At 43.7% G+C, this 576,716-nt stretch overlaps 2 protein-coding genes across 2 annotated transcripts in view; both read left to right on the plus strand.

Moving 5' to 3' along the window:
• Nucleotides 1–23,696, plus strand: part of LOC147727266 (uncharacterized) — a 734,797-nt gene extending 711,101 nt beyond the window's left edge. Inside the window, exon 16 of the mRNA XM_086961322.1 lies at nt 19,539–23,696. Coding sequence (XP_086817448.1) covers nt 19,539–19,665 — 127 coding nt within the window. The 3' untranslated portion in view covers nt 19,666–23,696. The remainder of the gene's footprint in view (nt 1–19,538) is intronic.
• A 110,394-nt stretch (nt 23,697–134,090) lies between these two features.
• Nucleotides 134,091–470,095, plus strand: RASEF (RAS and EF-hand domain containing). Its single transcript, XM_086961323.1, has 18 exons — nt 134,091–135,507; nt 261,889–262,035; nt 286,873–286,963; nt 319,339–319,434; nt 322,661–322,738; nt 323,150–323,265; nt 324,055–324,123; nt 351,725–351,809; nt 364,086–364,177; nt 365,128–365,365; nt 388,868–389,002; nt 396,797–396,941; nt 400,015–400,096; nt 423,425–423,539; nt 449,932–450,051; nt 454,632–454,708; nt 467,939–468,595; nt 469,077–470,095. Exons 1-17 carry the CDS (start codon nt 135,143–135,145, stop codon nt 468,045–468,047), a joined length of 2,160 nt encoding a protein of 719 aa, XP_086817449.1. The 5' UTR covers nt 134,091–135,142; the 3' UTR covers nt 468,048–468,595; nt 469,077–470,095.
• The last annotated feature ends 106,621 nt before the right edge of the window (nt 470,096–576,716 follow it).

Here is a 576,716-nt window from a genome sequence, read left to right on the forward strand (position 1 = left end):
TCAAATATCACCTATATGCTGATGACATGCAACTCTACTACAAGATCAAATCACTTAGTGACATCCTACACCTCAATGCCACACTAAACAAGATACAAATGTGATTGAATGTCAAAACTGGTACTCTATCTAGCACGTTTTTTATGATTAAAGATTTTTACAAATTTGAGTCAGTATTCGACGATGTTAGTCCAGCTGTTTTTAGGAAGCTGTATCTCCAATGGAGACACGGCTCTTTGCCAATCGGAGCCCTTACGATCAAGTGGAGCTTACCTACTGCTAAAAACTGTCCTGCTTGTACCTTGGAGCTGGAAAATGAAATACATGTGGTGTTCTTCTGCCCTGGATATCAGAAAGCTAGAAAGAAGTGGATCATTCCCATTTGTAAACATTTTTAGATTAGGCACTGTATCCAAGCTCATAGAATACTTAAAACTGATCTTTCTCCTCTAATTGTTTTTGCTGTAACAACATTTTTAGCAGCCATGTGGAACATTAGAAGGAAATTTGTGAATATCGCTGGAAATAGGTTCTAGCAGATATACATGTACAGTCGCTAGGGAGCTGGACTCTAACTCTAGCTGGGCAGGCACTTTAGCTGATCATGTATTTATTTATGCTGATTGTCATGCACTTAGTTGTGATGAAGTAGCTCCTAGGATATGTCATGATTGTAGTTTTTACTCTGTTTTGACGCAATGTATTAATTTTTAATTGTCTTTTTTAATGTAATTCTTTTACGACAACCTTGTTGAAATAAAGATGAAATGATGATGATGATGATGAGGATTTAATTCAAACCACTTAAAGTTGAATCCAAACAAAACTGAATTAATACTGTTCTCCCCTAAAAGTAACCATATGCCAATCCAAGACTGGCTCAAGAACCTGGATGCCCTAAATTTCTCCCTCACCCTGTCCAACTCTGTTAAGTCGTTAGGCATCACACTGGACAAGAACTTGTCAATGAAGGATCACATCAAAAACACAGCCAAAGGAGCGCTTTACACACTAAAACACCTCAAGAAAATTAAACCATTAATTCTCCCAATTATTTCAAGACAGTAGTACAATCTCTAGTCCTCTCGAAACTGGAATAAGGGAACTCCATGTTTTGCAGGGAACCCGTAAATTCACCTCACCACCCTAGGGTTAGTTGGAAATGCTCATAACATGTGTTAAACGGTTTGAACACATCACACCAGCCCTCAAAATCTTCATCTGGCTTCCCTTTCAAAGGACAATGTATTTACAAGACTGCCCGCATCACCCACAAAGCCCTTCACACACATACCCCCAACTATCTAGACAATAAACTTACGAAAGAATAAAAACTAGAACCTAGAGAATCTCCAACGCACTTCTTCTCATGCCTCCCAAACTGAAAAGGAAGTCTACCCAGACTTGCTCTTTTTCTAGAAATACACCCAGGATATGGAACACACTCCCTAGATATCTCTGATGGAATCCCTACTTCTCCTGCTTCAAAAGGGACCAGAAACTCCTTCTCCTCAACAAATACTTTAGCACACAAGCCAATTGAATGAGGATCCAATATTTCACTCTCTCCATGACACGCCCATTTGTGATGGTTGGTTATTTGATTGTGTCAGCTGCCTAATATGTCATTCACTCCTTTAATTTATGCTATTCTAATTAGTCCTTATACTGTAAACACACCTTTTTTGTCTACTGATTCTCTTTATCTCTATTTATGCTTGCTTTTGAATCTAAGTATCTAGTATCATATGCAGAGCTGCGTTATTCTATTTCTCATTTTATGCATCCTATGTAAAGCTACGTTATGCTATTTCTCACTTTATGTAAAGCTCTCTGATACCTTTGGGTCTAGTTAATGCTATATAACCCTTATAAATAAATAAATGCCTGCACACCTATGCCTATATTTTAGTAGTAAATGAGGGAGGTTTGGGAGCGTGGCTTGAAAATGGGATATACGTACTGCAAAATAGCTGGGGTTTTCGGCAGAGTAAGGAGGTTTTGAGGGAGTTCCAGGGAGGGATTTAGAGGTGTATAAGCACCCACTCCCAAAATAGAGTAAGCCCATTCATATTCACACTGCGCTCCTATAGTTAGTACAGCCAAAAAGGATCCAAAGCATTTGTAAATTTACTCCAGCTCAGATCTGTATCAAATCCAGCACTGTACATGGTCAAGGAAGCAGAAATTTAGAAAAAACAACTAATAGGAAATAATGTTAAAATAAATTAATCGATTTAGACTTCTTAAAAATATTCACCAAACACTGCTCCCATTCAGTCCTCTGAAATCTGCAGATGTTTCCCACCAGGCTGGAGGAGCGCGCTAGCCACTCAAATCCAAAATCTACTGTACCTAAGTATCAAATTGTGGCTCTCACTCAAGGCACATCCTGAAAATGTGTTTATTTCATAGCGCTAACACAAGATGATGCCGTACTGCCAAGGCTTTAAAAATATATATAAGTGTTTACAATTTAAAAAGTGTGTATTAATTAAAAATAATTATTAGTTTATTTTACATTATTTTAATAAACTTTTTAATAAAAATAAATGGAGCTTTAATTCTGTTAAAAATTAGTTACAATAATTCTATGCATAACTTTGAATAATTTTCATACTTAAACACATTTTACTTTAGGCTGGTTTTTAAAAATTTCTTGAAAAAAATTATTGTAATTGTATCTATCATATTTAAAATAATTAAATATGTAACTGATAATTTAGTTAATAGTGCTGTAGCATTTTTTATATTTAAATTAAATATGTTGAACTAATTTAAATTACTATTTATATTACAATATTTTCTCTGTTTTTAAAACTTTAATTACCTTTAAACTTGTACGCTATACTTTACCATAGGGAAATATCCACTCTAGTGGTGGAGATCTCCACACTGATGTAAAAAGTTACAAGTAGTAAATTTGTACTGGATAAATTAGGCTCAACCTCTGGTTTCAGGGGGTGGAGACACCTAAGCCTACACTTAGTAATACATTTGCACTCGTAATGAAGAATAGCCATGAGTAGTTCATTTACTATAAAGTGTGAGACTACATTTACTGATGTAGATTTACTTGTGTATGTCTACCTTTGTGAATACCACTCACAGTTTTTTTGCTTTTGTGTGTGTAAACATATTTCAATCAAAAATACTTTATTTCGACCACCGGGGCCATAAAAGTACATATACAATACACAAAAGTAGGATACAATAAACAAAATTAAAATACAATACAGTTTGTCATAAAATATCTCCAATAAATATATATATTTTAAAAACATTGGTATAAAAATGGATAAACCCTACTAGGTTCTGAACACAGTGAAAAGGGAGTGTCATCTGAGTTAAGAGGGAGATAAAAGATTTCTGTGCAGCGTTCACATTGCCCCAAGAAACTTAGCAACATGTATAGCAAGGGCTAAGTTACAATCTGCCTTCAGAATGAGGAATCACAGTATAGCTGGCTACGCTGGCATAAACACCTTCAAGTGCGAGCTAACCAGTACTTGCGGGGACATGCGCAAGCCGGACAGACCAAAAAAACATGCAGCATACTCTCAGACAGGATGTGGCATAGAGGGCATAAATCGCTAGGCCCTTCAGACCAGTGCTTTGTGAAAACTCTCAGTGGAAGACTGCCTGCTCTGAATTGAAAATACAACTTTCTATCGCCGGGAGCAGTCACTGGTCCCAATATGACTCATAGCCAATCTGACCCTTAAAATCAAGAAATGTGTGGGATAATCTAGGACAGGTCTTCTTAAAACGTTAGCCTCAATTGCTATCAATAAAGTTTTTTCAGGGCAAGTTTTGATGGAAAAGAAATGATGGATGCAGGTGTCCAAAGGCCATAAAAAATTCCAATAACTCCTGAAGGGCAGAGGTATAATGTACAAGTTCTGGGATAGACGATAACCGCCTCCAGTATAACAGGGGATGGAGTATGGTTTTGTCATATAGACTTCTTACACCCAAGTCCGAAAGGAGTGGTACCAGAGGAGTAGTAGCAGGGAAAAAGGCCAACTTGCGATAGAATTAGTTTTCAGTAGTGGATAATGCGTCAATGTTTGCATGCCCCCATAACTCAGCCCCATAAAGGGCTGACCCCAACACCATAGTCTCATATAAAAGAAGAGCAGGCCTCATAGATTTTGGTGTAAGAGTCTTTATACTCTTTGTGGGCAGCCCCCATAAGTTGTTTACATTTTAAGGCAGCTTTTGTCAAATGGTCGCTGAATATTGTCGCTGAAGGCGGTACCCAAATAAGTAAAGCTGTGAATGATTTCTAAAAGTGCTTCCCCAAGTTCTAGAACTCTTTGAAAAATTTTGGGGGGTTAATTGTCATTAGCTTAGTTTTGGTCATGTTGATCTCCAGACCCCTATCGACATAGAACTCCTCGAAACGCGTTAATAGTTTCTGTAGGCCGCTTGGGGTCTTGGAGACCAAAAGATTATTGTCTGCGAATAATAGTATTGATATTTTGACTTGGGCCAAAAGGGTACATCTGCGTTGACGTGAATTAAAAGGGACACTATATAGTTTCTATATAACGAGTAGGGGCCTGAACGCAGCCCTGTTTTATACCTCTAGAACTGTTATCTTGTCATTCTGCCTTCCCCGTCTTACATGTGCAAAATTATCCTCATGGACACTGGCTACCAGTGCCAGTAGATGCGATGGCATTTTCATATCTCCAAGTGTTTGCCAAAGACCTGAACGGGGCACAAGATCAAAGGGCTATGTATAGGTTGCCCTTGTTGATTACAGCGGTACGCCAATGCAGCAAAAAAAAATTTAAAAGCCTGGTCTATTGTGGAGATTTTGGTTCGAAATCCTGCCTGATAAGGACTGAGAAAGGACATATCACAGATTCAGGTATTGATCCTCTCAAGAAAGAATCAACAGAACATTTTCTGAATGCAATCAATGAGTCTTATTGGTCTGAAATTGCTTTTCCAGGATTCTGGGACAGAACCCACTGCGGGGATGGTGTTTGCAATGGTCATAATGTAACATGCTAAAACTTCCTTATCCAATAGAAAGACATTTTTTAAATTGCTTATTGTGCACTTTTTTAAAGCAGGGTATGCATAACTAAAGCACATAACGAGCACTGTGGAGCAAATCACTTGTTTATAATTTGCATGGAAAGAATTTATACATCACCCTTTTGTGAAGAAAACAGGATAACAAGTTGATTTGATAAGATTTGGATACAGCTAAAGCACAATACAAAACTAGCACTGCAGTTCGCTTATAAACACACACAATAGCTTCTTTAAAGTAACATTGTAAGGCAGAGACTAGACGCTGGAATGCCTCTGAGAACATATAAACAGCCAAGTGAGCAGCACACAAGCTTTGTCAAGGCCAATAGGGCTGGTTTTTATCTGAAAATGCAAGAGAGACCTATTACATAAAAAACCATGTTGTATTTGTAAGAAGGGCAATGCGCACCGATATCTTTACTTTAAATGGCAAAAGTAGTCAAACACACACAAAAAGGCAGTGTTTTTGTTACCTCTTTAGGAAACCCTATGTTGCCGCAAAAAACATCGCTGTTAAAGTGACAGAAAGTAAACCAAATGAATGTGCAAAGGTGATTAATGAATAACAGTGTTCCTTTATGAGAGCTTGATGCCATATTACCAAAAACAAATGATAATACACAAAGTACAATGCACCCGTTAGTGAAAAGCAGTGGCCTTGATGGACATCCCCTAAAAGTAATGGAAAACCAGGAAAAGTCCAGCACCTGACAAAGACTGACACAAAGCCCACTCAAGTTTCATAAATATTTGTTGCCATAAGGTCTTCTAAAGCTACCTACAGTCCCTCCTAAAAATAGCTGCAATTCAGACATGGACATTGGGTAACCAAAATGCCAGGGGCAGAACAAGTGAGATTATGTACCCTTTGATCCTGGATGAAATCACTGGGCTGCCCCATTGTTCTAACCCTGCTTTGAATTAACTTTTATTTACTGATGCAGAAATACAGGAAGAGTAAGAATGCAAAAAATACACAAGACTGTAAGAGCTATGTTTCCTTCCTCTTGCTGCCTCTTTGTTTATATCCCCTATGAGCAGGGGTAGTGAAAGCGGTGCCCAGATTAACAGAGGGCAAACAAAAATAGCTTGCCTTTTTATGACCATAACCCATTCTCCCCCTAATAGATGTTGATAAACTAGAAGCAGATTTGCTAACAGCAAAGCACCAAGCATTGGACATCCATAAAAGTGCACATAATGCAGAGTGAGGGCAATTTACAGGAAGAATGTTAATGAAACCAGAAATTCAGCAAGCACATGGCCACTGTTAACTCATAACGTGACATAGCAATGCATTAGATTGCAGTTGTAACAAATACACATGAAGGCTAGCTTCAAACTATAGATCACTCTGGTCACAGTGTCATGACCATCCCATTTTAATAGACATAGAACATTGAGCAGCATAGCATAATAATGACAAATATTGCGGTAGTATGGAAAAGGACACTCTGAAGAGTCAGGCCTGGGCTAAGGCATATTAATACTCTGGCAACGATGTACAAACTAAACCAAAGTGCTCATTATTAGAAGAGAATTACCCATCCAACCCTAAACACCTCTTGCATGTAAACCACCTTGATCAAATGTCAGCTGCTGCTGGTCCATTGGGGTTGAGGGGGCACGTCCCCACCCACCTTTTGTCCCTCACGAACAGTGTCTGTCAGGCTGAACACGTCAGCTTGATAGACACTATTCCTTTTCAGCTCAGGCAGCCAGGAGCCAGACATGCGCTAAATGTGTGTGCTCCTGGCTGCCTGAGCTGAACTTTGCTGGGCTGAGGAAATCACAGCTCCTGTGGGTGTGACCTCCTCAGCTCAGCAAAGTACCTTGAGGCCCTCCCACTCGGTGACGAGGGTTAGCGTCTCTCATTGCCTCCAACCTGGGAACTTCAGTTTTAAGCCCTGAAGTGCCCAGGGTTGAGTGCCAATCAGTGACACTTCATCACAGAGTGTGGTTAGGTCAGCAGTCTCACTGACCCCATCCCACTCTGTGTTGACAAATGGGAATACTGCCTTTTCTCATTGGTTGACCTTAGGTCAGCCATTGAGGGAAGGCAGCAGTACCAAGCCTCTTGGGACCTCCTCAGAGCTGCAGGCAAGTGTGTGTGTGTTTTTGTTTAATTAATGTTTGTTGCATGCATGTATGTATGAATGTTGGTAATGAGTGTTGTGAATGGATGCGTTTGTGTGTGCGCGCATGTGAATGTATCGCTATAAATGTGTATGTGTGCATGTGTCCTGTCTGCCCCCTCCCTCCTATACTTACTGGCCGCCACTGCCAATTGTCCCTTAAATCCTCAAAATCCTCTAAAATTTTATATTGTTCTTGGTCCCCTTGAAATGCAGTCCAACTAATTTTCCTAACATGTTTCCCCTTTGAACGTTTTTACCCCGTGCCTGCACACCCTGCTCCCTATTAATATTCTGTATTTTTTCAGAGCAGTGCCCAAGCCAATCTTCCTCTTACCCTTGAACTCATAATTAAAAAGTCAACCTTGATCAGCAACTCTCTTACTTACCTGTGCTAGACCTGTCCTACCAGTGTCAATTCACAGAACAGCTCAACCCATGCCCAAAATAGTTTACCGAAGCCACCTTTCCCATCACACATCCCTGGTTAACTTGTTCCCTGTATTACACCCAATTAACTTTTGAAAGTAGAGTAGCAGGAGGGGACAGACTTCCAATGCCAAACTTGTAAATCTGTAGGGTGTGCAGGGAAGATGCAAATGAGGAAGTTATGTCCAAAAATCCCTTGTCCTGACCCTTTTTCCACCAAGCCAATCTCTTAGTACTCTGGCTCTCAGACTGCACCACCTGCCAAAAACACTCACGGGCAGAGACTGACTTGAACAGAAAACTGGTTCTAAAATAAAAAAATGGCCCCTGTTAGTCAATTAAAAAGCTAAAAAGTGGCCTGTGTTTCCAAGCTGGGTCAATTTTAAACTTGTAAAGACATGCTGTGTATGCATTTTGCAAGTATGAAAGACTGCATTGATTTGAGCTTGTTGCAGGCAATTTTTGAGATAATATCAGGGAAATCAACAGTAAAAACCGGCACAACAGATTATAAAACAGGCCCACACACAGTAAAAAAAAAACAGCCCAGGCACTGGCCTGTCAGACCAGCCCTTTGAACTCAGCCTGATTGACCTATTGGCCAGTCCGACCCTGCTCAAGGGAGGCGGGACGGTGGCAGTCCCTCAGAGCCCTATAGTATCAGTAGATGAATGATTACCATGCTCTGCACAATGAAAGTGTAGGGCCCAGGGCAACTGTTTTCTGCCAGAGATATGGATGGTGTCTCAAATCTCACAGAACAAAAAATTTCAACAATGAACGCATGTATGGAATGATGCAAGCACACTTAAAAGGACAAGGAGCCAGCATAGGGATGGAGCACAAATGTAAATTACAAATCTGTTTCTTTAGCTATAAAAATATCTTAGCCAAAATATAAAAATATTGGTTACCACAATATTCTGAAGATATGTATATATAAGTAGGTAATGATTTACTATCTTTATTATAAAACCACAGGCATGACCGTGACAATATATAAAATCCAGGTACCAAATGTGGAGTTAAAACTGGTTAAATTTATATAGGCGTATATTTATTTACTGTCACTATATTTAACTGTTATTACCTTACTTTACCTACATACAACTTCACTTTAACTTTTCTCTTATTTCAATGAATTTCCAGGTTTGATTTTTTTTAAAATTAATATAGTATTACCATATATGTATACTTTAGCTGGGTGCGGGTGCCCTACCCCTCCCCCATACATGCCCTTCACCTGCAGCCAGACCCTGAACTCACCCCCACTGGAGTCTGTCAGGCCAACAAAATCCCAACTCAAGTTTTTTTTATATGCTCCCCCCAGTACTTCTTCAAGAACACACACGGTCGCACAGGGTCCTTCGGGTGTACCGCAGGAGTGGAAGTGTACTTTGGGGCATATTACCAAGCAATAGCGATAATTATCGCTATTGCTTGGTTAGAGACAAACATTTACCGCAGCGCTGCAGCGATTTTTACTGCAAATAAACCTTGGTATTACCAAGGTTTAACGCAAATGTGGTAAAAATCGCCGCAAAGCATGAATATCGCAGAAAAGTCAGCGATATTCATGCATTAGCGAGCTAATGCTCTTAGCCATGTTATCCACCTCCCATTGGATAACATGGCTAAGAACTGCTCAGGGCAGGTGTTAGCTTTTGGAGATATTCCCGCTTAGCGCGAATATCTCCAAAAGTTGGTAATAGGAGATAGCGATGTTAGCGACTGTTTTCAGTCGCTAACATCTTGGCACGCCCACTTTGCATCTCATTAGTGATAAATATCACTGACATGCAAAGTGGGGCCCAAGATGGTCACTATCTCCTACTAGCTGTCGCTAACTGGTGTTAGCGGCAGCTAGGTAATAGGGAGATAATTTTATCTCCGCTTTCTTGGCTTTTAAAACCAAAAAAGCGGAGATAAACCCCCTTGATAATATGCCCCTTTGTTTTTTTAATTTAGACCCCCTCCCCTCACAAGCCAGAGCCAGAGCAGTCATTGTACCCCACTCTGCCCCTTGTACATTATTGTTTTATTAACTCTGACAAGAGGCACGAATCCCTGAGTACTCAAAATGGGGGCTGTAATATTTCTATTGATGTCGTAGCTTGTCAATAAAATTGCACAGGCCATGCCCAAATGTCTAAAATTCTTATGGAAAATTGCATGGGGAAAATGGATTTTGTGATCCCACATTTTTCCACCCTGGAACTGTCCAGGAAGTAACCGAGGTGGATGAACTCTTTTGTTTCCAGGAAATTTATCAAATGGCGTCTAAGTTATTAGAAAACAAAAGCAAAATCTTCCTATGTTCTATCCTATGTCCTATCCTCCTAACTATAACTACATAGTGGCACCCGCCACTGTGTAATATAATTGGACATGTACTGACTAACCCTGGGTGGAGAACTCAGCTCAGCTTGCGGATTTTGCAGTGTTTTCCACACTCTGTGTTACGCGGAGATCGCAGAGTTCTGAAAAATGTGGAGCGGAGAATTCTACCTCACTTGCATTCGTCAAAGTGAAGTTGGCGACTGCTAGCGAGGAGAATAAACCTCCTGGCAAGATTTTTCCTCATTTGCGATCGCCAATATCAAGTTGGCGAGTGCGAGCTTGGAAAATCAATCTCCCGGTGAGATTTCTCAACCAGTGCGGGTCAAGTTTCTCATTGCAAGTGGTCGCCTATGCTCGCGACTGCTCGCGTTGAGAAACAGCCCGTTCGCATTGAGAAAGCTGCCGCTCGATTAAAAATCTACTTGAGCGGCAGAAAAGGAAAGCAAGGACTGCTTGCACTGTGCATGGTGCCGTTCTCAAGGATTGCACAGTGCAGACGAGCATCCAGCACTCTGCAATCATCACAAATGGCATTTTTCTATCATACTCCGCTGGTTGCGGAGCTCCGAAGAGTACGGTGGAGGTTTTTTTTTGCACTTTGCAGAGTTCAGCGTAATGCAACTCCACGAACTCCGCCCAGGGTAAGTATTGACAGCTAGGGGACTTGTTATTTTACCACCCACAGTATTCACTTGGTCCAGAACAATTGTTGCTCACCTCTAAAGACCAGTTACCAAATGGTCCAACATTAGAGACATTTGATTATAATAGAGAGGCAACATAAAATGGAGTATACAAAAGAAGGTTGTTTGAAAAACAAAACAAGTCAACTAGGTCCTTTGTATATTGTGTTTTTTTAATCTTGCTCTTCATCAGTATACGCAACAAGCACAGTCAACGTGTTTTCCCTATCACAGGCTTCCTCAGAGCAAAGTTCAATGAAGTGGACGTATGCAACCAATCTAATCAACAATATCGTCAAAATGGGCCAAACATCCGGGGCACACCAAATTTATGTCGATAGTCTTGAGGCGTAAAGCAAACATTCAATGACCTATGTGAAGTCGATATAGAGTATACGGAGTCAAAGGTTCAGTCTTCCAAGCCAGTTTTGGCAAGGCAACAGTGTCCAGCATCCAGGTGTATGGTATGCTGTGACTATAACTCATGCCGCAAAATAACTATAGCTCTTGCCCTTGCCAAGCACTGCTAATTACCACAAATATTACATCACTCATGACATCCACTTTGACATCACTAATAATATCACAGCAACATTTTCAGTGAAATTATTGATGAGAAAACTGTTCATGGCTTGGGCGTGAATTATAGTTACCTTAGGGCACAAGTTATAGTTATTTGAGATAACAGTAAGTATAACTGCTGAATTTCTATGGTTCTGTGGGTGTAAAATCTGAACCTAACTATAAATATCCCTGTAGCCTTTCGTTTTCAGTAAATTTGTTAAGTTTTAGAAAAATTCTGTTTCCTAACCATAACGCCCCAGCAACCTTTGTTTTTTTCAGTGGATATATAATATATATATATATATATATGCACAAAGTTCGTAGCTGATCCCAAGCCACTGGTTCGGCGGGCTCACGGCTGGGGTAGCCACCCCCAAATTACTCACACGTGTAATCCGGCGCAATCCTTTCCAAGTAAACCAAAAGGAATCACACAGGAGCCGTGGCCTCTATTTCAGTGCAGATTTATTGCAGACACAAACGTCCTACGTGTTTCGGAGTGGAACACTCCTTCGTCACGGGCAAACTTTGTGCATTTCATCTTTGTTAATAAAGTAAATCAACATGTCACGTGATATAGTAAACATAAACAAAATACTTCTTCATATTATACATCATATGAGTATTTGCAGTATTTATAAGTTTGTTCAAGGTTTTTTGTGTCAACGGAAGGTAAATGACTAGCATTTCTCGAACAGTATTTTAGCATATTAAGAACTCCCTGATTTATAAATGCAGCGTTCGAGTGACGCATTCAAGTAGCACACATTAACTTATAACAGTTAAAGACCATCTTTCAAATGAATACTTGTATTAATTCAAAAAAGAGGAATAGTGCTCAAGTCTGGTCGACATAAATACGGTTAAAATAAATACCGTGTAAATAAATTAAAGTCGGCCGTCCTGGGATTTGAACCCCTGTTGATCAAAAAGTTGAGCAGTGGTATATTAGTCCACCGCGCTACGGGAATATTACCTCATATCATCCCGAAAGAGTGCTGCTTATGTTAAGCTCGCTTTTTGAATGGTATGAATAACTGCTGAAAACAGCCTCAACATTCAGACTGAAATCCTGCTACATTGGTTATGGATGCCCCAGTGGGCGAAACATAATTATAAAACCAAATCATACAGTACAAGTTTTTGCTGGTATCCAGTAGTTACAATACGTGAATAATACTGCTAATTCCTGAGTATCAAACGCAAAAAACTTTATCAAACATGATCATCGCTGTTTGAAATAAACCATTCAATGTCTGAAACGAAGCCCTTGTGTAAACAAATATCGGCACTCAGACTACGCACTGTTTACCTCAATGTCGTAGAATCTATCAGATATGTTTAAGGAACATGGGGGTCCTAATAGGACACATATACATTAGTTAGCTCAGTTCAATAGTGCCCCAGTGGGCTAAATCAAAATGAAAGAATTTAGCTGGAGTGCTGCCCCTGTGGGCAAGCTGTTCAAAGGATAGCCAATTCATCTTTTCTTCCTCAAGCATCTGTTACCTTGAAAAAAGACAGAATGTCTATTAAAATCTTCATATCGTAACAAAAGTTACTAAAGAGGTTACACAAAATTTCTAAAAACAGCAAGTAGTAACAACGGCAGGTATGCATGGACAAATTGAACCAAACATGCGTTTTAATATAGATGTACTGATAATATATATATATATGTTACCTACTGGCGGTCGCCAGTGGGTATATATAGTTAGGACCTGGTTATCATAGGAAATTGCGAACATTCTATTGGGAATAACTTTGGCGCCGATTGCGGGATCTGCCTGTAATTGTCCTTAAATTTGCCTCGCCGCGCTCCGCTCCTTCCCTGAAAGTGTCGGGGGAATTCGTCAAGCGGGGGCGGAGAAAAAGGGGGGTCCCAAAACGTGTTTTCCCCATGTTAATTTCCATAGGGATCTTTAGACACGGCTACAGCCCGGGCGGCTGAACGGAATTACACCAAACTTGGCAAAATGATAGGGACAGGTATGCAATATTGCCTTTTCTATATTTGGTGAAAATCCCTCCAGTAGTTGTTGAGAAAATGAATTTGAGCAAATAATATATCTACATGCGCTCAACATTCTATTGGGAATAACTTTGGCGCCAATTGAGGAATCTGTGTGTAATTTTTACAGAATTTTGGCCAGCTCTCCTCCGCTCCTTCCCTGAAAGTTTCGGGGGGATTCGTCAAGCGGGGACCAAAAGGGGGGTCCCAAAATGTGTTTTCCCCATGTTAATATCCATAGGGACCTTTAGACACGGCTACAGCCCAAACGGCTGAATGGAATTACACCGAACTTGGCAAAATGGTAGGGCCTGGTATGCAGATGTGCCTTTGCTACGTTTGGTGAAAATCCCTCCAGTAGTTCTTTAGAAAATTGAATTTGAAATTTTTCAAATGGCATTTTCTATGGGACCTTTAGACACGGCTACAGCCCGAACAGCTGAACGGAATTACACCAAACTTGGCAAAATGGTAGGGACAGGTGTGCAGTAGTGACTTTTCTATATTTGGTAAAAATCCCTCCAGTAGTTGTTGAGAAAATTGAATTTGATCAAATTATATATCTATATGCGCTCACCGTACGCGCACCGTACGCGTAAGGTACGCGTACGTGCGCGTACCCTTACGTGAGCGAGCGAGTTTCTGATTGGCTGGCAGTCGACTGTCAACATTCCAAACTGTCCAAACCAGGAAGTGTTGGCCACTATCTTGTTTTTCAGGAGAACTGAGGCACAAGAGAGCCCAAAACAAGAGTGGAAAACACGAAAAGGGGGCAGGGTAGAGACCCCCCAACCCTCTAGCCTTTCTCAGGGGGTCCCAAAAGGACACCCAAGGGCAAAAAAAAAAAACGCGATTTAAAAAAAATAAAATAATTTTTGCACTTGGTGGTCCTTCTGGGACCCCCTGAGAAGGGCTAGGGGGTCAGGGGGTCTCAACCCTGCCCCCTTTTTGCGTTTTCCACTCTTGTTTTGTGCTCTCTTGTGCCGCACTTCTCCTGAGGAACAAGATGGCTGCTCAGGTGGTCCCAGAAGGATAATAACATATATAAACGTTATCCGCTAACAGAATTAGCATTTACAAAACCTTTGAAATTTATTGAAAAAAAATATAGGTTTCACGCCTGATATATTTAGGAATTAGCATTTAAAAAACCTTGCAAATTCACTGAAAAAACCATAGGTTTCAAGCCTTATATAGTTAGGAATTAGCTTTTAAAAAAACTTGCAAATTCACTTAAAAAAACCATAGGTTTCAGGACTTATATAGTTAGGAATTAGCATTTAAAAAACCTTCCAAATTCACTTAAAAAACCAGAGGTTTCAGGCCTTATATAGTTAGGAATTAGCATTTTAAAAACCTTGCAAATTCACTTAAAAAACCATATGTTTCAGGCCTTATATAGTTAGGAATTAGCATTTAAAAAACCATTGAAATTGCTCCTATATAGTTAGTTGTACTAACTATATTTCGCGCACCCGCAATCCACTGCTGATGATGTCACATATTACATCATTCATGACATGGTCAGTGACATCACTGATGACATCACTGATGACATCTCAAATGACATCACTGATGACATCACTGATGACATCTCATTTGACATCACTGATCACATCACTGATGATATCATTCATGTGATAATACGATGCACCTCCTCACACTCTAAAATAACCTTTGATACACCCAGTGTTAAATACAGACTACCATTCTTGAAACCATTGACACACCAATACCAGTTACTACATACGCACTCACTGATTCCTAGGTCTACACACACATTCACTCATTCACCCATAGAATCACTCATAGATACAGTCACTCATCAGTACAACACTATCATATGCACTCATACACCTATACAGACACTCACACACTGCCACTCATCCATGGAGTTACTCACACACCTAGTCAGTCATGCAAAGAATCAATCACACTTCCATTTCCTCAACTATACAGTTATACACACAACACCTTACTTATTCAAATATGTACTAACACATACTTACTCTCTTATACAATCACTGATACAAGTACACAATGATCCATATAGCCACTCGCACATTCACTGGCTCTCATGTATAGTCATTTATATATGCCAACTCTCACGTGCACTGTGTTTTACATATGTACTTACTTGCATTCACTCACCAACACACCCATGCACACAGTCAACCGCCCATATAGCTGTTTCCACATGCACTCTTGAACTCATACACCTAGTGAATCAACTGCTCACACATCTATGCACAGAGTCACACACCTCCCAGCCACACACACACACACTCAGTCTCCCATTCAAATACTTGGGCAACCAATCAATAACCCATATAGACACTCATATAGCTACTGATCAACACATGCAGCAGCTTACACAACAACAGACATACTGATGCACACATTTAGATAGTTTAGTCACTAACCCATGCATTTAGTAAGACACATTTAATCACTCACTCATACAGTCAGTCACGCACCTACTAAATCCTTCATCCAGACACTTATACATCCACTCATTCTTCAATATGTAAAACATATTTAAACTTTACAGAAACACACAGTCACTGGATTATGTCATCAGTGATGTCAAATGAGATGTCACAGGAGCTCCGGTCAGCTCCTCTCTTGAAAGGTTCGGGGTGATTCGTTAAGCGGGGGCCGAGAAAAAAGGGGGGTCCCAAAATGCGTTTTTCCCATGTTATTTTCCATAGGAAACTTTAGACAAAGCTACAGGCCGAACTGCTGAACGGATTTACACCAAATTTGGCAAAAAGGTAGGTCTTGGTTCAGAAAGAGCCCTTTTTGTTAAATGGTGTAAATCTGTTCAGTAGTTCTTGAGAAATTAGAAAAAGAAAAAGTTTTGATATCTGGGGCAGCGGTGGATTCGCGAACCCTCCCGACCACAAGCTTCAGTCTAATTGGCTGCCAACACTCCAAACCAGGAAGTGTTGGCAGTCTTCTTGCGTCTCGGTAGAACCGAGCTACAAGAAAACAGTAGAAAAAACATTAAGAAAACAAGAAAAGGGGGCAAGGTAGAAACACCCTGACCCCCTAGGCATGCTCAAGGGGTCCCAAAAAAGTTGTTTTTTTAAAAATAATCATTGGAAAGCCACAGAGCTGCGTTGCAGAGACGTCTAAAAAGGGGCATGGCTTCGGACCACCACTCTGCAATGCAGCTCTGTTGGGCTTACTGGAGCTCCCTGGTGGACTAGTTGGCCCCCAGGGACCCTCAGGATTGAAGGCAACTTAATCCTCTAACTTACAACTCGCCAGGGGGTGCATTTGCACTCTTGTTGTTTCAGGCCCAGCCCCCTCGCTGCACCACTGTGCAAATGCACCCCCTGGCACATTGTAAAATGGAGAATTAAGTCCCCTTTAATCCTGAGGGTCCCTGGGGGCCCACTAGCCCACCAGGTACCTCCAGTAAGCACCACAGAGCTGAGTGACAGAGAGGTGTTCAAAGAGGCGTGGCCACGGACCACCTCTCTGCAATGCAGTTCTGTGGTGCTTACTAAAGGTGCCTGGTGGGCTAGTTGGCCCGACAGACTCTCAGGATTCAAGGGGATTTAATAGGAACATTGTAGTTAGAAATTAGCATTTAAAAAACCTTTGAAATTCACAAAAAAACACAGGTTTCAAGGATGTTATAGTTAAAAATTTGCATTTAAAAAACCTTTGAAATTCACAGAAAAAACATAGGTTTCAGGGACATTATAGTTAGAAATCAGCATTTAAAAACCTTTGAAATTCACAAAAAAAAACATAGGTTTCAGGGATGTTACAGTTATAAATTAGCATTTAAAACCCCTAGAAATTCACTGAAAAAAACTGAGGTTACAGGGTTGTTCTAGTTAGTTGGACATTTCACTCGTACAAATTACCAGAGAAATTCTGCCGTTATAGTTAGTTCAGCGAACTATAACTCACGCCATCGTAATGCACTGCTGATGATGTCACATATTACATCATTCATGATATGGTCAGTGACCATTTAGCACAAAGCTGCTCCCACCTGTGGGTGAACTTTGCATGTTCCCTGCCCTTGCTCATGGGCAGGGAAACGGATGGTGTCCCAGAGGTTGGGGATCCCGGAACACCATCATTGAGCCAGACTCATGGGGGGGCGTATGGCCCTGCCCCATTTCTATTAAGTTACCGTCCCCAGGGCTAGGGTTCCTTGGGCTTTGTGGAGGCTTGCGGGATGAAGACTTGCTCCCCTTTCCCCCTTAAATTAAGGCTGCTCCTTCCCCCAGGACATGGCCTATCCTGGGGGGCGGGTCATTTTTTAATTTGCGGGAGCAGTGTTTTTTTATTTTAAGGGTCTGGCTGAAAGCCAGGCCAAGTGCCCAGAACTTGCTCCCACAGGAAGAGCGAGAGATGACCCACCTGGTTACATTCTCCCAGCTCCATATCTACTCACACAAGAGTTATCAGTTTTTTTTAGAAAGAACAAAAAAAGAAAGACCAAAGTAACCACTTTGAGACCTTACTGCGAAATCCAAAGATTTTGGAGTAGATGCCTCACCCACTAAATAGTGGCATGCTTCATCATCAGCGCCTAGCCACACCCTGATAGGGTAATACCTTTACAGCATTCTCAACCACGAGTAGGAGTTCTTATATAAAATATCTATCTGGATAAAGCAGGGATACAGTTTAAGTAGAGAAAGAGTTTAAAACAACCTTTCTGCTTTACCATGTGAGAACTCCATTTATTGGTAGGGTACCGTGGGTTTATTAAATATAAGTACAGGGTTCTGATTGAGTGATATTCTCCCAATCACGCTTGTTTTTCACCAAAATGTTTCGGCCCTCACAACGAGCCCCAAAGGGTCTGGTGCCTTCCTCTGGGCTAAATGTTTTTGTCCCTGCCTGTTCTGGCATGCATTCCATGCACTTCAATAAGGCATAAGGCTCTCACCTGACAAAAAGGGTCCTTCTGTATTTCAGGGGTACCCTAACTTGTCAGTTTATTGGAATGATGCGTGTCTGGCAGAGGGGACCATTCTGTTATCACACATAGTCCAAGGAACTGGTACCTTTAAATCCCCTAGATGAGCTGCCGGCCAGACAGTCCAATGCTGAAGGGCATACACAGTGGGGTTGGTCACCCACAGAAGGCTGGCCCCCGCAGACGGTTAACTGCAAGCAGAGGGTTGGGTGCAGGACCTATTCAAGTGGGCGGCCAACCCCCACTGAACACAGACAAATCTGAAAGCCTACCCTTCTCTTTTTTTGGGGATTTGCAGTTCTGGGAGCAAGCTTTCCTACCGTGGTGCCAGCAGGACCATAGTAGTTTTGCTGAACCAAACCAGGGCTACATTCCACTGTAGAACCATGGAGCCCTTGATTAAATAATTATTTTTCGTTCTTAACAAAGGCTGGTGCCTTTGACTTCTGCCCACATGGGCCAGAGGTGTTTTTACCTTGCACCCATGTGTGCCCTATCTCAAATTTTTTCACAACTCTGAAACCGAGTCCCTTAGCTCTGTAATGGCTGCCGCAACGTTTTATATTGATGTTGTAGCCAACCAGCCAGATATTTCCTGTACATCAAATCCTTCTCTAGACATGAAAAAGCCCCTGTGTCCAATCAGAATGTTTTTAATGTTAGATTTTCTTAGGATCTGTTGTACTAGCACCATGGATCCTCCACAAATTCAAATATCTATAACTTTTTCTCATGGTTCACCCCTTCATGTTCACCGCAAACATCTTTTTAAATGCTAATTTCATAAAACTACTGAAAAAAGAATGCCTTTCTAAGGAAAGTTCTAACTTTGGTGCAAATTTAGTTTAATTCGTTTCAGAATTTTTTTTTGCATCATGAGCAAAAATATGGGAATTAAAATGAGAAATCACACTTTTCCCACCTCTATTTTTTGGCCCCCGTTTGATGGATCTGTGTGAAACTTACCAGGAAGGACCTAATCTGGATGAACTTTGGTTCAATCTGGTTGAACTGCTCATAGCAAAGTGTCATGCCCATGGGAGGATTTAATTAATGATACCATCAATGCAGTTATTTGAGATGTCATCACTGAAATCATCAATGATGTGATGTAAGATGTTGTGAGTGATGTAATATGTGAGGTCTTAAGCAGTGAATGGTGGAGTTGCAGGTAATAGTTCAGTAAACTATAAGTGTTGAATTTGGGTAATTTCTAGTTGTTTTGTATTATTTCAACAACTAGCTATAACGTCACTTTAACCTTTGTTTTTTTCAATGGAAATAAATGGTATTGGTATGATTTGCTTTAGGTTTATCATTAGGGCAAATGCAACTCTTATCCTTCTATGAACATTGTTTTTTCTCCTTTTCAGACTGAAGACTCTTCATCTGTATGGCTGCCGCATAAGCCCTGACTTGCAGTCGATAAAGCAACTCAACAAAACGGTCAAGTTGTGTCATGATCTCTCAATCCCATCTTGGAATGACTTTGGTGAATGACACTCACTGCCATCAATGAATAGCTCTGTTGTTTATTACATATTTGGTATCATTTGTCTACCAGAAATACAATACATATCTTGACTGAGTAATCCCTGCTTAAAATAGAAATGTAACTTTTGGCGAGAATAGCATCTTCTGCCCGAAAAAGGTACTTCGCATTGTCAAGCATATCATTTTGGGGGGCATCGTTATTAGGAGCAGTTCTAACTACCATGGTAAAATATTTATATCTTGAAGTCTTTGAATGTTCCTGGAAAATTCTGAAATTCAAGGGAATGCTGGAATCTTCAAAAAGTTGAAAACACATTTTTTAAGAAGAGCAAACTCTTGGGCAAGGAAAGACCTGCTACTGACTCCACTCACTGATTGGACGATAAGTAATTTGTTTACAATGTTTCAGACATGCAAGGTTAGATTAATCTCTGTAGATTTCCAGTTGCTTCTTTTAGAACAACATGTGTAAGAGGCACAATATCATGAATATGTTCAGCTGTTTTTGTCTGCAGTAGTCACTGATTGTGTAATTCAAATAATTATGTAAATTAATTTAATATTATGTTAATAACACTTATTTGCAAAACAAAAACAAGGAAAAGGAACACGTTAGATATGCATGACTAACTTAGCATATTGTCAAAGAACTTTTTTAAATGTGTGGGGTGTAAGGTGTCACTTCCTGCACAAAACTAATCCTGCTTACAATGCAGGCACCCTTGCACATGGTGCAAGGACACCTACGTTGGCGCTAGGCATCACATTGTGCGCCAATGCATGGAAAAGTCAGCAATGCACTGTACAATATTAAGTATGGCACATTACTGCCCTTACTCTATCATGCAGGGAACCAAGGCGACTAGCTGCGCCGCGTGATATAATGATAAACATGCCCCTCAGTTCTTTTAACTTCTTCATGTTTACATAGCTGGAATGTACAGACAAGTCATTATCTATTTTGGAGAGTAAGTGATGGATGGGACATAGCAGATGGCACACTACTTATATTCTACAATGGATACTTTAATGTGGTAGCAATGAGACATTATGTTTTCGCAGATAAACAGGTTAATTTTACTTGACCTGGATGTTTTAGTCTCTAGATACAATAGAGTCATGCCATATTAATCAATCTTTAGTTGATAAGATGGAGTTACTTTTTTCCTGGTGGTACTACTGAAGATTCTCAGGGAAAGGGTGACTTTCTTTATGAGAAACAGTGATTCTTAGACCGGGAAAGATTCGAATATGGATTAAGCGTAAAGGATTTGAAGGTGCAGTGGCGTAATATTGCTAGGCAAAGCAGCAAGTAAAGGGGTTCTGGGAATTTGTGAGGGTATCAGTACTGTGGAGGAGAGCAAAGAATGGTATGCCAACTCCATTGGGAATTCAGGAAGAGCATAATGTTATGGCATTGTACTAGAGCAACTGAGAAACAGTATGGTGCCCCCCTCTCCAACAGATTCTGAAAATGTGGCGGTTGGTCACCTTGATACCAAATGCACAGAGGTTACCCAAAAAAGCGTAGGAGTCAAAATTTAATTACTAATGCTTCAAAATACATAAACAAGTGCCTCTTAAAAGATGGAAGCCTGGCTTGTTGCAATTGGAGACACTACTGCAGTACCTCAAGTTAATACTGCAGATATGTTTGTATATACCCATTTACCAATATGTGACAAACTTCTTTTATATACAGTTTACACAAGCAGTAGGTCTCTTTCTGACCCATGTATTTCCTTGGCTAGTAACTACTGCTCATCAATGAGGCATATCAGTCTGAGGTCCTCCAAGTTTTCTGCCTTTGAAGGAATTTCTGCCTCTAACAATTTTGCTTTCATGTGTCTGGAGATTGGATGTAGTCCTCTTCTATGATCTACCATGGATACTTGGGGACTGTCAGTTGGCAATAACAAGCTGGTGCATGGGCTGCTGGTCTCTACCATCAACACTTTCCACTTGATTGTCACATTCGACACTAAGTGTACTAACCCTTTATATATTGTATTAGAGTTCATTCAGAGATGTTCTGATTCCAATGAGTTTTGCGTGCAAATATATCCTAAATACTACTCCAGGTACCAGCTTCACCCACCCTCTCATAAGTGTAACACAGCAGTTGTAGAAAAGTGACCAATCTCCTAACCCGCACTGTAAGCTGCTGTTTGATGAACAGCTCACTCTCTTTACTTTTTCAACATGAGCTGTGGTTTGAGTCTGTGCTCACCAAATGACCTTTCCATGTAACACTCTAAATGTTTCCTCATCAGGAAACTAGACCGTCTAATTGTATTCCAGTGGAAGTGGGTGGCAGGAGGCCACATATATCTTTTTAGGTTTTCAAAAACGGAAGCCATTTTCATGTATGGCTCCACCATTACTTCTTTTCTCCTGTGTAGCAGGTTAAATCAGGGCCGGTGACATTGGGGGCCATACATAAGATCAAATCATATTTGGGAAAACCTTGAATAATGGGGATATTTGTAACCTTAGGTTTCTGAATGACATCACAGACAGTAGTTTGAGCTTCACTCTTATTGTCAATTGATGGCATTCAAAACATCTTGGTGAGCTTACTGTTATCCATCTATGATTATACATATTTAGGATTTATTAAATGGAGTACCCTACCTCTGCTGTCTGTTTCCCACTGCTTGACAACTAACTAACTAGGTAAAACTGATAATAACTCAAACTGGGCTCCAACTACAGTCAGATCTATATTTTTTTAACAAAAAAGATGGCTTCATTACTGGTGAAGAAAGAGAAGAGGCTAGGTGCTATCCCCAAAGTCATGATCCCACATTCATATTTTCCTGACCAGATGATCTTTTAAAACACTGCCCTGAGCTGAATGAAGGTCCGATCTGAAACTACCTGAGCAGGTGGCACCTTAAATAATTTGGACTGGTGTCCACTGAAGTCAGACTGGGACAGGTGAAATCTGCTGATGCTGACAGGTGTTTTATATGTAGTAGAGCTGCATCAGCATGTTTTGTGTGAGTCCCAGATCAAGGCCCTTGCAATAATAATGTCCTGGCGATATACTAGCCACCTCAAACTGCACTTGGTATGAGGCAGTGAGAGCATCACATGCCTTCAAATGAAATGTTACTGTTAACAGTCCTCATTTTGGGAACAATAGATAGATCCTCATCTGTTGGGATGTCCAATGTTATATATGTGTCCTTATGTGTCTTAGTGATGTTCTGCTTGTATCATTGACTTAGCTCCTGCTCTGTGGTGTTGAGATTGCCACTTCTGTCTACTACCATTAGGCCTTAAAAACATTGTTATACCCACTTGTAAATAATAGTTATGTAGTGATTCAAGATGCAATGAATCCCTAAATTTGAAGAAACAATTCTCTGAAATCCAGAATTTCATCTTCAAGAGTTGCATATGATTGGCCTCAGCCTGAGACAAATGCAGCTAGACACGCTAAAACTGCTGACTGAGAGCGGCCAACCGAAGAGGACATGTGGGCATGATGTAATTGTGAATCATGTTGTTCATACACTATGAATGTTGTAGAGAAGATAAATACATTTGAATGAGAAACTTAGCATTTTTCAGTTAAAATAACCTTTCTTTCGAGCCAATTTTTTGAAAACCTGCCAGGTTGAATAAAATACTAAGGGTCCAATTGTTTATGTTAATTGATGAGGAGTCTTGATTAGCACTATTCTGCATTTTTGTATTAATGCTGCATTTGTATGTTTGATTTTATGCTGTATTTTGTTTCATGCCTCAATTCTATTTATGTAAAATCTTTTTTATTGAGTTACTGTGATCCTATTATTTGTATGTCTATCTAATCAGTGAATGCATAGAAAGCAGTTTAACATATGTAAACTAATTCTCATTATAAAAAAAGTCCTGTAAGATGTGCACCTAACTTACTAAATGATATCAAAACATTAAGCAAGACTTTACATTATTAAACAGGGCAAGATTAATAGTCTGTTACCATTGCCATAAGGACGTGTAGATTGATCCCTTTGTACCTTAATATTAAAGCATTTTTGTATTTATGCTGCATTTTTATGTTTGATTTTGGTATGTGTTTTGTTTTGATTTTCAAAGGAGAACACTAATGAGGATTATTGACAATTTGTCAAAGAATTACAATTTTAAATGCATTTATATTCACCAGACTGGATAGCTGCAATGTGATACATGCAAAAGATCTAGAGGTACCGGAGAAGTTGCTAGAATTACAACCTGTTCAAAATGCTGCAGTAATAGTTTTAAGAAATATGATTCAATATCCCCTGCTCTTGCTAAACTGCACTGACGTCCTGTGAAGCAACTAGTAACTTTTAATGCCCTTTGTCTGGTACACAAATCCTGTAAGGTGATGGGATTGGTACTGTTGTGGTCTTTTACCTATTAGAGATCATCAATTAATGTCACAGGAACCAAATATATCCTGAGCCCTGCCCCAGCTGTTTTGCCTCATGCCATTGTGTGAGCATTTGTATTCACATGACATCCATCCCCAAGCAAGAAGTACTGGTAGATATGTGTTAGTTTGTCACTTTGTTCCCAAAAGCCAAGAAGATGTTTTTTCAAAACGTAGTCAACCACTTAGCATTACTATATACAGCTTTGAATACCTCAAGACGGTGTTTTCAGGTCAAGGTCAGTAGACATAGTATTGAAAAGACTTTCTGTGTCCTTTCCCATCATAATGTTCTATTGTATGTGTTTCTGTGTGCATCTCTATATTTGTGATGTTCACCAGTCACTGACAGCACAATTAATGCATATTATCTTAGAGTACATTACAATTAAAGTGGGAACACATTATGTACAGACATGTGCAAGGACCTAGATGGGGAAAACACCTATTGTGTTTAATGCAGGATTATCCATCTATGGCCTATCCTGACCTCAGGTGTCATGCCAATGTTCAAGGATTTACATGTCATGATGCACTAAGGTATGTTCTAATATCAAATGAGCAAATGTTTCCACTTCACCTGACAATCGACAAACAATTACCCATGTTTAACGATCCAGGAAACCTGTGTGTGCTTTCGTCAGAAGATGAGCTGAAAGATCTGTGACAAGAATTCTGTCAGAGTTCGAAAGCATTTTTCCAACATGCGTGCCAACATTAGCAGTGGTGTAACAAAACTTGAGGGGGCCCTCCTGCTGTAGTGTAGTTCCTATATTCCCAAAAGGCTCTGCGCATGGGAATAATACACACTATAGATTTGACATAGGACTGTGGTCAGTATGTCTCTATCGAGTATACTAAACTTAATTGTGAGTGTCTGCTAGGTCAGAGGTCACTAGAAACTTTCTCGAATGCACAAGAAGGGATTAGTTTCTGACAACCGCATAAACATGACAACTTTGTTTCCCCAAGAATCGAAACATATCCTCAGAGTTGTGGAAACAATAGATAACTAGTTCACTCAGTCAATCGTGCATGCTTCATTTCTACAGAGTTGCATAGAAGTAGAAAGACAGGCGTTTCAATAAAAAGGGGTTTATTGAATAGTCTTCTTTCTCATGCAAGAGAGATGAACTGCTACAATCGTTAGTCAGAATGCAAAGTATAATGCGTACAGCATAAACAGTATTATAAAATAATACTGTAATATCATTGTTTGTTGCTATGACATGTACAAATACATACATAAATAACACAGGCTAAAATACTCAACTCGTGCTTCTAAAATACGCCTACCCCAATGTACCTAACCTAAGTCTAGTACCAGGGAAGAAGTTGGTGTTTGTCTGTAGCATAGGTTTAGTTTTGCCAAGAACTGCCAAAGGTTCCTCTAGGTTCTAATCAGCTCCATACCTTAGAATGAGAGAGGTTGGTATCTCTTTCACAGACTCGATTTCCCAACACCCCGTAAGGGGAGTCAGAAACACTGGAGTTGGATTCTCGGCAGAGGATGACAGCTTCTGGTCAGTGTGTCAGCTTGAGAGTTGGCTTCCTTCGGCACTTGCTGTAGCGAGCTGGGTCGTGCAAGTAGGTAGTCGAACTGCACCGAGCCACACCGTGCTTTGCCATAGCAAGTGAAGGTATATTTATACCTTGAAGGTGTTTAGGAATGCCAGTATTGACGTAAAGGTCGGGTCATGGATGAACCCCTAAGGAATAGTTGTTCATGCATAATAATGAGTTTCTTGGAGAAATCAATATCCGGGCTGGGGGAAATCCATTCAGCTTAAGAGTCTGATTTTCCAAGAAATCATTGTGACGTTGATGAACGGATGGAAGTAGCCATGCCTGTATTTGGGTAGCATGGGCTATGCCTAAACAAGGACTGGATTTCAATGCCTATTTAAGGGCAATGTGAATTTTATGGCAAGACCAGAGGCTCCTATTATGCCTTCTTATCTTGCATTTATTTTTACAGCAGCCAATATAAGTGTAAAACTACAGTTCCCAGGGGCCCAAATAGCAGTAATTACCAATTTTTGCGGTGGCTGTGCATGCTTTGTTTTCATTTTGCGTTACTATGTTGCCATTGGCTTTGTGATATCATTTTTCTTACTTTCCATTGGCCAGGTTGTCTGCCCTGGGAACTGTAGTTTTACACTTCTCTTGGCTGCTGTAAAAATAAATGCAAGATAAGAAGGCATAATACTCGCCTCTGTGTATTTAATAAAAATTAAGACTTTCCGTCATAACAACTAGGAAAATCTACATTGTACCTATATAAGGGCATGAATCGGGAAAATGCACACGGAATCTAAATCGCCATACAACACCCACTCCACTTTCTTATGTACAACGTTGCTAAATTCTAAACATGTTTATACATATCTAAAACATATCTACACATGAAATGTGAAAATCCCTCCAAAATACATAAAAAATGCATTAGAATTGGTTGTACACATAAAGATGCATTGGTGCTGTATGCATTTAAGGCAATGCTTCATTCTAAGCATATATTTACAATCAAATGCTAAATGAATGAAGCACAAGAATATACATTTTTTCTTGAAATGGCTCGTAAAGACAGAAGAAAAAAGGCCGAAACCATTTCATGTCAGATTACATAAAACTGTTTGTATGTGGACAAGGTCAAATATTCTCTCTGGAAGTATTCAAAGAATTCTTGTTCTCTATGAATAGTTCTACTTTAAGCAGATTACTTGTGCCAAAAATGAAAAATACAAATTTAGAAAAAAAAACTAATCATAGGAAAAAGTTCTTTGTTTTTAAAAAATGAAGGTCAAATTCAAAGTCTCTCAGAACACTGTGTGTCAAATTCAAAAGTCAGTTTTAGTGATAGCAGAAAACATGAAATCTTCTATGTCTGTAATAAAATCATCTATCATTGTAGGTGACAGTTGGTTTACCTTTTTTAGAAGATTAACCGCACATAGATGCTAAGCATCGCCTTCAGCATTGGTCGCATTAGCAATATTCAAATTGGATGGTACCTGTGTGCTTGAAGTTTCCTCTCGTACCTCAGCATCAGCATTTTGCGTCTGTGAGATCTCAATGAATGCCCTCATCAGAATTGGTAGCCGCTGTGGACAACACTGCGCATGGGCCGTTACCGGGTCCAGCAAAGTATCAACATCCATTGGCATGACTGATGGGAGTGTTAGACAGATGTCTAGCACGCATTCTTCTCCGCATAGCAGGCAGCGTAGAACAGGTAAAATGTAATCTTGCCATATTGGTCTGAATGACAGAAACCATGTGGTGTTTAATCCCAAAAGTTGTACGATGCGCTCACAACACTTCATCTCCAATAGAGCTCTCTCTATGGTGCTTGGAGTGGCGCTGGTGATTTGGCTTGCCATATCTTAGCAGAAGGAGCAAAAATATTATCCCTGCAATGAGTCCCAAAAGGAGGGGCAGTCCGCCAAACACAGAGTGCACAAAGTTAGGAAATATTCCAAGGACTGCTTGAAAAGATGCTAACTGTCTGGAAAATATGGTCTTAAATACATGTACAATACCACTCGTATCAAACGGTTTGCAGCCATTATGCCGCATTTTTTATCCCGCGGACTTTCAGTCCGCATACCATTATCCTGCAAGGTCATTGACCTCGTATACCATTATCCCGCATTTTTTCAAAACGCATGTGCATTTATCACGCATGCCTTTACTACGAATTACGTTTTAAAGGCATGTATGGTAAATGCATTTGCGTTGTGAAAACCACGATGACGAGAGAGGTAAGTGGGTTTGGGTTAATTTTTTCGTGGGTTAGTGTAGTGTAGAGTTGTGGTGGTTGTTTAGTGTAGGGTCGTGCTGGGGGAAGTGTTATAGGGTTTAGGGTTGTGTTGTAGTGTAGGGTCATGCTGGGGGTAGTGTTTTAGGGTTTAGGGTAGTGTTGTAGTGTTTGCGTAGTGTAGGGTCGGGCTGGGGGTAGTGTTTTAGGGTTTAGGGTAGTGTTGTAGTGTTTCTGTAGTGTAGGGACATGCTGGGGGTAGTGTTTTAGGGTTTAGGGTAGTGTTGTAGTGTTTGCGTAGTGTAGGGTTATGCTGGTGGCAGTGTTTTAGGGTTTAGGGTAGTGTTGTAGTGTTTGCGTAGTGTAGGGTCATGCTGGGGGTAGTGTTTTAGGGTTTAGGGTAGTGTTGTAGTGTTTGTGTAGTGTAGGGTCATGCTGGGGGTAGTGTTTTAGGGTTTAGGGTAGTGTTGTAGTGTTTGTGTAGTGTAGGGTCATGCTGGGGGTAGTGGTTTGGGGTTTAGGGTAGTGTTGTAGTGTTTGCGTAGTGTAGGGTCATGCTGGGGGTAGTGTTTTAGGGTTTAGGGTAGTGTTGTAGTGTTTGTGTAGTGTAGGATCATGCTGGGGGTAGTGTTCTGGGGTTTAGGGTAGTGTTGTAGTGTTTGCGTAGTGTAGGGTCATGCTGTGGGTAGTGTTTTAGGGTTTAGGGTAGTGTTGTAGTGTTTGCGTAGTGTAGGGTCATGCTGGGGGTAGTGTTTTAGGGTTTAGGGTAGTGTTGTAGTGTTTGCGTAAGGTAGGGCCATGCAGGGGTAGTGTTTTAGGGTTTAGGGTAGTGTTGTAGTGTTTATGTAGTGTAGGGTCATGCTGGGGTGTAGTGGTTTAGGGTTTAGGGTAGTGTTGTAGTGTTTGTGTAGTGTAGGGTCATACTGGGATGTAGTGGTTTAGGGTTTGGGTAGTGTTGTAGTGTAGGGTCATGCTGGGGGTAGTGTTTTAGGGTTTAGGGGGTGTAGTGGTTTAGTGTAGTATTGTAGTGTTTGTGTAGGGTCATGCTGGGGGTAGTGTATTAAGGTATTGTTGTAGTGTTTGTGTAGGGAAGTAAAGTGCTTTATGGTAGTGTTGGGGGGTCATGCTGGGTTTTACATTAGAGTGTAGGGTAGTGTAGGGTAGGGTAGTGTACTTTTACTTACCTTTATAACTTTTACAACGAATATACCTTAAACATGCATGCCTTTTTGTCGTAAAGGCATACGTGCTAAAGGCATATTCGTTCAAAAAGTTTTCGTTCTTTTATTTTGCAGCCTAATAGTATATGCAGGATTATTTTTGCGGACTGATGGTATGCGGTCTGATGGTATGCGGGATTACGTCATATATTCACATCAAACATGTTCAAGATACGACTTAACATTTCTGAGAAATGTATAGGGCAGTTTGTAGTTAAGAGGGCATGTAACTCGGCAGAAGTCCTTGCGACTTGCAGATCATAGCTCTCTTTGGCCGAGGTCAGTGGCAAAGTTTTTTGCAAAAGAATGGCTTTCATTCTGCTTAAAGTATCAATTCTTATAGAAGAGATGTTCAAGTCAAGTCAAGTCAATTAATTTATATAGCGCGCTACATACCCAGAGGGTCTCAAGGCGCTTGAAGAAGGGTGGGGAATTACTTGTCGAATATCCAGGTTTTAAGTTGCTTTCTGAATGCTAGGTGGTTCTGAGTGAGGCGAAGGTGAATGGGAAGTGAGTTCCAGGTTTTAGCCGCCAGGTAGGAGAAGGATCTTCCTCCCATGGTGGTTTTGTTGATGCGAGGAACAGCTGCAAGGGCTTGGTTGGAAGAGCGTAGCTGGCGGGAGGGGGTGTAGAAGGAAAGTCGTGTGTTGAGGCATTCGGGTCCAAGTTCGTAAAGTGCTTTTTTGTGCGTGGGTGAGGAGGCGGAATGTTATCCTCTTATTGACGGGGAGCCAGTGGAGGTTTTTCAGGTGACCAGAGATGTGGTCTTTACGCGGGATGTCTAGTATGAGTCTGGCTGATGCGTTCTGGATGTGTTGGAGTTTTTTCTGAAGTTTTTCGGTGGTACCGGCGTATAGGGTGTTTCCGTAGTCCAGGCGGCTTGTAACCAGTGCGTGGGTGACCGTTTTCCTAGTTTCGGTGGGGATCCAGCGAAATGTTTTTTTGAGCATGCAAAGAATGTTGAAGCAAGATGATGAAACGGCGTTGACTTGTCTGGTCATCGAGAGTGAGGAGTCCAGGATGACGCCCAGGTTCCGTGCGTGGTCCGTCGGGATGGGTGCTTTTCCAAGGGCCTTTGGCCACCAGGAGTCGTCCCAGGCGGAGGGGGAGGTACCTAAGATAAGGACTTCTGTTTTGTCTGAATTCAGTTTCAGACGGCTGTGCTTCATCCACTCGGCTACTTCTTTCGTCCCTTCATGTAGGTTGGTTTTGGCGGTGTTAGGGTCTTTGGTGAGTGAGAGGATCAGTTGAGTGTCATCAGCGTAGGAGATGATGTTGAGGTTGTGTTGGAGTGCGATGGCCGCGAGGGGGCTCATGTATACGTTGAAGAGGGTGGGGCTGAGTGAAGATCCTTGTGGCACGCCGAAAATGACTTCAGTGGCCTCTGACTTGAATGGTGGGAGGCGGACTCTCTGAGTTCTTCCGGCAAGGAACAAGGTGATCCTTTCCAGTGCTTTTCCTAGGATTCCGATGTTTGTGAGGCGTTGTAACAGAGTGCTATGACAGACTCTGTCGAAGGCTGCGGAGAGGTCGAGGAGGATGAGGGCGACTGTGTCTCCATTGTCCAGTAGAGTTCGAAAGTCGTCTGTTGCTGCGATGAGTGCGGTCTCAGTGCTGTGTTTGGCTCGGAAGCCGGACTGTGAGGAGTCGAGGGATTTGTTGGTTTCGAGGAAGGCGGCGAGCTGGTTGTTGAGAGCTTTCTCGATGACTTTGGCCGGGAATGGAAGGAGCGAGATGGGGCGGTAGTTTTTTAGTTCGGTGGGGTCAGCTGTGGGTTTTTTCAGAAGGACGCTGAGTTCGGCGTGTTTCCAGCTTTCCGGGAAGGTGGCGAAGTTGAGGGAGCAGTTGATGACGTCTCGGAGGTGTGGTGCTATGATGGAGTCTGCTTTGTTGAAGATGTGGTGAGGGCATGGGTCTGTGGGGGATCCTGAGTGGATGGAGTTCATCAGGTGGATGGTGTCCTCAGTGGAGATTGGGTTCCAGTCATTAAGGATGTTCAAGGGGGGTGAAGGTACGGCAGAAGGTTGGGTGGGTTGGTCTCCGGGTTGGTTGTCGAAGCTGTTGTGGATGTCTGCGATTTTGTCGTGGAAGAACGAAGCTAGGGAGTCGCAAAGGGTTTGAGAGGGAGTGATGTCATTGTAGTTGGCAGTGGGGTTGGTAAACTCTTTGACGATGTTGAATAATTCCTTGCTGTTGTGGGCGTTGTTGTCTAGTCGGTCTTTGAATGCGGCTTTCTTGGCAGTCCGGATCAGTTGGTGGTGTATGCGGGTGGTGTTTTTGAAGGCGTCCCTGGTGCTGGTGTTTGGGTTTTTTTTCCAGGCCTTCTCAAGGGAGCGACATAGTTTCTTGGATTTCTTAAGATCATCGTTGAACCAGGGGGCGTTTTTGCTGCCTAGTTTGATTTGACGTTTTTTCAAAGGTGCTAGGTTGTCGGCGCTGTTGGTTAGCCATTGAGTGAGGTTAATGGCTGCTTGGTTGGGGTTCGATGAGTGGGCAGGTGGGTTTGAAGAAGCGATGAGGAGATCTGGTCGATGGTGATTTTGTTCCAGTTTCTTCGCAGAGTAGGTTGAGGATGGTTGTGGGTTGTGGTCTTTTTGTAGACAAAGTGAACGCAGCTGTGGTCCGTCCAATGGAGAACTGTGGTGTGACTGAAGGAGATATGTTTGCTGGAGGTGAAGATAGGGTCGAGTGTGTGACCTGCGTAGTGTGTGGGGGTATTAACAAGTTGTTTGAGTCCGAGGTTGGCGAGATTGTCCAGAAGGGTGGTGGTGTTGCTGTCGTTGCTCTTTTCCAGGTGAAAATTGAGGTCTCCCAATAGAATGTAGTTCTCGGAGGGGAGGGTGTGTGGGGTGATAAAGTCAGTGATGTCTTCACTGAATTGTGCACGGGGTCCTGGTGCCCTGTAGAGGAGGGTGCCTCTGAGTGTGGTCTTGGGGTCGGGGTGGATCTGGAAGTGAAGGTGTTCGGCGCTAGCGAGGTTGACGTCTGAGCTGGTTGAGATGCGGATGGAATTCTTATGGACGATAGCGATGCCTCCTCCTGTTTGGTAGGTGCGGTCTTTTCGGATGATCTTGTAGCCTTCCGGGACGGCAATGGTGATGTCTGGGGCTGAGGAGGCGTTCAGCCATGTTTCTGTTAGGAAGGCGACGTCCGGAGAGATGGTGTCTACTAGATTCCAAAGGTCGATGGCGTGTCTGTGGACCGAGCGGGTGTTGAGCAGGATGCATTTTAGGTGGTTGGTGTCAGATCTCTGTTTGGTGTTAGTGGATGAGGAGTTGGTCTTGGTGCCGTCATACTTGCAGGAGTTGCATGTGAAGGGTCCATGGGTGTGTCCAGGTGCGGCTTGGGCGTAGTTGGGGAGTCGCCGGGGTTTAGGGCTAAGAGGGTGGAGGCGTCGTATGTAATGCAGGTGGGGTGGATGGTACGGGGGCCAGGGGGTCTGGCGCTGGGCGCGGTCTTGGCGCGGACGGGCGTAGACGGGCTTACCTTTGGCGCACCTTCGGCGCGACCGCAGCGCGTGGACGCTGCGTGTTGGTTCATCTGACTTAAGTGGAAAGTGGAGGGGGCGGAGCGTGGGAGGGGCAGCTGGGAGGCGGGAGCGAGGTGGGGGGATGGTGTGTGTGGACGGCCAAACAAACGAGATCAAAATGGCAGCAACAAAACAAATGCTGCAGGGTAGGACGGGGTAATGCCGCTTGTGGGGTGGGAATAATGCAGCAGAGGTTTGCGAAAATAAAGCGCAATGGAGGCCTCACAAGCGCTAGGATGATTGGCACTATTTTCAAAGCAAAGTTCCCTTAAGCGATCGGATTGTGCAGCCACGCAGTCGGGTCAAGAAGCGCTACAAAGATGGGTCAAGAAGCGCTACAAATACAGTTAAATACAATACAGTAAATGGCACACAAGCAGTGAGAACTCAGGAAGCACTACAAAGTCGGATCAAGAAGCGCTACAAATGCAGGAGATTCGCAGGTACGATACCAAGTCAGGGAGGAGGTGGTGGGAGCGGCCGCTTCTGCCCAGGACAGGACGGTCACAGCTCTCACGAGGGCTCGGACGTCCTGTAGTTTCTGTGGATGGGAGGGGCAGCTGGGAGGCGGGAGCGAGGTGGGGGGAAGGTGTGTGTGGACGGCCAAACAAACGAGATCAAAATGGCAGCAACAAAACAAATGCTGCATGGTAGGACCGGATAATGCCGCTTGTGGGGTGGGAATAATGCAGCAGAGGTTTGCGAAAATAAAGCGCAATGGAGGGCTTGTCTGTGTTAGTTTTAGGAAACAATACTTGCATACAGCAAGTGACCCTGGCTGACACAGTTACTAGATATGATATGCCTGGTACCATGCCACCGCAGCCTTGATCATTCAACATGAGGTAACTCCCATTTAAGAGCTGTCCAAAAATTGGATCAATCACTGCAGCTGGTGAACCTTGCAGGTGGCAGGATAAATTGTTAGAGGAACCATCGCAGGCCCAGTGTACCCAGACAAAGGAGAGAACGCTTAGAGCGTTTTCACAGTTTTTTCCGTCCACCACTCCAACATCTATGTGTGTACGGTAATACCCAGGATGTCTTCATGTATTCTTTACCCAATCTTTCATATGTGCCTGCTGGTATATGTTTTATGTAATATTGAAAATGGAAAATTGTAACAGGCAGAGTGATTGCTCCATGTATTAGCCATTCAATAGCTGTTTTTTTTGCTACCGTAAATGGCAATGTTTCCATGTTTTTCAATGCTCAGCACCGTATAGTCTGCTCCCCTCTGTGCCAATTTGATCTGTTTATCAGTGAGATTGAATTCTGAAAACAGTGACTTAGTATTGATTAAACGCCAAGGCACATAGTCTGAACAAAGGTTTTGCAACGTCCAGCCTAATAGCATGATAGAAAGTAATTGCGACTGACCATGTTGCAACATGACCAAGTCCTGTTCCATGATGTCTATGGCAGAAGACACTACGCTGTCCAATGAATATATCCTGGATGACAGAGTCGTTAACCCATTGTCAACCACAAAGAGAGTCTTTCTCCAAATTAATGCGATCAATTTCTAGTATTCTATATTATAGGCAGCATAGATATCGGCATATATAAAACGTTTATGAGGCAGTTTTCTTGGTCCTAGCAAGAATTCCCTAAGATCAGTGCCATCTTTAAGTAAAGATAAGTGTTGCTTTACATCCTTAAGTGTAGATTTTTGTAGCCAATCAGGGCAGAGCTTCCCTACACTGTATGTTTTTATTATTCCTGGATGATGTCTTTGAATATATCTTGGGTCTGGCTTATTGAATTTGAAACCTTGTTTTTTGTTCAGGAATCTATCTTGACAGTTGTTTGTGTCTGTGGGCCAGATCAACCATTTATTCCAATCTGGAGCTGTTCTGTTGTGATGCAAAATAGTATGTACGTCGACCTCCCCCTTTGAAGTGTTACTGCTATCAGGTGTAGGTGTAGGTAGGGACGGATTGTTCAGGTCTTTTATCTTGGCTAACCCAAGACAAGAGGTCTGTTGGACTGTGTCATTCAAAAACATAATTTGCTCAGGGATGATACAGGCTCTAAACATAGCTTCTATCCCCTGCACCTGCCAATCATTTGTGCCCCCGACAGTTTTCGTCTCAATGTTGTATTTCCAAAAGTCGAAACCTAGTTTATACAGTTGCGAATAAAAGGCTGCAGAATAAATCTGTTTGGTATTTGTCAACATACTTTTCATTCCTGTTTTGTTTACATTTATAAAGTAAAATGATTCTGGATTTGATACATTGAACCCTGAAAAGTATGAAAACTTATTGGTGAAAGATTTTGAGCTACCCTTTGGTGGCCTAGGACAATGTTCCCATTGATTATACATTAATACATTTCTAGGATTGCAGATTTGTGCAAGAAATGATGACCATAGTGATTATAACAATAAGTTTGTTCATAGTCTGAACAACCTTCTAAATATTCATGATTAGTGAACAATGCAGACACTTCTAGGTCTGATATCATATTATTAATAGTCTCAAAGTCCCAATCATCAGAAAAGGTACTAGATGAAACAAAGTCACTTAATGAAATCTTGAGTAAGTGTGGAATCTTCAACAGCTCTAACACGCCAAAAATGTCATAATCAGTTTTGTCCCATGCTATACCACCAGGTATAGGAACGGCTGTGATATTCACCGACGACAAGTCTCTTTGTTCACGATGGGATGATTTTTGTGGCTTGAGGAGTAAGTTGACATTCTTACTTGCTGTGTCCATTTTGACATATCTTCCATTTATCAGCATTTCCAGAGTTATTACCAGAGTCAACCAAAGTAGAAGAAAATATATACCCAACACAATCCAAAGTTCAATCCATGGTGAAACTAGGTAAGTCTTTTCCATGTGATGAAAGAGGTCTGTTGTTTGTTCTTTCAAAGTTCTTTTTACTGGAGTCGTTTCAATCTCGCTGGGATCCTCGAAAACAAAGTTAATGAAATAGCCAGAGGCAGTTCTGTCAATTGTTGTGATAGCATCAGGATTCATTGAAATCCCTGGACCCTCAGGATCACTTGTTACATTTGTGTAATCAGATGCTACTTCATTGTAGACAGGTGTTTTTTGGTGAACTGTTATTTGGGTTTTAAGAGGTACAAGTTCCATATCTTTGCTGCTTAGTCCTTCATTTCGTACTGGAGATTTTTCAAAAGTGATGAGTCTCTCAGTTTGAACCTCTTGGATAGTAGCTAGAAATGGACGTCTGCTACACTGGTGGAGTCCACTTGGCCTACTGCTTATAATCGGCCACATGATGTGGTTTGACCAGGTCGATGGACACAAACCTGTTCTCCTTTATACCAGCAAGGGGCGGCAGTAATACTGTTCTTGATCCGTGGATTGCTAGGACAGGTACTGGTTGACTGTAAGAAGGCCCAAATTACTTCTTGTCTGCAATCTTTTCTCTGACTAGATCGCCAAGCTTTGGGATCCCCTGCCTGCCTTGCTGGGACGGTCGGTTTTTCCCCAGTGGTGGTTGGCTGCAGGATCACATTGCTTTGTTTTGTTCTTTTTTCTTCTAAGTCCTGTAAAACAGCCAAATGATCTTTGATATCAAAATCTTTTTGGTCAACCCATGATGTCGGACAATCAAGGTCCGCAACCAGCATCCTAGTCCCAAAAAGGACCTCATATGGATCGATACCCCCTAGAGAACTTCTTGGCAAGTTGTTAAGACTATGTTGGACACTTATTAGATGTTTGACCCACCTATCACCCGAACCCTTATACCCTAGCTGTTATAGATTGCTTTATGTCCCTTTTTTTCTCTCCACAACCGAATTTCCCTAAGGATGGAATGGACTAGAGTACCACAATGCAACACCCAATTTGGCTATGGCCTCCTTGTAAGCTCGAGAGCTAAACGCTGGACCTTGGTCAGAATGTAGCGTGCTGATTGCTTATGTGCCGATAAAGACTCGCAAATCTTTTATAACAGTTCGAGCGTCAGCCGAGTGCTGAGGCTACATCCTAATGAACCTTGAACACGAGTCCACTGCGACCACAATATATTTATAGTTACCATCCCTCCATAAGGGACCGCAGTGGTCCAGGTAAACACAAGCTAATGGTTTATATGAAATCAAAAGGGGCGTCTGCGCAGGATGTTTCACAGTAGAGACTTTCATCTTTTGGCATATTTCACATTCCAAAACATAGTTTCTGGTTTGTTTCCTCATGCGCACCACCAGTATCTCGAGCATTTGAGTGGAAACACTTTTAGTAATGTTTTACCACTGTCTTTGCTTGAAACATTGACAGCTAGCAATTATTTCGCTTTCTATTTTCCTTTTTGAATGAGTGATTGCAGCTATGGAAGCCGTTTGCACTGTTGCCTTCGTGGCTTCATCAGCCAATGAATTCCCTGCAACTTGAACGCCATCCCGTTGATGACTCAGCGTATGTATCACATGAGTATTTTGTAGTCCTTGTCGTTACTGAACTACTTATTCCCAAAGCAGTTTATGCTTGATTGTGCCACCTTTTGCATATTTGTAACCGTTTTGAATCCAGTTATGCAAGATTGAACACAATAATACGAATCGCACACTATGAGAGTGGGGAATTTGCGATCTGTACTCTCAAGTGCCATCTTGAATGCTTGTAGTTCAGCTCGCTGAGCTGTACAATCCCCTAAGGTTTGAGTTTTAGTAACCATTGGTCAAAATTTGCCATGGCGCCAGCTACCTTTAACGATCACGCACGCCGCACTATAGGCTTGTTTACCCTCCGTAGCGGGTTGAGCTGATCCGTCAGTATAAAGACAGAATTTCAGTAGGCAGAGGATATTCTTGTTCATATTGTAAAAATGCTTGTGTTTTCAAATAAGGATCAAAAACGTATTCAACATCAGTTGCAGCAAGAGAATAAACCCATTGTATCCATTGTGGATGTAAAGCTTTAGCATTTGGAATGCTTGTTTTCGTCACTGCCTCTAAGGCAGGTACAGGTGTAACGACCATAATGCGCTTACCCTGTGCGAGGGTTCTTTCCTTTGCTACAGCAGTATGAACAGCTGTCAGAATTTTTTCTGTAGAAGTGAATTTAGGGGCATATCAGCAAGGAACGGTGATGAATAACACAAAGCGTGCTTAGCGCTTTGTTATTAATCGCCGTCTATCTCTGGAATTAATCGCCCTGGTAGCCCGTTATCAACAACGCGTTGCTCCAGGGCGATACAAATTCCAGAGATAGTGGGGGAAATTGCCGTTTTACAGGGAACATCGCTGGTTTTGCAGTGATGTTCCCTGCAAAAGGGCAATAACCTTACTGATACGACCTTGTGGTCGTAGCAGCATAATCCACCCCCTATGTTAGGGATGGGTAAGTCAGGATTTTAGCAGACGTTAGTTTATGGAGAAAACAGCAGTTTTTTCTAAAAACTAACGTCTGCGAAAATGCTGCGGCAGCCTTGTAAATATTGCGATGTGCACATCAGCGATATTTGCAAGGCTGTACTGCCCAGTGACACCCACTTTGCATCTCATTAGAGATGCAAAGGGAGGCGTCAGGAAAAAGGGTGCTAACATGCAATTATGCATGTTAGCACCCTCTTGTAAATTGTACGATAGTTTTATCCCTGCTTTTTTGGCTTTTAAAGCCAAAAAAAGCAGAGATAAAGCCCTTGTTAATATGCCCCTTAATTTCTGCTTGTGTGTACAAGTGTGATTTGTAAGCTATTGGTATTTTTTCACCTTCATTAAAAGTTAAGTACGTGAATCTGCATTGTCCTGGAATGATTCGGATCACTAAGTTGAGTACGTTTATGTGTGTTTGCAAATGTTTCGTTGCTAACATGTCTGTTTGCAATTAACGCAACATTTCTGTTTGTTTTTGTGTCCAATTTACTGATTTTAAGTCAGGGTTGATTAATTTGTAGAGAGGTTTAACCCTTTCTGAATAGTTTAGAATGTAAGTTCTTTCAAAAGTCTGGAAACCTAGAATCGACTGTAAGTTTTTCAGCGTTTTTGGAGGTTGAAGCAGCGCACATTTCTCTATAAAGTTTGCTGCCAGGCTTGTGCCTTCACTTGAAAGTTCATATCCTAGAAAAAGGACGTTGAGATGGGCAATTCTAGATTTTTTTAAATTGAATTTATAACCCTCAGAGGCGAATCCAAGTATAATGGTATTCACCCTGTTCAAGTGCCTATCCAAGTCATCATCTGTCAGATAGATGTCATCGACATATGACAATGCTTCCTCATCATAAGTTTATAGTAACTCTGTTACCCTTGCTGAGAATATCCCCGGACTCTTCTTGAATCCCTGAGGGAGATGAAAGAAGTGACGCTGTGTCCCCATAATTGAGAAAGCGGTAAAATACCCACTTTCTTGTGCAATGTTTTTACAAAAGAAACCGTTCGAAATATCAAATGTGGTTTTATATTTTTTATGCCCGTTATTCATTAATGCTGTACTGTGTGCATTTTGCACTGCAAATGTTTTGCAACAAGAGTTTAAATGTCTGTAATCCAATACTAGACGATATGTATTGTCTGGTTTGGAGACAGGAAACAAAGGATTGTTCATTGACGAGGTGAATGTTTCAATCACCCCTTGGTATTCAAGTTGATCTAATATCTCCCTGACCTGTTTTTTAACGTCTTGCTTAACTGAATACTGCCTTTGTGCAGTTGGTTGATTGGTTGATTTTTTAACTGGATTTTATGGTGAGGGGAATCCTTATCCCATCCTACATGATTTTTATATAATGCAGGAAATTGGGCTACTGCCCATTTCCTGGCATATGTATATTTTAAATTAATTGGAATATGATTAGAGAAGGCAGGCATAATGATGTCTTTGCCATGTTGGCACTCCCTGACAAATTCTGGTGGCCAGTCTTGTTCAGCTAGAAGAATGTCATAACCCTTAGAAAGTCGCTCCAAAAAGAGTGCTTTTATTTTCCTTGGTATGTCTCCCTCCATCCGGAGTGTTATTTCATATAACCTATGTGAAGAACTAACCCGGGTATCTGCAGTTTCAACTTGAAGGAATTCATTCAAGTCCACTGTCTCCAGAAGATCCTTCAGGATCTGGCGAGCTATGGTGACTTCTGCTGCTCTGTCCAACATTGTCTGAGCCCATTCTCCGTTCTTGAGTTGTGTCCTCAAGATCCTCGGCATGTTTGATTTTTAAACCTGCTGCCTTCTTTTTGGTGAATTGAGGTTTCTTGTTTTTCTGAACGTGTTGATCGTCTTTGGACTTCACACGTTCTTCCTTGTTTTCTGACCATCCTCTTCTTTCGGATTTCTGTGATGAAGTCTGAAAGGTAGGAGAGGAACGTGTATCCGTATCTTAATATCTATCAGTTTTTTTTCAAATTATCCCTATTCCTGAGGTTGTACCTCCTTTCAGAGGGCTCCTTTTGAGGAGACCTTCCTCTGGAATGAGAACACTTCTCTTTAGAAGTTTGTTTAGTGTTTTCCCACTTCTTTTTAGAAGGAGTAGGAGTGTTTTTAGTAAAGACCTTTTCAGGACTTTCAGATAGTTGTGGTTTCATTGGTTTCCCACCCAGACTGTCTCTGCCTAATTCTTCATAGGGTTTCTCAATTATTCTGGCTAATTCTTGTGGTTGCTCATTTACATCAAATTCCCTTAATTTGTGGCGTGTCACCACTGATGCTATTTAACCTTTATTATTAGCTAATATTATTGCTGAGACTTGTTTGAAATCTTTCAGTAGTTTCAAACCCAATTTTAAAGCAGGCTCTGCTTCAGGGCATCAGGTATTACCACCATGGACGGAACACTGTGTGTTTTAGTGTAGATTGCAGCAAAGACTGTACCTCAAGTGGTGCAGTCTTCCAGATGTGGTGTGATCCCCATTGGTAAAAGGATTGTTAAAATTCTGTGTTTTTCATGTGGGCTAGTATTATGAAATACTGCTTCAATTTGAGTAATGTTTTGAGCTATCCAGAATGGAATTTGTTCCCGCTTTGCCGATAACTTACCAATGACTGAGTGTAAAGTCTGTGGTGTCATTTTTTATTCCCCTGGTGAGATGTCTGTTGTGGAATCACTATTGCAGGTTAGACTGTGAGAGTCTGCATAACATCTTGAACTAATTGTCTATAGATTTTTATTAATTCTTTGAGTTGAGCTAGTAAGTTTACATCTGACATTTCATTAATGCCAGGAAGTGGTATATAGCTGGCTAAGACCGGCCATGTTGCTCCTGGTCTACCTAGTGGACCAAGCCTGGTAATGTGATTTAAATGTTTAGGGCGCCTTTAAACCAGAGCTCATGCTCCTGGTATGTGAGTGGAATTTCAATATCCTTGAAAGGAATGTATTCCTCTGGGGGTTCATCTTCTTTGTAGAAGTGAAACTCATGTGTTACCCATTTGCTTCAGGGAAGACTATCCATGAATAGACTACCTCTGTCTGGCGATATTTATGTGCCTCTATCACAAAAACTGCCCTACCACCTCTTGATGTTAGGCCATGTTTTATAAGTTTTATAGTGGTGATTTCCTTACATTTAGAAGAATGCATATAGCATCCTCCTCGGTTTCTTGGAAACCTGTGAAGTTAAAAGCTGCATCGGCTGGATCAGCCGCAGCTCCACCGGTTTCAGAGTTGTTGCCGTTATTCGACAATGTTTAATGAAAATTGCAGAGCAAGTTTCAAGGAACCAAAAATAAGGTGCACAATATTTTGCATCACTGTATGCTTCAACGTTGAACAAACCAAAAAGCTAATACATAGGATTTTAGTCCTACTCAACTATGGCAGATTTTATCCCTTTTTATTACGGAAGAAGGGGTCTCTGAGAAAAGCACGACTGAGTTACTGTAGTATCTAGCGTTAAATTAGTGCCTTACCAAAACGTTGGGCGCCATGTAGTGTTGTTCCTATATTCCCAATAGGCTCTGCGCATTGGAATAATATACACTATAGATTTGACATAGGACTGAGGTCAGTATGTCTCTATCGAGTATACTAAACTTAATTGTGAGTGCCAGCTAGCTCAGAGGTCACTAGAAACTTTCTCGAATACACAAGAAGGGATTTGTTTCTGACAACCGCTAAACATGACAACTTTGTTTCCCCAAGAATCAAAACATATATTCAGAGTCATGGAAACAATAGTTCACTCAGTCAATCGTGCATGCTTCGTTCGTACAGAGTTGCATAGAAGTAGAGAGACTGGCGTTTCAATAAAAAGGGGTTTATTGAACAGTGTTCTTTCTCATGCAAGAGAGGTGAACTGCTACAATTGTTAGCCAGAATGCAAAGTATAATGAGTACAGCATAAACAGCAATATAAAATAATACTGTAATAACATTGTGTGTTGCTATGACATGTAAAAATACATACATAAATAACACAGGCTAAAATACTCAACTGGTGCTTCTAAAATACGCCTACCCCAATGTACCTAACCTAGGTCTAGTACCAGGGAAAAAGTAGGTGTCTGTCTTTAGCATAGGTTTAGTTTTGCCAAGAACTGCCAAAGGTTTCTCTAGGTTCTAATCAGCTCCATACCTTAGAATGAGAGAGGTTGGTATCTCTTTCACAGACTAGATTTCACAACACCCCGCAAGGGGAGTCAGAAAAACTGGAGCTGGATTCTCGGCAGAGGATGACAGCTTCTGGTCAGTGCATCAGCTGGAGAGTTGGCTTCCTTTGGCACTTGCTGTAGCGAGCTGGGTCGTGCAAGTAGGTAGTCGAACTGCACCGAACTACACCATGCTTTGCCATAGCAAGTGAAGGTATACCTTGAAGGTGTTTAGGAATGCCAGTATTGACGCAAAAGTCGGGCATATGAAGATCATGGATGAACCCCTAAGGATTAGTTGTTCATGCATAATAATGAGTTTCTTGGAGAAATCAATTTCCAGGCTAGGGGAAGTCGCTTCAGCTTAAGAGTCTTGTTTTCCAAGAAATCGTTGTGACGTTGATGAACGGATGGAAGTAGCCATGCCTGTATTTGGGTAGCATGGGATATGCCTAAATAAGGACTGGATTTCAATGCCTATATAAGAGCAATGTGAATTGTACCTATATAGGGGCATGAATCGGGAAAATCCATACAGAATCTAAATCGCCATACAACACTGCAAAGTGTATGGCGGGGTCCCCTACACTTCAGATGCAGTCAGGAGTGCCCGTCCATGCACAGTGCCAGAGAGGGTCCCTTGGATTTTAGGGCCCCCTGAATTGCGGGGGCTATTGTTATGCCATTGTATATTAGTGGGAGTTGAGGTCAGTTACAAATCATGCATCATGCTGCATAAAGATTCTCCACTTATAAAAAAAACTCCTATTTGTAAGGATGTGACTGATAGAAAGCAGTGGAATGCATGCCTGTGGGTATACTCATGGAGGTTCGGGACCTTCAGTAGGATTCACCATGGAGGTGTCAACAACAGCAGATCTAATCATGGTGGTATTACTATATAATCATGGGGCTTGTGCTCCAGCGCTCTGGGCCAAACCTCTTACCATTAGTCTTCTGATGGACTGTTTCTTCACCACTGCAATATACGGCACTGTACTCTAGTCTATGCCACTCTACTCTGTGCCACTCTAATCCAGTGCACTCTACGCCACTGCACTCTAAACCACTGCACTCTGCAACACTGCAATCTGCTCTGCACCCCTCTAATCTATACCAGTGCACTAAACACCACTACATTCTACGCCACTGCACTCTAGTCTATGCCACTCTACTCTACTTTACGCCATTATATTTCAATGCACTCTATGCCACTGCACTCTACACCACTGCACTCTACACCTCTACACTCTACTCTGCACCACTCTACTCTACCATATGCCACTTTACTCTAAGCCAATCAACTCTATGCCTTCTTCAATCCCCCCTGCACCACTCCACTCTACTCTGCACCACTTCACTTTACACCATTTCACTTTACAACACTCTCCTCTCCAAGACATATTTGGAATCTGGGTCCATCATAATTAGGCCTTCACAATTAGCAGATACTGGTTATCCTGCACTCAGACAGGCACACTTCTTACCCTTCACTCATCTAGGCACATTTATGACTCTACACTCACAAGGCATACCTCTCAACCTGCATACTCACAGGTACACTTTACATGCTGCAAAAGCAGACAAACCCCACAACCTACTCACTGGCAAACCACTTAGCCTGCAGCCATGCAGTCATCAGATGGACACAAGACTCCCCCTGCACTCACACAAGCCTCAAGTTGTAGTACCACCTTACCTATGCACTCACACAGACACAAAACGCACCCTGAACTCATACAGCAACACATCTTACCCTTCACTTACACAGGCAGAAGACTTTACCCAGACTCACTCACTTGACGCTCACACTGATATAACTCACTCTCCAATCACACAGACATCTCAATCACCACACATAAGACTCACGCTTCACTAACACAAACCTCATCCTGCACTCAGATAGGCACAATACTTGCACATCTCATTGTACATTCATACTGACTGACGTCTGCTCTTGCACTAGCACAAGCACACCAGTCATCCTGCACTCACACCAGCAACATACTCACCATGCACTCACACAAACCTCATCCTTTACTTTCATAGGCTTAAGACTCTCTTTGCACTCACACAGGCACAATTTATTGTACACTTACACACAGACACTCAGACTGCACACCTTTCATTTACACATTCACAAGACTAACCCTGCACTCACACAAACCTCACCTTGCACTTACTCTGGCTCAAGATTCACCCTGCACTCACATGGGCACAAGGGGACCATTAACTCACACAAGCTCCTGATCAGAGACTATCTCAGGCGTTATAGACTCTACACTTACACAGGCATAATTTACTCAACACTCATAAAGGCACCCCACTCACCATGCACTCACACTGGCATATCACTCACCTTGCCCTGACACAGCCACAAGACTCACGTTGTTCTCAAAGAGGCATACAACTGACAATGCACTCACACAGGCACACCTTACACTCACACAGGCCCACCTAACACTTACAAAGATGTTGTTTTCCCATCACAGTAAAATGAGAGATGTGTGTTGTTCAATCTGTACTCCCTCATCTTAGTTTGTCACCTTAATTTGCTGCCACTTCACCTTGAGGAGGGGTTCTTAAACCCATGCTATACTCTGGATGAAGACATGGGATAAAAGTGGTCATTAGCTGGTGTCCGGACTACATTGGTGACCACATTCCACACTGAGAACCTCTTTTCTACGTTCAAATTTCTCCCTGAACAGTCTCTAGTGGTGATGCCCATTCCTCTTATACAACTGCGGCTTGTCAGAACATATTTACTGTATGCAGAAAGGTTGCACTTCTTAAAATCTATTCACTGTTTTTACTGTACCTTGATCTCAACCCCCCATCCATTTGTTTTCATTCTGGGGCACAGTGTTTTAGTGGCCTCACAAGATTGTGTTTCACCCAAAGCACCCAATACCTGCATCTTGTGCTGGGATGAAAATTTTCACCAATAAAATGTACTTATCACTCCAGATGGGAATGCTTGTGGGACCCAGAGAGAGTGAAACAATATTTGTTGTATCTTCTAATGGTGGATGGAGTGGGATGATGTGTATGGGAAGCATTAAGATATGGAGGAATCTGACATGTTGGAAGAGTGGTGCAATAGACACACAGAAGAGTGGTGAATGGTTTAATGGGGGGTCCGGCATTGCCAGCAACTGCAGGCACACACCAAGCACACAGCCAAACCCACCTGATTCCCCTGCCCAGTGGGTAAAGGAGAAGGCACGCAGCAGGAGGCATCTACCTCAGCAGCACATCCTTCCCTTTCTAGCAAGTCCTGGGGGCATATTCTCAAGAAAGTGTGATACCCATTGCTAAAGTAACTTAATGCAACCTTCAACATTGCAGTCCATTGCAGGAAAATTACACTTTATTAACCAAGTATTCAAAACAAGGCAGTACCATGCAATAGTCTCCAGAAAACGCGTCAAATGACCGCGTAAATATCAACACCACGCTGCAAAAAAGCGAAACACGAACGCAAAAAAAGCAGCGATGAGGTCAATCGCGATACAGTCAGTCAGTCAAATTTACTTTATTCGAGATAAAAATCATAAAAGCATAATACATTATTTATAAAAAAAAATTGTTCTATGTTAGTATACATTTACAAACTCCAATACTTATCGTTTTTGTTGGAACAATTAAAAAACAAAAAACAATATTTACTAACAATAGTTAAAAAAAAGCATTTTGACAACACTATTTTAAAAATCAACATTAAAACAATCGAAGTAGATGTAATCGCAAGATAATTCCAATGGGTGCCCAAATAGCATAATCTAAGCATTCCAATGATCTAAATAGATAAGAACTAGGATGCATAATTTAATCACAGCAAAAGTTCATTCACAGTAAGTGTTTCTGTCTAATGGACCATGACCACCCCAAGAATTTGGCGACCACCACAGAGATAACCGGCAAAGTGCTAGTGCAAATTAATCTTAGAGCCACCTTGTTATCCCTCGTGCCTAGCAATTTGCACATCGTTCTCAGCCAAACACGTCGGGGAATTGAATAGGCCCTACAAACAAAAAGAAGATGGGCAATGGTCTTAGTTTCATTTTTGCAAGCCGGACAGACGTTAGAATTAGCTTCAGCCCATCTACCTGTTAGCGATCTAATTGGGAGCAACCCTACTCTAAGCTGGAAATAGAGTTTCCTATCCCCAGGCTTAGTAATAACATCCCAGTAGGGCTCTAAACTGGGCAAGACTTTCGCTTCCAAATAGCGACCTTCCATGGAAGAGGGATAAGCATCGTTCCAATTCCGGTAAGCTACCATTTCCCAGTACTTTTCTTTTAAAATGTCTTTGGATGGGAACTGAGCTAACTCTGGGTTCTCCCCCAACCCTTTCATGCCCATTTTCCCCAGTATTTTGCACAATTCCATTGCCTATCTTATGGAATTTATCAATTTTAATTACATCCAAGAAACCCTGGGCGTAGTGCGCAAGTTCAGGAGTAACCCAGATACGGCGCCAATATAGAATAGGTCGTAATCTGGCCATATCTGATAGGGCTTCCCTACCTAATTCATAGCGCAATGGTTTCATGGGTATACTTGTAGGGAGGCCAATGAGATTTCGCAGAAATTTATTTTCAGCAAGTGTTAATGAGGCTAGGTTATCATAGCCCCAGATTTCGGCACCATAAAGTGCTGAACTAAGGGCTTTCGCCTCATACACTTGGAGTGCTGGCTTTATCGGCTTAGTCAAAGATTTTTTATGCTCGACAATTATAGTACCTGCATCTTGACGAAGTTTGAGAGCCGCCATTTCTGTATGCTTCCCCCATTTTATGCCCTTTGCTACATGAATGCCCAGGTAGACAAAGTCCGATACCATTTCCACCTTTTGTCCATCCATGTAAAAATTCCCTTTAAAACTTTGTCTTTGTTACTTTGACTTCTAGCCCACGGTCAGCACAAAAACCCTCAAAGATCTTCAGAGCTCCCTGTAGTCCACTAGGGGTTTTAGATATAATGAGGGTATCATCTGCAAATAGTAAAATCGGAGTTTTCACTCCAGCCAAAGTAGGGGCATCTACGCATCCCAACAGCATACGCTCCACTACTCCGTTAATATGCAATGAGAAGAGCGTGGGGGCCATGGCACATCCTTGGCGTACTCCCCGCTCTACTGAAAATTCAATGGTAACTTGCCCATGCCTCCCCCACTGTCTTTTCGCATAATTTGACTCGTGCAGCCAATCGCAATACAAAAATCAGCAAAAACCAGCGACAGGCCTGAAATTCACATGCAACAGGCGGGAAAAACCACCGTAAAGAAGAAAAAAACAGACAAACAAATGCCAAACAACAGCGAAGCACAATGGATGTTGCCAGAGCAAGTACGGAGGAGAACTAGAACCCCACAAGCCCCCTGGAGGATCTGCCTCGGACCTCGGGTCAGGGAAGGCCAAGGAGAAGAAGTGTAGGAAGAAGTGGTTCAGTCCGCAGGAAAACAGGATCCTGATAATGGATGTGGTAGAACACCATCAAAAACTGTTTGTCACCTCCAATGTGTGATTGACAACCAAAAATGGACTATGGCAGTCCTTCGTGGACAAGGTGAATGCAGTGGGAGTGCTGAAGAGGATAATGGAAGAGGTCAAGAGGCACTGGAACGATGTCAAGCGCAAAATCAAGCTGAAACTCTCCAACAACCGGAAGGCAGCAATGCAGACTGGAGGTGGGAGTAATGCGCCACAAGAGGAGATGGACAATATGGAGCAAATGGTGTCATCAGTGGGGAGACGGTGGCAGGAGTTGGGGGGCCGGACACTGCTCAACATGACCGGACACGACAGCACCAGGGTGAGTAACGACCAGAGACTAGGGGGACGGGGGAGATGGGCGCAATGGCCCACATGCACAATTAAGTAGAGCACATCTGTGGACAACCATGCCGCAGACCCCCAACTCTCACCTAGAGACCAATGTACCCAAGTATGTAACATCTCAGCACTGTACAAGCACAGAAGTCAAAGGCAGACCGCATGAAACGGATAAGGGGCAGCAAAATCAGAGCTGCATGGGCCACTCACATAACATGCAGAGCACACACACACATAACATGCAGAGCACAGCAACACTGACAACAATGTGGTACAAACCGCAACACGTCCACAACAGAACACAGGACACAACTGGTGCCACTTGGGTGCAGATACTGGCCAATCACATTTGGCATTGCAGGGAAATGTGAGTTGATAATGTACAAGTACAAAAACACACACGTCTGTTGTTGAAATGTCCACTGTCCCCCATCAAATAGGTAGCTCCTCCAAAACAGTCACAATGTACACAGTCAAGCAGTCTGTATGAAAACATGTACAATGCGAAAACATACATGTGGACACATGGTTAAACTGCATCTCCCCTTCACATTGCAGAGGGAGAATCAACACCTCCTGCAGAGCAGCCCGACCCTCTCTTCTCTGATGACGAAGAGGACCAACACAGCTTCCACTCTGAGGCCCTCCAACAGCTCATGGAGGGCCTACGTAGCCCACTTGCAGTAACTGGGCAGCCCAGCAGCTATGAGGACACCCCATCCCCTGCACAGAACACACAGCAGGCAGCACCCACCACCACAGCTGCCTCCCAGGACCCCCACAAAGAACACATGGCCTTCTAACGCCATGTGTTGCGGTGACAGGAGCAGCTGGCTGAACAGGTGCAGGTGGGTTTCGACCGCATGGCAGGCAAACTAGATGCCATACGTGGGTGTCTAAGTGTCTAAGTCCCATCAGGGACTACTCACGGTCCCTAAAGGACACCCACCGTCCGCACCATGCTCTCCAATGGACCATGGCTGACATTGCTGGAGCCCTGATTCAGAGAATCAAACAACTGTCCAGTCAGAGTGGCTCTATCGATGTCACACGGGAGTTGTGAAACAGGCGGAGGTTAATGGAGACCATGGAGCAGGCGAATGCAGAAAGAGCGGCTGCCACGGCTGCACACCAGCGAGTGTTAGCTGGGTTCCTCAATGACCTCAAAGCCATCCTCATGGCATTGCTGCCACAAGGCCTGGCGCTGATGCATGCTGCTGCTACCACTACATCCACATCTTCGCACCCTGAAGTGTCAGTGCCACACAGTTCAGCAGACATTCCACCTCTGGCCCCTGAGGTGTCACTGCCACACAGTGCAGGAGACAGAACACCACCACCCACATGTGAGGCACAAAAACCAGCAGAGGATGAAAATGCGGATGAAACTGCCTTACTGGTATGAAGAAAACTGTAGCATTCATTTCCGCCATATGGCCTGTTTCTGCTTGGCTACGCCCTCTGCATCATCACCTTCCACTGTCCCCTGATGCATTCTGCGACACTCAACTTGGACCACAGCATAGAGTGCCATATTCTGTTTGATCACCAATGACACAGCAATCAGACTGCGGACTGAACTCTTCCCCTTCCTTTGGACTTGTCATTCCCTGAAGGACTCTGGCTGGCCCTCCATGGGCCAACATCCTCATGTGGGGTTTGCACAGCCCTGTACTGCTCAAGATGCAACACTCCACTGAATGTGCATTAAACATTCATAATCAAACAGATGTGTCATGTCTATGGTCTTTCAAGTGTGGAAGTATGGATGAATGTAGGCTCAGTTAATTACTCTCACGTCCATGTGGCTCATGTCATTGGACTTGTGTCACAGGGTGACACATTGCTGAATGCTGTCCGGGTGGGGCAGACACAACAACAGGGACACACGCATATGTTACTTCCTTGTCCAGCCCCGTTCGAAACACGCCCAGAGCCCGGGTCATTGTTCACACCCTTAGAGCTGGACTGGCATACGCCAGGCCACCCCACTCCGCTTACACTCACGGGGGGGGCGACAATGCTACATGTCCCAGGTCTTCCTTGTACTAATCTGCTGATCACAGGTCTAGTTGTCAACATGCCACAGCCACTCCCTCACGGCTGGTATACAACCATACCAGACCCATCCAGCAGATGCGTCACAGGATATGTGACCCTGCCAATAAAAAGGGCCGGGCCCACGTGCTAGATGCCATTTCCAACCTCTCTCTGGGCGTATCTGTGTGGTGTTTATGTGGGCCTGAGGGCCCAAGGCCCTGCAACATCACATTCCCCCGGCCCGTAGGTGACATGATGGCGTCCGCATCACGATACCCAATCATACAGGGTCTATGACTTGCGGGGCACAGACTTGGTGGCGGCGGATACACTGTGGCCAGCACAGGTACACCGCCATGGGAAGGTGACTTTCGGTGCACTGAGGTAGGAGCACCTTAAGTGCTGAGCGGGTGTGCAGCCTACGATGATGTCCCGTCCCGGTGATCCGGACTGCTCAGGATTTGTGTGGCCTGCTGGACCACAGTGTAGCCCAGAGCAAGTGGGCAGCGTGGGCCTACCGCCATGTGGTGTCGCCTCCTGGATCACAGAGTTAGTGACACCTTAAGGGCTGAGTGGGTGTGCAGCCTGCATGATGTGGAGGGTGCCATGTCCCCGGGCTTGGGGCTTTGGACTTGCACAGGCACGTGGCGGGCCCTCATTGCGACACGCCGGTGGCAGAAGGTGAGCTGTGATGCCTGGGTGCACGGGGCGGGCATGCAACCGTGGGTGGCGGCAGGGGCTGAGGTGCATCTTCCTGGGTACGCAGATGCGGGCATGCAATGCTGGGCGGCGTGAGGGGCTCGGGTGCATCTGCCTGCATGCCCAGGGGCGGGCATGCAATGCTGGGCGGCGGGAGGAACTGGGGTGCAGCTGCTTGGGTGCGCAGCGGTGGACAGGCGATAATGTATTGTGCAATTGTATACACTTTGCCATTCATGTATCTGGACTCTGTTTCAGATAGCTGATCTGTTTCAGATGTGGGACCTGGTGAACTGCACTACACACTGGTTGGAGACATACCAGTGTCAGCAAGTGAGCAGTGAGGCCTGGGTGCGCAGTGTGGGCACTCTCTCTCCCTGTCCATCTCTTCTGTGTCTCTCTCCCCCTCTCTGTCCATCTTTCTCTCGCTCCCCCACTCTGTCCGTCTTTCTCTCGCTCCCCCTCCCTGTCCATCTTTCTCTCTCTCCCCCTCTCTGTCTTTCTCTCTCTCCTCCTCTCTGTCCATCTTTGTCTCTCTTCCCCTCTCTGTCCGTGTTTCTCTCTCCCCCTCTCTGTCCAGCCTCTGTCCATCTTTCTCTCTCCCCCTCTTTCTGTTTCTCTCTCTCCTTTGCTCTCTCTCTCTGTCCTTTGATGAGCGCAAGTCACACCTTCTCATCTGGATTTTTGTATTTCAGGCTGTGACCTACAGCTTGTCCCGAGGAGAGCCGCCATGTTTCTTCATTTCTGTTCTGTGTTTATTTGAATACAATTACAATTGGTAATTGAAAGGTGAATGTGTGATGCTCATTTTTGTGACGACACATGCATGTTACATGTGATTGTGCGACGTCAGTCGAATTTTTTGTACATGATTTCGTGAAGTTGATAAGACATGTCTTTGTCCGGAGGCGGGGGGGGGGTGTCTGGGGGGGGCCCTGGGAGGTGGCAGTGGGTGTTGTGGCCCTGTTGGGGCTCTGAGCTGCATGATCAGTGGCTCCATGGCATCTGTTGCCCTTTAGGTATGGCTCTGGGCTGGGCTTACTTATGTGGTGCAGACTGTCGTCCGACTTTACACCAGGTCAGAGCAGGTGTTAGTTTCCTGCTGCTAACACGCCTTATTGCATGTTTTGTGTTCTTATCGCTGATCTGGCTAGTCGTTGAGAATGTTGCTGAGTGGTGTTGTCCCAGCTTGTGGCACGGGAACGCCTACTCTGAATCTCATTAGCGATAGTTGTAGGGGTCATCTGTGGCAATGTTTTTTGTGGCTGCTATCGCAGGTAAACTGGTGATATGGGCTGTTATTACCAGCTTGTGAATGGGGCGATAGTTTTATCGCCACTTTGGCTGAGATAAAGTGCATTTAACTCAGAGACAAATCCTTGAGAATATGCCCCCTGGTCTTTAACTGCGTCATGAGCATCAGCGTTAGGATGGCTGCCTGCCCTCACATCCATGCCCTGCATATGGTATGATCCTATGTGCTAGTGGCACACAATTTATGGCTGGTGATTGGAGCCCGGTCACTGGAGGCCAACAGCGGGTAGAGACATGAACTAAAAGAGTCCCCCCTTAGGCTGGGCATAATCAGGGTGGTAAGTAGCTAAAATGTGTGCTATGTCACAGCTTCGCCGGTGGATCTGACCCACTCCTTCCCCTGCTGTGCCATTCAGAGTAATTCTCTAATGAATGTTTTCTCAAAACATTAAGTTAGAAATATAATTTTAGCATAATATTGTTGCCGTTAGATTGTGATACTAAAAATATTGTCATTTAGAATATGGCAGTAAAATTATTTTAGTGTTGTATTTTATACTGTCAAAAATATTATTGTATACAATATAGATTTATGTAATATATTTGTATCTATATTATTGTAGTATAATAAATGTTATATGCATTAACGTTTTTGCATTAAAATGTTTTAATATTTTAGGAGCAGGATTTTTTTTATAGAGGTATGGAGTGGGTAGTAGCTATAATTGTGTTAAAGATTTTTAAAGATTTTTTAAGTTGACATTTATTTATAGGACTTGAAACTTATTTGTGTACAATACTTTCCATATTTGGATGTACTTTTTTAGTAGTGGGAATAGTAAATCTAACACTCTCAATGCCCAACACCTTCCCCGGTGTAACTTAGATTGGGGTGGGAATAGTACATCTAACCCTCTGAAAGTCCAATACCTTTTCCAGTGTTGCTTGGATTGAAGTTGGAATAGTACATTTAACTCCCACCATGTTCAACACTTCCCCAGTGTAGCTTGAATTGAAGTAGAAATATAAAATAATCCCTCTGCAATGTCCAACACCTTCCCAAATGTACCTTAGATTGGTGTGAGATTGGTACATCTACCGCACCCCTTAAAGTCAAATACTTTCACCAATGTAGCTTAGATCGCAGTGGGAAAAGTAAATCTAATGCCTTCAATGTCCAATGTCTGGTGAGTCTCATTGTGTTTTTTAGTTTAACATATTACTTTTATTCTGACGTTGTCACCTAACTATAATATCCCTTTAACCTTTGTTTTTTCCAGTAATTTTTAGAGTTTCTTTCAATGCAAAGTAAGATATTATTACCATACCTCTCCTCCATGTACCTATGCCCATTTACAGACACCAATTAGGTGGTTTAGGTATGATTGGCGTACGCATGGTAAATTCACCAGTTAAATCAGCATTCACCCTAAGAGGAAGTGTGTGTAACTAGAGTCTCAGGACTTCCTAACTTTTCCTGTTTATGATTATATTGTTTGGCGCCCATATTAAATTGTTAGGACTACCAGGCAGGTATGTCTAAAGAGAAAATCTACTCCCACGTACTACTCTAATCTTTTTCTAATAAAGTGCTCCTGTGCATCTCCTAGGTTGTAGCACACCCCATCGCACAACAGAACAAGAAGGAGCTCAGTGATGAAGCATGCCACCAAGGGGTACCCTTGGTGGGTATCAGTTGTTTAAAGGTAAAGGATTAGTTTCTCTTTAGGTCAACAGGAGGGTTCTCATATTATTCCAATCGAGTTAGGCTCTATAGTTTTTGTGAAGTTATGTGCCAGAGTACGGTTAGCCCATGCTCTACAGCACCTCTTCACTCCCCTTGATTTGTTTATGGGTATGATTTGCAAGAGAAATATTTTCATAACTCGATTTGTGCATAGGATCTAAGAGTCAAGTCAAACCCTTGGCTTGGCTCTGGCACTACTCATCTTGTCATTTGTTAGCTCGTCCACCTCTAATATATATATTTATTGTTAATGTGTTTTTTACATGTTGCACAGTAGCACGGGCCGCTTGCAACATGGCCTAAAGAAAAAAAATAAAAGTGATATAATGAAGCTAGAGTTGACTGCGTAATAGTGCTGTTTTTTCCCTTTAATCCATGTTGCACAGCATCCTGCGCTGCTGTGCAATATGTGAAAGAGCAACATGTGGGGGTTGAGGTAGGCAAGTTACATGAGGAAGGGGGATAGGTGAGGAGGAAAACAAACCATGGACAAAGGTAGTGGGGTGTAAACAACCAAACCACGAACAGCAGGAGGAGGGTGGGGGATGGGTTTTACAAACCACGGACAGCGGGAAGGATTGTGGGGAGAAAAATACGGCGGGAGGAAGGAGGAGGAAAATTAACACGAGGAAGGGAGCAGCAACAAAGGTAAGGACGGGGTGAAGGAGAGCAACTGCAGAGACATGAATGGTATACGACTCTATGTTCATATGTTTTAAAAAAGAGTACCTGAAAAAGCCTGCCACCAGTGGAAGGAAACTTGACACAGAAAGGAAGCTGTATATGGTCCATGCTCCACATGAGGTACACACATGAAGCCCCAGTCGTAAGTCAAGGTGAGGAGGAGGATTTCACGAACAAGAAGGAAGGAAATTAAAGTGATGCTGGAGCTAACCAATGGAAAGTAATGGTAGGTGATGGGTGGCCTCTAAGACTGATGTATGCTTTTTGTTTTCTGTACAAGAGATTTCGCAAGCATAGTGCAAGCGAAGTGGAAGTGAAACCTAAAAAGGAGGCAGAGACCATTAATGCATAATTGTGACAAGATCCATTTTGAGGAAATGCTAAAAATCTCTGATCTCATCATGTAAACCTCAATAATTGTCAGGTCTAACCAAGAGGCATGACCAGCCGAAATGTATCAGAAATTGATTACCGGTTTTGCTAAAGTCCACACAACTTCTAACTCTTGCCCCAGCACCTGGATACCCTCACGGGTGACAAGAAGCGCTCTACAAATCTACTGATTGATTGGTTGATTACAAACAGGAGTTTGCACAGGAGTTGACATTTTTCATGTCAGTCATAATCAAGCCCTCAGAAATAGCAGAAGTGGCATAAAGTGCTGTATAAAAATGTATTATAGTTACACTGGAGATGCTTTAGAACCAGAAACGTTTTCATTTCATGTAGCCCTTCTGAGTTTGTGTTGTTGGACAGCCATTTAATTGATAATTGGACACAGTGTACAACAAAAGCAAACACTGAATAAAAGGGCAAACTCTATTTTAGTCTTCATTTCATGTACACGGTCATTAGCTGATAAGGAATCAATTAACAACAATGTTGTCTATCTTTTGAATGCACTGCTGATGTTTAGGGCAGCACAGCAGAAATCTGCATGTTTTCTTTAATGATGTGCTCCTGCCTTTAAAAGACAGGCACATTAAACAGTTTCACTTGTTATAAATTACGTGCTGCATGTTTCCATATTACGTTTATTCAAACGTTACTATAAAATTAAGCACGTGGTAGATGCTGACATATTAACCTCGTCCCACAGTCTACAGATATGATCTATATTTTACACAACCTAGAAATAGCTTACATTATCAGACGGAGAATATTAAAAGATTGTCAATCAGTCAAAACATGTCATGTTTATTTAGACCTTAGTTTTTTAAACAAGACTTCTTAAAACACATATATGACAATTAAAAACAATGGTTAAACTCGAGCAATGCTCACGCCAGAACATTGTTAAAACCACAATTCATCCAATCATATATAAATCTACTTATCCTAAAACTACAAAAGAGTAAAAAGAAAATGTTCCTCTAATACATTATAAATATATCAATGTGACCGTTAAAATGTATCCAAAGACAGTAAAAATGCCCTATAGCACATATCCAGGAACCCCTTTCCCACAACTGAAATAATTGCGTGCCCCCTATCCTTAATAACCTATTTTTTTAAACAGGTTTTAATAGGGACTTCCGTCATGCTAAAAACCACAGGAAAATCCTCCACGATATGTATTAAATCTCCCTTCATGTTGAGGCAGCATTTTACAAATGTTATCTTCATTTACAGAGTTTCAAGCACCTCTGACATCATAAATATTTTTACCACACGTCTAAATGTCAGAATACTTCGATGCAACTGTACATTAGGGAGTTTCTCCATGTAGAGAAAAGGTCTCATCTCCCCTTGATTGATTTATCAGATCGGAAACTGATTTCCTATTCTCTAAGTAGATAAAGTCCTCCTCTCTGGAGACCTGTTTTGTTACTCTGCTAAGCTCAGCTTTGCTCACCCCTGCCTGATAAATACCATCTTCTATTTTTTATTTCCTACAGCAGTTAAGGATCCTCCCTCTTACTATATCGTTGCCAGGCTAGCTCACTTTGTAATATCTCTCTTTAACAAAGCAATGAGATTTTAGAGATCTCGTTGATTGATTTTAATTTATAGAGTGCACTATGCTCTAAGGTATTAAGTCACTGCCATCAAAAAGAAACAACCTGCAGGCAGAGCATTTAAGGGAAGGAATACAGCCAATTCTTTACATTATTCCAGAAAGTCATTTGATCAGTTAGACTATCAACGTGGATTGGCAAGGTTTCCCACAATTTGGCAGCCGCTACCGAGAAGGTGCGGCCATCCCATCTCACCTTTTGAGCCCTGGTTACAATCACTTTCCTCAGGGAAGAAGACCTTAGCCGCCTTTTGAGTGTGTACCATTGGAACACTAACCTCAAGGCAAGTGATCTTTGTTGGTGCGGGCCCGATGGACCATGCTTAAAACTTCAAACATCACCCGCTTCCTCACATGAAGCCAGTGAAGAGAGTGCAAGCCCTCCCTGACCAACGGACACTTGGGAACGTTCAGTATTAGCCAGGCAGCCGTGTTTTGAATAATCTCCTCACAGTCTATATGTATCCAAACTTTTAGTGGCTCTGCACATGCTAAATGAGTTTACCCTGCAGACCCGTTTCTACTCTAATTGCCTGTACCATTGAAGAAGGTGGGAGAAAGAGTAATCTTTTTAAGCACCTTCCTTCACCAAGGTCCCAGCATTTTTTTTCCCTCCAATGCCAACCACCTCGGCGCTGTACTGAAACTGTGGCCTTATTATGCCCTGATAGGCTGTCAGCAGAAGTCGCAGGGAGGGACCCCCATAATGATTATCAAATTTCTTCAGTCCCCCCCCACAGATGAAAGTACCTTGGCTTCTTTGGAAGCTAGGTGATCCTTTCATCAAAGGTCAAGAGAGAACTGCATCCCTAAGTATTTATACTTTCTGACTGTCAAGATTTTGTCTATGTTTATGGCCATGGTATACCATATCCTCTTCTTCCCTTTTGGGAGCACATTGGTCTTTGCCATATTAACTTTTAATGTTTTCCTCTTGCAGAAGTCCGAGAATAAGTCTACCTTTCTCTGGAGGTCAATTTATGTCAAATCAAAGATCACTAAATCATCTGCGTACACGAGGCAGCTGACATGCATGCCATTCATTTTAGGGATACAACTATTCATTTGACTGAGTATATTAGTAAGGTCAGCCAGGAATAGGTAAAATAGGGTCGGGACCAAGATACATCCCTATCTTAAGCTGTCTATTATATTAATCCTCCTAGAGAGGGATCCCCCAAGGTTTATTTCTATGTGGTCCAAGTTATCCCTATGAAGTTCTTGTAATATTAAAAGTAAGTCATTGGGGATATCATAGTTCTTTAATGCTTCCCATAACAAGACCCGATCAACTAAATCAAAAGTGGAACTAAATACAGTCCTCCACACTGCTCTATTGATTTCTTAGAAAATCATCAAATGCCCCCCCCTTAACACCTCCTTGATCTTGTGGTATGATTGCAAACGAGGAGGAACAAACTCCATTATCTAACTCAGATGCTAAAGGGGGAAGAAATTCCTGGTGAACCATATTTGTTGGGCTTAACTGGGACACCCCCTACCCACCCCAATATCGCTGCCAAGGCTAGAAACTATAACATTTAGTACGTTTGGTCGTGTTTCTTTGAAAGCTGCCTCATCCGACTTCTGTGTTTTTGTAATCCAGCTCAGTGAACCAGGGTTGCTTCTTGGGTGCCAACTTCCCCTGACCCCCCCCCAAAAGCAAGAATGGTGACGATAATAATCTGGGGTCAAGGTGAGATACCCCTTGTTCAAGAAAGAGCTGTGACTCTTGTAGTTCTGCCATGCTCCTATCTGAGAGGGAAAGAGATGAGGCCTGGGGAGTTGGTGACGCAGTAGTTACATTTTCCTTTTCTTTTTTGGACAAATTTTCTCTACAAATTTTCCCCACCAATTCTTTGATAGAGTTCACCAGGAGAGACGCCCTTGAGGTCACTGCTTCATCCACATCTCCACATCTCTTTGCGGCCATCTACTGTGTGTGACTGGTCGGGCTGTTCATTATAGGACTTGCTGTGCTGGAGAAATTTTATTGAGTCCTTGTTTTTATCACTTTATGGGGGGCACAGCACCCATGGCAGTTGGACCACGGGCCCAAAGCAGCTGTCCACTTGGGAACTAACTTCAACTCCAGCCAAGATCGTCAACAGCAGAGGAATCGGCCCAGTACAGTCCTTGCCTTGCCGGAGGCCGGTGCCGAGGTATACTGTGCGCTGCAGGCCACACAGGCAGCACAAGCACTCGGGGCCTGCATGCAGAACACCATCCGGCGAGGGAATTGTAGCTCAGCCCCAGCGCTCACCGCAAGCTGTGATGTCCTCAGGGCAGAGGAAGCAGAGCAGTCACTTCACAGTCCACTGCCCTCCACTCTGCCAGCAGGCAGGCCCCACCAGGTTCAGAGGGGCGTAAACCGATCCTGGCCTCAGCTCTGATAGCCGCTGCAGCCGTGTAAGCCAAATCGATTGTAGATGGGCTCCCCCTGCTCCAATCAGCAAGATTAGTGCACCCACATGGTGCTGGAGGCACAGATAGCAAACTGCTGCCGCAACTTCCATGGGGAGCTAATTTAGTAACCACGCCAAGGAGACTATCATACCATGCAGCCATCTCGAAAATACTTCTGGATGTTATGGGGAGCCACTGAACTCTGGTGAAAGAGGATCTGATATTTTCAGAATGTTCCTGACTCCATGGTTTATAAAAATTAAAGTGCATCCTAGTGTGCTTAAAATATTTGTCATTGTATAATCATCCAATCACAAGACATCACCGTAATCTACTATGCCAATGACACCCAACTCATCCTCTCCCTGATGGACAAAAGAAACACCACCAGAACCAACTTCACCAACTGCATGACCATGGTAGCAGATTTAATGCGAACCAACTGCCTGAAGATCAACTCCATAAGAACGGAAGTACTGGTCTTCAGCAACAGGACCTCCCCATAGAATTCCATCTGGTGGCCATCGGAGCTAGGACCGACACCCACACCCAGGAAATCCAGATTACAAGCTCAACATGAAGGCTCAAGTCAACTTGGTGAGCACCTACTTCTTCCACATCATATTCACGCTTCGAAAGACCTTCTAATGGTTGCATTATACCATACAAGCACTCATCACCAGCAGACTGGGCTACGTCAACACTCTCTATGCTGGAATCTTCAAACAACTCCTACACAGACTCCATACCATCCAGAACACAGTGGAAAGACTCATACTTGATCTTCCACGCTGATCCCACATCACACCGCACCTCAGGAAGCTTAACTGGCTCCCTATTCTCAAGCCCAGCCAATTCAAACTTCTCACACACATACAAAGCCCTACACAACACAGGACCAGAATACCTGAATAACCGCATACACTTTCACCAACCCACCAGACACCTACGCTCTGCCTCATTCTCACACGCACACACTCCTTGCATTCACAAAAGCAAAACTGGAGGTTGTTCATTCTCTTACATGGAACGACCTACCTCAACACATCCGAGCCTCCTCTTCAATTCTTGAGTTCTGCGAGAAGCTGACGACCTGGCACTTCATATAAGGGACTTGGGACCACACACCTACGCACCTTGCCCAAGCACATGGATACCTTCTTGGGTGATTAGTGTGCTATTCGAATCAACATAACGCAACGTAACATAACATAACCTGACATAACATATATTCACATTGTAAACTGTTATATGCTAGTTATTGCCTTAGATTATCTGTAATTGCTGCAGCCATGTTTTTTTGCTCATGCCAACCATGCCTAAATGAGGGGCCCGTCTATGGCATTTAGAGGATCTCTTTCACATACTTGTTGCCGAGATGAGGAATGACGATCATCCTGCTCAACAGAAAGAAAAAAATGTAGGTTGCCTTCTTCCTTTCTGATTATATCAGATGTAGGCACGTGGGCACTCTTTTTGTTTTACATAGTCACGTGATCTTTATTGGACGTCTCTAAGAACAAGTCTTTAAATTAATTCGTTGCTTTTGCTTACAGCTGGCTCCAATACAGTTGGAGGGAGGGGGAGGGGGGGGCTGTTAACCAAATCTAAGTAACACTTAATTTTTCTTTGTTAATAAACCCTTCTGACATCAATTGACATGTGCACATATTTGCTTTCACAAAAATTTCTCCCCAGCAAATTCCGGATGATATGGTGTCCCCAGTATCCTTTCCCTCTTAATAGTAAACGTGCGTTTCATGCTAATGATCAAACAGCAGTGGGTAGAAAAAATTAGAGGAATGAGAAACAGAGTTCAACAAACTGTAACAGTAGCTTTCCCAGAATAGATGCATTTTACGTCATTACCTCACAGTCAAACAATAGGTGCGCCACTGTGAACAACTGGTTTGTTGCACTTCATGCTTGATCTTGGCCTCTGCACTTGGCCCAGTGTCTTCCACAGTTAAAGAGATTACCTTATGCGGATCAGGAGGCAGCAGTGAACTCTCTCACTCATTACAACCGTGCACAAAACTGCAGTATACATAAGCAACAAGGAACATTTGCTTTAAAGCCAGGAATGAAAGAATTGCTTGAAAGCCACAATGCACCAAAAACTTCAGGCAGTGCTATAGACCATGGCGATTATGTTATAGTCGGGATCAAAATGTCCTGCTGAAGCCCATCTTCAGAGTAACTAAGAGCCTTCCACAAGCTTGAAACCCGAATCCAGTAATAGAATATTCTGCCTTCACTTCATGACATTTGGTAGAACAATGGAATTCCTGTACATTTTTTGACAACCTCTTCCCTGATGCTTTGGGCAAATATGGGGGTGTTTGGGCCTTTTTCAATTCCAATTTATGCACTTCGCTTAGGCCAACTTTTCCTCCGTCGTACCTCATATTTACAACAGCATAAAATCTACCATACAGGCAGATCAATATTATATTACAATTCACATTTTAAATGTGTTTAACAATTTAAGGAGAAAGACTATTCCACTGGTTTTGATAAGAGTACTTATGGGTTGACTGTCTTATTTCTGGCAAATTACGTTTACTGTTAATATTATAAATGGTGCACAGAGAACTCTAAAGTTTAGAGTTGCCAATAAGCTCAGGTAATGTTTTTTTAGAAAGAACCAGATCACATGACTTGCTTGATCAGTGCTGTACTGCGATCACAATCATGTATGTTTTACTGCTGTCCTACTTTTGTAATATCAGTGTTGCCTTGCCACTTTCTCCTATGTCTATGCTTTGTGGTGCAATGGTATAATTGGGTTGAGGGCTGCTGCATATACAAAATGTGGGCTGCAATTTGAATTAAGGTATACAGGGAGTCATTTAGAGTTCAGTGTAGTGGACGAAATGCCATAAACTGAGGTTCATCCGCCCTGCAAGCTTGCAGTTCTGCCACATTTAGAAGTACCAGAACTGACACACTTGCCCTGGCAAAACCTGAAGTGGTGCTGCTGGTAAAAACCCTTGACCTACTGTCTCTTTTGCCACCTGGCCACCAGATCATACTGAGAGTTGCCTCACCCTATTTAAACTGGGGAGAGAAACTCTTGAATTTCCTGCAAGTGACCAACATAAGAGGCATGGCAGGTATGGGCAGGGATATTAATTAATTGCCCAAACATATAGGGGGACATCTCCCTCCATCTCAGGGCCATTGACTGTTTGCTTTTTTGTTGTGTTGTAATTCTTTATTGTAAGAACTTTAAATAACACGTGCACTGTATGGTGCACCGGTTGAATAGCATTAGACAATACAATGCAATTGGAGAGAATCAGGTAGAACAATATACTACAAGTCAATCAGGAAAATGAGAGGCGAAGAGGGAAATGGCAGCAATAGGGAGGTATAACATCCGTGACACTCATGGACTAAAGCGAGCCCCCTCCTGTTGATGAGACGTATCCCTCCAGGTATGAAGGGTTGGTGAGACATCGACCTGAGCCAGCCAGGAAGTGGAGGGCAATGGCAGCTGGGGTCCAGATAGGGCCGGGAACGGGAGGATATGAGCTACGGGGTGGGGAGAAGTAAAGGTAGGTGGACCCAGGTCGCCAGTTCAGCAGAATCCCCTGTGGTCTGGTGGGGGAAATACAATAGCCTTCGCTTCACACAGTAGCGCAGAGGGTAGGCGAGGGTGGCGTTGGTGGAGTTCCCCCAGAAGGAGTGTTCTGCGTACATACATCTGAGCATCTGTACATCTATGTCTCTGTGTGCTCGGCAGAGTAAATGGGATCAGGGCAGAGGGTGAGACGGGTAGGGGGTGTGTGGGTCGGGATGAAGAGGAAAGGGAGAGGGAGAATAGAAGGGAGCTGGGGAGGGGACTGACAAGATACGGGCTGGTGGGTCGCGTGGGGAAGGGGACGGCCTCTGGTGGAAGCGTTGGGGAATAGCTACACAGAGTGCGGGAACACTTACCATGAAGCGATAGGGGGGATGCAGGGAGGGGGAGAAGAGAAGAAGGGAGTCGTCAGTGACATCCTATGATTCAAGGTTCATCTCGTAGGAAAGGAGCCCATGCCGGCATGATTACCTCCGCCTGATCTTGCAGGTTGTAGATAATTCATTCATGTGACGCCATTTGCAACATTGCCACTGTCTAATCATCCGGGGTTGGGGGTACTGATGACCTCCATTGAAGAAGGACACATATATTGGCTGCGGCTAGGGCCGTGTGGAGGCGGCGATGTTGTGGGCGAGATAGGTCAGAGGGTGTCCCGGTATCGTTGAGGAGGATAACGGCTGGGGAGAGTGAAAGTTGCAGTGCCATGGATGCACCCAGGGTATCCCAAACGTATGTCCACAAGGGGCAGACGGGGGGACACTCGGAAAGGATCTGAGTGATAACGCAGTGAGTATCCTTGCATCTCCAGCAGTTTGTATGGGGAAGGAGCCCTGTTCAGTTTTATTGGTTTCCAGTGCCCTTCATGAAGTGTTTTAAAGAGACAGAGGGGCACATGCATCAAAGTTAGCATTTGCGATTCCTTATTAGCGATTTTTAAGGAATTGCTAATAAGGAGTAGCAAAATGCAGTGCATGAAAAAATCGCTAATAATTTTGCGAATCGCTAATAATTGCAATCGCTATTTGCGGTACCGTATTACAGAGTCGCAAATAGAGAAGTCGCAATTTGCAACATCGCACACAGCGATTGTGCTATTTTTGATTTCGCAAATTGCGAATTCGCAAATTGGGTCTAGCTTTTTGATGCATGGTGATGACATCACAACCAGGAAGTCATCCATTCCATGCTTCTTTCAGTGCAGTGAGAGAGTCAGAGAGAGGAGGAGGCTGAGTGCAGGAGCACAGCAGGAGAACACAAATTTGGGATTGTAGAACTGTCCTGTGCCAAAAACATGAATCCAGCAGCACCAGGGGAGTGCAGCAACCAGAAAACACAAGCTGAAATTCAGCAAAAAAGAAATAGAAATCCTCATAGAGGAGGTTGTGAGGAGCCACGATACGTTTTTGGGAAATTATCTCTCCAGGTACCGGAGTCTGAGCAGAGAAAAATCTGGCTCAGGATCCAAACTAAAGTAAACGGAGTGAAGGTCACCCACCGTACAATAGACGGCCTGAAAAAAAGGTGGTATGACCTGCGCATCCATGCCAAGGAGAGGATTGCAGACAGGCTCAAGGAGAGGGACCAGCAACACTGCCTGGAAATACACCCCTGGAGTACCTAGTCGAGTCCACACTCCAGCCTGAAGCTGTAGTGGGAGTGATCAATTTGGATACCTCAGGAGCGGTCAGTACTTCACAAGGTAAGATGCATGCAAATGTCCATTAAATAATATTTTAGAAACATCACCTCAGTTCAGCACTAGTGTTCAGATTCAAACTCCAGTCCACATTTTCCTTGCAACACCCAAATGCATTATGGGAGTAATAGGCAGGGAAGGCAAGTGGTTAGGCAAAAATAAAAAAGGGAGTAAAACACATGAATACTATGTGTCAAATAGTAATTTATTAAGAACCAAAATATGCAGATTGTGACACGACATTCCTTTTATTATTACTAAATTTTACACTATTTAACATCACAGATGCAGCAGAAAATGAGTCTGAGGAAAGTGAATTTGGAGACACACAGGAGACCCTGGCTGAGGCAGATGTGGAGATACCAGTGGCCCCCAATGAACAGACCCAGCATCAACTAGAGGCAGGTCCCTGTTCTACCACTGCAGCTCCTGGAACTTGAGGAGAATGAACAAGCACCACAGACAAGCCAGCCTCGAGGGACAGCCACAACAACACCCCAGTTACATGTCCGGGCACAGCACAATCCAAAGTTAGAGGCACAGTCATGGACACTGATGTCATCACAGGAGGACTAAAGTCCAATTGTCTGGAGTGGGCTGGAGAGCCAGTTGCTGAGAGTGCAGCACCTGCAGGAAAGACACATGAGATCAATGCATGCACAACTCTGCAAAATGGCAAAGAACATGGCAGTTATGAGCGACTTTGTGAGGGAGCTGACAACAGCAGTGGTGGAAGGCTATAGGCAGTCCAATGCAATCATGCAGGAGGACCAGGAGTCACAAAGAAGAAGACATCACCAATTATTATTGCGCTTAGATCGCTACACAAAATCTAACAACCGCCTGAGCAGTAACATAGCACTGCTGTCCCGTCGTCCTGTGACCATGCAGCTTGAAATGAGCCATTGCTGTTGGGATGTGGCGAAGGCACTGGTCCAGGTTACTAATGCCGTTGAAAAATTGCAGGCTGCTACTGCTGGAGGCAGCAAATTAATGGGAGTGAGGATGCGTCCAGCCTCAGTAGTCTGTTGGTGCCAGTCACTAGTAGCAGGAGGCGCACCACTGGAAACACAACACCTTCCGAAGCATCCATGTGGGTTGAGAATGAGGCCAGCGAAAGGCGTTTGGGAGTGCTGGATGAAAAAAATAGTGTGACTTTGGTTGACCAACTCACAAATGGTGATGTAACCATTGAAAATACCGTAGTAGTGACTGTCACACAAGTCTGATAATGAGGTATTGTTGTTTATTTTGTTTACAATAACTGTGCTATTTTGCACATGGCATGTGTGATTTACCACAATTTCATAGTTTACTGCTAATAAATGCTGTACAGTTCAAACATGCTGTGTTGTGTCTCATCATTACTCATCTCAGAAATAATGTTGTGTAATTTCTACACGTCTCCTTCTTCCTTCTGCTAAGCTTGACCCATGTGCTGCTAGTAGTTGTGGCCCTTGCTGGTTGTCCTCCTCAGGCTCGCTGTCGGACAGTTCAATGGGTATGCCTCTCCTGGTAGCAATATTATGCAAAATGGCACATAGAGCCACAATCCTGCAGCAGGTCCCGGGCCGGTACTGCAATGCTCCGCCTGTCTTCTGGAGGCAGCGAAAGTGGCTTTTCATCGGCCCAAAGGTGTGCTCTATGACATTTTGTGTAGAAATGTGCGCAGCATTATACCTCTGCTCATTTGGGGTGGTTATGTTGAGGTATGGTGTCAATATGTAGTTGCGCACGGCGTATATGCTGTCACCTAAAGGGTAGTAGGCAAAGGGTTAGTGAAGGTGATGCATTGCCATTTGACCAATGTATGAGAGAAATCATAACATATGTTTACAAAGCAGATGTCCTTCTCCAAAATAACCCCTGAGCAGACGAGTGTGTATGCCACTGTGTCAAAATATGTAGGAGCGATGTGTGCTTCCAGGGTATTGAGCCACAGTGTCTGTTATTATATAATAATAATAATAATAAGGAAGCTTATAAAGTGCCTGGTTACGCCCACCGGCGTGTCCCCGCGCTGTAGTAAGTGAGAGATCCTCGAGCCCCATGCCCAGACTAAGACACCCAGCCTATCAATGAAGGAACAAGTATGTTTTAAGCTCTCTTCTAAACCTGGTCCCAGATGGTTCCAACCAAAGCTCGAGAGGAAGTTTATTCCAGCTCCTGGCCGCCAAGAGCTGGTAGGATCTGCCACCCATCCTGGCACTCTTGACTTTAGGGACAACCAGCAGGCCAGTCCCAGTAGATCTAAGGGACCGTACGGGCCTGTAGACAGTGATGAGATTCTGCAGGTATCTAGGACCAATGCCTTGGGTGATGCGGTGGCAAGTACAAAGGGCCTTAAACACAATTCTCTTCCTGACAGGGAGCCAGTGAAGAGCATCCAAGGCCCTTTTGGAAGCAGCCCTTCTCGGTTGCTTAAGGACAAACCGAGCCGCCGCATTTTGCATCACCTGAAGCCGGTTAAGACTTTTGACTGTGGCACCCAGATACAGTATATTACCATAATGTAAACGTGAGGTAACAAGTGCATGCACTAGCGTCTTCCTGGCTTCTATCGAAAGGAGAACCATAATTTTGCGTAGACCTTTCAGGACACCAAAGCAAGTCCCCACCACACGTCTGATATGAGGTTCAAAAGTGAGATCAGAGTCCACCCATACGCCCAAGTTCTTAGCCTGGGGGCACGGCATAGGGGCTGAACTTAAAGCAGGATGGCCACCATGCCGATGACCACACACACCTCTGTCTTGCTACCGTTCAACTTCAGACAGTTGTTGGCCATCCAGGAGGCAAGCTCCTACATGCACGCTCTGAAGTTGGATGCCGCCAGCCCCGGTGCCCGCGATAGCGAGATAACCAGCTGCGTGTCATCGGCATATGACACAATCCTGATTCCAAAACCCTCCACTATACTCGCCACTGGGGATACATATAGGTTAAATAGGGTGGGGCTCAGGGCAGAACCCTGAGGCACACCCTGATCCAGTTTCATAGCTTTGGAGTAGTGGGCGCCCTGCCTGACCTGAAAGCTCAGTACCGTTAGAAATGATTGTATCCATTTTAGCGCCGCGCCTGAGACACCGCCCTTGTTCAGACACTGCAGCAAGGTATAATGTGCTACAGTGTCAAAGGCGGCGCTCAGGTCCAAAAGGATGAGAGCCATTGTTTGCCCCTCATCTGCTCCCTGCCTAATGGCCTCCGTGGCCGTTAGTAGAGCTGACTCCGTAGAGTGAAGTGACCGAAATCCAAATTGCGTGGGGTGGAGAAGATTGGCCTCTTCCACATGGGCCATGAGCTGTAGATTTACAGCCTTCTCTGCCACTTTCGCCAGATACGGTAACAGCGAGATAGGGCGGAGATTATCCACTTTCCCAGCGCTAATATTAGGTTTCTTCTGAAGTGGAAGAACCACAGCCTTTTTCCAGTTATCGTGCACCGTGTGCATACTAAATGATACATCTAAAATATGCCTGATATAAGGCTCAAAAATGGCAATACTCTCCCCAAGCAATTTTGGTGATGCAGGATCCCTGGGTGAGCCAGACTTTATAGAACTGAAGATTTTGCAGAGCGACTCGGGGGAGGAGTGATATAACTATCCAGACTCAGATTTTCCCCAACACCTCCGATTTCTTCCACAAACTCTGCACCCGTTTTTTTGGATCCCGGAAAGGAAGAGTATATTTTCTCCACTTTCTCTGAGAAGAAAACCGCGATACGGTTGCAAGATTCCACTGAGCCTTCCGTGGGAATAGCAGACGCTGTTAGTGAGGAAATCTCCTTATAGATCTTAAATAATTCCTTAGTGGAGTTTCCTGCTGCTCCAATTCTCTCTGCATAGTAAGCGGCCTTGGCCTGTCTGATAAGCTCATGGTACTTTCTCCGTTTTTTTGATATTCCAACTTGGCCTGACTAATAAAGCCTTTCCTCCATTGTCTCTCCAGACGTGTACACTCTGTCCTATCCAGGAGCAAATCGTCATTGTACCAAGGTGCATATTTCTGTGTCTATTCAGCATTTTATTCTTACATAGCGGGGCTACACTGTCTAGGGCTTCTCTTATGCGTCCTTCTAGATTAAAGCAGGCCATTTCGACGTCGGTACCCCCCGGTGACCCTCCTTGGACCAGAGCTTCATTAAACTTCATCTGTGAGAAGCCTGCCCATTTGCCACACGTGTGGTTTAGCACAGGTTGCTCGGGGGCTCTAGGTTCTGGGATCTTTACCACAAAGGGAACAAAGAAGTGGTCGGACCAGTCACTTCAACTCCCTCCCAATTAGCGAATACTGGATCCAGTAGATGGCCATTCTGATGGGTAGGGGCATTGGAATTCAGACCTAACTGCAGTGACTGTAGTTCCTGACACAAGTCTACAGTCCCCCTATTGAGGGAATTCTCCAGATGAATATTAAGGTCCCCCAACAATAGGAATTTGTCATTCCGTAGTGCTGAGTCCGTAGTTCCTTCCAACAGGCTAGCCACAAACCGTGCATGTGGACCAGGAGGTCTATAGACCAGGAGTCCTTTCACCGTAAAGTGCGAGCTGACCCTAATTATTAATAAGCCTGCCTCACTATCAGCCTTGGTCGTAGGTTCCAGTGAGCAGCTTAATGGATGTTTAAAAACAATGGCTACCCCAACGCCTCTACCAGAGGTCCTATCCATCCTGACTATCATGTACCCAGGGGGGAGGGCCTCAATAATTTCTGGCTCGGAATCGGAGTCCAGCCATGTCTCTGTGAGGAATAAAAGGTCAAGTTTTCTATCTGTGAGTAAATCAAAGATGTCCAATTTATGTTTACACATAGATCTACAATTCAGCAGACCACAAGACAGCCCTGTTGCCCCTTGTTTTATCTTACCTATAGTGCTGTAGCCAAACAGGCAGTGATCACATCCAACATCCTGATAGACTTTCATACTGTGGCTACACGCACTAGGTATCCTGGGCGGAGATCGTAAAGTTGTCCAAAACTCCACTGAACTCGAGCATTAATTTGGCCAGGGGTTATGGCCCCGGTCTCCGAACGGCCGCGGACGGGAGCAGATGGGCTTGCCTTTGGCACGCATGTACCCTTTATCCTGTGCTGCAACCACTAGAGGGCTGACCGCAACCGGAAGTGCCTGAGCTCTCCCTTCCACGCCCTCCGCACAAAGACGCTATTCACAGCGTCGGACTGGGGCGGGAAGGAGGGTCTGTCGAGCAAAGGCCCCAGAAGGGTCCTGTCAGCCCCACCCTCCCCCTTGCAAGCTTCCGGACCCAAGGTACATTGTGGCAACACAAATTAAAACAGGTATAACAATTTAAAAACAGAGTGAGACGAATGCAAGTTTTAAAAATATCACGAGTCTGAGGGTCTGAGCCGCAGCAGCAGCTTGTGGGCTCTACCACATGGGACCGCTCACCCCAGCTCCCTTTATCCTGTGCTGCAACCAATAGAGCGATGACCGCAACCGGAAGTGCGTGAGCTCTCCCTTCCACGCCCTCCGCCCAACGGCGCTATTCACCGCGTCGGACATTGCTGACTACTTGTATGTTAAGTCATTGATAGGATTTACGGGTCCTAAAACTGTATTCATTCACTGCTGGTGGACAAATTGCAACACATGTACAATCTATGCAACCTATTACATGTGGAAACCGGGCTACCTGATAGAAGTCCTGTTTAGTCTTATTCAATTCCAGTGGGGTTTTGTGGAAGCTAATGTGGTTGTTGATTCTTGCCATCATGGCGTTCAGGAAAGACTTAAAAAATGGTGAAAGGGAGCTTTGTGACACACCACCAGCTACAGCTACTACCCCCTGAAAACTGACTAAAGCAAGTAGGTGCAGGCAATATAGGACCTGCACATGAGTAGGTATGGCATTGGTCCTACGAGTCTGGCGCTGCATTAGGGGATCCAATTCTGCAATTAGATCAAGGATCATGGCACCATTTAGCCTATACATGTTGTATATTTCCTCATATGTTTGTCCCAATAATGTGATGCGCACTAAATACGCTCCTGTAGTCTCCTTCTTCGCTGATTTGCTGCCTGGAGCCTCATCTCCTCGCCATTACGTAGAGCGCCACTATTGTGAAACATTCTGAGGCCTCCTGGGTCTGTTTAAATAGTTTGCAAATGATGCGCACCTGTGGGGGATGTTTACTCATGGTTACCACCTGCCTGAGATATTACTTAAACTGCGCACGGAATTTTAAGAATTTTAACATAATCGCAAATTGTGATTTTTTATGCATTTCATTGCGATTCTTTATTTGTGATTCCCAGGACTATTTACGCTACTTGGAGGTTCACAAACAGGGAATCTATCAAATCTTGCTCGCTATTTAAGCGACTTTTTATTTTTGAGAATTTTGCAAATTTAGCGTCATGCATTTGGGAAAGGCTATTTTGTGGTCACAAACATGCTTTTTTTGTGATTCGCAACATTTGCAAACGCAAATTAGCTTGATGAATGTGCCCCAGATTTCAAGCATGACTTCCGGGTGCCCCTGTCTAAGCCATCTAGGATGTCCAGCCAGTCCTCTTCTTGTAGGGTAATCTGAAGGTGGGCTTGCCATTCAACACAGAGGTTGCGCAGAAGATGCTGAGAAAAAAAGCTTCCTGAGAGCAACCCATAATGCCCCGACATTACCCCTCATTGCAGACCCCACACTGTCAGGTTTGTCACCATTGGTGCTGATTGCAGGGACCAGTGGTGTGGGCCCAAGCAATGCCGTAAGCAGTGCTGCAACTGCAGGTAGCTCCATGCTTGCCTTGGGTGAAGACCGATTTCCTCCCTCAGAGGGTCAAAGGACTTCATATCCCTGTTGCACAGAATTTGGTCTAAGGTGTGGTGCCCACCTCCATCCATGAGGTCCAATGTAGAGGCTGCCCGTCTAGACAAAGACCACGATTGCCCGACAGTGGTGTCTTAGCATGCAAGAGGAAGTCCACGACGAAGAGGCGATGGGAACATAGCCAGGCTTTTAGCATGGCTTGCATTACACGGTGTGTGGGGTGCGTCTGAGGGGTTTGGACTTTCATAGATGGAACCCAGACCTGTGACACCAAAGAGGAGTGATCTCTCCATAATGGTCCACTGTGGGGGATCTGGGATGCCAGGGAGCAAGTATGCAAGTTGGGATGGATCAAGGGCTAGAGCATTATGTACTATGGATGATAAGCCCAGGCCTCCACATGAACAATGCATCATGAGCTTGGATGCAGCCAGCCAGGGCCACGAGGGTCCCCACACGAAATACCTGTTCAGCGAGTCGATGGTGCAGAGTAAGATAAGAGGCACTAATATGGGAAGCATGCCAAGTGTCCAAGTGAAGCGCGGTAGGTTGACCATTCTCACCACTTGCTCGCTGCCCCACATGAAAAATCCCAGAGGGGACATTTCTCAAATTCCTGTTTCATATGGGCTATCAGGGGGTCACAGTTGTCCGACGCCATCCTGGCTAGGTCTTGGTTGACCAGGATCCTTAGGTATTTGGGAAGTGAGGGCTGCCAGTGGAAAAGGTAGCCGTGGATTGCCGCTTTCATGGTGCTGGAGGAAAGCGGCAGGGCTCTTATCCCAGTTTACTTTGAAACTAGACAGAGCCGAAAACCCATCAATGGTCTTCAGCAGAGCTGGTAGAGAGTGTTGAAGGTCTTTTAGGGTGAGTAAAATGTCGTCGGCTTATTGGTAAATTTTGGACATGCCATCCATAAGGGGCATTCCTACACTTAAAGGCGAGTGGAGAATGGCAGAGGCAAGGGGCTCCGTGGGCAAGAGGAACAGGAGGGGGCAGAGCTGGTAGAGAGTGTTGAAGGTCTGTTGGGGTGAGTAATATGTCATTGGCTCATAGGTACATTTTGGACATGTCGTCCATAAGGGGCATTCCTGCAATTATAGGCGAGTGGAGAATGGCAGAGGCAAGGGGCTCCATGGCCAGGAGGAACAGGAGGGGGGAGAGTGGGCAGCCTTGGCGAGTTCCCTCGTGGATCGGGAAAGGATCGGAGATGAAGCCACTGCAGTTGACCTGGGTGGTTGGGCAGTCATACTTTGGCAATAAAGTTGCCCCCTATTCCAAAACCCTCCATGGCGGCAAAGAGTTAACCCCATTCGATGTGATAAAACATCTTCTCGGCATACAGGGAGAAGACCACCGCATTGTCTGGGAAATCTTTGGCCACCAAAATGCTATTGGCCAGAGTGCGAAGGTGGTTCCTAGAGAAGGGGCCTGGTACAAAATGAATATATGACGTTACAACACAAACCATTACAACGCATGCTTTTACAAAGCAGTTTCTACAATGCAAGTACAATTACATTGCATGTTTTTACAATGCAAAAATATGTTAATACATTGAATGTGCAATTACTATGCAAAAAATTACAATGCATTTAAAAAAAGGGTATAATAAACCACTGGGATAGGATGCAGGGAAAATAGGGGTTTTGGGTGGGGTAGTGTATGAAAACGTGGGTATTTGAAATTAAAACCTGAGTATTAAAATATATACTCGGGTACTAAAATGAATACGTGTGTTTTCTATTTATATCAGAAATATTAACCTAACAAATATTTCATTAAAGAAAAAGTGTTTCAGATGGTTACTGTTTTATATACATTTTTATATATAGTTATTAGTTATGTATTTTTTATTAATTAATTAAGTATCAAATTAAACACTTACACCTTTTCACCATTACAAATTAAATATTAAATTTTCTTATTAATTTTTTTTTAAAATAATATTAAAAAATTAGTATTAATATTAACCCCTGAGTATTAAACTTTAAAATATTAAACTAACCTTATACACAACTAAACAAACACTTACCATCCAATACTTACCATGCATTGTAATAGCATGCGTTGTAATGGTATATGCGTTGTAATGGCATGCGTTGTAAAGGCATACGATGTAATGGTGTCTGCGTTATAATAGTTGCATTGGAAAAGCATTGGGTTGTAATGCCATCGTTGTAATGGATGTTTCCCGTACAAAACCAACCTGCATGTGGTGAATCGGGGAAGGTATGACTTTGTGAAGCCATGCCGCCAAGACGCTGGCAAATATTTTAATATCACAATTCAACAGGGATATGGGTCTGAAGCTGCCACAAAATAAAGGGTCCCAACCTGGTTTGGGGAGAACTACGATCACCGCCCTGATGGTGAGGGGGCCCAGTGAGGCTGACTGTTTGGCCTACCGGAACACAGCTTGCAAGAAATCTGCTATTTCTTCACCTGAAAATCTATAGAATTCCTCAGGGGAGCCATCCTCGTCCAGGGCTTTGTGATAGGGCAGTTTTGAGATGGCTGATGCTGTCTCTTCTTTGCTGATCTCCCTTGACAGTAGTTTCCTACCTTTTTCTGATAAGCAAGGGAGGTTTACGCCATCATCCAAGAAGGTGACCACGCAGTCGGCAGTCAGCGGCATCTCTGGGGAGTACAGCATTTTGTAAAACGAGGCAGATTGGTTGACGATGTCTTCCGGTCGGGTGAGGGTGTCTTCATTCTCCGAGCATATAGCAAGTATGGTCATTGCAGCCTCTCTTTGTCTCAGTTGGGCTGCCAGCAGGCAGCCTGCATTCTCACCCTGCTTGTACTGTCGCCCTTTCAAGCACTGAAGGGTGTATTCAATCTTGTAGGGGAAAAGGCCTTTGAGTGCCATGCGTGCTGGTTCCAGTTGTAGGCTGTTGGGTACGGTAGGGTAGGAGGAGTAGAGGCAGGTAAGTGAGGCTATGTGTCCCGCCAGTTCAGTCGGGCAGAGAGTCACATGCTTATTGGATTCAGCAGCATCTCTCATAAATTGGCCCTGTATCATTGCCTTTGTGGCAGGCCATAGGGTCTGTGGCAGTCCACCGACCCCCTGTTGTTTAACATGAAGGTGGAGACATGGACTTTCAATTGAGAATTTCCCTGGTGGGAGCAATAGCACTGAATTTTCAGCAACCAAGGCTTCTGGCCAGGTGAGTCTAAGACCACATCAAGGGAGAGGAGGACAGGGGGGTGGTCACACAACGCAGCTTCCAATATGTGGGACTCTCCGATGAGAGCCACCGTTCTTTCATAGATGAGGAAGTAGTGCAGCCTGGAGAGCTCTGTCCGGTCATTGTTTCTGTCCAGAGTTCCTGTCTTATCTAAGACAGCGTCACAGGCAAGGTTCCAATCCCCTCTGATGACATACCGTGAGGTGCCCATCTCCACGAGCAGGCAGTTCAGTTGAAGAAGGAAGGGACCTTTAGCTCCCATTGGGGCACACACTGATCCTACAAAGAGGGACCTGTCTCTTTATCATAATTTGGTGAACGCATATCTGCCATCTGGATCTGACCATGTTTTAATGACTGTAACAGGTAGGAACTTCCTAATAAGGATCACTACCCCACACTTACGTGACGTACCACCCTCAGTATGTGACTTTGCCGCAACGCTGCTATGGATCACCCAACCCACCCTGTCATGCCGCAGTTTATCAGATTCCAGGGTGCGTAAGTGGGTTTCCTGAAGGAGAGCCACGTCTGCTCTATTCGCTTAGAGATAAGAGAGTATTTATTTCCATTTAATGTAGTTGGTGAGGCAGTTGACATTCCACGAGAGGACACAAAGTGGATGGGAGGTGGGCGCTCCCGGGGCCCGTGACAATAATAGGTTACTGGAGGACACCGGGGAATAGACCCAGCACAGGGAGTGGAAGTGGAGGGGCACAGGTGAGGAGGCATGCAAGAGGGTGTGGAGGTGTACATGGGGGTAGGGGTCAGGTGGGGTCATGAGGGTATCGGATGGGGAGACAGAATTGGATGGGGGTGGGGATAGTCTGGGGATGGTAGACTCGCAGGGAGGAGTATAGGGGGAGGGTGGGAGGGGGTAGTGAGCAGTCAATATCCTGGGCACTCAGAGGATGAAGACTCCTGCGAGGGCTCCACCCAGTGCTAGTCATGTATTACTAGTGTTAGGGACGTGAGCTACAAGTGGGTATGGGGTAGGGGAGTTAAGGGGATAAAATGGGAAAACAGCTGCTGAGAGGTGTGGAGTAGGGAGCACTGAACTGTGTACTGTGGGTCTAAACTTGTAGAGATTGCACACCGAGGGGGGGACCCTTTGGGTAGGCAGGGCAGGCCGGCCAACAGCTGGGCATGGTGTGCTCACTCATGGAAGGGAGCAAGGGTGGAGTGTGGCTCAGAGGAAGGACCCCGGGAGAAGAGTAGGGATGTGCGGGTCGGGACGCAGTGGTTATGGTGTATAGTCCTTGCTGGAGATGGGGTCACATAGGAGAGCACAGCTCAACGGCTAGAAGTCGGGTTGTGTCAAGGTGAGCAGGACATACGGCTGAGTCCTATTGGCTGAATTGCAGCGAACTATCGCCAGCATGGAGGGGGCGTTCCCGACAGTGGGGGAAAGGGGAGGGGGCACCATGGGGTATGCAGGTGAAGTGTGGGTCCAGGTTGATAGGAGGAGAGACTGGGGGTACTCACAGCCTGAGTAGGCATTTGGGTCTGTGAGCCAGGGGAAAATAAAACTCCCAGAGGAGGACGAAGCTATAGGTCAGACCAGAGCGTTGGCAGCAAAACCAAGTTGGCTGGGCATGTGGAGTGGCTAAAGAGAGAGGGGGATTGGGACGTCATTTACCCCCTAGATCGTCTGACCGCCACTGCAACCCATGGGGAAAATTAGCATAGCATTCAGAGGTATATAGCGCACGTAGCGTACATGTAGGAGCAATCAACTGTTAACTCGTTAAAAAAAGTCAAGATATTCAAACAATCATAGTGGTACTCAGCCGTCCGACTGGTGTCTGAGTTCCAGTCCCCGTGGCAGCTCACTCTAATTCATCAGGTAAACCAGCCCTGTCGGGCTGCAGAGCCGACACTCCGCAGCAGAGGCCAGCTTCAGGGGGGAGCGCGATTTGTCTCTGTCCTGGTCTTGTGTGAGGACTGCCATGGCTGGGAGGGCCTGGGCCCTGTTGCCCTGGGAACATACCTTCCTGTCGGGGTCCCAGCCCCTGTGTCGGGATCCATTGTTGGTCCACCGTCTCCCCTGGGGGGGTCGGGCAGGGATGTCTGTGCCGAGTGGTGGGGTCCCATAGGAGAGGATGAGGAAGTGTCCATGTCATGCGGGGATAATCCGTTGAGGTAGAGGCGCCGATCCTCAGGATCGAAGAATTTGTTTGTGGTGCCGTCATTAGTGATCCGCAACTGGGCAGGTTCAAAGAGTCCATATTAATGTCCAGCTGTCTGAGCTGCGGCCGTAGGGAGAGGAAAGCCTTGTGGTGGTCATTGGTCTCTCTGGAGATTTCTGCTGCAATGCAAAACTCTTGGCCCTTGTGAACATAAGGACCATGTGAGCGGGCAGCGGATAGTAGTTGGCAGGCTTGTGCTTGCTTCAGGAAGAAGGCGATGAGGGGACAAGAGCACGTAGAGGGGCACTGGCACAGCAGGCCGATATGGTGGCCCCGCTGTCTCTACAGAGTGGGTTCGAAGACAAGATCAGTGAGTTGCCGGAGAGTGTCCCTGAGAAAGGACTTCACATCAGGCCCTTCCATGTTTTCCCAGAAGCCAAGAAAAGACATTGTCCTACCTGATCCCATCCTCCACGTCGATGAGTTTGCTTCGTAGGTATAGTAGTTCCTGATCTCATTCCGGTAAGGTATTCAGACATTCTTCCATATCATTAACTAGTAGTACCAGTCCATGGCTCGTGACTGGAAGCCCGCCATGTCCGTGTGGATGGATTTGGTCTTTTGCTGTTAGTGCAGACATATTCATGTCCATACCCTCTACTTTACATCCCAGAGTGCTGTGATTTCCAGGAAGATGCTGTCCATAGTGGTATCCTGAGCACCGCTTGTGGGAGACGAGGGACGACCGGCTTCCGGGAGTGTATTGCCCTTTGGATTAGCCATAGGGCGAGTCTGTAGGAGGGTTTCAGGGAAGAGGAGCTGTTGCTCTGGTTTACCCTTGGACTTGCCTGAAGACATCCTCCCAAGATCAGTGTATACCATTCAACCTGCTCGAGTACCAGAACCAGCAAGGGCAAGGGCCCCCTGAGCAGCGCAGCATCTCCTCCCGCTGGGTGTTCCTTGCCTGTTCCCAGATGGCTGACTCAAGGTGGCCCACAGGGACTGTCTGACAAGAGGCCCAGAAAAGAGGGAGGGCCCTGCCGCAAAAGGGCCCGCCAGTGGAAGTGTTCAGGTAGTGTGTGGCCCTAGGAAGAAAAGCAGGAAAAGCAGCAGTCTAATCATGCACTGCGTTGGCCCTTTTATGGTGGGCTTGAGGCAGCACGGCCTTGCTCCAGCGCAGGTAAACAAGACCAGCAGCTGTCCGAGGGAACTAGCAGTCACTCCCAGGAAGACTTCGGGGTTCCACACCAGATAGTCAGAGTGTGTGGGGGATCAGCAGGTCTGCGCGACACATTGAGCTCTTATCTGTAATCCTGGTGTATAGCAGGGCGGGTGACTTCGGGCAGGGGAGAAAGTCCGGTTGGGTCAATAAAGGCAGGACCAGACCAGGTCTAGGTTAATCCCTCATGGCCTGGCCTGATCTTCTAGGCCCCTCTCTGAGTGCACTTAGAGAGGCCGACAGCACCAGAGATCCTCAGGAAGTGGCCATGGCGAAGTGCAAGGAGGCCCCCATCTGGCAGAGGATCCCAGTGCAGCAGGTAGTCAGGCAATCTTGGTGGTGCGGGGCTAGTACAGTGGAGCCTCACCCGTCTTAGTCAGAGACCCAGAGGGGGGTCGGGGCAGCCATGTGATGGTCCCTCACAGAGGCTCCTGGGTCGGTACTCTGAGGACCGGGTGTCATGCAGGGCCCAAGCCCAAGGGTAACATGCAGATGTGTGATGCGTGTCACTGCCATTTTATTTGTGTTTTTCTTTCCTTTTGTGCCTCTGTGCCTCATTGCGTCCATTTAATAAAGCTTTGTGGGCTGGCCCAGGAGCTCTGGGACTTGAAATTGGACTGGGGGTGCCGCGTTAGTTGTGGAGCCCCCACAGAGAATCCTCACGGCAGGAAGCGCTGTAATGTTGTGGGCCCGGGGAGTGCGCAGTGACTCACCCCAGTTGTCGGGACAGGGCCAACCATCTATTGGATTGAAGGCCCCCGCAGGGGAAGAGGCAGATCGGGAGCTCTGTCACACCGTGGTCCGAGGCTCCTCCCTCGCCTCCTGGCCTTGCAATCTTGCACTACCAAGGGCCATGTCGAAGTAAGCTGGTTTATCCGCTGGGGCTTCAACGGCCATCAGAGGGCAGGGAGCCAATTGCCCACATAGTAGGTGAAGCGGAGAGGTAGGTTATCAATCAATCAATCAATCAATCATAACACTTGTATAGCGCGCTACTCACCCGGAAGGGTCTCAAGGTGCTTAGGGGAAGGGGGTCCGCTACTGCTCGAACAGCCAGGTCTTGAGCTGTCTCCTGAAGGCGAGGTGGTCCTGGGTCAGCCGAAGGTGGATGGGGAGGGAGTTCAATGTCTTGGCCGCCAGGTAGGAGAAGGATCTGCCTCCGGCGGTGGCTCTTCGGATACGTGGTACGGCGGCGAGGGCAAGGCTGGCGGACCGTAGCTGGCGGGAGGGCGTGTGGAAGGTCGTTGAGGTACTTGGGGCCCAGGTTGTGGAGAGACTTGTGTGCGTGGGTGAGGAGCCTGAACGTGACCCTCTTGTTGACGGGGAGCCAGTGCAGGTTCCTCAGGTGGCCGGAGATGTGGCTGCATCGAGGAATGTCCAGGATGAGTCGGGCGGTGGCGTACTGGATGCGTTGTAGTCTTTTCTGTAGCTTGGCTGTGGTTCCGGCGTAGAGGGTGTTTCCGTAGTCCAGCCGGCCGGTGACGAGGGCTTGGGTGACTGTCTTCCTGGTTTCGATCGGGATCCATCGGAGATCTTGTGGAGCATGCGGAGGGTGTGGAAGCATGAGGAGGAGACAGCGTTGACTTGTCTGGTCATCGCGAGGGAGGAGTCCAGGATGAAGCCCAGGTTGCGTGCGTGGTCAGTCGGCTTGGGGGCGGTGCCCAGGGCTGGGGGCCACCAGGAGTCGTTCCAGGCAGAGGATGATGGTCCCAGGATGAGGACTTCCGTCTTGTCTGAGTTCAGTTTCAGGCGGCTGTTCTTCATCCACTCGGCGACGTCTTTCATCCCTTCGTGGAGGTTGGTTCTGGCGGTGTCGGGGTCTCTGGTGAGGGAGAGGATCAGCTGGGTGTCGTCGGCGTAGGAGATGATGTTGAGGTTGTGTTGGCGTGTGATGGTTGCGAGGAGTCTCATGTAGACATTGAAGAGGGTGGGGCTGAGTGATGATCCTTGCGGGATGCCGCAGATGACTTCGGTGGCCTCGGAGCAGAACGGGGGGAGGCGGACTCTTTGTGTTCTTCCAGCGAGGAACAAGGTGATCCACTTCAATGCCTTCTCTTGGATGCCGGTGTTGCTGAGGCGTTGGACTAGGGTGCGGTGGCAGACAGTGTCGAACGCGGCGGAGAGGTCTAGGAGGATGAGTGCCGCTGTTTCCCCGTTGTCGAGAAGGGCTCGGATGTCGTTGGTGGCTGCGATGAGGGCGGTCTCGGTGCTGTGGTTGGCTCTGAAACCCGACTGCGAGGGGTCGAGGTATCCATTCATCTCGAGGAATTCGGCAAGCTGTCTGTTGGCGATCTTCTCGATGACTTTGGCAGGAAAAGGGAGGAGCGAGATGGGGCGGAAGTTTTTGAGGTCGGTGGGGTTCGCTGTTGGTTTCTTCAGTAGGGCGCTGAGCTCGGCATGCTTCCAGCTCTCCGGGAAGGTGGCGGTGTCGAAGGATGTGTTGATGATGTCTCGGAGATGGGGTGCGATGGTGGAGTCGGCCTTGTTGAAGACGTGGTGGGGGCAGGTGTCAGTCGGAGATCCGGAGTGAATGGTGTTCATCGTGCGGGCTGTGTCTTCGGTGGTGACTGCGGGCCAGGTGCGGAGGGTGGCGGTGGGGTGCGTTGGTTCGACAGTTGGGTGTGAGGATGGTGCGCTGAAGCTGTTGTGGATGTCGGCGATCTTGCGGTGGAAGAATGAGGCGAGGGAGTCGCAGAGATCTTGTGAAGGGGTGATGTCGTTGTTGCCGGTGCTGGGGTTGGAGAACTACTTGACGATGCTGAAGAGTTCCTTGCTGTCGTGGGCGTTGTTGTCCAGTCGATCCTTCAGTGATTTCTTCTTGGTGGTGCGGATGAGCTGGTGGTGCTTGCGGGTCGCGTGTTTGAGGGCGGTCAAGTTTTCAGTGGTCCGGTCGAGGAGCCAGGCTTTCTCGAGGGTGCGGCAGGTCTTCTTGAAGTTCTTGAGTTCGTCGGTGAACCAGGGGCCTTATTGCTTCTGGGTTTGCTGGGAGGGTTCTTCAGTGGTGCTAGGTCATCGGCGCAGGCGGTCAGCCACTGCGCGAAGTTGCGGGCTGCTTCATTGGGGTCTGGTGTGCTCGCAGGGGGGTTCTGGCTGAGGGAGGGGGTGAGCTGGTCGGTGGTGATCTTGCTCCAGCTTCTATGAGGAACCTGTTGCGGGTGGTGGTGGGTCCTGGTTTTTCTGAAGCTGAAGTGGACGCAGCTGTGGTCGGTCCAGTGAAGTCCGGCAGAGTGGCTGAAGGCGATGTGCTTGCTGGATGAGAAGACGGGGTCAAGCGTGTGGCCGGTGTAGTGGGTGGGGGTGTTGACCAGTTGCTTGAGTCCGAGGTTGGCGAGGTTGTCCAGCAGGGTGACGGTGTTGCAGTCCTTGTTGTTCTCTAGGTGGAAGTTGAGGTCCCCTAGGAGGATGTAGTCGGCGGAGGGGAGGGCGTGTGGGCTGATGAAGTCTGCGATGTCTTCGCTGAATTGTGTGCGTGGTCCCGGGGGTCTGTAGATGAGGGTGCCTCTGAGGGTCGTCTTTGGGTCGGTGTGAATCTGAAAGTAGAGGTGTTCGGCGGCGGCGTAGGTGTCGTCAGCGTCGGTCGTGATGCGGACGGTGTTCTTATGGATGATGTGGATGCCTCCCCCAGTCTGGTTGACGCGGCCCCTCCTGATGATCTTGTATACATCCGGGGTGGCGATGGCGATGTCAGGGGCAGAGGAGGCGTTCATCCAAGTTTCAGTGAGGAACGCGACATCTGGTGATGTAGTGTCGAGCAGGTTCCAGAGTTCGACGGCATGTCTGTGGACGGAGCGGGTGTTGAGCAGGATGCATTTAAGGTTGCAGCTGGGGTTTGGCTTGGCATGTTCGGAGGCAGGTGAACTTGCAGGTTGTGCAGGTGAAGGGTCCGTGGAAGTGTTTCGGGGAGGCCCGGCAGCAGGCGGGGTCCCGGCCGGTATTGAGAGCATTGAGGGCGGCGGCGTCATAGGTCTGACGGATCGTCTTGCGTCGGTGGGGGCCAGGGGTCCTGGTGCTGGGCGCGGTCCAGGCGCGGACGGGCGCAGACGAGCTTACCTTTGGCGCACCTTCGGCGTACAATCGGCGCACCCGCTGCGCGTGGGCGCTGCACGTATGTGCGGTCGCCATTTATGGCCAAGTGGGAGGGAGGGAGGAGCAGCTGGGAGGCGTGAGCAGGGAGGGCACAGAACAGAAAGGGGGCATGGCCATTGGACAGTGGTGGTAAGTGGGGAGCGGGGCGGGCACAACAACAATGAGGCGATATACTGAAAGAAATACAACAAATACAAAGCGAATCAGGGAGAATTACAGTGAGAGGTGAAAACACACGCACAAGGAAGGAAAAACAGTTGAAAACAAATCGAGGTTAAATACGGTGAGGCAGAGATATACGCATGAGGAAGGAAACAGTTAAGAAGCAAGTCAGGTGAAATACAGTAGGGCAGAAACACGCGCACACAAAACGCGGCGTAGGGGCAGGGACCACGGAGGCAGTCGCAGCGAGGCGATGGGCAGCAGCGAGGCAAGGGGCACACACACAGCTGGTGGCCGTGCGGCGCGGGGGTGAGCTGGTCGGTGGTGATCTTGCTCCAGCTTCTGTGAGGAACCTGTTGCGGGTGGTGGTGGGTCGTGGTTTTTCTGAAGCTGAAGTGGACGCAGCTGTGGTCGGTCCAGTGAAGTCCGGCGGAGTGGCTGAAGGCGATGTGCTTGCTGGATGAGAAGACGGGGTCAAGCGTGTGGCCGGTGTAGTGGGTGGGGGTGTTGACCAGTTGCTTGAGTCTGAGGTTGGCGAGGTTGTCCAGCAGGGTGACGGTGTTGCAGTCCTTGTTGTTCTCTAGGTGGAAGTTGAGGTCCCCTAGGAGGATGTAGTCGGCGGAGGGCAGGGCGTGTGGGCTGATGAAGTCTGCGATGTCTTCGCTGAATTGTGTGCGTGGTCCCGGGGGTCTGTAGATGAGGGTGCCTCTGAGGGTCGTCTTTGGGTGGGTGTGAATCTGAAAGTAGAGGTGTTCGGCGGCGGCGTAGGTGTCGTCAGCGTCGGTCGTGATGCGGACGGTGTTCTTATGGATGATGGGGATGCCTCCCCCAGTCTGGTTGACGCGGCCCCTCCTGATGATCTTGTATACATCCGGGATGGCGATGGCGATGTCAGGGGCAGAGGAGGCGTTCATCCAAGTTTCAGTGAGGAACGCGACATCTGGTGATGTAGTGTCGAGCAGGTTCCAGAGTTCGACGGCGTGTCTGTGGACGGAGCGGGTGTTGAGCAGGATGCATTTGAGGTTGCAGCTGGGGTTTGGCTTGGCGGGCGCCGTGCATGTTCGGAGGCAGGTGAACTTGCAGGTTGTGCAGGTGAAGGGTAAGTGGAAGTGTTTCGGGGAGGCCCGGCAGCAGGCGGGGTCCCGGCCGGTATTGAGAGCATTGAGGGCGGCGGCGTCGTAGGTCTGACGGATCGTCTTGCGTCGGTGGGGGCCAGGGGTCCTGGTGCTGGGCGCGGTCCAGGCGCGGACGGGCGCAGACGAGCTTACCTTTGGCGCACCTTCGGCGTACAATCGGCGCACCCGCTGCGCGTGGGCGCTGCACGTATGTGCGGTCGCCATTTATGGCCAAGTGGGAGGGAGGGAGGAGCAGCTGGGAGGCGTGAGCGGGGAGGGCACAGAACAGAAAGGGGGCGTGGCCATTGGACAGTGGCGGTAAGCGGGGAGCGGGGCGGGCACAACAACAATGAGGCGATATACTGAAAGAAATACAACAAATACAAAGCGAATCAGGGAGAATTACAGTGAGAGGTGAAAACACACGCACAAGGAAGGAAAAACAGTTGAAAACAAATCGAGGTTAAATACGGTGAGGCAGAGATATACGCATGAGGAAGGAAACAGTTAAGAAGCAAGTCAGGTGAAATACAGTAGGGCAGAAACACGCACACACAAAACGCGGCGTAGGGGCAGGGACCACGGAGGCAGTCACAGCGAGGCGATGGGCAGCAGCGAGGCAAGGGGCACACACACAGCTGGTGGCCGTGCGGCGCGGGGGTGAGCTGGTCGGTGGTGATCTTGCTCCAGCTTCTGTGAGGAACCTGTTGCGGGTGGTGGTGGGTCGTGGTTTTTCTGAAGCTGAAGTGGACGCAGCTGTGGTCGGTCCAGTGAAGTCCGGCGGAGTGGCTGAAGGCGATGTGCTTGCTGGATGAGAAGACGGGGTCAAGCGTTTGGCCGGTGTAGTGGGTGGGGGTGTTGACCAGTTGCTTGAGTCCGAGGTTGGCGAGGTTGTCCAGCAGGGTGACGGTGTTGCAGTCCTTGTTGTTCTCTAGGTGGAAGTTGAGGTCCCCTAGGAGGATGTAGTCGGCGGAGGGGAGGGCGTGTGGGCTGATGAAGTCTGCGATGTCTTCGCTGAATTGTGTGCGTGGTCCCGGGGGTCTGTAGATGAGGGTGCCTCTGAGGGTCGTCTTTGGGTCGGTGTGAATCTGAAAGTAGAGGTGTTCGGCGGCGGCGTAGGTGTCGTCAGCGTCGGTCGTGATGCGGACGGTGTTCTTATGGATGATGGGGATGCCTCCCCCAGTCTGGTTGACGCGGCTCCTCCTGATGATCTTGTATACATCCGGGATGGCGATGGCGATGTCAGGGGCAGAGGAGGCGTTCATCCAAGTTTCAGTGAGGAACGCGACATCTGGTGATGTAGTGTCGAGCAGGTTCCAGAGTTCGGCGGCGTGTCTGTGGACGGAGCGGGTGTTGAGCAGGATGCATTTGAGGTTGCAGCTGGGGTTTGGCTTGGCGGGCGCCGTGCATGTTCGGAGGCAGGTGAACTTGCAGGTTGTGCAGGTGAAGGGTCCGTGGAAGTGTTTCGGGGAGGCCCGGCAGCAGGCGGGGTCCCGGCCGGTATTGAGAGCATTGAGGGCGGCGGCGTCGTAGGTCTGACGGATCGTCTTGCGTCGGTGGGGGCCAGGGGTCCTGGTGCTGGGCGCGGTCCAGGCGCGGACGGGCGCAGACGAGCTTACCTTTGGCGCACAATCGGCGCACCCGCTGCGCGTGGGCGCTGCACGTATGTGCGGTCGCCATTTATGGCCAAGTGGGAGGGAGGGAGGAGCAGCTGGGAGGCGTGAGCGGGGAGGGCACAGAACAGAAAGGGGGCGTGGCCATTGAACAGTGGCGGTAAGCGGGGAGCGGGGCGGGCACAACAACAATGAGGCGATATACTGAAAGAAATACAACAAATACAAAGCGAATCAGGGAGAATTACAGTGAGAGGTGAAAACACACGCACAAGGAAGGAAAAACAGTTGAAAACAAATCGAGGTTAAATACGGTGAGGCAGAGATATACGCATGAGGAAGGAAACAGTTAAGAAGCAAGTCAGGTGAAATACAGTAGGGCAGAAACACGCGCACACAAAACGCGGCGTAGGGGCAGGGACCACGGAGGCAGTCGCAGCGAGGCGATGGGCAGCAGCGAGGCAAGGGGCACACACACAGCTGGTGGCCGTGCGGCGCGGGGGTGTCCTGGGCACAGGTCACACTCACATGCGCCGCACGATCACCATTTATGGCCAAGTGGGAGGGAGGGAGGAGCAGCTGGGAGGCGGGAGCGGGAAGGGCACAGAACAGAAAGGGGGTGTTGCTGTTGGACGGCGGCGGGAAGCGAGGAGCGGGCGGGCACAGTGGGATCAACAACAATGAGGCGATATACTGAGAGAAATACAACAAACACAAAGGGAATCAGGGAGAATTACAGTGAGAGGTGAAAACACACGCACGAGGAAGGAAAAACAGTTGAAAACAAATCGAGGTTAAATACGGTGAGGCAGAGATATACGCACGAGGAAGGAAACAGTTAAGAAGCAAGTCAGGTGAAATACAGTAGGGCAGAAACACACGCACGCAAAACGCGGCGTAGGGGCGGGGACCACGGAGGCAGTCGCAGCGAGGCGATGGGCAGCAGCGAGGCAAGGGGCACACACACAGCTGGTGGCCGTGCGGCACAGGGGTGTCCCGGGGACAGGTCACACTCACCTGCGCCGCGCAGTCGCAATTTATGGCCAAGTGGGAGGGAGGGAGGAGCAGCTGGGTGGCGGGAGCGGGGAGGGCACAGAACAGAAAGGGGGCGTGGCCATTGGACGGCGGCGGGGAGCGGGGTGGGCACAGGGGCATCAACAACAATGAGGCGATATACTGAAATAATTACAACAAATACAAAGCGAATCAGGGAAAATTACAGTGAGAGGTGAAAACACACGCACGAGGAAGGAAAAACAGTTGAAAACAAATCAAGGTTAAATACGGTGAGGCAGAGATATACGCACGAGGAAGGAAACAGTTAAGAAGCAAGTCAGGTGAAATACAGTAGGGCAGAAACACACGCACGCAAAATGCGGCGTAGGGGCGGGGACCACGGAGGCAGTCTCAGCGAGGCGACGGGCAGCAGCGAGGCAAGGGGCACACACAGAGCTGGTGGCCGTGCGGCGTGGGGGTGTCCTGGGGACAGGTCACTGTCTTATCTGGTCACTGTGTTATCTGGCCCCTGCCATGGATCTGGTGCCGCTACCGCCGTCCCGGGCTTGTCTCAGCATGGAGCTCCAAGATCAAGCGGCCATCTTCCTTCATGGCCAGACCATGCCCAACTTTTTGCTTTTAAAGAAAAACTGCTGGGGGCTTGGGAGTTGGGGTGGTGGTTTGAAAACCAAACAGAAATGTTGAACAGGACCAAAACAAAACTGCACCCTGTTTGGCATTTCCCTCTGCCTACAATGGACCCACTGATGTGGTGACTCCAATGTAGACTTGGAGACTCGCACCAGATATATGGGTATCTCAAAATAGGCCACAACCTTCACTGATTTAAAGCACCAGCTGGACTCCTGCCTACTGCTAAATGGGCCCATAGTGCATGTCTATATACCCCATGTAAGGTCACAGTGTAAATAGCCTGAAGTTGCATATCTGTTGTCTTGTTAGTGTTTTGCTTTATTGTGTTGTTGTGCTGTTGCATTGTATTGCATTGTGTTGAGTTGTTGTGTTATTGCAGCATTATTAGTGACCATGTCACTAGAGCCAAAATGGCATTACGTAGGAAATGTGTTCCTAGGCAAAATATTGCTCCTGCAGGAGTCACCTTGAGTTTGACTTTCCCGGCACTCTCATGTAAATCATGCTCAAAATAGCTGTCAGGCAAAAAATCAAAGGCTACAGAGGTTGGCTGAGATCTACAAATAAATGCAGTGCATAGGAAGGATGGGTTTCGGTCCCACGTCAAATGTACGTCTTTGCAAAAGAGCAAGAGATTATAGTGCTTGTGGAGGTAAGGCAGACACTTTAAAAAATATGGACTTCATCTGAGAACCAAAGGTTCATCTAGATATGTTGACTTTTTTTAACCTGAAGACGTTTTGCTAGAGAAGTTTCAAGATACTCTGATCAGCTGCAATCTTAGTTATATCTTACATTGTCAGACGTAATGTATTTATTCATTTATTTAGTTGCGTTTTTTCGGAGCACAAACAAGACCCAAATATCTGACAAAGAATAATAGAGGGATATATTGTTTTGCAATTCGGAAATACGAAAACAAAGTAACTGGTTTGAACAGTGGTCTACCAAACTCTAGAATTACCTCTTGACATGCATAATGCAAGCATCAACCCACCTCATTCTCAGCCTGAAGAAAAAACATCACACCATCTCTTCTCTGATTACACCTTCATTACCTATCCTTGAAAGCCTTTATTAGTTTAGTTTTATTTATTTGTAAAGCGCGTGGTTACACCATCGGTGGTGTGTACCCACGCTAATCTGACTTCTGTGTCGAGCAAGTGGGGAAGCTAAACTGGCAAAGAGTCCCCAGAACATAAAGAGATTCTAAGTCTTCTGAAGATGAGAACTGTCAGGTCTTTAAACCCGTGCGAAAAGTACTTTGGCAAGGTTCAGTTCTCAAAATCACCGGCAAAGAATTCCAGCTCTTGGCTGTGAGGTATCCAAAAGATCGAGCTACCATCCTAACTTTTTGAATTCTTGGCACAGTCACCAGGATATTATTGTAGATCTTAAATTGCGTGCCGATATGTAAAAGGATTACATAGAGTGAGAGTATCTCAGGCCTTTTTTCCATAGAATTCTGTGACAGTAGCACATGGCCTTAAAAGTGATCCTCTTCTCCACAGGGGGCCAGTGGAGTGTGATCAAAGCCTTCGTGGCAGATGCTCTTATTGGAAGGTTCAGGCTAGGTGAGCAGCCGCATTTTGAATGGATTGGAGCTTGGTTAGGCCTTTCTTTGATGCTCTCAGATAGAGAAAATTAACACAATCCATCTGGGATGTGACCAATGCATGAACAATAGTTTTTTCTGGCAGTAATCGGTAACAGATCTAGGATTTTCCTTAGGAGTTTGAGAGTCCCAAAACATTTCCCCGCAACTTTCCTGATTTGGCTCTTAAGTGTTAGTTTGGAATCCAACCGCAGCCCTAGATTTTTAACTTCTGCTTTTGGGTCAGGGGTTTGAACAGAGCCTCAGGCCACCATGCTGTTGACCATATAGGGGGTTCTTTCCCCACTATCATTATTTCAGTTTTGTTGCCATTTAGTTTAAGGTAATGTTTGGACATCCATAAGGCTAGCTCCTCCAAGCAGAGAGAGAAAAGGTTTACTGCCGTGTCAGAGTCCTGAAATAGGGTGACAATAAGTTGTGTATCATTGGCATATGATACGACTGTTACATTGTATTTTTCCACTAGTTTTGCAATGGGGCCTATATAGAGATTAAATAGAGTAGGACTTAATAGCGAGCCCTGTGGGTTTTCCTGCATAAGAGGGATACACTTTGACATGTACAGGTACACTCAAGATGCAATGGATTGTGTTTTAATATCGGTATTTCTAAGCAGCTCAAATTGTAATGTTGTTCTTGGACCGACAGAGAACATTAAAAGCAGCCAGGACCCTGACCCACGTCTTCAATTAAGGAACATCAAGGGGAGAGAGAAAAATGAAGAGCTGAGGAAAAAAGAACAGCACTTTTCCTGAGGGACCTCGTGTTTGTGTGCAAGCATCAAGATGTAGGCCCTGTAACAGACTCTGGCAATAAACACAGAATACCTGATATCTGCCAAGTCAGTGCTTCCACTGCGGTAGGAGCAATGTGAAACTATGCGAAAGACAAAAAGGGTCAGGATCCATTAGAAGCAAACCATTGGGCGCTTTACATTCTGAAGTAAATAAGAGCAAGAGCCGTATGCAAAAGCTCGCATAAGTTTCCATTTCAAATACATCAAGGCCTTGTATCTGTAGTGTCTTGCATGGAATGAAGACAGACACTTACTTTATATTGTAGGGAGCTTTATTCACATACTCCTCACTCGTCCCTGTCCCTACTCTAACTGCCCCTTTCCTGTGCTAGCTTCTCCTCTTCATCCAACCCCCTAGCTCCACCCACACCTAGCTACTAGACTGCTCACATCATTACAGTATCTACTCAAGCCAACTAGGCAAACTTATGCTGAAACCTTCAGAAATGCATGGCGACTCAAAACAGTCCCTGAAAGCACGGGAATTAGCTAGAGGTTACTTACCTCGGCTCATCAGCCACTCCCCCGCCACTGCCCCAGCACAGACGGACTGCTACCGGCCCTCCAGCTGAACAGCAGCTGTTTGAGCCCAGTCCTGCCAGCCCTCTTACAGTGCTCTGCACCTTCAGTTTCTTATTTCTCTCATTGCCCTTTATTTCACTTCTACTCCATTTTCTTATTTCTCTCTGTGCCCTTTATTCACAGTTCTGCTCCGTTTTCTTATCTCTCTCACCTTTCTCTGAGCCCTTTAGTTTCACTTCAGCTCCGTGTTTCTTATCTTACTCTGTGCTCTTTATTTTCACTTCTGCTCCTGTTCCTCTTCTCTCTCCCTGCCCTTATCTACTCTTCTGCTCAATTTTCTTATCTCTCCCACTGCCCTTATTCACACCTCTTATCTGTTTTCTCTTTATCGGTGCCCTTTGTTTTCACTTCTGCAGCATCCTCTCTTGTCTCTCTGTGCCCCCTATTTTCTCTTGATTCCTGCAACCTGCCTTGATCCTCTTACTCCTCCTCCGTTTCCACGCACGCAGCACTCCTTTCCCCGCTGCTGACCAGTTCACTCCGGCCCCTGCCTTCCCGCCTCCCGGACTGCCCCTCCCACCTCCCAGGGTGACTTAATGGAGGTGGCTATGTGGCTACGCGAAGCAGGAGCACCCTGGTATGCCTAAGGCAAGCCTGTCTGCACCCGTCCGTGCCTGGCCCATGCTCAGTTGCAGGATCCCTGGATCTTCAGCCCAATGGCGTTATTCTACCTAAGAAATACAAAACCTTGAACCCAAGCCATGAGTTAAAAAGTGCAGCAACGTCCTCCACGTTCCACCCAAGGACCCTTCATCTGTCACCACTGCCACTTCTCCTGCGACGTAAGAACCCCGCAACCTCTAATCAGCAACACACACCCGCAAGAGACCACGGGTCCACTGCGCACTACTCAAAGTCAAGTCCCTCTGCAAGCATGCCACGGAAATCTGGGACACCATATCCACCCTCACCTCACCCATCACGGACACCTGGCTCACCCCCTGCGTCCACACCCAACATTCCCACTGCTACACTCCCTGGATTCAAGATGATCCACCACGGCTGCCCCCACAGACGTTGCGGACGCATCGTCATCATCCACAAGGACACTGATCATAGAACACCAACTTCCAGATCAAACCCTAAGCCAAGAACGCCATCAGAAGAACCCTTGCCTACAGACCGCCAGGACCCCGCAGCACCATACTGGACTTCATAGTCCTTCTAACTATAGACACCAACACTACATCTTCATGGGAGAACTGATCCTCTGCCTAGAGAACCCAATGACACTATCTCCACCATGCTTCTCAAAATTATGAGCTTCATAGACCACTCACAATGTGTCACTATTCTCAAGCACAGCGCTGGACCCACCCTGGACCCCATCTTCTCCACCAATGACCACGTCAAGTTCTCACACACCACCAAGCTGCCCTGGACAGACCACATCATTGTTCACTTCTCCATCGACAGCCCGCTGGAACCTGTGAAGAACCTCCAATCCCTCCCTCAACCCAATTGGAACAAAGTCACTACACCCCTCTGGACTGCCACCCTCAATGAAGCAAGACCTGTTCCTACTAATTCCATATAATTCGATGTCCAAAACTTCTCCAACTGGCTTACCCCAGAACTACTGTCCATCAAGCGCCTCTGTAAGAAACTGGAGAGACATTGGTGTTCGAACAATATCCCCGCCAACCTTGACTCCTTCAGGACCGCCCTCAATAACTACCACCTCCAGCTCAGAGAAACTAAGAAAGAAGACCTCACAACCGCATCGAGGCAAACACCAACTGCACCAAGGAACTTTTCTGCATCATCCGAGAATTCTGCTGCCCTTCCGCAATTTCCGGAACAGGGTTACAACTGATTTGCATATGGCTGGGTCTAAACTGGAATGGCATGGGGAGCAAAACAACAATGGATTTAGGCCCAGATCTGTGTACTAGAGTGAATGCATGACATTGTTCAGCATTCTGTCCATCAATTGTTCCTTTTGCATTTGACACCCCGAGTGGAATGGGTATGCCCAGACGTGGGTCCTGTGCTTTCCAAGCCACTGGGGTCAAGCTAGCCTGGCTGATGAGGTGTTATACACTGAAACCGGTCCTTGGATGCTTGTTTCCAGTACAGGGTGGACCTCACCTGGCAGTTCGGGCTGGACTGTTCCGATGGGGAATAGGGTCAAGACTGATTTGCGTATGGCTGGGTCTAAACTGGAATGGCAAGCAAAAAAAATGATGGAGTTAGGCCCATATCTCTGTACTGGTCTGAATGCATGACATCTTTCAGCATTCTGTCTATCAATTGTTGTTTTTGCTTCCACCACTGAAAGCACAATTGCCCATCCCAAGCACTCTTAGACTTTCTATCAGACCAAATTTGCTGCAAAATGTCTGACATATATGGCAACTTCAACCCACCACCCTCACCCACCTTCGCACCCTAACCAGTGCCTCCCACCCCCACCGAATCACTAACAAGAAGCAGCTCTCAACCGAAGACACCATCTCAATAATGAACTCCATCCTCTCTGGATCTCCCTTGGAGCCCTGCACCAAATCTACAACCCAGGAAGAGAAGAAATAACATGCTCTGTCGCAGGATCCTCAACACCTTTATCAGCACAGCCACTGTCGCCAACACGTGGAAGCGCACTGAGGCGATGGAGCAAGGTGGAAACATAAATTTTTGAATACCCCTTGTGAGGTTAACTTTCCATAACAGTAATAAGTACTAAATGTGTGGTTTTGAAATTAATCAACATAGAGTAAAATGAACACACACATATACATGTGGGATACTAATTTGCATGGATTTGCAAAGCCTAATTTACTAATTTGTTGCAAGATGGCGATAGAAGTGCGCAGGCGCCAGATCGGAGATGCAAGCTGCCTGTGACTGAGCAGTATGGGTCAAGGACTGCGTGGCCATTTTGTGGGACCTAAGCCAAAAGACAGCAAAGCCAGTATTTTGTCCATGGGAAAAGTACGACAACTATCAATTTAAAGGACACTTCGAAGGAAGTAGAACATTTGGACAATGACACCCCAGTTGCGGCAATGTGATGATGACTATGCAAAAATTATAATAAAAGACGATGAGGTGATGCTCATCCAACTCCAAATTGACCAATCACAGACATTTTAGAACTTGAGAGTTACGAATTTAGATAGATAAGTTAGTGAAAAAAGGTATGAAAGAGGACACTTGGGACATTGAATAAAGCTCGCTTTTTGACTTGATCTTTACACCCCGAGATGCTGTCGGTTTGCGCAATTTTCCTTGAGGCGCAGGGACTTTGACATTTTTCTCGACTTTAACTTTGGAATGAGTGCGGAATCCAGCGAAGCAGAGAGAGAGACAGAGAGGTTTTCATTTGTACTATTACAATCTATACTGATGTCTTCAAATATACATTTGGGTAATATGTCGCTATCTTATTTCTTTTGAACTGTCATGCTTATAAATGAATGTTATTGAAATGTAACTTTTCTTTCAGGATTTATTGCATAACTGAATTATTTCTAGTTTAATAAAACGTAGAGATGGGGAGGAGCTTCGCGGGCAACCAAGATGGCCGCGTAAGCTCGGAGCTCCGCGGACCTTCCGATCCTCCGCAACTATCCTGCCCGTAATCCTGATCCACGTGGGTGGATACTCGTTGCTGAGGGCCCACTGAGGTGAGAACCGTTTTCGGATCCCGAATCGGTGTCTCCTACGCTGAGCTACGTCGAGTGGGACTCCGTGCCAGCTCAGTGCCATTGTCTCTGCGGACTCCGCCGCTACGCACTGCCGATCTGCGGATTGCCTGCCTGCCTTCACCAGCGGCGAGGTGTACTGGACAGCGGAGCTATCCGGACAGCGAAGCGCACCTGGGACAGCATTCTACTGTCTTCCCGGACATATCTCCGACTCTTTGGGCTTGGACTTGCCTGGCATAGCCCTTTGTCCTCTTGGACCTAACATGGCGGGCAAGGGGGACCCCGACAAGCCGTCGAACAGAGGCGTCCGCGGTAAATCACAGCAGCAGCAGAATAGGATTGAGCGCTATACTCAACCGAAGACGCCGCCTGTCACTGGGCCCTCTGCCAAGGACATCCCGCATTCGGGCTCGCCGAGCGGCTCTGAGCCCACTCTGAGCGACATTTTGGGAGCCATTACAAACTTCCGGGCGGACATGCAGCAACAGAATGAAGTCCTCACACACAAGGTGGATGGCATGGCCGTTGATCTGTCCCTCATTAGAGCCGACTTGGGCAAAACTAATGATCGGGTCAAGAATTTGGACATCAAGACGTCCAGCCTGACGGGAGACGTCTCGGACTTGCAAACTGAAGTCCGGAACCTGCAGAGGACAGCGGAGCAATTCGCGAGACGGCTGGATGACTTTGAAAGCCGGGCCAGGCGGCAGAACGTCCGCATTGTCGGTGTACCGGAGGGTTCGGAGGAGGCGGCGACGGACCTCCTCGTTGAAGACCTGATCAGGACTCATCTGGCCCCGCCTGGCCTTAGCAACTTTTTCTCGGTGGAGCGTGCCCACCGAGTGCCGGGTGGCCCGCCGAAGTCGGGCGTGGCACCCAGACCTATCGTAGCCCGGCTGTTCAATTTCCGTGACAGGGACGCTGTCCTACAGGCTTCCAGACGACATGGACCGCTTAAATTCCAGAATGCCGATGTCCATTTCTATCCGGATTTCACCAGGACGGTTCAGCGACAGCGCCAGAGCTATGCAGGGGTGAAGCGAAGACTGCGGGACCTGGGCTTCAAGTATTCCATGATGTTCCCCGCTAAGCTCCGGATCGAGCACGAAGGTCGTGCCCTTTTCTTTGACTTCGCTGAGAACGTTAGTGACTGGCTGGACACTCTACCGACGCGCCGAGAAACACAGGAGGACCATTAAGGTGGCGCAGCTGGCGGACCGGACCTATGAGACTTGGCTCTATAGTGGGTGATTCCTTGTCTATCTTGCTTGCCTCAGTGGACTATCAAATGTAGCTTTGAGATGCCGTACTATCTTTCCTATCAGTACATGGAGGGTGGCGGGAGGTGTTCGCGGAGATTCCTCACTCCTCTGGGTGTCTTCTTGTAGAGTAGTTATGGGGCGACAGGCACACTGCTGGTTGGGGGGGCTTTTTAGTCACATGCAGGGGTGCAGGGTGGGGGGTGCAACTATGCAAGTTTTATTGTTTGTTCGTTCTATCTCTTTTTCTTCTTTGAGGCAATGGACTGTGTGTTTTACTGGGCACTTGACGATTGAGTTGGTTGGAGTCGGGTGGGGCGGATTGTTGGGTGATGGGGGGTAGGAAATTGAAAGTGCTTAGCTGGAATGTCAATGGACTAGGCGACCGAGTTAAGAGAGGGGTGGTGATCCAATTGATAAAGAGACACATGCCTGATGTTGTACTTTTGCAAGAGACGCACTTGGTGGGGAACTCCTGTAGGGCCCTGAACCGTAAGGGTTACAAAATGGTTGCCCACTCTGGGTTCTCCTCGGGCTCCCGGGGAGCGGGCGTCCTTGTGCGTGCGTCCCTTCCTCTTGAAATAGACGTCACGCTACTTGATGATAGAGGACGCTACGCAGCTGTGGCGGGAAGATGGGAGGGGCGTCCCTTGGCTCTGCTTTCGATTTATGTTCCCCCTGGCCTCCAATCTAGCACCTTCCAGGACCTTGGTAGCGCCATCTTGTCCCTGCCTTCGGGCTTATTGATCCTAGGGGGTGATTTCAACTCAGTCTGCTCTGGCACTCTCGATCGCCAGCCACCGAGAGACCTCCCGGGTTCCCATACGTGGCTGCCGACCTTCCTTGACTCCATGGGTTTGGTGGATTGTTGGCGGTTATTGCATCCTGCGCTCCGCCAATTTTCGTTTCTCTCCGGTGCCCATGGGAGCCTGTCCCGCTTGGATTATATCCTCACCCTGGCGGCGCAGTCACATGCCATCTCCGAGGCACGATTTCTGGCGAGGGGCGTCTCCGACCACTCACCGTTGTGGGTCTCCTTTGACTTCGGTGTCACCTTGTCCAGCCGCCCGGCTGCGGTGAATCCCTGGTATTTCCGCAACCATAACACGCGAGCACTCCTTGCCAAGGCCATCGACCTATATTTTACTGAAAATGCGGGCTCCGTTGGCTCTGCGGTCACCCTGTGGGAAGCGTTCAAGACTGTGTTGCGGGGTGAAGCCCTAGCTCTCATCGCAGAGGCTAAAAGAGTTCGTGATGCTGATATTCTGCATGTGGAAGAGGAGGTCTTGGATCTCGAGTCCCGTTTGGGGCCTGGGCCCGACCCTTCTCTCCTGCACCAACTCTCCCTGAAACAGTCGGAGTATCATGATCTCGCCACGAACGCTGCCCTGGTCTTGGCGAAGGAACAGCAGGGCTGCATCTACGATGTCGGGGATAAGGCTGGTAAACTGCTGGCCTGGTTGGACAGGCGGGAGATGGCAAGCCGGGTGGTCCCGGAAATCCTGGGCGAGGACGGAGTGGTGGTCACTGATCCAAGTGCCATTGCCGAGTCTTTCGCGGACTATTTTCGGGGTGTTTATACTTCCGGCTCGGACCGCTCCGAGGCCGACTCAACAGAATTCCTCTCGGCGATTGACCTTCCTCGTCTTTCGGAAGAAGACAGCGCCGATATGGACCGGGTCATCACTGCGGACGAGATTGCTCTGGCGATCCGCGCCCTGCGTACGGGCAAGGCAACCGGACCCAATGGCCTACCGGTTGAACTGTACAAGATCCGGCCGGATGTGATCTCCCCTTATTTGAGAGGTATGTTCCTCCGTGCCCGTGAAGAGGGTGTCCTTCCCTTGGACCAGCGACTGGCCACCATAGTGGTTATCCATAAAGAAGGCAAGCCGCGGGATGTTTGTAGGTCCTATCGCCCCATTTCTCTCCTTAACGCTGAGCCCAAGATCCTGGCCAAACTGCTGGCCAATCGGTTGGTCGGGGTTATAGGCGACTTGGTGCACCCGGACCAGTCCGGTTTTATTCCCCGCCGCAATACTGCCCTCAACCTGAGACGCCTGCACGGGGTTATGGCCAGAGCACACGCCCTTACGGAACCAGCGGTACTTGCCTCCCTTGATGCCACGATGGCCTTTGATTCCCTGGAATGGAGCTATTTATGGGCGGTACTGACAAAGCTTGGGTTTGGACCGGGTTTCCTGGGCTGGGTACAACTTCTTTATGCTAGCCCTCTGGCTGCTGTCACGGTTAACGGCCGCATGTCTGCTCCCTTTGCGCTCCATCGCGGCACCAGACAGGGCTGCCCCTTGTCTCCGCTCCTGTTTGCGCTGGCTCTGGAACCGCTCGCGGCTATGCTACGCTCGCACCCTGACTTGCATGGGATCTCCTGGTCCCCGGGTTTCGAGGACAGGGTCTCCCTATACGCAGACGACATCCTGCTCTACCTCACCTCCCCTTGCAAGTCGCTTATTGTGGCGTGTGACGTGCTCAGGTTGTTTGGGCGCTACTCCGGCCTGATTATTAACTGGGCCAAATCCTCCCTTTACATCCTCAAAGGTGACACGCCGCGCCTTCCCAGAGGTTGCAACATACAACAGGCCGGGCAAGGCTTCAAGTACTTGGGGATTTACATCTCGAATAACCCTAAGGCGAGGTATGACCACAACCTACTCCCCCCGCTCCACCGGTTGCGAAGGGATGTGGAGAGCTGGCGTAAGCTCCCTCTCTCTCTCCTGGGCCGGGCGGCATTATTTAAAATGATGTCCCTGCCCAGGTTCCTGTATGCCTTGCAGAATACTCAGGACCTTGTCCCGGCTCGTTACTTTAGGGAGGTTGAGAGCCTGCAGCGTGCCCTGCTTTGGGATGGTCGGCCTCGTGTCGCTGTCCAGAAGCTTACCATGCCATGGTACGACGGGGGCATTGCGTTACCAGATGTGCGGAGGTACTACTGGGCTTCTCAGCTTACCGCTATTAACCATGGTTTTTACGGTCCTGTGGACAGCCCGGGCTATGCAATGGATAGATGGCTTTTGCAAGGGGGCAATTACTACCGCGCCCTCTATTCTAGATCCTTCGATCGGAGCCTCACGGGTCCGACAAAGGCGGCGGTCCACACGTGGCGAACGGTCAATAAGATACAGGGTTGGCAGGGCAGACTGACGAAATTCACCCCTCTATTTGATTCCGACATTTTAGGCAAGCTCTGGCACACCAAGGGTTTCGACAAGTGGGACCTCATAGGTATTTCGAGGTTTGAGGACATGCTGGCCAGGGGGGAAGTTAAGACTTTCCCGCAGTTGCAGGTGGAATACCAACTGAGTGGAACAGAGTTCTTCCGTTATGCCCAACTCAAGCACGCAATAGCCGCTGCCAGACCGGAGGAGGGTGACATCCCTGAGAGCTCTCCCTTGGAGGACAGAGTACTGGACGGGCATATGCCGGATAGCGCCATTTCTCTGTCCTACAAGAAGTTGATTAATGTTCAGGTCGACCTCCTCCAGCGCTTACGGGAGCAGTGGGTGGCCGATGGTCTGGAACTGGACGACGAGGACTGGCAGAGTGCTGTGTCCTCCCCTAAGGAGGTCGCCATCTCCTCGCGTCTGCGGCTGGTCCAGTTCAAAATCCTCCACCGGGTGTACGTCACCGGCCCCCGGCTTGTGCGTATGGGCTTCTCGCCAGATGGCCTTTGTCGTCGTGGCTGCGGAGCCCTTGCTACTTATATGCATATATTATGGGAGTGCCCCGTTATTGCCCCTTATTGGGAGAGGGTACATCGAGTGATGAGGGAGGTGACTGGGGTGGAGTTGGCTGCAGAGGCGCGTAGGTGCCTCCTCAATGTCTGGGAGCCGAATGATTATAGCACGGCGCAGACCCGATGGGCTACACTGGGCAACATGGTCGCTAAGCGGGACATCGCGCAGAAATGGGGATCCAACGTGGCCCCCCTGGTGGTACAATGGAAGGTCAACATGGATTGGTGTATGTTGCGTGAAAAGACTGTATATACTGCCAGGGGGCGGCCTCAGACATGGAATAAGGTATGGGGGGCTTGGAACGCTTACAGAGGTGATCTGTCTGCCACCTGAGCCGATGCCTCGCGATGAACGCCTGTCACCGTGGGAGTTGACATCAGCTATGCTACTCATGTTCTGATTCTCCTGTTCTTCCTTCCCCCCCCCCTTTTTTCCTACATCCTACTTAAGCTCCTTTCTAAATCTTCTCTAGCCTCTGACGCCTCCTACTGACTCATAGTCACTTCTTCCTTCCGTTGCCTTCTCTGCGCCCTCGGGCGCCTCTGTTTACGTTTCTGTTTGTATATAAAATAAAAAATAACCTGCACTGTCCTGATATGAATCGCTTTGCACTATAACCATTCTGAGACCTTGCTGCCTTGCCTCCGGGATGTTAGGCTGAATAGCTGTGTGCATCATTACAATAAAGGTTTTCAAAAATTTAAAAAAAATAAATAAATAAAACGTAGAGATCATGCTAGGAGATCGAAATTTCTAAAATACAAAATTAAATAAATGGAGAATTAAGCTGGTCTTGATATCCTTTTAGTCAACTTTTACTAGCAGATCCAAATCATCAATGAATCGTGGGGTGATACTATTGTTCTTACTTTAATAAAAACCATGGTATTAAGAAATAAAACTGCAGTTGTAGATAATTTATAAAGTTTAGTTCAGGCACTCCGCTATAGCAGCGCGACTCCTCTTTTGGATCCTTACTGAATCCTCGGAGCAGAGTAAATGTGTGTATGAATGCAGATAGGAATGATGGGCCCAATTGTGAGAAAATAGTAAGTAACTCCGTGGGTTAAAGGTGATGGTTTATGAAGAATTTTAGAGGTCAAGCCTCTCCTAAAGAAACCCACAGCTAATGCGAACGAACAAAAAATTACCAACCCTTCTCACTTCTTCCCTTCTTCACCAAAGTCTTGGTGAAAGCCATGAACCACCAGCTCACGGAATACCTTGAAGATGACAACCTGCTTGACACCACCCAATCAGGCTTTTTCACCTGATCACAGCAACTGACAACATCAGACGCTTCCTCGACTTAGGGGGATCAGCCTCCCTCATCCTTCGCAACCTCTCACCAGCCTCTGACACCATCTCCCACAACACCCTCATCAAAAGACTCCATGAGCATCCATGGCAAGACACTCAACTGGATCTCCTCCTTCCTCTCTGGCAGAACACCTACCAACCTTCTCCTCTGCACCCAAAGACATCATATCCAGCATCCCCCAGGGCTCCTCCCTCAGCCCCACCCTCTTCAACACCTACATGGCACCTCTGGTGAACATCACCTGCACCCACAGACTCAACATAATCTCCTTCGCGAAGATACCCAGCTCGTCTTATCCCTAATAGAAGATACAGACACCACAATAATCAACTACCAAACCACCTTGATTGACATCACCACCTGGATAAAGACCAACTTCCTGAAACTCAACACGGACAAAACAGAGGTCATCTTCTTCTGCAACAGGCCCTCCCCCTGGTAGCCCCCCGCTCTGGGCCCGCACCCATCCCAACTGCCTACCCTCGCATCCTCTAGACCATCCTGGACATCCAACGCACCATGAAGCAACAGTTCAAAGCTGTCTCCTCTGCTTGCTTCCTTACCCTCTGCATGTTCCGCAAGATCTTCTGATGGATTCCATCTCAACCAAGAAGATAGTCTCCCTAGCCTTTATCTCCATCCGAATCGACTACAGGGATGCACTCTATGCCGGCACCACCAAGCAGCTCCTGAATCGACTTCAAACCATCCAAACCTCAGTGGCCAGACTCATCCTCGAACTTCCTAGAAGAGCCAGCATCATCCTGCACTTCAGGGTCCTCCACTGGCTCCCAGTATGGAAGAGACGCCTCTTCAAACTCCTCATGCACGCCTTCAAAGCTCTCCACAAAACTGGACCCTTCTACATCAACAACTGCCTGACATTCCACCAACCGACAAGAGAGCTCTGATCCTCTACTCTTGCCTTGGCCCACATCTCCCGCATCTACCACAGCTGCTGCGGAGGACGCTCCTTCTCCAATCTCACTTCAAAGTCCTTGAACGACCTTCCCCTCCACATGCACACCTCCCCATCTCTGAAGGACTTCAGGTAACAGCTCAAGACCTGGCTTTTCAACCACCACCTCTCCGACTGAGACTCGCACAACCACCCAGCACCTGGAGACCCCCCCTGGGTGACAAGCTGCACTCTACAAGACCCACTGATTGATTTATTGACTGATTGATTTAAGTGGAGTTCGGGATTAAACTCAAAACTCTTTTGACAATCCACAAGGCCAGCCAGAACAGATGCTATGGCTTCTTGCAGAGTATGGTTCCTTACTAAACACCAGCAAGAAGGATGTGATTGACCAACATACATCTGATTTGTCAACAAAGCTTCAGATGAAAGACATTTCGAGGTGGATCATTGGCTGCCCAGTTCCCCATATGATGCAATACCCACAACAACACCATGAAAGTGTAACCCAGTCCTCTCTTCTTTAGGAAACTCCTAAAAACATAGCTTTTCTGGATGGTGTTATGCTGAACAGGTGGTCTGGGTAGCAAATTAGAAACAATGAATTGAAGCCTCTACATTGCTTATGATTGGACTAATTTCCCTTAGCTCTGTTGGGAGCTCTCAGCTGTTCAATGAGTTCATGCTGGTAACCGTCACCGGCCATAAAGATATGCATGGTGCTCTAGAACACTTACAATTAAACAAATAAATAAAGACATAGGCCCCCATTAGGATGGCGGGCGATCCTCACGGTACTATTGACCACCCGCCATAAGGGTGGGGGTCCCGTGCCTGGCATTAGGATGTGCCCGCCACAGTGGTGGGCGCATCCTGCATTCCTACCATTGTGGCGGGTGGTGCACTCAGCACCGCCCGCCACAATCGCAGGATGGCATGCAGTGCACTTCCATGCACAGCATGGCAGGCACCGCACGGTGCTTGCCATGCTGTGCATGGAACTGCTGGGGGGTACCATGGGTACCCCCCATGTGCACCCCCCACTCCCCGGAGTCCATGGGGGCCTGCATCGGGTCCCCAATGCAGACTCTGCATGCCTTTCTGTGGCGACATTGCCGCCACGGAAAGGCATTTAAAATGTCCCATCCTAATATGGCTGGCGGTGTCTGATAGACACCGTCACCATAGAAACCCTTTTCCGCCCCGCTATCAAAGGCAACCGGGGCGGTAAAGCGGCGGACGGTCTTTCCGTCCGCCGCGGACCCCACAGCCATACTAATAAGGTGGGGGGGTCATTCCGGGATGGATGGCGGGCAGATCGCCCCCGCCAGGCCGGTGGTGGCTACCCCCGACCTGGCGGGTCGATCCGCCCGCCATCCTAATGGGCCCCATAGTGTTAAACCTGTCAACCATAGGTTTCCCTTCCCCCAAACTCTTTGCCTACTTACCTTCAACTTTTGCTGAGATGAATTTTTCTGTGCATAGGACTTTGTGCACTTTAACACTGCTAACCAGTGCTAACATGCTTGTACTCACTCCCCTAAACATGGTTCTATCATCCTAGACCTAATTTGCCTATTTAATTTGCTTGTAAGTTGCCTGTAGAGTGGTATACTGTAGGAACCTGCTTCTCTATATAGTGTACTAAAATGAAGTAAACTGTGCAGAGAGTCCAGTGAATCCCCAGTTGGTAAACAGGTAAAAGCAGATAATTCTAATGCTCTTTTTGCAATAGTGTAATTTGATGAGAAAAAGATACAGTATTTACAGGATCGTTTGTTTGCTAAGAGAAGACGGCAAGCGATGTTCGATTCTTTAAAATTATGGCAAAAAGAGGCGAAACGCCAATGTATAAGGGAGAAAAAGTTGCTCAAAATAAAGGGAAGTCAGACTATAACCCAGAAGGCTATAACCTACGACAAAGAACAGACTGAGAAAAGTATTGATTGTATGGATTGACAGTTTAGGTTGCAGGTAGATAAAAGCTAGCCGAGCAGGAAGATGAAATAGAGGACTTATTGAATACGTGTCCACCGCCCCCTTATGCTTCGCCGTGAGTATACCCTGCGGTACCTCTTGCTATGACCCCAACCCCGACATCCCCTCAAGCTACGGCGTCTGTTGCATCTACGGCCCCCGCTCCTATGGGACCAGCTCATGCTCCTACTTCCTCAGCACCGGCTACGGCTACTTTATTGACTGGCATTTTGTCTTCCCCCATTATGTCCCCAGTAGTGCTGACTTCGCCAGCCCCGATCTACGGTGGGGTATGAGGAGTAGCAGTTGCTATTAAATCAAGCATCTCAATGGGTACGGAATCCCATTTATACCCTTATAGATTTATGGAGGACCCTTAGGGACAACGAGCCGGGTATGCAGCAATATGCTTGGAAGCTATGGCCAATCATTTAATCTCCCTATGGGAGCAATGTTTCGCAGATGGGAAAGCCCCTCAGGTTCTATGTGACATTGTGGATCGGGCGCATAAACTTGAGTTAGGATTATAAAATGTGTACAGAAATGTCGAGACTATAACGAAATATCGAGAACGGTTATTCTCGAAATGCCCAAACTGGGACTCTCAGCACCCTATGCGGGAAGTCCATCCTATTTATCATCCTGAGCTCCTGGAGCTAAGGGATGCCAATGATCAAGTGACCAGACCTCGTGTAGAGGCACGATTTCAGGAGCAGTGGGTATATATTCCTTGGAAAAGGAGTGAGGTCCTTTCTCTGAAACCGCAACTACCTGACCCTTGGAAGAATCCCACTACTTATTACAAAGAGCTCACTGAGTCTGCTTCATCGGCTGTAATGACATTAGCTGATATAGAATTGTTTTTCGGTTTACTGGTCCCCGTTGATGTGTGGCGATAGGTACATGATCACAATCATGCCACCGAGTTGGGAGGAACTTGGGAACAGTTTAAGGACTGGGGCAGGGATTCGAAACCCGGTGATAAACCAAGACCAGAAATCTTGGCTTTACCGGGTCGGATCATCGCGTATATGCATTCTTTAATTCCACCCCGGAAGGTAGATTGGGATAAGTTAACCGCCTGGAAACAAAAGAAGGATGAGAGTGTTTCTGATTTCTTTACTCGATTTGAGGGGATGTTCATTGATTTTAGTGGATAAGTTCTGTAAGTGGAAGGTGGCATAAGATTGTTCGTTATTCGCTTTGTTACCAACTTCTTACCTGAAATCTTGCACGACTACAAGCGGCGTAGAGTACCTGGACTACCTCTACTCCATCTATTATCCTGAGTATGGCTCAATATTATGAACATAGAGTAAATGAGAGTAAAGACAAATCTGACAAGACAACAAAGGACCTAAAGACTCGGGTATTATTACAGCAAGTAATTAGAGGATGAGGCAGGGATGGAGGAGGAAGAGGATTTGTCCCGAGGGGGGCGGGAGCAGGACGAGATGGAGGTCCGGCTGTCACTTTTGGGGTGAACCAATGTGCTTACTGTAAACAGGAAGGGCATTGGCAAGCTCAGTGTCCTTTGTTATTAGCTCAAAACGGAGCAGTAAGAGGAAGAGGATGGGGTCGAGGTGGAGTTGATCGGAGTGATATGAGAAGAGAGGAGTTGGTGAGAGGTGAGTCCGGAGGGAATTGTTTTGAATATCCAAGAGGGAGGCAGTACTATAATGAAGATTACAGGACTGACGGAACAGATGGGTATGCTTATGCATAGGACAGCCACGGGCAGAGTAGGTGCCAGGTGTCAGTACCCGTTGATCAGCGAGGGCCTTATGTCTGAAGGCAATTAATGGGGACTGCTGAGAATTTTCTAGTAGATATGAGTGCAATGAATAGTTCGATTGCACGTTCACTGGTCCCAGGGGCTTCTCTGTCTGGGCAAAATAATGTCTCAGTTGGATTCTCTGGAATCCCTGTAGTGAGCCCCATTTCTAAACCTCTTCCACTTACCATAGGTCCAGTTATGGTGGACTCTCCATTTTTGTTGACGTCACATTGTGGGGAAAATCTATTGGGACTGGACCTGTTGAAGAAATTGCATGCAAAGATTTATTGTTCCCCTGATGGTGTGTATTTAACTATTCAATCGCCTGATCAGCATACTCTGCAATGTTTTGTGAAAAATGAGCCCCTCCCTCCCGAGTTTGCTGTTATTCCGCCTACATTGTGGGCAACTGGTGATACGGATGTTGGTCTTTTAAAGATCCCGCCAGTCTCTGTTACCTTAAAACCGAATGCTCGATTACCGCGTATTCCGCAGTACAAGATCTTACCAGCTGGTGAGAGGGCATTGTTAGCAATTATACAGGATTTGATTGACAAAGGCGTAGTGGAAGCAACAGCTTTTAATACTTGTAATAGTCCTATATTACCAATTGTGAAAAAGGTCCCTACATAAAGTGGTCCCGATTATGCTGATACTTATCGTTTTGTAATTGATTCGCGGGAAATTAATAAAATAGTGGTACCTCAATATCCAGTGGTTTCGGACATCACTACGATTCTTACTATGATTCCTCCCACTGCAAAATATTTCTCCATTATAGATTTGAAAAATGCTTTCTTTAGCATTCCAATCCACCCGGATAGCCGTCTTATTTTTGGCTTCTCGTTATCTGGGCACAGCTTTAGATTTTGTCGCACTCCTCAGGGGTATACTGAGAGCCCTAGTATCTATAATCAAGCACTGAAAGCAGTATTGGATGAATTGACCTTGCCCCAGGAAATGTCCTCCTCCAGTATGTGGATGATTTGTTAGTGGCTTCAGATACTGAGGAAGGTTGTAAGGAAGCCACGGTTAAATTATTGTCTCATCTAGTAGCTAATGGTAACAAAGTATCCCCTTCTAAATTTCAATATTGTCGACAGGAGGTGACCTACCTTGGTCATGTACTGTCGAAAGAGGGGAGAAGACTAACTACTGAACGTGTGGCTACTATTTTTAACATGCCTGTACCTCATACTCAACGTGATTTTCGTGCATTTCCTGGCATAACCTCTTACTGTCGCCAATGGATTCCTAACTTTTCCCTTCTTACTAAACCTCTCTTGTACTTAACTACTAAAGATGTGCATGAACCACTACCTTGGACTGATGAATGTCAGAAGACTTTTGACTCTTTAAAATCTGCACTTTGTTCTGAACCTGTTCTAGGGACTCCTGATTACCGGAAGCCTTTTGTGCTCTATGTACACGAGGTGGGCGGTTGCTCGCTTTCTATGTTGACATAAGGATTTGGTGGTAAGCAAAGGCCTTGTGCTTATTTTTCGGCGGTGTTGGATAATGTCGCCAGAGAACTTCCTAGCTGTTTAAGGGCTACCACTGCAGTCGCGGTGGCCATTCGACAGTCAGACGGACTTGTTTTGAATTCTGACCTCACAGTGATGGTACTGCACGCTGTGGATACATTATTCAACAAAACAAAGACCCAGCACCTTACAAGTGCGCATCTCACTGGATATGAATTGACTCTATTTGCTCCTCATATTACTATCAAAAGGTGTGCCACTCTGAACCCAACCACGTTACTACCCCTCCCTTCGGATGAGCCAAACAATGATGTACATGATTGGATATTTTGAACTGAGGAACAAACGAAGGGACGGGTGGACCTCACAGACACTCCCCTATCTGACCCCCAAGGGGAGTTGTATGTGGATGGCTCTTGTTTCAAGTTACCAGATGGCACAACGACAGCTGCATATGCTATAACCACCCTCTGTGCTGTTGGATTGATCTGAGTGAAAAACAGAGATGAATGCTTCCCAATGCACTAGTTAACGCTGTAGTGCCCATGGCTCATGGAACTGTACATGTTATTATTATTATTATTATTAAATCGGTTTTGTACAGCGCACGGTTACCCTAGAGCATCCCAGCGCTTTGCCAACAGAGTATACCAGAAATAGCAGAGACAGAAAAGATCAGCAGAAAAGGAACGTTTTCAGTTGTTTTTGAAAGCGCAGAAGACAAGGTTCCGTGCGTAGACATAGAGGGAGGGCATTCCAAAGGGTGTCGACGTTATCGGAGAATATCCTTTCTCCTGATCGGGCCTTTTTTACCCTAGGGACAACAGTCAGATGTTGCTGGTCTGAGCGTAAAGTTCTGCTGGCTTTATACGGGATCACCATCTTTTGAAGGACGGGAGGGCCTTTGCCTTGCAAGATTTTGTGCGCGAGGCAAAGGGATTCAATTTTCACCCTTTCCCGTACTGGCAGCCAGTGTAACGCCCTCAGTGCTGGTTTAGCTGAACGAGACATGGGGATGTTGTACAGCATTCGTGCTGCCGCATTCTGAACTTGTTGGAGTCTGTTCAGAGTGCTCTCAGGGGCACCGAGGTAGATCGCGTTGCTGAAGTCTAACCTAGACATGATCAGACCCTGGATTAAGACCTTCCGAGATAGAAAAGGGATCAGAGGTAGTACCTTGCGTACCGATCGGAGGAGACCAAAACAGATACCCGCTAGTTTGGAGGCCTGGGTTCTGAAGGAAAGATCTCGTTCCAACCAAATGCCCAGGCTCTTGATCTCAGCCTTTGGTTCAGGGGGGGTTCTAGGCAGCTGGGCTAGGCCAAGCAGGGGAGAGAGGGAGTTTTTGGTCCCATCAGCATTATCTCCGTTTTGGACCCATTCAGTTTTAGTGCTGAGTCCCCCATCCAAGAATAGACTTTTGAAGGCAGGCGTGAAGTATCTGGGAGTTGTCCGTGGATTGGGAGAGGGCGAACACCAATTGGGTGTCGTCGGCGTAGCTCACGATCTTGATGTTAAATGGAGCCACCACATCCTCCAAGGGAGCCATGTACACGTTAAATAGTGTAGGACTCAGGGAGGAGCCCTGGGGCACGCCACAATGGAGGTGGGTGGATGCCGATCGTGCGCCCCCTTCCCAAACCTGGAAAGATCTTTCACTAAGGAATGACCTGAGCCAGTTCAGCGCTGTCCCCCTCACTCCGGCGTCTGACAGTCGCTGGAGTAACACTCGATGGTTAACAGTGTAGAACGCTGCACTAAGGTCCAGGAGGATCACTGCCACTGATCCCCCCGAATCCAAAATGCAGCGTGCCTCCTCCATGACTGCCAGCAAGGCGGTGTCAGTGCCTTGGCCCGGGCGAAAGCATGTTTGGGAGCTTCTTAACACACCATTGGACTCAAGGAAATGAGATAACTGAGAATTAACCAGTTTTTCCGTGATTTTACTAAGTCCTGGGAGGAGCGAGATGGGCCTATAATTGGCCATATCTAGGGGATCTAGGGAGGGTTTTTTTAGGAGGGCTTTCACTATTGCGCTCTTCCAATTGGGTGGGACTAATGAGGCGTTGATGACTTCGGTGATGGGCTCCACAATGGAAGGGGCAACCTGTTTAAGGATCCTCATGGGGGCAACATCCCGGGGGGGGAGCCACTCTTAATGGAGCATAGGACTTTAAGGACTTCATCCTTAGTGACTGGCCCAAAGGATTCCAAGATCATCTGAGGAAGACCCTCCTCCTCCAACGGCTCAGGTCCTATCTTGGACTGGGGTAGGGAGATAAGAATTTTTTCAATTTTTGTGTGGAAGTACTCTGCCAGATTATTGCATTTGACTTCCAAATTCTCCGTGGGAGCAGAAGGTGTAGGAACCCTCAAAAGTTATTTGACCACCAAGAAAGTTTCTCTTGAGGAGTTGGAGGCATTGCTAATTTTCTCCTCAAAAAACTGAGTTTTAGCTAGCCGGATGGAGATCTTATAGCTCCTCATTGCCGTTTGGTATTCCATCTTACTAGCTACTTCCCAGTTTTTTCTCCAGGCACGCTCTAATTTTTTGCATGCCCTCCGCATAACCCTCAGCTCAGGTGTGTACCAAGGGGCGGTGTGTAGTCTTTTCTCCTTTATTCCTGTCGATCTCATAGAGAGGACATGTTGGAGCGAAGGGTATCTGTGCTTTGTTAGATCCAGTTTGGAATAATCCTAATATTTCCAAAACTGCGGCCCATTTAGTCCAGCATTGTATGGTCTGCCTACGACACAATCCGGGGGGGCGGGAACCTGTTCTCTGTGGAAATTTTGCACCCCCGTCTTTACCATTTGAAGTGCTCCAGATGGACTATATCCAATTAGAACGGGTGAACAATTTGAAATAGGTTTTGGTGGTGGTTTGTGCTTTTAGTGAATGGGTGGAAGCTTACCCCACCAAAGAAAAAACTGCTCTAGCAACAGCCAAAGTTCTGATTAAAGAGTTCTTCCCCCGATACGGATTACCTAGGGTGATCTGGACAGATAACGGGGGCACTTTAATGCTGATCTTATCAAACATGTTTGTAATGGATTACACATTAAACAAAAATTTCATGCTGCTCGACATCCCCAGTCAGCAGGGTTGGTGGAAAAATAAAATGGATGTTTGAAGTTGAAATTGGCAAAAATTCAAGAAAGCACTGGGCTGAAATGGCCCGATGCTTTGCCCTTAGCCTCAATGTCCTTACGCATTACCGCACATTCTAGATCAGGATTGTCACCATGTGAAGTCAGTTCAGTTCAATTAGTCTTTATTTCGAATAAAAAAATTCATAAAAGACAGCAAGTAAAAAAAGCATTTTCAGTATACAAGATTGTACAATAAATCCCCAATACATAAAATATGGTACACAAGCATTTAAAATTAATAAAAACGATTTACAGTTTCTTTACACGGATAAGCCACAGCCAACCCAAAAATTTTGCTACACAAATCACAGATTTAGCAGTGCATAGATCTCTTAATTTAAGAAGGGCTGCGTGGCTACCCCCACAGTTTAAAGTTTTACAGATTGGTCTCAACCATTTTAGTCTGGGCGATCGATAGGCAGGACATGCGAAAAATACATGGCCCAGGCTTTCTACTTGATCAGGACAAAAGGGGCATTTGTCGCTTGAGTTTGTTGCCCACTTTGCAGTAAAGGACTTGATCGGTAGGGTTCCCACTCGGAACTGATGGTACAACTTGCGATCAAGCGACTTACAAATCAAGTCCCAGTAAGGTTCGAGAAAGGGGGTCAATTTGTGCACAAGAAACTGTCCTGTTAGATTATTAGCAGATGAGAGGGAGACCAGTGCGGATTTTTTAACAGCCCAAAAAAGCTCTTTGAATTCCGCTTTTGATGGGAAGCTTGAGCATTCTGGATGCAGCCATAGCTCTGGGAGGCCCATCAAATACAGTATCTGCTTAACCTCCCGTAGCCATGGAATTTTCTGAGCACCCCACAATGCTCTGACCTCACCTAGTTCTTGGGCAAATAAGCTAAGTTCTTCGGTCGTCCGGAGGCGAAGCCAAAGAGCAACAAGACGGTACTGAGCCATCTCACCCAGCGGTTTGCAACCTAAATCTAAAAGCAAAGGAGTAATGGGGGAAGATTGGGGGAGACCCACTAGCTTCCGGAGGAACTTATTCTGTGCATTAGTAAGAGCCGACAAACCTATATATCCCCAGATATCCGCACCATACAGGGTGGCCGCATTCACCTTGGCTTCGTATATTTTTAACGCAGGTGTAATGCGTTTCGTCAAGGATTTTTTCTGTTCCTTTAACAGACACCCTGTAAGGCGAATAAACTTAAGGGTTAACACTTCCAGCTGGGGTTTCCATGTAAGTTGGTGGTCCAAGGTCACGCCCAAGTAAGACATGACTTTGACCTGTTCTATTGGAACGCCCTCTAAAGAGAATGAGCTGGTAATGGGCTTGTTTTTGTTAAAAATCATAAATTTTGTTTTGTCGGCATTAATTTGAAGGTCATTTTGTGAACAAAACTCAGCAAATCTGTTTAAAGCAGCCTGCAGGCCGCTGCGGGTCCTGGAAAGGAGCAGGGTGTCATCGGCAAATATTAGCATGGGATATTTTGAGCCCCCCAGGGTAGGTGCATCTAGGAGCAACCACCCGGTTAATAAACAGGAGGAACAAGGTAGGGGCCAGCACGCAGCCCTGTCGGACACCACGTTCAACAGGGAAGCTAGCGGTCACCTGACCCTGGTTACCCCATCTTACGCGCGCAAAGTTGTCCTCATGAAGGCGTCTAACCAGGTCTAATAAATCTGGGGGAAATTCCATGCTTTTTAGGGCATCCCAAAGTTTGGCCCTGGGGACCAAGTCAAATGCCGACCGAAGGTCGACAAAGGCAGCATAGATGACACCCCCGCCCAAAAAGACCACCTTCCAGTATAACATAGTGAGCCGAAATACCTGGTCCAGGGTGCTGGTGCCTGATCTAAACCCTGCCTGCATGGGGGAGAGTATGTTGTTTTGCTCGATCCACCCCTGTATTCTAGCTAGGGCCATTCGTGCTACCACTTTTTGGATGGTATCGATCAGGCTAATGGGGCGATAGTTTTTTGGTAAAGATCGATCCACTTTCTTGAAGACCGGAATTATCTCAACCCCTTTCCAGGACTGCGGTATCCTTTCCCCGGCTGCAATAGAATTTGCTAGGATTGTGATGTAAGGGACCCACAAATCTAAGGTCAGCTGGTACGGCGTCAATGCCTGGAGCTTTCCCAGACTGAATGGAACCTAATGCATGTTCAGTGTCAGAACAGCTAAAAATGAGTCTATCCCCATATGAAGCTAATTGGGTCCCTAATGAGGGCTCTTCAGCCGACTGGGGGGCATTCTGAATAGTGAATTGAGCAGAAAAAAATTTCACCCAATCTCCTGCTGAAACATGGTTTTCAGGGGACAGTGTATCCGAACCCCTGCCCCGCCTGACTATCTCCCAAAATCTAATTTGGTTGGAAGACTCACATGCTTGAAGAAGGTCAAGCCAATATGAGTCATCCCAGTCCCTTTTGGCTTCCCAGATAGTGCGTTTATAAACCTGTCTCGCTGTCCTAATATCCGGGGGATTTCTAGATTTGACCGCAGCAATGAGTATGCCGTGGGCTTCTCTACAGTTTTTGTTGTACCAGCCTTTACGTTGCTTAACCTTCTGTTTCCGGCATGGTCTGGTAAGGAGTTCTTTAATTGCCACAAAGCATGCCTCATGAAGGTCAACGTTGTTAGTCTTGGGCAAGTCACTAGGAGATGGTGCCAACATCTTATCTTTAGTGATAAGGGCCAATTCTTCTATCTGTCTGACAAGCTCAGGGTCAGCTATCACCCTGGACCATTTGACCCGTCTTCTGTTATCACACAAGACGAGGTCAGATGTGATACAGTCTGATTCCTCCTGGGGTGGCCCTAGCCCTGGGACCTTGAGTACAAGTGAGAGAGGATTGTGATCACTCTCCGACCTGGTGTCTATGGTCATGTCAGATATAGATGCCCAGGATTCGATGTTAATAAGTATGTAGTCAATGCGGCTTGCGCAAGACCCATTATCAAATGTTGGCTTCCCCTCCTTATCAGATAAGCTGCGGCCATTTACGGCTCGAAGCCCCCATTCCAAGCAGAGCCCAAGCCAATTGAAAGCAGCCTCCGTTCCCCTGACAGCCTTGGTAATTGTTAACGGGGGGATGTTCCATGCGGAATCCTCTTCTAAGCCAACATCTTCGGCAAGATTCAGAATGGGCTCAAATGAGCAGTTCAAGTCACCAGCCACTATGGTGAGTTGGTCACTTTTGTGCTCATTTAAGAGGGCTTCCAGATCGTTAAGGATCGGTTGCTTCTTGCCGCCCTGGCATCCTCTAGCATAAATATTAATGAGCATTATGTCTTTGCAGTTCACCTTTCTTAGGGATATGCAAAGCAGGTCAGGATTCGTCCCCGCTATTTCTCTAGTGTTAAAACCCAAGCTGTTTTTTATCCAGATGGAGAGACCACCCGAGGCCCTACCCTTCATGCCCTGTGTTGCCGGTTTGTAGAAGTTGAGGTAACCTTGTCTAAAAAGTGGGGCAACTGACCAGGTTTCTTGGAAAAGGATGATGTCATGGGATGAGATGTAATCAGCCCAATCATCGTTGTCCAAGCGACCCCTAAGACCCGCTATATTCCAAGATATTATTTTGATTTGGCTATCTGGGCTGTTAGTACAAGGGGAAGCATGTTGAGCTGGGATTCCTACATCAGCCGGGAGTGGGTAGTGGGCATTAGGAGATAATGCTTGTTGGGCTGAAGGCAACATTGGACAGCCTGCACTATCATCTTTTGAGGTGTTCATACTAGGGTCTGTCAGCTCCCATTTTGTGTTTTCCCCCCCAAGTCAGTCAACCTCCTCCAGGCAGCCAAACATATTAGACACAGGAGCACCCTGCCACCAACTACTCTGGCTTGGTCCCTCATTCCTAAAACCCCTGTTTCTGGACCTTTGAGTTGTTGTCCAAGTCCCACCTGTCCTGTGGAGATTTCTAGGAGGATAGAAAAAAGTAAGGGGTCTAACAACAACTGTCTGGTCGTCTACGCAAGGGGCCCATGAACAGAGGTGCTGTGCAGTATTGGGGTCGGCAAACGTAACCACTATACAGTCACCCATGATAGATTTATGGCTCGGTCCAACCCATGGTACTCTTCGCACCATTAGTACCCGGCTTCTTTGATGGCTAGGGAGCTGTCTATTTGTATTTAGCCAGTGTATTACCTTGTTTTTAAGGGACCAGTGGTCCTCTTTTGTTAGTGGATCAAGGGTCGGTACACCGGCTAATACAATTACGTATGGACTAGCTTCCGGTGGTAGATCGATGTAGCCACCACAGAAGTTGGGTCTACTAGGTTCAAGGGGTGGCTGGACATTGAGGGATGGCTGATTAGATTGCCGATCAGCTGGTGGCACAGGTTTAGATCGTGCAGTGTTCGGCTGGGTGTGTGAGTCAGCCTCTGCTCGGGGGCAGTGGGATTAGGTTTGGGTGGCGCTGGGGGCTCTATCGGGGGACATACTCTTGGATTTGGGATAGTGGGAATGCTATTTCCTATTATTGTGCGTGGTTTAGGAACAGGTTTGAGTCCCTGAGAAGGAGCAGCTAGTGCATCTACTTCTATGGGTTGTGAAGATGAAATCCCCCCCTGTGAAAGTCTAGCTTCCATCTGCTTGAGACTAAGGCTGGCCAGGGTAACGATTGTCCTGTCCATCTCAAGCAGATGGTTTTCTATTCTAGAGAGTTTGAGTTCCAAGGGGGTGAGTAATTTCTTAAGAGTGACCCAAACAGTTTGTACAAATTCCTCATCACCCCTCTTGTCCCTCTCCACCCCACTCAAACTACCCTCCCTTAACCCCTCTTTGCTCGAGCCAGGAGGAGTTACCACCTGATGAACATTCGAAGCTCCCTCCAAAGCATAGGTGGTAGCGCTAACAGTACTGTCAATGTGGGTTTTGTCATTTAGATCACCAAGTGCACAGGCATTTAGTTGGCGTCGGCAGTTAAAGAACTGGGCTCTCGCAATTTTTGCCTTCTTGCGAGCAAAAGCAGACCTGGCCAAGCTCTTTTTTTGCTGGAGTGCCTTTTTTTTTGCAATATTATTAACCCTTGTAACAACCCTAGGTGATTTGCTCTTTGCCTGTGAACTTATACCGACTGCAGGTTTAAGTGGCGCTACCTCCTCCGGTGGATTCGGTGAGGGGTCCCTATCTTGGTCACTTAGGGGCAGAGAAGGGCAGTGATGTATATCTGCCAAGGTAAGCAGGGGGCGAGGACCTGTTGTACGCTCAGGAGTAAGAGCTAGAGCAAGGTTGCCAAGAGACGATTTTTTCGAGGAGGCAATATTAAGGGACAATTTACGGGCAGCATCAAGTTCAAGGGAGACTCTATGTTGCATTTTGTTAATTTCGTGGTCAATCGCCAGGTTGGTCTTTGTTAAAAAGTCATCCAGAGTCCCACTAGGTCCACCAAGTCCCCTTGCAGTTTTACTTCGTGTAGCTCGTGTACACATAATGGTCAATGGGGAGCTTGCCGCAGATGAAAGGAAACAAACTCACATGCAAATGGCCCGCCGTAGAACCAAGTATCGTTGCCCAGCCCAGACCTCTTAGACCTCGAACGGCCTCAAACGGCCCGCTCTTTGCCCGGTCTTCGCCCCGGCCTTGGTCCCGCGCGCGTCCCGCGTGTGCGTTACAGACTCTGTTTTTCAAGGAAGGGCTAGTGGAGGGGGCGGGAAGAGGACCAGCTGCGGCCGATGAGCGCCGCTCAGCAGGCTGGTCCTCGCAGTCCCGCCTCTTGCCTGGGTCGATGATTCGGCAGGTGTTCTGCCCGCGTTGGTGCTCCTTTGCACGTTACCGGGACAATGACCAGCAAGTCCTCACCGGTGTCTGACGCCTGCGAGCGGCTCCCGCGAAGCGGGGGCCGCGAGGCGTGGTATGGCGAAGGGGCCGGAAACAGGTAGGCGAAACGCAACTCCCAGCAGGGCCAGCAGACAGGAAGAATCCCAGGGAAGTTACACTCCACTCAGCTTTTATCCAGTGGAGGGGGCGGGAAGAGGACCAGCTGCGGACGATGAGCGCCGCTCAGCAGGCTGGTCCTCGCAGTCCCGCCTCTTGCCTGGGTCGATGATTCGGCAGGTGCTCTGCCCGCGTTGGTGCTCCTTTGCACGTTACCGGGACAATGACCAGCAAGTCCTCACCGGTGTCTGATGCCTGCGAGCGGCCCCCGCGAAGCGGGGGCCGCGAGGCGTGGTATGGCGAAGGGGCCGTAAACAGGTATGCGAAACGCAACTCCCAGCAGGGCCAGCAGACAGGAAGAATCCCAGGGAAGTTACACTCCACTCAGCTTTTATCCAGTGGAGGGGGCGGGAAGAGGACCAGCTGCGGCCGATGAGCGCCGCTCAGCAGGCTGGTCCTCGCAGTCCCGCCTCTTGCCTGGGTCGATGATTCGGCAGGTGCTCTGCCCGCGTTGGTGCTCCTTTGCACGTTACCGGGACAATGACCAGCAAGTCCTCACCGGTGTCTGACGCCTGCGAGCGGCTCCCGCGAAGCGGGGGCCGCGAGGCGTGGTATGGCGAAGGGGCCGGAAACAGGTAGGCGAAACGCAACTCCCAGCAGGGCCAGCAGACAGGAAGAATCCCAGGGAAGTTACACTCCACTCAGCTTTTATCCAGTGGAGGGGGCGGGAAGAGGACCAGCTGCGGCCGATGAGCGCCGCTCAGCAGGCTGGTCCTCGCAGTCCCGCCTCTTGCCTGGGTCGATGATTCGGCAGGTGCTCTGCCCGCGTTGGTGCTCCTTTGCACGTTACCGGGACAATGACCAGCAAGTCCTCACCGGTGTCTGACGCCTGCGAGCGGCTCCCGCGAAGCGGGGGCCGCGAGGCGTGGTATGGCGAAGGGGCCGGAAACAGGTAGGCGAAACGCAACTCCCAGCAGGGCCAGCAGACAGGAAGAATCCCAGGGAAGTTACACTCCACTCAGCTTTTATCCAGTGGAGGGGGCGGGAAGAGGACCAGCTGCGGCCGATGAGCGCCGCTCAGCAGGCTGGTCCTCGCAGTCCCGCCTCTTGCCTGGGTCGATGATTCGGCAGGTGCTCTGCCCGCGTTGGTGCTCCTTTGCACGTTACCGGGACAATGACCAGCAAGTCCTCACCGGTGTCTGACGCCTGCGAGCGGCTCCCGCGAAGCGGGGGCCGCGAGGCGTGGTATGGCGAAGGGGCCGGAAACAGGTAGGCGAAACGCAACTCCCAGCAGGGCCAGCAGACAGGAAGAATCCCAGGGAAGTTACACTCCACTCAGCTTTTATCCAGTGGAGGGGGCGGGAAGAGGACCAGCTGCGGCCGATGAGCGCCGCTCAGCAGGCTGGTCCTCGCAGTCCCGCCTCTTGCCTGGGTCGATGATTCGGCAGGTGCTCTGCCCGCGTTGGTGCTCCTTTGCACGTTACCGGGACAATGACCAGCAAGTCCTCACCGGTGTCTGACGCCTGCGAGCGGCTCCCGCGAAGCGGGGGCCGCGAGGCGTGGTATGGCGAAGGGGCCGGAAACAGGTAGGCGAAACGCAACTCCCAGCAGGGCCAGCAGACAGGAAGAATCCTCCATATGAAGTCATTTTTAGGCGACCTGCTAATATTTGGGGAATTCCATGACCTAGAAACTTTCGAGAGATTGATTACTCTATGATGATAGACTATTTGCATGCTTTGACTAAAAACCTCCATTCTATTCATCAACAGGTGTCAGCCGTATTGCAGCCCCTGCCGGATTGTCCTGGACATCGTTTGGAACCCGGTCAATGGGTGTTAATGAGGAATTAGTCTGGAGCCTAGGTGGACTGAACCTGTCCAAATTCTACTGGCTATGCGGACAGCGGTGAAGGTAAATAGTTGGAAACACTGGATTCATATATCGCATCTGAAGAGGATACCTGTCCCGTTTTCTTTTGATCAACCAAATCCGGAAGGAGTTTTGACCCAGGAGCGTGAGCGAGCTCCTCGTTTGGTTCCTTTTTCTGACGCCCAGGAAATTGAGAAAAGGCAAGAACAAGGAGCATTGGGCACGGAAGGGGCCTTATCATCTACATTACAAATAGCCCAGGAATCTGTTGTCCCCAGTGATACACAAGGAGTTCACGATAAGTCAAGTGCCACAAATGTATCCTCATCTGTTTTGTTCACTGATCAGAAAGTACCTGGTCATGCTTGATACAACCTGCGTCCCAGAAAACGACACGGTACCCCAGATGAAGACGGTAGGAGATAGACAGAGACTTGAGTAATAGGCTTTTCTAGAATTGTTCTTGGGTACTGAGCAAGACACTGTACTGAACACGTTGAGAGCCGGGAACATTACATTGCTCTGTTCAAAAAGAAAGACTGAGCTACATGCCGAAAAAGGGGTCCAGGTTGTGATTTTCTCTCTGAATTGTTTGTGGAAAAACCCTTGACGCAAGGATCTGTTTCTCTTGTTGATGAACGATGGGAGCCTGCCTGTGAGGCTCTAGATGGACACAGGAAAGAAGCACCCTCTGGCAGGTTGGACTTCGTTCCCTTAGCATAGTTTAAACTTTTAGTTAGGATGTATCCCTTTGGTCGTTTTATTCCCGAGGAGGAACGCCCCCTCGCTCCTCGATATATGCCTACTTATGTACCTATGCTTTCCTCTTGGATTCTTGTGTAAAGGTAGCTTTTGTAATTACTATTGCAGTCTTATTGATTATAGTAATGAGTGTATCTGTATATTTAGAATTTCGTCATCCCATGCACACTGTATTAGGAACTACTACCCCGCCACCCGAGCATTTCTTTTTCACTTTGGCCCCACATAAAGAAAGGCATTGTCAGACCTATACTAAGAATGTATTTGTCGAAATGTTGCATCAAACTCACAGTGCTACCAATGCGACAAATTGTTGGGTTTGCGACCTTCTACCGTCAGTTATGGATAGACATGATCTCTTCATTTTGTTACCTTTATCTTATCTGGGAAGCTGTGAAGCTTGGTTTAAATTGTTGTTCATGATGTATATGCATTACACGGTAGACGCATCTCGTTATTCCGAAAAGGACTATGAGATGATTTTGGCTATATTGAAGTACACATGATCAGGGGGGGGAAGGATCACTTGTCCTGCATAACTCTGGGCATGCCGAAACTGTTCCGAGTAGTCCCAATGTTAACCCTCATGCACGTGCTGGTAATCGTGTGGTATTTGGGCGGTATATCTTATTCTCCGCCGTCCCTTGCACGTGTGTGCATAATCATTGGGTTGTTTTTTTATGCAACCTCCATCCAGGAGGCATTACCCATTGTTAAAAACAGTAGTGATGAGTGATGGTGAGGTGAAGTGATAAAAAATGTCTCTTCTGATCAGAAAAATTATTTATTCGTTCTCTATTCAGAGGCAATATCATTAAAATATATCGGTGAACGTGAGTTATTATGACTCGTTCACACTAAGTGAAAAAGGTCGACATGTTTCAGCCCTATCTTATGCCAGATAGGTCATGTGGGCTTTCTTCAGGACCGTGACGTGAAATAGAGACCTCTCACGTCTCTATTAGTAGTGAAAAAGGATTAAAATAAAGGAACAAAGCATTATGTTGTTCCAAATGAGGTCAAAAAGTACCTGCAAAGAAAGAAGACATTGTAGACAAGGGGTAAAGGTAAAGGGAAACATAAAGACTCTACGTCTGGTGAAATGTACCAGGAACACATAAATCGCACTGTGGCGTAGCAACTAAAAAATGGCAATACTTTGCACTGACTACCCCACTCAAAGAATAGGGTCGACTATCTCTTGATTGGCATGGGATTGGAAGAATCTTTTTCGATTTGGTGGATATGGCAAGTGATGTGAGTGGCATATGACTAACCGTGCCGGATTGGAGGCATTAAGGTGTGGTGGTATTACACATTCTCTCATACCCAGGCAAGTTGTGTCATTCAACAGCGCGCTCAGGCTGGGATGCTGTACCTCAACAATTAAACACAAGTGGCCATCTCTGTGGTACAGTAACATACCTATGTTCTTGGCTCTACTAAGCCTCTTCGGTATCAGGGTGGGTCAGGGAGGCACGCTATAATGGTAAACATTCAATCAGAACAATGCTCTTTTACATTAATACGTTACGGTTTCGCCGCGTTTGGGTCCTCGTGGTACCTCTGGCTCTCCATTCACTCCTTGTGCTGACTCTGCCACCTCTGTTCCGGAATACGAGGGACGTTTCCGGGTCGGTGGTTTTATAGGTAGCACAGTGATGGGAAGGGTAGAAAGACTTAGATGACTAATTGGATGTATTAGTATGATTTATCAATTATTCATCCGTTATAGATAGTACCCCACGGTATGTTATCGTTCAGACCGTTGACATCTGTACCAAGTCTGTGTACCCACCGTTGCTCTTTTTCAAAGAGGATTTTTTCTGCGTTGTGGTCTTTATTGTGTAATGTTTCTAAAATTACCCACTGTAGATCTTTCACAGTGTGGCCAGTTTCCAGGTAGTGGCTAGACATCTTGGTGGTCGCCTTCTTACATTTCACATTGCTGCGATGTTCACACAGTCGCTGTTTTACTTTCCTACATGTCATTCCTATGTAGTTTTTCTTGCAGGGGCATGTGATCATGTAGATGGCATGACTTGTGTTACAGTTGATGTGATGCAGAATTTTCCATTTGAAATCTGGGAGCAATTGTATCTCCTTTGTCACTCTTGTAAGTGGACAGACAGAACACGATCCGCATGGGTAGTGGCCAGTTACTGGGCTCATGTCCAGTGGTGAGTTGACTGGTGGTGGCTGTCTTGTGGTAAGGGGTCTGGTGTGGACCAAGATGTCCTTGAGGTTGCGTGTTCTTTTGTTGGCAAAACGTGGTTTGGGCCATTGAATGCCACCCGAAGTTATGATCCTCCAGTTTTTATTGATTATCTTTTTCAGTCTGTTACTCGCAGGGCCATATGTGGTTACACAAGTTGTGATATCAACTTCTGGTTCTCTCGGTGTGGTTTCTAAGAGAGTTTCTCGGGGCTGGTTACGTGCCCTTTTTTTGCATTTTTCGATGATTCTTTTTGGATAATATCTTTCTTCCAGTTTCTCGCTCAGCTCATTAGCTTGGTCTTTGTACTCCGTCAATTTGCTGCAATTACGTCGCAGTCTCAGAAACTGGCTGAAAGGGAGATTTTCCCTAAGAGGTTTCGGGTGAAAACTCTGGTAGGAGAGTAAGCTGTTTTTGGATGTAGGTTTAGAATATGTTTTTGTTTGTAACGTTGGGCCCTCTGAGTAGATGGTTATGTCCAGGAAGTCAATTTGTTTGTTGTTCGCTGTGTAGGTGAATTTCAGCCATTCATCCCGGGTGTTAATCCAGGTGTGGAAGTTGATGAGACTAGTCATGTCTCCTTCCCAGATGAGGATCACATCATCGATGTAACGTCGCCAGAACAGGATCTGTTGTTGTAAAGGGTTGATTGGATTGTTAATGTGTGTTTCCTCAAATTGGCTCACGTAGAGCCCCGCCACGCTAGGCGCAAATGTGCTTCCCATGGAAGTTCCATGGCATTGCTGAAACATGGTGTCATTGTATTTAAAGTAGTTTTCAGTCAGTGCCAACCTGCAACATTCAAGGACAAAATGTCTCGGGGTCTTGTGGTCCCAGTCAATATTGAAAACAATGGTTTCCAGTGTCTCCAATGTCTTTTCCTGAGGTAGGCTAGTGTAGAGGCTTTCTACGTCTAGTCCTACGAGAATCATGTTTTCCTCTGAGTACACAAAATTTCGGAGCAGATTTAGGAGGTCCCTTGTGTCCTTTAGGTAGGTAGGGGTCCTTTGAACTATTGGTTTGAGATATTGGTCTGCAAACTTAGATAATGGTTCTAGGACCGAACCTATTCCCGACACAATTGGTCTCCCAGGTGGAGGGGAGCGCGGTTTGTGTATTTTTGGGAGCGAATAGAAATAAGGTATTCTCGGGTTGTTGGTCTCTAGAAATTCTGCCTCTTTCTTCGAGATCCAATTATTTGTCTCGGCCTCTGTTACCATTAATGTTATAGTCTTTTGTAGTCTGGGTGTAGGATCTACACCTATTCGCTTGTAGAACTTCTGATCAGAAAGTAGTTCTTTGCATTGCCGATCATAACCTTCTTTTGAGAGGAGTACTACTCCGCCCCCTTTGTCCGCTTGTTTTATGACGATATTCTCATCGTCTTTTAGTTCTCTCAATGCTTGTTGTTCTGCTCTCGACAGATTTTGAAAGGGTTTTTTTGTATTGTCCTTCAAGCCATCGATTTCTTTCATCACCGCTTGTTCGAATGTAACAATTTCAATTGGTACTTGTGTATTCAGAGGACAGAAGGTGGACTTCTTTCTCAAGTTGGTATCTCCATCTGGGGTTTGGGTGGGTTGGTTACTGAAGAAGGCTTTAAGTTTGAGCTTTCGGCAGAATTCTGCAATTTCGCATTTCGTCTTGAAAGTGTCAAGGTTGGGTGTCGGGACATATCCAAGACCTTTGTTTAGTACTTCCTCTTGGGTTTTTGTTAGTACTTTATCTGTAAGGTTTACGACGAGGGAGATGTGTTGGTTCCTGTTTTGCCTCTGGTTACGCTCCTGGTTTGGACCTGGCGTGTTTGGTCTTGCCAGGTTACCCCTTTCTGTTTCGGGCCCCGACTGTTCTGGCCTCTCCCTAAAAAAGGCGGCCCTTGTTGGTAATTACCCCTTATTGGTTGTTGCATTTGTTGTGGTGGGCCTTGGTAGTATGGGTCTACCCAGCCTTGGAAATGAGGGTTGAATGGAGGAAAGGGCATCATTGGCGGATTCATTGCGAATTGTGGGGTACGCCAGTAGTTTCTGCCTCTTCGGTTTCCTCTTTTGTTACGGTACCTCCCTCTTTGGTTATTGGAGAAGTCGTCTCCACTCCAGTCAGAACCATCTGTTGAAGAGTCGCTGTTGGAACTGTTGTTAGACGCATTCTCATTGGGCTTGAAGTCCTTATGGCTATAAGGATGTATGCGTTCTAAAGAGAACTTCTTTAGTTCTTTACCTAGTTTCTGTAGTTTCTGCTGGGTCAGGAATTCTTGAGATTGGCTCATCTCTTTATTAATTTCTTCCAGTCGTTGTTTGTAAACGGTTACGTGTACCATGTTGTTGAGTTTCGTCTCGATGATCTGGATTTTGATCGTTAATTCGTCTGTGATCTTGGTTGCTGTTTTTATTATTAACACCAGATAGTCCCTTGTACATTTCCACGAAATTGCTGACCAGTCCTTGCGAAATGCTAGATCTTTCAAGAAAATACGAGGTGCATTTGTCACCCATAGTCCTTTTGGTGCGGCATTCACTCTGAGGTATTCGGTCATTATGATCCCATGTACAGCTGTTCTCACTTGCTCTTTTTTCAATTCAGAAAGTTCTTCCCAATCGTCATTATTGGCCAATGTTTGAGTTAGGTCCTTATCAAGGAGTAAACGTGGTCGTGCTAGTATCTCATCAATTTCTTCTGTTGAGTAACTCAATCCTAAGTTGTCCGCCATGTTGATGCCCTACAGTTCAGAGGGAACCACAGGTAGCAACTTCTTTTTCCCACAGCTGTGCGCTGCTAGTTATCAATATCAATGTGGAGGGAGAGAGGAATTTGTGATCCAACCAATTTCCTCGAATTATATACTCATGATCAGGGGGGGGGAAGGATCACTTGTCCTGCATAACTCTGGGCATGCCGAAACTGTTCCGAGTAGTCCCAATGTTAACCCTCATGCACGTGCTGGTAATCGTGTGGTATTTGGGCGGTATATCTTATTCTCCGCCGTCCCTTGCACGTGTGTGCATAATCATTGGGTTGTTTTTTTATGCAACCTCCATCCAGGAGGCATTACCCATTGTTAAAAACAGTAGTGATGAGTGATGGTGAGGTGAAGTGATAAAAAATGTCTCTTCTGATCAGAAAAATTATTTATTCGTTCTGTATTCAGAGGCAATATCATTAAAATATATCGGTGAACGTGAGTTAATATGACTCGTTCACACTAAGTGAAAAAGGTCGACATGTTTCAGCCCTATCTTATGCCAGATAGGTCATGTGGGCTTTCTTCAGGACCGTGACGTGAAATAGAGACCTCTCACGTCTCTATTAGTAGTGAAAAAGGATTAAAATAAAGGAACAAAGCATTATGTTGTTCCAAATGAGGTCAAAAAGTACCTGCAAAGAAAGAAGACATTGTAGACAAGGGGTAAAGGTAAAGGGAAACATAAAGACTCTACGTCTGGTGAAATGTACCAGGAACACATAAATCGCACTGTGGCGTAGCAACTAAAAAATGGCAATACTTTGCACTGACTACCCCACTCAAAGAATAGGGTCGACTATCTCTTGATTGGCATGGGATTGGAAGAATCTTTTTCGATTTGGTGGATATGGCAAGTGATGTGAGTGGCATATGACTAACCGTGCCGGATTGGAGGCATTAAGGTGTGGTGGTATTACACATTCTCTCATACCCAGGCAAGTTGTGTCATTCAACAGCGCGCTCAGGCTGTGATGCTGTACCTCAACAATTAAACACAAGTGGCCATCTCTGTGTACAGTAACATACCTATGTTCTTGGCTCTACTAAGCCTCTTCGGTATCAGGGTGGGTCAGGGAGGCACGCTATAATGGTAAACATTCAATCAGAACAATGCTCTTTTACATTAATACGTTACGGTTTCGCCGCGTTTGGGTCCTCGTGGTACCTCTGGCTCTCCATTCACTCCTTGTGCTGACTCTGCCACCTCTGTCCCGGAATACGAGGGACGTTTCCGGGTCGGTGGTTTTATAGGTAGCACAGTGATGGGAAGGGTAGAAGGGTAGAAAGACTTAGATGACTAATTGGATGTATTAGTATGATTTATCAATTATTCATCCGTTATAGATAGTACCCCACGGTATGTTATCGTTCCCCCCCCCTGATCATGAGTATATAATTCGAGGAAATTGGTTGGATCACAAATTCCTCTCTCCCTCCACATTGATATTGATAACTAGCAGCGCACAGCTGTGGGAAAAAGAAGTTGCTACCTGTGGTTCCCTCTGAACTGTAGGGCATCAACATGGCGGACAACTTAGGATTGAGTTACTCAACAGAAGAAATTGATGAGATACTAGCACGACCACGTTTACTCCTTGATAAGGACCTAACTCAAACATTGGCCAATAATGACGATTGGGAAGAACTTTCTGAATTGAAAAAAGAGCAAGTGAGAACAGCTGTACATGGGATCATAATGACCGAATACCTCAGAGTGAGTGCCGCACCAAAAGGACTATGGGTGACAAATGCACCTCGTATTTTCTTGAAAGATCTAGCATTTCGCAAGGACTGGTCAGCAATTTCGTGGAAATGTACAAGGGACTATCTGGTGTTAATAATAAAAACAGCAACCAAGATCACAGACGAATTAACGATCTAAATCCAGATCATCGAGACGAAACTCAACAGCATGGTACACGTAACCGTTTACAAACAACGACTGGAAGAAATTAATAAAGAGATGAGCCAATCTCAAGAATTCCTGACCCAGCAGAAACTACAGAAACTAGGTAAAGAACTAAAGAAGTTCTCTTTAGAACGCATACATCCTTATAGCCATAAGGACTTCAAGCCCAATGAGAATGCGTCTAAAAACAGTTCCAACAGCGACTCTTCAACAGATGGTTCTGACTGGAGTGGAGACGACTTCTCCAATAACCAAAGAGGGAGGTACCGTAACAAAAGAGGAAACCGAAGAGGCAGAAACTACTGGCGTACCCCACAATTCGCAATGAATCCGCCAATGATGCCCTTTCCTCCATTCAACCCTCATTTCCAAGGCTGGGTAGACCCATACTACCAAGGCCCACCACAACAAATGCAACAACCAATGAGGGGTAATTACCAACAAGGGCCGCCTTTTTTAGGGAGAGGCCAGAACAGTCGGGGCCCGAAACAGAAAGGGGTAACCTGGCAAGACCAAACACGCCAGGTCCAAACCAGGAGCGTAACCAGAGGCAAAACAGAAACCAACACAACTCCCTCGTCGTAAACCTTACAGATAAAGTACTAACAAAAACCCAAGAGGAAGTACTAAACAAAGGTCTTGGATATGTCCCGACACCCAACCTTTACACTTTCAAGACGAAATGCGAAATTGCAGAATTCTGCCGAAAGCTCAAACTTTAAGCCTTCTTCAGTAACCAACCCACCCAAACCCCAGATGGAGATACCAACTTGAGAAAGAAGTCCACCTTCTGTCCTCTGAATACACAAGTACCAATTGAAATTGTTGCATTCGAACAAGCGGTGATGAAAGAAATCGATGGCTTGAAGGACAATACAAAAAAACCCTTTCAAAATCTGTCGAGAGCAGAACAACAAGCATTGAGAGAACTAAAAGACGATGAGAATATCGTCATAAAACAAGCGGACAAAGGGGGCGGAGTAGTACTCCTCTCAAAAGAAGGTTATGATCGGCAATGCAAAGAACTACTTTCTGATCAGAAGTTCTACAAGCGAATAGATGTAGATCCTACACCCAGACTACAAAAGACTATAACATTAATGGTAACAGAGGCCGAGACAAATAATTGGATCTCGAAGAAAGAGGCAGAATTACTAGAGACCAACAACCCGAGAATACCTTATTTCTATTCGCTCCCAAAAATACACAAACCGCGCTCCACTCCACCTGGGAGACCAATTGTGTCGGGAATAGGTTCGGTCCTAGAACCATTATCTAAGTTTGCAGACCAATATCTCAAACCAATAGTTCAAAGGACCCCTACCTACCTAAAGGACACAAGGGACCTCCTAAATCTGCTCCGAAATTTTGTGTACTCAGAGGAAAACATGATTCTCGTAGGACTAGACGTAGAAAGCCTCTACACTAGCCTACCTCAGGAAAAGACATTGGAGACACTGGAAACCATTGTTTTCAATAATGACTGGGACCACAAGACCCCAAGACATTTTGTCCTTGAATGTTGCAGGTTGGCACTGACTGAAAACTACTTTAAATACAATGACACCATGTTTCAGCAATGCCATGGAACTTCCATGGGAAGCACATTTGCGCCTAGCGTGGCGGGGCTCTACGTGAGCCAATTTGAGGAAACACACATTAACAATCCAATCAACCCTTTCCAACAACAGATCCTGTTCTGGCGACGTTACATCGATGATGTGATCCTCATCTGGGAAGGAGACATGACTAGTCTCATCAACTTCCACACCTGGATTAACACCCGGGATGAATGGCTGAAATTCACCTACACAGCGAACAACAAACAAATTGACTTCCTGGACATAACCATCTACTCAGCGGGCCCAACGTTACAAACAAAAACATATTCTAAACCTACATCCAAAAACAGCTTACTCTCCTACCAGAGTTTTCACCCGAAACCTCTTAGGGAAAATCTCCCTTTCAGCCAGTTTCTGAGACTGCGACGTAATTGCAGCAAATTGACGGAGTACAAAGAACAAGCTAATGAGCTGAGCGAGAAACTGGAAGAAAGATATTATCCAAAAAGAATCATCGAAAAATGCAAAAAAAGGGCACGTAACCAGCCCCGAGAAACTCTCTTAGAAACCACACCGAGAGAACCAGAAGTTGATATCACAACTTGTGTAACCACATATGGCCCTGCGAGTAACAGACTGAAAAAGATAATCAATAAAAACTGGAGGATCATAACTTCGGGTGGCATTCAATGGCCCAAACCACGTTTTGCCAACAAAAGAACGCGCAACCTCAAGGACATCTTGGTCCACACCAGACCCCTTACCACAAGACAGCCACCACCAGTCAACTCACCACTGGACATGAGCCCAGTAACTGGCCACTACCGATGCGGATCATGTTCTGTCTGTCCACTTACAAGAGTGACAAAGGAGATACAATTGCTCCCAGATTTCAAATGGAAAATTCTGCATCACACCAACTGCAACACAAGTCATGCCATCTACATGATCACATGCCCCTGCAAGAAAAACTACATAGGAATGACATGTAGGAAAGTAAAACAGCGACTGTGTGAACATCGCAGCAATGTGAAATGTAAGAAGGCGACCACCAAGATGTCTAGCCACTACCTGGAAACTTGCCACACTTGAAAGATCTACAGTGGGTAATTTTAGAAACATTACACAATAAAGACCACAACGCAGAAAAAATCCTCTTTGAAAAAGAGCAACGGTGGGTACACAGACTTGGTACAGATGTCAACGGTCTGAACGATAACATACCGTGGGGTACTATCTATAACGGATGAATAATTTATAAATCATACTAATACATCCAATTAGTCATCTAAGTCTTTCTACCCTTCCCATCACTGTGCTACCTATAAAACCACCGACCCGGAAACGTCCCTCGTATTCCGGGACAGAGGTGGCAGAGTCAGCACAAGGAGTGAATGGAGAGCCAGAGGTACCACGAGGACCCAAACGCGGCGAAACCGTAACGTATTAATGTAAAAGAGCATTGTTCTGATTGAATGTTTACCATTATAGCGTGCCTCCCTGACCCACCCTGATACCGAAGAGGCTTAGTAGAGCCAAGAACATAGGTATGTTACTGTACACAGAGATGGCCACTTGTGTTTAATTGTTGAGGTACAGCATCACAGCCTGAGCGCGCTGTTGAATGACACAACTTGCCTGGGTATGAGAGAATGTGTAATACCACCACACCTTAATGCCTCCAATCCGGCACGGTTAGTCATATGCCACTCACATCACTTGCCATATCCACCAAATCGAAAAAGATTCTTCCAATCCCATGCCAATCAAGAGATAGTCTACCCTATTCTTTGAGTGGGGTAGTCAGTGCAAAGTATTGCCATTTTTTAGTTGCTACGCCACAGTGCGATTTATGTGTTCCTGGTACATTTCACCAGATGTAGAGTCTTTATGTTTCCCTTTACCTTTACCCCTTGTCTACAATGTCTTCTTTCTTTGCAGGTACTTTTTGACCTCATTTGGAACAACATAATGCTTTGTTCCTTTATTTTAATCCTTTTTCACTACTAATAGAGACGTGAAAGGTCTCTATTTCACGTCACGGTCCTGAAGAAAGCCCACATGACCTATCTGGCATAAGATAGGGCTGAAACATGTCGACCTTTTTCACTTAGTGTGAAAGAGTCATAATAACTCACGTTCACCAATATATTTTAATGATATTGCCTCTGAATACAGAACGAATAAATAATTTTTCTGATCAGAAGAGACATTTTTTATCACTTCACCTCACCATCACTCATCACTACTGTTTTTAACAATGGGTAATGCCTCCTGGATGGAGGTTGCATAAAAAAACAACCCAATGATTATGCACACACGTGCAAGGGACGGCGGAGAATAAGATATACCGCCCAAATACCACACGATTACCAGCACGTGCATGAGGGTTAACATTGGGACTACTCGGAACAGTTTCGGCATGCCCAGAGTTATGCAGGACAAGTGATCCTTCCCCCCCCTGATCATGAGTATATAATTCGAGGAAATTGGTTGGATCACAAATTCCTCTCTCCCTCCACATTGATATTGATATATTGAAGTACATCAGGGTTTTGACCCACAGGGAAACAACGGGAAGGGGTCACTTGATCCAAATGCTTGTATAAATATGTACACTGAATATGAAAACATTACATGGCTGCAGAGTGAGATATTAGACTTTGCGGAATTTAATTTTACTCAGTATTTCCAACAGTTTCAAGATCGAAATGTTACTGATGACAAGGCCATCCCAGTACCTATATTGAATGGTACCTCTGCATTTTGTGCACAAGGTGCTGGACATATTTCAGTAGGAGACAGTCATTGTAACTATACCTATCGACTGCGCACCTTTAGTAGCCCACCTTTGTTGACACCTCCAAATGTTTATTTTGTATGCAGTGAAAACGCTTATACTTGGCTTCCCCGAGGGTGGGCAGGTCACTGCTATTTGTCCTTTTTGTATCCACCAGTTTATATAGCACCTTCCAATTATCTTAAGGATCATCGATTAGATGGGCAAGGTTTGCCTGTAGTACGGGATAAAAGGGAGATTGATACCACCGAAATAGACCAAACTGATACTCCTGAACAGCATTTCATTGACATTGTAAAAGGAGTATTTCCTATTTGGGGCCCCATCATCACTAGCAAGGAAGTAAGGCATCTGTCTATGGTAGTTGAAAGAGTAAAAAAATGCCACAGCAGGTATACTAACTAATTTGACTGTAGAGCTTCAGGCTACAAGACTCGTCTTGCTTCAAAATCGTATGGTTTTAGACGTAATCCTAGCAGATCGAGGAGGAGCTTTCCGCGTGATCGGCAGTTACTGCTGTGTGTATATTCCTGACTCAGCCCCATCTGTTCATTTGGCCATTCAAAGGTTACACCGCCTGGCTTCTGAAGTACATGTAGATACAGGTACCTGGTCCCTATCCAGATGGTTTTGGGGTCTGTTGTCCACATGGGGTTGGAAGATTCTAAATATCTTAGCTGGCATAGTAGGAGTTATTTTACCTGCTGTCTTTGTATACATTATGGGCCTGCCTGTTGCTCTTATTGTGCAACAAAAATTACTTCCTCTGTGATGAAGTCTTCCCCTGCTGTAGTAAAAGCCCAAATGGTTCAGCAAGACATACGAAATATGATGCAAATTGATGAGGATATTTTTGAGGACTGATCTCTTTAGTTAGCTACATCCTGCTAAAATGGTGGTTCTGAGGGATTGAATCGATTTTCCTGTAATCACTGTAATCTTTTGTTAGCATGATGTATCTATCTGTATGTGTAATCTCCATTATTTGCTATAGTTTTATCTACCTAGTTAAGTTAATAGGGAATTCCGTTACCTGTTGTTTTTCTGTATTCCTTAAACATGAACCGAAAACCAGACAGACTCCATTTTGTTTCTACACACATTAGATTCGGCAGCGGTCACGTGCTGTCCTCCAAGTAGTCAGTATGCTCCTGCTAGTTGAGTTATAAGAAGCAGCTGAATGCACACTATTCTTTCTCGTCTTGAGACCCAAGGTCGTATCTGGCTTCAGCGATGATAAGCGCATTCCTGAAGGCGTCGTGCCTGTGCTTCCAGGCACCGAGACAAAAGGGAGTCACCCCTCCTGACCCTCCCCAATAATAGTAGAATCAGACTTTCAAACTAGCCTTGTGGCCATATATGGTCTTTCGTTCTATCTTCAGTGCCAATTAATATATTTCCATGTATAGTGATCTCATGCATCATGATAAAGGTATATATGTCCTGTATTGACTATGAACCGGCAGTCTTCTCTGCGCACCGGCTGGGTGACGACGGAGAGGCTCCTCTATAGAGTATTTTGTGTTAATAAACAATTGATTTTTCTTCACTGCCAACTGACTGATTCTTTTGGTAAAACGATATTGGGGCTATTGGTAGGTACAGCTCCTTATGTTATTTTTATAGTCCGTCAGAAGTCTATGTAAATGGACCACATGCTGCCCTAGCATCTGAACCAGCAGTAAAGTTGTTATCTTTTAATGATGTCCAAAATGAGACAACTTTGTGAGACTCTTTACAAACCACCAGTTCATAGTCATTCCCTGGTCAAGAGGTCGGGAGAAGATTCAGTGACCATGTTACCTGGTGATGAGCCCTGTAAATCTGGCCCGCATCTAAGGTGTTCACCCCCTGAATCACAGGGACCTTGGCACGCATAAGTGTCTAGTTGGAGGTGAGGGGAATTACCAGTTGCAGGACTGCGCATGGCCCGCTTTTTCTACCATGCTGCATCTCTCTCTTGCAACACGCTACATGCACAATTCACAGGTTGCGACCGTTTGAGGTAGGGCTGTAAACGTAGTAGTGCTTCATTCTACCTTGTGAAGCATTGCTGAAATTGCACCAGTGTGCATTACTGTATGATCTGGTGTGACTAATATTGCCATGCACCGGATATTGTGTCTCATTTCCAGGGAGGTACAGAATTTGCAACTCTTCAGTCGTGTGAATGACTGGAGCTGTTTGGTGCAGCCAAAATAGACATGCACCAGATTCTATGCATCATTTCCAATTTATTTCTGATATCTGTTGCACCGCATAGCAGTGTGGACTCTGTGTGTGAGAGACAGTGGGGAATCAGTGATTCACCACAATGGACGGCGGTTTGAATGTTACATTGATTTCTTGCCAGAAAAGCATTACATTTGACTTTGGGTTTCCCCGTGCGGCCGCGGCCCATGGTGCTGCTAAAAAGTGGTTCAATTTTGTTTATGTACATATTGCAGATATAGTTGTGACCCAGGGGTCCACACACTAACTGTGTGGTATTGATTAATAAGAATTGCTAGCGTGGATCTGGAGTGGACAACGTGTAGCACTGCCTAAGGGTACTGGGGTGGGGTGTATATATGGATCTTTCCCATGTGTGCTTATTGCTAATGTCATTTGAACACAGATGGGTCTAGCAATGCTATTAATAATTTAGAATTAGATTTATCAGAAAAATTCTTCTTCGGAAGCAGCAACTCCCTGTGGGATGACTCCTGGTGGCCAATGGAGCTCGACCCTGCACCCACACCCACAGAGCACACTGTAAACCTCTGAATAATACACAACAGTAAGCTCTTTATGAGGAAGCAGATAAATGCTGTCTCATCCTCTTGCTTTCTCACTCTCCACTTACTCAGAAAAATCTTCAAATGACTCCCCTTCAGAATCAGACGCTCTGTCACCCAAGCTCTCATCACCAGCCGCCTGGACTACAGCAACTCCCTCTACATGGAAATAACCGCTCAACTAATAAACAGTCTCCAGACCATCCAAAACTCTGTTGATACACTGGGAGGGTTTGAGCTATTCCAGACTAGGACAGGCGCACTCCCTAGTGGCCGCACGGTATCGTGTCACTGATTGTCAGACTCCAGGCAAAAGGGCGGGCGGTAATCCCTCGTAACCGCTCAATGGTGGATCACAAATCCACACTAATTTGTACAAAAACAACAAATGCCCCTGCTCTAGGAAAATGTCACAATGCTCGGTGAGTCCTGGTTGTGGTTTAGTAGTGAGTTATCAACATCAATAATATTTTCAGAATCAACAGAAAGAAAGTTCAATGAGATAGAATCCTTGTTGTAGAGAACAGATTTATTGTTCCTCTTGTTCTGGCCAACACGTGTTTCATCGCAGGGAAACAGACTGCGAATCTTCAGGGCCTTTAGGAAAGAAAGCCGGAAGTAGCGATATGGCCACAAGTAGTATTGTTGCGTTTAGAAAACGTGGTCGGGTAAAACCTTGGAAGGTTCATGGGAAAGCATCCCCGGGAGGAGAAAAGATTAAAGCTGTTGCGCTAGAGTCCGGTATTTAGGCGGGTGCACCTGAAAATATTCAATCTCCCTCCTGTAGGTCCCGGTGCCGTTGTCCGAAAGCGGTCAACGGCACGGCACCGGGACCTACAGGAGGGAGATTGAATATTTTCAGGTGCACCCGCCTAAATACCGGACTCTAGCGCAACAGCTTTAATCTTTTCTCCTCCCGGGGATGCTTTCCCATGAACCTTCCAAGGTTTTACCCGACCACGTTTTCTAAACGCAACAATACTACTTGTGGCCATATCGCTACTTCCGGCTTTCTTTCCTAAAGGCCCTGAAGATTCGCAGTCTGTTTCCCTGCGATGAAACACGTGTTGGCCAGAACAAGAGGAACAATAAATCTGTTCTCTACAACAAGGATTCTATCTCATTGAACTTTCTTTCTGTTGATTCTGAAAATATTATTGATGTTGATAACTCACTACTAAACCACAACCAGGACTCACCGAGCATTGTGACATTTTCCTAGAGCAGGGGCATTTGTTGTTTTCATCCAAAACTCTGTGGCCAGGCTCATGCTCAACCTCCTAAGGAACACCCACATCTCCCCCCACTTCAAAGCCCTACACTGGCTCCCAGTCAACAAATGGTGCCAGTCCAAACTGCTCACCCACACCTACAAAGCCCTTCACAACCAGGGTCCAGCCTATCTCAGCAGCAGAGTGAATTTCTACAACCTACCGCATACTTCCTGGCCAACACCCCCCCACATCAAGTCCTGGAATAGCCTCTCCCTCCACCTCCGTACTTCCCACACCCTGCAGGAGTTTAGGAAGGACCTAAAGACCTTGCTCTTCAACTAAACCTTCTCAGCAGGAGCACCCCGTGTCTGGATACCCTCTAGGGTGATGCGCAGCGCTATACAAATCCTAATTGGTTGATTGATGCCCAGGAATACATGATGTTCATGTAGTGTTGATTATTGTGTGTGTTGAATACAAACGTTATTTACATACATCACGTGGGAAGTCCCTTTTGTGATGCTCAAAGTATTTATCGTGAGTGAGTGCTGTACCATTGCTTTACACATTACCTCTGCGTTAAGCCTGACTGCTCTGTGCCAAGCTACTCAAGGGTGAACGCAGGTTATACAGTGCGTGTGATCACCCTCCTCTGACAGGAGTGGTAGATTCTGATTGGCTGGGACATCTCCTCAACCAATCAGAAAGTGCCAGTTCCAAAAGGCGTGCAACGCCCATTGGGCTCAAAGTGCTTCAGCCACCCCACCCCCCATCGTGTGGCAGCCCGGGATGAGACTGCTTCCCGGGCACACGCACTGCCGCATCCGAGTACTTCACAGGTCTTTTAAAGACATTTTGCCTCTCAATGAGGCATTGTAGTAGTTTCACCCCTTCTAAGAGCCCCTGCAGCTCCACTCTGGCTATTGCTTAGAGATTCAGCCCCCCCCCCCCGAAATGTTTTCTTAGCCCCCCCCCCCCCCCCTGAAATGTGGCTTTTAGTTGCGCCTCTGAGTTCCAACATGCATCCTCTCTTATTCATTGCACCACGGGTAGTGTTTTATCAATCCAGGTATGAACTGCCAAAGGTGTGTTGTCTGTCCGCTCCAGAGTTTGAGATCCTGTTGTTTCTCAAGGTGGCAAACCGTGTTCAGCTGTTCTCTCTGAATGTTCATGCACCCATCAGGCGAGAGTGAACGGAGAAAAAAGCTCCACGTGCCCTTCGGGAAGGAGTCTATTGTCATATCGCAATCTGAAAAATTGGGATTATGAAACTGTCAGTTTTCGACAATTCTTGACTTTCTGAGTAATGTCTAGTTAAAGTTTCTGCCTTTGTGTTGTTTGTTCCAGTAAATCTGCCTGCCTGAGGCTAGACAACACTTTCGCCAGATCCCCTGTCCTTTGGATCGCCAAAGGTGTTAATTATTTGGGAAAAGGCCCTTTTAAAGTCATGGTCATAACAAAAGAGGGATCTTATCTCTTCTCTGACAACCGTGCCAGTACTGGCAATGCCATAGAGCGCAGAGCACCCTGTAGGCAACGTCCCATGAGCAATTCCATCCTGTCTCCACTGAGATATTCATTGCACTTCAAGAGATATTAAATAATTGGAACACAACTGTTCCTGTAACCATGTCACAGACCGACGCATCGACGTCCGGTTGCCTTCCTGCGTACTATGCGTCCTTGGGCTTCCTTGCTGTCCCAGTGATAGCCCTCAGGGGTCTCTGCGCAGCACTGCACCTGCTGTATATTGAAGTGCCACTTCAAACCACACTCACTCTTACAATAGCCGGACCTCGACGTGGCAATATACGGCAGCTGTTCTCATTCTAATTTGGTACCAAAGGTGGTCCCAGATTGCGCAAGCCGCAACAGGCCCAAGAGGCAATGCTCTGGTGCAGTTTGGGTTCCGCTTTTGAAGAGACGGCGGAGCCAGAACAGAATCTGTTTATGTGGTTGGCATTGCCCGGAAGAATGTGTAAAATTGCTCTGTGTTGTTTTCCTCTGGCGCGCTCTCGTGCTCCAGCTTCGCGCCAGGCTCTTATCGGCTGCGACGCTTTTTACATTGTTGTCCATTAAAGCGGAGCCAGCCGGAGCAGCGCTCTGTGCCCCACAGCGCGGCTGCTCACACCTGACAAGGGCAGGAGACGCAGCCGTAATCTCCCATTCCGCCTCGAGTGCTGAAGCGCTGCTGGGCAGCCGGCCAGGCACCCTGCGAAGGAGCGGGAGGAGGAGCGGACACTGGGACGCGGGAGCTCCGTCCTTCCCTCTCTCCCAGCAGCTTCAGCCGGACGCGAAACAAGTGCAAAGGAGAGCGAAAACAGCGCAAAGGGGGGCGAAAACAGCGCCTGGGCAAGATTTTAGGCAACACAGCTGGACAACGCGGACGACAGCAACCTCCGGATTGGACGCCTTTGGTACCAAGGCAGTGACACTACTTTCGGGGAACTTTGACATTACTATGACATCCACAGAAGGCTAGCTTCTCAAACTGCGCTTTGCAGGGTGCATAGGTTGTTAGTCCAACCTTCCTTCATCAAGCCTTCTGGGATGGAATTGATGTGGTGTATTTGAACACATTTCATTTGATTTCGTGGGTGAAGAACTGTCCTGTTTTATACACACACTTCCTTCCTTTGCAGTGTGTTCCCTCTGCCACGTTTCCCTGTACCTGTCTGCGACCCAGATAAAGCGCTTCACCTGTGGGGACTGAGTGTGATACTAGGCTCCTCGGGAAACGCACTGATTGAGGTAGTTTTTCCCTTATCGTTTTGCGTCTTTTTTTATTTTACTTCCTCTGGTCATCCCATCTGGACTCTGGCGTGTCTTTCCTTTTCTCACTGCTCCTCTCTAACTGTCCTCACTGCTGCACTCTTTGCAGGTGGGCACCGCGCCTGGCTCTCCCTGGTGGCTTCCTGCGTGCCACGGCTGTTGGTGTGATGCCCTGCTCTGTGGTGCCAGGGTCTCTGTTCGCCACCATTTCTGTGACTCTGTCCGGAGCCCGTGGGCCCTCCTGAGGTCTGGTCCCCTCCCCCTTCGTTGCACAGCTGTCTAACAGGTATCGGAGTGAAGCGTGGTGCCAGCTGTCTGGTTACTACCCACCGGTGCCACCGTTGGCACCCTAGTCCCAGCCCCCGCTGGATGGAAGGAGAGCGCGAGGTGTCCCGGCTCCGCGCCCTCTTCCTCTCCTGTGACGCCAACCGCTCGGGGCGCCTGGAAAGGGAGGACTTCCAGACGCTGTGCGCCGAGCTCCGCGTCAGCCCGGAGGAGGCAGAGGCCGTCTTCCAGCGCCTAGACACCGACCGCGACGGGGCCATCACCTTCCAGGACTTCACCATGGGCTTCCACGGAACCCGGGGGTCCCCCTGGCTGCGGAGAGGAAACTCGGCGGCCGGCGTGAGGGCCCCCAGCGAGGAGCCGGAGGACGAGCACGGAGGAGACCCCTTTAACCCGGCTTGGGAGGACTTCCAGCTCCGGCTGGGGGATGAAGCCGCGTTTATACCCAGGTAAGGAGCAATTTCATTCCCATTCGCCATTGCCCTATTTGTGTAAAATTATTAGTCTTCTGAGCTGGCAAACAAGTACCGATACTGACCCATAAGCGCCGACACTGTCCCATAATGCTGATGAAATCAGCTGTCAGACTTCGTAATAGAAAACAAACGAGAAGAGAAGTTTATGTTGTGGTGGGTAAAATCACGGATACGTTGGAGAATGTTTTTGAACACAGTTACTTTCCGGATTTGCAAAACGTTCAGATTCCAGTGCCTTGCAATTAATTATGGCGCAGACACAAACGTGGACAATGTGTTCGAAAGAAATGATACATTCTCAGCCTTGGCAAAGTATGTTAATTTAAGCGGGGTGTCTTCTGCTTGAAGGAGCGCTTAATTTATTAGGTGGAAGCTGCTTCCTTTAGAAGAATGGGCCTTTCTATGTAGAGCTGTCTACTGGGGACTTGTAAAGCACTAAGTGCCTCTTGGCGCTGTAGAAAATCAAAAGGGAAAAGATTGATTGGTGTAGTGTATAAATATGGGTGTGAGATCGTATAGTGAAGCAGAACGGATTTTAAAAACTGATACCTGCCAGGTCACTGTCTTTGGTATTAGTAGGTTTTTGTTGGCGGTAAACTTTGTAAGAACAAAGGCTGGTGAGAAATATTTAGAGAACTGCCATTGAGATGCATGTGTTGTCTAAGAAACAATATAACAAATTACATCATCAAGGATATATATTTGGTAAATTTGGAACAATTTGGTCCAAATTTGCACGCTACATACTGTATTTATATGTGTGTCCTTATATTCCTTGCACTTTAGTTCATGGATAAATATGTCCTTAAATCCGGATGTTCTTATTTTATATTTTTATGCCTTTTTATATTTATATGCCTTTTTAAACTATTTATATAAGGTTCTTAACTGAATGAGTGTTCCGCCCATCCATCATATTTATCAAATAATGAATTGTATTGAAACCTGGTAGTTGCAAGATTGTGATCCCTCCTTTTGTGTGTACTTGTATTGTTTTTTTAATGAATCTTTTATGATACTGTAGTATCGAAATAAAGATTATGAATGAATGAATGGAATGGTATAGTGAATACATATTTAATTCCTTTGCGTATTCAAGCAGCTTTGTCCGTTATTTTTAAATGTAATAACACATTGTTGCGGTTGTGTGTTGTAATACGTTCTCAGTGAAAGTAATACACTGTCTCCTAGAGGAGGACAGACCTCTGGGCAGTGTGTGTATTGGTGCCAAAGCAAAGGAAACATATGGATTGCTCCAGTCTGATGTGTGTAAATGTTAACTCAAGATAACACTCCAGGCCAGAGTAACAAAAAAGAAAAAACAAACTCTTTTTCATTCCTAAGTGAACGTTATGTGTGGCAAAACGTCTTCTAGAGGCGCAGAGCCATAATCAGGTCTGCAGGCTTTAACGCCTGTAGATGGAGGGTAGTATGGTAGACTGTAAGCAGGAGTAAGTTTAGGATTAGTGTGGAGAAAGGGTGTGTCTGATGGGGCATACACGTGCAAAATACAGTAAACACTTGTAAACTTGAAAGTTTTTAGATATCTACAAAAGTTTTGAGTGTGCCGAAAGGATGAATCATGCTTTGCCTGAGAAACTGGCATAAATAGTCCTTTGAACCAGGCACTTGAGTGTAGCAAATGCATGTGGTTGTTGGAACTGACGCCATGTATGCTGGAGGACAGCATATGGTTATTTTTAGTTGTGAATTGTGAAAGCTAAGCAGAATCCCATTTGAACCAGCTTTTGCTGAGTGCTCCATGCAATTATACATACTATAAAAGAGAAGAATGCATTTATGACAGAATGATTTTGAGGAGCTTATAATACTGAAAAGGGCATTTTTTTATTGTGCTGATCAAAATCAAAAACAAGAATTGGTAAAACTAACAGGTTTAATCTGCAAATGCATGCATCATTGGTCATAAGAGATAGGCACACAGGAAGAAGTCGACAGGAGCGGACAGAAAGGATAATATTTGTAAGTAGTTCCTCATGCAGTTAAATGCAAGGAGGATAAAAGATGCAATCTAACTGCCCATAGAATTTGGTGAGAGATGAATGCCCCTGGGCTTAGCCAAGACATGAATGACAACATTCCAAGCCAATAGCCGAAACAGGGAAAGCCATTGGTTGAAAGGGGGACCCTAAGTCCACATTATGTAGATTATTAACAACTGGTCTGTGTAACAGCTGTGTAGCCGCAACAAAGACCTACAAAAAACGGAATAAATCCCAAATAATAACTATAGATCTATAACTCTATCCAATGGGATTTAGGTTGATAGCACTTTGTTTCAAGAATGGATTTTTCGTATACGTTAATATTTTGTTAGGAATGTTCTCTTTATTCTTATAAATATATTGTGATCCTCTTCTACAAAATGAGTTATTCATGTAGTTTATTGTTGCTGTGCAAAATAATTCTTTAATGATCAAATGAGCATAGCTGTGCTTTATTAGGCTTTTTAGTGGCTTTCAAGATTGAAATAGTTATGTTTAGAATAACACTACTGTATGTCAGTCATGTTATCCACAAGTTAGTAGATGATCTGTCCATCTATTACGGTAGTATCTGGTCATACCGTCTGGTTGTTCATAGGAGATTTGATTGAAATACAAGGACAAGAGGGTCAGAGGGTACAATATAAAGTTTGGTGATACTGGGCACATGATAATTTGGGGAAGAGGGCAAAGGACACAAACAATGCATATGTACAGGACACAGTGAGTCCTGTAGAAGGTTGGATGCTGTCAGGGGCAACATGATACTGGGAGGAAGATATGCAGCTTTAAAAATATTTTGCGGCAACTTTATTAAAAATAGCCAGATTCTTACAAAAGTGTAGATTTTGTGTTTTTATGTAAATTGTAAGATCACTATACACAGGAGGCTGTGATAAATATAAACACTAATCACAGAGGTGCCGCTGAAGTGTCAAGGCCACACACATAGCTAGAGAAACTCATACATAAAAATATTAAATAACTATCCAGAAATACCGGTTAAACTAGGTTGAATTTTTGGGACTTGGCCTTCTCTGTAGGGTATTCCGCAGAAAAATTGCCTTCACCTCTTCTGTTTTCTGAATCCATTTTTGTTTACTTTAGGGCTCTTGTGCACTATACTACTGCTAACCAGTGCTGAAGTGCTTGTGCTGGCTCCTTCAGACATAACACAATTGGTTTGCACCCCATTGGCACATTTCATTTACTTGTAAGCCCCTAGTAAAGCGGTACTACATGTACCCAGGGCCTGCAAATTATATGCTACTAGTGGGCCTGGAGCGCTTGTTGTGCCACGTGTAAAGTAGCCTTTTAAAACATTTCTCAGACCTGGCATTGCAGCCAATGTGCAGTTTTAAACTGGCATATTTGCTTGTCCAGAGGCTCCATTTTTAATACACATAAGGCACTCCTAGGTAGGCTTCAAAAATCCCATTGGCCAGGGTGCATTATATTTAAAAAGTCGGACATGCACTTTTAAGTTTTTCATGTCCTGGTAGAGAAAAACTCCTAAATTCGTTTTTTACTACTGTGAGGCCTACCTTTTCTATAGGATAACTCTGGGTTTACCTATTACATATAATAATTGCTAACATTTGATTGGGAACAGGGAGAAATATCATATTGGACTCAAATTAATTGTAATTTAAAATCCTATTTAATGGTAAAGTCAGAGTTAAGATTACAATTTTGAAAATGCCAGTTTTGGAAAGTTTGCCATTTCCTGCCCTAAACTTTCGGAGGTCTTCGAGGAGTTTACAGCTACCGTGGCCTATTAATTGCTTGCCATTCAGGAATGTATATTGGCCCCAGATAGTAAACACTACGACCTGGGCAGACTTTCCTTCGTCTTTCTGCCATATCTCCCTCCCACCCCTTTACCCTTACCCCCTTCCCCTCTACACTTCACTTATCTCGTTTTCTATGCTCTTGTAATTGTTTGTCTAGTAACTGATGTAAAGTGGATCTGATGTAATCTTGTAATTTTGTGGGACCACATGTAAAGCGCTCTGATACCGCCGGGTCTAGCCAGCGCTATATAAAACTCTTAAAATAAATAAATTAAATAAATAAATAATGATAGGGGCACAACTGATCCCTGGCCACTTACATTTTAAAGCCTAACTCCTTTTGTCAACCCAGACTCATTGGAGCCTGGGGAGGGAGGAAGGAAATTCCAGAACCCAATGTGGGGGGAACGTCTAGAAGTTTCTTCAGCTTCAAAGCTAGGACCATCAGAGCCTTTCTTGAGTACACTCCTGGACCTGCGGAAGACCACAAAAGAACTGCCTTGTACTCCAGAAGACTGTCCTGCTGCTTGAGGTCTGCTTTGATCTTCAGAGGACTGCCCTGCTCTTGATGCTTGCCTTGTTTCTTGGAGGACTGCCTTGCTTACACCAGAGAACAGCCCTCCTTCTTGAGGCCTGCCAAATTCTTCAGAGGACTGCCATACTGCTTGAGGCCTGCATTGTTCTTCAGAAGACTGCACTTCTGCTAGACACCTGCATTGCTGCTTGAAGGGGGACGCCATAATAGACTTTCACTGTGTTGCCAGAAGGAGGGAACGGCTGCTGCTGCTCAAGGCAAGGATACTGACACAGCTCCTCGCGGAACCCGCTTCGCGGGTCCCGCTTTGCCGTCGTCTGCCCATCCATAGCTTGGCCCCTGCAGGGTGAGTGCGCGAGCGACAGGGCTGCGAGCGTGGGACCGGGACTCACTATCCCAGGAGTCCCGGCAACCCCGAGGCCAAGTCACCTGGCCCGCTCTCCCTGACCGCCCCGCCCTGCATTGCTTCTGAAAAGGACTCCGCCTCTGCTGCTGTTTGGGACGCCATAATAGACTTTCACTGTGTTGCCAGAAGGAGGGAACGGCTGCTGCTGCTCAAGGCAAGGATACTGACACAGCTCCTCGCGGAACCCGCTTCGCGGGTCCCGCTTCGCCGTCGTCTGCCCATCCATAGCTTGGCCCCTGCAGGGTGAGTGCGCGAGCGACAGGGCTGCGAGTGTGGGACCGGGACTCACTATCCCAGGAGTCCCGGCAACCCCGAGGCCAAGTCACCTGGCCCGCTCTCCCTGACCGCCCCGCCCTGCATTGCTTCTGAAAAGGACTCCGCCTCTGCTGCTGTTTGGGACGCCATAATAGACTTTCACTGTGTTGCCAGAAGGAGGGAACAGCTGCTGCTGCTCAAGGCAAGGATACTGACACAGCTCCTCGCGGAACCCGCTTTGCGGGTCCCGCTTCGCCGTCGTCTGCCCATCCATAGCTTGGCCCCTGCAGAGCGACAGGGCTGCGAGCGTGGGACCGGGACTCACTATCCCAGGAGTCCCGGCAACCCCGAGGCCAAGTCACCTGGCCCGCTCTCCCTGACCGCCCCGCCCTGCATTCCCATCACCTCCATTGACGCTTATAAAAAGCGACGTACACCGCTGCGCGGGAGTGCCCGGGGCTAAGCCCGGGCAAAGGGCGGGCCCTCTGTGGCCAGAAGAGGCCGGGCTGGGCCACAGACTTTGGTCGTGCACTTCTATTCCATCTTTGCCTAGATTTCCTGGGCATACGGGTTATGTCCACTCGTAAAACTAGAAGTATGGCTGTGGCTGTTGCCGGTGCCAAAAAACTGACCGGGACCTTGGACGACTTTATTACCCGCACTCATGCTTTAATCGACGAGGGAATCATACTCATGGACAGGAGAGTATCACAAGACCTGGCCATGGCCAAGCGCTCATCACTGGGCCTGATAGCACAGGCTCAGACACCCAGCTCTGACTCTCGGCCACAAATTCAGGCCCTAGTACATAGTCATGGTGAAAACGGGGACATGGATGCCACAAACACTGGCCTGGACCTGGAGGCCTCACCCAATCTAAACCTCCTAATAGAGAGTGGAACACAACCTCTTGAGTCAAATACTTGTGATACTACTGCCGCTATTAATTAGAGGGGCAGGATTGAAGGGGCTGTCCCTAAGCAAAATCATAAGGGCAATAAACAAACTACTTCCAAACGAAAGAAGACCCAGATTCTCCCCAACCCCCCTAACGGGGATAACCTCCCAGATGCTCCATCCCGCCCAACAGGAGGGTCACTCCCAAATAAGATCGGTCTACCCTTGAATCTTCCTGATGACACTTTAATTGACCAAAGTCTGGAGGAAATTTTAGAGCTTAGTGCTGATGTCGGAAATTTATCCACAGTGCCACCACAGGAGGAGGTTGGTGCAACTACTAGTAACTCTGCGATTTTTAATATGCTTAAAATAATGTTAGAACCCATAGAGGCTAGATTACGTTGTCTGGAAACTGTCCTAAAAAATATACACAAGGACATAAGTGCACCCAGTTTTACTTTAAATCACAAAACTGTCCAGGCTACTAATCAGACTAAACCAGCTAAACCCCAGGCGACTGTTAACAAAACTTTGGAGACCAATAAAGTGGCGAAGAATCGCTGTAATTCTTCAAATCAGACTGTCCCTAATACTAAGCCTCCTGTAGCAGAGAGAACTAAGAAAACCGATCCCGCCCAAATACCCCCCAACAATAACCCAACTCCTCAGGTTGCATCCAGGGATGGCCTATCCCAGCCTGTTAACCCTGAAGCACCTGATAAAGTGAAATGTAGGGCTCGAAAAAATATTCATCTTCCTCCTGATGCTTCTCCCTATGTGGTGATTCTCACTGGGGTCACTGAAATCCCTGCATCAGAACAAGAGTCGTATCAGGCTTTAAAAAATAAAGTATGTCATTGGTTAGCCAACAACTATCCCCTTCCGCCAAACATTCCCTGTAACATCTTGATGATAGAGAGAGAGAGCTCCATGGGTAGGAGAGAATAGAAAAAATCTCCCAGGGGATTGTGTAGTGGTTACCTTCGAGAACACCGAGGTCGTAGACTTTATTTGTAGTAGTAGGGCTCCGAGATACCAGGCGAGCACGGTGACTGCTAGACCACTTTCATATTTCTATCTCCCACAAAATCAAGTCGACAATCGATGGAGCTGGTTTAAGGGACCTAACGTCCGTAAACCCAGACAGAAATCCAACTTTCCCTGGGAGTCACAAACCCCTGGTCGAGAGGAGGGTTGGGACGGGGGATGGAATTTGGTTAGGAACAGAGGAGGCAGACCACCGCAAGGTGGCCCCTTTTTAGTGAAGTAGTGTGGCTCACTGGTTAGAGGCGGCAGACCCGAGAGCAGAGGACGGCCCGGGACCAGGGTTCAATTCCCGGCGCGGCAGGTTTCTGGACCAGGGTCAGCGGACTCGATAATTCTCTCGCCTCGGTGCCCACTCTGATCAGCGATCACACTCGGCAACTCTGGGCATTAGCTTGCCTCATCTTCACTAACGGCCCCACCAGACCGCCGGGGATGCCTGGTCTCACCCTGGAGATACCCATTAAGGGACCATCTCTCAGGGAAGCCAGGGTTTCGCAGCGGTCGAAGCGCCTTGGGACCCTACGGGTAAGTAGTGCGCTATATAAATGCCAATACATTTACAATACATTTACAATACATTTTTTGGTCCGCATTTCATTCAACCCTATCATTATCCTCAACAGCTGAATGGTCCTGTTAATCCCCTGTATCTCCCTATGGCGAATCGCTTTGAATGTCTCTCAAATACAGACTGGGTTGACTGACATATACAGGGCTCCCCAAAGGAAAGGGGACCTCAGACCATCTTAACTTCTCCCTGTGAGGTAGTGACAATAATAGACCCGCCCATAGGTAATCTTCCTTCTACCCCTGATAAGAGTCTGGTGGAGCTTGAGAGCCAGAGTATACCTATTCCCCCCATCGATCATTTGGCGCCTTGTAAAATTCTCACCTGGAATGTGGCAGGTTTAAGTTCAAAGGCTCTTGACCCTATATGGCAAGGGTTTGTAAAACAATACGACATTATGGGATTTCAAGAAACATGGGATACTACAACAAACTTTGCACTGGATGGCTTTTGCAGTTTTTTCATTCCCGCAGTTTCTGGTGCAAGAGGAAGAGCTAAAGGCGGTCTATTAACACTGTGTTCCTTGGATTTGGTAGGAGTATTTAAACAAATAGAAACCGTATCCGCGAACACGCTAGTCGTGGAGTGGACCCTACCTGATTCCCAAACTTTTTTATTGGTTAACTTTTACAACTCAAAGGAGTCCTCCTGTGTGAATGAACATTTGACTTTGTTATTAAATTTCTTGTCAGCCTTTAGATATGATTGCACCCCTGCCCCAGAGATGATAATCCTGGGTGATTTTAACATTCACCCCTGCGAGGGAGACTGTCTTAACGATAGATATGGGGGCCTACCAACAGAAGCCATTCCCCACTTCGCGCATACATTGGAGGGCGAGTGTCTTGAGTCTCTCTTAGCGAATCTAAACTTATTTGAACTTGATCAAAGTAAGAAGGATCCCAGAGCCCCAACTTTTGTGGGCAAAGACGCCAACACCATCATAGACTTTATTTTTGTATCATCTGGGGTTTTGGCAAAGGCACGCGAGTACACAGTGGTCACTGCTAGTTTCAGTGATCACAATCCTGTTCTCTTGTTGCTGGATCTAGATTGTTTTCGAACCCGTATATCGACAGACGTGGTAGCCCCAAAGGACTTGAAGACTAAAGACCAGGGAAGGCGACTAAAATGGGAGCAGGTAGTTCCCGAACAATTCTTCCAGTTACTCGCCCAAGAGTCCGAAGCCAACATGGCAGTGTGCCTGGATCCAACTGCCCGGGGATCTGAGGTTGTGGCTGCTTATGAGGAGATTTGTGCAAGGATCTCCAAGAATTTGGAGTTAAGGTCTGCTGGGCAAAGGAACAAGAAAACTTATAAATGGTTTAACAAAGAATGCTCGCAGAAACACACTGCCCTGCTGAAAGCCCTAAAACAAAAACCTAGGGACAGGCTTTTAGTGGCTAATCTAAGGAAGGATTATAAAATCGCAGTCCTCAATCGTAAATCTCAAATTAAGGAGGAAGCGTGGGAAAATCTATTATCTTTGGATGTTTTGAGGGATAGTAAAAAGTTCTGGGACACTGTTAACCAGCCTTTTTTTTCCGAAGATGGGAAAACTGATATGGATTGTGTGATAGAAGATGGCAGATGGTTAGGCCACTTCGAAAATATCTATGAATCCACAGTATCTGGTTCACCTGATAGTGCCCTTGACTCTCCCAACTTGGTAATGGAATTTAGCACCTTGGAGGTCGAAAGGGCGATTAAAGATACAAGTAAATACAAAGCCCCGGGCCCTGACGGGGTCCCTGCAGATCTCTATATCCAATACCCTCAATTCTGGTCAAAGATATTAACAAATGTCTTTAACGCTATACCCACAGGTGGCTTCCCTTCCTCTTGGTCCACCTCCATCATCTTGCCTATATTCAAGAAGGGGAACAGGGGGGATCCGGCCTGCTACAGGCCAATCTCCTTGCTGGACTCTGCCGTCAAGATCTTGGGCAGAGTCATCTTGCAAAGGCTCGGGGATTGGCTAGAAGGAGAGCGGGATCCTGTCGGACCTACAATATGGCTTCAGGGCACACAGAGGGACTATGGACCAGTGTCTTAACCTTCACCTTATTATTAGCAAGTACACTGTGGTGAAGGGGGGGCTTCTTTACTTAGGTTTTATGGATCTATCATCCGCCTTTGATTTGGTCAACCGCTCAAAACTGTGGATTATTTTGCGTAATATGGGTTTGGACACAACTCTGGTCAATTTTTTACACGATCTTCATTTAAATTTGTATGCTTCTGTTAGGGTGAACAGGGATGGGAGGTGCACAGCGAAGTTCAAGTCCGGGAGAGGTGTTAGACAAGGTTGTATTCTGGCACCTCTCCTTTTCACACTGTACATCAATTCCCTGGGGAAATCATTGAATTCAGTCACCCCGGATATTCCACGTATGGGGGGGGGGTACCTATCCCGGTCCTCCTCTACGCGGACGACGCGGTCCTCTTAGCTCGGACTGGCACAGGCCTACAAAAACTACTAGATCATTTTGGCCTCTTTATGGAAGCATTGGACCTTAAGATCAATACTGCCAAATCTCATGTCATGGTTACTGGTTCGCGAAAGAAACACACAAAGATCAGGTCCTTCAGCTGCAACAGCTCACCAATCTCCAGGGTCCCTTTCTTTTGCTACTTGGGCGTCACTTTTGATGAGAAAGGAACGTGGGGCGCACAAATGCGGCTAAAACAGAACGGAGTTACCAGATCCACCACAGCCCTTCTGCATTTCGCCAAAAGATTGGGCTCAAGACCCATGGAAGCCATGACTCGTATCTACAAAGCTAAATGTCTGGCAATTGCTTCCTATGGAGCTGCCATATGGGGCTATGTTGCAAGCCCAGGTATTCAAATCGCAGAAAATAACTTCATACAAGCCTTGCTATCACTCCCAAAATCATCCCCTATACATACAATTCATAATGAAATAGGCCTGGGCCACGTCACTGACCTCCTAAAAATGTCCCCAGTGTTATGCTGGGTTAAAACCTGGACAAATGAGGAAATCAGCCTAAATCATTGTATTCTTAAAGACTGTATGTCTCTGGACAAAGCCGATAACATCCAGTGGCTGGCGTATGTTAGAGCGGCATGCGCGAGGCTAGGACGTCCAGAAATGTACTCTCTGCCACATAATTTAAAAAAAGAGGATGTAAAATGGGTCAAACTGCATTTTCAAAATTTGTTGGAGGGTGAAAGAGAAATGGTTGAACTTGGCAAACCAATGGTACGTTCACTCCTCCAACTTTCTTCAACTACAGCCATGGAACCTTATCTGAAATATGTCACCAAGCCCTATCATCGCTTTTTACTTATAAGGTTCAGGTTCAACCTAATACACCTTGTGCTTGGCTCGCAGTCAAAGTGGGGCTCACCAGAAAATTTACCCCCCTGTTCCTGTGATTGTTTTTCTATACAGGACACCCTTCACTTAGTCATGCTCTGTGAACATTACCTGGTGGCTCGGAAAAAATTCCTGGTCCCTATCCTGAAAGATCTGAACTTTGTCCAGGTTCGGCCAGCTTTATTATACTTACAGATGCTGAGCTCGGTGCAGGTCACATATGGGGTTGCCTGTTTTCTGGTAGCAGCGGCCAGACAAAATAAGCTAAGAACCGCTGCTACTATGAATCACCAAATGTGATATTTGCTGAAATGGACACTTACCACATCTATCTTTCTTTTTTAAACTTGGTAAATTATTAACAAAAAATCTTTACTGTGTTCTTATGAAGGAGTTGCAATCTTTTTTCACATATGTTTAATTGTATTTTAACTTGGTATCATGTATGATGTTCTGCTTTTATGGTTTTAATTAACCGAATAAAGTTGCTTTGACTGACTGACTGCTTGAAGGAGAGAGAACCATCTCCTTGAACCTAGGACTATCAGAGTGACTCTAAGGGGAAGCTGCCTGACCTCCTGTTCTGAACTACAGGGACACAACAAGCACCAGAGGCAGCCATACAAGTTCCCAGCTGGCCTGCTGCAACTGGCCCTGCCTAGACCTGCACATTTTCAAAGCCTGCCCCAGTTACATGTGTTGTTACCTACAGCTTGTGAGCACTATTTCTTTCTGTAACCTTGAGCACTGACAGTAAAAGACTTTATTGCGTGATTTAAAAAAAACATTGCAAATACAAAACATTTTTAGAAAGGTTTCAAAATTACATTTAAAATATCATGTTCATAAAAAGGTCAATATGGGTAGCAATATCAGGTAAGGCTTTCATATAAAATGTCATATTCATTAATAGCCAAAAGGGCTGGAAATAACAAGTGAAACTTGACGACTTTGTTACAATGGGGAGTCTCAAACTGTGGGCACCTCGCTAAGTTTTTTTACAGCATGCTCCATAAATCTTACTAGGGCACAATTTAATTTAGTGTTCCTAGGATCAAAACAGGCCAAAACTGCTGCTCTACAGCTTCTAATCATGTTCCTATTCCAATGGTGCTTAAGTAGGCCCCGTCTCTCTGTCAGGAGTTTTGGACACAGACAGGTGATATGTATGATGCCTTCTTTGTGGGTCCCGCAGAGTCGGCATAGGTCTCTTCCATGTTCTCTTTTCCATTTAGGCCAATGAATCAACAGGTTAATAACTCCCAGTCTCAACTTTAAAAAACATAGTTTCGTTCGAGCACTAAAAGGTACAGTAAGATACGGCTGTGGAATTAACAAGGCATAAGATTGGAGGGTCATCCACCCATGGCTTCTTTTTGTAAGGGTGGCTTTATCCTCCACTATTGACAGTTTTTTGGTACTGATTTTCGCTAGCCTTTTGAATTCCTTTTGGCTAGCGTGTAAGTTCCAGAGGTCATTTAGGCATAGGGTTGTTAAACCTTTTGACCAATAGTCATGTCCTGCTCGCCATGAGTTGTTGTCAATGCTGGCCCACAAGTGGTGCCCTAGGCTTCCCTCCTTTGATGACCTCAGTTTGTGACAGCACACAAGAAAATACATGGCTCTGGCCATTGGTTGTTTGCAGATGCCTAGTTCCAATCTAATTTGTACCGGTGATGTATGGTTTGGTAACTTGAACACTGATCTGTAGATCTTGGTGATGATTGAGTCCAGATGATTACTGTCCAATCCTTTTAAAGCTTCACTACCGTAGGTTAAGGTAGGAATGATTTTTGCCTGAGCCACCTGTAGTGTGGGGGCCAGAGTTGGACCTTGTAGCTTCTTTTGGATTAGTCCAATTGCAAAAGCAAGTGCTGTACCCTTCCTTTTTAGCTCTTCTAGATGGGATTTGTATTTTTCATTGTTGTTAAAAGTGACCCCAAGATACCTTTGGTAGTTTGATTCGACAATGCTTTCATTGTTCAGAGCCCAAGACAGTTTCTTGACTTTCCTAGTGTGCACTGCTAGGATTTGTGCTTGTGGTTTACAGAGTTGTAAACAGTCTGTAAATCTTGCTCTCATCTTGCCACACTTGCTGTGCATTCAAAGACCGAGGTTTGCTTTGGCTGTAGCTGCCTCCTTCTCCCTCCTGATTTTGAAATGCATGGCCTGGCGTCACGGTCCCTGCCTTCCTGTTGCCGTTGCCACCTCCGCTTCAGAGCTCAACAAGCATTTGCAAAGCAATAGGCTTTGCATTTGCAAGAGTTTGAGCTATTGGCATTGTAAATGACAATGCCTTTTATGTATGTCATTCGAAAACCTGCTAGAGATGCGTAAACACACACTTTGTACTTTTAGTATTTGCTTTTGAGAAGCAAGGCTGGCAGTAACTGCTACTCTTTTACTGCCAGCCTTACTTCTCATAAGCAAGGACTATGAGTATAAAGTGAGTGTTTATGCACCGGTTGCAGGTTTTCAAAACACCTAAATAAAAATCATTGTCATTTACAATGCCAATAGCTCATACTCTTGCGTGTGCAAGACCTACTGCATTGCAAATGCTTGTTTTCTTCTGCATTGACCATTTAATGAGAGTGAATGGGTTTTCTTGCTCTCCCCCTCATGTACTTCTCCCTCAAGTACGCAACTTCAAAGTCCATGTTCCTCCCCCATTCCAGCTCACCCATGGCTTACCCTCCTTGCTTGCTCGCACCCTTGTGTGCTGCCTTTCCCCACCCACAACAACATAAAAAAAATAAATGATGGATGGAGTATTGAAACTTTTTAAACACTCAACCCCAGTCACAGATCTGTGTTTAATCCATCGTTGTTTTGCATGACCCCGCTGCCCATGGGAACAGTCTAGTCCGAACCGTCAGGTCCTCCCTGAACCAGAAACCAGAATCCTGGGACAGGTTTTGAGGTATCACCCCTCATCAGTCAGGCTAGCTTGAATCCAGTGGTGCAGCGAGCAAGGGACCCATGTCTGGGCATACCCTTAGCCACTTAGCAACATCACAAAATAATATGATGGACGGAGTGTTGAAACTTTTCAAACACTCACCTCCAGTCACAGATCTGGGTTTAATCCATAGTTATTTTGTTCACCACGTCCCTCCAGTTTGGACCCAGCCATCTGCAAATCAGTCTTGATCATTCTCCCCATGGGAACACTCTATTCCAAACTGCCAGGCCAGGTCCTCCCTGTACATAATCAAAGTTAGCAGCAGGGGTACATTTTTGTGAAAAGATAGGGTTAATTTTATTTTTTCTATACCAATTCATGAAATAAAGACGGGTTTTACATTATTCCATTGAAGTGAAATCTTGAAAGCAGAAAATGGCTTCCAACGGAACACACACACGGGAACACAAGGTTCAGTAAGTAACGTGCTGAAATGAAGTTGGTAAACCTCTCCAACTGGTTTTCACATATAAATGTGTTCCAAGCCGAGGGAGATATTTGTTTGACGAGCTATTCGATTGTGTTCAGGTGCATTACAGGGTTTTAGAGCTCACATGTCACGAGGAGAGATCCTGTTTCTATGTGGTGAAAGGAAGCTGCACGTATTATGGGAGAGAGGCCAATGCAAAGGGACTGGCATTTCAGGAAGCAGTAACAAGACGACCAGGAAGTTTATTTTACATGATATTCTAAAATCTTCAAGTAAAATATTTACTTCCGGCAGCCTTTACACCAAATAGTAAAATGAACGGCACTGGTTTGACTGACAGCCAAGAAACAACCCTCTAGGGTTGCACAGCGACAGGTTACTCTTCTGCCCCCTCCAACATTCAGATCTGAAGACCACACACCATTCTCCCTTAATGAAGCAAGTAAAAAAAAAACACAAATTATTATTTCCACACATGATCTTGAAATGCCATATGTAATATATCTAAAGGTGCATCATGTGATGGGAAAATAATACCTGTTTCTTTTATTCACCTGCGAAAATCGGGTTGTACCCATTTTTTATTTAAAAGATTTATTTGTTGGGATTTTGAACAAACATATAACAAGTACATGCATGTACTAATAACTTGTTTGCCTTCTTTGGAAACAATCATCAAGCTCAGTTGTCTAAAATGGCTTCAAATGGTTGAATCTGTGATTCTCTCGTCGGAGAGGTGGGAAGAGCAGGGGATTGAGGTGGTGGAGCTAATGCGGGGGTAGAGAAAAGAAAGCAGTGAGTATTGCCAGGAGACAATGAACACAATATAGGCCTAGAGGGGGGCTAAATTAAATGGCTAAGGGGCACATATTGTTTGTGGTAGAGTTCAAGAACTTGTGTTAGGGGAGTCTTGGGATGACTCCAAATACGGGTCTGTCAATTTAGAGAGTAGCACCTCCCAGCAAGGGCCATCAGTTGCCAGCGCAGTGCACTAGCGTCCTCGTCATGTAACGCTACCGCTTCAGCTAATGCCAAGCGGGTGAACAAGGACCTCTCTTGGTCAGCGTTTGGAGGAGTGTGTAAGCTCCAGTGGGCGGTACTTGTTTTCTTTGCTATTGTAATGGCCAACTTCAGAAAGCGCATCTCAATTGGGCGTCTGCATGATCAACTATATAAGTCAAGGGCTCCTACCTCCCAACTTGAGATGCCAGTTATTTCTGTGAGTTGTTCAGTTGTTCCAACAGGGAGTGAATAGCCGACCAATATAGCCCTAACTGTGGATAGTCCCATAGGACATACCTTTGGTCAGCCCCAGCGACGTTGTATCTGACGCACACGTTGGAGGCGCCTCAGAAGGTACGGGCCAACTGTTTTGGAGATAAGTATGCCCTGTGGAGTATGCAGATTTCAGTTTTAGGTGGGTGTTATGGGAAACTTCGCTGATATGCCAAGGCCCTCTCCCACTCCTTGACATGAAGTGGTCTGCCAAACGCAACCTCCCAGACATCTCGCAGGGGTTGCAAGGACAACTGCGTATGGGTGATTAGAGGTTTAGTGAGCCATGTTATTAACCTACAACCAGTGCCCATTGTGAGCAGTGCTTGGGTGAGTTGATCTGTGGCAGGTTCCGAGCTCTGCGTTGCCCAGGAAGCCACCATCAGAAATGTGCACTCCACCATTCCAGTCTGAAAATCTTGAAATATGATGTAAATAGCCCTGAAAGGCGTAATACACCCTTCTTCAATTCCTCTTGGAATCAGGGCGTAGGAGCACATCAACAGACCTCAATGAAATCACAGTTGGACAAATGCAAAGACAATGAGACAGACAGAAACTAGAAAGAGTACACACCATACTCATAATATCATGAGGATATACAATTATCATTTAAAAAAAATATATATATATTTGTTTTTTCCGGGTACGGAAAGGGCATAGCCCGCTGTATAGATACTGATTGTCCGATAAATCCATGTGAAACTGTAACCCCTGCTAATATGCAGACAAAACAATATAAACTTGACACAGAGCGTTTTAGACCCCACCAGGTACATAAAGGCATAATCCCCTTCCACTGCTGGGTGATATCTCGTGTTGCGAGGGTAAGGGCCAAAAAGAGCAGGTGCTGTTTGTATCTGTTCCTGCCAATCACATCTGTCCTATGTAATAAAAATAGCCGCGGGTCAAACAAAAGGTCCCACGACAGGACCTGATCTAAGCAGGATGCCACCCTGCACCTGAATGGTTTCAGCGTACTATAATTCCAAACGGTGTGTAGATAAGTCCCCTCCTCTCTCTCACAATGAAGGCACACTGGTGACTGGGTGGCCCCCATCCGACATAGTCGTGATCGAGTGTAGTATATGTGGTGTATGTATTTAAATCCGATAAGGCTGTAACGTGGGGAAACAGCCTTTACTACGGAACCATTACAACGCATGCCATTACATCGCATGGCGTTGCAACAAAAAAGGTGTGCAGGAGTCGGTAGTAGGTGTTGGATTTAACTCCAACGCCTTCCCTACTGTTGCACACACTGGAGTTGGAATAGAAAATGAATCTATTACAACTTCCAGCGCTCCCTGACTGAAAGTCGATGTAAAAGTTTGCGTGGCAACGGCATGCGATGTAATGGCATGCGTTGTGATGTCACATATTCTGTAACGTGAGGACACCGCCGCTGACCAGGGCCTTCCTTTTTGTCATAGTCCATCATATCAGGTAGGTCCTTTAACCATGCCGCCCATGTCCTACGTAGAGTGGTGTATGGGCGTGGATGGTTAATGTTTGATATAGCTGGCGTATCTTATGTGCCCCGAGGTACCCATGCACAATCCGTCCACGAGGGGATGGAATTCTGGCACTGTTTCAAGTGAGTGAAATAGAGGGATGATCGCGTGTCTCAGCTGAAGCTACTTGTAAAATTGTGTCTTGTGCAGTTGGAAGTCTGTCTGCAGCTGTTGAATAGATTAGAGAATGGTGCCCCGCATGACATCTCCTTAAGCAGATATACCTAGGAAGATCCCACTTTTGGAACCCTGCTAGTTCCCTGATGGGGCGTAGATTTGTGCCGTGTCACAGCGGTGTCATACATGTCAAGCAGCCTTGTCACCCCACACGCTGAACCATATATCTCCATATCTGGACCACTACTCTGCCGGCATATTGTAGGAAGTCTAGCTTTGCTTGGTTATAAAGGATCTGAAGAAGGGGTTTATGCTTCATAGGCATATGTTTATGCACATATGCAGGATCAGAGGGTGAGTTGTGCCACCATTCGTTGATAAATGAGTAAGTGAGATGATGTGTAACATGCATAAATGTCTGCTGCCACTATACCATCCCAATATGTGGACTGTTTACAAGTGCCCAATGCCACCCGGACCGCCCCACCCCACCCCCCACAATAACTTATTATTTACGGCGTTGACCTGTGTAAACCATGCAAGCGGTATATCATATGGGAAATTCTGTACTGTGTACAGGACCCGGGGTAATGAAACAATTTTAAAGATCGCTGATCGCTCATATAATGACAGCGGGAGATTAGACCATATCGTTGTCTCCTCTGGTAAGTTGGCCATTAGTGGTGTAATGTTATGAGCCCTCGAAACTTTGGGCTGGGTGAAACAAAAACGCCCAGGTATCTAAAGCCTGTGGGTGCATGTGACAGCTGTTCTACCCAGGAATTGGGTCCCTGATCTCCGCATACGGGAAAAATAACTGATTTGGAGGGATTCATATGAAGGCTGGATGTTTGCCCGAATACTCGAAGAATCTGCAGAATACGGGGACCTGAGAACCAAGGGTCTGTCATAAAAAACAACACCTCATCTGCATAAAATGCAATACAGTCGGAGCATAACCATGACCACTCAAAGCCTCTGACGACTGGGTCACTCCGTACCCACGCCGCCAGGGGTTCTACTGCTAAGGCAAACAATAACAGTGATAGGCGCAAGCCTGTCTAGTACCGCAACCTATAGAAAAGGGGGCGGATCAATGACCCGCTATCCTGAATGAAGCTGTTAGGTCCTTATAGCAATTATCATTTTGTTGTTAGTTGTTCAAACCAATTTCTGCAAATAGTCAGTGTTTCTTCAATCTGCCCCCAGTGCTTCAGATTCATCATTTAGTCCTGCAGTCACTTTTCTATATAACCCATCCATTCAACTCTTGCCTTGCTTTTGTTACACTCATTTAGAATTTTATGTCCCTCAATCGTCATTATGTACAGTCATTTGACAGCAAGAATCCTTAATAATTTCTCTAATTGCACAGAGTACAAGTCTACTACAGTGCCACATACTGTCATCTTCCAACATGAGTAGATTTACATGAACTTCCACAACTCCCTTAGGTGCAAATTATCTAGAATCCCTCTTAGCAATTTTACTTAATTTTTTATTTCAGCATGCCATCCTTTCTTCAGTTTAGCCTCTTCCAAATTTCATAAAATCTTAAAAGACAATACTGATATTAAAGCACCTAAATGCTACCAACACGTTTTCATATCTTAGTGTTCATAGAGTTGATCATTTTAGATCAACACATGGAACTAGGTTTGTTCTTTGAAGCAGGAACTGTACCTTTCATAAATGAGATGGTTGGGTTACCTGTAGATGCACAAGGAGGAATCCCTTCGGCTGCAAACCTTCTATTAATTAAACTTTATACCCTAGACCTTTACAGAGAACCACTTGAAAAGCTACCTTGTCTACCCAGTTAAATCGTTCCACTACTCCATTTCCCCCTGAAACCTACCTGCAAAGTCTGCGTGTGTACAGCTCCTTACTCCTTTAAAGTATTTTCATTTACTATTCTTGCAACTGTATCCCATTGTCATTGAAAATAAAGTTTGCTATCCCTCACTACAGAATGTGTGACCTGGAAATTGAATTACACTGGTAGTATATAATGAAGCCACCACTTGCTAAAATAATCAATAAGTATTATTAAACACTTTACCACATTGTTTTCTATGTGCACTGTGCTCATGATATCAATGCTAACTTCTCCCTCCGTAAGGTGAGTTTAACCTCTACTGGGATCTATTAGCACTCTTAAGAAAAATCTCACTTTGCTCTTTTAAATTTGTAAATCCATTTTGCCACCAAAAATTGCCACAAACACATTAGTTGGCTCTGGTATGTCCATCTTGATAAAGGGATACAGGTAATTAATCCTTGTCCATGGCCATCTCAAAAAATATCTTTGCTCCATCCATGTGTATTGATTCACTAGAGAAGCCTTTCCGAACTTACTAAAACCGATATGAAGGACAGTCTCAATATTTCTCCCGCTACCTGCACTCAAACCAGCCCATCCGCCACAACATTTGAATTCTGGTCTAGCAGACTTGATGTAAAACCAACAAATGCATTGTTCACTTCAAAAGCATTTTTTAATGGCCTGTACATTCAAGCAGTTTATAGGCATACCTTAAATTCTTGCTGAAGCTTCACCCATACAAGCACTTGTTCGAAGCATGGTGAGAAGGGCATGTTTGCTCCGGCAGGTAAACTCCTTAACCCATACAAACTGTTGAAAATGACAGACACTCCACTCACAGGCTAACACCTCCCTCAAAGAGAGCCCATCTGCACAACAACAATATTGAGTCAATGCAGTAATAGTATAAATACAATAATCCTCTGTCACCTATCTAGTTGGAGTACTAATCCTAACCCCAAACTGTCCGTGGCTTTAGTGAACACATTATACACACATAGAAATCTTTCTTCTTCTAGTTGTTATACTTTACCTCGTGTGTTATTGTGGTGCTGATAATCTGATATTCAAGTCGTTACCAGAAATTCTAACTTGCTTGCTATACAATCTGACTTAGTTAATAAAACTAACAGTATGGTAACTGAGTAGGAGTAGGTACCTTTCGATTTATTAGATAAAAGTGATTAACCTCAGATCATTCCTATGAATTACAAAAATGAAAAAACATCATAAAACAAGCATTGGCAGAGGCAATAGGTCTTGCTTTGGATGCCAGCCTTGTAGCTTTCTGACTTCTTGTTACGCTTTGGTACAGGCTTTGTAAAATATTATTACTGGATGCCAGGACCTCACCAACACATAATAAATTGGCTAAAAGCAAAACAGTTTTTTTGTGTACAAAAGAAACAATCAGCTCAGTAAATTGAAAGATAACCTGTGTCGAACACCGAACACCAAAATGCAGCCTTTTAACAAATCAACCTCAACCAAACCTTCTGAATTAGCTTTTGTTTTAACTGGGCTTATTAATGCCACTGGTATAGCTAATAATTCTAAACCAATTGCTCTGACTTTGAACTAGAAATTGCCTCCATTGATTGAAATAAATCAATTGCAGGATTCAAGGAATTCCAATTAATTGACCCTCACCATAATTTTGATCATGGCAATTCACAAATATATCAGTCACACAAAGGCATTCAAGAATTTTAATTCTCTTCCCCTGTTATCTGATATTGATGTTGTGTCTTTTATGAAAGGTAGTGCATTATGTCCTAATGTGAGGACCAAACGTTAGTTCACATCCAAACATATGTGCAACTTGGTTTGGTCATGCAAGGATAGGATTCAAATGTGGCAATGATATGACTCATACCAATTGTTTCAAAGTTTCTCGACATTCGTAGACTTGTAAAGCCACTATCTTTAACCGGCATGAATGTAAGTGTCCTTCCCAAGCTTCAAATTTCCCAGTCTGTGCATCTGTCAGGAATCTAGAAAACTACAAATTTGGAAAACTTGATTTTTTTGTTGATTAAGAGCAAATTACTTTCCCTAAACTGATTTCTAATTGGGATAACAACTCTAATTAGTAGGCAATAACTAACTGTCTTTGCAAGCACGAATTTTTACAAACCTGATCTTTATTCCCTCGACTATGGCTGCCCATAAGAACAATACAAATTGACGTGATATCCGTGATTCATAAGGAATTTATAAACTAATACTAACACAAGAAACCTTTGGAGTATTTAATATGTTACTTCCATGCTTTTCAATTTATGACAGCCCGTCATTTGAAGACAGGCTGGGATGACCCTACAGAGGCCTAGCTATATGTGGTAATGTAACTTTTTTTATACTGTGAAAGTTATCTGTTGTTCTGTTTACTCGAGCATTCTGAGTAGACCTGCTGCCCTTCATATGATTCTGACATATGACAGTGGTTCCTGCGGACAGTGTATATAATATATGATAATATTTAGAATCAATGGTAATATTCATGGGTAAAGGTATGTCAAAGAAAGAATCATAATTACACACAACAAGGAATTTGAAAACATTTGCTGTTTATATAAGAAGTTAGACTAAGTATTAAAGTTGATCAAAACAAGTGCTCGGTGTACCAAGTAAAGGTAGAACCTACATTCAAAAGTGACAATTTGTGGCATAAAAAAGATTTCAAAATATACAAAGAAATGACCATAAAGCGAGTATACAATAGTTATTGGCAGCCTTCTAACACAATAGTAAGGAGGCTGGAAGATGGTTTGTTTTTGGGTGATGTCGACCGCGTTTAGACCCTACAATCAATAGGGGGTCTCATCAGGACCTAACAATAAGGGACACCTGAAGAATTAGCAGTAAACTCTCAGCGTTGGAATGTGCACACCAAGAAGAGGGTGTCTCAAGAAAGTGTATTAGGAGCAGGGGTACTCACTGTGGCCCAGCGGCACCCTGTGAAGGGAGATTGACAGTTGGTGCGGCGCGTTGCAAACATGTGCGTCTGTATTTCAAAGGGGTAGAACACATGCGTCGATCTGTGGTGCAAGTAACCATCCAAAGTGTCGGGAAGAGAGAGGATTAGTCTACTTCTTCAACTTGGTGCAGGCCGCCATAATCAGATCATATGATTGATTCACTTTAAAGTAATTTTTCTAAACTCTTACTCTCCTTGGGCCCAATGATCTGACTGTTATGACCTGCATTGAGTTATTAAACTCATCATGTACCAAAGAAATATTTTTATGGCAATGATGATTGTAATACTAGACTCTCAACCCTGGAAAACTCACATGAACTAACCAGAACACTAAATAACGACTGGCTCAGTCCTGGTCCTGATATCTATTAAAATAATATCAATACAAAGGGCATTTTAGTTTCAAAGCAATATTATTCTTCGCCTCTCGAATGGACGCTTCAGGAAAAATATACCAGTTGAAGTGATTTAAGTCAGCATACAATTCCCAATATTGATAGACTATTTATTTATCAATTTAAAACATTTCACCTTTGTGTTGACTTCCAATCTAAGATTCAAGATCAGAGAGATCATTTCCCCACCTTTTGTTGTCACTCATCTCTGTGATCGAACAAGAATTCTTTCAAAAAAGAAACTGCAAATCCAAGAAAGATGTAAGTAATCTTTTCACAACTCCGAAAAAGGAATTGGTAACGGTTACCAATAAGGTGTCTGGAGGCAACGTATTACAGGTGCACCTTCAAAGTACCGAATTGGTCTGATATGGGTCAATGGTTTGCTACCGAAATCTGGCTTCAAAACATTGAACATCTATTGAGACCTCAAAGGTGTTGCCAACCTGGTCTCATTCCCCTTTATGAATGTAAAGAAAACATTTTTTTAACAGAGCCCCATTTCCATTAATTCAGGGCCAGCATTAGGGTAGAGTGGGCGTTCTCATGCCATACATGGAACAACGTGACCTAAATTGCCTCCAGCCAGCAATATGCCAGGTATGGGTGCAATGGATGCCCACATTGAGAATTCCCCCCATGGTGCTCTGGATGCCCACAATATAGCAAGAACTACCAGTGTGCTGCAGAACCCTTACTGATCCATGGTCTCCAACAATATTAGCAAATTAAAATTATAGTGCCAGGGTGAAAAGTGTTCTCCGGTGGGCACTGACTGACAAGTTTATAATTTCCTGTGCTCTTAGATCATCACCAGCCAGGACACCATCAGACAGGAGGCACAGATATGTGAAAATTAGCAACAGCCCTTTTCTATCAATGACCCAGTATTTTGAATAATATCCCTGTATCCATCAGGGCCACCCTAACAGCCCCACAGAAAAGTTGTAGAAGTGCCACATTAAAGAATATTAAATCACGATGCAGTAACAGTCCAGAAACATGTTCCCTATCAAATCAGTCATTGAGTGAGTCTGTGCTTTCGACCATGTACAGTGCTCTACAGACTTTACTATACAAGTACTGCATACATACTTTTATTTTAATCTTGCTTTTCATTTTATTGCATAGCCAGGCAATATAAAGCAACATAGGCAGCACTGCGAGTTGCATAACACAAACAAATATTCTTGACAGGTAGTCAATAAGCATAGCAGTAAAGATGGCAGAGTACACTGTACAATGTAATATACGTAAGAGCAATGGCTGGTTATTCCAATATAGGCAAGTGCATCGTCACAGCTATCTTCCCTTTAAAGTGCCCGCACCTCCCGCAAACACCACAGGCTGTCTACGTATTGACAGATAACTGTTCTCCTTTAGCTACTGCATACATACTTACAGACAACCACAAGGATCAGAAAAGGATACATCGACATTTTAAAAATAATCCTCAGGACCATTGATGCAAGAAGGAAAGAAGGAAGCCATACAACTACCAGAGTAGCTAGTGAATAAAAGGGGCATCTTTAACTGGTGACTGGAAGCAATAATCAGAATTTTAGGCATCCATTAAGCACATTAGGCGACTCAGGGATAGAGACCTAAGCCTCCTGCAAACTTATGAGAAGACCTTCAGTGAAAGCAAAGGTCTCCCAACATTAGAATCACAGGGCGAGACCTTGAACATCCAATCCCCTACCATTGATTCACTAGATTATTTGCCCCCAAATTGCCTGTGCATACTAACAGAACCTTCACCTACATGAGAGAGACTGTTACCCCACACCCCCTCTAGATAATTTCCATGATCAATACTAATTAGAGGGATTAAATGTACCCAACCCCTTGAAGAGACAGGAAGACACAAGTCCCAAACCCATGGTTCTTAAGACAAATGAAGTCAATGTAATGGGATCATACGAGACTTGTAAGCTCTGTTATCACAGATAGAGAATGTGAGCTGGAATGTTACAGATTAAGGTAGTGTTTCTTTTGCCCAGTTTGAATGAGGGAGTGACAACTAGCCGTTATTAAGATTTAAATGCAGATGCATGACCTATAAATGTAACGGATCCATCTTGGCCATCGTCATTTTTTTTAAACCCTTGAAGGAGGCATAAGGCTTAAGTACAGCTTACAAAAACTGGTACTTGCCATTAGGCAAAGCGAACCACAGAAACCTCTGTTAACGGTGTTGGTCCGGAGCTGATAATTGATGGAGGAAAGAACATCTCAGTGAGAAAACAGAGGGATTATATGCAGAAGTGTCTGTTTATTGAAGAAATTGGGTGCAATGTACTTGTTCATCTTGTGAGGTCTGTAAAGAGGTGGAAATTGCTTACAGGCTTGAAAGCCAGGAAAATAATGGAGAATGCCTTTGTCCTCTATTTGTTAGGAAGGATCCAGGTTATAGTACCCTTGACAAGGATGGAACTGATGTCCCCCTGATGCATCCCCAACTTCCAGGGAACCTTCATCTAATTCAGTATAATGGCCATGGACCCAGAGGAATGCTGGAAAATTCTAAAGGATGGTCCTGGCAGGCGACATCCGGTGACCAAGCATCCATAACCACTGAGTCAAGACAGAAAGAAACAGAATGATACAGCTAGTGACTAGAGTGCCCGTTCTGGGTGGAAAGATGTTGGGCGGGACCAAAATTCAAGAAGGATATTGATTGGGAAAGGCAGAGCAACCATGCTGCCCTAGAGTTACAACCTTGAAACAGTAACTGGACCCTGGGCCAGTATGCTGGGCAGAGAAGGAACATTCTCAAAAATACGAGGCAACTGAACTCTACCTGCTCCTAGCTTCGAATGGAATAAACCACCAATTTACAACCTCTAGATGACTGTTTTTGCCAGTTCCATCGAGCTAGCGGCTCGAAGTATCTTACCGGGAGAGGCATGCCCTTCTTTGAGGTGTCAGACTTACAATTCTGAACCTAAAACTCCGGGTGAGTTTCCACAGTGATGACAGCTGAGATAATCTCTAGAGAATCAACATAATCATACTCTCTCCTAAACTGTGTTACAGGCAGCAGATCCACAGGATCAAGCACAGCAACTTGTGCATAAGACTACATATGGCAAAAATGTCTGTAAAGATGACCAGGAGAGGAACACAAGCAGTGACAGGAATACATCCTCATTTGTTTACAAGTGTGCCTGCTTTGACTCTTTTGATGCCTGGTAGGTGATGCATTGAATTCCTGGGAAAGGTGCCAAGGTGTGAAGCTATGCTTGTGACACCTGAGCTCCAGGAGCAGCTTAGAACCACTCTGTCACAATCACAGAGGGGCAAGCTAGCATTGGCACTGATAGCACAGGCAAACAAAGAAGCTTTAAAATCCAGTGGACACTAGGATATCTAGTCTATCCAAGGCCGGCAATTACTGTGAAAGGAACCCCTGGAGCAGGGGCGGGCTCAGAAAGCCATGCCATTATAGGGAAAAGGAGGACCGAGGACAAGTGAGAGGAACAAGCAGCCAACTACAAATGCCTGAAAATTGCATTCTCCCACAGTGCCAGTGGAGTGGGGACCAAAGAGATAAGAGAATGTAAAGAAATATGAAGGAGCAGGACTTGTGTGAATGAGAGGTATGTTAACAGCAGATTAGTGAGATAAGAGAACAAAAAGAAAAGGTATTAACGCATTGCCAATTTGCAGTGCAATCTAAGAGCTTCTCCGTATCCTAAAATATTAGCCTATCATCAGTCTGGCATATTTTTAAAAAAATTAAGTGTACAGCTTTTTGAATATTCACGCTCTGTCTGTGATCATCTGTACTTCTTTTTATTGCTGTCTGACACCCGAAAACTCTAGTTTTGCTTTCAGGTGATGGATATTTAGTCAGCCTCTAGGTAAATAAATGTTTCTGCTTTTTACCTGGTCACTGGCTAAATACAGAAGGTATGTATGATTTTGCCGGCAGCCAGATAAATAGCCACTTCCTTTCATAAAACCTTTATAGCATTTTTTCTCATTATAAGCATTTATTCATCATGAAAGGTATTAGTACACCCAGAGCATTGCCTTTCCATATGATCTTGACCACCATGGCAATCTCAAGCTGGAAATAGTGACCAATGACCTCCCATCCCCCACATGCTGGGAGGAAGCTCTCAACTCATAATGAACATTGAATGAACACTTTCCCAAAAAACCTTAAAGGGCCAGGTCTGTGTTTTTGACAAATCTGCTTCTGCTGTCATGGCGGGAGCACTTTTAGTGTGACCACCCCACCAAACCTACCTGGAAGTCTTGATTTTATGAGTGGGTGGCTTCTATGCTAGCAGAAGAACACCTTCTGCCACACCAGTGGCTTAGAACTCCATCTGTCAAGATCTAAATGAGACCATTGATCTAAAGCATACGTTTCTTAAATTGACATTAAGGTAACTATTTTACAGTTCATTGTTGTAAAATGTGTATGTTCAATCATTCAACTTAATCAAAAGATTGAAAGGTGATGGTTAAAAGAGAAACAAAGAAAATACCATAGCCATTTTAAGAAAGCACACAGTGTATTAATGGTACTAATATGCAGAAATATGTATTGAATTGCATTGCCAATGCAAACTTGCAAGAGCAGAACTGTGTGGTATGCAATTTACATAATTGCGAGCAGTCAACAACTTCCCTGAAATATTCAAAGAACACGCTTTAGCACTTGTATCAAGGAAATATTAGAAGTTTCTGTCTGCGTTGTTGTTGGGGCACACCATCCTTAAGAACTTCCAAGATGCATACACCTGGAAAAAATATACCAGCCACAACTCAAACTGGTCCATGAACAATATTAAAACTTTATCAGTATTAACTAATAAGGGTCTACAATGTATTCAACTGGTTTCTTTATGTGCTATGTCGATTATAGTCCAACTTTTGACCGAGTCGACTGTTCAGATAAACTTAGATTATCTGGATGGACAACACCATGCTCTGCTGACCCTTATAATCAATTTCCATTTTAGTACCGGGTAATGGTCAAATTATCAAGCAGATGTGGATGCCGCCCTAGAGTGACAGAAAATGACTTGCAGCAAGATTGCATCCTGGCTCTCATTATATATGTCTGACTGACCTCCAAGTTTTCTCCCTAAAATTAGGAGAGAATAATTACACGTTTATCCTGAACCAGTGATCTAGTGCTTGTCACATCTAACTCAACTGGATTATAAAGAGTATTGAAGAGTCTGGAAAAATACAATTCTGCTCATTACTCTCAGATAACATAAAGCAAAATATGGTCTTTCCTGGAAAGAGCTCTTGGTTCACATGTTCTATTACTAATTTCAAAATAATTTGAGTGTCTACTTACAAATACTTATTTATTACTTTTTCCTCTAACATGAACTGAGAAGCACATTTATATAGCTTGACACATTGGTAGTCAATTGCAAACACTGACTTTAAATCATTACGATGATCAGCCTGATGGAGGTCACGCTATCGGTTTTCAAAGTGAAATTTAACTGATTATGTTATAAGATTTTGAGGAAAGTTAAATGAGCTTTCAATACTTAAGGAGAGACGGACAATTATTGAATCTCTGACAACCAACACCACAATATCATATCAATTTTATAGATATCCCCTATATATCACCTAAGAGGTACAAACAAGAAGTCTGATTTCTTTGAATTACGAGCCTGATATAGACTTGACACTTGGGAAACTTGTGTAGCCGGAGCAGATCTTGCTTGAATTGATCATTTGTTAACATAATAAGTGCCCAGACATTTATTGAGAGTCTGGACTCAACTATGTTTAAACATACTCACACCGGGTTATAGAAATCGTAACACAATCCAGAGGAGTTGATGTTGACTCCAGTCTGATGGTAAACTGCGATTTCTTCATTTTAGAATTTTATATCTACCAATTTTACAATTCAAGGGCACCTATAAGTTAACTGTGACTGATCAATTTATCAATCATTTACCTTAGTAGGCCTTGGAGCACATTAATCAAATACTGTGCACGTGTCTAGCTGTACTTGATCTAAGAATCAAGTATCAAAAATCATTCTACAAAAAAAGAAGGCAGTGAGTACTATTCAGACGACAGCCATGCTGCCTTTTATAGGATGCACAAACGGTTTGATATGTAGGGTCAATAAATGTATACTTTTAGTTGAGCAGCACTTACAATCAAATCGAACATTTAACTTCTAGTTAGTTAGATGTAACAAAAACTGTATTGCATTGTTGTGTATTCCTTTATAACTGACGAGAAATTGACTGTGACTAATTGTTTTTTTTATTTCTGTTTAAAAGAGTACAAGTTAATTTCTGTCATTTTGCTCCTTTAATATATTATTTTGTACTTTATTGGGTTTTAGTTATTTTATGTTGGAAACATTTCTTTGAAATTATGCATTAATATGGTCTTACCACTAAGTTTGCATGTTAAAATCTCTACCAGTTCTCGTTGATGTTCTGCTGCATACAGTTGAGGAATAGTTGAATTCTCTATTCACTTCTTTGGTTAGAGAAGAAACATATGGAATGAGGGAAAATCTACATCCACACTCACATAATCATGGATGCACTCCCGTGGAGGAATGGCAATACAGAAGAATATGCAACATTCAAGTCCTTTATCATATAGTATCACATCCATCCATGTACCAAAGGGAAGAGAAACAATCCTTGTATCATTCTGTTTGGCTAACTAACTTATAAGCGAAGAAAATAGTTTGTAGGTTGTACTTATACTTCTTATACATTTCTTCTGGGAATTACCCTAATGAAAGCATAAAACAGATTGTGAAAGTGTTGATACGTTTTGGTATGGGAGTCAGAGAGGAGAGGGGTTGTGTTTAGTTTAATTTGCTTTGAAGGACTTGTTATTTTATGATGATGGCAGCAGTACATTTGAACCCTTATGTATCCATACTCTTTGCAATTGTTGATGCATTAACTGTGATTACCCCTCTTGTCTATGGGAGTGATTTCCTATCATATCCATTTTATGTTTCTGTAAAGCACCACTTTCTTGTTCCAACTTTCCTATGTTCGGTGCTCTCTCATCGCTCTCTTCACTGCTTCTTTTAATATATGTTGCCCTGTTTCATTGGGGTTTCTGTTTTCTTACATTCCTTTTGAAAACAGATGGAGCCTTTTGGTGCTTTTTCTTCTTGCCTCTCCACCTGTGAATTAGCCTCTGCTGATGGTAGGGGTTGTGCTTCTTCTCTTTTTTTTCATAGGTTGTGTTCTTTTGTAAAAAAAAATCTATTACAAGATAACCTCTGTATATGTGCACATATTGTACATTGGCCATTTTTGAATGTTTTTGCTTATCAATGTTCAAGAAAAATTCAAAAAACAGTGCACAAGCCAAAGTACTAGAGAGCAGGCACCACAGATTAGATCGTAGTGCAAGGCAGGAGCTTCTCACTAGGCGACAACCTGCACAGAGGAAGGGTGAATGGGGTTGGTAGTGGGGCACAAAGACAGCAACGAGGTGACACAACAGTGAAGAACTTTAAAGCCCTATGTAACCTTCGACAAAAACAGTGCTTAATTTGTGCCGGTGCTTTCCGGTGCTTAGCACCGGCACTTAATTGACAGGGCCGGGTCTATGATCTCGCACGTGAGTCACACATGGACATTGATGTTTTTTTTAATTTACAGAGTCTGACCACAATAATACTCTGTGCTCAGCGTGTTCAATCATGCAGGTCATAGCGAGAGGTTAACAATAGCTGCCCTGCTTGCCCTGAGGATGCCTGCCTGCATGCCGTCCATTCGTCCAATGATGTATGTTGCAGTTGCTTGCTTGTGATCATGGCGGCCGCAGCCCTTGGTTACTTCGCAGTGAGTGCATGCTTGCCAGCAGCCCAGTTGACTGTGCGTGCGCATTGCTTGAAGGTGGGCGGGCACGGGCCGCGGGGCCAGTACACACACGGGCGGCAGCAGTAGCACTGACTGACACACACACACACTGATTTATTGGGGCGCCAGGGGCGGGCTGGATTTGGTTTCTCTTTTGTTCTGATAGGGGATAGGGGCTAGGGGCTGTACGTGCAGCGCGCGGCGTGCTCCGATTTTTTTTATTTCACATGACCACGCTAACCAGGACATCATCCGTGGGCCGCCGGCGCTGCCCGACAGACGACGAAGTTGAGACTGAGCCTTAGGGCAGGGCAGGCAGGCATCGATGTGTAGTACTGGTAGCATTGGGAAGCAAACAGCAGCAGCAGTGCTGTGCACCAGGCCGCCTAATGGTAATAAAACACCGTCCGGCTTATTCTCTAAGCCGGACCGCCCACCACGAGTAACGGTAAGGATTGCAGTTAAATAAAACAGTGAATGAGTTAGTAAACTACTGAGTGAGCAAAGCTAACTAACCGGCTAAGCCAACTAACTACTAGCCATTCCAATACCGTGCTAAAAAAAAAAACAACGCTGTATTTTTATTTTTGGTAGTGTGTGTGAGGGATTGGTCCGGTTGTAAGATCACTGGCGTGTGTCGTTAACAATTATCCTCCACGTTGCGTGTCCCGTGATTTGCCCAATCGGGATAACTAAAAGATCTATTAGGTATGGATTTTTTTTATTTATGATCACAAAAGGATTTATGGACACTAACGCTATCGCTAGATCATCCCTAAAAAAATGTAACTCTTTGGCTGCGTACAAGCGCCCAATACCAAAGTAAGAGCAACTGCACACGCATGGCTGGCAGCATCTTGCTGGACGCTGGGGTGCACTGACACACAGGTTTAACGTGAGCGGCATGCCTCCTGGTATCTGAAATGCTGCCTCTAGAAAAGACACGGGGCAACCCGCGCCAAAGTGAATTTTATATTTACAGGTGATACTGAGCATTTTAGACAGCAAATCAGAAATTGAGGACAGTCCCAGTGTGCACTCGGACTTCATGGCGCGCCGGGCTCAGTTCGGTTTCAAGGACAACCTTTGCATTTCTTCCTCTAAGAGCAAAGTCAATCAACGTGTTCCCTGGCACGGCAGACAAGAGGGCATGAAAATACATACTCATTATATCAATCAGAATATTGACAGAAGAAAAACACCTGTGTGGAACCTGGTAAAACATTGTTCCTAACATGGGATATCTGGCATTTGTTTCTGCACAAGTATATTGTATGAATACTAGTCGTACATGCTATGCTGAGGGAATACGACACACCTTACGCGTGTATATTGAAGATGGTCAACTGCAGTGCAACTTAATTTTTAAAGCCGTGTAAAGGTAGTTTACTGATTAAACACCAACCGCCATGAGAAGAGCAATTGAATTTTACAGAACCATTGCCATTAGACAGTGGTTAATTTGAGCCGGTGCGGCCACCCGCACTTATATTTGTGGACCTACACATATTTTTTTGCATCACACAATTATAGAGAGAAAAGGAAGTAAATCACACAAATCGGAAAGAGGAAGATGAAAACCCGTTTCAAATGCAAGAAACAGCAATCTGCAAGAGGGAGGTAAAGAGGCTGGGAGTATCTGGTAGTGGGTAAAGAGACACAAAGCGTTTAGATAACCGGCCTTGGTAATTGGTGCACCGATGTTAAATTGCACCGGCCGCAGGCTTCTGAGCTAACCTTCAGAGCACCGGCACTTATTATTTGACAAATTAAGCACTGGACAAAAACCTGTTGCGCTAAGGATAGCTCATCCAACCAATAGCAATTTCTAAAAAGTGACAATAGTCAATTGCTAAAGGGGGCATACCAAAACCCCACTCTAATGTACTCTTTGAATGTTTGTATCTATGTATGTACATGTGTACTGATAACATGAGGTCTCCAACACAACTACAGCTGTCTGTGGGTGAGAAGTAAAACCCACTAGACCTAAGCTAAGCGCTATATCCTGCTTGAATATGAACAATAAGCTTACTATTATAATATGTAAACATAAGCAACACATTGTTAAACGGTTATCTGCACAATGCAATAATATTACGGAAGAATCTGAGCCATTATACCACAGGTGAATAATGGGAACCAATGCAATAAGGTGTGACAACATGGCACCTTGGATGGATAAAGGAGGGGAGGAATCACTTTTCCTTAATATGCGCAGAGCTGCAGCTGAGTCAACTTGAGGAACTTGTGAGAAGTTCATTCCAGGTTTCCATAGTAGCCTAGTAGCCGTAGATTGCAATGGCTCAAGAGGAGGGAGGTAGGCACTGGTGGATACACACTGAGCCTTAGCCCAAAGGTTGGGATGGAGTGAGGCAAGCCATCATGGGAGTAGTTTGAGTTTTACCTTAGTGACGAAATGGCTTTCATTTCTTTGTGTTGGTGAACATGTCCTTTTTCACTTTTACAATTTTGCTTCTTTAAAAGATGTATTTCTCAACCCTCATTGTTCTCTCTCTATGTGCTTTTTAAAAAGTAGGGTAAGAATAGAAGAATGAAGGAGATGCATTAGATATTGAAGATCCTGAATCTCCATTCAATCGGTGGTAATTATTCCTCAGAAAAAGAAAGATGGAAAAACACCCCAGAGAAAAGAAAACCTAACTTACTCAGTTAAAGGTACCTGACAAATAGAAAACAAAAATTAGGCTGTTTGTGGGGTGGTGGATTAAGGGCGTCAAAGTCCAAGCTGCAGAAGGTGTATGTGCCTGCAAGACTGAACTACAGGAAGTGCCACACAGGTCAGTAATCTCCCTACTCCCAGGTTCCAGCTCTCAGAGATGTGGGAGGCATTGTGTGGTGCACCTGCCACTGTTCCGAGCATGGCGCTGGCAAGCCCATGCCACAGATAGCAAGAGAAAGTACAACTCTTTATCTCCTTCTTGGTCTCAAATGGGATGCGAGGTGATTTGTTTTTTTTTATCATGTAATTCTAGCCCTTGAACATTGCCTAACATTTTATGGCTCTTATGTATTTTTATGCTTCGAGGGGCTCCCAGTGCCGTTAAAGAACAATAAAAGAGTAGTGCAGAAACAATGTACAAAATCGGCCGCTGCATAGGTCCAGGAGTAGTTGGGCGGATCGCTTACGGAGGACAAAACACGGAAGAGGCATGAGGTATTCATGCCCTTGACAAATCGGGAGAAGGAAAAGTGGCGCGAGGAGGCTTCCATCAAATGGAAAGCCTATAGGCGGGCTGTATGCCCAGAAGTAGATAACAGCATGTCTTGATTCGAGATAGCGCATGTGCGCCGTCTAGAGCAGAGACCTAAAAACGGATTCAAAAGTAAGTAAAGGATGTTGACTTAAATATTTGTCTTCTTTTTGCAGGTGCTCGTCCCAGTATGTTTGCGTAAAGAATCAGCCTCTGTATGTTTACCTGGTGTCTGAGTCTGACTGCTTGCAGGCTCCATTATTCCCTTGTTTTTTTGTGACATGGTGCATCTCGCTAGGGCTGCCAACCACTCCCTCAGCCTGTGGGACGTAATATTTGTGTTTACATTTTCAATACCTTTCTTAAGTTTTGGCATCAGAAATATAAAATCGTGCAGCCATTACAAATTAGCCAGTTTTAGGAAGTCGTTTTGCTGTTCAGATTATCATCGTTTTGCCTTATCATGAGTTTCTTCACAGTACCTGCAGATTTGCTGCTTGCCAAGAAATGCTTTAGCAAATTGATTCTTGACAACTAGTCCTCAAATATGCTCCAACTAATAATAAAAAGCTCCGGCAGAAGCATAACGAAAGAGCTAATGACTATGGGAACATTTTGTTGCAAGATTTGAAAAACAATGTGTTGTTTGTAAAATTTGCACCCAATATTTCAGTTTAATTCCTCTTCTTGTGTTATTGATGTTTATATTTTTTTTAAAAAGCATCTTTGCAATATAGCAACATTAAATGCACCAGAGTACCCAATTGTCTTCTTTGTATTTTATAACAAGAAAATATTTAAGAGTTCTGAGTTAATCAATTTAAAGTAGGAGCGTGAACCCCTGCTAGCGCTAATCAGATAATAATAGTCACCTACTGTGCTTACTTTCCTTATTCATAAATACCAGGAATAAACCTGGGACCTGATCACAGAAATGTATTTTTTCTCAGTATCTGAATTTACCACTTACTGAAAAGAAGATGGTGGTAGGCTAAAATGAAGCAGATGCTAGCACTTTGCATAATTGAGTTTGCGCTGAAACTGTGATCTTTTTATGCAATAGAATACCACTGACTATGTGCCTGCTTTTTGATTCAGCCCTTGGCGTAGTGACAGCATTCTATACCTTACTGAACTGTAGGACTGCCGGAGCAAACCCTTTTTGAGTGGATATGTTGCTTCAGATCCGTGACATATAGAGGAATCATTGATTTCTGGGTTGCACTTTGTGCTTCCCTCAATCTCAGCATGGCAGGTTTTGACTCCTTATGGTGCATGAGCTGCCTTGGCTGGTAGGTTTTTCAGCCAGGTCTGGGTTTTCCTGCTTTAATTATATGCAGCAGACTGTGAAGGTTTTAAAGATGTCCATGGGCAGCCAGTTCAGTTCCTTTAGGGTGGCGATGATGCAGATACGAATTTAGATCCTTGGAAAAGCTAGGCAGTGGCATACAGAAAGCTATTCTGGGGGACGAGCTTGAAGGTAGAGATGCTGGTGAGGAGGATGTACCACCAGGCAGTGGGGGAGAGAACCAGTACCCTTCGGTATTAAACAAATTTCCCCAAAAAACAAGCTAGATGATACTTTCATTACGTTCTGGGAGGACTCCCTTCCTCAGAATCTAAAATGGTTAAAGCCTTTGATACATCAAGTCCTAAGTTTAAGAGACGCAGGATTTACTTTCCTGTTCCAATTAACACACATGCTTTTCTGGGCACTTTTTATTTAATTCCTGGTTTGGTCTAAAAACAATGCGTAAATTACTGGCCAGGCACCACTTGAACCATTTTAGATTCTGATGGAGGGAGTCCTCCCAGAATGCAATGAAAGAATCACCTTGCTCCATGTGATGAATAGTTTTCCAGCTTGAATGCAGCTCTGATGTCTGGGTTATCTTGTATCTTCATAGTACTGATGACTCCTTTTGATACAAGGTGCTTTTTGTACATAAGGGATATATATACTCTGAGCAGGGCTGTGTTCTATAGACAGATCCCAGGCACCCAAAGCTTTTCCTCTCCTTCAAGCATGACTAATTATATTACAGAGGTTTTCTTTGTTATGTGCAGTCCAAAAAGTGGACTGCCCTCTTGTGCAATATTAAAAATAAAATTTGCGCCTGAGATAAAAAGAATTCAATAACAATCAGGGGACAGTGACCCTCTCAATTAAATTGTACCTGTTTAAGACCCCACTGGAACAAGGGAGTGAATGGTCTTCTAATAACAACATTATTCCATATAATCAGACTGGGTTTATAAAGCCCTCCGGCATGATATCGAATCGAATGGCACCTTGGCTACGTGGAAATCTACCTACCACTTGTCGACTCTGTGGGAGCTGCAAGGAAGATCTGCTGCACTTGGTTTGCTCCTATAAAACTGTAATGGCAGAAAGAAAACAACTGTTAATCAAGGCTTTTAATCAAAGAGGAATTCGAACAAGAAGACAGGCAATTTTAGGCTGTTTAGACACAGGGGACCCCCAGTTAAATTGCAGTTTCGTCACATTTCTGCTTAAGGTGGAGCAAAGATTGGAGAAAATGTGATTTGTTCAGTGCAGCCGATATAAGCAATTACTGAGCGGCCATATCATCCTTTAGGAACAACAAAGTGTTCCCCAAGGCACTATGAGGGGCAGAATTGTTGACTTTCGAATTCAAATCCCCCTGAAGGTTGACTAATTAACTGAAATATTATTCTTTTTAAGTGCACTTCTAGCCTTAAAATCTTGGCCTGTGCTAGCTTTTTATTACTTGACATATTTTAAATTGAAACTAAAGATTTTATTATTGGAACTATTAACTGTGTCTTACTATATAATTGTGTTTTATAAATGTATAAGTTATTATTCAATGGTCATATTATCTTTTAGGAATAATATAGTGTTTCCCAAGGCATTTTCAGGGGCAGACTTGCTGAAATGATGGTGAATACATGAATTGAAATGTTCTTTGTATAATAGCATTTCCAATTCTAAAGCTGTGTTTATCCGTCGTCTTACTATTTGTCATATTTTAAAATTTTAATAGTAAGATTTTATTACTGGAATTATTAATTATCTATGTAAATATGTATTATTTCGTACAACCTTTATTGCAATGGTTTTAAGTAACCTTGCAATTGGTTAAATAAACTTAAACGTAAACACTGGAACAAGGGAGTGAATGAGTTTGTTGTTTCTTGCAGAGGCCTATGTCTACCCCACACCCTGTGACAGAATTGCTCATATTGCTTAATCGCACAGAGGGAAACAGGGAAGAACTTTTTAGAATAAGTTGTGACTTTTTAAATAGTGCCTGGTTTTGAAAATCGTTTTTAATGTTGCCACTGTTTTGACTATCAGGCCCCTTGACAGCCGCCAATACCTCTTTGAAGTGAGCGGTCTAGCTGCTCGTGTGGTCAGAGGAGGGGCTACTTAAGGGTCAAGCTGGCGCGACTGTGCTGCCGTCGCGCCAATGGTGTGCTGAAGGAGTGCCAGAGGTAAGTCCATCTGCACCCGTCCCCACCTAGACGACGCCAGCCACCCTGCTAGTCCGACCCCAGAAACTATGTTAAGGTTGTCTTACACGCAAGACACACTGCTGCAACTAAATAACTTTAAACTATAGGGGTTACATCCGTTTCAGGGACCCGGTAGGACGTGCAATATTTTTTCAAAAAGAATTACCTGGCCACCAGTTTTGGAACTGCTACTTACTTATGCAGATTTGGAAATACAACGGATCACGTCATTGCATTTTACTTTCACAGTTGTATTAATTCAACTTAATTTCAAACATCCTTTCATTTTTTTTTGAAGCATGAAAAGAATACACATTTCATTCATTTATACATTCCTCATGAATAAATGTTAATAAACATATAAAAAACTGGACAATTCAAAAACCCAAACATGACAACAATAAATTCAAATCTTACGATTAATTCAAACAATTACACCAGTCGGTGATTCAAACAATGCCTGTATGCGCTATGACATTGAATATTGTTCAGTTCATTGAGCGCTTCAAACAGGCAACTAAATAAAGCAGCAGGGCATGATCCAAATCTTTGTGCAGCTGGGTCTCCAAGTGAAATCGAAGGTCCCCGTGCCTGTCGTAATTTCAAGTGGAAACCTTTGATTCTAATACAATTCCTCATCAAGCCCTTAATCATTATGAACCCCTTTAACAATCGCACTTTCAAATGTCTATATTATTATTCTCGCCCATTACCCACGCGTTCTTTAACGATTTGGGATTTGATTAGAGACAAAACTCCTGAGACAGTCTTCATCACTGAACCCTGGCTTAATGAGTTTACCCTCCCTGATATTGCGATTTGACTACCCTTCAACTATAAGATTCTGAGATGTGAGGGGAAAAGGTTTGCTTTTCATCTTACCTTAAAGGACAAGTTGTTGCTGGGAGTCACTATTTTTCACAGACTACTGGGCTGTAAAGCCTGCTGGGCCGATAATTTGTTTGCCTGTCTCACTCCACTAATGTTGAAACACAACAGTTCTATTGTAATAGGGGACTTCAACCTCCATTTTGAAGATTGAGAAGGTTCTCTTTGCAAACAACTGGAAAAAGATCTGCCCACCCTTCGATTAACACTAGTAAGTAAGAGCCCCACTCATTCTGCAGGGCACACCTTATCTTCTCTCTTTTCGAACGCCAACAACAAAAAGGATATCAATATCTCCACTCTCTCATGGTCATATAATTTCTGTATTAGGTTTTTGATTCTTCTTCCTTCTGTCCTAAAACAATGTTCGAAAAATCCTAACCTCCTCAAAAGGCCATGGAGTAAAGTTAGTGCTGACACTTTTTGTAACCACTTCTCTCTGCCGACATTGGACATTTCTACCTCGCTTGACAGCTATTTAGGACAGTTCAACACAGCTATCACTGCTGCCCATGATGCCTGGGCACCCCAGAAACCTAATACTTCCTGTAGAATTACCCCATCTGAGATTTGTTATTCTTTAGAATTGAAGAACATGAAAAGGAACTTTAAGGGGCCAAAAGACTATGGAGACTCTCTAAAAACTTAACTGATCATGTTTCATATAAACTCCAGCTACATTACTACTATAAACAAATCAAAAAAGTTATTTAATGAAAATACTGAATGAAAATAGTGTCTCTTCAAAGGAGCTGTTCAAAATCGTGAAAAACGTTCTCAGCCCAGCAGCCTGTCTCAAACCCTCACTCCTTGTCCTTTCCAATGTGAGGCTATAGCTGACTATTTTTAAGTAAATGAAAATATACTCTACCTCTGACCTTCAAACCTCTTTAGAAGATTCCTCTTACATGCCACTTGGACATCATTCTAAAGCTAAAACCTATTCTGGGCAATTTTACCTGCGACTCTATAGTGCAGGTGGAGAAAACGTTGAACGAAATTAAATCAGGACTGTCACTGGACTGCTGACCTCATTTTTTTTTCTTGTGACTAACATCTATGTAGATTGTATTCTTTACCCATATTTTAAATGCATCCCTAAAGACAGCAATGCACCGGCATATCTGAAAGCATGCCTTAATTCCCCCATTAGCTAAAAAAGCTGGTCTTGATGCATCCATGTTATCCAGCTATTGCCCTGTTTCACTATTCCCATTCATTGCTAAGGTTCTTGAGAAATTAGTCAACCTCCAAGTGACAACCTTCTTGAAGGATAACACTCTACTGGATCCCTCTCAGATGGGCTTCAGAGTGAATAACAGTACAGGAAGCACTCTGCTTGCCATTCTGGATAACATCAGACTGAAGGTAGATCAGGGCAAGGCAGTGGCCTTTGTCCTGCTGGACCTCTCTGCAGCTTTCAATACGGTCTCTTACAGTCTTCTGTTACATAGACTTCATGAGATAGGATTTCACTCTCCTGCCCTTCAATGTCGTGGACAATGTCTATCTAAAAGATCCCAATCCATCCAGCTCTACACATTTAGATCACTCCCTAACAGCTCAGAATATGGCGTACCTCAGGGCTTTGCCTTGAGCTCAATAGTTTTTAATGAATACATCGCACCTCTTGCCACACTGGTTAAAAAGTGGTGCTTCTATATATGCTTCTATGCTGATGACACCCTGCTGATCATCTCTTTAGGTGACAATCAGACAGCTACAAAGAATAACTAGGCTGGGTGTATTTTGCAAGTGACCAGCTGGATGATGGTGCACTGTTTAAAACTTAATGCAGAAACAAACGAGATCTGTTTGTTTGGCAGTGCTGAACAGATTTAGGACACTTCTTGGTGGCCCTACATGCTTGGCACTGCTCTGGTACATGAAAAAGCAGCAAAGACTAATCAATTTTTATTTACCATTCTCTTTTGATGCAGACCAGGTGCTGTCCCCTTGTGTCAAATGCTTTGGTCTGCTAAAACCACCCCAGGAAACTGTTTAGGTGGAGTTTGATTGATTAGCGCGGGGCATTTGTCCAGACACTGATTGTGATATGGACACACCCTGTATGTGGGCATGGCAGACTATTTGTCCACACACCTCCAGATGATCCACAATACTGCTGCAAAACTGATCTGCAATCTAAACAGATTTGGCTCCGTATCTGCATGCTTAAAAACATTGCATTGGTTACCGCCACGTAAAAGGACTCAGTTCAAGCTTCTTTGTCACGCACACCGGTCCTCTGCTTCTTAGGCAGAGGGTCACATTTTATAAATCCTCAAGAAGGCTAAGATCATCCAACTTGGTCCTAGCAAAAGTAAATAGGATTATGAAGGCCAGAGCAGGCGGCCGCTGTTTTGCTTTTTTGGCTGCCACTCACTACTGTAATTATCTCCCTCTGGCTATCATTCGCACTGAGGACTAACTGGTGTTCAGGAAAACATTGAAAATGTGGCTTTTTTTGACTAATGCTCTTTGCATCTTTCCCTAGCTCTGTCCTACTGATGCAGTAATTGGTAGCTCTTAGCGCCATGATATCCCTTTGTGGATGATTGTTAGCTCTATACACATTCCAAAAAGAAATACAAAGTAATATTCACAAGCCCCTTAAGATGTAAGTACCCAAAATACACATTTCATACGGACTATTTTTATGTACAAACAGTAGACTACACAAAAGAGCCTCTCTCTGCCATCAGCATAAATAGGAGAGTGTGATTGTAAGTATCTCCACTCACTATAATAGTGCTAACGTTTCTGTTCAGGGGCTCCTGGACATCTATACCAAGATCACAATGTATTCTGTGAGGCTAGAGCATATGCAACTTTTACTCACATCTGGAAGGTTGTTTGCTAGCTCCTACGTCATTCTGCTTAGACTTTAACGCAATGGTTGATATATTGAATGGGTTTAAAGACATGGGTGCCCCAAAGCTAGCGCACAGAAATGTGCCGTCAATGATGTTTGCCGATGACACTCTTCTGCTTTCCAAGTCTCTGATGGGTATCCGGCGGATCATTGCTGGCTTTGGCACTTTTTGTATAAATAGGGGGCTGGAGATTAATATACAGAAGACAAAATATATGGTCCTTAATCCGGCTAGTTTGTCCTGTCCCAATCCTTCTATGAATGACCTCCAACTGGAGAGGGTACCGGTCTTTGATTGCCTTGGTCTCACCCTAACTGAAAAAAAAATGGACTGGGGGTCACAAATTGAAAAATCAAGCCTCAAGCTTGTGCAGACAGCAGGAGGGTTGGCCAATCTATATAGGAATTTATTTCATAAGCCTGTGGGACCTGTTATGGAAGTTTGCCAAACCTAACTATGGGGTGCTGTTATGTATGTGGCTGAAGTGTGGGGGCCCTGCCATCCCAAAAAAATATTATCAAGGCAGAGAACAGCTTTTTGCCCTCCCATTGAGCTCACCACTCACCCCACTGCACTTCGATCTAGGGGTAAGACCGATTGTTGAGGAAATTGGTTGTAGACCCTATTACGGTATATTGCAGGGCAGGCTACCTCTGGGTTGCTTCGTAGGCTCTCAATACCTATACTACAAAAGCCTTTCTTGGTGTAAGCAAACCATGACACATTTCCTATACCTAGAAGTCTCAGTACCTCTTTTAACTCTGTCCTCCTAAATTCAGCAAGTTCTGGGGTCGCCACAGTCGCCAACAGAGTAATCAACTAGTTAGGTGCTACAGGGAGGGTAAATTTGCCCATTTGCATGAGAGCTCAGCCATTAGCACACTAACAGTCACTTTTCTAAAAATTAGGGATAACTACAACCTAGAGGCCTGCCTAGATGAAATACTACCATCATTAGCTAGGAAACTATATATGCAGTTTAGGCATTGGTCTCTTCCCCTGCATGCATTTTCTAACAAATGGCCTGGTACCTCCCTCTTATGGTGTCCTGCATGCAATAGTGAAGACGAGACTGAACTCCATGTATTATTTTTCTGTTCTGGTGTAGGAACGTAGGCTGAAGGTGCTGTGAAGAGACATATAGATTAATTAAATATAACACTCAACTCCCAATTGTATTTGCTGTGTCAAGTTGTTTAACCTCAACGTGGTGGGTATGCAAGTCGTTTGATTCTTTTATCTGTGCTTGTTCCATCCAATTCTATACTGGTTTTTGCAGGGTTCTAGTTTTTATCTTTTTTCAACTGTTTGTTTGTGTGGTATGTATATTGTACATGCACTTTTATGGTTCACAGGCTGAAAATAAAGTATACGAATGGAATGGAATGGAAGGTACCCTGACTTCAGACCCCTCTATAAAACTAAATTGCTACAGTGACACTGGACCATTCCAGTCTTGGAGGAAGGAACAGTCAGAATCTTGGTGTTTTTTGTTATTAAAATGTAAAAAGAATATAATTTTTTAATGTGGACAAGTTAGAGGAATAGTTTGCTATATAATTCCCCAAACTTTCAAGCATTGTCTGGACCTTAAACGCCAAGCAAGAAATATGCTTGCCTTAGCTTATGTTGTTACTCCTACTGTAAATATGCATTTTATTGCTTCTTGACTATGAAAACTTTAATGGGGTCCGAGGTACATTTTAGTACTGCTTAGCAGCGTAGCTTCGTTCGTAGTTTGCAAGAGAGGCAAAGATTTCCTCTGCAAACAAGAAGGTACCATTCTTTTATGATTGTAGTGAAGTAAAAAAAGATGCTCATGTATATACTGGTTTCTATTGGTTCACTTGAGTGATGTTGCAATTCACTGCAGTTTTTTTTGTGCACTGCTAATATTTTGATTATCAGTGCTCCAAGTGGATAATAAGTTTAGAATCTTTATAGGTCCTGTATGAATCACTCTTCCTAGATTCTCCAGAATTACATATTTTGCTAAACATATGGGTTGCTAGGTTTTCCCAGGAGCCTGGCTAATAAGCACAAGAAAGTACACGCAAATCGACTCTTGGATATACTGCACATGTTTGTTTGACAAAGACACAATTAAGATGGTTCAAGATTATTCATATGGTCCTATTTATATAGTACATCATTATGAGAGGACGTCTGCTCATTGTGAGAGGACGTCTGATGAAAGGTAAAATGGTGTGATCTTTGTTATTAGCTGTTTCTGTCAGTTTTGCTGGTGAACACATTCAGTGTGGATTGTGCGTTGTACAAATAAATGTAAACTGAGCTTCCTCAACATTCTAATAATCTATAATTATCTTGGACTTCTAATGGCTTCCAGTATTTTATGTTGACCTTTGAGCAGATCATGTTAGCATTATCGAAATAAACAAGTACCATATCAGGAAACTAACTGTAAATGTTACATCCAAATTAAGGGGCTCATTAACATCGCGGATGGACTTGCGTCTGTCCGCGAGCCCTGAGTAGGAGGGAACGTCCGCATGTGCTGCGGCGTTCCCTACTGTGCAATTAGGATGTGACCGCCACCCTGGCGGTCACATCCTCTAAATTTAACATTGCGGCGGGTGCGGCTTCAAGCTGCAACGGCCGCAATGTTAAAACGGCATGCATTGCATTCACATGCAGAAAGCAGCAGGCACCGCGCGGTGCCTGCCGCTTTCTGCATGTAAATGCAGGGGGGTACCATAGGTACCCCCATGTGCACCCCCCACCCAACCTTTACCCAGGGGGCCCGCAACGAGCCCCCGAAGTGAAGATCCATATACTTTTCCACGGCGGAGAATCCGCCGCGGAAAAGCATGTTTTAGAAGCCATCCTAATATGTCTGGCGGTGTCTGAGAGACACCGCCACCATATTAGAGCTTTTCCGCCGCGGTTGTAAGCCGACCGCGGCGGAAAAGCGGCGGACTGAACCAAGACCCACCAGCCCTCCTAATGTGGCGATGGGTCTTTGGTGGGTCCGCAGCGGTTTTCCCGCATCCTCCGGGCCGGTGGTGGCTTCCGCTGGCCCGGAGGATGCGGGAAAACCGCGATCATAATGAGCCCCTAAGTTCTGTATTATTAGGCTAGTCCCTTCAATTCAACATAGTGAAAACCATTCACCTTACCCAACTGCTTATATACTTAGCATGCTTTTGTGAGACCTCCTCTTCAAGTGGGTGGTTGACCATCCCACCTTTGATAAGTGTTAATGTCATACCTGTATTTATTTGTATAACTTGAAACAAGCAGAAGGCTTATATTAGGAGGTGCAAATTAGGTACCTTGACAGATTTTCAGGATGTCCTGTAAAATTAATCCGAACGGTGCTTGTTTACAAAGAGGAAGTTTATCTTGAAAGTAGCACATGTATCCAGCCCATCAGGACCTAATTTGGGCACCTTTGTGAGTAGCGTGTTTATTATACTTGAGGTGATATCATTTGAATTGCCTCTTTGTCTCCCACCCGTGCATTAGCCATCATGCAGTCCTCAGATTAGAAGGTTGGTGCTAGAATAACAGATTTGTATACTGGTATGAGGCCTGTTTATCTACCAGGGCGACTACCACACTGCTCGCCAGATTTAGAAAACACCGCCAAGCAGGCAGTCAATTCTAAAACACTGCCAGAAACTGCCATCTTTGCGGTTCCAGTAAATGCTTTTTCCAGTTTGTTTCAGGGCTCCGTCAACATGATGGATCCCTGCACCAAACTGCTTTCTTTTTTATTTTCAAAAAGTTTATCCTGAAGCGGGATTTTCTTTTGAAAATAAAAAACATAATGCCCCCTCTCACCAAGGGAGTTAACTCTCATGGTGAGGAGGACATTTATTTTGTTACTGTCCCTTACCTCCAGTTTTTGCCTGATGGTGATGGACAGTAAAAAAAACTGCTATGTGTCTGCACATCCTAAGTGGCTGGATGGACATATAGCCAGTCTCTGACATCCCTTACTCCATCGGGTGATCTGAGAAATTTGGCTACAGTGTTGACAGTGTAGTCACCGCTGTAGCCAAACCTATGGTCCGCCTGCATTTAAATTAGGCAGATGTTGATGGATTCCTTCTCCTTACTTACTTATGCCTACTACCCCTCATAGGGTACAGGCCATCAACCAGGACTTTCCAGCCATCACTGTCCTGGGCTTTTTTTTCAATCTGACTCTAGGTGTAACCCATCTCCTTCCAGCCAGGCTCGATATCTCTGCACTAAGTGTTGCTTGGATTTCTTCCTTTCATTTTCCCATGAGATGTCCCGGTCCTGGCTTGCCTGGTGATGTTTGATGCAGGCTTGCGCTGTTGTGACCCCAGTACCTTTTCATGATTTCTTTATGTCCACAGAGTTGGGAATTCTGCTGCCATAGGTCGGTATTGCTGATGGTGTTTGGCCGATTTTCTTCAGACAGGTGTTGATGAAGATCTTGCCTTTGTTGGTGGTGGTCACTCCTAGCCACCAAGTTTCTGCTCCATAAGGAAGGACCAAGTGACAACATTATATAACCAAGCATATCTTGGCTTGGAGCATTAGGTCATTGGAGCAGCCCTTGCTTTGCCAATGCTTGCCTTGATATTGCCGTCTGTGTCACCCTGCTTGTCTGTGACACTCCTCTTGTAGGTGAAGGCCTCAACTTCTTCCATTGCATCACCTGCAAGAGTGACTGCTGCTGTGCTGGCTGTGTTAGCCTTCAGGATCATATGTTTACCCCTGTGGAAGTTGAGGCTAAGATGTGGCTGCTGCATTGTCAATCTTCTCTTACATCTGCAGATGGGTATGGACAGTAGTGCCAGGTCGTCTGTAAAGTCCAGGTCATCGTGCTGCGTCCAAGGTGTTCGCTGGATTCCATTTATTCTCTTTGTCTTCATAATCTAGTCTGTGGCAAGAAGAAAGAGAAAATGCAAGAGGAAACAACCCTGGCAGACTCCGGTCCTCACTTGTAAAGCTTCAGTGAGCTATCCTCCATGGATTATTTTGCATGCCATACCCAAGCAAGAGTTCCTGATGATTTCTGTGGCACAGCGTAGTGATGCAGGAAGTTCTAAAGGGTCTCTCTGTCCACACTGTCAAATATCTTCTCAAAGTCAATGAAGTTGACATTAATAGCGGAGTTCCATTCCATTGACTGCTCAATGATGATGCGCAGTGTTGCAATCTGTTCTATGTAGGATCTCTCTTTGTGGAAGGCAGGTTGCTGGGCTCCAACTAAGTGTCAGCTTTTTACTTTGTTCTGTTCATGAACACTCTGTTGCCTTGCCTGGGGTTGATAGAAGAGTTATCCTTCTGTATTATCCACAGTTTCTCAGGTCACCTTTATTGGAGATCTTGGTGAGATATCCCTCCTTTCAGTCTGATGACACCTTTTGCTCTTCCCATATCCGTCCAAACACGTGGCAGAGCATGTCTACTGATGTTTCAATGTTGTCCTTCAGTGCCTCCAGAGGAATGTTGTCAGGTCGTGCTGCCTCCATATCTCGGATATTTGATGGTTTATCATATTTCTTCCTTGGTTGGTCTGCTGCAGTAGTTTAGCAAGTTATTGTAAGATGGCTGTATGTCTGGTGAATGCTGCAGCATGGGCTGTTTTAGCATTTTTTAAGTGCTCCGTACATCTTCGTTGTTGGCCTATGTTATCTATAAATGTCTTCCCAGATTTCTCTTTAATAGGTTTTTCTGGCTTGCTGGATCTGCCAGAGAGGTTCCTCATTATGTCGTAGAGTTCTTCAAGTTTCCTTGGCTTGGTACTTCCTGGGCTTCGTAGGCTAGACCATCAATGAATCTTCGCTTTTTTGCTCTTAAGCTTCACTTAGCTTACTTATTGGTTTTAGTGTGCTCGTCTTGAGCTTTCACTTTTTCTACTCTTATTCAGCTGCTATTTGACTGCAGCTTTCCTTTCTCTTTTGGATTTTGCAGAATCTAGTTGGAGATCCATTCTTTATGCTGGTGTTTCTTAGGACCGAGTACCTTCTGGCAGGTCGATGCCACTGAATCTTTGATCTCCTCCCACTAATGTTCTACTGGGTCTCTGTTGTCCTCTAATTCTTGATGGACTTGAAACTTGTTACTGACCACAGCAAGGTGATGGGTTGTTGCCATGTTTGCTTCTCTCATCACTGTCATATCCTGAAGGGACTTACAGAACTTATAGGCAATGCAGACATGGTGGATCTGAATCTCAGTTGAATGGTCTGGTGACACTATTGTTGCCAAGTGTATTATTTTGTGTGGAAATACGCTGCTGCCTATCACCAAACAGTTCAGAGCACTTATATCTGTAAGCCTTTCACCATTCTTGTTCAAGTCACCAAGGACGTGGCTGCTCATGACTTCTTCCTTACCCAGTGTTCTTGCTTCCAATCTTGAGGTTCACCCATCAGTATGGTGATGTCTCGCTCAAGGCATTTCTCCAGAATGGACTGGAGTCTGTGGTAAAACTGTTCTTTTTCCTTTTCTTCACTGTCAATTGTAAATGCATAGCACTGAATAACATTCATTTTTATCTCTTTTTGTTTGTGTGGAAGGTCGCTATGATGATTCCGGGACCCTGGGCTTCCCATTTAATCAGAGCTCTGTTAGCTTCTAGCATTAGCATCAGTGCTACTCCTTCAGTGTGTTGGGCATTCTCTTCCTTGTGTCCATAATACAGTAGCATTCCTCCTGGAGCCAGTCTTTTTTGTACAGACTGTGTCCATCTGGTCTCGCTGATGCCAATCAGGGAAGGTTGTATTTTTCATCTCTGCTGCCACTAGGGCTATTTTGCTTGTCTCGTACATGGTTCTCACGTTCCATGTCTGAAAACAGGCGTATCAGTTTTGTGGCTTCCAGGTATCTCTAGCTTTCACCACACGGTGTCATAGCTCTCTGTGAAGGAGGTTCCTCTCTCACCAAGACAGACTGGGATGTCTTTTGGTTGACCTTTATGTAGCTAGGATTTTTTGCATGGTGGGGTGGCTAGCACCACGCATAACCCTCCTCCTTTCGCAGCTGGACTTGGGACCGGCCATGTTGGAGTTTCTTCTCCACCAGAAGCTGACATGTCTTAAGGACATGTTCATTTTTTCAGAGAATTAGTTGTGAGAGGTATTTTTATGTATACCTTAGCAATACTGATATTGGTCTGCAATGTTTTATTTTCAAAAACTCTGCAGCTAGTTGAACATGGTTGTGAGATATTTTTTGCCATACCCAGACATTGGCAAGTACATTGGCAAACACTTCCCATTTGTATGTTAACTGTGTATCCATGGGTGATATTAATTTATGTATTTTTATCAATATTGTTATTGCTTTTTATTGTGACCATATTGTGTCTCAGCAACTTCAGGGCCGTTTCATAAACAAAGAATATTCAGTGATGGCATGATGCAAAGTGGTGAGAGAGTGCTGCTTATATCTTTGAAGAATAATTGAAAACAGTCCTGACATGATTGTTGCTCTGTTTTTTGTGGGTCAGAATAACAAGTTGGGGGGTTGTTGACAGTTGGAAGAGGAAGGCAGACTCTATGTTGAAAGATGAAGACAGCTTTGTTTAGCTGATGTGACCTTTTTGTACTAAATAGACTTCTGCTGGCGCAGAGTAGTTTGAGAGTGCTCGTGGAGTTAAACTCTCAAATTAAAGACCAGATTCATCAATGTGAAGTTTTGCGAGCCTGAAATAGCCAGACTCGCAAAACGGATTCATGTAGGATTCGCAATATTTTTTGCGAGTCCTACTGGTTCCTTATTTGCGATTTGCGATTTCAAGGGTGCAGGGGTGTCCAAAGGACACCCTGTAACAGCCCTGAAATGTTAAATTACACAGATGTTACACACACACATGTCCAAAGGACACGTGTGTGTGTAACATGCAACTTAGAAAAATGCTTTTAAAAGCATTTTTCTAAGTTTTCGCTATTTACCACGAGGTTTGACCTCGCGGTAAATAGTGGCCCAAAATTGCGAAATCGCAATTTTTAAATGTTTCAAGAATAGCATTTAAGGAATCTCTAATAGAGATTCCTTAAATGCTATTCCTCGCAAATTTGCGAGTTCCTAAATAGAGACTTTTGCTTTTGGGATGATGAATCCCAAAAGCAAAAATTGCACTTGCAAAGGGCCAGATTCTCAGAATCTGGCCCTTTGCGAGCGCAATTATGCTTGATGAATCAGGCTGAGAGTGCCTTGGGTCAGTCACGATTACCCCGCAAAATGAAGGTACAAATTGCACACTCACTAATTTGTGTAAAGCAGCGTGCAGTTTTCACCCATCACGGTTAGCACATCAGGAAATAGGGAATGACGAGCAGTTTGGGTATATTTCCACCCATTATCAGTTGCACAAAATGAGATCTTGCAAATTTGCTCGCACTATTTGCAGAAGAGTTTCTCCCCTTCAAATTATAAGCACAAATGACTGAGCCCAGTGCAGAGTGTGTGCTTTTTTTTAATCCTGTGTTGAACACAAAAGCAAGTTTTAAATAAAAGAAAATGTTTTTTAAATTGCGACCCAGTGGTTGTTGTGATCAGTGCCTGTACTGTATAGCAACATTTTATAGGAAATGCAATCATGAGATAGTTTCTTAACATTATTGTTTGTGCATGCTGTCGCATTGGAATAATTTGCATTTCCACGCATTATTATTATATATTACTTTATTAGGCATAGGGCTGTTTATTGGGGTAATGTTAAATATCAATTATGTGACTTAATATTTACATTGTTTCCTTTTCCTTTATGCTGCATATTCATTTATTTAATGAAGATGGTTAAGGAGCATTTGGTATAGACACAGATCTTTCACGTTATACATCAAATTAAAATAGAAGGTCTTCTTAGAAAAAATCACATTAGGTTAGTCATTGTCACATAGTTAACTGCGTGAACTGCGTAATACTTTTTACCCCATGTGTCCTGGTCGTGCATTGCAAAATTAGTTACACTACTAATTCACGGGGGCAATTTCTTCGTTCAGGAGTGCTCGTTCTTTCGTAATCTTGTTGCCAGTCTATCAGGTTTTCTAATTGTGTATTCCTTCTCTTTGTATAAATGTCAATGTTTTAAAATTTCCTCAGAGACTGGCCTTTCAGTCACATCTTTAACTCAGATACTCAGGTCTCGTGCTTTAGATACCATGTGGCCAGTGTTCTATTGCATATTAAAATCATTACACATATTTACTCACCGATAGACGTCCAACAGATGTGGACCACTTCTACTGGAACTTTACTCATAATACATTATTTCCATATTGCTAGCTTTTGTGTAGCATCCAAAACAAGTATTTTCTTTTACATTTTAAATATCTGCGCACTTCTCTTCTATGTCTTGTGCTACTCACAATTCCGAGTTTTTATTTTGGATTGAAATTTACTCCAATCCTGGATTGATGTGGGTGCTATAAAACTTTAGGATGAGTAAGAATTCTCTTGGTACACAATGGCGGTGCTATTTCCCGCTAACTTAACTCTTTCTTTTGAAAAGAGGATAGAGGCTTCCTGAGAAGATCTCCATGGTGAACGTACATTTCTTCTCGTGGCTTCCTGAGTGCGGCACTGGAATGTTTGCCCTGCTGCTCGCGGGGTGAGTCACTGTGGAGCTGCAAACAAAGAAGGAAGAGCCAATAACCGAAAGGCATTGACCGAGCCGGATGCATGAAATTAAATCTTAATGTAATTATTTGGCTCCATGACTTTCTTCTTCTACGCGCCTGTCCATCTTAACTTTTTTGATAGCTAAAACCACCAGCGTTGGCCTTTCCACTTGATGCATTGTCTGAAACCAGAAGATGTGAATCAGAAACCAAGAATGGAGAACACTAATAGCTAATGCTTAGTCTGTTGCTTAGAAACGTGATCCCCATGCTTGTGCACTTGTAATGTGTTTCTTTTTTCATTTAGTGGCATAGCACATCTATGAAAGAAATGCTGTACGTAGATCGATGAGGGCGGTGCATAAGAAACCTTAGGCATGATCTGTGATTGTGTGTGCAGTGGGATAGTGGAGAAATGACTCAGGCATTATTTAGCAGAAAATGTTCTCACAGCAGGTCAACAAGTGCATAGTTTATCTAAATTAGTTAACCTGGGTCATATGGTATTACATCGGTCCAAGAATTCTATATAATTTTAGTGGCAGAGGGAGTGGTTCTTGAGTGCATTCTTTTATGAGCTCAGAGGCTTAGCTAATCCGCATGCGCAAGCATCAGACATTCCTAAATCACAGTAGCAACAAAATAACAAGCGGCCTAAATCTTGATAATACACAGAGGGATTTGGGAGCATTGAGGGTCTATTGGTTTTTGACATGCGTCAACATGCAAGGGGGTCACAAGTCATGATCATGTATGAAACCAGTTTAAGGGAATTTCCCAGAGTCCTATTGTGTTTGAGACCTATGCTGCTTGGTGACATTAAGAGGCCAGGTTGTAGTGAATGGATGGTCCAACATGGTCCAGATATCAAAGTAGAGGCTTCCTCAAGGAAGAGCGAGCAGAATTGGAGTCCAAAAGGGGCTATTATAAAATGTCTAGTTTGAGAATGAGAGCCCGACTGAATGTTAGTTAGTGCAGTATGGTGCAAATCTTTGAGATATTTAGATGGTACATGAGGTGGCTGGAGTGGCTGAGATATTGAGATAGAGGATAAACATACTCAAAAGTATCCTTAAAGTTCCAGAAAGAGGGTAAAAGAATTAACAAAGTGAAAGGGGGGAAAATGAAAGAGTGAAGGGTTTTATGTCAAACACAGAGAAACAGATAACTACAATTTCATTTTCATTTCATATTCACAGTACAAAGCGTCTCCACACTACTAACTGTGAAGTCATTCCATAGCGCAAAATATTGAACCCTGTTTCCGTGTACTCGTTTGTTAATTTCTATAGTGTATGCAAATCATTTCATTGGCCTCGGTTACTCTATATACTTGACATATATGCAGGATTATGATAAATCTGCTATGGGTGTATGTAGGGGACCTTTTACAAAAATGAACAAAAAAGAGGACGAATTAGGCATCCTGATCTAATCTGATTAAGAACAAACACCAAAGAAATATTACCCTATTAAAACACTGTTGGAGAGAAGAAAACGCATCAATCTTATATTTGCATTTAGATTCACTTTGAGAACAACTGTCTTCTCAGTAGAATACTTTTAGTAATTCTCTGTTTGAATGTGAGTTGTAATTCTTAGTCTTGAAGAAAGTGATAATATAATGTGGAACTACCGGAACACGTCACCTTTGTGAAGAAAAACTTCTGTTCTCACTGTTCATATTGAGCAGATGATCATAAGATCATACATTAGGCATTGCTATTGTACAATAGAATCTTTGTAAAAATATGTCTTTATGTTAAGTTTGTATATGTGAGTGGGAGTCTTTAGACAATATACGTAAAAGATGTTTGTCTCATGGATTATAAAACAGGAAACATACATTTTTCTGAAAAAATATTTTATATATTTGAGTTTTAAAATGTATCATCAATGAAGATTTATTAAATTAATGTTTGTGAACTTGGTGAAAAAGATCTTGCGCTAACTGAGGATTGTTTGAGCACACAGAGCATAAGGCGTATACAGTAAATAGTCTTAAGAATCACTGCTAAGGTTATATTCTAGTAGTATGATTGTTTACTAATAGGGAGCATAGTAATTGTGTTGTTGAAAAACCCTGTCTCTTGCTTCAAGAGGGTGTTTTGGCTTTGAAGTAAATCAATCAGTCACTTTGGATTGAGGTCTATGAAGGAAATCGAAGGTAAGGAAATACCATTTGGGTTCCATTAACAATCATAGGGTTCCTAAAATCATGTTTTGTGGAATATCCACAGACAGGGGTCAGAGGTGGAGTCGGGGAAGCACCAGAACAAAAAGTAGGAGTAAGCTTAAAGAGAGGAGGTGTACCATAAAAGTTCTGATCCAGTGATACAACAATTGCACCTATTTCAGAGTCAGATGTGTGATCTACTATGTCAAAGTTCCAACTTAATGAGAACAGATGCTAAATGGTTGTATTGAGCGACAGTAAGAAAGTTATAGACATGGAAAGGATACAATTTGATCATGAGTGACATGTTAAATCCAAATTTCAAGGAATGTTGAGGTTGTTTGTGGGAAGGTGGGTGATAAATCTGTTAAAACAGGTATACAGTCCGCGTTCTGACTGGACCCACGAAATGTGCTGTGCGTGTGTGGAGGGATGCGAATGTTGCTATGGGCTGGGGCGATAGGTTGGCACGACTGACGCCATTGTATGACTCTGATAGATTGGGTAGCTTGTGGAGAACGAAAGGGTTTGCTAAATGGGATACGATTGGTATCAGTAAGGTGTAGGATCTTTGGTCCAAGGGCACGGTTAAGTCCTTTGACGCCCTCAAGGTTGAATATGAACTTGGTGACAAGGAGTACTTTCGGTACCTTCAGGTGCGGCACGCCTTGATTTCGGTTTTCCCTCCGGGGACAGAGATTCCCCAGTAGTCGCCGCTCGAGGATCGGATTCTAGATGGCCACGTGCCTGACAGCACAATCTCTCTGATCTACAAAAAGCTTATTAATAACAGGGCTGGCCTCCTTGTGCGACTCAGGGCTTCGTGGACCGAAGACGGCCTGGAATTAGATGACGAGGATTGGCAGATGGCCGTCGCCTCCCCTAAGGAGGTGGCCATTCCGGCTCGCCTTCGTTTTGTACAACTGAAGATCCTCCACCGAGTATACATGACCGGCACGCGACTGGTGCGGATGGGTTACTCGATTGAAGGGCTGCGTAAGTGTGGTTGTGGCATGAGTGGTACCTTTCTACATATAATTTGGGAATGTCCTGTGGTGACCGCTTTTTGGTCTAGAGTGCATGCAATAATTGAAAGGGTCACTGGGGTCTCTCTCTTGCCTGAGGCCCGACGGTGCCTGCTCAACGTTTGGGAGCCCACGGACTGTATTGCTGCTCAGACTTTCTGGGTCACTCTTGGTAACATGGTTGCCAAGAGGGATATTGCTCAACTTTGGGGTTCCCATACACCGCCTGGGATAACAGCTTGGAAGGAGAACATGGACTGGTGCATGTTCAGGGAGAAGACTGCCTATGTCGCTCGGGGCCGTCCTAAGAAATGGGGCAGGACTTGGTCCCAGTGGAACGCATATCGTGGGGATATTTGTACTCCTCCATTTGATTACTCTACTGATATCCCATCGTCCCCGTAGTTGACGTTCAGGATGTTTGTCTATAGTAATATTTTACATCGTTCTGTTTACCACTCCCCCGTCCCTGGACATGTGTCACAATATTCTTTAGAAATTGGTTCCCTCGCCCCTCCACTTGAGCCCCTGGAATCGTTCTTTGCCATGTGCTTGTTTGGTTTGTTTTGTTAGATGTTTTTCACCAAAATCTTAAAATGAAACCTATTTTATCCTTCTGCTTTTTCTGTTTCATGTGCCTGTACACTGATTAGTTGCTATTCTCCGTACTGCCTGTACTGCCTTTATACCTACTGTCCTGACGTTCATTGTCATAGCGGCCGGCCCGTTCGGGTTGTAGGCAGACGCTGTGTACTGTGCATACCAAAAATAAAGGTTTTAAAAAAACAAACAAAAAAAAAACAGGTATACAGTTTTAGAGAAAGTAGGCGATAAGAAGGATCAGGCAAGCATCATATGAACAGTGTTTTGATAACAACTTTTTGATGCACAGGGAATAGTATTTATTTAATTATATGCATCATGTGACCTTTTCCACTTCGTAGCATTAGTGGTATAGTTTGTTGCAAGTTCTACATCTGTGCCTCTTCAATTCCTTTTATGGAGGATCGTGTGCATGAAAATAGTGAACGACTTGGATGGCTGGATAATACAAGGCATTGGTAGGGGTATTGTGCATAAGGTGCAGAGAAGAGAGGAGGAAAGGGGTGTTCAGGAAAAAGCGAAGAGGCTTGTTGAATATCTGAAAAGCAAATAACATTGGAAGATGTTCTTAATACAGTCGTAAAATTAGTTTGGAGAAAGCATTGTCTTAACCTACCACCTGGGTAGGTGCGGCTCCTCCGTAATGGTGGAGGAACGTCGTCTCACGGGCCAGAGACAGCAGTCTATAAATAAAATGATAATAACACAATGTTATTATCCTATTATTTATTACTATCTGAGCCGGGCAATGAATATAGGGCATGGCAGGGAGAAGTAGTGTTCACTTAAAAGTGTGCATGTCAGTTTGGCCAGCCCTCTTAGACATGCTCACTTATGTTTCCCCAACCCAGTTGTATTGCTGTGTTGCACAGCCGGGTTGGAGAAAAGCCACAGGCTCCTAGGCACTCGCGGAGTGGCAAATGAGGTAGCTCAGACCAATTCTGGTGCTGCTCTCATGCCCATTCTATAATACTATAGTGCACACAATATAGTGGACACAAATGTCGTGCCTGAGGCTCTGTGCATAATATAATCTCTGTAATCTACTTATTCGTAGACTGTGGAAAAGGATTCCGTCTTCTTTCTTTCAGAAATGTTTACAAGATGTTATCCCTTTTTTTTATTGAACATACTACAGAAAACATGTGCATATGAAAGCACACGTCACATTTATTAGAGCAATACATTCAACTTTTATTAAATGTGATATTAACTCTGTAATTCTTCCTCAGTGTAATCAAGCATTTAAAGGAGTGGCATTATTTGATAAAGTCAAAATAGGTTTTGTTGGTCACAAACTCAATGCTGCTGATTTATTGGTAGCTGTATTTTAGTGGTAATTGTGGAGCATTCCAGATACTGTGTTCATTGAACAACGAGAACTCATAATCCTGTTCAAATTATCAGGTAGGGCTAAACTGAATGTGTGGAAAGTGCAACTGTTGAAACAGCAGGTCTGCCTCTATAGCGGATTTACGAAAATATACGTTTTGTGTTAATGGCAGGTTTGTGGGTGTTTCCAGTTAGAACTAACTAGCAGCGGTGAACACACACACACAAACTTGAAAGTTTTGGGGCATTCATATCTATATTGCCGCTAACCTTCTACCCTATAAACACTTACAAATGGGCTCCTTTCCAGTGCAGGATTGTATTGTATTTCTACAACAAGACTTATGTTGAACTTTCTCACATTTAAGTTGATTTAGAGGATTCTGGCAACACCTTTTCCCCTGGGATACACAAAAAAGTTAACAGTGTAAATGCACCTGTGAACCAGTTGTATACATGTAGACATCCCTAGGGGGTAACAATAACTCGGGGTGTAGTTTGCGTAGTAGCGTCACGCGTAGCTACGCAAAGTGCACTTCGCCCTACGCGCACTACGCACGCTATGCGTAGCTACACGAACTGCGTAGTGCGGAAGGAAAAATGCTGTTTGCACTGATTGCACAGTGCCGCTCGCAGTCGAACTGTTGAGGATCCTTTTCTTGCCCTGAAGCCTGCCTAACTGTGATTTGCCTGTGACTTGGGAGCCCATGTGCTCAGTCACCCTTTGGAACAAGGAAACTACGTCCAGCGACCGGGAGCGGGACTGCGAGGACCAGGAGCGCTTGCAGCAACATCATTCCGCGCACCTGGTGCCTCTTCCCGCCCCCTCCTCTCTGTGAGCTCAAAACGACTCGCGGGCCCCGCTTCGCGGGAGCCGCTCGCAGTCGAACTGTTGAGGATCCTTTTCTTGCCCTGAAGCCTGCCTAACTGTGATTTGCCTGTCACTTGGGAGCCCGTGTGCTCAGTCACCCTTTGGAACAAGGAAACTACGTCCAGCGACCGGGAGCGGAACTGCGAGGACCAGGAGCGCTTGCCGCAACATCATTCCGCGCACCTGGTGCCTCTTCCCGCCCCCTCCTCCCTGTGAGCTCAAAACGACTCGCGGCCCCCGCTTCGCGGGAGCCGCTCGCAGTCTAACTGTTGAGGATCCTATTCTTGCCCTGAAGCCTGCCTAACTGTGATTTGCCTGTGACTTGGGAGCCCGTGTGCTCAGTCACCCTTTGGAACAAGGAAACTACGTCCAGCGACCGGGAGCGGGACTGCGAGGACCAGGAGCGCTTGCAGCAACATCATTCTGTGCACCTGGTGCCTCTTCCCGCCCCCTCCTCCCTGTGAGCTCAAAACGACTCGTGGCCCCCGCTTCGCGGGAGCCGCTCGCAGTCGAACTGTTGAGGATCCTTTTCTTGCCCTGAAGCCTGCCTAACTGTGATTTGTCTGTGACTTGGGAGCCCGTGTGCTCAGTCACCCTTTGGAACAAGGAAACTACGTCCAGCGACCGGGAGCGGGACTGTGAGGACCAGGAGCGCTTGCAGCAACATCATTCCGCGCACCTGGTGCCTCTTCCCGCCCCCTCCTCCCTGTGAGCTCAAAGCGACTCGCGGCCCCCGCTTCGTGGGCGCCGCTCGCAGTCGAACTGTTGAGGATCCTTTTCTTGCCCTGAAGCCTGCCTAACTGTGATTTGCCTGTGACTTGGGAGCCTGTGTGCTCAGTCACCCTTTGGAACAAGGAAACTACGTCCAGCGACCGGGAGCGGGACTGCGAGGACCAGGAGCGCTTGCAGCAACATCATTCCGCGCACCTGGTGCCTCTTCCCGCCCCCCTCCTCCTACTTAGCCCAGCCTCCTTACGCGAACGCGGGACGCGCGCGGACGGAGGCGCGGGCGAAGACCGGGCAAAGAGCGGGCCGTTTGAGGCCGTTCGAGTACGGCAGAGTCCAGTCCGGGCCCCCTCCCTTTTCATTGCTAAAATCAGGACTCCAAACTACCAGAGCAATGAGCACTAGGGAAACTAGAAGCAAAACTTCTTCTTTAGCTGCGGCTGGAGCAGTAAAGGGCCCCATTGACACTTATTTTGCCAAAGCTGGATCCCTTTTGATTGAGGAAATGGAGGTGCTGGAGAGAAGAATCTCTCAGGAAATAGACTGGGTAAGGAGATCCTCAATGGGCCCAATGGCCCAAGCCAGAACTCCAGAAGGCAGACCTGGTTTGTCAAACAGCGAAAGGACTGACCTAGTACCGTGCCCACTCCCATGTACCACAACAATTGACCCTGAGCTTACTATCGAAGTCCCGAGTGAATTTGAGGACATGAGCCTAATGGCCCTACCTCATACCCAAATCCCCCAAACAATATTAGTTAACAATGCAGAGGCAGCTAACGACAAAGAGTCTAGCTTAGACAGAGATAGGGGGGTGAGGGAAGGGGCAATACAAAAAAAGAAGAGGGGGGTCCAAAATAAAGAAGATAATAGGACAAAAACCCAAACAGCCGAGAGGTAAAGGGGGGAAAGGAGCTATCACTGTTACCACTCTAGAGAAGTCGGGAATAACAACTCCCCCTAGAATCAATAATACAACGCCATTACCACTGCCTACTAACATCGCCCTAGTGGATAACTCCTCCGATGAAATCACACTGGAGGACATAGGCACACTCCTTAGGTCCCTATTGAGCCCACTCGAAGCTAGATTGATTAAGATTGAAGCTAGATTAGTCATCATTGAGAAATCTACTGTGCAACTCGCTGATTCGAGGAAACTCGACAACAGTGGCGCTAAAGCTGCAAAAGGGGGACCGGAACCAAAGTCCAACAAGGGTAATGGACCCCCCATAGCTACAAAAAACAAGCCACCCCCCACAAACCTCAAAACTCCACAAGTCATTCCAAACAAAACACCGCATCCCCCGAACGTCAATAATGCCCCAACTACAATTCAGCACACAGTAACTGCCACTCCTAAAATGATTCCCCCTCCTAAAGATACTGCTCTGACTCTGATTGATTCTAAGGGCGATGCATCATCTACTGGAGAGAAATCAAACCCCACCGTAAACAAAAATCTGTTAACCTCCCCCCAGAAGCAGCCCCCTACACTTTAGTCCTGGCGGGGGTTCCGGAATTAAAACCCTCAACATTTGAATCAACAACTTCACTTAGGAATAAAGTTATTAGCTGGCTCTCCATAAACAGGCCACTCCCGAGAGGAATAACCAGCGATATCTCCATGGTCAGGCGGGCCACGTGGGTGGGTCACACCAGAAAATCTATAAGGGGAGACTGCATTCTGGTTACCTTTAGAGAGCAGAACACAGCTGCATATATTTGCGCCTGGGCTTCTGATGATCTCGGCAGTAACATTCAATCACTTCCTCTTTCATTTTTCTATCCATCAAGACTTTACAACTTAGAGGACCAGAGATGGGGGTACCATCAAGAGATGCTGGAGGATTGGGAAAGTTGCCATAGGGAGAGAAATGTTCTTCCCCACCATAGGGGACGACCAACAGACCATTTCTTATCGTATGGGGAGGAGGCTGGCTGGGAAACTGTCACAAGGAGGAGGGGCGGTGGTGGAGGATACATGAGAGGAATTCCAGGGCCCCACAGAATACACTATCCTGCCTATCTACCTACTTATAACAGATATAGTAGTTTGGAAATGGTAGATTGACAATCGGATGAAGAGGGGGGCGAACTCCCAGTATCTCCTAGGACTGAGATTAATGTACTCCCAGCACCCGTTATACAGACAAGGGTAAACAATATAGCGGAACCAAATTTAGCTCCTGAACCAAGCACAGAGGATCCTATTGTGACCCCTATTAATATAATATCCGACATGAGCCATTCCCCCACAAGTCAATTGGCGCCCATGGAGCATAACGCTAACAATTCCGCCACTACAGGACCAACCACTACCAAACTGCACCCTATAACTGTGATCTCATGGAACGTGGCAGGCCTAGCTAATAAAATGGACTCCACAGAGTGGGGCTCTTACATCAGCTCCAAAAACATATTACTTTTCCAGGAGACCTGGGCGCGTGAGGAATTATCATTTCAGGGTTATGCAGCCTTTTTCAAACCCGCTAAGTGGGGGGGAAGGGGCAGGCCATCGGGAGGACTTACGACTTGGGTAGCAACGGACCTAGGCTGCCACGCTACCTGTCTAGAGACCGCCTCAGACGATATATTGGCTGTCCTATTAGAGTGGCCAAACTCCTCGAAGTTGGTAGTTGTTAACATATATTCAAGGCCGGTATCCATGCTAAAAGAATCTAGTACCATAGATGAACTTTCTGCGTTCCTAGAAGGCATTCCATGGGAACTTGCATGCCTGATGGGAGGCGATTTAAATTCACAGTATGAACCACTACCTGGCCTACGTGATGGCCCCTCTTTTGAGGAAGATTCATGCTGGCTTGTCCCAGAGACGGTGGCCCCTCCCCTCAGGGCCTGGACCCCCCTGGCCTTGCAGATAACTGCCCTCACTTTAAACCAAGGCCTAAGGGCCTGCAATGGCCGCTGCAAATCGGACATTCCTAGCACTCATACCTATAATAAAATAGGCAGTGAATCGAGACTGGACTATATCCTCGTTAAATTGTTTATGTGGCCACAAATAGTCGACTTTAAAGTCACCGAAAGAATGGATAGTGACCACAACGCCTTGGAATTGTCCTATTCCATACCGGGGCATGAGGCCACATCCTATGGAACGGACAAAGACAAGTCAGGGCTACTACTTGAAAACAATCGGAGGAAAGTCAAGTGGGAGAAATTGGCCAATAGCGCAGACAGAATACCACAGCTATACGCAAGGATTATCCCGTTTCTAGAGAGGGCCTTTCAGATAGGGAAGGAGGTGCAAGATGCTGATAACAGAGAAAAGCTTGCACAAACACATGCAGATATAATTAGTACCTTAGAGCTGGATCTGTTTTCATCGACAGGGAAAAGGAAAGGCCCCCGGTTAAGACGACCTGGTACAACGCCACCTGCAGGGAATCCAAGGCCCAATTGCTACTTGCAATAAAAGGACGCCATAGTAAGGAAGAAATACAAGCCAGGAGAAGATCCTACAAAAATCTCCTGGAGAACGCGAGGGCGGAATGGGACCTAGATTATTGGGAAAACCTTACTAGATCACTAACCAATAGAGACTCGCGCAAATTTTGGCGCATAGTCTCTAATGTCACAGAGGACTTATCTTCAGCAATCGAGCCCAACATAGCCCCTACGATATGGCAGAGCCATTTCCAGGCGCTGTATTCTGAAGAACAAGGGTTTCCCAATACAGCAGGCAGTATAAAGGCTCTTGATCCAACTGGGGTTCCTTTTACTGAAAAAGAGGTGAGGGAGGCCATTACCGGTCTAGCCGCAGGGAAAGCCCCTGGCCTCGATGGGGTGCCTGGGGATCTGTTTAAGCAGGAACCAGGGATATGGGCTCCTTATCTCACATTGATATTCAACGCCATCTTGGGGGGAATGGAGGTTCCTGATACTTGGTTGGGAGCAGAGGTGGTCCCAATTTATAAAAAGGGATCCCCTCTGCTCCCAGCCAACTATCGTCCTATCAGTCTTATCGATATATCCAAAAGCTTTTTGGAAGACTGATTTTGGACCGGCTACAGGCCTGGATAGATGAGATGGGTATCTTGTCCCACTACCAGGCGGGCTTTAGACAGGGAGTATCGACAATAGACCAAATTTTTAGGCTGAATCTCCTCTATTGGAGAACAGCTATAATTGAGGGCGGCACTTTGTATACTGTCTTCGTAGACTTACGTGCCGCCTTTGATTTGGTACCCAGAGCGAGGTTGTGGAGAGTCATGGAGGAGTTGAATGTCCCTGGAGACATCTTGGCAATCCTGATGAGACTACATCATAACAACTATGCCCGCGTGAGGTGTGGCAGAGGTGGCAAATTAACCGAAAGGTTCCCCGTTCGCAGAGGGGTAAGACAGGGTTGTGTTTTTGCACCGACCCTGTTCTGCCTCTTTGTGAACGGGGTTGTTGCCCACCTGAACAGGATTGCCAACATTGATGCCCCAAAATTGACAGGCAGCAGGGTGCCTGCAATTATGTTTGCAGATGACACCCTGCTGCTGTCCAAATCCCCTATGGGCATTCAACGTGTCCTGGACGGATTTTTACAGTTCTGCTCAGAGCGGGGACTTGAAATTAACGTACAGAAAACTAAATACATGATTCTTAATCCTAACCCCCATAACCGAGCCCCACCTAGGCTAGGCACAGTTCAATTAGAACGAGTGCATACTATTGAATACTTGGGGATCACTCTTAATGAACATTTAACGTGGTCGTCTCACCAGACAAAAGTGACCATCAAACTGGCTCAGTTGGCGGGTAGCACTATGAGACTGGCGAACAAATCTCCCTACCGGCCACTTACCCCAATTATTCATATTTACAAAACTCAAGCCCGGGCGGGTGTCACATACGGGGGCGAGCTGTGGGGACATATTCAATCATCTAAACTACAATCAACTAAAAATAAATTCCTGAGACAGATTGTTGCCCTCCCTCAGAGCACTCCACTACTTCCTCTTAGATTGGACTTGGGCATCCGACCAATAACGGAGGAGCTTGGTCTTAAACCTCTGACATTCTGGAGGCGTCTATGGTGTAGCCCAGATCTTTTAAACTATAGAGCGGAGCTACAGGAATTCCTGCAGTTACACAACGCCAGGAGAATTCCGTGGATGACCTACATTAAGGGAATGCTGGAGGATATTGGTTTTCCGGAACTATGGTTGGACCCTCTAAACGCCTGTTCAAAGATCCCAAAAAAGGTACTTGTGAGAGCTTATCAAGATCTGAAGCTCACCAGAGCCATCGATGGTACACGAGAAGGATCTTTGACCTACCTGTTCATAAAAGCTAAAGACTCCTATCATCTTGAAAGCGTTTTAGACGCCATGTCCCCGGTACTAACGAGGAAATTATTTTTCCAATGGAGATATGGAACTCTTCCCTTAGCATCATTCACTGCATCCTGGTCATGCCGCTCCTCCATAGAAACTTGTCCGGTATGCGCACATCCAAAGGAGAACAATGTTCATGTAGTCTTCTTCTGCAAGGGCTATGAGAGGAGCAGGAAATATTGGCTAGTTCCCTTACTCAGGAATTTGGGATTTAGATCTTTCCAAACCGCCTATAGAGTTTTAAAGACAGACCTATCCCCTATTGTAGTCTTTGCCCTGTCTAAATTTTTAACTTCTATGTGGTATGCTCGAAGCCGATGGGTAAAAAGGCTTGTATAAAAGGATTCGTCGACTTGAGATAGACTGAAACCGCGGCACTTTGTTTTATCACTGTTTTAATCATTGGATTACTACTGTTGTTTAATACGCTTTTAAATTTTGTATAAATGTAATGCATCTTTTATGATCTGTGATCGAAATAAAGATTTCTTGAATGAATGATTGCACAGTGCCGGGTACTTGTCCGCACTGTGCAATCATTGCAAACGGTCTACAAAGAGTTTATGACTTGATGAAAAAGGCAGCTAAAGTTCACTTAAGTCATCTTTATGGTTACTACTGATGTGCTTTAACGTTTTCATTGCATATCCACATCTCTACCGTATTGCCTTCCACTTCAAGATGGATCACCTGCTTTTGCGGTGTTGTAAAGCATACACATTTTAAACTGCGGACTACCTTTTCCAGGGCTCACTTCTAATACGGCGACTACGATCTCCAAAGGTTTACAGAGGAAGTTTTGTTTGCTGCGTGTGGGTGCAAGTCTTTAGTTGTGTACTCTGCTTTGGGAAGGAGTAAACATGTGGCATGATTGCCACTTTGCTGTGTTTGTGGAATCAATGCCACCATCAATTTGATTATGCTGGTGCATGGTCTCTGTGTGCCTCAGGGGTTCAACTTCATGAGAAAGCATCATCGTATGGCACTCCTCCTCTTCCCTGCAGAGGCAGTTTAAAATGGTAGCGCCTGTGGGCCAACAGAGGTGAGACACTTTTGGTCGATTATTTGTTTGTTCACCTGAGACTTGTCGACAGTGGGGGCTAGTAAACCGTTTCATTGCTCTGTTTAGCGCTCATACACTAAGCGTATGCAGTAATTCAAATTATAACGAGTCTGGCACTGCTCTTGCAAGCTTAGCTGCATCTCCAGTGTCGCGTGTGATCTCCTTGGGACTATGTCTTTCCTTCCACGCATTTCATGGCTTATGGTGGACGCCCGGCAGCATGGACGTGCCTTGAGCCATCCGGTGCGACGTCGACAGTGTGCCGTCATCTTGGGGTTGGCAGCTGCCACTTCTGTCCTTCTTATTGGAGGTTCCTGTTCGTTTGCGGCCTAACACTTGTTGGAATATCGTTGGCCTGTCATGAGCATCAAGATGCGAATTTTGGGTAGCATGATGAGGAATCGTCATTCTGGGATTGTTTAGGAGGGATGCTCCATTTCACGTATGGATTTACAGTTATGACCCAGTGTATTGAATATTGCGTTGAAGATAATGTTATATTGGGTATTGTCCTGCAATGCCCAGGCTTGTTTCTGTTTGGATCCAGTCAACTGTTACCTGCATATTAGTTTGCGAACATGATAAAGACCATACACATCGCAATGCCGATGTGTAATATTCTGCTGCACAAGTTATGGATAATTTTGGTGAAGATCCGTTTTCTGGTGGACATAGTTTGACAGAGGTTTCTCATACAGAACTATGGGTACTGTTGTGCCTTGTGACATTCACATACAACTTATAGGTTATGTAGTTTGACATTGCTCTGGGGCTCACAGTTTCTGCTTCCAAAACTATGCATTGAAGCATAATGCAAAGTGGTTGAATATCGTAATTTGTTTAATTTCTGGCATTTGTTTTAGTGATGCCAAGGTTCTACATGTTGCATTAGTTCAATCAACAAGTTTCAAAAGGGGTGCACTGTATCTGTGTGTTCACAGAGCCGTACAACTCGGGCGAGAGGTTGCTCACCGGTGGGGGTTACAGTTTATATGTACTACAGTTATAGGAATGAAGTTTGCATTACTATGTGTGTTCTTTGTATCCTGACTCTAGCATACGATTTTGTTATGCCACAGTATATACTTTCTTACACAGGGGTGGCATTTGAATTAGATGTGGTGGTGGTCACATTATGACTGTGATGAATGGAATGCTTGAGTGCCTGTGTAGATGAGTGGTGAAAGTTGGAGATGGGCTGAGCAGCAGGCAGGCTGCTCCTGGTGGGGCTGGAGTAAGTGTTGGCGCAATGGACACATCTGGCTAAAGGACCGTTGTGTATATCTACTACCTGCAACTTGGAACTAATGAAGAAAACTACAAAACTCTTCCTGGCTACCTGTCTTCAGATACAACAGCTTGCCTCCTTTTCTGAAGTCTCAGGGACACAAAGACTTCACCACCAGCTCCCCGGAACTTCCTTGCTGGGAGTTCCGACCTGCCAGGAGGTGCCTGTAGCTGTCTGGGCCTCTGGAGGTTGTTCTGGCTTTTGGGAGCTGGAAAAGTGACGCAAGCCCTGCTGTGCAGCTGCAAGAACCTCCCCTGCGCAGCAGTAGGGAACCAACGCATCACCTCCAACGGAGCAAGGAACCAACGCATCACTTACCCTGAATGTCAGGAACTGACGCATCTCCTTCCCTGCGGCCCTTTTTGTTTGTTTGCACGACACTTCCAAGGTGTGAAAAGTGTTGCATCTGCAATTTGCTTTGAACTGAACTACTTTTACCATTTGAAAGTCATATTGTTATTACTGTATTGTGGATTTTTGACGTTTGGCCTTGTTTGGTTTAGATAAAGATTACTTATTTTTCTAAACTGGTATCCATTTGTAGTCTTTTCAATGTATTAATGTATGTGTTCACAAATGCTTTAGACACTGCCTCTGAGATAATCCTGTCTGCTTGTGCCAAGCTGCCAAGGGGGTGAGCAGGGGTTATTTTAGAAGTATATCCCCCTTACCCTGACTGGAAGCAAGGGTCCCTATTTGGACAAGGGTACCTACCTCTGCCAACTAGAGACCCCCATTTCGAACAGTACAAATACAGTCAGCATAGCAGCTAGTCCATATATCATGAAGGGATATGTCATCATGTAAAGACAATAGCGACAAGACTATAGAGCCGAACCTCCCTCCCCTTGCTAAGAAGCAGTATTATCATATATTAGTAGATCTCTGGGCTTTGTTAGCAGACCCTTTACCTTAGCCTATAGAGAGTAGATCTATATCATAGGTGCTGTCTCGCTCTTCTCCCTGGAAAGGTCTCACTCCGAGCGTGTGCTACCTATTTGTGTATTCCCATAAGACCAAAGTATGTTGTCCCAAATAACAGTTGCATTGGTATATTTTGTCTAGGTGCTAAGGCCTGGCCAGAACAAAATAACAAGGGGCATTGTTTATCGACCTTGCTTCAGACTAAATCCCCGGAACCTGCAGAGAGTGCACACAGCAGATTGTTGTCATGTGAAAAGCATGAACATAGACTGTGCAAAAATAAAGCCATGTAGTAATGTGTGCAAAGCAGTGGACAAGCTGCAGCATGCTTATGCTAACTTAGAGAAAATTACAATGTCCTCATGGGCCATGTGACAATCACAGTTCCCTCACTTTTTTTACTTGTGAGGTTGCTGAGTAGTCCCATAGGAGTCGTTTCTCTACTTTGGCATGCTTCTTCCTCATTGTAGACTCTTTGCCAGACGTACTTATACCTGATTCGGTGCCCTCATCCTCCTCTGTGTTAGATTCTGCCGATGATATTGACTCTGAATCTTCATTTACTGAATAAAACTCGCCTTCCCCCTCTAGGGAAGTGCAGTCTCCCCCCCCTGGGGATGTTTGGTGTTCTCCTAGAAGGTTTTGTCTTACTAAGCTTTCTCGGCTGCCCCATGAACCAGTCTTTTTTTTTGAGTCATTTATCTCCTTTTCTACTTGCATTAGGGCTCCGAGCATATCCGCTGTAGTGCCTCCAATTGTGCCTGTGTTCCCCTCTCCAATGCCTCCAGTGTCGAGCTCCCCATTGCTCTCCCCTTTACCTTCATCTCTAGCCAGCTGCTCTGCTCCAGCGTGTGCTCCGTCAGCCTGCGATGCTGCAATACTCTGACTTGCTCTCCGCGCCGGCTCAGCCCGTTGCCTGGCAACCGCCCTCACAGCGTCTTCTCCGTCAGCTACGTCCTCGAGGACGTTTCCAGCAACCAAAGTGACAGCGTCTGTTTCGCGGAGGGAATCTGGCATCTCTGCTATTACTGCTTCGGGGAGTTTCACTGACAGAATCTCCGTCATGGTAGGTTGGCGCATTCCCATTTCACGAGACCTTTGCTCGTCTCCTTTCGATGAGTTGCTTTTGTTCGCACATCGGTTTTCGCCTGTATTGCTTGGTTTGGGATTCACGCTCTGTTTCCGCAGTTCTCCCTTCTTTACTTTCTCCGCCGGGGGGGGGGATTATCTTTCTGATCGCGCCGGTATTCTTTCCTGCTAAGGTGTCCGCCTTTGAGCTACCAGCCGCTCCTATCTTCATTGTCACAGGGGTATCAGGTAGTTTCTTACCCCTCTCACTCACCTTCTCCTGATTAACCACGCGAGTGGGTGGTTTAGGAGCCATATAATGATGCTTGGTTCCTTATACGGACCCAAGCCTGTCCAATCCGCAATGCCTGCTTCTTAGGGGATACTCTTTTAATCCAACTGAGTCCGGTCTCCATTAAAAAATCTCCTTCATGGGTATCACGGCGTTTCTCTCAATATGTCAGTTCATTGTGGGAGAGAGGAAAAGTGCGATCTCTCAGCACAACGGTGCAGCGGCCATCTTGCCCCAGTTCCCTCACTTTTTTTAATGCACTTGGACCACTGGGAGGGGGGGCTAAATGAGCCCTAGGGACCCCATCCCCTGGGTCTGCAATTCATTGAATAGGGTAGGGCAACCGCTGCCCCTCCTCCCTTGGCTGATTTCAGCCCCGGGTAACACTATCCCCCGGGGCCCGGCTTCATAATAATTTTAATCCGGGCTGATTTTGGCTCCGGGGACCCCATCCCCCGGGCCTGGGCTTAAAGTGCAAACAGTTTTAATACAGGAGGGGGCATGCAGCTCCCCTCACTGGGCTAATTTCGTCCCCGGAGACCCTATCCCCAGAGCCTGGCCATAAACAAATGGGGGAGGGGGTGCATGGCCCACCTCCCCTGGCCGATTTTGGCCCCGGGGACCCTATCCCCAAGGGCCCGGCCATGTCAGTTGGTGTTCTGGGTGCCCAGTGTGCATGGTGAGGACCACGAGCTGAGCCTCAAGGCCCCCGTGGTCCAGCCGGCTCTCTGCCTCCTGCAGGAGCCGGCATTGAGGCTGCAAGTAGGGAGTTACATGAAAAGCAGCTCCCTCCATGCAGGAGCAATAGTTTAATCCCTTCCCCTACCTGCATGTCTGTGGGCTGGGAAAGAGATGAAACCTCAGCTTCCAGTGGGTCCGAGCACTTTGACAGCTCCCGCCCACTGGAACCGGAGTGTTTGCTTTTGCTTTTGATCCCGCCAAACCGAAGCAAACAGCTATGTCCTCGGTGTGGACACCCTGGGACATAGCAGGAGCTGGCCCTGGGTGATGGCAGACCGTTGGCCCAATGTAGCTCCAAGACGGGGGCCATACGGTCCCCATCTTTTGTTGTGCAATGGCCAGCCCTAGGGAGGTGGTAGTCCCTGGGCCGTATAGGACCTAGGAGGGAGGCTGCTTGGCCCCCCAACCCTTTTTAAAGCTATTTGCCCAGGGGAGGTGGTGGTCCCTGGGGCACGGGGGTTTGCAAGCCCCCCATTACTGTTAATTTAGTCCCATGTGCCCCCCTCTTTTTGTATGAGAAAACCCCAGGGAGGTGGTGCCCCCTGGGCTCCAAATGCCACAGGAAGGGCGCACCACCTTCTTTATTTAAACAATGTCTCCGGGACCTGACCCACCTGTGGGCTTTTTCCAAAACAAGCAAGGTAGCCCGAACTTGGCTTTAAAAAAACAGAAATTTGCTCGATTTGCGGATCCACAACCAGAAGCCCCACAACCAGAACTAAGGGGTCAGGGTGTTCCTACCCAGTGCCCTTTCATTTCTTTTAAAAGTTTTTTCTAGGACTCTGTTGAAGCCAAGTCCCAGGATGGCTACCAACACTTCCTGGTTGAAGTGTTGGCAACCAATCAAATCTCAGCACATGATCAGGAGGGTTTATGGATCCTTTGCCCCCCTATATATACAAATGTGATTTTTTTTTTAAATCTCAAAAACTACTGAACAGATTTTCACCCAATAACAAAAAGGGTTCTTTTTGGACTAAGAGCTAGCTACCTTTCTACCGGGCTGTAGTCACAACAAAAATTTATATGGGAATGAACATTGGAAAACCACTTTTTTGACACCCCCTTTTTCTCAGTTCCCGCTTGGCGGATCGCCCTGAAACTTTCCATGCACAACAAGAATCACTGCCAATTTTGTGCGATACTGCATTTGCACTTTAAGAAATGTAATAATATTTTTGCTCCTATATATCGGCGGTTTCTGCACTTTATTGCACCAGTCACTTTATATATGCCAATTTTGCACGTTACTGCACTAGCACTTTAAGAATTGCAATAATACTCTCGTACCTTATAGCACTAGCACTTTATGAACCATATAGTAATCTTGATGTTTTATACCAGCTGTTTTTATATTAGCCAATTTAGCACGTCTTTGCACTAGTACTTTAAGAATGGCATTAATATCTTTGGATATTTTTGTTGCACTATGCTAGTAGGTTTGTATGAATTATAGTAGAAATTTTGTAGTATAATATCAGCTGGTTCTGTTGTACTAGCACTTTAATATCGGTACGTTCAGTCGTACGCTATTGCAGTTTTTGTACTTTTTCGGTGGTATTGTATAGTCTAGTGTTGCCTCTTGTATATTGTCTGGAAAGTTTTGTCTAATTATGAATAATTTAATGTACCAATGTTTTCCTACAGCTTGTTCAATAAAAAAAAAAAAAAAAAAGTATCAGTGGGCACTTTTTTTTTTGTAACATTTCGTGAAGATTTATCAACCAGCACCAAAGATTAAGGCAAGTCAAAAAACGTTTTTCCTGTAAAAACATGGTCTTAACTATAACTATATCATCAATTATGCTATTTAACATGTCATGAATTATATAATGTGTGAGATAATAAAAAGTGCATGGCAGGGGTGCAATAATTATTATTAGCTCAGTAACTATAACTGCTGAATTTTAATTTTTTTTATTTCTTAAATGTTAGTGTTTATCTCATTTAAAAACTGAACTATAATGTCAAGTTAACATTTGTTTTTTTCAGTGAATATGTTTTGACCCACATAAGGAGAGGCAACGCATTTTATGCACACCTTTTATTCTTTTTGAAGCCATGAGGTGTACATTTTCAAGGTAATACAATTGCCTGCCATTGCTTTAGCTTGAAGAAGGTTCAGGAATCCTTATTTTTAACTTCTGTTGCATTTCATTTGATTGCGAAAGGTGGACTGACAATCGAACGCGAAGGCACAGAAACAGGATGAAAACAGCCATTAAAGAAGATTCAATGAAATGATTATGCCTCCAAAGAAATGGTCACCACTTACTAAAGCTATTTATAAAACCTTTTCTGTCCGTAGCAGAACATAATTAGGTGGGTAGTTTGGAGGTATGGAAGACTCATAGAAAATATTGCGTTCTTTTCAATGTGCTCTGCCGCAGCTGGTGTATTTTCTAAGAAAGTCCTTCTATGTTACAAATAGGCTTTATGTCAATTATTGCAAAAGAAAGTGGTCTTAATCAATTTCCCTTATATGGCCATGCACTTATGGTCCTGGTACTGCAGGTCTGTGTATCACAACAACCCCACTAAACTCGCAAGCTTTTTTGATAACTAGTATAGTCCTCACTAGAATGGAATTCTCCAAAATTGGAACATCATGTTCTCCATCCTTCAGTCAATTGCACTGCATCTCTAAAAGCGCGAGATTAAAATACAGGTGTTTGGGCACCGAGGTTAAGTCTTGCAAATATATAATTACACTGGAAATCAATCGTCTAAAACACAAGCTTCCTTTGGCTTTTTTTTCTTCCTCGAGCAAGTATCACTGAAACAGTGTCAGAATTGTTTGGATGCTGTAGAGTGATCTATTACATCTTCTTTGACTAATATTAACAACTACACTTTCCGAGTTCCAGCCTTTAGACGCCAGAATAATGTGAAGTCTAATATAAAAGACTGCTACTTTTTTGCGATGACATGAATGAACCTATTTTTTGGAGAAATGATGTAGGTAAATGCCCTGCTTTGCAAATATCAGAACATCAGTCAGTGCTTCATATGATTTCTCTGTCCGAAGCACTGTTTCGTATCTTGATACTTTTTGACTGGACTTTTTTCAGTAGCTGTTGTCATTGGCCTCTTGATCTTAAATGTGATGGCAGTGGTAGAACAATGATGATTTTCGTAGATATTGTGATTAAATCAGGATTTAATTGGATACCTGGACTGATGAAAGGATACCTTTCTCTCATCTGTACTGTACTATCCATGTCAACAACGTTTAGTGACAGAACATTACCTCTACGTCCCTCGTCCTCGACCCAGTCATCACTCATGAGGTATCCAACAAGACAGGAAACAAAACAGGAAACGCTTTTAGGCTCCACCCCCCTTCTGCCAGGTGCTCTATTACTCCCAACCACTAGAAGCACAACCTGTTTTGTTTCCTTTCGGTGGTTTTACTTGATGGGAGACGCTTGGGTGAGTGCCCGGCACTTACTTGCTTCGCTTGTCCTGTGGCTTCCTCCTCTGCTGGGCTCTGGGGGCTCCCGTGGACCGTCGTGAGATGCAGTAGAGTAGGGCTGCTGGGCTTCCCTGTCTCTTTCTGGGCTTAGGAGACCTGTGTTGGGTGGCTCCACAGGTCTCCTTGTTCTTGCTGCCCGGTTTCATGCTGAGTGGAGGTCCTCCTTTTCATCTGGTGGCCGGTGCTTCTGGGACTCGCGGGTGAATATGCCGGTCCTGCTGCAGGTAGGCGGTTGCTGTCATAGCGCTTGGCCGTGTCTTGGGCGCGCTTTGAATCAATTTCCTCCCCCTTTTTTTCCGTCTGCGGCGCTCCTCGCATGCCTTTCCGTCGGGCGCCCGGGTGGGCTCCGGCGCGCCAGTCGTCACGATGTGCACTCTTACTGCAGTGGAAGGTGCCTTGCCGGCCCGCTCTTGCTGTTCCCGTGGCCGGTTTCCTTTGGGTGGCGCCCCTTCCTCTCCCGCCGGTTTCCTGCTGTTCTCTACGGCCTCCATAGTGATTGGCCGGTGACTTGGTTTGTCTCCGCACGTTACCGGGTTCGTTTTCCGGTTGCGGTTTTCGGACCTGGCCTTCCCTGGGAGTTTTCCGGCGTTGGCATTGGATTTGATTTGGCCTATTCGGATTGCATTGGGCGGGAGTTTTTTTGTGGTGTTTCTTGTATTTCCTGCTCTGCTGCTGCTGCTGTTTTTGCGCATTATGGGCACGCATCATCGCAAGAGGAAGCATTCTTCTCCTATGCCTTCCTCTTAGCCTGAGGCCAGTGGGGACTCAGCTAGGCCTGTGAAGCATGCCAGGATGGATGATGATCGTATTAAACGCCTTATCCTGGAGACATTGTCTGAGATGAAGGCGAGCAAGAAGGCTGTTGGAGGTCATTCTGGTGCTACTGACCTTTACTCGGACATTTCCTCCTATAATGATTTTGATGGGTCTTCTCTTGCTGCTGCTGAGCTTCAGGGAGAATGCATTCCTAGGGATCTCTTGCCTGATATCCTTTCTCATGTTCGGGTGAATATGGGGTTTCCTGATGCTTCTACAGCCAGCACCTCTCAGGATATGATCTTGCCGCAGTTTCGGAAGCCTGTTGCCTCTTCACCCTTTTGTGATGGATGTCCTGCTGAAGGAATGTATGGACCCGGATCACATCACCATGCCCAGGTTTATGTCCAAGCTTTATCCTTTGCAGGATATGGGGGACTCCTTGCCTGACTCTGTCCCAGTGGATTCCATTGTGGCTAGTCTTGTGGGGCGTCCTTCCATGGCGGATGATAACATCCTGTGGGACGGTGTGGATAAAAAGATCGATTCGGCTTTGAAGAAGTCATATTCTGGCTCTCACCTTGCTATTCGATCCGGGATTTATGGGGCCTATGTTGCCCAGTCTTTGTTGTCTGATTTCAAGACCCTATTTTCCACGATGCAGGAGGGGGGCAGCTGTCCGGACTTGCTGGAGTCCATGGAGCGTCAAACTGAATTCCTGTCGGACATAGCCTTTGATTCAGTGAGGGCTTCTGCTATGTCTTATGGTTCCTCTATTGCTGCTCGTGGGTCCCTGTTGCTAAGGGTTTGGAAGACGGACGCGGCTCAACGTTCCATGGCTTTACTGTTGCCTTTCACTGGTACCCGTCTGTTTGGTGACTCTCTTGAGGATAAGCTGCATGAGGTCTTTAAGGAGCGCAAGCATTCTTTATTCTTTCGTCAGCTTCCGTCCCGTGGGGGTTCCTCCTTCTCCAGTGCCAGGTCATTCCGCCAGCCTTCCAGGTTTCAGCAGTCTTCCTTCAGGAGTCAGCGTGGCACTGGCCGGTCCTTTCCGCGGAAGTTCCAGTAAAAATCCTGCGGGGTGCTGTGTCTGGCCCGCAACGTTCCTGACTATGCCGTCCGGGAGGTCGGTCTCGCTGGTGTTCCACCTGTGGTTGGTGGGTGTCTTCGCTTATTTCTTCCTGCTTGGCGATTGACCACCTCCGACAAATGGGTGCTGGATGTTTTGTCTCTGGGTTACCGGATCGAGTTCCTGTCCCCTCCCCCCCTCCGGGGTGGTGGTGACTCCGACTCCTCGGGACGCCTACCGCCGTCTGGCATTGCTGGAGGGTGTTTGACTTTTGGTCAGCAAACATGCGATTGTCCCTGTTCCGCGGAGGGAACTGGGGATGGGTCTCTACTCCATCATCTTTGTGGTTTCGAAGATCATGGGGGGTACCCGGGTGGTCATCAACCTTCGGGGTCCGAACTTGTTTGTGAAGAAGATCCCATTCAAGATGGAGACTCTCCAGAGGGTGATTCTGCTGATCCAGTCCGGGTGGGTGTTCTCCACTCTCGATCTCCAGGACGCTTATCTTCACGTTCCCATGGCTGTGGAGGATCGGGAAATCCTGCGCTTCTGCCTGGAGGGTCTGCACTGGCAATTCTGCGTCCTTCCTTTTGGTCTACGGTCCGCCCCTGGATGTTCACCAAGGTGGTGACTCCCTTGGTGGCGTATTTCCATCTCCCGGGGGTGTCCGTGTTCCCCTATCTGGACGACTGGATGGTCCAGACCCCGTCTCTGGAGATCATGTCTCGCCACCTTCTCTTGACCATGTCTACGCTCAGGGATCATGGGTTCTTGATAAACTTGCTGAAGTGTCAACTTGTGCCTGCCACCCGGAGATCCTTCATCGGGGCCGTGTTCGACTCGGTGCTGGACAAGGTGTTTCTGCCGGACTCCCATATTCTATGTCTCCAGTCGTTGTTGAGGAATTTGTTGTCCCAAGCTGCGGCTCCCCTCCTACAGTGGGTGGAGGTTCAGGGTCACATGGCTGTATCTGTCTTCACCGTCCCATGGGCCAGGGTTCATCTGCGTCCTCTGCTGTGGCATGTTCAGCGGTAGGTCTCCTTTCCTGTCTTGGACTATGCTGTTCCTGTGCCTGTATCTCTGGACATTGTAGCTGCTCTCCAATGGTGGATGGATTCTTCCCACCTTTCCAAGGGATGTGTATCCATCTGCCTCCCCCTCTGGTTTTGACCATGGATGCCAGCACGTCCGGCTGGGGTGCGACTTTGGATCATTGAACGGTGCAGGCCTGTTGGCTCCAGTCGGAGTCGCACAGGTCGTCCAATTGGCAGGAGCTATCTGCCGTGGAGAGGGCACTTCGCTTCTTCCGTCTTCATCTGAGGGGTGCCATGTCCTGGTGAGATCAGACAACACGGTGACGGTGGCCTACATCAATCACCAGTGAGGGACCCACAGTTCTTCTCTGAATCTGGTGGCCTGCTCCATTTCGGATTGGGCTGAGTAGCATCTTCTGGCACTCTCTGCTCAGCACATTCGGGTGTGGACAACATGGTGGCGGATTCCTTGAGTCTGAGGTTTCCTTCGTCTCTGTCCCTGTGTCTGGCTCCCCAGACTTTTCAGTTGATTTGCCAGAGGTTCTGGACTCCGGATCTGGACCTGTTTGCCTCCCGGTCCAATTCCCTGGTTCCCCTGTTCTGCTCCAGGTCTCCGGGGGGTGGATGCCTTGTCTCTCCAGTGGCCTCCTTGGCTTCTTTATGCCTTTCCTCCCTTTCCTCTGATTCCTGCCTTCTTGCTGAAGGTTCAGCGGGTGGGGGCTCAGGTGGTGGCTGTTCTCCCGCACTGGCCGTGGAGATCTTGGTTTCCTCTGTTGCTGGGTCTGGCTGTAGGTCCTCCATGGATTCTGCCCCGCTACACCTCTCCTCTGAGGTCCCGTCTCCCTCCCTTCTGGTTCCTCTCACCTTGGCAGTCTGGAGGTTGAACGGTTGTCTCTTGGGGTCCGTGGTCTGCCCGACCACATTATATCTGTGATGCAGGCCTCTCGTAGGAAGTCTACTTTGGCTTCTTTTTCCAAACACTGGACTTCTTTTTCTGGGTGGTGTTCCTCCCTTGATCTGTCTCCTACCTCTTGCCCTGTGTCTTCAGTTCTTCAGTTTTTTCTGGATGGCTTTCAGAAGCACTTTGCTTTGTCTACCTTGCGGGGTCAATGGTCTGCTATCCGTGCCTTCCGGGATCCGGATTCTTTTCAACCTTCGGATGGCTTATTGGTTTCTCGTCTCTTTCGGAGTTTCTCTCTTCTCCTTCTGTCCGGTTTCTGGTGCCCCCTTGGGATCTCTCCTTGGTGATGGGTGTTTTGCAGTCCTCTCCATTTGAGCCTTTGGAGTCTGTGGACCTTAATTTCCTGGCTTACAAAGTGACGTTTCTGGTTGCTATTACTTCTGGGAGAAGGCTGGGGGAACTTACGGCCTTGCGTTGTTCTCTCCCATTTTTGCGGTTTCTGGATGACGCTGTGGTCCTCTCTTTGGATCACAGTTTTCTCCCCAAAATCCGCTCTCGTTTTCATTCCTCTCAGGAACTGGTTCTTCCTTCTTTGTGTCCTTCTTCTCCTTCTGAGCTCCTGCTTCATTCTTTGGATCTGAAACGTGCCTTGTCAGTTTATGTTGCTAGGTCTGCGGGGTTTCGCTCCTCTGACTCCCTCTTTGTGACCTTTGGTTTGGCTGGTCGGGGTAAGGCTGCCTCCCGTCTTACTATAGGTCACTGAATGAAGGCGGTCATCTCTCTGGCTTATCTCGGTGCTGGTTTGCCTTGTCCTGCTGGGGTTCAGGAGCTTTCCACTCGGGCGTGTCTGCTTCTGGGGCTGCTTTTCATGGTGTTTCTCTTGATGAGATCTGTCGGGCTGGGACTTGGGCCTCCGAATCCACTTTTTTGAGGCACTACCAGTTGAATTGTGCCCTTTCTGACCGGACCAATTTTGGTTGTGGGGTGCTGGAAGCTGTAGGGGTTGCCCCCTCGCTCTGAGTCTGTGTGTTTATTAAACTTTCACTTGCTGCACTCCTTTGTGTCTGGTCTGTGTTTGCTGTGTTGTGTGTGTCAAAGGCCTTATTGGACGTTGCTTTGGTATGCCTCATGAGGGATGACTGGGTCGAGGACGAGGGACGTAGAGGTAATGCTATGATTACTTTCGGTAATCCCCATTACTCCTAGTCCTACTCGTCCTCGACCCAGTCATATTTAACACCCTCCCTCCCTGTACAGGCCTTTGTTGCTTGCTTGGTGTTCCAGGATGTGCTTCTAGTGGTTGGGAGTAATATAGCACCTGGCAGGAGGGGGGGGGGGTGGAGCCTAAAAGCGTTTCCTGTTTTGTTTCCTGTCTTGTGGGATACCTCATGAGTGATGACTTTGTCGAGGACGAGTAGGACTAAGAGTAATGGGGATTACCGAAAGTAATCATAGCAATAATTCACGAAAGATAAAACATCAGTACTTTTGAGATTTTTGGAAACTGCTCCAGAAAAACCTATCAGTCATTTATCAAAACAAGAGGAGTAACGATTATTGTATCAGAACAAAAATTGATGCAAAAAGGAGATTCCCTAGCTCTCATTTACACATATTTGAGTTTGTGTTGGTGGCCTTCAGACTAGAGGAAAAGGAGGAAAAAAAATACGCTAACAGGGTGAGGAACAATTTGTGGCGGGATAACATTTACTGCTTCATCTTTTGCAAATTGGGGATTGTATTAGAAGAATGATAGAAGCTGTATTTATTATCAACACAAAAGACTATACTTTGCCTATTTAATGTTTATAATATATGGTTGATAAACAAGAGATGTGGGAAAAATGTTTTAAAGCAGAATCTGATTTCCAGCCGTGGCAGAACCCTTTGTTTTTAAAACAAGAATTAGATGTGTTTGTCAAGCAATGAAAAACATTACCAGGAAAGAAATCCATTTAATTTTAAATACATAAATCCATTATGGCAGAAACTCCATAGGTCCTGCACAACAATTGTAAAACCATGCGCACATCCCCCGTAGAAGACAATTTATTAACAATGATTAGTGGCTCTAATAACTTTTATTAAACACCGTTTTTGCATAATTCCCTATTGTAAAATTGTGGATCTTCCTGCAGAAATAACTAACGAAATTACTTGGTCGGTGAGACTTTCCTTCTAAAGCTAGGAACATAAGAACGTTGCTACCTGACTAATAGTAGATACAGCAGGATTGGTGCACTTTATGCTGAACTATTTCACCACCATGGTTTCAGCTAAGTACTGACACGCTGGACTCACTCACCTCTGTCCCAGCCAAGAAGAAAGAAGATGATGACTCCCTTGCTTATAATTTTTAAGAGTTTGTTGCACTTATCCAAAGTCTCTGACTGACTAAAATTTAATACAGGTCAATTACCTTCCAGGACCTAGAGGAGTGCGCTTGCCTGTGCTACCCCACCTGCATATTGAGGTCTGTGTGGCTAGAATCCTGTTTGTCTTGATGGTAGGGGTATGTCGCCAAACACAAGAGTCACAGTCTGAGGCAGAGACTGCAGCGCTGCATGACAGGAGCCTGAGTTTGGGGTTTACCAAGCTCTGGAGCTCCCTGTGCGGCCTTTAGCCATTGCCCAGGAGCTTTATTAGAACTTGTACTTAGATGAATAAGTTTGCTGTCCCTTAGCATTTCCAAGTCTCATTTAGACAATAGTCCTACTAGCAACCAAGTATCTGAAAATTGTAAAATGACAAAAATAAAAACCTTTGCCTACTTTCAGAGAACCTGTATGTCCCCACTGCAAAATACATCACTTCATTGAATTGTTCTGTTTAGAGGAAAATACGATTTGACAAAGACCTTCCAATTTGAGCTCCACAATATGGATCTGTGTCTCTAGTCTGATTCTGCTTAACTTCATCAGCACCATTTACTGTGTTTGTCCTAGCGCCAGAGAATCTGAGAAAGAAAAACAAACCACAAGAAGGCTCCAAAGAGGTTTTATGATCTTTCACCAAGAATAGCCAACCACAGACATCATCTTCCACCATTTGTTTTCAAAATGTTGTTTTTTGGTGTGGTTTACCACTTAGACAATTGTAGCTGTGGAAGTCTGCTCAGACTAACCTATTATCTAGAAATTCATATCACTGAGCTATATCGGAAGGCAAACAGTGTGAGCGACCCTAAGCCCTGCTATTTCTGTCCATGTTTACTCATGACTGAGCCTTACTTGAGCCCAGCAGCAGCCCGTCCATAATATTGGAGGAGCCACTCCCTGCACCTTTTGGACAAAAAAGTGTCTGTCAGGTTGAGCAAAGGTCAGCCTGACAGACACACTTTATTTGCAGGTCAACCTGACAGACACTTTTTTGTCCAAAAGGTGCAGGGAGAAGCGCCAGGAGCCTGCCCATCTGGCTGCCTGAACTGAACATTGCTGGTCTGAGGATGTCACAGCTACTATCGGCTTGACCTCCTCAGCACGGCAAAAGTCCTCAAGGCCCTTTCCCCATGGAGAGAGAGCGTCAGTGATAGTCTCATACCAGGGCGCTTCAGTTGTAAGCCCTGATTTGCCCAGGCTACCACTGACACCTCAGCGCAGAGTGGGTTGGGGCCAGCAGTCTCTCTGACCCCATCCTCCTTTTTGGCAAGGTGGGGACTGCTGCCTCCTTAGCCAATGATGTGAGGTAGCAGTCCCAACCCTCCTGGCACCTCTGAGGTGTCCCTTCCCAAGAGCTGCAGCAGGTAAGCGTTGTATTTTAAATGTCTATTTTGGTGCATGCATGTATGTATGATTATATGTATATTTGTAAGTGAGTGTTGTGAATGGGTGTGTCTGTGTGTCTGCATGTGAATACGTGGGTGTAAGTGAGTACATGTGTGTGTGTGTGAGCCCTCCGCCCCCTCTAAGCTTTACTGGCCAGCCACCACTGCTTGAACTGTAGATAGTGACAGGAACCCACTAAAGAGAATTTGTCATTTTTGCTCACCTTGTATGTTTTACTCTAGAAAAGCATTGACTGTATCAATCAGAAACAGTCCAAACCTGGCTTAGTGACATTAACCTTGGCAGCTTAGAATCCCAACTTTCATGCCACATCACTTGGATTCACCCCTGGACACCGAACCCACCCTCAAGGAACAGATTACCAAAACCCCACAAAGATGGCCTGATGTGCAAAGCATTTTTGAGGATGCAAATGGCGCAAATGTCAGAATTGTATTTGAGCACACAAATGCTTATTTATGTACAAAAACTAAACTGTAATTCTACAGAATCACAATATGTGTTTTTGCGATTGCATATTTGGAAGGGGTGTGTTTAGGGCGTCCCTTTCAAATACTGAATCACAGTGGTATGTAGGAATGTTTTGCAAATGAATTCTGATCGTAAAACATTAATATTTTACCACCAATTCAAAATTGGTGGTAACCCATTTGCAAACAGGAAGGGGTTCCCACGAAACCACCTAGAAGGTGGTTTGCTGATCCCAGCAGGCCACCATCCCTGTGATGGCTATCTGTTAGAAATGGGGTCTCTAGTTGGCAGAGGTTTGCACCCTGTCCAAGTAGGGACCACCACTTTAGTCAGGGTAAGTCAGATACACACCCTAAATTAACCTGTGTTCACCCTCTGGTAGCTAGGCACAGAGCAGCCAGACATAACTTAAGAGGAAATGTGTAAAGTGTTTGTGCAACATATTAATTACAGTAGCACATTGAAAACACCACAGAAAGACTCCACACCAGCTGACAAACATAGTTAATATTTTATCCAATTAAACCAAGATGAAAATGACAAAAACCCAAGTGGAATTTGAGATATTAATGTTTGAAGATTACATCTAAAAACAGTTCTTAGAAGTCAATAGCGCTAAAGGGTTACTTGAGGTCGCACTAGACCATGCCAAATCTGAAAAGTCAACCCGACCGGGATGAAGCACGTGTCAGTTACTATTCCAAATAGGTCCCACTGAATTTTTACCTTTTCAAGTTGAGCTAAGAGTCCCATTTGTGGGGAACAAGTAGTCCGGAGCACAGGGTAGACTGCTTGTGGTGGTCTGCCACTGGGCATCGCGGACAGACAGGCTTGTGTCTCACGGTCTTGAGCGGCGATGCTGCTGTGTGAGGAGATGAACTTGCACCCGCTCACACTGGTCCTTCATACAAGTGATGCCTTCCAGAGTGAACTGAACCAAAAGATTGATTTAAAGGGGCTCTCTTGCAGGAAACCCACTTCTGAGGCCCAGGACTGGGGGGGGGGGGGGGGGGGGGGGCAACTCAGGCAAGGGTAGTACTCACAGATGGCAGAGTCCAGCAGCACCAACAGAGTTGCAAGAAACCTTTTGTGACCCTGAGACTCCTGAGAACAGGAGGCAAGCCAGCAAGCCCTTGGAGTAACTTGAATTCAAGGATGTAGAGAGCAGGTCCAGTCCCTCTCACTCCCAGACAAGAAGCAGCAGAGCAAAGTAGAAGTCCCTCCTGTAGTACAGCAGACAGCAGGCCAACACAGCAGAGCCAGTAGCAGTGGCGGCTGGTGGCACTTGAAAGTAGTGGGCGTAAACGTTTGGTATGACTTTTATGTAGTGAGCGACGTGAGCAAGCTTAATGTACAAACGTTAGATCTACTCCTACTTGTGACGAATGGGAAAGGGTGGGATCTATGCCTGTGAATGACGAACGGCTGCTCTCACACAGGGAGGGAGACTCCAACACCTCAAACCATGATGCTGACAGTGTCATTGGCCTATAGAGAATACTGCCATGGTCTACATTGGAAATGATTCATTATGAAGGGCTTTAGAACACTAAGTTCTGCGTACGCCTCACAGTTTAGAAAGTTGATTTACTACCTGGCTTCCGTCTTCTGATTCAGAGCGAGCCGGGGCAAGCAGCCTGGGGCAGACAGCCCAGACTTAAATACATAGATTTTTTAGACACACATTCGTATTTCTAAATAAATTGATCTATTTATTATTTGTACAGGAATGTAAAGGAAATAATTTTAGGGGGGGCATCACCCAGCCCCAATGGAGAATCCGTCCCTGGTCAGTAGCAAAGTGGTAGTCATTTTTCAGGCAGAATGTCCTTGGTTCCATTAGACTTCTGATTTGGTGGTGTCAGGGATCCATTACTTATACCCAGCTGTGCCTTTGAAGTGGGGGCGACCTCATAGAGGCATTTGAAACTCACAATGCCCCTGCCTTTCCTGCCCTATCGCCAGACAGACTAAAGGGGGGTATGCAGCTCTCTGGGTGGGGAAAGGCACAGCTCTGTTCAGGTGCGAGTGTTAGCTCCTCTCTCCCAGTCTACCTCAGAAAGGCCCATCAGCCTTTTGATGGGCCATCAGGATGCAAATAACACACTCCAGCTCCCTTTGTGTGACTCTCTAGATCATGGGTACTCACAAGCATTTTCCCAGGGACCGCAAAGTTTGGTCTTTGGTGTGTCCGAGGGCAGCACAGATGCCAGCAGGGGATGTAGAGTAGATGTAGGGGAAGCAAAGCAATCATATCTAGTAGCTGTCTTTAGTTAAGAGCCTAGCTACTTCCTTTCCCTAACTGCAATTAACCTTTAGATAAGTAATTGCAGGATATTTAACAAAAAATCCATATCAGTGCTGAGTCAAGTAAACAGCAGCCCAGTGCTGCTGCTACCCAGGGGGCCGCATGTAAAGGTAAGGAGGGCCGCATGCTCTAGATGGAATTTTGAAAGCCCAGCTGTCACCCTAACCCAGTTGTGTATTCAGAGACAGGCAGTGAAAAAAATTGGTTAAGGTAAGAAAATTCAAGGCAGCTTTATAAACGTGACCTTCTCAGACCAGCAATATAAAAACCAACTTTACTAAAAGACGTGCTATTACATTGTGAGTCCAGAGGCACCAAACTCCAATTTTCTATCTGCTCCCAATGGTAAATTACACTTTAAAGATGTGTTAAAGCAATCCCAATGATAACCTATGGGAGAGATAGGCCTTGCAGTAGTGAAAAACGAATGTATCTGTTTTTCACTACCAGGACATGTAAAGCTCAACCTCATTTTCAAATACACTGCACCTTGCCGACGGGGCTACCTAAGCCCTACCACAAGGGTGACTTACATACAATAAAAAGGAAGGTTTGGCCTGACAGGTAGGTTCACTTGGCAAGTCAAAATGCAGTTTAAAACAGCACACACAGGCATTGCAATAGCAGGTCTGAGTCATGTTTAGAGGGCTACTTAGTGGGTGGCACAATCAGTGCTGCAGGCCAACTAGTAAACTTACTGGCCCTGGGCACATAGAGTGCGCTTAACTAGGGTCCTCTAAGTAAATATATTAATATGCCAATGTTACCATGTTTAAAGTACAGAGCATATGGACTTTAGCACTGATTAGCAGTGGGAAAGTGCCCAGAGTTCTAAAGCCAGCAAAAACTAGGTCAGCAAAACAGGAGGTCAGGAGGCAAAAAGTCAGAGGAAACCACAACAAGGATGCAGGGTCAAATACGAACATTTGTAGCGTGTCGATTTGTAACCAACTAGGAATCGAGAATGAGAAAATAAAAGTTTCATACTTTAGGAATAGCGATTTTATAATTGTGATTCAGAGACATTTGGGATTCCCAATCTTAGTACATCTGGCCCTAAGAGTGTTATGTTAATTTGATTGACAGGTTATTAAATGGGAGGCTTGTCAGAGGCACTGCCACTGCTGCCGTGGCCCTCCCACCAAATCGATAGTCTGAAGGTAGTGGGGTAGGTTTATTTTTGTCCAAGGGGGACTGCTGACACAGTTGAACCCTGTTTGGCAAAACTAGATAGTGCTTGCAGGCCTGCCTTCCCATGACAACATGAGTGGCCAGTCATACAGGTAAAGAGACACATAATTTTTTAACATATCACACGAAATAAGGACCTAAGCAAGATGAGGGCATGTTGGGCAGGCCTCCTCCATGACTGTGCTACCTCTGCTGATCTGAGCAGAGAAATATGATTTGTTGACAGAAAGTGGGGCCACACACAAGAATTGTAAATAGGTAGTTTTAAGTAATCTGGACTTTTTCACCTAGGGGTTACACATGACTTGATAGACAACTCAGACTTTCCTTTTATTTTTGTATATCATTTAGAACCCTTCTGTGAAACAGAAGCCCATCATAAAGATTTGCCCTTCTCTAGTTCAATATATTGGCATGGTTGACTGATTGGAACACTAAAGAGAGCATCTAAAAGTCTAAAGATCTCAAAACCTCTGCAGCAATAGCTGTTGTCATATTACTGAGCTGTGAAAATAGCTTCTATGTTTCCAAAATCTTGTTGCCCGTCGAAGCAATGATGGTTTACTTCTTTGACAATTATTCCCAAAGCAATATATATTGTCAAGTCCCTAACTAAAGAAAACATTTATACTCTAACTAGGAACATTCAGTCTAGCAATACACAGCTGATGCTTCTTCCATGAGTGAGAAAAATGGGACCTTGTACTTCATGCTGGGAATCTGAGGAATTCTTTGCTAATTTGTAAGATTACTTAGACTTTTGAATTCGGGAAACAAACTAAAACCTCTGTCTTCTGAGTCATCTCTCTTTCAATTTTAAACGCATTGTTCATTGCCGGGAGTACTAATAGAAGCATATCTGTATTGGGTACCTAGATCATACTCTGCTATTTTTGATGTGATTCATTGCCAGATTCACTGGGAATTCTTGTGCTTGCGCATTGATACATGCCCAGAAAAATGCCTATTTTGAACCTACGAAAAAGAGAATATTTCACGAAGTGAAAAAAACATAAAGTGCTTCTGGCAAAACTTGCACTGCATGTGATCAAGTTTCACATGTGCAAATGGCCTGCGGCTACATAAATCAGGTGTGTAACCATCAGATAATTAAAGCACAGAGGAGGCGTCATTGGAGTGACCAGGTCTAGACATGAAATTAAGGTAATCACCAACAATGGTGCAGATCCCCCAAGATTGGTGCTGATTCACAGAAGAAAGCATAACATGTGCTCATGTTAATCGTATTCAATATTTAAAATCACATAATTTCTGATCATATCCAAAATGCAGCAAATAAACTGAAGGACTCAAGCCCTAAACCATACTCCTAAAGAAGTGCATACTAAGGAGGAATTTGGTCTCCTCCAAAGCATGGTTCAGCAGGATTTTTTACAATCGTTTTTTCTTTATTTGCATATAAACTGAAGATAAAACAACGCAGTCGACCAACGTACCATGTCAATCGCAGCAGCATGCGTGTCAACAGCTTGCATATAGGCGCCAACATCTTGTATTCAAACGTCTTCCAATCTTACCCCAACAGCTTCGTTACATCCATGTTTCAGATTAGTCTAGCTCTGTACCTATGGATTTGAGTCCATGTATCAGAATGTACTGCTGATGTAGACATTTACGCCTTTGATAAAAAACATTATTGGGGTTTCACACAGCAGTAACTTATGCTCAATCAAATGCTGCTGAGTTATTTACAAAACTAATGGTGAACTGTTGACATATTTACAAGAGAGGTTTGTGAGTAACAGAGTCCTGATCAATTTAAGCAGATGTCCTTATCCCTAAGGGGGAAGAGGAGTTTCCACCTAAAGGACCTTAGGTCTGAGCAATAGATTTTTAATCTGGAAAATCAATTATATGTATGAAGGCATACGAATTGAGAGTTAACAAACCATGAAACATACATTGAGTAAAGTTTACAAAAGGGGTTAATCCAGCCATTGTGTCCACAGTCAAGGTATTTCTCTTCTTCTAAAATACTTATGTGCCACTGGATTTGTTATAGAGGATTTAATTTTTAGGAATAGGTGACTTCTGCTTGTAATCTCCTCTTGTCACAGCATTTTCAAACTTGGAGCTTTATGGGTACTCGTAATGTGATTTTATAAAAGAATGGGCAGAAAACAGCTGTTCGGAAAATATTGCAATTTTTAATTGAAAGTATTGTCTTTTGAAGCTTTCATTAATCCCATACAGGATTGTGGTGCACTTAGAGGCTTCATAGTTGTGATAGTGGTGATCATGCCTGTAGGAAACTATACTTTGTAACTATATCTTGTGGTCAAGGAGTATTTACCCCTGCAACTCACTCAGGCATATGTTTCAAGAAGGAAGACAAATCAACACCGGTACTAAATGTTGGGAATATTTGGAATCCTCGTTTGACATGAAACAAGGACATGAGATATTAAAAGCTTCTGTTGTTTGATGAACCACAGTATATGATCTAGAGAAACAAATTCCTTCTGGAACATAATGCTAAATTTTGGTATGGTTCACCATTTTCTGGAGGCTTTGCCATAATAAGGGCCTTTTGTGAAATAAGTGGTGAGGATTCAGCCAGTATTCCAACTGTTTGTAAACTATGGATATTGGTATCTGTTATGCACTCACCTGGTTCCAACTGCAGAGATGATACTGGGACTGATGCTGAACTCCTATCCCAGCAGGGCTGGGCCTGTTCAAGGAATTTCTTCTCCCTAAACAAAGTGCGGCCCTAGTGGGGAAGGGGGGTTGGGACTAAGTAAGAAAAGAGAGACTTGTATGCTGATTCCGGTCAGCAACTGTGCTGCACAGTATTAACTGGAGACCTTCCAAATCTGCTACATAAATGTGCACAGGACCAGGACTAGGTTGTCTGATTTTACGATGACGCAGTGCACTGGAAACAAGAAGAGGCAATTACCATCAATACTCTATAGGCCTCTCAAACAAGGGTTTTGCAATAACTTCAGTAGCATTCACTTATAGTCTCTTTCAGAAACACAGCAAGGAAACAGAAAAAACAGAACCACAGATTGGAGCTAGACACTTGCACTCCCAAGGAAACAGTCGAAACATAGATTGAAGTTAATTGCACTCCAAATGTTAAATTCAGAACATGGATCCTGGTACTGGATTCATACATGAACCAAGCGCTCTGAGGAGAATTCTCTTCATAATACTGCTCATCAGGGAAAGACAGGGCGAAGTCTGTAGTCCTTGTATAAGCACAATTCAAAAGCCAAGGTTGCAGGAAGGGTCTGGAGCAAGATCAATCAAGTTGAACTGGAGAGAGGTCGCTGAGAGGAAACTAGAAGGCAAGACTATAGTCTTGAAGGTGCTGATACACCGGTCTGCTTTCTACTATAAAATGATAATACACACTAACCTGATAACAAGTACTCAGCCTTGTTCTTCAACTTGTCATAAGTTCAAAGAAGGTTGAGAGTTCTTGACTCAAGCTGAGGAACTAGAGTAGCTGAGCAGGAGGCAGAATGAAGGATGTGTTGAAGGAGCTGGACTCAAGGAAATCACCGGAGGAGCTTTGAACTGCAGCCGAGAAGTGCACTGCCCAGGTTTGGTCGATTCTCCAGGTGATTCGGTGGGAAGGAAGCTTGGTCCGATAGGGAGCATAGGACAAGCAAGGAGCTTGGGTCTGGGTGTGATTTATATACCATGTTCCGGGTCCAATGGATACACTGGGATCATGTGTGGCACAAGGCAAACAAATTACAGTCTAGGAGGTTCTCCAAGACGCCTGGAAGAAAAACATGCTAGTACTCTGGCTTTGGCCTTACAGGAAAAGCAGGTGCAAACTAACAGATGGAATCAATTAACAGGAAATTAATGTTTTATTTTGTCTAAACGTGCACAAGATAAAACACTCCAAGACTCTAGTAACAATGGGAGCAAAGCAAGCCATTGGTTCACATGTTCAGGGAATGCTTGCAAGCTCAGGCGTAATGGAATCAGGGGGATTGGGGAAATTTAGGAATGGAATCATAGCGCGCCATAAAGCACCACAGGGTTAGCTTAACATAAGCCCTGCGCGCTAGGCCCACTACACAGATGGTGCATTAGGGAGTTATGCCAGTATCTCTCTTGGGCTGTAAGCCTACATATCAGTGCTTCCCTAACTAGAACCATTGCGAGGGTCCACGTCAAAAATGGGTCACACAGCCGAAGCAATGTGTCAGTTCCAGCTTGCAGCAAGGCTGCTGTAATCCAAGGTCCTGGGTCATCGCGGAGGATCCTGTTGAGGGGGGCTGGTGACAGGAAGTCTGGCGTTCATGATGCGTTGCACAGTTGGAGCTTTGCGCTGGATCCGAGGAGCTGCAAGGCTGTGATGCAGAGTCTGGAATCGTCATCGAGACTGCCGTCAATGAGGCATGTAAGGCCCTGCATTGAGGATGCATCACCCAGCAGCGGTTCTGATGAGGCTGGGGATGCAGGTTTTTGAGACGGGGAAGAGTTGCTGCGTCAGTTCTGCTCAGGGTTGCATCATGCAACTGAAAAGATGAATCTGATCTGCAGGACCCCAGAAAATGGCAGAACACCTTAGGCCTAGTTCGAAGGGTACAGGACTGGGTTTGTACCACTTGGCAGGGTAGACTCACAGAGGGCCTGGTCCAGGTGTTGGGGTCAAGGTTGTTGGAAACTTCTATTCGTGAGATTCAAGTCAGGAGGCCAGACAACGAGCACTTGGAGTCACTCTGGGTCCTGGTATGAGTAGATTCAGGAATCCATTCTTTCTACCCAGGTAAGAAAGAAGCATGTCATTAAAGCAGGGCAGCAGTTCCTTCAGAGCAGTAGTCCAGCAGAGTGGCAGTCCTTTCAGCAGCACAGCAGTCCTTCTTCCTGGTAGAGTATCCACAGGTCCAGAGGTGTACTGGAGAGTTGGTGTCTGAGATCCAGTATTTGTATCAAGTTGTGCCTTTGAAGTGCAGGAAGCTTCTGGAGGCATGCCTTTGAAGGGCACAGGTGCCCTGGTTTCCTTGCCCTGGTTTCAGACTAACTGCAAGGGGTATGCTGTCCTTTGTGTGGAGGCAGGACACAGAGTATTCAAATGTAAGTGGGTCTGTGCTCAGTTCCTCCCTCCCATCTGGCCAGTGATGGCCCATCTAGACAAACCTAAGCCCCCTATTGTGTGTGACTGTCTAGGAGGAATACACAGACCTCAACTGTTATTGAAATACAGTCATGTGACCCAGAGACAGGCTGCAGGCACCAAATGGCTAAGGCAGAAAAATGACAACTTTTTTAAAGTGACGTTTTCAAAATTGCAATTTAAAATCTAAATTCACCATAAGTTAGAATTTTTCCTTACAGTTCCAAAGACACCTAACATGAAAATGTAACCGTTCCCATTTGAAAGTTACAGCTTATTAAATGCAATAAGGTAACTCCAATGATATCATATTGGGGAGGTAGGCCTCGCAGTAGTGAAAATCAAATTCAGGAGTTTTTGAATAGCAGGACATGAAAATTTTAGGGCCTACCCTAAGGGGTTACTTATTTGTATAAAAAGAAAAGGTTGGGCACAAGGTTTATTTTGCCAGGTTGTAATGGCAAATTAAAACTGCACACACAGGCTGCAATAACAGGCCTGAGACATGTTTAAAGCGCTACTTGAGTGGGTGGCACAGTCACTGCTGCAAGCCCACTAGTAGCATTTCATTTACAGGCCCTGGACACAGTTAGTTCCACTCTACTTGGGACCTGCAAGTAAATTAAATATTCAAATTGGGTATAAGCCAATTCTACCATATTTTAAGGAGAGAGCACAGGGACTTTAGCACTGGGTTGCATCGGTAAAGTGCTCAGAGTCCTAAAGCCAGCAAAAACGAAGTCAGCAGTACAGGAGGGTTGAAGGCAAAAAGTTAATGGGAATACCAAATCAAGGATGGTAGGTCAACAGCAATTGTTTTAATGTAACTAAAGCATCGTATTGTATCATACTGTCATTAACAAACAACACATTGTCCTTTGAAATGGCCTCTACATTCGCACAGACATACCATTTTACTGATAAAGCTATATTGCACACAAAGGATAATGTGTGGAAATCGGACTTCAATGAATAATTACAATGTGTGCATCACCAAGTAAAGTGTCTTGATTTGTGTTGATCCTATAAAGTCTTTGTTTCCATCACACTTCAGAATTACCAAAAAAACTTGCTTCATTTTTGCTACCTAACTGCAGTTTATATACTGGTTTTTGCATTTTGTTGTGTGTTACAAAAAATGACATCCTACAGCCTGTTCTTTCCTTTCCTTCTACTTGTACTCCTGCAAGATTTTCATATATTTCACTTTACTTTTCTTTCTCTGACTGCAAACTGAGAGGAATTTGTAAACACCAATCCACATGTTAGAAAAGTAGCAATTTGTCAGAAAACGTAGCCTGACATTTGACCTCTGTCTTTAAATTGCAGCAAATTTTACAAGATAAATACTGACTTTAAAGATATCTTTTTATTGCTTGACTTTCTGTGATCCACCAAAAATCAACACATGACCCACCACTGGGTCGTGACCCACAGTTTGGGAAGCACTGTTCTATATCAGTATCAGTAGGTACTTTCTAGAACCGAACGGAACGGGGATACTATTAACAGACCGTTTGTAGCAACAGATGCTACAAACTCGCATGCCAAAGATGTCCTCCCTGGGATTAGATAAAATGCATGTGTTTTCTTTTAAATCTTGGAGAAAATGGTTAACTTTCAATATCAGTAACTATAATTTCTTTTAAATGGACCACTGTAATGAAAGAATTTGACCCCCCCGTTAAAATGTCGATTTTTTCATAAATGTCTTTACATTTCTGAGTCCTTCGTTTTGCGGGCTGCCTTTAGCTGGATTTGGCTCCCTGCTCTATATTCAATGTTACTAGGCAGTGGTGATATTTAACCTGAAGGTAGGATTAAAGGTATTGTGCACATTGCATTCTTTATGCTTGCTTATGCTGAATCGTGTGTGGTGTCACGTCAGGCCGACATGCTAAAATAATGAGGGACATAGACCCCAGTGGAACTACCCTGTGCTCGATCATCCAGCCCCTTTCATTTGAAGGGTCACCTGACTGGTGACGCCTGTGATGGTTGGGTGTGGGTTGGGTGCAAGTGCAGCTCTAGGGAGCGGCTGCTAAGTTATGTGTCCAGCAGGACACTACATTGTTCAATCTTATTTATAAGGATGACTCAAATATTTTAATTTTACTCTTTCAACATAAAATCTGTGTTGTTTTAGATGAAGGTCGATGTTGCTTGGGTGCCTTTTAATATGTTTGTTCTTGTTTTGGTTTGTGTGAAACCTATTAGTACAAACAATAAATAAGCTGACGCGTGCACAGACCTATTGCCAGTTACTTGTTCTGTATTAGGTTGCCCTTATCTAAATGCCCTGGTGTTCTGTCTAAATGTCATGCTTTTATCTTGAAATCTGTAACAGGCTTTTACTGGGTCTTTCACACTCAAGGCTAGAAAGCTTGACTTTGTCTGTACATTCCTCCTACACAAAAGGTTTAGTTTAAATCTCAAGTAGCTCCCTGCTGTCGATGTATCATCCACTGAAAAAGGTTAGTGATTCCCAAAGCAATGTTTCATAGTTGTAGAGTGACTTGTGGTTTGCATTTGTTTTATTCTATCTTTGGTAGCTCTATCCATACTGTGATCATGTTTCAGGTTTGTAGAGTTTCCATGAATATTTGCCTTTCCTGCCAGATCACATCCCTGTGTTTTGTGCACTACCTTAGACATAACGATTTTAAAGCTAAATTGTTGTCTTTGATATTGCAGAACATTATGTTATCTGAAAGCAAAGTTCCTCAAAATGTTCTAAAGACAGTGATGGATCTTAGCATGGTATTTGATCTAATAGATGTATATGATCAGATGACGGTAAATCAGCTTAAGAGAGCCATCCAGGAAAGAGTTAAGTACTCACTACCCAGGTACCTCACTAAAAAAAAGCTCTGTAAGCCAATTCCTAGAATACATTGGAACTAGGATTTCCTTACTTAGGTCGATTTCCGGTGCAGTGATTAAGGAACATAATTTTACAGTTGCAGATTCATGGTTTTAAAAGGAGGTTGTGGGAGAACAGATTCAATATTCTACAACCTGTTTATTGTTAGACTGTCCCCTCTTCTTAGATGAAGGGAAAAAGGCATTGCCCCCTTATTATGTGAGGTGTGGATTAATATCATGGCATAATGCAGTGGTCATTTAGTTGGCAACAAACCAATTAGATTGTGTTATTGCCTTTTCAAAGTGCATATTGCTTATTCAAAAAATTTGAATTTAAAAATTTGAATTTAAAAACATTTGTATAGCGCGCTTCTACCACGCGGTTTCTTGGCGGAAAAAAAGGGAGTTTTAAATTGCATGGATGCCCAATAAAACCTTGCCAATCTATTTAAATGTTTTAATGATATCATAAAAAGTATTAATTTACTATTGAAGTTGCAAAAAATGTTGAATGGTTTTAAGAATGTAATGTGGGGAATTTGCATTTTTTAATTAATTGCGTTATTTTAATAATGAAGCGCAAATAGTATTGCTTGGTTTTAAGATGATGTAACACGATGAATGTGTATGATTTTAGTGAATAAAATTGATCATCGTACAATTATATTACGTGTATTTCTATAAGATGTATATCATAGAAATAAATGTATTTACTTACTTTAAAAACATCGCTAGTGACTAGAAGGTGATAGAAGCTTTGTCTTCTAGAACATTTTTCTTTACAAAGTTTTCAAATATATTATGTATTTTTATTAAATTAATCTCTAAAATCCTTCTGAGGTAGATCTTCTGTTCTCCAGTGTGCTAACTTAATGGGCTTTTACCAACTCAGGCACCCATGCGTACAACTCGGCTTCTCTGAATTAGGGATCTGGATCTGAAGAAAAGTTAATGAAGGAAATAGAATGAGCTGAGTGGTAAAATTTAAACAACTTCTGATACATTTATGAAAAACTGCCCTACTTAATTTTTAGAAAATGATATGCACATGTTCATGGAACGAGTTCAAATACTTGGCCCACTGAATTCCACATGCATTCATTGTGACATGCTCCCTTTTAAATGCTAAACTTAACATTTTAACAGTTGATCGAAAAGATAGACAATGCTTGAAAGTAGATTTAAGATACATACAACCTTGTCCACTAAAGACTATTGGCTAAGTATAACACATTAAAGGTCATCCTCTGCAATCCAGACAACCAGCGATGATAATTAAGTGTGGAAGTTTTAGTACCATTTGAGGATGTCAAAGGTGGTTGGAATAGCCTTGTTCTAAATGCATATCGTGTTCATAATGCTGGAGGATGTTGCTCCACCCTACTAAATGCAATTCAGTTGAGGCATTAAGAGGGTTCTAACCAATCCTGCGTCAATGAAGAATATTAAGAAATCAAACCAAATTCCAAAGATCTTGATTATTAGTGAAGGGGTGGAACCCTTAGCTAGCACGATTGGCATGAACAATATATGTATTAGGAGGGTGATTGGAACACTCACACGCAGTTCCAGAACCGCCATTTCAGAATCAGTCACCCTCAACATGCTCTCCAATATCCAGCCTGCCAGCAGACATTGATGAAGTTTCTTCCCTTTGACATCCATAACTGCACTATATGCCTGACTGACATCTGCATAGATCTGGAATCTACAATGTATGCCCTGATATATGGAGAACATATGAAACAAGGTGGACCACCTGTGTCTTCGGAGTTACTCTTGTGCTTAGAGCAAAAGTCTATCTATTATGCAATTCTGAAACAATTCCCGGAATTCTCCTGGAAAACATTGACAGTCATTGTGTTCCAGTGGTAATCACTGGTGTATAATTTAGACATGCATATTCTCCAGTTGGTGGAAAATTATGCATCTGGAAATATGATGCAAATGTAAATGACCCCATTTAACTTGTTCCCTGTTGTCAAAGGGAGGGAATTGTATTCCACATTCAGGAACACATGGGTGTTCCCTTCCATCCTGAATCTGTGAATCTGGCTTTGGAGTTTCTGTGCACCTAGGTTGAATGCAGCTGTGCAATAAAGTTTGGGAATGTATTAGGCCAATTCACAAAACAATCTATCATTACCAAAGCCAAATGCCTTCACAATTAATTATCATTGTAACCCCCTCGCAGAGCTCATAGGTTGTTCCTTCCTAATTTTGAGATCTTTAACATGACTCAACAGATCACACCATTTACTTGCTCTTACATGCCTTTGTGAATCGCCCTGAAATATCCTACTCCTATTAAAATTAAATTGCAAAAAGACCACAGTCCTTTCTGTATTTACTAACTGTCAACGAATATTCCCTGAATCCTCCCTTTTTATTCCCATTTCTAATATTTTGACCAAATGCACAAAGGCATTTTGAGTACGCTAAACAGTACAACAGGACTACTACTGTACATTCTCCAAAATGGGCTGTGAGGTATAGGGGCCCCAACGCCTTGCAAGATCACTGTAATGCCAGAATAGGCATTTCATAAGTGTAGTTGTTGTCTGTGTGCATTCCACTGACCATGGGTAGGATCCTCCATATCATATCGTCCATCTCAAACATATGTAGCCAATCATGGGATGAATGCAAACACATTAATGTCCATAACATAATATACCATGACATAACATAGCAGCACGCCTCAAAGATGTGCTAACCTGGCAACCATTTCTTCTCTCCAGTATCACTAACCTCCTGTAAGTATGAAATCCCAAGGTGAAAACAATGTCCTGACTAGAAAAGCCATTTTGTCAAATTGCATGAGTTTAAACCCAAAGAGGTATATTCACAAAGGCATTTTGGAGTAATTATGACACCTCAGCAATAGCTGTCCACCACTATTTGGTGAACCACCAAACTATGAGGCCTATTAGGATGGCGGATGGACCAATTAGGATATGACCGCCACCCTGGCGGTCACATCCCGTATCTTTAACCTTGCAGCGGGTTCAAAATGCATGCTTTGCATTTACATGCACAAAGCGGCAGACGCCGCTTGGTGCCTGCTGCTTTGTACATGTAAATGCATGGGGGTACCATAGGTACCACCCATGTGCACCCCCCACCCCCAACACCCTGGGGGCCTGCAAGGTCCCCCCAGAAACAAATCTTCACATGCTTTTCCACGGTGGAAAATCTACGGCGGAAAAGCATGTTTGCACACACATGGTAATTTGGCTGGCGGTGTCTTGCAGACACCGCCACCAAATTGCGTTCAATACCCCGCAGATCAGCATAGGACGGACCTGACGTCCGCCGCTGATCCCACCGCCATCATGATCTGGCCGAGGGTCCTTGGCGGTGAATCCGCATCCTCCTGGCCGGCGGTGGCTTCCACCGGCCCGGAGGATGCGGATTCACCGCAATCATAATCAACCCCATAATCTGCCAAGAATACACCCACTTTTAGCAAAATATTGATTTTATATAGCATCACCTCCAAATTTCTGTTTTAAAGTGTGAAATCTACTTTTTTATACAGATTTTATTTAAACATAAAAAGCAAACACTTTTAATACTGTGACAATGTCCCTTTGTGAACCTTAACTTTGAGTGTATTTATTTATTTGTTAACACAATACGATTCTCATTTTATGCTGCTTTTATGGTCATCGACTGAAATAAAGTATTCAGTGACACATATATGTATATATAAATATCAGTTGTCATTTTCTTGTCAGGGTATATTTTTCTTTTCTCTTGTGGTGATTTAATCTCTTGTCTTCAGTAAATAACCAGCAACAACAGCCAACACTTGTTTCTCCCCCTGTAGCTCACAGGCCTGGGACTTTGTCAAGACTTGCTGAATTTACCTAGATCTAATCTGTTGCAAGGTTTAGCCTTAGCAGATTCACTGTGTTGATAATGATTTGTATTCTGTTTGCTACAAAGGTCTGCTCAGAGTACATCCTGAATGAGTGAAAAAATTAGTGAAAAAATGTTCTTGAAGAACTAGTCCAATATAGGCTTGTGAATGATATGTCTGCACAAGCATGTTCCAAATACTCCAGTACTGCATTGACAGGTCTGTGTTGTGTCTGGACGTGAAGGCATGAGGAAGGGTGTATTTCTCCCCTGGGCATTCCAAAGTTCAACAATACTTAGTTACACCATGCAGTGGTCTTTCGATTTTCAAACTTTCTTAGATCAGTTTCTCATGTAGCCTGGCAATTAATTGATTCACCATCATAATCGTTAGCCAGAAAGTCAGGAAGTTGACTCACGGAAGGTTAGAAAGAAAAAGTATATATAGAAGTAAAAAGATAGGCTGAGATCTGCAACAATATTTCTGCCTCCTTTCGGATTGGAGGATCTGTTTACATTAAAAAGAAGAAAACAAGACCCCAATCGATTATTCTTTGCTTTATTGTGTGATCACTGTATTATCTATTATATAAGGCACGAGTGCGCCAAAAATTGTGAATAGTTTGTTTAATCTTTGATTGAGTCTTGGAGAGGTAGGGCGTTCTCCTCCCTTTTTGGATGCACCGCACATTGTTTTGTTTCACTAAACATAAGTGTGAATACTATATGAGCACCTGTATACCCTTTGCACCCAGTTTAGTGAATTTAGTTTTACATGTAGCCTGCCAATTCATTGATTCACCATCATAATCGTTAGCCAGTCAGTCAGGATATTGACTCATGGAAGATTAGGAAGAAAAAGTATAGATTAGAAGATAGGCTGAGATTTACTACAATATTTCTGCCTCCTATGGCTTAATAAACCAGGACTTATGCAAATCAAATCAAATAAATGTTTATTCGGATAAAAATATCCATAAAAGAGTCACACAGATAAAATTTACAAAGATCTCAATTAAACATTCATATTTAAAATTCATAAAAAACGATCTCATGACATGAACAAATTAAATATGAAAACACAGAATACCAGATACCGAGCTAAGCGTCAACTCAGTAGCCAACGAGTTAAAAACATTAACATCAGTAAACCAGAACTTATTCAGAAAGAGGCTGGCCATTTTAAAGAATGCATTGAGTGGTGCAACAGACTCGGCCTGGCCTAAATATTCAGTTGACGCATTTGAAGCCAAACATGAGTCAGTGTTCCAGAATTCACAATGTGCCATGTTACAATGGCAAACAAAGTACTGTTGCCATTCTGGGGAACTTAACAATCCTTCACCTGCATTGCAAGGGTAAAAAACTCCTAATGCGTACCGCATTGGAAATAAAAAATAAAATTGCCTATCTGAGGGGAAGTTGCCAGCAGATCAATTCTAACCCCATGCCTTAGACCAAACACAGCAAGCCTTGTACCTCAAAACGAAAACATCCAAGGCACAACAGTTCCATCTGCCCCCTTCTGCTCCTTACACATAATGCTGTTGTGACCCATCTGCTTCCCCGGTTGGCTCCCAGAGAGGCACACCAGCTCCCTCTAACCTCCTCCTGTGCTTAAAATTCAGGCCTGACTGATCCACTCCATCCCCAGAACCCCAGAGAAGCACAAGAGTCTGATCGCTCCCTTCCACAAAACCAGAAAAGCATAACAGATCTATACATCTTTAATTCTCCCAGCTCTACTAATCGAGAACCCCTGACCTGCTCACAACAGCACCAGCCTCACCCACCACAGCTTCTTGCCCTTATGCTCTCTGGCAACAAGTAAAAACATACAAGCATGGGAAGTGTCAATAGGTTAGGCCTAATAATTAAAGTGTATTTTGTGCCATTGATGGGTTTAGGTACTCAATAAGTCATTAAACATTCACTCTGTCATTAATCTTTACATTTCTGCAACTATTCATCTATCCACTGACTCATTCTTGCATTCATCTTGTCATAACGTTAAATTTTCTCCTATCCTAGAATACCTTTTGCCCTCATATCAGGTCTCTTTGGTCCTCCGATGGATCTTGTTCTTTGATGGAAGGGACTAAAATATTTGGAGGATGAGCAATTATCAAATGAGTACCAGGAATAAGATAATTGGGAACATACAATAATATGGTTAATCTCTCAAGTGGCCCCAATTCTACTTTAGATAGTCACCAAATCAAATTGAACTTAGCCACAAGCAAATAATGTATTTCTACTTAGGATCAAAAAGAATAGTATACAATCTAAGTCAAATTAAATTGGGTTTAAAAGGCGTTTGCAAACTCTGCGAGATTCAAATATGAAAGAAATCTTTCTCAGTTGAGAGAGGTTTTTATCTTAAAGAAAGTTGATTAGCAGGGAAATCCATTGCATCTCATACAAACCCTTAAGGAAAGTTCATTAATATCCAAATGACCAGGTCGAGTTTATGGACAGAATTGGCTGTTAATGCCCTCACTGCAGCGTCAATGCCACATATGCTCTGACGTGAACTCTTCAGCAGAAAAGGTTCCACTATGCTTCCACTATGCTAGCATGCCAGCTGTCAGCAGATCGCAGTATCAATTGTCTGTCTCTGTACCGCAAGATGGGATAAAGGGGAGACACCCCTTAGTCCCAAATTTAGGCAATTATACTCCATCAATTTCAGGTTCACACCCCTTGACATCATCAAATTTGTCAGACCATTCTGTCCCATTGGTCACTCTCGATAGGATGAGATGATGTAGTAAGTAAGAGTCTACAAGAATGAAGTAATCCTTTACCAGCAATTTCCTTAGAGCCACTGTAGTTTAGTGATGCGATCATTTGTAGCATTCAGAAAGTAGGCGATTTTCATGCTCTCATTCCTCGTCTGTCCATTCTCAAGCATTTGTTCTAGGAAGTAACACTTTTGTTCCAAGTCTAATCAAGTAAGTTTTCTGTGTTATCATTTTTTGATCATGTTTATTTTATGATAAGAACAAATGCCACTAAGATTTCAGAATTTATATCTACTTATTGACTTTTATTTGTTTTTAAAAAACGACTTCTAACATACTGCGATGCTTTTATGATGCAGTATCTAAATCAGAACTTCATTTTGTGTGGTTTTGTTAAAACATGGAGTCTAATCAATATTTTTGTAATTTTCATGTAAAATAGCGTCACAAATCATTTATGTGTTAATTTTTGTAAATAGATGAGAGGTAACACCTCTGCTCTATCAGTTTTTTAACCAATCACAGTACAATACACGGAAACTCAACAACGTATGCAAGTTAAATTAATGCAAATCCGCCTTGCAGATGGTTGTACATAGCCTATAGTTGTTGTAAAGTTTTAGCATAGCCGCCACATTTACAACCAATTTGTTGGCCTTCTTTGAATGGTAAAATAATGATACACTGAGGACACCAGAATTTCATGAGGGTGCCCTGGTTTAGAGGAGGTGGCTTGAGAGAAGTGATTCACTGCTGATGAAATGAGCGTAAAGCAAGCAACCTGTAAGCATTTCCTGCAGAGTTCTAGCATCCTGTTAAGAAACATTAAAATAAAAAGATGAGAAGCAAAGAAATGAAAGGGGCAATTATAAAAAAAGGAAATTGAAAACTAAAGACCTGGCCAACCAGTCCCGACACTGAAAAGCACGAATTTCTAGGTGGATGTAACTATGACGTGGTCAGAAAATGCTTTCATTCACAGGGCAAAAGAAACAAATGATGGACGGAATGCTGAGCAATACAAACACCAGACACAAATATCTCGGTTTAATCCATTGTTCTTTTGCTCACCACGCCACCCCAGTTTGGACCCAGCCATATGCAAGTCAGTCTTGACACTGGTCCTCATGGGAACAGTCCAGACAGAACTGCCACGCCAGTCCTCCCTGGACAGGAAACAATTATCTTAAGACCAGTTTTGGTGCCTCACCCCTCATCAGCCAGGCTTGAATCCAATGGTGCAGTAGGCTTGGGACCCACATCTGGGCATACCCTTCCCACTTAGGGCGATAAAAGCAAAAGGAACAAATGATGGACAGAATGCTGAACAATGCAATAATTCACCACCAGTCACAGTGGAGAAGTGTGGCTCAGTGGTTAGAGGCGGCAGACCCGGAGGCTAAGAGCGGCCGTGGACCAGGGTTCGATTCCCGACGCGGCAGGGTCTCGGACTCAAAATTCCACGGACTCGTTAATTCTCGCGCCGGTGCCTACTCAACTCACGGGGTCACACTCTGTGACTCTGGGCAATAGCTTGCTTAATCTCCACTACGGCCCCTCGCGGTGGGATGCCTGGCTTTCACCTTGTGGATACCCTGCCGGGGGTATCTCACAAGGGAATACCAGGACGGGTTCCCTAAGCAAGCGCCCTGAGACCTTCGGGTGATTTGTGCGCTATATAAGTCAAATTACATTTACATTACAAAGATCTGGGTTTTATCCATCGTTCTTTTGCTCACCACACCACCCCGGTTTGCCATTCACAGGGCAAGAGAGCTAATGCCTGATGGGGACTAAACCAATACCCCATCTAGAACATAGTCATGGATGAACGTATATATATATATATATATATATATATATATATATATATATATATATATATATATATATATATATATATATATATATATATATATATATATATGTATATATATATATATTCACTAAAAAAACGTAGGTTTCAATCATCACTGATTACATCTCAAATGACATCACTGATGACATCACTGATGACATCTCTATGGACATCATGGATCACATCACTGATGATATCATTCATGTGATAATACGATGCACCTCCTCACACTCTAATATAACCTTTGATACACCCAGTGTTAAATACAGACTACCATTCTTGAAACCATTGACACACCAATACCAGTTACTACATACGCACTCCTGAAACTTTCAGGGAAGGAGCGGAGCGCAGCGAGGCAAATTTAAGGAAAGTTACAGGCAGATCCCTCTATCGGCGCCAAAGTTATTCCCAATAGAATGTTCGGAATTTCCTATGGTAACTAGGTCCTAACTATATATACCTACTGGCGACCGCCAGTAGGAAATATATATATATATATCTATATATATATATATATATATATATATATATATATATATATATATATAGATATATATATATATATTACCTACTGGCGGTCGCCAGTAGGTATATATAGTTAGGACGGTTTCCCATAGGAAATCCCCAACATTCTATTGGGAATAACTTTGGCCCTGGTTGATGAATCTTCGCAAATTTCTCAAAGAAGATGGCTCGCTCTGCTCCGCTCCTTCCCTGAAAGTTTGGGGGGGATTCGTCAAGTGGGGGCTGAGAAAAAAGGGGGGTCCCAAAACGTGTTTTCCCCATGTTAATTTCCATAGGACCTTTAGACTCAGCTACAGCTTGAACCGCTGAAGGGAATTACACCAAACTTGTCAAAATGGTAGTGTCTGGTATGCAGATCACGCTTTTGGTAAAATTGTGTAAATCCCTCCAGTGGTTCCTGAGAAAATTAGAAGAGAAATCAATTATATATCTATAAGCGCGAACGCGTGCGCGCACCCCGCGATTTTTCGGTATTTTCTTTTTTGGGGGGGCTTGGGGGGTTTCTCTCTTTCATTTTAATGTTTTTATTTTAATTTTGAGGGTGCCCACCCCTCGTTTTGGCCCCCGAGATCACCGCCGCCGCCCGAGCTGCCTTAAGATGGCCGCCGCCTGGTTGTGGGCGGGGCCGGCGAAGGAGCCACGCTCCAATTGGTCAAGGAGCTCTGACGTCATCAGGGGGCTCGCCTCAGGGCCGCGGTGGGATTGGCCCATCGTTCGGAGGTTAACTCCTTTGTAAACGATCTGTGCACGCCGGGGCAGCCCGTCTGCTGGCCGGCTCCCAAGCGCATGCCCTGCACGCACATAAACAAACCCTCTGGCAGTGGCACGGGCGCCCCGCTCTCTGACAGGCTGCTGCTGTCTCCCCGGCAGATCCTCGCTTCATCCAGGAGAAGTTGGGGAGCACACTCCCGTAAACAGGCTCACAAAAGCCCGCAGAGGCAGAGAGGAAATGAACGTGCAGCCTGTAATTCATGCAGACGAAGGACAGCTGTTAAATAATGAAGCCGCAGCACAGCGCCAGCAGAAGAAAGCATGGCGGGCAGCGCTTACCTAGAGCTGTGCACAGAAACCGTATCTTCAGAGAGGCTTCGGGCATCCGGCTGACTGGCACAGGGCGGTGGGCGCGGCCACGGAGCGGACCGCAGCGAGAGGCATCTTCGCCCCATCTGCTAGCAGCGAGCCGTCTGCCTCCATCAGCAGCAGCACCAGCCCCGCGCTCCAGCTGCAAACATCTCATTAGACTAATGCATTCAGCACAGGCAGAGAACTCGATTTACCATAGCTACAGCGATGAATTTCCATTACGATGACAGCTTCAACCACATCATGTCCGGAAAACCAGCCAACCACTGCCTTTTAAAGATCATGCACATTTTGCATGCGAAAAAAAGGAGGCCTCTGTGTCGCGCTTCCTTCCTCCTAGGGTTGGAGCAGCGAAAGGTTTGCGATTGCGTTTTTAGGCTTTGGGTTTTGTCGGTTTAAGATGCCCCGATGCGTTTTTGGTAGACGATGCACTGTGACATTTATGTAATATACAGATGGGGTGTATCTACTACAATTGTTATAGTCTTATGGCCATCTGATCAAAATCATGCTCTTCTAGTAATACACAATTAGAACATGCTTGAAGTGCAAGGACAACCATTTAAATAAGCACCGGCAAAACCAACACTTCTATTTTGACAATCATGGTATATTTTTTAATTCATGTTTTATAAGCATAGGTAATTGAAATTCCATTTTTTAAGTAAATCTGGCAGACCCTGACAAAAACAAAAAAGAAATTCCCCAACAAAGCCATGAAAAATACGAAAAAGAGAAGGATAGGTTAGACCAACAGCTCTTACATTTAAGTGCACTACTGCATATGGAATCAGCTGTACTATGCCAAGTGTTCATTTTTACATTCAAACATCTGCATTGCAAATTTTAAATTCATATGATGACACATTTTAGTACCATTCTGACCCGTTGTAGATGATTCGTGCTACGATTTGGCAATGAGTGGTGTATGTTGTCGTTTGATACTCCATGCATGTTGGCTGATGCATCTTATTTTTGTGTTGATATTGCTGCATCTCCACAACTTTTGTAGTGTGAATGATGTTGCAGGCGAGTCTCATGTTTATGAGCTCTTGCATGCATCCATCCTACACCCACCCACCCTCCCACCCACCATTCATGCACCACATCCATCCACCCACCCATCCATCCATCCTGCATCCATCCATCATTCATGCATCCATTCACCCATCTATCATGCATGCATCCATCCATGCATCCACCCAACAATCATTCATCCATCATGCATCCAACCATCGTTCATGCATCAAAAATCGGATCCCTAGGGCTGCTCAGGTGGTCCCACAAGGATAGTAACATATTTAAACGTTATCCGCTAATAGAATTAGCATTTTCAAAACCTTGCAAATTCACTGAAAAAACCATAGGTTTCTGCCCTTACATATCTATATATTAGCATTTAAAAAACCAATGAAATTCACTGAAAAAACCATAGGTTATACACTATATATAGTTAGGAATTAGCCTTTAAAAAACCAATGAAATTCACAAAAAAAAAACATAGGTTTTAGGCCTTATATAGTTAGGAATTAACATATAAAAAACCATTGAAATTCCTCCTATATAGTTAGCTGGACATTTTATTGACATAAAACCCAATGAAATTCCATATATAGTTAGTTGCAATAACTATATATCGCGCACCCGCAATCCACTGCTGATGATGTCACATATTACATCATTCATGACATGGTCAGTGACATCACTGATGACATCACTGATGACATCTCAAATGACATCACTGATGACATAACTGATGACATCTCAAATGACATCACTGATGACATCATGACACACCAATACCAGTTACTACATACGCACTCACTGATTCCTACGTCTACGCACACATTCACTCATTCACCCATACAATCACTCGTACATACAGTCACTCATTATTACAACACTGTCATATGCACTCATACACCTATGCAGACACTCACACACTGCCTCTCATCCATGGACTTACTCACACACCTAGTCAGTCCTGTAAAGAATCAATCACACTTCGATTTCCTCATCTATACAGTTAAACACAGAACACCTTACTTTTTCAAACATATACTAACACATACTTACTCTCTTATACAATTACTGATACAAGTACACATTGATCTGCACAGAGTCACTCGCCTCCCAGCCAGTTACACACACACTCAGTCTTCCATACAAATACTTGGGCAACCAATCAATAAGCTATATAGCCACTCATATAGCTATTGATCAACACATGCAGCAGCTTGCACAACAACAGACATATTGATGCACACTTTCAGACAGTTTAGTTATTAACCCATGCATTCAGTAAGACACATTCATTCACTCGCTCAGTCAGTCACGCACCTACTAAATCCTTCATCCAGACACTTATACATCCACTCATTCTTCAATATGTAAAACATATTTAAACTTTACAGAAACACACAGTCACTGGATGATGTCATCAATGATGTCATCAGTGATGTCACTGACCATGTCATGAATGATGTAATATGTGACATCATCAGCAGTGGATTGCGGGTGCGCGATATATAGTTATTGCAACTAACTATATATGGAATTTCATTGGGTTTTATGTCAATAAAATGTCCAGCTAACTATATAGGAGGAATTTCAATGGTTTTTTATATGTTAATTCCTAACTATATAAGGCCTAAAACCTATGTTTTTTTGTGAATATATATATATATATATATATATTACCTACTGGCTATATATATATATATATATATATATATATATATATATATATATATATATATATATATATCCTTTATTCCTCAATTTCACTCCCACTTCACATACAGACAAACAAGCGTGCACCCGGTAGATTTCGTGCATTCATTTATTTAGCCTTCGCCGCCATTACTCATTTCGGGAGATCCCTCCCTTGATCACATATATATAAATATTTTTACTCTCCCGGCACATCGAAAATCAAATTGTAAATATGAGTTGCATTTCAAAGCCAAGTGGGTCATTTTGACACTGGCAGACATGCCCCCACACCCTCTAGGGCCAGACCAGAGCCTTAGCCAGTCTGGCCAATCACCATCCTCCCTCTGCCTGGATGTCAGGATCACTCCGCCCTGAAGGGAGCCGCTGCTCTTCTCACAGCATGTCAAGTTGGCTGGGCGGGGATCTAAGAGGAATTTAATTATGCAGATACTTTCATTTGGCATTTTACACTCACATCTTTATACTGGTCACGAAACTAATCATAATTTACGGCCAGTATTTTTAAGACCAGTATTAAATACTAAGGGGCCCATTAGGATGTAGGGCGGATCGACACCGCCCACATGGCGGTGGCGATCCGCCCTACATCCTATCCCGTCCGCCTCCCATTTCCCCCGCCACATTATTATGGCGGGGGGACCGCGGCGGACGGGAGGACCGTCCGCTGCTTTTCCGCCCGGTCAATGAGTTGACCGGGCGGAAAAGGGTTTCATATGGTGGCGGTGTCTGCTAGACAACTCCATCCATATAAGGATGCAGGCGGGAGGATGCCTTTTAGTGGCGGCAACGCACCCACGGAAAGGCATTCAGTGTTTGTGTTTGGGGGCCTGTTACAGGCCCCCAGGATGTTGGGGGGTGGGGGGTGGCACATGGAGGGTACCTATGGTACCCCCCAGCAGTTCCATGCACAACATTCCTTCCTTGCATTGTGGCGGGTGGTGCTGAGTGCACCGCCCGCCACAATGCCATGAATGCAGGATGCGCCCGCCACTGTGGTGGGCGCATCCTAATTGCCCACAGGGGACCCCCGCCCTTATGGCGGGCGGTCCCAATCTCCGAAAGGATGGCGGGCGGACTTTGTCCGCCCGCCATCCTAATGACCCCCTAAGAATGGTACTAATAGGCCAGTTTGTAAAATTTTGAATCCAAGTGGGTCCTAAATCTGAGCTACCTAATTAACATTCATTAGGTAGGTTGTAAATCTAGACTAGACAGACAGGATCAGGGAACCACAATGTCTGTGGTGCATTTAAATAAACTTTATACTTAAAGCTGCCTGATTTCCTTGAAAAACATGGATTGCAGTTCCCTTTCACTACTTGGTTACTGTTCCCTTTTGCAACTGTTTTACCACCCCGAAGTGGCGGTTGGTAGCTTATTGATGGTTTGCAACCGGAATTTGTCACAAAGCATTGATATGTAAGGTGCAGATTAAGTAATTGAAAAACATGCCTCTTCCGAATACTGAATTGGTATCAGTGGTAATCCTATTTCAGGAGTTGATAAAAGTTTACTGACTCCAAAATTAAATTGGTACATAGTAAATCCTTTTTTGGCAGTTGAAAACTCCAATATAGTGTACTTGTGACAACAAAAAAGGTAACTGCATCTGGGCCTTTCTCATTTGACAGACAGGCGTAATTCCTCATATAGAGCGGCAATGTGGAAGGAGCTTATCCAAAATTGGTAGGGAAGGAAGGGCAGGGATTTCTCCATGTAGAAATGCAATCTCCACACGTAGAAACAAAATAAAATTTCAAGGATCAAATGCACTATTGTGGCACGTTTAATCAAGCATAAATGTACACTTATTAAATTTGGCATGTGTAAATGGTCAAATATTTGATGGGGAGATAGAGGGATTGACAAGTTAGACTCCAGTACTACCTCTGATATGTACCTGGATTAATCAAAAAAGAAAAGTAAGAGATCGGGGAGACAAAATAGGTGCATACTTAGGATCTGAACATCTCAGTACATCCTACACCGTATTGCATGTGGTGGGTCCAAGTGTTATTTTCTTCAGTCTCCAGAAGCTACGTAGGACATGTAGCTAGGCTTACAAACTAAACTTGCAAGATTCTACAGATAGGTGTGGAGAATTGCCTCTTTCTTCCTTACTTCTAGTAATAGGTGAGAAGGAAGACATTGAGGATTATAATAATGTCCTGAAGAAAGCCCAGGGATATGTTAAGTACACTAACAGGGCAAAACCATATCTAATTTTTTGTAACCTTGTATAGGGCCAGTATCAGTGAATAAAGGTAGTCGCAGCCCCTTGCCCTAATACAATTTTAATTTACACTACCCTCATACATCATAAGACTACATAAGACCAAATTCTTCAAAGGAGCTCATGATGAGCCATGTTGCACTCATAGGATGCTGGTAAAGGAGACCCCTATGATGAAACATGTCCCCCTGTTTGAGTGTGGTATACCGCCCGTTTTTAATGAAACTTGGAAGAATGTAAATATAGCTTTCTAGAAATCAACTGCCTGCGTAGGAAAGGACAACAAGCCAGAACTAATCATGCAAGACATCCCCAGTTTCTTTTCATTAATTCATGTGAAAATGGTGACAGTGAAGTAACATGTAATTAACAAATAGTTTCGTAACCTTTGGCAAAAAGTGACTGTTACAGATTCCCTGAAGCAGCCCAGGATTCCTTTGTGAATTCCAAAATAGTAGAACATTTTCACCAAACATGGGTCTAAAACTTTGGGAATAAAGTCCCAGCTACTATTTGAAACCATATGTGCCCTTTGTGCTCACACTTCTACGTTCGACAACCTGGTTGTCAAATTCTGAAGTCATTTGTACATCCATGCGTCCTCTTGATATCGGCCAATGAGAATACAGTATCAAATGAAAGATTCACAACCACATCTCTCCTTTTGTCTAACACTACTTAAATGTATCTAGCGCTCATCCATGTAACAAAAAAGATTGGTATTCGTGAGATATTAAAGCAAGATCCTCAGGAAGGACACTTCCAACAAGATACAAAATGGTCAGGGCCTGATAAACATAGTGTTTCTATGAAAAGGTGTGCATAACTCGTGTTACGTCTGTTAGAACTGGCTATTTCTGGTAGGCTAAGGCTGATGCCAAAGCCAGGCAGAAACCACCATTCTAGTCAGGGCAAGGAAGTCACACGCCAAGATAACCCCTGCTCACCCCCTTGGTAGCTTGGCACAAGCAGTAAGGCTAAACTCGGAGGCAATGTGTAAAGCATTTGCGCCAGCACACAACAGCAACAACATACTAGGCACACCACAAAAGGAACTCCACACAAGGTTATATAAAAATAACTTCTGTATTGTCAAAACATATCAGATAGAATCACACATGTACATTGTGCTAACTGGCACGGGCAATATTCACAAGGGATTATTTACAAGACAGGGCCACATGGGCCACTGTCATAATCAACACTTTTAGAAATAGAAATACTTGTCAGAAATTAGAATAAAAGAATATAAAATCACTGTAGCACAAAGTAACAGTTATTAATCACATCCAGTAACTACTGGGAACAGGTAAGTACCACCTACGCAACCCTAAACACCTTAGGAGACTGACACGCAGGGAACCAGGACCTTACTAGGACCACCTGTACTAAAAAGAACAACCACATAAGAATAAAATACATTTAGGGGTATAAACCAGAACACATTACCCATGATGCATGAAACACATTCAGAGGAGTAATAAAGGGAAACACATGATGCATAAACCTACACATTCAGCGGTGTTCAGAACAAAGCACATGATGCAATAAACTACATTCAGAGGTGCAGCGCAAGAAGACACATGATGCCTAAAACATTCAGAGGTGCAGCGCAGGGAAAGAAAGGAAGACACATGATGCATAGAAATACATTCAGTGGTGCACAACAACTCAATAGCGCAAAAACACACAGTAAGCAGTTACCATCCTAGACATAGCAGATAACCACATTGCGCACAACTTACATAAGCCACCACCTGTGGCAGTCCCTAGGTCAACTGGCCTTGTTGGGGCTAGGACGCCCTGAGTCTCAATGTCAGGGTGCGCTGCCATGCAGCGCCAGTCCAGGGTGCGCCACTGGTGCAAAACCTAAACGTTGCAGGTGCCCACTACTTGCTGGGTACCTGAGGACAATTACTAGGGCCTAAACGTTGCAGCTGGCACTAAGTGCTGCGCAGCTGTAGCTGGCCTGGCACCACTGTGCCACCTCTGTCCCACACAGGGACTCTGTCTCTCTTGCGCCTAAACGGTGCAGCTGCCCACTAACTGCTGGGCAGCTGAGACATCAACAAAACTGCGCCAGGACCTTCACTGGCCCTGGAACATAACTGCACCAAGCTATTGGAGCCCTCTAGGCTCTAGGATCAACTGTGCACAGCATAGGAGCCCTCTAGGCTCTAAAATCCACCATGCCCCTGGTGGAGCACACTAGCGCTCTGGAATAACACGGGCCCCCACGCACTGGGGCTGAAAAAGGGAACTGGGCTCCTCTGGACCCCCTAATCACTGTGGCACACGAAACAAACCAGGCCCCCAGGGTGGGGGAACTTGCCACTGCAGGTGGAGCGGCCCGCTGCAACTCGGGCCGCTCTAAATGCTAGCCGCCTGGATCACGAGCCGGCAAGTTGGAGCCCTCATTGGCTCTGAATTCACCTATGCCCCGGAGCTCACTGGCTCTTTAAACAGATGCTCCCATCGTAGGAGCCACGGGACTCTCTCTCTCCAAAATCGGTGGGGCGGCCCACTGCCATCTGGGTCGCCCTGGCTCAGCACCCTCCATGGCCGCCGAACACACAATGCAGGGGGAATGCAGCCCGGTCCCCTTCTCGGCATCCAACTCACCGGGCTCCGGGGACTTGTCGAGCCGCCACCGCTGGACTTCTCCGCCGCCACCGCGGGGCTCACTCCTCATGAGAGCCCCGCCTTTGCAAAAATGCACGGCCTCACCCGGTCCCCCATCTCGGGACCGGGACTTGGCAGGTGGAGCCCTCCAGGCTCCGGACTCCTCCTCTTCTCTTCCCGGGGCTCCCTCAGCACACGGGAGCCCCGCAACAGCCCGCACTTGCTCCTCCTTCCAGGCACCCAATCAGTGTGCGGCGGCCAGCGGGACTTCCTTTTCAAACCGGAAGTCCCGCCCAGAGTCAGGCGCGATGCCGCCTGACTTCCTGTTTGCGGCCCGGCCGCGGCGGTAATTCTCAGGGGCAAACCGAGGGGAGGGCACCCTCGAGATTAGAATAAAATAGATAAGCGAGGTAGGCACTCGCAAAGGGCGCCATAGTCGGGGTGGCACCCGCAAATAAGATAAGAGTGCACACGAAGCACTCGGACAGTCACAGGGTAGGAGCGCTTCCCCCCAAGGGATAACCACAGCGCTCTGCCAGCAATCAGGATAAGAGGGCGCCAACGAGGCGCTGGAGAGCCCAGAAAGCACCAAAACGCCCCAGAAAGGACCCCCACAGCAAGGAGGGTCCCAGCAGCTGCAGGGCATTACAGGACAAGGCTTCCAGGCCAAAACAAAGTCTCCCATCACCCCAGGCAAGGCAGAGGGTCCCAGGAAGTCCTTCAGCAGTCCAGTCATCCAGGAAAGTCCATCAGGCATCCAGGGGCTGGGCAGCGCCCGCCCCTGGTAGATTCAAGTCAGAAACAAGAACATTTTGGAAGGGGACACAGCCCCTTCTTATACACAGAAAAGTCTTTGAAGTCTTTGTGTAGGCAGTGTGAGAACCAGCTAGAACTGGTTATAGGGAAGTCCTGTCAGTATCTGGGACAGAGGTGACAGTCGCCCAGCGGGAGGTGGAGCCAGCACTGTGGTCAGGCAGGCACAGCCCTTCACTATCAGGTGCCATCTCCTCCCACTTCCCTGGCAGCAGATGCTGCCTTTCATCCATGGGCTGACTCAGACAACCTCCTGGGCTCTCCAGCCCCTGTCACCCTCAAACCAGACAGTCAATCCACAAGCAGGCCCAGGCACTCCTGACCCAGGCTCACCAGCCAATCACACGCCAGACACAAATTACACAAATATGCCAACTTCTAAAAGTGGCACTTCTAGACTAGACACAGTCATGCCGCATATATCATTATGCAGCATTCACTCTCACGAGTTCGTACATATCAAACTCGCCCCTGCACTCCCCACACATCAGGAACTACCATGGGCATACATATTCCCCATTCATTCCTATGGGAGGGCAGGTCACTCACCACACATACACAGAGAGCTCAAGCACTTTACACTGTACCACAGTGAAAAAGTGCACAGAGGTCTAAAATCACCACCACCAGGTTCCAGAAACAGGCTAGGAAAAAGCAAAAAGTCTCGGGGTGAACCTGCCTAAAGGGCCGGGTCCAACAACGTCTAAATAAAAACTTGAATTTCTAAGTCTGTTTTGCATCATCATCACAAACTTGTTCCCCAATTATTGAGGCCTTCTGTGTTTGTTTTGTCCTTTGACATGTTTTCAGCATAGTTATTTTCAATTCAAATACCCATAAAAATTTTGAATGTCTGACAAAATATCGAAAGGCAAAGAATCGAGGTACAAAAATATCAGACCAAAAATATCGATGTCAACAATATCGACATCCTATCTTCAACAATGTAAGTACAAAAATTTTGAGAAAAAATATTGATGTAAAAAATATTGTTTTTAAAAAATATATTGTTTTTTTAAATTAAACAAATAGGTAAAATAAATTAAATAATACTTAAAAATATAATAAACATAGTTACAAATATGTTATAATATTTAAAATTAATACGTAATATACATAATTTAATTAACAATTAATTAAACATATCCATGTAATGTATAATATACATACTTACTTAATAATCAGTTTTAATAATTATTTTAATAAGAGATAAATAAATAAAAATATTATAAATTACAAATTCATCTATACACATACAATATTAACATAAATACCCATTAAATAATTATACAAAACAAATTAAAAGCATTAAACTTACTTTTAATATTTTAAAAATTAATTACATATTACATTAGCTAAAACAATACAAAAAATATTAAATATCAGAGGGAATAAAATACTATTACCACTCCCAAAAAAACAACAGTAATTAAAATGTTGGATAGCGTAGGGGTAAAAATTACTATTCACACTGCAAAGAGTGCAACAGTAGGGAAAGTGTTGGATAGCGTAGGGGTACAAATGACTATTTCAACTCCAGAGAGTGCAACAGTCGGGAATATGTTGGATAGCGTAGGGGTAAAAATTACTATTCCCACTCCAGAGAGTGCAACAGTAGGGAAAGTGTTGGATAGCGTAGGGGTAACATTTACTATTCCAACTCCAGAGAGTGCAACAGTAGGGAAAGTGTTGGATAGCGTAGGGGTAAGAATTACTATTCCAACTCCAGAGAGTGCAACAGTAGGGAAAGTGTTGGATAGCATAGGGGTAAAAATTACTATTTCAAATCCAGAAAGTGCAACAGTGAGGAAAGTGTTGGATAGCGTAGGAGTAAAAATTACTATTCCAACTCCAAAGAGTGCAACAGTAGGGAAAGTGTTGGATAGCGTAGGGGTAAAAATTACTATTCTCACTCCAGAGAGTGCAACAGTAGGGAAAGTCTTGGATAGCGTAGAAGTTAAAAATAACATACTTATTAATAAATTGATATTTTAAAATATTAAAAAAATAATTATTAAATAAATCAGAACTATTTACAAATACCAATAAATAATTATTAACAACATAATTCCCAATAAATAATTAAGTAACAACAAATTAATAATGAATACCAATTAATAATAATTAATAAATATTAATTTCTAATTAATAAACATTGAACAATAAAATATTTCTTATAACAAAAGCATTTTAATTATTAAAAAGTAATTACCAATTAACTAATAGTGAACAATTAAATCATTTGTTAGACCAAAAATATAAATTATCAAACAATACGTGCCAATTAATAATTACTTATTAATATATAAATACAAAATATCAATAAACATTAATTAGCAATATTTAATTACCAATTATTGAACACAATACATTAATTTTCATAACCAAAACATTATACTTTAAAGAATTACCAATTAATAATTAATATCCAATAAATTAATTATCAATACCCAACTATAAATGTAGTACGTACTTAATTACATATCAATTACTTTACACACTATTCCGCTATAAACGCAGAACGAACTCCAATACCAAAATAATACACTTAACATAATTATCAATTAATCAAATAATTAAAATTAATTACCAATTAATACAAATTAATTACCAATTATTAATTAATTAACAATAATATATTTAGCAAAAACAATGAATGAAAATAAATTATTACTTAATTACATTCAAATTACTTCCCACCCTCTTTCCCTCTAAACTCATAACCCGCTACAGAACATAATTATCAATTAATCAATTAATTGAAATTCATTACCAATTAATGAAAATTCATTACCAATTAATTAAAATTAATTTATAATTCCTAAACTTAATAATTGATTTAGTATAATTCAATTTCTTCCCACCCTATTCCCCTATAAACACCCAACCCGCTACATTACTAAAATACATTTACTTAAATTACATTAACAAAACAATAAAATACATATTAAATACAAAATAATATACATAAAAATCATATAGAAATCGATATTAGTAACAGCGATATTACTAACATCGATATTAGTAACATCGATATTACCTACATCGATATTAACAAAATCGATATTACTTACCTTCGAAATACTGTCCCTTCGATATTAGAAATATCGATATTACTTACCTTCTATATTCTGTCCCTTCAATATTAAAACATCGATATTATTGCAGGTCGACAATAAAATATCGATATTTTCTCTGCCTTCCATAAATTTCACAATATCAAATTTTTCTGCTTAAAATTGACCATTGCTTTGTGGTCCAACCCATCAAACTCACTTCAGTTATTGCTAAACATTTATTTATATTTCATTCCTCTGGTTATTTCTGGCATGTTTATGTTGTGAACGTTCACGAGAAATCAATGGTAGTTGATATGCATATTGATGTTGAAATGTGATTACATACACTGACTTTAAAAAATAACATAAAACATGCTTCCGTGCACACATACATGGACAGAAGGCATGTGTGTTATGTGCAAGCAGGGACATGTAATGGCAGTGTGGGGGTGGGTCTTGCTGTGAAATATGAGTGTGACGGGTACGCAGACCACATCTGTCCAGATCTACGTGTCTCTTTCTCCTGCGGTGTGTGCAGCAATCACACATGCTTTGATCCCTTATATAAGAAGCAGGCTACTAAGTGGATAGATTCCTGGTGATCATGTGCTCCTGAAATGCTAGTGGGTCTCTGCAGTGCTTGGGCAAGAAGGATCCGTAGACTGGGAGACATTTCTAAAGAGACAGAGAGAGAGGTAGATAGAGCTAGGGAAAGTAAGAGACAGAAATATGAACACATGAAGATACACCAAACAGCTAAGTGGTAAGACCCAAGCAGCTCTTAGCCAGGAGGCCAATGCATTTGAATTACTGCACGGTTAAAAGTCTGTAATATTGGGAAAACTAGTCCCTGGAGCATCTGGGTGCATGATTCAACACAAAGATATGTGCCTGACTCCAGTTTTTACCTCCATACTGATTACCTTCATATGTCTCATTTCAATCTGAAGCCTTTTCTTTATCTTCCATATTGTGTCAATCTCTTGAATATGTCCGTAAACAAGGTCTATAATCTCCTGTTATTTCACCTTCATGACTGCTACTGTAAAGGTGCGGAACCCACATTTTAGAGCTGGTCGTGGTGTTCTAGGATGAAATTCATGAGGATCCCAGTAATAGCTAAAATTCCTGTTCATCCATCTTGCACGTATTTAGGCATTACATACAAGGGACATGCTTATGGTATACTGTGGTAGATGGTAGATTGCCTTAGCTGTTGGTTAGTGCTATTTGGTAGCACTGGAGTGATTGTAGCTTGGCTTATGTGTGATACCTCCTGCCTGCTGATCTTTTGTAGTAGATGCCACATATGAGACATGTTGTTCTTGCCTTGTGCAATTAGTTCTCGTGCATCCTTACTGTAAAAATATATGGATGGTCTGTATAGGGATAAACGTTATTATTCAGGATTTATATAACTTTCCTTTATTTTACAGCGGATGTGTCAATTTTTGTTGTAGATTGAGCTTTTGTGGAAACTTGCTTTCTTACTCATGCAATAACATAAGTGTGCACTTCTGCACTGAAAAACATTGTGTACATTTTTCTTTGTAAATAGGTTCCTCCAAATGTTATTTTGTTTATGATGTCAGCATTGATAACAATCTCAACTATTTTCAATTTGACCATATTTATACCATTATAATGATAATAAATTTGAGCAAGAGAGCAGTTGAACATTTGAGACTCAACTTCCCTTGTCAGTTTTGCTCAAATATCAGACACCAGTGCGTACCACGTTTCAAAGATTTGACAAAAGACAGTAGGTCATCTAAAGTCCACTGAAAGCCTTCCTCATGAGGAGATGCTCTCCTTTGCGAGAATTGTACTCACGACAAAACGTTATCAGGCCACTAAAACATAACATTTGAGGCCATGCCTACAGACACACATACCACGTAGACATTAGGTTATTTCCATGTTAGCACAGGGGGGAATTGCACCTCCTTAGTTCCCAAGATGAACTGGTGCCCAGTTCAAGACACTCCTATTTGATAAATTACCCCTTACCCCTCATGAAGCAGCAGCATCTTCAGAAACATGCATATGTAGTTCCATCTTCTGCAACTTCATCAGGATACCCAAGGTTATATGTTTTCTCACCCACAGTCAGTCAATTCCTTATGCTCAGTGTTCAGCCCAAATTTACTCACTCTGTGGACTTTGAGACTAATTAGCTGGATACTCCTCCACCTTTAGACTTTTGCAGCTATAGTGTTGGCTAGTGAGGTGCACTTTAATGGTTGAGTGGCTCACTCTGGAATCTGGAGGCCTGAATTTGAAATTCAGCTTCTTTGCTAACACTAGATTACATATATTTATTTGCGTTTCATTTTGATGAACTATATTTCATAGAAAGATTGGAAACTGAACTTCTTAACATTAAACATGTTACTGTCCCGAAAACCGGACTGTCTTGTTAAAGCATCGTGAAGCTAAAAAGATTCATGTATAGGCATGTCTCTTCTACCCTCTGGGCCCGGTGCAAATATCAACAGTTGACTAACATCCCTCCTTGAACAATCAATGGCAGCTGCCAAAAAACCGAGGTTATTGGGACGGGTGGAGGGAACGTGGAAGGGTTCACCTTGGAGGGGTCGCGCAGGGGTGAGGGGAGTTAGAAATGCTATATATATATATATATATATATATGAGCAGGCTAGAAAGATGCTCTGCTTAGTCCAGAGAGTCTGTGGGGTTCTCCAGCTGCAGCTAAGTGCGCATGTGTGAAACCTAGACCTCAGATCCAGGCCAGCACTCTCGCCAGCAGCTCTGCTCTCAGCGCTGCATCAGCTCAACACAAGAGTCCTCCCGTCATAGTGTTTGCGCCAGCAGCTCTTCACAACCCAGAGACGTTTGAGTCCCAGCCCGCCTGGTGCCCTCATTGCCTCCTTCTCACATACTTTGCCTGAGTATTGATTAATTATCTTCACTGCAATGTCTGCCATTCTTTATTTTTTGCGGTAGCTTTTTAATTTGAATACAGCCTCCCCGCCGCTGCTACCCCTGCGGCCCTGCCCCTGACACAGCCCCCATTCCTGCCTCCCACCTCCAGTCCCGCACCCCTCCCCTACTTAATGGCGCAGCGAGGCACCTAAGGCAAGCCCGTCTGCGCCCGTCCGTGACCCGACCGTGACCAGCAAACCCTGGATCAACGACCTTCCACCGCTATGACAAGGACACCTTCCTCGCACAGAACCCCAGAAGTCTCAGGGACTGCCTCCAGGCCTTGCCGGCCTCAACTCATGGACACTTCTCCTGCCACCACTGCTGTCAGACTTTTTCCTCAGCTCCGTCTCCCAGAACCACAGACACCGGCTACAATGACACCCTAGGATGCATCCTCCTCAATGTGTGCTCCTTACATAAACACGCAATGGAAATCTGGAGCCTACTCGACTCTCTCTCGCCCGACATAGCCTTCTTTACTGAGAGCTGGACCAATGCTGCGTCTGCCCCAACCACTCAGGAGGGGACCTCGCTATCGCCCACAAGAGCACCCTCCGCTTGACCACCTCCAGCGAAACCTTCCCTGCCGCCAAACACCTGCACTTCCAGATCCGGACCAGCCCCAACACCACTCTCTGAGGAACCCTTGTCTACAGACCCCCCGGACCCTGGACGCCCTTCGTCACTACCATCACCAACTTCATCACACCCCACGCCATCGCATCAAAGAACTACATACTCATCAGAGACCTCAACATCCACCTCAACAATCCCAGCGACCCCAATTTCACCGCCCTCGGGGACAACCTGCCCAACATCGGACTCAAACAACTCATCACAACGCCCACAAACAGAGCAGGACACACCCTCGACCCCATCTTCGCTGCAGGCAACAGCGTCCGCTTCAAGTGCACAAAGCAAACACCTTGGACCGACCACCACTGCGTTCATTTCACAGTCGACAAACACAAGGCACAGAAACCACCCCCCCTGCCCACCCCGAAGGAACTGGAGCAACTGAACTCCACCCTCACGTGAGAAAACCCCACCTGGGCATACAACACTAACACCCCAGCCAGAGGACTCCACACCTAAATCTCCAACTGTGCAGATGAACTTACCCGCTATGCAACACCGGCAAACAATACCCCAGGAAAGCTGCCTGGTTCACCACAGATCTCCAAGAAGCAAGACACACCTGCAGATGCCTGGAGGAACACCAAAATAACAGACAACTACTCCACCTACAAGGATGCCACGACAAACTACCACAACCATATCAGAACAAAAAAAAGGAACTTCATCCACAATTAAATCCTCAACAACCCCATAAACTCCAAGGAACTCTTCACTGTCATTCAGGAATTCACCAGTCCAAACAGCGAAGCCAACGACATCACCCCACCCCAAGACCTCTGCGACAAGCTCGGGACATACTTCCACCTCAAGATCAGAACACTCTCCGACAACTTCATCGACCATCTACAAGATGCTACAGCCAGCCTCCCGCCCGCCGGAGACACCAGCCAACCCACCATCACCTACTGGACTCCAATCACGACCATGAAAAGCATGAACTCTGGAGCCCCCACCGACCCCTGCCCCCACACATCTACCACAGAGCCGCCGATACCATTGCGCCAGAACAACAACGGACCATCAACACCACCTTCACAATAGGCACTTCAAAGACAGCGGGAAGTGCGCAGAAGTCAGGCCCCTGCTCAAGAAGCCCACAGCTGACCCCATCAACCTCAAGAACTACCGGCCTATCTCACTCCTCCCCTTCACAGCCAAGGTAGCAGAGAAAGCTGTCAACAGTGAACTGACATGGTTCATCAAAGAGAACGCCATCCTCGACCCATCACAATCTGTATTCCAGAGCAACCACAGCACCAAGACTGCCTTACTCGCTGCAACAGACAACATCTGCAGCCTTCTGGACCAAGGCCACTCTTCATCCCTCATCCTCTGCGACCTGTCTGCAGCTTTTGACACTGTCTCTCAACGCACTCTAGTCACCAGACTACACAAAGCCGGCATACAAGTGACTGCCCTGGATTGGATATGATCGTTCCTCACCAGAAATGCCAAAGAATCAGTCTGCCACCCTTCCTCTCCGCCCCCATGGACATCACCTGCGGAGTCCCTCAGGGGTCATCACTGAGCCTGACACTCTTCAACATCTACATGGCCCCCCTCACAGCCATCATCTGACAACACGACCTCAACATCGTATCCTACACCTATGACACCCAGAACCACCCCTTCAGCATGGGACAACACCTGGTGGCCCACTGACCTCAAAAGCCCAGCCACCCCCACAGACCATGCCAAAAACCTTGGCATCGTACTCGATTCATCATTCAGCATGAACCGACAGGTCAACGCCGTTACCTCCAGCTGCATCAACACCCTCTGCATCTTTGAAAGACCTTCAAATGGATCCCCCCCCGGAGTCTAGGAAGACAGTTACCCACACACTCATCATCAGCAGACTAGACTATGGAAACGCTCCGTACGTCTGCATCAACAAGTCCCTTCTCCGCAAACTTCAGACAATACAGAACACCGCAACTAGACTTGTCCTCAACATCCACGAAACAAACACATCAGTCAACACCTGTGGAGACTACATTGGCTTCCCGTGGAGAAGAGAATCACCTTCAAAATCCCTCAAGACCTGGCTCTGTTGCTGATGGGAGGTGCACTCCCCGTGCCTTGAGACCCTCACGGATGAGTAGTGAGCTTACGATTTCCTGATTGATTGATTGTTTTTTGGTCAGCCTGAGACAGCTGACCAGACACATGAGCACTGCCCGGCCCCTCCTTACAGCACTGTCTGATGCAAAATAAAATGATTCAAGGACATAGTTTTCTTTTACATTTGGTGCACTGGGATGCACTCTTTGTAGAAATAAAATCAGCCCTAAGTGTACGAAATGGAGGCACCAAAGTACAGGATAGCCTTTCTCTGGGAACCCCGCAAAGTATTAAATCAATAGACCAAATTCACACAAAACCCAGTCTTTCAAGGGCGTTGAAGGCAAGAAGGAAAGGCATTAAACCCCCCAAACTCAGGGAATAACAGCTCTGCGTGCAGCTCACAGGAAGAAAGTCTGAGAAATACGCTCAAAAGAAAATCGAGGCAGAATGAGAATTTTGTTTTACCTTTCTCAAAGAAAGGGGACACATTCAACTTTGGAGATATATTAAGCAATTCACTTACACTGATCAGATAAAAGAAAATGGAGTGGCAGCCTTGGAGTTGGTTAAACATGCAACTCAGCTGTACTCAACCCAAGAGGATATCACTCAACCTTACTCCCATCAAAAGATAAAGTCATTAAAACTTATAACATTACAGTGGCAGAGGTAACCACCCTGATAAAAAATATGAGGTCAGATGGTGCTTCAGGACCCAACGGAGTTCACGCATCCGTGTTCAAAGCTTCACAGGGTTTCTGGGCAGAACAGTTAACAACACTTTTTAAGCACACCTTTGCCACTTCTACTTTTCCACCATCGTGGAATGGCTAAATACTTTCCCCAATTTCCAAAAAAGGGGACAGCACAAAACCCGCAAATTACCAGCTTATTTCTTTATTAGATGTTGAAGCTAAAGCATATGCAGAATACTTTTGAAAGAACTGGAAGCCTGGGCAACAGACACTAACGTTCTACCCTTTTTTTCATACAGGATTTAGGGTCCAGAGCTCTACCACAGATAACATCCTAGTACTGGGCCACCTATCTAACCGCGCTACCCAGACAGCTCAGTTACCACTTTTTTGCTGCTTTGTGGACTATAGTGCAGCTTTGATAGGGTTGATCGTGGGATGCTGTGGGAAAAACTGCATTCGTGGGGAATTCTCAACAGCTGCTAAAGGCCATAATTTCTCTATATCAGGGGACCTGGGTCCGTATTAAAATCAGTCAAACACTAGTTACCGCAGAGGTGCCAACCAACAACGGTCTAAAACAAGGGTGTGTATTTGCCCCTATACTTTTTAATCTGTACACAGCCCACCTGGGGAAAGCCCTGGAGGGGGCAAGTCTACTGCCCCCAAGACTGGGGAATACGCAGCTTCAAATACTCCTGTATAAGAACTACATCATAATGATGGACCACACGAGATCTGGCTTACAGAAGGCCCTGAAAGCTTTGCACGGATATAATCAACAGAACAAACTCCTGATGAATCAGGAGAAGACTAGGATACTCATATTTGGGAAGTACCCTCGTAAGAAGACCATACATTGTCGACTTGGGGCCCTGCAAATTAAAACAAGTATGGGCTACAACTAGTTGAGTTTCTGGCTATCGGAAGGGGCAAAACCTACAGCCCACCTGAAACATCTGAGAAGGAAAGCGGCTGGCATAATTTTTTCTTTAAAAAGCCTTAACCAGCGACTTCACAGTCCAACTGCCGAACCCATTTTGAAAGTTCTTAAGGCAAAACGAATGCCCTCTCTTACTTATGGCCATTTAGTTTTTCCCGGTGCCTTCAATAAGTTCCTTGCGAACCATCACATTTTGGCTTACAAAAAGGACCTAGCTCTCCCTAGACAGGCCAGGAGAGCAAGAGTAAGGCTGGAGCTGGGTCTCACCAGTCCAGACATTACTTGCTCAGGTGATTTAATAAAATACTGTATCAGGACCAAGCGAGCACCAGAAATGTCATTAAAAAGACAAATTAAAACGCTCTTCGAAGAGTAGGGTTCCCTTTGGCAGGTTCACTTGGCAGCAGGCACTAGATTATTGGACATTAACATCCAAAATCTGCAAAATCCTAGCATCCCACTAACAGCCTGGAGGAAAACAATGAATACTCAGGCCAAGAGAATATCTTTTGAAAAGGACCTGGGAAGCCTGCCTCACCAATTCAATCTTTCTTCACTGGACTCCTCATACCTCATGGGGAAACCGCAGCCCTATCTGGAGTAAGCTCTGACAGTCCTGGCTCGGGGAATAATCACTTATATGAGACTTCTTGCGCTGCTATCACAGATTTTAACCCAACTTGGGCCCGGCAGGACAATTCAGTAGCTTACCGACTCTGCAACTACCATCGCGAATCCTGGCTCCATCTGTTGTGCTGTTGCCCAAAGTTAGTCAGTGAGCAGCAGCGCTTGGTTCTCCCCATCTGTAGGTTGCTTGGCCTACAAAGTTGTAGGGAAGTTTCCGACCTGTGCTAAAAAACCTCAAATTGCGGCCCGACTAGGGAATTTCACAGACGCAATCTGCGGCACACTGAAACTGAAAACTGAGTCATAACAGCACTCAGTTGGCCATCAAGCAATATGATAAAACTTTCCTTAAGTCCAATGTACAACACCTTACTGCTAGATAGGACAATATTTCTAGTAATAGTCCTTTTTATTATTTTAAATCTTTTTAAATGTCTTTTCTTTCTTAACTAACTGTGTCTGATTTTAAATACGTTTTTGTTTCTTTGATAGAATATTGTAGCAATTTAAATTAATTGAACAATAAGGTTTCATTCTGTAGTGAAGGAGGTCCACTCAGGAAGGTTGTAATTCAGGATGCTTTATTCATAAAGACAACAGGTTGTAAGGTACAGGATATCATGTTGATAAGTGGTAGATTAGAGCCCCACCAGGAGCTGCCTGTCAGCTGCTCAGCCCATGACCAACTGTCACTGCCTCACTCAGTCCCAACATTCTGAGGCATCATCAGACTCCAACATTCTAATGAGACAGAGCACAGGCACTGGCAGAGCAGGGCTGGTAAAACACCTTACAGTGTAATATGCAGGATACTACACATTCTTATTTTACATTTGTTGGCTCTAAGCGAGGCAGTGAGGTGACGCTCCTCCACAGTTGCAAACAATCCACACCCACCAGCTCCACGACATGGTACCTGGTCATGCCACATAGAAACCCCCAAAATACATTGCGAAAATAACCCCATCCTGTTCTGGTATTGAAAGCAGTGAGGTATGACCACGGTGCTGATAATGACATCAAGGTCTTTCTGGGAGCCCAATGATCAGTGGACCGTAATGATTGCTTTATGTTTTTGTCTTAACAGTGCATGTTTTAGTTAATCTGTCTGTTGTTGTCTTTCTTGATTTTCTCTTTTTTATTGTGCATCTGATAGTATTACTAGATTATGTTCTGATGACAGCCATAGAATTATACACGTGAATATATTTAATTTACATTTGATTACATAACGTTATCTTAGTCGCATTGTATCTACTCGATTTGAAGGAGTTTCTATTTTATAATAATACTGGATCTAAAGCATGTGAGTGCAGGCAAACTGTTTCAAATATTGGTGATCTAATTATTTTAATTTGATGACACTCCACATTTGTTTTAATTTCCCATTTCTAATACCTGCACATTTTAAGTGAAAGCTTTTTGAATCTCACACAAATGCAAATGCATCTTGCTATTTTTGGATTTCCTTATCACTGGTCTGGAATTAGTTTGGGTGCCAGCACGATTCTTAAAATTAGAACACGTTGGCAGACAACTGAGGTAGTGAAATCGGCAGCCAATTCAATCATTCCCTTAAATGAAAGTGGTATCTGCCATCATCCCCGCACACATTTCAAATTCATTCTCAAATTGCATTTATTATTGTATGTTAAAGGTAACACATTTAACTGTAATTCAGGCCAAATCTATGAACAGTTGAAAGGTATAAATAATGATAGGGAAAGATACTCACCAAGCAGCCGCAGCACCATAGCCACCAGCCTAAAACTGAGCTGCAATTTTGGAAAAGTCATCAGTCATATATCGTGCCATTAAAACTAGAATACACATGCATGGTCTAACCCCTGCCAACACTGACAACTTTCACCATAGGAGAAAGCCCTCCCTTTTAAATATAGAACACGTTTTTCTATTTCTTGGTGGGTCTGGTTTGAAGGAGAATTAGAAAATTGACCACACCATAAAATGTTGGAGCATGCATTGGTTGTACTTCACAGACTGCGGCATGGTGAGGTGTGTCTCCTTTTGGTTGGTGGATCACAGCAGCAAATGACGTAGGCAATAGGACTGGTTAGCCTGTGGGATGGACCTATGATGCTATTTGATTTCTGAACAAAGATAGTCACCGTGAAATTCAATACAACCAATTTGTTAGCAGAATCAGAGATGGCTGATAGTGGTCACTTGTCGTGAACTCTTCTTCCAAGTTACAGGTCACGTCTAGATTCTTGTGTGAAAAGCTATACCTCCCGTCTAAATACATATATTGAATTCAACTATTCTTTAGATGTGCGCTTAGCAATAACACTATATATAATGTTAATTAAAAAAAGAGTATTTTTGATTGATTATGTACTTTTAACTGATGTTTTATGATTCATTATATAGAACTGCTTTTAGGGGAAAAGTATTGACAATTCTTGAATACTTTTATGCTTTTTAAAACTATTTTATGTAAAGGATGCTTGTATTTCAATTTCCATGAGACATTGTCTTGGACATAATACAAATAATATTAACAATAACAACAACAACAATAATAATAATATTAATACTAGAAATAATCAATATCAAGGTCTTTTACAGTCCATACGTAAGGAGACGTTGTGTCCTCTATGCCTATGACAGATATTGAATTGGACCCAACTCTTAATCACGTTTGTTTAGGATTAAACACCTACCTCCATAGACGTAACAAGCATTGGCAATGCAATCGGTCTCGCCTTTAGGACCTTATATGTATCTAGCTATGCAGCACATTAGCCTGGGTGCTGAAACATCTACTGTTCGTTGACATGGTGGAAAGTAAGCACCAAACTGTGTGACACGCCAGGTATGGGAACACATGGAGAGAAATATAGCCTTTCAGCAGGAAATGGTATAGTCAAAAGCTCTGTTTTTTTAAAATAGAAAATCAGGGCCTTCGGTGGTTATATCCCTGAAAATGCAAGATTTATAATGTTTTCATTGTCTACGGCTGCTCATGGAAGACAATTTCTATGGGCTGGAATCTAGAGAATGCTAAAATGATTATGGTATTTTACTGACCTCTGCTGGTCGTTTTCTACCAAGAAATTTAAATGGCAGCCGTTGCCAGAATTTTTTTTTTTTTTTTAACCCTTTCAACGCTGATGACGAGCTCAGCTCGTCATCACCCACGGGTGTCGTGTGCTGATGACGAGCTGAGCTCGTCATGATAACAGCAAAATGGCAATTCCCAGCACAGGACGGGAAAACTGCCAGCAGCCATGTGGTTAAAGTCCTTCAGCAGAAAGCAATTCTGGTATTTTCCTGACCTCTACTGGTCCTTTTTATTATGACAGTTATATAGGAGTAGTTGAACAGAAAAATAAGTCATTAAGCGGAAGCAGACAAGTCCTAGGGCTGATCTCCAGAGCCCCCAAAGTACATACAAATATAAGTATATACTAATATACAAGTATATACAAAAGTATATAAAAGAGGTCTCTAATGCTCAACCTAACAATGACCTTATTTTTATAAAGCTATCCCTTGGCCTTAACTTTTCATAAACCTTCCCTTAGTTCTTTTTCTTTGTGGGCTTCAAGGACTGAAATGGAGTATTTGTGTAGAGATGGAGAGAGGCATCAGTAATCACCATTCAACGTTCTTCCTTTGCTTTGCCTAGAAAGGGGTGAAAAGGTAGTTTTGGGTGGAAAGGTTGCAAGCTTTTATAATTTAATTAGTTAGTTTTATTTGCCATAAAAAGGGTTTCTTGACATTATATTGAATGTTTAATGGATCTGCATTTGTTATCTTTTGCTGATCTGAGGCTTATGTGAGCTATCACTCCCCCTCCTCGTGTTCCACACTTGGCTCAATTGGTTTGCTCATGCATGCACTGTGTCACTGGGTTTTGGAGAAAGTATTAAAAATATAGACAGACAGATGCACAAAACTCAGCAAATGCAAAATAAAGACCCTGCTGTGCAAGAGATAGCGGGAACCCGTGATAGTCATCATGTTGCGTTTTTTAGTAAAACAGATTTTTTTCTAGAATATTTTGGAAAGACAGCAAAGGATTTCAAATTCAAATTTTGTGCAGAAATTATGTCAGCACTTAGCTGTTCTGTGTTGCACAAAACACTCTGAACAGGAGATTAAAGGTAAGTTTTAAAGAAATTGTAAATCTATGCCCATAGTCTTATTCTGTGTGTGTGTGTGTCGTGCCTGCATGTGTGAGTCTATATGTGTGTGTGGGCGTATGCACGTGTGTGTGTACATTTACATTTTAGAATTCATAAAGGCTCCCATAAGTACTCTTGGAAAGCTGTAAGTGCCACACATTTCTTTCAGTAATCCTGGGAAACGTTTGTAATCCTTAGTCCCTCACATGCGCAGCGAGTTTTGCATGCGTAACTATATGTATTGCATGCACTCATGACATGTATGAGTGTAATTACCCTACTCTTTCCCACCTTGGAAACGCATTCCCTCTTTCCCCTGAGCAAAGTAAATCTCCAACAGTTTTCAGTATGGCAATGGGCCAAAGAACTTTGCGAACACCACCCAACAAGTACTTTTGTTGGTGTTTCCAAACTTTAAGGACAATCCTAACTGGGAGCACCCACTCTCTGAACCTTGTAAAATATGTACTCACATACAAATATATTTGGGAGCAAAACTTTCTCTGAGTGCAAAACAAAGTTTTGTGAATGAAAAAAACGATGGGCCTCATTAGGATGGTGGGCGGACTTTGTCCGCCCGCCATCCCCGTGGTAATATGGACCGCCCTCCCTAAGGGCGGGGGTCCCGTCACCAGTATTAGGATGCGCCCGCCACAGTGGCGGGCGCATCCTGCATTCATACCATTGTGGCGGGCAGTGCACTCAGCACCGCCCGCTACAATGGCAGGAAAGCATGCTGTGCATGAAACTGCTGGGGGGTACCATAGGTACCCCCCATGTGCACACCCCCCGGAGTCCCTGGGGGCCCACAACAGGCCCCTGCAGGGATTCTCCGCATGCCTTTCCGTGGCGGCGCATTCAGAGAAGCCCATCCTAATATGGCTAGCGGTGTCTGATAGACACCGCCACCATATTATTCCGTTTCCGCCCCAGCCACAAGGCGACCGGGGCGGAAAAGCGGCGGACGGTCTTTCCGTCCGCCGAGGTCCCCCCCGCCATCCTAATATGGCGGGGGGTCTTTAGTGCAACGATGTCGGGTGGATTGCCCCCGTCAGGCTGGCGGTGGCTACCGCCAGCCTGGCGGGGGCAATCCGCCCGACATCGTAATGGGCCCCTAAGTTTGTGTTTGTAGCTGAACCTCCAGAAATAGGTGTGAGACTCAGCCCCTGAGTGACTGCTCTGTATCGCTGCATTGACTACTGCTTTTTATAAGCTCTCAGTGATACATGTGTATCGTGGTGACATCAAAAAATAAGAAGCACTCACATGTTGAGGATATCTACTCAGATTAGAAAGAACAATCATTTTTTCAGAGTTTGCTCTTGCAGGGCCATGTGTAGTAGCTCTTGAAGGATATGCATCATGACCAGTGCTTAACTTGTGACAATGGTTGCAGGTGATTGGCACCTGTGCTCATTTGTGGGGGCTGTGCCTTATTGTTAATAATCCGACTTTAATCATATTTTGACTAGAACAGGAAAGAGAATATCAGGGAAATTAAAAAGATGGGAGAGAACACAGAAAACGGTAAAAACAGCGACCAAAAATAAAATTCAAGCGTGAGATCTAGAAACAGGAGGGCTTATTTACAAGCCCCTTGCACCGCTGGTGCATCACTTTTTCCCATATTAAAAGTGCTGCTCAAGGGACTTGTAAATAAGCCCCAGGATTTGTTAGGTGGAGGAAGGAAGAAGCCGGATATGGAATCAAATCTGATGTGTTTGGCAACCTGGGCATTGGGCGGTGCCAGGCAGAGATGAACTGCAAAGAAAACATTTGGGCTCATGCCTGCATTTTTTCCATGCATTATTTTTTTAATTGATCACTGATCCTGCCTTCCAACCTTTGGTTACTTTCAATATGATACAGCAACCTGCATTCTTTACTAAGGGGGCAAATTGACAGTTTTTAAGTAAGGTGTTTTTGTCAATTATCTCTTGGGGTCAAGGAATAAACGCGAATACAATGAGGAACCAAATCAAAGCATGATCTTATCCATCCAGATCAGTAAACACATTGCTCTTATATCGGCCCTGTCTCAGTGTAATTCTTTTTTTGATTGCAGGCATGAACAAGTCAGTGTTCTGTATCAGAATATCAACATAGTTGAACCACGCCTCATCCAGCAGTATGAACGAGTGATCAAGAACTTCATTCGGGAAATCAAGCTTCAAAGCACAGAGATGGAGAACCTCGCCTTTGCCGTAAAAAGGTAAGAGTTACCAGATCCGCTCACTCAATCCATGTTACTCACCTTGCCCATTACATGTCAAAAGTGGTTTAAATTGAAGGCCATGCAGAAGGACCAGGCTCCAACTCAACCAACACCTTTAAATGAATTGATAGAGCACAATGAAGCTTGTTTCAAGCACTGCACCTCCACATATTACGAGTGAAAGTCGAAAGAAGTTGTCTATGGGAGAGTGAGACTGAAGTATGGACATAGCGGAAGTTATGATGAAAAATGGTTCACAAAGCCAACTGTATCTAGGTTCACCACACTGGACTACCACTTGCTTGGGCAGAAGAATGACATAGTTCACTTAACTGCTGCAGTGGTGCGCGTCACATGTGCACATTCCTGGGTGAGTGCCAAAAAAACAGTGCAAATGAAATCAACAGCCTCACAGTTATACATTTGTGGATATTTACAAACATCCTAAATGCACTGCCCACCTTTATGTGCATTTCCAAACGTTGACCCAGTGACCCAGGTCTAAGTGGTATAGAAACTATCAGAGAATGCACCAATAGTACCCATTTTCATTTGTGGTGTGTGAGAAGAGAAGGCATTTCATATAAATGTTTAACTGTATTCAAGAAGGGAATATATATATATTTTTAATAGTTTACCACAGTCCTATCCCTGTGCATACAGTGTCTGCAATGTGGAGACTCCATGTGGTGTTAGTGAAAAAAAAATAATGTCTGTAGTGTTTGTCAATCAAATACACTTGCAGGTGTGACTTTCGAAAATGTGTGGGAGTTTTATGAAGGATTTCACCGCATCTAAAACCCATTAGAACATTGGAATGTTGGGAGCTCCATTGCAGACAATGGAGTGCTCCCTGCTTCTACGGGCCGGTAAAGGCCCGCAGAGCAACATTTCAATGTTCTACAAAGGCTTCTCGAAGCTCCAGGGGATATATATATTCCCCCGAGCATCGAGAACCCTTTGTTTAATTTGTTAGAACATTCTGCCCTCTAGTGGCAGAATGTTCTAATGGGCTTATAGCCCTTCGTAGCAGGGCTATACCGGCAATTAAAGTCCCGCTGACTCGTTAAAGTCCCTCGCCTTCGGCTCCGACCTTTAACGATTCAGCAGGCCTTTAATAGCCGGTATAGCCCGCTACGGCAGGCTATAAGGCTATAATAATGGATGAGTATATGACATACATTCTGGCACTTATCTTTTACTTGGTAAATCGAGCTTTGTAAACTTTCACAGAGATTGAGCAAACCGCATATCAACATTTAGTTGTAAACAAATATCAGCATGTTCTGTACTTTACTATCACATTACACATACAACGGAAAACATAACAAAACGAACATTGAACTTGGAACTGGACATCATTTTATTCAGTGATATTAGTCAAATGCTAGTTTATTAAGACTCCTGCTACCATTTCAAAGCAGTCCTAAAACAACTATTTGTTTAAAGCATTCTCTGTTCAGGTCCAATCAAAATGTAATAATGGAAGGTATCTAAATACTCATTTGGTTCAACCCACCACACTCTTATGTTTAGACACTGCTTAATTGAACTGGCTGAAATGTTTCAATTGAAAGTGCTGATCGTACATCATCCTGTTACAGCTTAAATATGTGCACAAGGTGAATGACAGCAAAGGACATATGTTGATTTAAAATGTTGCATTATATTGCATTGTAACACTTATATAACTTTTGCTGCCCTTGTGTGGGGCACTTACCTACATGGGTAGCATGTTACACTGTGTAGTGTTCACGGCAGGAAGGATGGTGAGCCCATTTTGATCCTGTGTGGTTAATCCATGTTGTACGTGAAGACCAAGGTGTGACTATCGTGTTAAATGCTATGCAGTGCTTAGGAGTGTGAAGGATGAAGAAATATGTGCTAGCAGCACCATGTATGTTTTTCAGGAAACTGGCAGTTTTGTAGTCCTCTGCAGGACTTATTTTGGTATTTCGTATAATCATAGTAGACTGTATTGGGGTGTCCGTTCTGAGATTTGTAGTTCAGAGTTTATGATCTTGACCAGACATAGGCTTGAGAAAGATATTGTGGCTAGGTCTGCTGGGATGGACTTTGCTATTATGATTCCATATCTGATTGCCATTGTGAGATGGCACAAGCAATAATAGCATGTAAACATGTGGGACCCATAGTGGTGGACTAAATTACAGCCTTCCATTGGACAGTCGAAAGTGGCAGATTGCTTCTGGTTTTCCAAGCCTTTCCGGTTGGTGATGGGTTGTTTATTGCTGTGGTGTGGTATAGTAATAGCTGATGAACATGACTTACAGGGCTTATGTCTTATGTCAGTATAAGAGAGTCAAGCAGTGTAAGAAATTGTTTTGCTGGTTTTGGGGCATAAAACCCTACTCAAGCAGAAACCAAAATCCTTATCAGGGTTAAGCCGTAAGCAAACCCTAAATTAACTTGTGCTTAACCCTCTGGTAGCTTGGACCAGAGCAGTCAGGCTTAATTTAGAGACAATGTGTAAAGTATTTGTGCAACACCTCAAACAGTAACACAGTGAAAACACACAGCATAATGACCACACACTAGATTTTGAAAATTTGATTATTCTTTAATAAATAAAAGGAGACCAAAACAACAAAAGTCCAATCAGTAGAACCAGTGAAATGCAGGTTTAAATGTTTCAGTAATTATAGCGCTAAAAAGCAAAAACTCCAGCGATATCTGGTCAAGCCCAGCCAGGACAAAGTCACAAGTTCAGGCCAACCACGGTGGAGTGCTTGCCCGCTATGGGAGACCAGTAAGTTCCGCTGAACAAGAGTACCATAAAATCCTGGTTTGCAGAGCATTACGAAGTCCCATGCCAAGGATGCATCATGCAGCCAAGGAGATGCTTTGGTTCTGAAAAGCTATGGAGCTCTGATGTTTGTGATGTGAAGTCTGGTGTCGGGATGCATTGTGCAGTTGTGGTTATGCATCGGTTCTGAAGAACTGTGGAGCTGTGATGTGAGGACCTGCATCATCGTCGAGGCTGCCATTAACAAGAGAATTGCGATGCGAGGGCCTGCATCGTGAAAATGTTGCACGGGCAGCAGTTGCAATGTGAGCTGCAATGTCGATAAGGATTCCCTTGGGAGAACCTTCACAGCAGAGATGATGCACCTGTTCTGCTCAGGGTTGTACCACTCAGCAGAGGAGATGCTTCCTTTCTGCTGTGTCACAGATGGGCTGGTAGAGTATCTTTAGGCCCACTTCCAAGGCTCCAGGACTGGGGTGACACCTCTTAGAAGGGTAGGACTCACAGATGTAAGAGGCCAGGTGCTGGATTTAAGATTGTTGGAGCCTTCCGTTCCCGAGGCTCTCGTCTGGAGGCCAAACAACTTGTCCTTGAAGTGATTTTGGGGTCCTGGGTTCAACAGAAAGAAGAGGAGCAGTCCTTCTCTCGAGGCAAGAGGGTAGCAGGCCAAATGTCAGCACAAAAGGGCAGCAGTTTCTTTGGAGCAACAGTCCAGCAGAGTGGCAGTCGTTTCAGCAGCACAGCAGTCCTTCTTGGCAGAGTATCCACAACTCCAGAAGTTTACTTAAGGTGTGGTGTCTGAGGTCCAATATTTATATCTGGTGCCCTTCCTCTGGAAGGAGGGAGTAGCTTCTAGAAATTCTGTTTGGAGTGCACAGGCTTCCTGCATGCCTGCCCTGTCTACAGGGGGTATGCAACCCTTAGCGTGGAGGCAGGACACATCCTTTTCAAGTGTAATAGGGTTGTGCCCAGCTCTACCCTCCCATTCTGCCAGTAATATCCCAAGCACACCTAAGCTCTCTATTGTGTGAGACTGACTATAAGGAATGCACAAATCCAAACTGTCAGCTACGCCCATTCTTGTGACCCAGTGAGAGTCTACAGGCACTAAATGGCTACGTCAGGAAAAAAGGCATTTGTTTAAAAGTGCCATTTTCAAAATTGTAATTTAAAATCCGATTTTACCATGGAAGAGGGTTTTTCATTGCAGTTCCAAACACACCAAACATGAACTGGCACCTGTATCCATTTAGAAGTTACAGCTTATTAAATGTAATAAGGAAACTTCAATCATATCCTATAGAAGAGGTAGACCTTGTAATAGTGAAAACAAATGTAAAAAATGTTCACTACCAGAATATGTAAAACTTAAACATCTTTTTAAATACTGCGCCCTGCCTTTTGGGCTGTCCATGGCATACCCTAGCATACCCTAGCAGTGCTTTATATGTATACAGATGGAAGGTTTGGGCCTGATAAAAGGTTTATTCTGCCACGTCGAAATGTCAGTTTAATATTGTGCACACATGCTGCAATGGCGGATCTTAGACGTGTTTAAAGGATTACTTAAGTGGGTGGCACGTAGCATTTCATTTATAAGCCCTGGCTACATGTAGTACCATTTTACTAGGGAGTAAATTAAATATGGCAATTGGGTATAAGCTAATGTTACTATGGTTTAAGGAGTGAGCACGTGCACTTTGGCACTGGTTATCAGTGATTAAATGTGCAGAGTCTTAAGGACAGCAAAAACTAAATCAGCATAAAACAAGAGGAGGAAGGCGAAAGATTTGGGGGACGTACACCGTAAAGCTGACAGGTCTAACATGCAGTATAAGGGAGGTATTATTCAACCTGTATGGGTTACAGTTGACTGCCCAACCACTGAGTCTTATGGTATTAATATTAGTAAGGGCCAGGAAAATTAACATTACTATGTGATACCCAGACTATGCCTAGGTCAGTCCTTCATAATTTACTTAGACATGGAAAGTTGTTTACTTGTTTGATTGTTCTGTATTTGTGCACTGTAGGCAACAGATTGTACCTGAAGGACTGATTCCTAATCTGGGTTCTTTCCTAAGGTTATGGCATGATGTTGGGACACTATAGAAATACAATTGTGGTCATCATCTTTTGTTCAGAAAACCAAAGATATAAGGGGTACTGTAGCCCTAGGGTCCATTAGTAGAATATTGCAAGTCACTTAAGACTTCTGTGCAAATGTCAAGGAATGAGGCTGCAAGTAAAGGTCTCAGATGTCTGCGGTGATTTGCATTATCCTTAAATCTTACTGCAGGGATTATATTTTTCCTAAGAACACAAATATGGTCGCACAAGCACCATTTTCCCAATCCGATTTAACATTTTTGACCTCTTGCTCATTGTAGTGAACAATACTATGTTTTTAGAAATGAACAACACATATGTACAGTTCTTCTTACTCATAGTGGAATAAATATGTATAGTACTCCGGTCCCCCAGATTTCATAACGATACGTGCGAGGAAATAGGCCGAGATATCACCACTTCCATTTTTACTCATAAAGGTTCAGCTATAAGAAAAGCACTGTCCTCTCCTTCTGTGAGTATATTCCAGGATATTTTTTAAATACATTAAATTGAATTAACTGACTGTTACATTAGTCCTCGTTTAGATACCTTATCCTGGGTTGACAATAAACGTATATGTCGATTAGGATATATACTGTTTATTCCACAGATTGCTGACAGCAGTATGAATATGGCTTCAGCACCTGCAAACCCATGTCACCACCTTACCATAGCTCTTTGGTGTTCATAGGGCAACTGTACCAATATTCAATTTAGTGTGCAAGAAAGCTAAAAAACGTCCAGACTCTGAATTAGACTAAGGCCCTAATTATGATACGTCTAAAATAGAGTGCGACGTTTATTGTACTTGATATATTCCAATACAGCGGCGATTTTATCTTCAAGTAGCAATCAGTTATCATTAATGCCCTCAAATGGGGCTTCACATGAGCAGTTTAGTGCTTACCACATCAACATTTGCATGTCCTGTTATTTATCAGTCCTTTTGTTCCTGATAAATTACGGCAGGTGTGATCTGCGAATATTCACCCAGGGACAAATCTGGGGGATGCAGGACAAAACTCATAATTAAGAAATATAAAGTAGTGCGTTTATCCCCCAATGAACCAATCCTTCTGCTGGTTCGTCAGTCAATGTTCTGGGGCAAAACCTTCATTAATGTTGCTTTTGTCTGGATCCTAGTAATTGTCCCAGACCCCCACCACAGAACCCACTTTTCACCCTACAACAGCACCACCTTAACATAAGTGTTGGCCCCCATTGAATATGGGTCATAAATTAGAACACTGGGATTCGTTCCATGATCCAGAATGTGGAGTTGCATCAGGTTTAAAAAAAATAAAACTTGCCTCCCTAAGACCACCTTAAATAAATGAAGTCTCTTCAAGAGGCCTGGTGGACAGTCCCTGATGTTTAGCTGTGCTCCAAGAGTCACTAGTTGCCGCTCATACACTTTTCAGTAGGAAATCAGCCTCAGCATTCTGTCATGTCATTACAGACTCTCTGATGCTCTGGCTGGCCATAGAATGTTCCCTCAGTGAAAGCACACAGACAGAGCAAACCACATAGGCAAACACTAATCAATATTTAAACTCCCAAAGCATAACAATCAGTGCTTTGATTAAAAAATATAACTTCTGTAAAGCAAAGTTAACGCTTAGTGCGACTACAGGTAATTTTTTCTTTTGCCAAGCAGCATAGAAATACTGATTGCGCGCCATGCGAGGGTTACAAGTGGATTATGTAAATTGAACATAAATACATAAACTCACTGCTTGTAAGTGGCAGTAAAATGTAATTTAATGTAATTAACTTTAATGTAAGTCACAGTGAAAAGCTGCTTTCGCCCAGAACGTGTGAAACGTGCAGAAGGTTATAAAACAAACACTTGTTTTAAGACTTGGATCTCACCTCAATTTTCGAGGGCGCAGTGTGAGGTGACCCTGGTGCTTTAAACAATAAAGATCGCATAAATGAGGACAACATATTTAAAAAAATAAATTAAAAAAAAAGAAACATGCAGAAGGTTTCCTATTTTTGAGTATTTGAAGTCAAGCAGCACAATAAATAAATATTCTGTCACAAATGTATCTATAGCATTTAATGACTGAACCTTACAGGAACAAACATCAGAAGTAAAAGCTGATAAAAGTTCTATTACATTTCTTAAACAGTAGTATGTTGCAGTAGTAACACATCCTTATTATTGATTAAGAAAATATTATAATTGTAACTCAGCTCAGTCGCCTACCTATTCGATGCTGTACTGGTTCTGGCAACTAGCAAAGTCGTGTCACAACCCTACGGTGATGAGGTGTTTGTAAAGTAGCAATGCAATCTTCTACATTTACTTATTTTGGTTGCATAGTCAAAGTCACAAAAGGACTGTGATGAGAAAATTAAAGGCAGATTTTATATAATGTTTACTTTCTTCCAGGTATTGTTAAAAAATTAATAGTGGAAAATGTAGTTATGGTTAAGACCGTCACAGGATTTTTTTTTTATCTGCTAAAAGCCTTGACCATTGACACAGGTTGATGAACCTACAAATTATTTGATTGAAGGCCAGTGTGTTCAGTTCAGATATTGCATTTCAATCTTTTACAGTTAAACGAAAGGGACACTACCATTGGGCCCATCTTGAAACCTTCACCTTTTCAAAAGAAGTGAAAAATGTGTATGCCTTTCAATGCTGAATGGGATTTAGCTCCCCAAGTTGAAGGATGTTGCAGATGATGGAAACATGCATCTCTCTCCTTAGTCACTTTTTCCCCTCTCTCCTTTACACCAAAAACCAAGTTTGGCTCATGATAACAATTAGGCATGTATGTCTTGTCTCAAATACTGTATTATCATCTAAACTGGTCTAAAAAATGATTGCTAGGCAAACAGACTGTGTGTAAACTTTGTAGGTGGAGCCACATCAGGCAAACACTCCACTACCTCTATTTCAACACCATGATCACATTTAAGGTTTTGTGTACTCCTCTACATGGAGCATAATTGAAAAACGAAACCTGTATGCTGCATAAACTGGTAGTTCACTATACCCCAAGAAGAGCCCTTCACTCAAAGCTCTAACAATCATTCAAGAGGATGAAACCTAGAATAAGGTCTTGAAATGAAAATGATGATGGTCTTTTTTGGTAAATGTATTTTGTTTATAAGGAGTACTAATTCAGATAAAGAAACAGTGAACAGTGCCATTCATTCTCGTCGCTTGTCTGCCCCCGCTTTCTGTTAAATGTTCCCTCCCATTCGATACAAACTTGTAATGCAGAGATGGAACATTACAATGGAGGGCCACACACCTCCCTTTTCAACAACAATTAGAGCAAGATTTCTACTATAATTACATATTTATTAAAATCACCATGTACATTTCTCTAAGGGTATACTTACCAATATAGGGCTAAAACACTAACAAAACAGTTAAGGAGTATTAAAAAAGTCTTAACGACAAATACATACTTATTAGGAATCTTCTGAAACAGAAGCAAAAGACGCATACTCTACTTTAGTGCTAAGCAATAACAGCGTAAAGATTTTAAATAATAATTACATCTCATAATCTAAAAATTTTACAAGTGTTGGCTTGCTTTTTTGATTCACCCTTGATACAACTTTATTTGAGTCAACTCTTGATCTGGAATAAGAGTTGCCATCAAATACATGTACAGGACTTAAGACTTTCCTCTTTAATTAAGCTGTCTTCCCTTTTTTATCTCCCTCCACACTGGGTTCGCGCTGGGACACTCTTTTGAGTAGCTGTGAGCATTACAAAATTCTATAACATAACATCATCTCCTTATGGCACCCCATCTTTATCACCACAATCAATCACAGAAGGAACACAGTAATCTGCTGTTAGATCACAATTCACATTAAACAAAAATGGCATCTGTATTTTCTGAGTTAGATGGAATCCGACTCACCTTTAAAACCAAAAATAGATATCATATTTAAATTCCATTTTAAGTCACCTTCCACTTGTACCACCCAATTTGAGAGTTCAACAACTTTGAGGGGCCTTGTCCATTAAGAGCCATCTCCCTGACATCTCAAAGGTAACCTGGCTTGCACCTAAATTCCATCACAGGTCTCACTACCTGAGACGCGTCTCTTCCATGTTTTTTCTTATGTCAAAAGCATGTAATTCTTATACTTAGTTACCTTTTCACTTAATTTGCCAAGAATGGCCTCTTGAGCCTTCTCTTGAAGTCCTGCCTTACCTATTTTTTTCTTAAGCCAGCACGGAGCAAGACATATGCTAGGTTTGCACCCTCTCAATAGTTCAAATGGGGTAAACCCTGTAACAGAATTAGCGATTGTATGGTAGTAAAATGGCCATTAACCTCTTCGCCGCTAATGACAAGGGTAACTCGTCATGCTCTTTTCATTGATTTCAATGGAAATTCAATGAAAAGAAAAATATTGCCTTAGCAGCCAAGTGGTTAATGCTTTCCGCCATTCCAACTGTCAACTAACTGCTAGCTGCACAGACTCTTTGATCACCTTATTAAATCGTTAACCTTGACCATTTGATTCTGGATGGCACACAGCTATTTTTATGGATTACACCCCATCTTTCCAAGTATGCTTTGAACTTAGCACTGGTAAATTATGGACCATTATCTGTAACTAGAAACTTAGGGATTTGCTCCCTGTAAAATATGCCTTCTAAGTAAATGGTTATTTTATCAGATGCCACACTTACCACAAATCTCATCTCCGGCCATTAAAAAAATTATTCCACAATGACAATGGAAGAAGTTTCTCTTCTAGATAGTTCAACAAATTATCCAAAGATGTCCAATCCCACCTTCCTTCAAGATTTTTAGAGTAGTGCTATCGGAAAAGAGGGTAGGACACATGGCTTGGTAGATTCATCCCTTTACAACAAAGCTTATGAATCCCTACAAATTGTTAGACATTTAGGTTTCAGGTCGGCAAAGTAAACACCCTGTCCAAGCAGTAGTCACAATCCTAGTCAGGGTAAGTCAGATACACAACCTTAATTAACCTGTGCTCAACCTCTGTTAGCTTGGCACAGAGCAGTCAGGCTTAACTTAGAGGCATTGTGTAAAGTATTTGTGCACATTTTAATTACAGTACCACAGTGAAAACACCACAAAAAGACTCCACGACAGTTTGGAAAACTAGAAAATATGTATCTGAGTAAAACAGGACCAAACTGACAAAACTCCAATAAGTAGATGTCGAGATATGAATGTTTAAAGAGTAAATGCAAAAACAGTGCTTTGAAGTCAATAGTGGTCAAAAGGTTATTTGAGGTTGCGAGGGACCAGTACAGATCCAAAGTTCAGGCGATGGAGGGCTGGCTGGCTACAGAACCCATGCAGGGCACGCTGAAAAAGTACCTTGTATGGAGCAAAGCGTCTATGTCGAAAGCATGATACACTGGAATTTTCCCATCAGTCGGGTCACTGCAATGGAAATGAGCCCTGCAGACGGTGTTGAAGGATCTGTGCTGTGCTGTCATTGAACCTCGCAGTCGGGACCCGTGTCATCATCAAATTGGCACTGCAATGGAGGACACTGTGTCAGTTACGATCTGTGTAAAGGGGCCACTGTAGCTGCAGAACCCAATTCTGAGGCTAAGGACTGGAGGGAGTACCCCAGTCCAGGGTTGGACTCATAGATTGCAGAGTCCAGCAGCACCAGCATAGATGCAAGATATTTGTTGTGTCCATTAGACTTCAGAAAACAGGTGGCAAGCCAGCAAGCCCTTGGAGAAGTTTGGAATCAAAGATGTAGAGAGCAGGTCCAGTCACTCACTCATAGGCAAGAAGCAGCAGCACAACACAACAGAGCAGGTAGAAAAGTTGCAGTCCCTCCTAAAGCACAATAATCAGCAGGCAGCAGGCAACCACAGCAATGAAGGTAGCAAAGTGTCAGTCCCTCCTATAGCATAACAGCTTTCCTTCCAGGCTGAGTGTCCTTGGTTCCAGCAAAAATTCTGATTTGGTGGTGTCAGAGGTCAAATACTTATAATAAAATGCACCTTTGAAGTGGCAGAGACATCAATGAGGCAGTTGAAGATCACAAGGTCCCTGCCCTGTCTCCAGTCACACTACAGTGGGGTATGCAGCTCTTTGTGTGGGGGCAGGTACTGTCCTATTAAGGTGCAAACTATCTCAGGAAGGCTCATCAGCCTGGTGATGGTCGATCAGGATTTAAATGTCAAAACCCAGCTCCCTTTGTATGACTGTCTAGATTGAATGTACAAAGCCCCGCTGTCACACTATGGAGCATCCTTCAATTTGAATAGCTTCAGTGCCGATATTGCCTTTTCAGAGGTAAGCCCGTATACAAATAACCATGCCGCTTACTCCTGCAACAGCGGAAGTAAATATTTTGTAATATGCTGGCAGATATTTCAGTTTGATTTTTTTATCCGTGCTACAGATCACGCCACTGGCTGTTATAATAAAGATGCAGGAATCCAATGTAGAAATAGGATTTATTATCATAAATGATAACAACATCAAAGATATCCGGTAACCACGAAGTCCAGCCTTCAACTGCTCTGGAACTGCACAGCACAAACCTAAGACTCTAGAATATCAATAGAGTCAAGACTAGGTTTGTGCCCTAAAGGCATATTAACATAGCAACAATCATCATAACACATCTTCCCCCTTTAATCTAAAAAAAATATATAAAATATAAATAATAATAAAGTAAAATAAAAAAATATATAGGAGAAGGGAAAAATCTGATAACCATATTGGTTTCGTTCGTAAACGTTTAGTGTCAGATGAGCACACATTCTCTTGAACAGTATCTTTACAAGAAGGCACAACAGCTAAATCTTTACCGTTGACACTGATATCATTGTTGTTAAGATTGTTGTCAACTACTTCAGTATTGTTATTAAGATCATTGTCATTATTATCAACTACTACAGAATTATCCAGAACAACTTCCATAAAATCATTATTCTTCTTGACAGCAGTATCTTTATACAAATCCTTATTCCCTTTGAGTATGGCAATTTTACTTAAATTCAAAACTTTCCCATTAGCAAGCTTTACTGCATTCTTCAATACCTCCTTCACTATAAAAGGTCCCATATACTGACTTTCACCTTTCGATACTCTCCATGGTTTTTTCACTTTTACTAGCATACCAAATTGAACAATAGGATCTGGCCTAGGATTACTCCTTAAATCAAAACTGTGTTTGTTAACAAATGGGATTTCTCCATTCTCTTCTTAACTTTACTAAGATCCACTTGACATCTGTAAGATGAAATTAACCAAGATGGATTAACCTTAGATCTTGGTAACCGACCCCTCATAATTTTGAAAGGGGCACAATCAGTCATGTTATTAGGAGTGATCCTATATTTCCAAACACTCTTCATCACTTGATTTTCCCATTTTTCATCATCAACACCAAACATTTGTATTGCTCCTTTCAAAACTCTGTTGAACCTCTCTATTATTCCATTACCGCTTGGATTGTATAAAGAGGTGGTACAATGTTTAACACCAGTTTTCAAAAAATAATCCTTAGCGTTGTTGGATAAGAACTGAACACCATTGTCAGTAATCGCACGATGGGTAAGCCCTCCTCACATAAAATTTCATCAAAAAAAAACAATACACTGTCTGTATCAACTGTCCTCACAATTTTTATAACAGGCCATTTAGAAAATAAATCAATGGCAGCAATAATATACTTATTCATTGGACCAATATGACCCATAATGTCCATTGCAATAGATTCCCAGGGACCATCAGGGACAACATGACCTTTCAAATTAGGTTTCAAAGTTTTCAATGACTTGTCAGAATTCGCACAATGAACACAATTCCTGACAATGCGTTCAACAAAAATGTCCATACCAGGCCACCAGAATAATCTCTTAACTGACTGCTTAGTTCTATAAATACCATTGTGAGACTCATGACCATGCTCTACAATAATATTCCTCATACCCACAGGAGGAATAGCTTTCTCACCTCTCCAAACAATGTCATCCGAGAGAGATAGTTCACTTCTTACTTCCCAAAATCCTTTCAAATCAGGAAGAAGATTCTTTTTACTGGGCCAACCCTCAACCGTGAACTTCTTAACACTTTGTAACACAGTGTCTTTACAAAATTCAATTTTCCAATCATCCAATTTGATAGGTAAAGAACCCTCATCATGAGCAAGAGCAATATTGAATTCACACCATAAATCCTGAACACATTCCTTGAGGGGAAGAGGAAACCTAGACAAAATATCTGCAGTAACATTATCACGTCCAGGAACATATACAATTTTGTAAACAAAATCCGGCAATCTCATGGATAGATGCGCAATTCTGGCAGAAGCTCTAATCATGCCATCAGTAGTGAGTAAGCGTATTAAAGGTTTGTGGTCAGATCTAATTTCACACTCCTTCCCCCATACGAAAACTCTAAAATGTTCCAAAGCCCATACAACAGCCAGAGTTTCCATCTCTATGGTAGAGTATTTCATTTCAGGAGGAGATAAAGCCCTAGATGCGTAAGCAATTACTACTTCACTATTTTTTCCAACTTTTTGAGTCAAATCTGCGCCTAAACCTTTTGCACTGGCATCCGTAGTAATAACACAAGATAGTTTAGGATCAAAACTATTGAGTGTGGCAGCTTTTCCAATAGCAGCTTTCACATCAATAAATTCCTTTTCACACTCCGAGTCCCACACAAATGTGTTCCTATTTTTTAACAACTGTCTAATATTAATTACTCTGCACGAAAAATTGCGGACAAACTTTGAGTAAAATTCAGTCAAGCCTAGAAATGACCTAACGTCATCTTTTGAATTTGGTGAAGGAGCGAATTGAATGGCTTCTACCAGATCCGGTTTGGGTTTGATACCTTCTTCACAGAGAACAGGACCAAGATAAGTAACAGATTTAACACAAAGCTTACACTTTGAATGCTTAACAGTAAGTCCATTCATTGAAAGTTTGTTCAAAACCATTTCTAACACTTCATCATGAGCAGACTTGTCATCACTGAAAACCAAAATATCATCTTGGAAACAGACAATGTTCTTACAATCACTAAATAAATTATGCATGATTTGCTGAAAAACAGCAGCAGCAGAGGCGAGGCCAAACGGCATCCTCTTAAATTGAAAGCATCCGAAAGGAGTTATAAATGCAGTGTATTTTTTACTGAGTGTTTTGATCCAAGACAATCTGATGATAAGTCAATGCAAGAAAAAAAATTGCTTTGCCAATTGAGCCCAACATCTCATTTATACGAGGAAGAGGAAATTGATCCACAACGATATTATTATTTAAATGACGAAGGTCAATACATAGCCTAATATTACCATTGGATTGTCTGGCTACAACGATGGGCGAAACCCACTCAGATGACTCAATTTTCTCTATGATATCATTCTCAACTAACTTTTTGAGTTCTTTTTGTACCTCATCCCTCACTGTAATAGGAATATTTCTGGCCTTATAAATCTTTGGAGAAGCATTTTCTTTTAAAACTATTTTATGTTTAAAATTATCCAATTTCCCAATACTGTCCTTAAAAACCTCAGGGAATTTAGCCAACATAGTATTACTACATTGACTAGAATCCCCAATGACCATTACTGGTTCTGGACCGTTGGGGTTAAGGACAATATCAAGTTTACCTTGATCGAACCATCCTAAAACTGAAGGTCCACTTTTGGATACATGTAATTTAGCAGTACATTCACGGCCTTTAAATTTGAACACTAGAACTCTAAACCCAATGATGTCAATCTTTCCACCTGAATAACCAATTGGATTAATGTCAGCGGGAAATAATGAAGGACTAAGTTTGTCTACAAATTTGGATTTCCATACCCCTTTGTTAACAATAGAGTATGGAGAACCCGAATCTGCATAGATCTGTATTTCTACACCTCCAATCATCATATCACATATAGGTTTTTTCTTTATCAAGTCATCATCTAAATTCAAAATAACAGGAGAATGGTCCAAAATATTCAACATGTAAGACTTTTCAAAACGTTCTTCTTTGTGGTCAGTATCACTATCACAAGAATCGCCCTCTTCAACACATTTAACTTTCTTAGAGCTGCGTTTTTTACAAGCTTTAGCTATATGACCAAAACCCCCACACACACAGCATTTCTGTTTGATAGCCGGGCAACCTTTGAAATTGGCCAAGTGTGAACTGCTATCACACCTATAACATCTCAGCTTGTTATTATCGCTAGTACGACTTTTTGTAGAGTAATTAATTTTTTATAGGCACTTTGTGTTTTTGAAGCATCAACTTTCGCAATGACATTCTGTTTAATGTTCTCCTCATGTTTGACTTCTTTGGCACTTCTACAGGACATTTCCGCTTTTCTGACAATAGCAAGAATGTCTTCCAGTTTAGAATCACCATTCACCCAAAGTCTGTCTTGTATTGAATTATCCTTTACATGCATGACGACTTGATCCCTGATTAAATCTTCTTGTAAACCTCCAAATTGACAATCCAATGAGAGTGTTCTTAAGGCAGATACATAGTTGTCAACTGATTCATCAGTATTCTGCTTTCTTTGAAAAAATTTGTAGCGGAGAATGCCAATACAAACTTTAGGGGCGAAATAACGATCAAAGTCATCAATAGCTGCTGTAAATACATTCTGATCGCTTTGGGCATTTGGTTGTAACCTTTAAGTCCCTCCGGACCAACAGAATGTAAAAAAATTCCCTTTTTCTCAGCAGCAGACATTTTGCCTTTAGCGTCCAGAGTATCAATATAGTTAATAAAATAGGCCTTCCATTCTGGCCATTGCATGCAGGGAGTACTTCCTGCCGGCCAAAAACACTGTGGAGGTGACAAATTGTAGCCCTGCAAAGTAGACATGTCAAATGTAGTAAAGTATGTACAGAGAATTCCAAGTAAGTATCCGTATTTAAGAATGCTCCGTGAGAATTTGAAATAACAAGTAGACTTTCAATATTGTATAAAATGTCTTAATAAAGACTCAGGGTAGTTTGTACAATAAATGGTAATGATAAATAAAGAAAACGCTCACCGAAAATCCCAAGTACTTGAGCAATTTCGACCTGGTCACGGAGATCGTTGAAATCTTGAAGTTTCTAGGATACCGTAAACACAAAATGGCTGCATGTAACGTAAAACAATGTGCGTGACCATAGAGTGAAACGCGATGGCACTGAAGACTGCGCACTTACATCACAGAAGTCTTTTCCTGTACCACGCAAGAAGAACGAGTTCGCAGAATGTAGAACTCGAAACTCGGAATCCAGTTAACGCTAAGAAGCTCCTGAACTGCGGAGAAGTGACTCAGTAAAAAAAAACAGTTGCAGTGAGTTTTCTTTAAAAAAAAATAGCTGAAACTTCGTAAATATTTAAAAGGTAGCCGGAATCTGTACAAAACTTGACGTTTCTGGATATCCAATAGAATCCAAGCAAAGGTTTCTTCAAGAATGAAGAGAAAGCAAACCGGATTTAAAGTAGATGAAATCGGAGAAAAATCTGCACGAAGGAGGTTCTTAAATCACGGTGATGTTATCGCCACAATCGTCGCCAACTTTGTTATAATAGAGATGTAGAAATCCAATGTAGAAATAGGATTTATTATCATAAATGATAACAACACCAAAGATATCCGGTAACCACGAAGTCCAGCCTTCAATTGCTCTGGAACTGCATGGCACGAACCTAAGACCGCAGAACATCAACAGAGTCAAGACTAGGTTTGTTCCCTAAAGGCATATTAACCCCTTCCATGCTCATGACGAACCCCAGCCGTCATGTACTACGGTGCTCGTGTGCTGATGATGGCTGGGGTTCGTCACGGCCCGCCCCTGTTCGTGCTGTTTACAGCACAGCAGGGGAATCGCGGCCGCATCGAAGGGGTTAACATAGCAACAATCATCATAACACTGGCTCTCTCAGTTTTGATAGCATGTTTCAATTATGTGTGCTGCACATCCGTAAAAACAGACCTTATCTCCACATGACTGCCCTAGGGTGGCTGGCTTGTATGAATGGATTAGCGCTATCTATGCATTTACTAACAATGAGTTTAATGGAGATGCAGGATCTTTACTAATATTACATTGACAGCTTTATTATTGTTTCGACCACAGGCTTGTCTACTCTTGGCAGACGACCTTTTCAGTCGTGCTCTGTTATTGTAATTTGTACTTTGTATGGAGGCTCTTGTTTCATTTTACCTTACCTGCCCCATGACCAATTGTTTGCATAAACATCACGGCCCCTCGAGACTGACCTCCCCTATGTGGTAGCAGATGCCATTGGATTTTATTCACCGGGTTTCTAAATGTTCTCTTAAAATGCTTTAATTTCCCTTTTTCAGTTGTTTTCAGTACTCAACTACGATACAGATTGTAACCTCTCATTGATGGACTGACTATCCTCCCCCCCATTAAATAACTCGGGTAAGCCTCTGGCCAAGTCATTTCCTTCACTTCAGCCACAATTGTTCTGTCATGCATCTTTTCCAAATCACATATTCCTCCCCGCCTTTCCTTTCAGAATTTTGAAACAGTTGCACCTTGTGCTAATTCACCTGTAAGGTGCACTCCTTAACGCAACCTGACATGTACTTTCAAGTGTATTGATACAAACAAATGCATTGTATCCTTCACAACTGCAGTACTGTTTCTTAATCACAGGTAGTGTCATTCTTCTCCACTACTCAGTGTGGATAGAACAAGGAATAGGAGAGCGACAAGAAGCCAACTAATACATTGTGGGAGAGAGGGAGGGAACAGAAGGATGTAGCGACAAGGATCAAGGGAGGCCTAGAATAACAAGGAGCACACAGAGAAGAGCGCACTAAAGGTAAAAGGAATAGAGAAAAAAAAATATTTCTCTGATGTAAGCAGTGGAAGGATTTATTAATCACATCAAAAAGCAGAGTGAACCCTAGATGCTCCAGGGATGGGACAAGCCCAAGTATCTGGAGGAATAGGGAGGAAAGCCTTTAAACCAAGAAGGGGTAATTGACAGGGACAAGAAAACCAACCAATCGTGAGCAAGGGACGGACCCTAAACTCACACTAAGGCACACGTTTATCATAGGACGGCATTGCCCTTGAGTCATTCAAGGTGATGAAATGGCAACGCAATACTTTAGTCAGATTTACCAAGCCACACAAGGCCACCTTTAAGTAATGTGGGCCCCAGGGGATGGGGTCCCTGGAACTGATAACGGCTCTTTATTTTAAGTAGTGGCACTGGGGGATGGGGTCCCCTGGGACTAATAAGGCTTGGGAGGGCCACATGGTCCCCTCCACTTTAAAGAAAATGGCCCTGGGGGATGGGGCTCCTAGGCTCTTTTAAGGATCGGGGAGGAGGGCCAGGCGAAATCCAGGGTTGTGATATTTCATGGCTTCGTTCTTGGCATGCTAGTGAAGAAAATGCATCAGTTTCCAGAACAGCTACATCTTTCACTTTGTACATTGATAGGCAAGGGTTGCAAAGGAAAAGAAATCCCATATCATTTTGCAGAAGCAATCCTAACATTTTTAAACCCTCAACTCGGAAGAGTTTTCAATCCTGTTGTGACAAGTATTCATTTACAGATCTCAATTTTCACCTTCCACCTATTTCCAATTTTTTGGGAAGATGTTAGTAAGAATATTTCAGCATCCACCTAGATATCTCAATGCGTGTTAAGTAAACCCTTTAGAGATCCATGGAGGAATCTAGAGAAGAAGAACATCTAGTCTCAACTGTTCAGATGTTTCTTTCAGACTGTCCAAGTGAAAAGATTAGAATACCTATGTGGAATTCAACATTAGTATTACATGTGCTGGAAGGACATCCTTTTGGACATCCTTTTAAGTCTCTTGAATTAGCTGATAAAAGATTTGTTATTTTCCAAATTGCATTTGCTGGATGTGAAGAAAGTGTTATTTGTGTACATCAAGAGATATTTTTCATTTAGCACGGGAGATTCCCTCTTTGTGATGTTTAGTGCCTCAGGTTATAGAAATCAGGCTTCACAGATGACTATTAGTAGGTGGACCAACTCTAATGTTTCTTTGGCATATACCATTGCTAATCAACCTCTCCTGGGTGGCATTCAAGGGAGGCCAATGTAGAGTCTGGCAGCATCCACTGTCAGAGATCTACAGGGCAATACATTGGGCTGCCCCAATACTTTTGAGAAAATGTTCCAGACTTCAGGGTATGGGGCATGAGGAGAAGAATTTTTGGAATGATGTTCTAAATCAGTTCTATTGTGACATTGATTATGAAGGTTCATATAACATTGGGTGCAGTAGTAAGTCAGAGTTTTGTGATCTATTTGGTGTTCATGTTTTGTAACAAAGTCCTCAAGTTGTTCCCATCATTGTCGTCAATATGATGAAGTTATGACACCATCAATTGTATTCACAACTTATTTATTAGGGCAGTCTTTCATCCGACCTCCTCTTTATGCTTCTAACCGACTTATCAGTATACATAAAAAAACACAACTTTCCATTATAGAACTTATAATAATGGAATTCCCTTGGTTCTAGTTAAATCATCACAGTTTGTGTATTTAGTAATGGCTGAGACAATGATACAAGGCATAGAGGTGAGGTCTAGGATTACTTAGTGGTAATCTTCATTACTCTTAGTGCTAGCATTCACATACCCGTCATTACCATCCAATCTTCTCTCCCAACTCCATCTTCTGACAGAGGATGCTGAGCAAACCAAGCAACAAATGTGGTCCTGGAAGGATTGGGCAAGGCTTGGTGTACAACATTTTCTGGTTTGTTTTTCCTGTCTAGAGGAAGTAACAACCTCAGAACTTTTGAGCAGTATGAGGACTCTAGGACTAAAGGTATTGAAGGTCACCAGTAAGTCATCAGAGACAATTACTCACACGTAATTAAATATTTCTGTCTTTGTGAACTGTGTATATTAGACACATATAAGTTGCAATTTGTTTTGCCGGGAATCAGCCACATTTACAGATAGAAGACCTTTGCAATTTGTCCCCTAAATAAAATAGAAAAGCTAGAAACTCGAGAACCCTGCTTGTTCATTGTTCACCACACCTTTGATGGTAGTCTTGTGCTGCTGTCTTAAAATGTTGAACTCTGCCGCATTAAAATAAATGGTGGTTTTAGGGAAAAATCTCTGTATTACAGTATTTGTCAAGACTTTAGGCCACATTTCTTGTTTGGTCCTGTGAAGGCTGCAATGAGCATAATATTTCTCAGTGCATTGATGAAATAAAAACCATGCCCTAGATAGGTTTACTTGACAGTCAAATCAATAGAATGTCGGCTCTTCACTATTAGTGGCAACAATTTCAGTGAATGGCATTCATTAGACTCTGCACAATGCGAAATGTTTTCTCCATTTAAGGAAAACTATCTCTTGTAGGGCTTCTGCTCCTGAGTTTAGTGTCTGAAAGGTTTTTGTGCAGTCAAATGTCACATTGAGCCACAATGCCCTGGTCCACTTCAGGCCCTCCCACTGTCGCGCCAGCTGCAATTGCAGTACAGTCAGAACGGTGCCATAGAAGTTAAGCTTTCATGCTGTAAGCTAGGTGAGATAACGCACAAAACTCAGGCAAAGAGGTATTCAAATTACATTTAGGATCAGTAGCAGCTGGCAGGGAATGGAGGGGACAGGGGGGACAGCTTTAGGGGAAGCAGTAAGCACACAGGCTCCCCTAAGCCAATCACAACAATGAAATGCAGCACTGTGATTGGTTTGAGCATTGTGGTTCAGCGCTCACACTTACCCTGACTGTTTGGCCGGCCCAAAACAGCCAGCCAAAAAAGTCATGCGAACTTGGAGTGTGCAAACCACTCCTCTCCCTGTGCCACCATCCCCGTCCCGCCCTAACCCAGCCCGGAAACTATGTAAAATAAAATGATAATAACAACCTTATTATCAATTTATTTTTCCTGCTCTGAAAGCAGTGGGACGACGCTCCTTCCCCTTAGCGGAGAAGCCTCCCATGTTTAGAATATTCTCATTACGAGAAACTGCTGAAAACGAAAATATACATAGAAGCAGTGAGAGACTGTTTCATTTAAAGGAGATGATGTTAGTGAACAGAGTGTTGACAATTAACAGAAAAGTTTTTCATTACAATGCTAATTAAGTGATATGATTTCTAATTAACATCTGTATGTTCTTGTTTATTCACGTTTAACAACCCAGACATCCAGGTGCGAGTAATTAGACTTCAAATATCATGAAATGTCTGTACAAGGGCGATACATCTTGTATTTTGCAGGCAATTAGCAATTTGCAAATAGCATTACTGTGTTTTCTGAATCTGCTCTGTGGGTTATTAATACAGTCATTTATTGATCAGCCACTTGCTGACTAGTGGCAGGATGACTGTGGAGGTCTTAGAGGAACATTACTGTGACCTCCTTTCCATATGTTCTCTTGCTACTGTCATTGGTCCCTGCTGTGTGGGGGCTGCACATCCCTGCTCCCCAGTGGGATATTAGACCTTTACTCACTCAACTCAATTATAGTGTAGAAAGCTACCCCAACCTGGGCCCTTTGGATGGTTTGAACAATCATCAGTGAGTAAAAAAATGATTACGAGCTATGAGTAGGAATTAAATACCCTCATATAGTCATCAAAATAGTAGGAATATGCTGATAGAAAACACAGCACCCAGGTTTAGTGTCTTGTAATGCACTATCACACGTAGCCAGCATGGGTAATAGAGTGCACAGAGAAAACATTTTTCCAGGAGGAGAAACATTTTCTCTTACGCACCCGTGAAATTTAGGGGTGTTATCTATCTGTTCTGAGACTGGAAACATTTAATTAAGTCATTTTAAAAGTACCTTTACAAGTGTTGCCTGAAGGATAATGTTTAAGCTAAATGTTTAGAAGTATTTGAAATCTTCGAGTGCCCCTTGCAATTTCCTTGGACACCTTGACATTGAGTTTCCACAAATGTCAGATGGTAGAACAAGTGTGATACTGTCAGATTTCCCTTCATTGTAAATACTCTTTAGAAGTTTAAAATGTAACTTATCTAGATTCTGTACATAAGGACATGGGAAATTTAGGATCACAAGTAACTTTAATTTTGCACATCATATTTACCCATAGGTGAACCAAAACATTTGCAAATCAGGCCCCTCACATTTTGTGCACCTGGGTTAGGATTTGTAGGGCTAAATTGAGATCTTTGACTCATTTACATGCTGCCGCTGATGGCAAAGCCTATGGGAAATTACTCACCTGCCCGTTTCAAAGATCCGTGCCTAGTCAGTGCAGATTATTTTGCAGAAAGTGCTTCCACAGTAGTACACTTTCTGTGAAAATGTTTACTATTGCCCAGTTTGCCATGTGATTGTGGTATGGCGGACCAGTTGGCATATTTTTTGTTTGTTTTGAAAAACAAAAGAATAAATGCCACTAACACACTCAGAGTTTTCTCCCAGTGCTTCAGGAACTGTGGTCTATATTTCCTGCACAGGACCAATCTGTGAGGAAAAATTCCATTGGTTCCCTCAACTCAAAATGAGGCAGTATAAGAACAATGAGGGTGGAAGGGACATCTGCTGGCTTTTCAATTCCCTTGTGTGTGTTCTGATTGAACAACTGTGCAATATAACATGAAAAAAGTTGTGAATTTATACCATTTTACCTACCTGTTGCATGTTCATGCCATCGTTCCCTGCCATTACCGACTCTTTGCATATTAATTTCTTTGTCTACAGCTATATTCCACCCATTGCACATTGACGCCATTTTCTCCTGCCATTACCTATTATTTGCAAGTTGATGCTTTTAGTACGCACTGGGCCCAAAATTAAATAATATGGCTCACTGTTGCAACTGCTATCACTTACAGGGTTGAGCCCCATTCCCACGCCAATCACTTCTCCTCTAGATGACAGATCATGGTCAGAGTATTATGAGTCAAAGAGCTATTTCAGCATCACAAGCAAATACCAAATAAAATTCCAAGTTCAGATAATGATGAGAGTTTGAATACATTTTAAAAGCTTTATTCTCATTAAGAGGTTAGTATAGGTCTTTTTATTCAGTTTTTTTATTAATTATTAGTCAATAAATGGTTAGTATATTTACAGAATTCTCATAAAAATGTTTGGTTAGGACAAAATAATGAAGCCAGCGTGTTACCTAAAGAAATACACCCTATTCTAAGAGGTCACACCAGAATTTCAGAGTTAGTGGAACCTACGAAGACTTCAAGTTCAAAGGAAAAGAGTGAGATTAAAGGAGCATACAGCTTAAAACCAATATTAAGCAGCAGATTCCCGTAAAGTGTAGTTTATGAAACACAGCCAAGTCTCAGTAATCAAGTAAGTGATCCTATAGTTGCAGTAGCAATCTGTACACATAAAGCTTTAAAATGAAATAAGGATGAACAGTAGCAGCAGCAGGAACAACCCTCAGAAGGTACGTCGAAAAGCATGGAGAAAATGCATCAAAAAGGGCATTTGTTGACTAACTAGGAACACGCACTAATATAAAAGACATGAATACATGTTGCAGACATTGTATCAGGCTTCTTCCTCTCTGGTCCATTTAAAAGGCAGATCCCCTCTGTGAGCAGGTTCTGTTCTTCCTTTGCCACAAAAATACATACGGATTGTAAAGTCTTATCATGAATTAGCTACAGACATTTGTAGTTAAGGTCTGCAAACATATGCCTCAGTCCCATTGGCATTGATTGCAGGCTTGCCTATGCAAAAGATGCACAGAATGAACTATACTAACGAGAAGAAACATCTTTGGAAAAAATGCATTTCATTAATACGAACAAGAAATATTGTTTTGAATGGACAACTATTTTATTCAGGCATTATGTGAAATAGGATAAGGATTGTAAGTTTATTCATTGCAAACAATATGTTGCTTAGTAAAATAATACATTTGATTAAAACTGGAACATTCTTCACCTATGACGAACATTAAAAAGCATGTCACATTAAGGTCAGCTTTCCAAATTATTTGTGCATAGGTCAGCTGTATAAGCCTCATTTTTAGTTAAAGGAAGTTTGCTTCTTAGAATTTCTATGGCCTATACACAGAGCTTTGACTGCCTATTGCAGTTTGCACATTTAAAATGTGTGTCATTGCTATGAATTTTAAGTTAATCGTTGCACCTTTTTAATTGTTAATCTAAACAATTTGCATTTTAACTAGTCGACCTTCTTAGTGCCATTGTCTTCGGGCTTTACCTACTCTTTGGGGCAGATTTATGATGCCCTTGCGCCTCTTTGTGCCGCAATTGCGTCACTTTATTTGACGCAACGGCGGCGCAAACAATGCGCCCTATTTACAACGTGACGCATCTAGGAGATGCGTCACGTTGTAAAGCCCTGCCCCATAAGGAGGCGTTCCTGCGCAGGGGGGGGCGTTCCAGCGCAGGAACGCCTCCTGAAAGTGGCTGAGTGAAATCTATGAGATTTCACTCAGTCACTTTCAAGCCAATGCTGCGTCAAAACCCTGCGCCTGCTTGTAGCAGGTGTAGGTCTCGACACAGCATTGTGAAGATGGGGCGCCCCCGAGCCTTGCTGGAGCTGCGTCATGCTTGCGACGCAACTCCAGCAATGCGCCACCTTTCCAGCACAGATGCGTCACGCATCTGTGCCCTTTTTGCACCATGGTGCGCCGCATTGTAAATGCGGCGCACCATGGGTGTGGTGTAAATGCGGCGCACCACTGTGGCGCACATTAACTGGCGTATCCCTGGGGATGCGCCAGTTAACATAAATCTGCCCCTTTGTACTTTGTTACCTTTCTCGCCTGCCATTACCTACTCTTTGCACGTTGATGTTGTTGTCTTCTGATGTTACCTACTCTTTATAAATTGATGCCATTGTTCCTGACATTGCCCACTCTTGGCATGCTCATGCCATTGTCTTAGTTTACTTACTCTTTGGTCAACTGTATGTGCAATTGTCCATGGAAGCATATCTTTGGGGACCCTTCATCACAACCACATTTTCATTTTTTGATGTTAGGGCTCAGGATAAGGCAGCAATGCAGCTGAGTGAGTTGGAAGAGGAGATGGATCAGCGGATACAAGCTGCCGAACACAAAATAAAGACAGAGGTGAGTCTTTGCACATAATAGGGGATTAGTGGAACCAGACTGTTACATGCAAGAGGAAATTTAAACTGAGTGGTCAGTGTCCAAACAGGGGAGTGTGAGACCTTTGTAGTGAAGTGTTATAAAGCATCATTTAATTTTCACTCCACAACATGAGTCATGATGAATCTCCAGGTTTATGGGTAACCTGAAAACACCACACATCATCCAGGACAGTATGGCATCTGCTGTGACAAAGGAAATGCCAACCTGTGAAATATTGTGCAAAATTTCTTTTCAAACGTAATGCCTACAAATGTAATTTTAGTATATATATATGTGCTTTTTAAATCTTGAAGTCACTTAATAAATGCATGTTTATTCTTCTACCCGTGAAAAATCTTTTCTTGTTTTGCCCATGCCTAAATGGAGTAGTGATTATATGATATACGTGCAGCATCAGTAAAGTGAGTGGTGTAATTTCTCTGACATCATAATGGCAGAGAATGTGATATCATGTCCCTTATTGCCCCATCTTGATGCTATCGCACAATTGACCTCACTGATCACTGACCTTAAAAACAGGCCTCATTCAATTTTTCTGCACAGCCTTTATTGGAGTCTGAGCAAAGCCAAACACCTCAATGCCTATTTACAGAGATAAACTTGCACATGAGTAAATCTACATGTGTTATTTTAATCTTTCAAATAACTTTACTACTAATGGCTATTCATCATTTATGAGTGTAAAAGATACTCAAAAGTGTAGACTTGCTTGCCTTCGCCACCTGAAATAGGAGACGGAGTCAGTAAACACTCCATATATATGTCTGTAAATGTACTATTAGTAGTGATTTTACAGCAGTATTTGAAATTTCGCACACTTTTCAGAAACCCCTGCAATCAGGGCAAAGCTCTCCCAGAGGAAAGTATAGGGAACTTTTTAAAAGATAATTACAGTTAAAAGAAACTAAACATAGTTGTAAGTTAAATGTTCAGATGAAATAATTGTATCTATAAATTTTATATGTAGAATATTTCTTTTAAAAATACTGCAGCTTTAATAGATAAACTTTAAATTAAAAATGTAATTCAAGTATATTAAACTACAACAAAATTACTTTTTAAAGCTGTGTTTAAAATAATAACACTTCCATAAAGTAAAATGTTTATATTAATTACGAATTGATCATTACTAAAATGTATGTGCAGGATGAATTTGTATTAATTTAATGTCTGCTATTTTCAATTTTATTTATTTATTTTTCGATTAAAAAAAGGTTGTGAAAATATTTTTAATAAAATGATATGTATTCATATTTTTTTGCATCACAGTAAATGAATATAAATATTTAAAATGTTTAAAAAAAATAATTTACATGCATTCCTGTGGAGTTTTATTTTAAGCCACTGCCTGCATTATGGTCTATAGGAGGGTGTTATAGTACATGTGAGTGGCCATGGGTGGTGCTGGACTTACTTCAGATCTGAGCTAGAGTACATTTCCAACTGTTTTAGGTCCTTTGTATCTGTGGTAACTTTTGAAGTGCAGTTTGTAAATAGCAAAAAGGGCTTACTCTTTTTTGGGTAGGCGCACGTCCCTTCCTGAACTCCTCCCTAATCCTCCTTTACCCCACTTTACTCTTCCCTAAACCTCTCCCTTTTAATACCAATTATTCCCCATTTCCAATCCACTCCTCCATCCCTCTCACATTTATTACTAAAACACAGGTGTACATCTGCGAAGATCTCTGCAGTTGAAGCAGAGTTCTCTGCACATAAATAATAGGAGGCGGGGAGCCCTCCACACAGGTTTGTGAATGGAATTTTGTAGTACGTTTAGTAGTGCTATTGTAGTACTACTAAACATACTACAAAATATAGTTTGGGAATTGACCCCAGTACTACATTTATTGCAAGATTGTTGGAAAGGACCATCTTTTGTGTGGCATCCCCCTAGATTTTCTTGCCCTTTCTATTTTGCCAGTATTAGAACCCTGCACATTTTCCCCCTGCGAGGCAGGACTAAAGTGCCTACCCTCCCCCTTCAATCATTGTTGACTTGGCTTATTCCTGAATGGCATATTTGACTTGACTGCAAGTCCCTGGAATATATTCTAGAAAGTGAGTTCAGGACCTAGTGTTAAATGCCACTGATGATCTGCACCACTTACTGTGCCATCCTCTACATCTATTAGATGAATTAGTGATAGTGTCTTAGGGTCTAATTTAGATCTTGGCGGATGTGTTACTCTGTCACAACGGTGGATGAATATCCCATCTGCGGAAATCTATAGGATATAATGGGATTTAGATTTTAGCGGATAGGCTATTTGTCACCATTGAGGTGGAGTAAGCCATCCAATTAGATCTAAATCAGGCCCTTATGTATTCTCACTCCTGTACTCCATTTATTCCTAGTCTATATAACTGATGGGGTGGGGAGACTGATCTTTCAAGCAGTATGCATCCTGGAGAGTATGAAAAGATGAGGATGCATGTAGTATTAAAGTATCATTTTCTGAAGGTTCTCTGTTAGTGATTTGACTGATATTGTTTTGAGATTGGGAGCATGTCCTTTTGCATGAGATCTGGAAGTGACAGATCTCATCTATGATTCAACAGATTGAGAAGAGTTAATAGTTAGGTAGGTGTGGTGCTGTCGGTACATGTGAAGGCCCTTTTTCTTCCAAATCCCATGGCAGATGGCATTGCCCAGGTTATTAGTCAGTGCTTGGGCTCAATGCAGATCTCCTTTTGCATTAAGTGAGACCCTGATTCCCATTAAAAATATATGACCCTTCAAGGGAAGAGTTCACTTATTCAGCCCATGGCGTTCTTGGCAGTCGCAAAATATATTGAAGTACTTTCTTGTGTTAGTGCATGGTATTGTCTCCTCCATACTTACCCTTTTACTTCCCTTTGTGTTTCCAGTATGAGTAATATGCTGATGGTTGGCATGGAGTGTCGTGGAAAGGTATGGACAGGGGTGGGTGTGGAAAGGTTATGTGATGCAGCAGTGTGATTTGACTTTAGAGGATTGATTTCCTGTTTTTCAGTGTGGGAAAGTGTGATGTGCTACAGTACATGGTGGATTTAGTGTGGAGTGCTGTGGAGGGGTAAGGTGGCATGGAGAAGAGATGGGATATTTCATAGGATAGTGTAAGCAAGGTGTATTTTGATATGTTGAATGGGGTGGTAATAGTGGAGTGTTAATAGGTAGTGGTATGGAATGGTGACAGGTGATGTACTGTGGATTTGTGAGCCTTATTTTGATAGGTATAGGGGCATGGGTGATATTTAATGGCACAGTGGTTAGGAATGGTTTTCTGTGTGGTGTGAGGCAGGCCTTTTGTGGTGTTGAGTGTTGTGTAGTCTGGTAAGATAGTGTTGTTGTGTTGCAATTTTGTAGGCTTTTGGATGTTTTGGAGTCATGCAGTATACATGCTGTAAAGTGTTTAAGGTGCAATGTAGGATGATGTGGTGCATTTTGTGGATTTGAACGATGCAACTGGGAGTGATGTTCATATAAAAAGTATGAAGTCCTGAATGGTGTGGTGCTGTAACTTGTAAGGTGATGTCACATTGTGCGGTATGGTGTTATCCTGTGATTTATAGATTGTTGTGGTATGGTCTCATGTAATATGTTTGATGCACTGCCTTTTAAAGTGGTGAAGTAAAAAAGAAGTGTGGGGTCACATGTGGAGTGTTGTTTGTGTGTATAATGGATTTTGTGTAGTGGGTAATGATTGTCTATTTGTGCAGGTACATTTTGGTAAACTGATGTAGAATAATATGAATTTGTATCAGATGTGGGTCATGTGTCATGTTACAGTATATTGTAGTGTAGTGTGTTGAGGTTTGATACTAACTAATGTGCTGTTGCTTGGCATAATGAATGTTGCATTGTGTGGATGGTATGACATGGTTTGGATATATCCTGAAGAATATTGTGGTGTGTTATAGCTTGTAGGTTTGTCTGCTGTAGTGAAATGTATCTGGTTTAACATGTAATGCTGCATTATGCTGTTTCCTTTGGTTTATTGCTGTGCTGCCTTCTGCTCACCAACTGTCTTTACATGTTTCCAAGGTTTGTGATCCCTTCTATCTGTTTTCCCTTTTTCTCTGTATACATTCCATTTTAATCTGTCTCTATTTCCCATCTTCATGTTTGTGCCTGGCTGTCAGGTGTCTTCTCATGCCCACTTAACTTCTGTTCCCTCACCAGTGTTTTTGCCATACTGCTCTGCCACTGAATACCTCCTGGTTGGTGCCCTTAAGTTTCCATTGTCTTTGTCTCGTGACTCTATGTAAGGTTAACCTGTCAGATTTATGTGTCCTGATGATATTTGTGCCTGAGTCTTCTTGTTCCTCTAATATGTGGCCATTTGGTGCTAGAGTGTGTCTGCTGATTCTGTGCTGATACGTCCCAGTTCCCCCATACCTCTATATCAATCAATCAATCAATCAATCAATCAATCAATCAATCAATCAATCACGTACTTGTAGAGTGCAGCTTGTCATCCTAGGAGGTAACCAGTGCTTACTGCTGGTCACACTCAAACAGCCAGGTCTTACATCCCTTACTGAAGGCAGTCAGTGATGGTGCTGTGTGGAGGTGGAGAGGTAGGACATTCCAGTCCTTGGCGGCAAGGTGCGAGAAGGATTGTCCTCCTATGTGGCTGCATCTTATCTCTGGTATCTCTGCAAGGGCGCAGTCTGCTGAGATGAGCTTTCTGTTTGGCTTGTGGAAGTGCAGGCGGTGGTTCTTGTAGCTGTGTCCTTGGTTATTGAGGTCCATGTAGGCGTGGGTCAGGGTCCTGAAGAGGCATCTCTTCTGGACTGGGAGCCAGTGGAGGTCTTTCAGGTGCTGGGTAATGTGGTATCTCTTGGGCAGGTTGAGGATCGGTCTGCTGCTGTGTTCTGTATCTGCTGTATTCTCTGCATGAGTTCAGTGGTGGTGCCAGCATAGAGTACCCCTATATTCCCATGTTAGTGTCTTCTCGTTAGGCCAACTTGGGTTTGTCTGCCTTAAGTTGCTGTTTGTTTTGTTATTGTGGTACTCATGTCAATATACTGTGATTGAATGGGTTGGTATGTATTTTATAGTGCTAATTGACATCTTTGGCATGGGCTGTGGGTGAGTGTGTTAGCAATCAGTTGGCTGAAATGAGCTTTAGGTATAGGGAAGGTTTGGGTTTTGTCTGTCTGGTAGGTAGGTAAATAGTCATGGGAAAAGATAGGAATCTTGTTTCTTCACTCTAGGCTTTTTCACCTATCGTGTAATTCTGGATTCCGATGGAAACATGCTTATGGCTAAATTGGGAAATACAAGGTTAGTGTGAATACCACATTCCTGGTAATCTCCCCCTAGACGTTTCAACAACAGAAAGCTGGTAAAATTACTGGGTGCATATGAGCCAAAAAGATGGAATTATAACAGGTACCTGCAATGTTATTCCTGATTCCTGTGGTAATTACCCTTTTACAGGAGGATACTGGGCAAACTTGGAAACTCATGGTATTCGTAGACACCACAATTATGATAACCTCAGTGTCAGTAATTGTAGATGCAGGACCTCCAATGTGTTACCCAGAGTGCCCCATGACAGGTGCAACTGAAAGAAATCTGGCTAGTTTGACTGATTTTGATTTGATTAACATTCATTGGACTGGTGGTGTGGGAGGAAATATGGCAAGGGTAAATTGAGAGGGAATTGAATATTACTTGGTATGTTATGTTATATTGCAATAAGAACTAACTGGTGCCCTGTAAGGGTGTCCTAGAGCTGGACAGTTCTATTCCCGCCATTGGACCATGCAAATAAGGACCTTCTTAAAGCATTTCTAAAGGGAAGATATGAATATATCACCTTCAGAGTGAGAGGAAGAGTATTCCAAGTTTTGACACCTGAGTGGCTGAAAGAAATTCCTCCTTAACGGCTACATTTAAAGTGTGGAATTTTCAAATTGTTGTCCAAAGCTAACCGAAGAAAATGATTAGGGTGATATTCCTGAACTCTATTCTGGAGAAAATGAGGACCTTTGTCTGCATTGCTTGAAGAATCAGCTATATGCCTTGAACTGAATTATTAATCAATTTGGAGCCAATGTACTTGTTTCCACTGAAGGGAGACATCTGCCTTTTTTGATAGCTTAAAAATTAATTGAACCACTCGGTGGTGGATTACATGAAACTTCCAAATCTCAGGCATATTCATACCTAAATAGAGACTATTACAGTAATCCAGCCCTGATGAGATCATAGCCTGTACTGCCAACTTCTGCTCTTCCAAGGGGAGGAAGGGTAGAATTTTCTTCAACAGCCTGAGATGAAACAGACAGATTAGTTATTTGATTTTGAAAAGTAAATATGTCATCCAGATCAACCCCAAATTGTTGACTAATGTATTAGTGGTCAGAGTGAAGCCCAGGTCTGAAGGCCACCATGTGTTTGACCAGACCTCTTCATCTTGTCCTAATAGCATTACCTCCATCTTTTCCTAGTTGTGTTTAACTGTGGTCTCCCTCAACCATTTGGCTGTCTCCACATGCAGGTTTTAAAAGTTTAATAGTTCTGGTTCTGGTCACCATCAAGCCAAATAAACACCTGGGTGTGATTTGTATACATCAGGAAATGAAATAGGATATCTTATAAGTTTCACCAGTGGGATTATATAAATACTAAACAGCCAAGGCCTCAAGGATGAACCTTGATGCACCCTTCTACCTCTAATTTGATTTGAATATTATTCAGACAATGAATTGTCCATTTTTACTTTTCGACGGTGATCACTAGGGTAAGAGGCTATTTATTGTAGAGTCAAGCTCCGACACCTATCTCCCTCAACCTGGCTAGAATGAAGATATAGTAGATGGTGCTGAACGCTCCTGATAGATCCAGAAGAATCAAAGCAGTGCAGACTCCTCTGTCCAAAGTCCATCTCAGCTCATCCACTACTTCAATCAGAACTGACTCAGTGCTATGTCTGGGTCGAACCTCCGAATGTACCGGTCCAGCATCGATTGAGAGTCTATAGAATAGATAAGGCTTTTATCTACATTTTTTTCTAGCATTTTCAGAGGAACACTTTGTGTTGGGAAGTTCTTTACTGTGAAAATCACTTTTTGTTATTGATGCAATATTGTGCAGTGATGGGCTGTTGGACTTGGCCCTTCTGGCAGGTTCACCCCTGAACTTTTTGCCTAGTGACTTCTGGTCTTTGCGCACTTTGACACTGTGGCGCAGTGTAAACTGCGTGCGCTCCCTGAGTGCGTGTGTGAGATTGACCTGCTCTCCCATAGGAATGCATGGGGAATGTCTGTGTCCCTGGTAGTTCCTGATGCGTGAGGTGTGCATGGTCGAGTTTGGTATGCGCAAACTCGTGTGATTAAATGCTTCACAACGATGTATGTGGCATGGTTGTGTCTTGTGCGGAAGTGCTATTCTAGACATGGCTGTGTATGTGCTGTGAAGGTGCTGGCGTGTGATTGGCTGGAGCTGGCTGGGATGCCAGGCTCCAGGAGTCTGTGTGGGTCTGCCCCGGTGGTGAATGGAGAGATTAGCATGCTGATGTGAGGGAGGGGCTGCGCCTGTGTCCTGAATGAGGCTGGGTTTCCCCCACACAATGCTGGCTCCGCCCCCTGTGGTGCGACTGATGACCCTAGCCTGCCTGATGAATGAAAGGGGTGGTTGATTTTTGAAGCCCCTGACGAGTGCCCACCTCGCCAGGGACCTTGCCGCTATTCTTTTGGTGGCCCCCATAGCGAGAGCCCACCTCGCTTTATATTTAAGATTACCCCCGGATTGCCATTACAAGACGAGCTTCCCTCGGGCCGCCGCTCTGCCCACGGCGACCCGGAAGCACCTCTCTGGCCGGCCAATCGCTGCGCGGCCCTGGGAGAAGGGCCCGGAAGTCCCGCCCCCACAAGCAGAGAAGAGTGAGGCTGGTCGTGAGGTTCCCCAGGGCAAGGGAGCCCCGGAGAGCGAGAGGAGCCCTGCCCGCTGCCCCAGAGCGACCGCCGGAGAAGTGCTGCAGGGAGCGAGGCTCCCGTGTGAGGAGGAGTGCCCCGCCCACCAGGAGGAAGCCGTGAGTGGGGCCCCGGGGGCATTCCTTCTTTGAGCCGGTTGAGGCTCCAACATTCAGGCAGCACCTTTGCTCATAGAACCACGAGGGCTCTAATGCCTCCCTGTTATGCCGGGTCCCCTGAGATGGACCCCACGACCCGCATTTGTTTCCTGAGCCCTGAGAAAGGCGTGCGCAAATACTTAACTCATATATCCTCCAAGTTTAGCCTTGCTGCTCGCGCCACGTTACCTAGAGGGTGAGCAGGGGTTATCTTGGCGTGTAACTCCCTTGCCCTGACTTAGGAGTGGTGGTCTCTGACTGACTTTGGCGCAAGCCCTGGCCAGCCAGGGATCCCATTGCTAACAAGGGCGTTTTAGTGTTGTGGATTTTCTGTGATGTCTATATTGTTATAGAATATTTCATTTATTTTATGTCCAAGTACTGTGATCCCCAATTTCTCCCACGCTGGCTGTAAGAAAATTCATCTCCTTTGCATCAGTGATTCATTTGTGCCGTTGTTTGCCGGTGCGTTGCAGAGACACTTATTTAGTAACACTGGCACATATTTATGACTGTGCCCCACCTGGTGGTGCTGTCAGTCAATTTTTAGAAAAGCATATGAGCAAAGTGTTTAACAATTGAATATATGATTACAAAAATAATAATACCATAGTGCGCAGGCCATTCCTACAGCATTGGATCACCGAGCATAGCTCAAATGATCACATCTGTAGGTTCGCAATGGTAAATGGGTGGTAAGTCTTTGGCAGCGCTCGCAAGGACCATAGATGGTGCAAGCCAGTTGCCTCCTGAGAAATATCTAGGACCCAGGCACTAATTATTTTACAAATTAATAACCGTTTTTCACTCTGGATTTTTCGATTGCTGCTTTGGGGGGAACTGCTGTTTGATTTTCCAGGGTGGAGTAATTTATAAATGTCCATATGGTGCTTGACTTAAGAGGAAGTAGATTCACACATTTTCAGATTCAGCTGAAACTATAAATCCTCTCTTGTATGACTGAAGAAACTAAAGATGTCCAAAAGGAAAGGTTTCGTTATATTCCTTGACTTATTGCACCGTGTGCGCTCCTGTCCGAGTCCTATCTGGTTGGCCCTGTTTTTCTGGCAACTTTATCCTTACTTATGCTGACTTGAGTATGCTTCTTGTTGCTGGTGATATGTTACCCTTCCCAGATTAAAGAGCTCAGTGACATCACCTAGGCTCTACCACTTTCATTGGTCAATTGGTCCTGTAACAGGATTTAAATTCTGTATTCCCAGAGTCTATGGTTTCTAACCAAACACAAGATGGCTTAAGTGTGTTTCACTACTGGGTATACTATGCTTATAATGACCATGAGGTAGCTTCTCACTGGTCTGCAGGGGATGAGATAGAAGACTGAGATTAATTCATAGTTGCTGCATACCAATTGGCAGGAAATTTGGTGAGATCCACAAATTTGACTTTTCTGTTTTCCCTTAATATACCAGGCGCCAGATTAGCAATGGGATACATGGCTCTTCTTTGCACCAGTAATCATTTACACTGTGTTTGCCTAGTGCAGATACAAGGTTCTTGCCCTATTACATTAACAAAATGCTCACCTGTGATGATTCTTTATGCTAGTGGATATTTTGTAGATAAAACAGCACAAAATATTGAGTTTCAGGTTAGCAGCTCTTCTGTGTTTCTGTGTGGGTGGCCAACATGAGGGCAGGAGAAGTCAGATTGCTCATACCTCGTGCATCCTCAGTGACCCCTTCCACAAGTCTGATAAAACGCAGGGGACCACTAAACCCCATCCGGAATTCAGCAACCTGCAGAGAAGTCTCAGAAGGGGCCCTGATGCCATCTCTACTTTACCCCATAAGAGTCCTGGACGTACCAAAAATGTGGGCAACATTCTGAATATGGCACAATTATTATGTCTTTCATGGTCTCTTTTGCCACGTATCTGCCTCAGTGCTCTCTCATTTGATTGGACCATACGTCCATGCAAGTGAGGGAGTATTCTTTGCCTTTACCAAATGCCAGCTAGGTCCACAAAAACAGCTCCAACCCCATTTTTAATCTGTAAGGCCCCCCTAGAAATGCAGAAAGAGAACTGATGTCTGTGGTGCTCAAGGTCACATTCAGTAATACATCCTGCAGTGTTTACATTTGTCATGAATCACAAACCTTTTTATATTTGCAAGGGTTCTATGCTTATGAATTCTAGATTCACAGATTCACTCTCTATTGTCATTATATTGCTCTTAATGACTGCTTACACTGGGACTTTACCAGTATTATAAAATTGAAAATTAAATTATATTTAAATGTGTGATTTTAGATGCAAAGTAGTCATGGAAAGTTAATACTATTGTTTTTGCGCTCTGAACCTGAATACCCCTTGTTCGTGCACTGGCTGGCATGTTAGACAGTACCCTGGTGTATTCATCCACACTAGTACATATTGGGCTGAGTGTATTGGCCTCCTGAGCTGTATCCCTGTTACACCAGTGCAACGTCCTTGCAATCTGAGTTTCACCATGTAATAGGGATCAACATCCCGGTACGTAGAGCAGCCGCCATAACATTCAGCAGCACCCCATGAGAATGATGAGTCTGTTGTAAAATTCACGAATTTTAAAAATTGTTCTGGAGTGGGCAACTCTGCAAACCACTCCATTTAAAAATGGCTGTTGTCACCCTCTCACTCAGCCATAGACTGAAAATGTGCTAGCACTCCAAGGCAACATTTTACTACTAGAAAGTGGGACATTGTGAAATAAAAACCGGGATATGTATTTCCCCATTGACTTAAATCGTTGCAGAGGCAGTTTTAGGCGGGAGACTGCTGAAGTACAGCCATGTTTTTACATCAAAATTTGGGAGCCTCCGGTCGGAATCGGGTCTGTTGGTATGTATGTTAAGTACCACTGTCCAATTCATGTTTTTTGGGCCACAAACAATAGATGTTAACTTTCACGTTGGGATGGTGGAAGAAAACGTCACCTCAGCATAGCCAGGAGTCCAGTAGTGGTCTGACGGCCGTTCACGAGCTGAACTCCAGAACCACTCAACCTATCCCTCGCTCAATCTATCCCTCGCTCAACCTATCCCTCGCTCAACCTATCCCTCGCTCAACCTAACCCTTTGTTGCCTTCAGCAAGGATGTCGTGTTGTTGTGTGACATTCTGCAACGCCATTCCACTTGGAACCCAACTCCTGTTCTCTTGTTGTGTGTGAGATTATGTGTATCAAGCACAAAGACTGCCACCCATATCAGCGGGAACTTCACACACCATGGCAACGTAGCACCTGGTAGTTTGTCTAAAGTGAGTTCTGGGAAATGAACAGAGGTATCAGGGTATCAAGGATAAGGTCTTGTTCTCATTAATGTGCTGCATTCCTTTTCTAACGTACATGTTGTGTTTCAGATGCGATAGCGCTTACCTGACTCCTTCAGGTATGCATTTTTAGACAGAAAATCGCCCACAAAACAAAGAGACAATCAAGCTGCACTGTTTGCTTTGTGGGCCTGTAGCGTGCTGTAAATCGCAGAACCTCTGGCAAATAGAAAGTTTACAACAGTGTTCCACCTCTGGCACACAGTGCGTCTGCATTTTCCATCTGAGCAATCAGATGTTTGTATGTTGAAGGTCGCAGGCTAATTATAGTTTGCTCAGCAGGCGCAGAGGGATATTTCTGAGTAGTCACTTAGGGCCGAATCACAAAGCAGTTCGGGCAAAGTAGACATAGACATGAATGCATTTGCAAAAGCAAAATCCTATTTCGGAATTTGGGAATTTTGGTACTGCAAAAAGAATTCGTGACAAAGAGAATTTCACCGGAACTCTTTCTAGCGCCGTTATTTTTAGCATTCATTTAAAAGTTGGGGAACACACACAAATTTGAAGCACCTCTGTGGCTTTTTGCTAATGTTGTGTATGTAGTTTCCACTGCACAGGTACACAGATGTCATTTCCTTAAATGGAGAGGGAGTTATTCAAATGTTTTTATGTTTTTACTCAGTTTTCATATCCCTTGTGTACTGTTTGCATAATCTTATGCTTTTTCCCTGATGCAAAGGGACATATCCATTACCATCTCCTCTATGCCTATCTGGCCCTTACTTTTGAGTATTACCAAGCCATTGAAACACGGGATACAAATTAAAGATGTGTTATTTGCGACAGTGAAATTGATTGAAACATAATTCACATAATTATGCACTATTATATTTAGAACCTCCGGACCAAAACTCGCAGAACATGGTACTCCCAGAAAACACTTTTAGCGCCTAACATAGGTATATACTAGCCTGTAGGTGCACAGCAAATGTCATGCAAAGAAATACCCTTCGACGAAGTCCTTGAAAACCATACAGTGGATCTAGCTAACACTTCACCTTGAAAAAACATTTCCGCAACCTCATATGACTTAATTACTTCATGCAAATCCAACTACTGGGAATATTTTAGAAAGCTTCTCACTGCTTCCTGAAGTACCACATTTCACAAACATTGCATCACACTTAGGCAAGAAAGACACCTGTTTTGATCAACTCTCATACTATGCATACACCTAGGCAATGTGAATCATATTCTTCTTCCAACCCACCCTATGCAGAGAGGACCGGAAGATCGATTCTTGTGCAGCATTGAAGTTTGCGATATCTTGGGCTTAAAAGTCGAGTTAGTTTGTAATACCGGTTTATCTGCAAAGAACTATAAATAAGACTAATGATTTAGCAGGGATCAAAGTCACCCTACTGATTGATAGGAGTGCGTGTTACTAAAAACAAAACTTTAGCAGACAATAAATCTAAAGGAATAGTGTAAATGTAAATTAACTCAAAATGTCCTTCCTGTCTGTGGGACATTACCACTTCTTTGTTTAGAACCTCCTAAATACTGCAGTGTGCCCAATCTCCAAACATTTAGACAGAGACATTTCAAGGTTTGAGTTCACAGAAAAACTTTATATGAAATAGAACTATAGTGCCTTGGAAAGAATTGGGGGGGGGGGGACTATATAACACTGGGATTGATTGGTGTCACCTGCATAATCTCCAGCGTCTCTTTCTGAGAAAACTTTTTTCAGAACTTTTTCTCAGAAAAATCGTTATTGAAGGAAATGCACAAAGAAGGAATTGGGGCTACTGGAGAGACAAAACATCCACTGCCCTGCATGAGCAGATGCTTCCACTGAACAGAAGACCAGGAATGCAAACAGATCCACTCTTGGAGTCCCCATCTCCTGCAAATCATGCAAAACGCACAAGAAGGAAGTCACTAATGAACCATGGAAGGAAACTGGTGACCGGCTTGATAGGCAGGCCCATTCTCCTGACCCTGAAGATACACTGAATATAGATCTGGGAGCTGAGACTGTGGCCAACAACAAAAATCTCCTTTAGATGTTGAGCAGCCATTAGCTTTGCTATGAGACTGGTAGACAAGAGAGGTGGCATGTTGTCAGGAGGCATTAGGCCAGAGAAGATGGGCGCAATGTGGCACAGGACAATGGAGAGGTGGTCAGTGGAGAGATGGGCCATGGAAGACGAGAGGCAAGTTAGGAAAGAGGAGATGTGGAACAGAGAGAAGAACTGATGGGCTAAGGATGAACTTGACATATGGGCCCTGAGATGAAAGCTAGATATTAGCAGAGCATATGAGGTGGGGGACATGGGTTGTGCACCATGGAAAACACAAATGAAGGGAGAAGCATACAGAGAAGATATTGTACTGGGTGTAAAATAGACAATGAGACATATAGACCAGTAGTTATACAAAGTGGGCGCAGAACTTATTCTCTAACTCTAAAGTGTGGGGTTTGGGTGGTGGGGTTACTGGGACGTCGTGGTTACAGAACTTTGCTAAAGACCCACCAAAAATTCAAACCTATCACCAAACATATCTAACTCCAGTGTTATCTGTTGTGGGTCTTCTATGGCTCTGATGGAAACAAATGCTGAGTTTGTAGACTGTCTCTAGGATATTGATGGAAATGATGCAACATTCAACAATACTCTAAACTGATTGTGTAGAATCCTAAATACAAATCCAGCTAGTCTAGAAGAGGTGCCACAAGCAATTATTTACATAACTTTAAAAAGTACAGTGTCAGCAACCGGCAACCGGCTTAATAGAAAATCCATAGTTCAGGTAAATTACAACGAAATCCGACTCTTTGTTCTTCCTGCTGCAGGAACAGAATTTCCCTTCTGACAAAGGTGTGCATGACGTCTTTGAACACCTATTACTTCCGTGAACAAACATACTGAAACTGAAAGACGGAAAAGAGCTTAAGAAGAAATCAATACACGTTTTCTTAAAGTATTGTCTCATTGTCTTAATGCTCTTGAATACTTTATACTTAGGTGTTTTAAAAAAAAAGAACATGGTTAATACTAATTAAGGTTTCTTCTGCTTAGACAACATTAACATACTCTTTGATAAACTTCAGAAATTCCCCTATAAAACACAGTAGTAGTTACGTTATAGGTAATAAAGAAAACTAGTTCCCTATGTTTGTCATGTGATGTTAGCTGAGCAAAAATTAATTAATGCTACGTTCGTGCAAACAAAAACACGCACCTCAAATCCAGTCCTCATACGCTCACCAGGATGTTGCAGATGACAGCACAAATTACATTGGCAACACTATTTGTGACATAACATATCCCCTGCTATTTATTGTTATGAATATTGTGAGGTCATGGGCAGTAGCGGTCGGTGGTGGGAGTAGCTGCCGGGCGGTGACGTGGGGAGGAGGGGGCAGAGTGGGGGGTAGTAATGTATGGATTATGGAGGATTACAGGTAAGTAGACATGTAAATAAATAAAACGAATTTCGTTGCGTGCACTGCCTCGCATTTGGGTATGCAGTGCGCGCAACGAAATTCGTTTTATTTATTTATATGTTTACTTACCTCTAATCCTCCGTAATCCATACATTACTACCCTCCACTCTGCCCCTCCCCTCCCCACGTCACCGCCCAGCATCTACTCTCACCACCAACCGCTACTGGTCATGGGTGTTGCTTTTTGAATACGGGTTATGGTCCGCATGATGAGGGTGCTTGTTATACTTTGCTCAGTTGACCGTAGCCACCCATTTCAGGGGGTGTCAGTTTTGTTTAGTGTACATAACTTCACTTTACCTTTTAAGGGGATTTTTCTTAACAAAGATGACTGTCTTATGAGAAGAAGACAACATGACATCACTAATAAAACATTTTCATTGATTAGTTTGATAATATACTGTATACAACTTTGTTGAGTCCAACCCCTGCTGCATACGAAGTAGGGGTTTGGGCACGCGCTTGCGCCGTACCTCCTGCATGGTCAACACTTGCGCTACATGACTTTGACTATGCACTGCCAGTGATGGGTGCATGACCACCAAAGTACCCAATTTAGGCTGCACAAAACCTTTGGCCATGGGAGAGCGCAAACTGACCTAAATGTAGAAGTGCGTCACACTTACACGTAGTAAGCACAAGTCATGAAGAGAAATGCCATGAGTGCTGATAGTACCTACAGTTATATTCTGAAATGTGTAGTTAATATAGAGATTTAAGTAGAAGTGGAACTAATACAGAAATGTGTGAAACAATATGATTTAATTAGACGTGATTATTCCTGAATCCATGTTGTGTAGCTGCTAAAATGTAAGATGGCATACGGAAACGCTGAACGTGGTAGGCCTCAGGGCCAGAGCTAGAAGGGAGGGGGAAGGTGGTTCAATTTCACAACATGGATTGCACTAATGTTTAGTAATAATGAGTAGGCCATGATTTATAGATGTGTTTACCGAATAAATAGAATAAGAGTATTAACATGCTAATAGTTAAAGAAGAAGTTGAATACTATAAAAATGTTGTAGGGCTGGAAGGCTTTAACGTTGATTTACACATATTAGTCTGGGCCGGGGAATGTTGCAACGCGGTTGGAAGACTATGAGAATTGGGATTTGGCTGCAAATGTCTGTCTGTAAGAGAAAAGGGGGTATTCAATTATAAATAATATGAATAGAAGTTTGTTCAAGAGACGGACCAGACATGGAGGAGGGTTCCGGAATGTTTAAGGGGTATCAGCGGGCCGGAGAAGAGTCTGAGAAGCAAGGTCGACTCTAACCACAAGGCCTCATCATGGAAAAAGCCAGAAGCTACACCACGTGAGGGGCGTCTCACGAGGGGCGTCCTAAATGTTGTTGTATTTTTGTATTAGGGACAGCACCCCTGGGTGGAGTTAGAGCAGAAGCCTGAGGACCCTTAAGAGAGCGGATGGGTAGGCAGAGAGGGGTCATGATTGGAGAACTATAGGTTTTCACCAAGAGACTGAGAGTGGGTGACTTCCCTTGGGGGTCATTCACTGCTGACACCTTTTGTTAGGTAGGGACCTGGTTAAGTAGGGATACCATCTAGATCAGGGTAGGGACAGCCTAACCTGTATTTTCCCTCCGGCTGTAAATGACTGAGAGATCTCAATATGTGTCTATGCTAATAGCCCTATTATTTTTAGAACTGGTGCTTGTAGTTTCCGTTGCTCGTCTGAGGGCTTTCAGAGAGCACATGTATGTAGTTGGGCCCGTGTATCTTGTGAATCTCATTTTGAGATGCTTGTACCTGCAACTTATCTTGACTTTATAATAAATCTTTGAAAGCTAGAAGTTGTTTGTGATCCTTTGAAGCGGAGTCCTTTATTGGGTGAACTAACTTGGTAAGAGATGCACTTTCTTCCCTCAATGACAGGCAATAAAGGTTCAGTCGACCAGATCGGGGTTTTAGATCAATAGTGATAAGATATCGATCAAAATCTCGCCCTTCCAGTTGGTAGCAGAGGATGGTTGCCTTCTTGAGGAAGGTGATCTAGGCCAGGTTAGATTACCCCAAGGCCCCTAGAGATCGATGATCGGAAGAACCGCCCGCCGAAGAAGGACCGGATGACGTGAGACAGAAAAGCAGCAGTATCGGTCGAGAGTGAGTATAAAGGGTCATGCGTGTTAAGATTGCGGTGTTTTGTATTGTATCTATGTTGTAATGTCTGGCGGAGTTGAATGCCTGTAGAGTGACTGTGGAACAGGTTGTGAGCGCGCACAACCGGTGGAAATCTTAAGTTCAAGGAGAGCTTAAGTGGTTCGGGTGTATCGGACACCCAGAGTAATTGTTAACTAGAGTGAAGGGGGTCATAAGGTACCATTGATCACCCGGAAGACCGAGATAGGGGGAACGTAAGAGTGAGTGCGTGAGTAACGGACGCTGGTCGGAAGTTACTGTGTGTGTGTAAAGAACCTATCAGAGGGACGATAGACATCTCGTCAGTTGTGTTGACAATTACAGATAGACTGTGGACGTACAGTCGAGGGAAGTGACCGCTTGGTCGGAAGTAGTCATTTTTCAGAGTATGAATGGGACGCATGCATGACCGCGAGGAGAGCTGAGAAAGGAGGGGTGCTGCTGCGAAGCGGAGACTAGTGACGTCAGAAAGTGCCGCGCTGGGATTGGCCGGCCGGTGAAAGACCGCGCTGCGATAGGCCAGCTAGCAAAGCCGCGCTAGGATTGGTGGATTGTCATCAGGAAGTAAACAGAGTATTCAAGCTGGAAATTTTGCGCATAATTATGAAGTGTTTTAAATGGTTAAGAGCGCTGTTTAAAAGAGAGCGCAGGGGATCGTATGAAGGGGAAGAAGCCCCGCCGGAGGGTACACCGGCTCGTTATATGGGGTCAAATGTTGGGCTGCACACGATTCTGTGGATCTCAGAGTGGAGTAAGATTACAGACGGAAATGAGGAACTCACGTTCCCGAAGTACGGGACGTTCAGATTAGAGGTGCTACACAGATTAAAAGCAATTATGACCTCTACGAGACCCTTGCCTAGACCAACCCAGTTTGAAGCCCTTAATGCATGGATTAGGGCAGCGCATGAAAAGAACATGAACAGACGGCAAGAAAGAGTGAAACGTTCGGTAAGGGCAGTACAGGATGCCAAGTGGGATGCGGATGCTAAAAGATGGAGGGTGCATAACATGGAAGTAAATAAATTATATCCAGTGTTAGAGATGCCCGGGAACAAAAGCCCCCTAGAAGAGGATGACGAGAGCGAGACAGAGGACAGCCTGATAAACAGATTATTGACAGACAGGCCACCTCCGTATAACAGAGCAGGGGGAGATGTCGAGAATAGAGAGAAAGGGGGGGGCAATGCAGGAGAGCATGGGCCGCTTCCCAGTCCCGATTGGGATCCCGCTGCAAAGAAAGAACTGTCCCAGCCTAGCCAGGTGCAACAGGTAGTCGGGAGGTTTGTGGTGCAAAGGCCGCCAGAGACGGAGTGTGCCACATCCTACGCATTACCCGATGCACTACAGGTACCTGTTACCATAGGTCCTATAGTATCGATATATGACCCAGACAGGGCTAGAGGGGAAGAACGGGTACGGAGGGACAGAGAAAGAGCAGAGATGGCAAGGAGGAATGATACGATCAACTCCCCAAGCCAGTTGCCGATACCAAGAGAGTGGAGCACCCCAGTACACACCGCAGGGGATCTGGGGGACATTAGATGGCCAGAGGATATGAGGGGATCAGGACGGAAATCCTTTCAGGAGTTAAATGAGTACATGAAGAAGTGGGATGAGGCAGTAGAGGCTCACAAGAACATCATGACTGCGGAAGTTGAAAGGGAAAGGCAGGACAGCAGAGCCCAGACTCACTGCGGGGCTGAAGAGAGCAGTCCGGAGTGGGACGGGAGGCAGAAGGACAGGAGGGGAGTCACCCATTGGGCCCGGAGTGGAGGCAGATCAGACCTGGAAAACGAGGGCCCAGGAAGCGGGGGGGTGTCTCGCCCAATACGTAGTGATGAAGACAGAAGGGCTCGGGAGTACAGAGACAGCTTTAAGTGTATCCACTGCGTGCCAGGCAACAGAGAACAGAGTGGGAGTTGCGAGAGGCCGCACCATAGTCCCTGTGATGACGGACATGAGCGCAGCCCAGGGAATATGGGAAACCAGGAAGGATCGTATCAGATACTGAGTGATACGAGGCCAAGAGAGAATGGGGACCGAAGGGAGAATAGCAGAGAGGCCTACTGTGAAAAGAGAGGAGAGAATGGACAAAGTAAGATAGGGGGTAACAGGCCCGTGTTCCATCACCTTCCAAGATCGGATGGCCGAGCATGGGACCTGGAGAGATGGGAACAAGAGAGAGCACTCCCCAACTCTCCCGAACCCAAACGTAGGGCCCGGAGTTGGGATGGGAGAGAAACCTGTGAACCTCCCTCGAAGGAGTTATTGCGAGCAGAAATAAAAGCCAAAAGACTCGATGTCTCCAGCTTAAAGTCGGATCTGGATGACATGGTAGACGGTACCCTGCCCTTAGAAAGAATGGACATGTATGAGCAGGATGAAATTCTGTTCATGGCAAAGGACGTAACTCGAAAGGCGAGGGCAATCCATGAGAAATTGGTAGAACTAGCAGGCAAATATATGGTGGACCTGTCAAGAACCAAAGCATTACAGGGCAACCACAGGCTACATTACTCAGACCGAGATCTAGATGAGAGGAGAACCATCGGATTGAAAACACACATAAGGGAGCTGATCACTGGAATAAGGACATGGAGGGCCCTAGATAAGTGGGAAGAGAGGTGGTCCAAGAGAGGGACCGTCAGGAGAAGCACACTTGGTATGACACCAGGAGGACAGCAGGGAGTAGAGACATACCCTTTGAGGGAAGTCGCAAATGGGACCTATGTCCACGTCCCTTGGAGTAGGGGGGATTTAGCTGCTTTTACCACCTCTTTCCCCAAACTGCGGGAAAACCCAGTGGAGTGGTATAAGCAAGTTGAGAGATTCGTAAAAATCTCAAAGGTCCTATGGATAGATTTGAACACGCTGTTTGACATAGTAGTGCCAGGGGATTTGTGGACCGCATGCAAGGTTAGCGCTGAGTGGCCCACCATAGAGCCCGAGAGAGATGCTAAGACTAATGGGCCGTCCGAGAGTGTGATGGCAAAGTTCGAGAGAGTAATGACTTGGCTGAAAGATAAAGTGCCAATGCAAGACATAGATTGGGTAAAAATTGACCGAACAAGACAGGAACCCAAAGAGACAGTTCACGAATACTATGAGAGATTGCTGAAGGCGTTTAAACAGTATAGCGGTCTGGATGTCATGGATCCGAAGGACATAGGGCAATTTGTGTCCAAGTTCGTCTTGGGCCTGAGACCGGATATTAGTTTAATGATACAGCAACACTTGATTTGTTGGCAAAATAAACCCCTAGACGAAATACTGAGGTATGCCAGGTACTGCTGTGATGAGATAGACTCCAAGGCTAAGAAACTAAAGGAGAAACTGATGGTGGTACAGATGCAGGCAGCAGGGAAGGGGGGACAGCAGCAACAGCAACCAGGAACAGGTACTGGAGGAAAGAAACAGTACAGTCAGAACAAGGGCAATGAGGAGAACTCCACCTTTAGACCCAGGATAGATATAGCTGCCTTAAAGAAAACAACTAGGTGCCACCAGTGTAACGAGGTGGGGCATTGGAAACGCGAGTGTCCCTATAATGTTGAGATAGGAGACCAAGAGGTAGAAGAGGAAGAGACCCAGAGTGCGCCTACAAGAGGGGTAACGCAATACCAGGGAAAGGTGCTCAAAGGGGGGGGCCCACCTCCCCGAGCTCAGTTCCCGCAGCCACCCAGAGTAGGGACTATGGGTAAGACCTATAGACAGATGCCACTGTTTGTCGGGGGAGAGGAATGCTATTATGTGGACCCACTAACTGGACAGAGGGTAGAAAGGAATGACTGCACCCTCGGGGCAGCTCTGGAGGTAGACCAGAGGGGACCCTATGTTGAGGCCGAAGTGGCAGGGTTCCCCACGACATTTCTAGTGGACACAGGAGCCACCCGATCCACGATCAGATCAGCCGCAGTTCCAGGCCTGCCCATGTCTGGAGAGACCATACAAGTGGTGGGGGTCGCTAACAGGAGAATGACCAGTCCTCTGACTGAACCCGTGCAGGTGAAAATAGGGAAGTACAGTGATGAGCATCAGTTTGTGGTTTGCGATTCTAGTCCTGTATGTCTGCTAGGAAGAGACCTTTTGTGCAAGTTAAATTGCACCATATACTGCACACCACAGGGCGTGGAGGTATTGACTAATGACGATGATGCTGACTTTAAAGTCGCAAATTCCAGAATATGTGTGGAATTGTATCCCACTCTGACAGTAGACGAGCTCCCCTGGGATCTGAGAGAGACAGTTGCTCCAGAAGTGTGGGATTTCACTGGGGAAGAGATTGGGTTGGTGAAAGGGGTGGACCCAGTGAAAATTGTAGTGAAACCGCATGCTGAGTTTCCAAGAACACCTCAATATAAATTGACTCCAGAAACGATTGCAGGCATCAAACCCGTGATCGAATCCATGATTAAGCAGGGAATACTGAAGGAAATCGTGGGTAGTCCATGTAACTCCCCGATTATGGGTTTGCAGAAACCAAATGGGAAATTCCGGATAGTGCAGGACCTCAGAAAGATTAATAACATAGTCGTTTCGTGTTGTCCAGTGGTACCGAATCCATCCGTGATACTGTTTCAGATACCGTTCCAAGCAGAATGGTTCACTGTAATTGATCTTTGTCAGGCTTTCTTCTCGATCCCTCTGGACGAAGAAAGCCATTTTCTTTTCGCATTTAAGCTGGAATATCGCGTCCTAACATGGTGTCGTATTCCTCAGGGGTATACAGAGAGCCCATCGATCTTCAACCAGCTTCTAAAGAAAAATCTTGAAAGTCTAGTGCTGCCCCAGAGGTCAGTTCTGGTCCAGTACATAGACGACCTCCTTGTGGCGTCAGAAACAGAGGAAGCTTGCAGGGAAGACTCTATTGCTTTGTTAAATCACCTAGCTGAGAATGGGCATAAGGTGTCCCCGGGAAAATTGCAGTACTGCCTGACAGAGGTGCAGTACTTGGGACACAGAATTGAGAAAGGAAAACGAAAGGTGTCACCAGACAGGATAGAGGCCATCATGAAGATGAATGCGCCTAAAACACAGAGAGAAGTCAGGATGTTCCTAGGAATGGTGGGATATTGCCGACAGTGGATTGCAAACTTTTCACTGAAAGCAAAGCCCTTGCAAAAACTGACGCACAAGGAGGTGAGCGATCCGGTACCATGGGACAAAGACTGTTTGATGGCGTTCCTGCAGCTGAGAGAGGACTTGTGTCGTGCTCCGGCTCTGGGAATGCCAGATTACGATAAACCATTCTTGCTCTACTGTTGTGAGAGAGAGGGATGCGCGCTGTCTGTGTTAGTCCAAATTCATGGGAATGCCCGTAGACCAGTCGCTTATTTCTCGGCTACTTTAGACCCAGTAGCCGCAGCGTTGCCCGGATGTCTCAAATCCGTTGCCGCAACAGGTGTCAGCATTGAGAGGTGTGAAAATATAGTCATGGGGCACCCGTTAGAGGTGCATGTGCCCCACTCTGTTGAATTGTTGATGACCAGGACCAAAACACAGCATCTGACGAACAGCAGGCTCACGCGCTATGAGCAAGTCATTCTTGCTGCAGAGAACGTGACCCTCAGGAGATGCTCTGTTTTAAATCCTGCTACCTTGATGCCACTTCCAAACGATATTGAGGATGATGATGAATGTACAGACCATGACTGCCTCGATGTGACTGAACTAGGCACCAAACCAAGACCCGACATCGTAGATGAGCCACTGACTGACCCAGATGAAATTTTCTTTGTCGATGGCTCATGTGTAAGAGACGAAGTTGGGCAGTTGAGAGCAGCTTACGCTGTTTGCACAATTACTGGAGTATTGGAAGCTGGATGCCTGGAAGGAGTACACTCCGCTCAGGTAGCCGAGATTATTGCCCTGACACGTGCCTGCCTGGCAAGCAATCAAATCCGAGTCACCATATACACTGACAGTCAATATGGTTACGGGGTAGTTCATGATTACGGGCAGTTGTGGTCTCAAAGAGGTTTCATGACCTCTTCAGGCTCTCCCATTCGCAATGGAGAGTTTGTGCGCCTGTTGTTAGAGGCGTTGCAATGTCCAGCAGGAATCGCAGTTGTGAAGTGCACCGCACATACCAGAAATATGGACTTCGTGTCACAAGGCAATAGATATGCCGACGAAGTCGCGCGGTATTGCGCAGAAACAGGGTACTCTTTCACAGAGGTGGAAGTGGGTGGAATAAATGTAAGGACCGAATTAGCCATGATATTAGAAACTGTTGATACTTGGGACGAACTAAAAGACATGCAAGAAAATGCTCCTGATTGTGAAAAAGAAACATGGCAAAAGGCAGGATGCGTGATGGGTGAGGCCCATTTTTGGGTTTCAGCAGATGGCAGAGCAGTGTTGCCCAATGAGATGGTGAGCCCAATGGCCAGACACATACATGGTCCCGTCCACTTAGGAAGAGATGCTATGCTGAGGGTGTTTAGACAGACCTGGTACAACCCTAAGTTCAGAGTAGCAGCCGAAGCAGTGTGCCAGCGTTGTGTGACGTGTCAGCAGTTGAATGTAGGGAAAAAGACACCAGTTGCACTGAGCCACATTGGGAGGTCAGGAGGTCCATTCAATCGAATGCAGATAGATTTTATTGAAATGCCAAGGTGCAGCCGCCTCCGTTATATCCTGGTGGTTGTTTGCGTTTTCTCCAGATGGGTTGAGGCATACCCTACACGTAGGTGCGACACCCTCACAGTAGCCAAGTTACTGCTTAGGGAGCTTATCCCGCGCTTCGGGGTGCCGGCCTCTTTGGAATCAGATAGGGGAACGCATTTCAACAGCTCGCTTGTGAAAATGATTTGTGCAGCTTTGAACATAGATCAGAAACTACATTGCAGTTATCGACCAGAGGCTTCAGGAATTGTGGAGCAAATAAATGGCACCATCAAGGCCAGAATTGCAAAGGTGTGTTCATCAACATCCTTGAGTTGGCCTGATGCGTTGCCATAGGTCCTTATGAGCCTCCGTAGTACCCCGGATAGGAGAACTGGTTTGTCTCCTCATGAGGTATTGATGGGAAGAGCAATGAGGTTACCTTCTGTCCCAACTGCTGCACTGATTAGCATCACAGATGATATGATCCTGGACTATTGTAAGGGGCTGTCTGACGCCATTCATTCTGTGTCCCTTCAGGTGCAGGCTGCCGAGGTACCATCGTGCCAGGACCCGTGTCATGACTTGCTTCCTGGGGACTGGGTCCTGGTGAAAAAACACGTGAGAAAAAGCTGCTTGGATGTTCATTGGCGTGGGCCCTTCCAGATCATCCTGATCACGAACACGGCAGTGAAGGTGGGAGGCCTGCCCAACTGGATCCACGCGTCGCACACGCGGAGAGTTCCAGCACCTCTGGAAGACACAGCTCCTCTCTCGGATAGACGTCCAGCTGCGGACCGAGAAGCCATAGAGGGGGCTAGCCAAGCTGTAGAGGTGCCAGCGGAAGCGAGGAACGAGTCTGACCAAGCTGGGGACGGTCAGTACAGCAGCGAAACAGACGACGCTACTGAAGGAGAAAGTAGCTGGGAGTACGAGTCAGACACTGACAGGTCTGACAGAGAGCGTGAACAGACGAGAAGGAGAAGGAGTAGAAGGGTACGTGGAGAAGCGGATTGGCCGCAGAGAAGAAGCTCTAGTCTGAGGTCAACTCCAGAGAGAACCCTTCCTCCGATATCAGAAGATTCAGACCCGGAAGAAGGTGCTCAGGGCGCTGAAGCACCGGTCTTGAGGAGGTCAAGAAGAGTGCGTGTACCTAGCAGAAGATACTCCACCCCTGAGTGGACATATCTGGCGACAGATGGCTTCGAAACCAGTGACAGGGAGGATCCGAGCGGTGGTGGTGTCCAGTTCTGAGCCCATCGTAACAGTGGAAATACGACTGTTAGTACCCGGAGTCGAACAAGAAGGGTCACTGACATTCATGGTTCCCCGACCTCCCCGCCTCAGCAAGTTAAAGCACATGTTTCTCACAGAATTGCAATTCCCCGATTTTGGTACAAAGATATCAGCCCAAGAAGAGCACAATCTTCGTATGGAAATATTGAACTTTGCTGTCGAAGCTGCAGGCGACCGCCTGATAGTAGATGCTTAAAAGACTTTGTAAATAAGCGAGAAGAAAAGAAGATTACCTAGCGCCCAGGAAGCAGAGAATCTTAGGGACCTTTCCTTGAGTTACTGGAGAAGGGCTAGGGTTGTCTGTATTGAACTATAAAGAACTTTTGCGAAGAAGGTTGTCAGCTTCCAGTTGTGTGGTTCTAAGGACAAAAGGAGTAAGAGAGACTGTAAAGGAACGAAAGGAAAAGAACTTTGTGCCAAGATACAAGAGAGCCATACAGTCTGACGAAATGGAGTGATAATATTAATAGCTTTAGTAGTAAGAGTCTCTTATGTAAAGGGACGTGAGGAAGAGGCAAAGGTAACTGATGTGAAATCTGTAGAGGCGCTTACACCCACCGTTGCTGGTGAGAAAGGGGAAAACACACAAGAAAAAGCGTTATTAGCTGCAGAAGCCCGCAGGTTACACGTAGATGAGTCCCAAGGTGACTTTAGGTCAAATGCTTATGCTAAACTATTATATGAATACGTGGATGCCATGGAGGTCAAGGACTGTTACGTCTGCATGCAGTTGCCGGCGTCTGTAGATGAAGGCATTCGATATCATCACCTCCCGCTGACATATGGCATTACATGTAGCTTATTGCTTAGTATATTTTATGGGAGAGATAGTTTTGAATACTATTTCTCCAATTACGATGCAGTGTTACCAGAAGTCCCAAATTATAAACAAATGAATAAATGGGACTACTGGAAGAGTGAAGACAGGTTGGCAAAGTTTTTCATTCCTTGGATTACCTTAGATACTTCACATGCCCGTAGAAATAACCTGACATGCAAGGTGTCAGAAGTCGAGAAAAAGTTCATAGGGCAGGTGGATGATCGAAATAGGAGACAAAAGATTTTTAAAAAATCAGGACAATGGAAAACAGATTGGACCGAGGAAGAAAAGGCACACAAGAGAAAGGGTAGTAGTGGTCCAATAGCTTTAGATAGAACGCAGAGAGGAAAGTTATGTCTTCATAGAGCCAAAACGTATTATGAAAATGTATACGTGGGAGAAGTTAGCTGTGAACATGCTTTCAATTTAGAGTACTATACTAAGGACTTCCTGAAGGGAATGCAAGCGATTCCAAATGTATATTTTGTATGTGGGAGAAATGCCTACGTAAGACTACCTGACAACTGGTATGGATCATGTTACTTGGCAATTATCTTCCCTAAAATATATCATGCCCAAGACTTAGAGATCATCGAGGGCAAGACATCATCGAGGGGAAGGAGAGATGTAGGAGGTGTAGAAATGGTTGGAGATGTCTTTGGAGCTGTGTTCCCTCTTTTGGGATTAATCCTTAATGATGTTAAAATTAGACGACTGGCAACAGTCGTAGACAGGTTGTCTGCCAGCACTGCTCAGTCCTTAATGCTGGTAGAAGGAGAGATGCAATCGATAAGGGCTATGGTTCTCCAGAACCGTCTTGCATTAGACGTCCTATTAGCAAAAGAGGGCGGAGTCTGTAAGGCTTTGAAGGTCCAGGAATGTTGTACTTACATTCCAGACAATTCGAAGCCCCTTGAGAAAGTTATTAGGAACATAACTGATATTCACAAAGAGATCGAACACCTGAGCAGAGAAAATGTCTGGGAAAAGGTGGGCCATGGAATAAGTGAAGCTGGAGGTTGGCTCACCACCTTAGGCAAAAGCTTTGTGTGGAAAATACTAAAACCTATCATCATAATATTGATCTGTGGGATCGTGTTGTGGGGATTGGTGAGGGTATTCAAATGGTACAGAGCAAGAAGGTCAGAGAGGGCTCGGAGAAAACAGCTGCAGAGATTGGCTGCCATACAAGATAGTCAGTACCGGAGCCTGAGGGCTCTGGAAACACAGAAACGAGTTATGCTAGCAATCACTGCAGTTTAAATGTTAATGATGACCCCGAGAGGTCATCAAAGGGGGGAACTGGGAGAGCGCAAACTGACCTAAATGTAGAAGTGCGTCACACTTACACGTAGTAAGCACAAGTCATGAAGAGAAATGCCATGAGTGCTGATAGTACCTACAGTTATATTCTGAAATGTGTAGTTAATATAGAGATTTAAGTAGAAGTGGAACTAATACAGAAATGTGTGAAACAATATGATTTAATTAGACGTGATTATTCCTGAATCCATGTTGTGTAGCTGCTAAAATGTAAGATGGCATACGGAAACGCTGAACGTGGTAGGCCTCAGGGCCAGAGCTAGAAGGGAGGGGGAAGGTGGTTCAATTTCACAACATGGATTGCACTAATGTTTAGTAATAATGAGTAGGCCATGATTTATAGATGTGTTTACCGAATAAATAGAATAAGAGTATTAACATGCTAATAATTAAAGAAGAAGTTGAATACTATAAAAATGTTGTAGGGCTGGAAGGCTTTAACGTTGATTTACACATATTAGTCTGGGCCGGGGAATGTTGCAACGCGGTTGGAAGACTATGAGAATTGGGATTTGGCTGCAAATGTCTGTCTGTAAGAGAAAAGGGGGTATTCAATTATAAATAATATGAATAGAAGTTTGTTCAAGAGACGGACCAGACATGGAGGAGGGTTCCGGAATGTTTAAGGGGTATCAGCGGGCCGGAGAAGAGTCTGAGAAGCAAGGTTGACTCTAACCACAAGGCCTCATCATGGAAAAAGCCAGAAGCTACACCACGTGAGGGGCGTCTCACGAGGGGCGTCCTAAATGTTGTTGTATTTTTGTATTAGGGACAGCACCCCTGGGTGGAGTTAGAGCAGAAGCCTGAGGACCCTTAAGAGAGCGGATGGGTAGGCAGAGAGGGGTCATGATTGGAGAACTATAGGTTTTCACCAAGAGACTGAGAGTGGGTGACTTCCCTTGGGGGTCATTCACTGCTGACACCTTTTGTTAGGTAGGGACCTGGTTAAGTAGGGATACCATCTAGATCAGGGTAGGGACAGCCTAACCTGTATTTTCCCTCCGGCTGTAAATGACTGAGAGATCTCAATATGTGTCTATGCTAATAGCCCTATTATTTTTAGAACTGGTGCTTGTAGTTTCCGTTGCTCGTCTGAGGGCTTTCAGAGAGCACATGTATGTAGTTGGGCCCGTGTATCTTGTGAATCTCATTTTGAGATGCTTGTACCTGCAACTTATCTTGACTTTATAATAAATCTTTGAAAGCTAGAAGTTGTTTGTGATCCTTTGAAGCGGAGTCCTTTATTGGGTGAACTAACTTGGTAAGAGATGCACTTTCTTCCCTCAATGACAGGCAATAAAGGTTCAGTCGACCAGATCGGGGTTTTAGATCAATAGTGATAAGATATCGATCAAAATCTCGCCCTTCCAGCCATGCAACACGATGGTTGGATTCAGAGCCTGGCCTGCAGCCAGGCCCCATGCCCATTGTCCCATGCACCCAACCATAGCTGTGCACAGCCTTTGGCAGCAGCGGTTGACTGCAAGACCTTGTTTTAAGAAACGCCCTGTACTGGGTTCACCCAACCTCCAGTGTTCTGTGTAGGCGATATGCTTGTATTCAGCAATTTGTAATGGGCTCTGGGTGCAGCACTGCCCCTCTCCATCCCCCGTGCCCCATACCACTGAACCACTTGTGGACAGTTTGGCAGTACAAATTAAGCCCTTTGTTGAGTGCCAGGCTTGTGACCGGGTCTTATTTCACTGAACCAGCTATGCGTTCCCTTTGGCTGTACATAGTGGTCTCTGGAAACAAGGCCTTGATTGAAGCCAGGCACTGCACTGGCCTCCATTCCATTCAACCAGCTGTTCATGGCCTTGGCCGTGGACTGTGGGCTATGAGAACAGGGGGTGGACTATGGACAGGATCTGAAGAAGCCTCCAGGGCCACAGAGCTGACTGTGAGTGGCCTTTTCCATGCATAATTGCAGTGCAAGTTGTTTTTGTTATTTTTTTGGGGGGGGGGGGGGGGGTAATATTTGGGGAGGGAAGAAGGCGAGGTAGGGGTATTAGATGAGGAAGTAAAGAGGGACAGAGGGTCAGAGTAAGGGAAATCCAAAGGTTGTATGCGGGAAACAGAAAAGTAAAAGGGTTAGATAAGGAGATTGGGGGAGTTGAAAAGTGGGAGAGAGATGAGTGAGAGAGACAGTAGACGGTGGGCGGGAAATAAGTTGCAGAGAAGAGGTAAAGAAGGATGAAGATTATACTGAGGGAGAGGGCAAAGTAAGTTGCGAGAACAGGTGAGAGAGAAATGTGAAGGCAGTGGAGAGGAGAATAACGGCCTTTAGCTTTAGGAAGTATTGATCATAGCATACTGCTTGCTGCTTATGAGAGTAGGAGATATAGCTTCAAGAGATCTAGACAGGAAAGATAAGGCTCTGAACTGCAAGGGTGCGGCTGGTTTTAGTTACTCATATCCTCTACAGCAGTGGTTCCCACCCCTTTTAGAACTACGACCCAATATGTTAGATTCAAAATTACACACACAAAAAAAGAAAATCAGAAAATATAGAAAATGTAATGTAAAAATAAGAAACAGAGTTGTTGATTTTAATAAGTGAAAAGTATTGATTACATGTTTTTTAAAAACAATTTAAAAATAACTTGTTTAGGCCCAGATGAAGTTCCGATAAGGGATGAAATGCGTTGGCTGGGTCTGTTTTAAATGTGATGGAATTGGATACTTAATAAGAGTTATGAAAAATACACCAACATCTGGAAATTCATTGAAAAACGAGATATGGAAAGTATTTGAAAACAAAAGATATATGCAATTCGAACAACTTGAAAGTTCAGTATGAACAAGGTAATTTCGTTGCCCTCCTAATACTGTAAAAGCATTTACCAAGGATTGAGTTTTGTGGTCAGTCAGAACTCCAGGAGTAGGCATAAGAGAACTATGAGATTGGGATATTTGACCAGTGCTGTCCAGAAACACCACTGCTGGCTGTCTTTTTGAAATTAGGAAAGGTAAGGCTCTGAACTGCAAGGGTGAGGCTGGTTGTAGTTGCTCATATCCTCTGCAGCAGTGGTTCCCACACCTTTTAGAACTACGACCCAATTTTTAGAAAGACAAACTTTCGCGACCACCCAGCTTTATAGACTAGAGGAAGGAGATTTTTTTTAATGTAACTAAACATTGTGTGGTAGCACATTTTTCATTGAAATGAACACTAACTTTGCACAGATATACAGTTTTAATGATTAAACTATATTGCACACAAATGATAATGTGTGGAAATCTGGTTTCAGTGAATATTAATCATCTGAGCACCTCCAAGTAAAGTATCTTGATTTATTCTGACCCTAATAATAATAATAATAATAATAATAATCTTTATTCAGCATGACAAATTATAGCAATAAAAGAGACAATTTAAAAGAAATCATACAACAAGTATGTGCATCAACTGTAAAGGGGCTGTCTATCCAAAAATGGAAAACACGAAATCCATTATGTCTGTTTGTCCCAGCAAGATTCCTAAATGCATCACACTCCCACCAGACATTAAAATCTTTGATTCCATCACACTTCAGAATTACAAAAACATGTGCTTCATATTTGCTTTCCTAACGGCTGAATGTGTACACTTCATTCACAGGTATTTACATTTTGTTGTGTGTTACAAAAGTGGCGTCCTGAAGCCTTTCCTTTCACACTCTCTGTACTCCAGAATTGTCACATAAATCACATTATTTTTCTTTCTCGGACTCTAAAGAGAGAGGAGTTGGTAAAAGGCAACAATTTGTCAGAAGACATAGTGTGACATTTGACTTCTGTATTTTAAGCTAGCAAATGAGACAAGATAAATACAGAATTTAATGGCATCTTTCTTTAGTGCTTGGACATTTTCAACCCATCAAAAACCAGCTCTGGGGTCCCAACCAACAGTTTGGGAAACGCTGCTCAAAGGCTGTCTTTCACTTGATTCTGGTTTGTTTCCCTCTCCTTCTCCCTCTTTCTCTCGCCTTCTCCCCTCTACCCCCTCTCTCATTCCCTTCCTACCCCTCCCTATCCTCCACACTCCTTATCTCCCCCTCGCTCTCCTCCTCTCCCGTTCTCTCTCTCCCTCTCTTCCTTCCCCTCGCCCTCTTTCTGTCTCTCTTTTTCTCTGTCCCTCCCCCTCCCTCTCTCTACTCTCTCTGCCCCCCCCCCCCAACTCCTTTGACAGTGGAAGGAAGATTAAGTATTCTTTTGCAGCCTCGTATTGTTAATACTTTAATATATATTTAATAGTGACCCACTCATTCATTCCTTTTTTACTGTATGTAAGATGGGTGTGGGGATTCAGCAGATGCTTGTCTAGATGATGTGTGGATGTGTTATAGCGGGGCACTGGGGCGGGAACTAGGGCATCATGGTGCCGCAACTATAAGAAAATGCACACCTTGAGCGGGACTAATAATGTGTAATTAGGCAGCTGGCTATAAAAAAAAGCTCAGTAGGTTGAACCGTAAAACAGTCACACCTTCAGGACAAGCCTCATGCTCTCTTGGTAGAATGGGGTTATTGACTCTCCCAAAGGCTCACTCAGAAGTCAGACAAGGGCTCCCAGAGGCACTGTCAAGCACAGCTTGGCTGCGTAGCACAGCAAATGCTGGCTCTGCACCAAGAAAGCCTAGGCCAGCATTTTGAGATTTGAGTTTGATGCCGTTATGAGTTTGGATGCCGTCAGAAAATGTACCTATCCTAATCAGAAAGCAAAGTAACTCCCAACAATACGCTTGGCGCAGCAGGGTGGTCGCAGAACAGTCCCAATCGCATTTCACAATGTAGCGTTTTCATAGTAGTTTTCACAGCTGTAAAGTGTGGGCCGGACATGGGGGTGGGGGTAAGGGGGGGAGGGGGGTGATCCACATGCACCCGCTGCACTTTTCGTGGAGATGCAATATAGCTTATATGACCCCCTGGTGTGACATTTCCTGTGTTTAGTTTGAAAATGCATTCTAGGGCATATTTTGTGCAAATAACTCATGTGTGGCAGTATTTTAGGATGTGTTCTTTAAAGTTGATGTAAATCAATGTTTACCCCAAAAAACCAGACCAGAAATATTTGGTGAAAAGATCATACTGAGACTGCTGTGGCTCATTGTAGGTCTGGAGTCTTAAAAGTAAAGATGGAGAATATGCCTCATTTTGAAAATGTATTTTGCAGAGAAACATATATTGTTTTTGAATGTGCAGTTAATGCAAACATGATAATGTGCCCGGAGGAGAACCTATTAACTGTGTATGTAACATATAGTATAATGAAGAAATTTCCCCCATTCTAGGAGAAACGAAAAGCTGAAGACTCGCTTAATGATCTGAAGCGCCAACATGAGTCAGAAGTTGCAGATCTGCAAGTGACAATAAAAAAGCTGAAAAAGGTGAGTAGCCATTTCAGTAACAAACGCCTGAACTTCAGGCGTTTCTGACTCTTCCATCTTTACTTAAATATACTCACAGGATCAGCATATCTCCAGCCCCTGCATCAACATGTGGACCTGGCAGATACCTAGGTGTCCATACTGAACTGGGACTACTCCTACCATGCTAGATATACAACACAGTGGGACTCAGTGAGAACCCTCAGGGATGAACCCAGGATACAATAAGTTTGGGTCATCCAGGTAGCATCTGGCATACCAACCCACATCAACACTTACCCGCCAGACTTGTTCATATTGTGCTACATCAGGCATTCTCAAGAGCATTATTAGACACTCTCTCTACAACCCTTTTAGACTTCTTTCCTATCGATCTGCAGAGCAGCCCATGCTGGGGGGGGGGGGTACCTAAAAAGCTTCCCAAATGCAGGCCTTCCTAAAGATACTCGTAATCGATCATAACTTGGCTGTCTACCTTTGTGTGGCTTGTACTGTTGACTTGAGAGTCCAGGCCAACCCTTCTAATTCACAACACAGCACCTATGATGAAGCCAATGTTCAGGTTTATGGGTTTAGTTACTGCCTCCCCTTCAGCGTCCCTAATCATGGTTCTTCCGCACAGGATAGGTCACAATCTATCTTGATTCCCAATTAGTTTACTTCTAGACAGGCTCACTTCCAGTGCCGTGGTCGACCCCAGTGGTAAGAAATTCTTGAGGGTTTGCATTCCACAGCTGCATTGTCCTTTGCAAAAGACCCAATACCCTTGGAACTTAGTCCCTAATGGAGCCGTAGGACTCAGGTGAAATGCCAGAGGCTTTGTAGTCATGCTGTTTGTAACAGTCAGCTTGTCTGTGAGCTTTCTTGACACTTACATTTTAAGTCCTTGACAATTAAGGTCCTGCTTTCGCAGGCAACCGCTTTGTATCTGAAACCTGGTTGCAAGCTAGATACCAACAGCGATATCTTGGAAAAGCACCGACAACACACCCAAGTTTCATGAGTAGCAGATAGAGCTTTTTCTAAACATTCTGATCAATACATCTTTAATTTTCTGTAGTCTTGTATATCACCCACATGCAATATCATAACTATTTACATACCTACGATAAGCAAACGTATCTGCTTCCAGGATGAGTCCCCAACATACCACCTGCAGACATTACAGTCAATCCACGGGTAATCCTCCTCTGTCTATGGTCAGCAGTGTCAGGGCTCAGTGCAGGCTTGTGAACACCAGCAATAGTTGATGTCAATTCTTTAGTTTAGCGACCCCTCTCCATTTAAAGGTGAGGACGTGGGGCAGACTCCGGCTCTCTTTAACATCTCACGGTACTTGGGCTGGCAGTGGCTTTCCACAGAGGGCAAGAGAAGCAACAGAACAGGCAGAGCTCATGGATGAGCTGTAGGCTTAGTCATAGTCAGGAGAAAGTGGACACTGCACCTGCTCCAGGTTAAGATGCCCCACAGCAACAAGAGCCCATGCAGATCCAAGTGCAAAGAGGATCAGTGAGCTGCAGGACAGCTCCAGTGTGTATTCTTTTAAAGTGGGCAGTTGGGCTGATGACCAGTGACAATCAGTGCTCAGTGATTTTAGCAGGGTGAAAGGGTCAATCCAACTAGCTAAAACAGAGATACCTTCCTGAAGGGAAGCCTCTTGGATAGCACTGTTTTCAAAATCACTCTGGCAGAAAGAAGTGGGCTAACAGGATTGCCCTCTTTGAGCAGCACTCATCCTCCCATTTTGCTGAATGCTTCCATAATCTAAAGTGACTATTCATAAACTATTACGGATAGCCCTAATGACATGTACACAGATAATGTTCATGGACCATTTAACCTTACTTGCTCATTCTCATGGTAGCAAAGGGTTGCACCAGTGAGCGCTGAGCAGAGTGTTCACGAACAACCCATTTCTAAAATAAACAGCACACATGGTCCCCTGTCTGCTCCACGTCTGTTTCAGATTACACAGGGAGGGTAGTAGGCTACTTGTCTGATTACCACTGACATCTTAAAAATCTATGAACTTGTACCACCAGCCATTATCTCTGCTGATAAATTCAAGGGAAGATACTCCATTGAGACAACAAATATGAGAAACTAATGGCAGTTCTCCTCATTCTCAGGGACACCAAGGATGTCCCTGAGAAACTCCAGATTAGTCATTTGAGGTGTACCTGAGGATTTGGGGCCTCACAAACACAGCAAAAAGCAAATAAATCGATGAGGACTGCTGGGGATGAGAGAAATATCAAGGAACGTTCAAGGGAATTTTGTCCTTTTTCTCCTCACTACCATACAACACAATGGCATGCCCATTAGTGTAATCCAATTGGAGGAAGTAAGGACACGGCCTGATTAGTTCTCGTTCCACTGCCCTATTTTGACCCGCTCTACACAACTCAATATGCGTACATCTTTGTCTGTCACCAGATGGCACCTATCTCTTGCAAAACCTCGCAGACAAAGTCTGCTAAATGTAGTGGAAGTAAATTGTAGTTCCCTGATAGCACAGTGCGGACAAGCATCCAGCACTGTGCAATCAGTGCGAACAGCATTTTGCACAGTGCACTACGCAGTTCACATTGCTTGCGAAGTGCACTTTGCGTAGCTACACGTATCGCTGCTACGCGAACTACGCCATGGGTTGCATAATGCAATGAATTTGCTTGAAAAAGTGTGGCCTGTGTCGGTCAGTGGGTGTTGGATGCCCCTGTTGTATGGAGAAAAATTATACAGGACATTGTATGTCGTAGTGAACTTTAAAAAAATGTCAAATACGGGTTGGAATAGTCCTATATGATAAATAGAAGTGCCAAGTAAAGGACATGTAATTTTATTACTGCGCCATTGACCGGTCCATTACTTAGGTACCATTACTTAGGTACTACTCTATCATTAATGTAAGGGAAAGGTCTTTTTTTCATTTTCTTTTGTGAATGTTTGCTGAACATGGCCGAAATCCCTTGCTTCAAGCAAAATGCTGTGGAAATAGTGTTGCATCAATACAAATTTTCAGAGGGACAGAGTGTGGTCACACATGAGAGGGAGAGGGCAGTGTAGAAAGTTGGGATGGTGGCATATGCTCTCTTTTGCATTATGGACACTGTTTAGAACACCTCGTTAAATCCCCTTGTTTGGCCAAGGAATTTAGTAACTCACAAAGTAAAATGATGACATCCTTTCAAACTGACTGCACGCTTTTATTTTTGTTTTTTTGCAGCTGGAAGAACAATCCAAATCATTAAACCTCAAGGAAGACGTTGCATCATTAAAAAAAAGGCTACATGATTTAACCATGGTGACTATTCATTGTTTCCCTTTGTGTACATATTTGCAAGTGAAGAATTAAATCTTCTCCAGGATATGGCATAGAATTATACCCTGAAAAATCATATCAGTAAAAATTCTGAGAAAACGTTGGAGAGGATTGGTCCTAATTTTGATTAATGATTAGTGTGAGTCCAATAAAAAATCTAGACAATGTAATTTCTTTATGTTTGCACTGCTACTATCACCCCCATTGCCAATTCTGAAAAGTTATTTCACCTCATCAAGGTTTCAGCCTACTGTGATCATTCATTTTTCCATTCTTCTACCGGTTTGGAATCCATCATTTAATAACCAAGTGGTCAGGTTTGACAAAAGAAACATTTGTATGATGATCATATTTGCATTGAACTTTCTAATCTCAATAAATTGTTTCCATTAGGAAAATCAAAAACTTCGGAAAGACCTTCTTGAGTCACAAACAAGCATTGCTTTTCTTCAGAGCGAGCTGGATGCCCTGAAAAGCGACTATGCAGACCAGAGTCTGAGTTCAGAAAGGTAAGGACAGTGCCACTGGAACTATAGGGCAGGGAGGAGGTAAACAGCGTTTAGTTTGCATGTTAAACAACGCATGCCATAACAACGCTGTTGTTACAACGACTGCGTTGTTATTTCGCATACCGTTACAATGCAAGTCCTAACTAAGACTTGCGTAAGGGGGCAGAAGGTGTTGGATTTGCAAACCAACACCTTCCCTAGTGTCCACACAGACTGGAGTTGGAATAGTAAATTATACTAGTCCAACATCCAGCGCCCACTAAAAGCAAGTCATTGTTCCGACTTGCGATGTAACGGTATACGAAACGAAATAACAATGCGGTCGTTGTAACGACTGTGTTATGGCATGCGTTGTAAACGCATGCAAAAAAACGTCATATATTCCATTGTGTGGGAGTAGTACTTAATTATTCATTATTACAATGTTAACATTGTCTAGGCAGAGCTTACACCTCATTAGTTTCACTTAAACACCTAAATTCAGCAATCTGAAAATGAAAGACACTTGTCACTCCACAGTAAAGTGACTGCCACTGGAGGGCAACACATGCAGCTTCGTTCTAGTAACTTTTCATCTATTTGAGCTAGAATTTATTTTTGGGTTAAATCTGCAAATTATGCAGAAGATGATGGATTGTGTGTGAAGTGTGGCAAATCCATAAGTATTGAGAAAATGCAGTGGCTACAGAATTGCACAATTTCAACCACTGTACTGACTTCACGGGTAAGGAGTAAATATTTTGTCACACAGAAGGAACATTTCAAGCTAATATCCGTTTTGTTTTTCAGGGACATGGAACTCATTCACGAGTACACAGATGAGAGAGAAAACCTGGCAAGGCAAATCGAGCTGCTGCAGTACGTCCTTTAAAAAATATATATATATATAACAACATGTTCTTGCATGTCTAGTGTGGGCTGCTTGAGTAATTGTTGGCTTGTATGGGTGAATGAACACGGCTATAGTTTCCAGGAATTTATTCCTGGAGTTGTGTTGTGCTGTGCACTGTTGCAGGACGAGCTGGGAGGAGGGTCAGCATTTTCATTAAGGATATCCTGCTTGTCCTTCAGGAGGCCTTTGAACACAGCGCATCACGAGATGCCACTTAGTGTAAAGTGCGCATTAGAATGACGTGGCCTCACTGTTTTTATTTTAAATTTGGGCGTGTGTCTTCGGCCTATGATGCATTAACACCTTAGCTGCTATGGAACGTCCAGCTCCAGTGCTGAACGTTCCATTGCGCAGGTGCAGCTGGAACGTCCAACGGCTGACGGCAGCACTCCTGAGGTAGAGGTGCCGTCGGCCGTTGGACTGGGCGCAGCACTTATGAGGTTAAAGACATGTAATGTGAAAATGCGACTGCTTTTGTCACAATCCATATTAATACATGGAAACATAAGTTGATATTTAAAAAACTTTCTGCAAAGGAGAATGAATGATTTTTCTTTGGTTTTGTAACCAGCTCCTTGTAAAGTATCACATTATTTTTTCGCAGTATTTTCATCTTACTTGAGAAGGTTTTGCAATTTGACAGGCATCACAAAAAAACAATATAAAATCTCCTTTGAACTTGATGAAAAAAAACACATGCATTTTAATAAAATGATATTTATAAATAGTAAGAGCCCATCAGTGGAAATCATTTCGGGCCTGATTACTGTTTTGGCGGTCTTGTAGCAGGCCGCCATGCCAGCGCCCCACTCCAAGAAAGCCAAACTAAACCTGTAGTAAGTCTGCCTGCCGGATTACGAGTTGTAATCATGGCGGGTGGTCCTGTGGCAGCGGTCCATAGCCTTGGAAATGGCACTGCTGTGGGAGCGCCACAGTTCATTCCTGCATGGACCGAAATGCACAATGTTTTGTTGTGAATTACATTCCGTGCATGAACATGGGGTGCAATAAGACAGGGGGGCACACCATGTGCCCTCTGCATGCACCCCATACACATAGGCACAAGGGTACCCTGTAGGGCCCTCTTAGTTTTCTCACTGCCACACTTTTCATGGCAGGGTCACCACCATAAAAACTGTGGCATAGAGGAAACTTGTAATATGCTTATTGGTTCCGCAGCAGCACGGCCAGCATATTGGGGCCTCAGACTGCTGCAAGACCGCTGAGGGGGACAGCAGCTGTCTCATGGCGGTCCGACCGCCAAACTCAAAATCCACCCTCTTATGGTTTAAGATTTGATGAAATTCCTCTTTTCTCAGGACTAATATAGCGCCACATTGCTTAGTTCCAACATGGATTTAATTAGACAAATCTAGCTGTCAGATTACTATGGGTTGCAGCTATTCTCTGGTCAAAGGTATTGGCTGTGATGTACTTGGGTGTATATTTTTGAGCCAAGATCAGTCTAATTAGAGCAGAAAATCAGAGCTACTGGCTCTCGGAATCCAGTTAGAGGGCTTTATTGTGGCTTGTATGATCACAGGCGTCTTTCAGAACAGAAAATCTGGGATGAAGGACAGAGAAATATAATAACAATGGTCCATGGAGAGCTCTCAGTTTTAGTTTCACTGTGGAAAAGAGTTATATAAAACTATGTAGAATAGGTACACGAAAGGAAAAAAAGAAAACCAAAAACTGAAAAGAGGAAATGTAGAAATTAATAAAATATGAATACGTCAGTCACGTTTTATCTCGTATTAGCACCAGGCCACACAATTAGCCAGATATCTCATTATCCGACATCACAGTATTTCCCTAAAACTATCTCTGTCAAAGCAGGCTGCCTGTAGATACTGGTATGTTTCCACCCAAGTGAGGTAATAATTGCTCCTTAAATTCAGAAGCTGTATGTAGCTGAAGTAGACATGATCCAGCACCACCTGCATATTTTGACCAAAGTCACAATGATGTGAGAGATTATCAGTCGATGGCCATAACTCCTGAACCTCGAATACTTGTAGCAAACCTAGACAGTGGGGAGGTCCGTTTATTTCTCATTATTAGGTTGAAGATCAGTAACACCTGACCAGACCTACCTAAACAAAGCAGAGAATTTGAATGTTTCTCTAATTTTCCAGAAATACTGGCCTTAGCGTCTCAGGGATGGCGAGCTCTCATTTGGATTTCTTGTTCGTGTTACTTGTTTGTTTCATAGCGCATTTTCAAAAGGCTGGTTTTATCGCCATAGCTCTTGCAGTGGGATAACTGGTAGTCAGTATTTTATATATATATCACTGGCACGACGCGTTTCAGCCCGCGTGGGGCCTTGATCACATGACATGTAGGAGGGGTTGCCACCTTTTAAAGTGCAAGTGCAAGTAAGTACTTCCCTTTCTGAGTCATAGATATAAACAACAGACTCTGTTTTTATAACTGCATAAATGTTCAAACTTTCTGTAACGTACCTCTTTGTGCAAAACATTTGCTAAAATTCATATTTAGGAATTCAAAGCCTGGTTGAATGCATGTTGTGTTAAGTGGTACAGTGATTCCATAACCGAATTTGATAATTCCGAGATATATACAACCATGCACATACACTTATATCAATATATAAATATTTAAATACATCCTACATATAAATATATAATGTACAATATCTATACTCATAAATACAGCAAAATATACACACACTTGTAAAATATCTGTATAAAAATAAATTGTATTATCTCTATTCATATTATCAACCACTATTATGCCTCGCACAAAATAAAAGCATTCATTATCAAGAATTCTACATCTGTATGGTTTCAAAAGCAAGGGCAGTTAAAACATACATACATAGGTTCTACATTATTCATATCATAAGGTTGAACCAGCTGCCTATAGATAATCTTAAGGGATTTATCAATAAAATTATAAACGGTCCCTAAGTGATTCCACTTTTGTTAGCATGCGGTCCTCTGACCACATTGACCTCTGCAACTATTCTACATCTGACTCTAGGGACTACTTTAAAAAGTGTTAAAAAGGTTTGTGCTAACCCTGTGTTAAATTATAAAAAGAGAAAATTATATAATACAGAGATTTAAAATCAAAAAATCTTCTTCTAGAGAAAGAGAGAGGTAACTGTACTGGATGTTCTCTATTTACTTATGTATACTATTAATGAAGATAGGTATAAAAATCCTCACTATTGTTTAAACCGTTAGGCACCTTATAATCTGATAGAACTATGTGCCTTGTCTCCAACTTCCTCAGTTTAGCCTCCCGGTTACCCCCTCTTCTTTGCGGCGGAACCGTATCAATGACAAAATATCTCAAGCCTGATACATTGCCATTGTGTACTTCTCCAAAGTGCCTGGCCACCGGGTACGCCGTGTGTCCGTTGTTGATGGCCCTTATTTGCTGGAGCACTCGCTTGTGTACCTGCAACTTAGTGCTTCCCACATAGCGCAGGCCACAAGGGCACTCCAGCACATACACGGCGTACTCAGTTTTACAGGTCAACTTGCTTTGTATAATTATTGGATTGGTACTCAGTGGAATTGAATATTGGGTTCTACTATCACCAAATTTACAGGCCTTGCAAACTGAGCATTTTATAAAACCTTTGCTGCCGCTCAACCAGTTTTTATTTACTCTCACCTCAGGACTGCTAGAAACCAGATGATCAGCAAGTGATTTTGCTTTTTTGTAAGCAATACTAGGCGAAGATGTCATTGTCTGTCCCATTATTGGATCACTGGTAATTAGGCTCCAATGCTTAGGGATTATTTTGCAAATGTTTTTATGCTGACTATTGAATCTCATTATTAGACGAGTTACATTCATGGGTGCTTTAGTTTGGGCAGGCTGATTAGTTCTACTCAAAGATCTGTTGGGATCATTGGCTTTCCTTATGGCCTCATCTACCATTCCTGGTCGATAGCCTCTCCTCAATAGTCTCACCTTACACTCAGCTTGAGCCTCTGCACAATCTATATCATCACTACAAGTACGTTTGATACGAAGCATCGCCCCATAGGGAATGCTTCGAATCAAATTAGCTGGATGGTGGCTTGTAGCATGTAATATCGCATTGCCCGCACTGGGCTTGCGATATAACCTGGTACGTAGATTGTATTGTATTGTATTGTAATTGCATTTATATAGCTCTTACTACCCCTGACGAGGCGTCAAAGCGCTTTTTCGGCGGGTAGCACGCTACTCCATGACCCATAGAGGATTAGTGTTGAATTAGTATAGTGAAACATGCAAGTACATTTTAAGTGGTGGATAGATTAGTCAGTTATTTGGATATGGAATGATAGCAGAAGGATAGAGGTTGGTTAGTTATATCAGTTGATTAGATATATAGGTAGGTAGATATATAGGTTGGTTAGATATATCGGTAGGTAGATTTTTAGGTAGGTAGATATATATAGGTAAGTAGGTAGATATATACGTTGGTTAGATATATAGGTAGGTTGATATATAGCTTGGTAGATATATAGGTTGGTTAGATATATAGGTTCATTTGATATATAGGTAGGAAGATTTACAGGTAGGTAGATATATATGCAGGTAGGTAGATATATAGGTTGGTTAGAGATATAGGTAGGTAGATAGGTAGGTAGGTAGATATATATAGGTAGGTAGGTAGATATATATAGGTAGGAATGTAGCTATATAGGTAGGGTGGCAGATATGTAGGTAGGTAGATATATAGGTAGGTGGATATATAGGTAGGTAGATATATAGCTTGGTAGATATATAGGTTGGTTAGATATATAGATAGGTAGAAATATAGGTAGGTGTATATATATAGGTTGGTTAGATATATAGGTAGATAGGTAGATATATAGGTAGGTAGATATATTGTAAATCTCTACGTCCAAAAAGCATATCGAGCTACTGTTGATCACACTAGTAAGCCTGAGGTTGAGGTCATTATTGTTCATGTTTGCAATGAATTTTTCAGCATCCTCCGTAGACCCTTTCCAAATGATAAAAAGGTCATCTATAAACCTGTACCACCTTATGATGTTATTTTGCATGACCTCAGGGAATGTTGGTATGAGGACCTGTTCATCCCAGTAGCCCATATGCAAACAGGCATAACTAGGGGAGAAACAGGCCCCCATAGCAACACCTCTCACTTGCTGAAACACTTGGCACGAAAACAGAAAGAAATTGTTCTCTAAGCACAGTTTAATCATAGTTAGTAACATTCTATTGTTCTCATAAAATTTAATCGGTCTCCTATTTAAGAAGTTCTCCACTGCCCGCAGATCATCCATATGATTAATACTGGTATACAGAGTGGTGACGTCTAGAGAGATCAACAGATAGTCCGCTCTCCATTGTATACCTTTCAGTTTGTCCAACAAATCACTTGTGTCTAAAATGAATGAGGACAGGCCTCGAACATGCTCTTGCAAAAAAAGTCTACATATTTGCTAGTGTTTTTCCTTTATTGAATTACACGCAGAAATTATGGGTCTGCCTGGAGGTGTCCTTATGGATCTTGGGGATAAAATGTATTTGGGGCATCACTGGGTGTTCATTTTTTTAAAATGCATATTCCTTCATAGTGATCAAGCCCTTACTCCTCCAACCCATCAAGTTAGTGTACAATGTGTTCCAGGCCAAAAAAAAAAAAAAATATATATATATATATATATATATATATATATATATATATATATATATATATATATATATATATATATATATCCAATCCAAAATGCAAGCGTAAACACTGACAGCGCCTCTCCCAGCCACTCCGGTGAAGGCGGTCCGTAACGATGCAGGCAGCCTCTTGGAAAATACACCACAGCCGTACTTTCTTTACCTTGCTAAAAGCGCAGCAGTCACGGACAAGAGACAGAGTTTATATGCAGTAGAGGTGGATTTATTCAGCAAATGGTCTCTGGTAAGAATCACACTCGACGCGTTTCGGGATCTCTCCCTTGTTTTTACTTCTAGCAATTTGTTGAGCCTGAAAATCTGTATATTTCTGCAAAATAGAGAAAAATCTGAATTCGCCAATGGTCATTTCTTTACATTGCTCATGGTTCACCCGAAAAACGAATCGTTAAATGAAAAAAAAAAAAATGAAAATAAGTAGTAAAAAATAGAAATAGTGCTACTATTATTATCTGGTATAGAGACAAAATATCGACTCCAAAATATCGACTGGACATAATATCGAGTTTTAAATATAGACTGGACAAAATATCGACTGGACATAATATCGACTACAAAAATATCGTTTTTCAGGTAAGTGAAGTAATATCGACTGTATAAAATATAGATAGCAAAAATATCGATTTTTTAATAATATATAATATTTTATAGTGTATTTTTATGTAATAATATGTGTGAATAGTGTGTATTAATGTTATAAAATATTTTATTACATGAATTTTGTTTTGATAATAATTGCGTAATGTAATTCTGTAGCGGGTTGTGGGTTTATAGGGGAATAGGGTGGGAAGTAATTTAATAATAATTAATTAATTAATATACGTTTGTTAATATTTTTAATTAATAATTAATTGATAATTAATTAATATTAATTAGTTAATTAATTAATATAATTTTGAATATATTTTGTATTAGTAAATAATTGTTAATTAATTGATTGTAATTAGTTAATTACATTAATTAGAGTACATTTTTATATATATAATTTTGTGTTATTTTTAAGTAATTAATTTTGAAAAAATAATATTAATTATTAAAATAATTACACCTAATGTTCTAATATATTTACTTTATTGTTATTGTTAATTAATAATTAATTGGTAATTAAATAATATTGATAAATTTTGGGTAAAGGAGCATTTTTAGGGTTCAGGGTCAGTTTTCAGTTCATGGGTAAAGGGGTATTTTTAGGGTTCAGGGTCAGTTTTCAGGTCATGGGTAAAGGGGTATTTTTAGGGTTCAGGGTCAGTTTTCAGTTCATGGGTAAAGGGGTATTTTTAGGGTTCAAGGTCAGTTTTCAGGTCATGGGTAAAGGGGTATTTTTAGGGTTCAGGGTCAGTTTTCAGGTCATGGGTAAAGGGGTATTTTTAGGGTTCAGGGTCAGTTTTCAGGTCATGGGTAAAGGGGTATTTTTAGGGTTCAGGGTCAGTTTTGGGTTTTTGGGTAAAGGGGTATTTTTAGGGTTCAGGGTCAGTTTTGGGTTTTTGGGTAAAGGGGTATTTTTAGGGTTCAGGGTCAACAAATAAGATTTAAAAAAATTATTTTTATTATTTTCATTTATTATTTTATTATTATAATTTAATTTAAGTCGTTTTAAGTATATTTTAGTAATTAAAATTTAATATTAATTTAATTTAACACTGTTTTTAATAAAGTCGATATTTTTTACATCTATATTTTTGTTAACGATATTTTGTACTCGATATTTTTGTACTTACCTGTTTGTAGATACAAACTCGATATTTTGACTGTCGATATTTTGTCCACGATATTTTGGCAAGTCGATATTTTGTCAGTCGATATTATTTCAGTGATCCTTATTATCTGTAAGCGTTTACCCTGATGTCTGACCTACAAATGTAATATCTCATTACGCCATGGTGATTTCCCAACCTGGCATTGATAAGGAGAAGAAAGACCGTGTGGTGCCCTAGTGTTTGGAGGCTGCCCAATTTCCAGAATTGAGGCTGCCTAATTTCCAGAAAGGGACTGCCCTTGATCAAATATCTTTTTTGTATTTCTCTGTCTTGGTGGTCTTGTGGGCTTTCTGACCTTCCGAGGGGGCATATTGGCGCCTGAATTCCTGGGCCCGAATTAGTACGAGAGTGCACTGTCTTGGTCTGCGCCGCTCTGAACCCTTAATTAGGGGCACCTAGTGCAGACTGGGATAGTGTGCTCCACTACAAAAAAGAAAAGCACTATTCTCAGCACAGGTGCAAACTCTGACACGTTGTGCCTGCATTGAAGAGAGGAGAGTGGATTTAAGCCATGGCTCCGTCTTTCACTGGAGGCAGACGGAAGCTCTTCAAAAAGGAGAAAAAGTCATCCTCCTGTAGGTGAGTGCAGTGCATTACTGCACTAGTGTGTGGGGGAGATAGTCGGGGGTAGCTGACACTCCTCTTCCCCTTCCCATGCGGCTGACTTATCTCTGCAGGGTGCATATTCAGTGCATCTCCAGATAAGTCTTTTGCGTCTGCGCCTGAGTCTTTTACATGTTCTATGATACCAAAGGGCCCCCGTAGGGAGCAAAGAGAAGGTGCAACCCTTCATTGTGCCTCTGATGCACCCTCTGTAATGTGACCAATGGTGTCTAGTGCACTTCCTGCCCTCCTGGCCCCTGGTAGGGCACATTGGAGTTAAAGCCTCAATCTGCCAACTAGGGTGTTGTATTTATATATTTTTTAATATATATAAAATGGATTCCCTGGTGTCTAGCACAGATTGGGGGGTGGGGGTGGTATCCCACAAGCTGCACCTCAGGGAGGCAGAAAGACTTTTTGGGCACTAGGGGTAGGGGATGAGGCCCAATGCCAAAATGAGCTGTCACCCACCACATTCTTAAAAAAAATAGTCTGTTCCTGGGGCCTGGTGGGCTGTCCACTCTCCTGGGGTGCGCAGATTGGAAGAAAATACCCCAACGCTTCGTCCCTGGGGGTGGCAGAAAGACTGTATGGGCAATTGGGGTGGGCCTGATTTTTATGTTTAAAAATTAGGCTAATGGTGGTGCCTAATGGGCACTTTGTCCTCCCGGAATGGGCTGCTTGGGGGCATACCCCCAATCACCATCCGCAGGGGGCGCGGAAATGGTAAAACTATCCTTATTGGGGCAGGGGAGTGCTTGGACATGCCTGGGGACCTCTCTATCCTCTTTGGAGCAATCCCTGGTGACTAGTGTGTGGATCGGGCTCATGGACCACCTTCTGGGGCGACCCCTGAGCAGGGATTCACTAGACAGTGGCACACTGGGAAAGGGGAGATTTCCAAGGGTAGCTCCCCTTTCCAGTAATACCTTTCTCATTGTGATCGTTGCTCGGGGCGGGCTGAGCTATGCGTAGAGCACACATCACACGTATGGTTCCATCTGCTTTCAATTTGAGTTTTAATGACATCAGCATCACTGAAACTGAAAAGAAATACACTTTGGGCTCGTGCAGCTTCAAGTGAGGATAGAAAAGGGAATCTGGCTGGTGGATTTCCTCCTTTCAGTGTGAGGACGTGATGTTCACCTTTTCCTCAATGCAGAGGTAATGCAAGCAGGGCCGGACTGGGAACCAAAACTGGCCCTGGCAAAGGGTACAGAACAGCCGAGATCAAATACATGGGTACTCAGATGTGGGCTTTCTCTTCTTTCTAAAGTCACATATATGTTAGCGGATTGCACTCTATCACTGAGCTAAATGGAATTGATTGTCTCACTGCAATAGCATAAATGGAAGCAGATTCTTTTTATAAAAGGGGTAAGAGAGTTCAGGGGCTTGAGTGGGCCCTCTGGTGCTCTGAGGATCCTATTACGAGGTCCCCAGATGTAGGTGCAGGATACTGGAGGCCGGGAATCTCAAATTCCCGCCTATATTCTTGTACCTAAATCTAGGTTATTCCAAGTGATGCCTACCCAGAATGGGAAAAAACACTTGGACCCAGAAGCACCTAAAGTCCAGACCCCGTGTCTCTAGGCCTAGAATTATCAGGTCCATCATTGGAAGACCAGGTAATTCTGGGCCCAGAGACACTGGGGGGCAGATTTACAAGCCCCATGCGCCACTTTTGCGTCACTTTTCCCATGTTAAAAGTGACTCAAAAGTGGCGCAAGAGGCTTGTAAATCTGCTCCTGGGAATCTAAAGATATGCAAGTCACACATGTAGTTTTGTATTTTGTTCTGTCAATAGGACCCACTTTGTCCAATTAATATCGGGAAAGAAGGGGTTATCTTAAACATTTCCTTGAAATTGTCTTGACAACCTCTACTTGGTAAAAAGAAAACTAATTTAGAAATGCAACAGATGTAGTTATCCTACACACAAAAGCATTTACATGAGCAAGAGTTCTATTCTTATATATTTATACTGCTTAGTAACCAGGGACCAAAGTGTATTAACACAGTGGGGCAGAGGAACAGTGAAATTAATAGCTTTTTCAGAAAACAAGGTATTGTCCTATACAGCCAGCAGTGCGTGGCCACTTAATGCCATGCTATCGCTGAAATGTAAAGCGGTAGGTGCTGATTGACCGATATCTAGGTGATATGACTGCTTCACAAAGCATTATGATGTGTAAATATCCGTCATTTTAGATATACTAAACCAAAATATGCTATAAACCCTGTTACTTCCAGTATATCCTGCTATTTGCATAGTTTTAGACCATAACGTTCCTGAACTTGTCACATGCACAGGTCTTCGGAAGGCCAGGCATTTTAAATCTCAAATTGCTTACATGGCAGAGAGAGCCATCAAGTGGCTACCAATGGAATTATTTCCAAACCGGACTGCAGAGTTAAAGGCTAGATAGAGGTTCTGAACTTTTTGCCAGTTGTAAAGCCTCGGATTCGATATATCAAAGGGGTTGTGAGCAGTAAAGTGTATTTTCCAGAGTACTAATCACATTTTACGAATTGCAAAATGTGTTTCGAAATGGTTACTGATTTACTATTTGGAAGAGGCGTGTTTTGGCTATCCCTTCTAAATACCAAATTGGTAGCCTATGTATCAATGGTTTGCGGCGACCATAATTCCAGTATCAAACCATTGATAACTTGACGAATCCCAACTTGGGGCGTTAACTCATTTGCTAAACTTCCACTTCCCCTTTGCGAGTTGGCATGGCAGCTTCAGGGGTAACCAAGTATCCCATCTTAAACATCTTCGGCCCAAGGGAGCAGGGGTTATACATAGTCTGAGGCACTTGAATCAGCAATTGCACAGCCTGACAGCCGAGCCAATAAGGGTCCTACACGCCAAACTGCTCCCTGCAGTGTCCTATGGTCACCTGGCCTTCCCTGGAAAAATGGACTCATTCTTAATGAACTATCAAATAATGGCTTATAAGAAAATATTTTCTGCTCCCCAGCATGCAAAAAGGGCGAGGCTGAGACTTGAGCTGGGAACTGGCAAGTGCAGATCTTCATTGTCTGGGAGACTTAATTAAATTCTACATCTGCATCCTGCGTGCCCCAGCTCAATACATGCAAGAACAATTGCAATCAGTGTTCACGGATGAACTCTCTCCTTGGTACAGCCAGCTGCATTTGGCCATCTCCACATTGAAGATTGAAACTATTAATTTTTCTAATCCAATCGTTTCCTTGTCAATGCGGAAAAAAACGATAAAAAGCCAAATTACTCTAGTGTCATTCGAGAGAGATGTCGCTCGGCTCCCCAAAAATCCACTCTTTGCAGCTTTGAACGACTTGTATACTAAGGGGAGATCTCAATGTATTTCAACTAATCTCTTCAATCACATACTCGCAATAAAATCATTTACATGAGGTTGCTAGCCCTTCCAATTTATGACTTTAACCCGCTGTGGGCCCGGAGGAATGGCCAACTAACATGTAGGCTCTGCAATTATCCATATGAGTCCTGGTTACATCTACGTCCTACGTTCAACATCCTACGCATGCTCAAAAAAATCTTCCGTTGGATCCCCACCGAAACAAGGAAGACAGTCACCCACGCACTGGTTACTAGCCGACTGGATTATGGAAATACCCTTTACGCCGGAACCACAGCCAAACTACAGAAAAAACTCCAACGCATCCAAAATGCCTCAGCCAGACTCATACTGGACATCCCCCGTCAAGCTCACATTTCCGGTCACCTGAAAGACCTCCGCTGGCTCCCCGTCAACAAGAGAATAACATTCTGTCTCCTCACCCACGCACACAAGGCCCTCTACGACCTAGGACCCGAATGCCTCAACACTCGACTGTCCTTCTACACACTCACCCGCCAACTACGATCATCCAATCAAGCCCTCGCCGCAATTCCGCGCATCCATAGATCCACCATGGGAGGAAGATCCTTCTCCTACTTAGCGGCCAAAACCTGGAATTCTCCCCCCACTCACCTCTGCCTTACACAGAACCACCTCTCCTTCAGAAAGCAGCTAAAAACCTGGCTTTTCGATAAGTAACACACTCACCCTCCCTCAAGCGCATTGAGACCCTCTGGGTGAGTAGTGCGCTATACAAATTCTTGAACTTTAACTTGAACTTGAACTTCTTATGTTGTTGCCCTCATCTTGCCAACGATCGCCGACGCCTACTGGTTCCAGTTTTTCGGGAAAAGTTACTGAGACATTGCAGGGAAGCATCTGATTTGTGATTCTGTAACAATTCAGCCCAAGTTCTAGCAAGAGCTGGGAAGTTTGTTAACATTATTTTAACTGCACTGCATAATGCCCAGTAATAAGAAACTGACAAGCCTTACTCTTATTGCCCAAATGAACGTCGATGAAAGTTAAATCTTTAGTAACAAGTATTGTGACAGTTTTTGCTAATGTTTCTTATACTATACACCTTTCTTCTTTTTTTTCTCTCTTTCATTCTTTGGACTTTAAATTTATTCATATTCCCAGATTTACAAATGTGTACAGAACTTTTATTATTCCTTATATTTTAATATTTTATCAAGTATCAACCAGACGTTTGTATATTACGGTTTTAATTATCTGTATAATAAATGAAATATAGCTTCAGGGGTAGTAGGCAGTGTGCCAATGGACCACTGCCAGCTCTTACTTAAGTTTTTAAAGCAGATTATTTTTTCTACACAAACAAAAAAAGCAACCTTGTTTCCTTTAAGAAAACTTGGCAGTCTTGTTCCTTTTAGCAAAACCCGTCTGTTTTAAAAAAAATTGTTTTCAGCTTGAAATGCAAAGGCAGACATTTGTTGATCTGTTGTCCCGTGCAGCCACCACCCCTGTCTTTGCTGTCAACTGGAGGAAGTTGCAGTTTGAGACCTGCCTAATGAGTTTTTAGTAGGCAGATTTTATTGACACCCTCTGAATAGTTATTTCATTTTTTTGAACCAACTTAGTCAATTTGCAAAATAATGTATCCTTTGCAAAAGTATTCAATAAGGAAACTCCAACTGCCTTTTGTGATCACAAAACAAGATGTTCAGTTTGTACATCAACTGGCTTGTGAATAGGTATACAATTTGCTATATGACAAGCAGACTAATAGGTCACATCACACTCTGTGCTTTAATGGCTGTGGGGAGAGTTACAAAACAACCCGCCTAATGAATATTAAATATGGGAGGTTGCAATTCAAAAGGAATAGGTGCCGCGTAAATTCTCGTTTCCAATTTTGGCATACATCTTAGGGAACAGGCAGTGGTCCTTGTCACCATCACCTGTGAAAGGGCCCCTTTTTTGACATGCTCACCCCGACTCTTTACCAGGTATTTGATGCAGTTTTGACTGAAGTGTACTGGATTCCCCTTAACCAGGTCCCCAGTGCCAGTGCTCTTTCCCTAAAACAAGGTAACTGTTCAATTGTACTCCAACTGGCAAGACCTTTATAGTGGCCTAGCAAGGTCAGGTGGTACCCGGTGCAGAAAATATCTTGTCGCCCCGGCTTGACAAAATGGCAAAAATATGTGTTTAAAACACATATTTTTGCCTTTTTGTTACCCTCTCAGTAAGGACACCGAGTCGGCCCACTGCACCCCCTTCCTACGCCACTGGACCTTTAGCACCTCTATGAGGTCCTAGTAAATGGTACCCTTGGTACCTAGGCCATTGGTACTAAAGAGGGTCCATAAGGGCTGCAGCATGTATTGTGCCACCCTAAGGGACCCACTACCAAACTCATGCAGACTGTCAGTGCAGGCTGTGTGAAATGGTGCAAACAAATGTAAAAACATGACATGGCACACACCCTGTGTACGACACCCACAGGCACTGCATGCAATGTATGTAAGTCACCCCTACAGCAGGCCTTATAACCCTAAGGCATGGTGCATTATATTACATGTGAGGACATATCTGCAAGAGAAGATATGCCCCTGTGCTTTCTAGTTCAATTACTAGACAGTACAAATGAACAGGTAAGCAATTTTAAGTATAAGTCCTGGGCAATGGTCACTACAAGTTCCCCTGCTACATTATGGCTTCACTGAAACCTGTGGTGCTTGGTATCAAACAACTTGTCTTAATAAATCCATACTGATGCGAGTAGTGAATTCATTAGGATATGCACCCAGAGGGCACCTTAGAAGTGCCCTCTAAAAACCTACCAGCCTCTTAGTGTGCTTGCTGACTGTTAGCATCCAGTCTGCCACGACAGACAAGTATCTGACCTCCTGGAGGTTAGAACTTGCGCTCTCATTGGTCAGAAATAATGCCTGCTCTGGCAGGAGGTGTTCACGCCTCTCCAGCAGGATGGCTAATGAATCTGCATACCAAGGTCAGAGGCTTCAAAGCCTCTGCAGCATTTGATATGGAACCGCAGCTTTCCTGGACCTGGGAGATGCCACCCCCTGAGGCCCATCTTGCACCAGGACAGGCAGGAAATTAGATAGGTAAGCAGGAGTGTTGCATGAATCAGGCTAGTCACACCCCTAATTTGGCCTGCCTGATGTGTTCCAAACAGGAATTTTAGTGAAATTAGGAACCCTAGGACAGGGTTATGCCCACTCCCCACAGGAAGCAGTCAAATAGGGGGTGTAGTGACCCCAAGGGTAAGTATTTATTTATTCATGTATTTATTTATTTTAGGAGTTTTGTATACCTTTAGCTGGACCCAAGGGTTTCAGAGCGCTTCACAGCAAGTAGCTTATGTGCAAATAGGCAGTACAGAGAATATAGTAGAACATAAGGGTTCACGCCGGATATAGATTGAACAAAGGAGTGATCGAGCAGAAGGAGCATGGAGGGTGCAAGTCAAACAAGACGAGTATCCAAAAAGTTTTCTTGGTCAAACAAGATGAGTATCCAAAAAGTTTTCTTGTTCAGAGTCAGTGTCACCAGGCACATAATTAAAGTTAGATGGAGTGTCGGCTGAGGTACTTCCTTGGCTCCTATCGGGTCGCTCATGAGCGGTCGAGGAAGAGGACTTTGAGCAGGTTTTTGAATTTCAGAAACAAGGGGATCGTTCTGATGTGGGGGGGTGGAGTTCCACATTTCTGCTCGCAAGCTTTCAGCGGGATGAGTAGCAGAGTGTTGGAGCTCCTGAGGTTCCTGGACTGGGTAGCCCTTTTAAGTTTGGGGGCCAGGTATTCCAGGCTTTGTGTGTGAGGTAGGCTGTTCTGAAGCTGGCTCGCAATTCAATTGGGAGCCATTTAAGTTCCCTGAGTGCAGGGGAGATGTGTTCAAATTTCTTAGTTCCGGTGACCATTCTGGCTGCTGCATTAGAGGCTGTTTTAAGGGGGTCGAGGTGGGATTTTGCTGTACCAGTCAGGGCTGCAATCCCATAATCGATTCTGGAGAACACCAGTGCTTAGGTGGCTTGTTGAAGGTCCTTGGGTGGGAGGAAGGGTTTTATTTTGTAGAGTAATTTCAAATTTGCACAGTAATTTCAAATTGAGAAAGGCACTTTTAGCGGATCTTGTAATGTCTTTTTTCATATCCATTTTCGAGTCTAGGGTGATACCTAGAGATTTTACCGAATCCGCCAGGGCGAGGTTACCATTGAGGGCGTCAATAGCTTTGAGCCATTCTGCAATTTGGGGGTTTTCGTCTTTGTTGGAGATGAGGAGTATTTCCGTTTTCTCTTGATTGAATTTCAGGTGGTTACTTGAGAGCCAATGTTGTACCTTCATGAGCGTGGGGTTCAGTCTCTGGATGTCATCAATTGAGGTCGTTTCCAGACATAACTGTGTGTCATCAGCATATAAGTGCAAAGGGATATTGGATTTACTGAGTAGAGTGGTAAGGGGTTCAATGTAAATGTTGGAAAGATGAGGGGCGAGCACTGACCCTTGCGGAACACCCCTGTTAACGGGGTGAAGGTCGGACTCGAAGTTTTTAATTTTTATTCTTTGTGAGCGGTTGTGGAGAAAGGAAGAGAACCAGTGGAGAACCGTCTCTTTAAGACCAACCCTTTCTTGTAGCACCTTGATGAGAAGTTTGTGATCGACTGTATCGAATGCAGCCGATAGGTCCAGGAGGATGAGAAGGCCGCATTGGTCCGAGTCAAGTGACTTGTGTAGATCATCTATGACATTGAGGATTGCGGTTTCAGTGCTGCAGCCTTTTCTGAAGCCCGATTGATGGGGATCTAGAAGGTTGATGTTGTCAAATTGTTGGGGTCAGTTGAGGGAGTACACTTCCTTCTAGGATTTTAGACAGAAGAGGTAAGTTCTGGACAGGTCTGAAGTTATTCAGATCCTCAGTGTTTAGTCCTGGCTTTTTCAGCAGTGGCGTGACTTGACCAACTTTGAGGCAATCTGGTACGACTCCTGATCTCAGTGAGCTGTTAATGATCTTGCACCATAGCGGAGCTAGGTTGAGCTTCAAGTCCTTGGTCAGTTGGCTACTACCCTCCACTCCCCTTAGCCCACCTAAATTCAGTATTTAAGTGCCCACCTCACACCAAGAGCTCAGATTCACCTGACAAAAGAAGAAGAAGAAGGACAAAGAAGAGCTATGGATGTGAGAACTGTGGACTGTAAATGGACAATCACACCAAACCCTGCCTGCTTCTGTCCTAACAGCCCGACATATCCTACAGCTGTGCATCCTCCAAAAGCCTCTGAGGGCTCCAGCACTTCACCAAGCCATCAGCATCTTCTTTGAAGTGAAGGTGCCACATACCTGCAACCTGCAGGAAAAAACTGCAATGTCTGGTTCACTGTTTAGCTGACCATCAGGTCCATCACTGCAGCAGCCACCCAGGAGCAGTTCACATTACTTCAGAGGGTCAGATCCGTCTCCCCACCGAGTTTGGGAACCGCAGGAACACCAGAAGCTGCCCTGCACCAATACCCGGGGTACCGGATGCCTTGCTGCAATGAAAGCTTGTTTGAAGTCCAATCCAGACTCTAGCACCGCAAAGACCGCCAAGCTGATGAGGGACATTGACATTGCACAGGCCAGTACTGAGAATGACTCAGCTGTCCTCTTTTGTCCCCCTCTGCAGGTCTGACCAAAAGGCCAAGAGCTCCTTGACACACGGGAACAGCCAACTAAAAGCTTTTCCAGTCCAGCTCCATGGCTCGGGTCCACAAATATTCACCCTGCCTCCCTACTTCAGGACCCTCACAAACTGAGGTCCCCTTTAGGAGCTCCTGGATTTGTCCCCAAGTCCACTAATGCAGCCTATTTCTAGGTGCCTCCTACTTTGCCTGTGGTGTAATACGCACAAATACCAACCAGTCCAGCACCTCTGCACCCAGATACTCCAGGGCAGGTTAACCTGGATTGCTGGTGGATCTTGTGACCTTGACCTTCAGCACCTTAAGTCCTAACTGGGACCCAAGAAATAAGATTGCAAGTAGGTGCATGTAGTATATGTTTCTATCTCCATAGGAAAGCATTACCGCATAAATATGCTTTTGTGTGACATTTTTGCCTAACTGTAAAAATTGATAACTCAAAAAGTACTTATGCAACTATGAAGTTCTTGGTGTTAAAAATATATTTTAAAAAATGTTATCTTTCTAAAATGTGTGTCTCATTTATTGACCCTGTTCAACATATGCTTAACACTACCCTCTGATAAGCCTAAACTGCTAGCCCACACTACCGCAAATCAAAAAAGATCATGTGGGATTATTAATTTAAGCCCTGTAAGGCAATAAGGGTTGCCTGGGCTTTCTACATAGCGTATCTCATTTTCGTACACTACAGAAAAATCTAGCTTCCTACAAACTGCTTCTCCCGATTCTGAGAACACAATTCCCAAATGGGAAACTGTTCAACAGGAACAGTGTATCCATTGTGAATCAGAAACTACCTACTTTGAGGTGTCAGTGGTTGATCAATGGTCTGTAGCCGCAGTTGTGGTCACAACGTGTTGGTGTATTCCATTGCAGCATTTAAATTGCAACTTCCCTATTCAAGCCCCCCTCTATTAGCCATGCCTAATGGGCAACAAAATCTCTGTTACCAGTCCGAATGACTTCTCCAACTTGCAAAGAGATGTGTGTGCATAACAAAGCACTCTTTTGCAGTTGCAAATCCAAAAGAGTATTGTACATGTGGCCTTAAAAGCTAAAGTGAAACTTACATTGAATTTTAGAATGTGCCCCTTGTATAAAAAGTGTTCAGATCTACACTAACTCTCTGTATTAAATCTGCACCCAACTACTATCATTCGACTCTCTATCATTGATAGTCGGACAGTTGGCCAAGCGAGATGGATTGTACTTTTCTCTCTATTGGAGGATTTCCTTTCTTTGACTTGCATCCCTAACTTATCTGTTTAACAAAAACAAATATCCCTCTTCCAAACCCCACCATGAAGGGCTCCTTTAAATGACTAATGAAAAGCAAATAAATGTTTAGTTCACTACCTGCCCTTTGAAATGAAATGACTTAAACTGTAGTTGCTTACACACAAATTTCACTGCAGTAATACTATGCCTACTCTTTGAAGCATATAGACCATATACAGCTTATAGCCTGATCGTTTGTTCAAAATTGAGATATAGATGGCAGTTAAATGCAAGTGCTGGGGTCTCTATCCATAGATTTCTAGTACTATGCAATGCTCCATCTGTATACAAATTGATAAACAAGCACTAAAATGTAATGTGGTCAAGCAAAATAATGAAGAACACTGATTGGTTACATGCCTGTGCTAAGCAACAATTTTAAGACTTTCTAAATTTACTATCACTTTTAGTACCACTCCTTTGATTATTCATACTGATATCTCTACTTTATGCATAAGGGAACAAGAACATGTTTTAAGCTGATCAACTGCTTGACAACACCTCTGGAGTTTAAGTACATGTAAGGAAAGCTCAAAATGTACAACATGAAAGGCAGTAAAATGATGTTGGACATGGCCCTTCTTAGGGGGATTTCCCTAAATATATTTGCTTTTTGTACTCCAGATTTTTGCCAACTCTCTGTTCCTGAATTTAGGACTCTGGGCACTTTCCCACTGTACTGCCGTGTGAAAGTGCACATGCCCTTCCTGCACAAGTCAGAATAGGATGCTTACTTGATTGGGCTATGTTTTGTACCTGTGAGTGTCCTTTAAAAAGGTTCACCACATACCCAGGGTTAGTGCGACACTAGTATTAGGGGGACGCTGCTCTGATTGTGCAACCCACCAGAACAGCATGTCAAAAAAGTCTCACACTCAGGATGGCCGTTCTCACTCCACAGCCAACCCTCAGGTGGCTATTGACTACCATCAAACTTGGATAGGCGAGGTACATCTTCATGTGCACTGAATGGGTAGGGATGAAGTGAACCCCCATGTGGGTTTTCCCTAGCTAGGTGATCGGCTCTCCCAATGAGACTCTTCCTAGTCCTAGCTATGGTCAATTCTCTTGTTAGGGCCTTAGGGCCTGGGGCACTTTCCCACAGTAAGTGCAGTGTGAAAGTGAGCACACCTTTCAAACACACATTAGGAAGTGGTGCTCACTTGAGGTTTCTAAAGCATCGGTCAGGTCTGCCATGGCCCGCTGGTGGAGGCACATTCACACCTATTATGTTTTAAGACCTGGGTGCAGCGTTCCAGTGCATGAATGGTGTTTTTGAAAGCATGTCCAGGCTGCCATTGCAGGCTTATATGTGCTCGGCGCAGAGGGTGTGCTAAGCATGGGTCCAGCCTGTGATTTCAGGCCGGTGTGACCATTCGCACCAATGGTGCTCCTAAATACATTCCCAGCCTGCCATTGCAGGCTGGTTTGCGTTCTGCACCAATGGTGCTCCTAAAATAAGGGTCTGACCTGCCATTGCAGGTTGGAGTGTACTTTGCACTGATGGTGCTCTTAAATGTGTATGCAAAAAGAATAATTGATGGACAGTACAAAGATCTGGGGCTAAATCCATCTTTTTTTGCTCACCATGCCATTTCAGTTTGGACCCAGCCATATGCACATCAGTCTTGACTCTGCGCCAAATGAGAACAATCCATTCCGAACTGCCAGGCCAGGTCCTCCCTGGACTGGAAACAATGATACTAGGACCAGTTTTGGGCTTTCAGTCTTCATCCGCCTGGATAGCTTGACTCCAGTGGCATGGAGAGCAGGGGACCCACGTCTGGGCATACCCGCCCCACTCGCCGTGACAATTGCAAAAAGAACAATTGATGGGCATAAGGGAAAACAATGTCATACATTCACCCCAGTACAGAGATCTGGGCCTATATCCATCGTTTTTTTGCTCACCATGCCATTCCAGTTTAAACCCAGCCATATGCAAATCAGTCTTGACCCTGCACCCAATGGGAACAGCCCAGCCCGAACTGCCAGGCCAGGTCCTCCCTGGACTGGAAACAAGCATCCTAGGACCGGTTTGGGGCTTTCAGCTTAAATGTGTGTCCAACCTGCCATTGCTGGCTGGTGTGCGCCTTGCACGGATGGTGCTCTTAAATATGTGTCCAGCCTGCAATTGCAGGCTAATACGGGCAGTTGCACGTTTACTCAGACTGGCCTGTGTGAGTCACTAGCCATCTTAAGAAGACCTTTCACTTCCACTAGAGTACACCAAGGGTATATCCTAAGGGGTGCAGTGACTGGTAGGTGGTACCTAATGAGATTTTGCTGAACTTGTGACTGTGTGTGTGACTGGAACTGGCTGGTGAGACAAATATCAATGTGCACCGGATGTTGTGCTTCATTTACATGGACTTACGAAATGTTCAACTCTTTGATAGTGTGAGTGACTGGAGCTGTCTGGTGCTGTCAAAATGGACTCACACCGGACGTTGTGCCTCATTTCCAAGGAGGTACGGATTTTGCAACTCTTTGTTTTATGTGACCGGAAGTGTCTGGTGTGACCCGTATCATCGTGCACCCGATATTGTGCCCAGATTGCCTGGGTGTGACTCTATGTGTACCTGACGGGGTACCTCCTCCTTCCAAGAGGCCCCCCCTGTTTTATTCTCCATTCAGCTACTTCTCCCTTACTTGGCCCTCAGCTTGGCGTACAAACTGCTCTCTACTCACCCGGCCTTATTGGACAACACCGTATTGCCAGGTAGTGCCTGAGTGGTGAGAGTGACTGACAGGGCTGGGAAACACCCCGATAACTATTGGAGGGGGGTCAAGAAATTGTGTGATCCACCCCTGTGCTTCCTTGAACTGGGCTGGTGACCCCTTTGGTGTGGCCTCCTACTGCCCTTGGCCCATGTCTGCTCTGCATCCAGTAGGTGGCCTTCTCGAGTGGCTGCCTAACCCTTTTTGACAAATGCCTCCTAATTGACCTTGCTGCCTACCCCCACCTGCTTCCTGGGAGCCTGACTAAGAGTGACTTCAGCTGCGTACGGCCTAGGGCCCGAGAAGTGGAAAGGGTGTCTCTAATCTGTAGGTGTAGAATAGTCTAGGTGAATTAGAGGGTGGAACAAGGCTTGGGCCACAGGTCTGCAGCGTGTAACCAATTGACCTGCTGGGTATCAGTTGTGCTGCATTAGGGTTCTGAGTGCGTATGTGTGTGAGTGCTTCCGTACGGACATGACTGATAGCCATTGCAGTAGGTAATGGAGTGTGTATGTGGGAGAGACAGTGGGAAACTGCCCGTGATTAATGACACTTGACGGCGGATTGCCCAATACGTTGATTTCTTGCCAGAAAAAGCATTACGTTTGACATTGGTTTTCCCTGCATGGCCTCGGCCCTTTGTGCTGCTAGAAAATGGTATAATTTTGTGTATGTGAGGAGCGACACTTGACCCTGTCTTAGGCAGGTCGCTCCCCACGCCGCCCAGGGCCACCTTTGTGTCCGTGTCCCCCCGCTGCTGCAGCTTGCTGAAGTGCTGCAGGCCGTAAGCTCTTGCGCGTGCTCTGCCTTCTCCTTGCCAGCCCTGCTTTGATTGTGCTCTGCTCCCCTAGTGTATTACTTGTATTTCACCTTATTACTTGTATTTTGCTTATTCCCGTACTGTTGTATTGTTTTGTGCCTGTTTTTTTGCTTCCTGTACCCCCTGCCCGCTCTACTCGCTTGTTTCCTGCCGCCCCACCTCCCAGCTGCTCCTTCCTCCCACCTCCCCTCATATGGCCCGAAGGCGTGCCTAAGGCAAGTCCGTCTGCGCCCGTCTGGCCTGGACTGCACCCAGCACCAGACCCCCTGGTCCTGGCGGACACCACCCCGAATGCCGCCACTACACCACCAGCACCCTCCACGCACTCAACACCGGACGACAGCACACCTGCTTCCTGGCCGCCCGAAGCACACCAAAGGACCCATCTCCTGCCGGAGCTGCAGCTTCATCAGCCTATGAGCAACCAAACCGCCCAATGTGACAGGACGGAACCACCTCAGATGCATTCTACCGAACACCCACTCCGCAGGCAAAAACGCTGTCAAATTCTAGGACCTGCTCGACACATCCTCCCCGGACATCCTCTTCCTGACAGAGACCTGGATGAACGCCTCCTCGGCACCCGACATCGCTAAAGCTATCCCAGACGGCTTCAAGGTCACCCGCAGAGACCGCACTAACGGAGTAGGAGGTGGAATTGCCATCATCCTCAAGAACACCCTCAGGGTTTTGACCAGCAGTGACAACACCCTCAGCACCACCGAACACCTGCACTTCCAGGTCCACACTGATCCCAACACCACCCTCAGAGGAACTCTCGCCTACAGACCCCCAGGACCCCGGCCTCAGTTCAGCGATTCCATTGCCGACTTCCTCAGCACACACTTTGCCTCCACAGGCTACATCCTCCTCGGAGACCTGAACTTTCACCTCAAGAACAACAATGACACCATCTCCAACACCCTGATTGACAACCTCGCCAACCTTGGTCTCAGACAGCTCATCACAACACCCACTCCGCCGGCCACACGCTTGACCCCATCTTCTCCGCTAGCCTCCACTTCTCCTTCAGCCACACCACTGAACTCTGATGGACCGACCATTGATGCATCCACTTCACCTTCTGGAAACTTACCAAGCACTACCGCACTCAACAGATCCCCCACCACAGATGGAGCAAAATCACTGAAGACCAGCTAAACACCACCCTCGCCTGAAGTCCACCTGCCGACCCCACCGACAACGCCACCCGCAACCTCAGGTGCTGGATAGACGACTGCGCCAACGCTCTTGTGAAACCCTCCAACAGACACACTAACAAGAAAGTCAGCTGGTTCACTGCGGACCTCCAGGCCTCCAAGCAAACCTGCCGTAAACTAAAGAAGAAATGGAACTGCAAACAGACGCCAGACAGCTACACAGCCCACAAGAACTTCATCCGCTGACACCATCGCCTCATGAGATCCGCCAAAAGGGCCTCCTTCAAGAACCGCTTCGACAACAACGCACACAACAACAAAGAGCTCTTCAACATCGTGAAGGAACTCTCCAACCCCAGCTCCAACACCAACGACATCCCACCAACACAAGACCTGTGTGACTCCCTTGCCACCTTCTTCCATCGCAAGATCACAGACATCCACGGCATCTTCAACAACCTGACTGCCCGACAGCCACCGACACCTCAGACCCCACGGACGCCAACCCATACCAACCCCCTGCTCATCTGGACCAACATAAGCGACGACAACACCATCAAAATCATGAACATCATCCACTCCGGCTCTCCGCCAGACCCATGCCCGCATCACATCTTCAACAAAGCAAGCGCCACTATCGCACCCCATCTCCTCAAGGCCACCGACATCTCATTTGGGACCCCGACCTTCCCGGAGAGCTGGAAGCACGCCAAGATGAACTACTTATTCAAGAAACCCCAGGCGGATCCAAGGGACCTCAAGAACTTCCGGCCCATCTCCCTGCTCCCGTTCCTGGCAAAGGTCATCGAGAAAACCGTCAACAGACAGCTGACCCTCTACCTCGAGGAGAACAACATCCTGGACCCGTTCCAGTCCAGGTTCCGAAGCAACCACAGCACCAAAACTGCCCTCATCGCCGCCACCGATGACATCAGGGCCCTGATGGACAACTTCAAAACCGCAGCCCTCATCCTCCTGGATCTGTCAGCCGCCTTCAACACTGTCAGCCACCGCACCCTACGCACACGCCTCCACAACACAGGGATCTGAGACACGTCTTTGGACTGGACCACCTCCTTCCTCACCGGCAGAACCCAGAGCTTCCTCCTCCCTCCTCTCCATTCCAAAGCCTCCGCTCGCCCAAGTTGCCCATCAGCACGACCTCAACATCATCTCTCATGCTGACGACACCGAGCTGATCCTCTCCCTCACCAAGGACCCCCTCACCGCCAAAACCAACTGCCACAAAGGAATGAAAGCTGTCGCCGAGTGGATGAAGAACACCCGTCTGAAGTGGAACTCAGACAAAACAGAGGTTCTCCTCCTCAGCCCCACTCCGCCAGCCTGGGATGTCTCCTGGTGGCCGATCGCACTGTGAGCAGCACCGACACCCCCCGACCACGCACGCAATGGGGGGTTCATCCTCGACTCAACACTCTCCATGACCAAGCAAGTCAACACCGTCCAATCCTCCTGCTTCAACACCCTCCACATGCTCCACAAGATCTACAGGTGGATCCCCACCGAAACAAGGAGAACCAGGCCCTCATCAGCAGCAGGCTGGACTACGGAAATGCCCTCTACGCAGGAGCCTAAGCCAAACTCTTGAAACGTCTACAACGCATACAGAATGCCTCTGCACATCTGATCCTCGACATACCCCACCACAACCACATCACACCCCACCTGAGAGACATGCACTGGCTTCCCGTCAACAAGAGGATCACCTTCAAGCTCCTCACCCACGCACACAAGGCACTCCACAACACCGGACCAACATACCTCAACAGACGTCTCACCTTCTACATCCCCCTTTCTCTCCGAACCCACTGACGTCATCTGCGGAGTTCCCCAAGGTTAATATCTGAGCCCTACCCTTTTCAACATCTACATGGCCCCCATCGCCACCATCGTCAGGCAGCACGGTTTCAGCATCGTGTCCTACGCTGATGACACCCAACTCATCCTCTCCCTCACCAGTAACCCAGAAGACACCAGACTCAGTTTTCAGGAAGGAATGAGGAACGTGGCCAGCTGGATGAAGGATAGCTGCCTCAAACTCAACTCCGAAAAGACTGAGGTTCTCATTTTCAGACCCCGCCCCTCCACATGGAGCAACTCATGGTGTCCTCCTGCCCTCGGCCTACCACCCACCCCTACGGACCATGCTCGGAACCTAGGCATAATCTTGGACTCCTCCCTCTCCATGAACCGCCAAATCAACACTATCTCATCCACCTGTTTTAACTGCCTCCGTATCCTGCATAAGATGTTCAAGTGGATCCCCCTTGACTGCAGAAAGACCGTCACACACGCACTCATCACCAGCAGGCTCGACTACGGCAACACCCTCTACGCAGGAATGAACAAATCCCTACTTCGCAAACTCCAAACCATCCAAAACGTGGCCGCCAGGCTCATCTTAGGGATACCTCACCACGAACACATGACCCCGCACTTGCGAGGACTCCACGGGCTCCCCGTCGAGAAGAGAGTCACCTTCAAGCTACTCACGCACGCTTACAAATCTCTCAACAACATCGGACCCAAGTACCTCAACATCAGAATGAGCTTCCACGCACCTAATAGGAATCTCCGTTCAGCCGACCTCGTCCTGGCAGAGATCCCCGGCGTCCGCCGAAGCAGATCCAGAGGGAGAGCATTCTCCTACACCGCAGCCACAGCTTGGAACGATCTCCCAGTAGAAATAAGTCGCTCACCAACCCTGCACTCCTTCAGACGGGCTCTCAAGACCTGGCTTTTCGACTGACCAGAGCTGCCCTACCTTTCCCTACCTTTCCCCTCAGCACCTTGAGACCCTCACAGGTGAGTAGCACGCTTTACCAACCCCTGATTGATTGACCCTGAACCGCCAGCTCCGCCCTGCTGACCTTGCCCTCTCCACCGTCCCCCGCATCCGAGGAGCAAACACCGGTGGCAGATCGTTCTCCCACCTCGCTGACAAGACCTGGAACACCCTCCTCATCCTCCTACGGCAGACCCTGGACCTACTGACCTTCAGGAGGCTACTCAAGATCTGGCTTTTCGAGCGGTAGCAGCACCCTCCCCCCCCCCCAGCGCCTTGAAACCCTCACAGGTGAGTAGTGCACTTTACACATTTCCTGATTGATTGATTATGTACATATTTCTGATATTGTTGTGACCCAGGATACACCTGTGTGGTATTAGATTATAAGATGTGCTAGGGTGGGCCTGAGGTGGACAACATGTTGCATGGCATAAGGGTGCTGGGGGATGTAGATTAGGATCTTACCCAAGTGTGCATATTGCAGATGTCATTTGAACATGGCTGGACATACTACTGCTAATAATTATTTTGAATGCAATTTATGCCCAGAAATATGTGATGTTCAAGTTGTGCTGATTATTATGTGTGTCCAATACAAATGAAATTTCCATACGTCATGTGTAAAGCCTCTTTTGTGACGTTCACAGAATATATCATGAGTGAGTACTGTGCCGCAGCTTTACACATTGCCTATGTGGTAATCCTGATTGCTCAGTGCCAAGCTACCCAAGGTTGAGCGCAAGTTTTAGAGTGTGTGTGATCACCTGCCCCTGATGGGAGTGTTAGGTTCTGCCTAGCTGCGGTATTGCCTCAGCCAACCAGAAAGTGCCAGTTCCACCAATTGTTTTCTCAGATAAATTTACTGCCTACAGCAACACATCTCATGGAAGCTAACTAATGAGACCCAATGATCTAAGAACATGCATAGATGCGTTTTAAAAAATAAAAATTTGAACTGCTAGCCAATGCACAAGCATATGCCTGTGAGCAGGTCAGTGATATACTTATTGCGTATTAAAAAAATCTCCATGTCTTTTTTGCTGTTTCTTTTCTACTCATATCCGACCCACATTGATGTCAATTGAGTAGTCCATAGCTGAAGTTGATCAAACACCCCAAAACAACCACCTTTCTGTGATTTGAATTTTCCTTATAAGTTCCTTCGAACTTTCAAATCATGGGGCTGTATCAGAAAATTATGTATGGGTATGGGACGTAGTACTTCTGTAATAATACTTTCTGCACTTTTAAATGCTTTTTTTTAATTTCACCTCCAAATATCTGAAATGTGAATAAATTGAAAATATTAAAGGGATATTCATGTACAATTACTACAAATAGAAAAGACTGTTCCCTCTTTTCACTTTTACTACTAGGAAGTTCTACAATTCTGCTCTAGTTCTCAAAGGCATTTATTTACATAGGGGTAGTACTCCTGGATACTACTTCCATTACTCAAATGCTTTGTGAATCAGCCATAGTTCATATATAGCCACTCAGAGCTGTGTGGTTTGTCTGATTATGTTTCCTGATTGTCATTCGCACCTTAGTATTATTTTTATTTCTGTCTCTGCAAGAAATTTTATCGTAGGTTTTTCTGCCCAGGGCAGTCATGCCTGATTAGGAGTTTATTAAAAAAAATACTCTAATGTTGGCTTATTATCACAAATGCACACTTACATTTTCTCTTGGTTGGTATTTAGAACTGCAAACAGAAAATTGCATGACAGTAATGATGGATTGAGAATGGTCTTGGAAAACAGTTATACGAAGAACAACAGATCACCGGTAAGACTGATTAACATCTTACAGTATATTTATAGTAGACTATTCTCATGGGAAGAGCAAAGTTCTAATGAGAGAGTAAGTTGTACCTATAGACTAGGCGGGGAAGTAATTAGTCACTGAAATAAGTCTGCCCTAATGCCTATGAGGATAAATATTTATTGTCAGTGCTAACATAATTTTTGTATGAATGCCCTATCTTCCCAACCCCCCCTTATATCACTCTACCAGCTTTCTATCTCTAGTGTTATGTTGTAATAATCTCAAAGCTTATGTGTAGTCATGCTTCAAATGTTCCAGATATACCATAACTATCTATGTCTCTTCCTCCTCAGCACGCATACTGATAATAGCTGTTCCTTGTCTGGTGTACAAGCAACCATGCTTACCCCATTTTAAACATATTTATTTACACACCTCATTTGAGAACTCTCACTGGCAGATCTTTGCTGGCCTTTCTCCACCATTTTCATATTTTGTGGTGCTGAAGTAACACTTAAAATTCATGGTTATTCAGTTTGACTTAAATTCAGGTCCTTTTATATTCAGCCACGTCTTGGCTCCTCTGTCTGGATTGCAAAGAAATGCTGATGTTCCTATATTAAACCTGTCAGTCTTAGGGTGGTAGTCCCCCAAGCGTTCTGCCTTCTACTTTTATTTTTACTGTGCACGTTTTTGCTGGCCTTAGGACTCTGTGCACTTTACCATTGCCAATCAGTGTTAAAGTGCTTGTGTTCTCTCCTCTAAACATGGTAGCATTGGCTTATACACAATTGGCATATTTCATTTACTGATAAGCCCATAGCATGCAAATGTAATACATTAAATGCTACTCGTGTGCCTGCAGAACTGATTGTGTCTCCCACTTAAGTAGCACTTTAACCATGTTTCATGCCCGCCATTGCAGCTGTGTGTATGCAGTTTTAAACTGCCATTTCAACTTGGCAAAATAAATCTTTTGCTAGGCCCAATCTTTCACCCCTAAGGTATGACCTAGAGAGTCCAGACAGCAAGGTGCAGTGTATTTAAATGGTAGGACATGTACCTTTTGCTTTTACAAGTCCTGGTAGCGAAAAACTGTTACATTTGTTTTGACGGAAAGCTCAATTACTACTCACATTATAAGAAACAGGATTCTGGTTGGAGTTTTTAGCCGAATTGCATTTGGTTTAGAGTTACAACGAGGGCCAAAATTGGTTATTTTGGAGAGGGCATATACCAAAATATTAATCCTTGCTTTGGAAATTTACAAGAAATTCTTTTATTCTGTGCAAATCAAAATCAAGCTGCCCCTCACTGGGAGGTCTACTGCAGATGTGTAAAACCCTCACTGAATACACACAACATATAACAGTCTCCCAGCCCTCATTAATGTGCTTTGAACCCTCGTTCCCCAATAAGACTTGTGCTGTATTAAAAGCCAATATAGAGATTAGTTCAATGCACTTGAAGCAGCAGTGACTCCTTATCAGCGGCTTAAGGGCACATCCTCCCTGCCTCCTGTGAGTCCCTTGTGCTTTTATGATGTAGCAGTGTTCATTAAAACACAAGTTTCATGTGTTCATGAACATTGCAGGTGTACAGGTCAGTTCTCTCTGCCTTGTCTCCAGTCTCCTGATGGAGGGGGGATGTTAAGGGGGCAAAGGCATGGTCCACCTACAGAGTGATGTTAAAACACAACATTCTCTTGCTGGATGTATAGATTGCTCATGTCTGAGGGGACTCGTTCAACTATGATCCCTCGCACAAGCACAATCAATTTAGTTTAACAGTCCTATGGTGCATGCCTCAGGTAGCACAGTATATCTGCTAAAATTAAGCTGTCAGGATGCACCTCAGTCCATCCCTGAAGCCAATGAAAAGCCACACAGAGAAGCAGGGTCAGGATCCCCAGCTCTATATGGCTGTATTTCCCATCCCATCAAGAAGCTAGGAGAGGGATTGTGGTGGATCTTCCCTTTTTAGGTCTCGACATGGCGGGCGCAGCGCATGCCCTGCTCTCGCCATGCGAGGGCTTCTTGAAATCAACACGATTTCCGAAGCTCGCTTTCTGCTCCGCCCATGTTTTCCATTGGTGCGCGTCATTTTGTGTCACCACTTATGCAAAACGTGGTGTGATGATTGTCGAGAAGGTGTTTTAGTCCCTCCAGGTTACCACCCTGTCCACTTTTTTACCCGCCCACCAGGATTGGATCTTTTACTGGTGGCTTTACACGCTGTCCTTTAAAAGACAATAGGCACTCTTTTCTTTACATTGTCAGCGCCGTCGTCTTTGGCTGTGCTTGTTTTTATTTGCATCGGCTTGTGCCCAGCTCAGCCGCGCTTATTTAATGTGCATTGATTTTTTTTATTTGCATCAGCTCGTGCCCAGCTCGACCGCGCTTATTTAATGTGCCTTGATTTTTTTTTCCAGTGCTGGTTTACTTTATTTCGGAGCGCGATGCCCGATTTAGGGTCACCGCGCTCCGGTTCACCTCACACTTCTGTGTTTTTACACAGACTACACTTCCTGCCTCAATGTGTGTGTTGCTTCGGGTTTCCTGTGTTTCTGTTCTTCCTCTCTCCATTTCCATTGTTTCATGACTTCTCTGATCCTCGTAGCTGCATCATCTTGTTGCCAAGTTTGAAATGTCGGATTGTACAACCGCTTCCACATGCAGTGATGCGCCGTGGTAGCGAATTGGAAAGTTCTCTCCGTACTATATCGTTTTTAAAGAAAATAGACATATAAAGTGAGGGCACAGGTTTGCCCAGATGCAAAGTTTACTCCCTTCCACGATCGATAAAATATAATTATTTTTCCTAGCATGTTATGTTGGCTTACTGGCGAGATGTGAAAGCATCGCGCTCAGGATGTTTTTATACCTCTCCTCCTTTATTCATATGAGGAACAGGAGTTCGATGTCTGGTGTCCTTGGAACCATACTGAGGATAGTAGAATTTGGCACCAAAGAACTAGGTAAATCCATTAAATGCCTACTCCTACAACCATTTTTTCCTATGTTTCTCTCTAAGACATAAGGCCTTAACTATATCCTTCCCCAATCTACTAGACCGCCAGATTGACAGTAAGCTCACATTGGAGGTACAAGCGAGAAAGCTAGCTGCCAGCTGCATTGGTATTTAGCGCAGGCGTAAAAGTACAGAGCAGCACTTTCTGTTGTCTGAGTTCCTGTCCTCTGATAAAGAGGCAGTGAGGCCTTGAAACGAGTAAGGACTGTCAATAAATGTAGTTTAGACTGAACAGGCAAGGTGTCATAAATTTATATCCTGCTGATGGCGAGTTTCCACATCAGGACAACCTTTTCTTGGATATATATACATATACATATGTATTCACACAAAGTTCAACGAGCCTGGCCCACCTTCCTTGCTCAGGGGGTTCCTTCCAGGTACGGACCACAGAAAAAGCCTTCAAATTACTCAAAGTTGCTTCCAAAGTTCATTTATTAATTAATCTTAATGACACCTCGAAATACAAACAGACCAGTGTTCGCAATGACGCGTTTCGATCGCTCCAGCCCGAACTTGATCACATGATATGCTACTGACAAATAGGAATTTATATACAGTGAAAAACCAATCGATTTAAAAGGGAAGACAGATAGGGAAATGTGAAAGAATATAGGAAACAGACTATACCTATTGCAGTTTGGAAAAAATATCCAGGAGGTAGACAATCTTATATAGATATAATATTGTAGATACGCAGTGGTACAAATCATGAAATCGCTTAAAAACCTGTATACAATATAAGGAAAAAAAAACAGGTTAAGAAAGCACAATCTGTATTCAATAAAATAGCATAATGCCATCACATACATTAATTAAGGTCTTCAATCAGACAATGTAATAAAGTGCTAGTGCTTCCAATCATGTATACATAGACGGCCATATATGATATCCATATACTTCGCAACCTGTTGTTCTTATTCAAGGCAAGTACCTGACTGAAATGCCTATTGATTGAGCCTCATGAGTGTACCAACGCAGCATTGGAAAGTCAACATGCCCAAATAATTAGATGGTCTGTAAAGTGCAGTGCATATGGGAACAAATTGAACCCATTAGTAAATCATCAAATGTAAAAACCCTAAAACCCAATGAATATGAAAATATATACAAGTTCATGGGACTGCCCAGAAGCCCTGGTAAACTGACTTAAAGGCCGTAGTTGCCATGAAAAAGTGTTAGTGCATGTCTTTATAAAGTGCAAATGTTGGAATAAAAATCAGTTATTCTTAATACATCCTAATCTATTGCTGTATGATGGTAAAATTCAAAACCCATAGTAAGACAACATTTTGCAAATGGTGGGAAAAAAAAGGTTTGAAAGGGGCCAACGAGAAAGGAAGAAACTGTGAATCTGACCATGACACCAAGGCCCTATGAAAAAGGCTACCAGATATGAGATGGTGATTATTACAGAAAATTGTGTAGATCTTCACTTGCATTTAATCCATTGGGCATCTGGTGTCAAGGGGCAAAATAAAATGTGATTCTAACTGTTGCAGCTTCCTTTCTCTGTTCCCTCCTCGTTGAGTTACAGGAACGGTACCTAATACCGTGTATTTTAGTTCATTTATATTGTTGAGGTGCACCTGCTTAAAGTGACGGGCTACTGACAGTTAGGATCAGAGTTGATAATGGCACGCAGGTGTTGCCAGATTCTGTTGAACACCGGGAGTTTTGTACTGACCGCATATTTGAGCTCACAGGAGCATTCCAACATGTAAACGGCATGCTCAGTGCGGCACGTGAGGTAATCTTTTATAGAAACAGGTACAGTGCTAAAAGCAGTTTTATACTCAGTTATATTTGCACCAAACTTGCATGCCAGACAAGACTTGCATTTAAAAAAGCCAGAGTTGAAAAGCCACGTAGTTTTAGGGGTGACCTCAGGGCTACAGGGCTAGATTTAGCAAGGGCATCCCACATAGAGGGTGCTCACCTGAATGTAATCGAAGGTCTTGACGGCAACACAGTTTTTATTTAAAGTCATATCTGTCAGGACAATAGGCCACTGGGCATAGATAATGTTGCAGATCTTTGTTTCTTGTTTGCTATAGGTGGATATTAGCCTTATCTCTTGGATGTCACTCCCATTGTCATTAACTTCAGCCTGCGGTGTACCTGCTACACTTCTTTCCTCTTTAGTTCTCAAACACCACTCCTGAGATTGAGAGTTGGCTTTGTCGAATGCTATCTGTAGATGAGATTGTTTATAGCCACATACCAGAAAACCATTAAACGCCTCTTGTTGGCATTGATGTAAATCCTCACTGCGACTGCAAATCCAGCAAATTCACAAAAATTCACCATAGGAGATGCTCCGTTTTAAGTGGCGAGGGTGTGAGCTAGTGGCGTGCAGAGTAGAATTCCCTGCAGTATTTTTTCTATGTAGTTTATTGTGTAATGTGCCTGCCTCAATAAACACTTCAACATCTAAAAACTCCACCCTGACATTGCTAATCTCAGCAGTGAAGCTGAGAATAAGCTCATTCTTATTGATCTCAGACACAAACTTTTGGTCTGTATCCCTTGGGCCTTGCCATACAATAAAGACATTGTCAATGTATCTCCAATAATGTCTTATGTGAGACTCACAAGCAGATTTGCGTTGCGACCTGAGGACTTGCTCCTCCCACCAGCCAACACGTAAACATACATAGCTGGGGGAGAAGCACGCCCCCATCGCCACCCCTCTCAACTGCTGGTAGACATCTTTGTTAAACATGAAAAAGTTTTTCCTTATTATATATATCCTACTGGCAGTTGCCAGTAGGTAGTTGTAGTTAGGGTGTAGTTTCCATAGGAAGAGTGTTTTTTCAGTTGCTGATAACTTTGGTGTTGTTTGACTAATCCTTATGAAATGTTCAAAACTAGTTTACCATTCACTTCAGCTGCTGTCTTCAAATTTCTGGGGTGAGCCGTGAAGCAGGGGCAGAGAAAAGGGGGGTCCCAAAATGTATTTTCCTCATGTTCATTTCAATAGGAACTTTACACACTGCTACAGCCTTAACTGCTGAACGGAATTACAATAAATGGGGCCTTTTTGTAAATTGGTGTAAATAAAGTTGCAGAGTAATTTAAATAAATTTCTAATGGTATATCTAGGGACACGGAAGAACCGTAAACCCTCCCAATCTCGTTGGCAGCCATCTTGGAGCTCAGCTTGAAGGGAGTCCCATAAAAAACATTAAAAAGAAAAGGGTGAAAGGTAAAAATACCCTGACTCCCTAGGCCTCTTAGGGGGGCTCCCAAAGAGACCTGCATGGCCGAAATATCATTTATCTTTCTTCTTGGTGGGATATGAGGATCCCGCTGAAAGTTTTTAAATAATGAAGCAAGGCTCATGTGCTTCGTTAATCATCAGACCACGGGTGGGCCAGGTCCATAGGGCATTATTTTAATAGGGGAGGGGCAGTATGGCCGCTCCCTCCTGGGGCTTAAAATTGCCCTGGAACACCACCTCCATGGGGCCTGTTTAAAAATGAATGCAGGGGAGGCCCGTACACCCTCCTCCGCTGCCCTGGGGACCACGACCTCCTCAGGGCTTATTTATTTTTAACTGGTGGGCCTCTCGGATTCCCCCAGCCCCGGGGACTGCCACCTCCCCGAGCCTTAACAGAAAACAATGTGGGGGCCACCCAGACCTCCCTTGCAGCCCCGCGGGCTGCCACCTCCCTGGGGCTTCAATGTCAACTAATGTGAGGGCACGTGGACCCCCCCACAGCTAGGGACTGTCACCCCACCGGGGCTTTTATTAAATTCAGGCTACGCAACCCCTGCGCTCCCCAGTGGACCACCATTATCTCGGGGCAAAATCAAGGAAAGGAGAGTGGGCGGTCAGCCCCGCTCCTGTAGCCATCGATGGCCCTGGGGATCACCAGCCCCCAGATCCGAATCCTGCTATGACCCGGGGTCCCGTCTCCTGAGACACAGCTGTTTGCTATGGATTGGTGGGAGCTTTGCCACTCACTGCTAAACCATAGCATTCTGTGCTCCGCTTTTGGCATGCAAGATCATTAAGAATGTTCTTGCTTGCTGGAAGCGGAGAAAAGTTGCTTTCACGTAGAGGGAGCTGCATGTTCAGCAGCTCTGTCTCTGTAAAAGCATTGCCAGCTAACACAGGAGGTGGGGAGCCAACTGAAACCCTGTGGGTGTTCAGGCTCTTCCAACTGTCCCCATCCATGGTGATTGGGTGCTCTGGGTGGGACCAGGGCACCCACAATAAAGGCCGGTGTATGGGATCTTTGGGGCCGAAATCTGCCCAGGGAAGGGGGATTTGCAGCTCCCTCCTCAAATAAATAAAAGTATATTTTAAAAAAGTCTGTCCGGCAACTCCTGCCCCCTTTCTCTACCACTCTGCAAACGTGACTACTACTTAAAAACCCATGGAAATTCAACCAGCCACAAGTACATTATAGTTTGGAAATAGAACATTAAAAAATAAATTTCCTGAAAAAACCTAAGATTACAGGGAGGTTGCAGTTAGGGTCAGATTTTGTTTGTACAAAACCATAGAAATTCAGCAGTTATAGTTACCTGAGCTAACTATAACTTACGCCCCACAATGCACTGCTTATGACCTCACTTATTACATCACTCATGACATGGTTTTTAAATTGGCCCTTTCTAGGGTGCCTTCCATCAACCTTTATGTTTTTCTCCTTCACGTTTTTCCCCTGAACTATGTGCTAGCCTTATGACCTTGCACGTGTTTGACACTGCCATTCAGTGCCAAAGTGCTGTGCTTGTCATATACATGCTGGTGATTGCTGTATACACGATTGGCTGATTCAATTTAGATGTAAGTTCCTTGTCTAGGGGTAAGACATATACCCAGGGCAGGTACCTTGAATGCTCCTCTGTGACCTTGTGGCACTGGTTGTGCCATCCTTGGAGGAAGCTCATTGATCACACCACAGGTTTACCCAGGTGGGACTTGTGTGCGTGGGTTACTGATACTCAGTTTGGTATTTAAAAAGCTAGGTGCCATAGTTCTGCATGTCTCTTGCTACATCGGAGTTCTCCCTGGGGACAGGGTGCGGTGTTAGGAAGAAATAGGGCATGTGTGCATGTGCATTACATGCAATGGTTGTGAATCGCACCGTATGGTGTGTTTGGTATGACAGGGTCTGCTTCTTGCATTGGATTAGCATGAGAAAGGGTAGGGAAAGGCTATTGAGCAGTGATTCCTATGTACAGAATAGTAGCAGTGCAGTGTTTGATATCAAAGAGTGCATAATGACGAATCCTCCCCGCTAGCACGATTCGATCCGACATTACGTGTGCCGAAATGTCACTTAATGAAAGCGGGCATTTCAATGCTTGTGGCTGTGGGTGCCTGTTGGCCTGTCTCCAATTCACATCTGGGTGAGGGACAGCTAAACCTGGGCATTCCCGATAGAAGCCATAAACTAGGGGCTCAAGGGAAACTGCAGACCTCTGACTCTAAGGGGCATTCGTACAGTGTCTTGGGGGTGTTATTGGGACCTGCATTCCAAGAGACAGGTTCTTGGCCCCACTAAAGGTGGGGATCAAACCTCCCAGGGTAGAATAGCAGACCGGACAAAATTAAAAGAGGGCCTGTGCATTTCAAGGGTGGCCTTTTGAACTGCTCAGATCTTCCAAGGCCATTGTGGGTATATCTTCTGGGGCTCTAGCATTAGAAGGTAGTAACACTCTTGGAATTTAGAACAAAAATATGCTAATTTGATGCTAGGACATTGACAAGAGAAATCATTAAGTCAGGAGAGACTGCAACTGAATTATCCGCAGACTCATGGTGGCCTGGAGCTTGTTGTGCTCTAGGAAGAGGCCTATCACTTGGTAGATTTTGCCTGGAAGTTGCTGGCATGCAACTAAGTTCCAACTGAAATGATCCGTGCCCCTAAGTACTCTCCAAGGGTTGGTTGGCTGGCCTCCTGACCCCAGGATCCCAGGGGCACAAAGGATCTCCCCATTTCCATGAGATTACTCAAGGTGAGGCGAAAATGGGTGGCGATCGTCGGTTTGGACAAAGACTGTCCTGACTTACAACATCGTGCAGAGGAGTGCGCTCATAAAGATCAGCAGCCCACCTGAGGTGCAGGGACATGAGGATTTCAAGGAGTGCAGGGGAAGCTTTCCGAGTCCAAGGGACCCTTGCTAGCTTGCATTGTGGAGCCTGTGGTGTTCTAGGTATGTTGGGGGCCCTGACCTGAGACTGTCTTTGATCTCCAGATTGGGAAGATGACAGTGCTTGACATCACAATCTCCATCCAAGGTTGCTGGCTCCCTCTTCCTGGTCCCACGCCACAAGGTACTTTGTTGTGGAGAACATTGTGACAGGTCCTGAGGGGCTTCGTTGTGTCTTATGGGCACCTACGGCAAGCTATCTTTAGCTACAGCAGTTAGCACTTCCACTTGAGGGCAAAACATTTCTCCAGACTTGGAAGCGCACCAGCTTCTGGAGTCACAATTTTTGTCTGCAGGGGGTATGCAATACCGCCCTTGTGCAGTTGCCGATGGGTACCTGGAGGTCTAATTGAGATGAATGAAACTAAGTTACTGTATTATCCATTTTAGATGGTTCTGACTATCTAATCAATGTGGCACCAGCGGGGGCAGAATGCAATATTGGCTGCTGTAGTTGAGAGACTGAAGGGCTGGGTCACGAGGCATAGTCAACGACCTGTGATTGCTTGACCATTGCAACTGTTGAGGGTAGGCAATATTGGGGAATGTTATGTTGGGTGAATTGCTCTGATTAGGGTGTGTATGTTCGTGCCGTTCGGCTGCTAATTTATAAGTTCGACCATTGTATATAACTGTAAAGTGTCTATACAATGTGTATTTTATTTTGATTTAAATGTGTGTCAGTGAGTATAATAAAAAAGACCAGTGTTTTATACATATTGTGTGGAGTCTTTTTGTGGCATACGCAGTGTGTTGTGAGGGTGGTGGTGCACCTACACTTTACACTTGATCCCCAAGGATAATCCTGACTGCTCAGTGCCAAGCGGGTCAAGGTTGAACACAGGTTATTGGACATGTGCTACGTACTCATCCAATCTGGGACGGTGGCTTCTGGCTGGCTTCAATGGATCCAACCCAGCCGGAAACCACTGAGTCCAACACATGTTCAGTGGTGTAACTGATGACATCTCAAATTACATTACTGATCACATTCTTGATGATATCATCCAAAAAAAATCACTCCCACACTCACTCACACCCCATACAACCTCTCATACACCTACTTCCACACAACTGCTCACATACCAATTTACAGACCCATAAAAGTACTCACACACCTACCCACTAATCCATAGAGCCAATCACACATCCATCCACTCATATAGCCACTCACACAACCACTAACTCCTCCATACAGCCACTCATGCACCCACTGACTCACCAATACAGCCTCTCACACATTAAGTCATACAATCATACAGACACACACCCACTCATACACCGATACAGCCACTCGCACTGAGTCAGTCACCCATCAGTTACTCACACACCCACTCACTCATACAGATATTAAGATATGTAGTCACTCACCTATGCTGTCCCCGACACAATACACACTCACCCATATAACCACTGTCACATTCACTCACTCACCCACTCATTCGCACATACACCACTTATGCACGCACTCATTCACCCATACAGCCACTCACATACCCCATTACTCACTTATGCACTCTCACATATCCACTCACCCACCCATGCACCACTGACACACCCACTCTCTCACCCACATAAAGTCACTCTCTCACACATATTGGCACTTACACACCTGCTCACACACCAATACAGCCACTCACACAGCCATTCACTCACCTATACAGCCACTGACACACCATAGAGCCACTCAGACACCTTCTCACTCAAGGATGCACACAGTGACACAGGCACTCACATAATATGTGTTACAAATACTACCACTCATTAGTAGTACACTAAGTATACTAATTTGTCTTTTGTGGTATCTTAGTTTATATCTTTAACACACACAATCACTGGATGATGCAATAAGTGGTGTCATTTGAGATGTGATCAGTGATGTCACTGACCATGTCATTAGTGATGTAATTTGTGAGGTCATAAGCAGTGCATTGTGGGGGACGTACATTTTAGTTCGCTTAGGTAACTAGAACTGCTGGATTTCTATGATTTTGTATGAATGAAATCTGAGCCTATCTACAACGTCCTTGTAAGCTTGTTTTTTTCAGTAAATATATATATATATATATATATATATATATATATATATATATATATATATTTAGTTGAATATATGGGTGTGTGCATATGTATGCACACCCACATATATGCCTACCTTAACAGACTTACCATACATGGCAATGGTATGTGTGGTAAAAAAAAATGCATGCATGGTAAATGCATGCACGGTCAATGCTGCATGGTAAAGGCACTGCATGGTAATTGCAAACTCTTTCCCATAGTATGTGGCATAGTGTGGCTGGAGTGCATATAATGTTCTCCAGGGATCTCTATTTTGTTTTAATATAAAACATTTTAATATGTTATAAGATGGCAGGTAGATATGTGGGATGCTCAAGGCCTCTCTGCATTTGCTCTGATGCAAAGCAAATTGAATATGGTATAGGACGGCAGGTGGAAATATGAAATGCAACAGGAATCATCATATGGACACAAGTGCAAAATGTGTTTAATATGCTACATGACACTAAGCGCATATGAGATGCTCTGAGCAGCTCTATATGAGCACCAGTCCAAACCAGGCTTGGCCCTTACTACTAGTCGGACTGTAAATGTTGATATGTGGGATGTTTACTGTTACCACACATATAAGAATTATACGTTTTGCACTAAGAATTGTATCCTCCAATAAATTTCGACAGATCAAACAAACCTGCAAATATTTATCCAGGAAGAAAAGTGTTGCAAATACCAGGACATGTACATTTTGGTGAGGTATGCACCTCACTCTTCATGTTATGCCCCATTTTGAAGGATACACTCGAAATAGATGATGCTTATAACATTCGATAAATAAAATGCCCCACAGCATGACAATTTATGAGGTGTGGGCCACTCTTATTCAGGTCCATAACACAGTATAACAGCATAGGAGGGCTTGGGACATTTCATGTCTTGCTCCAGTGCAAGTTTATATACATTTGTTCCACATGGTTTGTGGCAATAAAACATTAACAATAATCATCAGAAAAAACACAGGAATTGTATCATTTTACACACATTAGGACTCAATACAGCTGTGTTTGTGTATTGCAGCGTGTAGCCAATGGTTCACCAGGGAATACCATCTCAAGAAACAGTCCCAGGTTTAACGAAAGTCAGAATCTGCAAATTCCATCGTATGACGGGTAAGATTGCATTTTGGTGTTTTGGTATTTTCTCATCAGACTCTGCTACTATCTTACTTCAATTTAAATAGATTAATTAGATCTAAATAAGACAAAACAAATTCTGTATTTTTATTACTCATCACTTGCGCATGCTCCTCATGATTGGTTTTTGTATACTTCCTCAACTGCATCAATTAAAGGAAGGTAGCAATGGGACATCGATTAAAAAGGCAGATGTCCTGATCACTTCCTTCTGTTTTCCCTACACATTTCAAATGTAGGCACTGGGAATGGAGGCAGTAAGCTCAATAGACATAGTTAAGTGGCAGAGTCTTGAAGCAGCATGACTACCATAGAGCTGTTTCTCTTGGTGATAGGGAAAAAGCATCACCCCAGTGGTTAAATGTGCAAATCTTCTCATGCCTGTGAGTTGGATGTGTTTCGCCCTCTAAGCATGAGCACAAACAGACCACCAAGAGCAGAATGTGCCCTTAGTTCCTCGATACTTCTTTGCATTTACATAACTGATACAGGGTTGACTAAGTTGGCCTTACTTTCTCTGATGTGTTTTCCAGTATTAACTCCTACTTCTTGCACAGTTCAGTAGGTCGAAAAAGATCTTTGTTGAGTGGTCCCTATCTACAACATGTAATGATGACTACATGCATTTGCATGAATAATGAGACAAGTTGCATCTCCTTCTAGCCCAATACCCTTTCTCATGATGGCTTTATCTTGACCGCTTTCCATTTGCCTTAAGTAATTGTTTGCAAAGTAACAATTGACAGTCACGTGAAGGGATGTGTCTAACGAACAACTCACAGCACTGATTACATGAACTGTAAGGTATGCAATACAGGGTTATCATTTGTGCATTTCAATAGATTGCTAGCAGAGAATAGAAGATGTACTAATCATGAATGTGGTTACTCAAGGACGCTCTGCAATTTTCATTTGCGTTCCCTCAGTCGTTCTCCACGCTCGTGCTACATGGATGAGGATTACGATTCATTGGCAATGTGTGACCCTATGCAAAGGATGAACTATGAGGTGGACAGCCTGCCTGAGAGCTGCATAGACAGTGGCTTATCCACCCTGAGAGACTCCAATGAATATGACTCAGAAGCAGACTACAAGCCTCCAAGGAATTTTCCAAGAACGCAGTTTGCTCACGAGAGCTTTGGAGGTGATGCTTCTGACACAGATGTAAGTCCCATGACCTTTAAACAGTTGTACTGTATGATTCAATGGTATCAATGACGTAATGGAAATATTACATTTGAGAAATGCATTAAGAAGAACTGAATAAACTGAAATAAAATCTGTGCATGTCCCCCTCTAATGTTGTTGGAAGGGTTTGTCTCCTTCGCATTTTGAAACACATAGTGGTTGCAAATTGCTGGCAATAGTAAAGCCTTTGTTTTAAATGTGCTCTGCCAGTCCCATCACCCTTCAAGTACCACAGGTCTGCCTCCTTGCTGGCGCCTGGAGGGTGGCAGTAGACTGCTCCTAGAAGATACTCTTTGGTGCTAAAGCACACACAAACACATACAGCACATGTAATCACACTGTCTCACACTCAAACAGACATATACCCATAGATACTTTTATAATGCACTGTGTCTCATACATACACTCATATTCCCTCTTTCTCTTTAACACACATACACATGCAAATATTCATCAATCAGGACCCCACCAACACTTCTCCAATTTAGGAAAGAGTTGAAGATTCATCTCTTTAAAGAACACTACATTACACAGCATTAACTGTGCATAACCAAGCCATCTCTCCTATAACTCTTCGGCTATATGCTTGGTTAAAAAAATAGAAATTTGCAAAAATAGCAGCAAGTGTTTTATGCAATTCAGTGAAGTTCGGTGCAAAGATATCATGGCACACTTCAATGGTTCTGTTCAAAATGAGAAATGCACCTATCAGTTTAATTGATGAGTATATTTAAGATAAACTGCATCAGTCCTTATCCTTGTTTCAAGGAGGTTCAGGTGGACTCATACTGTTAAAGTAAAAGGTAGCAAACTTCTGCTCCCATTCATTTGCAGCCAGATAAGTCCATTCGGGAGGTGAGTACTTCTGACTGGGTGCTCTTGCTCTTTTTAATCGCCATACAACTGTTCATTCATCATCACTGTCACTCTGATCAGATTGCTCAGAACTTTCAGGATTGGTCTGTGGTACTCACACTCTTCCTTCTGTTAAGCAATGTTGCAGTATCTCACTTTTTCTGGGCTAACCGTCCCTGGCTACAACTCGCTTTCTTGGTGCACAAGGCCTTTTGTTAGGTCAACACTTCTCATAGTCAGCTCTACTGGCTGAGACCCTTCAGTACCAACATCTCTAACCACTGGCACAACAGGGACAGGTACTTCCATATCAACATTTCAACACGAGGATATAGAACTCCGCAAGTATGTGCAGGGTTTACCCAGTTCGGGAAACCTCCAAACTTTACAGCAGTGATAGTAATCAGGATCCCCTAGTATGGTCCTTCCCAACAGGGCTCCAATCAGGATTTTTACACATGCTTCTTCACCGGGACCCAGTCAGTGGGACTCAGGTCATGGAACTGCTCCTGTTGAGTTGCAAGGCAGCCTCTCCATCTTGGGGAGACACATAACATACCACATCAGCAAAACCTTTACAATAGTCCTGAACCAGATCATCTGTTATGTTAACGAGAGCATTGGCAGGAACAGCTGGCTGTCTCAACACTCGGCCCATTATAACTTCTTGGGGCGTCAATCCTGTTCTCCTGTCTGGTGTACTTTTCAAGCTCATCAACACAAGAGGCAATGGATCAGGCCACTTCAAAGATGTTAAAGCACACACCTTTGCCAATCTGGATTTCTAAGTGGCATTTATTTGTTCGACAAGCCCAGAAGCCTCTGGACAGTAACTGCAATGGAGCTTCTGTTCAACCTGCAAAGCCGCACATAACATTTTCAGGACCTCATTATTAAAATTGGTTTCTCAGTCTGACTCGAGAGAAGTCGGGAAGCCGAACCTCGAAATTAACTCCCTTAATAACAATTTAGCTACTGTCAAGCTGCCATTCCTGCATGTTGGATCAGCCTCCACCTATTTTGAGAAAATGCAAACAATAACCAAAGCATATCTCAATCCATTGCAAAGGGGCATTTCAATAAAGTCAATTTGCATTCAGTTGAAAGAACCTGCTGATTTCCCTACGTGGCTCATAGTAACAGGAGTTCTCTTTCTAACATTTTGTTGTTGACACACAATACATCTCTGGCAGAGATTTTCCGAAATTGATCTGAATCTGGGGTTAATCCACTCTTGTTGAAAGAGGTGCATCATTGCATCTCTTCCCACATGTGCAGGACCATGATAATGTCTAGCCACAGGTGGTAACAAGATATCAGGTAAAATGGTCTGCCATCAGTGTAAATCCAAACATCATCCTCCCTTCTGGTGCAACCTACTCACATCCAACTTTGTTGTTCTGCTTATGACACTCCTTCCTGTAATCTAACTTCTTCCTAGGTGTCTTTTGTGGTTAACAGTAGGTTGCAATTTGTGATGTCTGATGTTTAATTTACTAGATCCCCATTAAAGGTATGGGCATTTAAGGTGCAGTGTTTGGCCATCACATCAGCATATTTATTGCTAACGGTCACATAGTTAGTGCCTTGCCTGTGAGATACACACTTGACTACTGCAATTTGGGCATGCAATTGTAGGTACTGCAAAATGTTCCTCGCACTTTTTTATTTCATATGGGCGATCCAGAGGAAGTCATGAACCCTCATTGTGATCACAATTGCCCAAAGTAATGTACAACTCCAAAGCCGTACTGACTGTCAGTAAAAATTGTAACTCTGAATTGTTCTGAAATTCTACAAGCCTGCATTAAGGCTATCAGATCTGATACTTACTTGAGCTGAATATTCTCCTTGCAATCATGAAGCCTCCACAACACCTGCAACAGTGCAAACAGCGTATGCAGCCTTCAGACTTCCTTCATTGTCTCGCAAGCAAGGATCATCAACAAACAACACATGATCAGATACATGGCAATGGCTCAACCATTATCAGGTCATAGCTTAGTTCATAATTCAGTCACATCCAGGCAATCATCTTCAAGTTCATCCGTCACAGTTTCATGTCCAGGCAGTGGCAACAGAGTGGAACGGGTCAATATTGTGCATCTTTTAAGTGTAATATTCTCTGCACACAGAAATATTTGTTCTTACTTAGCCAATCGACTATTTGTTAAATACTGTGCCTGAGTATGGGTCAACAGTATTTCCACTGAGTGAGGCACAAACACAGTCAGTGGATTTCCCATGACTATGCTTTCATACTGTTCAAGACTCACACATGTAGATGCAACTGCTTTAAAACATACAGGCAACGCTGCAGCGACAGGATCAAGAGTAGCTGAAAAATAAGCGACTGGCCTGCGATTGCTCCTGTGCATCTTTGTCAGTGCTAAAATAGCACAGCTTTCTCTCACTGCAAAATAACACAAAACACTTGTTGTAATTGGGCATTCCCAGAGCTGGTGCCCTACAAAGGCATTCTCGCACCTCAGTGGAGGCTGTCATACAACTGTCATCCCAGGGTACCGGATCAGACACGTTTTTGTGTGTCAAACTTTGGAGAGGTTTCGCTGTCAATGAGAAATTTGGAATTCATTGTTGACAGTAGCCCACTATTCCTAAGAACATACAGACTACTTTCTGGGTAGTTGGTGGTCACATGTTCAGAATCGCAGAAATTTTTTCTTGTGACATTTTCCTTGCTCCTTTTTAGGTCGAGCATTTGAGACATATTGTAATTTCTTATGTTGGGTTAAAGCCATCCCCCTGCTTTTGATTGGTTTGTTTCAGTGTCCTTCAAAATTCTTGCTTGCCAGTGGTCAGTCCTGCTTCTTTGTCCCTCCTTTTTCTCGTCAATTCCTCCCATGCAGCAGGGAATAAGTACTGTCTCATCACATTATAGTTCTTTCTTCTCTGGGGGACAGATTTTTTTTTGTTTCACGCTCTGTTTCTGTTTGCCTGTGTGTAGTTTCGGCACCATAGCTGATTACATTTAAATATAGTTTTCCTCCGCCCACCTCCTCTCAATTCCACAGTTGTATTGGGGGGGTACTACTTTTGCCATGCCTCCCTTTTCGTGGTTATATTTTTTAGGCTTTTACAAATTTTCGCCGTCAACCGTAATTTGGGCTTTTTTTGTAGAATGTTATTTTGGTTTTGGGCTTTCTGTTATGGAGGATTGGGCTTGTTTTTGTTTGGGTCTGCCTCAGGCTTATGATCATTCATGTTTGTGTATTTCCCTTCCTAATACATTTTTACTGCTTCCTGACTTTCCGCTTGTAGATTGTGTGCACTTTCTTAATTAATTGGAGCTCTTTGTCTAACTCTTCACCCTCCGCCCCCACAAAGGCTTAGTGGGCCGGGCTGTGGATGGCTCCGATGCGGATTCCAACAACAAGCATCAGCGGTATGTTAACAGGCAGTGATATCACTTCCTGACGTTCCGCTCGTGTTGCTGTTTAAACTATACAAAATGTGTTTATATATTTTATAATATTTTTCTACTTTCATATTATACAAAATGTGTTATTTATATACTTTTGAACATAGCGCTGCTTTTATTTTAACAACACGGCGCCCGCTTCAGGGACGCTGCGCTTTACAATATTGTGTTCTTTCCTCACAAGCGCTGCAGGGAGGTGCATGGTTGCTTCATGTACATGTCCTTTTAAGGAATTGAGGCAGTTGATAAGCTTCAATTCTCCCCCAAACCCCCGGGCAGTGCAGCAAATCTAGCACCTCGCGATGCAGTCGGGTTGGGAAGGGCATTCTTCCGGAGTCTCCCCTGGCTTTAAAAAGTCACCTAGGGCATCACGGGCGCGGTAGCAGCTGCTGCAAGTAGGCTGTCTGATCCCATGTCCTGCTGCTGCCATGGCCCCTCAAGTCTCGTCAGCCTATCAGGAGGACCCCTTCTGGTGCTCTACCACTGGTTACAGCTGACGAGGTGTGGGTTAATCTCATCCGGGTTCCCCGAGCTGCAGAAAGGTGCTATGGGCCTCAAGGCCACATTCGCAGCCGTTGCCCACTTCTGTGTCCTGCCGCCGCGGCCCTCTGTACTTGTTATGAGGGCCCCATGAGTTGCTCCGTGCCGGTCGCCGCTGGCTGGCCTTCACCCGTATCCCTCTGCAGCCTGGAAATCTCTTGGTGCTACACACCTGACTGCTGCCATTTTAGAGCCTAGGAGCCAGCTAACTATATTTACACCGAGCTGCTGTCTGTAAATAAAGGTACGCGAGACAAGGTCTCTGCTGGAGTAGTAGGGTATAATAAAGGATTTCGTTGTCCTTTATCAGATGCAAATTGATACTTATTAGAAATGAAACGTGGTTGACTTTGGCAGTAATTTGTGCAGTTCCATTGTATTTAATTCCTGGGACTTTCTGAAATTGTACAGAAACGTACATCCCCACGTGTATTTTCAATGCATTTGAAGATGATGTGAAAAGTATTCATTTGCAGTTAAGGGCACAACAAAGCTTTGGCTGGATGGATATTCAATGTGGAACCATTTTTCCAGAGCTATTCTTGTGTTTGTAGAAATGCGCACCCCCATGTAAGCACATATATTTCCTTTCTGGCACTGTTTCCTTCTTCTGTTTGCTATCATATAATTGTTATGGATTGAAATATGTCATGCGCGCCTTTCTTAACAGATTTAGGAAGAGAATGTGCATCGCGTATTTGATAGTAGTAATTAGCAGGTTGGTTTTGAGATGTTTCCCCCTTAAGTGTCTGCAGCTGGGCTGGGATGAGCAGAGCTCATGTAATCACACACAAGCGAAAACAAGCACTAGATGGGAGATGAGATAAAGCTGCTGGAAGCCGTTCTGAAAGTGAAAATATCCAGAAAGTGCCTGCGCCCCCGAAATATTGTACTTGAGCCCAGGACACATACCGCGCTCTCACCCGTTCAGAGATCCTTATAACTACACATCTCACCAAGACTCACGTCTGCACGGGGTGGGGGCGCGCCTTGCAAACCATCCTTCTTGCAGTGCTGAGAGCAAAGCTACCCACCAGAAGATCCTGTAAAAAACTATAACAGCCAGGCAAGTATGTACCCTGGACACTCAGCAGCACATGCAGTGTCTGCGCTCATGGTCTGATGTCTTCAATCCACTTGTGCTCCGCAATACTTACAGCTGGTTGGCTTCATCTTCACTCTTACCTGCTTGTATGGTCAGGGCATGCCAGCTTCACTTCCTCTTCGTGTGTTTCTCCATCCCCTGGAGCATGCCCCGGTGTCCTTCTGCTGCTAGTACTTTCTGTCTCGAGCGACTTCCTGGGCAGCGCATGCGCTGCTCTGTGGCATGCTGTATTGGACTATGGCATAGAAGCTCTGTTTATATTTGTCATTGGGATGTGTCATTATCCTTCTAAAATGCTGGCTTCTGACTCGTAAATAGACATGTTAGTCCCTCCTTAGTACCGCTTTGTCTTCATTTGTAACCTCCCTTGAGGACTGACCCTTTTACTTCAGTTGTTACACTGTACATCTTTTTGAGTCTGTTAGCACTATTTTCTTTGATCATTTTCTCCTAGTGAAGGCACAACATGCTTTCCTGCAACATTCAGCTTGCCATGCGCGCTTCCACTTTCAGTAGTCTGGGACAATGGCGGTCGCTTCTTTGAATATGTCTTGCATTTACAAGAGTTTGAGCTATTTCAATTGTAAATGACAATGCCTTTTATTTATGTGTTAATTAACAAAACAGATAAATAAAATGCATTGTAATTTACAGTGCTAATAGCTTACACCCTTGCAAATGTGAGACCTATTGCATTGCAAATGCTTGTTCAATGTGGAGTACTAAGTATATGACTTCAGTTTGGCAAAACTGTATCTTAATCGGGGATACATTATGACCATTTTTGGCCAGATGATTCAGAAGGACAATCATATCAGTCTTGCAAGTTTTCTTTGTATTTGATGCCACCAGTAGGTCATCAATGTGCTGCACTAGAAATAAGTGATTTAGCATTACCAGACAGTCTAGATTTATTTTGAAAATGTGATAAAAAATTAAGGGGATTCCTTCATACCCTTGTGCCAAGGCACAATAACCGAAATGGGAAGTGAAAAGGAACTGATTATCCTCATGCAAGAGATTAGAAAAGAAAGGTTGACATAAATGAATGACTGAAAACCATTCAGCTTCGCAAGGAATTTGAAATAGGATCACGGCTGGATTTGGTACTATAGTACAATTCACCTTACGTAAATCCTGCACAATATGATACTTGCCATTTCTCTTCTGCAAGCCCATAATGGGAGAGATACGTGGACTTCCCATTATCTACTCTAAGATCCCTTACTCAATCATTGAGGCGATCACAGGAGTAATTCCGGCAATAGTATCTTAAGCCAAATTGTATTGTGGGGTCTTGGATATTCTACATTGGGTTTGACTGTGATTTCGGACTGGTTCAACAACTTTGACTAGTCCAATATCTTTGCCTGTAACGTCCTAGACTTTAGGCAACACAGTGTCTCTCAGCTCAATGAGTAGATCCTTTTTGGTCAGTATGGGATATATTCCCATGCGAGGTCTCTATCTGGAAATTTTAAAAACAAACTCTTCATCATTGGTATGAAAATCAATAATTTAACATATAAAGTAGATCTCATCCAAGCAGATTCACTGAACAAGAATAACACAACAGAAATCAATGTTGATCCTCAGAGGACCCTATTTTAACAGAAACTGGTCTTGAAATTGGGGTGGACAATTTGGATACTTTCTTCTGAGAGAGGCATGTTAGGGCCCTCTGCTGTTCTTACAGTAAAGCGGGGAGCACCTCTACATCCACATATGGACCACTCTGGTCTACATCTAAGGCTGTGACAAGCATGCAGTTCTCCTCCCCCCTCAAACCCTGTCAGCCTGACAGGTCCTGATGAAAATCGTCTGACTGAATAAAATACTGTTTGTGAAGCATTTTGATTTTGAAAAGAGTTTCTATTAATCTGCTGGTTCTGATTCATATTATACCTTTCTAACTGAACATTGTGTTGAGGCATTGGTGCTTGAGATATCTGCATTGATTGGGATGTAATAGGATTTTTGACTCTGTGTCTTTCTGTCTGTTAAATCTGGACCATGTCATTTTCATAAAACTGTGCATTTCCTCCATCATTCTGCATCTGATTTGCAAAATTATTTACATGAAATTTACATTGCGTTTCCAATGTCCACATTTTCCACACACGTGATAAGGATTTATTTTCTTCAAGGCCAACAAATAAATGCCCGTTCTAGAATCCACTGAAACACCACAACTGGAAATTCTGTTGCTGAACACCATTATCACCTTCCATCACATGAGCTGTTTTAAGTCCTCCCTGTGCTGAAACTGCACTGTCAAAAAGATTCTGTTCTTTTTGTACTGCATTCATCTGTGCTATCGTTAATTTCTCTTTCAGCTTTTTGTGCGTTATGCTGCTGAATCATGGATGTAATCTCAGGTCTCAAACCTTTCACAAATCTGTAAACAAAATATCCCATATCGTTTTCTGTCACATATTCTGTTTCACTGTACTGTCTGAAAAACTGTACCAATCTCTTGTAAAAAGCATGAACTGATTCTTTAAGTTCTTGAGTGTTTCTGTCAATTTTAAGGAAATTGATTTCTTTAGGAGAAATCTTGGTTTTCAGGCACAGCTAATCACTTCTTGATATTTCTTCAATACCACTGCAGATGGGGCACCTGCTGTAGAATCCCTCTCTGCGTTAGGCCAATCAACAGAAATGTTACACTCCGTTCACAAGTCTCCAGGAACCACAATGTCAAACAACATATACAATCTATCCACAAGAGTTTTGAGATTTTCACAAACCCTTTCAATCTGTCTGTACCATACTACTGGGTTGTCTCTCAATTTCTGGAAATCATTTGTGAATGACAAAATATCACCTTTAGTCCATGGCACATGCACTAAAACCTCCAGAAGGTACCTCTCATAAGAAGCATCTGTACGTCATCAAATCTTTCATTAATTACAATTGGAAGTCACTGGATCTTAACTCTCTGTACTTTCTTCTTTTTAGACCATCTACCTTCCCATCTCTCTCTCATTTCATTTCTTGATCAATGTCATCAGTACATTAATCTGTAATTGCATTCTTGTTGGGTTCATGTTTGCAAAATCTTTAATACTAAAGTCTAATCTGTATGTCTTTTGCCAAACCTTTGATTTCTGAATGTTGATTTTATATGTATGAGCCAACTCAACTAGCTACTCATGTATATATCTTGCTTGTCTAATAACATTGAAACAATAGTTCCTCTTCCTAGTAGGTGTCTAATCACGATGAATTTAGATTTCCAAATATTTTTCTCTTCCAGCTCTACTTTCAGCTTTGCTACATCTAATATTTTCTCTATCACTGGAATTGGAGCAGCGTCAGAACTTTGATTATTATTAATTGGAGTACTAATTCCTTTAAGCCTATCATTTCATTCTTGTGGAACAAGTCTAGATGTTTCTCCTGAAATGCTTGAATGCAAATCGCTATTAGTCAAATCTCTACTTGTTTCAGGTTGCATGTCTATTGCAGATGTATCAGGAACTGAAATACCCACTGGCGCAGCCATTTCAGTATCATGATAACTTATTTTAGAAGGTGCACCTGTTCTGGGGACAAAAATGGTAGTAAACAATTTCTCTTCTTGGATAGATTTGTTTATGATTGAATGTGGAATGTATACTCTTAGTACAGTACTTTCACTTTCAGCTGGAACCAATGGTTTCCAAAGCAACAATCTTGTTGTCAAATCTGTTGAATTACCATGTACAGCATTCTTTCCTGCAAGTACAGTCAGAGTGTGTGCAGTATTTACCTGTGACCCAGATTTATAAAGAAGTACAGCAGGACCAATAGTAACAGGAACAGTTAAAGCATCTGGAGTATTCAATTCAATTGGTTTCAATGTAGCTCAGGGGTCTCCAAACAGGTCCTGGAGGGCCGGATCCATGCCAGATTTTTTGTATATCCCCATTGAGATACATGTAGTAATTTTAAAAAATCTGGCACGGATCCGGCCCTCCAGGACCGGTTTGGAGACCCCTGATGTAGCTGATAATTCTGTTCCCCCTCTGACAGGAGAAACTGGTGTAGTTTATTACGATACGTCAGGCATAACAGGAGCATTTAGAATCTCAGCTGTATTTTTATCTATCATACTCTTACTCTGAGATCGATTGTATGGGGTGAATGAATCAACAATAAGTCATTTATTGACTTATGGGACAGCCCCTGGTGGACCACCACCCTCGGAAGCCCACCTAGCCACTCAGACCACACCAACAACCTCAGCATCATTCTCAACTCATCACTCACCATGAACCGACAGGTCAATGCCGCCACCTCCAGCAGCTTCAACACCGTCCGCATCCTCCGCAAGACCCTCAAGTGGATCCCCTCTGAGTCAAGGAAGACAGACATCCACGCACTCATCACCAGCAGACAGGACTAAGGAAACACACTCTACGCCGGCATCAACAAGTCCCTACTCCGCAAACTCCAGACAATACAGAACACCTCCGCCAGACTCATCCTCTGCATCCCCATTGACACAAACACATCAGTCAAAACCTACAAAGTCTCCACTGGCTCCGCGTGGAGAAAAGAGTCACTTTCAAAATCCTCCTCATGCCTACAAATGCCTACACAACAACGGATCCAAATACCTCAACAACAGAATCAACTTCCATGTACCCAAAAAAACCTCCTATCTTCCAACCTCACCCTGGCCAAACCCTGCGCATCCATAAAGCCAGAGCAGGCGGAAGTCCTTCTCTCACATTGCGGCCAAGACCGAACGAGCTACCGGCAAACATCAGACTCACCGACTTGGCTCTTCGGCTAAACAGATCTGAGGACCCCCCCCTCAAAGCACCTTGAGACCCTCACGGGTGAGTATCACACTTATAATTCCCTGATTGATTGACTGATTTAATAGATTGTCATCTATGTCAATATCTTTTCCTACCTCTTCAGCATCACTCTTTTTTATATCAGGGTGTTTCCTTTTCTCTTTTCCTCTCTCCTAAATTTTTCCTTCAGCAGGTATCAAGGGATACATTCTTGTTCCCTGAACATCATGCTTTTGGTTGAACATCCCATCTACTTTATGCATGGTAATCTAGGGTTTTCCTATACCATGCATAATATTTTTCTTTCTCTTTCTGATAAGCTAGGTGTTTCCAAGTATTTAATGCTTCAATTTCGACAGGTCTAGGAGGTGGCTTCATTTTGTGTAGTTTCCTTCTCAAATTGTCAATGATTCTCAAATTAAATGTCCCATAACGAGGATACCTTAGACCCTCATCATTCTCTGTAATTTCATGCCAATGTTCAATCCAAAGACATGGATGTAATCCTTTGACCAGCAATACGATGTATCCTGGCGTACCCTCAGTAGGTGTAGCTTCTCCTATTCTAATAGGCAGGGTCACTTCTCCTTGTATCAGTTTTTGTAAAGCAGTGAAAAACCTAATTTTGTATTCAATTTGGTATCCACAAATGTTTTCCTCAAAACCAGGAAATAAAATCGCAATCAATAACAGTGAGACATTGTATGACATAGTCAACCAATCTCAACGCGGTTTTACACCAACTGACCAATCACAGCACAATACTCGGTGTCATCAATCTCATTCCTTGCAGCAGTTCACCCTTCTTTACAACTTTCTTCGGTGTGTTTTCTAAGCAGATATACCTGACAATATGCACACCTTTCAGCATAAAACTATATGCTCCACCAAAGGAAGAATGTCTTTCACTCAAAGGTAATACGAAATAATCGCAATTCTATACCTATACTTCTCATTCACTTCAAATAAAATCTTGACCACTGGGAATTCACCCTTAATTGATACTGTTACTCCCTTGGCACCTGAGATCAATCAATCGTTTACCACTAACACTCAAAAGGAAGTCCCTTTCCATAAGATGTTGTCGATGATGTCTCACAACAAACATCACAAGACAGCAGACAACTTACTTAGTATCTTCTACACTAAGACAATCACGTAGGTAAATATCCCGGGATCATAGTCCACAAACAGGCCAGATAATAACTTCAACTCCTTTGCATTAAAGCGCCATAATCATACATAGATTTTAACCATTTTATGGACTTTAACCATACCATCACTTCGCTCAAACAACACATAACCATTTTAAAACACCAGAATCTTAAGCCAAAGCAGACAGAAAGCACAACCCTATAAATACTCACACTCCGTTTTCTGCTACAAGTCGTAGAAATCTGTCAGTTACTCCATCGATCCATCTGCTGAACCATGGGCATTTTGGGCTTTTGAACTGGACAGGGAAATCATATTTGGACACCCTAAACCATTTACGTCACTAGACTGAACAAATACTCTGCTACCAAGTTTTTTGCAGCGTGAGGCTAAATACACTCATGAACATACCCTTAACAGTCTTACTGGGTCCACATGGGTACGATTTTTATTCAGGTTCAAAACTTCACCTCAGAGGCGGTGGTCCTCAGATGGACCTTTCTCTGTGGTAGTGAGGGGTGAGGAAACAGGGTGTCCAAATGTCAACTAACCAATGAGGATCATTAATTGTAGCCAGTTTGCAAATTGGTGATCAGGTTCAAGTATATTACTCTAAAAACCATGCTATAGAAAAAAGTATTGCGAATCTCCTAAAGAAGTTTAGTCTAACAAGAATCATACAAACCAAGAGCTCTGCTGTGGCTACGCAGAGCAAGAGCAAAATAACCTGTTACCTGATATTCTGAAAATAATCAGTAACTATCTCTGTTATGCATTTAAAATCAGCAGTTTCTACCGAGAGAAAATTAGACACAATAAGGCTCAAACAATTTAGAGGATTTAGTTATTGTATTAAAGATCCAAAATCAATGCATATAAATAACATTTTAGGAAGCTCAGTCATAAATCTAACAGTTCAAAATATAAAATCACACATCTAGTTCAAGTTAAAATCCACTAGCGGAAAAGTCCATGAAAATGGGCAAGGGGGAATGGAGCTTAAATTACGAAAGTCCAAGTCTGATTTCTCACCAAACTGCTCCAAATTGTCCAATAGGTAAGTTCATAAGCAAGGCAAAGGGTCATAAAAGTAAATTCAACATAAAGGTTGTAGGCAAGAAAAGATGAAACAGGGTTGTCTGAGCTTAGGTAAAGCTCTCCACAAAAATGGCTCATACTCCTTCTCCTGAATGAAGTAATCATAAAGTTCATATTTGTCATCATGACATTAATGAACGGTCGACAAAGGTTTGATCGTCAGTTGATCATCCTTCCGTCTTTCCAGGTATAAATTGTTACTCTGGCATTTTTTCCCATACACATCATGAGAAATGACTGGACATACTAACCTTACAGGTTAGTTGACAAAGAGCTTATTTACTTAGTTTCCCTCCACGGATATAAGAAGAGTTCATTCTCCCACCATTCCCACACAAAAGGGTAAAAGAAAGATCTTTGTTGTCAAAAGGAATGTCGCATGATCCAATAAAACAAATAGCAACATTAGAGAAAATGTATCAAAGTTGATTGCACAGGCTATGAAATAATGCAGCTTACGGTGAAAAGACATCTCAATATGTTTTAAATTCAACATGCCATTTTTAGTCAAATAAACTCCTAGTAACTAGGCTCAAGCATAATGAAATACATTACACATATCATATATAGGCATTTTATAATGCTGTCAGTAATGATTACACAGAACTTCAATATGCTTACACCAACCGTGTCTCAAAGAATAGCACCAGGTTTGAGCCCTCCTCCCACTAGGGGAAGCCGGCGAGTCAGAGATTGTTAAGACCCGACCTCCCCTCAGAATCTTCTGCTCTGCTTTTTAGCTCATGGACCTTGGCTGTAAGGGACCGTAGCTGCCCTTCTAGGTCAGACACTGTGGCCCGAATCTCGATCCACGTCCTCTCTGCTTATGTGTCACGGGCAGTGAGTTTTCTTTGGTCATCGCGTAATAGTCCCACTTCCACTGCCACCGGACCAACCCTGATGCATAGATCCTGCCTGCTGTCAGCTATGTCAATAATAAATTTGTACAGCGTTACGTCCGCTAGGGTTGTGGCTGGTTTCTCTAGTAGCGCCACCTGCTTAGTTTGTTAAGTGAGACCGGCCTCTGGACACCCCACCGGCTGGGAGCCCCATCTCCCCTATGTTCCATCGCTGGAGGTGACGGGCCGACATGTGCTGAAGTGGCAGCAGTATTGTTGGGTTAACAGACTCCTGGAGAGGGGGGAAGTGTTGTATTGCAATAGGTGTCTGGAACCTGCAGATCTGGCTGTCCCCTGGACTTGACTGTAAGGCCTAACACGGGGACGGCACAAGCAGTCTCAGCGATAAAATTTCAGCTTCACCAGGGCTCCTTTATGAGTACCCCTGGCTTTGCACAGCAATCTCCTGCATAGTCAGGGTCTCACATGGGCGCCAAGTGATGCCCAGAGGAAGGCAAGGCACCATTCACAACTGGCCACAGCAGAGGGTCTCCAGTGGGGCCCCAGCCGGTTTTAGTCATCTGGAACATCGGGACCCGTAACCCCCTGCAAGCTTACCCAAGATGTGGCAAGGGGTGCCACGAGCTGTCCAACTTCTGCACAGGCTTCCACGGATGCAGTCAGTGGGGTAAAATGGAAGGCAAAAGGCAAGTGCTGGGCAACAATGTCAGGCCTTAGTGAGGAGTAACAAATGTGTGGCTTTTGGAGAGGATCTATGGGCTCCCTGCCACACTCCAGTCAATTCATTTGATGGGAGGCCAAATGGCTCCCTCTGCATCCATTCCTGGACAAGCTAGCTCTCCCACCTCAACATGAATGGGGACAGTTCCGGGTCAATGATTTCAGCAGATAAAGAGGAGCTCCAAATTGTGGGTTTTTTAGGTAGTGTGTTGGGGGAAAGAGTCACCTTCAGCAGCCTAAGGGCACGCAGTAGAGTGCACAACTGCCTTCCAATGCAGGACACTATATTAGGAGCCCAGGAATCACAGGGCTTGTGTAGTACTTGATGCGTGTCGGCTAGCCTAGGCACAGTACCCTCTGTGTGCACCAGCTGATGCTCTAGTTCTCAGGACTCAGAGGCACAGTCGGGGCATCTGGCTTGGATAAGCGCTATCCATTATATAGTCCAATAGTGCCAATACAGAGGGTGGGGATTCTCAAAAAGCCGCATGTGCAGTATTAGGGCCAAGACAGCCCGCTGTGTGGGTCACTGTCACAGCTCGTCTGGGCCCATGGAGGGAAAATCTGCTTGCATATACACAGCAATTCAGTGGTCTAGTTCCAGGGCCTCACAGGCCTACAAAAGAGGAGGGAGGGCAGATCCCCACTCCAATGTCAGTAGTTGAGAAAGTGGCTGCAGTGCTACTCCCTCATTGCTATTCGGGCCCCCCTGGTTGTGACGGCTCTGCTCACAACGCCGGATGACTCGCGCCCTGGATGCGCGGTCTCGGTCAGGTCTGGGCATAATGGGTAAACCCCAACGGTCTCTCCTGTCTCAAGGACAGCCCAATCAATGTCACCAATTTAGCTCATCATGGGCCTCCTTCCTCGATGCCATGGGAATATCACAGTATTATTCAGGGGATGACCCCGTTCATGGAAGGCAAAGGGTGTCAAAAGAGGGGTGGCCTGGGGGTCCCAACCCACAGGGGAACTGTGGGTGCAGTGTGAAAGCTGCAGGGGCCTTTCGGTGCAGGCCGCTGTCATAGCTCGTAGGGACCCCCTGGTGGTAGGGACCCCCTGGGGGAAGAGACTCACAGTTTTGATGGGGCACTGCAGCTTGACTCCAGGAACACCAAGGTCTTCAGGGAGGAGGGTGGATCACTATGCCAACATCAGTAGGCAGCTCCGTGCCATGCAACGCATGGAGCAGTCCTTGGGTCCTGCTCAGTACTTGCAGACTCAGCCTGTGCCTATGGATGACACGCGCCCAGGCCCCACAGTCTGGCTAGGTTGAAGGCGCAGTGCCAGCCTCCCAACAGTTTCTCCGGACTTGGAGTGGCACCTGTAGAGACTATCAGCATTCAGGTTATTCTGGCTGCCGCTGGATTGTTCGGTCACTGACCGCAATGGTCTCTAGACATGACCTCCATCTTGCTGCAGTTAGCCATGCCCCCGGTCCAGGAGTTGACTTGACCTGTGACAGGAGTAGGAACATGAGTGACACACGCACCACACATTACTTTCAGGGAAAATGTAATAGGTACCTTGCCTACCTAATTGAAATATAAGTAGATTAGTAGAAAGTTAAGGGAGAACACAACTAACTGCCTGGAGATCCATTTCAGGGTGCTTACCTAGTTAGTGAAGTTGGGGAAAGTTCTACTGCTGAAGTAGCACACACGGGAAGATGATTATTAATGTAGCACAATGAGTTACTGTCTATATACAGAGAAGGGGCAAGTCTCCATTGAAGACACTGCATGGAGTCTGGCGTCTTCCTAATATGATTGCTGGCATCAGGATGCAACTGTGCGATCCTATCTTGAAAAGAGGGGTTAACGAAGAATCATCACAGGCAAGTGCTTTACTCATGAGTAGAAGAATGAAAGGGCAGAACAGTGCCCACACGGGTGATTCCTGTGAAATCCTTGCTCAACAGTGGAATAAAAAGTACGTTTTAGGAGGCATTTTGCAGTGGAGGACTAGCTCTCAGAACTGTAGGGCCACAAGTCAACAAAAATAACCAACTAAAACAATAGAATGTTGCATAGAGTACCATTGCAGGAGAGAACAGGTCAGGTTGTTTAAATCCGATGGTATCATGGAATATGTAGTGTTGTGCTTGTTGGTGCTTGATCATAAACTTGAATAGAAGGATCATGCAGAAGTGGTTGCAATATTCAATATAAGTGAGCACCATGGCAACCTATTGAGGCAGCTCATACCTTTTTAGTATGTTGTTAAACTTATATTTTTAGCCAAATCGTAGTTGTTCATAACTTCCAGTTTTAGATCTTTTGAGTAGGGTTTGGGGGTGCTAGGATGTCATAAAAGAAGCATAGATCAAAGGATACATTTTCAGAGGCTATACTGAAGATCTTCCTACCTACGGACCGAAAACAGCTTTTTTCGGTCCGTCGGTAGGAAGATCTGCATATGACATAAAGGGCGGGCGGCTGCTATACTGTTCGGTCGCTTTTTCATCACTTCTTGCGGTAATTGATGCCGCTTGTATATTCAGCCTTGACGAAGGTCAAATGAACGAAACGCGCTGGCTGAGGTTTTAAAAAGATTAAAAAGAATAAAGAATTTTGGACAAATTTGAAGCTCCTTTGTACTTTGCTTTTTGGTGCACCATCCTTTTCTACATAAGCTTTGGGATCTGTCTCACAGTGGAGCACTTGTTCAGCGAGTTCCGGACGGGCTTTGCACAATCTATGAACTTATATCTTTACTTTGAAATTGAGGTGCATAACCATGGTCAGCCGCACAGTTTGTTCTAACTAGTACTTTGTGAAGTGAGTCCAGGGAGAGGTAGCCAGTGACCTGGAACAGAAGCTGGGATGCCAGGCACTTTGGTCCATCCGATCTGGAGGTTGAAGACAGTCTCAGCTCCCAGCTCAGGTTCCCCAACACCCTTCGGGCATCACATGCTCCAATCTAGCACAGGGCCCCCGGTTGCACACATGGGTAACTCAGACTCTGCAAGCTTCTCCCACATTACTCGAACTCCTCACTTCCCAGCACCTCAGGTGGGCAGCTGCTCTTTCAGAGTAAACTCCTCTGCATAATGTGATGGCTTTGTACGCCAGGATGGTTCTTATCCCATCCAAAGATCACTACCACCCTTTTCAGCTGCACGTCTGCATAGTCCTTACGATCGTTGTGTCCCTGGGATCTCTTGGACTGGAGGCCTGACAACTGGGCCTCAGATAGTACTTAGGGACCCGGGCCACAACAGTTGGCACTAGCTGTAGGCCAGCAACATCCAGGCAAAACTCACCAAGTGAGAGTCTCTTTCCTGGAGCACAACAAGCTCCAGGCCACCACAAGTCAGTGGATAATCCAGTTGCAGTCCCTCCTACCCTAATGATCCCTCATGTCAATGTCCCAGCGTCGAACCAGCGTAGTATGGTTCCAAATCCAAAGGCATCTCTAACTTCTGAGGCCAGTGCCCCTTGGAATGCAGGTGGCAATTCCACCCCCACATAACCGTCCCAGGTAGGTCCTTCAGAGTCAGAAATGTGCATTTTCCCTTGTGCCCCTAGTTTATGGCCTTCTATCAGGAATGCTCAAATATAGCTGTGACCCCAGCACCCAGGTGTGAATAGGAGACAGGCCGACTATACTGTTACGCTTCGGCACGTAGGGTATCCTGCTCAATAGCCTTTTCCTACATTCCCCCAATCCAATGCGAGAAGCAGGCCCATCGCATCGAACACACCATCCGTTGCCATTCACGACCCTTGCATCTAATGCACATGCGCACATGCTCTACCTCTTTCTTACACTGCACCCTGTACTCAGGGAGAACTCCAATATAGCAAGAGACATGCAGGACCTTGCTGCAAAGCTTTTTAACTCCCAAACCTAGTAACAGTATCCGGCGCACAAAAGCCCTACCAGAGCAAACCTTTTGCACAATGGATGAGTTACTTTCATGGATGGTACAACCAGTGCTCGAGTTCCACTGAGGAGCATTTAAGTTACATTCCCTGAGAATATGTCTTACCCCTAGGCAAGAGACTTACAGCTAACTTGAATCAGCCAATTATGTATACACCAATTATCAGTATGTATATTTTATTTATTTATGTTTTATAGAGCGCAAACTAGACCTGTAAGGGTATCCGAGCGCTCTACAGGATTGACAAGTAGTATACAAAAGAACTTAGGAGGGGCGAAAACACTTGGGATAAAAACAGGTGGATACATTTGGGATAAAAACAGGTAGATACATTTTATAAAAAACATGAGATCTTAAATCCCATGTGGGATGCCCAGAGGTGCCGGGTGGATATTGTCTGGAACACCATGGAGAGGCCATAACAGAAGGTAGAACAAAGTTGCTGGGGTGATTGAATGCAAGCGCTAGTTGAGGAATTTGCCCATTAGGAAAGTTTTGGCCTCCGTTTTAAAGCATGCCAGAGACGGAATTCTTCTAATGGCGGGCTGGAGTGAGTTCTATATTCTTGGTGCGGCCCCAGAGAAGGATTGATTGTACTTTTTAGTTTTTTCTGAAAACTTATATGACAAGCACAGCACTTTGGCACTGATTGGCAAACATGCTTACAGTCCTAAAGCTAGCCCTTAGATCAGCGGCAAACTGGGCAGGAGAAAAGCAAAAAGTCGATGGAAAGCACCGTAGAAAGAGCTATATCCAACAGTCCACATTTTTCTGCAGTAGACGAGGAGGGTTAAAAAACCTTCCAAAACATAATCGAAAGAATTTTCATGTTTTTTGTTCCAACTGCTTTGAGGTTGATCACATTTATGTATATTACCATAATTTATGGTTGAATTAAAAAAATACTCTAATATCAGTACGCTATTCTGATGTGCAATTCACTAATTGATTGTGCTCTTCCTTGGACGATGTAGTTATTTTAGATGTGGTCCCATTAAATTTCTAGGGGCAATTAAGAGAACTAGGGCCATAGTTCCTTGCTCCTTTCTGTGTCAATGATGGGACTAAAATTAGGATCTGTTGATATTTTTCTTTTATTGTCAACTTCGTTTCGAGCCGTGAGGTAAATCCTTTCTAGTACTTGCTGGTTTCAGGATGCTCAAATATTTGCTAATTGTACTTAACTTGATGTACAATTCCTTAATTCATTTTTTTCGGCAATCTACCTGCACAAATCCTGTAGGCAGAGAGCAGCTTTAATGAAATATTTATCAAAGACACTCTCATGCCCAAAATTGCTCCGTTACTGTTATAGAACCGGTAAGAATAGATTTTCATTTATTATGCATGTTATTGTTTTCTCTGTGTTACATTTTTTGCTGGTCATGTTTCATTTTTTGAGATGTGGTTAGGTAAACAAAATAAATGAAAAATTACTTTCTGAAACTTATTTTATGTGTTTTCAGTCTCTAATGTTTGAAAATTGTGCTTGTCGACTGTAAATATTTGAAAAGTTCCAGATTTCATGAACAAGCTTGATTCATGCCTACTAAACATAATGGACCTCATAAGTGCCCCAAAATCCAAGGGGGTTACTGTACACACGGTAAATACCAATACCACAGGGTCATGTATTCACAGCAAATACTGCAGTGTTCTGAGTGTTCTGCTCAGAATGATTCAGAAAAGGGGGTGGTGATGAACAGAGTGTCTGAATTAAGCAGACCACTCTTACCTAGTCCAAAGATCAGGGCTTGATCCATCACCGTTTTTTAGCTCACTGCACCATCCCAGCTCAGAACTTGGCTATATGCAAATTAGTCTGACCCTGGCCCAGTGCATCATGGGAACAGGGCAGACCAAACTACCAAGCCAATTCTTATACTGGGAAGGAAACAAGCTACCGGGGACCGGTTTCTGGCATTTCAGCCGTCTTCGGCCCGGCTTGCTTGAATCCTGATGGTGCAATGAGCTAGGGACTCACATCTGAGTATACCCTTCCACGCTTATGGTGGACAAAAATGATTCAGAAAAGGGGGTGGTGATGAACAGAGTGTCTGAATTAAGCAGACCACTCTTACCTAGTCCAAAGATCAGGGCTTGATCCATCACCGTTTTTTAGCTCACTGCACCATCCCAGCTCAGAACTTGGCTATATGCAAATTAGTCTGACCCTGGCCCAGTGCATCATGGGAACAGGGCAGACCAAACTACCAAGCCAATTCTTATACTGGGAAGGAAAAAAGCTACCGGGGACCGGTTTCTGGCATTTCAGCCGTCTTCGGCCCGGCTTGCTTGAATCCTGATGGTGCAATGAGCTAGGGACTCACATCTGAGTATACCCTTCCACGCTTATGGTGGACAAAAATGATTCAGAAAAGGGGGTGGTGATGAACAGAGTGTCTGAATTAAACAGACCACTCTTACCTAGTCCAAAGATCAGGGCTTGATCCATCACCGTTTTTTAGCTCCCTGCACCATCCCAGCTCAGAACTTGGCTATATGCAAATTAGTCTGACCCTGGCCCAGTGCATCATGGGAACAGGGCAGACCAAACTACCAAGCCAATTCTTATACTGGGAAGGAAACAAGCTACCGGGGACCGGTTTCTGGCATTTCAGCCGTCTTCGGCCCGGCTTGCTTGAATCCTGATGGTGCAATGAGCTAGGGACTCACATCTGAGTATACCCTTCCACGCTTATGGTGGACAAAAATGATTCAGAAAAGGGGGTGGTGATGAACAGAGTGTCTGAATTAAGCAGACCACTCTTACCTAGTCCAAAGATCAGGGCTTGATCCATCACCGTTTTTAAGCTCACTGCACCATCCCAGCTCAGAACTTGGCTATATGCAAATTAGTCTGACCCTGGCCCAGTGCATCATGGGAACAGGGCAGACCAAACTACCAAGACAATTCTTATACTGGGAAGGAAACAAGCTACCGGGGACCGGTTTCTGGCATTTCAGCCGTCTTCGGCCCGGCTTGCTTGAATCCTGATGGTGCAATGAGCTAGGGACTCACATCTGAGTATACCCTTCCACGCTTATGGTGGACAAAAATGATTCAGAAAAGGGGGTGGTGATGAACAGAGTGTCTGAATTAAGCAGACCACTCTTACCTAGTCCAAAGATCAGGGCTTGATCCATCACCGTTTTTTAGCTCACTGCACCATCCCAGCTCAGAACTTGGCAGAATGAGACATAACATGAATAAGTGGGGCTTACACATCAAATCTGCAGTTTCACTTTCTTTTTCAAGCAGGTTTCTTTCACATATTATGGGCCAGATGTAGGTGAAATAGATTTACCGATTTTCAATTACCGAATTTTACCGATTCGGTAATTAAAAATCGGTAAATCTATGGGGTGGACATGTAAGTATTCCAGATGTGCTGGAATACCGAATCGGATGATTTCGGTTTTTACCGATTCGGTAAATACCGAATCGGTAATGCCCATTCATTCTTATGGGCTTCGAAGCCCATAGGAATGAATGGGCATTACCGATTCGGTATTTACTGAATCGGTAAATACCGTTTTTCGCAAGGGTGCAGGGGGTGTCATTTTGACACCCTCTGGCACCCCCAAAACAGGCTTGGGTGCAATGTGGCAAGCATACATGCCCTAAGGGCAGGTCTGCCTGTCACATGGCATAGGTGCGCATGCACACATATGCATGCACACCGGAATCGGTATTTTACCATCAAATTGGATTTGATGGTAAAATACCGATTCGGTAAGGCCTCTGGGACTCTGAAGAGTCCCACCTACATCTGTGTGGCTCACATTCGGTAAATTTACCGATTTTTTATTTTACCGAATCGGTAAAATTACCGAATCGGTAATTTTACCGATTCAGTAAAATAATGCCCCCTACATACCTATCACCTGTTTACCGATCGGTAACGGCCGAAAATACCGATTTTCGGCCGTTACAGACTGACCTACGTCTGGCCCTATGTCTTGATTTTCATAGTGTGATGTAACAGAGAACCATTTCAGGGATTATAACATATTTAAATTATTCACTTTTTCTTGGAACAAATTATGCTCAGCAGCCTTTCCTCTGCAATGGTGGAGGAGCATCTCCCCACAGGGTCAGAGCCAGCAGCTGAAAAATAAAACAATATTTTATCATTGTTTTGTTTTTCAACTGCTGGCTGAGCCAGCGTGTGTAAGGAGGGGTGGTGCGGGCCATGGGAGGGAGGAGGAATGGAGTGGTATGTGCACTTCTAAGTGTGCATGTCTGTTTGGCCAGCTGTCTCAGGCCGACCAAACAGGCAAGAGCAGTTAGGTTTCTCCAATCCAGCTGTATTGCACAGCCAGGCTGGAGAAAATATGACAGGTTCCCTGTGCCTGAGTGAGCATTAAACCAGCCTGCTCAAGATAATACCTATGTTGCTTTCATACTTGGTAATATCATCAAAGCAGTGCAGGGATTGAACAGGGAGTGTCTGATGCTGTCCCAGTGTCAGGAAGCAGAGGACCAACGAGGGACAAGGTGGCCACCACCTTCAGGTAAGTCATACTTTTTTAATGTATAAACCTCCCATGCCTGTGCTCCACTTGCACCCCTCCACCTGCCACACCACTTTTTGTTTGTGTCGCCCGCCACTGATTATGCTGTGTAAAGACTGGCAGAATGAGTGCTTGTTAAATACCCCACATTCTGTGTTTTGCTGTTCAGAACAGAGGACAGCATGCTGTAGCACCATGTCAACCACCCTTCTGTGACGACAAACTCAGAATAGGGAAGTAATACTGCACCTGGTAAATATTGAATCCTGTGGTAAGAATATATATTGAATACAACATTACAACTCTAAATTCAGGGCATCGTAACTAGGAACAAAGTATTAAACCAAATACATAACTCTTTGTAGAGAAGTGGTAGATAGCTTCCTGAGTTATTGGCAAGTAGTACTTGAGGTTTTGAGAAGATATAAATGGTGATAGTCTGAGCATCACATTTTAATATTGTTTATCAGTGTGAGTTTATTGAGATGTTGTAATATTTTCATCAGGTTCCAGAAATAAGAGACGAAGAGTCAGATGGGCTTGATGGCAGTACCTTACTAGATTGGAAAATTTCACAGCCTGTCAGTCGAAGCAGCTCTGGAGCCTCAACACGGAAGTGCATTTCAGCTCTTGCACCGCAGGTAAACAATACTGGTACTCCAAAACGACATGATCTTGATTCCATTAAGTGCAAGCTGAGTGATGTGCCATGATATAATTATGAAAACCACACACTTCTATTCATCACTTTTCTGACTAAAGTTATTAAAAATATTTACCAAATTACATTGACTGAAATATGGAGATTAAACAGAGAAAATAGAAGTTCCTAGTCTATTTTCCATGTATCCCTTGGTGGAAATGTCATAATTGTTAAATATCATTATTCTAATAGTCTATAAGAGTATAGCGGGCAATTGCTGTAAAGCTTCACTAATAGGCAAGAGTAAGAGGTGTCAAAACAACATGCACTATTTTTATTCTGGTGATACAATCAGTTGTGGAACATGTTAAACAGGAAAGAGTGTGTTCAGAAACAAATTTAATGGAGGCAGCAAAGTAGAAAACTCAATCACAATTGAGCGTTCATCAGAACACAATAGTTCATAACAAATTTTAAAAGCCATATTTGAGAGCAAAAAAATGTACATAAATCTTATATCTCTGACAGAAAGCTGCTTATATGAAAACAAGTAAATTGGAATTAATTTGGCCATCTGCTCCAATTTAATGGATAGAAGACAAGCTGTCAGCCCGGGCATCTAACTCCTCAGAACCCCACAAACTAATCTGTGGAGTGCCTGAAGGTTCATCAGTCAGCTCAATCCTCTTCAACACATACATGATCCCATGATCCCTCTGGCCAGTGTCATCAGAACACACATCATCAACATTCTCTCCAATGCCGATGAGAAACAGCTAATACTTTCGCTCTCAGGCAAGAGCCCCAACACAATAAACAAGTTCACTGCCTGCATGACCGAAGTCCCTCGCTGGATGAAAGCCAACTGTCTCAAGCTCAACACCAAAAAGACAGAAGTTGTAGTATTTGGCAAGAACGCCCCACAATGGGATTCCGGTGGTGGAGAATCGAACTTGGACACAACATTCAGAACCCATGCCAGGAACCTCAGAAAAGTCATCATCCACAAACTGGACATGACCGCACATGTCAGCTCAATCACTGCATCCTGCTTCCACAACCTGAAGATGCTGAGGAAGATCTTCAAATGTCTTTCAAGCATCACAAGAAAAACTGTCACTCACACCCTAGTTAACAGCAACTTAGACTGTGGGAACAACCTCTATGCTGGTGATCCAGTGGTCCACCAACAACAGATACTCCACTACCATATACTTACCTGGGCCCATAATAACTCACAGTGGTTAACACCACTAGTTTGGTTCAAGATTTATAAAAATTTACAAACTGTTTAGGATTCGTTTGTTTGATACATCTGCTCAGTCTTCAACTAACCCTTCACAGATCAACAAGTTCTTTCCTTTGGTCGATGGACCATTAGTTGAACTAGTTGATGGTGATCATTAACTTAAGCTAACTTTCTATACTTTAAGTAAATCACCACAGACTCAAGAAGTTTTCAAATCTTGATCTAAATTTTAGATGCATGTGAACAGCCTCAATACAGTGCAATCACCATCATTCATAAGAGAGAAATTTCAATTAATAAACACAATGCCTTATCTCTAACTCAGGCAATAACTGATGTCGGAAAGGGCGAGGACAGAGAGAAAAGATCAAAACATTTGCAGATAACAGAAAATTATATTTACTAAGGATGGTGTGGAAGAACAACCCCCTGGCCAAAGGGCTGGTGGGGGTCCCCTGAGAATAGATTCAGGAGACAAACACTTCAGGACACGAATCAGGACAGGATAGTTACCCTCCCTAAGATACCGACGATTGCGCCACACCCCTCTCTGACACTCTCTTCCTCCTCGCGATTCTTCCGTGATCTTCAAATCTAACCCTATTAAATTAGGAAAGAAATTTCTTGTTCAGGTTCTGCAATCAGCTCTTCATCAGCGATTTACAGCATCAGCTTCTCTCCCAGCATTCAGCAAGTCTCCAGCAGCGTCTCTCCTCAGCTCTGCAAACTCTGATCTCCGACTAACTAACTAAAACTATCTTAATTATACCTTTCGTTCTGCATGTTCCCCCCTTTAATGTTTCAATATCATAAAATACGAAACCTGATTGGTGCGGCAAAGGGGTGTCTTCATCACACCATGCTTACATGTCGCTAAATTCAGTTAAACCATTGTTCGTAAACCCAACCTCTTACTTTTTATTCATCAATTCTATTCCCATACACTACATGCATCAATATTGCAACATTAATGACACTACAATGAATAGAACATTTCACTATTGAACTCTGCACCATTCGTTCCCAGGCTGCAGCACTCGGTCTTGGCTCTCTTTCAACTGCTGTGCCATTGACCTTCATAGCTTCACTCAGTGGGCATGGCCGGACTTCGCGTCATTCAGCTCATTCAGTTATGCGAGAAAGGTGCAAATATGCACTAATGAAAAAGTCAAAAGACCGATGTTAATTTCTCAAAATAAGTGGTTGCACTGTATACTACCCACCTCTACTCTATCCCATTTTATTTATTTGACTTATCCCCCGCGTTAGTATTAGCAAAATAGCTTGCTCTAATTTCAAGTAAGCAGGTGCCATGCATTCCAGTCTTCAAGCCGCCATGTTAATAGCATCTGCTCATGTGCCAGAATTTCCCTCCAAGCATTACTTCGTAATACTACGTAGAAGTAGTTGACACATGCGCAAAACAGATTTCCCATTTAAAGCGGTATTAGCCCTTTTTCAATGTTATCTACGTTCGTACGCACATAAGCAAGCTTTGCTTACCCAAAAGTGTTCATGTAAGTGCCTATTAGTTTTCACAAAACTTTATTAATAACTTGTTAGTGAGTTAAACGAGCGGATTGCTCCGAGCAACTCTCCTCTCTCCAAGACTTTGCTCCATCACTGGGATCACCTAGCGACTCACTAAAAGACTACAAATCATCCAGAACTCAGCAACCAAACTCATCCTCAGCCTCACACACAGAACCCAAATCACAACTTCACTGGCTACCAACGCAGAAATGCTCTCAATTCAACTTCTTACATACATTCATCGAGCTACCTGACTAAGGCTCAAATTGCCTGAACAGTCGTATCTCCTTCCACCAACCACCCAGATACCTCTGCTCCACAGGACTCCTGATCGCATTATCTCCCATGCGTAAACAGAACCATATCAGGAGGACCCGTGTTCTCTTACATTGCTCCTAAAGTGTGGAACAGACTTCCACTCAACTTCAGAGCCTCCTTTTCTCTTCTTGAATTCCGCAAGCAGCTGAAGACCTACCTTTTTAATTAACCAACCTACCATAGGCAGGGTAAGAAATACACATCTGCTCAACACCAGAATACCAGTGCAATTTGAAATCCACATAACAATACCAATAAATGTCATTCAAAAAATGACCACATGATATCAGGAGTAAAACTATTTGCTCAATACCTGCAGAAGGAGCAAGAATCATCAGATGTGAAGAAGGCATTTCAATGTATTTGAGAGCAATCCTGTATATGCAAAGTGGTGATATCTAAAGTTAGAGATGGAGAACAGTGAATGAGTATTGTTTTACTTTCTCATATGTTGTAGCCTTTCAATTAAGGATGTGGGTGGTGTATTTTTATGGACTACCACTAACTCTCTTCCAATTTTCCTAAAGGTCAATTTATGAAGATAGTTGCGTAACTGTCAGGGATTGCTTTGTCTAGGATAAGTGCTGCATTATCCCCTAACTAGGTTACTTTGATGAAACAGAGGTCTGATTTATGGTCTCTGCATAGGCCATGCATGTCCCCTTTGTTTTTGCATAGTGATCTAGCAATGTTTAACATGCATTAAAGTTCCTTGTTGTTTTACCAGGAAGGGATTCTAGATGGACATTGACTACGGCTCTTAATAGGAGTACATGTTTAACCATCCCCAGATAAGAATAGACTTTGAAAATGTTTATGCATACTAGCGTATGTGTACGTTTGGGGTTCTAACAGCCTTCATAGGGTATTTCTGCCCGGTAACACAGAATTACTCACAACTATATTTTTAGAAGTGTAAAGACACATTTTATAAAGCCCAGTCCTATTTTCCACTTGTTAAACATTTGAGCATGTTATTTCAATATAGGTGCACAAATGGCTTTCAGAATTGAGCCTTTCATTGTTGAATATGTAAAGGGCAGAAAATTATATGTCACAATTTTGGTCTTTTGACGCATGTGTCTTGTTCTTCCCTTATGATTATGCTATTGATTTTGCTTTATTGGTTAGAGATCCAATTTTACCAGATAGTTTGTTTTATTTTAAGTTGGTTGCATTTGTATTACTTTTTCTTCATGGAATTGATCATTACTTCAAAACTTTTTAAGCTTATATTCCAATGGTACATACAATGTTAAATTAAAATGTCTTTCAAAATAAATTGTATGTGGTTTATATAAAGATATTTAAAAAACATATGCACATTTACATAAACCAATTAGCTTAAGCAGAAGACACTGTGTATATACAAAGAAGGTAGGTAAAAGAAGATTTCAACAAGACCAACTTGTGGCAAATTGGTTCCAAATGATTAGTACATATGAATTTGCCACATCGGCCAGTATTGTAAATATTGAGCACTTCTCTGATCTGCGCATGGTGCACCATTAACAGAATGTGCCTGGGCCAGAATTGAACCGATATCTATGTACAAAGAAACCCTGGGGCTTAGTGACACCCTCAAGTAAATACATTTTTGGCTTGGTAGTTGGTTCTAGAGGTTTTGAGTGGGTCCTGCTATGTCTGTGTCGTTTTTTCTTGCCATCCCAATTTCACTAAGAGGTTTTAACATGTTCATTTTTTGCATCAGTATCTTAAATATATTTAGGCCCAGATATACAAAGATTTTGCATTGAGGTTGCATCAGCATTTTAAGGAAGTCCTGACACAAAATCGTTTTGGGAATTTACAGAGCCATGCAAATGTCGATTTGCGTGGATTTGTAAGAAAAAGTAACACAATGCAGCTCATTGTGCTACCTTGTGTTACTCTGCATCAAGTAAGCATTCTGTGGGTGGTGCGTGAGAATTCCTGTGCATCCACCAATGGATTTTGACACAAACCTATGTTTACAGATAGTCTTAGACATACATGGGTTTGTGCCAAAATGGTGCACCTGCCTGAGGGTGGCGTATCAAGGAGAAACGTGCTGCATTCTGAAAAAGGAAAAAAACCCTAATGATAGTTTTTGTGCAGAAAGGTACTTTTTCCTGTACAAAAACTATACTGACCATAACGCAGACACCCTTGCACTATGGCGCAATGGGACCTTTACTGCCCGTAGGCAGCCAAATTGCACCTGAGCATGAAGATAGTAGAATTGTGTCATTTCTTTGAAGGCATGATACTGTTCTACTCTCTTCAGGTCACACAGTACAGCACAGCACCTTTTCTTTCTGCGCTACATTGCTCCACATATTTGCAAATATGCGCCACAATGACCGGTTTGCCAAAAACGTAGCAAATATTCATCCATAGAAATACTCCTAAAATAAATGCAAATTCACTACTATTTAGAATTTGCAAAAATTGCCTGTAGAAAGCTTGGAAAGCTATGCCAGTCTCAGCTTTTCCATCATATTACAGGCAATCAAACACCCAAAAGGTGAGGGGACGAATGCTTGCAAATATCTACCCAGTGGTGATCCTTTAGTTTACCAATCCAAACCATTGTTCTCTTGCCCTCTGTGCCACTTTAGACAGAGGGCTCGGTTTAGGATTGTAGTACACAAAGTACAGAAAGACAGGGTGGTGGAGGGCTTTACTGCCTTGAAGACCAAATTTAGAAATGTCCAGCAGCTTTACAGTTATCTTTATACATTGATAGGAACCTCAATCAGGATAGTTCCTTTCAGTGTAGGAAATGTTTAACGGATTGCTGTCAAACTTTGATCGTTTTTTTATTTTTCCAAGATAAAAACTCAAAAAGCAGGAACTTGTTTTTGAAAAATAAAGAAAAAAATGAATGCCCCCACACCAGATTTCCCCAATAGTGTAGGGGTATCTTTCTTTTTTTACTTTTCCTTGCCACCTGGGTATATCTGACGTTGATGGACAGTAAATAAAAAGCCATCTGACCGCCCTCACTTAGCAAGGTGGATGGTCGGATGGACTACTTCTGATGGCACCTACTCGTTTGGGCTGTTGAAGTGAGTTTTACACTGACAGAGTAAATTTTGGTCTATTGTCTTAACATTGAGTTTGGCAGACAGGATACTCGGTTGCAGTTGCAACAGAGTACCTGGCCACTAAACTCTAAATCAGCCCCAAAGGATCAACTGATGCAAATCAATACTGGCTCTGCTCTTCATAGGATCTGTCATTCCTTAATCTTGGTCACCTGACTCATTCATCCTGTGGTGCACTGAGTTTTTTTTTGTCAGAAAATTTGAGATTCACCCCCATTACCCTCCACCAGTCCTAAACACTCACTAACTATGCCCCTGGAAAAACCAAGATTATTACGACTGTCAGCAGTCCATAGATTTTAATCTCTTCAACCCTTGCAGAGAAATGCTTACAGAACCTGCATACATCAAATCCCAGCAGTGATTTATTTTGGGTTCTTGCAATGGCATATCTTTAAATAATTGATTTGCTGATGCTCAAGACCAGCAGGAAAAATCTGTGAACCGCACCAAAACTAAAAATAATTCTGTAAGACACCCAAGAACGCCCACAGCCATTTTACCTAAAATTTATCGGGCAGATTTACAAGCCCCTTGCGCCACTTTTGCGTCATATTTAACATGGGAAAAATGACGCAAACATGGCGCAAGGGGCTTGTAAATCTGCCCCTAAGTGTTTTATTTTCAAAGTCAGAGAGAGAAAAACCAAGACTGGAGAATGCTGGGTAAACCTAGCAATATATGGTGCTTTGAAGGGAATGGGCAGGGTTTGGTTTTGCAAAATTTCCTGGTTTCTTATTCCTGTATGGAGGATTTTACAACCTCATATAAACCACCTTATAGCTTCATTGCCCCAATTTCAACCGATCCTTGCTGGAGGTATTGCCATGTATATTGTACTCCAGGTAGTTTTTGTAGTATTCTTATTGGTTTCTTATTACTGTACTTTAGTGTAGAATGTTATGCACATGCTTAGAATGTTTTTGTTCTCTCTGGGGTGAACATTCTATGTAGGGGGAGTTGGGATAATACAAGGCTCTTCATTGACTGTGGATGTTCAAGCTGTTTGCTCCTATTAAACCTAATCTTCTTCATGAACCTCTTGTACTAAATTACTTCATGAATTGGCGACGAGGATGGGATTTTAAGAAGATTTTAGAAAGGTTTTATGGACAGACAGCATTCACTTATAGCAGGTATTCATTTTTATGTACTACTTCATGTGACTTGATAGCACCTGCGGCTGTTTGATATTACGTGCTTTGATTGCACCAGCGCCTGTGTTGTTTTAAAAAAAATATATATATGTAGCAGTGATACAGTGGCTTCTGATATTTATTTGGGGATGTTCAAGCTGTTTGCTCCTATTAAACCTAATCTTCTTCATGAACCTCTTGTACTAAATTACTTCAGTTTGCTTTCACACTCAGGCATTGTTTTATGAATCATACAGTGATTTCACGCCTTGAACCCCTAGAGTTTCAACATGACGCCTAATGTATTTCTGCTCTCTATCCTTTGTTGCAACACACAACACCTATCATCTTTGCTTTCATAAGTATACAGGTGGGATGCTTCTTTCCCCTCACTTTGCTTTTTTATACTGATCTGTTTGTACATCCAGGACCTTTCTGTAAAGGTTTGTCTGTCATTTAATTTTAAGGAACATGCTACAGACCGAGATCACAAATCTAAACCGGCGAAGGCTTTTAAGATTGTCCTGGCGGGTGATGCTGCAGTTGGAAAATCGAGTTTTCTCATGCGACTTTGCAAAAATGAATTTCGGGGGAACACCAGCGCCACCCTGGGTAAGTTCTTGAAAGTATTGAGCTTTTAGTTCTGCATCTAGCCTCTGCTTAAAATGGTGTCAAATCAACTGTCCAACATTTCATAAGACAGGTGACAGAAAATTATTCAGATTATAAAATTCAATTTAATTTAATTGAATTGAAAAAGTCACTAGAAATGGCATTATGTCACGGAAGATGACAATACATTGTAACAGTGTCAGACATTTCGCAGTGGGCCAACAAATAGTGCAAATCCATTAGCACACTTTTTGTGGTTGTATAATAAAGGGTCGAGAAACCGTATTAGCTCAAAGGCAAATCTGGCGGAAACGATTCACCCTCTTTTGCCACTAATATTATAATATTTTTCAATGTGAAGTGATGTTCCATGGTTGAAATAAAATCAGCCAGCTCTTTGTTGCATTAACTAGCAAAAACAGTGTACAATCTGTTTCTTTTTCATGAGGGCTACTCACGGGCTATGATGTAATTGATAAACTCTCACTTACAATGAAGGGTTTTGCAGGGAGGGGCAAAAACCAGGGGCTTCGTCTCCCTTTATTGACTTTTGTTTTTTTAGACACTGTAGTAATATGTGGTGGGCCAAATCCCTAATTCCACATAGGACATTATTGAAATATTGGATTCAGGCAGACATCTTTAAATAGAATCAGAAGATATGAAAATTATTTTTGGTAGTCTCCAGTCAAAATATATTGAAAATCAATAAGTTCTTAGTAGATCAGTGTTGCAAGCAAACTAGCCAACACGTGTTATGCTCTGTAGTTGGCAGGCCGGCCTGGGGCGTTTTCATGGCCAAACATTTTTTTTTGCATACTGTCTGGTATTTGTAAATAATATGAAATATAAAAAGAATGCTATTTATCTGATAGTTTTGTGAAAGAAGGTAAAAAGTCCCTGCAGTCGTAGAGAACAACAGCGTATACTTTGATCTTTACAATGAATGCCTGTTTGTCTTGCATATTTTTCACAAATACGGTTTTGCCTTTTTAACCTTGTTTCCAAAATCTTGATGCTGATTTAAATTTAGCAAAATCTGTTTGCTCTGTTCAAAATTGCAAAAATAGTGCAAATCAGTTTTCTTTGCTTCTTTGAACCAGTGCACAGTTTCTCTGATATGGCTGCGTGCATTAAGGCCATAATGAGAAATGAGATCACATGTCCACACACCAGATGGCTTTAAACAAAAGTGCTCATTAGGACCAGTGGTTTTGATGTTGTGCTTGCCAATAGCAACAAAACAAGTGAACAATACCGAAGTAAGCAAAAACGCCAGACAAAGTCAACTAAAATCATAGCTACTTGGCAGGGCTCAGGCCTTCCCATTTCTTGATTATGTCCATTTAAGTGTTGTTGAAGTACAAGTTAACAGAGCTCGTGCTAGGGGCAAACCTCTTGGATCGATAGGTAGACCTACAAGGTACTCATTGAAAAAAAATGGACTAAAAACGTAGATTACAAGCACATAGACTCAAAAATATCTCATAAATAATATATCCTACCAATAATGTTGACTTTTTCTCTACCTATTGGTCAACCGGCTTTGTTAATATTTAAAATGTTAAATGCAAGTGCATATTTTAATCTTTGTAGTGAGATACTTATGTAGGTCAGATATTTTGCCAGTAGAAGTTTCTGAGTCTATCCCCCAGATGCATCAAAGTTATGTTTTGCGAGTCCTTAATAGCGAATTTTAAGGAATCGCTATTAAAGACTCGCAAAACGGGATGCATGTAGGAATCGCAATATTATTAGCTATTTCTACTGATTCCTTATTTGCGATTCGCTAATTGCTAATCGCAAATAAGGAATGACTTCCCATTCATTCCTAAAGGCCCATAGGAATGAATGGGGAGTCATTCCTTATTTGCGATTCGCAATTAGCGAATCGCAAATGTGTTGCAATTTCAAGGGTGCCAGGGTGTCCAAAGGACACCCTGTTGCACCCCTGAAATGGTAATGTTCACTGGTGTTGTGCACACACATTTCCCAAGGACATGTGTGTGTGTAACATACAACTTAGAAAAATGCACTAAAGTGCATATTTTAAAGTTTTTGTGATTTACCACGTAGTTTGACTTCGCTGTAAATAGCGGCCCCAGATTGCGAATTTGCAATTTTGGAATGGTTCATGCATTGCATTTAAGGAATCGCAAATTGCGATTCCTTAAATGCAAATGCAATTTGAGAACTCGCAATTATTTGCGAATTCTTAAATTGTGAGTGCATGAACCCTTGATGCATCTCAAATGCCATTTTTGCGGGCGCAAACGGCCGAATTTTGCGATTCGCACCGTTCGCGCTCGCAAAAATGCTTAATGCATCTACCAGTTAGTCTTAGCTGTCAATGCATGTGGTGGCCGTGGCTTCTGCTATGATTGTATATCAGTGTATTATTAGAGAAACATCTCCTGACAGAAGTATTGTGTGCAAAAGATTGCTTACAAAAAGATGTAGATTTCTTACTTTTACCTCCAATGGGGTGATATGTTTGTAAACAACATTTGGGGCACAATATTTCTTTCAGCCAATATTTTACTTATGACACTCTGGTATCATACACTCTGCCATCCTGGTGGAAGACTATCTGCCCTATTTAGAGCTACTTGCCTGCCTGGCGAGCATCTTTGTGCTGTGAAGAGAGTCACTGCTACAGTGGCACCATTCTCAGCACTGAAGGTCTTTGAGCGGGAGCCATGTTTATAGTGCTGGCTCTGCAAACGCTTTTGCTTACAGAAAAGCAGATACCAAAGCGGGACTATGTTATCTTTACAAAAATGCTACAGCACCCAGGGAGTTTTCTCACATGGCTGACATTGGTAGGAAAGACCAATGACGGTCACAGGGAGACACAATCCCACCTTTAACTTGTAGCTGTTGATTTGTATAAACAAAACAATAAACATAAAAATCTGAACATATAATTGTCTAAATATGTCAAGCAGAAGAAGACCTCACCCTATCAATTTTAGTTGGGTTTTTTTTTAATTCAAAGTAATCCTTCATGATATTACATTGCTTTCTTGCATAGCATAGTGCCATGCTAAGATTACAATTTTTTCATTTAAAGGGGTTGATTTTCACATGAAAACGCTGGTGGTTGATGGCGAACCGACTGTCCTTCAGCTGTGGGATACTGCAGGACAAGAGAGGTAACGAAATTGAACGTGCACAGTTTTTACTTCATGTATGAATGACTTGATAGTTACATTTATGTTAATAGTACATTAATACAACCCAAAGACATCCTATTCTTCACGTAGGTCACAATATACACCTACTGCAGTTTAAATCTGGAATGCATAGGAAATCATCAAACAAACAATCATGCCATTACAAACACTTGTATTTGACGTTTTATAAAAAAAGAGGGACCATTCAGGGAATAGTTAGAAACAATCACTATTGACTGAGCCCCCGACATTGGTAACATACTATATCTAGTACTCAATACGATTGTTGTGCACCTGGCAAACCTAAGATCATATTAATTGCCTTCTTTCAGTTGAGCCATCTCCCCACCACAGAGAAGCCAGAATACAGGGTTCGAAGCACCATAACAGAAAGAACATGTTGTAACTTGATGCAGTCCCAGACCTCTGCCTCCTATGAAAAATGGGACATTTGAGAGGTTGAGGTGGCTCTTTCACTCTATGGGAAAGAAGTAATGTAGTCCAGATGGACCTTGACACCACAAATCGTTACTGTGCATTTTCCAACAGTTTTGAAAAGGTGTTTGTTTCCATGCTTGTTCATCAGAACATTAAATATTACATATTCATTTCCAAATAGAAATAAGCATTGGAAAAGCTAATGTGTCTCTTTAAAAAAAAACATTTGCATTTACTTGAAGAACTGCAATCATCACTTTCCCGACGATGCAGGCTGCAGTACTTTAGTAGAGGTTCCTCGAGTCAGATGCAGGTCCTATCTAAAGCAGGATGCAGTACCTTAAGCCAACACTAGAGGGCCCTCAAGTTAGAGACATATGATTGTTTCAGTACGATGCAGTACTTTAAGCCTGTACTAGAGGACTCAACGTCCACCACAGCCCCTTGAATCTAGGTTGCCAGAGGATTATGAACAGACTAAACTACCTTGAATGTCTTCTTTTGTTGAAAGCAGAAAGGAATAATGGCAACAATTCAAAACTGTGCAATTAGTTTGAGCATGGCAGATATGAAAAATGGCATGACTTCAATACATACATTTGTGTATTCACTTGATTTTCACTTTCACGAGGCTTTGAATGTATCACCTGTAAGTTTTGAAAAATGCCACTCTAATATCTACAGATAGTACCGTCACTTTTATGAGTACATTTTAGGTAATCAACACAGGGAAGTGGTCCTTAGCTGTTTCCTGGAATGAGCAAGGCAGTATAAAAAAAGTGAAGGATTCAATTAAATATGGAAAGGGGTATAAATATGGCAAGGGGTATCATTATAGTGGGGCTGGATGGGAGGAGCAGGGAGAAGAGATAAGACAATGAGTGACGACAGGAAGCAAGGGTGAAAGGACAAGGGAAAGCATGTGAGTGATGTGGAAGACACAGGGAGTGAGAACTACCTGAATTGTGTCTTATGGCCTGATAATGACTTTGGCGGTCTTGGAGCGGGTCGCCATGCCAACGCCCCGGTCCAGGACCACCGAAGTCGACCTTCGCCTACCCGCCAGATTACAAGTTAAGTTGTGGTCTGTTAGGCGACATGGCAGTCCCGCAGTGGTGCAGTACAAAGGCTCATATGTGAGCCTTAGAACTGCACAACCGCAGGACCGTCAATAGACGTTACTGCATGGCATGGACTCTACAGTCCATGCTGTGCAGGAACAGGCGTGCATGCACACAGGGATACACAGAATGTGCCCCCCTGCATGCACACCTGTGCATGGGGAAAGAGGGTGCCCTGTAGAGGCCCCTTTGTTTCCTCACTGCCAGCAATTTCATGGGGTTGAGAATCGCAAAGATAACACTAGCAGGGAGGAAAGGTATATTATGCTTGGCAGTGCTGAAGTGACACCACCAGGCATATTGCAGCCTTAAGACCACCCGCCACCGCCAGGGATCTTGGCCGCACTCAGAGATCTAAAATGGCTACCGGTGGAAATGCGCGCTAGTTTCAGAACGGCCTGCCTTACACACAAAGCCTTACACACAGGGAAACCAGAATACCTAGCCTCTAAGCTCAAGAAAGCTGGTCAATCCAGAACTCTCAGAAGCTCAAACTCCCTCCTACTCGGGAAACATCCTTAACCACGATGTTTAAACAACTACTTACCGGAACAACGAAGAGTGAACATCGAAGAGGGCTAAACCACGAAGGTAACATCCACGAACGACGGAACAACGAAGGATGGAACCACAACTTTTAGAACAACGGAGCATGCTAGGAAAACAATTAAAAGGGTAGATGGGTGGTGTGGGGGGCTCCCCCCACAAATAAAAAATAAATAAAATATATATAGTAAAAAAACACGTGGAAGATTAAAATCGTAATAGATTAAAATCAAAAACAGCAAAGGTTGTTGAAGAAATTAGTTTAAAAAAAATTACAGGTTTATGTCAGGAGATGGCAGTGCTGCTTTCATTTTAAAAATTGTAAAAGCATAAGATTCACGAACAGAATATGGAATTAAATCTAAAAATGTTGTGGTTTAGGGAGTAGTGGTTTAAAATGTAGTGGTTACGAAAAAGTCGTGGTTTAGCCTTCGTTGTAAATAAAGTCGTGGTTTAGGCAGTAGTTGTTAAGTCATACAATCCTCCTACTCATCCCACTGAAAACACAGAAACAAAAAACTGCAGCCCGCTCTTTTTCAGGCAACGCTCCAAAAATCTGGAACTCTATCCCTGTGGACATCAGAACTACCCCTTCCTTTCCAGAATTCAAGACTCAACTAAAAATTCTCTACCTCAACCGTGCATTCCCGAACTCAGGCACATCCTGAAACCCTGACTACCTCTAAGTCGCTACCTCAAAGTCGCCCCTCAGGCGGCAGACAATTTTAATCTTTCTACTTGTATGACTTTATTTTGCTTTATTGTTTTACTCCTGTCTTATCCTCATCCACTGTAAAGCGCTCCGATACCCTCGGGTCTGGCCAGCACTATAGAAAACTTCTAAAATAATAAAAAATAAATACCTGGTGGTTGCGGCGGTCCTATGGAGGTCCAACTGCTGTACTTGTAATATGGCGGTCTCCCTCTGGTGCGGTGGTCCCCAACCACCACCACACCTCTACCGCGAGTTTGGTGGTCCTATGGATCGCCAAACTTATAGTTAGGCCCTTATTACCAGGTTCTAATGGAGGCAATGATAAAACCATATAATCTTCCACAAAATGCCATGGGCTGGAGAACAGTCCTTATAACCAATGGGAAACCTTGAACACTACATAACAGCTAGTGGCTAAAGGCGGCTAACCCATTGCCCATTCTCTCTGTGGTACTTGTTATATGTACTTTTTAAAGTATTGTTAATGATCACATAACAACAGTACTGATAGACCTTTACTGGTTACCTTTGGAGGCAAGGATCAAATTCAAACTAACCTGTATAACTTTTAAAGTCCCAAAACTAAAACCATCTATCTATCTTGACTCCTGTCTGTGGAGGGACAAGAAACCTCAGGAGTAAAGAGACTTTATATCTTGAAATAAAACAATGTATATTTAACTTTGCGGCTTCTAAATCTTTTTCAGTGCTCCCCTCTCATACTAAAGAGTTGTCTTCCAGAAGATATAAGATGTCACGGAACAAAGTCATTTTCCGAAAAAATATCAGAGCCCTACTCAATCTGCACTTAAAAATCTAAGTACCTTTCTCTGCTTCCTTTACTGTGTGAACGATCATATCTTTTAATCCTTAACTCTGTTTCTCCTTCCACCTTTGTTTGCTCTTTCTATCTAACTTTCTCCACTTGTCCATGTTGCTGATACACTTTCACTCTACTGCAAGTTACACTTACAGTATGGTTAACATCCATGATTTAATGTTCTTAGGCCCCACGCTATGGAATTCTCTTCCTCTGTCCTTAAGGAAGGAGCCCAACCTTGCCCACTTTCGTAAGTCCCTGAAAACATGGCTGATCAATCAATAGGCCTCTGTTTCTTCTCCTGGTTCCTTTTGGGCGGCTCTGGGAAACCTTTGGGTAGCTATGCGCCTTATAAATTTAAATATAATAACAATAATAATGTATTTCAGGGCACTTGTCTCAGAATGAATTGTTTGAAAAAGCACTTTGATGCCTCAATCTAATCAGCGGCATCTAAATCATTCCCCAGTACTCCCCTGCCCCTCTGAATGGAATTATATTCTAGAAGACACCAGATCAGATGGATGGTCTTCCACCAACCCTTTTGAATTTAGCATCCACTTTTTGCTGAATTCATTGTTGTTGACCTTAGAACTCTCTGCACTTTAGCACCACTAACCAGTGCTAAAGTGCTTGTGCTCTTTCCCTAAAACATGGTGGAATTGGCTTATACCCAATTGCTATATTTAATTTATTTGTACATCCCTAGGAACGTGCTCTTACTTGTGTCCAGGGCCTGTAAATTAAATGCTACTTGTGGGCCTTCAACACTGATTGTGTCAGCCACTAAAGTAGTGTATTAAACATGTCTCAAGTCTGCCATTGCAGCCTGTGTGTACAGTTTTAAAATGCCATTTCGATCTGGCAGGAGAAACCTTTTGCCAGGCCCAAACCTTTCCTTTTCATGCATATAAGACACCACCATGATAGGCATTGGGCAGGGTGCAGTGTATTTAAAAGGTTGTACATGTACCTTTAATTTTTATATGTCCTGATAGTGAGAAATGTTTAAATTTGTTTCTCAGCTCTGCTTGGCCTGCCTCTCATAGGATAACAATGATGTTACCTTATTTATTTATTTATTTATTTATAGTCTTATAGCGCGCCTGAATCAGCCCCGAAGGGGTATCTCCGCGCGTAGCTTCCGTATAAGTTGGACAAACTTTAATGAGGGGGGTGACAGAGAGAAAGGCCAAATTAATCTTGTGTGAACAGGTGAGTTTTTAGTTTCTTCCTAAAGGAAAAGAGGTTGGAAATTTGTCTCAGCTGAGGTGGGAGGGAATTCCACAACAAGGGGCCTTTAAGAGAGGGTGCTCGGCCACCCTGTCTCGCTCTGGTAATTTTAGGTACATGTAGCAACATGGTATTGCTGGAACGCAGAGCACGTCCGGGAGAGTAGGGAAAGAAAATATCTTTTAGATATTTGGGACCAGACCCATAAATGCACTTATGCATAATGCAGCAGAGTTTGAAATTTACCCGCTGTTGCACTGGAAGCCAGTGAAGGTGTATTTAATGTATTAAATGATGATTTTTAAATGGGAGCATGCAACCAGTTCATGTTTGATGTCCTTGGAAATGTAATGAAAAATCCTCTCTCATGGTAAACTTGGATTTAAAATTTTGAAAATGCCACTTTTAGGAATCTAAAGACACACAATTGATGGACGAATGCAGAACCAATCAAAACATTCGCCACAGTCAAGAGATCTGGGTAAAATCCATCATTCTTTTGCTCACCATGCTAACCTAGTTTAGACCTGGCCATATGCAAATCAATCTTGACCCTGTGCCTCATGGGAACAGTCCAGCCCAAACTGCCAAGCCAGTTCCTCCCTGGACTGGAAACAAGCATCATATGACCGGTTTCGGGGTTTCACCCCTCTTCAGCAAAGATAGCTTGAATTCAGTGGCACAGTGAGCCCGGGACCCATATCTGGGCATACCTGGTGCACTTAGGGCGAGAAAGCAAAAGACACACAATTGATGGATGGAATGCAGAACAAATCAAAACACTCACCCCCAGTCAAGAGATCTGGGTAAGATCCATCATTCCTTTGCTCACCATGCCACCCAGTTTAGACCCGACCACATGCAAATCAGTCTTTGCCCTGTGCCTCATGGGAACAGTCCAGCATGAACTGCCAAGCGATGTCTTCCCTGGACCGGAAGCAAGCATCCTATGACCGGTTTCGGGGATTCACCCCTCTTCGGCCAGGTTAGCTTGAATCCAGTGGCACAGTGAGCCCGGGACCCACATCTGGGCATACCCGGCGCACTTAGGGCGAGAAAGCAAAAGACACACAATTGATGGACGGAATGCAGAACAAATCAAAACACTCACCCCCAGTCAAGCGTTCGGGTTAAATCCATCATTCTTTTGCTCACCATGCCACCCCAGTTTAGATCTGGCCATGTGCAAATCAGTCTTGGCCCTGTGCCTCATGGGAACAGTCCAGTCCGAACTGCCAAGCAAATTCCTCCCTGCACTGGAAAAATGCTTCCTTTGACCGGTTTCGGGGTTTCACCCCTCTTCAGCCAAGATAGCTTGAATCCAGTGGCACAGTGATCTCTGGACCCACGTTTGGGCATACCCGGCTAACTTAGGGCAAGAAAGCAAAAGACACACAATTAATGGACGGAATGCAGACCCAATCAAAACATTCACAGCCAGTCAAAAGATCTGGGTTAAATCCATCATTCTATTGCTCACCATGCCACACCAGTTTAGATCTGGCCATGTGCAAATCAGTCTTGGCCCTGTGCCTCATGGGAACAGTCCAGTCCAGTCTGAACTGCCAAGCCAAGTCTTCCCTGGACCGGAAACAAGCTTCCTATGACTGGTTTTGGGGTTTCACCCCTCTTCAGCCAGGATAGCTTGAATCCAGTGGCACAGTGAGCCCGGGACCCACGACTGGGCATACCCAGCGCACTTAGGACAAGAAAGCTAAAGACACACAATTGATAGACGGAATGTCGAACAAATCAAAACACCCCCAGTCAAAATTTCCGGGTTAAATCCATCATTCTTTTGCTCACCATGCCACCCCAGTTTAGATCTGGCCATGTGCAAATCAGTCTTGGCCCTGTGCCTCATGGAAACAGTTCAGTCCAGTCCGAACTGCCAAGCCAAGTCCTCCCTGGACCAGAAACAAGCTTCCTATGACCGGTTTCGGGGTTTCACCCCTCTTCAGCCAGGAATGCTTGAATCCAGTGGCATAGTGAGCCCTGGACCCACGTCTGGGCATACCCGGCGCACTTAGGGCGGGAAAGCAAAAAACACACAATTGATGGATGGAATGCAGAACCAATCAAAACATTCACCCCCAGTCAAGAGATCTGGGTTAAATCCATAATTCTTTTACTCACCATGCCACCCCAGTTTAGACCCTACACTCCGTTCATCATCCCCTTTGGTTTTGCTTTGTTCACCCTAAGTTGGCAGGGTATGCCCAGACGTGGATCCCTTGCTCACTTTGCCACAGGATTCAAGCAAGCCTTGCTGATGATGTCTGATTAGCCAGAAACTGGTTCCAGGATGCTTTTTTCCGGTCGAGGGAAGTCATGGCTTGGCAGTTCAGGCTGGACTGTTCCCATGAGGCACAGGGACAGACTGATTTGTATATGGCCATGTCTGAACTGTGGTGGCGGAGTGAGCTAAAGAATGATCATGGATTAAAACCAAGATCAGTTGACTGGGGGTGAGTGTGCAATGTTCTACACTCCATTTATCATCCCCTTTGGGTTTGCTTTGTTCGCCCTAAGTTGGCAGGGAATGCCCAGACGTGGGTCCCTTGCTCACTGTTAGACCTGGCACCATTGGCGTGAGTCTGCCTCTAATTTTTTGCTGTTGCCTCATGTATTTTTGCTGGTGTTAAATGCTTTGGGCACTGTGGCACTGCTGTCCAGTGCCACAGTGCAAGTGCTCCCTACTGTAAATTAATGTATTGATTAGTGGTTCCATGATTGGCTGGTTTGGTTTACCTGTCAGACCCTTGTACAGTGCACCAGGAGTGCCCAGGTCTTGTAAACCAAATGCTGCTGGTGGGCTTGCAGCACTGATTGTGCCACCCACAGAAGCAGCCTGTAAATGTGTGTCTAAGGTCTGCCATTGCAGAGCCTGTGTGCAGTCTGGTACTGCCATGCTTACTGGGCAAGTGCACCCACTTGCCAGTCCGTAGCCCTTCTCTTTTCTTCATATCAGACACCCCTATGGTAGGCCCAATGGCAGGGTGCATTGTAAGTATAAGGTAGGACAAGCCCTGGTCTGTGTGGCATGTCCTAATAGTGAATTACAGCCATTTTCGTTTTTCACTATTGCATGGCTACCTATTCTCCATAGGCCAGAATGGGCAGATCAATTATTACTTTTTTATAATCCTAATTGACTTAGGGAACATGGTAGAAATTCGAGTTTAGTATGCCTGAACTCAGAATGATAAAAAACATATTTTAGTGAAGTTGGTTTTAAAATTTTGTGTTTGAAAATACCACTTTTAGAAATTAGGTATTTTCTTGTCTAACTATCCAAAGCCTGCCTCTGCTAGGTTGTGTATTCCTTGTCTGGTGTTTTTGAGTGACAGGGCTGGGGGATTCCAAGAGACAGAATGAGTCAGCCCAGTGGTGAATAGAGATATCTGCATCTAGATGGGCGGGAGGAGTAGCACCTGGGACCTGAATAGGGATGTGCCTGCCTTCCACAATGCTGGCTCCACCTCCTGGCGTGCGGCTGATGTCTCTGCCTTGCACAGGGAAATAAGAGAAGGAATCATGTCAACAAAGTGCTCCAAGGATGTACTTTCCCTTCACAATGCTGGCTCCACCTCCTGTGGTGTGTCTGATGTTTCTGCCCTGAACTGTGAAAGGAAAGAAGGAGTCATGTAAACAGAGTGCTCCATAACTGGTTTGGACTGGGCAAAGGACCCTCTGACCTCAGAGGACAACTGATTTTGGGGTATGAATATTGGGACCCTGATCCCAAGATATTAGATCACTTTTGGACTACAAGAAGAAACCTTTGCTGAGGAGAGGAACCTGAAGAAACTGAGGAGAGACTATCCCTAAGCTGAAGTGCTGCTTGGGGGATTGGCCTGCAGTGGTTGCCTGACTTGTGAAGGTTCTCCAAGGGCTTGGAACAGAGCTTGCCTCCTGCTGAAGTCTCAGGGACAACAGACTTCAAACTCCAGCTCCCCAGAGTTCTTTGGAAGTGCCTGCTGCTGTTTTTGGGCCTTCTGAGGGACTGCGTGTTGCAAGGAGATGGAAGCGCTACTCAAGAGGAAGAAGCGTGTCGCCTTCACAGCCGCTGCCGTCTCAACTCCGAAGGAGGGTGTCGCCGCTGTAGCTGATGCATTGCACCGTATTGAGAAAATCGTCGCACAATGAAGAGGAAGCGCGTTGCAGTCGCATTGTGGAAATCGCCGCTGTAGTTGTCGCACAGCACCGCATCGAGAGAAGCGTCTCGCAACGAGGAAGAAGTGTGTCGCCGTTGCATCGTGGATGTCGCCGCTGTAGCTGTCGCACTGCACCGCATCGAGAAAAGCTCCTCGCATCCACAGGGAAGCGTGCTGCTGTCGGAGCTGCTGCCGTGCATCTTGGATGTCGCTGCTTTAGTTGTCGCATTGCGCGGAAGCATCTTGCAAACGTTGGAGAAGAATGCTGCAGCCGAGCCTGTTGCCGTCGCATCGCTGAACAAGGGTGTTGCCGCTGCAGTCAAAGCATCGAACCGAAACTTCTCGCAACATCAGAGAAGCGTGCCGCTTCTGGAAAATCTTCACGTCTTCGGAACTTTGCTGCATTTCCATTGCTGCAACACTTTTGTTGTGGAAGCATCACGCATCGTAAGGTACATTGACTTAAAGTGTTGCATGTTAAGAACTGAACTGAGCTAAGCTAAAACTACCATACCACGGCTGATTAGCCAGAAACCGGTCCCAGGATGCTTGTTTCTGGTCCAGGGAAGACATGGCTTGGCAGTTCCGACTGGACTGTGACCATGAGGTGTAGTGTAGTTCCTAGTTTCCCACTAGGCCCTGCGCATTGGAATAACATAAACAGTAGTATCGACGTGGAACTGCGGATATTCCAGGCCTCCACTGACTATGCTAAACTTAATTGGGTGTGTTACCAACTAGCTCAGAGGTCACTGGAAACTTTCTTCTCTGCATAGGAAGTGATCAGCTTCCTTGGCACAGACAAGAAGGGATTCAGCTTTCCAACAACCGTGCAACATGACAACTTTGCTCCTCAGATCAAGAGTCAATCTCTAGGGTCGTGTGAAACAATAGACAGGTATTTCACTCAGTCAGTCTAGTGCAGTTTACTTTCACGAGATGTAGAGAATAGAGAGACGGGCGTTTGTCAATAAAGGGTTAACATTTATTGAACAGTCTTTCTTCTCGTACAAGAGAAATGTATTGCCACAATTGCAAGACTTGTTATTATAAAAAGTACGTACAGTAAGATAAGTATTGCGAAATAGAACTGTAAAAGCATTGATATGGTTTCTTAGCCATACAATGGTTTAAAAGTAATAAAACATATATACAGTCATATATACATTAGGCTAACATACTCAACTGGTGCTTCTAACTAAGCCTACCCCAGTGTGCCTGACCTAAGCCTAACACGTGGAAGGGGAGTAAGTAAGTAGCTTTAAGTTAAGTTGGTTTTGCCAAGGTTTGTTTCAAGAATTCTCGTCTAAGGGTTTAGTCAACACCATACCTCTGAATAGAATGATGGAGGATTGGTATCTCCTTCAGGGGTCACTCTCGATATCCCAGTCACCCGCGAGGGTAGACCGGAAACGCCGGAGCTGGATTTCTCTGCACGAGAAAGGCAGCGGGTCTCTTCAGCGCGTCGAGGAAGGAGGGGGGACAGCATCCGCGGGCAGCTGGAATCTGCTGGATATCTTCACAGAGGGACGGCTGTTCAGCTCCTAAGCGTACTGCACCATAGTTCGCGCTTCAGCAGCGATAATGGTATCAGTAGCTTCACCACCACAGGGACAGCAGGCTGCAGCGACAGAGTGCTAGATTCACCAACACGGGGTCTTGCAGGCAGCTAGCATCAGCAACAGTAGCTCATTGCTTAAGGCAACGTTGGTAATATTTATACCTGACAGGTGCCGGGTTTGACGCAAGTTTGCTGGACATAAGACGTCAATTAAAGATGTCACTAGGAAGTGATAGTTATCAGTTGCTCATTAGAGTTCCATTACTAATCAAAACACAGCAAGCGGGGATTTCCAGGTTTGCTGAGTTTTTATCTTGTTGAAGAACTCGGAGTGTTAATCTAGGAATATCAGATAGTGACTTCTGCTCTGTCATTGCACTAATTGGTCGCGAAGGAAGTGGCAGAGAACTATGCTGGAATGTGGCTCTGTTCGTGTGAGGCCAGAGATGACTTTTCTGAAAATCGCACTTGAACGGTTATGCCAATATAGGGAATAAATGGATTTATAGCCGAATAGGGGCATAAGGTCACAGTATCGATCAGGAACCTAGATAAACACGCAACACCCACTCCACGTATTCATGTCCATCAAATTACTAAAACTAAAGCAATTAGATGCATGTGTAACATTGCCCACCCCAAAATACATAAATGCATTTGAAATAGGCGTACTTGAAATACATGAAATTTAGGTACTGTACGTTTTTTGAAGCATAGAAATCATTCAAAGAAGTATTGCATATGAAATCAATGAACGATTATGCATAAGAAGTACACATGAAGTATCTCTAACAGAAGAAGGGCGAGATAAATCATCACATAAAAATGCATTGTAATAACATGTGCTAGAGGCTGGTGTAATGTTGTTATGTCTCTAGATGTGATTTTAGAATTAGAAGTATGAAGCTTCTGTTCTCTAAGAATAGTTTTTACGGTAAGCAAAGAATTGTTTGTGCCAAAAAAGGGTGAATATTAGAAAAATTGTCCAAATCAAAAGAATTAATGCTTGAACGGAGAAATAGAGTTACAAAGCTTTTTGCAGTTTTTGTTGATCAAAACTGAAGGCCGAATTCAGAGTTCATGGGAACGCTGTGTGTCGGAAAGCTTCTCCAAAGTTATTGTTTCTGTATGGGTGAGAACATCGTATCAGACAGACTCTCAAAGAATTGGTCTACAAAATCAGGTGACAGTTCAACCAAATTAGATAGCGCTGTAACTTGGCAGGTGTGAGAATGATTGCTGTCATCATAGTCGGGAGCAGCAATGCTCACAGAACGTTGTACCTGGATGATGTTGCTTTTGTCACTCGCTCCACTGTTACCACTTGGTTGTAGCACAGGAGTCTCCACGAATGCCGTCATCAGGATTGGTAGCCGCTGGGGACAACACAATGCGTGAGCCGTTATTGGACTGAGCAAAGTATCGACGTCCATTGGTACTGCTGATGGAAGTGAAAGACAGATGTCCAACACGCATTCATCGCCGCAAAGCATACACCGTGGCACAGGTAAAATGCAATTTTGCCATATCGGTCTGAATGAAAGGAACCAGGTCATGTTTAGATCTCTCAGCCTGGCCAATCCAAGGACGTTAGTTATCCTGTCCCGGTAGCGCATTGCTAGGATTGTCTCTTCCATTCCCATGGGAGCTATGTCTGAGCCGAGGCTTGCCATAACGAAGCAGGAGGGTCAAAAATAGAATCCCTGCGACGAGTCCCAAAAATAATGGTATGCCGCCAAAAACAGAGTGTACAAAATTAGGAACGATTCCCAAAATTGCCTGGAAGGGTGTTAGAAGTCCCGTAAAGACTGTCTTAAATATGCCTGGGATGCTTGTTGCACTAGACATGTTAAGGAGTTGGCTGAACATTTCTACGAAATGCACGGGGCAATTTGTTGATAAAAGGTCATGAACTTCAGTAGCTGTCCTTGCAACTAGAAGATCATACGTCTCTTTAGATGACGTTATAGGCACTGTTGTCTGTAAAAGTACAGATTTCATTTTGCTTAATGTATCAATTCGTATAGAATAGAGATTCAGACGAGGCCAGATGGGAGTCACTGTGTCTGCAGGCCCACTCGGAAACAATGCTTGCATACAGCATTTGACCATGGATGTTACTTCTACTAGATAACTTTTCCCTGGCACGAGGCCACAACATCTGTGATCCGTTCTAAGAATGTAACTCCCGTTCGAAAGTTGCATAAAGAAGGGCTCTATCTGAGTTGCAGGTGTGACTAGCTGGTGGCATGAAAGGTTGTTTGAATTTCCATCACATGCTCCGTGTAAATTAATACCCTGACACAAAAGTATACCGCTTAGTGAATGTTTACAGTTATCACCACTAAGAAATACATTTTTTTCACTGTCACTGTAGCAAGAATGAGTGTATGGTAATTTCCATTCAGATTTTACATATCCTTTACCCAATTGTTCATATTGGCCAGCAGGTATGTACTCAAGGCACTTTTTAAATCGGAAAGTTGTTATCGGAATTGTGATAATTCCGTGTATTATCCATTCAATGACAGGACTCTCTGACATTGTCAATGGTAATCTCTCGAGTTTTTCGATGCTCAGGATTGTATAGTCTGCTCCTTTCTGTGCCAAACTGATCTGTTTATCAGTAAGGTTAAAACTGGAAAATAATGACGTTGTGTTGATTAAACGCCAAGGCACATAGCCTGAACGAAGATTTTGCAGCGTCCAGCCTAGTTCTATAATAGAACGTAATTGAGATTGGCCATGTTGTAACATTAGCAAGTCTCTGTCTATCACATCAAAGGCAGAGGATACAATATTGTCCAACGAATATATTCTGGAAGACAGAGTCATTAACCCATTGTCTACCACAGAAAGTGATTTCTCCAAATTAATACGATCAATTTCTCGTATTTTTTCAGCAGTTTCAATTTGCTTTACTTTCCAAGCCTCGTTGTAAGCAGCATAGATACTGGTCGCTATGAAACGCTTTTGACGCTGTTTGCGTGGTCCAAGAATGAAATCGCGCAAATCAGCACCATCTTTTAGTAAAGACAAGTGTTGCTTAATTTCAGCCAGTGTGGATGATGTTAGCCATTCAAGGCAGAGTTTCCCTACACTGTATGTTGTTATAATCCCTGGATGTTGTCTCTGGGAATATCTCGAGTCTAATCTGGTCATTTTTAACCCCTGTGTTTTATTCAGGAATCTATCTTGACAGCTGTTTGTGTCAGTAGGCCAGATTAACCACTTTTCCCAATCAGGATGTGTTCTGTTAAAATGTAAAATTTGTGACACGTCTAACTCAATATCTGTGGTTGCATTCTCAGGTATTGGCTTTGGTATAGACGGTGTTTTAAGGTCTTTGATCTTAGCTAGGCCAAGACAAGATGTTTGGTGTATTGTGTCATTTAAAAATAACATTTGTTCTGGTATCATGCAGGTTCTAAATAGTGCTTCAATGCCTTGCACCTGTTAATCTTTTGTACCCCAAATTGTTTTCGTTTCAATAATATTTTTCCAATAATCAAAACCAAATGTCATCATTTTGTCATAAAATGCTTCTGAATATATCAATTTAGAATTTGTCAGCATTGTTTTCATTCCTGTTTTATCTAACAGTTTGTAATAAAACGTTTCTGCATCACTGGTGTTAAACCCTGAGAAGTATTTGAATTTCTCAAAAAATGCTTTATAACTGCTTTTAGGTGGTGTAGAACAATGTTCCCATTGATTATACATAAAAACATTTCTAGGCTGTGCAGATTTATGCAAGTAATGATCCCCATAATGGGTGTAACAGAATAACTGCTCATAACTAGATGAACCTTGTAAATAATCATGATCTGTGAATCTAGCTGACATTACTAAATCAGACATCATGTCATTAATACTGTTAAAGTTCCAATCATCAGAGAATGTACTAGGTGTCACAAAGTCACTTAAGGAAACCTTTAGTTGATGAGGATACTTCAGGATTTCGACCGGACCATAGATCTCATAGTCTGTTTTCTCCCATACTACCCCACCAGGTATTGGAATTGCTGTGACATTTACTGCTGACAGTTCTCTTTTCTTCACGTGGGATGATCTGTGTGGTTTCAGGACTAGGTTGATGTTCTGACTTGCTGTGTCCATTGTAATATATTTTCCTTCAATGAATTTTCCCAAACACAGTACCATGATGAGCCAAAGCAGGAGGAAAAATACACCTAGACCGAACCAGAACTCTAGCCAAGGGGAAATAAGGTAGATTTCCTTTAGTTGATGAAAGAGTTCTGTTGCTTTTTCTTTAAAAGTCTTTTTTGTTTCTGGCATCACTTCGGGGTCGTTAAAATCTTCAGAGAAGTTGTCGAAGTTGATGAAATAACCAGAGGCAGTTCTGTCAATTAATGGGATTGTTCTTTCAATATGTCTCTCGGTAGCATTTTCTGATGCCACATCATTGTAGACTGGTGTTGTTTCTTGACGAACTGTTTCAATCTGTGTTTCAAGAGGCACGAGTTCCTTGGCTTTATTGCATAGTCCTTCATTGTGCACTGCAGGCTGATCGAATGTGATTGGTCTTTCAGTTTGAACCTCTTGGATTGTTGCAAGTTTGGGTATTCTGTTGTTTCTTGGGAGTCCACTGGGCCTACTGTTGATTATAGGCCACATGCTTGTGGTTTTACCAGATCGATGGACACGACTCTGTTCTCCTTTTTACCAGCAAGGGGCGGTAGCACAACTGATCTTGTTCCGGTGACTGCTAAGACAGGTACTGCTTTTCTGTAAGAAGGCCCAAATTCCTTCTTAACCGCGATCTTTTCTCTGACTAGATCCCCAATCTTTGGAATCCAGACAGGCCTTGCTGGGGCTGTTGCTGGTGGTGCCTCGTCAGTGGTACTTGGCTGTTGCTTTAACTTTATGTTGCTTAAGGATTTTCTTGTTTCATTCAGTTCCTGTAAAACAGCCAAACGATCCTTTACATCAAAGTGCGTTGTTTCTTCTTGTACCACTGACATCTGACTATCGAGGTCCTGAATACGCATTCTAATTCCAAACAATAGTTCGTATGGGCTGAAACCTTTTAGAGAATTTCTTGGCATGTTGTTAAGACTAGTCTGGACACTTATTAAATGTTTGACCCACCCAGCGCCTGAACCTAATACCTTCGCTGTTATAGATTGCTTTATGTCACGTTTTTTTCTTTCTACCACACTGTTCCCTTCCGGGGTGCGACGGACAAGAATACCGCAACCCAATTCCCATGCTGGCCATGGCTTCCTTATAAGCTCGAGAGCTGAAAGCAGGACCCTGGTCAGAATGGAACGTGGTAATTGCGTATGTGCCGATAAAGACTCGCAAATCTTTTATAACCGTTCTAGCGTCAGCCGAGCGCTGGGGCCACATCCATATGAACCTCGTACAGGAATCCACTGCTACCATGATATATCTATAGTTGCCGTCCCTTTGTAGGGGAACACAGTGGTCCAGGTAAACGCATGCAAATGGTTTATCCGAGATGAGAAGGGGTGTCTGCGCTGGTCGTTTTACTGTTGATACTTTTATCCTTTGGCATATGTCGCATTCTAATACATACTTTTTAGTTTGTATTCTCAAGCGAGGCCACCAATATCTCTGTTTTAATAGTGATATTGTTGCAGAAACGCCAGCGTGTGCAGAAGCAAGCCCTTCGTGTGCCGCTTTGATTAGTCCTAGTCAGTGTTCCCTGTTTGGAATTACTCTATCCCCCACTCCAGGGATTCGAGCAAAAGGAACATTATTTGTATCCGTTAAGTACAAGTACTTTTCAGGAAAGCCTTTTGGGAGTGTTTTCTTATCATTTTTTACTGACGCACTGACAGCTTGTAGAATATCGCTGTCTATTTTTGTTTGTGACCGAGTTATCGCAGCTACGGAAGCCGTTTGCACAGCTGCCTTCGCGGCTTCATCAGCCAATGAATTCCCTGCAACGTGAACGCCATCACGTTGATGACTCAGCGTATGTATCACGTGAGTCTTTTGTAGTTCTTTGTGTAAAAGAGCTACCTCGTTCCAGAGCAATTTATGATTTATTGTGGCACCTGTGTCATCTTTGTAGTCGTTTTCGATCCAACTCTGCAGTTTGTTATTGTAAGAGTTGACGCAAAAATGAGAATCGCACACTATAAGTGTCGGGAATTCACGTTCTGCATTTTCGAGCGCCATCTTTAAAGATCTGATTTCAGTTCTCTGAACCGAACAGTTTCTTACAGATTCAGTTTTTGTTACTTTCGGTCTGAATTTACCGCACAGCCAACGACCTTTAATGATCGCACATGCTGCATCGTAGGATTTTCTCTCTACGTTGAAATGCTGTACAAAGCTATCTGTATAGATTATACAGGCGTATTGTGGGAGAGGCAGAATTTCGATTGGCAGAGGATATTCTTCTTCATATTCTAAATCATTCAGTTCTTCGTATTGCGGGGCGAAATAGTATTTCACATCTTCCGCTCCTAGAGAATCTATACACTGTATCCATTTCGGATCCAGTGACACTGTAGGCAGGTTTACTGGGCTGAATAGCGCTTCGAAGGCGGATTCCGCTGTAACGATATTAATCAGTTTGCCGTGTGCTAGTTCTCGTTCATTCGCTAATGCGATTTGCACTGCTTTCACAGTTCTTTCTGTGTGACTGAATGTTTTTTCTGCTTGTGTGTACAAGTGAGATTTAATTGAAATTGGTACCTTTTCTCCCTCATTAAAGGTCAGGTACGTGAATCCGCATCTTCCTGGGATGACTCGGATTACAAGATCGATCGTGTTGTCACGTGTATCTAATTTTGTTTTTGCTAACATGTCTGTTTGCAGTGATCTCAAAATTTCTGTGTGTTTTTGAGTCCAATTGATTTGTTTAAAATCAGGTTTAATTAGTTCGTAGAGAGGTTTAACCCTCTCTGTGTAATTTAGGATGTAAGTTCTTCCGAAATTCAGAAAACCTAGTATGGATTGTAAATTCTTCAGCGTTTTTGGAGCTTGGAGTACAGCGCACTTCTCTAAGAAGTTGTCCGCTAGGCTTTTCCCTTCACTTGATAATTCGTACCCCAAAAATAGTACTGTCAGATGGGCAATTCGGGACTTTTTAAAGTTGAATTTGTAACCCTCTGCTGCGAACCCAAGTATAATGGTGTTCACTCTTTTCAAGTGAGTATCCAAGTCGTCGTCTGTGAGATAAATATCATCTACGTAAGACAATGCTTCATCATCATAGATTTGTAGTAACTCTGTTACCCTAGCTGAGAATAGTCCTGGGCTGTTCTTGAACCCCTGTGGGAGTCGACAGAATTTTTTCTGTGACCCAAATGCAGAGAAAGCGGTCAAATATCTGCTTTCTGGTGCAATGTTTTGACAAAAGAAACCATTAGAAATGTCTAATATCGTTTTATATTTTTTCCTAACTATGTTATTCATTAGGGCTGCACTATGCGAGTTTTGTACTGCAAAAGTTTTGCAACATGTATTAAGATGTCTGTAGTCCAAAACTAGACGATATGAATTGTCTGGCTTGGAGACAGGAAACAAAGGATTGTTCAATTGAGAGGTGCATGTTTCAATCACCCCCTGGTACTCAAGTTGATCTAAGATCTCCCTGACCTGTTTTTTAGCTTCTTGCTTTATGGGATACTGCCGTTGGGCAGTCGGTTCACTTTTTAATTGGATTTTGTGAGGAGGTGAATCCTCATCCCATCCTACATGATTTTTATATAATGCAGGTGCCTGGGCTACTGCCCATTTCCTTGCATAGGTATATTTTTTGTGAATCGGAATGTGATTCGAGAAGGCAGGCATAATCACTTCTTCGCCACGAGGGCACTCCCTGACAAACTCCGGGGGCCAATCTTTTTCAGCTAACAGAATATCATAGCCTTTTGAGAGCTTATCCCAAAATAGACCTCTTATTTTCCTAGTCTTATCACCCTCTATACGCAATGGTATTTCGTATATTTTATGGGGCTCGCTAAGTCTGGTGTCGGCAGTTTCAACCTGAATGTATTCATTCGTGTCCACTGTCTCCAGATGACTCATCAAGATCTTGCGCGCTATACTGATTTCTGCTGCACTGTCCAACATTGTCAATGCCCACTCCCCGTTTTTCAACTGTGTCCTCAGTATTCTCCGCATGGTTGATTACTCTAATACTGGCTACCTTCTTTTTCTGAAATTGAGATTTTTTACTCTGAGCAGGTTCCTTGTCTTTGGACTTGGTGTGCTCTCCTGGGTCTGACCGTCCTCTTCTTTCCGAATTCTGTGGAAAAGATCGAGAAAGACATGTATCAATACTTTGATATCTATCAGGTTTTTTCAGATTATCCCTATTTCTAAGGTTATATCTTTTCTCAGAGGGCTCCCTCTGGGGAGACTGGCGTTCTCGAGTCGGAGTTCTTTCCCTCCGTCGAGGAGACCTTCCTCTGGACTGGAAAACTTTTTCCTTGGGAGTGGATTGTTTATTTCCATCCCAGCTCTTTTTAGGAGTGTTTAAATTATTTTTAATAAATAATTTTACTAACTCTCTATAAGCTTTAGTTAATTCTCCTATGTTAACTAAGAGATCTTCTTTTGACATTTTTGCAATGTCAGGATGTGGTGTGTAGCTGGCTAGAACCGGCCACGTTGCTCCTGGTCTACCTAGTGGACCGAGCCTGGTAATGTGATCATTGTGTTTTAGGGCGCCATTAAACCAGAGCAGGTGCTCTTGAAATTTAAGTGGAATTTCAATCTCCTCGAAAGGAGCGTACTCTTCCGGAGGTTTCTCTATTTTGTAATAGTGAAACTCTTTTGTTCTAGCGTTTACCGCTGGAAAGTTTATCCATGAATAGAATACCTCTGTCTGCCGATACTCGTGAGCCTCTATCACGAAAATTACTGTACCACCTTGTGGTGTCAGTCCGTTTTCTATAAGTTTTAAAGTTATAGATCTTCTTAAGTGGACCGGGATGATAATAGCATCCGGGTCTGTGTGTTCGGGACCTTGCTGATTCGCATCTGCTGCGGCCCCAGTGGTTCCGTTTTCTCCTGGCATTGTTAAAATGCAAGGTTTGCAGAGTAGGTCTCCAAGGAGACAAAGATTAGGTGCACAATATTTTGGAACACTGTATCCTTCAACGTTGAATAAACCAGAGCTTTACATAGGAATCTCTTCCTACTAAGGTCGGGCGGATTTTAACCTTTCACCCACTCCAGACGTCTATTGGAGTATTTACGGGAGAAAGGGGTCTGTGAAATATGCACGACTGAGTTACTCTAACGTCTTGCGTTAGTTTATCGCCTTACCAAACGTTGGGCGCCATGTAGTGTAGTTCCTAGTTTCCCACTAGGCCCTGCGCATTGGAATAACATAAACAGTAGTATCGACGTGGAACTGCGGATATTCCAGGCCTCCACTGACTATGCTAAACTTAATTGGGTGTGTTACCAACTAGCTCAGAGGTCACTGGAAACTTTCTTCTCTGCATAGGAAGTGATCAGCTTCCTTGGCACAGACAAGAAGGGATTCAGCTTTCCAACAACCGTGCAACATGACAACTTTGCTCCTCAGATCAAGAGTCAATCTCTAGGGTCGTGTGAAACAATATACAGGTATTTCACTCAGTCAGTCTAGTGCAGTTTACTTTCACGGGATGTAGAGAATAGAGAGACGGGCGTTTGTCAATAAAGGGTTAACATTTATTGAACAGTCTTTCTTCTCGTACAAGAGAAATGTATTGCCACAATTGCAAGACTTGTTATTATAAAAAGTACGTACAGTAAGATAAGTATTGCGAAATAGAACTGTAAAAGCATTGATATGGTTTCTTAGCCATACAATGGTTTAAAAGTAATAAAACATATATACAGTCATATATACATTAGGCTAACATACTCAACTGGTGCTTCTAACTAAGCCTACCCCAGTGTGCCTGACCTAAGCCTAACACGTGGAAGGGGAGTAAGTAAGTAGCTTTAAGTTAAGTTGGTTTTGCCAAGGTTTGTTTCAAGAATTCTCGTCTAAGGGTTTAGTCAACACCATACCTCTGAATAGAATGATGGAGGATTGGTATCTCCTTCAGGGGTCACTCTCGATATCCCAGTCACCCGCGAGGGTAGACCGGAAACGCCGGAGCTGGATTTCTCTGCACGAGAAAGGCAGCGGGTCTCTTCAGCGCGTCGAGGAAGGAGGGTGGACAGCGTCCGCGGGCAGCTGGAATCTGCTGGATGTCTTCGCAGAGGGACGGCTGTTCAGCTCCTAAGCGTACTGCACCATAGTTCGCGCTTCAGCAGCGATAATGGTATCAGTAGCTTCACCACCACAGGGACAGCAGGCTGCAGCGACAGAGTGCTAGATTCACCAACACGGGGTCTTGCAGGCAGCTAGCATCAGCAACAGTAGCTCATTGCTTAAGGCAACGTTGGTAATATTTATACCTGACACGTGCCGGGTTTGACGCAAGTTTGCTGGACATAAGACGTCAATTAAAGATGTCACTAGGAAGTGATAGTTATCAGTTGCTCTTTAGAGTTCCATTACTAATCAAAACACAGCAAGCGGGGATTTCCAGGTTTGCTGAGTTTTTATCTTGTTGAAGAACTCGGAGTGTTAATCTAGGAATATCAGATAGTGACTTCTGCTCTGTCATTGCACTAATTGGTCGCGAAGGAAGTGGCAGAGAACTATGCTGGAATGTGGCTCTGTTCGTGTGAGGCCAGAGATGACTTTTCTGAAAATCGCACTTGAACGGTTATGCCAATATAGGGAATAAATGGATTTATAGCCGAATAGGGGCATAAGGTCACAGTATCGATCAGGAACCTAGATAAACACGCAACAGAGGCACAGGTTCAGACTGATTTGCATATGGCCTGAACTGGGGTGGCGGAGTGAGCTAAAGAATGATGATGGATTAAACCCAAATCAGTTGACTGGGGTTGAGTGCTTGCAATGGTCAACACTCCGTTCATCATCCCCTTTGGTTTTACTTTTAGGAATCTGGCATTTTCCTGACTTTCCCATTTATTAGCCTGTCCCTAGTTTACATGACTTAGTGTAGCTGACAGTTGGACTTTGTGTATTCTTCCTAGATAGCCACACACAATAGTGAGCTTAGGTGTGCGCAGATGGGCCATCACCTGGCAGAATGGAATGGCAGATCTGGCCACAGCCCTACTTACACTTGAATAGGCTATGTCCTGCTCAACACATAGAGCTGCATACCCCCTGTAATTAGTCTGCATTCCTGACAGGAAAGGCAGGTTGTCTGGAGACTTAAAAGGGAAACCTCTAGAAGCTTCTCCTACCTTCCAGAAGAAAGATACCTGGTATAAATATTGGACATCAGACACTCACTCTTCAATGCACTTCTAACCTGTGGAGCTTTTGTCTGGTACGACTGCTGTGCTGCTGAAAGGACTGCCACTCTCCTGGACTGCTGCACTGCTGGACTACTGCCTTGCTGGACTACTGGCTTGCTGGATTGCTGCCCTACTGGCTTGTCGCCTGAGTCAAAGGGATTCACCCTCCAGCTGACCCCAGGACTCCCATAGTGCTCAAGGGACTAGTCTGTCTCCTCGCCTCTTGTTCAGAGCAACAGAGACATTACATGCACACAGCCACCTAAACCAGCACCCAGACCCAGCTGGAGCAAGCCTCTGACCCATAGTGGAGTGCTTTAGGTATTGGACCCTTGTAGTGCCATCAGATGTTAAATTCAAGTTTTTGGTCTCTTTGCGACCGCAACAGGCGCTGAAATCTTGTCACTCGTACAGCCCGCCAATGCAAAGTGCCACCAGCCTAACCCTTTCCACTACAGCATCTACTGCTCGCATAGAGCGGCATTGAGAAGCACCAGACGGACCATTCACGAACACAGCAGGATCTTCATGCTATAGTGACGACCATCCTTGATGCCAGCCTGCTCTTTGTGCTACATTGGCAATCGTACGCAATGCTTCCATGCTCCTTGCAGCCCCCTCCACCACGAACAAGACTCTTTGTGCTGGACTAAGAAGGTAACTTTTCAGCCGGACAAACCTGGTCCCTGTATCCGAACCTCGCTCCATCGTAGTCAGCCTGAACTTGTGAATTTCTCTAGGTCTTGCATGGACAGATAGCCACGAGTAGCACTTTGGCCTTTTTGGTGCTATTTTCACTGAAATCTTTACAATGACATACCTCTGGATCTACTGACCAGATTTTTGTTGTTTTGGTTTTGTTTTATTTGTTAAAATCCACTCACTTTTTCTAATTTTGTGTGGGAACCTCTTTGTGTAGTGTTTTCATTTTATTACTGTTTGAAGTGTTGCACAAATACTTTACATGTTTTTTTTAGACTAAGCCTGACTGCTCTGTGCCAAGCTACCAGAGGGTCAGCACAGGTTAATTTGGGGTTAGCTTCTGACTTCACCCTGACAAGGATTGTGGTTGCTGTTTGAGTAGCTGTCAGACCCAGTCAACTGGCAACCCAATTACCCCATGGGGTAGAGAGGCACTGTACAAATATATCCTAGAAGAAGGTGGTGAAGGTTGTCCCTCTGACAGCTCGAACTGTCTGTAGCAGGACCTAAAATACATGCTTATCTTATATGAATATGTGAGTCACAGTTGGGTAGGTTGCACTTATAACATCTACCGATCAAGAAACATGTTTTGTACATGATGAATCTAACTGTACTAAAGTGTACGTAGAGGAAATATGTTTTATGAACTGGTGTAAGCATGCATTTTTCCTCATTTCTAGATTTCGAAGTATTGCAAAGTCATACTTTAGAAGAGCAGATGGAGTCCTGCTGCTGTATGATGTATCGTGTGAGAAAAGCTTTCTAAATGTGCGGGAATGGGTGGACATGATTTCGGTAAGGAACGCATATTTATCATACTAAAGCAGTAACACAGCAATTGCAAACAATCCAAGTGGTCATGTAATCAGACAGTGGCATGAATAATTCTCTGTGCCAGCCAAACTTCTCTTATTCCACGTTCCTCTGAAGAACTTATCCTGTCAGAAAGAGAAAAAATTGTGGGAGTATAGGCTCAATTACAATCAAGTCTGATCAGAAAATGTACTTTGTTTTTTGTTCTTTTGGCCCTTTGTTTTTAATATGCTTATAAAAACCCTGCGTAAAGCATAATTTAATGAGAATGAATATGCATACCACCCAGTGTGTACGTAGTATGCAGCACTTCTTTATAGAGTTAATGCTCTTCCAATAAGGGAGCTTATCAGGTAATTCACATATCCTGGAATCTTAGGCACAACCCTTGGACGCACGGCTGGAGAAGAGGCTGACTATAGAGCATCGGTAAGCACCTGTCATTCGAGGGAGGACTTTAGATTACACAGTACAGGGGTGTTTTAGAAGATTACAATAGTATGTCTCTTTTTTACTATGATAATATGTTGTGTGTGGTAAATGCAGTATTATTCTGAAGCAATAGAACACTTTTGATTGGCTGTATACAATATCAATACAAATGAAGAGCACATAATATTAATTAAGACTGTTCTTGTTGTGATCATCAATCAATCAGGGGTTTGTAGAGCGCAACTACTCACCCCAAACGGTGTCAAGGTGCTATGGAGTGGGGGGGCAGGCAGCTCCTGGATATTCTTAGTGATTCGTCAAAAAGCCAGGTCTAGAGGTTATTCAAGAACTTGGAGAGTGTTGGTGTCTGTCAGAGGTGGAGAAAGAGAGTGTTCCAAGCCTTGGCCATGAGAAAGGAGAAAGAGGGTCCTCCCGTCCTGATGCATGGTATCGTCGCAAGAGAGAGCTGGGCTGAGCAGAGGGATCTTTGGGGAGCATGGATTGAGAGGCTGTGGTTCATGTAGGTGGAACCGGTTTTGTGGAGGGTTTTGTGGGCGTGGGTAAGAGGCTTGATGGTGATTGTCTTCTCGACGGGCAGTCAGGGTAGTGGCCGTAGGTGTTGGCTGATGTGGCAGTGGCACAGTAGGTTGAGGACTGGTCTGGCGGAAGCATTTTGGATGTTCTGGAGTTTGCGGGTGAAGTTCTTGTTGATCCCAGCAAGGAGTGTTTTGCCGTAGTCCAGTCTGCTGCTGATGTAAGCGTGGATGGTGGTTTTCCTGTGTTTTGAGGAAAATCCAGTTAAAGGCCTTTAGGAGGAGGTGGAGGGTGTGGTAGCAGGAAGAGGTGCCAGCAGTGATCTGGTGGTACATTTTGAGTGCAAAGTCCAGGATGATTCCGAGGTTGCATGTGTGGTCCGTGGGAGAGGGAAGGTTCCCAAGAGAGGGGGCCACCATGTGTCGTTCCAGGCATCAGGTGTGGACCCATGATGAGTACTTCGATTTTGTCTGTGTTGAGTTGTAGGCAGCTGTTCTTCATCCACCTGGCAACTGCTTCCATTCCTTCATGAAAGTTGTGTTTGGAGATGTTGGGTTCGTTGGATATGGAGAGGTGGAGTTGGGTGTTGTCTGCGTACAATACGATGTTGAGTCTGTATGATCTGACAATGGATGCAAGATGGGTCATGTAGATGTCATGTAGATGTTAAACAGGGTGGGACTGATGGAGGAACCTTCGGGGACTCCACATGTGGTCAGACTGGGTTCCGAGAAGAAAGGAGGGAGTCTGGCCCTCTGCTTTCTGCCACAGAGGAATGAGCGGATCCAGTTGAGGACCTTGTTCCGGATTTCTGCGTCATGGAGTCTATGGGCTAGGGTGTGGTGAGAGACTGTGTCAAAGGCAGTGGAGAGGTCCAGATGGATCAATGACATAGTCTCTCCTCTGTCGAGGAGGGAGCGGATGTTTATGGCGCGGTGAGAAGGGCGGTTTGGTGCTGTGATTTTTCCTGACACCTGATAGGGAGGAGTCGAGTATGTTGTCTTCTTCTATGAAGGCGGTGTGTTGACTGTTGATGACTTTTCAATGACTTTCGCCAGGTACGGGAGTAAGGAGATCTGTCTGATGTTCTTGTGGTCGGTGGAGTCTGCCAAGGGTTTTTAGAGGAGAGGGTAGATCTAGGCGTGTTTCCAGTCATCGGAGAAGGAGGAGGTCTTGAAGGAGCGGTTGATGATTCGTTGAAGCTCAGGATGATGATGTCTGCGGCTCTGTGGTAGATGTGGTGGGGCCAGGAGTCCATGGGGGCATCTGAGTGGGTTGACTTCATGGTCTTCAGGGTGTCTTCAATGCTGAGGGCGGTCCAGCTATCAAGTGTCGACTGCGTGGTGTATGGAATGGTGGGTGTGGGCTCAGTGTGTAGGTTGTTGTCATCGAGGTTGTCATAGATGGTTTTGATTTTGTGATGGAAAAAGGCGCTGAGTCTGTCGCAGAGGTCCTTGGAGGGTGGGATGTTGGTAGTCTCACTGTTGGGTTGGGCGAACTCTTTGATGATGCCAAAGAGTTCCTTGCTGTTGTGTGTTTCGGCGGGGAGTCTGTCTTGGAGTGCTTTTTTTTGTGGTGGGCGGTGGTGGCTGTTTGAAGTTGTCGAGTTCCTCCATAGCTTTTCAAGGCATCCACAGGTTTGTCTAGAAGTTCCGAGTTCCTTGGAGAACCAGCTGGCTTTTTTGGTATGTGGGTTGGAAGTTTTCTTCATCATGATTGCCTCAATTGGAGACATTCTGTTCAATTTAAGTATATTTCCAATCTCAGACTTAGCATATTCAAGAACAGAGCCACACATTTGCATGACAAGAAATTTTGAGAAGACACAGTTTTAAACTGTTATGATTTATTTTAATTTTGTTTTGGAAAAGAGAGTTTGATAAATGTTTGTCTGTTTCTGCTTATTTTATGGTTCAATTCACTTTGTAAATGAAGTGCTACCTAAGGAAATGGACATTTTTAAGAAGGAATTTTTAGTAAGTTCAAAACTGTTGTCATGTGTCAGTTGGTGTGTAGTGTAATACAAAACTCCTTGATAAATAAATCAAATTCTCCAAGAAAATTATAATTGCTTAACATTTATAGATCATAACCTTAGTTGACTCCCTATAAAAGAGTGCCATACTAAAGATGATTGGCAAAAGACTTTTGCCCTTAAAATGGGTTCAGCGGTCCAGTGGACAGCCGAACCCGTGGGGTTGATCCGCGGACTACCAGACCGCCAGTCCCCCAGCCGCATTGGGACTGTGGCGGTTAAGCCGCCATGGAAATTCTGTTGCTGGCAGGGATCCACAATTCCTGATGGTGGTGCAGCAATATGAGGCCCCTCATATGTTGGCAGTGCTCCATATTTAGAGTTTCCTCACCACCACCCTTTTCATGGCGGTGCGACCGCCATGAAAAGTGTGGCTGTGAGGAAACAAATGGGCCCCTAAAGGGCCTCTTGTTGCCTCTGCCCCATGGTGTGCATGCAGGGGAGCATATCTCAGAGCGGGCAGAAGCATGGCGGCCTTGCTCCGAGACTGCCAAAGTTATAATAAAGCCGTTATACACAAATGCTGTCATTACATCACAGCATCCATGAGCAATGCAGAATAAAGTGCCTATCCCATCTTCTCACATCACCTTGCACTGAACCTTAAGAGTCTTTTGTCAGCTGCCTGCTGAGGCAAATCGCTACTGTTAAGAGACATCATTGGCAGTGTAACAAAGAATAGTACATTTCTTCACCGGTTTGAGGGATTGACATATTTTTAAACCAAAGATAATTCCTTCTGCGTCATTTTTACCATGTGATAGCATTTACTCCATTGTCTTGAGGGACTCACAAACAGTGTATCAAATAACAGGAGAGTAAGGGAAAGGGAACCACTCTTCTTCCCCAGAACAATATACCTCAACAACAAATGAGTGACTAATGGCACAAATAAACACAATATAAGGGAACAGGGATGGGTGTGATGGGAAAAAACCTCTGTTTTTTAAAAGAACCCTCACTCACCAACCTAGTTGGTGGCATGCTTCATCATCGGGTTCCCACCAGGGAAACCGGGTGTCTTCCTGGTGTGCTGTGACACCTGAATTACAGCGGAGTGATAGTGCAAAAAAAGAAAAGTGAGCTGTGTGAGGATTAAAAGATTGCGGGCTGCACCCTATAGCAACTTTAATAGAAGGGCAGTCAGCAATCGATAAAATCAGTGGTGCGGATACGTGCTGACCTGTAAGGTGACTAAACAACAACACGGAAGCCAATACTGCAACTACTATTTGAATTGGGTTTCTACGTGCAAAGAGTGAAACTAATTGCAAGTTTGGACACTTATGTCAGAATCAATCACTTTTATTTTTCATGAAAGTTTTCAGAATTATATGTTGGTTAAAGTTCACCAAAAGTTCAACACAAATATCAAGAAAACACAATACAAAATACACAATACAATTTTCATAAAAATGACATTTTCATAAAAGTACACAATAGTGGGTAATTTACATTCATACGTGGTTGATAATCAAACTCATTTGAATCTCACACTCTCACACATACCATACATACAAGAATCAATATTTACCATTTTAAATGTCACAAAGTGAATTTTTCGAAAAAACACCATAGAGGCTTATTTGTGGAATCACTAATTTTTTGCCAAATCACAAAATGCTATATAGAAAATAACAATCTTATGGTGTCAATAGGCGAAAAATTCACTTTGTGAGAGTGTGAGGTTCGAATGAGTTTGTTGATCAACCACATAATGGCATTTCCAAAACCTTCCGGTAAGTTACCGCAATAGACATACATGCATTCACATACGTATTATCTTACTTGATTTGTGGAAGAGTCCCTCACTCGATCTGCATTTCAAATGCCTGCGGCCCGAATGTTACTGGTTGGGCATTTTAATGCAGAAGAAATAGCAGTCGCTAGTCATGTGAGAACCACACACGGGAATGTGTGGCGTGACGTAGATGGAGTTAAGTTAAAGGGCCAGGGTTCTCTTCTAAAACTTTATTGCGATCCTAAGAGACGAGCAGTGTGATTTACGTGCCAAGCGGTTGCAAGAGTAAAAGAAGATATGCCTGCATACCCCTTTTACGTAGGCAAGACACATCTCAACATGCTCCTTACAGGGAACACTAAATATTTACCCGATAATGTGAGGCAAGTGAGTGCTAACAGGAAAAGGCGGTTAACAGGGCAATGTCTGTCTGGTCATGGCTACTTGTGAGCTGTGGCCTTTGAGGTTGGTAGATTCAGGTCACCTGAATACAAAAAATCGGCTATTTTGTGTCATCAGACCCTTTCTCACCTCTTCTCCATAAATATACTGTTATCCTGTTAGTCTGACATAACCTACAATATGTAAATGGTGATATTCAATCATACTGTGTGTCCATTAATCAATGGTTAGTGGAGTATGGTATGGTCAGTGAAGGGACCCACATTGTGTAAACAAGCCTCGGGGTTAGGGTGGCTAGCAGTATGTTTATTCCTAACGTCGCATCACTGAACCCCAAGGTATATTATCGTTTAACCCTGAAAGGTTTGTGGACAAACGGTGAATCCACCTTTGTTCCTTCTCAAAAAGTACATTTTATGATCCTGTATTCATCTGGAGTTGCTCGATGATAGTCTACCTGATATCGTTGGGGGTGTGATTCTGTTGCAGGAAATGCTCAGTCATTTTTGTAGTGTTCTTGCTACATCTTATATTACAACGATGTTCACAGATACGTTGTTTAATATTTCTAGTGGTCATTCCCACATATCTGAGCCCGCAGGGGCAGTTGATCAAATAGATGACACTGGTTGAATGTGTGTGTTTACATTGCACCCATTGTTTCCCGGGTTCCAAATTCAGAAATTTCGTGGCAGTGGTCAGGTGGCAGACACTACACCCTCCACCGGGTAAATTGCCGGTAACTGGGGGCAAGCCCCATGCTTTTGAGGAAATATAAATTTTATGGTCAAGATTGTGTTCCCTAGCGTGTACCCCACCGACTCCATGTACCAGCTTAAAGTGCATGTAACTTCCCTCCTGTGCCAGCTACGAAGACGCAAATACATTTGCGTCCAACGTCAACATGTCCTCTTTCAGACCCACCCTGAATGGGTTGAATAGTCCGTTCCTAAGTATGCTATGCCAACGTCTTTTTGTAGTGTACCTTACACGTTTTTCAGCTCTGGCAAAGTAGGCCCTGAATTTCTGCCATCGAGCCATTTTTCTGGCTTCTGACTCTGAAAATCTCAGCCCAGGCTGCCTCTGTACCCGTGAACTCTGACTTACTTCCAGCGCGGCCCACCGTGCTCAGCTCAGCCTGCTGCCTGCCAAGACTGACTATAACCTTCGAGTTATCTGTTCCGCTCCTCGAAAATACATTCCTGCCTACTAGCTTCAGTAAACATCCCCCTCATCTGCAGAGCAAAGGGCTAACCTGTTTCCGTGCAAGTAATTCATAGCCTCTGTTACCATGCTCCCATGGAAGGCCCATGCCCCCACGCTTCTCATGCAGACACTCAGGCGCTTCTACACGCACTCACAGTCAGTATAGAATAGCTTCTGCCCCAGAGACCTTTCCCTCCAGATAGTATGGTTCCCAAAACATCAGATATCAGATATGATAGAAGTACAAGTTGATCTGACATGCCAGACTTCTGTCTCTTTTCCGTCAGTGTAAATGTCAAGTTCCCCTGCACCCTCCAGTTTCACGTCAATCACACGTCATGCAGCTGCGCGCGCATCCAAGCTTCCGATTTCTGCTGACATTGCAACATTTCTGTTAGTGCCACCCCTTCTGTGACACCTACCTGGTGACGTTTCTAGCACACACCTCTAATTCACGCCTAGTTCACGCCTTCTGATTACGTATTGCTAACACGTGGATGCTGTTATCTTGTCTTCTCTCAGCTGTTACGCCTACCATACGTTTTTCATGACAATGAATTAAGTATATAAGCTATGTACTGTCAATAAAATGTGGAGCGCACTCTTTCTATCCCTTCCTGAACCCTGTGTGGTTGCGGGAACATGATAGCCAAGTCATGACCATTCCTTTTTAAGGAATAAACCCCTAAGAACTCTAACACCACGGACTCTGGTTCTTTCTTTCCGATTGAGTTATTATTGATTAAGTACTTACCTGCATAGAAATTATGATAGTAAATTAAATATTTACGACATTTTGGCGCCCGAACAGGGACCCCTCCCCCACCTCACGCGCCGGTTGGTGCGTTGCAAGCTCTGTCCCCTGCCATCAGTTAGAAGGAAACTACGCGTACTGGCAGGATTTCCTGCATCTCCCTCTGGCCCACGGAGGTGACGAGGACTGCGATCAGTACCCAGACGAGGCGGTAAGGAGTGCGGAGGATCCCGACCAGAGCCTAGCCGAAAGAAGCAAGGTCTGAGGTGTCAAGAGGCCCACCAGTTTTCCGAAGTTTTCCGAAGTTTTCCGAAGTCGAGCCGAGTCCAGTCCAGTCGAGTTTTCTGAGGCCTTCCGATTTCCGTGCTTCCCGGTGAGTACCATTGCTGGGTCGTATCAAGACGGGTTTGGGTACACAAGTCCGGTCAGCACTGTTTTTAGACAGTGTATCTGTGCTGTTTAGCAGTACATCCGTTATTTCAAGTTTCTGCACTGTTTTTAGACAGTGTATCTGTGCTGTTTAGCAGTACATCAGTATAAAGGGGTAGTGATATATGTTTTAAATGTTTTTCATGTGATTAATGTCGTGGTATGAGTGTGACTGTTTTTAATGTGCATTATTGTGCGTTCTTGTACAAATAGCTGTATTTAGTATTAAGTAGGTAAAATCGAGCTTTCAGTACTAAGTAGAAACAAGATGCCGTTTTTCAACAAGTTAAAGCAGATAGGAACTAGGAAAGGGATACTGGAGGAAGAAATTCCTATTCCCCCTAGGGACACTCCAGGAAACTTCATGTACCACAAGCATGGCTTAGATGCCATATTGTATCTAGATTTATGGGCCGATTATACAAAACATCTAGACGAGAGACACAGATGGCCAGTTACTGGAACATGGGATGCTGAGTGCATCATGAAGGTAGAGGAAGCACTATGGAAAAAGAAAGCCAGACAATCTCAGAAAGACGCCATAGAGTTTTGGCGTAAGGAATCACATAAGCGTGCTGAAAAAGCACTACGTAGAGAAGACAGACTTAGAGAATCAGATAAAGCCCAAGAAAACGAATTAGTTACTGAAGGGATCCGAGTAAAAACAGAGCAAGTAGACCGTGCACGAAATAACCTCGTAAACGGTATGTATCTCGCGGCCGAGGGTTCGCCTGAGGCCATTTCAGAAATACCGAAAAATCTGCCGCCACCATTGGTACCAACTAAAGTAAATCACAGGACCACTAAAGACATATTCCTGAATTCCTATCTAGAGGATGTAGCACCCGCTTATACCAATCTGCCTGTCCGCGCCCTGCCTAACGACAGGGATGGGGGTGGTAACCCGCCCCAAGATCATATTCCGCCAGTATCACAACAGATTCCTCCACCTCCACCACTTCCCGCAGTTAAAATAGATCTACCGAAACCACGTCTACCTGACGCTACCAAAGGACAAATTCAAGTTCAGATACAGACTCCACAGAGAGATAATGCCCAAGCTTCCGCTTCAGGAGGTGCGACGGGGGGTCTTCACACCCCACCATTGACACACAGAGTAAACCTTAGGGATATGCAGAGTCCACTCACGTTCAAGTCACCCCGTCTTGACATACTCAAAGAAAAACTTTCAGTTTGCAGATATGATCCAGTACCCGGCAAAAACGACAGAATGATGATGGCCTCACTACGGTTAAGATCTGCTACTGATTTCCTGCTGTTATTTGCAGGGATGAAGGAGCGCCTAGATAGAATATATCAGTTCATTCAGACTGGTAAAGACCCTGACAGTGTTAAGGATGCCATGGAGCATCAGAAAGTTGACATTCAAGCACAGATACTACGTTTTTTCATAAATTGCCTAATAAGAGAAAGAGATAGGCCTGGGACAGATCAGAGCGAGTTAGATGCACTAAACAAGTGGGGTCAAAATATATCTGAAGGAAAACATGATAAGGGGGCTTGCATAGCCAGTATGTACAAGAAAATAAGAAAAGCAGTGATAGAAATGCACGAAAAAGAGAAAGAAAGGGCCTCCTCCGAGGAGGAGGAAGAACTTGAAGAATCAGAAAAAACTACAGATACTATAGCGTATGTAGGTAAGGGAACTTACCTTAGGAAAGGTATCCGTCCGGAAAGCAAGAAAGTTTTTCTCTCTGCCTTAACCAACCCGAATTCTTCTGAACACCAGTTCCAGGAGACTGATAAAAGACTCCGAGACCGAGTGGGGTACCACATACTAAATTCAATGGATGAACAGGAATTAGCCCGGTCAGCTATATTATGGGCTGAAAATCCGGATATGTATAATGATGACACCGTAGCACAGACATTCCTGAACCTCTCCCCAGACAAGCAGAAATTAGCAGGTGTATACATGATGCAGCACCTCCTCACGAAATACAGAACTAAACATTCCGATCCAGGTCCCTTACACGAAACTCTAGAAGCACTACTCATGGATAGATGGAGAGGTCTAAGTACCAAGTTAATACAAATAATTCTAGAACAACGACATAGATATGACACTTTTGTAAGCTCTGAATATGTTCCCGCTCCACCCCCAGAAAGAAAAATGTATCGTATGGAATGCCTGAGTGGCATTGAAAGTCAGAACCCCTTACGAGAAGTACACCCAGTTATGGGTGAGGATCATCTCTTGAAACGCGTGTATGTACACACGCCACTGACTAAGTTAGAACTGTTAGAAATGAAGAAACTAGTACCGAGCCATGATAAAGACCCTGCAGGTTTCCACAGAGAGCTTAAAGACATGTTACTGATGGGGGATTACACATATGAAGATATCATGAAAATGTTAAAGGTACTGCTGCCTACGGGCATATACGAGAAACTCAAGGAAAAGGAATGGGAGGTGGGAGACAAAAAGATTGTATGGGCAGAAATAGAAGACGAAGAGAGCAAGCGTGTCCCAGGGGTAGGCCTCGGGGACAAAACTAAAGCATTACCAGGTTTAATAGTACAGGTTCTGCCAAGATTACTAGCAACTAGAAAAGAAGACTGGGATGCAATCTCAGCATGTAAACAGAAACCCGACGAAGATACTAGTGACTTTTATTCAAGATTCGAGAAATGTTTTATTATTAATAGTGGTCTTAAACCAAGTAGCGAATCGTACCCGCATCTTTTTGTATCAAAGCTAGTCGAGAATTCCCTGTTAGCAGTTAAAAACCGTGTATACAAGGTCGAGAGTACATGGCAAGCAAATACGCCATCACAGATGTTACAAATGTTACAATACCATCAGAATAGAATTAGAGAAGAACAAGATCAGGAACAGAAACGTATGAAAGACACAAAAATGAAAATGTTAGTAGCCCAGTCGGTATATACCGACGGAAATAGGAAAGGTACGAATCAGACAAATCATTCCGCAGTTCCCGTTAAAGGGACGTGCAACTATTGCAAGCAGCCAGGCCACTACGTACATGAATGCCCAGTTCTGAAACACAATATAGCAACAGGTAAAACCAAAGAGAGACCGCATCCACCAAGACAAGATCAGGTCCAGCAACAGACTCCACAGAATGTACAGACCTCACAGAACACACAGCCTATGCATGCTTCATCCCATACAGCACAGACAGTAGCGGTATCTCAGCCACAGCCTCTTGCCGCGACTCAGCAAGTTTCCCAACAAATGTACCAGTATGCCCAATCTGCTTACCCCGATTACCAGCGATACACATGAAACAGCCTAGAGAGGGAATTTGGCTTGCCTCTTATTGAAATTCCTGTAGATCAAGAAGGTCCTTATGTACACAGTCAAGTATTGGGAAAAGATAGAAAGTTTTTAATTGACACAGGGGCAAGCCGCACCACAATCAGTCATGACGAAGTCCCAGGGGCACCCCTCTCAGGCTCACAGAATGTTTCCCTTGGTTTTTCAGGACAGCCCATTATAAATGAAGTATCAGAACCAGTTCCCCTGGCTGTGGGTCCATTATCACGTATTACAGACTTGTTACTTACGAAATCATGTCCAGAAAATCTGTTAGGAATTAAAACATTGAAAGCTCTAGGAGCTATAATATGCTGTTCCCCGGAGGGAGTTAGACTTTTTCTGCGGGATTTCAAGGGTCATTATGTTTTGCGAGAATTCGATGTCAGATTGAAAAATGTACCAGATCACTTGTGGGCAACAGGCCCAACTGATGTAGGTTGTATGCATATCACACCATACCGTGTTACACTCAAGACAGGAGTTGTTCTACCACGAATCAGACAATACAAGTTACCACCCGATGCTGTAGTGGCTTTACTGAAAATCATTGAAGAGCTCATTGCCCAAGGAGTGGTCGTAGAGACCGACTCCAATATCTGCAATTCCCCTATCATTCCAATTCTTAAACGTACTGATCCCAATGCACCGCCAGTATATCGGCTGGTGATTGATCTTCGAGAGCTGAATAAATGTATTGTACCACAGTATCCTGTGGTCCCCGATATCTCTTCTCTATTGACTGCTATTGATTCAGAAGCGACGTTCTTTACTGTAATTGATCTCAAGAACGCCTTCTTTAGTGTACCTATTGATCCAGAGAGCCAATACCTTTTCGGATTCAGTTTAAATGGACGAAGTTTCAAATTTTCCCGCGCACCTCAAGGATTCACAGAAAGCCCCAGCATCTATAGTCAAGCACTGAAAAGACAACTAGATTGTATTAAAATGCCAGTTAACACTGCTTTACTGCAATACGTCGATGATCTGCTGATCACCGCACGAAGTGAACCCGAATGTGAACAAGCATCACTGACAGTTTTACATTTTTTGGCCGACAAGGGACACAAGGTGTCTCCTTCGAAGCTGCAATTCTGTGGTCAGCAAGTTGTATACTTGGGTCACTTGCTGTCCAAAGTGGGGAGACAGCTCACTCCCGATCGCATTCAGTTAATTGTAAATATGCCACAACCCCAGACACAAAAGGAAGTGCGGGCCTTCATAGGCCTCACCTCGTACTGCAGACAATGGATTCCTCAATATGCATTTCTAGCTAAACCACTCATCCAGTTAACGACACAGGAGGCAGCGACTTCGACTGTCCTTCCTTGGACTCAAGAACATACACAAGCCTTTGAGGAACTAAAGAAAGCATTATGTCAAGCACCAGTTTTAGCAACACCATGTTACAGCAAACCGTTTACACTTTTTGTTACAGAACGTGATGGTACAGCATTGTCTGTCCTCACCCAAGATCAAGCAGGTTCATATAAGCCTTGCGCTTATTTTTCAAGTACATTGGATTCAGTAGCCCAGGCACTCCCTGCGTGCTTAAAGTCTGTAGCAGCAACAGCATTAGCAATCAGACAGAGTGATTCAATTGTCCTAGGGCATCAGTTAACTGTACAAGTTCCACATTCTGTAGAGGTTCTTTTAAACAGAACCCAGACTCAACACTTGACTATAGCACGACTGACAGGTTATGAATTGACACTATTCCAGCCACACATAGAAATCAGACGTTGCAGCATTCTGAACCCCGCAACACTGTTACCTACAATTATGACAGATCCAGCCCCGCATGATTGTATAGAAATCATTAATGCAGTTACAAAGCCCCGACGAGACTTAACAGATGTTCCACTGACAAATCCAGACCTGACACTTTATGTGGATGGTTCATGTATGAGAACAAGTACAGGAGAATTAGTGGCCGCCTATGCAGTGACCACTGAAACCGAAGTAAAAGAAACACATCGTATTGACACACTGTCTGCTCAAGCGGCAGAGCTTATTGCTCTGACCCGAGCCTGTATTCTAGCCAAAAACAGAAATGTCAACATATACACTGATTCCCGTTATGCGTTCGGAGTTGTACACGACTTCGGCATGTTATGGCAAGAACGAGGTTTTCTGACCTCTCATGGTGCCAAGATCCAACATGGTCCCCTCATTCAAGCACTGTTAGAAGCAATACATCTGCCTTCAGGCATATCCGTCATGAAGTGTAAAGCACATACTAAAGTTACAGATTCTGTTTCCCAGGGTAACGACCTGGCAGACCAGAGAGCAAAACACACAGCATTGACTCACACTCAGACAACTGACATGACAAAGACAATAGGACCGACAAATTGTATGACAGTCAGGGATCCCACACTAGATGTAATCGATATTCAGGCACATGCTACTCCAGATGAAATAAAGAAATGGACTGAACTAGGAGGGATTCAAACAGAACAAGGTTGGATGACGAAGGGAAAATCTACATGGTTTCTCCCTGATTCTATGGTTCAAGTCATGGTTAATACAGCACATAGTCCAGCACACCTAGGAGAAAAAGCAATGCTAGACAGTTTACAAAATCTTTGGAGCAATAAACACTTACGAGCAGCAGCAAAACAGAAAGTGCGTACTTGCATGATCTGTTGTCAGTTCAATCCAGGTAAAAGCGTCCCTGTAGAGCAAGGTGGATTTCATCCTCCCGATCACCCTTTTGAAGTCCTCCAGATGGATTATATCCAGATGGACCGTTGTCGAGGATTCAAATATGTCCTCGTAATTGTTTGTGCACTGTCCCGTTGGACCGAAGCATACCCAGTCCCAGATTATACTGCTCCGACCACTGCCAGGCAGCTGGTTCGTGAATTCTTCCCACGGTACGGCTTGCCTCGTGTCATGTACTCAGATAACGGTCAGCCATTCTCATCCGAATTAATGAAGCAGGTTTCCCTATTGCTAGGATACCAGTGGAGATTCCATTGTGTCCGACATCCCGAAGCCGCAGGCCTTGTAGAAAGGCATAACCAGACATTAAAGACACGCCTTGCAAAAATATGTAAAGAAAAAGGGGTCGACTGGATAGTCGCCCTGCCCGTGGCACTATTCTACATGAGGATGGTTGCCCACTCGAGATCAGGACTATCCCCGTACGAAGTGGTCTTTGGTAGACCACCGAATATGTGGGGGACGCCCATTCCGAAGAAGATTACTGATGTTGATTGTAATATGTTGACAGATTACCTTGCCTCCTTGATGTCTGCACTCCAATCATGTCGTTCACAGGTTGCCGCAGCTTTCCCCGACAACACTGATGTAAAGCCACATGATGTCCGTCCTGGGGACACAGTTTTAGTACGGAACTTCGACAGGAAGAGTCCGCTGGAGCCCCGCTGGAAGGAGCCAAAGATCGTCCTTCTTACAACAAGGACCGCAGTGAAACTGGAAGGCAGAAAGGGGTGGGTCCACACGAGCCATATCAAAAAATACAATGAACTGAAACCAGATCCAGGCTCGTCCACCCCCACCAAAGACTGTATCAAAACTAGTGACTTTAAAACTTCCGAACGAGAGAAAACTCCCCAAGAGGAATACAGACTTAAGCTCCGATCTAGCAAGTCAGACAGTTTAATTGTTTAAGTCCTCCCCTAGGTGAATCGGTTAAATAGTTTCTGACATGTATCCCCTAGATCGAGATAGAGAGAGAGAATTAAAGAAACGTACATATTGTAAATCACTACGTAGTCACTGTATGGTGACATTATTAATTATGTTTTTTCTAAGTGTTCTGATAATTATTGCGAGTATACTGCTCCCCATCTATTATCCTATTTTCAAGCGTGAACAATCTGCTTATAATGTTTCTGCTGAACATTCTTTTAGTAAATTACCTCCACATGAACTTTCTTACAGACTTGCGCTGCGCAACAACACATTCATTAGTATGTTACATCATTCCCATCAGACTAACAATGCTACAAACTGCTGGATATGTGGCCGACTCCCTCCCTACCAGAAATACAAGGGAGCTCTGCCCCTCTTTCCGTACCCGTTTACTCACAACGGTTCCTGTGGTGCCTGGTTTAGAATAATAAATTCCGTAGATCCTGATATTGCTGTTTTCAAAGGGAGCTGGGTTTGGGGAAACTTGAACCTAGTTCTGCTTAATGCCTGTTATCCTGACAAGAAGGGACTCCCCATTAGAATAGGAACTGATCTAGAAAACGAAGTTTATGGATTAGGTAATTACACAATTAACCTTATGATCCTTACTGTTGAATCCGAAGCTGCTCCAGTTCTGCCCGCTATGTCAGTACTACCAGTCACTGGTGAATTATGTGTCAGCAAGAAAGGTTCAGTACACTTAGGCCATAGTAAATGTACTATTGTGGTCGAATTCAGTGATCAAGGCAAGTCTTCTTTTAGAGCTACCCGTCATTCCTATTTTGTTTGTGGTCATACCGCATACATACGCTTACCTCCAGATTGGGATGGTACCTGTTACATTGCATTCCTTCTGCCACCTGTTTTTCTAGCTCCTCCTGACTATCACAGAAATACAAATCTAGTAAAGAATAGACTCAGAAGAGATATCTCACTTGTCGACTATACAGAAACAGCATGGGAACAATACACCGATTTCAATAAAGGATTCTTTTTCTTCTTGGGTCCCGTCCAAAATAGTAAACTAATACGCAGATTAACTAGAACACTTGAAGCAGTAGTGAATGAAACTGCCTCCGCCTTAGGTAACTTAACAGAAGAGCAGTCCGCCATGCGGGTTGTTGTTCTTCAGAATCGTCTTGTTATTGACGTCATCTTGGCAGACAGAGGTGGAGCCTGTAAGGTCATCGGGTCAAGTTGCTGTATTTTCATTCCACAAAACGCACCATCTGTATATCAAGCTGTTACACGTCTTCATAAAATTGCAAATCTGATACATCAGAATCCAGGCACCTGGACTTGGTCCGGTTGGTTCTGGACAACGTTAACCGCTTGGGGATGGAAGATCCTATCCTTCCTAGGCATTGGCCTAGTCCTAGTATTCAGTTGCTGCCTGTGCCTACAGTGTGGGCCAGCGATTTGTGGACTGTGTGCCACATCGTGCATTGAACATTCCAGTTTCCTCTCAAAACGTGAAAGAAAGAAAGAAGAACAAATGATGTTACAAGAACAAACTGATCGATTCATGAGGATCGATATATCATGAAGGGTCCGTAGGGAACAAGGAGGGAATGAGGAAATATAAATTTTATGGTCAAGATTGTGTTCCCTAGCGTGTACCCCACCGACTCCATGTACCAGCTTAAAGTGCATGTAACTTCCCTCCTGTGCCAGCTACGAAGACGCAAATACATTTGCGTCCAACGTCAACATGTCCTCTTTCAGACCCACCCTGAATGGGTTGAATAGTCCGTTCCTAAGTATGCTATGCCAACGTCTTTTTGTAGTGTACCTTACACGTTTTTCAGCTCTGGCAAAGTAGGCCCTGAATTTCTGCCATCGAGCCATTTTTCTGGCTTCTGACTCTGAAAATCTCAGCCCAGGCTGCCTCTGTACCCGTGAACTCTGACTTACTTCCAGCGCGGCCCCCCGTGCTCAGCTCAGCCTGCTGCCTGCCAAGACTGACTATAACCTTCGAGTTATCTGTTCCGCTCCTCGAAAATACATTCCTGCCTACTAGCTTCAGTAAACATCCCCCTCATCTGCAGAGCAAAGGGCTAACCTGTTTCCGTGCAAGTAATTCATAGCCTCTGTTACCATGCTCCCATGGAAGGCCCATGCCCCCACGCTTCTCATGCAGACACTCAGGCGCTTCTACACGCACTCACAGTCAGTATAGAATAGCTTCTGCCCCAGAGACCTTTCCCTCCAGATAGTATGGTTCCCAAAACATCAGATATCAGATATGATAGAAGTACAAGTTGATCTGACATGCCAGACTTCTGTCTCTTTTCCGTCAGTGTAAATGTCAAGTTCCCCTGCACCCTCCAGTTTCACGTCAATCACACGTCATGCAGCTGCGCGCGCATCCAAGCTTCCGATTTCTGCTGACATTGCAACATTTCTGTTAGTGCCACCCCTTCTGTGACACCTACCTGGTGACGTTTCTAGCACACACCTCTAATTCACGCCTAGTTCACGCCTTCTGATTACGTATTGCTAACACGTGGATGCTGTTATCTTGTCTTCTCTCAGCTGTTACGCCTACCATACGTTTTTCATGACAATTAATTAAGTATATAAGCTATGTACTGTCAATAAAATGTGGAGCGCACTCTTTCTATCCCTTCCTGAACCCTGTGTGGTTGCGGGAACATGATAGCCAAGTCATGACCATTCCTTTTTAAGGAATAAACCCCTAAGAACTCTAACACCACGGACTCTGGTTCTTTCTTTCCGATTGAGTTATTATTGATTAAGTACTTACCTGCATAGAAATTATGATAGTAAATTAAATATTTACGACACTTTGAGTACCGTTTGGTCTTCCTCCCTCATCTGATTCCTAGGGCGTGTGTGGACAAGGGAGTCCTTCAAACTTCTGGCCTGTTTGTAGGAGAATAGAGGTTTCTCCCAGTCATGTTTGTTGCTTTCCAGAATTTTCCAGTGTTTTCTGATGGAACGGCTGACGGCATTGGAAGCTGAATTACACGTGGTTACACACGTTAATGGGGTATTCTCTGTGCTTGCTTGCGGGTTGTTTTCCAGAAGAGCATCTCTATACTGGTTCCTGGCTCTCTTACAGCTTCTCTTCAAGATTCGAGTTGGATAACCGTGCTTCTGTAATTTGTTAGTGAGATCTTGAGATTGACTCTTGAAGTCCTTCTCTTCACTACAGTTACATCTCAGACGTAAGTACTGCCCGAAAGGGAGGTTCTCCCTTAAGGGTCGTGGGTGAAAATTAGAGAAGTGTAAAAGATTGTTCTTTGCCGTTGGTTTGTGGTAGGTCTTGGTTTTGAGGTGATTGCCCTCCTTAGTGATAGTTACGTCCAGGAAGATCATTTCCTCTTTGTTGTAGCAATGGGTGAACCTCAAATGTGGGTCACATGTGTCGATCCATTGCAAAAAACTCTATAGTCTTCTAGACCATTCCAGATAACCAGGACATGATCGATGTACCTTTGCCAGAAGGTTACAAGAGCGGTGAAAGGGTTGTGTGGTGATAGTATGTGTTTCAGTTTGAAGTCATACACATATAACCCCACCACACTTGGGGCAAAGGTACTACCCATCGGAGTACCGGTGGATTGCAGGTAGAACTCGCCTTGGTAGTCTCAAAAGTTCTGCTTGAGTGCCAGTGTTGCACAGGCGACCACAAATTCCCTTGGTGTGTGGAAATCTTACAAACAGGGCATTACTCCGAAATGCAACACTGAACCTTGACTGATAGCTAGAGCTTAACGTTGTGCTGTGGTTTTACGTTACACACAAACACATGAACCTCTAGTGTGATGTGTGATCACTGTTTAAGAACCATTTCTCACGAGTTCATAACTATTCCTTTAGTTGCCGCATGTTCTACATTTTTTTTAGGGCACACTAGATTAAACACAGCAAATTAATTGAAGATCTTCAATGGAAAGTAATTGAGAATCATTTCCATAACAAAAGAAAACAAATATTCGCTTTGGGATGTTATCGTATTCTGACAACAGATTTAATGGATACGTTAAATGAATGTATTTATATGTAATATGTTTATTCAAATTTGAGATCAACCATGTAAAATATACAAATACATAGAATCAACACATGATAAGACATCACTTTTTGAATAAAAATGTCAAAATAATCGAACAACTTCAAAATGTGTTTTGGTCGCCATTGTTCATGAGCTTTTATGACAGTTTTGGTCGTTGGAAGTTTCGTGTATAGAAGGTATTTCAATCAGCTCTATTGTAATGTCTTGATATGTTTCTAACAACATTAGCCATCTTCTTCCATCATTCTCACACAGGCTCCAATAATGTGATGAAATTGGATCAGTCAGGGCCTTAAGTGCATCGATTTCTTGATTTAAGTTGGACTTCTCTTTTAAGTTTTTACCAAATGTGAAATAGTGCCAATTTTTATCATTAAACCTTTTAAGAAAACCACATCTTTCGTTCCCACCCATACACTAAAGCATATCGCCCCGTATTTCTCACCAAGAGCTAACTAGAGGTCAGGTCAGATCCAGGGTAATAAACTATCTGTAGTAGTCCTACTCAGTTTAAAGAGCCAACACAGAATTCAAATAAGGGCAGCAGAGCGGCCAAAGAGTAGAAGACCTCAAAGGGAGCAACACCATCACACCACTGCTTTCATCTTGTCAATAGTCTCAGAAGAATTAGGCAGATATAGTTCATCACCAAAAATGAGTAAATGCATTGCTTTAGTTTCATTCACCCTAAGCAGTGGATGCAATCAGTGGCTGCTGGGATTGATAATAAGTCTCATGACAGCAACGCTGAGCATTTTCAAAGAATCTGATTTAACTGTCTTAAAATGGGACCATGTTCTTTCGGAGTCAAATTGAATACCTAACTATTTATATTCTAAACAGAATTTAATCAGACTCTCGAAAAAACGGTCTGCTGAACAATACCTAAGTCTTTTCATTATTGATTTTAGATGGTTCTTCTTTGCATATGTCTCAAGGACGTTTACCAATTTCTGGAATCATTCAGGGGTCGTTATCAAGATGTCTTCATTTACTACAGAAAATTCAAAAGGAATGGCATACAGTGTCAATTAATCACAATGCATGATCCATATCATTTGGTCAAATAAAAGTGCCCCAAGAAAGGAAAGGGAAGGGGGGATAGCGTGATGCTGTGCAGGAAACAGGACAGTGAGGGAATAAAGTTCGTGACAAACTTATATATTGCAATATTAATTTTGAATGCAATACAATTTAAGGCTTCAGATCCCTGAGCCAGAGAAGTTGGGGGATTATAACATATCCCAAAAGTTAAGAACTATTTCTGTTGACACCGAAAAGTTCAAAATTATGGGGGAGTGTCAACCGAACAGAACATAAAAAGTAGCCGTCGACGTTTCGACCCCACGCTACATCTGTAGGCGTTTGTCTAGCCTTACATCGGGGTCTTCATCAGGACAAGGTGGTCAACAAAGGAGCACTACAGTATCTGCTCAGTCCGAGCAAAAAGCACGATTATATTCTCATTTGTCATCAGGTGACTGGTCTGAGTTTAAGGACAAGATGACGAATAGGTCACATTCACATCAGGTGCTTGGGCTGGATCTCTATTATTACCCAAGATTTGAATGACGACGAGGCGTCACTGTGGGTCGCCTTCGGTGTGCTGCATCTCTTGTGTCTCGATACACGGGGTTGAAGGCAGCAACCTTTGGCCGTTTTACGAATGCACGTGGCTCACAGAGAAGAAACGAACCCGCGTTAATCTAGAAGGCCCACGAGGGTAGAGGTGTCCTTAATACAGTACTCGGCGGGGCGTCATAGCGATCTAGTCAAGCTCGCCGCGTCTTAATATCACGGTCACGGAGCTCCCAGTCGCCACTTTCCGCGTTTGTTGAAAGCAAGCAAGCTTTCAACAAACGCGGAAAGTGGCGACCCACAGTGACGCCTCGTCGTCATTCAAATCTTGGGTAATAATAGAGATCCAGCCCAAGCACCTGATGTGAATGTGACCTATTCGTCATCTTGTCCTTAAACTCAGACCAGTCACCTGATGACAAATGAGAATATAATCGTGCTTTTTGCTCGGACTGAGCAGATACTGTAGTGCTCCTTTGTTGACCACCATGTCCTGATGAAGACCCCGATGTAAGGCTAGACAAACGCCTACAGATGTAGCGTGGGGTCGAAACGTCGACGGCTACTTTTTATGTTCTGTTCGGTTGACACTCCCCCATAATTTTGAACTTTTCGGTGTCAACAGAAATAGTTCTTAACTTTTGGGATATGTTATAATCCCCCAACTTCTCTGGCTCAGGGATCTGAAGCCTTAAATTGTATTGCATTCAAAATTAATATTGCAATATATAAGTTTGTCACGAACTTTATTCCCTCACTGTCCTGTTTCCTGCACAGCATCACGCTATCCCCCCTTCCCTTTCCTTTCTTGGGGCACTTTTATTTGACCAAATGATATGGATCATGCATTGTGATTAATTGACACTGTATGCCATTCCTTTTGAATTTTCTATAATAAATGCAAGCAAAATGTATAGCAGCTCTACTGGGACCCTTCTTTCCTACACCGTATAGTACCCAGGTCCCATGTGGATTCCCCGGGTTGAACCCCCCTCTTAGATCAATCATCCATCAGTCTTCATTTACTACAGCAAGATAAAATATGTACTATTAGGTTTGTTTAAAAATTCCAAATCAGAGTGGGTCGTAATCCTACCTACCTGAGGAATATTAATAGAGTAGGTCAGAGCACTCTGATTGGTGGCCATCACTGGGGTGATCAGCAAACTACTAAGACCGCTTTTCCTTAAAGTATGTTTTTTTAAATGCAACACTATTTCTTAATGGGAATATGGCTATGTTCAAAAATAAAGTTCACTTTTTAGGAAAAATGTGTTTGTCAGTTATCAGTGGTCCACTGTGCCACAGTGTAAGCCCCAACATTTTTTTTCCATATTCAGAAAGCGGTCATACCGGGGCAATTTCGCTTTCTGAACGGGTTAGCCCTCCAGTGAGGGAGTTGGTAACTTTTCATTGTTTTGAGGTCTTCATATACTGATACACTCCCTACTGAATCGGTCTTTCGGAGGGATGCACACAACATATGTAATAACAAAAAGGGAGAGTAAGGGATTGAGTTCACAAAGTGTGAACGGAGAGTACTCCTATTCCCCTGGGTAAGGTATCTAATAAACAAAAGAAGGAGTATCACCGTAGAGAATCTTGGATTCTTAATGGGATATGTGTTTGAAAAAAGGAAAAATGTTTCCTTTTTAAAAAAAACCCTCACTCACCAGCTAGTGTGGCACATTCCAGTATGAACGTCTTTGGAGTGTTGTAAGTCCAGGTGCAGTTGTCCAGGGTCTTTTTAAGCACGGCTATAGTAGCATCTTGTGATATGCTTGTATATAAGCTTTCGATATCAAAGCTTAGAAGGATAGTGTCTTCATCCACACTGATATCCTCTTGAAGCCTTAGTAGGTTTTTAGTGTCTTGTAGGTATGTGGCTGTAGACTGTACTATGGTTTTTAGAAAAAAGTCACAGAACCTGGATAGTGGTTCCAATAACGAGCCAATTCCTGACACGATAGGTATTCCTGGGGGGGTGTTTTCCCCTTGTGCATTTTTGGTACTATGTAGAGGTAAGGCGTTTTTCCTTCTGTTTTGCAAAGAAAGTCTGCTTCTTGTTTGGATATTTTTCCTGATGTTTCAGCTGTTTCCACTAGTTGTATAATTACCGCTCGAAGTTCTTTAGTCGGGTCTGTTTGTAGGGGTCTGTAGTTTCTTGTGTCGCTCAAAATTTAGCTCCGGTTTTAACAGACGCCGGGAGCATTCACCATTGTAGCGGGGACAGCGGGCATGGCACATAGGTAAACAGCCTCTCTAAGCACAGCGAAACTGTAAGTACCACTAACCTTTGCTCCCACAGCCTCGATCGACTCCATTACCACGGAGTACAGATCCCGCGCGCTCATCCGCATTACCATGCAGTTCTTTTCGAGTCACGCTAATCATACCCCTTGTCTCATTACTACCTGCAGAGTATGTTTTAGCTGATACAAAAACCTACCCCATGCCCCACAATGTCATAAAGGCACCAAATAGGAGTAAGACCTGCCAGAACAACATTATGTGTTGTTTGTTTGTTGGTCCTCGTTTGTCGTTACGATGTACTGGTTCATATGCACATTTTTAACCCCGCCCTCACGTTTAGTTATGTGAGGATGGACAATCACCCCACCAAAAGCTTGGATGCGCTTGTGACAATAAGCGCTACCCTACACGCACATATTGATCTGTGTGTCTGAGTACGCTTAATAATCTCATATGGAGACACCATTCTCCTATATAATAGCACCTCTAGCGGGTTGCTTATATCAGCTAGCCCCCTGTAACCCACAGCAGGCTAATCATAAGAACATAATGGGATTGGCATGATGCATGCAGACACTTGAGAGTCAACACAACGTTACAGGCATGTAATTGAATTTATTTATGACTGCTTCTGCGTTTTTTCCTCTGACAGGTCTTTTTTATCTTAGTCTCGCCTATTTTGGCTAGAGCCCACACCAGTAGCAGAATTTCTGCTAATCTGGCACCAAGAATCTAGGATTGGGTACGCCTTTTAGGGAGTGTAGACCGTCCATTTTCTTGCACTTTGGTCCTGAAGAAAACCTGGTAACTCCCACATATAGGTTGAAACATGTAGACCACCCACATAGATACTCCTGGTCATAATCACCACAAAGTATCTTCACACACTTTTTAATATTGCCCAGTTACTTAAGAATACACATTTTTTCCATTAAGTTAAACCAGGACAATTTTTAACACTTTTTTTGCACTTATCACTCACAATAACCAGCTCCACTATATTCCAGGTGTCGCAGCACACCCTAACGAGAGTTATATTGGATTAAATATTTGCAGACAATGCACCCAATTGGGTTAAATGACAGATAATGACCTTTCATGTTACCTGTAGAATATAGAAGGCAGGGATTTAAATTATCCATAAAGTTACATTGAGTGAAATTCACAAGGTCATATTAAAACAACACCACAATAATCGTATTTGCCTCCAGAAAGTTGTTTATATGTTAAAACGCCATCATACAGCAATATAGTAAGGCAGGAATATGTGAAAATGCCGTATATTTGTACCCAGTTACAATGTTTATAGTGCACAGAAGTTTGTACTGATGATTTAGTATGTCATATCACAGTTATCAAAGTACACTGCTGAACGAACAAGTACACAAACATACTGTTTTACATTTGCTGATATACAACCTACACACAACATCAACATGTAATTCACGGCCATAAATAACTCTCACGTACATAACGTAGTTTATTGTATCGCTCTAAACACGTTGGATTGATTCGTGGCCAGTAAGGCCACAACAGTCAGAAATATCGTTCTAATATTCCCTTTAAGTAAAAATACTTGTGGCAATATACCGCTGGGCAAAATAAATAAAGTAAAAATATTTTTTTTCACGAGATTTAGTAAACATTCGATATTATTTGAATGTAACATCAGAATACGTTAAACCGGTATACACTACAAAATGGCGGTACCAGGGAGCAACCGACGAAGGTACTCTCTAAAAACGCAGTACGTCCTTAGTGTTGATTGCATCGCGGAAGCGAGTAAATGACAGACTTGAGCATGGCGCCATTCTAGCGGAGAACCAACACGGCAAACCTATGGTGTAGCGGCTTTTTTACGAGCAACGACGGATAAAAAATACTGGTAATTAGCAAAAACTAGCGTAACCTCGACAAAGTGACTGAGGCATATTTGAACGGCATAACATCACTTACGTTATGCGTTTCTTCCCCTGTAGGTCGACAAAACATACCCCCGCAGGTATGTTTAAATAACATTACAGCTGGGACACATCTAACTATGTGCTCTTAAGCTAAGTTTAAAGTATCCTATTATGTATCGACAGGTGATTACAACCATTGAAGATCAGGTAGGATTTAACCGCTTCTAATATCGTTCTTATGTTATGGTATCCATTGATAAACAGGAACGAGTGGAACTAACCACAGGGCTTTTATGTATTCCTTCTGACAGATTAACAAGCCTCTGGCTATAGAAAACACTAGGTAATCTCAATGTATTGGACTATACAGCTTAGACTCAACACCCAAACCTTATGTCATAGATGTAACATTAGGTATTGTGGTCTTATTTTACAGCTGATTGAACAAACGACGAACAGGTATGATATAGCAAAATTCACAAACAACAACACCCATGGGCATACTAAACACACAACATTTACACAGCTTATTTTATTTTTTCAGATCATCCCCTGATGAAGGTACCAGTCGGTACCGAAATGCATTGGGCAAGGAGTGAAAAATGTGAATGTGATCAATGGTTATATTGTGGAAATATTGATATTACTAAACAATGTATTGTACAAATTGTGATCGAAATTGGAAAATGAACAAATAATGTATTTTGTGATGATAACTTGAACAAATCAGATTATGAGAATAAATAACAGATAACCAATTGTATAAAGAAGTTAATGTGTAAAAACGCTTAAGGTGTAGGACAACACCAAGTGCACAGTGCGCAACTAGATGAGTTTCCAACCCATCGTAACTGTATATTCATAACAGGCGTGACAAACCTTAACAGCTGCAGCACCATAGATAAGACTGATAATTATAAATATCAGGTGTGCTCCTCACACCCTCATTACCGTTTAGCACACCCTGATGGCACTTGGTCATCAGGGTGGACCCCAATGACGAAGCATGTCACCACCAGGCTGGTGAGTGAGGGTTTTTTTACAAAAGGAATTTTTTTTCCTTTTTTCAAACACATAGACCATTAAGAATCCACAATTCTCTACGGTGATACTCCTTCTTTTATTTATTAGATGCACACAATGTACCCATTCCAAATAAAGTTTCGTTAAGGCGTCTGAATACTATTTTAACAGCAGCCAGATTTCAATTATTCTGAGTTCTTTGGTGAGACCACCAAACTCCAAATTATTTTAATCATGTGAGAAGTGCCAGTTTACACTGACAAAGCCTCAGCTGGTTCCTCATAAACGGCTGACCTTTTATCATGTCACCAGTCAATGTAATAAATACTCTTCCTTATTTAAGGTAGGGTGACCATCACTTGCTTGTCCTACCTTGGCCTGTTTCGCGAGGCATGGTGATCTCAGGCGGAGAGCTCCAGCAGTGACTGCAGCACAAAGGGAGACAAATCTCTCCACATCAGGGACATTGTTTTGTAATTTCAGGGGAAAACTCCTGGTTTGAGAGTTGGTTTCTGGAAAAAGAAATCTTTTACTGAGCATGTGCTACACACATAGTGGTCGTTCGGCAAATTTCAGTGTCTTCAGAGGAGCCGTCAAACAAGTAGCTTCACTGTAAATACAGAGGTCCTCGCCACCTAGAATCAGGCGTTAATTTAATTTGTTTCTTCCAAATAACATTGACATTGTTTCCAATCAATTTGTCTGCATTTCATCTTGCTCAGCAGGTCATTCTGTCAATTCCAAAGTATATGATGGTCATTGATGGAGTTGTTTTCTTCTATTTACCAATGCAGCGCAACCTTCTAGAATCCCAAAATGAAGACAGCACCGAGGCTGCTCATTGGTGATATATAGAAGGCCCTAACTGGGATATCACAGATAGCTAGCAGGAGGGCTTTAAATCAGTGCAACTCAATGTTGTCCCTTTCCTCTATCTTGTCTCACGAAAAATAGCAGTTTCACAAAATTTAAACTTCAGCAAAATGTATATGAAAATAAACCACCTGTTCTATTCTGAACATAACCATAGTGTCACTTTAATGTCTAAATATGCTTTTGTTTACACTTTCCTGGCAGGAAGTTACTCAGGACAATGTCCCAATCATGATGGTCGGAAACAAAGCGGATCTTCGCGAAGTGGTAGCAGCGCAAGGGCAAAAATGTGTCCCTACCAGTTATGGAGAAAAACTGGCTATGGTGAGGATGGGTAATCTGCTTTGAAATGTTTATAGTGTCTGAGTCATTTTAGCGCCGGAACACTCTTGTTGAGTAGCTGTGCGCTCTATAAATGTCTTCATTCATTCATTCATTATGATGCTAGAATCCTAATTTCCATTCTTTTACTAACATGTTTATACAATCAAATGAGTACATAACATTGTGGTACAATGCACCAAAGATGCATAATTGGGCCAGTGTGGCAGTGGTGATTCAATTGAAAACAAGCATTGGCAAAGCCAAAAGGTCTGTCGTTACTGTGATATTGCATACCAGCACAGACATGCGCAAGTAGGGCAACCATGCACAGGCACATATTAGCCATTTCCATTATCTTTGCTAAACATTCTTTATATTCATTTATAAATGTAAACCTGTACAAATATATATGGCTGTAATAAGAATAACAGGGGCATAACGGAGGCCCCAGCAGTCCCTGCGGTTGCGGGGCCGGGGCATCAAGGTTCCTTGTTTTGCAGGGGCCCCCCTTATCCCTTAAGCCATGCCATTGTATGTCTGTCAGAATGTACGCAATGGTATGTTCTAAGAAACTTTTAAACGCTCTGGAAAGCCACTCTGTTTTCCGAGCTGAAAGTAAGAGAAAAGCAATATTGCGGGTAGAGAGAGGCCCAGCAAATGCTACCCCATGTCCCTATGTTCATGACAGGGGCGTAATGCAGGCCCCTATGGTGTGGGGGGACCAGCCCTTCAGGGATCCCCCATTTAGCCCAAGACAAATTAATGTCTGTGTGATCTGGTAGACACTGGGGTTCCTCATGACAATCTGCAGGGGGGGGGGTATCATTTTACGTTATGCCACTGAGTAATTGGCCGGAATTTGCAGAGAAAAGCAATGCTCATGTTGTGCTATTCGCCTTTAGCAGTCAGTGCTGTCTTGTCAATACTCCTGCAATCTTGCTTCTCACTGTCAAGACAGCTCATTGAGTTCACCACTCGCATTCATTTGAAAGACATGTTTGTATCATGGCAGGGCAGGGAAAATGCAGGTATTACTAACACTATATATTCACAGCCCTTGCTAATGGCACAAGTGCAGGATAAATTATTATAAAAGCAAGTTCCTCTTACTAATAAACGATTAAAGTAAATGGAAAAATACCTAGTATTTTATATGAAGATTTGAAATGAATATATTCACATATTGCAGTGTGTTCTTCATGCCCAGGTGTATACAAATAACACTTGTCTGCACTGATTGGATAAGATCTTGCATTTATAGTGCTTACATTGTTTGCTTTTTGTAAGCCGCTGAGGTGAGGTAAGCTATGCAAGCACCATTTTTGTCTTTGACCCCATTAGAGTTGTTGTTCCTGTGCTGTACTCTTCCCTAAAACTGGATTGGTTTGTGTGAGGTGTTTCATGTGGGCCCTGACAGAGGTGCAAAGTCTACCTTTCGACATATACCTTTCTGTCTAGGTTAAAAAGTAGGCTCATTTGTGAATCACTAACAAGATGTGTTTTTGCAAACTCACAAACATTTAATGCATCAGATTGATGATGTTGAAGGGCCTGCTTATGAGTTGCAGGGTGCTGAGGTGCACAAATTTGGCATTATTCATTAATTTTCAGCTGGCAATATCACACCTGCAACTTGCAGTTAGGAGTTTTGTTTCTCAGAAAGGGGAAATAGTCATGCAGATCCAGAAACACCAGGTCGTCTTCTGCATGGCTATCTACAATTCCAGAGGTTTTCTTCTCAGATCCCACACATGCTTTGAGCAGATGCTTAAAGGTTAGCGATTGAACAATATAAATTGCAGGATGGGTCAGCTCCAGGGCAACAGGGGAGGCTGTGACTCCAGCCCGTGTCCGAAGTTCCGGGAGATGCTGGTCTTGGTTGGGGATTTGTGAACCTGAGTGTGGTTGTAGAAGGAAAGTACATGGAACATTGGAAAATGTATCACAAAGTTATACCACTGCATGAGCACAATCAATACCACAAACCAAAACCAGAATTAAAGCAGGGTGACCTATTATAGCGTAACATGTTGCCAGTCTTATAAGCTTTGGCACTGTGAATGTGCAGCAAACACAAAATAGCATGCAGGAGCTGGGCGGATCAATGTTGGTTCATTCATAGATTGAGTATTTTAGTAAATGAAGCCACCTAATTTTAGGGATCCCCTCCAACTGAGTCATGTGCTTGAGGAAGTGATGGTAGTTGCATAAAGTGTTGCGATTACAAGGGTGATTTGAGTACTTTCTATTTTAGGGGGAAAACATGAAAAAGAAGGATCACATGAGAGTGTTTAAGTGTACTGGGGCATATGTTGAACACAAGGGTGCCAGGGTGAACCTTTGTGATAGTAGTTGATTACAGGAAGTACAGAGCAACCTGGCTAATTTATTTTTTGTAATTTTATTTTAATTCTGAAATGACAGTGACTCAACTGTACTCGATTACATTCTCGGTAAGCTAATACACGTTCAAATTATGGCCCATCAATAGCTTTTGAGGTTGGTCTACGATTTATAGGGGTGTTGGTCATTAGGTCACCCTGTCACACTAACCTTCGCTCTTCAATAGAGGAAGATACATTTATGTACCATCCGTTATGACCAAGGGTAATACAGACTTTGAAACTGAATCAATAATTAAAACTAGAGAGGGGTGAATGATAACGCAGGAGAAGGTCGATGAAGAACAATGGGTCAATTAAAACAAGGAGGAAGGTGGTTGAGAGTATGAAATTGGAGCCAGGTTGTGGGCCAAGTAAACAATGCAGGGATAACAAGAAACATGGAAAAGTAATTCAGTCAGCAAGTGAGACAACAACCCCAGTAGAGCCTCATCAGAAATAAACACTTGTATAATTAGTTTCAAGCTCCTACACTATGCCTCTCCAATGTTATCCAGCAGGCCATGGCCCCAATGCCTTCATTGCTGATTTGTAAATGGTGTGTGCAGTTGGTCTGTTATGATGTGGTGGTTCACAGGACTGAATTCACTGATAGGTCAACAAAGGCAAGATTTCCACCTCTGTCTGCACACTCTTGTATCGTAAGGTGATCTCCCAGTCCTATGGCGAACACGACACTCCACATCCCTCCATGACAGCCCACTTCACCCCACTCCACGACAATTTATGCAACTTCTCGGCGCTCCATAGCACTCCACTCTGCTCCACTTTATGACACTCCACACCACTCTCCTTTATCCCACTAACTTTTAGCCATGCTGTACAGCAGCCACACAGGTGCATTACATGGCTAAACCATTTTTTTTGCTGGTGACCATCTTGACTGAACAGGTTCATAGGGGATGGAATATTAGAAATTGGTCTGTAGTTGTTGAGGTCTCAATAAACAAGTGCCAAATTTTTCCTTGGGTGTTTTATGTAAGTTGATTTAAATTTGGGTGGGACTACTCCATTTTCAAGTGAGGAAATGAAGAAGAGGTGTGATATTAAGAAAGTGGGACAGAGCCATGAGCTAGTTGTGGAAGGAAACAGCGCAACTGTGACACATCAGTTGTCTATGAAGTATGGCTCCTCTTGAGGAGAAAGTGTTAAGTCTTGGTCGCTGTGTGTGTGTAGAAAAAGTCTCCCAATTCACATGAGATTTAGTCGACTATCATGTGGTGTGTTAGTTTGGATTTTATATTTATTATGCATGTTGGCAATTTTGGGGTTGACATATTCAGATTTTTTAAGGGCTTCTTTTTACGGGCAGAACGATTTGGCTATATTGTTTTTGTTTTAGTTATGTTTATGCCTGATGGTAGCCAACATATTTCCTCTTCCTCGAAAAATACATAGCTAACATACATACATACGTACAGGGGCTTTGAGTGAGTCCTCATCATCTATTGGTATTTTATAGTGTAATTCATATTTTGATTCGGCCCATGAAAGCATGGAACATGGGGCAATGGGTCAGTCCACTTTAGCCATTGGTTACTTTCTGTATGGTGGTATTATTCCCAAGCACAATGTGGCATTTAGACAGAAAATACTCCTGTTCTTTGCCAGGGACTGGTGGACCCATATGTCCTGTTTGCAAAAAAAAAAAAATGCCCTTCCTTCTTTTTTAAGCTTTATCTAAGGCTCACTTACAGATAGTTTTAGCTTCGCTGAAGGTGCATGACATTAGGTTTTTTATTTTTAAACAAGAACATGGAATTAACGATACCAACGCAAAACAGGACTTTATCCTGTACCATTCATTCTAAAATGCATCACATTCTATAATTTGTTGAAAACATTTCACGTGACTCTCTTTATCAACGCCCCTACCTCTTTTCCTAGCTGATGTACCAATCTGAACAAAACATATTGAAAGAGGTTCATATTACAACGCCCAAATCACAAAATTAGGAATTGATGTGCCTTATTAAAGAATGAACTGGAATATCAGACATGTAGACTGTCTTGACCTACCTTGGATCCTTGCAAACATTATTAAGGCAACTTTCTAAGCATCGCACACTGGTTTCACTGCAAACGTGTCGCTCTCTCTAGATTTCAAGCAGCTAACCGCAGTGATTAAAGAAAAGTGCAGTTTCATGATAGACATGTTTTTATTCATTTCCTCCACAGACATACAATGCTTTATTCTGTGAAACAAGCGCCAAGGAAGGCTCCAACGTTGTGGAAGCGGTTCTTCATCTTGCACGGTATGTTATGGTCTGAGGGGAAAACGCTTTTGTGTATACTTTGCTCTAGAATTGTCGTTGTTTTATTCACATTTTTGTTCCTGAAGTGCAGCTAGTTTCCTGATCGCTATGCACATTTTTATTTCACTTTCTTCCTTTATTGACTCATTTTATTTACAGCAGGCTCAGACTTTCATCTTTCTGACTTTTGCAAGTCAAGTGCCATAAAGATGTGTGACCATAACAAGTTCTTTTTATAGCTCCGTAAAGCTGCACAAAGCACAATCACACAAGATACAATTCTTGATGATGTAAAGGCAAAGTATAATGGTAACTTTTCGTTCACTGACTTGTATGCTAGCTGCAGCATACTACTTGGAATTTAGCACAATCTTTTGATCAGAAATGCAACAGACAAAATTTGTAACAGCCGGCTGAAGTGCATAAAACGAGCAATGGAATTGCAAATTTAATGCACGCTGTCCGTCACAGATTGGGGTTGACTGGTACCGTAAATAGTTCGGGACCTCGAGTAGCAATTTGCTATAACTATAATATGCATTATATAATTGATTTTACCTGATACTATTGATGCAACACTTTGCACCGTGCACATTTCTTGTGCAAATTCGTGTTTAGAGTACACTTAAGATCTGGACTGAGACTACTCATCAGAAATCAATCCATTTAAGTAACGTGGAGCACATTTTGCCACATAAACGTGCAGATATTATGAGATTAGCATACCACGAAGGCTTATCAAAAGTTTAGAAAAGTTATAAAGTAAAATCATCAAATTAGTGGTAACTCTATCGCCAATACATAAATGCATTTGTCAATATAATTGAAAGCAACTCAAAATAACGGATGCAAAGAAAAACTATTATAAAGTGCCTCAAAACAAGTCAAAGCAGAATCAGTTTCCCATACAGGAAAAGCCCTACTCATCTAAACTAGGGAAAAGCCGGAAAGTTAGGAGTAGTCAGGTAGAAGGTGTCAGTGTTAATAGTCTATGAAAGGTTAAGTCTGTGCATTAGGTAAAACTTTGCCTAGTAAGCAAGGAAGACATCTCCGCATGAGTCAAGTTAAACTCTTTCAGGTAAGGGTAAAAGGCATCTGGTCTAAAGGAAGCTAGAATTGAATCTCCATCTGAAAGAAGCCAAAATGGAATCTGCTCCAAAGGAAGTTAAAAGAGGTCTCTGTCTAAAATGCTATGTACACATTCAGTAGAACCCAACGATTCAACTAATCAAATGAAGACAGTTAAGATCAAATTCCAGTCTCACATCCTTGTTATAATATACAAAACTGTCTTAAAAGCAGGCTTCTACTGTGACCTTCCAAACTAGCAGGTAAGGCTACAGGCTGAACACACCTGCAGTTGAAACAAAAAGACATCTATTTTATTAAGAAATTGTATCATACACAAAACATTATTTTCTGCATCATAAATGAGATAAATAAGCAGGAACATTTCCAAAGTTGCTTCAACTTTTCGACAATAAAATAAATGTTCATGGTTTACAAATAAATTAATCAACTAACAACCCTTTTGAAAATACAGGCCTACATTAATTATAATCAGTCTAAATGTGGAAAATAAGCAGAATATAAGTTGGTTTGTGGCATGTTATTGTTGATATATGTGCCCAAAACATGTAATACTGAACAATTTATTTCACTGCTACAGAGTATAGGATATTAAAATAACAAGAAGAAAAATAAAAAACAGCCAATGCATAAAAGCGAGCAACACAGCAAAGCAGAAGAAAAGTACACACTAAAAGATAGCACAATAACACATTATTGTATTATTGTGTTATATTGTTATGCTGTGTTGTATCGTTGTGCTTTTAGTGCCAAGTTCAGTTGGGCTGGCTTTTGTTCGAAATAGTTGGAGAGCTAGAGCAATGCTATTTTACCACCTTAGACAGCGAGTGGTATATGATTGCATGCCCCAGGAACTTTAAAGGTATGTGCTGCATTTGACTGACTTTGCAGCAGCATTTCTTGCCATATCTAAAGGAAGCAACATAACACAACATAATAAAACATAGAAAGCCACATAATAACACAATGAAAACATAACGGAGCATAGTGTATCAAAAGAGTCAAAGGGAATGTCACATTGCAAAAATGTAGCCCAAAAACCTCAGTACAAAATACAACACAACATATCCTCATCACACAAACAGTGATAAAACAAATATGCACAAACATTATTGTTACACTTTACCACCTTCATTCTTGTTACACATTACCACATTCAAAAACGTGGTTTCTTAACACACTGGGAAAAGGTGTTTTCACCAAACAGTCTTAACCGCTGCGCTGGTAGGCCACTCCCCCCCCCCGCTAAGATTTTTTTGGCTATTTGGTGTAGTTCGTGCTTAGGCCCCTGTAACTTTTTATCTACATAAGGTATCCATGCCAAATTTGTATCCTTTTCTCCAAACATCTTGCAGGTTCTAAATGTACCCAGAGTTTATGGAATCCCCCTGCAGGAACCAGAGAAATTAGCCAAGATACAGCTAATTTCTGGGGGTTTTCAGAAAAATGTGAAAAAAGTGCTGCAGAAGAAATGTCTGTTTTTTTTCCTGCAAAAGGTATCCACAAAGGGTTGTGGTGCTAAAATCGACATTGTCCCAGCTTTCCGGAACATTCAGACATTTGTCAGAAAACCAACATTTTTTACACAGTGTTGGCATTTTACTGGGACATAGCCTATTTTTCCTATTTTTTGTGCTTTCAACCGGCTTCCAAGTTAGTGGTAGAAAAACTATACATTTTAGAAAAGTAGATAAAATTATGAATTCAGCAAGGGGTCATAAATAAAAAATATTGAAATTGAGTTGAAAAAAACAACCATTTGTGTCAACATTTTCACCTGTAACTTCTTCTAAGTATAGCAGATTTTTTAAAGCAATATACCGTTACATCTGCTGGACCCTTCTGGCTGAGGGTATATATAGGACTTGTAGGTCTACTGAGAACCTGAGGAACCCAGAGACAATAACTGAGCTGTGTCTTGCAATGGTGTGAAAAATAGGTATCAAGGAAACCTATATAATTCCAAAATGGGAACATAATATACAGTTTAGAAGCAGAGGTTATTTGCACATCTGCAAAATTGTGGGTACCCATACAAGCATGTGAATTAGTGGACATTTTTCAAAATGATTTATTTTTTTACACATTGTTTTATATTTGGAAGGCAGAAATGCAAAGAAAGTCAATTGGCAGTAACACTTGTTATGCTATTCTATGTTCCCCTAAGTCTCCCGATATAAAATGGCACCTCACTTGTGGTCAGTAGACCTAGTACCTGCGACAGGAAACGTCTCGAAACGCAACATGGACATATCTAAATTTTCCAGTAAAGACTGACCCTTTTTTTGCAATATGTCTAGCTGTGAATGTTGGACTCTAGCTCAGCTGGCACCTAGGGAAATTTAGCAAACCTATACATTTTTTTCAACTAGAGACCCAGGAGAATCCAGGATGGGGTGACTTTGTGGCTCTCACTGGGTTCTGTTGCGCAGAATCCCTTGCAAACCTTAAACTTTGCCAGAAAACAAACATTTTCCTGATATTTCTGTGATGGAAAGTTCTAGAATCTGTAGGAAGCCACACATTTCCACCCACCCAGCATTTATGCATGTCTCCCTATAAAAAATGGTATCTCACTTGTGTGGGTAGGCCTAGTACCCATGACAGGAAAAGGTCCAAAGCGCGACATGGACCCATCACATTTTCCAGTGAAACTGACCTTTTTTCACAATATACCTAGCTGTGGATTTGGAACCCTAGCTAAGCTGGCACCTAGGGAAACCCAGCCAACCTGTACATATTTGAAAATAAGACACACCAGGGGAATCCAGGATGAGGTGATTTGTGTGCCTCTTACCAGGTTCTGTTACCCAGAATCCTTTGCAAACCTCAAACTTTGCAAAAAAAAAGAAGTTTCCTCACATGTCTGTGTTGGAAAGTTCTGGAATCTGCAGAGAGCCACACTCTTCCACCCACCCAGCATTCCTTCAAGTCTCCCGATAAAAATGTTACCTCACCTGTGTAGGTGGGAAACATCCTTTTCCACGCAACCATTACAACGCCTAATGGTTACATTGTAGTTTTAACAAAGCAAGTCATTACGTCGACTTGCACTGGAGGGCGCTCCAGACTAAGGAATAGTGTGAATTACTATTCCAACACCTTCCCTACTGTACGTAGACTGGAGTTAGAATAGTAATTCACACTATTCCTAAGTCCAGAGCTCTCCAACGCAAGTCGGTGTAACAACTTGTTTTGCCAAAACTGCAATGTAAAATACTGTGTTGTGTTGGTATACGTGGTATCATCATACATTTGTGTAGGTAGGCCAAGCACCCGTGACAGGAAATGGCCCAAATTGCAACATTGACACACCACATTTTTCCAGTGAAAACTGACCCTTTTTTCCGCAATGTGCCTAGCTGTGGATTTTGGACCCTAGTTCTGCCGGCACCTAAGGAAATCCAGCAACCCTAAACATTTTTGAAAAGTAGACATCCAGGGGAATTCAGGATGGGTGACTTGTGTGGCTCTCACCAGGTTCTGTTACTCAGAATCCCTTGCAAAGCTCAAACATTGTAAAAAATAATAATTCCCTCGTATTTCTGTGATAGAAAGTTCTGGAATCTTTGTAGAGCCACAAACTTCCACCCACCCAACATTCCCCCAAGACACTTGATAAAAATGGTACCTCAATTGTGTGAGTAGGCCTAGTACCCACGACAGGAAATGGCCCAAAACGCAACGTCTGTCACATCACATTTTTCCACTGTAAACTGACCCTTCTTTTGCAATGTGCCTAGCTGTGGATTTTGGGACCAGGCTCAGCCGGCACCTAAATAAACCTAGCAAACCTTTAATTTTTTTTAAAACTAGTCATCCAAGGGGATCCAGGATAGGGTAACTTATGTGGCTCTTACCAGGCTCTGTTACCCAGAATCCCATGCAAAGCCCAAACTTTATAAAAAATAACAAAAACATTTTCCTCACATTTTTGTAAAGGATTGTTCTGGAATTTGCGTTATGCCACAAATTCCACCCACCTAGTATTCCCCCAAGTCCACCCTGATGAAAATGGTACCTCACTTGTGTGGGTAGCCCTAGTACCCTCGACAGGGAATGGCCAATAACGCAACATGGACATATCACATTTTTCCACTGAAAACTGACACCTTTTTTGCAATGTGCCTAGCTGTGGATTTTGGGCCATAGCTCAGCTGACTCTTTTGGTAAATCTAGTAAACCTGTACATTTCTGAAAACTAGACACCCATAAGAATCCAGGATGGGGTGACTTGTGTGCCTCTCTCCAAGTTCTGTTCACCAGAATTCCTTGCAAATCTCAAACTTTGTCAACAAAAACAAATTTTCCACTCATTTCTGTGATGGAAAGTTCTGGAATCTAAGGGGAGCCACAAACTTCCACCCACTCAGCATTCCCCCTAGTCTCCCAATAAAAATGGTTCCTCACTTGTGTGGGTAGACCCAATGCCCACAACAGGAAATGGCCCAAAATGTGCTGTGGAGACTTCAAAATTATCGATTACAAAAAGACCTTGTTTTGCGTGGGAGTTACCTGCATTTTTGATCCCGGGCTCGACGGTCATCAAGGGAAACCAACCAATCCCTGACATTTCTGAAAAATAGATGATCGGAAGAGTCCAGGGAGGTGTGACTTGTATGGATCCTCCAACGTTTTCCTACCCAGAATCCCCTGCAAACCTCAAATGTACCTGAAAAAAATCAAATTTTTCTGTGTGGCAAAGTTGTGAAATCACCGGGCTAACACAAATTTCCTACCACCCAGCATTCCTCCAGGTGTCCCGATAAAAATGGTACTTCGTCTGTGTGGGTAGGCCAAGACTCTGAGACAGGCAAGGGCCCAAAACATATTGCGGAGACATAAAAAATCATCTATCACAAAACAACCTGGTCTTGCAAGAGGTGCACCTGCGTTTTTGGTCCCAGGCTCTGCAGCCAACTAGGGAAAGCTACCAAAACACACTTCTAAAAAATAGACACTTTGGGGAGTCCAGGGAGTTGTGGCTTGCGTGAATCCCCGAACGTTTTCCTACCCAGATTCTGCTGCAAACTTCAAATTTTGCTACAAAAAATCCTTTCCTTAAGTTTCTCTGTGAGACCACCAAGCGGGCACAAATGTCCTACCACCCAGCGTTCCCCTTGGTCTCCCAAAAAAATTATAATAAGAACCCACTTTTGCCCCCTCGAGGGGCAGAAAGAATGTCCCATTTGTATTTGGAGGTGGGGCATTGGCATTATGGGAAGGCCCCATCCCTATGTATAAAAAAGATAAATAAATCCTGGTACCTAGTGGGCTTTCTGCCCCCCGATGAGCAGATCAGGGGCTGTTGCTCCCATCTGCCTTCAAAGGGATGCCAATAGACTGTGGCTAATTTGGGGGGTGGGGCATTGACATGCCCATTCTGGGCAGCCCCTCCCTATATATAGTAGAAACATAATTCCTGGTGCCTAGTGGGCTTTCTGCAGATAAGGGCCTATTGTCCTGATCAGCCTCGGGGGCAAAAAGACTATGGACATTTTTTGGGGGTTGGGGGAATTGGCATGCCCACTCTGGGCAGCTCCTGCCCCTATATATCAACAGCATAATCCCTGGTGCATAGTGGATGTTCTGTCCCCCCTGGGGTGCAGATCAGGGGTTATTGCCCCCAGCTTCCTCCTGGGATTGCAGAAAGACAGCAGCAGTTTTGAGGGGACAGGTGGGGGCATTGGCATGCCCATTTTGAGCAGCCCCTACCCCTGAACTATAAAAAAGGAATCCCTGAGTCTATTATGTTTCCTGCCCCCGGGGAGGGAGTGCAGAAAGTCTGAATATGCCCATTTAAATAGGGAGGGGCAAAGACCCTTGCCCAAGAAGCTACTGTCCCCTCCCTAGTGCCTAGTGGATGGATCCCTGCATGGGAATCGCTCTCCTGTGGCGATCCCCAATGGAAGGGTACCATTGGAAAGGGGAGATTCTCCCCTTTCTAACAATACCTATCCCGTCTGCCTATATGCCCATTCTGAGCATCCCCTACCCATATACTATAAAAAAAGGAATCCCTGAGTCTAGTATGTTCCTGCTCCCCGGGGGGGGGGGGGCAGAAAGACTGAACATCCCCATTTAAATAAGGGGGGGCAAATACCCTTGCCCAAGAAGCCACTGTGAGAAGTTGGCCTGATATATGATGCTCACTTGTTCTAGTGATCCCCTTGTATCAGTCCAAACAACCCTTATGGTGATTGGTTGTAAGTCAACCTTATAGACCAGCTATCCTAATGGTAGCATGGACAAAGCAGTCTTAGGCTAGACTCTTTTGGCATGTGAAGCCAGCTGTTTTACCACATAAAAGCCCTTGAACACCAAGTGAAAGGACACCACACAGGTTGTTATAAAAATAAACAAGATATTTATTAATAACAAACACCTCTGAGCTCTTTATGAGATCAGAGGGCTAAGCACATGACAAGACTCTTAAGAAAAATACGTTTAAGTAAATTGTAAATTGTTGTAAATTGTTGTGTCTTGTAAAGCGCACTGCTACCCGGAGGCCTCGTAGCGCTATAGACCGCTGGGGAACCCGTCCTGGCTTTCCCTGTGAGATAGTCCCTCCTGGGGGTCTCCAAGGTGAAACCAGGCATCCCCGGCGTTTGTGTGGGGCCGTTGTGGAGATGAGGCAAGCTAATGCCCAGAGTTGCCGAGTGTGCTCCCTGGTCGGAGTAGGCACTGATGCGAGAATTATCAGTCCGCTGATCCTGGTCCAAGACCCTGCCGCGTCGGGAATCGAACCCTGGTCCCGGGCCGTTCTCTGCACTCGGGTCTGCCGCCTCTAACCAGTGAGCCACACCTCTCCACTTGCACGAATTACAATGGTGCCCTAGGGGCACGTCAAACCATATAATAAGTAAGTGGGTTGAAAAAGTCGATAGAAGGAATGGAGCTGTCCAGAGGCTATAGGATCGCTGGGACTACACTACCCTAACCTTAGGTAAGTAATAGAAGGCTCACGGGACGCGTGTGCAGAGTGTGAACACACACGCGAGATGCGTAACAAAGTCAATGGACAGTACAATTTACGGAAAAGGTGAGTACGGACAGTTCTGACTAGTTAGGACTAAAACGACTGGAAATCTGGACACTAGGAGAGTTGATCTACCCTTGAGCACCAAAATGCTCTTGTTACCTCACCCAAGGGCTGCGGGTGCATAGGTGTCAAAGTGTGTCGGGTTTCCGCGTTGAAGTCTATGGAGCCTTGAAGAAAGATGCTGCAGAAGACCAGGAGGAAGCTGTCCGGAGTGATACAAGGGTGGATTAAGGAAGATGAAGACCTGAAAGCAGAGGGGACAATGTTCACAGTCACTAGCCAGTGACTGGAGTGGAACCAGGAAGGAACCAGATGCTGTCGTCGCGATCAGGTGAAGAGTGGACACTTGACTCTGCAGCCACGTGGACCAGGAGGTGTCTTCGACAACCAGGATGGAAGCACAAGCTTTCCCACGCAGGCTCTCGCTGTCAGTGGTGTTGGTTCCGGATTCGGCATCACCAGACCTTGGCAAAGGCAACCCACGCGGTGAGTGGAAAAGGCGTCTGGTGCGGACCAGGAGGGTCCGGGGTGCTTCTCCTTTGCAGGGAAGCAAGGGTCAGTCTGGAGCAACCAGACCAGTGGTGTAGATTTCAAGGATCGTCGTCTAGGAGGTCACTAGCCAGCCGGCAAGTGACCAGACAACGCGTCAAGCAGCAATCAAGCAAAAGGGCCCCACGCAGATCTCGTGGATGCTGGAGAGCCGATCTTCTGTGCAGGAGCTGCTCGGGGCTGGGGCTTCTCAATCCCCAAAGCACTTTGTCAAGGATGCCTCTGAAGTCGTGCTCGAAGCGAAGTGCAGTTTCTTCAAGATGGCCGGTCCCACGTGTCTCGTCGCACCCACGGATCTCAGCTGTGCTGCAGAGGTGAGTTGAGGTCGGAGAGGTCTGGTAGTCCAGGTCTCGTTGGGCTCTGAAGTCTGGATCCACCAGGGAAGACGACAAAGTGAACCGCTGGAACCCTTGATGGTGCCTGCTTGTGCAGGATGGTCACTCCTTGGCCACAAGGGAGATTTCTTCAGTCTTCTGTGGAGCAGAACGTCAAAGTCCAGAGTTTCTTCTTGTAGATTCAATTCAGGATAATCTAATTTGGAATGGGACCAGCTCCTACCTTTATTCACCTAAAGGGGGCTGTAATGTGACTAGGTCCCTACTATGGGTCGGACCAGGAAGGGGGTTGTTACACCTCCTATCCTTTGTCCAGTTTCGCGCCAGAGCTGGGGCTGGAGTGCCCCAGCAACTGGTTTGAACCGGGGTATGCACAGGGACACCTTGTGTGCCCCAGGCATGTCTCATTCCTTTCAGCCTGTCCTACCTAATATACACAACTCTGTCTGGGGTGGTGCTAGCACCTACCAAGGCAGGAAACCCTTTGTACAGGCCTCCCTCGCTGGAAGGACTCCCAGCAGCAGGAGGTCAGACTTGTGACTGTGGTGGCGGCATCCATTTTGTGATGCTGAGGCTCGAGTTAACTTTAACCGGGGTTCACAGTTACATACATGTTGTGTCCCTCTAAAAGGGTGTAATGCTACCCCTGTCACCAGAACTGGCGAGGGGGTAGTATTCCAATTTGTATGACACCTTACTCGACATGTTTTGATAATGCTATGCCAAAGTTAGCAATAACCGCAAGGATTATAATGCACTTAAGAGTATATGGTATAGCGTTATCATGGAAACAGCTAAAGGACTTGGTTCCGAAAGCTGCAGACAGGCTCAGCTCATGCTAGAGCACCATCTCACATAATTCCAAGCACTCTTCCTCCAGGATTGTTAAGGCCTGCCATAGGAGTGACTTATAGGAGTATATGTGTCTATTTTAGGGTTAGATATAGGTATACTATATCTATAGCAAAGGGTGATTACACCACCTTGCCCCAGCTGTGTTAACAGTAAGCATGGGTGAATGTTGCGAATTCGCAATCCACGAATTTGCGGATTTGCGAATTCGCGATCCGCAAAATTCACGAATTTGCAGATTTTTTTTTTTGCTTGTTCGCGGGGATTTTTGCGTCTTCGCGAGCCGCTTGCATAGTGAAGTTACCCATGCAGTCGTTTATGGGAGAGGGAGAGAGATATAGATAGATAAATAGATAGATAGATAGATAGATAGATAGATAGATAGATAGATAGATAGATAGATAGATAGATAGATAGATAGAAAGAGAGAGAAAGAGAGGGAAAGAGAAAGGGAGAGAGAGAACGAGAGAAAGAAAGATAGGCCGGATCTCTGAAGGGCCAGATTCCTGAGTTGCCCCTACAGAACATACAGCTTTTTATTTTTAGCAAAATGCATATGAAATTTGTGCTGTAAAGGTCTCTTTCAGTTTAACCCCTCCTGACAACTCAAAATGGGTGTATTTGCCATCCTCTCCCTTCTTCCTGTTTTTTATATCTGTTAGTGCTTCCTGATGAGGTTTAATTCCTTGAACAGGTGCCTCGTTGCCTACTTGCAACTATTCTCTGACCCTGCTTCAAGGGTCAGAGAATAGTTGCAAGTAGGCAACGAGGCGCCAGGAAGCAATTAGCAGCAGTTGTCCAAGTTGAAGTTAATTTGTTTGTAACCCTTTTGTAAAAGGTTACAAAGAAATTAGGTTCAACTTTTGCACCTGCTGCTGTAACCCTTGCTTGGCTAAAAATGTGTCCCCGCTGATTCGCGGATTTTACCGCGATTTCGCGAGATTCGCGGATCGCGAAATCGCGGAAAATCCGCAAATTCGCCCGCGAAACGGATTTTACGCCCACCCTTAGTTAACAGCCAGTTGTGTCAGTTTTGGATGGCCAGCCAGGGGTGGCATAATACATGCTGCAGCCCTTGGTAGGCCTTGGGTACACTTATGCCCTGGGTACCTATGGTACACTGTACAAGGACTTACAAGAGTGACCCAATACCAATTAGATATGTACCTAAGGTACATGGAGTCCATTTTAACAGAGAGAGCAGGAAGCCTGGGGTCCTGGATAGCAGGATCCCAGGTCAACTATGTTGAAAACCAGCAAAACACTAGGCAAAAGGTTGGGGGCAACCATAGTCAGATATCCACCTTCCTACAGCCACTGTCCCCTCCCTAGTGCCTAGTGGGTGGATCCCTGCATGGGGATCGCTCTCCTGTGGCAATCCCCAATGGAAGGGTACCATTGGAAAGGGGATATTCTCCCCTTTCTAACAATACCTATCCCGTCTGCCTATGTGCTCGGGGGCTGAGATAGCCCCATGAGCAGGATCGGCTCACTTCAGTTTCAGATTCAGTGAAACGATGTCGGCGCACCATGCGTGCTGATCGTCATTTCACTGGGAAAAAATGCCTTGGGAGGTTGAGAAAGCTCCCACCTCCCGAGGCAAAAAAAAAATGGAAATACATCTGCTGTTTACAGCAGAGGTATTTAGTGCCCGTGTGCAGAATGGTTCTGTCATGCACACACAAGCACTGTGGCTCATGAGGGAACTATTCGGTCATGAGGTTTGAAAGGGTTAATTCACCACCAATGGAAGAGAATAGTGTCAGTCAAAACTGTCTTGTAATCCAGCTGCATGTTGCAGAGCATGTACTTCCAAGCAAGGGGGCTGATTCAGCTTCTTTGTGTCCCGTTTGATGCCGCACCATCGCTATGTGTATGTAGGTTTACGTGTATCTATTGTTTCTCAAATAATAATTAGCAGGAACATTTTAACATCTGCTGCACAAGTATTGACACTGTTGATGCTATGAATGAAGGTGACATTCTGTATGTGCCCCTGAGACCACAGTTAATCAAAACGTGGTGCATCCTTGGGCAAGTCACTGACATTTGAGCCCAGGGTGGACATGATAACTGCCTCATACATTAAGCCCTAGGAAAAAACTTTGGGTAACAGTGTACTCAGTGTAGGCAGTACCTAAAATAAAAAAAAAATATATATATGTATATATATATATATATATATATATATATATATATATATATATATATATATATGTTTTCTATAGTGATCAATACTCTCTCACGAAACATAACCTCACAAAATCAAAGCTACAAGAAAGTGACGAAAACATTTATAAGCCCCTACTGTCAACATAAACTGGTTTAGGTAATATGTTCTCCCAGTGTTCTTATCTAAAGGAAGGAAGATAGACATTAAAGGTAACATGGAGAATCAAACTAAATTTCAAACAAGCATGACTTGCTTTGGTATCTTAAATACAGTTTGTGGTTGGTGGCTTCAAAAGGAAAGCCTGTTGTGAAAAGAAAAGGTACTATCTTCTGTGAATGTCTACTGCGCCTGATCTTCCAAACACAATTATAAAGCAATTTACGTTATACCTCTAATTATAATTTTATTTTAAGTAATCTATTTATTCCTAGAGAGGTTTGTGAAACATGCTAAGGTGTTAGCTGTTTGAAATAATTGCGTTATCTGTGACTCTTAAAATCATCCATAATTTAACTAACTTAAAGGTATGATGTAAAAAAAAGTGATGCCCATTTCCAATGAAAAGTGCTGCATTGAGGATGGCACAGACATCAAGGATGCTTCTTAAGCTAAGTTTACTTCCAGGTGTAAGAGATACAGCCAGCAGAGCAGCCAGAGGAAAAGCAACTGCTTCAGTTTCAAAGCATCACATCCCGCATTCCCCCAAGAGAGAAGTCATGAGAACTACACTTTCCTCCCTTGATTTCATATCATTCCCTCCAAGTGCCACCCAGCTAAACCCAGTAGATAACATGCAGACCAGGCACACATATATAAATCTCTGGATTTAAGAATTTCCAGCTGAAAAGGAGTGACTTTATTCCACCCAGCTGTGAGAGTAATCAAGGATTGATCAAGTAAGCATGTTTATACATAAATGGTTAAAAATGTGAAGTCAGAGGGAGGAGAGCAGAACTCAGTGGAAGTCAAATACCTTGTCCATAAATTGTAATATTTCAAGGCGACAGGATAGGAGTATTTTCTGTACCCACATGAGAAATGTGTATTGCCTGTTGATCATATTTGTACCAAATATGAAATTGATGTGTCTTGCTAATCATGGAAAAGTTTCAATAAAAGATTTACAAAACTCAGTTCTGCCATGGACTCCGCACAGAGCTAACAGTGCATGTGTCATTATCATTCCTCAGGGACGTGAAGAAGAGATGCGATCGAGGCGACCATCGGGAGTCGGTGACCAACCTCACTGGGACGCTCAACAAGAAATCCGCACAGACGAAGAGCTGCTGTGCTTCGTAAACAGACAGATGTTTCACCAGAAGCATTGCTCCTGTCCATACTGCAATGACCATTCATGAAGGATTTTTATTTTCGGTTGATATCGAGGGCTACAAAAACTGTGCAGACGGATAACTATGTGCCAAAAGACCATTTTAGATAGCTGTTTTTATTTGCTTCTGTTCACGGGTGCACAGCCCTCTGAGGAACACAACTTTACCAGCCTGAGAAATATTTATAATGCATCTCTGAACATATTATAGCTGCTTTGTTAGATAATCTCTGTGTCTGTTGCAGTACAATTGGAATGTACACTTTGCAAAGCTGATGTGGAGTTAGTAGCGATCAAACACATGAGCTCTTTACCTTAGGTCTAAGCACAGGTGGGTATCACCCACTATATGAATATGAAATTCCATGAAAAGGCCGAGACCTAAGGGGTCGCAATGAATCTTTTTCGCCTCATTTCTCGATCCACATACAAACTCAAATACTTTTAAGTAAGATGACGATGTGAATGAACCTCTCTCTTTAACCTCTGAGGAAACTGGATAAAAAAATTAGAAATTGTGGGGCATATTACCAAGCAATAGCGATAATTATCGCTATTGCTTGGTTAGAGACAAGAAATTACTGCTGAGCTCTGGCGATTTTTATCGCAGATAAACCTTGGTATTACCAAGGTTTATCGCAAATGCGATAAAAATCGGCCGCAATGCATGAATATCGCTGAAAAGTCAGCGATATTCATGCATTACCGAGCTAATGCTCTTAGCCATGTTATCCACCTCCCATTGGATAACATGGCTAAGAACTGCTCAGGGCAGGTGTTAGCTTTTGGAGATATTCGCGCTTAGCGCGCATATCTCCAAAAGTTGGTAATAGGAGATAGCGATGTTAGGGACTGTTTCCAGTCGCTAACATCTTGGAATGCCCACTTTGCATGTCATTAGTGATAAATATCACTGACCTGCAAAGTGGGGCCCAAGATGGTCTTGGCTTTTAAAGCCAAAAAAGCGGAGATAAACCCCCTTGATAATATGCCCCAAGATTATTAAAAACATATATGATTCTCTACCAGTATATTCCAGATCACATTCCTAGAGGTGAGGTACTGATAACTCAACATTTCACAAACACAGCATTTGTCTGTATGATATATGTTTCCTCCGTGAACTAAACAATATCAATGAAGAACTTTTTCAACGGAAAAACAAACAAACAAACACAGCATGGCAGCTAGTGTTGAGCCTTTTTTTGCAAACCTCACACAATTTGCCTCTCCCACCAGGCAGAAGGTGTACTCTTCACTGAGAGTATTCCGCAATGGACTGAAGGCCTGGCTATTCCTGTCTGTCCTTCAAGAGGGACATCAAAACTGCAATCCGTCTTACCTTTCAAACCACCAAAGAAAAATGTTACATTCAAATTTATGAGAAGGTAATCTGAAAAATCATTTTATTTAGTTGGTCTACATTCCATTTTTGTAAAGTTTACAGCCTTTGCATTTCTACGTTATTTATAAAGAAGACATGAATATATTGTATTGAGAGTTTAACACTTTTTAGTGCGATGACACTTCTATTTGACTTTTTATAACCTATAAGAGAGATAATTCCAATGAATTAAAGTCTATTTTAACCAGTCAATCCACTCATTTATAAAGAGCAAGCTTACCTGCAAGCTCAGTGGTAGAACGTCTAGTACAGAATAGTAGACACCAATAGCGCATTGCATTGTAACCATCACAGTACTTGTAGTGAGGCCTCAAACTACATTGGCGGTAACCATGTTACCTTAATTTATTCCGGATATTCCTGCTGGTTTGACTAGAATGTTCTAAATGAGGGTGCAGAGAACGTACAACTTAAAGCTCAGCTCTCTGACTAAAGACGGGCGCAGGAGTAAGAAGATTGTGTACATAGCTATTTATGAAAGTATCTATTTAATCTATTTTGTTATATTTCGTGATCTTTGGTGATTGTAAATCATGAGATTCATGTATCTATTGGAAAATAGTAAAAGAATTGGAAAATTCCAAGTGTTAATTAAAGATATAATAAAATAAATACAAATAATGTATTGCTTTTTTTATGCGAACGTAAACTGTCAGGTGATATTTTCTGTAAATGGGCGAACTATTTAAGCGCTGCACAAATATTTGAAACTTTAGGCTGCTTCTAAGACTACTGGGTTTTCTATGTAGGCTATGGAAAAGTATGCTTCCAGTTGAGATGTATTATTATATAAAATAGTGGAAAAACTGCTCTACCCATCTCTAACCTCTGTATCTGAGTAATGGAAGACTTCGATTCTAGATTCTAAAATAAAACGTTTGCGCAAACATTCAACATGCAAAGATACATTTACTTTTACATATACCTCTGTTCTTATGTCTTGTTTAACTTAAGGAAAAGACCGAGAGAGAAGGTGCACGAGTTTGGGTTTTCATATACTGAACATCTCTTAGAAGAATCAATAAGAATCAGGAAATAATAAAATAATAATAAACAAATATAATGTAGTGGAATAATGTGACTTCCTAAGCAGTAAAGTCTAAGCATTATGTGTAGAGCCAGAATTTCCACAGGAGCATTTGAGTTCATGTGTCCAAATCATCCCTTTTTATCTGTCCCTCCTATGAATCTGTCTGTATTCCTGCCCATGTGTTGTCTGACTCTGTGCGTGAGATTGCATATCTATATGCTTTTTGTCCATATGTGAGCCTGCGTGTGTTGGTCTGTGTGTATGGGCACATGTATACATTTCGCCCTGTGTGCTGTGATGATTGTATGTTTGTTGGGGTGTCTGCATTAGTACATGTAATGTGTGTGTCCATGAGTGTACTTAATTAAAAAAAAATGTGCCAGGGCCCATCGGAAGCTTTCATACCCGCTGTGAGCGTTGTGGGAGAGCGGCCTTGCTGCATTGGCGGCTCGAGCAGACTGTGAATCCTGAAGCCGAAGCCGAGGGGCTGAGGCTGAGCTCCGCCTGAGGATGAGAGCTCCATTCCACACCTTACAGGAGACTGGTGAGACCCCCTCGTCAGATGAACAGACTGCTTCCTAAAATAGTTACAACTTCAAGCTTGAAGGATTGAACTTTTGCCCCCCGATCCGCCGCTCACGGATTCGCGGATTTTCGGTAAATTCGCTGGAGTTCGCGGATTGCGGATTCACCGAAAATCCGCGAAATCCGCGAGCGGAACGAATTTTCCGCTCACGCTTACATTTGATGTCTAATTTTCTCTAAACTATTTAAAGAACAGACTCCAGGCTCATTTTGTGTTTAAGAAATAAGGTAACCAGGTGAGAGCATACTAATTGCAAATCATATTATGGTAATAAAAGTCTAATATGTTATTTATGCATTGTGTTTCATAGAACCAGTTGTTCTGTTCCCATATTAAACTTGCGAGAAAACACCCTTTTTACCTGAATGCCTGAATGCATCATTACACAAAGAGAGGTCATTTGGTAAGGAGTTAACAAAAGATATATTGGACATTGGGGAGGGATTCCTGGGTCTGTTTAGTTAATAATCACCATTTTGTCTCTAGGTAAACAAGTGTTGTGCCTGCATTACCAGAACTTGGATCCGCCTGGCCCAGGTGGTGGAAAGTAGCAGTCTCTCTCTTCTCTTGTTTCTCGTCTCAATCCCCTTACCTCTTTGTACACCTGCCAGGGCACCTGTTTTTCTCAGTAGCGCTGAGAGGTGCTCAGGGCCGGTTGAGAAATATTCATTGCCCCTGCAGACGATCCTGGATTTCAGGTGAGTGACTGGACTCACATCTCACAGTGTCAGCTATATCAATGTCAACTGAAGACCAACAGTTTAATAGCATACAGTGTGGCTTAGGTAATGATCTCAGACCTGGGTGGCTGAGTTGGACAGAGGTTAGTTGGGTAGGTGGCCTTGCCTGGGCCCCTTTGGTGCCAATGATGAGTGAGACTTTGCAGTAGCAAGCATGGCTTCGGTGTTGCTCAGCATTTCAGCTTGATGCTATGACATTCCAGTCATGGTATGCCTGGCTTTGAAGTGATAATGGGTGTCCGGTGTAGTATGCCATGGGATAATGGACGGGAGGTCAGAGTGACCTTGTGTTGCTAGATAAGCGTTTCTACATTTCTACATACTTGGTTTACTGTTGTAAATTCTTGTCACAAGTCGTGTGAGGATAAATTCACCCCCAGCACGAGCTCAGGCGCTGAGCTACCAACGGATAGAGCAGGGCCTCATATAGGTAAGCACTCGAGCAGGGTGCCGAGAGAGGTGAGGCTCACTTATACACAAGTATTGATGTGAATTTATCCTCACACGACTTGTGACAAGAATTTACAACAGTAAACCAAGTATGTAGAAATGTTATATTTGTGAAAATGCAGTGACATTGGAATTATTAGATCCTGACGAAAGACAGAGGTATACCCTCTTTCTACAGCTGAAACATGTTGACCATTCGGACAGTGAATAGGTTATAAACGGTCCTTCACTCTGTTTTTTATTTCGGAAGACTCCACTTACTGAGTTTTGAATGGTAATCTGGGGGCTTATCTGATTTTATTCACACTTTTCCCTACATGCACTGCTTTTAACTTGTAAGCCTGGAAGAAAAATCTCTTTCCTATCTTGCTTTTTCTACTTGTAATCACAAGAGGATACAACTTAGGTTGGTGTCTCTCCCGATAAAGTTTAGAGGGAGCTCCACTTAGTTGTTTTTGGTAATACCCAGATGATGACACTGGGCACGCTTTCCTGTGCAATGATGGGATACCATATCATCCTGGAGTGAGCATGACACATCCCTCCTCTTCTTTCATGCTTTATTCGAATTTGGGTTGGTAGCTGCTTTTCACCACAGTGCCTTTTGTTCTTACGCTCTCATTATTGTCGTAATCATAGACAAAGAGCAGATACAGTGATATACAGATTATATTCCTGTTTTGGATTGACCTGAAGAGACCACCACTTTTTATTAGTATGGTGATTATTACGTTTTTGGGGATTTAAAAGTGGCAGGTCTATAAATATATTTTTCCCTTTGGCCCTTTCTCTGTGGTTTTAAGTCCATAATAATCACTTGAGCTGTCTGCGATCCTGAAGCAGCTCTGCCAGGAATGTTTACTGGAGCAGTGATCTGTGCTGATGAAGAGCAGCTCTGTCCGGAATGCGGAATTAGCACAGGAAGCTGTCGCGAGTGCAGACGCAGGTCAGTTTAACCCGGAGTGTGCAATGCTAGCTGTTCCCTGTGCTAAAGTACATCAGATTTACCCATCAGAGCATTTCACTAGATCCTGTCCCCAGTGCTGAAACGCGCCGCTCTGTTCAGAGTGTGCTGCAAGCCGTCCTCGGTGCTGGAGTATATATCAGAGTGACCGGCAGTTCCAAGGCAGCACCTTGTCCTGCTGTCCAAGAGCGTGAACCAGGAACTGTCCGGTAGAACCAGGGCTTTGAAGTGGAAGGGGTGCTCGGTACTGCACAGTTTCGGTCCTTCACTGCGGAAAGTTCTGAGCTCTTTCTAAAACTGTCGGAGACTCACACGGGGAGTTTCAGCTGTACTTAAAGATAAAGCATTGCGGTCACTCTTAGTATACGTGGGATACTTTTAGCACATGCGTATCATATAAGGCAACACAGTGTAGCAACCTACCTCCCTTGCTGCGCTGCACTGTGTGAAACGTTAGTAAATATGCCCCTTTATCCCCCATGCCTTTAAAAAACAAAAACAAAAGTACTGACCTTATATAATGTAATCTGGTTCTCACGTAAAGCGCTCCAATGTCCTCGGGACAAGTTTGAACTGTTTGAAACTGCAAAAAGTTAAAAAAACATTCCAATTAGGTACATAAAGAAATTAATGTTGGATTCCTGTTAAATGTATGCACATAAATGCATGAAATTAGTTGGCAAATTAGGGGCATTTTTGTGAAAATCGTGGCTCAGTGCAGCAAGTCACTGTGTTGAGCTGCCCTGCGTCACAGGGAAAGGGCAGGAATATCCAATATGGCGCATTCCTGAACTCCTGCCTTGTGCTGGCACCGTTTTGGCAGCCTAGCGCCCATGCAGGCACCACCTTGCACCATGGTGCAGCAGGGGTGCCTTTGTTGTAGGTAGAATTATTTTTGTGCAGGAAGGGATACCTTGTGCAGAATGCAGCACAAATAGAAATAGGAAAAAACAAGGAAAAATACAAATATTTTTCCTTGTTACACCTTTCCTGCGGAGGCGTACCTTTTTGGGGCATACCCAGGTTAACCAGGTTTGGTAACTTTGGGAATGAGTAAAAAAACATGGGAGTTTTGTGGGAACACCCACACAACCCCATTGAATGTCTCACTGATGCATAATAGTAATAATAATAATAATAATAATAATAATAATAATAATAATAATAATAATAATAATAATAATAATGATAATAGAGCTTGTAACGCCCCTGGTTATGCCAGATGGCGTGTCCCCACACTATAGTGAGTAGCTGAGCAAAACCCCCCATCCTTGCAGATTGCAGCGTGCTCCCCTATTGTCGGAACAGGTACGTTTTGAGCTCTGATCTAAAACTGCTCTCCGATGGCTCCAGTTGGAGCTCAATGGGAAGTTCATTCCACTTTCTGGCCGCCAGGAGCCTAAAGGACCTCCCACACATCCGATCCCTCTTCACTCTTGGGACGAGTACCAAACCCGTTCCACTAGATCTAAGGGACCGTGCGGGCTTGTATAGGTTAATGAGACTTAGGAGATCTCTGGGGCCCCTACCTTGGACAATGCAGTGGCACATGTTGAAAAAGGTACAGGCGGGAGACCTTTTCCGAAGTTGCCTGGCGTTAGCCGCCTCTATACCCACTTAAGTTTACCAAACAAAGAGACAGGCGCTGGAGACTGGAAAGCAGGAAACAGAAGTTTATTCTCTCCGGAGGAGAAACACATCAGTTCGGACAGCAAGTATCGTCACGAGGTGCTCTAACTGCATCTCGGAGGCCTGGCCTCTTATACACAGGTTTATTACTTTATTGCATAAAACACATCTCTGTCAACCCTTTGATGTACGGAAAGACATCCTCGGAATCCCCGCTTCAGGCCCGTTCTCACACACATTTACAGTTGAAGTCCCCACCCCGGTCACAACGGATGATGATTATCGCGCAGCTGGACATTCCGCCGATTCACAGAATGTGTGAGGTTGATCGGATCTCATGGGGTGGGGGCTTTGATTAGCTCAAGGATCCTTTGATGGGGGGGTGTTTCCTACTGTACAGGAGGAAGGGGTCGATGACAGTACCCGCAGGGCCAGGTGGCGGCTTGGGAACGAGTGAGACAAACGGGCACAAAGGAAAGAGGGGTGTTATCAAGGGATCCGGGACCATGAAAGGGATGGAAGGAAGTGTCGCGCTGGGAACAGGATGGGGTTTCGAGGCGGAGCTGCGTGGAAGAGGGGTTTATGACCCAAGGCATGTGAGAGCGGGGGCTGGCAGCATGCAGGGGGTGTGCTTGTGAGGGTGAAGAGCCGTGCTAGGGGTCAGCGGCGTGCAGAGTGTGGTTCTGACCAGGGCACCAAAAAATGGCGGGTGTGCACGACAAAAAGTGTGGCATTCGGGGGAAAAAGGGCAAGATGAAGCAGATAATGTTTACCAAACCGTATTAATTTTCCACAGTCCTCCCTTTAACATTCACAAGACATCTTGCTGGCCTATTTCCTATCCATGTCTACTGTGGCAGTCATAAGTAAAGAAGTAGGAACCCAGGTGCAGGAGCTGTGCGTAAACATTACATTTAAAATCTTTCATCTTAGGAGGCGGGCCCATCGTTAAGCTCGTTGCAGGAAAATCATAGTAATGCAATATCGGACAGAAAGGATTCTGTAGTGAGAGCGTTGGGTACATTTCATAAATGCTTATAGTCATTCGGAATATGAACTGATAGGTTATTACATACGTAAGTTCTTTTTGTACTCGGTTCGAGCATAATCAATACAATGGTAGATGGGAGAGAAATGAGACGTAGTAAAAACAATAATCAGGGGTGTCATTGTTCGAAGAGGAGGGGTGTTGTTTTTCCAGTGTCTTATTGTCGTGGGCCATTATTAGTGAGTTCTCAGCATTCTTTGTCGTCTTCTGTTGGTACTGTTGAGCACCGGCGGTGGAGCTATGCGTTCAGCTCTATTCCAGGTCCTGCGTTGCAGGGCATGACCTTTTCTTCGTTTTTCTGGTCAAAAAGGTCCTTTTTCGCCCTGTGTCCTAACTATTCTTTCACGGGTGCTTTAGACAGGGCACCCGAGTTTCATTTTAGTTCGCAACAAAACCCTATTCTATCTGATTGCAGTTTCTTTTTCTTTCTCGAGTCGATTGTCAAAGAGTTCAGGTGGAAGAAGGGGGTGTGTGAGCGGTCCTTAGGGTAGGTCGGAGGAAGAGGGGATGGAGCAGGGCCAGATCGGGGACAGACCAGGGGGACGAAAAATTTCAGGTAGGTGGGCCCATGATCGGGCTCAGAGGGCGGGGACTTTCGGCATTTGTTGATCATCGAACAGGGGCATCAGGTCAGCCCTTTCCTTTCATTTGGTCGGAAACAATGCCTTGTCCTGCGACTCCTTACTGTTGCGGTCCCGCCTTGGTCAAAGTCGCAGATGTTCCACGATCTGCAGTCAGGCCGCGTGCTCCCACATCCGGTCTCTCTCTCCTCCGACGGTGGTACCCTTAAATGAGGTTGAAAAGACAGTCTTTAGAGAATTGGCATAGGAAGGTAATCACATAAGTCTATTTCTCTCCCAACTCCAAGCAACTGGGGAAACATCCGTTACACGGGGGTTTGTGACCAACGTATAAATAATTGTTGATAGGTTTGCTGGATTCCCTACAACTTTCCTTTGTATCTTATTTTCTTTGGCGTTTGTTGGCATTACATTCATTGTCGTGGTACAAGGTCTGGTACCTATTCATTGCATTTGTTTATTACAGTCACGTCAGTTCTCCTGGCAGAGACCCACTTTTTCGGTACGAGTCTTGCAAAGCTATAACGTCCTTCAGGGCTTTGTATTTTACAAAAAGTGCAACGTGCTATCACCGTGGTCTGATAGGTATCTTTCTGAGGAATGAACATAGGCTAAACAATTTTCCATTATATCAATGCATCCTATCTTTCAGCTAAATATTTTACTCTCAACAGGGTTTATTGCAACAATTTCTTCATTTCAATCTGATCTTAACTTCGCAAATATCATTCTAATTTCTACATAGTCTCTTACAATCTGGCTACTTCATAAAAACGGGGTGGGGCTTTGCGATAACTATTCGACTCATCCTTGGGGTGACTGGGGTCTTATGAAAAACAACTGGGAACATAGCAAACTGGGGTGAGGGACTATCGTCTTGCTTCGAGTCACGAGAGCGTTATCTAGCAGGAGGCTACAGTTCAGTTGGTAAGCGTTCAGGGACATTTCTCAAATTCTAAACTTTGTAGCTTGTTCATCAACAAATCATTTCTAGGAGCAACGGCTGGCCTGGGTCAGCCGTAAGTCGACCCATCTCTTACAGCCAGGGGTGAGCCACATTTTTCAAACTCTCGTTCGGGGCAGCTGATACAAAACTGGGGGCGTCCTGGGAGGACGGGGATACTTTGATCACTTTTACTGTTTGGGCATTGAGACAATTCGGGACGGGGGAGGTCGCGTTACCTGAGGCATTTTTTCATAGAGGCCACTGACATGCAGTTCCCCGATTACGGGTCAGATTAGGGAACCTCAGTCGTCTTCCCTGTCCTTTCTCCTCTGGCCAATCTAGTTTTATCAATATTTAGTAGAAAGGAGAGGTAGTAACATGGCATCAATGTGATTTTATTAAGACAAATTTGTGCAAATACTTGCGGTATTTGGAGCCAATTGGGTGGTGCACCGAGGATGGTGGTTCGCCAATTAGGTGCCAGTCGTTGTAGAGTGAGAGTGTGGAGGAGAGAGAGAGAGAGAGAGAGAGAGAGAGAGAGAGAGAGAGAGAGAGATGCAACAATAGGCTAAACAGTACACGTGAGACATGGAGAGTGGTCGTGTACTAGGATAGGCTATTCGGCGCATTACACGACATGAGACATTACGGGTTTGGGTTAGGATTTAGAAAGCATACAGTTTGACAAAGAGACATGCATTGAGTAAAAGGGCACCATTGTGTCGCACTCCTCGCACTCTCAGTCTTTTGCCTAGTTAAGTCAATGCTTCAGTCACATAGAAAACATTTTCTCAGTTTCAGACATACGTGGTCTGTGCTCATTCACGCAACACGGGTTAGGGGTGATCGCGTCTCATCATATCATACAATGATTGGCTCTTTCGTTACAAGAGCAGTGTGTGTGGGTGTCTTTTAGGTGCCACCTTGCCGCGTTCGTCTGCTTCATGTATCAGACATGGCGTGGCTTCGGATCTTCACTATACCCCAGTCGTGATTCTCATGTAACCTGTAGTGGGAGGAAAAAGAGGGGAAGGGAGGGGGGACAACATTCGAGCATACCAAATGTACGGGCACGAAAAATTCTTTACTTACCACATACTCGTCTTATCCCCCCCCCCCTCCCCGGGATATAATCCCTAGGGTCTTGGTTTCTGAAGCCAGGGGCGCGGGCAGTGTGGTAAGGGTGGCAAGCGATAGGTTGTTCATGAGGGAGACGGTCCGAGCGTGGCATTTATAGGTCATGTGTAGGGAAAAGTTAAAAAAAATCAGAGGCGCTTAGTGTGAGGTATCTAGTTCGTAGATGTATCCAGCTATCGGGATCCTTACATCGTTCCCCATGCGGTGATGTCCTAAGGCATATCGGCTCTTCGGCCAACCCTGTTCCTTAGTACCTGTGAGCACCATGCCTTTATAACATTTTATCATTTACACCGTGTCACTTTACCCGTTCTCAGAAGTCGAGGTACTTCTTCACGCGTTTGTTCCTGGGTCAGTCGCACATTTGGAGGCAACGTATCGTGCCTTAGATTTGATCATTAATCCGGGGCTGAGCAACCATCTTCTAATAACCTTAAAAAGAGAACAAAACAGGTCGCACAGAAAAACCTTCCCGCTGATCCCACATTTACAAAAGTATGCGATACCTGTTCATAGTTTGAAAAACCTTTATTAACACGATTTGATCAGCATGTAAAATATGAGAGTGCAGTCGTATTTGGCCGGACACGGCGTTGGTTGAAGCACGTACAGTATGGGGCTATTTTGCAGCATTAATAAAACATTTAAAAAGGGTTTATTTTGTCATTTTGCAGGAGAATAAAACGTCTATCAATAGTTGAGGGGTCAGGGGGCATTCGTTTCATAATTGGAAGCATAGTTAGACTAGTGGCAATCAAATTTCCTAGATGCATACCGTGGGCGTGTGTCAGAAGCGACGTTATGTATCAGTTACAATAAAATCATAATAAATCGTACATTGAAACCAACATTTTAACGGGATCTTTTTACATGTTCGCCAAGTGAACCCTCCCTCTTTTTCGTCAAGTGTACAAAGGATCATATACATATTTCTGAACATCAAGTCTTATTAGCTAAAAAACACCACGAGGTGTTCGTGAGTTCCTGTTGACACCGGCGCCATTTTTGGGCGAGGCCGGGTTAGTCCGGAAGTAGCATCAAGGGCAAAATGTTTCCAACAACCGGCAGTTGGACCAGAGTTCCTTTCGGTAGTTCAAAAAGACTTGTGCTAACAGAAGGGGCAGGCAATGTGGACCGTCAATCAAAAAAAAAGGGGGGTGGGGAGGGAAGCAAACTTTCCCCTACCGGGTCACGTTGAGGTTCAGCCGGAACTTGCTCGAATTTGTTAGCCAACAATCTTTCTGGATGGTTCAGACTGAAGCTGGCGCTGACACGAGAGCACCACCATCTTGTGGCTACGTCGTTAGTGATCAAAGCAGTTGTTCCCCACCGGAAGCCTGTAGGAGCCGAGGGCTCCTGGGACTCTTGTAGAATCTTCAAGGTCGTGGAGATGCTGTCGGAGGTGGGGACTCGTGCCCAGGGGGGCAAGCGTCCTAGTTACATAGACTTCTTAGGGCGAAAAAAATGGAACTGTGCTGTAGGAGCAGGACATTCGGCTTGGGGCGCTAGGGTGCAGCTGTGATGCCTCCACCAGTACACTTGAGGGCCATCGTATGTCTTGTGCTGCGCAAGTACGGTTTGCGGGCCATTCTGTGTCCGGTGCTGCGCAAGTAGGGTGGCCAGCCATTCCATGTTCTGTGCTGCGCAAGTAGGGTGGCCAGCCATTCCATGTTCTGTGCTGCGCAAGTAGGGTCGTCGCCCGGCTGGAGGACCTCTGCGCCGGGCCGGGGCTGGGAAACCTCCACCTGGGGAGGCGAGGGAGGCTCGTTCGCGTCGCCTCCCTCTCCCAGCCCACCCTGCGCCAATTTTCAGCGGAGGTAGTCGTGATGGCCGGACCAGAAGATGCGAGGGAGGGGGTCATCTGCATCCGCCCCCTCCCTACTCGTGGCCCGGGCCGCGACGGTGAAAACCAGGAATCTCAACCGCTAGACCATATGGGAGAAGAGGATGGGACATGCCGGGCCCATGGTGCTTTCTGGGCATCCCACCGGCGACCTCCGTGATTGCTGGCTGTCGGCAGGACCCCGCCCCACACGTGCTGAGTGTTTCACCTTCCGGATGGGCGTGACCGGTGACCTGTTGCATTTTGGGAACTTCCGGAGTGGGTGTAATATGTATTGTATTGCTCCCATTAGTATGGTTTTTACTTTACTGGAATTAAATCTTAACTTATATTGACAGAGACTTAGCTTTCTTGAATCTTTTTACTACGAGAACCTCACTGCAGTGGGGGTAGGTATTTATGCCTGGGTAATGGGGGGTGGGGTGTCCACAAGAACAGTTTTCCTGAACGGGGGGTTGTCTATGCAGGCCTGTGATTGCTTTTGTCCACAGAGTGGGGGCAGCAGAGAGTAATCAGTCCCATTGCGCTCAAAGTTTGAGTTCATTAATGGAATGCGTACTAATCTGTCCGAAACTACTCTGTGTGTTGTTTCTGCATGTTATCCGAAAGGGTGGCTTTTGTGTTCGGGAATAGTAGCGGTGGTATGGGGTTCGTCACCGGGTAACCTAGAACTTGACTGGGTTTCCCGTCTCAGCGCTGTTCGATCTATGAGAACTCAAACATGTCGCTGAAATCGGTCTGGCGAAATCTGTGCCATCGGGCGTAATCAAACGTAGTGGTTCTATCCGGCCTGTTTGTGTCAGTCTGATTCATCTTTGTCTCACGCTTTTTCCCTTTCTGCCGGCCTGTTATCTCTGTCGGCTCTCTGCTCTTACCCGTGTTCAGTAGAGTCGGGCATTGGGCTTTCCAGTGCCCGGAATATTTACAAAAAGCACATTGATTCTGTCCTAAGTCTGTTCGTCCTGCGCGTAATGTCGGAGGATTACGTTCGGGTCGTCGTGTCTTGGGGTTGTCCTGTCGATATATCCCTTTACACCGTTCCCTTCCTAGTTTTACTCCTTGGAACCGTGTTGCTGCTATCCCTTCCTTTGGCCTATCAGATGCTTGGAAGGTAGTCTGTCGCGTTTCTTTACCTACTCTGACTTCGTCTCTTTCCTTTCGTAGCATTGCTTCTTTGCGCCACATACCGAGACTGTCGAGCATAATAGGCGTTGTCTTACTACTACAAAGGGCTATTTTTAACGTTTCTATTTTGTCAAGGTCAAAGGATCCTATCAGTGGCCACTGTTTCTCTTGATTTTCTTTGGTATACTTGTGCCATAGCTTACTATAAGCTATGGTAACTAATCCATATTTTGTGAACATGTCTTTATTAGGGGTGCCTTCCAGTGGAGCTAGATGGTCCACCTCTAATAAACGGTCCGGGTTGAACCAGCTACCAATCAGTGAGGAGAAGATAGACATGACGGATCACAATGGGGTCAAAAGTCAGCACTACCTATCTTATCACTGCGTGCAAAGACTAGACAGAATATTTCTATTCTACGTTGTTTGCACGCGGTGAATACCTCAAGAACCAATATCAAACGGTCAATGTTCGGTCAATCAAACAATCAATGGGGAGAATAAGTAGGCCCGCAAAGGTCTGCGTCACCTACCCTTTCACTATCTGCAAAGAGGGAATCAGTTCTTTCCTGTTTGCAGACAGAGAATCTCCAGAAAACAATCCGCGAACAGTAGTTCGGGTTCAATCAATTAATCAGTGTGGGAGAGGGAAATCTCCCGAAAACAATCCACGAACCGTAGTTCGAGTTCAAACAATCAATCAGTGGGGGAGAAAGATAGGCACGACGGCTGCGTTACCTATCCTTCACTGCTTGCAAAGAGAGAGCCGGTTGTTTCTCCGTTTGCCGACAGTGAACCTCCAAACAAATCAACAAAGAGTAATACTAGTATTTTCCAAACAATCAAACAATCATTTCGCAATTTGTCGTGTTTACACGACTTTACCCGGACCGCATGGTCAGTTTCTTGTCTTCCAACTCCAGCGCCCGATTGTCCTCTTTTCTTCGTATTCCTCGCGGCACTCCTGATGGTTCCCAGTCAGGACCGTAGATCACTCGAGAGAGGTGTGCTCGGAACCAGTGAAGTTCGGATGATCGGCTGCCAGACGAGGGTCTATTGGGCAGGAGCTCTCCCGATCGTTGCAGTCGTTCACTCTGTCGTCAGGACCTCTCCCACTGGATCCACGTGTCGCTGATGGGCCCCACGTTTGGGACGCCAATTGTTGAAAAAGGTACAGGCGGGAGACCTTTTCCGAAGTTGCCCGGCGTTAGCCGCCTCTATACCCACTTAAGTTTACCAAACAAAGAGACAGGCGCTGGAGACTGGAAAGCAGGAAACAGAAGTTTATTCTCTCCGGAGGAGAAACACATCAGTTCGGACAGCAAGTATCGTTACGAGGTGCTCTAACTGCATCTCGGAGGCCTGGCCTCTTATACACAGGTTTATTACTTTATTGCAAAAAACACATCTCTGTCAACCCTTTGATGTACGGAAAGACATCCTCGGAATCCCCGCTTCAGGCCCGTTCCCACACACATTTACAGTTGAAGTCCCCACCCCGGTCACAACGGATGATGATTATCGCGCAGCTGGACATTCCGCCGATTCACAGAATGTGTGAGGTTGATCGGATCTCATGGGGTGGGGGCTTTGATTAGCTCAAGGATCCTTTGATGGGGGGGTGTTTCCTACTGTACAGGAGGAAGGGGTCGATGACAGTACCCGCAGGGCCAGGTGGCGGCTTGGGAACGAGTGAGACAAACGGGCACAAAGGAAAGAGGGGTGTTATCAAGGGATCCGGGACCATGAAAGGGATGGAGGGAAGTGTCGCGCTGGGAACAGGATGGGGTTTCGAGGCGGAGCTGCGTGGAAGAGGGGTTTATGACCCAAGGCATGTGAGAGCGGGGGCTGGCAGCATGCAGGGGGTGTGCTTGTGAGGGTGAAGAGCCGTGCTAGGGGTCAGCGGCGTGCAGAGTGTGGTTCTGACCAGGGCACCAAAAAATGGCGGGTGTGCACGACAAAAAGTGTGGCATTCGGGGGAAAAAGGGCAAGATGACGCAGATAATGTTTACCAAACCGTATTAATTTTCCACACACATACAGAGCGCTTTGAACATAATTCTCTTCCTGACCATAAGCCAGTAAAGAGTATCCAATTCTCTTTTAGAATCAGCCCACCTCGGTCGTCTCAGCATAAACCGTGCAGCAGCATTTTGCATAACCTGGAGCCGGTTCAGACTTTTAACCGTGGCACCATGATATAAAATGTTGTCGTAGTCCAGGCGTGACGTAACAAGTGCGTTCACTAGCGTCTTCCTGGCCTCAATCGGGAGGAGATCCATGGTTTTTCGCAGGCTTTTCAGGACACCAAAACACATCCCCACCACGCGTCTGATCTGGGACTCAAAAGTTAGGTCGGAGTCTACCCATACACCCAAGTTCTTTGCCAGGGGGCTAGGTGTCGGAGCAGGACCCAAATCCGATGGCCATCATGCCGATGACCAAATAGATGGGCTCCCACCCACCACAATCACCTCCGTCTTGCTACCATTCAACTTCACGGTACAAAAGGGGGTGGTAATGGATGGAGCATCTGAACCAATCAAACACTCAAACCCAGTCAAAAGATCTGGGTTTAATCCATCACCGTTATTTAGCCCACTCTGCCACCCCAGTTCAGACATGGCTATATGCAAATCAGTCTGACCCTGTGCCTCATGGGAACAGTCCAGCCCGAAATGCCAAGCCATGCCTTCCCTGGACCGGAAACAAGCTTCCGAGGACCGGTTTCTGGCATTCCAGCCGTCTTCAGCCCGGCTTGCTTGAATCCAGTGGCAAAGTGAGCAAGGATCTCACGTCTGAGCATACCCTGCCACACTTATGGCGGCCAAAAGCGGTACAAAAGGGGGTGGTAATGGACGGAGCATCTGAACCAATCACACACTCACACCCAGTCAAAAGATCTGGGTTTAATCCATCACCGTTCTTTAGCCCACTCTGCTACCCCAGTTCAGACATGGCTATATGCAAATCAGTCTGACCATGTGCCTCATGGGAACAGTCTAGCCTGAACTGCCAAGCCATGCCTTCCCTGGACCGGAAACAAGCTTCCGAGGACCGGTTTCTGGCATTCCAGCCGTCTTCAGCCCGGCTTGCTTGAATCCAGTGGCAAAGTGCGCAAGGGACTCACGTCTGAGCATACCCTGCCACACTTATGGTGGTCAAAAGCTGTACAAAAGGGAGTGGTAATGGACAGAGCATCTGAACCAATCAAACACTCACACCCAGTCAAAAGATCTGAGTTTAATCCATCACCGTTCTTTAGCCCACTCTGCCACCCCAGTTCAGACATGGCTAAATGCAAATCAGTCTGACCCTGTGCCTCATGGGAACAGTCCAGCCCGAACTGCCAAGTCATGCCTTCCCTGGACCAGAAACAAGCTTCCGAGGACAGGTTTCTGGCATTCCAGCCGTCTTCAGCCCGGCATGCTTGAATCCAGTGGCAAAGTGAGCAAGGGACTCACGTCTGAGCATACCCTGCCACACTTATGGCGGCCAAAAGCGGTACAAAAGGGGGTTGTCCGCCATCCAAGTGGCAAGGTCCGGCATACATGCTCTGAAGTTGGATGCATCAACACCCGGCGTCCATGACAGCGAGATGACCAGCTGGGTGTCATCTGCATATGACACAATCCGGACTCCAAAACCCTGCACTAACCCAGCCACCGGGGATACATATAAATTAAATAGGGTAGGGCTAAGGGCAGATCCCTGTGGCACTCCCTGGTCCAGATTAACAGAGTCAGAGTAATATGAACCTTGCCTGACCTGGAAACTGCATTCCATCAAAAATGATTGTATCCACTTGAGAGCAGAACCTGAGACACCACTTCTGTAAGACACTGTAGCAAGGTGTAATGTGCCACAGCTTCAAAGGTGGCGCTCAAATGTAAGAGAATGAGCGCCATTGTCTGACCATCATCTGCTCCCTGTCTAATAGTCTCCATGGCCATAAGCAAGGCTGACTCTGTGAATTGTAATGACCGAAAACCAAATTGAGTGTGATGCAGGAGTTTGGCTTCTTCCATAAAAGCCATAAGCTGGGAATTGGCCATCTTTTCTGCCACCTTCGCCATATATGGTAGCAGTGAGATAGCCCGGAGATTGTCCAATTTCTCAGAGCTGATGTTGGGCTTCTTCCGGAGTGGCAAAACCACCGCCTTTCTCCAGCTAACCGGCACCGTGTGCGTGTTAAATGAGACATTTAGGAGGTGCCTAATGTATGGCTCAAGAGTTAGAGCGCTTTCCCCAAGCAGTTTGGCTGAGGCAGGATCTCTAGGAGAGCCTGATTTTACGGCTCTGCAAATACTACACAGAGCCTCTGGGGTTTGGGGGTCATAAAGCATTCTAGCCTTAAACCTACCCCCACCTCTCCAGATTGTTCCATGAATTCTGCCGCCGTTTTCATGAGGCCCGGAAAGGAGGAGTATATCTTTTCCACTTTATTAGAAAAAAAACTGCAATATGATTGCAAGAATCTACTGAGCCCTCAGCGTCAACAGTATGAGCTGCTAATGAGGAGATGTCTTTATAGATCTTGAATAGTTCCTTAGAGGAGCTACCCGCTGCTCCAATTCTAACTGAATAATGAGTGGCCTTAGCCTGTCTGATAAGCCTTTGATATTTTCTTCTCTGTATTAAATATCTCATTTTGGCCTGATTGAGAAAGCCTTTCCTCCATTGCCTCTCCAAGTGTTTACATTCCGTCTTGGCTCGGCGAAGGTAATCATTATACCAAGCTGCCGATTTCTGTGCTCTATTTAGAGTTTTAATCTGCCGCAGCGGGGCAACACTGTCCAATGCTTCAGTCATGCGTCTGTCTAAGTTAATGGAAGCAGTCTCCCTATCGGAACCCCCTGGTGCACCACCTGAAGCCAGAGCTGCATTCAATGTGGACCGTGAGATACCTACCCACTTGCGACACAGATGGTTAAGCGCTGGTTGTTCCTGGATTTTGGATTCGGGGGTCTTAACCACAAAGGGGACAAAAAAGTGGTCAGACCAGGGTATAGGTAAAGGGATGATAACATCAATACCCTGCCAGTTAGCAAATACAGGATCCAACAAACAATGCAATGCATTGCATCGATTTTCGCTGCTTTGCATTACTCCAAAGTTGTTAAGCCAATCAAGGCCACGCGAAGTAGCTTTACGTAGCTTCAAAAGTATAACTTAAGGCTTCCGCCACTCTTGCACCACGTTGCAAGAGCAAAGCAAACTGGCTCATAAATATGGCCCCTAGTTGGAAACGCAGCATAATGACATCTGTTCAATTACATGTGGACAGTACGTTTCAATTTTTTTTACAACGATAAAAGCAGTGCCGATCAAATCTAGCTCTGCACTGCGTTTACAGTTGTAAAAAACTCAATCCCTACTAGGACAAATAGATGTCATTATACTGTGTTTCCAATAAACGGCCACGTGAGGGCAGCAACGTATAAGAAACGGTTTTTAATGGGAACGGAAGCCAGTCTTCCGTTATAATTTGATTGGCCTGAAACCACACATATTAACCAAGAAAACCCAATTATCGTAGATATATTACCTCACTGTCGGTATTGTATATGTCTGATTGTGCTTACAACGTTAGGTGAAACCCGTCCACAAAGAGTAGAATGTTTCAAAAATACTTTGGCTGTAGAGTATTCGTTTTTAACATGAGACCGTCCTTCTTTTTGTTTAGGGTGTAATGCCTATTACATATTAGCTTCAGAATCTGCAAATAAAGATCACAGTTCATGTGAGGTAAACTGGGATGCAGTTTGTTCTAAACAGTTTGAAGCAAAAATTGAGATTGGTGCATAACTAAGAAATAAGGGAAGCATTGAACAGATGAAAAAATAGCCTTACCTCCAGCACTCAAAATAATAGATTTTTCGAGTAACTGTTTATTCAGACTAAGATGTCTGCAAAAAACACCTGTCTGCATTAAGGCCTTTTATGGTACTTCCACGATAGGGGAATGTGGGAGCATCATAGTACCACAGCAAAGTACTGCCGCTGTAAGTGCGAGCTGTTTCTATTGTATATGTCAATGGCACTGACATTCATATTCAAAGACTGAAAGTATGAGTTGTCTTTTAACGGTTTAAAGATTGAGGCCTGTGACATAGAATTTGCACACAGGTCTGAAATAAATGCTTTAACCCACAGGGTTACGACTCTGAGTCCTGAGACAGGAAATGGACGTGTATGTCAGCTGTGTACAATGATGAAAGGATATGAAGGAGCTATTTATCAAGGGTTTGCATCACGCACTGTGGTGCATGCGTGACGCACACACATGCATTAGAAAGCCGCGCAAGGCCAGTTTGCGTGACCCTGAGTGGTTTGATAATCAGGAGTAACGCTACGCAGCGCAAATCGCTGCATTGCGTTACTCTGCCCTGGGAAGGCGTTCCAGGGGCGTTGAGTGGCTCTTCTTACGGTGGCTTGCTGCTCTGCGCTACGTTGCATTACTTTTTGCTAAATATGCAACTTAGAGGCATATTACCAAGCAATAGCGATAATTATCACTATTGCCTGGTTAGCGTGAAAAAATTAACGCTGAGCTGCGGCGATTTTTATCGCAGATAAACCTTGGTATTACCAAGGTTTATCGCAAATGCGATAAAAATCGGCCGCAATGCATGAATATCGCTGAAAAGTCAGCGATATTTATGCATTCGCGAGCTAATGCTCTTAGCCATGTTATCCACCTCCCATTGGAAATCATGGCTAAGAACTGCTCAGGGCAGGTGTTAGCTTTTGGAGATATTCGCGCTTAGCGCGAATATCTCCAAAAGTTGGTAATAGGAGATAGCGATGTTAGCGACTGTTTTCAGTCGCTAACATCTTGGCCCGCCCACTTTGCATGTCATTAGTGATAAATATCACTGACATGCAAAGCGGGGCCCAAGATGGTCGCTATCTCCTACTAGCTGTCGCTAACTGGTGTTAGCGACAGCTAGGTAATAGGGAGATAATTTTATCTCCGCTTTCTTGGCTTTTAAAGCCAAAAAAGCGGAGATAAACCCCCTTGATAATATGCCCCTGAGTTCCATTGAGATTCGGTAACGTCATTTCTAGGCACATCAAGACTCTACGCACCTGAAAAAACTTAGCACATTCTGAGTAGATTGATTCCATCCCTGGCCTACCTCATGCTCATGTGAAGGGGATCAAACAGCTGGACAGCTGGGTCGTTACACTCTGGTCCTTCTCTGAATTATTAATTAATGTAATACATAATCCAATGTTTCTTGAAGCAACCTCTGTCAATGTAATTATGACAGTGCCTCTCGACAGTGCCATCTGCATCTCTAGGTTACGGTAGTATCATTGAAAAGCAATGTCAGTTCACACCAACCTCCCAAGGTCCTAAAACCCTTTAGGCCATACGAAATTACTAAAGCCCACTCCCATACTCACTTTATTGACAGGGATGGTGTTAAAATTGATATAAGATACAGGCATCCTCTTTGGCCACTTAGGTCCTGTGAAGTTACGATGTCCAGCCAATGATGTAGTTTTCAATTGCTTTTATTAATAAACCTCAGGAATAATGAGTTACATGTATGAAGTGCGCAGTAGACCAGCACATTCTCCATGTCTGAACAAATCACCCTGTCTTCAACGCTTTCAACAATGCATTCCTCTAATGACTCTTGCTCTTTAAATTCCAATTCACTATACATAGTGGTCTCGATAAAAAATCCACCTTCAAATTCTTTCCTCCTGCAATATGAGTGACAACAAAATTAAACTCCAATAACTTTGTTGCCAGTCTTGCCAATCTAATAGTTGCTCTCTTTTTCCTATTACCATACAATATGACAACCAGTGGTTTGTTGAAGTGTTTTGTGACTGGTGTGGTGTTATAGGGTAGGAAATAAAAGAAATAAATGTATGTTTTAATTATTTTTTTTGTGTGTATATATTTTCTAGTTTAAAATAATTACTTTTTTTGTAAATGTATTTATTATTTAATAAAATGTTCTAGGCTTTTGTTATATGTAATGAATATGTAATATGTTTGTTTATATGTTTAATATGTTATATTTATTTTCTAAATATTGTTTATTTATTTCTTACATTTTTACTAATTTCTTTGTTTACTGTTGCATTCACTGGAGTGGGAATAGTAATTTTTACCCCTCCGCTATTAAGCACTCTCCCTACTGTTGCACTCACTAGAGTGGGAATAGTAATTTTTACATCTCCCCTATCCAACACTTTTCCTACTGTTGTACTCGTTGGAGCGGGAATAGTAATTTTTGCGCTTCCGCTCTCCAACACTTTCCCTAGTGTTGCACTCTTTGGAGTGGGAATAGTAATTTTGCCCCTCCGCTATCCAACACTTTCCCTACTGTTGCTCTCACTGGATTTGGAATAGTAAATGTTACCCCTCCGCTATCCAACACTCTTCCTTCTGTAGCACTCACTGGAGTTGGATTAGTAATTTTTACCCCTCCGCTGTTTAGCACTTTCCGTACTATTGCACTCACTGGAGTGGGAATAGTAATTTTTACCTCTCCGCTATACAATACTTATCTTACTGTTGCTCTTACTGGAGTGGGAATAGTATTTTTTTCCCCTCCGCTATCCAACACTTTCCCTAATGTTGCACTCTTTGGAGTGGGAATAGTAATTTTTACATCTTCGCTATCAAACACTTTCCCTACTATTGCTCTTACTGGAGTGGGAATATTAATTTTTACCCCTCTGCTATCCAATCCTTTCCTTACCGTTGCACCTACTGGAGTGGGAATAGTAATTTTTCCCCTCCGCTAGCTAACACTTTTCCTACTGTTGCTCTCAATGGAGTGGGAATTGTAATTCTTACCCCTCCGCTATCCAACACTTTCCCTACTGCTGCACTCTTTGGAGTGGGACTAGTAATTTTTACATCTTCGCTATCCAACACTTTCCCTACTGTTGCACTCACTGGAGTTGGAATAGTAAATTAAATTATTTTGCTATCCAACACTTTCTCTACTTTTACAATTTAAAAATGTTTTATAGTTTAATGTTTTAATTTATTCTAGATTTTTTTTAAATATTTTAAATTATTTATATATATATTATTTTTATATAATTTAGAAAATGTAAAATAAATTAAAGATAATAGTTTTTTTTATTATTTTAAAGTAAAAATATGGATATGTATAAACTGTTATGTTTATGTGTTTATATTTTTTTTTAATTAGGGTTGTTTGTTAAATTTTGTAAAAATGTATATTACATTTAAATTATTATGTTAAAATTAATATTAATATTAAATATATATTATATTTATATATATATATATATATATATATATATATATATATATATATATATATATATATATATATATATATATATATATATATATATATATATATTAATCAATATTTTTTACATCTCTATTTTTAACATCAATATTTTTGATTCAATATCTTTGTACCTACCTCTTTGGGTATAGCAGTCAATATTTTTGTATTCTATATATTTTTGTTTACATTTAGAACATCAATATTTTTGACATTGATATTCCATCAGTGAACCGTCTCTATCACTGAGTATCTCAACCGTACTTCCTTCATTCTTCTGGATGAAAATCCAACTGTGACTTCTTTACCTCCTACCATTTGTGAGAGTATTGCTTCCATATCCATAAGGACTGGCATCAACTGTCATATATGCAACATGACCCTCTACATACGCCTGGAGTGCTAGAGCTGTCATTATACTCTGATTAGCAGAAAGTTCTCTTGGCCAGTTGAAGTCAACATAAAGTGTACACCTTTCTTTAAGAGACCTCTGAAACAATACAATAGATCTGCATGGTTTTTGATAAACGTTGCATCAACACTCACACACTCCAATGAATGTACATAACTGATCTTTATCAGTTGGATTGGCAGCAATAATAATATTGGGGTTTCACCTCATCTTTTGAAAGAATACATCCTAGATATTCAATTTCGTTTACACCAAATTTAAATGTATCCTCTGTAACAATCACACCATGTGTATGTAAAGTCATGGATACTACCTCCACAACCTTAGTGTATGTTTCTTCTGTATCGCCATTGTTAGAAATGGGGTCTCTAGTTGGCAGTGGCTTGCATCCTATCTAAGTGAGGACTCTTCCTTCTAGTCAGGATAAAGAAGTTACACGCCTACAATCACTGCTTCTCACCCCCTTGGTATCTTGGTACAAGCAGTCAGGCTCATATCTGAAGCAATGTGTAAAGCATTTGGACATAACACAGAGTAACACAGTAAAAACACTACAAACTGATACCAAACCAGTTTTAGAAAATTGCCAACAGTTATCTGTGTAAAACAAGACAGAAACATTAAAAACACAACACATAAATTAAGACATGAACTTTGTAAGAATCAGCTTAAAATACAGTTACTCAAAGTCGATATCTCCGTCCAGGGCTATTGCAGCATAGTGAACAACAAATCTAACAGTTCAGGTCAGGTCACAGGCATAACAAATACATTCTCTGTAATACTCTCCCAAGAAGAACAATGCAGAATGCAGCATACACAGAAAAAGGAAGAACAAAAAGAAACAAAGCTATTTCTCCTCATTATGCCACATTTGGAAGGTGTAAGATTTTGGTTCATCCCCAGGTTAACAAGTTCTTGTAAATCTGGAGATGCGTCAAAATCCATGAGAGATGTGTGGGAATACCCACGCAATGCCCATGGAATGCCTTCCCAGGGCAGAGGAACACAACAAAGCATTTTGTGCTGCATTGTGTTACTCCAAATTTTTAAAGCCAGTCAGACCCATGCAATGTGGCTTTGCATTCCTTCAAAAATCTGACTCAGAGGTTTGCGTCACACATATATCCCTTTTAATGGTCCAAACGTGATGCAACCCTCTCATAAATATGCCCCTAGGTTTTACAAAATGAAGTTTCATCAGGCCAACTTTGTCATTTTAGAAATCACCAAAATCACGTACATCCCCCATTTTTCCCCAAATTAGGTCTGGTTAATACCAGACTAATGTGGCATTTTCATAAAAATCCTACGAAACAAATTGCTGTCAGTACTGATGAGTTTTTAAGCTAAATTTAAAATAAATAAAACAAATGAAATATTCTAACTTTACAACTTTCAGTATTCACCAAGGGCATTTACAAGTAGTATGAATTCCGAAAGTCGTAAAGTTAGACTTTCCGTCTAACTTTACCTTTGTGAATTGGGCCCGTATTGTTTAAACGTTTATATTACTAGAGTGCAGTGGCGGCTGGTCCATGGGGGCGTTTGGGCACCGCCCCCCCTGTTTTCTCGCCGTGCGAGAAGGCAAACAAAGGTAGTTATTATTACCAATGATAATAACTACCATTTGTTTCTGCCTTGCCTTCTCGCATGGCGAGAAAGCAGAAGTTCCTGTGTGGGCGGTGTTACTCGAGGGCAGGGGGGAGCGGCTTGCCCACTGTTGGTAATACTGTCTGTTTGGGCAGCCTGAGAAGCTACCCAAACAGACAGTATTAACACAGTAGGCAAGCCGCTCCCCCCTGCCCTCGAGTAACCCCTCCCACTCTCCCTGTCTCTCTGTATGCTGCTGTGCTGCAGCATACAGAGAGAAATTACGTCGGTAGGGCAGCCGGCGGAACCAATCACAGCGCTGGCTGCTGTGGAGGGGAGGAAGGCTGCCTGCTGCCTTCTGATGACGTCGGAATTCTACAGCGACAGCGGGAGTCGGAAGTCTGGAGCCTCAGTCAGGAAAGAAAAGCGGGAAGCCATTAACTTAGGTAAGTTTCGTTTGTTAATATTTAATTATCCCACCTCCCGTCCCCCCCATCCACTCCGCCGCATGATAGTTGTTAATATAGCTTCTGCTGATGGGCTGTGTACAAAGCTATGTAGTTTGTATAACGCGAATGTTAAAGCTGAGGCCCTGGCTTTCCCTGTGAGGTGTTTAAGATGTAGATTTAGTTTGCCATTCTCCGAGAACCAGATGCCTAAGTAATTGTCATTTGAAGTTGAAGCGATTTTAAGATTGCCAAGGCTCCAGCTGTGTGTTGATTGATGTGTTCTTGTATATCCCGAAGACATTCACCTTCGTCTTTGCAGCATTTACCACCAACTTGAGATCCACTTGTTTATTGTACGGCACATATTGCAACATGAACAGTAATGGACCTTTCTCAATCGAACGGGAGCATTCCTGTGCAATATGTGTGAATTTGTTTTACCCACGATACCGAATAAATACATTTGCAAAACAAATGCTAGAATGGTAATCAGAAGACTGGAGACAACTTTTCTAGGCGTGATTTGTGATACATTGATCAGAGAGATGCCTGTGTTTGATTATGTGTCACTAGTTTGTTTCTTGTCTAGCTTTCAAAGGAGGCTGCTTTGTCTTTTTACTGGCTCTACACTGAAGCGGGCTTCTGAGTGACAGTGGTGAAGGTACTTGCTTCTATATGCTGGGCAGATAAGAAAGCTGGCCGTCCTGTGCGGGTGACTGATGTGGTGTGTGTTAGCAGTGCCCTCCCCTCTGTACCCTCTCCACGCATTAACTTGCAAAATGTGTGTGTGTGTGTGGGAGAGAAAATCAGGCTTGCTCGCCAACAGGTCCCAAACATTTGCACCCACCACTTTCAAATGTCACCAGCCGCCACTGCTAGAGTGTATCTAAAGATGATAAGTAACAATCAGTTCTCCGTTTCCTATGACTGGCTGGTCCCAAGATGGCGGATTGACTTCGCCGAGCAGAGTGAGGGCTGCCGAGGTGACCGGTCATGTCGCTCAATGCCGCCAGAGGAGGATAACGAGAGTCAATCTGACAGCGGCCGAGCTCTAAGTGCTCAGCTTTGAAGAAAATCACGGAGGTCACGGAGAATCTTGCCTCGCATAACCGACCTGCTCCTGTACTGGTTTAGGGCTAACGGAGGAGTAGCGCTGCTGCCGCCATAGATGCCTCGGCAGAAGCTGAGGTAACGAGGTAGAGTGCTGGTTGCGGATTGAGCGGAGTGGCGGCGGAGCCGGGAAGCAAAGCTCTCCGGGGGGAAACGTGGACGACGGAGCCACAAAATCTATTGCTGGACATACCAAAGGCGGAAAACGTGGCAATTCAGTGGAGGAGGAGAAGAGGAGACCGAGGAGGAGGCTAAAAAGTATGCCTTAAAACTTCTGCAACGTCTTTTTTTCAGATCCTCCAGCGAAGCTGAGCAAAGTGAGTAAAGACCTGCAACCAGCTTTTTTTGTGGGGAGGTTTAAAGACTTGCTAACACCTAGGATGTAGACTATATTGACTTGGCTACCAATAACTGTTGGAGCTTTAACAGTGGCAAAACGGTGTGGCTCTGAGGGAGCCCATAGTGAACGCAAGTGGGAGCAAGGGAGTGGAAGTAGGCTAAACTGTGGATACAGAGGCCTCCTTTTTGCAACTAACCCCCTATTGCAAAGCTGCACAGGCAAAGTGGTGGCATAGAGGAGAAAAGCAATCAAATAAACTGCACAACGGGGGCAAAAGGTCTGGATGTTATACCTGAACTCTCTGAGCCTCCGGATTAAGTGCTTTTTCCGGGAGGTTAATATACCATATCTTTTTAGGAGCCTAGGATCCTTTTCAGCTATTATGGCGCCTAAAATTCAAACGAGGAATGCCCGCGCCACCAAACAAACGGGGGGCACTGCCGGCGCAGTAACTAGCTTGAGCCTAGTGGCAACAGAATCACTAACCCCCACAATATCCGCAAGCACTAATCTAAAGGCGACTGAAAATTTACTGCTGGATGAGAAAATGACTGGCAAACAAGTGAAAACTGGTCAAAGTTTAATTAGACCATTGCCTCTTCCACAAAATCTTGCTAAATCCAACGTAACCACTAATTTAACGACGGACAAATGTGCTGGAGAGTCTCCTACCGAAATCTTTTCATTACCACCAAGTAGTGACTTCGAGTCGCATAATTCAGGAAAGGTTCAATTACATGCTCCCTCCAAAGACCAGACATCCAGCCCTATCGCTGCTTCGGCTCCCTCCTCCCCCGCTATTCCTATCACTGGTGTTATTGCCCTTGTAAATACCGGCAAAGAAGTAGGAGAATCTGATCCAATTATCCCACCACTATCCTTGCCAAACTCTCCTACAATACAGGTGGAAACTGCTATGGATGAGACCAGCAGAAGACTGATTCAGGCAGTACACGACAACGACTCGCATCTAAGCCATGAGGGCATAGAAGGTGGCAAGGTTGGAGGGGCGACAGTTGATGGAGAGTTGGATCAGGATGAACGGGTGGAAGGCTCAGAGACAGACGATAATTATAGTGATTATGTTGATTTGAGCAACAACTCTCCCACGCATCTGGTGAAACAAAAGATCAACAGCGTACGGAAAGGGAGAGGTAAAAGTAAGAACAAAGCCAAGAAAATGATTAACAAATCAAATGCAGCCTCAGCTAGAGCCCTAGCAGAGAACAGCCCTATCAGGAAATGGGTTCAAGCGAAAGGTGGAGTAAAGACAATGGTACAGAGACTCTCTGGGAATAGTCCCACGGAGATAATTACTATCCCCGGCTCACCAGGTAGCCTAGTCGCTTCGGATCCCCTGCAGGGTCCCTCAGGAACGGCTAACAAAGATGGTGCAAAGATGCTTACAACGACACAAACTCCTCCAGTGGAACTAACGAAAGCTCTATCTCTCACAACTAACTCTACACTGGTAGGAGACGCAGTAGGCGACACGGGAGCAATAGCAACGGCTGAAACCTTCACTGCCCCATTAGCAACGTGCACTACTTCACCTTCTGTACAAGCAATGGGGGTCAAGCAAAGCTATTTACAAGTGGATAGCGAAGGTGTGATTAGTCAACCCAGTCAGACCTATATTACACCATTAAACTCCACCCAAGACACACCATCTATAGACTGGAATTTGCCTGGAGAAGTTACTGCCTCATTTCAGATGATCTTGCACCTACTCAGCGAACAGAAACAAGAAGCCCAGTCCCATTACCAACAAATGAGGGAAGATAATAGTAAAACTCAATCATCTCTGCTTGAGCTCTCAAGCAAGTTAGGGACAGTCTCCCAAGAGATGGAAGAACTGCAACAGAGGTTTGTTCAGACCGAAGAAAAGGCTTCACATTCGGCAATAATACTAGATAAACATGCATCTCAAATTTTACAAATGCAAATTAAGATTGAGGATCTTGAAAATAGACAGAGAAGACAAAATTTGAGAGTTTTTGGCATAGGGGATGGGGCGGAGGGCTCTGACCCCAGGGCATACATTGTGCATCTTTTTCAGAAAGCGTTCCCTGATTTATCTGACTGGGACTGAGATTCACAGATTCAAAGGGCCCATAGACTCCCTCTGGTTCAAAAAAATAAGAACAGCCCTTACCCTCGGCATATCCTAATTTGTCTTGGCAATTTTTTACTAAGACAAGCTATTTCTGTAAAAGCTAGACCAAACACCCCAGTCAAAATTGATACTGTCACTTTCTTTGTCCGGTCTGATCTAAGTAAGCAAACAATGGACCGCAGATGGAAGCTAAAATGCTTCATTGATCCGATTAAAGAGATCGGTGGGCAGGTTTTTCTGTTGGAGCCCGCTAAACTTAAAGTGGAAATGAACGGGCGCTCATATTACTTCATGGATGAAAATGAGGTTGAGCAAATCTTGACTAAATGGAAAGCGGAGAAAGGAGAGTGAATGATGGGGTTTTAGAATGGATTGTCCTAGGCGATTAAAGTCTTATAGATAATACTTTTGACAATTAATACGGATGTTAGACTTAGCCTAAATATAATACCCCCCCTCCCTTTTTCCCTTTTTGTTTTGCCTTTCTTTTTTCGCTTGGTGTCTATCATGTTGATTATGATATGTGATTTTCTCCGACACTTTATTTAGAGGATATTGCTCAAATGTGTACAATGTGCTCATCATGCTGATTTTGATAGGTGATTTCCTCCGACACTTTATTTAGATGATATTGCTTAGATGTGTACAAATGTTTAGGTTTGAGGTGTATTTGCTTCGGTGGCTGGGGGCGGATGACCGGTTTCCCCCGATGGCCTTAACTCTGCGCTTGCTGCCATTCGAACGGCAGCTAGGCTAGTGGGGGGGCCTTTTGAGACAGGGAGGGGGGAGGGACGAGCTCTGCGGGGGAGGACAGGGCTTGTGGGGGGTAGGGAGGTTAACAAGGGAAGAACATTTTTTGCAAGAGGTAATAAAGGACAGTTTAAACAAAATAAAATACAAATGTATATGCAGTATGTTATGTTGAGTAGATACCAATATTGTTTAAATCAACTTAAAATGTACAATGTCAATGCTTAGATGTCTCGCTTGGAACGTAGCCGGTCTTAATAGCAAGCAAAAGCGTAGATTAGTTCAAGAAGAGCTATACATGTATAAGCCCCATCTGGCTATGATTTCTGAAACACACATTGGATTTAAAGACAGGAAATTACTGAGTCAATTAGGCTATGACCTTATTGTCTGCTCTACATTAGGTGCCTCCATCAGGGGAGTGGCCATATTAAAGAAAAAACAGTTCACGTTAGACATTACAAGGACTGCTGCTGACTCAAAAGGTAGATGGGCGTTAGCACAAGTTCAATATGAGAATAATAAATATGTATTTGGAGTTGTTTATGGGCCTAATATAGACGACCCGAACATGTTTGACTCATTAAATGTAGAACTTCTTGAATGGGAGGGTGAACTATTAATAATGGGGGATTTCAACTGCGTGATGAACTATGTAGAGGACTCTACTAGGCAAGCTCCTTCATTACGGATGCGTAAAGTAAGGGCTGCCATTAAGGAATTAAGCCGCATACATAATTTGAAGGATGTATGGAGAACCACTCACCCCAATGTAGCAGGGTTTACATATTATTCACATCCTCATAAGCTTTGCTCTCGAATTGATCTAGCCTGGGCTACCGACAGAATAATGGAAGGATGTAGTATTGAACTATGTCCTAGAATATAACCTCAGACCACAATCCTATACTTTTGATAATTAAGATTGGCAGCGTTAGGAAAGACGTACGCAGTTTCACATTTCCATGATATTTAATATCAGATCCTCTATTTACGTTACAATTGTAAGTACAATTAAAAGAGTTTATTGAAATAAATTTGAATACGGCAGCAATCATTTCAGTATGGGAAGCATGTAAGGCTAGTGTAAGAGGCTTTGCCCAACAATATGTATTTCGGAAAAACGCAGAAACACGTAACTCTCTCAAACAAACTAACCTACATATATTGTCACTGGAAAAAAGATTAGTACTAGCCCTCCGGCAGGGGGCATCTAATAATGATATCGCTAAGATCAGATTAGAACTAGTGGACTCACAATCAGAGACAAAAAAATACTTACGAGAGAAGAGTAGCGCCAGACTGCATAAATACCACTTGTCTCAATATGAAAGTGGAGATAGAGTTGGCAAAGTCCTAGCATATAAGGCTGCTAATCAGAAAGCAAAAACTAAAATCAAATCAATTAAGGGGATGGATTCAATTATGTACCATCACCCAGATGAGATTCTAGAACAATTTTTCAAATACTATCACAATCTATATACCCCTGATTATCGCCCAATTAAAAAAGATATCATGACTTATCTGAGAGTCTATATGAATGGGGATTATGAAAAAGAAACCATCAATCTGCTCAGTTCTGAGATTACACTAGACGAGATCAAAACAGCTTTCTTGTCACTTCCCCCGGGAAAAGCGGCTGGAGAAGATTTGCTTCCCATTGAACTTTATAAGATTTGCTCTGAAGAACTTTTTCCTTTATTTAAGTTATTAGTTGATTCAATGGGGGAAACTGGGATTGCCCCTCCTTCATGGCGAACAGCGAGGATAATTTTTTTTCTGAAAAAACAAAAACCTGTAGAGGAATGTGGGTCATACAGGCCAATATCTTTGATTAATGCAGACGCCAAAGCGTTTGCTAAGATTTTAGCAAATCGTCTGGCTCCTCTCATGCCAGAACTTGTTAACACGCAACAACACGGGTTTGTTATGGGCAGAGATACTACGGCCCACGCCAATATGGCCATCACTGCCTTTGATATAGCTAATACAAACTACACCCCACTCGGTATGATTCTTCTTGATGCTGAGAAAGCGTTTGACCGAGTGGGGTGGGAGTACCTATGGGCAGTGCTTGGCGCATATGGTATTAAGGGTAGATACCTTGGCTGGATCCAGTCATTATATGATCATCCAATGGCCACGATTAATTATGCGGGTAAAAACTCTGCATCGTTTTCAATAGAAAGAGGTACGAGGCAGGGGTGCCCTTTGTCACCCCTGCTATTTGCTTTGTCATTGGAACCTTTTCTTAATGCTTTATTAATATCTAACGATATTACTTCTTCAATCACAAGGGAAACAGCTTAAAAATCACTGCGTATGCGGATGATATTGCTGTATTTACCACTGATGTGTCCAAAGCAATTCCGGCTATAACTAAAGAGGCAGAAAGATTTGGTAAGGTATCCGGCTATAAATTAAATGCTAAAAAAACTCAGGTTATTGTAAACTATAAGCCAGCAGGTATTGTATCGGGTATATGTAAGAACGCAACCTACCTTGGGGTTAAGATCTCGGCCAAGCTAGAAGACGTAATAACCCTCAATTATGACCTGTTTCTTAAAGAAACAGCTGCATCTTTAAAAAAAATGGCACAAGATTCCATTAAGCCTTGTAGGTCGCCTCAACTTAATAAAAATGAAAATTTTACCTAAGGTTCTCTACCTATATAGATCAATACCTCTGTGTCTTAACATTGTTTTTTTTAAAAAACTCGATGGTATATGTGGCAGCTTTATTTGGGGCTACAAAAAAGCGCGTAGGGCTCTTAATCTGCTGAAACTCCCAATTGAAAAAGGGGGTCTAAATTTCCCTGATTTCAGACTTTATTTTTTTTCCTCTTTTTTTGGCCGTTTGCGGAGTTTACTTTGCACTGGAAACTCTTTTTTTTTTCATAAGTTTCTGTTAGGTCAAGATAGCAATCAATTTCTTACTAGAGTAAATGACCCTAACTATTTTAAAAGAGTCAAGTTTAAGACTGCTAGACACATCGCTCAAATTTGGAAACAATTAATGGCTTATGAGAAAGTCTCTTTTTTTAATGCTGAATTAAGATTATGGGAAAACCCTGGATTACCGAGAATTTTTTCGGATGGGGCAGGTATAGCCTGGACAAGGCATGGGATAATTACACTGGGGGATATGTATGGTATTAACGGTTTTCTAGGATTTGAAGCACTAAAAAACATATATAAACTGAATGATGGAATGTACTTTAAATATATGCAAATTCATGATTTTTTCGTTCACAAGATGAAAGTTAGGGCAGTTCAGCAATCAGACATTCTTAAATGTGTGTACTCAACACGGACTAAGTCACTTATTAGTGAAGGCTATTATAATTTGAACAAAGATAAAAAAGATGATTGTGGTAAACTGGCTCTTAAATGGTCCGATCGCCTGGGTGTTAACATTTCTGCCAAACAGATCTCTACTACACTCACCCAAATTAATAGAGTGGTGCATTCTTCTAACATTAGGCTGCAGGCATATCGCACGGTTTGCCAACTTTATTACACCCCAGAAAGGATTGCCAGTTGGGCTCTAGAGAACCAGGCTAATGAGCGCACTAGATGCTCTAAGTGTTTATTAGAAGCTGCAAACATAGAGCATATGTTTTTTTCATGCCCCGCTTTAACTAACTTTTGGAAAGGACTAGAAATGATACTTAATACAAATTTGCCTGCTTTTCCACCGTTATCTGCTCATCTGATTTTATTAGATATCCAGGATGTGAACTGTCCCAATAGGGACCTTATTTCTATTATTTTTGCTTGTGCTAGACTTACTATTGCCAGATCATGGATATCGTCAGATCCTCCTCATACAATGGAGTGGTGGAGTCTAGTAAAGGAAATTTACACAATGGAGATCGCCCTGGCGAGACTAAGGGGTCCGAAATCTTTGAAGAAAAAAGAGCAAGTCTGGATGAATTTATTTGGATAAGAATTGGGGAAGATATTGGTTGGCTATTAGAGACATTTTTACAAACTGAAAGATTATTGTTTTTCTGCTGTAAATGATGTGTTAACCAGTGTTATCTACTTCTGTTTGTACATATATTTGTTTATATTTTACCTCTTGCAATACCAATAAAGAGATTTAAAATAAAAAAAAAAAAGCACTCACCACTTTCAAATGTCACCAGCCGCCACTGCTAGAGTGTATCTAAAGATGATAAGTAACAATCAGTTCTCCGTTTCCTATGACCTGGGCCACTGGAATTATGCGGCACAAGAGGACTAAATTATGTGGCAGATTTGACACCATTATGCGGCTGAAAAGGCAAATCATGTGACGTAATGCGGCGCATTTTGCGACACTATTACTCAATATTTTGTCATTTTTACCCATATTAAACACACTTAAGAACGGTTTTACCTCATTAGTGCCACTTCAGCAGTCTAAATACAGCAAAAAGCCCTGCACTCCGCAGCACAAAATGTTGATGAATTCTTAGTAACTTTTGATTCGTTTTAGCTAAATAAAATATATACATATTTTGTTAAAATCTGCAAATTATGCAGTTCCTGTCTCTTGGAACAGAAAGATATACTAACTTACTGATTTGGTTGGAGTACTGAGTTACAAGACTCTAATACCATAAGATCGGAGGGTGAACCTGTAGTTGGGACGGTCCCTGGGATGAGAATCTTTGAAAGTTGAAAGGCTGGGTTGTGATTTTCTCAATGTGCCTGTAGGCAGTGCAGGTAAGTGTGCATGAGGGAAGCAAGCAATTCTAAATCTGATGTGCAAGATATAATCACTGGTGCTAATCCGTCTGGACTTCTCCAAAAGTCTTAGCATTGAAGGGCAGCCACACAGTGGCGGCTCCTCTGCTAAGGCAGGGGAGTGTCACCCCAATGCTATTTGAGCAGTGCAAAAAACAAAAATAAAATGATAATAACAGGACTTTATTAGCATTTTATTTTTCTATGTGTGACTGGAGCCAGGTCGGGGCTGGGATGGGCAAAGTGAGGAGTGGTTTGCACTGCCGAAGTGCGCATGAACATTTGGCCGGATGGGCAAAGTGAGGAGTGGTTTGCACTGCTGAAGTGCGCATGAACATTTGGCCGGCCCTCTTGAGCCGGCCAAACATTAATGCTAACTTAGCATGTTCTTCACCTGGCTGTATTGCACAGCCCAGGGAAGAACATGCCCAGGCTCCAAGGCACCACCTGAATGGTCAAACAGGCCACTCAGATCAATCACGATGCTGCTCCAACAGCGTCGTAATTGACTGGGAGAGTCCAGTAGCCTGAGTGCTTCCGGCACTGCCAGCAGAGTGAGGAAGGAGCAGAGGCGTGCGGCGGCGAAAGTAAGTTTGTTTATTTATTTTATCCATTCTTCCCCCGCCCTACGGGCCTCCTTCCAAAGCAGCCGCCACTGCAGCCACATAACTGAGCCTCGCTGGACTATGTGAGAGTGCACTAATCTTGAAAGAACTGCTAGAAGAAAAGACGCTGCACTATCCAAAGACTAAGGGGTTGAGTTTGAAGGGGGTGGATAATCCAATGGGAAACAGATTGTCGTTTTGGTAGCACTAATTCTGCTTTCATTTTTCACTGAAAATCACTACTTTTACAGGTAAAACCCAGCTGTAAATCTGCGCCTATGTCCTTGGTAGAATAGTATCCTCTCCTTGGTACTGTTGCTTCATAAAGGATAATTGACTATTAGTGGGTATTAAAACATACATTTAGTTTCAGATATTTGGTGTGGAAGTTACTGTTTTGACTCCCTCCCTAGTTGCTTTGCCTCTGAACGAGTCCAAAGGAATAACTGACGTCATAGAAACAAATCTGGAATCAGACTTGGTAAAGCCTCTACGTTTAATTCCACAGTTAGTTTTCGGGCAGGGGCATTTTCCAATTAATTGCATTGCTAGAATTGTTAAAATGTAATCAAGGGAGTGACCCTTTCTTAGTTATGGTTGCAGTGTCTCTTTCATAGGTTTTAATTAGAAACTTTCAAAATATTAGTAAAGATTTTAGTATAGCAGTTCCTAGTGAAGCAAAGAGAAATTCTAAAGGTGTGCTTTCTTTTTGATGTAAGAGATGTTGGTTTTCCATAGAAGGGATTTTCTTAAACCAATAAACTGTAACCGCGGGAAATACAAATGAATATCATATGACTAGAATGGATTCTTGTGTAGCATTAATGCATTTATACATTCAAACAGAATAGTGTTTAAGTGCTTATTAATTACATTTTTCCATCACGAGGCAATCTGAACTGACCACAAGTGTAGCAGAACGGATTCAATATTATGCTCTCTGTAGGCACAGTTGTGAGACTAAGTAAGAAATAATATGCTTCGGGCTACTAGAATCCCCTAAAGTTGCACTTACAAGCCAACACCCCAAGAGTATTGCCTCAGTGTACCTTGTGGCTTGACCCACAACAACCAATATATACTTTTTGCCTGGCCGAGAGGGGAGTCACATAGACCTACAAACAGTTGCAGCTCCTTGAGGGAGTGCTCTGGGGCAGGGTAGGGGGTAGTAAACTCCGGCATATGGCCGACCGGATTTAAGTACATGAATAACTAAACAAATAAATAATACAAATTACATTGCGCTTGCTGAAACACCATTTGCGTTGCAGCGCGCGCAATGTAATTTGTTTTATTTATTTATTTATGTACATAACTCCGGTCAGCCGAATGCCTGAGTTTACCAGCCCCCACTCTGCCCCTCCCCGCCCCCGGCCCACTACCCCACAGCACTTCCTTGAGGAGCCGCAACTGCCTACAATGTCTATTCCCTCCTGCTAAAATTAAACCGCCAGGCTCTGGAATTCCCTGCCTACACATAATACCAATTTGGATTATTTTACTTTGTTTAAAAAATCACTGAAAAAGTGGATTTTTTCTTCTTAATTCTCCGGTATATCACTTAGATACCCTTGGGTTTCATGCACTTTATAAATTATATATTTATTTGGTTTTTCATTTTTCACGACAACTGGTTGAGGCACTAGCAGTGCCTTTTCCCTCCCTACCTCCTGACTTACCACTTACTTTGGCAAGCGAGACAGGTCATATGGAACCTCTCTATGCATTCCTGGTCAGTAAAAAAGAGGATCCAACCTGTCTTGGGTTTTTCTAATGCCCAAGTGACCTGTCAAGGGCACTTCATGGGCAGGGAAAATAGGAAGTACTTGTACACTAACGGAATCACTAGCCTCTTTCTCAAACCTGGCTTAGGATTCACCTTCTCACTATAATGTAGGTCATCCTCCTAGCCAATATAGTGTTGCCTGACCACTCCATTGCTGAACTCTGCCGGAGCGTCCTTGTGAAGTTCTTTAAGAGTATGGCTGTATTCTATGCTGTTCCCAGCAAAATTGCGTGTTGAAGCAGAGGGAAAGCCCTGGTTCTTTAAAACTCCTGAGTTGGCACATGAATGGCTTGAAGGATGGAGAACGGTTAGCGGAAGCGGCAACAAGCAAAGGAATGACTAAATGGTGAGGAAGGTTGACTTGACAGAGATGTATCTCAGGTGATAACATGAAGGCGACAAAGAGATCTAGACGACGAAAGTGAAGAACTTTACTGGCACAGATCGAAGAGAGGGAGGACTTTAATTATAGACGGGGAAAATGAGGAAAGGAACTCTTCGAAGCTCATCCCCCTCCCCTCTACCTCTTCTCTCCCCTTCTTTCCTCTCGTGCACCCTTATCAACCCTCCCTTTCCCTACTCTGCTCCTTCCCTCCCCCTCCCTTCCTCCCATGGCTGATCTGAATAAAGTGACTATCAGACTCTTTGTTGGTAAAGGTATGCAAGGGATTTTTCCCTGACATTTCTCCGTCCCTTCTGTACTCAAGGTTAAGGCAGTTGGGAGGATAGAAAGAGAGCAATACCACCACCCCCCACTTTTCTAGTTATAATCTTCTTATGGGACGACAGGCACTCTGCATAGTTGGGGATAGGGGCTCTGTTTTGCCCAGATTGCAGGGAAGCAAGGAGGGGGATTTGACTGGTCTCACTTAGTTTTAGTTACTAGGTTAGATGACATCTACGTATCGCGGATTAGACTAACTGACACTTTCAAAAGGTCACGTCTGGGAATAATTTCCATGGGTTACTTTAGTGCTGCGACAGCAGAGGCAAGAAAGGAACCTACACTTATAGAACCTCCCAGAAAGCCAACACACACAGGTACAGAGTAGATTGGGTCCTACAGGGAAGAGAAATATCAAATTACTGTTGTGGAACGTCAACAGCCTTGGGGATAAGCTAAAAAGAGTAATTGTGCTCCAATTTCTTAAAAGGTATTCACCAGACGTGGTGCTCCTTCAGGAGACGCATCTTATGGGAAATGCATGTGGGGCCCTCACTAGATGGGACTGTAAATTAGTGGCACACTCTGCATTCACGACTGGATCCAGGGGAGTGGGTGTAATGATTAGGAAGATTTATTCAATGTCAATCGAACATACATGGACAGATAAAGTGGGCAGATACACTCCAATCTCGGGAATGTGGGAAGGTAAATGTCGAACGCTTATATCCTTGTATGTACCCCCGGTCCTGCAGACGTCAGCTTTTAAAGATCTGGGGGGCCTACTGCTTACTCTCCCCATAGAACTATTGTTAATGGGCGGAGAATGTAACTCGATAGTCTTGAGCCATCTGAGCTGTTATCCACCAAGGGAAGTCCCGTCCTCAAGAACACAAATTAGTGACTTTATGGCCGCCATGGGACTGGTTGACGCATGGCGCACTCTCCACCAAGTAGACAGCCAATTCACCTATCACTCGGGTGCCCATAGGTCCCTTTTCAGACTAGATTATATAATTGTACCAGCAGGACAGATGGGACAAATCAAAGAGGGGCAACACTTGGCAAGAGGCATCTCTGATCATTCCCCGATATGGGCCGTGGTTGAGACAGGAGGGCACCAATCAGGAAGAATAGTATCGATAAGTCCCTGGTTTTTTAAAACCAGTCCACTAAAACCTCATTGATAAAAGAAATAGAATTATACTTCCGGGAAAACGAGGGGTCAGTAGAGTCAGCACAATCATTATGGGAGGCCTTCAAGACAGTAATTGAGGGCCACGCAATCTTCCAGAAAGCATGGACCCTCAAAGAGAAAGCCGCTTGGCTCGTCAGACTTGAAGGGAAAATACTCTGACTGGAGGAGAGTGTGCGGGGTGAGTAGGACATGGACGTTAAACACAGATTGGTTATAACGATCAAAGAATATAGGGCCCAATGCATCAAGCCAAAAAACAGACACAAACAGGCAGATTCGCAGAATCTGCCCCTTTGCGACCAGTATTTTTGCATTTGGGATGCATCATCCCAAATACAAAATCGCAACTAAAGGAATAGCTAAAATTGCGATTACTTAAATTGCAATTGCATTTAAGGAATCACAAATTGCGATACCTTAAATGCAATGCATTAAGCAAAGAATTATTGCTATTTCGCTATTAAGAATCGCAAATCACCATCAAACTAAAGTTGATGATAATTTGCGATTGCTTTGAAAAATGCACTAAAGTGCATTTTTCAAAGTTACATTTTACACACACAAGCTCTTGGGGCATGTGTGTGCACAACATTTGGAAAAAGGGGAATTTCAGGGGTGCAACAGGGTATCATTTTGGAACCCTTGCACCCTTGAAATTGCATTTACCTATGGAGTACTCACAAATTGCGCATGCAATTCCCATTGATTCCCATAGGCCTCTAGGCCCAAAGGAATGAATGGAATCAATTCCTTAATTACGACTCACAATTTGCGAGTCGCAATTAAGGAATTTTAAGGAATTGCATTATTTTGTGTGATTCTTACATGCAATGCATTTTACGATTTCTAAATAGCGAATCGGTAAAATTTGCTATTTAGAAATCGCAAAATGTGGGCTTGATGCATGTGCACAATTGAGGCTTGCCCACAGAAGCAGCACAAGCACAACATAGAGCCACACTATGCAGGATATATGAAATAGGGGAAAAAGCAGGGAAGCTGTTGGCGTGGTTGGACAGAAGAGAACAGGCCAACAGACTAGTGGCCGAGCTTAGGACGGAAACTGGCAACACTTGACAGAGCCACGGGAAATTGCACAAGGGTTAGTCAACTATTTTCAAACTATATATAAATCCCACACCTCCTCCACAGAAGAGGAGGCAAATGCACTTCTCTCGGATATGTTACTCCCCACACTCTCTGGAGATGAATCCGCTATCCTTGATGAAGAACTCACACAGTCTGAGGTGGAGCGTGCAATACAAGGATTGCAGACAGGGAAGGCAATGGGTCCTAACACTTTACCCATTGAACTATACAAACTTGCACCTAGTAAGATAGCTCCATATCTCACTACTATGTTTCTCGAAAGTCAGGGAAAAGGGATGCTCTCGGAGGACCAGAGGCTAGCCACAATAGTGGTTATACATAAGAGTGGTCAACCTAAAGGCAAATGCTCCTCCTATAGGCTGATAACGTTGATTAATGTGGAGGCCAAGATCTTGGCCAAATTGCTGTCCACTCATCTCCTGGGGGTAATCCTGAAGCTCTGGCATCCAGACCAGTCTGGCTTAATGCCGTGAAGAAACACCTCACTTAATCTCAGACGCCTCCATGGTGTTATGGGAAGGATGGAAACATTGAGAGAGGATGCAGTGGTGATGTCACTAGACTCCACTATGGAGTTTGACACTATTGAATGGACCTATTTGTTTGCAGTCTGGGCTTCAGCCCCAACTTTATCAATTGGGTCAGACTCTTGTATAAGAAACCGCTGGCATAAGTGGTGATAAACAATACCAGGTCAAACGTGTTCGAGTTAGAAAGAGGAACCAGACAGGGACGTCCCCTCTTACTGCTACTTTTCTCACTAATGCTGGAGCCTCTCACGTCATGAATACGGAAGGACCCAGTTATGAGGGGACTGCGATGGGCAGAGGATTGGGAGGATCGAATCTCCCTGTATGCAGATGATACACTACTATATCTGGCATCATCAAAAGCCTCTATATATAGGGTATTGCACATTTTCACGAATTTTGGTAAATACTCTGGTTATAAAATAACTGGACCAAATCAGTTATCTATGTATGGAGGGGAGACTTTCCCTGGTTGACCAGAGGATACGACATAACAGAGGCGAAAGTGGGGTTTAAATACCTTGGCATTTACATCACCAATGATTCAGCCCTATATAATGAACACAACCTCCTCCTCCTCTACAACAGTCAAGAGCGATGTTCAGCATTGGATATCTCTCCCTCTGTTCCTACTGGGGCACACTGCACTATTTAAGATGAGGTGTGGCGCCGCGGCCAGGGTGACTGACTCCCGAATCTGGGGATCACTGTTCGATCCCCGGCCCCGGCAGCAGATTAGCCCAGCACCATGTGACTCTGGGCAATAGCTTGCTTAATCTTCCCGACGGCTCCCAGCGCCTAGAGACCCTTACGGGTAATTGTTCGCGCTTTACAAATGTGGATTATTATTATTATTATTATTATTATGTTACTACCACAATTCTTATATATACTGCAAAATTCTCTGAATCCAATACACACTGACTACTTTAAAAATACAGAAAGCGCACAAAGAGAATTAATATGGAAGGGAAAACCGTTGCAAATTGCGATTCAAAAGCTGGTAAGAGGATAGCATGATGGCTGCATAGGGCTCCCCGATGTCAAAAGATATTACTGGGCGGTGCAATTAGTGTCCATCAATCAATGTATATACAGAACCCATGATGACCCTGGCTATGGCATGGATAGCTGGCTTCTCCCAGAAGGAAACTACTCTAGAGTGCTCTACACAAATCCGGCCAAAACAAAGTTAACAGGTCCAACACAGCATGCAGTGACAATATGGCACACAGTAAATACAAGTATGGGTTTTGGCAGGAAAATAACTCAAGCAACCCCCTATGGGATGCGGATAAGCTGGGCAACCTGAGATGCTCAAAGGTCTTCGAGGCCTGAGAATCGATCGGAATTTCCCATGTGGGTGACCTATGGAATACAGGTGAGGTGATTCCCTTTGCCCAATTGGAAAAAGAACATGAAATGGCAGAGACTGAAAAAGTTAGATATTTACAGATCTGAAACTCGCTCCAAGCAGCCATCCCACGTGGTCAGTCGCTCCTCGAGTCCTCCCATCTTGAAGATAGGATTCTGGATGAATTCATGCCCAAGCAAGCGTTTTCATTGACATATAAGAAACTGATAAATAACATGCCCCTCCCTCTCCTGCAGCTTCTTAGAAACTTGGTGTAGGACACGGAGGCACTAGAAGATGATGAATGGCAGGAGGCGCTGTTGTCCCTCAAGGAAGTAGCAATTTCGTCTAGGCTACGATTAGTACAGCTTAAAGTGCTACATCACATATACTTAGCAAGTATTGCTTTAGTCAAAATGGGATATAGGGAGGATCCCAGGTGTATAGAGGATGTGGACAGGAAGGAACCTTTATCCATACTATATGGGAATGTATATATATATCCAGCAATATTGGGTAAGGTTAGCCCAATGTATGGGGTATGTGCTGGCCAAGCAAATGCCGCCCATGATAAAACTGTGTCTTTTGAATATATGGGAACCCTTGATCTGGAAGAAAAGGAGAAAATCTGGGTTGCCCTAGGGATAATGGTGGCCAAGAGTAATATAGCTAAGTTATGGGGGTGCTTGAATCACCTATGTTGAGTGCCTGGAAAACCGACAGGGAATGGTGCATGGTAATGGAAAGGATAGTGCACAAGAAGGCAGCAAATCACCCGCATTAGAAGTAGAATTATAATGGTTTTGTGTTCTTAGATGGGCCACAGAAGAATGTGACGTGAGAATTGTATTGTCTTCACCTGTATCTGCAACAAATTTAAGATGATGCCAATAAAAATAATATAAAAAAGTAGGGCAGTCCTGTGCTTTGGGGAAATCATCTCCTATAGGTCTGGTGTAGAAGCAATGACCTTCATGGCCTGCTTTCCCTACATCTGCCATTCCCTGCAATCTACCTTATCCTGGTCCCTGCAAATCGGGAATGGACCCATTCTCCTCTGTCTTGAGACTGTCAAAGAGTCTACACCTGGGTCAACAAAGCTGAGACTGTACAACCCATAAAGGCTTCTGGTCCTGGCACTAGGCCAACAGCAAACAAACAATTGCTCAAGAGACAATCAGCCTCAGGCTTCTCTTTCACCCCTGTATTTACCATGACTGCCTTGCCAGTGATTTCTACCTCAAGTCAGAAAAGCGGGTATCTTATTCCTTCACCACTGGCTTCCAAATCTGCATCCTTTGAACCAGAAAGAATCTCCTCAGGCTCAAAATGCTTCCTCTCGACCATTGACCTGAAACCTCCAGTATCCCTCATGACAGGCACCTTCCTCACATTGATACTGACATTCTGAACAAAACCCATCATTATAGGAAGAATGTGCTTCAGAGCATCTGGATCCCTCTCCCATATGTCTAAAGCCACAATGTTGAGTACAATTGAACTTACTCAGGTTCCCTCACCCACGTGTAAATTCTAGCTATCATGAGTGAAATACCTGACAGTGTGTGTGTTGGGCATCCTCTCCTCAACTCCTTTGGCAATCGATAAGTGTTCTTCCTATTTGCCTGAGAAAGAAGATCCAGGGTGACTGCCCTGCCTTCATAATGGCCCTATGCTTGCACACAGGAGTCACTAGTTTTGCTTGCACAAGGACATCTGTATTAGTTTCACAGTAGCCCCTATCCCAGCACATGGGGGTTGCTGACTTTGCTGGCACAAAGGCAATGGCCCTAGATTCAAGGTACCCTCCTCTTGGTACCTTGTGTCACTGATTTTGCTGGCACACGGGTGATGATCCTAGTTGCACCATGGTACCCTCCTGACACACAGGGTTTTCTGATTTTGCCAGAACAGGCAAGTGGCCTGCACTCTTGCAGCAGACCCAAATAGACGAGGTGTCTCATGCTTCACTCACCTGAATCCACTCAGCAGGATCCCCTTTATAGTCCAATTTAGACACTGATGTAACTTAGGGGCATATTATCAAGAAACAGCGTTAACATTATTGCCGCTTTAGCAGCAGAACACTGCCGCTAAAGCGGCAATAATGGGCTTGTTAATATGCCCTTGTGAATTCCCATAGAAGCCCATGTTCTGCTCTGAACATGGGCTTCTATAGGAATTCTCCACAGCGCATTATAAAGCCCATTATCGCCGTTTTAGCTGCAGTTTTCTGCTGCTAAAGCGGCGATAATGTTAACGCTGTGCTTGATAAAATGCCCCTTAGTGTCTCGCCCTTTGATATTCCTGTTTTGGTTGTGGATTTCTTTGAAGTGCCCTTTACCATGTCCTGTCCTTTATCAAAGGGACCGTCAGCCACACTTTACCAATTGGAGCATTCTACGATGTGCTCCAATATGGCCTGAATTTAAAGAAGTCTAAATCTGGGAAGGAGCGATTGGTGTATGGTACCAAAGCAAGAAGAGCTTGTTGAGGTGAAGTTAGATGGTTGTGATGGGCTTTCTCTGGGGCGGGCTGTGGCTATGGGAGGGGTGGTGGCTGCTGCTGGTTTTTGGGGGTCAGGAAAATATGATAGTAGGCATTGTTGGTGGAACAGCATGAGGAACAGGTGGAATAAAGGTTATATGTCCTCAGTGCCACTCTCTAACAGAATCACTGGAGCATTGTCAACTAGTTTAATTTCAAGTATTTTGGGAACCTTCTTTTGCCTGGTCTGTAATAGAAGATACCGGTTGGGTTCCAATCCATATCCAGATCATTGCAAGTGGGGCTTGGAGAAGACGGGACATGTTCTTTCTGTTTGTTTATGGATATTGTGAAGCAGATGTGTCCAGAGAAGAGCAGTCACAACAGAACCCTCCTCTGTAGCAAGATCCACTTCCACTCTGATCCTACTTCTAGCAGATCATGTGCTGCAGGCTGTGGTAACTGTTATTGACTTTTCTGTGATCATTCGGTTTGCTGTGTGGACAATTCTATTTCAGACTCACAGCTCCTCAAACTGCGAGCAAAAAACTGGTAAATGAAATGAAAACAATAACATTATACTACAGTCAGCCATAAACACAAATACATATATCAGGAGACATTAAACAAAATGTTTAAAAAATCATTGGGCTTATTCTATCACGTTGGAATAAAAGAACCGAAACACACACCGAAACACACACTGGCTCCACAAAATGGTGACTAGCTAATCCTGCACATAGGAAGAGGAGGAGGAGGAGGCATGAAAAATAATGACAAAATGGGCACCTGTTAGACCTGGCAGCCTTGGCTTGAGTTTCCCCTGCAGTTTTGACTTTGCCTCTTGTGCTTTTGCAGTGTGTTGGACTTTGTTTTTGCTGCTCTAGATGCTTTGGAAATAAAATAGAATCCATTTACGACAAAATCTTAGCATCTCAAACAGACAATGACACTCTGACTGCCCCCCTCCCCACTGAAAACACCAACTCCGTGCTGACTACATTCCCTCCTATTAACAATAGAGAGCTTCTCACATTATTGACCCATGTAAAATCCGGGTCCCCGGATGACCTTATCCCTGCTAAAACCTTAACTTCCCTTAGTACTTTGTTAGGCCCCCACATTCAAGATGTAATTAACCAATCTTTGAAGAAGGCTTATGTACCAACTGAAAGGAAAAGAGCGGTGGTGAACCCCATCCGTAAGAATGCGGCTCTCCCCTGGACGGAGCTTTCCAACCTCCGGCCCATCTCCCTCCTACCATATTTCAGCAAGCTGGCCGAGAAACATGTCAACGTGCACCTGTCTAATTACATCGAGGCAGCGGGCGGCCTAGACCACTCTCAATCTGGTTTTAGGCCCAACCATAGCACCGAATCAGCCCTCCTGTCAGTAACAGATAACATCAGAATGTCACTTGACAGGGGGAGCTCAGTGATTCTGGTGCTATTGGATTTGTCCGCTGCCTTCGACACGGTGTCGCACAAAATTCTTCTCGGCCGCTTGAGGGAAGTGGGAGTAAAAGGGACGGCCCTTGCATGGCTTGAAAGCTTTCTTGCAGATAGGCAACAAGGTGTCAAATTAGGCTCCCATAAATCTATCTGTAGGAAGCTCACCAAGGGTGTGCCACAGGGCTCATGTCTGAGCCCCACGTTATTTAACGTATATGTGGCCCCCTTGGAGGACATTATAAGATCTTACGGGTTCTCCCCAATCTCCTACGCTGATGACACCCAGCTGCTGTTTCCATTCCAAACTATCACACCTGCAGTCATGCAATCCTTTCAAAATGGTATGAGAGCTGTGGCAGGTTGGATGGCCCAGAACTTCCTCCAATGCAATGTGACTAAAACTGAAGTCATGTTGTTTGGAGGGGCCACCCTGCTCTGGTCCCCGGACTGGTGGCCACTTGAGCTAGGTCCTGTCCCTGCGCCCAAACAGACCATCAAAAATTTGGGAGTGCGCCTGGACCAAACACTGATTTTAAAAGATCATGTCAGTCAAGTCACGGGAACGTGTTTTCGAGTAATTGGACTCCTACGGCGCATCTTCCCCTTCCTGCCAGACATCCACAGGAAAACGCTGGTACAAGCACTAGTTCTCGGACGGGTAGACTATTGCAATGGTCTACTCATCTCTGCCAATCAAGAACAATTGTGCAGACTGCAGGTGGTGCAGAACACTGCAGCAAGACTCATCTTGAATGCCCCCCCCCCGAACCCCGTCACGCCCTCTCCTTTCTCACCTTCACTGGCTCCCAGTGCGACAACGTGTCAACTTCAAACTTTGTTGCATAATGCATAAGTGCATTTACGGGTCCGGTCCCAAAAACTTAAAAGACATTTTTGTCCCCTACTCTCCTGGACGTGCCTTGCGCTCCAGTAACACCATGGTGATGCAGGTACCAAGAGTTACCAGAGCAAGACAGGGAGGCCGGGCACCCTCATTCAAAGGCCCCCTGCTATGGAACTCCCTCCCCTCACAGCTGAGACAAATTTCTAATCTTTTTTCTTTTAGGAAAAAATTAAAAACATACCTATTTACCCTAGATTAATTTACTTCTGCTTCCTACTCTGTCATCCCCTAACATGTCTCTCAACCCTTACAGAAGCTACGCGCGGAGATACCCCTTCGGGGCTGATTCAGGCGCGTTATAAGATTATAAATAAATAAATAAATAAATTTGGGCACTTTGCCACTGCTGTTCAGTGTCAAAGTGCAAGTGCTCCCTCTGTAAATTGTTGTTATGGATTGGTGTTTCCATGATTGGCTTATTTGACGTACTACTAAGTCCATAGTATAGGGCACAGTGTACGCCCAGGGCCTGTTAGTCAAATGCTGCTAGTGGGCTTGCAGCACAGATTGAGCCACCCACACAGCGCAGCCTTGCAAAAGGGTCTCAGGCCTGCCATCGCAGGGCCTGTGTGCAGTTGCTACAGCCATGTCGACCTGGCAAGTGCACAACTTCAAGGGGAGGGGCGTTGTCTCGCCCCAAATAGTCGCACTGCCATCTTAGCGGCCATGTATTACTCATTTGTAAACCATAAGTTCATTGTTTTTCATCGCATTTACTATATCATTATACGCCTTTTAATTCATACTTTATATTTGAATCCACACTCCGCATAATAGACCTTTTTTTCCATGTTTCTTATGTTCACGCTGTGTCCGTCCTGACCTCTTGCAAGAACATGACAAATGCCTGATTCGTCCAAGGCAGTGTATTTATTTAAAAAGCCAATGCATTTCGGGCGACGAACGCCCCTTCATCAGGGGTCACTATAAAAAAACAACAATACAAAAAGAACCACTCTCTCTAAACTCCTCTCCCTTGATCACACTGGTATTACTAAACGGTCTCTTTTCCTTCCTGATCGCAACCTACATACCAAGCGCTATATCAGCAGACATGTGGAGCCTCTGGCCTTTTAATCTACTATAGCTCCTGCTGTCTATTCCCACCTACACCCAACCGTTTGTGCAACTGTTCAAACCCACTGTGCCCCTCATTTCAACCTAATAACCTTTTACCTGAGTATAGATCACTTTACTTTGCACACCTGTGTTTAAACCGATACTCCCGCTGCTTTATTTATCCCGCACTCCTTCACTAAAACTTGTGCTTTCCCTCTATCTCTAGCTCCGGTTTACCAACAATCCACTCCTACCTTACATGCCCTCTCGAGTAGCTACATCATTAACTACGCTGTTACCCCTCAACCATGACATTCAAAACTGCTAGTGCCGTACCTGCCATGCACGTTTAAAAACCATCAGGTTTCCTCTGCCGTCCACAAAGTGATTGTTCGCTTCCTTAACCCTCCACAATTTCACTGGTATGTTACTCCCTGCTACTCCCTGATTGGCCCTCTACACTATCTACTCCCGCCATCAGTACTGCTGGTGCTGTTTTACAACCAGAACCTACATTTCCCATAATGCAGTGAACTCTGAGGATTCATGTAAAATGGTCCCAATCACGATACTCCATGTGCCACAGTAACTGCTAATGAACACTCTCAAAAACTTATTACTGCTGATCACCACATTGTGCAATTAGTTGTTTTTAAAGTTTATCAAGTTAGTTTCCATCTAATATCAACGCCGACTTGTACGACGAATCCAAGATGTTTCACCGGACATGTGATCTTAGGTCAATTTCCCTTTTCTTTATTTCACTTTTAAAATATTGCGGGTGCTATCCCAGTTCAGGGCAGTCTTCATGAAATGATTAATTAACGGATGAGATGCACTCCTTATCTTCACATTTTAATCCAATGTATCCATAATTATCCAACAAATGCAGACTGAGAAGGGGCCCTGCCCAAACGGCACATGAGTAGTAAACAACTTCAAGGGGGAGGGGCATCCTCTCGCCCCAAATAGTCGCACTTGCCAGGCCCAAACGTTCCCTTTTCTTACATGAGTCACCCCTAAGGTAGGCCCAATGTACCCCTGTGGGCAGGGTGCAGTGTATGTGAAAGGTAGAACATGCCCTGGTGGGTGTGGCATGTCCTGATAGTGAAATACTACCAATTTTGTTTTTCACTATTGAAAGGACTATCTGTCCCAGAGGACAGAATGGGGAATTTACTTGTAACATCTTATAAGTATAGCTGCCCCTGGGAACGTAGAGTTTAGTATGCCTGAACTCAAAATATAAAGATGCATCTTTTAGTAAGGATGATTTTTATATTCTGGGTTTGAAAACCACTTTTAGAAAGTAGGTATTTTCTTACTAAGCCATGCAGTCTGCTTCTGCTAGGTTTGTGCATTGACTGTCTGGCTTTGGAGTGACAGGGGCTGGGGATGTGCATTCTGTTCAGACAGCCAATTGGGGTGGGGGTGAGGTGTTTCCTGCCTTTCCAGGGTGTGTCAGGGCTAGGCTGAATAGACTTAGGCTACATTTAGAGTAGGAGGAGGAGATTTCTTTCACACCTGAATGATGGGACTGGTCTGCCTTAGACAATGCTGTCGCCACCTCCTTCCAGGAAGCAGCACTAGAGAGGACAGAACTGGTTTCTGGCCAGAGAACAAAGGAGTTTGTGGTATAAAAAGTGGGCCCCAGGCCCCCAAACATTAGATTGCTTTTGGACTTCAACAAAGAACTGTTGTGAATGTATCTAGGACACTAATTAAATATTCCTGATTCATGCCCTTATGTGGTTATGATAAATCATGTCCTTATGAAGGCATAAAAATCATACCCATATATAGTCATAGCCCACGCAGCCCAAATCCGGCAAGGCTACTTCCTTAGATTTCTAGAGAGCACAACGAGTTCTTTCGACACACCAAACCTTCAGCAACCTGGGAATTCCCCATGTCTTTGTTTTGATTTGTCATAGAACTCCTGCGAGCACTAAAGGAACAGCCAGTTCTTAGTGACATCTTTTATTGACGTCTTATGTCCAACCTTACGTCAAACACGGCACCTTCCAGGTATAAATATACCAACACTTGCCTTAAGCAACACACGGTGGTGTGGAGCAGAGCTCTATCTACTTATCCGAAGCCCAGCTGATGCGAGAGCCGAAGGAAGCCGTCCCTCCCCTTTGACACACCGGGAGAGAAGCATCCTTTTCTAACGCCGAGAAATCCAGCTCCGGTGCTTCCAGTCACCCTTGCGGGTTACTGGGAGATCGAGTCCCGAGAAATGAGATACAAGACCTCCTTCATTCTATAACCAAGGTACTGGGCTGATTAAAACCTTAGAGAGAATTCTTGATTCAGATTCTTGGCAAAAACCCAACTTAACTTAAAACTGCAACTTACTTACTCCTTCCCACGTATTAGGCTTGGTCCACCGGGGTAGGCGTATCTTAGAAGCACCAGTTGAGTTCGTTAGTCAATGTTTTATGTATGTAAATATTTTATCCTTTTTAAAGTATCATATGGCTAAGAAACCATATCAATGCTTTTACAGTATTATTTCATAATACTCCTTTTACTGTACGCACTTTACTTCATGATAAGTATTGCAATTGTGGCAATTAATTTCTCTTGCATGAGAAAGAAGACTGCTCAATAAAATAACACCTTTTTATTGAAAACCCCCGTCTCTCTATTTCTCTGCACCCTTAAGCATGCACGATTGACTGAGTGAAATAACTGTCTATTGTTTTCACACGACTCTGGAGATATACTCCTTATTCTGGGGGAGCAGAGTTGTCATGTTATATGGTTGTCAGAAGCTAATCCCTTCTTGTCCAAATCAGGGAACTTAACCTCTCCCTATTCATTCGAGAAAGTTTCTAGTAACCTCTGAGCTAGCTAGCAAAACAAATTAAGTCTAACATAGTCAGTAGAGACCTAGATGACCACAGTCCTACGTCTACACTGCTGTTTATGTTATTCCAATGCGCAGAGCCTATTGGGAATATAGGAACTACGCTACAGAACCTCTGCCTAGGAGAAGAGCTGGAATAGACTGAAGGAGGAGTTCTGCCCCTTTGCTGTGTGATTTCTGGGGTTGGCCTGCATTCGCTGGTTCTGCCAAGGAGAGGAACTGTGTGTGTATCCTGCTTGACAAAGTATCTCCAAGGGCTGGAAAGTGGAGCTTGTCCCCTGAGCAAGAGGTCTCAGGAACAGCAAAGACCTCCCCATCTTTCTGGGAACCGTCTCAGGAACCGTTGGTTTCGGCCCCCGCAGAAGAAAGGAGCAGCTGACTCTGTCACCGAGTCCGTTGCAGGATTCCGTGTCATTGAGGCACAGCAGAAGGGCCGCCGCACTTCGCAAGGCATCCGTGGTCTCACCGAAGCCGTCTGGATGATCATCACCGAGCCATTGCTTGCAACACGTCCTGTGAGCACCGCACTCATCACCGCCTCACTTCACCATGCCTGCACATCACTGACACCGTCGCTGCACAACCCAAACATCAACCGGCTCCATCGCCTGCACCACAACCTGCTAGCACCGCATCGTGCACTGCCTCAACCTGCACCCTAAGCCTTGCTCTCACCAATGCCGTCTGGATGATCCTCACTGGGCCGCTGCCAGCACCACATCGTCAGGGCACTGCACTTTGCACCGCTTCCATTTTGCAACAAAACCATGACGGTTGCCCCAGACCGACTCGCACCAACGTGTCGGCCGCAATGAGAAAGGTACTGCTCATGAGTCTGTCAACCCTTTAGCTGGCCCATACCAATTCAGTCAGCTGGAACTGTTAGACTGGACTGACCGAACGGAGCTACTGACTCGGAAGAACTGTGTTTTTCAGCTAGTTCTGCAATGTATAGGTTATCTTGAAACATAACTATTTTTACATTATTATATGTTGGATTTTTGTCGTATTTGGTCTTGTTGGTTTAGATAAAGTTTTGCTTATTTTCTAAACTGGTGTGGTGTCCATTTGTAGCGTTTTTATTCAGTTACTGTATGCATGCACAAATAATGTACACACTGAGATAAGCCTGTCTGCTCGTGCCTAGCTGCCAAGGGGGGAGCATGAGTTATTTTAGTGGTGTATCTCCCTTACCCTGATTAGGAAGAGGGATCCCAACTTGGACAACAGTGCATACCAATGCCAACTAGAGACCCCCATTTCTAATAGGACCAAACACACACACTCACTGACTCCACAAAATGGTGATCGCCGCTTGGCCAGCAAAAAAGAAGGCGTAGAGAACAAAGGTAAAATGCCACGACACACACACGCCTTGCCAGAAAAGAAGGAGGCATGGACAATAAAGAACATTTGGTGGCCTATGACAAATGCACACACTGGCTACGCAAAATGGCTAACGTTGCCTGGCCAGCAAAGAAGGAAACATGGAGAAAAAAAGAACATGGTTTCCCTACCATGTCTCAGGTGCCCCCCTCAAACGATAATGTTGTAGCATTGCAATGAAGGGATTATGCAGATACTTTTACCCAAATATGTCTGGGCGCACACATGGGACTGACCTTTACCCACCATCAGCAAATCAGAAATGTCAGAAAAGAAAACTAAATAACAACCATACCACACATATAACTGAGAACACAGGTTACTTGAGCCCGGCTCCAAAAGCCACCCTGACTCTAGCCACCAACAATCACATGCAGAAAAATAGTAACCTCCAAAAAACATTTGATACAAGGCCATCCACAAACCCCTAAAATGATTTAAAGAGCACAGTAGCAGTGAGAATATGAAAAATACTGTAAAAGATACACCAAAGACGTACTTCAGGGCAGTCTATGCCCAAACAGAAAAACAACAAGACAGTAAAATGACTAAGACATCTGTACACAATTCTCTTCAATCTCTTACCAAACGGACAGATTCTACACGATTTCTCCAGTTTGGAAGAAGATATTTCTCTTTCCGAAATAGTTGCTGCTCTTCATCACTTAAAGGTAAATAAAACACATGGGCCCGAGGACTTTACTATGGAATTACCCTCATTTTGTCACTGCATATTGCCTAAAGTTTTCGACTTATTTTCATCTTTCTCCATTTCCATGTCTCCAAAGGTTACTTTTTTAGTGGCAGCTATCTGACTTAGTCCCACATAGGTTAAAAACCATACTTGATGTAAAAGCTATCATATCATCTCACTCGTTAGTGTGGATTATAAGCTCCTTGCTAAAATCATTGCTTTACATATTGAGGGGCATATTATCAAGAACGGGGTTAAAGTTATCGCCGGTTTAGTGGCAGAAAACTGCAGCTAAAGCGGCTATAATGGGCTTGATAATATGCCCTGGAGAATTCCTATAGAAGCCCAGGTTCACACCAGAACATGGGCTTCTATTGGAATTCTCCAGGCCATATTATCAAGCCCATTATCGACGCTTTAGCTGCAGTTTTCTGCCGCTAAACCGGCGATAATTTTTAATGCCATTCTTTATAATATGCCCCTTAGTCCCTTACCCAAGATAATTTGTCCCAAACAAGCTGTTTCCATTACAGGTCGCATGGGTTTGAGCAATATTATACTATTTTTCAATATTTTAATCAAAGCCCCTTTCCTCAACTATCCTCTGGCTGATGTTACCATTGATGCAGAAAAGGCCTTTGATAGACCTAATTGATCTTTTATCTTTAAAGTTTTTACAATGGTTTGGATTTAGCCTTAAAACTCTTTCATTAATATCTTCTATGATTCCCCTAAAGCTTCTGTTACAGTTAATGGTTTATCTTTCTGATCAAGTTGCGGTCTTAAAGGCACAGTCTATGTTACCACAAGGGACTGTGTGTCGGCGTCAGTTGCCGTCTGCTGTGGATAGCTCTGTGCTGGGGTGTAGAGTTTTAAAGTGTGCTCTGGTACTGATATCTGGCCGGAGCATACCATGTTGAAAGATAAGGCAGCCGTAAAGCGTGCACCATAGGCAAACAGTAATACACCTAGGAACCAATTAAAACAAGACAAAATGCGCAGTCCAAGATGTTCTTGGGTGCAAGAATACACAGAGCCAGATTAGATAATTTGCACAGGTGCCAGGCTACATTTGTAGTAACGTTTGCCCCAAAACACCAATGCAAAAACTACAGTTTAAAGGACGGATGGGGTTCTGAATCTGCGGACATGAGAGACCGATTTAGAGTGTGTGAGTGTGTGTCTGTGAGAGAGTGTGCGTGAGTGAGAGAGTGTGTGAGTGCGTGTAGTGTGAGTGTCTGTGTGTGTGTGTGTGAGTGTGTGTAAGAAAGTAGCGAAATAGAGACAAAAGGATGTTCATGCAGGAGGAAAGATTAAAAAGACAGTGTTGGAGAGAAAAGAGCTGAAGTTGCAGACAGGCAGATGGATTGACTTCAGAAAAAGGTAGGAGAAAGAGGGTATAAGTGACTAAATCAGAAAGGTGGATTGCAGAGAAAAGGTGATGAGAAGGAGAAAAATGCAAGTTATTTCTCATTTATGTAATATGAATTAGCCCCGGGAGAAATGTTAACTATAGCAGTAAATTTTGCATAATTACCCAATATTGCATTAAAAAAATTACGTTAAAATTGTTATTATGCAATTTATTATCATTTTTAATACAAGAGTCATTTGTGCAAAAAACATCGGGGCATATTATCAAGGGGGTTTATGTCCGCTTTTTTGGCTTTAAAAGCCAAGAAATCTGAGATAAAATTATCTCCCTATTACCTAGCTGTCGCTAACACCAGTTAGCGACAGCTAGTAGGAGATAGCGACCATCTTGGGCCCCACTTTGCATGTCAGTGATATTTATCACTAATGACATGCAAAGTGGGAGTGCCAAGATGTTAGCGACTGGAAACAGTCGCTAACATCGCTATCTCCTATTACCAACTTTTGGAGATATTCGCGCGAATATCTCCAAAAGCTAACACCTACCCTGAGCAGTTCTTAGCCATGTTATCCAATGGGAGGTGTATAACATGGCTAAGAGCATTAGCTCGGTAATGCATGAATATCGCTGACTATTCAGCGATATTCATGCATTGCGGCCGATTTTTATCGCATTTGCGATAAACCTTGGTAATACCAAGGTTTATCTGTGGTAAAAATCGCTGCAGCTCAGCGGTAATTTTTTGTCTATAACCAAGCGATAGCGATAATTATCGCTATTGCTTGGTAATATGCCCCAGAGTGTTTTTTTTAACTGACAGGCGTCCTGCTGGTATCTCACAAGCGACTATTTTACCCGAAGTACGTGCTCGTTTGAAAAAAGTCACATGAGATACTGGCAAACCACATTTCTCTCTAAAAGAGTAATTTCGTGAAATGTTTGTGGAATTTTATGAAGTTACATGTGGAAAAAAATACACTATCTCACCCAATAACATTTATCTGATATTGAATAATAATCGCTGCCCAGAAGCATTGGTAAAGCCAAAGGCCTGACTTGTTTTAATGTGTATGTTTTATAATGTTCTGTGATATATTGGGAAGAACCGACAGAAAACACACAGAAAAACACACAAATATTGGTCAGATGGCCCTCTTTGCCTCGTACATGATTCTAGTTCACACATAGTAGGGCAAGCAATAATTAGGTAGACCCTGCCTTTTGTAAAGGATTCCTAGCTATGCTGCTGTAGCTTCACCCCTTTTAGAGACCCGCCACATTTTATTCTCACTTAAAGCTCTGGGTTAAATCTTCTATGGATTGGAATAGTATTCACTTTCATACACTTAAGGACATCTTCATTTGGAAAAGTAGATATTCTCTGACGCTTGGGTGAAGAGAAATGACTGCATAATGCACAATACAGTTCTTACAATGCAATAATTATGAACATCCCGTTTTTTCGATTGATTTGCACCTTACAGGTTGAGAGTACCTATTCCGAGTTTGAAGGGAAATTGATTTGTTCACGGGGGCACTCAAGAAAAATAAAAATGATTGCCATGCAGGCTTTAAAGGTCATTTAGGGTTCTATTCAGGAAGAATGTTTTTGCCCAAGGAATAAAACGACAGAACAATCAAAATAAATGATGCCCTGGGGCAGTAGTTAAATGGCTTCTATTCCTGGCTCACATCTGTCTGAAACATACAGCCCATACAATTCGTTTTAATTATGCAAACATTTTGCACAGACCTTTTCTGCTCTGCAGTGAGCCTGTTTTTTTTCTAAAATCAGTTGCTTCGGAGGCTTCAGAAAAGCATGTTTCTATGATTGTTTTTGTGTTGCTTCAGTAACTCCGAAGCATTTATCCATGTAATAGCGTGGCCTTCTGCTTCACTGATTATATAGTCCGCACGCTTCAACAACTTTGTTTGATAGGATTCAGACAAAATATTGCCTCGTATATTTCGTGTCTCGTATGAATATTTATAGAAAACACAGAGAGCAAATATTTTTAAGATACCGCCTTACTTTTTGATTTAGAAAGAACATACTAATAAAAGGATTAAAATACAGGTTGAATAAAAAATATTAAGCAATATCAATGCAAAACACTCGGTTTGAAACATTTTATATGACAGATGAAATAAACATTTTCGGAAATGAGATCTTATTGGTCAGAGTTCAAACGTGGAAATCATAAACAATGTGTGAAATTTTGTGAAGTCAGAAACAGCTCAACTCAAAATAGTGTCATCTAAGGGACAGGTCAGGATTCTGAAATGTCACCTACCTGTTCCTAAACCTCTTAATTCACTGTGATAGTTATAGTAAGGTGCAGAAAATGTGTGCATGTTTTTGATGAATAAGAAATCCTGTATGTCACATAGTCTCTGTAGGCAAATGGTATTACTTGTTTTTTTAAAGAGTTCTAAAAAACTGAAGAACCACCTTCCACAAAATCGTACGTTTCACATTCATAAAAATCACACCACAAAGATTCTGTATGCATGCATCAGTGCCATAGAGGAGTCCTCCATTAACCAGTAGGATCCATTGATAAGCATCACCCTAGTTTAGTTTTAGTTTTAGTTTTAAAGGGTTTTATAACGCGCTCTATTACTATCTAGTATCCTGGCGCGGTGGAGAAGAATGTGGCAAGTTTGCGGGGCAAAGAAAGAGAAAAGACAGCTAGGAGGAGAGGGAGATCAGTTAAATGGCCGCATTAAACAGATGAGTTTTTAACCCTTTCTTAAAACAGGTGATAGAGTGGGCTGCACGGAGGTGGAGCGGAAGCGCATTCCAGTCTCTGGCAGCTCTCACAGAGATAGACTGGCCTCCCAGTCTGGCAAACTTAAATCTGGGCAGCACCATCTTGCACTGATTGGCAGATCAGAGGCAGCGATTAGGGACATAGAAAGAGAAACGTCTTCTCAAGTACAGGGGCCCAAGCTGATGGATAGCTCGGAAAGCAAGAACCAAAGCCTTGAACATGATTTGCTGAGCTACAGGGAGCCAATGGAGGCTACCCTAAACAAACCCTCGTTACACAGAACAAATTACACCTACCTAGCATGACTAAGATCACTGAGAAAACCAACTACCATCAGGAAGGCCACCCCTAGACCACTGTGCTCCATAGTGCTAGGAGGTCAACAGCACCATTGGGGCTGAGAACCGCTTAGGTTTGCACCTATGTAAAGTGGGTGTAAGAAATCCGCCTTTTCTGCAAGGTCACCCTGGTTTTGGCAGCACCTTCTGCTGGACCCTTATCTTTTTGCTGGTTTTAGAACATTGTGTACGTTGCCCCTACTAATTAGTAGTGAAGTGCCTGTGCTTCCCTTTAAACATGGTTGGATTGGCATATTCCTAATTGGTATTTTTCATTAGCCTATAATTCCATAGTATATGGTATGAAGTGTGCCGATGACCTGGTTGTTAAACACCGCTAGTGGACTATATTGCCTATTGTGCCATCCACTACAGTGGCAGTGCAAACATGGCTTCAGGCTTACCATTGTAGCCTGACCACAGCAGTGTAAAAGCTGCAATTCAGCCTGTCAGAATATACGTTTTTGGCAAGTCAAAACCTCCTTTTTAAATATTAACAAGTCACTGCTACGTAGGTCTTGTAGCCCAAAAAGTAGAATACATGGTATTTAAAAGTCAGACATTTAGATATGTAATGTTCATATGTCCTTACCAGCACTGCTTTTTTTCCCTGTGGCAGGTGTAGATGTCCCATGTACAAAACCAGAATACAGATTAAAATCCTACTACTGAATGGAACTAGCCAGAAATATAATTAAACAACAATTTTTAATAGTTTTTAAAAAATCCATTTAATGGCGAGTTTGATTCTTGATAAATATTTTGGAAAAGTATCTTTTTGAAAGTTACCTTTTCCCTGCCCGAACTTCCTGGAGGCTAATTAGCATTTTCTCTCCAACTTCATCAAGTCGGTGAATAGCATTTAAATAGATGTGAAATGCATGCCAGGAGAAATAAATATAGGCTGACCTGAATGGGCCAACATGATTCCCCTGAATCTCAAATAATATGCAGGGTGGGGGCTGTGGGCATCCTTTTTGATATTACTGTGTCAACTCTTGCTGGAGTGTCAAATCCTGCTTTACAGGTAAGATGAGCAGTCCCAGCTGGTATGACTCATGGGTGGAGGGGGTTGCCCAGGGAGAGGGACATGCGGGGGAGGTTTAATGTAAAAAAAAAATAACTTAAGTTAACTTACCTTTGCATTTGCCGTCCTGTCCCGTGTCATCCATCTGAACAGGGAGCAGCCTCCCTCCTCTCCCCTAAGCCAATCATAGTGCTGCAATGGCAGCATTGTGATTGGCTGGGACGCTGACCACACAGGCGTCTATTGGGAGGCCATTTTATCTATGTATGCTGTATGCAGCCTACATTGAGAAAATACAGAGTATGTATGACAGGTTTGGTTGGCCCTGGGGCCAACTGAACAGTCAGCGCACTCAGAGTGGGCAAGCCACTCCTCCCATGGACTCCAGCAGACCTGCCCAACCGCCCGCCTCCAACCAGGCATACCCTTCTGCTTACTCGCATTGCGAGAAGCAGAAACATAAAATTTAATTTAAAATAATATTTTATCTTTCTGCTTCTCGCACTGTGAGAAAGAAGTGGACAACGCTCTTCCACCCACAAGGAGGAGCTGCCCCTGAAGATGGGGCTTAAATATGACAGTTGCGATGCTCTTGAAAGCAGGAAAATAGGATTCCACGACATACCTGTGATCTGGTTGCTTGAAAAACTTGCTTTTGTCTAGTCCAAATTTTAAATGGTGTTGGCGTAGGTCACATCATTTCGGGAATTTCGTTTTTTGCTTCTTATGCAAAATTTGCAAAACTATGCCATTACACCACTTCACAATTATTGGCAATTTGCTGTAAAAATTGACTGCAAAAGCACCAGAAAAAAGACACGAGCAGCTGTTGTTTGTGGTTCTCTTATTTGAATGCGTCTTTGTGCCAAAAATTCATGTGAAGATATAATTTGCTCTAAAACATTGTGCAAAATGACAGATTTTCAATTTTCATAATGTACCGTAATTTTGAGTAATTTACATGAATTTTGCAAACCTACTTTAACCCTACAAGACTTTTAGTCTCTGGGTTTCAAATTTAACACTTGGGGCAAGCTTGAAAGGAAAGAAACAGGATGCCAAGACTGTTCTTGACCATCCACTGTCTGGTAGCTGGACAGCCCTACTTTTGTCCTACCAGAATTCTGTCTCTGGGTTTATTAGGGTTACAGTGTCTACCTCGAAATGAATTTTAGTAATAGATATAGGAGGACACCAGAATACCATAGTACATTCCACCCCCACATACACACCCAGACCTCAGAGCATAAGTTGAGTAAGCCTGGAGATATTCGTCATCTTTGAAAATCTTAAAAGTGGTATGGTTTGCCCCCAGGAACTATTACCGGATTGGTTTGGAAGTGCACAGGAGTCATTCTTACTCACTACCTAGTGCCAGAAGTAAATAAGGCCTCTTCAGGCACCCACTTTCAGAACACTGCTAGACCTGAGGAAGAACAAAAGAAGACTGAATCTACTATCTGTGACCTGAGAGGTGCCCTGAAGGATGGGACCTTCTCACTCCTGTACCCTGGTCAAGGAAGTGGACTCCAATGGTCTTGAGGCTGACTTCCTGTTCAAGCTACAGAGTCACAACAAGCTATAAGCGGACCAGTGAAAACTGTACCTGGACTGGACCCTGCTGTTAACCTCTGCCTGACAACCTGTGGGTCTCAAAATACCACCCTTAAGGCCATGGGATGCTTTAGATGTGTACACCTGTAGTGGATTGTGCCTTAAAGAACGAAATCAGAAGGTAACCTGCCCTCAATCACGGTGTGCCTCACACTGTACCTAGATCCTGGTCTACCATGACCATTGATTATCATTGGCCCATTCTGGTTCTTGGCACAATTCCTACTTAAAGCTTTCAAAATTCATTTCTCTCGTTCACCTATTGGATTTGTGTGAGTTTGGGGTAATTTTGTTTATTCAATTTTACTCTACTTTCTCAATCAGTTTGGGATTTTTATTGTTTTGCATTTGTACGTTCTTACTATTTTGGTACTACATAAAGACTTTACAAATTGCCATATAGCTGTGCGCTTTGTGCCATAGCTACCATAAGTTGAATTCATGATAATTCAGTGACTTTGAAGGCTCACCTTGACAAGAGGTGTGATTTTTCCTTGAGGTGGTTAGTCACCCAACCTAATTATTAATCCACTTTTTTACAGGGGTTAATTAAACATTTTTATGGGACCAGCTAAGTGAACATCAACTCTCTTGAAAGCTGAATTAGTTAAAATAGTTATTTATAAATCATCAAAAATCCTTTTAAAACAGAGACCTGTTGCTTTTAGCATGCTAGCCTTTCTCCAGTGCAGCCACCAGAATTTTAAGGATAATGCTCAAGGAAAATATCTTTATAATTTAAGCCCCTCTGGTTTATTATCTCCGTGTTGACTTTTTTAGGAATTTCACCCAAGGAACTCCATTCCAAAGTCATGCATGTTGGATAAAGTTCAGCCTTAATTTGTTGCAAGTAGTCTTCGTAATAATACATTGTGCCACATTTTCACATCTAGGTACAGCTTTTTTTAAATGCCCTGCAAGCCATTTTTGACTAATTCTTTTTCTATAATAACAGGGGCTATTTATCTTGTTTCATCCACATTGTTTTCATCTTAGACTGCAACTTCAGGTATTTCAGAACCCTGTGTATTACAAGGAATAAAGAAAAGAGTAATCACAAAGCACATGTGCCATTTTAATACATGGGAGGCTGCAATCCCTGTGTTTGAACCTGCCTCTACTTTCCTTATTATAGTCGAGGCGTGACGTCTGTAGTCACATGAAGTTTGATAATGATGTAGTTGCTTAACTGTAATAACTTATTACAGTTGAGTTGTGACATCATAATGCTTGCTACCAGAGCCATCAGCCAAGGTGAAAGATTGGTCACATGGCATCATTACAGCGGGTGTTTAAACAATGAAAACAAGAACTGGGGTTTCCTTCTTATGATCTGTTTTTCTAAAATGAACAGTGACCAGCAGAAAGGAGATCGTTATGGGATCATGGTTATTTTTTGCACGATGTAGTTATGCAAAAAAACAATATCTGAATGTTACTTCTCAATCTGAACTAGAGGTTTTCTTTAAAATATAACTTACATTACACTGATTGGCAAAACATTACTAACTGGCTTGTGGTGTGTTTCATGTCCCACTAAAGATTCTGCTTTTGATTATAATGTATTTTATAAGAGAGAGCAACACACCAAGGATTTAAGCTTTATGTAAAAAGGGGGAAGGAGTGATCATGTATTATAAGGGTAAAATTCCCTCTTCCATGAGTTAAAACTCAAAGGATATTGCAAGTTACCTTGGAGTTCCATGACTTTCTAAAGAAACTCAGCCTTATGCCTTGCTCCTCTATTTGGCCACAGAGGTCCTTTGTGACTTCTAATATCCATATATGGTACAGTAGGGCTGCCTAGTCCACATATAATCATAGCCTTGTTTATGAACTTTTGCTTTACTGCCACGTCTAGTGCTAAAGAAACAAACTTTCTCTTGGGTATCCTTGTCCTATGTTATTGTTACTTTTATATTGTCTGTAATTTCACCTGTGTCATGACCCCTGGGTCTAACACTGCAATGTTTATATCATTTTCTATTGATAAAACAGATATTTTGTACAATCCGTTTCTTGAATTTTCTGTGCCATAACAGGTGAAATAGAGAAACCAGGTATGTGGCTGTCTCTTTATGATAAAGCATACATTTATCAGATTTTCCTGTTTAATTTTTATTTAAGTAGTAAAACCTTTTTGCATACAATCCGCTAGCTAGGATACCATTGGCCTACCTTATTACATTAATCTTATTAGTATATAGTAATATAGTATGAGTTCATTGGCTTGTGAGAAAGGCTGCATGCAGAAAAGCATCATGGCATGCATTTAGGTTTCCATTAACTTGATTCAGCAGCACTCATGTGAATATGCATTGGTTCTTGATCTTTCTCCGAGAGTACCAATGTGTTTGTGACATATAAATACATACGCATTTGTATAGTCCTAACTACCACAGTCATCACATCCTAATCTCATTTTTTGTAATGTGGGATGTTCATCAATCACACTGGAGGGACCATCTTTGATAGTGTTTGTTGTTTTGCTTGTGTTTGATTGTGCATGCTTACTATAAAGTTTGTACTTGTATAAAAAAAGGTTTGTGTGATTTAGTGAGAAAGTAAATTGAGTTTGATTGAGGAAGATCCTTGTGTTGTACAGTGATCAGGTTGGAGTGCCAATGCACTTTATGTTTTTCTCTCAATTGAGTGTATTAAAATTTAAATTTGGAGGGGCGTGGCTTGCGCCCGACGAGGATGGTGGCATATCCGTAACTCTCTGAGGACGACGGGGGTTACGACGGATCAGCCGTGCCCTTCTGCCTCATAAATTGAGCCCAAATCGGAGGACTGCGCTTTGGAACATACAGGGGTCATTTTGAGACGTCCTGTCGACTTCTCTCATCAAAGGTTGAGTATCCATGTTTAATGTTAGCTTATCACTCTTTTCTGATTTTTACACATGGGCAAACAACTTAAGGTGGTGCTTCATTCCAAAGCAACCTTGCGCCAATTCTTGCTTCACACTAGCTTGCGCTATCAGTGTTTAGCCATGGATGATTCAAACGCCTCCTCACCAAAAACTGCTTCTTCAATTGCGAGTACCCCGACTACTCTTGGCAACAAAGCTTCAACCAAAAGACTAAAGAAAGATCCGCCTTCTCCCCCAACGCCAGTCTCTTCAGTCACTATGGACCTTTTGCTTGAAGAAATCAGAGCCTTGCACCCATTTGCTCAGGAAACTACTGACACTCTCTAGGAAACTACTTCTACTCTCCAAGAACGCTCTAAGAAATGGTTAAATGTGGAAGGTCGTGTTACTATGCTGGAACAAAGTGTTGAATCCTTAAATTCCTCTGCTTCAAAGGTTAATTCCCTATGCTCCCAAATATCCAGTCTACACAAACAGGTTGAGAATTTGGAAAACAGGAATCGATGTAACAATCTTCGTATTTACAGCTTGGCGGAGGGGTCAGAGGGATCGGATTCAATCTCCTTCTTCAAGTCCTTCTTACCTAAGCTTCTCAAACATCTGGAGAGCACCTCTTTAAACATCCAGAGAGCACATCGGTTGGGTTCCTTGTCGCACCAAGCATCTTCCACCTCACTAAGTAAACCCAGAGGAATGATACTGTATTTTCTCGAATATACTGACCTTTTAAAAGTTTTAGCTGCTGCCAGAGCTTTGAACAAAATTACTTGGTCAGGGAATCCACTATTTTTTGTTCAAGAAAACGCTAAATCAACAGCAGACCGACGAAGAGAGTTCTTGGCATTGAGACCTCAGCTACATTCTATTGGTGCAAGATATGGTCTCTTCCACACATGTCTATTTAAAGTCACTATTAACAATAAGACTATCACTTATAAAGATCCGTTGAAACTCAAGAGTTTTCTCTATTCCTTCCGGTCTGATTCCATGGATACTTCATCTGCATCTACTTCTAATTAACCTGTTTTGGTTTTTGATCTATGCATGTGTTTCACCTTGTTTATGATGTGCTTTGCACTTTCTCCATTATGTCTCTCGCGGTATGATGATTAATATGGTTATGGTTCTTTACCTCTTGTCTTTATGTTTCTTAACTCTTTCTCTTTTTCATCTCACTCGCCCTTCTATTTACAGGTTCTTTTTCTTAATTGCTTGTTTTTATGTTACGTTCTTAACTTTGTTTTTTCTTCTCAACAGGTTTTTGCCCAGTCCTCCTCCTTCTCCCCATGTTTATCAATGGTCCGTTGGTCCTGTTCCCCTCCCCTGCTCCTCCTTTGCGAGTTTGGGTAACGTCATTCCTCCGTATGGCTTCCCACCCCTCCACCCTTCGTATGATCTACAATTTGTGTAAGTTTCCTTCCCTCTCTCTTTTTTTCCCCTTATTGATATATCTTGTTTTCTTCATCTGTCGCACTTGCTTTCCCTTTCCTCCCCTTTCTTTGTCATCCTCTTCTTGTTCGATTTCCTCATCGTCTATCTTCTTTTCTTTTTTCTATCTCATTTATTCCCTATATCCTCTCGACTGTGTTTTTATACTTCATTGTATTTTCCTCCATAGGATGTGTGCTTTATTTCTTCAAATTGTTCTTACAGTGTATGCTTTTTTCATGTTAATGTTATCTACTGCAGGAAAATTCAGGCTAACTACATGGAATGTAAAAGGTTTAAATAACCCTATTAAAAGACAACGAGTGTTATCTCACTTAGCTAGGCTGAAAACTGATATTGCCATTTTACAGGAAACCCATTTATCTGATTCCGAAGCTTCTAAACTGAAAAGATCCTGGGTAGGCAATGTATTTTCTTCTCCAGCTTTAGGCAAAAAGAATGGAGATGTGATTTTGTGTCACAAAAAGTTTAATGTGGATATTTTACTAGTTATTCTCCAAAACCGTAGCTGCTTTTGAAAATAAGTGAATTAATGGGTGGTGCTTTTGACCTGAGAGGTGATATGCAATACATCTCACTTTATGCAGATGATTTACTCATGTACCTGGCTAACACTGCAGAATCCTGGATAGAGGCGACGACGCTACTGTGTGGGTTTGGCGAGGCGTCAGGGCTTCAGGTGAATTGGGCAAAGACCTGCCTGTTCCCTGTGAGACAGATGGTGGAGAACCCTCATCAAATGGGAGGTATACAATGGGAATCACGCTGTTTACTGTTTCTGGGGACCCACATTTATGATAAGCAAGAGGATTTGTTGGAGGGTAATGTAAATAGAGCATTTAGAGAGATTAAGGGGAGTGTGGCATTTTGGAGCACATTACCACTCTCGGTGGCGAGCTGAGTGGCATTGTTGAAGATGGTGGCGCTGCCTTGGTTGTTATACTACTTCAGAACACTACCGATATGGATATCAGGTTCATTATTCAAAAGGCTCAGGTCCTTAGTGGGGGAGTTTATATGGGGGAATGGCAGGCGGCCAGTGGCCTTAACCACAATGATGCGACCGAGAGCGGAGGGAGGATGTGCGGTCCCGTATTTTGAGCAATATTACTTGGCAGCTCAGCTGCAGTGGCTCACCCAGGCAGTGGCAAGGGAATTCAGGGGCCCAAATGGACCGGAGGGATGATCGATACCTCGTCATGTCTTATCGTTTGTTATACTTGGTCAGCGACTGCGGCTTGACACGTTAACGCATGAAGAGAGGACGCTGAGATTATGTTGGAACTGCAGCCAGAGGAGAAGTGGGGTTCTACGGCCATATGCGCCAGAGATACCTCTGGGCATGTGCACATCACTTCCGCATGGGGGATATTGGTCTGCATTAGCTGCATGGAAAAATCAGAGAGTACAAATAGTAGGGGACCTGTATGGAGAGGGCGTTCTTTTGCTTTTCCAGATGCTGCAAGACCGATACGGACCACACAGGGGTGCTTTCCTGCTGCATTCAGCCCTCATAGCGGCAATACAATGTTGGTGGGGGGAGGGCTAACTGAGACACAGACACCTCTAACCTGCCAGTATATAGTGATGGCGGCAGGGACCTTTAAGGCCATAACGTGCTTATACAGGAGGATAGGGGAGGACGGGAGACAGCCGCTTAGACAATTGCAGGGGAAATGGGAAGCGGATCTGGGTAAAGAAATCCCTGACACGACATGGTAGAGCATAGTAGAAAGGGCGGGGAGAGTACGCGCAATGTCAGGTTTCAGCTTATTAATGTCTATATAATCCACAGGGTGTACTTAACCCCGGTGCGAATTAATAAATATTTTAATGTAGACACAGCCAGATGCCCACGGTGCAACTCAGAAGAAGCAGAATTTATTCACATGATGTGGAGTTGCCCGCAATTAGGGACATATTGGGAGAAAGTGGTTGAGTTCTTAAGTGGGGTGACGGATAGGCAGATAGATCCAAACATGGGCGCATGCATGCTGCACTGGTTCCCTCATACAAACAAGACAAAAGTCACAAATAAGTTCCTGGACCTAGGGTTGATACTAGCTAAAAGGGAATTAACTATTAATTGGAAATCCAGGCAAGGACCTAGCGCTAAGCGCTGGAAGGTGGAGTTAACAAGGTTTGCAGCAAGCACAAGCATGGTAAGGTTCCAGCTAGCTAGGAGATCCAAATGTGAGAAGGCATTGGAGGCTGCCTAAGCTGGCACTGTTGCTGATACCCGAACCAGAGTCGGATGAGGAATCGTTAGATACGCCGGTGGGGGCGCAATGAATAGGGAGACTGTATTGTAGTACCTCATCAATCCAGGAGACATAGTAGCGGAATTTGGAAAGACGGCGACTTGGTTGACTACACAGGTGAGAGAGAGAGAGCTATATGCCCGTGACCAACTTACATACTTGTTATATCCTATGTTTCTTCATTGCTCATGTTCTTTCATGTATTTGCATCCTAGCACCCTTTGTTGCTCGGTTATTGTGGAATGTTCTACTCCTGATCTTCAGTTGAAGACTGGAGCTTCTTGGATGTGCACTCTGATAGATCTTATGCTGTACTTCAGATTCCTGATTAAACTTAATCCTTAAGTTTATCTCCTTCTCCTGTCATACTTTGGATACAACATAAATTGGCGACAAGGTGGTCAAGTCAGCATTATCTACGGACCTACGCCTAAATTTTATTTATACAGATCTCATCAGACTTCAGCGCTCATCTTTAATTTTTAAAATTTTTCATCTACCTTCATCAATCCTACTCATCAATAGACTTCATTGATACTGAACTTCTACTAAAAACAACAACATCTTCATTCATTCAAAAGTAAGTTGTTTACTTTATACATTGTGATTTGATAGCACCAGCGCCTGTATTTTCCACTGTGCCCTGATTGCACCAGCGGTAGATTATTAATTACCTACTTTTCTACACTTCGTTTTCACTTTGCTCCTTATAAACTTCTAATGGAAATAACATTCTCCTCATCTGAAAGTAAACTGTTTATTTTCTAGTGATTTGATAGCACCTGCCCCTGCGCCTGCATCCCTACTGTGCTCTGATTGCACCAGCGGTAGATTATTAATTACCTACTTTTCTACACTTCGTTTTCACTTTGCTCCTTATAAACTTCTAATGGAAATAACATTCTCCTCATCTGAAAGTAAACTGTTTATTTTCTAGTGATTTGATAGCACCTGCCCCTGCGCCTGCATCCCTACTGTGCTCTGATTGCACCAGCGGCAGCTTTCTATTACTCATGTTTCATTTTTCATTTTGGTCTCGTTTCATCCATTGTGAATTTCACAGCTGCCACTCCTTGCTGCCTTTGACTGCGCACTCCTTCGGCGCTATTTGACATTTTAAACGTTTGATTGACTTTAGTATTCAAACAATTCTTCATTCATTTTACAATTATTCATGGACAACTTTTCATTTCTTCGTTTTTACTAACTTGTACTTTGATTTTCCAGACAAACGATCTTTCTATTCAACTGCCCTTACTTGTTAAAATCCTGGAGAGGATTTTCAAAAGTCGCCTTCATTGCTGTTTTGAATCAGCGCGGGGACGGCGCGCTGTATTCATTCCATTTCTTCCTCACCATCTTCAGCAGGATTCACGTCATCACGACTGCACGCTTCTACGTGTCATCACGTGGTATTCATACGCGTCATCACGCGGCGGCCATTTTAGGTTGCCTAGCAACGACTACGATAGTTGAATATTTTCTTTCTTCCTGCTACGAGGTAATCAATTGTTTATTACGTGTGTTTTCTTCGCTGACACACACAGCTAATTTAATACATTTAAAACGTGTGTTACTTTCCGCTGACACACACAGCTTTCATTTCATATTTTACATCGTGTGTCAGTTTCGCTGATACACACAGCTAACATTACCTCTTCACGACGTGTCTCATTTACGCTGATACACTCAGTTTAAATACTTTGGCATTATATCAACTTCTGCAACCAGCATTATCTACGCTGACACGCACAGCTGACATATATTTACAAGGTGTGTCACTTATATAACTGATTTTGCATATCTACTCAGACTTCTTTTTCTTTGCTGTAATGGTTTTCAACTATGTGCCACATAATTATTATGGTTTATTCCTATTAATATTTACAAGTTAAGTTACTTATTATTAATTTTTCTTGATTGCTTTGTGTATACTTTATTTTTACACATTATTTAATTTACTAATTTAGGATGGCTCAACAAACTGCAGTTCTTCCATCTTCCTTTCTCCCTGAACCAGGTACGCCAAAGATTAAATGGACACATTGGTTTAAAGCTTTTAATAGTTATATAGTTGCCATTGATGCTGTAAAATTTTCTGCTGCTAGAAAAAATGCAATGTTATATAGTGCTTTAGGTGCTGAAGGTCAAAGAATTTTTGATCATCAACCCCCTGTTATTAGACCTCCTTCGGATGATTGGAATGAGTACACTGAAGCTATTGCTCGTTTAGAAACATATTTTAAGGATGAACCAAGTGTAATTGTTGAAAGACATAAATTTTACACCCGCAAACAAAGAGAGTATGAAAAGATTGATATATTTCTAGCTGAGTTAAGAATTTTGGCTGCAACTTGTGAATTTGAAGGTCCTATTGATCAGTATCTCAGGGATCAAATCGTTGTAAATTGTTTTAACAACAAAGTTCAGGAAAGGATTTTATGCTGTCGCAATCCTTCATTACAAGAAACTTTAGAATTAGCCAGGGGAATAGAAAGATCTGCTTTTGCCTCTAAAGAGTTAAGCAATAATAAGCCTACACATGTAGATTTAGTGAAATCCACTTCCTCTAAAAATAATTCTCAACGTATTCAATCTCCTAAACTTGAATGGAAAAAGTCTGATAAACCTCCCAATTGTTATAGATGTGGATCAAAATTACATCTTGCCAATTCAACTGCTTGTCCAGCCTTAAAAAAACAATGTACTAATTGTAAAAAGATTGGCCATTTTGCTGCAGTTTGCAAGTTCAAGTCCAAGACAATGTACCTTGAAGTACCTGATTCTGACATTTCTAATGCAGCTGAAGAACAAATTGTAAAAAAAATATTATTGTCTGTTGACATGATAGATGATCATGAAGATCCTTCTATACATGATCCAGTATGTGATCTAACAATTGGTGAGATTCTTGTTAAGGTCACTGTAGATTCGGGATCTCCCATTACCATCATTGCGGATTTTCTTTTCCTTAAACATTGAGAAGAAAATGTACTCCTACCTCCTGATATTCGTACTGTTGCATTTAATGGGAAAGTTATTGATTTAATGGGATTCTTTAATGACAGTTTAACCTTTGAAGATCGTTCTATTCAAGCAAAAATCTTTGTATCTAAAAAAGGTTATAATGGGTTGGAAAGATCAAGGAAAATTCCCGTTAGTATTAAGACCTGGTACTAGAAACCCTATTTCTTTGGATCGTTCTACCACAATTAATGCTCTGGTTACTGAGGAATTATCCCTAGAGAGTATCATAGATAAATACAACAATGTTTTTTCTGATAATCTGGGTTCAGTTAAAGGCTTCGAACACGAGATTATTTTGAAGCCTGAAGCTGTTCCAGTAATTCATAAGGTCAGACATGTTCCACTGAGCATTATGGAAAGGCTGAAGACTCATCTGCAACAGCTGAGTAAAGAGGGAGTCATTGAAAACATCAATTCTTCATTGTGGGTTTCTCCAATTGTAGTCGCACTTAAGAAGAACTGTGATGAACTCAGGCTTAGAGCTCTAAACAAAAATATTCAGGTGGATTGTTTTCCTCTACCGCGTATTCAGGATATGTTGGCTCAATTGAGAGGTACTAAAGTTTTCTCTACCATAGATCTACGAGCAGCTTACCATCAGATAGAGTTATGTGAAGAGTCCAGAGACCTAACTGCTTTCAACACTCCTTTTGGTCTTTATAGATATCTAAGGTTACCTTTTGGTCTTGCCTCAGCGGCATCAGTTTTTCAGAAATTGATGTTTCAGTTATTTGGTGAAGTTCGTGATGTTCTAGCCTATCAGGATGATATCTTAATCTCCACTAACACTGTGGAAGAACATCTTGTTAAACTTGATCAAGTCATTGGTATTATAAGTGACCATGGTATGACTTTTAAAAAACAGAAGTGTAAATTTCTCCTCAGTGAGGTTGAATATCTTGGTCATACTGATGGAGCAAGGATTCGCACGTAAAGCGACTTGCTCTCATTCATGAACCTCGTTTAATGTATAATCATATTAATCCAACTGTTCGTCATTTATTTTTACATTTCCCCAACACGTGGGTGTCCCCAAGAGGCTTGCCTGTGTGTCTTTTCATACTAACAAAGCTTGCACTAGAAGAAATGGCTGCTTCGCTGAAATTCAGTCTGCGCATGAGTCGGTCATACCCATGTGATGTGACGCACTCGCATTCTGGAGGGAATCTGTGCTCATGCGCACTGTTGCAAACATGGCCGCTTGTCTCTTACCACGCTCTACGCTTGCTACTGCTGCTTTAGCCTATCTGTCTTTTCGCACTAAACTGTAATACTATAGATGTTAGAAAATAAGGGATGTGTTTTTATCTATCACGGTATACAGTGTGATCGTTTTATACATGATTCTAATTTGTTCTCGCTTACTTTTCATGTATCGTGTCTCTGGGGCTGGGAAAATCGGGAGCGGAGCCATACTTGAGGCTCTGCTGGGCACCGTCATGTGACCGGGGAGAAACTCTACTGCGCAGAAGCTGAAACCAGCCAGCTGGCTCCTGAAGCCCAATGCGCCTGGGAACCCAGCACAAGATGATGAAACTTACCTTGAAACCAAGAGACTTTCTTGCAATGCCTTGTGCACTCGTATTTTCTATTGTATTCCTATGGATGGGAACGTGAACCCAAGGGGCGGATAAGCACATTTAAAATTCATGATGGGAACGTTGAATTCTAGGAGGTGACAATGTCCAAATCACCTCTTCTGACCAATCATAATGTGAGAAACTGTCACTTGCAACATTGGTGGGTGGTCTAAGGGTCCCCAAACAGTATAACTGACCTAGTTTAGCTTAGGAAAATTGTCCGACTTGTCCGAGTAGCAGACCTGTCACTGACCCTACGAACTCTATAGGTGATCCAATCTTGAGTGCTGCGGAGCACTCTGTCCATACTTTCCACAAACTCCTAGGGGTGGAAATAGTCTTAAGTGCTGGCCGAGCACTTTGCTGGGAAATTCGAAAACCCAATCGGGGTTACTGGCGGATTACTTGCAGAAAGGGGTAACGCAGGCGTTGCTTCTGAAGCTGTGGATGTTGGTCGTACCTTGGTGAGCCCAGTCCTGATCCCAAATCCTGAGGGGTATCCTGTCCTGACTGTCCGTGAGCTGTACCTGCTCGCTTTCTGGCATTCCTTTTCTGAGGGTCCTTGTCCCCGTCCTTCCCAACTGACCCGTGGCCAGGGTTAGTCTCCACTCTAAACTAGGTAATTATCAACCTGTGGGTTTGCGTCTTCAAATCTTTTTCTCACTTTCTCTCCTTTCTTAAGTAAAGCACTTTTTCCTATAATATTGCCTTATCACTTTGAAATACAAATTATATGCAATTGTTTATTAGAATTGTTCCACTTCTCTCCCCACCTTTAGGTGTTTGCCAAAACTGTCATATTTTATTAGTATGTTACCGTTTTTTCCCTCTCCCTTAGCGTGGTTGCAGTAAACTCAGTAAGAACAGTATAAGTAGCTTAGTCTAAATATACATTTTAGGTCTCTCGTGTTTGGTTTAAGCTTGGGTGCAATAGTGTGTTTCCAATACTCTTATCCCATAGTTCTCTCGTATACCCAATGGTCCTTGCTATAATTCATGGTTACATTTTAGTTGTGATTCTAATGCTTGATGTGTTATTTTGTATATTGCTTATCCTAACCTATTCACTTTGAAATCTTCAGATACATTTTCAACCCTATCAGGTGTCTGTGGTTATTTTTCTGATTTATAATGTGGTTTATAAAGTGTATTTTCTTCTAGGACCCTTGTCACATATTCCCTGCTAGCTCCTGATCCGTCTGGAGTAATGTGCCTGTGGTAAGTCAGGTACATGATCAGCAGTGGTGAGAAGTCACCCCCCCGGATTACTCATAGTAGCGTGTATAAACTCACCCGGTTCACGCCAAACGCGAGTCATTGGTTTGAATGCGCACGCCAGGGCCCAGTGCGTGTGAGAATCGGGAAACCCAGTGACCCGGGTGAACTGCGCGCTCTATCAGTAATTTTCTGGTAGCAGAGCTATGGTTAGGACTAGTTAAGATAGGTAGACAGGGTAGTTGATAAACAAACCGTGAAAATAAAATGTGCTGCTGATTTTCTACTGTATTGGTTCAAATATTTTGAAATGTTTTAAGGATTTATATATAAATATATATGATTTTTGCATTGCTGCTATAAATGTTACATGTCGTATTAACCAAGAACTGTTTGTAAGCGTTCAGTGTAGTCTGAATCCCCGGGGAAGTATATAGCTGACGGTGAGTAGAATCCGATCAGCTGGAAAAGTCACTGGTTTCGAGTTATTAGTGTAGGGTGAAGAAATACCTGGAAACACTAATTAGGATCTTTTCATATCTGAATAATTGATAGCCACGAGTCCTTTGTATAAAACTTCCCTTGTGATATCACCTAGAAAGGGTCACATGTGGGAGGAGTAATAGGGTCTCAGAGGCTTGTCTGGTAAGTAAGATAGTTCGCTGGTGAAATCCTGGCTCAGTACATATCCCCGACTAAGGTGGATGAGTCAGAAGAATAACGGGTTCTATGTTACTAGTGTGAAGGGACAGGCAAAGAAGTCTATCCAGAGTGAATGAAAAGTAGACAGAAGTGGTTTACTTGTAGTGAGAGGAAATTTTTCTACTTATTTAGAACACTCAAACATAGTGGCAGACGTTGTGTGTTAGTTACTAAGTTTTGCGCTCGCACTTTAGGAAGAGTTAAAAGTTTCCGTTACCTTGTGAAGGAGGGAGTCGGGCGGAAGGCTGCTCTGACGTCACTCCGTGCCGCGCTGGTATTGGTCAGGTCAGCGGGTGTGTAGTGAAGCCGAATTTGTAAGGGAGGGGTGAGTGCCGGAACGTGGGACTTGGTCTCGCGGAAGGCCGCGCACCCATTGGATAAGGATTTTTGTACCCTCCGTGTTGGTTGGTTGCTACAAAAATAAGAGTCGCGCTAGCATTGGAAGTACCAAAATAAACAAAATTAATCAGGCCGAGTTAGAAGCGAGCCTGGAAAGGCACATGTGGTATCCTGAGTTCTTACCTAATCCACAGAACTTAGGCTTCTATAAGGAACAGATTATACGAGGTAGACCGCACATGATGTATGGAATAAAGAGAAAAATGTCATTTGCCGACAAGGTAAAGAATTTCTTTAAGACCGATAAGCCCATAAGAACAAGAGAGGGTGTGATCATTCCTCCACCGAATACTCCTGCTTCCTTCATGATGTTTGAAAAGGGATATCATACTTGTGTGTGGTTAGAAAATTGGGCAAAGTATACTGCAGATGACGGAGTTCTGGCCTTTCCTATTGATGGTACCTTTAATGGTAGGATCCTGTTTAACTTAAGGATCCGCATGAATGAATTGCATCCCAGACCCAGAATGACCCAGTACGAAGCCTTAGAGGAGTGGGAGATTGAGGCTTTGGAGAGGGATAGACCCCGGATGGACAAGGGAGTGAGTAAATGGTATCCGAGGGTCCATAGAGAAACCAAAGAGCAGAAAATGAAACAGTGGAGACAAAGCATGATGACAGAGGGATTGTTTCCAATGATGGGGGTATTAGAACAAGGAAAAGGAAAAAGCACAGAAAAAACCCATCACTTAATGGCCGTAGGGGACTCAGAAGATGAGCACCTAGAAGATTTATTGATGAAAAACCCCCCTCCCTATGCAGCCGAGTCTGAGCCTTTGAATTCACCAAACCCGTTTGCCAAATATCCCAGATGTCGGAGGGATAGCGAGACAGATGGAACAGGTACAGACAGTAAAACCAGCGAAGGGGATGGGTTTTGCAGACCAAAATCCGCAGTCCTGAATTATCAGCCGTTTGGAGAAGGACCGCCACGATTGGTCACTCCAACTGCCCCAAGTATTTACCCTCCCTTGGTACCTCAAGTACTGCATGACAATGCCACAGGAAAGGGTTTGAAAGAACAAGAAAAGGAAGCCCTGGCCAGGCAGCGAGAGGATTTAGTCCAAACAATAGCACAGATACATCCCCACCCAGACTCCCTGACTATCCCAGTAACCATTGGACCCGCTAATCCTCTTTATAGGGATGCCCTGGCTAGTCCTCGTCCTCCTGTTATCTCCCCAATAATGCCTACTCCTAGCATTCCACCCCCGAGAAAGGAAGTATTCATAGATGACGATCAAGAAAGTGAATGTGAATCAGTGGTTCTGATGGATTTGCCCATTAGGGAACCTAGGACTAGCATGTCGGGAGCAAGAAGTCAGAATAAGCCAAAAGAGGTTCTGATTGAAGGTGCATCTGGGGTTAGGAGTGCCACCGTGGTATCACCTGAAGAATTAGACAGGTGGACCAAAGAGTTGGAAAAAGAAACCACACCCCAGTCCAGACCATTAGAAATTTATAAACTAAGGATAGAAATAGAGGAAATGATGGCCGGAAACGTAGGAGTAGAGCGCCTAAACTCATACAGTGAAGAAGAGTTACTGTTTATCAGCAAAAATCTTACCCGCAATGCTAGGTTGCTCCATGAAAGGATAATGGACACAGCCACAGAAATGGGAATCGATGTCAGTCGCTCCAAAATCCTTCAGAAACCCTACAGAGTAGATTTTTCAGATAAAGACTTAGAGAGCCTGAATGTGGTAGGGAAACAGATCCAGATAAAGGAATTACTGAAACTATTGCAGAAATGGGGAGAAGTGGGAAAATGGAGAACCCGGTGGGCAAAGAAAAAGGAAGACAGCAGGGCTAAGTCTCAGGCTTCAGAATTCGTGTTACAAGAAGTAACTCCAACAGAAAAATTGTGTCCTATGAGAGAAGTCCCGGGAGGAAAATATGTCCATGTCCCTTGGTCCCGACAGGATATTGTGTCATTTACAAATGACTTCCCGAAATTACGGGAAAAGCCTGTTGATTGGTACAGGCAGGTAGAACGCTTCATAAAAGTTCAGAAATGTCTTTTGAAAGACCTCGATGGGTTTTTCGACATTGTGGTCCCTGTAGATCTGTGGACCGACTGCAAAATTGAAATTGATTGGCCTAGTGAAGAGTTTCCAAGAGATGAGAAAACAGGAGCTCCCGCACCCGAAGTAATGAGGAAATATGACCAGGTCATACAGTACCTTAAGAAAAAGGTGCCCGCAAAAGAGACAGATTGGACCCGAATAGATAGAACAACCCAAGAACGTGATGAAACTGTCCATTCTTTTTATGAAAGGTTACTGCAAGTATTCAAAACTTACAGTGGTATCGATAATGTGGACATGAAAGACATGACCCATTTCAGTTATAGATTTGTGCTAGGATTAAGGCCTGAAATATCTCAATGGATTCGAGATAATAAAATAAGTTGGCAGGGAAAACCCATAGATGATGTCCTGAAGTATGCAAAATACTGCGAAGATGAAATCGAAAATAAAAAGAAGGCCCTCAAGGAAAAGGTGATGTGGGCACAAGTAAAGTTGGCTGAACAGCAAGAAAAACAGTTAAGTAAATTGAATTCTAGTAATAATGCTCAGAATGCCACTGCTGGGGGAGGAGGTAAGCCCCGGGCCAAATTAAGTCGGGAAGAGGCTATGAAAAAATTTCCCTGCCACGGGTGTGGCCAGTTAGGGCACTGGAGAGACGAGTGTCCACATCTGCAGGCCGGTAACGCCCCTATAAATGGTTTAAATCCACAGGTGCAGAAAGAGGGGACAAAAAAGAACCAGCAACAGGTAAAGCTACCTCCAGTACCTCGCGCTCCTAGACAGAATTATAAGAACCAGGGCCAGCCGAATGAAAGGGCAGAGATATGGGAGGGAGAGAATGGAAGCAATGCAGCAATTCCACAGTACCTGTTGAGTGATTCTTTCCTCTGTGATGAACAAGATTGATGGGGCCTGAGGGGGGAGGACAAGGAGTGCGTGCTTGGCGCCTCCTTACCGGTAGACCAGACTGGACCATACATTGAAGAGAAGGTTGAGGGAAAAGACATCACCTTTCTGTTGGACACTGGCGCTACCCGGTCCACTGTGAGAACAGTGGATGTTCCTAACCTACCCCTCTCGGGAGAAGCTATCCAAGTAGTGGGTGTCTCAAATCAGATAATAAGTACTCCAGTAACCGAGCCTATGGAAATCTCCATAGGAAACTTTAAAGAAATGCACAGGTTTGTGGTCTGTGATTCCAGTCCCGTGAACCTGTTAGGTCGCGATTTGTTGTGCAAAATGAACTGCACCATCTTTTGCTCCTCAAAGGGCGTCGAGGTTCAGACCCCTGATGAAGATGGTTTGTACAAACTAATGTTAGTAAGACCCGATGCTGACATCAAAACATTGTCAATTGAAGACTTGCCTGAAGAACTGCAGTTAAGAGTAGTTCCAGAAGTGTGGGATTTCTCAGGAAAGGATGTAGGCTTAATGGCAAATGTGGACCCAGTTAAAATAGCCATAAAGACAAATGCAGTATATCCCAAAACAAGACAGTACAAAATGAGTGCAGAAGCAAAGGCAGGAGTCGCAACTGAAATTACCCGATTGCTCGAAGCTGAAATCATAGAAGAAGTAATGAGCAGTCCCTGCAACTCGCCTATCATTGGGATTAAAAAGCTGAGTGGGAAATACCGAGTAGTGCAGGACCTGCGCAAGGTAAACCAAATTGTTGTACCTTGCTGTCCCATTGTGCCCAACCCTGCAGTAATCTTGTATCAGATCCCTTGGAATGCAGTATGGTTCACTGTCATTGACCTGTGCCATGCATTCTTTTCCATCCCATTGCATCCTGAAAGCAAGTTCCTTTTCAGTTTTGAATTTGACAGCCATATCTATGTCTGGAATCGTGTCCCCCAGGGGTACACTGAAAGTCCTTCGATTTTCAACCAGATATTAAAGAAATGTCTTGAGACCCTAATATTGCCCGGAGAGTCCGTTTTGGTGCAGTACATAGATGACCTTCTAGTGGCATCCAAAACTCAAAATGACTGTGTCACCGACACCATCGTCTTGCTGAATCACCTAGGAAAGGGAGGACATAAAGTATCCCCTGACAAATTGCAGTTCTGTAAGAACTCAGTAAAATATCTGGGGCACCAGATAGAGAAAGGGATCCGAAAGGTCACCACAGAAAGGATCAAGATAATTAAAGCAATGGACCTACCCCGAACTCAGAAAGAGGTGAGGATGTTTCTGGGAGTTGTGGGGTACTGCAGACAGTGGATTGTGGGCTTCGCAAATTTAGCCAAACCTTTGATAAAAATGACCAAGAAAGGAGTGGAAGACCCAGTCGGTTGGGACAGCGAAAGCATGTCCGCATGGGTAACATTGCGAAATTGTCTATGCACCGCACCTGCATTAGGTATGCCAGACTATTCCAAGCGGTTCGAACTATTCTGTGACACCAGAGAAAATTGTGCACTCTCGGTCCTGACCCAGGAGCATGGGCTGGTCAGGCGTCCTGTAGCGTATTTCTCAGCCACTTTAGATCCGGTGGCTGCTGGACTGCCCGGATGCCTGAAAGCGGTAGCTGCTACTTGTGTCAGCCTGGAACAGAGTGAAAATATTGTAATAGGACATCCTGTCACTGTGTATGTTCCACACTCTGTTGTGATTCTACTGACAAGAACCAAAACCCAGTATCTCACACCTAGTCGGCTGACTAAGTATGAGAGAATTTTGATTGGTGCTGAGAATGTAACCATTTCTCGGTGCAATGTCCTAAACCCAGCCACACTGTTACCTGTTCCCATTCGAAGTAGACGACGAAGGTGAAATGGAACATAATTGCATTGATCTAACAGAATTCAGCACTAAGCCCCGACCTGACATCAGAGAAGTAGCATTGCTTGATGGGGATCATACAATGTTTGTGGACGGCTCATGTTTGAGACATGAGAGTGGGGGTCTGTGTGCTGCCTATGCTGTTGTCACGTTGACAGACACCATAGAAGCATCTTACCTATGCGAAGTGAAATCGGCTCAAGTAGCTGAGCTCATCGCCCTGACCAGAGCCTGTAAGAGGGGAAAGAACAAAAGAATAACTGTTTACACCGACAGTCAGTACTGTTACAGGGTTGTTCATGACTTCGGCCAACTGTGGTTACAAAGAGAATTCATGACTTCCTCAGGTACCCCTATCAGAAACGGAAAGGTGGTACAAGAATTATTGGAAGCTATTCAATTGCCCAAAGAATTGGCTGTGGTCAAGTGTGCGGCTCACAGATCAGGAAATGATGATGTGACAGCCGGAAATAGATACGCTGACCAAATTGCCCAATTTTGCGCCCGACACAAAATGTCCCTCCAAATTGGGCTGTGGGGTGGACACAGCTGCCAACTGATGTTGTTTGATAATGTGCCAACGTGGGATGAATTGAGAGACTTACAACAGTCAACAGGCAGGGAAGAAAAAGCTAGATGGAGTGAAAATGACTGCAGAATGAGGAATGACAGTGTGGTGGTAGACAAAAGTGGAATGCCCGTGCTGCCCGACAGTCTGATAGATCCCATGGTCCGAATGATACATGAACCAACACATATGGGAAGGGATGCCATGTGTCGTGTGTTTGACAAGGTGTTCTATAATTCAAGGTTCAGGAACCAGGCGGAAAGGCTTTGCCAGAGGTGCCTAGTGTGTCAGCAATTCAATGCAGGAAAGAGGACTGTAGTAGAGCAGAGTACCATCGGCAAGGCAGTAGGTCCCTTTGTTAGAATGCAGGAAGACTTCATAACAATGCCCAAATGTAAGGGGTATAGATATATCCTGGTCATAGTTTGTCTGTTTTCCCGGTGGGTGGAGGCTTACCCAGCTAAGAAAAATGATGCCCAAACTACAGCCAAGCTATTGCTCAGAGAGTTGATACCTAGGTTTGGGATCCCAGAGACGATTGAAACGGACCAAGGTGGGCATTTTGCCAACAACGTCCTAGAAGAGCTCTGTAAGGCTTTTAAAATGAAGCAAAGACTGCACTGTGCCTACCATCCCGAGGCATCTGGGGTGGTTGAACAGATAAATGGCACGCTAAAGTCCAGGCTGGCGAAGATGTGTGATTCCACCAAAATGAACTGGACAGATGCTTTGCCCCTTGTGCTGATGAGTCTGAGAAGTATTCCAAATCGAAAAACAGGCTTGAGCCCCCATGAGGTACTAATGGGGAGAGTGATGCGACAAGCATGGGTACCTGGACACAAACTGCTAAGCATTACTGATGATTTGGTGCTAGAATACTGCAAGCAGCTGGGTGACCAAGTGCGTTCTATCTCCCACCAGATTGGAGAGACAGAAGACGACTGGCCCAAGACTCCAGCACATAAGCTGCGACCAGGCGATTGGGTGGTGTTAAAGAAGCACACCCGGAAGAGTTGCCTTGGACCAAAGTGGGGAAAGCCGAGACAAGTGATTCTTGTCACCACTACTGCTGTAAAGTGCGCTGGTGTGCCGAAGTGGATCCATGCCAGCCACACAAAGCGGGTAACCGGAGAAAACGCGACTGAAGCTGAAGGCAGCACCGCTGAGGAGACTCCCGAAGAGAGTCCGGATCTTGCTGACATCGAACTGCCAAGCACAAGTCGAGACGTTGAGTGGTACCCCGCCGACGACCAGGTTCATGATCCAATACGAACCCGGAAATATTCCTACCTAGACAGTGAGTGGGATAGTCCAGGTGAGACAGAACTAGAAGACGAAGGTCAGGTCAACCAGACACACATCACACCTGATCAGGAAATAGGCCAAGTAGGGACAGATCAAGACGTCGACGCTCCACCTGAAACTCCGGAGCCTGGAAAGGGACAGATAGTGGTAAGGGCTGAGGTTCATGCGGAAGACAGTGAAGAGAACGAAGTGCATGAACCAGAGCAGATAGAAATAGATGAACGTGTTCAGGAATCAGACTCCAGTTCACCTAACAGCAAAGAAAACCCACAAAGCGAACCTGAACAGGACCAGCTAGAGGACCAGGCAGAAGAAATAGATGAAAGACCTGGAACTAGTCAGACAGGGAGGGAAATAGACTCTGTCAAGCACCAGAAGAAAAATAAGAGAGTGCACGAGGAAGGTCAAGTGTCCTCAACTACTAAGAGTCGCAGAAACAAAAGTACACCCAGGTACGTCAAAAGGCTAAGACTCCGACTAAAAACAGTCGAAGAAATACTGAGAGACCGTGAAAGGGCTGAAAGTGAACGAAAACCAGCCCGAGGCAAGTTTCTGAGAAAAAGCGACAGATTGAAGAAACAGAACAAACTGTATCGGAGCCCCGAATGGACATACCTGGTGCTGGAAGAAATTGATGAGCCCCATCACAGTGGGAAAAGTGACGAGGAGTCCGTCACTGATCAGAGTTCGGACGAAGACCCTCCTTGAGACAAAACAGAGCGAAGCCTTGCATAAAGAAAAGAAGAGGGGTCGCAAAAGCCACCTGTAAGCTAAAATGTCTGATTCAAGCGTAGCTGGGAGATCCAGATGTGGGTGTTTTAAAACTTGCTGTAAGATATGCTTGTGTAGTATAGCAATGCTAATAGTAATGTGGATAGGATTAACTGTCTTTTTACCTTTTATGATAAGTAAAAATCCTAATCTGTCCCCTACTGAACCTGAAATACTAGACACAGACGTTGCACGGACTGCAGAAACTCCACGGAGCTTAGGACGACATGACACTCTAGATAGGCAAAGACAAGCACGACAGAATTTAGAAGCATCAGATGAGGGTGAACTGCACTTTCACAAGATGAGAAACCGGACGCATTTAAATGTTTTTGCTAACTTGTTAGTGCATTATGTAGAAGCCATGGAAATAGAAGACTGTTATGTCTGCATGAAGCTACCTACCTCTGTAGCTGAAGGTGTGACATATCACCACTTACCCCTAACCTATGGAATTTCCTGTAGTATATTAGCTAGCTTGTTTTATAGAAGCACTTTACAGTACTACTATTCAAATGCTGACGTAGTCTTTTCTGAGCTTCCTATTAGAGGACACCTGAACCTTGTACATATTAAAAGTGACGTAACTCGTTATATGGGAGAATACTACCTGACTATAGGTGACATAGACTTAGATGAGGCACGACAGGAAAATCTGACCTGTTCTTTGCAAGAGCAGGAAAAGATGTTCATAAAAATGGCAGACCGAAGGAGGGAAAAGTTTCAGAAAAAGGCAAATGATGAAAAGAATAGGGTCCCTAGGTGGGCTGAGCACATGGATAACACCTCACAAGGCGAAGCTAATCCTGCTTTGTTGCTGGATTTTGAACGAAAAGGAAAACTTTGTCTCCATAGAGAAAGGACAGAATACTATAACAATGTATTCATTGGTTCCAGCGAGTGTGAACATAATTATAAGGTAATTGGAGGTTGGGGTTTCAAAAATGGGTCAGAACCTGTGTTTCCCGGAATATATTATATATGTGGGAACAAGGCTTATTTCAAATTGCCGGATCACTGGTATGGAAGCTGCTACTTTGGCATTGTTTTCCCGAAAATATACCATGTGAATAACGCTGCTGGAAGCAATGATGAAGAAACTAATGGCTTAGTGCGTAGTAAACCCGAAAGTGTAGGTGAAATTATAGGTGATATCTTTAGTGCACTGATACCTGGAATGGGGGTAGTTCTGAACACTCATAGAATCTGCAAATTGTCTACAGTAGTGGATCGGTTATCTACTGACACTGCTGCTGGATTCCTGCTGGTCAATACTGAAATGGTTGCGATCAGATCAATGGTTTTGCAAAATCGCCTTGCTCTTGACACCTTATTGGCAAAAGAGGGCGTAGTCTGTAGAATGCTGAAGGCGCAACATTGTTGCACCTACATTCCGGACAAAAGTATCGAATTAAAGCAATATGTGAAGAACATAACTAATTTGGAAAAAGAGCTCAAACCATTAGAGGTTGACAGTGCCTGGACGAGACTGACTGGAGGTCTCTCCTCTATAGGTAGTTGGTTTTCTAACCTAGGTAAAAATATCCTGTGGAAAGTATTGATGCCAATATTTGGAATAGGTGTGATTGTGTTGATAATTTTCATCTGCTGTAAATGTCAAAAGTGCAAAAGAAAAACTGCCAATAAGAGAGGAGTGAAGAGAAACATTGATGAATTAGAACTAGAAGAATTAAAGAATGAAATTTACAAAAAGGTGAAGAATCACCACTCTCATAGAGAAGCTGAAAGAAAAATAAACAATAAGTTCATCGAAATTGAAATGAATGATATGGAAGAATGAGAGTTGGCATCTGTTTCCTTTGTAGTGATGATAGTAAATATCATCAAAGAGGGGATTGATGGAGCAAGGATTCGCACGTAAAGCGACTTGCTCTCATTCATGAACCTCGTTTAATGTATAATCATATTAATCCAACTGTTCGTCATTTATTTTTACATTTCCCCAACACGTGGGTGTCCCCAAGAGGCTTGCCTGTGTGTCTTTTCATACTAACAAAGCTTGCACTAGAAGAAATGGCTGCTTCGCTGAAATTCAGTCTGCGCATGCGTCGGTCATACCCATGTGATGTGACGCACTCGCATTCTGGAGGGAATCTGTGCTCATGCGCACTGTTGCAAACATGGCCGCTTGTCTCTTACCACGCTCTACGCTTGCTACTGCTGCTTTAGCCTATCTGTCTTTTCGCACTAAACTGTAATACTATAGATGTTAGAAAATAAGGGATGTGTTTTTATCTATCACGGTATACAGTGTGATCGTTTTATACATGATTCTAATTTGTTCTCGCTTACTTTTCATGTATTGTGTCTCTGGGGCTGGGAAAATCGGGAGCGGAGCCATACTTGAGGCTCTGCTGGGCACCGTCATGTGACCGGGGAGAAACTCTACTGCGCAGAAGCTGAAACCAGCCAGCTGGCTCCTGAAGCCCAATGCGCCTGGGAACCCAGCACAAGATGATGAAACTTACCTTGAAACCAAGAGACTTTGTTGCAATGCCTTGTGCACTCGTATTTTCTATTGTATTCCTATGGATGGGAACGTGAACCCAAGGGGCGGATAAGCAAATTTAAAATTCATGATGGGAACGTTGAATTCTAGGAGGTGACAATGTCCAAATCACCTCTTCTGACCAATCATAATGTGAGAAACTGTCACTTGCAACATTGGTGGGTGGTCTAAGGGTCCCCAAACAGTATAACTGACCTAGCTTAGGAAAATTGTCCGACTTGTCCGAGTAGCAGACCTGTCACTGACCCTACGAACTCTATAGGTGATCCAATCTTGAGTGCTGCGGAGCACTCTGACCATACTTTCCACAAACTCCTAGGGGTGGAAATAGTCTTAAGTGCTGGCAGAGCACTTTGCTGGGAAATTCGAAAACCCAATCGGGGTTACTGGCAGATTACTTGCAGAAAGGGGTAACACAGGCGTTGCTTCTGAAGCTGTGGGTGTTGGTCGTACCTTGGTGAGCCCAGTCCTGATCCCAAATCCTGAGGGGTATCCTGTCCTGACTGTCCGTGAGCTGTACCTGCTCGCTTTCTGGCATTCCTTTTCTGAGGGTCCTTGTCCCCGTCCTTCCCAACTGACCCGTGGCCAGGGTTAGTCTCCACTCTAAACTAGGTAATTATCAACCTGTGGGTTTGCGTCTTCAAATCTTTTTCTCACTTTCTCTCCTTTCTTAAGTAAAGCACTTTTTCCTATAATATTGCCTTATCACTTTGAAATACAAATTATATGCAATTGTTTATTAGAATTGTTCCACTTCTCTCCCCACCTTTAGGTGTTTGCCAAAACTGTCATATTTTATTAGTATGTTCCCGTTTTTTCCCTCTCCCTTAGCGTGGTTGCAGTAAACTCAGTAAGAACAGTATAAGTAGTTTAGTCTGAATATACATTTTAGGTCTCTCGTGTTTGGTTTAAGCTTGGGTGCAATAGTGTGTTTCCAATACTCTTATCCCATAGTTCTCTCGTATACCCAATGGTCCTTGCTATAATTCATGGTTACATTTTAGTTGTGATTCTAATGCTTGATGTGTTATTTTGTATATTGCTTATCCTAACCTATTCACTTTGAAATCTTCAGATACATTTTCAACCCTATCAGGTGTCTGTGGTTATTTTTCTGATTTATAATGTGGAAATTGTATGGTGGTTTATAAAGTGTATTTTCTTATAGGACCCTTGTCACCTATTCCCTGCTAGCTCCTGATCCGTCTGGAGTAATGTTCCTGTGGTAAGTCAGGTACATGATCAGCAGTGGTGAGAAGTCACCCCCCCATATTACTCATAGTAGCGTGTATAAACTCACCCGGTTCACGCCAAACGCGAGTCATTGGTTTGAATGCGCACGCCAGGGCCCAGTGCGTGTGAGAATCGGGAAACCCAGTGACCCGGGTGAACTGCGCGCTCTATCAATACCATCTCCCATAAAGGCATTGCTCCAAAACATTATCACTTGCAAGGCATTCGTGATTGTGCTCAGCCCATTAACAAAGATCAATTAAGATCATTTTTGGGTTTAAGTGAATTTTATTCGAGATTTGTACAGAATTTTGCACATGTTAGTGAGCCTTTGAGGTCACTTACTAGGAACAATGTTAAATTTGTGTGGGATGAAGTGCATAAAGTGGCTTTTGACTCTTTAAAGGATTTAATTATACATGCTCCAGCTCTCAAACCCTTTGATGAGAACTCTCTATCTTTCATCACAGTGGATGCTAGTAATACTGGCTTAGGTGCTGTGCTGAGTCAAGCTGATGGTGGGATTGAAAATGTTGTTGCCTTCGCATCCCGTCAACTTTCCTCTTCGGAAAGAAATTACAGTACCATTGAAAAAGAGGCCTTGGCTTGCGTTTGGGGAGTTAGACATTTTTCTACATACGTTTGGGGTCGCGAGTTTGTTTTGGTCTCAGATCACAAACCATTGATTTTTATTTGGAATGACAAGGGTTTAAGGAATGCTAGCCCAAGATTAAGTCGTCTTCTCTCAAAGCTCTATGATTTCAATTTCATTATGAGGCATATTCCTGGTGGGAAGAACTTCACGGCAGACTTCTTGTCCAGGTGTCCTTCAAGTTCTTTGAAGTTTTCTCCTGTTCTTGATGACAAAGAAGTAGTAGTTAACCTTCTGGATGGGCTAATTCTAACAAAGGATGTGGTTTCTGACTCTGACTGGACTAAAGCGTCTTTGCAGGATTGTTCTTTTCATAAATTAAAAAAATACATTGCTGAAGGTTGGCCAAGGGAAAATCTATACTACTATTATAAAGAGAGAACTTGCACCTTTTGGCCAGGTAAACTCGTGCACCACAGCGCGAATCTACACACCTGATACATCTATGAAAATGTCATGGCGTGTAGATGGACATAGGCTATATAAATTTAAAAAAAAGTAAATTAAAAAAATTAAGTTTGAAAACAAAGTAGTCCCCTGAAAGTAGCGCCGGCCGGGACCTAGCGCTGGCCGCGACGCGACGTGCATGATGACCGCGACGCGACGTGCGTGATGACGACGAAGGAGGAGCGGCGGTGCAGTGACGAGCGGCTGTGCAGTGAGGAGTGGCGGCACAGGTAAGGAAAGGGAAAGTTTTCAAGCTTTTCATAAACTCTCAATGCGAGGCTGTGTGATGCAGGGGGAGGCGTCCCAGGGGGGGGGGGGGGTGAAGTAATGCAAACAGACGACATGTCGATGGCCTTCCTAACGCTTCTGCACATGATCACACTTCAGAAAAACATCTTGAAAGAGCCGGGAGCACAGAGAGGAGGCCAGGCGACAGAAGCACGGAGCTTTAAATAGAAATCTTTTTTCAAAAGGAAGCCAGGCTGAAGCCTCAGACGGAAAGTATAGATTCGAGTTTCCTACTTCCAGGCAGAGCACGGCACCCGAAGTTTATCCGGAGCCAGCTGCTTTTGTTTTTGGGGAGATAGAGGAAGGCAGAGTGACGTCAGCGAAATCTTCCTGGGGTGTCTTGGCAATGGTCCTCCTGTAGGGCAGGTGTTCAAAGAAGGACCTTCGCAGTGCTATCAGCTGGAAGAGGCAGCTGTCATCATCTTTTTCGAATATGAGGCAGCTAGGAAAGGAAAATGTCGGAGCGGGAGTGAGTCGGGGCGGGAGGGAGTCGGGGCCGGAGGGGGGCCTGGTCCGTGTCCGTGCATGGGCATGCACGGACAATGTCGGGCAGGCGGGGGTTTGGGCGGGCAGTTAGCCCTGAAGCCTCATTGCCCCCAGGCAACGCTGGGGCGGGCTGCTAGTCTTATTGATAATGATCTTCTCCCTTTCTCCAAAGTCAGAGATGAGTTAAGTTTGGAGGGTGATTTCATTCTGAGAGGTGTTTCTCTTATTCCCCCTGTTTCTATTCGAGACAAGATTATTGATATTGCTCACAAAGGTCATGGTGGGGTCACAAGCACCAAAAAGAGATTGAGACTTCATTATTGGTGGCCAGGGATGGACATCTGTGTGGATACCTTCTTGAATGGCTGTAACGAGTGCTCTCATGCCGAGAAATCCTTGCGTACTGTTAAGAAACCCTTGTGTCCTGTTGCTTTCCCTGACAGTCCATGGGAGAAACTAGGTATGGATTTCCTAGGGCCTATTGGTGGTTTGAACCAGGGTTTAGATTTAGACTTACAATAGTAGACTATCACTCTAAGTGGGTTGCCTGTGAGTTTTTAAAAGAACCTAATACCTATAATGTCATAAGATGTCTTAAAAAACTTTTCCAGTCTGAGGGAATTCCTAAATTTTTAGTATCGGACAACGGGGTACAATTTGTATCTCATAAGATGAATAGTTGTTTGGATAATTTTGCTATTAAACACCTTACTACTGCTTTGTACTCTCCACAAGGCAACGGTTTGGTGGAGAGAGTGAATCGTGTCCTGAAGGACGCAACCCAATTAGCTATTTCGTCTGGTCTTTGTGTTCTGGATGTTGTCAGTGACAGAGTTTGGTCGGACAACAACACACCACACTCAACTACTACTGGGGTGACACCATTCCTCTTGTTAAGAGGGAGACAGTCCTTTAATGAATTGTCCCCTGGTTGGGTTGTTAGTAAAACCTCTCAAGGAAAGGATGTTGTTGATCTTGATCTTGTCAAAGATAAGGTTGATCCTGCTCAGCTCAAGTCCAAAATTAGGTATGATCTGGACAAACATGTGAAAGAAATTTCTTTAAACATTGGTGAAAAAGTCAGAATCCGAAGACCATGTAAAGTCAAAGGTTCAAAATTTTATCCGGAAACAACTATTGTTCAAATCAGCAAACATGCTGTTAAGGTTACTGGTGGTAAGTGGTGGAGTAAAAGGGCTGTTTCCAAAGTGAAGGGCGCGAACATTGTTCTTACTGATGTTTCAGATTCAAACGTTATTCCTAATGGAGTTGACTCAAACATTTTGTCTTCCTTTAACCCTTCTTCGTGTAATTTCAATGTGGGTGATGGGGCTCTGTCATTGCTTGACAATTCTATTGTACATGAGGAAGAGTTAATTCAATCTGGTGATTTGACGAATTCTGATGCTTCTAACACCGTTCCTTCAGATGTAGCTGAACTTTGCTCAGGTTCCTCTGAGGCCTCTGCACCCTGTTCAAGGTCAACTAGAATTAAGTTTACACCTAAATATTTGGATGATTATGTTTCTTGATATGCTGTTTTATTATAATTTCATTATTTCCTCTTTTGTTTTCTCACCTTGTTTATTTTCATATGTTTTTTGTTTTGTTTTGTGGGGAAGGAGGTGTGTTATATCCTATGTTTCTTCATTGCTCATGTTCTTTCATGTATTTGCATCCTAGCACCCTTGTTGCTAGGTTATTGTGGAATGTTCTACTCCTGATCTTCAGTTGAAGACTGGAGCTTCTTGGATGTGCACTCTGATAGATCCTATGCTGTACTTGAGATTCCTGAATAAACTTAATCCTTAAGTTTATCTCCTTCTCCTGTCATACTTTGGATACAACAATACTGCATGACCTTTGCAGGATGGAAATGTCGAACACACTGGTGGAGGGAGTTAGGGAGGGATAAAGGGGTGGGCATGCTTTGTGATTAGAAGGGAGCCTTAATTGAATAGTTGTAAATTGGACGCTGTGTATCAGAAGGGGATATGTATGCAAGGAAAAGGGTTGACAATAGAACTGAGATTTACCTGTATGCCATGCCAGAGAATTGCGATCTTAAAAATCAAGAAGTGTACCCATGTACTGTTTTGAGACCAATGTAAGTTGTTTGTTGGGTGAAAATCAATAAAACATATAAAAAAAGTAGGTGCAGGGTCCTGAACAGTATCACAGCTCGTGTGCTAATACACACTGCTGGCCCGGTGCTGTTGATTTCATGATTCAAAGCTTCTGAACCACATGTAGGATGACATATCAAGGGGCATATCATAAGGGAATGGCTAAGCGTGGCGTTAAGCAAACCTTGCTAACACCATGATCCGCCCTTTTGAAAATGCAGAGATGCCCCATATTCACAAGAACACTGCGCACCCCTGCGTTTCCCCTGCACTGGCACTGAATCTAGAATTGCGATTTGTAAAACCTATGTGTGCTGCATTGTGCAGTTGCAAATGATCATTTTTAAAATTATTGTTTAGGTGCAGGAATGAACACCTTCTTGCAAATGAGCAATCATTCATGGCAATTTGATGTTTCTATATGTGCTTCACAATGGCGCACACATAGAAACAGCAAACATGAAGAGAAATAAAGCATTTCTCCTTGTTTCGGCAAGATAACACCAGGTTTTCACTGGTCTTAAATTTGGCACTGCCTCCTATTTACGCCACCCTTGTAAATAGAGGGCAGTGTCAAAATCAATGGGTGTTGTGGCGGAATGCCCAGTGCAACACCCATTGCCACCCCTTTCACGCTAAGTATAAGTAACGTGAAAGGGTGTCTTATTTACAAGGTGGCGTTAAGCCACATTAAATGGCTTGACGCAACCTTGTAAATAAAGGGAAGCCCCTATCTCCACAGGAACGTCAGAAAAAGTGACATTCTTGTTGTGATAGGTACCTGTTAATATTCCCCTAAGTTCTTAATTCAAGGTTATATATAAGTAACGTTTAGCAACATAAAGGTTGGGTATAACGATGGAGAATTAAACATCTTTCATTCAGATTATTCAGAACATTAAGTTATCACAATTTGGAAAGTATCCAATGGATTTTCAGATTTGTTTGTTTAATGTTGTGTTTCTGTCCTTTCTTTTGAAGTGTATATTTACTGAAAGTCTACGGGCTTTGTCATTCCAGCGTTCCAGAAAATATACCATTGCAGTTCAAAAAGAATCCAAAGACAAATTCCAATTCTCCATCTATAGACCTGTCACACTTTTGAACACAGATGAAGACTTTCAGACATAGATATTGAGTTCCTCACACAGATTTTAGTCCCCTCCAGATGAATTATGAATAAGCTGTGGGGGACAGTGTACAATATCACAATACACAATAACAAAATGTCCTTTTCTAGTGCCTGCTGTGACAACCGTGCAAGACAGACTGGCTCTATGGAGCCTTGGACTATACATACAGCAGTGTGGCCTATATTTGAAAGGGGAGCAGAAACCCCCTGAAGATGAGTGCAATGAGTGACTGCACCCACCTAGACATTAATTTGTAAAGGGTGCATGAGACCCCTCCCCCTCCCTTTTCATTGGGTACCCTCAGGTGTAAGATTGATTTGTGTCAACTGAATGTGGTTCACCTCAGGTTGCATTCTGAAAGCTTTGCCTCTGTGCCTACATCTTTAATACTGCTCAGGAGCAGAGGCAAAGCTTGTATTCATCTGCATCGGGCCACATCTCCACGAAAGAGGGAATACCCCCTTGAGATCATGCTTTCACATATTTAGTGCCAGGACAATCAGTAGCACTGATATGGCTGTGCAAGTTTCTGTAGGAGCCTCCTGTAATACCAAAGTATCATGGAACATAAAAGTTGGGCTCACACACCCATTGCACCCGTGGGGGGCTTAGTGTAATAAAACCCTGATATTCTGTCATTCATTTCAGTGCATATCCGTCCTCTGCCAAGGTGGCCAAATGTGGGTTTATATGCCTCTGCAAGGCAGTGGATGTTTCTCCAATGAAGTGTTAGTATACAATATGATGGAGTCTGTTTAGCTGGTAAAGACGCCGATAAAACATTCACCAATGCTTGCTGTTGTTGGCAGAAATTCCACCAGCAGATTTGAGTAATGCACAAAGTAATCACAAAAAGGTGGTACAAATTTTCAATGCCCACGTATCTTGTATACCTAAAATGATAGGGATGTATTCTATAATGTGAACGGCGCCATGTTCACCATTCAGGATATGGCACAACTTTCATTGATTTAAATCCATTAGACATGATGGTCGTTCAGTGTATGGTCATGTGTCTGGAATGCCATGTGCTGAATTATTTCCCCCAGGAGCTTGAAGACTATCCTCCAGTGGGGTGTTCCCTACTTTCCATGCTGTACGTAGGGCGAGTATGGTGCTGTGGGCAGAAGCAGTAATTCATTTTACAGCATATTTTTATGAGTGCCCTTCACTAAATCACTAGTCAAAAGTAATATTTCCTGTAATTTAAAGGTGGATCCATTATGTTAAAGAGTAGGTGTAACAATACTGTAAGTATTTTATGTCATCCAACCAGCAGCATGATGGTACAGACTAGAGATTTGGCTCATTCCTGATAATGGGCAATTGGTTTATGGAGTAAGGACATCGTGTAACCAGGTTTTGGACTCCAATTGAACATTGCAAGATTGATGAGGGTCACTTCACCTGTCCCATTGTCCTGAGGAAGATCCTCAAGGCTGAGGTATGAAAGTCCCTTGTTTGCCGGTATGCCGGATCGAACGTCGACGCTACCCCCTACCGCACCTGGACCAATTTTCTCTACCTTATTGACCCTCTAATGATTGTTCCTTTAAATGAACTAAATAAATATATTGTAATAATACGAAGCTGTTTTTCTGCACATCGGTTTGTGTTAATTATTTTCCTGATTTACAGATGTTTGTGAGCTGATTAATGTAAGCTCAAATAAATTGATAATTCTGTTAATCTAACTCTTCCTTAAATAATTGGTTCAGGACCATGATTGCCCAATAGGCCTGTCCAACCCTGCCTCATAAAGGTGTAATGCCATCCCCCAAGAAGCTGTTTAAAAGTTCTGTACAGTGGGAAGCCCTTTACAAATGTACTACCACTAATCTGAAGCTGCTAGAAGAAATGTAGACTTAATCTTACTAGAGGATAAACCCATTTTACCATTCAATCAGGATCTCTTGATCCAGTCCCACACCCTGATTACTTCACTTTACACAAGCGCTAAGGGTATCATTTGTGACATTTTGGCATAGGGCAGCACAGCAAGGCACCTTGCTGCGTTATACCAGAGTAAAAGGGCAGGAGTGCACAATATTGAAGCAATATGGGGCATTCCTGTCCTTTCTGGTTGTGCAGGCACTGTTTTGGCAGGCTAGCGCCATTAGAGACACCCTTGCACCATGCAAGGGTGCCTCTGTTGTAGGCAGGATTATTTTTGTGCAGGAAGATACCCCTTCTAATCCTAAAAAGTGTGTTCCTCCTTCCATGTGTGCTGTAGAATGCTGCACATCAGGAAAAATGAAAAACGAGGATAAAATAACATATTTCTCCCCCTTACGCTTCACCTCTGGAGGTGTAGGTATTTGATACTTCCCCATGTTCAAATCACTTTGTAAATCTGGTGGAGCATCAAATTCCATGGGTGTTACGTGGGAAAACCCACCCCAATGCCCATGGAAGGCTCCAGTACAAATACCAGTTTCTGCCTTTAAAGTAGGCAAACGTCTTTGTAGTGCATAGGACCCTGCCTTCCTCTGACCTGGCTCCAGGCACACTACAGGAGATGGAGACAGCTTTGTGTGAAGACAGACACAGGCCTATTCATTTGTCAGTGACACCTTCTCCCATCACCCTAGCTCAGGAAGAGCCATCACCCTGGCGATGGGCCATCAGGATATGCAGGGCACCCCTCAGCTCCGTTTGTGTGACTGTCTAGAGAGAATGCAAAAACAGCCTAACTCTCAGTCTAAACCAGATGAGTATTCCACAGACAGGCAGAGGCACAGAATGGTAAAGCAAGAGAATGCCCACTTTCTAAAAGTGCCATTTTCAAACAAGCAATTTAAAAAACCTCACTACAAAATATTGTTTAAAATTGTGAGCTCAGGGACTCCAAACTCCATATCTTTATCTCTTCCCAAATGGAAGTTACCATTCTAGGAGGTTAAAAGGCAGTTCCCATGATGACCTATGGGAGAGACAATCCTTGCAAATAGTGAACACGAAATTGGCAGTATTTCACTATCAGGGCATGTAAAACACACCAGTACATGTCCTACCTTTCATATAATGCACCCTGCCCACAGAGTTACCATGGGCCTACCTGAGGGGCGCCTTAAATGTAGTAAAAGGGAAGGTTTGGGCCTGGCAAGTGGTTACTCTTGCCAAGTCAACATGCCAGTTAAAAACTGCCCACACCGACACTGCAGTTGTAGGCCTGCATCATGGTTGCTGGGCTTCCCAACTGAGTGGCACAATTAGTGCTGCAGGCCCACTAGTGGAATTTGATTTACAGGCCCTGGAGACACAAAGTGCACTTTACTAAGGACTTATCGGTAAATCAAATATGGCAATAATGGCTAACCAATTACAGATACGATTGCATATGCACTTTAGCACTGGTTAGCAGTGGTAATGTGCCCAGAGCCCTAAAGCCAACAAAAACAGGTCAGAACAAATAGTAGAAGGAAAGCAAAAAGGATGTGGATACCCCTGCAAAAAGGGGTATGTCCAACACCCAGGTATTCAGTAAGATTTGCAAATAGCATCAAGTATCATTAATATTGATACTGCAGGATTGGCAAAGTTTACTTAATGCTCATTTTTGCACTGCAATGGATTTGTTCATATGGCACAGTACAACAGTAGTCTCAGATCAGAAACCAGTAATTGTTTTTGCACAGTGACCACTTTGCCATGACAATAATACCCTCACTCAAGAGTGTTTGGCTTTCCATAAATAAGAGAAGATAATCTGTGTAAAACATATGAGGTAGTGGAAGAGGAAGTAAACTCAACATTTATTTGACCCATGGATCCAAAACATTTTGGCAAACTCTGATCTTCCCCAGCATGATAAATATGGAAGAGTCCAACTTCTAACATTAGTAGGTCATGAACCAGGACCCCACATTTTGGCCATTGAGACCACTTGGGTTCTAACATGATTTTTTTCCAATGTATGGATGCCTAGAGATGGAGAATATGTGATAGCAAGTCGTCACTCTTTGTTGTATGTCTGATATTATTGAATTAGTAACTGTAGCGCAAAAAAAATAATGTCTTTCATATTTTTGCTAAAAAACATACAAATTTATCCTAAGATGTGGAAAAGTTACATTTGTTTTAAAAATAATTATAATTATTAATTGTAATAATAACAATATATTCCTTAAAATAATAACAATAACACTTAATTGTATTCCTTATATATTGATATTGATTAAATACATAATTTTCACTTACAATTTCAAATAATGAAAGTTGTTACACCTTACATAGACAATGTATGTCATGACTGAACATAAACACAATTGTATCATTCACATTCATCATCATCATTTTCTTCTTCTGAATAGGTGTCATCATTCTCTGCATCTGTTTGGTTTTCACAGGATGAAAGTCTGCACATGTCAGTGCACTTTAGGTAATTTAGACAGGAGACACGTGTTGGCAGTTTGCAGTTCCTAATGCAGTTGCAAGCTAGTAGATCTAACCCAGCCTGAGGTGTTCACTGCCCCTCCATCCAGTCCACTACCAGTTGCTCTTCTCCCTCATGTTTTTCCATCTTCCACCCTCTCCAAATTGGACTAGGTGTTTGTGGATCATTCAGACGACATTTCTTACTTACAGTGGCTAGGTAATTTGCTCGTTCAGCATGTTTCTTCAGACAGTCCCTACAAGGTGACAGTTGATGACTGGCTATCTCACCCTTCTTTGCACAGAATAGGTGATATCTCATGTGATAAACCAAAGATGTTGGTACATACAGCAAGCATGAGAATAGCTCCAATGTGTCCATTAGTTCTTTCTTCAGAGTGATCCCATTTGTCTATAACCTGTGAAAGTGCTTCTTGTGTATGTCTTTTGGCAGACAGGATTTTGAATGTACTTACTTTTCCTTTTCTCGCAAATGAGCATACTGTGTCACATTTGGTAAAGGTATGGAAAATTATCATAGCTCAACAAACATTTTCACCAAGAGTTGAAGCTATTTTCCCAATCTCAAGGACTCTCATGTGTATTTTCATACCACATTTCCGAAACAATTTAGTCATAATTTTGTCATGTAACCTCAAACATATAATAAACACATTGGTGTCATCTGAGCTTATCATTATTGCTGCATAACCCTCATTAGCAGCGAATGCAACATGCAGCAATAAATGCTCATCTGCTTCTTCGTGTATAATGTTGAGATCGGGCACTTCGTGGCTCCCTTCCTTTGTGATTTTATAGCATTTATCTTCACAGTTCACTATGAGAGTTGTTTTATTCCCTATGTGGCTTAGGAATTTCCACCACTGGCTGACAATGTGGGATGGCGAGATGCTCTGTGACTGGTGCCCGGGTTCTTCCCCTCAAAATGTCCTATCCCTGTTCTTAATAGACGTCTCAGTGTATGTATCAAACACAACATCAACTCTTTGAATCCTATTTCCTTTTCGCAAAGCTGTGGACAAGACAGACATAGCCACCTCACCAAAGTTTGATTCCTCTCCTTTTACTCTATGAACAAGAACCATACCATCAATCAGCATGGCTGAATTTCCTGGTATTTTCTAAGCAGGGGTAACCTTTTTTGGCAAGTATGTTGCTAAAACAGCTTTGTTTGTCTTTCATAACAGATCTCCTGGAGCTGCTAACGCCCATGGAAAAGGTCCAAGGGGATGAGAGAGTACATGTACCATTTGAAGGTTCCAATTCTGTGCTGTCATAATGATTCAACCAAATAGTGCTTGTCTGCTTTCATATGATTTTCCTGCCATTGATGTTCGTGGCATTGTTATTGGACATGTTAGCGAAGGTTTTTAGTTTGTTCATTTTCATTGGGTCAACTTCTTAATAGGTGGATTATTCTCAAGTCGCTTAGGTTTGAAGTCTGTATATCACTGTTCACCTATTTCATGCACCTTCATTATGTCGGATACTATGTCTTGCGATGCCTTTTGTGCCTTGAAGAGACTAATGTGTTCACATGGACTTACAAGTGGGGTTTTCCCACCTTGAACCAGACTAACATCTCTCTTAAAATTAACTTTGTCTTTATCAATTTGTGACTTATGTAGGTCTGCATGAGTAGGATCTGATCTACTTTTCAGAAACCATTTCCCTTATCTGCCCAAAAAGGCACTTCTGTGTTCAGCCGTCATATAATATTTTTTCACAGCACCCACCTTGAGGTTGAACCTTGTCATACCACCCGGAGTCTGTGTGTCTTTGTTGACTGTTACCTCTATCCCTTGATTGACCAGAATTCGTAAAAAAGGATTAACATCTTACATTTGAACTGAAAAGCATCCATTGATGAAGTTGTGGTCTATCGCTAGATGTTTCACTGCAAGTAATATCATTTCGGCATTGTATACAGGAAGATATCTAGCATCGTTCATTCTGTCATACGCAAAACATGATGAGATCATAGAGCATATGGAGGTAAGATGTAAATGCCAATTTCCTTCTCCAGCAGTAAGCAGCAGAGCCAGCAAGACATTTTCAACAATATTCACAAACGACATCCAAAATGCAGAGAGATCTCCATTGTCATGACAAAGATGTTTCAGGAATACATCCTAAAGCTCTTTTACTTTAGCAAAGGTAGCATTTTGCAAGAGGTCTTCTAATCACTGTAAGCATAGGTATTTTGCAAAGTCATTAACATCCTCAATAAAGGTGTAGATTACCTGAATGTTCTCTTCATAATCCTTCACCCCCCGGGGGATAAATTCCAACCACACCAGTCTCAACATAGCTTCAACCACGCATTGGTGTACTTGAACTGCGCGATTGTACATATGAACTTTTAGTACTAATGATATTAATCCTTCTGCTATCATGTTTGCTTCAAAGCAAAGGTCGCGAAGGCCATCGTATTGAAATTTTTTTCCAAGAATGGACATGAAATTGCAAATGGTGTGAAAGGTGCCCATTTGAAGAATGATTCTGTTGTGCATTGCTATATGCTTTCACAAGATCTCAGTTGCTTTTTGCATAGAGAGCTTGATCCATCACCACTACAATTTTTGCCAAATGCAGTGATTCGCTTATCGGCTCTGTTTCAAAATTTCAGAAGCAGTTGGGAACTCAGTTGCAGGGGCATTAATGGTGCACAATTAGTCAATTGAATCATGTGATACACCTACTAGGTCTCTAGTACTGATATTATATCCTGTTCAACGTGGTATTATCTGTGAGAGGCTCTCTTGTAACACCCCAGATTATGTTCCTATGTTGTGAATTCTACAATTGGGCAACTCATTCCGGCATGGCTTCGGTACTTGTCATAAATAATTGAGGCCCAACTGGTTCACCAGAAACATACATGAACAAGTCTTCGATATTTGTGGTGGTCAATGTTTTTTGCTTTTGTTTTTCAATGCTTGGGAGAGGAGCTTTAAAAGATTGTGGTACAAACAACTTGGGCTGCACAGCTATACAGTTGACTTGATGAGTTTTCCCCTTACCAGTAAGAGTCTCTACCAGGCTATCATTGTTATCCCATGCTAAGTTAGTGAAGACATGAGGCTGAATGTCGGCTGGAAGAACATTTTGCTCATTTAAGGTAGCAGCAAGTTTCTGAAGACAAAGGGCGCATCATTTTCTTCCAGTTGTGAGCATGAAATCCCATGACCCAGTTTGTTTAGAGGGTGAAGGATTTCAACATTGCTTGTCAGTGTTTTTATGGCATATGGGAGCAACAGTTGCTTGGGGGTTTCAGCTGGCCATTTGTCACTGCATGTATAATGTCCTAACTGAATGATTGCATAAATAAGGTGACCCTTTTGGATAGCTTTGTGTTTTCTGGATCTCCAGTCAGAAGTCCTAAAAGGAACAGTTTAAGGTAATTAGGCACTGTAAATGTGTTCAAACTCCTCTCACCTAAAATGCCATGTACTGCAGAAGCAGAGAGAGAGAGTCCAACCCCTCTCTGAATGCTTCACCCTGTATGCTGACTGGAAAAACAAAAGTGGGCGGAGAAGAACGGAGGGAAGGGAGTTAAAAAAGGACACAAGGGAAGGATTCAGTATTCAGACTGTGGATAACAGATGAGTTGTGTCAGAGACTCCTCGTCGTGAATACCAGGAAAAGGCGTCAGTGGGAATGTCTTAAAAGGTTGGGAAAAGAAAAAAAGGTTCAATACGCAATGTCAGTATAATCCTCAAGCACCAAGAACACGCCAAATAGCACAACTGAACATAATATCGGGGGCTCACCCAAAGATTCCTCGAAGGTTACACAAAAATAGGGGTATTTCAGAAATTCAAATGTACATCCATTAAGAAGCAAATCTAAAAGTCAGAATTCCAGCATTCAATCCAAATGTAGGTTAGATCAAGACTGTACTGAAGGCTTTTCTTCTCTGTTCTGCAGTACAGAATATAAAAGAGAGAGAGCACAGTGCACTGACACCCCCAAAACAAAGAAGGAAAAAACACTGCCCACTAGACTCTGATGCGCAATGAATAGGTAGTTCATATATAAAACAAAAAGTATACCTGGAGATAATTCAACGTGAGTACAGGAACGTAAGGTTGCAGCATGGAGCAAATGCTGTGAAGAATCATGTTTGGAAGGTAGGTGAACTATCAAAGCAAAGATCCTTCCAGGAATGAGGCATATAGTCTTCATGGCCAAGGCTGCCTTCAGGCGTAAGGGAAACGAAAAACGGTGGTAAGACGCCTCCACATGTAGGGAGAACTGAAAACCAGCTGGAAAGAGCTGGCAACATGGAATCTTTCCACGAGCGAGAAACCGTAAACAAAACCAAGCGTCAGGGTCGAGAAGTGCTGTCTCTAAATATTCCCCGCCTTCTGCACCCTCGCCCTTACCAAAGTGAGCACTTAATTCCTGTGCATGGCTCAATGGTTTCAGTATCATCATGGAACCCCCGAACACAAACCACGTCTCACACTCAGAAAAGAACACAGGAATAGTAGCATGAACAGACTAGCAGAACATGGACTGCTTAGACAAGGTGGGAAAGTTAAAAAGATCATGAAATGCGTACTCACTCCATTCACGTTCATTAGTATGGCTATGGCCATGATAAATTTGACCTGATTGCCTAAGACGTAACAACATTAATTTGTATCCACATTTGATGGATGATATGGGCATGGTGTTGATGTCAAGTTTGTGTTAATCTTTGTTCTTATGTGCAAGGCTGTTTTATCAATGGTCTTCTTCATGTCTTAACCTTTAAAACTAAAAATTCTCTTTTCAAACTCTGGTTTTCTCTTACAATGTCCTGTAGCATGACACTATCAGGTTGAACCAATATTTTTTCATGGTTGTCTGGGAATATGTGGAGGATGTCACTGAACTCGGAGTCCAATTTTCTTGTAATATGCTTCTTGGTTGGTTCTCCTATTCCCTGTATTCCTCTGCTTGTCATGAGGTTTTCAAGCCTTTCAGTGAGAGTCCTCACATGTATTAACTCTTTGTTAGGAATAATCACAGTTCTAATGTATTGATATAGTTCATCATATGCTTCATCTATCATATTTTTGTAGTGAACATTGGTTTTAATGCTAGATGCATCATCATCCTCCTTTGCTTTAATCCTTGCATAGTACCCATAAAAAATGCATGATAATGGGTTTCTGCACTCACAATGTCCCTACTACAAACTGCTAAGGTCTTTGAATCATAATTAATGGTTGCACACTCTGAAAGTCTTTGTCAACTCTAAGCTCTGTGGCCTTGATTTTATTATCATGCGTTGATGTTCCCTTGTAGTATTTTATACATCCACAAAATATACCTTCTTCAGCATACACATTTAACTTTAATGACGTTGCTCTGTTTAAGCGTTTACTTGTGCACACACTTGTTCCAGCATCATCACTGACACTTGCTTCAGCTTTTTTACTTATTAGTTTGTAAATCTCTCTTCATAGTAAACAGGCTCCTGCACTTCCAGTGGTAAATGTCTTGAGGTACCATGTCATACCTTGCCAATAAATCATATTAGAACCCATCCCTCCAAGTGGTATTGATAACATGGTTGGCCCAAGGCCTATTGTCTAAAAATTAGTCTATGTTATGCCTAATTGTGTAATAAAGTTTATTTGCAAATAATGTATCTAAATACGTAAAAATGTTTTTAACCCATAATCTTTCACTTATGAGCAATTTGAAGTAAGTGGAAAGACCTCTCTTTCTGAACGATTAAGGGAGTATAATATTTCACTTATGAGCAATTTGAAGTAAGTGGAAAGACCTCTCTTTCTGAACGATTAAGTGAGTACCACTATTTATGTGCTCTATATTTCATTTATGTATAGTAAAACACATTCAGCATATGCAAACAGTTTGATCTCCTTGCCCAAAATTGTAAGAAATACAATGTCAGACAAATTACAGATATATGTAAAAACTGTTTCAAAAAGAGTAGTGGCAAAAGAGGGCAAGGTTCCAATCCTCCCCTTTGTAGTCTGAAAGGAGAAGAAATCAAACTTTTTGCAAAAATATAGGCCTTAAGGACATCATAAAAAATTTGTGTTTTGACCTAAATAGAAATACTTAGACACACAATCAGAGGCTATTTGCTTTTAAGGCTTCTTCTTAAGTAATGTGATGATGGTGTTGGACATACCCTTTTGATCTCTTCACTGAGCTGGGTGGCAAACAGCACGATGTGATAGACAGATTCCAAGATTGCTGCCTGTTAGACATTTCCGGTTGTGTGTGTACTGACAGTGCCTCACACCACCAACTTAGCAGCAATACATCCTCCACCAAGCGTGACAAGATGGGGTGGAGCCACCTATGGGTGAGCTCTTCTCCCAGGTGAGGCTCAGGGGATCAAGACTGAGTCTAGGGTCAACTATCCAAACTCTTTAAAGGACATTCTTAGTACTCTTTGACCCAAAGGCGCACCAGACCTTGGGGTCTGTCCTACTTCAGTCCTGTGACGGGGAAGGTGGAAGCTTGGTCACCTGCTTGAGTCTGACTGAAAAGCCCCTGTTGCTACGACATGGATCACTGAACGAAGAGACAACATGAGGGGCTCATCAGCTTCTCTCTTTATAGCCATGGGTGGGTTGACACTCTGTTAATAGGATATGTCGGGAAAGTTATGCCATGGTGAAGGGAAGGAGCTCCAACAGATTTGAGGTATAGGTAAGCCACAGGAGTCATTCTGCTGCCACTATTTCTACACTTGTTCTGCTTGTTTACATGGTTGGGGTTGCATGTTTGACCCAGTCAATGCATGTCTTCTACTGCAGCTTGCTTACATATGCATCAGCCCACTGGCTCCTGAGCGAGGGTTACCTTCCATAATTGTCTACTATGATAACTGTTACTATCCTAATGTGAGGGGCCTATACTTCTCTAATAAGAGAGGGGCTGTCTGTAGGTCACTTAGGGATCAGCAGCAAAACATTATTTGTCTACAGGAAAACCACCTAATGAAAAGAAACTTGGCAGACTTTCCTCATAGAATGCATCCACCCGACTTCTTTGCCTCCACACCTACTAAAGAGTGAGGAGTGGCTGTCCTCCATACTTTTCCATTCATGGCCTCAGAGATCCACATATACAGACAGGGTATGTATATGATTTAAATTGGGACCCTCTGTGACCGACTGATTAGTTTGGCCACAGAGTATGCACCAAACAAGTCCCAGGATGGCTACAGCCAATGTTTCCTCCTGAACCGGGCACATTCTCCTTACCAAGGATTTCAGCGCTGGGCTAGATAGGGGTGCGGGTCGAATGGGTGTGAAGGGCACCTAAAAGCCTAATTGATTGATATAACTTAGCCTCAAAGATGCCTTAAGAGAGAAATTCCAACATAAAAGCAAATTTACTTACTTCTAGCACCTTCATATAACTCATTTTCAGATAGACTACATCCTGGTGAATACCATCTTGTATCTGACATCCAGGAGATCTACTTGGAAGAAATTGTAATCTCAGACCACAAATCAGTGTTAGTAAGCTTGGTCTTGACGACCAGGGCTCCCACACACAGTTGGCACCTCCATAATTCCCTATTCGAGGATCCAGTGATTCAGAGCAAAATAGGTTGCCACATAGTATTTTACCCTGTAAGAAAACTTACAGGGTACCCACAGGTTTGGTCAGTGATACCTTCAAGGCTCTAATTAGGGGTCATTTGATAGCAGCTGCTTCGGATCATCAATGTCTCTGGAAGCTAGTGATTTAACAGCTCCAACAGGAAGTACGAGAGTTAGAACAGTTTAGGGCAGAGCATCCTACATTACACAACACACGTAAATTACAGGCAGCACATGGGCAACTTCACTTGCTTTAGACTAACAAAGCAGAGTTGCCCCTTCTACATTTGAGACAGACGTCGTACATCCCAGCGGATAAAGTAGGGATGCAATTAGCTAGATTATTACGGGTTGACAGTGGAAAAACTATGTACGGTAGAGTCCTCACAGCTGATGCAGGAAAGTAGACACATATGGTCATTTTTATTTTGACCGGTACTCCAGGGCGGACTGTCCTCTGGCAAGCCAAGAGGCTCGCCTGAAGTACATCAAACTCTATCATATTGCAGGTGTCCAAACAGAGGTTCTTTTACAGGCCTACACAACAGTGTTGCTATTAAGACCTTAAAAACAATAAGACCCTAGGTCTCAATGGGTTCCCAGCCATATTTTACAAGCTATTTTAGGCATTCTCATCCCTAATTTGAGTGATCTGTTTAACTATTGTGCAGTGGTCGGTCAAATGACACACATGAATAGGAAAACAATAATTGTGTCCTTTCTACACTGGTCAAAGATGCACAGAGGTGTACCTTCTAGCTTTCCATTTCACTCTTAAATAATAATGCCAAACTGTATAAAACAAATCCATGACAATATTAGGATACACATCCACCTTGTTGAAACGGGAAACATCCTTTACAAAGCGGTGATTACACTGCGATGCAGTTGCAACACAGCCGTTACAACGCAAGCGTTACATCGACTTGCGCTGGATGGTGCTATAACCTAAGGAATAGTAAGATTTACTATTCCATCACCTTCCCTACTGTACGTAGACTGGTGTTGGAATAGTAAATCTTAATATTCCTAAGTCCAGCGCCCTCCAGCACAAGTCGTTGTAACAACTTGCATTGTAAAGACTGCGATGTAACATACAGCGATCATTTTGATTGCGTTGTTACATCACATATTCGTTGAAGCACCAGGTCACTCAAGACGATTACAGAAATGCTGCTGTCATTAGGCAGGGAAAAGTATTTGACCCGGTGAATGGCCGTACCTAAGCCTTGTACTCATGCAGATGGGGATCAGCCCAGGTTCCTTAACATGGTCTTTTCAAACTATGCCTCCCTCACCTCCAAGGTAGCACTTAACGGCTTACTCTCCCACACTCATCACCTGCATAGAGGCACTATATAGGGATGACCACTGTCTTCCCTCCTATTTACTCTCTTCCTAGAACCTTTTATATGTCAGGTTCTGGACTCCGATGAGGCATTAAATTTGGCACTTATGAACATAAACTTTTCCTCAATGCAGACAACATCCTGCTCATTGTAGGGTCTCTGCAGCATTCTTCTTTTAGCAGTCTTCACACACCTCAGAGCATTCAAAGAGGTCTCTGGGTACAAGATCAATTTTGATAAATCAGTGGTCCTAAAAAACCGAACACTCCCAGCTGCTGAGGTGAACTCCCTGCGTGTGACCTTCCCATTCTGTAGAGACACAATATCAATCAGCTATGTAGGTGCACAGATCTCTAGAACCCCAGAGGAGGTGTTTCAAGCTAAGTATCCTTCTTTACTGTTCTTGATTTACCAAGTCTTGCCGCTGAATTTTCTCCTGAATAAGAAGGATAAATATTATCATAATAAATGTACTCCTGCTTGCCTTACATATTCCAGGCACTCCTGATCTGACTAGATAAGCATTATTGGAAATGCATACAATACCATGAGGTGTAGTTCATTTAAAGACAAAAGGCACCCAGTGTCCTTCTGAGGCTGCTAATGTAGGGCCTGGGTGACATCTCCATGTATTATGGTGCCTCTCAATTAAGAAGTGAGTTAAACTGGTCTGTAGCTGATTCCCAAAAGAATTGGAGGTACATGGGCCACAATATTGCCCAAAGGCCATTATGGGACATAACATGGCTGGTAGAAAGCTTAGGCCTCCCAACACTTACCTCGATACACTGGTAGCTACAACACTCAAGGCATGGGATAAATATGTAACGGATCCTTCAGCATATATATTCCCATTCACTACAATGTTAATTTTACTCCTGCCATAGTGGGCACTGCCTTCCACTTCCAGAGCTGGTGGGAAATGGGGGTGCACAATGTTGGCAGATATGCTTGAGGCCACTGCACGAAAGACATTTCTCGAATGCAAGCAAGACCTTGGCCTCTCAGAACATGATAGGCTACAGTATATGCATCTTTGATACTCGATCAAGAATTCGGAGGTAAGTAAGGGCGCAACACAGCATAGAACCAAGATAGAAGAACTGTTTCCAAAAATCATGGGCTCCAAGGATACCTTATCCAATCTATACCAAATTCATCTTACACAAGAGACCCCTCAAAGCTGGCACCATAACAGGGAATACGATTGTCCTCTCCTTGAATATTAGGGTATCTTCAGAAAGGTGGGAGCAACTATCCAGGGATTTATATTCATCATCCAAATTGGTGATGGGGAGGGAGTTCCACTTCAAAGTTTAGTTCAGCTGGCACTACACCCCTACCCATCTGCACAGAATGTTTCCAACTTCTAGCCTTAACTTCTGAAGGGGGTGTAGAGCCAATGGTGATGCCCTTCATATCTGATGGCCCTTTTCTTTGGTATGGCTCTTTTGGAAGGAGGTGGCATCCTTGCTACAGGAAATCCAGGGTTACCCGCTGCTCTTTGGGCCTGAGGCTTTCCTGTTTGGTTTAAAGCCTCTCACGTTAGAAGCCATATCAAAAACTGAATGGCATATGGTCCTGCAGTGCTTGGGAGCAATCTTAAGGATAGTGTTTTTAACTGGAAGAAACTGGAAACCATGCCACTCTCACAGTTGAATCACACACTATGGATGATCCTGGACATGGAACAATTCACTAGCAATATGAATTGCTCACCATCAGGCATTGCAGCTAAATGAAAGCCACTTTACACAGCCCTCTGCTAGGGACTCCTGAACACTCTGCTTTCTCCCCAATGGTGCACATTGAACCTGCTTGAATGATTCATGAGGGGATATCACATCCCCTTTCCTAGCCTCTCATTAGCATGTTACATTCGATGTGGGACCTTTGGTGTACAACTGTTACCACTCATTTTTTACAACGCAATACCATTACAACGGATCTTTTACAACGCAAATACTGTTACAACGCATACTTTTATAACTCATACTATTACAACACAAGTACTTTTACAACGCAGGTACTTTTACAACGGATTTTTGATATATTTTTAGATATAATTTTTATGTTTAAAAAAGGGTATTATAGTATTAATTTAATTTATTGTAATGTATTTTATTAATTAATAATCTAAAAATTTAATTTTGTAGTATTATTTATTTATTAAATAGAGTATTAATTTGGGTATTATTGATTTAATTATTAAAATAAAAATAAAAAATACTGTATAATTAGTATTAATTTTTTAGTAGTAAATATTATTTTAAAAATGTATTTATTATTAAATTAGAATAATAATTTGGGTATTATTGATTTAATTAGAAAAATAAAATTATGATAAACTGTATAATAGTCATAGTATTAAGTTTTTAGTACTAAATATGAGTATATTAATTAATTTATTTATTTATTAATTTGAGTATCAATTTGGTTATTATTGATTTAATTATGAAAATAAAATTATGATAAACTGAATAAATGCATAGTATTATTTTTTTATATATGAAAAATTGAATAAAAGGCATAGTATTATTTATTTAGTACTAAATATGACTATATTAATTAATTTATTAATTAATTAGAGTATTATTTAATACAAAAATTAAAATGAAAATAAAAAGATTATTATTAATTTATTTTTAAAGGGTCTTTATTTTCAAAATTTATTTAAAAAAACATATTATTTGTTTAATATTATTTATTAAAAAATGTATTAAAGTAAATAAACATAGGCTACTATAGTAATTTTATTTATTGTATTAATTTTCTAAATTTATATGTGATTTTAAAAATATATTTAATACATTTTATTAGTATTTTTGGGTATTAATAAATTCAAGTCTATATATTTATTTAAAGTAAATACCAATTAAAATATATAATCAATGGATATTTTGATATAAATGTGATGTAATATATTGTTTTGTTTTGATTAAATTCTTTATATAAAAAAATGCTATTTTACAACTATTTCTTATTTAAAAACATTAAGTTTATATTCCTTGAACTTTCAAAAAAAAATTCATTTAGAGTGCATTTGTTTTACATTTGTAAAAATTATGGTTCCCACGGATTTACATTGTTTTCAATGGATACATTTGTCCTTCATTTATGTTTATGATTTCAGGATATGTGTATAGCGGTCCGGAATAATAGAAAAGGAAAGCACAGAAAAGAGTCGGCAAAAAATAGAAAATATAGAAGACAACAGGTAAGCAATGTAAGAAGTTAATTTTAAGTAAAGTAGTTTTAAAATTAAGCAAAGTAATAAGAACATAAAACTATAAATCAGTTTGAAAATCAATTTATTTTTTATTTCTGCATAGAAAAATAATTGTGGAAAAAACATCCAAATTTTATTCATTTAATGCAATTTTTTGTAAATTTTAATACATAATTGATAAATTAATATAAAAAATAACTTTATTAATAAATATGTATTGTATTTCAATGTACATTAGTCCTTTCTTTATCGTTGCAGCTCTTTTTGACGTCATGACGTTTACGTAAGCGTCATCGGCCATTTTGGGGAGTATCGGAGCAGGAAGCAGCTGGAAGCTGATCTACGTCCAGGTAGGAAACAACTTTAACCTTAAATAATAAATATATGATTTAAAGATTGACATTTATTGTAAGGAAAGGATAAGTTGAGGTTGCTCGTATTGTAAATAAATAATAACACATGTCGATACCCGTATTTCTAGAATATGCCTATGTTGGGTCGAAGGGTGGGGGAAGATCGGAAACTGTTACTTAGTTGTATTTAATGTAGATTAAGTGATTTACACTGTATGTATAACCAAAATGTTATTTTATTGATATGCAATGTATTTAAATGCATTTTCGTTCATCGAAACAGTTTAATGAAATGATGTTGGAGACTTGGAGTAAGTTAGTTTCACGTAATTGTTGATAAAACATTATTCGTTAGTAAACAGTGATTTCTCCCATGGTGTTTTCGTGATTATTGAAAAAGGATAATTTAGGTATGTTTGATAATGTTGTATAATTTGGAAAAAAAATTATGAAGAAAGGTCGAACTGTATAACAATTTTATTAGCACCAAAAACGGAAGGATAACTTTTGTGATTAAATCTGTGTTACTATTTCGGGTGGAAAAAAAAACTTTCCTTTGATTTTTTTGCTGTTTCGATTTTTAGGCATTGATAAATTAAAAAAAAAATTGGTAAAATGAATGGTTGAATTGTTTTTTAGTCAATTTTCAAAAATTCGGTGGAGTATAAAACAAATTTGGTTATGTAAGGAAAAAAATGATGTGTTGGTTACAAACATTGAAGTTTGTTTTATAATAATTTTACGGAAAAATGGTTCAATAATTTTGTCTACATCGGTATTACCATAGGAATATCACGTTACTTTTTTAAAAAATAGTTTTATCAACATTTGTACGTTGTAGATTGGAAAGATGAAGAGTATAAGCTTTGTAAATATGCATTTATAATATTTGCAAAGTAATGTTGAAAAGATTTGCTATAATGTAAAACATTTTGTTTGGTTTTTATTGTTTTTGCTTTGAATGGGTAAAAAAAAATTATTGGTTATAAGGGGATGATTTTGAAAATTGTTAAAAAAAATATTACGTTTTGAAAAAGTTAAATTAATAAAAAGGATGGTGACCCAACATTTAATTTAGCAAAAAAAAATTCTAAAAAAATATTAATAGCCAAATTAAATTAGATAGGGAGTAAATTTAGAGCAAAGCAGGAAAGTAATGTCAATATGTGTTTAAAAAGAAAGGATGTTAGCAAGATTCTCAAGGTAATCTAGAGCCACACACAATGAAAACTGTTGTATAAGTCCCAATAGTCGTTCAGACATTTCCTTTGTTCTTTGAGTAATCCGTGAGTTTAGACTACCTGTGAGAGTTTGTGATAATCTCATTTCTTGAAAACTTTGCTCCTTCTTCAAAGTTTCAAGAAATGAATAGAAATTCAGGTGGGGTCTTCCAATTATATGATTGAAGGAGTTATGCCATCCCTCAATGGCATTATTTGTTTTAGCCTCTCCCTGTAGGCAACTCGAATAACAGTTCCACCACTCCACATGGAAACGTGGCTTCCTCCTGCGACCCGATCTGCCTAGGTGTCCAATCCATGTGTCTTCCATATAATTTAGAATTGGTGCCAATTTATCTTTGTTAGTTAAATAATACTCAGATTCTGTAATGGCAGTGTAGTACTCATCTACACTTTCGGGAGGGACAAAACAAAGAGCTGTTAGTTTTTTTAATTCGACTTGAAGTTTGCTGTCCGTTAATTATTCTGTAACTAAGGGTGTTTTCTGTAATTTACGCCAGAATGCCTGGGAAAAATGGAAAAAACACCCCTGAATTTGGGTATCCGTGTACATTTTGGTGCTCACATTGATCATACTCAATTCAAAATCCATTATTATTTTCCTAGGGCTTTGGGTAGTTTTAGATTTAATCACAGTTAAAAATTCTGTGTAAGTTGCAGAAGTCTTATCAGGCAGCAAACTATATACTAGGGGTATTACATTATTGTTAATTTTAGCGTGTATAGTATAAATTTGGGTGAATGGATGGGGCGTGCTTTTAAACGTTCCATCCATCATCCAAATTTTACTACTTTCAAGCTTTAAAAGGTTGCGGGGTGTACTAAAAATTAGGATACACTTCTGAGGGTTTTCATTGTCATGCAGAAGGAAGGTTCATTAGCAAAAGAAATAGTAAGTTCGTGTGGAATATTGATATCAGAAAAGGTATGTGGAGTCCTAATTTGAGTATTACTTGCCTGCTTTTGACGTTGTATAATTCTTCGCAAATTATGAATTGTAGGCATGTCACTAGCAACATGGGTAGGGACATGCTGAGCAACCTCTCTCAAAATCGATCCTGTGGAATCATTGGAGGTGCTTGCAATAACTTTCATTTCATTTAC

This window comes from Lissotriton vulgaris, chromosome 3_1, assembly GCF_964263255.1.
Source record: "Lissotriton vulgaris chromosome 3_1, aLisVul1.2, whole genome shotgun sequence".
NCBI classification, from domain to species: Eukaryota; Metazoa; Chordata; class Amphibia; order Caudata; family Salamandridae; genus Lissotriton; species Lissotriton vulgaris.

What these genes read in the sequence shown, in the direction of transcription:
- RASEF (XM_086961323.1), top strand. Translation starts at nt 135,143, where the DNA reads ATGGAAGGAGAGCGCGAGGTGTCCCGGCTCCGCGCCCTCTTCCTCTCC. An exon ending in CGAAGAACAACAGATCACCG is followed by an intron (nt 351,810 to 364,085) that starts GTAAGACTGATT and finishes TGTGTATTGCAG; the next exon opens with CGTGTAGCCAATGGTTCACC. An exon ending in GAACACCAGCGCCACCCTGG is followed by an intron (nt 396,942 to 400,014) that starts GTAAGTTCTTGA and finishes TTTCATTTAAAG; the next exon opens with GGGTTGATTTTCACATGAAA.